General features: G+C 42.1%; 2 protein-coding genes across 3 annotated transcripts; one reads left to right on the plus strand and one right to left on the minus strand.

Moving 5' to 3' along the window:
- Nucleotides 1-13,176: 13,176 nt before the first annotated feature.
- Nucleotides 13,177-46,864, minus strand: LOC126305269 (DNA-directed RNA polymerase III subunit RPC3-like). 2 transcript variants are annotated; one of them, XM_049992038.1, is made up of 5 exons: nt 46,713-46,864; nt 46,507-46,631; nt 46,305-46,438; nt 13,579-13,834; nt 13,177-13,426 (listed from the first exon to the last, which is right to left on the minus strand). In XM_049992038.1, exons 1-5 carry the CDS (start codon nt 46,857-46,859, stop codon nt 13,192-13,194), a joined length of 897 nt encoding a protein of 298 aa, XP_049847995.1. In that variant the 5' UTR covers nt 46,860-46,864; the 3' UTR covers nt 13,177-13,191. The 2 variants fall into 2 exon arrangements, with proteins under 2 accessions (XP_049847995.1, XP_049847994.1); XM_049992037.1 differs by having other exon boundaries at nt 13,579-13,837.
- A 340-nt stretch (nt 46,865-47,204) lies between these two features.
- LOC126305268 (AP-2 complex subunit alpha-like) lies at nt 47,205-326,618 on the plus strand. Its single transcript, XM_049992036.1, has 19 exons — nt 47,205-47,490; nt 47,788-47,874; nt 216,417-216,628; nt 216,736-216,824; nt 216,903-217,007; nt 218,054-218,285; nt 241,783-241,891; nt 261,722-262,041; nt 263,966-264,103; nt 264,203-264,385; nt 264,571-264,702; nt 268,834-269,031; nt 270,547-270,711; nt 274,722-274,885; nt 274,963-275,092; nt 275,177-275,318; nt 279,100-279,244; nt 307,008-307,212; nt 324,839-326,618. Exons 2-19 carry the CDS (start codon nt 47,811-47,813, stop codon nt 324,914-324,916), a joined length of 2,811 nt encoding a protein of 936 aa, XP_049847993.1. The 5' UTR covers nt 47,205-47,490; nt 47,788-47,810; the 3' UTR covers nt 324,917-326,618.
- The last annotated feature ends 145,264 nt before the right edge of the window (nt 326,619-471,882 follow it).

The following is a 471,882-nucleotide window of genomic DNA, read 5'->3' on the forward strand; positions in this document are numbered from 1 at the left end:
ATTTCATTAATATCTATCTATAGCCCTATGCTTGTTTTATACATATTATGCAGTAGCTTCTGTTTCTTCAGGAGTTTCTTTAAAGTGACTGTGTACCTCAAAGAGTCCCTCCCATCATAAACAGTTCTAGTGGATATGTATCCATCCTGCAGTAAACAATTGTTTCAAACTTGAGCTGTAGTTCCTCTACATGTTCCCACAGAGTTAAATGTTTCAAGTTTCTCACTAAGGTATGAAACTACTACTGCTTTTGTCTAGTTTGTTGAAAACACAGACATTTCTAATTATTTTCATTGCCCTTTATATTTTGGTGTTCATCGTTGCTGTAACTGCCTCATGCTCAATGATGACAGTTCAGATGCGGACATCCTCTAAGAGGTCAAGTCCATATTGTTGCCATTAGACCTAATATATTTCCATCATGAGGGGGGTTCTGAACTATTTGCTCTAGGTAGTTTGAAGATAAGGAATCTATCAGTTTCATGGAATGTCTTATCACACTCACTAGTAACAAAACTGTAATCATCCCAGTTGATTCTTGGATGGTTAAAGTCTCCTCTGATGATTACTGTATGACTATGGAACTTACAAGAAAATTTATGTTTTCTTTAAAGTTTTTGCTTACATCAGAAGGTGAGTCTGGTGGTCAATAGAGGAATCCAATCATAATTTTATGCCACCCTTGATGTTGTTGTTGTTGTTGTGGTCTTCAGTCCTTAGACTGGTTTGATGCAGCTCTCCATGCTACTCTATCCTGTGCAAGTTTCTTCATCTCCCAGTACCTACTGCAACCTACATCCTTCTGAATCTGCTTAATGTATTCATCTCTTGGTCTCCCTCTATGATTTTTACCCTCAACACTGCCCTTCAATGCTAAATTTGTGATCCTTTGATGCCTCAGAACATGTCCTACCAACCGATCCCTCATCTTCAGAATCTGTCACCAAAAGCATACAACCCCCCCCCCCCCCCCCAATGATACCGATGCCAGTCCACACAAGACCATGCAAGATAATTTGGCATAAGTTTTCTTTCGTTCCAGGAGCTCTGCTCTACAAGAGGGGGCTGTCTGGTGATACTAACAAATAACTGAAAGTGTGGACTATCTTCGTGCCTATGTGACAGGCTATCAAATAGCATCTTTGCTTATACATTACTACTCCTTTCACGAGGTTGCTCTGGTTTTCTCTGGAGTATTTCTGTTCCTTGATTTTCGTGTTTGATTAAAGTAATGAAAGACATAATATTTACACCATCTGTATCCATTGTGGATTATAGTTCTCGCAGTTTTTTCTCCAAGAAAATCATTTCGTGTAATACATTTCACATCAAGAGTTACATTTTTGAAAACACTCCACAACACAAATTGAGTGTGGTGTTTTAAAGAGCAACTTTAGTTGCTACAGATTCTTACAACACATGGAGACTTTATCAATAAGGTTTTTGAAGGTTATGCATATAGCTTCATAACTGCCAAAACAAAATTCCCTACAATAATATAATTTTTAAAAATACAAGTGTAAGTTCATTTTTATTCTAAATGCTATACTAACAATGGCTTGGGATGCACTGCAAGCAACAGGTTTGGGATGGTCTGCAAGCAACAAAGAGATTGTGAATGATGTGAGGATACAACATATTCCAGGAGAATCACCTCACTACTTTCTGTAGCAAACACAAAGAATATGGCTATTTGAACAACAATCGTTAACACCTCTGAATCATCAAGATAAGTATTTTAATAATACTGAATCATTTACCTATTTCAAAACTTATTTTCTTTTGAGACAATCTCCTTAAATTAGTGATAATTTATTATGAATTTAAATTTATATGCAGATCATCACCTTAGTCGTGAGCAGGAATGTTTCACCAGCCATTATCAATATTACTGATCTAATAGTGACTATACTACACACAACACAGCAGTAGCATTTAGATAGTTAATCTGACGTTGCGCTGTCAGGCTTGCTTATTTGAAAGTGTGTAAAGCAGTAACTTCAGACCTAATGTGGGAGTGGTTGGTTGGTTGGTTGGTTGGTTGTCGGGAAGGGACCGAACAGCGAGGTCATCGGTCCCATCGTATTAGGGAAGGATGGGGAAGAAAGTCGGCTGTGCCCTTTCAAAGGAACCATCCCACCATTTGCCTGAAGGGATTTAGGGGAATCACGGAAAACCTAAATCAGGATGGCCGGACGCGGGCTTGAACCGTCATCCTCCCGAATACGATAGTGTGGGAGTGGTTTGTTAAAATACAGAATGAAGCAAGAAAAATTACTGAGAAAACCAACAAATTAATGCTTTTCAGATCTTTATAAGGAAACTGGAGCTCGTTCTGTCTACAGCAGCCTATGCTGAACTGAGCTGGCATCCACTCCTCACCAAGTACCTTCTGCAAGCGGAAAGTTTGACAAGTAGCATGTCAAATATTTCACGTTGAATTGACCAGCATGAAGCTGTCAGGCATAATAAACAGCCGTAAGCAAAGTGACTGCACAACAACAGCCAATATCCTGCCACTGAATGTGGTGCGCTATGAAACAACAACGGACCATGGAAGTTATCTGCGTCTCCATCCTACAAAAAGATCCTTACAAACTCTGTGATTCTCAAATGACTTCCCAGCTTGTTATTTGCAAAGCCTTGAATTTATGCTATTCTTTTGATCATTGGTCTCCCTCTTTTATTTGAATTTTGTATTAAGTTTCATTTTTTCTGATACTGCATTCTATTCTTCTTCTTCTTCTTCTTCTTCTTCTTCTTCAGACTTAGATTGTTCATTTTGACTTTAAACCTCTTTTGGTGTTGTTTCTGTTATTTTTTCAGTTTTATCTGTGAACACATTTTCTGTGATTTAGAGTTCTCATAAGTCATCCTCCATTTCGTTAAACCAGTTGGATTGGGTTTTTTGTTGCAGTAGTAAAAAAAAAGTATTTTGTTAATTTATTTGGGCATAATCTGTGTCCATAAAAATTAATTCTTGTTTTCTTCATTGGGTCAGAGTGTTTTGGTACTTTGGTAAAGGATTTCCATTTTTGATGTGAATTATTTTGTTGTTGTGGAGTCTGGGGCCAAGAATTTTTATTAATAGCTTCCTTTCTTTTATCTGCAGCCTTCCAGGTGGGCCATGGTCGGTGATGGACAGTGTTTCAGCAGCATAAATAGCTTCCAGACTAATTACTGTACTGTAATGTCTTGTTTTTGCACTCTATGAAAGGGACTTTTTGCTATAGGTGTTTTTGGCGAGTTGTAAGGCCAGTTCAAATTTAGTACTTCTAGATTCCACTGCTTCTCTCGAGGGCACTCCAGCTGATCCATTCTCCAAGATACTTGAATTCTTCAATGATCTCTATTTTTTCTTTCTCCCACTAATATGTCTTGGTGGTTTTTTTAAGGTTGTCATTTATCTTCATATTTTCAAAGGAGATTTAGAGATCTATTTTTTCAGCTTGTTTCTGAATTTGAAGGTCTGTGCTTTGACTTCTTCCCAGAACTCAGTTCGTAGCAGTATCATTTGCAAAGTTTAGACAACTGACTTTGATGTCTTTGTTTTTTGTTCCATTCGGATTCCGCTATAGCTCTTCTGCTCCACACTGACTACTTTTTCTGGGGCACAGTTAATTGGCAGAGAGGAGAGACCATCTTCTTGCTGTACACCCATTTTTATCTCAAAAGGGTCAGAAAGTTTTCCCATGAATTTAACTTTTGAGCTTTCTCTGATTACGTTCTTGGTCTAGGTTTAACTCTCTTAGTATAGAGATGAGGGATTCCCAGCCTATGGAGCTGTATGCTTTCTGAAAGTCAATGACTTCCGATAGATCATGAGGTTTTTGAGGTTTAGGATTTGTTCTGGGCAGGTTGTTCTTTCCCTGAATCCCACATGGTATTCTCCAAATCGATGGTCTAATTGGGGTTCTGCCCTGTCTAGTAGGACTTTAGAGAAATCTTGTACATTGTGACAATGAATGACATCCCTCTGTAGTAGTTGGGTTCAGATCTGGATCCTTTCTTATAGAATGGGTGGATGAGAGCCAGCTTCCATTCATCTGCGATTCTTTCATTTATCCAGATTTCGGAGATAAACTGTAGTATTTCTGTTGACATTTTTCCAACATTCAGCTGTGACTTGTTTTCCTTTCGATGTTTTATAGTTTATGCGATCTGAAATGACTAGTTTCTTGGTGTAGAGTGGTTCAGAGTTAGGGCTGGTTATTGTTGAGATCTTAAAGTCCATTTTTATCTACGGATTCTTCACAATTGAGAAGTTTTCTGAAATATTCTGCCAATATTTTGGAATTATCTCTACTGTTGTGGACAATATTCCATTTTCATCTTGGCACTGTAGGGTCAAGGCTGCATTTGTTTAAAAGTCTTATAAAGGTTCCTTGTGTTGCTTTTAATGAATTCTTTGTCGATCTAAAAGGGGTGCCAGTCTTATTAGGCTTTTTAATTCTTTTGTTATTTTTGCTCACTAATTTTCTTATGTTTAAGACTTTTGTCTCTTACGTTAAATTTTCTGTGACTGTCATGGTTGCCACACTTTTCTTCTTAGTTCAAGGAGTCTGTCACATTTTTCTGTCCACCAGACAGGTGTTTTGGCTTTGTTTATGGAAGCTAACTGTTCAGCTTTACTTATTATGCTTTCTTTTATTTGAACCCAGTTATGGTTTCTGCATGTTAACAGTTGTGAGGGAAAACACCTAGGAGTTTATTATCTTTTCTGGAGACCATTTTCTTCTATTGGGATTGTTGGTTCCATCTTCTCTTTTGGGAATGATTTTGAGTTTTATTTTAGGAAGGTAGTGATCAGAGTCCACTGGTTGCTTGTTTTGTTTTAGGGCACAAAAACAACTGCAGTCATACACACCCATGTCAGAACCATAGAACATGTTAAGCCCAATTTATGGAAGGGAAGACAGCAAAAAAGAGGACTTTCTCTTGAAGAAAGAGCCATAAAATATACCATCGAGACTCAGACCCTGATCTAAAGATTAAGTGTCCTTCGCCATATTGCTAAGACGGGTAAAAAGTAAAACAGAGTCGACAGCTTGTGCGGTGTTAATTAAAACAGCCAATAGCTCAGACAGCATGCATAAATTTGAACATAAGTGCATTCTCTCAGGAAATGGTGAACCATCAAAGGTTGATGACAATGGCAATGGCTAAAAAGATAGTGCCCAATATGCAACCTAGCTAAAATGATCTTGCAGCGAGACGGCCTAGAGGAGGTGGGCAAGCTTCAGAGAGAGGTTTAACCATCGAGTGGGCACGCTTGTGTATGAAGTGCACCAACCAAAACTAAGATGATTTTGCACAGTTCCATTGTTGTTTGACAACTGAAAACCCATACCTATTTCTTCATTACTGGTTCAGGCAACACAGCAATAAATTGTGTTGTCATAAGTCCAAGTGACCAGCAGCAATATAAAATATAAAGTGAGTTAGGCGACAAAAAAATTTACGATCTGTACAAAAAAAGACCCTGATTATAAACTAGCAACATAATCCCATATTGAGGTAGTTGTCTACGAGATAATTAGTGTTCTAATAAGTGGCTGGCTGGCGTCTGCTTAATGCTTTGAGTGGATCATTACTATTTCCGTAACACCTGTTCTTGGCAACAAAACGTTATAGTGAAAATTTATTTCATTATTGTTTAATGAAACAGTGGTATAACTCATATTATGTGAGTTTATTTTTTTGTTGTTTACATAAACTATAATTCAACTGTGAATTTGAACATGCATGTTTACCTTGGTAACATAAAGACAGCTATTCTATACATGTGTACAAAGTGTGCCGCGTGCCTGTTTGTGTTATAAAAAACAGGGCACCTGCTCAAAAGTTCATTCTGTGGCACTTGTTCCCATGAAGGAAAGACCAGTGGTGATGCCAAAGTGACACCACCTGCTGACAGACGGCAACACAGAGATCATCAGATGGGATGGAAGGACTAGCGGCCCGAAGTAAGACAGTAGCCTTGGCAGTTGCATCAGTGGCCTCGTTTCCCGTTAGACTGATGTGACCAGGGACCCACGAAACATCACAGCGGCTCCATTGAGAGTGAGCAAGTGACAGCTTTCCTAGACCCATTGCACCAAATGAGGGATGGTGTACAGCTCACAGAGGCTCGAAGGGCACTAAGAATGTCTGAGCAAATGACAGAACTGAAAAGCCTGCGTTGCCAGATGTACAGTGTGGTCTGATACAGGACAAAAAGCTCTGCTGTAAATACTGAGCAATGTTCCAGAAGCTGAGACCGAAAATCACAGTACCAATAACGAAGGAACGCCCAACACCACAGTCATTCAGGCAGCCATCAGTAAACACAAAGATATTGTGAAGTTCTGTGCAAAGGTCAAGAAACCTACAATGATACAGGAAGTCAGGAGTAGTATCCTCAGGAAGCGAATGAAGTCCAAGGTGAAAATGGGCCGCCGCACGAAGCCGAGGTGGTGAAGGGTTCACAATCACCGGAAAAGTGGCAGGTAGCATGAAGTTAAGCTGCTGGAGCAATAGCCAAAAGCAAACTCCAAGAGGTAACAGAGAAGAGGGATGCTCCCCATACTGGCAGTCAAAGGAGTCATTGAAGAAGAGGCATGGGACGGGTGACGAGGCACAGCAGGCAAACGGCACATGTATCCACTGGGGAGAACATAACATCAGTATGACAGTGGCAGTTCAGCAGCTTCTGCATACAGACGGTCACCCATGGTAGTGTAAAACGCACCAGTGGCCAAATGAATGCCACAATGGCGGATTGTGTTGAGATGGCCTAAGAGGGATGGACGCGCAAGTGCATCAATGAAACACCCGTAGTCTAGTATCGAACAAACAAGGGAGTGTTACAAATGGCCGAGGGTGGTCCGATCCATTTTTCATGAAGTACTGCTGAGGGACTGGGTACAGCAGCCGGCCAGGTAAGACGAGTGGGAAGACCAAAAAAGTTTCCAATCAAGTATGAGCCTCAAAAGGAACTAAAAAATGTTGTAATTTAATCTCAAAGATACAAGAAGAAAATTTGTTCGACTGTCATACCAAAGGAATACTCTGAAAAACTGTTTTATCCTTGATAGACAAGTGTAATGTGATGCGAATACATAGAAAGATAGGTCCCTTATCATTTAGCTACAAAATAGCAGGTCAGCAACTGGAAGCAGTTAATTCCATAAATTATCTGGGAGTATTCATTAGGAGTGATTTAAAATGGAATGATCATATAAAGTTGATCGTCAGTAAAGCAGATGCCAGACTGAGATTCATTGGAAGAATCCTAAGGAAATGCAATCCGACAACAAAGGAAGTAGGTTACAGTACGCTTGTTCGCCCAATGCTTGAATACTGCTCAGCAGTGTGGGATCCGCACCAGGTAGGGTTGATAGAAGAGATAGAGAAGATCCAACTGAGAGAGCAGTGCGCTTCGTTACAGGATCATTTAGTAATTGCGAAAGCGTTACGGAGATGATAGATAAACTCCAGTGGAAGACTCTGCAGGAGAGATGCTCAGTAGCTCGGTACGGGCTTTTGTTAAAGTTTCGAGAACATACCTTCACCGAAGAGTCAAGCAGTATATTGCTGCCTCCTACGTATATCTCGCGAAGAGACCATGAGGATAAAATCAGAGAGATTAGAGCCCAGACAGAAGCATACTGACAATCCTTCTTTCCACGTACAATACGAGACTGGAATAGAAGGGAGAACCGATAGAGGTACTCAGGGTACCCTCCGCCACACACCGTCAGGTGGCTTGCGGAGTATGGCTGTAGATGTAGATAGACAAAGGACTAATTTTGAGATTCTTTTATTACTTCCAGTATTAACTACTTTTTGTTCTGATGTGCTGGTGTAAAGACATACTGTATAATTTCCTGTCTATGTGTGTGTTAAATGATAAAAAATGTGTTTTATAATTTCTGTCAAGATCAAGCCCAAATCCCATACCAATGGAGTACAAATTATTCTGCTAATTCAAGAAGGTGAATTTTAGATGGAGGCGTCGATCTTCATGACAGCGCTGCTCAACCATAGAGGTACGCGATTGTGTTCACCACTTTCCTTTGATGACTGCTAAGATTAATTCAGATGTGTTTGTGCCAAGACATTCAGAACCTGCTATCTTCCATTTTGTATAAAAATAGGAGTCCGAAAGAAAAAGAAATATTCTTAAATTTAAATAATTGCAATTCTTTTACCCAGACCATGGGGAATGATAGAACGTACGTGCCTCTACCCTGATTGTACGTTCGCAATCTCCGAGTGTGTTACGACGGAATTATTTTAAAAAAAATAGATCTTTCTCATCAGATTGCAACAACTCCGCGCAAATGTACATACCCTCTGAATGTGTCTAGTGAGCCGTGCGCATTGTTCTAAAGCTTTTCTGTTAATATTCAGTGGATTGCATCTCTGCAATTAAATTTTGTTTATGCCGCAAATCGCACTTCACGTGAAGTATTTATTATGCAAGTTTCAGTTTTCATTTAATGTTAAAAATTCCGAAGTATGGCTGACTAAGCAAACTGCTACAATAATTTCATATTTCTACAACTACAATAGCACAAAACAACAATCACAACAGAGAGGGTACGTTACAAGCGCCAGGATTTCGTAGGTTCAAGCAACAGGGTCAAGATGTTAGGACCACCAGAAATTCATACAAACAGTTTTGTCAGTGAAAAAGCAAAAGCCATTGTCACTGCTCCACCAGTAAAGATAATCAAGACATCGCTGAAGATGCCGCTCAAGGAAGGAAGTCCATGGAGAAATGCAATAGAAAGCAAAATTGCCAACAAAAAGGAAGCTGATGGAAGACAGGCCACAATAGTGTTAAAGGTAACTGCAAAGAAGACAATGCTCAGAACACAACCCTGATGCACACCAGCACACTCAATATCCCCAATGTGCATTGGTTAGTAAATTGCGAGACTCAAGTCACCATACTAGCCGGGCATGAATCTTATGTTTCATCACATTGCAAACACAACTGGTGAGAGAAATTAGGCTGTGGCTACAAGGAAGGTACTTGCCCCTACCGGGTTTAGGCATGGGTACAACAGCGGCTTCACACCAGCATCTGGGAAACATGCCATCTGGCCACATGTGGTTGTACGTATGAAGGAGACAGCGCTTGCCCGCAAGAGATAGGTGCTGTAACATTTGAATGTGAACATCATCCAGCCCTGGGTGGAGGATCAGGATGAAGTGAGATCACGATCTAACTCCCTCGTAGTAAAAGCGATACTGTAGCACTCATGATTCAGAGATGATAAGGGTATTGTCCGAGCCTCCTTCACTCGTTTATAAAGGAGGAAGGCAAGGTGGTAGTGGATGGAGCAAAAAATCTCTGCAATATAGTGGTCCAAGGTGTTGGAGACAGCAATAGGGTCCACAATGACGTTGTCTGCTATTGTCAGCGTGAAAACTGGGGAATGGATATTGGTCCCAGAGAGCCATCAGACATTGGCCTAGATGATGGAGAGGGAGAGGAACTGTTAAAGAACTAGTAAATGAAATACATATAGCTTTTTGCTATCCTTAAGAATGCGATGACACGGTTCACACAACTGTTTATAACAAATACAATTGGTCATCATAAGATGACGGTTAAAAATGGAGAGAGAATGTCTCCGCACACTAATTGCGCTGCGGCATGTCTGAGTCCACCAAGTGACCGAGGCACAGCACAGTTAAGATGAAGTGCGAGGAGTGGAATGGCCTGTTGCAGAAAGAATAACATTGGTAAGGTATTCTACCTGAGCATTACAACTGGGGACAAGTTGTTCATCAAAGGTCACCAGGAAGGACTAAAGCCTCCAGTCAGCCTTAGGAAGCTGCCATTTGGATTTGCACATAGGTGGGATAGGAGACAGCTAATGGATAGCACATGGAAATATTTGCTCTAGTGTGTGCCAGAGAGAATAGACCACTTGAGACAATGGACAAGCAGGGCAGTGCAGAATGAGAGGTCCAAATGGAAAGAGGTGTGTGTGGTGTCTGAAAGGAAAATGGCTGCTCCAGTGTTAAGGCATATGAGGTTGAGTTGATCAATACAGACAGCCAAGAGGGCACCTCTTGCACAGGTTCTAGAAGGAGACAGTGTGCATTCAAGCCACCGGGCAGGCAAAAGGGGTGAGGAAGTCTTCCCTGGTGACACCAAATGAAGGAGGGATGTAAACGGTATAAAGGCAAAAGGTGAACTGAAGAAGGAAAATGCATATTACAATAGCCTGCAGCCAGGTGTTCTGGAAGATGGTTTGACTATGAATATCATCCTGGACGCGCAGCCTGACTCCCCCATGAGATGGAATGACATCCTCAGGGGGAAGGTCAAAGTGGAGCTGAAAAATGTGAGAAATGTGACTGCGGTCATGATGATGCAATTTTGTTTCCTGGAGCCAGAGAACAAGTGGATACTTTGATTCCAAGATCAGTCGTAACCCACGTTATTGGATCTAATGCTACAAACAATCTATTGGAGGAGAGTCATGACGAGGAAAGGGGAGGAGGGTAAAAAGGAAGAGGTGTCACCTCAGTGTCTGCCGAGTGCCAGCCATCGAAGACTCTCTACTACAAGGCAAAGGTGCTGGAGGATTCTGCTCCATGACATCTACAAAGGTGGCACTCATCCTCGGCCAGTCTGCTGAGTCCAGGGCAGGAAAACAGATGGCAGTGTGCACTAGCAATACTGAAATTGGCTGGGTGAGGGCAGCACCATCGAAGAAGATCTCTGAGGGGGGGAAGGAGAAGACTGTGTCTTTGTTCAATTTCTTGGAGCCTTTGTGGTTGGCAAATGACGATTAAGATGTCTTATGGTTGGAGGGATGTAAGAAGTCTTTGCAGGAGCATTTCTTCCATTCTTTCTAGCCTGCCGGGTGTGCAGCAGGTGATTTCGCCATGTGAGCAAAAATTTAGTTGACTGTTGCACAGCTGGAGGATGAGGAGGACAAGGAGAAGAGAATGCTGCTGTGACACTGGGTGATTACACAACCACACTGCTGAATTTGAGATCACATGTCTGCATGGCTAAGTACTTTGTGGAGCAGGATGTAGCAAGAAAAGTGCTGTAAGAGCCAAATGGTAAAGTTTTTCCAACTAGCCAACAACTTGTGAGCAACAGAGTAATGCACTCTTTTCTTCACCCGGATCTCCTGGACAGCCCGCTCATCGAGATAGGTTGTAATGACAACGGTAGCAGCACATCGGGTTCGGTATGTGATAACTTCATAGCTTGCACTGACCTCTGATGGAAGGACTGCTCTATAAAACGTCAGAAAAAGGACGCGTGTGGGTGCTAAGGATGCACCTACCTTTTTCATCCTCCAATGAACTGCTGACACCCTGATCAGAGTGTGTCAGACCACCAACAGTAACACCTTGTGAAGAATTCAATGTTCGATGGGCCCCGACATGAATAGGATAGCTGTGGAGGAGCGAAGCTGTAAGCAGTTGTTGTGCCTGAGAACTGCAAATAGTCTCAAAAAGTGAAGTGCCATTGCCATTGCGAAAGGAGAATTTCACAGGGCTGGCAACTGCATCAATACCTTTCTGAATAATGAATGGGTTAAACATAGCAAAGGACTGACTGTCTTCAGTACGTGAAACCACAAGGAACTGAGGCGCAGCTGGGAGGGTCTTTGAAACACTAGCCTCGTTCTGTGTATGTTTAGTAGATGTTGACTGAGAAGATGATGTTTGGCTTATTGTGAGAAAATCTCCCACGATTGCCTGCGTCTCTGATGGCATGCTCCTTCCAACTGGTGGAGCCCCTCAGAGTGAGGGCTCACCCGCCTTAGGTGAGTGACTGCACCTCAGGTCACACCTACCAAGCACCTGACAGAGGGACCAACTGGCAATCTGGGAAGGTAGCAGCTCAGCAATTACCCCTCCGTGGGCCTGGCCTGTTCCAGGGGGTATGTGTGGAAACCATACTTGTCAATACGAGGTGGGAATTAGACGTTACCAGACAACTGTTATGCATCAGACGCATAAGCCGGCCTTCGGGAGCGCAAAGAGAGGAAGAAGGGAAAGTGGAACCTCAAATACTGAAGCCGGGAAAGGATAGGGGATGGGGAATGAAGAAAGAAATCAAGAATGAAAAAATGGTAAAGGGACTGTTCTGATGTCGGGCTACTGAAAATGCAGAACACAGTCCCAAAAATATCCCAGACATGTTTCCCAAGGGAGAGGAAAAAGAATAGCAAGAGGATAGACATGCCACACAGGGGGGAAAAGATGCTGCAAAGGCTGGGGCCCTGTGGCAGCCGAGCACAAACCCGCCAAAGAGTGGTGAGGGGATTCAGAATCTGGGTTGCTTCCTCTGCGGACTCTGACATTTTGTATTTCTTAATGGAACTTCAGTTTCACTGCCACATGATTGAGTTGGAGTTCACTTAGTTGGGGGTTTCATGAGGCCCATTAGTTTTCCAGATAGCTTTTTAAAGGCTGTAGATTTCAGAATCATGTTGTGTGCTTGGTGTAATTCTATCAGCCTGAAGCCATTTTGATCAGATCTGTTATGTAATGGGACATTTCCAACAATTTTTTTGTATTTCTACTCCTTCCCTAGTTCGGTATTTAAGTAGGACATTGAGTTTTTCTGGGATTTTCTGAACAGCATTGATGACTTGGTCCCAAAAACATACCACATTTTCTCTGCCTTTCTATTATCTCCATTTATGGGGGGGGGGGGGGGGGGGGTGATGTGCATTCATGACGGTGTATATTTTGTTAGCAGATTTGAAGGTAAGTGTGGAGAGTATTTCAAATTGGGATTCAAAGCTGAAAACTGAGACAAAAATAGTTTTGTCTATTATGAAGCCAGTTCCAAGATGCGGTGTGTTTTCACAATTTTTTTCCCTACCTTTCCTTTGTATATTCTCAAAACCCAGCAGCGAAACAGATCCCACCCCTCCCCTACTGGGCATGTTTGTTTCATGATTACTCTCAATCGTATTTTACCTGTACCTTATCTCCTTTTTCCTCTATCCCCGTCCCCTTCCCGGCTACTACTCTTCCAGACACAACCAGATAATCATGAACGATTTTCTTTCAGCTTCTGTGTATTTACTCTCCTCAATCTCATACACAATTTCTTTTAAAATTGCCAAAATATTAAGGTGTAAGTATTTTAAGTTAGTGTGCGTGTGCGTGTGCCTGCATGCGTGCGCGCGTGTTTGCACAGTACACAGAAACTTATTGAAGACATTGAATCATACCTAACATCTTCAGATATTGGTCAAGATACTGTTGCAACTGAGGATGTGTAGTTGACTTTCTTATGGCTTCTTTCAATTCTGTGTATGGAATAGGGTTTGATGTTGCAGCCCACGGCTCTGTGCGCAAGTACATCTGATTTAAGAGATGCTTCATCAGTTCTGCAGCATTCTCATCTAATCGGCGACCTATGGCAGCAACCATCACCTGATCCCTGTTGACATTTCAAACTATCTGCAAAATTTCGCATCACACAATGAGCATGTAGTGCACTTGCATGATATTAGAATAAGGTAAATTCCACTTAAAACACACACACACACACACACACACACACACACACACACACACCCTCATACTACTAACCTGAATTCTTGATGAAACCTATCATAATTTACCCTCCAATAGATGCCATCATCTCCTGGTTTATCTTGTATTTGCTTTTCCATGTTACTCAGAGCCTTCATATTCAGTTCTGGAGGCAGATATAATTCTCGTTCCTTTACTTTTAGGGCAGGGATATCTGCTTCCTCCGAAACAGATGGGCATCTCATCAGAAATTGTTTACTTATAAGCAGGAAAAATTTGTCACGCAGTGTAACCAGATTTAAGTTACCATCACCTGCTGCAAGGAAAAAATTAATACTGTCACATTTTGGAACATTAGCATTTATTAACCTGATCAGATAATTACCACAACATTGTTGTATGGCCAAGTGTATTCATTGTGAAGAAAACAGATTCTGACTTGCAGGAAAATAGTTAAATTGCAGGAAATACTGATTTTTTGTTACAAAGAGCAAATGAGTAAATCCCACAATGGTATCATGCAAGCATACAGTTCTCGTCTCACTTTGTGTCCCCCCTGAACTATATGCTCTTTCATCTCTGTGAGGAAGGATATTGAAATGATTCTGTCGATAATGAAAGAATAATGAAGATGATGATGATACCATCACTAACATTCAGAATTGCTCATGTTACCAAACAGAGAAATTAAAACCATCTTAAATGACAGGTGGTCATGAAAGTGGCACAATTTCACTACTTGCAAAAGAGTTTTATGCAATTTGGACTGAGCAGGAATATTAGACAGAAAACTTTTACAGCATATTATGATTTTTCCAGTTTACCCCTTATGCCTAAATGTTATTTTGATATAGAATTTTGTCTGTCCAGGGCAGAAAGTTCTTAAAATTGGAAGTGATTTGGTCAAGTTCCAATACTTCGAGATGTACTGAAACTTCATATATGAACTTCAAACAATTAAGAAAGAAGCCTAAAATCAATTAATGCTTTTAACGCTAATCTCAGGTCAATTCCAAATAAGAAAATTAATTACATCAATGAGTCGTAGCTGATGTATGCTGTACTAGTATCATTGCAGCATAAATAAACAGAATGCATCGATTTATGCTTTGATTCACTGTAGCTTGTCACTTTATTCATATTACCCATACACGTGAAAAGTACTGCCATGAAAACTGATTAATATTTACCTAAAATAAATGCCTTCAACACACGAAATAAAATTAGTGCCAATGTTAATAGTAAGGAGAAGAAAAACCAAACACAAGATAATGAAGAGCTTTGAGTGTTGTTTCTGTTGTAAATGAGAATCTATGCATCTGCTGATATATAAATTCTCTGCCATAATTCTAGGAACAATCTTTATTCTTCTTTCAGATAAATATGTTCTATATACCATGTGAGTGCATTAGTGTAACAAATGCTGCTTTTATGTTACTCCACATCATTATCACTTTACTGAAAATTACAGTAAAAACAACAGCTTACAGGTCCAACAAAGTTGGCTAAAAACAATGAAAGAACAACAACAAAAATAATAATGTAACTAAATTATTGCTCTATTTGAAGCTGAAATTATAGAATTAAATTCATTACCGTTTATAGGAACACTGAAAGGAATACCTGGCAATTTGCAATGAAAACTTATCTTTACACATTAAAAGCTATCGAAATATGTCTCTCATGAACTACAGGATGAGGCAAAAGTGTGTGATGTACAAGCAAAAGTAATATTGTCAGTTAATCCAAAACACAACAACTACAAAAAATCCAGGGAGAAATTAAAACAAGTATATAATACTCAAAACTTTACAGAAGAATCAGTTTGCTGACTACATTCGAGAACAGTACTTTAATAGAAGAATACAACTGCAAAATAAATTCTGCTTCTAATCAATCAAACCATTTTAATTTTGAAGTGAAAGATAAATGGGTAGGATGAATTTTATTGATAAGGGTACTAGATGACTACAAACCAATGATTATGGGCCTAAATAATTCCAATATATCAATAACTGGAGATACAATTAAAACTCAATTATTGGTGAAAGTGAAGTGTGAAAAGTATTGCCACTATGAATAATGATGCAGCTCTTCAAGTGAACAAGAAAGATAGTAGAAACTTTCTGCAGATTTTCCCTATGGGACTGGGATGATGTAACTGTAATAACTATGGTCACATTGCAAGAAACTATCGCAGCAAAACTAAAGGAAGTAATAAGTCATCAGAAGGGACTTCCAATTACAAGACATTCCTCAGCACACCATGTAAAACCATATGTAACGAGTATCAACACTAGGGAAAGACAAATTGCTACTTAACATAAATGAGACACTTTAAGTTGCAGGCAGGCACAATGAAAAGACACACACACACAGCTTTCAGCCACAGCCTTCATTAGCAAAAGAGATACACGCCGTTCATACACACAACAAATGTACCTCATGCACACATAACCACCAACTCTAGCACCTTGGTCTGGAATGCTGAAGTTAGCAGTCATGTGTGCACGAAGTGTGCTTGGTTGTGTGTATGAACGGTGTGTGTCTCTTTTGCTGATGGAGGCTGTGGCCAAAAGTGTTATGTAAGTGTCTTAGTTGTGTGTGCTGCAACTTAATGTGTCTTCTTCATTGTAAGTAGCAACCTGTCTTTTCCTACACTGTTGATATTCCTACCTAGAATTTCCATTTTTTCATAAATGATAACTGCTATATTAACTGGTGCTTCAGCACCCATAAAACTAACATGTGAAATGAATTTATGTAAATCAATGTTAGCTTCACAAAGTGGCAAATGATGAAAATTTATCCAATGAAGGAACCGGTGTCACCTATTAATGGACTGGCTGATAGCAGAGAGAGAGAAACAGAAGTAACAGATGTTCTTCAAGTTCTACAGTTAAGTAGTTAGTAACATGTCCCTTGGATCATTTTGCATGATAGATCGTACTGATGTGGGATGAGTCATTATACATTGATATTACAAATTAATTTGTACACATGGTTACATTCTGAAGATTTCTATTTTCTTTTAACAAAAAAAAAAAAGTATATACAGATATGAGTTAATAATTTCTACCCACCATCTTTCACACATTACAATAATAGAAATTATTCTACAGAATGGAAGGAGTTGTTATCAAATTTTACCCTATTGTCTCTCAGACATTTTATATAACTGTGTAAATAATCAAACTTTTTCGTTGCAGCATTGTGCATCATTTTCTGTGCTAGTGATGAGTCTCATTTTTCCTTCTGGTATTGTAATTATGTGCCTCATTGTTCCCCTTCAACTGTAGTGAATTATTTACAAAAAAGCAAAGCAGGAGTCAGCATGTCCAACTCCTTAGGCATCCACAAGATTATCATGAGTGAGCACCACATATTATTCTCACAGCATGCTTTTGTGCAATGAAGACATCCTTTCTTAAAGATGAGTTACTCCACAACATTATTCCATATTACATAACTGAATGAAAATATGCCAAATATGTCAACTTACTGACTGACTTGTCTCTCCCAAGATTAGTAATGATTCTAAGCTCAAATGTGGCTGAAGCAAGTTGTTTTAGAAGTTCCAAAAAGGTGTTTTTTTCCAATTTAAATTCTTATCAATATGGACCCCTAACAATTTTGAAGTTTCCACCCTATTTATTATTTCCTCACCACACTCATCACTGACATAGTACCTCTACATGTGCAGAACTGAATATGTCGGTGTTATAAAAACTGAGGGTGACACCATTCATAGGAAACCAGTCAATGATACATTTAAGAACACTGCTTATAATTTCTGCTGATTCTGTAAGCATGGATTGGTTGGTTGGGTTGAAAGAGGGGGAAGGGACCAAACTATGAGCTCATCAGTTCCTTGTTCTGAATAAAACAATGCCTCAAGTGTGAAAATAAAACAAACAAGACTGACAACTCTAAACAGAACGAAAGGAAAAATCACAAGAACGATGAAGGGCAACAAACATGTAAATGGACAAAAGGGGAGAAGGCAACCACAGAAACGGGAAGAAAAGATTAAAACAACAGAGCCGGTTACTGTGGCTGGCTAACCACGAGAATAAAAAAGGAGAAGCCAGCCACTTTGCAACACATTAAAACCCCCAGCGTAGAAGCAGTAGGGTGGAGGACACAGAGGGACAAAGGACATGCGCTAAAATTTAGATCAAATGATAAAACCCACCCTCACGAATAAAACCTAAAACTAAATCAGCCGATGAGACGTTTTCAGATAAAATTAGCAGCAACGAGTCCCGTAACCCAAGATTTCGTTGTTGTGCAGTCAAAGTGGGACAGTGCATCAGTATACAGGCCACTGTCAACCGGCCGCAACGCTGACACTGATGCAGGTTCTCACAGTGCAGGAGGTAATGGTGGGTCTCCCAAGTGCAGCCAAAGCCGAGCTGGCAGAAGACAACTGATTCCCTGCAAGAGGCATGCATGGAAGACTTCCACACATTTGTAGTCTCCTTAATGACGCGCATTTTGTTGTGTGCCCCGTTATGCCATTCTGTCTCCCAAAGCCGAAAAACCCTATGGTGTAGGTCAGAATGCAGGTCAGGTTCAGAGATGCCCATCTCCAGAAGCGGTTTACACGTAGCCTGTTTGGCCAGCCTATCGGCAAATTCATTGCCTGGGATGCCAATGTGTGCTGGCTTCCTCACAAACACCACTGAACAACACGACTGGTGCAGAGCATAGATGGACTCCCGTATGGATGCTACCAAAGGATGGCGAGGGTAGCACTAGTCGATGGCTTGTAGGCTGCTCAAACAGTCAGTACCACAGAAGAAACCACCAGGGTATGAAGGATGTGCTCAAGAGCATGAGATATAGCCACTAGCTCTGCAGTAAAACCACTGCAACAATCAGGCAAGGAATGCTGTTCAAAATGGCCTCTGTGGACATACACAACGCCAACATGACCATTAGACATCGAGCTGTCGGTGTAAACCACTTCTGAGCCCTGGAACAAGTCAAGAATAGAGAAGAAAAGACAGCAGACAGTGGAAGGAGTAACTGAGTCCTTAGGATCATGCAAAAGGTCCAGACGAATCTGCGGCCTAGGTGTACACCATGGAGGTATGAATGTATGCAATGTAACTGGTGAGCAGTTGTGCACATCAGATCTGCAATGGAGGGACTCCGGCCTCCACCAGGATACTGGTCACAGAACTCATTCTAAAAGCTGCTGTCACTAGGTGGAGGCCACAGTGGTACATTGGGTCGAGTACACGCAACACTGAGGGCACTGCAGAACCAGAAACCAGACTCCCATAGTCAAAGCAGGATTGAACAAGTGCTTTGTAGAGCTGCAGCAGAGTAGTGCAATCTGCACGCCAATTGGTGTTGCTCAGGCAGTGGAGGGCATTGAGTTGCTGCCAGCACTTCCACTTAAACTGACGAAAGTGAGGTACCCAAGTCAATCGGGCTCTGAAAACCAACCCTAATAATCGATATGTCTCCACTACAGTGAGTGGATCGTAATGAAGGTAAAGTGCTGGTTCTAGTTGGACAGTACGACGCTGACAGAAGTGCACGACACACAACTTAGCAGCCGAAAACTGGAAGCCGTGGGCAAGAGCCCATGACTGCACCTTGTGGATGGGTCCCTGTAGGTGAAGCTTAGCAACCCCAGTACTGGTGGAGCAGTACAAAATGCACATGTCACACGCATACAGAGATGGTGAGACAGACGGCCCTATAATGGCTGCTACACCGTTGATGGCTGCTAAAAATAGTGATAGACTCAATACAGAGCCTTGCAGGATCCCATTCTCCTGGATATGTGCTCCCTGCCACCGTTGGATAAGCAGCTGCCAGCAGCAAGTCGTATACGCTTAGCTCACTTATTTGTTACATAGCTTAATTCTTAATTTCTTTATAGTATTTGAGAGTTGTAGCATCGCGTTTTAGTACCTGAATAGTGTAAAATCGCGTAGTTTCCTTCTGCCACCGAGCAGTGTGTCAGCAGTGCACAAGTAGCAGCATTACTGCATTTACTAGGCAATCTTGTATTTTAGTAACTGTTTAAATTTTGTGTCGAATTGTTTGTGCTCTCTGTAGATTAGTTCAGACGTACTTTGCACAACAGTTTTTAGCATGGATAGGGACTGTGACTGCTGTGTTCGGATGCGGGCTGAGTGTTGGCTTCGGTCACACAGCTTGAGGCTGTTGCCAGTGGGCATCACTGTGGGGTTCCGGATGGGGGTTTGTCGGGGACGGCCAGCTCGTCCCACGCATCCTCCGAATCAGACTACGGCTGTGGCTGCCCGGGATACTGCCCACATTGTGGCTGACCCCTCACCTGTGGTAGAGTGGGAGGTAGTCTCGAGGTGTGGCAGGAGGCGAACGACATTCCGGAGGGCTGAACGGAAGGCCTCTCCAGTTAGTCTGATGAACCGGTTTCAGGCTCTGTCTCAGGCTGATACTGATCTTCGGCCTGACATGGCTGCTTGTCCTGTTCCAGAGGTTGCCCCTCAGTCAGCAAGATCAGGGCGGTCGCAGAGGGTGGGCTTACTGGTAGTTGGGAGTTGCGTCAAGCGCGTAATGCGGCCCCTTCGGGATAGGGCAGCAAGAGAGGGGAAGAAAACCAATGTGCACTCCATGTGCATACCGGGGGGAGTCATTCCAGATGTGGAAAGGGTCCTTCCGGATGCCATGAAGGGTACAGGGTGCACCCATCTGCAGGTGGTCACTCATGTCGGCACCAATGATGTGTGCCGCTATGGATCGGAGGAAATCCTCTCTGTCTTCTGGCAGCTATCCGATTTGGTGAAGACTGCGAGTCTCCCTAGCGGGATGAAAGCAGAGCTCACCATTTGCAGCATCGTTGACAGGACTGACTGCGGACCTTTGGTACAGAGCCGAGTGGAGGGTCTGAGACAGTTCTGCAACCGTGTGGGCTGCAGATTACTCGACTTGCGCCATAGGGTGGTGGGGTTCCACTGGATAGGTCAGGAGTCCACTACACACAGCAGGCGGATACACAGGTAGCAGGTGTTGTGTGGCATGGACTGGGCGGTTTTTAAGGTTAGATGGCCTCGGGCAAGTACAGAAAGGGCAACAGCCTCAAAGGGTGCAGGGCAAAGTCAGGAAATGCAGGGACCAAGCAGCAATTGGTACTGTGATTGTAAACTGTCGAAGCTGCATTGGTAAAGTACCGGAACTTCAAGTGCTGATAGAAAGCACCGAAGCTGAAATCATTATAGGTACGGAAAGCTGGTTGAAGCCAGAGATAAATTCTGCCGAAATTTTTACAAAGGCACAGACCGTGTTTAGAAAGGATAGATTGCATGCAACCCGTGGTGGCATGTTTGTCGCTGTTAGTAGTAGTTTATCCTGTAGTGAAGTAGAAGTGGATAGTTCCTGTGAATTATTATGGGTGGAGGTTACACTCAATATCCGAGCTAGGTTAATAATTGGCTCTTGGCTCCTTTTACTGACCTGTCGACTCAGGAGCATTATAGGCAGAACAACTGAGAGAAAATCTGGAATACATTTCACATAAATTCTCTCAGCATGTTATAGTCCCAGGTGGAGATTTCAATTTACCAGATATAGACTGGGACACTCAGATGTTTAGGACAGGTGGTAGGGACAGAGCATCGAGTGACATACTGAGTGCACTATCCGAAAATTACTTCGAGCAATTAAACAGAGAACCAAATTGTGGAGATAACATCTTGGACCTACTGATAACAAACATACCCAAACTTTTTGACTCTGTAAGCGCTGAACAGGGAATCGGTGATCTTAAGGCCATTGCAGCATCCCTGAATATGGAAGTAAATAGGAATATAAAAAAGGGAGGAAGGTTTATCTGTTTAACAAGAGTAATTGAAAGCAGATTTCGGACTACCTAACAGATCAAAACGAAAATTTCTGTTCCGACACTGACAATGTTGAGTGTCTATGGAAAAAGTTCAAGGCAATTTTAAAATGCGTTTTAGACAGGTATGTGCCGAGTAAAACTGTGAGGATGGGAAAAACCCACCGTGGTTCAACTACAAAGTTAGGAAATTACTGTGAAAGCAAAGAGAGCTTCACTGCAAGTATAAACGCAGCCAAAACCTCTTAGACAAACAGAAGTAAACAATGTCAAAGTTAGCATAAGGAGGGCTATGTGTGAAGTGTTCAGTGAATTCGAAAGTAAAATTCTATGTACCGGCTTGACAGAAAATCCTAGGAAGTTCTGGTCTTACATTAAATCAGTAAGTGGCTCGAACCAGCATGTCCAGACACTCCGACATGATGATGGCTTTGAAACAGAGGATGACGCGCAAAGCTGAAATACGAAACACCTTTTTCCAAAGCTGTTTCACAGAGGAAGACCGCACTGCAGTCTAAATCCTCGCACAAACGAAAAAATGGCTGAAATCGAAATAAGTGTCCAAGGAATAGAAAAGCAACTGGAATCACTCAACAGAAGAAAGACCACTGGAACTGACGGGATACCAATTTGATTCTACACAGAGTACGTGAAAGAACTTGCCCCCCTTCTAACAGCCGGGTACCGCAAGTCTCTAGAGGAACGGAAGGTTCCAAATGTTTGGAAAAGATCACAGGTAGACCCAGTCTTCAAGAAGTTTTGTCAAGCAGATGCGCAAAACTATAGACCTATATCTCTGACATCTATCTGTTGTAGAATTTCAGAACATGTTTTTTGCTCGCATATCATGTCATTTCTGGAAACCTAGAACCTACTCTGTAGGAATCAACATGGATTCCCGAAACCAAGAGACAACAGATAAACACAACCCAGTTTCAATTACAGTAGATTTTCAAAAATGCCTCCATTGACACGTAAGCAAAGATTACACTGTCGGATCATGTTCTGTCTGACACGGGCAAAAACCCCAGGAGTATCCTGAGTTGTTCCTGCTGCTGCTACTATCCGGGCAACCAGACCCTCTTCTGATGCAACAGGAGTTGCAGAAACAAGGTTGCACACCTCTCCCCACACAAAGAAGTCCAGAGGGGACACCTGGGGATTGATCAGGCCATGGTACAGGATCACCTCTGCCAATCCACATTTCTGGGAACCGTTAAGCCAGGAATCGACACACAAGATGGCTGAAATGCGCCAGCGCCCCATCACGTTGGAACCACATGTGTTGTCTTGTAGGGAGCAAGACATCTTCCAGAAATTCTGGCAATACTCTGGTGAGAAAATTGTAATAGTGCCTGCTCTTTAATGGTCTACGTAGCAGATACTGTCCAATTAAACAGTCCCCAGCAACACCGACCCACACAGTAACGAAGAACCACACTTGATGAGCGCTAGTAACTGTGGCATGTGGGTTATTCCCACTGCAAATATGTGAATTGTGAATGCTGAAGACTCCATCACGCCCGAACGTTGCTTCATCGGTAAACAACACAGAGGATGGTAATGTAGGATCCATTTCACACTGTTCCAGGTACCACTGTGAAAACTGTGCTCTGGGTGGATAATCAACTGGTTCCAGGTTGTGGGCACACTGTAAGTGAAATGGATGTAACAATTGCTCTCAAAGGACTGTTCTTACATTCGCCTGATTCGTCCCCATGTTACGTGCAATGTTACGAATGCTGATTGAAGGCTCCCGCTCCACATGTTGCAAAGCAGCTTCCTCAAACTGCAGCGTTCTTACCATGCGACAGCATCTCTGTCCAGGTAATCTGCTAAATGACCCGGTCTCACGCAGACATTGGTACACAGCAGCAAAGGTCGTATGACGCAAGATACAGTGATTAGGATATTGCTGTTGATAAACCCACTGTGCAGCTCGTCTGTTGTGGTGCGCTACGTAGTACGCACCAACCATATCAGTGTACTTACTCCAGGTGCATCGCTCCATTAGTAAACAGAGACAACGCACTACTACACTGGTGGACAGCATTGCCTACAACCGAAGAGTGTAATACCACCTCCACCGGTTTAAATAATCCTCATAGGAAAAAATGACATTAGGGAAAAATATTTGTTTCGATGTCCCCTACAACCTACCAGAGTTTGTCGGTTTATATACTTCTCACCCTGTATATAATTGACCAAGTTCTATGCGACTTTTCGCGGATGATGCTGTAGTATACAGAGAAGTTGCAGCATTAGAAAATTGCAGCAAAATGCAGGAAGATCTGCAGCGGATAGGCACTTGGTGCAGGGAGTGGCAACTTACCCTTAACTTAGACAAATGTAATGTATTGCGAATACATAGAAAGAAGGATCCTTTGTTGTGTAACTATATTATAGCGGAACAAACAATGGTAGCAGTTACTTTTGAAAAATATCTGGGAGTACGCGTGCAGAACGATTTGAAGTGGAATGATCATATAAAATTAAGCGTTGGTAAGGTGAGTGTTGCATCAAACCAGTCTCAGGACTGAAGACGACAACGACAACAACAACAACAACAACAACAACAACAACAAGGTGGGTGCCAGGTTAAGACTCATTGGGAGAGTCCTTAGAAAATGTAGTACATCAACAAAGGAGGTGGCTTGCAAAACACTCGTTCGACCTATATTTGAGTATTGCTCATCAGTGTGGGATCCGTACCAGATCGGGTTGACAGAGGAGATAGAGGAGATCCAAAGAAGAGCAGTGCGTTTCATCACAGGGTTATTTGGTAATAGTGATAGCGTTACGGAGATGTTTAGCAAACTCAAGTGTCAGACGCTGCAAGAGAGGCGCTCTGCATCGCGGTGTAGCTTGCTCGCTAGGGTACGAGAGGGTGCGTTTCTGGATGAGGTATCGAATATATTGCTTCCCCCTACTTATGACTCCTGAGGAGATCACGAATGTAAAATTAGAGAGATTCAAGTGCACACAGAGGCTTTCAGACAGCCGTTATTCCCGCGAACTACACGCGGAACAGAAAAGGAAGGTAACGACAGTGACACGTAAAGTGCCCTCCGCCACACACCGCTGGGTGGCTTGCGGAGTATAAATGCAGATGCAGATGTAGATGTAGACTGGCATGGAGCCAGTAGGCCACGTGACTCCAGGACACAACCCAACTGCCGACACACCACACGTTCCAGCAGCTTACAAACAATGTTGGTGAGGCTGATGGGTCGATAGCTATCCACATCAAGTGGGTTTTTACTGGGTTTGAGCACCGGAATATGGTGCTCTTGCACCATTGCTATGGAAAGAAGTCCATCGCACCAGATCCAGTTGAAGATGACGAGAATATGTCGCTTGTAGTCAGATGGGAGATGTTTAATCATCTGGCTGATGATCCGATCAGGCTGAGGAGCTGCGTAGGGGCAATGTGAAAGGGCACTGCAGACCTCTGTACATGGGGTGTTATAGGATTCACTGTGGCATGCAGTGAATGAGAGGACTTTCCCTTCCAGCCGCCGTTTGAGAGTGCAAAAGGCTGGGGGCTGATTCTCCAATGCAGAGGCTCGACCAAACTGCTCAGGAAAGTGCTCAGCAATCGCGTTTGCGTTGGTAGATAACACGCCATTTATGGCAACACCGGGAACACCTATTGGGGATCTGGTACCCGAAAAGATGTTTGATCTTTGTGCAGACTGGGGAAGGTGACATATGGCATCCAATGGTCGAGACGTATCTCTCCCAACACTCCTGCTTCAGTCATTTGATAAGTTGGTCAACACAGGCACGGAGCCGTTTAAAGGCTATGAAGTGCTCCAGGGAAGGGTGCTCTTTATGCAGCTGTAGAGCTTGCCAATGCTCCTTAATTGTTTCAGTGACTTCCGGTGACCGGGACTGCCTTCCACCTCAGGCATCCTAAAGAGCCAGGGATTGCGTTCCTGCCACAGACATAATTGTTGTAGTTACCTGCTCAATCATCACATCAATGTTACTGTGTGGGGGAGATTCAACGGTGGCCTGAGCACTCTGTATTCATTGTGTCTAGCAGAAACCTAGGAAGGAAATGAGCCAAGGGACCCCTTCCTAGTGAGATGGCAAAATTCCAAAGAAGACTTATGCTTCTCCGGGTTAGAATTGGGAACACATGCCCCCGACAGTTGTGGAGGGCGGGGGGCGGGGGGGTGTTACTTCTGAAGTCTGTGGTGCAGGAGCAACAGGGAGGGAAATGCACCCCACCTTCAAGGGGGCAGGTGTAGTCTTACGGCTCTGAGAGGTGACTGGGAATGGCGGAGCTGATGGTGCCGGAAGTGTAGTAGCGGTGGCGTAAGACGATAAGACGATGTCATCCTTACAGAATGCAGGCATTCCAATTTTCTCTTAGCCTCAGAGTAGGTCTGTCAGTTTAGGGTCTTGTACTACAGGATTTTCTTTTCTTTCTGGAGAATCCTGCAGTCAGGCCAGCAAGGCGAATGGTGCTCTCCGCAGTTGACAAAGGTGGGAGGCAGGGCACGTCGAGTATTGAGGTGATGGGCATCCGCAGTCTTGACATGTCATACTGGATGTACAGCTGGAAGACCTATCGCTGAACTTCCAAGCATTTAAAGCGCACTGCGGGAGGGATATAGGATTTACATCACAGTGACAGACCATCATGTTGACCTTCTCGGGTAATTTATCATCCTCTAAGGCCAAGATGAAGGCACCGGTGGAAACCTGATCATTCATGGGTCCACAGTGGACATGCCAAATGAAATGAACAACTTGCCACTCTAAATTTGTGCACAGCTCATCATCAGACTGTAGAAGACGATCCCTGTGAAATATGATACTCTGGACCATATTTAAGCTCTTATGGGGCGTGATGGTTACACAACATCCCCAGCTTGTCACAAGTGAGTAACATCTGCGACTAGGCAGAGGATGCTGTTTTGATCAAGACTGAGCCAGATCTCATTTTGGACAATCCCTCCACCTCACTTATCCTCTAAATGCTTAACAGAGAACTGGGTCTTCGTCATGAAAGATTCCCAAACAGATCTCTAACATACAAGGTACCGAGGTGAATAAGACCCTCTGCCATCCTTAGCCTGACGTTCCTCCAATGGTGTGGCAAGTGGTCAGGGAGGGGAATGTTTTAGGGTCGTACTTCTATGAATTAATTGAGCTTGTGAACACTTAAGAGACTGCTGGTGTTTCACCACCAGGAAGAGATGATGGACTGCTTCATCGTGTATCATCTGCCCTGATGCCACCCACGCCAACCAGGGGCCCTCCCCATGGGCACCACCCAGCATCAGCAAAGGCTACCTGGTACGATGACCACTGCCGGGATTCCCAATACCCCAGGGAGACGGGCATCTAATCCTTGGCATTCGTGGAGAGTTAACAGCACAGGCAACAGCAGAGCGAACCCTGTGTTTTCAGGGGGCTACAACCAACAGGGTACATGGCAGCCCCACCACAATGGACTGGCTACCATGCTGGACATGAGGTGCAAATTCTACGGTCATCATCGGCACAGAAAGTTACATTGCATAGTGCAGGGTGGAAAATGCATCCAGGGAGGTGTCCTCACCCAAGAGATGGAGAATGGGCAGGACCGCAATGCGATGATGAGAAAGTGGGCCAAAGATCTCAATGCACAGTGGACACGTGCACCATGTAAGGGGCCCTTTCCCAATTGGCTCGTTCTTCAGGAAACTTTTGAAATGTGGAGGTGTGAGACTCCTTTTAGTCGCCTCTTACGACAGGGGTGAGGTAAACATGTGAAGACTGCTTACAATACTAGTGTCATTTGCAAAAAGTAACTAATTCTGCTTGTTGTATACTAGATGGAGGAATAGAATTGTACCTAAGATTGAACCTTGGGGAACCCTATGTGTGATTTCTCCCCGGTCAGAATTATGTCCCTGAACTCTATTGCTTGAATTACTATGTATAGCTTTCTGTGTTCTTTTGATTAGGTGTGACATTTTCCATTGGTTGACTATACCATCAACCCCACAAAAATTTAATTTATCTAGATGAATACTGTGATTCACAGAGTCCCGTGCCCTAGAGAGGTCGTTGAAAATACCAACTGGTGCTATTTTATTATTCAATGCATGTCAAATCTGGTGAGTGAACATGTAAATGATACCTTTCTGTACATAAGAGAGTGAAAAAGGGACACTCCATCACCTTGGGAAAACGGAAATGTACCATTTATGACATCTAAAAGAATCTATTTTCAACAGAAACACCTGATAATGACATGTACAAATTGGACTAACCACAATAATTAAAACCATGCCTGTATCACTATTAAATAATGCACAGGCAGTCAGGGCATTAAAGCACCAACAGAATAGAACCTCTGGAAAAAGGTGTGCCGGAAAGGTTGCCTATACAACATTCTAAATCGAGAGCAATCGGTAGCTCTGAATTAACAAATTCTGACTTGTGTGGACAAATGGAAACAAGATCAACTTGAGTTGGTGGATATTGCTTGACTTTAACACAATACTTTTTGAGAAAGATATATTTTTGTACACACTAAGTGATAAAAACTTTGGTATCAGTTGACCACAATATTACTGCACCTGGGAGTGAGGGTGCTTTGGTTGGCTTATTGTGAGTTTTTATTATGACATTTCAAAGGATGCTCTGAATCACTTGAGAGTAGGAGGAGATTAGTGTTTAACATTCCATTGACAAGAATATCAAAGGTAGAAATGGATTAGGGAAGGAGGGGAAAGGAAATCGGCCGTGCTCTTTCAAAGGAACCACCTTCGCATTTTCCTGAAGCAATTTAGGGAAAATTTAGGGAAATTATGGAAAACGTAAATCAGGATGGTTGGATGTGTATTTGAACCACTGTACCCCCAAATGAAAGTCCAGTGTGCTAGTCACTGAGCCACATCACTCGGTGACGAACAACTGTCACAAAAGCACTGTACTTGTTTGCTGTAATGTCACCGCATGTTTCTGATAATGGCCATGGGAGGCCAAATCCAATAATATCATGGTTGTATAGTACCACAAATTATTAGCTTTCAAGGAGCTAGTGAGAAAACAAACTGGAGTCTTTTGCACTGACAAATGTACAGAAAGATATAAACCAAGAACAAGAAAACTTCTTTAAGAACAAAGCGATAATAATGCATCAAACAACAGGTACCATACACACTGGAAAAAACTGGAGCAACTAAAACACATACTAGATCATTAATTTACAAAAAAAAGCAGATGCTTATTATTTGATGCAGGATTACCTAAAACATATAGGGGAGAATGCACACTGGTAGGATATTGTCAACACTGCAAGGCATACAGGCTACTTAAACCCAAACAATTGTTGTTCTTGTGGTCTTCAGTCCTGAGACTGGTTTGATGCAGCTCTCCATGCTACTCTATCCTGTGCAAGCTTCTTCATCTCTCAGTACCTACTGCATCCTACATCCTTCTGAATCTGCTTACTGTATTCATCTCTTGGTCTCCCTCTACGATTTTTACCCTCCACGAGCCCTCCAATACTAAATTGATCCCTTGATGCCTCAGAACATGTCCTACCAACCGATATCTTCTTCTGGTCAAATTGTGCCACAAATTGCTCTTCTCCCCAATCCTATTCAATACTTCCTCATTAGTTATTTGATCTACCCATCTAATCTTCAGCATTCTTCTGTAGCACCACATTTCAAAAGCTTCTATTCTCTTCTTGTCCAAACTATTTATCATCCATGTTTCACTTAAATACATGGCTACACTCCATACAAATACTTTCAGAAATGACTTCCTGACACTTAAATCTATATTCGATGTTAAAAAATTTCTCTTCTTCAGAAACGCTTTCCTTGCCATTACCAGTCTACATTTTATATCCTCTCTACTTCGACCATCATCAGTTACTTTTCTCCCCAAATAGCAACACTCTTTTACTACTTTAAGAGTCTCATTTCCTAATCTAATTCCCTCGGCATCACCCGACTTGATTCGACTACGTTCCATTATCCTCGTTTTGCTTTTGTTTATGTTCATCTTATATCCTCCTTTCAAGACACTGTCCATTCCATTCAACTGCTCTTCCAAGTCCTTTGCTGTCTTTGACAGAATTACAATGTCATCGAAGAACTTCAAAGTTTTTATTTCTTCTCCCTGGATTTTAATACCTACTCGAAATTTTTCTTTTGTTTCCTTCACTGCTTGCTCAATATACAGATTGAATAACATCGGGGGCAGGCAGCAATGCTGTCTTACTCCCTTCCCAACAACTGCTTCCCTTTCGTGCCCTTCGACTCTTGTAACTGCCATCTGGTTTCTGTACAAATTGTAAATAGCTTTTCGCTCCCTGTATTTTACCCCTGCCACCTTCAGAATTTCAAATAGAGTATTCCAGTCAACACTGTCAAAAGCTTTCTCTAAGTCTACAAATGCTAGAAACATAGGTTTGCCTTTTCTTAATCTAGCTTCTAAGATAAGTCGTATTGTCAGTATTGCCTCACGTGTTTCAATATTTGTACGGAATCCAAACTGATCTTCCCCAAAGTCCGCTTATACCAGTTTTTCCATTCACCTGTAAAGAATTTGTGTTAGTATTTTGCAGCTGTGGCTTATTAAACTGGTAACTCGGTAATTTTCACACCTGCAACACCTGCTTTCCTTGGTATTGGAATTATTATATTCTTCTTGAAGTCTGAGGGTATTTCGCCTTTCTCATACATCTTGCTCACCAGATGGTAGAGTTTTGTCAGGACTGGCTCTCCCAAGGCCGTCAGTAGTTCCAATGGAATCTTGTCTACTCCGGGGGCCTTGTTTCGACTCAGGTCTTTCAGTGCTCTGTCAAACTCTTCACGCAGTATCGTATCTCCCATTTCATCTTCATCTACATCCTCTACCATTTCCATAATATTGTCCTCAAGTACATCACCCTTGTATAGGCCCTCTATATACTCCTTCCACCTTTCTGCTTCCCCTTCTTTGCTTAGAACTGGGTTTCCATATGAACTCTTGATATTCATACAAGTGGTTCTCTTTTCTCCAAAGGTCTCCTTAATTTTCCTGTAGGCTGTATCTATCTTACCCCTAGTGAGAAAAGCCTCTACATCCTTACATTTGTCCTCTAGCCATCCCTGCTTAGGCATTTAGCACTTCCTGTCGATCTCATTTTTGAGACGTCTGTATTCCTTTTTGCCTGCTTCATTTACTGCACTTTTATGTTTTCTCCTTTCATCAATGAAATTAAATATTTCTTCTGTTACCCAAGGATTTCTACTAGCCCTCGTCTTTTTACCTACTTGATCCTCTGCTGCCTTCACTACTTCATTCCTCAAAGCTACCCATTCTTCTTCTACTGTATTTCTTTCCCCTGTTTCTGTCAATTGTTCCCTTATCCTCTCCCTGAAACTCTGTACAACTTCTGGTTCTTTCAGTTTATCCAGGTCCCATCTCCTTAAATTCTCACCTTTTTGCAGTTTCTTCAGTTTTAATCTACAGTTCATAACCAATACATTGTGGTCAGAGTCCACACCTGCCCCTGGAAATGTCTTAAAATTTAAAACCTGGTTTCTAAATCTCTGTCTTACCATTATATAATCTATCTGATACCTTTTAGTATCTCCAGTGTTCTTCCATGTATACAACCTCCTTTCATGATTCTGAAACCAAGTGTTAGCTATGATTAAGTTGTGCTCTGTGCAAAATTCTACCAGGCGGCTTCCTCTTTCATTTCTTACCCCCAACCCATATTCACCTACTATGTTTCCTTCTCGCCTTTTTCCAACTCTCGAATTCCAGTCACCCATGACCATTAAATTTTCATCTCCCTTCACTATCTGAATAATTTCTTTTATTTCATCATACATTTCTTCAATTTCTTCGTCATCTGCAGAGCTAGTTGGCATATAAACTTGTACTACTGTAGTAGGTGTGGGCTTCGTATCTATCTTGGCCACAATAATGCGTTCACTATGCTGTTTGTAGTAGCTTACCCGTATTCCTATTTTCCTATTCATTATCAAACCTACTCCTGCATTACCCCTATTTGATTTTGTGTTTATAACCCTGTATTCACCTGATCAGAAGTCTTGTTCCTCCTGCCACCAAACTTCACTAATTCCCACTATATCTAACTTTAACCTATCCATTTCCCTTTTTAAATTTTCTAACCTACCTGCCCGATTAAGGGATCTGACATTCCACGCTCCGATCCGTAGAACGCCAGCTTTCTTTCTCCTGATAACGGCATCCTCTTGAGTAGTCCCGGCCGGAAATCTGAATGGGGGACTATTTTACCTCCGGAATATTTTACCCAAGAGGACGCCATCATCATTTAATCATACAGTAAAGCTACAAGCCCTGGGGAAAAATTACGGCTGTAGTTTCCCCTCGCTTTCAGCTGTTCACAGTACCAGCATAGCAGGGCCGTTTTGGTTCTTGTTACAAGGCCAGATCAGTCAATCACCCAGACTGTTGCCCTTGCAACTACTGAAAAGGCTGCTGCCCCTCTTCAGGAACCACGCATTTGTCTGGCCTCTCAACAGATACCCCTCCGTTGTAGTTGCACCTATGGTACGGCTATCTGTATCGCTGAGGCACGCAAGCCTCCCCACCAATGGCAAGATCCAACTAATAATTAAGGCAAGCGATGTGTCATTTAAAGAGAATACTATTCAGAAGAGTGATTACATAAAATGCCTAAAAAGTCTCAGGAGCTCGAAACATTATTTATTCCATTCACAAGTTGAGAAAGATACAAAACTAAGCAAGATCACTCCGAAGTAATTGAGTCTGAGCCTATAACTAATGAGAATAATGACATTCTAGACGTATTTTACCCGGTCGAGCACAAATGCTCAGAAGATCGTGAAGAAATTTGGAACAAATAAGGATGAATGATTACAAGTCCTATTATTTTACAGACACACAAAATACAGAACCATTGTCATTACAAGAAGCTTTACAAAGCAAAGCTATGCACAAATGGCTTCAGGCAATTACAGAAGAGCTGCAGTCATATGCCAGAAATCAAACACAGGAGAAGGCACTTTTACCCTCAGATTAAAAGCCAACAGATACAAAACAGATTTTCAAAACTAAAAAGTACCTCCAAGGGCACATTTTTACACACAAAGTACAGCTGGTAGTTCAACAACATGCACAAACAAAGGTTGTAGGATTATGTTCATAGCCTACAGTTCTGTAAATAATTGTTCTCTGCGTTAACTTGATTTTCTTATCAAAACACATTACATTTTGAAATGCACAGGCTAAGAGATCTAAGAGTTTAGTTGCTTTGCTGTTGGAGTGCAATATTTGACCTGTAACAAAAAGGATGTTTCCAAATAATAATTTTTGACCAAAAATACTGTGTTCTATGATTAATTGTACAAGAGGACCAACAACTGGTGACCCTGGCATGATCTAAACATGAAACAAATGTGATGGCAGATAGAGGGAACAGTAATATCCCAGACAGTGATACGAAAACTAAAATGGACAAAGCTAGCACGAACCTTTCTCCGTTCTGGACTGAAAAGCACGACATATGGTTTTGTCTGGTTGGGTCACAATTTAAAATGACAGGAATACAGACTGAAGCAACCAGATTCAAATATCTGTTAGAACAGTTAGAACCCTGATTTGTCGAAAATATAAGAAACCTCGTGAACAGTGACAAACGCAACAATTATTTAGCTAAAGAAAGACTGTTAATGACTTTTTTAAGGAAAGTGAGGTGCACCAAATTAAGAAATCCATTAGCCAATTAGAAATTGGTGATATGAAACCCAGCCAACTGCTTCGGAAAATTAAAAGCTATGGAGAAACAAACATTTCAGAAAAATTTTAAAGACTCTCTAGCTAGTCAAACTTCCTGGTAGCATTTGAAATATTTCAATAATCTATGATATAAACATAGACAAACCAGCAAAAATGCCTGATTGGATGATGGAAATGTGAAGCACTCGTGACTTCAATCATTCCAACAGAAGTGTCCCCTCCAATATGCGATTCTTTTATATCAGAGAAAGATCTTCTCATAAGAATGAAAGAGCTAGACATTTAAGCCCAAAAATCCAGTTTAAGGGAGCGACAGTATCAATCGTGATGATGATCTCATAGCAGATGCCACAGCAAGCTGAGATAAAATCGTTTTTGTTATGGCTCAAAATGCAGACCCAAGAAGTATACCCAACCTTGCCAATGGAATAGTGAGGGAAACTCCAGTCGGCACACACAACAGTGGCTCAGTGTTCTGCCACAACGATTATACCAGGCTGCCAATATTGATTGTTTGCGAGAGTAAAACTTAAAGGTTGTTTTTTTCTGGTTGACAGAGATGCTTAGGTTTCCGTTACACCAGCGTGTCTCAAGGATAAGGTTCAGGAAGCAGACTACAAACTTCATGCTGCACATGGATCTGAGATTAAAACTTATGAATGAAAGCTATTGAATATTGAATCTTGACTTAGGTTTAAAACACAGTTTTGAGTGGCCTTTCATTGCAGCTAACACAACAAAAATTACAATTGACACACAGTTTCTTTATCAGTTTGGCTTACTGACAGGACTGGAAAAAAAAAAAAAAAAAAAAAAAAAAAAAAAAAAAAAAAAAAAAAAATAGTTGACAGCAGTACTTAGTTATATGTGGCTGCACTACAATGTGCAGTTGATTTGTCCGATTGTCAGTTCACTCCATGCTAACTGTAAATACTCTGAACAACTTCAAAAAAAATTCCTAACCTAACAAAACCCTCCATTATGCCGGGAGAAATTAAGCACGATGTTAAACATTATGTCGCAACCAGCAGAGGCCAACCCGTGTACTCAAAACACCTGCAGCTGAGATCGATGTAAACTAAAGTTGACTAAACAAGAATTCCGCTTCCTAATGAAACATATCATAATTCATCCATCAAAATCCCAGTGGGCTACTCCACTGCCCATGGTAAAAAAGTCAGATGGCCAGTGATGTGTTTGTGGAGACTACAGGCATCTTAATGATCGGACCCTTCCCGAGTTCGAGTCTCGGTCTGGCACACAGTTTTAATCTGCCAGGAAGTTTCATTTAACTATTCTGTTTGAAAAATTTAACAAAATTGGTTTGAGGATTGTTGTTGTTGTTGTTGTTGTTGTTGTTGTCGTCTTCAGTCCTGAGACTGGTTTGATGCAGCTCTCCATGCTAGTCTATCCTGGGCAAGCTTCTTCATCTCCCAGTACTTACTACAATCTACATCCTTCTGAATCGGATTAGTGTATTCATCTCTTGGTCTCCCTCTACGATTTTTACCCTCCATGCTGCCCTCCAATGCTAAATTTGTGATCCCTTGATGCCTCAGAACATGTCCTACCAACCGGTCCCTTCTTGTCAAGTTGTGCCACAAACTCCTCTTCTCCCCAATTCTATTCAATACCTCCTCATTTGTTATGTGATCTACCCATCTAATCTTCAGCATTCTTCTGTAGCACCACATTTCAAAAGCTTCTATTCTCTTCTTGTCCAAACTAGTTATTGTCCATGTTTCACTTCCACACATGGCTACACTCCATACAAATACTTTCAGAAAAGACTTCCTGACATTTAAATCTATACTCGATGTTAACAAATTTCTCTTCTTCAGAAACACTTTCCTTGCCATTGCCAGTCTACATTTTATATCCTCTCTACTTCAACCATCATCAGTTATTTTGCTCCCCAAATAGCAAAACTCCTTTACTACTTTCAGTGTCTCATTTCCTAATCTAATTCCCTCAGCATAACACGACTTAATTCGACTACATTCCATTATCCTCGTTTTGCTTTTGTTGATGTTCATCTTATATCTTCCTTTCAAGACAGTGTCCATTCCATTCAACTGTTCTTCCAAGTCCTTTGCTGTCTTTGACAGAATTACAATGTCATCGGCAAACCTCAAAGTTTTTATTTCTTCTCGCTGGACTTTAATAGCCACTCAAAATTTTTCTTTTGTTTCCTTTACTGCTTGCTCAATATACAGATTGAATAACACCGGGGACAGGCTGCAACCCTGTCTCACTCCCTTCCCAACCACTGCTTCCCTTTCATGTCCTTAGACTCTTGTAACTGCCATGTGGTTTCTGTACAAATTGTAAATAGCCTTTCTCTCCCTGTATTTTACCCCTGCCACCTTCAGAATTTGAAAGAGTGTGTTCCAGTCAACATTGTCAAAAGCTTTCTCTAAGTCTACAAATGCTAGAGATGTAGGTTTGCCTTTCCTTAATCTATTTTCTAGGATAAGTCGTGGGGTCAGTATTGCCTCACGTGTTCCAACATTTTTGCGGAACCCAAACTGGTCTTCGCCGAGATCGGCTTCTACCAGTTTTTCCATTCGTCTGTAAAGAATGCGATTTAGTATTTTGCAGCTGTGACTTATTAAACTGATAGTTCGGTAATTTTCATATCTGTCAACACCTGCTTTCTTAGGGTTTGGAATTATTATATTCTTCTTGAAGTCTGAGGGTATTTTGCATGTCTCATACATCTTGCTCACCAGATGGTAGGGTTTTGTCAGGACTGGCTCTCCCAAGGCCGTCAGTAGTTCTAATGGAATGTTGTCTACTCCCGGGGCCTAGTTTCGACTCAGGTCTTTCAGTGCTCTGTCAAACTCTTCACGCAGTATTGTGTCTCCCATTTCAACTTCTTCTACATCCTCTTCCATTTCCATAATATTGTCCTCAAGTACATCACCCTTGTATAGACCCTCTATATACTCCTTCCACCTTTCTGCTTTCCCTTCTTTGCTTAGAACTGGGTTTCCATCTGAGCTCTTGATATTCATACAAGTGGCTCTCTTTTCTCCAAGGGTCTCTTTAATTTTCCTGTAGGCAGTATCTATCTTACCCCTCGTGAGATAAGCCTCTACATCCTTACATTTGTCCTCTAGCCATCCCTGCTTAGCCATTTTGCACTTCCTGTCGATCTCATTTTTGAGACGTTTGTATTCCCTTTTGCCTGCTTCATTTACTGAGTTTATATATTTTCTCCTTTCATCAATGAAATTAAATATTTCTTCTGTTACCCAAGGATTTCTATTAGCCCTCATCTTTTTACCTACTTGATCCTCTGCTGCCTTCACTATTTCATTCCTCAAAGCTGCCCATTCTTTTTCTACTGTATTTCTTTCCCTTATTCCTGTCAGTTGCTCCCTTATCCTTTCCCTGAAACTCTGTACAACCTCTGGTTTAGTCAGTTTATCCAGGTCCCATCCCCTTAAATACCCACCTTTTTGCAGTTTCTTCAGTTTTACTCTACAGTTCATAACCATTAGATTGTGGTCAGAGTCCACACCTGCCCCTGGAAATGGCTTACAATTTAAAACCTGGTTTCTAAATCTCTGTCTTACCATTATATAATCTATCTGATACCTTCTAGTGTCTCCAGGATTTTTCCATATATACAACCTTCTTTTATGATTATTGAACTAAGTGTTAGCTATAATTAAGTTGTGCTCTGTGCAAAATTCTACCAGGCGGCTTCCTCTTTCATTTCTCTCCCCCAATCCATATTCACCCACTATGTTTCCTTCTCTCCCTTTTTCTACTCTCGAATTCCAGTCACCCATGACTATTAAATTTTCGTCTCCCTTGACTACCTGAACAATTTCTTTTAACTCATCATACATTTCATCAATTTCTTCATCATCTGCAGAGCTAGTTGGCATGTAAACTTGTACTACTGTAGTAGGCAGGGGCTTCATGTGTATCTTGGCCACAATAATGCGTTCACTATGCTGTTTGTAGTAGCATAACCGTACTCCTATTTTTTTATTCATTATTAAACCTACTCCTGCATTACCCCTATTTGATTTTGTGTTTATAACCCTGTATTCACCTGATCAGAAGTCTTGTTCCTCCTGCCACCATACTTCACTAATTCCCACTATATCTAACTTCAACCTATCCATTTCCCTTTTTAAATTTTCTAACCTACCTGGCCGATTAAGGGATCTGACGTTCCACACTCCGATCCGTGGATCGCCAGTTTTCTTTCCTCTGATAACGACATCCTCTTGAGTAGTCCCCACTCAGAGATCCGAAGAGGACGTCATCATCATTTAACCATACAGTAAAGCTGCATGCCCTCAGGAAAAATTACGGCTGTAGTTTCCCCTTGCTTTCAGCCGTTCGCAGTACCAGCACAGCAAGGCCGTTTTGGTTAGTGTTGCAAGGCCAGATCAGTCAATCATCCAGACTGTTGCCCCTGCAACTACTGAAAAGGCTGCTGCCCCTCTTCAGGAACCACACGTTTGTCTGGCCTCTCAATAGATACCCCTCCATTGTGGTTGCACCTACGGTACGGCCATCCGTATCGCTGACAGAGCGTCAAGCTATTGACAACAATTACGTGAAGAATTTCAAGAAAAAACAACAAAAAACGCACACAGTGGACAGAAGCAGCAATAAAACAATCTGAGAAGTGTGAAATGGACCTTGCTAATGCAGCTCTTTTAACATTCCCAAATGTAAACAATGATCCTGCATTATTTGTAGATGCTTCAGATCTTGCATCCAGTGATGTGTTGCAACAGAAAGAAGAAGGAATATGGAAACCAAACAGTTTCTGTTTGAAAAAGTTCTCGCCATCCCAGAAGAAATATTAAATGTTCGATAGGAAACTTCTGAGCATGTACATGGCAATAAGGTATTTTAAGTACCTCCTTGAAGGATGTTCATTTTCATTGTATACTGACAATGTTCCTTTGACACAGGCTTTCAAACAAGAAAAGGGTAAAGCATCCTCTATGCAATTGTGTCACCTACAATTGCTATCACAATTTATGACAGCTATCAGACACATTTCTGGAAAAGAAAATAGTGTGATTGTCAATCTATCCACACTGGAAGAAATTGATTATGAGAAGAGAGCAGATGCTCAAGTGAGTAATGAAGAACTCTAGAAAGTTCACTCTTGTCATCATGGCTCACTGAAATTTAAACAGCATGAAACCCCTAGTGGAAGATTATTATGGTGTGATGTGCAACAAGTAACATCCATCCTTATATTCCTCAACAATTTAGATGTTCCATCTTCCAGTATTACTACAGTTTGTCATTTGCTGGTATTAACTCTTCTGTGATATTACTCAGGTGCAAATTTATATGGTCAAACATAAAATGAGATATCCACAACTGGGCGAAATCTTGCACAGCATGCCACAAAAACAAAGCGACTACACATATTAAATTTGCTATTAACCAGAATCCAAGCACAGAGGGACGATTTAAATTTGTACATATTGATCTAACTGACCCCCTGCCTCTCTCAGATGTATCATCCTACTGTTTAATATGCATTGATCAGTACAGTAATTAGACGTCACTCCATTGAAGATGTGCATGCACAAAGCACAGCACGAGCATTTCGTTACTCCTGGATCAAAAGATTTGGAGCATCTAATCAAATGGTAACTGACCAAGGAACACAGTTCCAATCAGAACTGTTCTATGCATTAGCTTAGACTTGTGGTTCTAAATGAACTCAGACTACGGTATACCACCCACAATAAAATTGGAAAATAGAGAGAGTCTATTGAAGATTGAAGACAGCCATCAGAGTATATTATAAAAATAAATGGAGTGACATAATACCAACACTTCTACTAGGACTGCAGTGCTGTATGAGAGAGTAAAATGGCTCAACAGCTGTGGAGATGCCATATGGCATGACTAACATTGGTGATTACATTGTAAGGCGGAAAACAGATTTCTCACTTACAAACATAGGAAACACCATTTGTTAGTAAAGATCTGTATAATACAACTCATATACTTAAGAGGAATGACAAAGTGAAAGCCAAACTAGAACCTCCCTACGAAGCTCCCCTATGAAGTCTTTGAGCAAAAAATATAGTATTTCACCCTAAAAATTAAGGATGTACCAATGAACACCTCACTTGACAGACTGAAATCTGACCACATTCATGTGAACTCTAACACTCGTGTTCTACAGGTAATCTAAACACCACTTCACCACTGAATGAGTTACCCACACCTCCAACAGCCTCATCAATGAGAATTACCCAAGTTACCCAATTTGGCTGAGTTGTGAAATTACCCAAAAGGGGGAGGGGAGGAGGGGGGGATGATTTAGGGTTATGTTTATGATTGTAAACTACAGTCCTGTAAATAATTGTTCTTTGTGTTAAATTTATTTTCTACTCAAAACAACTGAAATTTCGAAATGCATGGAGTAAGAGATCTAGAGTTCAGTTGTTTTGCTGCTGGAGCATGATATTGGTCCTGTAACAAAAAGGAAGTTTCCAAATAATAATTATGAATCCAAAATATTGAGTTTTTGTGGTTAATTGCACAAGAAGATCAACAAAGGGTATGAAGTATGAAAAGACATATGCCCCAGTAATCTGCTATGAATCATTAAGGTATCTGTTCACCATAACTATTAAATATCAATTGATGTAGCTGCAGCATTCCTACAATACAATCTGAAATGAGAAATTTATGCCAAAATCCAGCTCTAGAACTGTTTAAAAAACTATATCATGAGATTAAGCAAACAGTTTACAGGCAAAAACAGTGTAGCTGCACCTGGAATATTAAGTTAAATGAAGCACTCAAACTTGAAATTTACAAGTAGTAGAGAAGACCCACGTGCTTATCTGAAGAATGATGAAGATAACAGTAATTGTTGCAATTACTGGTGCTGGTATGTTCCTTTTCAGGAAAAAAAAAGCAACTCAAAGGGAAACTTAAACTGAAAGAGGTAGAAGTAGGTGTCGAATCGCTCGGGCTTCAGAGTCACAAAAGTAGATTATTGTGGATGGATTGATCTCATTACACAGCATGGTCAAAAATGGTCTGAAAAGCTTGTGGGTTGCACTGAGAGAGAATTGTTAAGAAAAAAATCTGATACATTGTGCCATTTCCAAGTTAATTAGTACTGAAATTAGCCAACGATGCCATTGTGCATGACAAACAGCCTACTAGGAATGTTGTCAGTAAATGTGTTCTTCATTTTGTTTCATAAAACTGAACAAGACAACAATTAAAAAAAAAAATCAGTCATTGGGTGGTAGTATGGACTGACCCCAGCCAAAGGCCGAGCAGTCTGGTGTGTTGTCATCTAGATTACAAGAACAACTGGTACTAATTGCATCTGGTGGACCACTTGAATCTGAGCACACATCAGTCTCATCAGCTAACTTCAATGCTAATTAACTCTGAAATTGCACACTGTACTGAATTTTTTTCCTAATAATTATTTCTCAGCGCAACCAATCCTGCAACACCCTTACAAGCTTTTTAGTCTCAGCTGACCAGCCTGTACAGACCAAAAATCCTACATAAATACAACATGAAGGATTGCATTCCAGTGTTGGCTCCTTGGACAACAATCAAGTGCCCATAAACGATATGAGTGCCAAGACAGAAGAAGAGAGCAGTTACAAGAAACGTTCCTTGCAGAGAAGCTGTAGGCAGCTTGAAGTATACACAAATGAGAACACAACCTAACCTCACATGTGCAATCACAGTTTTAAGTCACTTCCGCAATGATCCAGGCATGCCTTAGCAGGTAGTTAAAAGAAACTTGAGATGCATAAAAGTGACTAAGGACTTGAGAAGTTGCAGTTATCTAGGGAAGAAAACCATAATGTCACCAGGTACAGTCATGCAGATTGAGCAGCAGTGGAGGTAGATTAGGGTTTAAAGCCCCACTTACATTGAGGTCACTAGGGATGGAGCACAAGCTCACAATGGTTCAATTATGGAGAAGAAAATCGGCATTTGCTTTGACAGATTTGGGGAAATTGCAGAAAAGATACATCCAGATGGTCAGTTACAGATCTAAACTGTCCTCTTCTTGAATGTGAGTCCAGTGTGCTAACCACTGCGCCACCGTGCTCCGTAACATTAGTTTTGTGATGTCGCCAGCAGCCACAGATGGAACAGTAATTCAATAGGCCAGCTACTCTAGCCTTCTAGCAATGGTGTAATATAACAGAGTATTGCATGGAGTGCACTACTTGTTCTCTAACGGCAGGTGCAGATGTTTAATGGTTACAATGTGCTTGGCGCACAATACTGCTATCTCCCCTTGAGGTGGTTGACCGGAACCGTAACGACAAATGTCTGTCCTCACAACTGTTGCAGTCCAGCATTGTCAAATCTGAATGTCCTACTAATCTGTATATTATACGATTCAACCAGCAGACCATAATGTAGCTGCTTTCAAACTGTCGCACATGATTACGTGGCATCTCTATGTCATTAACATTAATCACTAAACTTCTGATGCTTCACACCCCTTATGCCTGGTAACGACACTATAGGCTTCAGCCTCTGGTTCTTTGGCTGATGTTTATTTGACGATTTTTATGGCATTCTGCTAACATGTGTGGCTGACATTGCCAAAGCTTCACCCTCCGTTGTTGGTGGTCGACTGGAGTTGATTTCACAGCCACATATTATATGTACCTGGCTCACTAACATCCAAGGGCTTTCCCATGGTCATTTGTTGGGGTTCTCCTCTTGCTACCTACAACGGTTGTTCGCTGCAGCACGGAAATCCATGGTGCGTTCACCATGAGGCATTCTTCTATCCTGTTGGAGCTATTTTCATTTTTGTGTATTTCTATAGCTTTTCTGTACATGTAGGTGTGACAGCTCTTCTTTCCAGCCAGAATGTCCGATTTCTTCACCTGCCCCAACTTGTAATGCTGCTTGCATTCTGTGGTCCTGGTGCTGATTGATTGTCCAGTCATTCCAACATAAACTCTTCCTCATATACATGGTATGTGGTATATTCGTGACATTGCAAATGGATCCCTTTTCTCCTTGTCGATCTGACACACACTTTGATCTTTGTCGGTCTATAAATAAATTTTATGTTGTGTTTGCACAATATACGACTGATTCCGCCTGTCACTCTGGGAATTCTATGGCAGAAAGTCCATAGCTGACATTTCTTTTTACGATGTCACTTCACCGAGTGTTTGACATTCTTACCCTCATTATGCAACTGGTGGAGTACATACTGCTCCTCAGAACACTTTCCAGGTGTTGGCTGCTCAGAACATTTTCCAGGTGTTGCATCACACGTATGGGATGTTGTGGCTCACATATTTATCGCGCTAGAGTCATGAGCATATTAATCACTCCTCTTTTCTGGCTCAGGTGTTGATTCGACAGTTTGTGCAGGTATCAGTTCCTGTGTGTGTGTTTTTGATACCTGCTGTGTTCTAGGTTTTCACAACCCCTTGCAACCAGCAAGGGTAGCTCTTTTCTACTTCTGTGGTAAATTTCGTGTTGCCATGGAGACTGTTGAAGTGCCTTAAGAAGTCACCGAGTTGTTCGTCACCATGGCTCCACACAACGAAGGTATCATTGATGTATCTGTACCACACCTTGGGTTTACAAGGTACCATGTTCAGTACCTGTGCTTTGAAACGGTTGATGAAGTTGGCCACCACTGAACTAAGAGGTCTATCCATGGCGACACCTTCCAGCTGTTTGTAACAGCTGTCAATCCATGTGAAACAGCTCGTGATGAGACACACATGAAAGAGCTTGGTGATGTCTTGCGGGAAAATGGAACCAATGTGCTCCAGAGAATCACTGAGTGGCATTTTGGAAAACAAAGAAATAACATCAAAGCTGATCAGGATGTTGTTTGGGCCAAATTTTAATTTCTTCTTCTTCTTCTCCTCAACGAAAATACCAAGTGCAGACCCGTCACAGCAGATCATACGGAATACAAACTGATTAATCAAGGCATCATCTCTCTCGGCAGATGTACAGAGGAGCCAGTGCAACACAGAGGGTCTACCACCTTTGCTGTATGGGTTACCAAAGATCCATAAGAATAATGTTCCACTAAGACTGGCTGTTAGCATTCCTGGCTCACAGAGTGTAAACTGGCAAAACACTTGCCCTCTATGCTCCAGCCGCACTTGGTGAAGACTCACACATACATAAAGGACTAAGGACATTACATTCAAAAGCTGAAGAAACGAACTTGGACCAAATGACATCCTGGCCAGCTTTGATGTTTTTTCTTTGTTTACCAAAGTGCCACTCGATGATTCTCTGGAGCATATCGGTTCCATTTTCCCCACAAGACACCACCATGCTCTTTCACGCGTGTCACCACAATGAATTTCATATGAAATGGCAACTTCCATGAACAGCTGGAAGGTGTCACCATGGGTTTAGTCCAGTGATGGCCAATTTCTTCATGGACTATTTCAAAGCACAGGCACTGGACTTTGCACGTTGTAAACAAAGGTGTGATACAGATACATCGATGATACCTTTGTTGTGTGGAGCCATAGTGACAAACAGCTCAGTGACTTCCAAAGGCACTTGACAGTCTCCATGCCAACACGAAATTTACCACGGAAGTAGAAAAGAACAAACAGCTACCATTTCTAGATGTGCTGGTCACAATGGATGGCGAAAACCTGGGACACAACGTGTATCAAATACCAACACACACGGACCGATACCAGCACAAACTGCCAAATTACCACACACGCCAGAAAGGAGGCATGATTAGCCAGAAAGGAGGCATGATTAATACACTCTTAAAGCATGCAAGACAAATACATCTCAGACATGAGATGCTTTCTGAGGAGCAATGAGTACTCCAACCGCTGTATAAGAAGTGTAACACAGTCAAACACTTGGTGAAGTGACACACTGGATAAAGAATTTTCGGGCACAGCCTTTCTGCTATACATTACTATAGAGACGGACAAATTGGCAGTATATTGTACAAACACACCAGAAAGCCTTTTTATAAACTGACAAAGAAGATCAAAGAGTGTCTCAGATTGGCAAAGGAGAAAAAGGACCCACTTGCAATGTCAGGAATTTATGCATACCAAAGTTTATGTTGGAATGACCGGACAATTAACCAACACCAGGACCACAGAACATAATCGGAATTGCTGGTTGAGGTTGGTGGAGAAATTGGCCATGGCAGAGCACACACTGTGTGAGGCTGACCACATAGTAAAATTCGCCGACACAAATGTTCTGGCTATAGAGAAAAGCAATCACACCTGCTTGTTCAGAGAAACTATAGATATACACAAACATGAGAACTGTTCAACATGAAAGAAGGAGAAAGTCTCTAAGTGAATGGATCCTGGATTCTCCTGCTGCAGTGAATGATTGTTGCAGGTAACAAGAAGAGACCTGCAATGGAAATAACCACTGAAAAGCCTTTGAACATTGGTGTACCAGGTACATATGATCTGCGGCTGTGAGCTCAACTCCAGTCCACTATAAGCAATGGAGGGTGAAGCTTTGATAATGCCAGCCACTTGTGCTGTCAAAACATCACAAAATTCATCAAACACGTGTCAGCCAAAGAACTCAAGGCAGAAGCAAACACGCAGTTTGTGAACAAATAGCTATGACAGCCTTAACAATTTTGAACATTATACACTAACAACACTAAAGCACTATGGTGGCTGTTCTGCTTATCACAAAGAATTGCAGTTCTAATCATTTTCATACCTGTCAATGTTGTGTACATTTACAAAGCTGAATATGTTTTCTGGGTTCCTCCCTTTTTTCCTTCAGACCATGTAGTTACCAAGAAACTTGTGTATATTTAAGTTCACAATACAGTGATGTCACCATCGGCACTAAATGATGGTTGCTGTGGGTCAACTGACACTACTGTCATTTGTTGTCAGCTTCATCCTATAACGCAATAAGGATATGGTCTGCAACATCTGTCCAAACAGAAATAGAACCTGACACTGACAATTATTTTGCGTCTAAATTAATAGTTCGAATGTGCATTGTGGTGACAGACTGACCTGTAATGTAGCCTAAATTCTAAGCCAGGATGAAAGGTTACAGTTTGGCTGTGAGTTGCCAGAGACAATGAATGTATCACGTTATCCCATATACGAAGCACTGTGCACTCTGTAGTTATATTTATGTCCCTGTTGAAAAACCTTATTTTAATACTATAGTCTGATATTTTCAAAGTTTCAATACATTTGGAAACATTAATAATGAGAATATTCCCACCCAAAATTCCCATACTCCTGCTCCAATACCACTACTAAGACAGATAAACATTGCTTCATTGTATGCAAAGTTGCCACACTTGTTCATAGCATTAATTGTCAAAGCTGGAAGATTGTGTAATATTTTTCAACACTTCCAGGCAAATTTGTCAAATTTATGTGACTGACTGCAAATACAGCTCTCTAACGACTTCACAGAGAAATAGCCCCCTTTGTTACCAAGCTTGTGTGGAAACTGGATGTAATCACATCCCAAGTAATTTGTCCTTTTTGTGTAGTTCTGATCTCCTTACATTTCTATTACATACAACAACAAAATAAAGAATTTGATATTTAGTACACTATTTTATGCCATTATCTGTGGTTAAGCTTTATCTTATTCTGTAACTCTTGTGACAGCCTCTCAGGAAACATGTTATACAGGCTATATAGGTAATAGACTTATGAACAAATGCCATAAGTTCATATCCAAACATCTACCACACAGAAGTCATGTTCAAAACTCCATGGATACTAGACAGATAACAGGCCCATAGAGTCAGGATGAAGATTTGGAAAGATAAAAACAAGAACACTAAAGGTAACAAAGGGCTGCAGACATCCTTTAAAGGGCCAAACAAAATAACTGACAATAAAAATAATTTCCTATTACTACTGAAACTTCTGCTCTTCATACAAATTTAATTTTATTCTATTTGTAATGTAATGGAATGATCTAAATGGTGTCTGGAAGTTTAAATGTCAAATAACATGGAAATTTAACGCCTTGGTCATGAGGCCCTCTTTGCGAGGCATATCAGTTTTTATGGGGAAAGTAATTCGGCCCCGAGTATATATTTATTTTCTAACTACATAGACTAACTAAAACCAATACAATTCACACAGCATAATGACTGTACTTATAAACAAATGTAATAGTCTGGTTTTGTATGGGGCTATACCTTTCAGAGTCTCTTTCAGTCGTGTTGCTGCCTTAATAATGATACTTGATGCTGTGTCTTGACCAACTCTTAAGGTTTCCTCTACGATCATTTCAGCCTCATCACCGAACCTTGTCTTTATTAACAGCAGATACCTAAAACACACACATTACTCCTTCTGCCAGATTTTTATTCATCGTTTTAATGTGTTGAACAAATTTACCTAGGATAACGAAGAAGTAATATAATTTTTTCTGGCTTCACTGTGTACTCAGCAACAGAAGCAACTTGGCTGGAGGAAAACGTTACAAAACCATATTGAATAAGGATCCGCAGGGCCTGCTTCACCTGTCAGCCAAGAAAACGATACTGATATAATGAAATCATGTTATTCATAACAAGCAGGACATGCTGTGTTGTAATTCTCACCTTCGGCGGAGGTAAACGTGTAGTAGCCACAATTAATCTGAGCGGTTTTGTACCCCATTTCATAAGATCGCACGCAACCTTTTCAACGATTTCCCCAAAATGCTCTAACAATAGAAGACAGCATAATTTTCCATATTTAGCAGACATCTTCGATATTCTCGATTACAGCGATGTTTAAGGAAACACGCACCTAGTTACACCTTTTCACTCACCCGCACACACACTACATAACCTCCACTAGAATGAAAACACCAAACAGTGCAAACATTGTAAGCGATGCAGAAACACACTAAATCTCTGACATTCAATAGAAGTGAGTCATAAATACACCAAACGTGCTTCTAGTTTCGTAACAATAAAATGTTGAAACTGAATCTTTTTATGAGATATGTCACTTAAATTGAAATCAATTTAACATTTTGATTTTGGTATGAATTTGAATGACAGCAAATTAAAGAAATATGACGTCATGTGTTCTTTAGTTAGGTGAAAGCATTTTTATGCAAAACTGGTAAAAGAATCGGTAATCTTCAGTTATAAAGTAACTGCGAGAGCGACGCGAGAGCATTTGCCTAAGTTATGTTGGCAAGGCAAATTGACATGTCTGAAAGTCTACCGCCTACCGCTGATCGCAGTGCCCTGTCATAGCAAGTGGGTGTAAGACACAATTTCCCAATGGCGACCTCCATAGTTTCACTGAAGTGCTTGCTTTAAGAACAGTTTTACACGAACTTTAGGCTAAGTGTGTGTTTGTGTTGCAGGAGCGTTTCTTATAGAGGTAAGTTCCGTATAGCCCGCTAAATTGTAGCATGAACTTTAGGTATAGTAAATACAGATCGAGACTTCATATATACAACACCGCACTACATAGTGGAAAAATAACCTCGTACGATAAATTTGACATGAGTATGCGGTAACTTCGTGTATTTTTGCGGGTCTTTGCTTGTACCATTGATAGGCAAATTACTTCTAGGGGAAAAAATGCTAGTTTGGGAATACGTTGTCTGTTAAACCAAAGCTGTTTGATACACATCTGTTGTTACTCCTCTGCTTGATCTCAGTTGTGTGTTTATAGCGAATCAAGACACCGTAGCCACAATGCCTGCAGTTAGAGGTGACGGTATGCGGGGGCTAGCCGTTTTCATCTCGGATATAAGAAACTGTAAGTATAGTAGTTTATTATTTCACCAATAGTACCAAAAAAATCTGTTGTACCTCCCCTCAAATTTATTTTACAGTTTTTCCTGTCAAATATGAAGGATGAATTTATCTAGGGAAGATTGTGGTGCATTGATCAAATATTTCATTGGTTTGGATACAAACAAGCCCTACTTTGCATTACTCTGTGAAACTCCAAATTTTTATTCAACCAAATTAAACTAAAGTTTCTGAGTATTGGTATCATTGTAGGAAGTAATTAAACAATTTTATAAATTCATGCATGTCAGCTGAAGTTCATTGATAGTTCTGAGATTGACAAATGTTTGTATATGACATTTAAGCATGTTCTACGTATGCATGATTATTACTTTGACTCGAAAAATGAGCAAATATGTTATTGTAGGAATCTTAGGCAATTAAATTAGAATGACCAGTCAGCTTTTACACCTGTCAGTGAATATCATTTTTATGTGCACATGGATTTAATTTCAGTATTTCTCTTGGAGTAGCCTTCGGTTGCTGCCTTTAGTATAACTGTTTGGAGTGTTGTGTTCATTAGAGAAAGATATCAGCTCAAATTGCAGAACACTATTTACAAAATGTGTTGGTCATGAGATCATCAGTATTATAGAAATTGTGCTGTTGCATATAGTAACATAAATGTTATGAAGCAGAAAGCCATAATGAATGGATTGTCAGCTGCATGATATTGTACAGAATGGTCCAGGAGTCTACATTGTGAGCTGCATTATATTGCACAGAATTTCCTACCTCAGTTATGCAGTAACTTTAGTTGTAGTTTTGTGGTGGTCATTCATCCAGGTGGATAATTTGTTCATGGCAATACACATGTAGATAACTGTCAGTGGTTGCAATGAATGTGGTATACAATTTTGTTCCTTTTGCTAGTGACCTCTGTATTTGATGAAAGTGATTGGACTGTAAAAAGTAGTGTTGGGCAGACGTATGGAACAGGTTTTGCATTTTGCTGCTTCAAATATGTGTCGTCCAGCAGGAGATGACAGTGGATGGGAAAGTAATAATGGAGTTGGTAAGCAGGAAATACTATTTTGGGTGGGATGGAATGAAATGTGAACAGCTGTTCATTTCAGGACATGGCAAGAAGTTTAGTCCTTAGCGAATATGATTCACCTATTTCATTACACAGTGCAGACTTTTTCACCGCTGAATTTCATTGCTGCCTGTTTTTGTTTTAAGGATGTTGGACATAATGCTCACACAACAAAAATCATAAAGGATCCCTTGTTTGTTCTCGGCAGTGTTGTGACGAAAAAGATGCCCCTTTGTGGCTGTTCAGTGCAGTGAAGTCCATATGTAGATAAGGCCCAGGAAATACCTGTATGGACAAGGCTGGGACAGTAGTTCCACTTTGCAAAGTTCTCGGTAAAACCTTCATCCTACTGAAAGTAGAACTCTTCACTATAAATACACGCTTCACAAGTGGTGGCCTGACTGTGTGGGTGTAAGTTACTGTGTGGCATCTGTTAGATGTGTTGGTAGTGACTTCTGACATTGATATGAAGAAGCCAAATCACAAAGGAAGGAAAAACAAGTGAGGATACGTAGGACTATGGTTAACATGAAGGGATTAAGCATCAAATGGGTGTTGATAGGGGAAGTTGTATAGCAACGAGACAGAAGGTCTTAGATGACTAGTGGGATATTGCTGTGTACTTAACTGGGTTTTCCATCAGTTTATATTTGTATGTTAATTTCCAATTTTTTCTAGTGCACAGGGAATACCAAGGATGATGACAATCTTCCATTGTTAGGAAGTATTACAATGACAGTATTTACCAGTCTCTACACATTTTAGTAGGTCCAGTAAATGTGGAAGTACCTTCAGCAAAACAATTCCATCAAGATGGTATGAAGTATATAATGTGTTCCAACATTATGAAGTTTCTAAAAGAAAATGGTCTGTTGACACACAACCAATAAGGATTCAGAAAATATCAGTCTTGTGAAACGAAAATGGCTCTACATTTGTGCGAACTAATGAGTACTACGGAAAGGGGATCTCAAGTTAATTGTTCGCCTGCTTAGCTGGGTGATAACATGCTAGCCTCCTGTGCAAGCGGACTCGGGTTTGATTCCCGGGCGGGTTGGAGATTTTCTCTGCTTGTGGACTGCTTGTTGTGTTATCATTTCACCACCACCACCCACAAGCAAGTCACCCAATGTGGTGTCGACTGAAATAAGACTTGCACTTAACGGCCGAACTCCTCTGGATGGGACCTCCCAGCCAACAATGCCATGCGCTCATTTCCAGTTTTTGTCAAGTTAACGCGAGTTCTTTACAGACAAATGGAAAAACTAGTAGAAGCCGACCTCGGGGAAGATCAGTTTGGATTCTGTAGAAATGTTGGAACACGTGAGGCAATACTGACCCTACGACTTAGAAGCTAAATTAAGGAAGTGCAAACCTACGTTTGTAGCATTTGTAGACTTAGAGAAAGCTTTTGACAATGTTGACTGGAATACTCTATTTGAAATTCTGAAGGTGGCAGGGGTAAAATACAGGGAGCGAAACGCTATTTACAATTTGTACAGAAACCAAATGGCGGTTATGAGTCGAGGGACATGAAAGGGAAGCAGTGGTTGGGAAGGGAGTGAGACAGGGCTGTAGTCTATCCCCGATGTTATTCAATCTGTATATTGAGCAAGCAGTAAAGGAAACAAAAGGAAAAATTCGGAGTAGGTATTAAAGTCCATGGAGAAGAAATAAAAACTTTGAGGTTCGCCGATGACATTGTAATTCTGTCAGAGGTGGCAAAGGACTTGGAAGAGCAGTTGAATGGAATGGATAGTGTCTTGAAAGGAGGATATAAGATGACCATCAACAAAAGCAAAACGAGGATAATAGAATGTAGTCGAATTAAATCTGGGGATGCTGAGGGAATTAGATTAGGAAATGAGACACTGAAAGTAGTAAAGGAGTTTTGCTATTTGGGGAACAAAATAACTGATGATGGTCGAAGTAGAGAGGATATAAAATGTAGACTGGCAATGGCAAGGAAAGCGTTTCTGAAGAAGAGAAATTTGTTAACATCAAGTATAGATTTAAGTGTCAGGAAGTCATTTCTGAAAGTATTTGTATGGAGTGTAGCCATGTATGGAAGTGAATCATGGATGATAAATAGTTTGGACAAGAAGGGAATAGAAGCTTTCGAAATGTGGTACTACAGAAGAATGCTGAAGATTAGATGGGTAGATCACATAACTAATGAGGAAGTATTGAATCGGATTGGGGAGAACAGAAGTTTGTGGCACAACTTGACCAGAAGAAGGGATCGGTTGCTAGGACATGTTCTGAGGCATCATGGGATCACCAATTTAGTATTGGAGGGCAGTGTGGAGGGTAAAAATCATAGAGGGAGACCAAGAGATGACTACACTAAACGAATTCAAAATTATGTAGGTTGCAGTAGGTACTGGGAGATGAAGCTTGCACAGGATAGAGTAGCATGGAGAGCTGCATCAAACCAGTTTCAGGACTGAAGACCACAACAACAATAATTCCAAATTTCTAGATTTCCAGAGGGTTTGTGACACTGCTAATCACAAGTGGCTCCTCATCAAATTGTTTGTCTATGGAGTATCATCCTAGTTGTGCGACTTAGAGATTTACTGTCAGAAAGATCGTAGTTGGTATTAATTGATGGGAAGTTATTGAGTAAAAACAACGTAATGCTTGTGGTTCCCCAAGAAAGTGTTGTCGGTGCCCTGCCGATCTTAATCCATATGCACTGTCTGACCAAAAAAGCGATGCACTCGGAAGACATGGTCGGATGTCATTGTAACGGTTACACATGAATGATTGATATGTAAATGAAAAGAGTTACAATTCTCTTTTACAGGTAGAATGATCATCAGATTTAGTTGTTCGTGTTTAATATTGTTACCAGGCCTGGTAGGGCAAACAAGGGGCCTCAACAGTGGCAGATCTTTAATGATCTCTGAAAGAAATGGAGATGGAGTGTCTTCATGTGAGAGTGTAATTAGCACCCACAGAATTTGAAAGAGGCCTTGTAGTGGGTCTCTCCAGCTGGACAAATTGTGTAATATCTCTGGTCCATTTGGTTGTGACAGTGGCCTGATGCTGGATGGAATGGGACTGTGAGGGTAGCTATACGTACCGTAGTTCTGGTCAATCATGTCTGACCACCACAAGTGAGAACTACTGTGTTGCACACTGTAACCCCCTCACATCTGTACCTGCTGTCTGACAACAAATAAGGCAGTGTTTGGAGTGGTGCTGTGACAGGGAACTATGAACTATTGCTGAATGATCCTGTATTGTGTTCAGCGATGACTTGCGGTTCTGTACTACCTATAATGACCACTGTCGTGGAGCATGGTGTTGACCTCTGGAGAGCCCCTTTCTTCCAATGTTTTTGAGAGGCCTAACACTATATTACTGCTGGTTTCAAATTGTAAGAGCTATCAGGTATGACATTAGGTTACAGCTAGTAGTGATTGAATAAATTCTGCTGGTACGATGATGCATCCATGGTACGTCCCAATGTCCTGCATCCTCACATGTTACCTCGTGCAACAGTATAGTGGTGACCTTTTTAATAGGATAATGCTTATTTACTTATGGAGCATGTGTGTATAAACTCTGTGATGTCGAGGTGGTGTCAAGCAAAGCAAGCTCCTCAGATCTGCCTGCAATAGAACTTCTATTGAACCAACTCGGATGTAAACTCTGTCCTAGTGCTAATATTAGGGATATCAAGGACTAATTATAACTGTTGTGAGCCATCTTGTTGCAGTGTAGGGTGCAATGGCTTTGACATGCTTTCCAACTGAGTCAGTGGATGCAATCAGGCTAGAGGAAATGCAATATCAAATTGATCAGTGGGTTCATACTGCTAAGTTCTTTTTAAATTTGACTTGATTTTGTAATCATTAAATAACATGCTCTCTTAACCAGTGAAGTTTCATGTTTCCTCCTGTCCTAATGGGTGCTTCAATTTTTTTTGTCAGTCATTGTAAATGTTTTAGTAGACAGCCTGGGGAGTCTCTTAGATGGATTGAATATGATGATAGTATTTAACATCTAGCAAAGTCATCAGCCAGTCGAAATTAATTGTAAAAGTAGATAAAATATCTGCATGATATGAAAAGTGACAATTGACTTTAAACAGTGTAACATGTGATCTCTTCTACATGATAACTAAATATTCTGTTAATTTCATTATATGATGAGCCCCACAGATTTGAAGGTGGTAAACTCAATTAAATACCAAGATATTACAATTACAAACCACTTAAATTGAACCACAACATAGGAAATGTTGTATGGTATTCAACTAAGGTCTGTTGTACTAACAGAACACTTCTGCTGGTGCAACAGATCTGCTGACAAGTCTGCCCACACTATCTTGTCTGTTATCTTTTTGAATATTGCTAAGTGATTTGGGCTCCTTACCATATGGGATTGATGAAGGATGTAGAAAAAGTTGAAAGAAGAGCAGTTCATTTTGTATTATTGTGGATATGATAAGCATGGTGGTGTGGAAAACAGCAAAACATTTTTTTTTCCTTTGTTACAAGATAATTTCATGAAATTTGAATGGCCATCTTTCTCCTACAAATGCCAGATTATTTTGTTAACTCCCTACATAAGGAAAAATGGCCATTGTACTAAACTAAGAAACATTGCAGTTTAAATGGGGAAAAAGATTAGGTGTTAATTAACTGATAGGCTAAATTCATTACACAACAATGGACGCATATATGAACTATCAAAATGATGACAATATTTAAGTGAACCATTGCTAAGTGACAGTCATTACTAAAAGAGAATGCTTAACTTGATTACCTACATTACTGTGAAAAGAACAAACCATAAATTACAGGTGTTATTCATTATTCACGAATATTATTACTGGTATCAGAGGAGACTACATCAGGAACATTCACTTTCTCTTTCCCCACCATCCTCGGTTTCTTTCCAGAGCACGTCATCTCCACTTCCATCCAGAATATTTGAAATACACCATCTCATGAATGATTTTATGATCATTATTGTTTAGATGCTTTTCCAAAAAGCTGAAACCTAGTGTACTTTAATGTGGAGGTGGGGTTGTTGTCGGAGTCAGTTCATGGTTTGGTTCGCAAGAAATTTTTGGTACTGTTTGTGAAAGTAATCTTTAAGAGGTTTACTTATACTAACGTCTAGGTGTTGTAACATGAAGTTATTCTTCCAGGAAGGCTGTTGATCTTTAGTTATGTCATTAGTGAGATGACCATTAAATGCATGAAGACAAAGCATTGATGGTAGTTTGGAAAGCCCATCAGGACAATGTGCTAAAGTCATCCATAAACTTTGTCATCCATCTTGTCGCTTGATTTTGAACAATGACATCATCAGGGAACAACTTTTCATTTTTAGGAGTGTTGGTTTTTTTTCCCCTCCCAAAGATTAATAAAGAGGAAGTTTGTACCCACTTACCATGATTGCCAACATTACAGTTATGCACAGATGTTTTGATGGTAGCTTCTTAAGTCCCCTTCTCATCAGTAGTGTAATTATGGAGCATATCAAACCAAATTGGCTTCTAATCAGTGTTGCCTGCTTGCTCCAGTGGAAAGTACTTCACTTTCTTGAAGTGTGATGATGTATCTCTGAAATTTTAGGCTTTTTCTCAAAATCCCGTGGAAACTTTTAGCGTACTGTTGTACGGTGTAGAGGTGAACCTGCCAGTTTCATAAGTGATCAATTCATCCGTGGTTTGCTTTAAACCCTTGCCTTAGTATATTAAGAACTACAGCAATCTCTGTTGCTTTGTTCTTATGGTGTCACTTGTTATAGAGTGCTCAGTGGTACTAGTAGCTGCAAATTTGTTTCTTTGTAAGCAAATGTTGTTCTCAGCTACAATGAATTCTCATTCTGCCTTCCTGTTAGCACACTTTAAAGTAGCATCATAAGATGTTCTTTTCTGCCTGCCCTCCATGTCGTGACTACGTGATGTGAATAACTACACAGTAATAGGGTAACAATAATGTAACAAGGTTGAGAAGTACAACAATACATTGTGATCTAAGGAACAGCATCTAAATTTCAGTGATGCTGGTGAATGATGGATTGAAGTTTGTACTCAAATGTAATGCACCATCAAATAATATGCACACCCCAGTTTTGAATACTGCAAATGGTGAAAAAGTGTCCATCAGATTAATGTAAATATGGTAGTTAAATGAATCTGGCAAATACTGTTAGCGTAGGTGTAAATTGGAGTAATTGTCCCAATGTAGATGAGAGCCTTCAGGATGAGCCTGAAATATCTGGATTATCAAGGGACCCTTCAGTTCTTTCAGAGGCCTAGTAAAAACATGAGAGAGAGTAACATTTTTTTCTGATAGATATGCTCCACATGTACTAATATTTCTTGGACTTATTTTCACTGACTGTATGAAGCTTGTTCTTCTTTTCAGGCAGTATTAAAAATAAAATATCACAGAGGAGTAGATCTGTTGTGGTTTCGATGTAGTGATGGTGCACTTTTACTTGTCCCTCTGTATTCCAGAATGTTTATACCCATTGCCAACCTCAGCTACACAACAGAATTGTGAATATAATGCTGGCAAGCGTGTGTTGTTGCATGCAGTGATTTTTAATATTCAAAAAAATGAGTGAAGAGGGTTTGCCTGGCCCTTCTAGCAACTCGCTCATTATATTTTTTGTTCTTTTTTACATTGTAAGTTTGTTGCCCTTCGAAAAGATGGGGTTGGTCTCAGCAGCCAATGCGCTACAAGCTGATTGAAAGCTTTCGCTCCCAGCATACTCTACTCAGGGGCCAAGTAAAAGTGTGTGGGTTGTGAAGGGCATGTTTTAACTAAAAAATGTCCATTGTGTCTTAATTCATCTATTTCAGCATAACATTGAACTGGTATTGCTTGTTCCAGCATTTAATCTAAATTAAAAACTGTATGGTGCAGAGATGTTACATTTAATTATTTATCAGTGATGAAACCAAGAAGATATTGGAGGTTTATGAACCTAAAGGTCTGTGTATTAGCTGTTACTGGCAGTGAAATGTAGTGTAAACACTGAAAGCTATAAAGTACTTCAATAGCATTGTACAGTTCAGTATGATATTCAGTCATTCAGGGATGAATTTTACAGTGACACAGGATCTGTTAGCTAAATACAGACAAATGTATGTTTGGGTGTGCTCTCGTGTTTGTGCGTGTGTGCACATCCACGAGTGCATGCGTGCACACGCACATGCCCAATATAAATGTATGGAAACTTTTGCATGGAATTAGAGCTCCAGTGTTCAAAGTAGACTGCACTGCTGTGTTACTTCGCATGGTTCATTAGAGATCTTACAGCATGTAATAGATGCATTACAGTTGGTATTTTCTCTAACTAAACATGAATAAGGAGAGACAGAGTGGCAAATATTTGTTAAATATCCCAAGTAGAGCTCTGTATAGTGGCTTGTAAAGTATTTGTGTAGGTTTATGTGTGCAAACTTACATTCTCAAAGGCAAAGTAGTAAAATTATAGGGCAGCAGAATGACATGAAGAAACCCTCTAATGTTCTTGTTTAGAGGGGAAATCCTTGGTTTGTCAGACAAGGCTGTGGGAAAAATCCTGTGATGTACTATCCAAACAGATTATCTTAGCATTCAGCTGAAGTGATTTAAACAAAGTTGGTTACATCTGATTGTAGTTGTCCAAATGGTTATTTGATCTGTGCTAGTCTCAATTGAAACCCTTATGTCAAATATTGGATATGTACCTTGCTAGATCAAAAACTTGAAAATTTAAAGAGGAAAAAGCTCATAAGCATTTCCTTTGTCACGTGCTTATCTTTCTAGAGCAAAAAGGAAAGTAAAACCTTTGTTGTCCTGGTTTAAATAATCCAAGGGCCGCCAAGTATTTCAGAAAGAATGTGAAAAACTGGGTCATACAGGATGGAAATTAAACTTGTACTTCAGGATACTTTGTAGACTGCAAGTCAAACCCTGTTTGACAGGAAAGTTTAATCATAGTTGCAGGACAAATAAGGAGAAGGTCCATGTGTATTGAATGGTATGAAGAAATCCTCAGCATAACCCATGACTGTGAATCTTGTTATTGGTGGTGGTAGCTGGATTAATCAGTTCAGTACAAAAACTGTCTGTCGATAATGTGGATCTGTCTTCATGGGCATTCAGTAAAGAAAGGGAGGGAAAATGAATAAAAGTGGTTGTGTTGCAACTTTGCCTCAGGAAGGGTAATGAACTGTCAGTGTTACATGATTAACAAAACATAGAAATTCTTTAAAAGCAGCAGTGAAGGAGAAGACTGTGGGGACCATACTGCAAATTACAGTGTGCTGTTACTTGCAGTTAATAACAGCAAAACATTGTTTGCGAATTATAGAAATTCAGTAGATGAACTTAAAAATACTTAAACTAATTATCACATTACTGTAACCATGGCTGTAGTAATATCTCAACAGAAAACAGTGGGTCACAGTAACAATACAACAATAATGGCTAAATTCGAAATAACTTTAGGTCTCTCAATGTTCAGTACTTCACCTACTCCTGTATTTGGATTGCAGAAATGACAAATGTGGGACATATGACAACTCTAAAAAAACTAATATGTTAGGGGAGGACAGACATATGCTCATAAAAAGGTGCAAATGCATCCATAACAACACAACCCAGGACAGTAATAAACAGGCTTAAAACTCTCTAAAATTTTCTTGGGTACCCAGCTGCAGCAAGTGGTTAAAAGCCATGAGATTTTGACCAAACACTCTCAGGCCATTGTCAACTGGATGACTGCTGGTATACCCCTTCATACTCCAGCTGGCAGCTGTAAAGACACTAGTGCTCACATCACCATGTGTACATCCATTGACTCTGCGTTTGCTGCCCCTTCTGGGTGGCTCACAACTCTTACACTGTGTACGTGCTTGGCTATCATGGGCCCCACCAACCTTTGCAGCATTGTTTAGCGTTCTGTGCTGTAAGCCTCTATATGTCCACTATCCCTTTTCCCCTCACCTTTCCTTCAGATGGCCTTCCTGGGGTAGGTCCCGCTTGGATTTGGTACAAGATTTAGGACTCTGCTTTTCCATTTCACTTCCCTTTGCTCTGTATGTCTTTTCATTAATAAATACATGGTGCCCCCATTGTGGGGTTTGACGTTCCACCAATTCTCCAAATTTTTCAGAGGTACAGATTGTGCAGGGAAGGTTGCCCAATGTGGTGTCTGTTCCATCTTTGTGCCTTTCCACCTTAATATCCTTACTTTCCAGCAAGGTAATATATCTGAAACTAAGCACTCGGTAGTCTGCCCAAAACCCAACATGGTACCTTTCCTGTTGTGGGGGATGGGGAACTGGGATTGTAAAGTACCTGCACGGTAGTAGCCACCTGATGGCGTGGGGATAGCACTGTTGGTACACAAGCTGATATCTCCCTATTTATGTCAAGGAGTATGTGCCTGACATGACTGGGGCACAAGGCTCTGAGCAGCAGGTAGCTGTTGCCGAGACAGCCGTGGGAAGAGCCCCAATTGGAGTGGCTGGCCCTATCTCAGATGACTCGCATATGAAGCAGGTGAAGCTCTCTCCCACTGCTGGTCACATGGCCCCAGCAGTCTCTTCAGACCCCCCTGCGGGTCTGGGGGTTAGAATAGGCCCGAGGTATTCCTGCCTGTCATACGAGGTGACTAAAAGAAGTTTCGCACATTTCAGCCTTCATGTGATGGTTCCCTGTAGGGTTTGAACTCCATTCTTCAAAATTTTCCCAAAGAGCAAGCCAATTGGGGAAGGATGCTTTACAAGGTGCATTGTGTCCATCGTGCTTTGAGATCTTTAGCTCACTTTCTCATCACATTGCAGTCCTGCCCATTCTCCATGCCATCAGGGGGCTCAGCGTTTAGTTGCTGGGTACGGGCTTGGCGACCCCGGGGTCTCTGAGCTGGGGTCTGAGATGCACCACCAGTCGTCAATACCGTACGCTCTGAGCGTGCTTAAATGACCATCGTAAGGCGCGACAGTGGAATGTTGTATGGTACAGAGCCTGGGGATCTTGGCTTAACGGCCTGAGGAGATGCATGGCTGTTGAGGTAGAACAGTTGCTAGCGGGCAACCTCTGGGGAACCTACTGCCCCCGGTTGTATTAGGCTTACCCAGGCAAGTGGGGCTCTGTCTGGGTAGACATTCCTTTCCCTAGCTGCTCGTGGGACCACCATGAGAAGAAATATGAATAGTGGGCAAGCACGAGTCTCTAAGAAAGGAAAGTTCAATGCTTTAAATTATGACCCCCAATCATTCCCTTCTCGCCCACACCAGGGGAGGAATGGCAGTCTAAATTACCTGACGAGACGTATTCTCCTCGTTTTTTGGTTTGCAGCTGAACAGATGGGGACTCATTTCTGACCGCAGAGCATCAGTTTTTTGTGGAAAATTTAGAGGACAAGTTTGGAGAAGTTGAAGGATGTCTAAATTGAGGTCTGGAGCAGTCCTCATACAGACAGCATCCCCAGCACAGTCACGGGCATTGCTTGCTTGTGACAAGCTCGGTGATGCTGCAGTCTCCATTGCGCCTTATTAGGGCTTCAATATGGTTCAGGGACTTTTCATCGTGTCCTGTTGTTGCAATCTGACGACAAGCTCCGTGCAAATCTGGAACGCCGCAGTGTCCACTTTGTGCGATGTGTCTTCAGGGGACCTAAAGATAGTAGGATCGCCACTGGGAATTCATCTTGGCTTTCAAGGGTGACACCCTGCCCGAGAAGGTCAAGTGATGATACATCGATGTGATGTTAAGCCTTACATCCCTCCTCCCATGCTCTGCTTTAAGTGCTGGAGGTTTGGGCATATGTCATATAGATGTGACGCCAACCCTACCTGTCGGGACTGTAGACGTGCCTCCCACCCCAATGTCCCGTGTTCGCCACCTCCTGTTTGTGTCTACTGCAAACAGAAACATTCACCTTGCTCGCCAGACTGCACGGTTTATCAAAAAGAATGGAAGATTATGGAGTGTAAGACCTTGGGCAGGCTCACTTACACAGAGGCTAAACACAAGTATGATCGACTTCACCCTGTGCGCATGTCATCGCCATATGCAGCAACTTCGATGTCGCCATCTCTGGCGATGAGCCCCCAAGCTCAGCCGCTTTTTGTGGGCCCTCTAGCTCGGCTGTCTATCTTACACCCCCCCCCCCCCCCCCCCGCCCTCCAGCCCCCCGCGCGGTAGTTAAAAGGAACACCCTCTTCCTTTGCTCGCCTGTTTTCAACATCAGGAGGAACAACCCCTCCTTTGGGGACTTCAGTCCCCGCCTCTGCGCCGGAGAAGTGCCCGCTTGGTTACTGCCCCTCCAGATGTCAGCCAGTGGCTGAAAAAACCACCACCTGAGGGCCGTAGGGCTTCCAGGTCTTCGTTGGTCCATGAGACTGGGGTGGAAAAGCCCACCCACCCTGATAAATCGAAGGACAAACTGGACCCTACCAAAAAGAAGAAAAAGCAAAAGGAGAAAGACATAGAGACAGAAAAGGAGTTCACCACTGCACCTGAAGATGATGATAGCATCTAGCGTCCACTCAGGAGCTAGATGTTGCCTGACCCGCGGCTCCTATGGAAGTTGATCAAGCTACTTCGCAATTCGTGGCGGCGAGCGCTTCTAAGGCTTGACCTATCACACACCCCCCCCCCCTCCCCCCACCGAGGTTCTTTCATATCTTCACAGTTGGATACCATTATCCTTCAGCGAAATTGCTATGGTTTTTTCCATCACCTTGCTGAGTTGAAACAGCTTTTGTGCCGCTTCCCTGCCACTTGTCTGGCCCTTCAGGAAACCTGGTTTCCTGTTCGGTGGACCCCCTTTCTCTGTGGATACCGGGGTTACTATAAGAACCGCGTAGAGTATGACAGGGTGTCTGGTGGTGTCTTCGTTTATGTTCTTGCCACTGTTCCTAGTACCCCAGTGCCACTTCACACAGCTCTCGAGGCTGTGGCTGTTAGAATCTGGGCAGAAATGGAGCTTGCCATCTGTTCACTCTACCTTCCCCTGGATGAGGTTGTCCCTCTTGCTGACCTAGCTGCCTTGTTTGCCCAGCTCCCTCCCCCCCCCCCCTCCCCATTCCTCCTTTTGGAGGACTTTAATGCCCACCACCCTTTCTGGGGTGGGGCCCAGATCTCGGGCAAGGGTAGGAACATTGAGGCTCTCTTGGCACAGCAGGGCATTTGCCTCTTGACACTGGTGCTCCCACATATTTTAGCTTGACTCATGGCACATACTCGGCCATTGACCTCTCTTAGTAGCCCGGGTCTTCTTCCATACCCCAGTTGGAGGTTCCATGACTACCTCTGTGATAGCGACCACTTTCCTGTCCTGGTTTCTCTTCTTCAATCCCAACCCCCCTGACCAGCTGCCACAATGGTCTCTTCATGGAACTGAATGGGCAGCCTTCACCTCAGCTACTATGGCCATTGCTCCGCTTCCTGGTAACATTGATTTGGCAGTGGACGAGGTCAATATGGCAAATGTTTCTGCTGCTGAGGCAACTGTCCCCTGTCGTTAAAGTACCCTAAGGCGTAAGTCAGTCCCTTGGTGGACACCAGAGATTGCAGAAGCTATCTGGGATGGCCGGCGAGCCCTGCAACTACACCGGCGTCATCCTTCCCTTAGAGAACCTGGTTGCCTTTAAAGGGCTGCGGGCCTGGGCTCGGTGGTTAATCCGGCGGAGCATACAGGCCTGCTGGGAACGATATGTTGCCACCATAGGTTCTCACACCTCCCCATCTCAGGTGTGGTCCTGGGTTTGGTGCATTTTTGGCTTTCGCGCTCATGCGTCTGTCCCTTGCCTTCCTCTTCGGGGTATACTCTGTACTGAACCAATCGCCATCGCCGAACTTCTGGCAGAGTACTTCACTTGTAGTTAAGTGATAGCAGGCTGCAGCGCAGAATTCAACGCCATTAAGGAGCAGGTTGAGCATACGCAGTTGCATTTCGCATGCACTGTTGGAACGATACAATGTCCCGTTTAGTGAGTGGGAGTTCTTCAGTGCCATTACAGCTTGCCCCGATACCTCTCCAGGTCCAGACCGAATTCACAACCAGTTTCTTCGCCGTCTCTCGGCGCACTGTCAGGGTGAATTCCTCACTCTGTTTAACCGCATCTGGACGGAGGGTGTTTTCCCAACTCGTTGGCAGGATAGTGTTACCATCCTGACGCTGAAACCTGTTGCAGATCCGCTGCTAGTTGATAACTATCTCCCTATCAGCCTTGCCAATGTTATGTGCAAACTCCTGGAACGGATGGTGAGTCGGCGACTCGTGGATCCTCAAAGCTCGGGGCCTCCTGGCCCAGCAATAGGCAGTCTTCCATCAGGGCCACTCAGCGATCGACAATTTAGTCTCGCTAGAGTCGGCTATTCGTATTAGCTTTTACTCGGTGAGAACATCTAGTTGCGGTTCTATTTGATCTTCGGAAGGTGTACGATACCACCTGGCACCATCATAGCCTTGCTACACTGCACGGTATTCAAGGTGCTATTTTTGCTCTCACAGTGTGTGGTCATTCAGCGACGTTTGTGTGGACCGTGGGCCACATCGGCATTCCAGGAAATGAATGTGTCGATTGTTTGGCCAAGCAGGCCACCACTTCACCACCCCTGGAGCTTGGTCTCATGGAAAGAGATCTCTGGTTCGCCCTACATCGCAAACTCCGCGATGTCTCGAGCTCTGAATGGTCTGTCTTGAACACACCAAATAAGCTCCACATGGTAAAGTCGTCCACGGCCATATGGAACTCATGCTTGAGGAGCATGTGTAGGGATTCAGTTGTTCTGTGCCGTCTCCAAATTAGACATAGGCGGTTGACTCACAGCTATCTCCTTCAATGTGAGAACCTGTCTGTGTCACTGTGATGCAGGGCTGACAGTGGTCCATATTCTGATGGACTGCTCCCTTTTAGCCCCCTTGCGCAGACCTTTAATTTACCAGCAGCACTTCCTTTAATTCTAGGTGGCAATGCCTCTATAGCTGACTCAGTTTTATGTTTTATCCATGCAGCTGGGTTTTATCACTCGCTCTAGTGTGGACGCTCTTGCATGATTTCTCAGGCTACATCCACTCCAGCGACTTTTCATTGTGATGTGGATACCAAAATAGTGTCTTTTATGGTAACAAGTTGTGTTGGTACCTCTATCAACGGTTCCAGCTGGAGGTTCTTCATTTGTAGTTGAGTGGTTGACCTTTTATCTGATCAATCAACCACTGTAGTCTGTTTTACTGTAGTCTACTCTTTGCTTTGCTGCTTTTAAGTGTCCTCTATTTTGTATAATTGTGGTGTTCATTTTAGCTCTGTACCCCTTGGTGTTCCCTCCCTCTGGGTGCAGACGTTACGCTTTTACTGTCTAGGCCTTTTACAAGTATGTCTGACTGGAACAGGGGATTGATGACCTCGTTGTTTAGCCCCCATCAAACCAACCAACCAACCAACCATTCTCCATCTCTTGGGCGAGAACACCTTCCTGGGTGCGTTTTCCACCATACACTATCCAGTGTCAATTTTTGCATCAATGATGACCATGGACTTACTTGCAACTGATATCCAGCACTGTAGTCAGTCCATTGTGGTGGGGCCACCATGTACACTGTTGGTTGTAGCCCCCTGACCACACAGGGATTGCTCTGCTGATGCCTGCACTCCCAGCATATGCCAAGGGGTAGATTCCCATCCCTCTGCGGCATTGGGACTCCTGGTAATGCCCATCCTGCCAGATAGCCTTTGCTGCGGCTGGGTGGCGCCTTTGGGGAGGGCCCCTGGTCGGAGTGGGTGGCATCAGGGTTGATTACACATGATGAAGCAGTCCATCATCTCTTGCTGGTGGTGAAACACCAGCAGTCTCTAAGCGATCATGGGCTCAATTCAATGTGCAGAAGTATGACCCCAAATCGTTCCCCTTCCTGGCCACACCATGGGAGGACTGTCAGGTCAAAGATGGCAGCGGATCTTATTCGCCCTGGTACCTTGTATGTTAGAGCTGATGGGGAATCTTTCACGACGATGAAGCCTCAGGGGCTTGTTGAGCACTTAGAGGGCAAATTCAGGGAGGTGGAGGGCTTGCCCAAAATGAGATCTGGGTCAGTCTTGATCAAAATAGCATCCTCTGTCCAGTCACGGGAGTTACATGGTTGTGACAAGCTGGGGGATATTTCTGTAACCATCACGCACCATAAGAACTTAAATAAGGCCCATGGTATCATAATTCAGAGACCTTCTTTTGCAGTCCAACGATAAGCTGCGCGCCAATTTAGAGTGCCGAAGTCTACATTTCATCCGGCGTGTCCACTGAGGTCTGAAGGATAACCAGATTGCCATCGGTGCCTTCATCTTGGCCTTCGAGGGTGATACATTGCCTGAGCAGGTCAAGGTGATCGTCTACCAGTGTGATGAAAAGCCCTGTAGCCCTCCCCTGATACGGTGCTTTAAGTGCTGGAAGTTTGGCCGTATGTCTTCCCAGTGTACTTCCAGTGTCACATGATGAGATTGCGGATGCCCATTTCATCCCAATACTCTTATGTGCCCCGCCTCCCACCTGTGTGAACTGCAGAGAGCACCATTCGCCTTGCTTGCCTGACTGCAGGATTCTCCAGAAAGAAAGGAAAATCATGGCATACAAGACCCTGGACAGACTGACCTTCACTGAGACTAAGAGAAAATTTGAATGCCTGCATCCTGTGCGTATGACATCGTCTTACGCCGCTGCTACAACAGTTCTGGCACCATCAGCTCTGCCAACCCAGGTCACCTCTGAGCCGGAAGACTACACGTGCCCCCTTGATGGTGGGGGCATTTCCCTCCACATTGATCCTGCATCACCTACTTCGGGAGCAACATCTCCCCCCCCCCTCCCCCCAAACCATCGGGCACATCTGTCCCCGCTTCTCTCGCTAGTAAGGGGTCCCTTGGGTCACTCCCCCTTCCCAGGTTTCTTCTAGAGGGAAAGACAACACCTGTTAGTGGCTGAAGAGCCCGAAAGCTTCAGTGATGTCTTGATTGTCTTTACTCCTGGAGCTTCGACAATGGCTTTCACTTTTCCACTGACAAAACCATCTGTATGAATTTCTGACAACGCAATTTGTTTCTCTCACTCTCTCTAAATCTTTGACTTACTGCCCTTGCATTCGTTGGAAGTACATGCTCAATAGGAATTTCTTGGTCCTCCCATGTGTCTTACCTGACAGTCCATTGTAAGCGGTTCCTCAGTGTCCTATATGTTCTCAATGGTACTTCCTTGGGTGCCGAGCGAACCACCCTCCACCATTTGTGGCAGTCTGTTGTCCATTTGAAACTAGTCTATGGTTGCTTTGTTTCTGTCTGCAAGTCTAACCATCTTACACCATCTCAACACTATCCACCATTGTGGCATTCCATTTGGCTATGGTTGCATTTTGCACTAGCTTGGTTGAGAATGTGTATGCCAAAACTGCTGAACTACCACTGTCCTACCGCCATGACTTTCTTCTCAGTAGGTATGAATGCCATTTGTCTGTCATTCTTGCCACGCATCCTATGCCTCCTTTGATGATTTCTTTGATCGCCAGTATGGGATGTGTCCCTCTTCTGTTACCTCCTGGAGTCTGCTTTTGCCACCAGCTATGGGAGCTTAACTTCACATTACCTGCACCTTTCTTGGTGGGTGTGAACCCTTCACCACCTTGGCTTAACTTCTTAAGGGCACTACTTCAGCCTCTATCGCCTTCAGTTTCACAGCCTTCACATGGAACTTCTCAATGGTATCTTTGTATACACTGATGGCTCTTGGAATGACTGTGGGATCAGATGTGCCTTCATCATTCGCACTTGTTTCTTTTAATATTGGCTTCAGCACACTGCTCAGTATTTTCAGCAAAGCTCTTCGCCCTGTATCGGGCCACGAGTACATCCGGCAACAGACTTTTCATTGTGTCCTCTGCTCAGACTCGCTCAGTGTCCTTCAAAGTCTGTGTGCTGTACAGTGCCCATCCCTTAGTTCAGTGGGTCCAGGAAAACTGTCACTTGCTCACTCTTGAAGGAGACAGTGTGATGTTTCTGTGGGTTCCTGGTCATGTCAGTCTGCCAGGAAACGAGGCTGCTGATGCTGCTGCCAAGGCTGCAGTCTTTGTACCTCAGCCCGCGAGTTCCTATATTCCCTCCAGTGATCTTTGTGTTGCTGTCAGTCAGGAGGTGGTGTCCCTTTGGCATCGCCAATGGCCCTCGCTTCACGGGAATAAGCTCCCAGTGGCTTGGATGACCTGCTCTCAGCCCTCCCTCTGGGAGGTCATTTTAAGTAGGTTGCATATTGGGCATGACCTTTTTAGCCAGTCATTTGAGAAGTGGTACTACCCCACCACTTTGTACACATTGTGCTCAAGTTTTAACTGTGTGCCACTTCCTTCAGACTACCTATTTTTTAACCATTTACGGTCCCGCTTGGGTTTGCCACCTGAGTTAGTGGCCATCTTAGCAAATGACGTGCGGGCTCTCGACCTCGGTTTACTTTATCAGCAAAAGCACTATGGCGAAGGCCATTTAATTTTTATTTTTGGACCTCCATTTCTGTATGGCGCCTTTTTCTAAAGCCCATTTTCCACGTGCCTGTTTTTAGCTGTCTTCTATTATGTCAGTTGGGACTGACATTTTGTAACTTCTGTCTTTGTGTTCCATAGTTTTGACTTGGTTGCATATGACGCCAGTTGGTCTTTGTGCACTAAAGCAAAACAAATCCAAAACCAAATCTCTCAACCATTGGCAACAGGCGACCCTGGGGTGTAACCTGCCGCCTTGGTCTCTTCACGCTCTCACAATGTATCAACATCATGATTCTCCAGTGGCATTTTAATGGTTTTTTTCCACCACCTGGCTGAGCTATTACATCTCTTAAGCCCTCCCATGCTTTCTGGATTGCCCTTCAGGAATCGTGATTTCCAGCAACATTGACTCCTGGCTACAAGGGGTATTTTAACAATCGTGCCAATTATGGTACGGTGTCAGATGGAGTATGCACGTATGTTCTGAACTCTGTAGATCACAAAGAAACTTGTGCCTCTTGATACAGCTTCGGAGACTGTTGCTGCTCCGGTAAAGGCATTTCAGGATTTGACCATATGTAATGTTTGTTTCCCTCCTGATGGTGAAGTGCTTCGGAATGTATTGCCTGCATTGATTTCTCAGCTCTCCCCATGTTTTCTTGATTTTGGACAACTTCAATGTCCATAACACTGTGTGGTTGAACCATGATCACTGGCAATGGTAAAGACATCAAAAACTTGCTGGGAGATTTTGACTCCTGTCTTTTGAATTTATTGATCTTCCTATTTGCAGCCATGGTCTTCTCCCATCCATCCACTGGATGGACCACTATGACCTGTTCGGTAGTGACCACTTCCCAGTCTTCCTGTCCCTCCCTCAGCATCTCTTCCCTGGGCTCCCATGTAGATGGGCTTTCCATAATGCTGACTGGGACGCTTCCAGCTGATGTCAGTGATCACCTATTCTTTGGGAAAGCTTGTCAGAAGGTAGTACCTTGGTAGACCTCGGAAATGGCTGTCATTAGAGAACATAGGCTGACACTCAAATACCATAAGCAGCAACAGACAATTAAGCACTCACAGTTAAATAGTTCTGTGCCGTGGTCCACCATTTAATGAAACAGTGGCAGCAAGAATGCTGGGAATAGTAAGTTTCAACCATTGGGCCACGTATGCTCCTTCACAGGTTTGAGCGAAGATCAGACACGTGTGAATACCGGTCCTCTACAAGTGTATTTGGTATTTCCTTGAATGGTGCTGTTTTCACTGATCCAGTTGCCATAACTGAACATTTTGATTGACCTTATGTTCGAGCCTCTGCATTTGAGAACTATACTATGTGATGAAAAGTATCTGAACGCCTGGCTGAAAATTGTGCCTTCCATCGGTAATGCTGGAATGCAGCATGGTGTTGGTCCACCTGTAGCCTTGAAGACAGCTTCCACTCTCGCAGGCATACGTTCAGTCAGGTGCCAGAAGGTTTCTTGGGAATGGCAGCCCATTCTTCAGAGTGCTGCACTGAGGAGAGGTATCGATGTTGGTTGGCGAGGCCTGGCATGAAGTCGGCATACCAAAACATCCCAAAAATGTTGTGTAGGATTCAGGTCAATTCTGTGCAGGCCAGTCCATAACAGGGATGTTGTTATTGGGTAACTGCTCCGCCACAGGCCATGCACTATGAACAGCTGCTCGATCGTGTTGAAAGATGCAGTCTCCAACCCCGAATTGTGCTTCAACAGTGGAAAGCAAGGTGTGCTGAAACTTTCTGTTCCGTGATAGTGTCATGTAAAACAACGGGTGCAAGCCCCCTCCATAAAAACAAGACCACACGATAACACCACCACCTCTGAATTTTACTGTTGCCACTACACATGCTGGCAGATGACGTTCACTGGGCATTCACCATACCCACACCCTGGCATCAAATCGCCACATTGTGTACCGTGATTCGTCACTCCACACAACGTTTTTCCACTGTTCAATCATCCAATGTTTGCATTTCTTACTCCGCAAGCCACCTGACGGTGTGGTGTGTGGCGGAGGGTACCCTGAGTACCTGTATTGGTTCTCCCTTCTGTTCCAGTCTCGTATTGTACGTGGAAAGAAGGATTGTCGGTATGCTTCTTCTCTGATTTTATCCTCATGGTCTCTTCGCGAGATATATGTAGGAGGGAGCAATATACTGCTTGACTCTTCAGTGAAGGTATGTTCTCGAAACTTTAACAAAAGCCCGTAGCAAGCTACTGAGCATCTCTCTTGCAGAGTTTTCCACTGGATCTATCATCTCCACAACGCTTTCGCGATTACTAAATGATCCTGTAACGAAGTGTGCTGCTCTCCGTTGGATCTTCTTTATCTCTTCTATCAACCCTATCTGATACGGATTCCACACTGCTGAGCAGTATTCAAGCAGTGGGCGAACAAGCATACTGTACCCTACTTCCTTTGTTTTCGGATTGCATTTCCTTAGGATTCTTCCAATGAATCTGTCTGGCATCTGCTTTACTGACGATCAACTTTACATGATGATTAAATTTTAAATCACTCCTAATGCGTACTCCCAGTTAATTTATGGAATTAAATGCTTCCAGTTGCTGACATGCTATTTTGTAGCTAAATGATAAGGGATCTATCTTTCTATGTATTCGCAGCACATTACACTTGTCTACATTGAGATTCAATTGCCATTCCCTGCACCATGCGTCAATTTGCTGCAGATCCTCCTGTGTGGTGGTCTAGATAGATGCCTGCCTATTACACATTACGACCCTCTTCAAATGTCGGCTCTCTTGTCAGTCAACAGACAAAGTCGGTCTGTACACTTTTGTGCTGTACGTGTCCCACATCAGCAACAGTGGGCCTAGGGATTTTTAGGGAGCGTGGAAATCTTGCTTACTGGCGTATGACACAAGTGACACCCAATCACCTAACCACGTTGAAGTCTGTGAGTTTCACATAGTGCCCTATTCTGCTCTCTCACGATGTCTAATTACTACTAAGGTCGCTGATGTGGAGTACCTGCAGTAGGTGGCAGCACAATGCACCTAATATGAAAAACGTATGTTTTTGGGGATGTCTGGATAATTTTGATCACATAGTGTATCGACCTGCCTTTCGTGGACTTAAACAGCAGATTGAATGATTGCACTTATCTTTCTCTACACACCAGCTGGAGCCTTATAATGCTCCATTCAGTAAGTGAAATTCTTCTGTGTCTTAGCCCTTCTAGTGGATTGTCAGTGTCATTGCTCCAAACTCCCACGTCCCCTCCTGTTGACTCTTGTCAGGGGGCAATCACCTACACCCCCATGGTTTGTACCTCAACCTCAGATCTGTGTAGTTTATCCTTTGGACTGAAAGATTCAATTGACCTCATTGTGTTTCACCACCTGTTCCTGACTGGCCTCGATGCGTTTCATTTTCGGAACTGGTGTCACTAATGGCTAAACAGTAGATGGATGAACCAGTTCTAGATACACACACTCAAGGTGCAGTGAACTGCTCTCATTGTTGAATGAATGCAATGTCTTCACTGCTGAATTGGTGGCTATCAAAGGAATCCTTGCCCATGCTCAATCTTGCATCAGCAAGATGCTTCTAATCTGCGGCAACTTCCTAAGCAGCCTTCAGGCTGTAGACCAGTGCTACTCTCATCACCAAGTAGTCACAAGTATCCAGGGTCATCTTTCCGACCCATCTCAAGCTGGATGTCCAGTCATCTTCGTTCGGATCCCTGGACTTGTTGGGATCTCAGGAAATAAACATGCTGACCTCTTGCAAAGTTTGCTACCAGGATGCCAATTTTGGAGATTGGGGTCCCCGAAGTGAATCTTTGATCGACATTAAACCAACAATTGTTGGCTGTTGGGAATTCTGAATAGTTCCTAATGCAATCCGCGAACAAACTGACGACAATAAAGGTTGAGGACCCGCCTTACTGCTGATGTGATGGCCCCCTGATTGTTGCCCACTTCATGTTAGACTGCCGAAATTTGGCCACTTTGCGGTGATATCTTAAACTTCCTGATATGCTATCTCTGATGCTGGCACACGACGCCAAAGCAGCTGATGCAGTTCTAAATTTCACCTGCGACTGTACTTTCTACTCGTCTGTGAGATGGAGAACTTTGGCCTCATTGGCCGCATGGTGGTATGGTAATTCACCCCTCTCCTGCTCTGGCCCAGGGGTCCCATGGCAGCCCTTGCTCGTTGATCTGGCCTGGCTCCTACCCTTCCCACCTTTTTATTCTCCTTGTTCTTTTGTGTTTGCAATTTTTAATGTTTTTATCATTCCTAAAATTGTATCACCTTGTCTATGTTGCTCATTCCCTTGGAGTAACAGAAGGTGAGGTGGTGCTGGTGGAATGCAAAGGGTGCCTCTCCAACCACATATCTTGCACTGGGAACATCCGGGTGCGCACTGGGCGGGGTGGCTTGCCCACCTTCTCCTCTCACTCCCCTCCTACTTCTCCTTGATTTTGTCTGTCTCATTGTAACTTGCTTACAAGTGGGCTTCCTAGGATTTGCCTTCTGTATCCTTCTTCTCAGGAACTCCTGGTTTGATACATGTAGAATGAATGGACTGATGACCACCTCACAGTTTCTTTCCTTTAACTCAACCAACCAACCAACCACTTGCTGCACCTGCTCCATCACGGTCGCTGAATTTCATGCTATGCTGAGTTGCAGGCTACTGTCTCTTATTATGGGAATTTGTTGGCGATTTTTATTTCAATGGCTTCTTTAATCACACAGTCTCAGTTGTCATTAGTGCAAGCCACAACAAATGTTGCCTCTCATTCATCAGGTTTGATGTGGTGACTGTTTTTCAGAGCATGCTCAGTTAAAGCATACTTCTTGTTGTAACAGGCAATAAAACCTCTTTATGTTCCTTCCCGTGTTTTTCTACAGTGCACACGGTCTGCCCAATGTAAAATTGGCTAAACTCGGAAAATACATTTTAAGGTACCAGGTGTTCTGAGATGTGCCACATATTTAACTGGTCTCAGTAATTTTCAGATTTTTGTTGGAAGGCTGATGAGCAATATGATTTTTGTCTGTTTCCAGCAGATGGCTTATGTTGCACTACACATAGCTGCCAAATGGAAAAAAGTGTTTCTTTTCGTGCCCTTTGTTGCTGGTCTTATTTTGTGTCCTTGCTTGAAATCACTTAATTTGTTTTGTAAATGTTGTAGCTGTTTATGAAAACGTTGTAGAGGTGGCTCAGCCCGTGGAGCAGGTTATCAGCATCTGATGTCGTTCTTGTATGATGTATCAGTGTTTGTAACATATTGTGTTTCTGTGCCAGGTGATGATGGCTGATGGTACTGAAATAGGTTAGTGTGCATAGGTTTGTGTAGACACTGTGGCTGAGGCACCCATTTTGTTTGGAGCAGATGCAGATGTAGAGGAATGACAATGTGTCATTTTCATGTTTCCATAGTGAAATGGATTTTACTGTTAATGTCGTTCCCCGAGATGTTCCAAGATGTTTTAGTTTTTCACACCAAACTTAATTCTTATTGTCTGTTTATATAAGCTCATTACATGCACATTCCCCAGTACAAATATTATTTAATTGGATAGATAAAAAGCTACTCACCAAGCAGTGGCAGAAAACACACACAAAAGTATGTTGATTGGTGAGCTTTCGGAGCCGTGTCTCCTTGAGGCAGAAGAGTTGAAGGAGAAGGAATAAGTGTGAAGGAAAAGACTGGAGAGATCTAGAAAAAGGGTAGATTTTGGGTAAGTCACCCAGAACTGCCAGTCAGAGGAGACTTACCGAATGGGCCGAGAAGAAAAGACTGACTTCTGGTACCTGTAAGGAATTTTGACTTTGCTTGAATTACATAAGAAGTTGCATTGATGTGAGTCACTATTTAATATTGTCAATTGTTAATAAGAAACTAAAAATAAATGTGTGAATTTAATTTGGGCAGTGTTTGGTTTCACAGTCGTGGTAATTAAAATAATTAGATATATTTCAGTGTAAATTTTGGCTTGTATATCTTGTGTGAATTGCTTTCAGTTCAAAATATTTTATTAAATGACTTTTGTGGTCTGTATAGATTAGACTTCAGATTATATGCAAGTTTATCATCTTCCTAATAAATATGTTGTGCATTTTAAAGCCTTGTGCGAAATCCCATTACGCAATAGTTAGCTAATACAAAAAAGAAATCAAAGTAGTTGGAAAATGTCTTGAATGGGAAAATTGTATCATTTACAGTACCTTTGTCAATGCAGGCCAATACACTGAGTCACTTTCTTAACGAGATTTATAACAACAATGATAATCTGATATTTTGCAGTGAGTTGGACAACATGAGATGTTCTGCCTGTAGAGTATCTGTATTGATAAACTAAAAATGACAGATAATATATGCTGACTGAGGAAATAACACACTCTGTACAAACTGATAATGGATACTACACAATTGTAAGCACTTATTCACCGGATGAAGACATGGCAGAAGAAACTGAGGGACATTATGAATGACTCCAGAAATGCCTGTCCAAATCGTACAAAATATTGTGATTTTGGAAGGTAACATAATGCAATAAAAGGGAAAGAATCTATTGATAAACAAGTAGGCGTGTAAAGACATAATCATCTGTCATTCCTAATATTCTGTTGGTTGGAAGAGCAACCAATACAAACAGCTAAAAAATTATTTGCTTTAGTCTAGTCACACTTCTATTTTGTCAAGTGATTACTGGTTTCAGGTCATGTGTGATCATCAGGCCACCCCATGATGTGCAGTCATCAGGCTGGCTTACCTGAGTAGCTGTGTCATATACTCACTGCTGGGATAAGCAAGATTGATGACTGTACCAGACTGGCCTGAGGATTGTGCTTGGTATCGAAACTGGTAGTTATGACAAAATAGAAGTGTCAGTAGACTAAGTCAAGTAAACTTTTCAGTCATTAGATGAAATTGTGGGGGATTACCAAGCTGGCTTTCAGAGGAACAGATAAACTATAGACCAAATATTCACACTGCGTCAAATTTTGGAAAATAAATGAGAATACAATAAACCAGTTCATAATCTTTTCACAGGTTTTACAAAAGCATATGATTCAGTATTGCAGTCAAAATTGTACAGAATTCTTTTGGAACTTGGAATACCAAAGAAGTATGTTAGACTTATAGAAGCGAGTTTGAAAAATACAAAAGGTAGAGTATGCATGGGGAAATTAGTCAGAAGAATTTGTAATAAAGAACGGGCTTAAGCAGGGAGATGTCCTGTCTCCACTACTTTTTTTATTTAGTCGTAGAATATATTGTACGAATGGCAGCAGATAATTCAGAGGGTGTGGAGGTAAATGGAAATATTAAGATATTAGGGTATGCATATGATCTAAACATCATTAGTGATAGGAAAGAATCTGTAACAGCAAATGCGAATGCGTTAATCAAGGCTAGTGAAGATGCAGGTCTAAGGATAAGTGAAGACAAAACTAAATACCTGGTTACTACTAGAATGCCAACAGCAGTAGACCAGGAAATGTTAAGAGTTGGAGAGATGCAGTTTGAAAAAGTAAACACATTTAAGTATCTAGGCACGGACATCACTTCGAGAAACGAAATTGAATCCAAACTGAAAAAGAGATTATGGACAGGAAATGCATGCTACTTCTCACTGAATAGATTACTTTCATCACAGATATTGTCTAGGAATTTAAGGATAAGAATATACAAAACGTTTATTCTACCAGTTATGCTGTATGGGTATGAGACTTGGTCTTCTAATATTCCGGGTATGCAGCCGGATCCCGTCGACATTCTGCCACGATATTTCGGCCCAGAGATGTCCGGCCATCATCAGGTGAGTACACAACTACTGAAGAGCCCAGGTGCAGTCGCGGTATCTATGCCGATTCTCGCGCACGTATTGAGATGCGCGGCATAGCCAAGTTGTACGTGCTGCCCTCGGTGGTGAAAGTAAAAGATCATCTAGTCATTGAGTATCGAATGACGCTGTCTATTCCGCTGTGAATGTATAATTTTAATGACAGGATTCCAATTTTTATCCAGTTGAAAGCCGTTGTCACGATTTATATGATTATCGGCAAGACGTATTTCCACTGATTCCTTGATTCCGTAAACTCGATGTCCTTCGCTTCCTTACCCACTCCTCTTGGGGTGTGGACTGTTCCCTCCTTCTCCATCTTTATCGTGCTCTAGTTCTGTTCCGCTTGGACTATGGTTGTCAAGTTTATGGTTCAGTTGCTCCTTCCACACTGCACATACTGGATCTAGTCCACCATTGTGGTATCTGTTTGGCCACTGGTGCCTTCCCTACTAGCCCTGTTGATAGTCTCCTGGTTGAAGCTGGGATCCCCCCCCCCTTTCTGTTCGGCGGTCCCAGCTTCTGGTGTCTTATGCACTCGCTATTCGTTCCTCTCCCACTCATTCTTCGTATTCTAACCTGTTCATGGACATCGCCCACCCAATCCCCGCCCTCGGGCGGGCTCACCGGTTGGGCTCCGCCTTGCGTCTCTTTGCTTTGATTTTCAGCTTCCTTCTTTGTCCTGTCCTCCTCACTCCCTCCCCTCCACCTCCTATTGGTTAGTTCCTCAGCCTTGAATTTGGATGGATCTCCACCGAGGTCCGAATGATTCCATCCCCCCGATGGTGTTCTGTTCCTTTTTTTCCGCCAAATTTTATGGGAGTTTCGGGATGCTTTTGTTTTCTACACTGATGGCTCTAAATCTGCTGATCATGTGGGGTATGCCTTCATGTCCTCTGTTGGAACGGAAAATCAACTGCTGCCGGTGTGTTTACTGCGGAATTGATGGCTATTTCCCAGGCCCTTACATTTATTAAGCAGTCCCAACACAACTGCGTTTTGTTATGTACGGACTCAATGAGTGGCCTTTCTTGCTATTGACCGGTGTTTTTCGCACCATCCATTGGTCTCTGCCATCCATGACCATCTCGCTGATATTCACCGTGCTGCTTGTTCCATTGACTTCCTTTGGGTCCCTGGCCATGTGGGTATCCCGGGTAATGAGCTCGCTGATCGTTTGGCTGGGGGAGCAGTCACTTACCTCTCCATTTTCTGTAACCCCTTCTGCAGCGGATTTACGGCTTCACATCAAATCCCACTTTGCACAGTCATGGGCCAACTCTTGGGGGGAGCTACTCCCCTGTCTAATAAACTTCGTGCGATTAAGGTGACACCAGGCCCACGGCGTTCTTCCTTTTGCCTCTCCCGAAAGGACTCGGCCACACTGTCGTCTCCGCATTGGACATACCAGGCTGACCCATGGTTTTCTTTTGCATGATGAGCCACCCCCACTTTGTGGTTGTGGAGCCTTCCAGTCAGTAGCCCACATTTTGGTTGAATGCCACCTTCTTTTGGCTCTGCGTGCTAAGTACAAACTCCCCCACACTTTACCTTTGATGTTGACTGACAATTCCCAGATGGTCTCTCTGGCTCTCGGTTTCCTCCGGGAAAGTGGTTTGTATTCTCAGTTTTAAGGCTTTTAATCTCTCTCTGGTGTTGGGCAGGGCGGTGAGTGTTTAGGTATTTCCCGCTGTAAGCTGTGTTTGGAGATTCGCGACTCACCTCCCTGACCGAGATCCTCTTTTCTTCCCCTTTTACTCTGTTTTTACCCCCCCCCTTTTTTTTTAAAAAAAAGGATTGGTTAGGCACATTTTCCCATACGTACTTCTACATTCTAGCGGTTGCACCTTTTAAGTCACAGGTGGTCTCACCTATGCTGCTGCTTCAGCGGAGCATTGGGTTCATTTTCTTGCTGTCTTCCCTCATTTTGTTTTTACCATTGACAACATGACTGCCCTTCTATGTTTTTAACCTTTTCCCTTTTAGTGTTCTGACTTTCCTGAGATGTCACACCAGTGGAATGGATCACATTTGAAACAAGGGACTGTTTGGTCCCTTAAACCCCACACAACCACAGCCATCTTTGTGCTAGATTGTTATTTTATGGGCCCCAAGTCATGTGGGTATCCCAGGAAATGAACTGGCCAGCCGTATGGCTAAAGAAGCAGTTACTTGCTGCCTGTCTTCTCACCCTTCCTCTCACACGGTACATTTGCTTAGGCGATACTAGGTGTGGATCTGTAGGTGCAACTGCCTCTGTTCACTGACATCTAACATCATCTGGTGGGCTACTGCACGCTCTAATAAACTCTACACTGTCTGTGCTGTGTGGCAATCCCACTTATGTTTCTCCCACAAAGAATCCACTTCTTGTATGTCGCATCTCTACAGGTCAGTCCAGATTGACCCATAGTTTTATTTTATGTAACAAGCTGCCTCCCTCCTGCACCCCCCCCCCCCCCCCCAACACACACACACACACACACACACACACACACACACACACAAATTGTGGTTGTGGAGCCTTGCAGAGCGTTGGTCATATCCTGGTAGAATGCTGTCTCCTCTTTGTTCAGGGTGGTAAGTGTGGTCATCTAAATTTTCTGGCTCTCAGTTTGGTGGACAGATAGGGGTAATTGAAATGGTTCTATATTTTCTCCATAGCAGCACTTTTTCTCAGATACAATCTGTTGAACAACCTCCATGATGGGTGCAGGGGTGAATGTGGCTTGTGGCATCTCTTGCCAGATGCTGGTTCTGGGGAGCTCTCCACTGTCTCTCTCACGACTGCTGTACCTGCCATCCCTGCTTTCCTCTGTTGTAATTGTTTTTATGTGGTTTCTCTCTTTTTCAGATGTGCTGTCTTTTTGTTTTAGGAGTAGCGTTCTGGTGTTCAGTGAGTGCTGGATTAGGAATGGAATGATGTGATCTGAAAGGCCCACCCTCTTCCTGTACAGAGCCCCTGGGGATGCCCATGTGAAGCCTTACCTATCTCTGTCATTGTTTATTATTGGCAGTCCATTTGATATCTATTACATTTTTTAGGTTTTCCCTTTTACTATTCCAAATCTCTCGTCTAGATGATGTTCATTACTGTGTAACTGTCTTCACCATTAATCAAGAAGGCGGGGGTCGGGTGTGGGTGGGGTTTTTCTCGGCACAGCTGAGCCACGGGAGACCAGTTGTCTGCTTAAACCTACGTACCAGTCACGTTTGTGTACTTCTACCTCCCCATAAATCATTTAACAGTTCTGGCATTGGTATTGCCTTCAATGACTCTCTTTTAACACTCCTCTTTTCTCATCCAAGCACATTTCTGATGGCCATCACTATCTCCAGATGAATGAAACGTTGACCAAGGAGCTGATGACCTCGTTGTTGAGTCCTTCCCCGCCCCCATCACCAATCAGCCATCAAGAGATGTTTCATAAGAAGAATAGTGCGTGATGTACTTGGAAAGCTGGAGGCTGCACATAAATTAATGAAACATCTTAGAAAATAGTATCCAAACTAAATTTAATATTTAGAGAAGAATGAATTAAACATCTAAGTCTCCATTCATAATCCACAAATCTTTACATGGTGTATGGTGGAGGATACTTTGGACCACCACCAGCTGCTTATTTCCTGTTCCACTTGCAAATGGAGTGAAAAGATAATCCTGTACAAGCCCTAATTTCTCTTCTTATCTTTGTGGCCATTAAAGAAAATGTACTTCAGTAATAATAGAATAGTTCTGCAGTAAAAACATTCAAAAAGAGTTTCGTAAAAAGAATGTAGTCTTAGCGATTCCTGTTTGTATTCGTGCAGCATCTCCATAATACTTTCATGTTGATCACCCTACTGGTAACAAATGTAGCAGCACGTCTTTGAAGTTCTTTGATGTCTTCCTGTAATCCAGCCCAGGGGTGCAGGTCCCAAACACTCAAGCAGTACACAAGAATGTGTCTTACAAGTGTTCTATGTGCATTCTGCTTTATAGATGAGCTGTGCTGCCCTTAAATTCTCCCATTAAACTGAAATAGAACATTCACTTTGGGTACTACAGTCTTTACATGCTTGTTCTGTTTCTCATTGCTTTGCAGCGTTACAACTAGATATTTAAACAACATATTTGTCACAGTATACCACCAGTACAATATTTGAACATTACAAGATTGTTTTTCCTACTCATCTGTATTAACTTAATTTTTCTACCTTTAGAGCAAACTGCCATTCATTACACCAATAGAAATTCAGTCATCCTGTATCCTCCTACGTTTCTATCCATCCATATGTTGCCAAGATTGTTAGCTGCAGAAGTTTAACTGGGAAGCCTATACTCATCTTCCGTACTGTCGTTATGTCTTTTTCTGATGCTGTATCAAAAGCTGGGGCTTAGGCTGACTGATAATACTTTATTCCTTCAGGATTGGTGATGGTCATCTGAGAGTGCAGTATCTTCGAGGAGATTGGAAATTCTGTTGCCATTTCTGAAATGTCATGGAGCCACATTCTTCAGTCAGAACATTTCATGTGCACACACTTTCCTCATTACACAACACATTCTCGAACATACTCAACTCACATAGCAAACACCATTATTAGAACTGTCTCAAGTAAGTGTTAAAACAGATGGGACGATGTTTGGCTCGTGTGCATTATGTAAAACATTTCTTGACCAATTTTAGACATCCAGAAGTTGTCATAACAAGCCTTACGTTACGCAAGACTCACACTGATAGCCTCTGCATGACTGCAAAGGACTGCTGTGGGAAACTGTATTGAGATTGTTGCGCAAGGTGATCTGTTCATAGGTAAATGACACTGTGCCTATGGTAATATATAATGTACAAAAGGGGTAATATACAATGTACAAAATGTGAAATCTCCAAGTAAAAACTTCATTTATGTTTGGACAGGATTTTCATTTTTTTCTCTTCCACCAATTTACTTACTGCAGGAAATCCTTGCAATAAAATACTAACCGTGCTTCAGTGTTAACATGAAGAGAGAACTATTTTTGTAAGAAGGTAATGCAATTTGAATTTTGTTTCAAAAAATACGAAAAGTTACTTAGTGTTACTTTTCACGTGCTATGCGATAAATAACAAAGTTTGAGGCTTCTTTTACATATACCACTCAGAGTTAGTGTTTCGAACAGTAAATTGAATACCACCATGTCTCTTTCAGGGTATCAGTCTTCTAATTGGAACAGTATTATTTGCTTCTTCTTTGCAAACCATTCCATGTATCTGTGCTTGCTAATGTGATAAACTGGTTTACACATTGTTTCTAGCACCTGAGCAATGTGAACATTTAACAGCATTCAGTGCAGCTGTTAGTATTTGTGTCCTGACACAATAATATCCTTCCTTTCTTGGCAGTTTCCCAATCTCCTTTTTCAAAAACTGCTCCAGTTAGTTGGTGAGTTATACCTTATGGTATCACACAGAAATTCAGGGCATCAGCTACTCGTGTGAACTGGAATCCTGGTGTGGTGGTTATTACAGTCAAAACTGGTTACTTCAAGTAGTGAAAAAGAAACTGTTTGGATTGTTAAATTTTATTTTTAATGGAATGGCTGTCACCTGATACCCCCTACTGAAGACGTCCCTGCCAAGCCCATATACCTTCAACTCAAAGGGACCATTCCCATACCCAGTGGTCTGTCAAACGTGGCTTGATATGGGAATGCTTGGGGGGGAGGGGGCTTGTAAACTCTGTGTATATCAGAGATTACTATTAGGCATGATGATGAAATGTTGCATGCCACAGGGAGGGGATGTTGATTTATCTGTCTTGATAATGAAGTTTTGTGTTCATTTGACACTCTGGCAGATAACCTTTCATTTGATTTAGGCTAATTTGCCCTCTACAATTTTTTATAGTGTCCAGTAATCTAGTTGTTCAGTTTATCAGCCATCTGGGTAGCGATCAGATAAATTTTTAAAGATTCATTGAGTTTAGTCTGTCTTGTCGACCCATTTCTAAACAGTTTTTGTGTAAAACCCTGATTGGCCAGATATTTGTCAACAACTTTCCACATACATCCATGTTATAATTTCATGAATGTGTGGTATTTTGACCTTCACAGAAAATGAAATGGGTAGATACTTCTGTCTACACTTACTTTCTTCATCACTCTTTCCCCCTACACCAATTTTTGTGAACTGTGATAGGAAATGATCTGTAATAATGTGAATGGAATAAAATGAACAAAAACGTGAATGGTTTCTGCGAAGGGTGGACACGTGTAAGAGGGAAATGCTGACGTAATCGGCATTCGGCGCTGTCAACAGAAACAACAACGCTTGGCTTCACCATGCAATTCTGACACTACCAAGCAGTTAAAGCACTAAAAGTGCTAGGTCGTTGTTCTTGGCAGGAGTGATAAAAAGGAAGTCTACATGAAGTGTTCCGGACAAATCGGATATATGACGAAACCGAACGAGCGACCCATCAAACACCTTTCATTGTGCCACTTCCGGCTAACACCTGTAATTACATGTAAGTGGGATGGGCAAGCTGCTAGCTTGTTGATGTACAGAAAATCTAATAATAAATCAGTAGTTAAATATACAGCTCTAAAACTGGCAGTATATTTACAAATTGAAGCCGATATTTTTATGGGCAGGTACGTCGATATTTTTTCTGTCGATACATTCATACTTTATCGATGTATCGAGTGCAGTTTATGGTATTTTCTAAATAGCTGTGTTCCGGGTTTTTGACATTTTAAAAATATGAAGTCCTAGAACAGACAACGTGCTCTGAGGTGTTTATGCATCCAGTCCTCCTGTGCGCTATATGTGGATACGACGGGAAGTCATAATAAACAGTATAGTGGAAAGTATCCACTCCCAAAGACACCAATGGTTTGCAGGAATACAGCTATGTAAATAACGTGACATGTTGTATAATGTAGTTTGTACGAAAAGTGTAATGTAGTTCAATAATGTATGCTTCAGGCTTGTGTACTACGCTTAGACAGTCGCGTCGGGGATCATTGTCTAATTGTACTCCTGTGAACGGAAGCACGCTGATAAGGACAGCATGTATATATAGGCTGTGAGGACAGAATTAGGGATAGCAAATTAGTTTGGATGCTTCACCGCCATAGGTGCCTTATGCCTGCACGGTGTTGCTTGTGCAGAGGGCAGTTGGCTTTGTGAAAGCCACATACTGTCGCCATCGCCTCATCAACATACTCAACCCACACAACTTTATCAATTTGGTGGACTGGCACTACATATGCACATTGTAATTCCAACTGTAATATGAAAATAAACGCCCGCTCAGCTATTGTGGAGAGGCTGCAAGAGGGGGAGGGGGTGTCTTTACCGCCACCGCTTGTGATATGGATCTATTCTAAAGTTACATATCATTGCGGAATTCTTCTACACTTGTAGAAGTGATTTCCCATCATTCCATTTAACATCTAGCCAATTGCGGCCCTTACAGACTTTAGTTCCGGTGGCACGAAAGGTCTCGAAACTGACAATTCATTTACAAAAACAGGAATTTTAGATGCTTCTCCGTCGCTGCTGCTCCCTCCTCTTTGCCTCAACCTTGCTGGAAAAATCCGCGGGCGCTTATAGTTGCGTGTCAGTCAATTTGTTCGTATTGTAGTGAAAACACAGTAAGACACGTTAAAATCATTGAACATATTCAGTGCTTTTCTTATCAGTTACCGTATGAAATGTTAATTTTTGTAGTTCTTGTTTAAAATGTCATTGAACAGTCGCTTTTTCTGTCCCACCAATTGTGCTCAACTGGCCCTGTCGTTGGTATGCGCTGTGAAGATGTATGAAGCTGGTACGTGTTACGTAGTGAAACATATTTACTTAATGTTTTCAAGAAGTTCTACTAAAGAAATCTGCCGATCTGGGTCTGGCATTTAACGTGCACGTAAAAGGAAGAAAAACAGAACATTGCTAGTCTCCTTCTGGCGTGCCGAGAAAACGATTGTTACGAAAACGACGATTCCGTTGCATGCGTGGGGGAGTGGGTGACTTCGTGGATGCTACTGTTGCTCGTCCCCTTCTCAGTGCAGCAGCTGGAAGCTACTGTTTTCTAGAACTAGATTCCTCAAACTTCCATATGAAAGGACTTTATAGATTACCAGACTACTGACTGTAGGTTCTGGCCTGCGTGGCTCCATAATTTGTCTGTTCTGTGAAATCTCCACAGTACACTTTCGCGTTACACGCACCTCACACAGATAAAATAGCGGATAGTTTCTATAGGTTTTTTTTTCCAGGTCTTTCTCTCTCGTTAACTTCCGCTCTTTTGCCTAGTCCCTTGTGCCTTATGAAGCATGTTAAGGAGTTCTAACACCCCCCCCCCCCCCCACACACACACAGAACTTGAGGTTTCGTTGTCGGCCCTTACGACGTCATTGTCACGTAAGTAGCTTAATTGTCGCCAAGCGCAGAATCCAAGGACGGTGAGGAGCGCATCGTGTAGCTGCACGTCACACGCGTCGCTGAGGCAATGCCAGAGCTGCAGCAAAAATATACGCGATTGTACTCTACAGGGGAAGGAGACTCCAGTGGGATGACAAGAAACTTGGAGGCATAAACAGCTAAATGTGGTGTCGCACAAGCTAAATATGGCATTGCCTTTGCGTAATATAGAACCATAGTTCGACGATCCTTAATTTTCGCGCTGTTATACAAAGGATTTTTGTCACGGTTTTGATTCTGGGTTCCGCTTATGGTCAACTATGTATTCAGCTTTTGGAGGCTTGGATCAATTAATGGCTCACTGTGCTCACAACGGAAAACTGCTTACGATTCAAAGTCTATGACCGCACAGCGATCTCCCCTTCACCTCTTCGAAGGGCGCCTCAACCCGGTTGATTCGTGTTGAAATCCTCAGTGAGAGGATACACCCAATTACTGTGACGCTTCTGTCGGTGCCCCATATCCTACTAAAGTGCCTGAACTTTTTTTAGGAGAACACTGAAACTTGATAACTATTTGCTCTACTATTAGGCGATGAAGCCCAAGCGGCGTAACTAGTTTTTCATTCATTCGAGAGTTGTTTTTATACACTCAAAGCTTATCATGGTTTCATATTTTTCGCGCTTTCTATGAAGTGAACATTCAGGTAATATGCTGAAGTGGATGGCGGTAGTTGACCTCCCGACACAGACGAGACCCGTGGGCCGGCTGCTTAAGACCAGCATATGTACCTCATTGCAGTTGCTCACGCATGACCAAAAACGGAATCGTGTGAAGTGTTGCAAGGATGGTTTGTAGCTGTTCAGGAAGAATCCGCAGGACTTTAAGCGTCTTTTTGTCACTGTGATTGAAACATGGATACATTACTGTACCCCTGAGACCAAACAACAATCTAATCAATGGGCTACCATGGAGAATCCGCAACAAAAAAAGGCGAAGACCATTCCTTCAGCTGGAAAGGTTATGGCGACTGTCTTTTGGGATTCGCAAGGGATAATCCTCATCGACTATCTGGAATAGGGTAAAACGTACACTTGAATATTATTAATCGTTATTGGACAGTTTGAAAACCGAGCTGCAAGAAAAACGCCGGCGATTGGACCGCAAAAAAGTCAATTTCCATCACGACAGTGCACCAGCACACACCTCAGCAGTTGTGGTCGCAAAATTAATGGAAATAGGATTCAAACTCGTTTCTCATACCCCCTCTCCCATTCTAGTCCCTCGGACTACTATTTGTTCCCCAGTTTGCAGAAATGACTGGTGGGACAAATATTTTATTCAAATGAGGAGGAGATTGCAGCAACTAATAACTATTTTGCAGACTTGGACAGTTCCTATTGTTCAGAAGAGATCAATAAATTAGAACAGCGTTGGGCGAAGTGTAAAAGTCTAAAAGGAGACTATGTTGAAAATAAAAAAGTTTACCCCAAACACGTAAGTAGTTTTTATTTTTGCACGTACCTTTTCAAACGCACCTCGCAGTTTCTAGAGTGCTTCAGCCCATCAGTGCTCCGAGAAAATGTCTTTACTTCGAAACGACTGCTCGCAGTCCTTTAAAACTTCATACTCATGGACGATCTCATCATGCTTTATGAAACATTGTTGCTGTATGAAAGTAACTAACGGAGGAAGGTGGGTGCGGGTTAGTCACGAGATGTAAGACCCTTAAACTTACAAGCACATGCAGGTCTCCGATTATACTATGCAGATTCCGCCTTTTGGGATTCTAAAACGCGCTCACAGGAGAAAATAAAATATACGTTCATACAGTTGCGAATTTGCACAAAAATATTGCCAGAATGTGAGAGATCCTGGGAAACTTAGAGTGAGCATGAACTCGGCATATTCTAAAGTTCAAAGAATGCTGGCGTAATGTCAGTTTGGTACAATATGGCGAGGACTTAATGGTGATGCTTACGTATTATTTAGAGAGGTACTGTTAAAGCTCATGTTCACAGAAAGAAGTCTCTTGTGCTTCACAGAATCGATTTGACGTAAATTACTGTTTTACATTGTTTCACTTAAACTGCGTACACGCGCGCGCGCCGGTGAAACTTCTTTGCGCACTGCTTAAGTTTTATGTAGAAACACCAGAAACTAAATTTGAACGATAGTTCAAATACATTGATCGGGCTCATTGCTTTCTGTTCTCGTAAAATGTCTTTGATACATCTGGGTACACAAATCTTGGATGTGGTTCAGAAGTATTCACATCTATTTGGCTACTTTGCAACTCGACCTGTGAAATAGGAGTAACAGAACCACTGTAAGATTTCTTGGTTGTTCCACTCTCGAGAAACAAACACGTAAATTTTTCCGTGCGAGCTCTGAATTCTCTTATTTTATAGCAGTGGCCATTTCTCCCTTTGTAGGTGTGTGTCGACAAAATATTTTGGCATTATGGTTTTGACATTCGGAGGACAAAGTTAAATGACAAATTGTGAAAAGATTTCGTCCCAACATAAAAGCCTTTGTTTTGTTGCCACCCGAACAAAGTAATGGCGTAATTGTCAGACGGTAAGTGACTTGTAAGAACTGTTGGACGGAATGAGTAGTGTCTTGGCTGTTTTTTTTTTTTCTCCAACCAGACAGTGAGTACACGAAATATTAACACAAGCAGCAGCTGAAGATGATGATTGGGTCGGTCTTAGAAATATTGTACACCATCGAATCTGGAAGTACTCCACAATTTCTCACTATGTATGAGAATTGTATATTTCCTAATCTCCTCCTCCCCCTCTTTTTGTCCACTTCCTCCTCTTCCCTCCTGTGTGTGATCATCTCCTCCGCCCCCCCCCCACCCCGCCCTCTTTTTGACCACCTCATCTTCCCTCCTCTTACTGTTCATCTCGTCATTCCCTCCAATCTCTCTCCACCTCCTCGTCACTCCTCTCTGTGTGTTTCCCGTCTCGCTCTCTGACCATCTTCTTTTCCGCTCTCGCTGTGACCTTGAGCGTTATTCGTTATTCCGAGCGAAGGCACTTAAAATGAATGGGTAAATCGATTGGATCATTAATATAAGGGGCACAGGAGAGACCTCTCCAGCTGCCTCCCCCTGCAGGTCCGGCGGTTAGAATAGGTCCGAGGTATTGCTGCTTGTCGTAAGAGGCGACCAAAAGGAGTTTCACATGGTTGGGACTTCATGTGATGGTCCCCTGTAGGGTTTGACCTCCATTCTTCAAAATTTTCCCGAAGAGCGAGCCAATTGGGGTAAGGCGCTTTACATGGTGCATTGTGTCAAGGGTGCATTGTGATCTTAGTCTACTTTCTCGTCGTTGCATTTCAGTCCCGTTCATTCTCCATCTCTTGCGCGAGGACACCTTCCTGGGTGCGTTTTCCACCATGCAGTGTCGATTTCTACGTCGACGATGACTATGGACTTCTTTGCACCTGATATCCAGCACGGTAGCCAAGCCTTTGTGGCGGGGCCACCATGTACCTTGTTGGTTGTAGCCCCCTGACTACACAGGGATCGCTCTGCTGATACCTGCGCCATTAACTCCCCACAGATGCCCATCCCCCTGCGGCATAGGGACTCCCAGCAATGGCCATTTTGCGAGGTGACCTTTGCTGCAGCTGGATGGCGCCCTTGGATAGAGCCTCTGGTTGGAGTGGGTGGCATCAAGGTGGATGACACGCTATGAAGCATAGTTGATCATCTCTTGCGGGTGGCGTTCATGAGCTCAGTTCGATGCATGGAAGTAAGACCCCCAAATCGTTTTCCTCCCTGGCCACACCATGGGAAGCACGTCAGGCTAAGGATAGCAGAGGATCTTACTCGCCCCAGTTAAAGAGCTGATCAGGAATCTTTCATGACGACGAAGCCTCAGTTTTTTGTTGAGCATTTAGAGGACAAGTTTGGGGAGGTGAAGGGCTTGTCCAAAAAGCAGTTAGTCAGTGTTGATCAAAACAGCATCCTCTGCCCTGTTGGAGGAGTTACTTGGTTGTGATAAGCTGGGGATGTTCCTGTAACCATAACGCCCCATAACAGTTTAAATATGGTCCAGGGTATCATGTTTCACAGGGACCTCCTTTTGCAGTCTGGCGATGAGCTGCACGCCAGTTTAGAGCGGTGAGGTGTACATATCGTCTGGCGTGTCCACCAGGATCCAAGGGATGATCAGGTTGCCACCGGTGCTCCATCTTGGCCTTAGAGGGTGGTAATTGCCCGAGAAGGTCAAGGCGATGGTCTACTGCTGTGATGTGAAGCCCTATATCCCTCCTCCAATGCTTTAAGTGCTGGAAGTTAGGCCATATGTCTTCCCGATGTACTTCCAGCGTCGCATGTCGAGATTCTGGACGTCCTTCACATCCCAATACTCCGTGTGCCACGCCCCCCCCCCCCCCCATCTGTGTCAAATGTGGAGAGCACCATTCGCCTTGCTCGCCATATTGCAGGATTCTCCAGAAAGAAAGGAAAATCATGGAGTAAAAGACTCTGGACGGACTGACCTACACAGAAGCTAAGAGAAAATTTGAATGCCTGCGTCATGTGCGTATGACATCGTCGTATGCCACTGCTAGAACAGTTCTGGCACCGTCAGCTCCGCCAACCCAGGTTACCTCTCAGAGCCGGAAGACCACACTTGCCCTTGATGGTGGGGGCATTTTCCTCCCTATTGGTCTTGCACCACCTACCTCGGGAGCAACACCCCACCTCCCCCAACCATCGGGGACATCCGTCCCTACTTCTAAACTGGAGAAGCATAAAATCTTCTTCGGCTTCTCTCGCTAGGAAGAGGTCCCTTGGGTCACTTCCTTCCCAGGTTTCAGCTAGTGGGAAAGATGACACCTGCCAGTGGCTGAAGATCCCAAAACAGCTGGTCGTAGGGCTTCATGCTTATCCTCAGTCCCGGAGACTGAGCCAGTGAAGTCCTCCCAGTCAGGGAAACCCAAGGAGCAGTGAGAGAAATCCAAAAAGACGACCCCAAAGACCCACAAAATTGCGGTGGCACCCACACCATTGCTACCTACAAGCTCTGTGTGCGAGGATGGGATGGACATTCTGGTATCGGCTGAGGACGAAGATCTCGCCAGAGCCTCAGACACAGTGGATACAGACTGCTCAGGCAATAAGCCGGTGGCAGCAGGTGACTGAGGCATAAACTGCCTCAGAATGTTGCGTGCCTCCCCAGGTCTGACGATGACGTCATCTTCCAGTGGAATTGCGGCGGTTTTTTACACCGCCTAGCTGAGCTACAGCAACTGTTAAGCTTTACACCTCCTATCTGCATTTCCCTGCAGGAAACCTGGTTCCTGGCAAGGCGGACCCCTGCCCTCTGCGGATATAAGGGATATTACAGGAACTGTAGCGACAACAATCGACTGTCAGGTGGAGTTTGCGTTTATGCCACTACTTAGTTTGTAGTGGACATGTGCCCCTTCAAACCCCTCTTGAAGCTGTAGCCGTCAAAATGACGATGCAGGAAATAACTGTCTGCAATGTATATCTTCCTCCAGATTCTGCAGTACCTCTGAATGTATTAGCTGCACTGATTGAACGACTTTCTGAACCTTTGCTACGGGGATCTCCACAGCGACATAACCGGCACCCTTCCCAGGAGTACCTCATAGCCTTTAAACGGCTGCGTGCCCGCGTTCGCCAACTTATCAAATGAGGGAAGCAGGAGTGTTGGAGAGATACGTCTCGACCATTGAATGCCATACGTCACCCTCCCAAGGTATGCACAAAGATCGAACGTCTTTTCGGGTACCAGACTCCAACAGGTGTTCCCAGTGTTACCATAAACGGCGTGTTATCTACCGACGCAAACGCTATTGCCGAGCAGTTTGCTCGAGCCTCTGCATCGGAGAATTACCCCCCCCCCCCCCCCCCCCTCCATCCCCAGCCTTTCGCACATAAACGGCGGCTGGAAGGGAACTTCCTCTCATTCACTACACGCCACATTTATAACGTGGGAGCTCCTCAGTGCCCTTGCACGTTGCCCGAACACAGCTCCTGGGCTTGATCGGATCCACAGTCAGATGATTAAACATCTCTCATCTGACTACAAGAGACATCGTCTCGTCGTCTTCAACCGGATCTGCTGCGATGGCGTCTTTCCATCGCAATGGCGGTAGAGCACCCTCATTCTGGTGCTCAAACCCGGTAAAAACCCGCTTGATGTGGATAGCTATCGGCCCATCAGCCTCACCAACGTTGTTTGTAAGCTGCTGGAACGTACCGTGTGTCGGCAGTTGGGTTGGGTCCTGGGACCACGTGGCCTACTGGTTCCATGCCAGTGCGGCTTTTGCCAGGGTCACTCTACCACTGTTAATCTTGTGTCCCTTGAGTCTGCCATCCGAACAGCATTTTCCAGATGGCAACACCTAGTTGCCGTCTTTTTTGACTAATGTAAAGTTTATTACACGACCTGGCGACATATCCTTGCCACATTGTATGAGTGGGGTCTCTGGGGCCCGGCCCCGATTTTTATCCGAAACTTCCTGTCGCTCCATACTTTCCGTCTCCAAGTTGGTGCCTCCCATAATTATCCAGGAGAATAGAGTCCTGCACGGCTCTGTATTGAGTGTAACTTTATTTTTAGTGGACATTAACGATCTAGCAGCAGCTGTCGGGCCCTCCGGCTCACCTTCTCTGTATGGAAACGTCTTCTGCATTTCGTACTACTGCTCCAGTACTGGTGTTACTGAGCGTCGTCTACTGGGAGCCATCTGCAAGGTGCAGTCATGGGCTCTAGCCCACGTCTTCCAGCTTTCAGCCGCAAAGTCGTGTGTCGTGTACTTCTGTTGACACTGTACCATTCATCCGAAATCAGCACTGTACCTTAATGATGATCCTGTCACTGCAGTATCGATTCTTAGGACTGGTTTCCGACACTCGATTGACTTGGCTTCCTCATCTTTGTCAGCTTGAGCAGAAGTGCTGGCAGCACCTCAATGCCCTGCGTTGCCTGAGTAACACAGAATGGGGTGCAGATCGCTCTACGCTGCTGCGGCTCTACAAAGCTCTTGTCCAATCCCGAATTGATAATGGGAGTGTGGTTTATGGTTCGGCAGCGCCCTCGGCGTTGTGCACCACTGCGGGGCTCGACTAGTGACAGGAGCTTTTAGGAAGAGTGCGGTGACCGGCGTACTGGTGGAGGCTGGGGTCCCTCCATTGCAGATCAGGTGTAGACAACTGCTTGCCAGTTACCCGAATTACCGTCTTGTTTTCCCGCCCGCGGCAGTCCATCTCCCACATCGGCGGCACAGGTCGGGGCTGACGATCGCGGTCCGTTCACGTACGCCTCCATGGTGTACGTCTCGGCCGCAGCTTCGTCTGGACCTTTCACGTGGCCCTAAGGACTCCGTTAACCCTCCACTATTCTTGACGTGTTCCGGGGCTCTGAAGTGGTTTACACCGACGGCTCGATGGCTGATGGTCGCGTTGGCTTTGCCTACGTTCATGGCGGCCATACTGAACAGCATTCCTTACCTGATGACTGCTGTGTTTTCACTACATAGATGCCCTGTGCAGTCTTTCATGTGCTGACTCCTTGAGCAGTTGGAAAACTATCGACGAGTGCTAACCGCATTCTTTGGTAGCGTTCGTCCAGGAGTCCATATGTGCCCTGGAACGGTTCAGTCGTTCAGTGGTGTTCGTCTGGACCCCTGGTTACGTCGGTATCCCAGGAAATGAACAAGCTGACAAGCTGGCCAAATAGGCTACACGGAAACCCTGAAGACGGGCACCCCCCGCAACTGAACTGCGTTAGTTATTACGCCGCAAGGTTTTTCAACTTTGGGAGACGGAATGGCAAAGTCTCAGTACGCACAACAATCTGCGATCCATTAAGGGGACCACGAATGTGTGGAAGTCCTCGATGACGGCCTCTCGCAGGGACTCTGTGGTTCCTTGCCGGCTCCGCATTGGCCACGCTTGGGGAGGACCCACCTCAGTGTCGGTGCGGCGCCAGGTTGACAGTGGCCCATATTCTTCTGCTCGGTCCTCCTTTGGCTGCCCTGCGACTTTATCTTCAGTTGCCGGACTCGTTATCATTGATTTTAGCAGACGATACTTGGTCCGCTGATTTGGTTTTACGTTTCATCCATGAGGGTGGGTTTTATCATTCTATCTGAGCTTTAGCGCCTGTCCTTCGTCCCTCTCTGCCCTCCATCCTAGAGCTTTTAGTGTGAAGCTTTTAATGTGTTGCAGGGTGGTTGGCCTTTTTATTTTCGTGGTCGGCCAGCCACTGCAATCTGCTTGCTTGTTTTACTCTCATCTTACATATGTTGTTCTCTTGTCCTCTTTTGTTCCTTCTTTTGTTTGTTGCCTTTCCTTCGTTCTTGTGGTCTTTCCTTTCTATCCGTTTTGTGATATGTCTCGTCTGTTTTAATCTCACACTTGTAGCATTGTTTTATTAGGAACAAGGGACCGATGACCTCGTAGTCACTTTCCGCCTCTTTTAAACCAACCAATCTTCGGCTGCTGAATCTGTGATAACTTCAATGACAATATTTCCCGTAGTTTGGCTGTGAAAGCGTAGGATTGCCGAGTTTCGGATGATTCAGATTCCGTAGTAGTATTCTAATCATAACCCGATAAACCATGAATACAACGTACCCATTTCCTCTTAAAACTGATATGACGAAGAAAACGGCGCTCTTCCGTGTATATAGTTTTTGATCAAAATTATATATAGTGTGACTGAGCTGCCCGAACCGCTGTCAGTTTAAGCAACCCGCAATGTTCCTTCAGAAGCCACGCGCGAGACCTTCATATTCTCTCGCTCGCTATACACAAACTATTAGTCCTACAGAAAAAATGAATAGTACCTTTCTTGTAGGAAATTTAACGTAGTTAAATTTTGTGCTGGGATATGTTCTCGCTTGAGGTCAGTTTGTAATTAAAGAAAAACGTATGAAATAGACTTAAACGTTCTTACACCGCCATACTCATCCCTCATCATTTCGAATTTTAAGTATGTTGTTCGGGGCGCTCTGTCCGCCCACTGCACAAAAATAGTCTACTATACGAATATTCCCCACGTTTTACCTTTCTTGGCCTTCATTGACTGAACGTATTGCTACTGTGCTGCGAAGGGTTAAGCTTGGATCGAATTGTCAATGTAATTAGTTTTGGTGGAATGGCTACAAAAGTCATTTTCGTCTAATTACACTCAAGGGCACGTTTAAATTAATAATGCTGACGAAATAACCAATTATGATGGTGACGTAGTAGCCCAATCATTGGAGACCAAAGTAGATATAATATCGCGGTTAGTTTGTGTAGTTGGACACAGGGGGAAATGAGTGTGGAAGTGAAGGTACATTTGAAGATATCTTCTGAACGTTTTCCGTGAATAACTTGAAAACCGTGGCCTCCAGCGAAATATGTATCCCTTTCCTACAAACACTTCCTGTTCATTTTTTTCCGTAGGACTAAAACTTCGCGTTTAGCGAGTAAGAGAATACAAAGACCTTGTGTGTAGGTTCTTGAAGGCCACATAACATACTGTATACAGTATGATTCACAAAGGTATGCAAATGCTTCAGTATGTTGTTCTACAAGTAAAAGTAAAGAAAAAAGTTCATATAAACATAGGTCCGCAAATGCTTAGTTACGGAGTTACGGCTGATAATATTTTGCATGAAATTTGAACTTTGTTTTTTCCGGTTTAACACGAATTCACATGTGCTATGGTATTAATGAAAGCAGATTATCCGACACGTTCATACAGTTTGTTACATCATTTTTTCCTAAATCAAGTTCTCTAAAACGTATGTTGAAAACTCTGTGCAATTGCCTGGAATTTAAAGAAACAAATTGGGCCAGTAGTTAATTAAAAATTTTACGAATTAACTTCTTTGCTTCTCTCGATGGTCTGGAAACTAAAAGATACACGACTGGAACGTGTTTTATTAGATTCACCAGATCAATAACAAAATAAATGGAAATTATGCTTTCTTTTTAACCTCGTACTGTTTTGCGATGTCTTCATGTTAGCAAAGTTGCTAAATTTCAGGCAAGATATTTTATTAGCCGCAACTGATCATTTGCGGACATATGTCTACATGAACTCTTTTCTTTAGTTTTACTTGTAGAATAACGTATTAAAATATTTGCGTATCTTTGTAAATCACCCTATATATTGCACCACGGCAAGAACGACATTTAAAAATGCAATACTTAAAAAAATCCATTTAAGGAACTAGTTTTATTAAACTTTGACTGAAATAGTATAAGCTTCCTTCAAACTTTAGTTTCGTATTATTGGCTGCAAAATCCATTACATTTTTCGTGCACATTGGGACATTTCTCACTTGTTTTTAGTGACATATACTAAAAATATCCGTTTTCGACTTTTCACTTTACATAACACGTCGTGATATTATGTGTAAATATTTCATGCTTTCGTTTTTCTCACTACATATTTTATACAGCTCATTTACAGATGATACAAAATGTGAATATATTACCAAATAAGGAATAACAAGACTAAACTGTGTTTGATGAGTTCAGTTTCAACTTTTGTATGAAACTATGCAGAACAGTTTACATGCAAAAGAATTTTACATTTCTTACATTGTTCTGTTGAGTTCTTCTTGCACTGGCCCCATCTTTGTTCTTTGCCTAGTGGTACAATCAGATGATATTGTCAATCGTAGCGCACATCATTGAGCACCCGTTTATGTAGGCTTTTGGATTTCGCACTGGATGGGTAGGTGACTGTTGTGTTTGCTACTTTTGAAAGTAGCAGTTGACCACATAACTAGTGAAGCCAATGAGACAAGATTGGATTGCCTTTATGCTGTATCGTTTGCCTTTACAGCAACCAAGCATGGTTTATTGATGCATTCAGCAGGAAGGCAAAAAGTTGGTACTACCATTCCTTTGTTCCAAAATAAATCCTGTATTTTCATCAAGTCCTTCCACTCCTCCCATGTAAGTGTTGTTGCTAAAAAATGCAGCAGGAGTAATTGTATCAATAAACTTGCTCTCACTCCTACTGTATCGTTTGGATTGTCCAGTTGTTTGAACTCCTTTTGTTTGAGGTGATGGTAACAATTATGTTGTCATGGTAGCGAATCATTCAATCCAGATTTATTATCGGTTATTTGGTCATGTTTCTTTTGGCACTTTTTTATTTTATGAAAGTCTTGCAGAGGAACACCCTCTGTACAATTTGAGCGAATTGTTCCTGTGCCAATGGAGCCCTTTTCTTTTAGTGGATCCAAAAGTGGAAATTAAGTAAAGTTTCCAGCCACATATGGTTGAAGAGTTGCCAAAGGGGTCTCACTTTTGAATATCCTTCAGCTTTGGGTAAGTTATCACAGGCTTGTATATATTTCACCATTTTTTTTCAAGTCTTCTCCCTGACTTCGCTTTTGACACAGCTAGATTGCGAACTGGGCAGCTTGCTCCACTTCTGAAGTGCATCTTTGCACCTGCCATGGTCCGTTCGGATTTGTTTCAGCTCAGTTTAGAACTTGAAAGCATTGAAACAGGAAAAGAGCTTATCCACCTCAGATTGGTTGGAAGGATATACTAAATTTCTGCTAAATTGAAAAGTTTGAAAATGAAAACCCCTCAAAGTTTAAAATAGTACACTGCAAGAAATTGAAAGAAGAACGAAATAAAAGTTTGATGTATTCGTTTAGCCGTGAAAATGGTTTTCTTGTAGTACATACCGACGCTTTTCTAACCAAAATGTTTTACGATATTATGAATTTTCTGCCCGCCTGCCCTAGCACTCGGCTCAGCGGTTTGGTGTCGCATGTTTACTGGCTGCTCCTGGACGGCTGCCAGTTTTGCCCGCCCAATGAGCCCAGTGGACGTCGAAGCAACACGCGTCTGGCACCGTCTGTCAATCGATGCCACAGACTCCGTGGCTGGCTCGGGTAACCCTAACTGAAGTTAGCTTCTGAAAGCCCGCCATCGAAATGGCTGCATGCTTCATGGTTTCCTTATTTCACGTGTGTCTGACACGATAGTAAGGCTTAACCGTCCTGCCACAAGGCCGTAAGCAAGTAAAACAACTATTTCTATCCTTATAAATCAGGTTCATTTCGTTTACATATATAAATGGCCGTTAAAGAAACCATGTATAAAGCGCAAAACCATGTGTTTTGTTTATAAAATTACAAATTTTGTTAATTCGGAACGAACTTTGTTCTTTAAGAAAGGTTGTTTTTATTTGTATTTATTTAATCATATGCATGACGGACAAATAAATTTGTGTTCCCAACAAACACTTTTCTTGCACTTGGTGCGTAGGTGATTCACTCTTTAATTCTTCTTCCGTCCACAAAAGAAAAATTTTACTGGCCGTTGGAGTTAGTGATGGTGCATCTTCGGAATTTTTGTTCCTAGTATGTTGCAGATTTATTGTATGTTTTATTAATATGGTGTAACCAGTAAAGAAGAACGTTTCTTCAAAAGCTCGGCCCGACAGGTGTTGCTTTTATGTTCTTGTGGCATATTTAGCTTGTAGATTACATAGAAATTTACTTCGGTGTATGTAAAATGCCATAGCATTTTGCCGGACATATATCATCGAAAATAAGATACGTTTTAGCCTGATTTGGCCAATGTCACCAGTGGAATGCCTTGAAGATATGTCTATAGTTATATTTTTCTTCGGACAGAAAGAGAAAACATATTCGGATCATAAAATAAATTTTGAAGTACTCCTATTACAACCTTTGCGATTTACCATGGATGGAGAAAGCCGTTTGTTGCTCCTCCGGAGCGTACCGATTAAAGTGAGTTTCCTTTTACTTAATTTACGAGGGCTATCCACAAAGTACATTACGTTTTGGAATTAAAAATAAAGTATTGGAAAATCTTTTTATTTTATACAGATGAAAGCCACACTCAAATAATACTTTTCTACATAGTTGCCATTTAAATTAAGGCACTTATTATAGCGAAGGACGAGCTTGGAAATTCCTTCTCGTAAAATTCGGCCGCCTGCGCCTTCAACCGCGTGGTTACCTCTTCTTGTAGCGTCATCATAAAAACGCTGCATAGCCAACCACTTCTTCATTGCTGGGAATAAGTGGAAGTCGCTCGGTGCCAGGTCGGGACTATACGGCTCATGAGAAAACAACTCCCACTTAAAAGATTCGAGATCTTCACGAGTGGCATTTGCCGTGTGGGCCCGGGCGTTGTCGTGAATCAGCAAGATCTTTGAGCCGAACTTTCCCCTGCGCTTGTTTTGTATTGCTCTTCTGAGGTTGTGCAGAGTTTGGCAATACCTTTGAGAGTTTATTGTAGCGCCTCTTTCCAGGAAATCCACAAAAATCACACCTTTTCTGTCCCAAAAGACAGTCGCCATCACCTTCCTTGCCGACATTGTCTGCATGCATTTCTTGGGTTTTGTGGGGGAATTTGTGTGCCCCCACTGCATTGACAGCAATCTTGTCTCGCAGTTCACGTGCTTAACCCATGTTTCGTCACCAGTAACGATGCGATCGAGTAATGAGTCGCCATCTTTCTCGTAAGCGTCCAAAAATGTTAACACTGCAGCCATTCGCTGATTTTTGTGAATCTGTCAATATTTTTGGTATCCATCTTGCACAAAACTTGTGGTAACCAAGCTTTTTGGTAATGATTTCGTGCAACAAACTTCGTGAAATTTGTGGAAAACTCAGTGTTCAGTTATTGTGAAATTACGGTTTTCACGGACAGCGGCATCGACTTTTTCGACAAGTTCGGCAGTGACTATGCTGGGTCTTCCACTTCGCTCTTCGTCGTGAAAATTAGTTCATCCATTTTTAAATTTTATGACCCATTGACGCAATCCACCTCCAGTGATTATGTTGTCCCCATACACTTCACAAAGCTGCCTATAGATTTCTATCGGTGTACAGTTTTTTGCAGTCAGAAACCTAATTACAGCACGCACTTCACACTTAGCGGCATTTTCAATTAACGCTGACATTTCAAACTGTCACAGGATCTGAACGGAGTACAGCACGAACCTCTCACTAGCACGGCAGGATGGCGACTGAGCGGCGGAATGCCATGACACCAAGATGGCCGCGCTAGACCCGCCCCTAACGGACACAAACGAAAACATAATGTACTTTGTGGATAGCCCTCGTATTAACTAATTCACAAGAGGAGAACCAGTTGTCGGCTGTCACATTCCTTTTGGTTCCTTTCAGTAATACAGTTAACATGTAGAACATATTATGTTGGCGAGAGTAAGGTTATTTCGGGTTTATTCTGTCAACATAAGGAATCGGTCCAAAAAAATTAAACTTTCTCACATTACATATTGCGATGATCTTGAAGACCATATATATCTTTTTGGTGCAAAAACATACGATAAGGGTGTCTGTTTCTAAAGCCCAAAATGGTCTCATCAGCAGTGACATATTCTGGACTGTAGTATTCCGAACAATTTTGATTGAACAAATTCTAAAATTGCGGAAGGCGACAAATTTAACGCTTCCTCCCCTCCCCTCCCCTCCTCCCCCCAAAGATCCCATGCAGTTTCGTATCAGATCGTACTACACTCAGTAAAAATTAGTTTATTTTTTTTTGTCATTTTGCATCGAAACAAAAATGCGCGGTAAATGTGAGAAAACATGTTAGTTGCGGTCAGTACATAATATTTTAGGAGCCCAGACATGAACAACAGGTATATAACAGCTGTGATTTCTGTTGAATCTGTTCCACCGATGTACCATCGTGTTTACTTGTACTTCATTGCTTTATGGTCAATTTCTTCGTTGATGCGTTTCACCAGTACGTCAATCAATCCATCAGTGATAAATAGCGAAAATATTTCACTCTATTTGACAAGACCTTTTGCCCCTACCTTTAGTCCGCAGCTCGTGGTGGTGCGGTAGCGTTCTCGCTTCCCGCTCCCGGGGTGGATTCCCGGCGGGTTCAGGGATTTTCTCTGCCTCGTGATGACTGGGTGTTGTGTTATGTCCTTAGGTTAGTTAGGTTTAAGTAGTTCTGAGTTCTAGGGGACTCATAACCATAGATGTTAAGTCCCATAGTGCTCAGCCATTTGAACCATTTTGAACCCTACCCATGTCCTGGAAGACGAGTATTGTTTTTTCGTGGACTAGGTGAAAACATTCATAAAATAGGCTCATCTTACTAAATAGTTCAGAAATCTCGCCCAAATTATGTATTTACTCATGGAGAAAGTTTAATTTGCTGAAAAATCTGAAGTAGCGCCGTCAGAGGGTGAAGCGGTGTCTGCCACGTAATTATCATTTTGTAAAATTACATGGCTCGTTTCACTACACGAGTCGTCGACACGTTCGCATTCGTCATTTGTTTCTGCAGCCAGTTGCCGAAAGAGTTGACGAATTTCATCGTCCATACCAAACGGTTGATATTCTGCTACAGTAAACTGCAAAAGATGAATAATAAAGGAATAGCCCTTTAGGCTTTACCTACGTGATGATAATAGATAACGTAAATTACACGGTGGTGGTGTGCCCGACACAGGGGCGGAATGCGCCCTCGTAGTACCTAAATTGTGGGACACATTAAAGGTTGACTTAACTTTTCACGCTGCTGTGATGCGAGCTTCTACCTGACAGGGTAAGTAAAGGTTTGATCCCAACACTAGCGCTGTTTCCTGTGCAAACGAGACATGTCGGATCCGATACCGCATTATGATAGGAACGTTAAGTCTGTAATCTTTTGAAGAAACGTGAAGGTCGCGGTAGGCACTGTTGAGTGCTCGACGAGGTACTCGTTTACTAAGATTCCAAGTAAAGATATCGTGGAAGTCCTCCACTCGCCGACGGGTTTTCTGTCTGTGTTTCTGGTGACCAATCTGGTGTCGTAACTAGCTTTCTGGTGCGTTTGAGTGAAGAAGAGTACTCATCAGGATTTATCGTTCGTCTAGTTCGAGAAAGAACAGAGAACATTAGCAGCGTACGAAAGTCTCATTTACCTTCATCGGATGCAGTATTGGTTTCCATCGAGCTTTTTAGGTCCACATCAGCATCTGGCCACCCTCCAGATATTTATCACCATCATCCACGCATCAGGCGGTGAAAGCTCTTGGAACTTCTGCCTGTCTGGCCTTCACGTATTTCTTTACCCGTCGTAATGTTCTTAGACACACGGGATTGTACATGTATATCGTTTTCATCCACTTACATGTCATATGGAATGTACTCAGTTCCGGTCTTCATAAAGCAAACTCAACAATTGGCGATTGTCTGACATTTTGTAACTTCGTTAGGTTCACTTCGATGTGTAACCCAAATGTTACCGTAAAAAAACACATTGGTTGCTTGGCTATGTAAAATAGAGGTACCTTTGTGGGATAACATTTTCTGTGAGTGCAGGTGAAAATGAGTCTCCATGGAAACTAATCTAAAGTAGATGGTTTTACATTGCTGGTTCTTGACTCATTGGGTTCATCGGTTTGCCCTTGGAAATTAGTAAGATTTTTCCATTCGCATCCATTTTTGCTTCTAAAATGTCTTCTCTAGTGTGGTTTCCACTGAAACGCTGTGATGAGGGCACGTAGTGTGTGATTTATTTTGTTATTGCTGAATATGAGAAAAAGGGATAAGAATACGTTGTTTGCTGTATTCAACCTCTTCGGAAGAAAATTGTCCCTATCCGGCGAACGGATTGTCGGAAGTGTCTCATGCGTGGAGAGATTACTTTGCTATTAGACTGTGCGCTGTCGTCATTGTTGTAAGATAAGACTGCTCTACTTCGTCAGGGAATTACTGTTAACGAACGTGCCTTCCACTCTGAGAATTCGTATGGGGTGCCTCAGAGTCTATTAGCTACCTGGGCCAAAGAGGCAAACCAGCTTGCAGTTTGCGTGTTCTCTGCCGCAGAATGGTCACTTAGCACCATGTGCGACGGGTGGGAGAGTTGCGTCTCAGCGTGCCACCAGCTCCTTTGGCAACGTTCTAGGCTTGTTCGGCACTGTTGGTGGCTTGCCACCGCTGCCTGACGTCTTGAGTGAGTGTTGGATCGTTTGCCAGGTGTTGTACCGACTGCTTTGCCTGCACCCAGAAAAATAAAATTTCTGGCAATGATCTTCCAGAAAGTTCGTTTCAACGGTAGGCGCTGGAAATGTGTGGTCTTGCCTTCTTCAGACCCGTTAACTGCCTTACGTAAGCGGAGGCGGCGGCGACCACGTTGAGTGTGGGGCACAACAAAAAGCTCTCTAGCCCCCTTGATAAATCTGAGAAGGCATTGACATAAGTGAAGCATTGCCAGAGGTGAGCTACGATGAACTACAGAAAAACAATCATAAAACTGTTTACTGTAGAACTTCGAACTAATGGATTTTGTAATCTAGTATTCAACACTTTGACTGGTTGAAGAGCAGAATGAATGATAATTTAATCACGTAAAATGCGTAATATCCGTCTGTGAAAACCGTTCTTAGTTTGAGTGCCCTCCCTACAGCATTTAGACTACATTGCTCCTGTTTACATATAATACCGCGTATCATTTTATGTTGCATGCATGACCTCAGAATATGTTCAGTTGTTCGATCCTGCATGTTGGCAGTTTCTTGCCTCGAGCTATGCTGGCGTCTTGATAATCTTAATGTTTCTCAGGGAACTTGCTTTTTTATTATTATTAATGTGAACGAACGTAACTGCGGCAGATACCTCTCTAACGCTGTGACGCAATGTTCGCTCGTCTGCGGACACCTGACGCGAATTAGTTAATTCGTTTACCCACACACAGATAACACCAGCTCACTCAGTTGTCTACGATGAAAGATAAGTTCCTCTGAACTTGTGATCTTGATTATTATGCGTAAATTATTTATTGATAAGCTCCACAAATTTTATGAGTAGTAAATTTTTCGAAAAACTAGCTGAGTGTATTTAATAACTGTAAAAGCTACATACCTAAAATATTTTTATCATTGACTTCGGCTAACAGTAGGCATTCCTACAGTCTGCTACCAGGTTCTTTCCCTGTTCCAGTTTGGTATTCTGTAAAGAGCAGCATCTGATTTCGGTGTCGCCAACGCCAGCCAGTATAACCTTTCAGATTAATCATAATAATTGTCATGGCACTGATAACCTCGCCATTGGGCGCCCATGAGACCTAAAACACACACAAACACACACACACACACACACACACACACACACACACACACACACACACACACACACGGGAATTTGTGATATTATTGTAGCACTTTTCTGATTAACATTTGTCACTTGCTTGCCCTAAGAGCTACAGTGGACTTAACGCCCACCGCCAGTTGTAAGGTGTTGCGTAAAGTATAAACGTAAATTTAGATTCGCTATGGTCTCGAAAGGTTAAGAATGCGACAGCTTAATCGGCGAGGAAAGCAATGTTACTTCCAGATTATCTTCTTGTCTGCAATCCGAATAGTGATTAGACTCATCACTCAAATGCTCTCATGTGGAGCATCTTCATTTTTTCATAACTACTGCACCTCACATCCATATGAACCTGTTTGTTGTAATCTCATTCCTCCCCCACTGCTTTCCTTCATTAATCCTTGATGCCTCACAATGATTCGTACCAACCTAAAACTCTTTTTCGTCGTGTTTTATCATAAAGCACTTCTTTCTGATTCGATTCACTATCTTCATTAGTTAGCAGTTAATTACGTTAGTTACGTAAAACTACTGTAAGAACTCCTGCGTGCTGTTAGGCCCATCTACTGCCATTACACATTTCGAGCGACGAAACTGATTGGACTCTTGCAACCTACACACAAATTCAGGTTTTTATTCTACAGTTCGTCATGCTGCATGATACAAGGCACATGTGCTCATGTCATTTCATCACTTCTTATATTTTTAACGGTGTACGGAAGCAGGTTGTGTGTAATTTCGTGTCTGTCTTAAAGATTCCAAATTTCTGTGAGTGGCCTTAACGATTTTGAGTGCGCGCGCGTGTGCGTACCTTGGTAAGATGTTCTTGGACTCATAACAAAGGATTTTCACGGAATCATAAAGCAGCCCAACAGGTTTGTTTTCCTGCTTTGAAGAGAAAAACTTTTTCAGGAACGGCGTAGTTACCTTTCTGAATATACTCACATTACGCAGAAAAGACGTTACGTACGTCTGTTCAAAACTGGATCATGTGATTTCGCTTTACCTCCAGTACTCAGACGTGATAAATTTAAAGAATTTAAAATATTTTTCATACTTCTTCGATTAAATAAGCTTGCAAGCTATTGCATTAAATATTTCTTTTCTAAAAATTTGCATGTATTTGCAGTCATGTTACAGCTGAAGGTACGTAAGCTGACGATTTATGAGCATTGTGTATATGGCTAAGTGACAAGATGCGTGTAGAAAGTCCAGACGTAGTTGATACAACGTTTAAACATTAGATGTAAATCTTGCTTTGAGAACATTGAACGGTTAAGATGTGGGCTCTTGTATTCGTAGGCATGAGGGGTCGGCGGGGGCGGGGGTTATGTTATTTATATTTACTGTTAATATTTAAACAGTAAATATAAGTAGCGTAGTTATTACAGTAATTTTCTCGGAATACTTGACTACGGACTTAAGCGTAATCAGAAAAAAATCTTTGAATTTACCTACTCAGATCAACAACTTAGTTTATGGTGTCACATTATTTAACATCAGTAAGTTTGGAGTATGAGGGAACTAGGGTCGTCGAATTATACTGGAAAAAAGATGGTGTCCGCACTAGGTCTCAAAAGCGGAAGCCATTAGCAACTGCATTAAGGAAGACGCGGAGGCAGTCTTTGCGTTTGAGGTATTTCCATTATAGCCAGTGCCTCATATTCTGTCTCCCATTACGACCGCATTTCGTTAAATATTAAGATTACACACATGAATGCTCAGTACATGCACACAAAAGTGATTACTATTTGAATAAAATCTGCTGTGTGTGTCTTTTATTTCAGCAGTGAATAATAAATAAATTAGAGAATGTGAAGCCTATAGAACGAAGATACATCTTTGTTCCGTGTAAATAGATTTAGTGAAATGTTTCCATTTCGCTCGTTCCTCCACCTCCTCCTCCAACACCACCAGTTTGTGTCCACACAAGCAGGCTTGTGCCTTCGAACGTAACAATTTGCTCAGTCATCATAGTAAACTTGACAATTACATTTAGATAAAGGATTAGAATCGCTTTCAAAAAATTGATCCAGAGTATAGCTGGAGACGAAATTTAGCGATGATTTCGCCTGCTTGTCTAGATCCCTTGGCACTAAAAAGCCATTCAGCTCGTACGTAGAGGAGCTAGGTAGCCAGAATTGTGAAAATAGTGGTAAAGGAACTGGCAGAGCAGTGCCAGGAAAGCACTTCGGCTCATTGTTCTTTCAAAGCTGTTGTACTGTTAGGACTGAGGTTAACAAGAGTGAGAAAGAGCAGACGAATGGCATACGGAGGCTGCAGTAAATGTAAAACTAGGCTTCTTCAGTCATGATACAGATGAAGGTACGTTTATGAGCACTGCCGTTAGGATTCACTGACAAGATGGAAGCAACCCTGATGTACTTGAGACACCGTTCAAACATGCAATGAAAATATTACTTTTAGAACATTAAACGGCTGACGTATTCATAAGGATGAGAAAGGGGCCGCTGGAGATAATAAAATAGAACCTAGTTGTTACAGTAAATAGGACTCTCAAAGTAGTATATTTTAAACTGATCTCGTTCCTTAGTAAATTCCACGTCGCATAACAACTAGGTTTTTCATCCTAAGCTTGTTACATACATGAAGTTCCATACATACATAAGCGACGAATGCTCTTGCATTACGTGTACGCTGTCTGCTTAACTTTCCTTCCTTGTTACATCCGCTGCCATTTGGTGCAATGAGAGTATTCTGATCTGCCACAATATGTACCCAGGGACGCCCAGTGATGCTACGTTTGACTTAGATACGGAAGTCCAGTGCGTCCCCCTCCCCCCCCCCCCCCCCCCCGCCCACTTCGCGCGAAACTAAATTGTCGCCAACTTACCACTGTTCAATAGACGTAGCCCCAGTTCGTTTCTTCTCCGTCGGTCGCGAGGGCTAACGCGTGTGCAATAAACGGAGCATAATTGAGAGACAAGTGAGTTGGTTTAATTGCCAAGCATAATGAGTATCGTAAAATGTTAGGCTGCCAACTGCTTTAATTTGTCCAATCGTAAATGTAGTGAAACTGCTTATAGAGCTAGTCTGTCGTTAATATTTGTAACAAGATTCCCGGTCATTAGTTGCCGAGAACCGCAAAATCCATGAAAATGCTTCCCACTATTTTGGGATCCAACATTGATTCGCGCGTTGCCATCTTGAAAACAGATTAGAGGCTACATTGGATTAACACATCACACAAGTACGTCGTCCGAAGAAATTTTTCAACAAACTGTTCCGTCTTTACACGAGATCAGATTGTATTGTAGACTAGTAGTGAGCTATCTTAGCTGACCCCTCAGGGCGCACTTGTAATTGGTCCATCCTTTCCCTCAATAAGCACTAACAGTCACAAATATTTGGAATTCAGCATTTCCTGATTAACTGAATGCCAACAAGTTCTCAATGCAAGACTCGGTCGGAACTATATGATATTTAAAATGTAGTATTAATATATATTTGCTTCTTGAACACGTCCCGTAACAAAACATCATATACTGTGAATTACATCTGTGTTACATTTTAAGACAATGTGGGTAGGGATGTGGCATAAACTCCACAGCTTGATGAGTAGTCCTCGCTAAGGACGTAGAGTGCTACGAAAGGAATTTCGCTGGATCTGACGCTGACGCTGGAATGACGAGCCTGTCCTTGGCTCGAGGTGATGCAGTATAGACATACATATGTCGTTCCTGCAGTTCCTGTAGGGGAGAGAAATATTAAGTAAGTCTAGTCGAATGGTCCAGTCTGGTTTTACCTGAAAAAGAGAAAAACACACACTGTTGAGGGATTAGTAAAAACTTAATCCCTCAGCAGGTCAGGCCAACGCGTGGTTGGCCTGTGATGTGGTTGTTGGCCCAGTCCACGGATGAGCCGGTTGCGGGAGTGTTCCGTCCTCTCGTAGAACTTCCTGGCGATGGCGCGGAACCTTTCTCGAAGAGGCAGGATTCCGGTGTCCTCGTGGAGTTGGCGCGTCGAAAAGCGCCTCGGAAGATGCATAGCAGTCTTCAGGGCGCGGTTCTGGATCTGCACTCATATCAGTATTTATAGGCACTGCGTCTAGCAGCTACCAGTGGGGAAACGTGGTAATTTCTATCGTTTAGACCAGGGCTCTGTCTGGTTGCACACGTAATGTCGAATCTTGGATAAAGTAATCTACAAAATCAGATCTGCCGCCTGATGATCCCAGTAATATAGATGACGATCTAAATGCACGTGACTTCAAAGGGGATAGTGAGATAGAAAGGGTGGGGGGGGGGGGGGGGGGGAGGAGGAACGCGGACACACACTCACACTCACTCTCTCTCTCTCTCTCTCTCTCTCTCTCTCTCTCTCTCTCTCTCTCTCTCTCTCTCCTCTCTCTCTCTCTCTCTGCCTCTGCTCCAATCTCTACCCCCACTGTGAATCTCAGCCGCTAAGCATGCGCACAGGGCGGACATATTAACGCGTCAGTTAGCCGCGAACATCGAGAAACGAGAAGGTTGTGCGGGGGAGCAAGCGCCGCATCCCTGTCGCAGGGCTGGCAGCCTATACCGTGATTCCTGCTTCTGCAAAAGTAGGGCTCTCGCGTGATAAAAGGGTCGCCGAGACCTTCTAGAGACCTACCAGCCTTACTTCAACAACGTGATGGGCAAGGATTAGTCTCTTCAGTCATTTCAAAATTAGAAAGCAAAACACAGTGAAGCGGAGTACATAGAACAGTGTGTAACGCTACGGTGCCTTTGATTACTAGGCACATTGACAAAAATATGGAAAGATGACGAGAAATGCATGCTTGAATGTACTAGACCTCGAACGGCGCCTTTGAAATGTCTTTAGTACGTTTCAGGTGTCGGTCCTGGAAGGACAGTGTTCTGTGAAGTTGAGTATTCTATGGCGGGGCTAAGTGAATTCCAGTGTGGTCAAGTTGCTGGTGCCCGTTTGTTGGGTGCTTCCATAACTGTGGCAGCTGAAGTATTTGGTTTTTCAAGAGGTACGGTAATGAAGATTTATACCACGTACTTGGAAAGCAGGAAAACGTCATCCGCCGACTCAATGCGGAGGAAAGTGTATGTTGCTTCATCCTAACTGGCGGTCTTTGAAGAGTGTTTTGACGTAAAATACGGATCTCCATAAGCAGGAAATTGCAGAGTGAGCTGGAATTAAACGACCACTCATCACTGATGCAAATCCAGTTGGAGAAAAACGTAGTAGCAAGTCCGTAAGTCGGTAAGACCTTGACTATGGAGCAATGGAATAATATTTAGTTGGATGAGCCACGTTTCACAGAGTTTGTAAATTCTGGTAGAAGTTTACGTACCTGGAATGAAATGTGAGTAGTGGAGCAACCTTGGTTTTGGGCTGTTAGTGCGGGTTGCCTACACCAAGGGCAGGTATGGCTCCTTTGATTGACAGGTACTAAACTTATTATTCTGTTAAGTACTTCTCCATGTCCAACCAGGCACTATTGTTCCCCCCATCCCCATCCCCGTCCCCTCTCACTGCTACAGGTACACTTTCAGATCTGAGTTACTGGAATAGCCGCTCGCCCCCCCCCCCCCCCCCCTTTACTCTCATATCAATTTGATGCGTACTTAATTGGCCGGCCGGGTTGGCTGAGCAGTTCTAGGCGCTTCAGTCTGGAACTGTGCGTCCGCTAAGGTCGCGGGTTCGAATCCTGCCTCGGGCATGGATGTGTGTGATGTCTTTAGGTTAGTTAGGTTTAAATAGTTCTAAGTTCTAGGGGACTCGTGACCTCAGATGTTAAGTCCCATAATGCTCAGAGCCATATCAACAGTTTTTGAGTACTTAATTAAATTCATCAATTAATTAAGCACTCTGATGGGAAAGTGCCACGCTCTCTGAAATTCATCAATTAATTAAGCGCTCTGATGGGAAAGTGCCACGCTCTCTGGCGGGAAGTTCAAATTCTGCCAGGACAATACAACCTCTACTAACCTAAGAAAATTGTGCGAAAAATGCCACATTAGCTATGTTTTCTAAGTCATCCGATCGCCATCTCTTCCTAGGAATTGGTGACAAAAACACTCAGTTGATTTGGCATTTGGAGGGAATCCGATTGTAGTGTATGGAATATTGTTCGAACAATTTAGACATTGTGTGGAATATTGTTCATTTAAACAGTTTAGTGGATTCAAGGCAGTGTATGGAATATATGGAAATTGGTGGAGACTAAGGAACTCAGAACAGGAAATTCGAGGTTAGACTGTTTATTTATAGAAAATTAAGTTGGGGGGGGGGGTGGGGGGGTTCGATTTCTCATCATTCTACACTGTTTGGAAACATGTAGGTCCTGCAAGAAGCAATTACATGGGGCAAAATGCTGCATAACCTAATGTTTGGCACTGTGCCCTGGGTGTCTTAACCTAATGTTTGGTCCCTTGTCAGCACCTATTGTTGCGTTAACTGGTTTTCCATGTTACCCCCCATTTCCTTAAACTACTGTACCGCCTTTGATACCAAATTAAGTAATCAGTTGTCCCCGCACCATTTTCTGGTACACTTCTCGAATTTCACATGCTTTTCAACCCCATTTCTGACGCATTTTTGTTTCTTATCCATCCCCTTAAACTATTGTACTGCGTTTTACGTAAAAATTATGGAAATTAACGTAGTGTTCTGCACATAACCTACTGTTCTGCTCCATGTCACCCACTCACGCACTCCCTCCCATTAACTACTTTACCGCTAACATAACATTTATATAAAAATTTATGCAAATTAATTATGTCGGTATTCTTTGGATGTATGGGGTAGTTTTTCTTAATTCGCAGCATCTTATTGGTCAGTGGAATTGATGGAATTTAGGTTAAACAAAATATTGCTAATAACACATCCCGCCACTCGATGCCAGACACCGCTGACGCCCCCCCCCCCCCCCCCCCCCCCGGGCCCTGAGACACCATGGGATGTAAGCCAGCGTGAGCCATCGCATTCACACCACTGCATGTGAAACGTGGTTCCATTTTCGTGTATACTGGTAGAATTCCCCGGGTGTTATACTGACGTCACAGAACTGCAACGCGCGCTGACGCTGGTCCCATAACGATGACGCGCTTCTCAGAATAGCACAGGGTGCATTGTTTCTAGCGATCATGCCATTGTTTTGCGCAGACGAGACTTTCAGCAATAAAATTATTTTGCACAGATCGCTAAATAGCACTGACAGTTAAACCCTTTAAGAGTTGTCTACAGATCATCAAATACATACAAGACTCAAAAGAATATTGGAAGCTAGGAACATGTTTACCAGTGTAACTACAATTAAATATTAAGATTGCTGCTACAGTCTGACACCGATCGATGTACAGGCAATGTCTCCTCTTTCCAGCCGTGGTTCTGGAACGAATCGCAGTATCTATAGCCAACTCTCTGTCATTGCGTAGTGTCCCAGAAATATTTAAAGTGCGCTTTTGTAGGAGTTTTCGTGACCTCTCTGCTTTTATGCACGGAAATTCTTGCTCTTACAGAACCTGTTCAGAAAAACTTATCCCGTCAGCGAAGACCTTTACGAGAACGCGAAACAAATCGAGGAAATATATACTCACACTCGTGAATACCCATGTAGGTGATGTAGCAGATTCCAAATCATCCATAAATTTTATAAAATAAACTAAGGTGTTTCTCATGTCTAGATAACCGGCAAACGTGTCATCCGCCTGCTAGACGCGCACACCACAATCGATCTTCTCTCAACTAAACACAGATGGAAAATGTGAAGGGAAAGTAAACCAAACAATTTACATGTGAGGGAATAATGGCCCCATCGCACACACATGTCCATACTGAATCTCATCAAATTTCCACGCGATCACGAAAGCTATCCAACACGTACTAACTATTAGTATCGCTATTCGGTTATATAGTCAAACTGAAAGGAAGCCTACTTGTGCAACAAGAAATAGTATAAAAGACAACACGGTTAATTCATATACATTCCTGCACCCCAACAGGTATCTCCATTCGGAGGACTTATACTGTTAACAAGAAACTTGAATCATCCCCGCACTGGTCACCAGCACTGCACACCAAGCACGCACAGGTAGAACCATCACCCTAGGAAACTCGTCACATACACACTTCATCCCTGTACTTGCAACTAAATGTTAAAATTGAGGTCTCAGCTGAACATTCGACAATGAGAGTAAAGTATCGGAATTACACCCTGTTGACGGCTATGGCTCTGGAAATAGAAATATCTGTACCATTCCTATGACTTGACATATTCCTCACTTTGCTATCACAGTACTCAATGTCAAATCCATACCTTCCTTAGGACACAGTCATTCCCTTTTGCACATGTCCGAACACACACACACTTTTATAAGCCTGATCCTCAAGACAAGTGTATCATGCATCCCGTACTACTACTACTACTACTACTACTAAGTATAATACTTCATCAATAACTGATCGCTGTTGATACAAAATAATACTGACCGAAAATCAACGATGGGTGGACATGTCTCATAAGTGTTTCTTGCGAATGCTGCCACTGTGTCTTAGGAAGTCAAGCGTAATCTGCCAGATGTTAAACAACGCGACTGTAACAACTACTGTATGTTACTGTCACAAGCGGTCTTGGTTCTACAGTTGCACGCAAGTATCCATGTTAAAAGCTATACTGGGTCAATAAATCGAGGTATGGCATTACCCCTGAATGTGGTCCTGACAAATACTGAGACGGTTACCGTAGGAGTGTATGGTATCAGACCGACACGTCTCCGACGGTGCAACCTCGTGATAAAATTACCGCATTTTGAAAGTGCTTCGGCTGAGAAGCGTGGTATGAAACTGGTATTTGCAACTCACTCTCGCCGCCGCTGCTATATATTTCTCCAGTATTTGTAACGCATTCTGTCTCGATGCAAGGTCAGAGGGTCGGTGATATATCCACTGGGCTATAGGCATTGGTTGACTGAGGACAGAAACGAAGCCTGTTGCTGCAACGTGAAATAGAAAAAGACAGTATGCGAACTGGGGAAAGGATGTGGATTTTGAAACTGCACTATGGTGCTTCTCCAAACTACATACAAATACTTCAGATCCATGTCCATTCACATCTATCTCCCCAATGTGCTATCTTCGTTATCCTGTACCATCCATCAGAGAAAAACTAACATGTATAAAAGCTCAACTAACTTAATGCGATAGATAATTAAACAAGATTTTTACTGCCTCTTCCTCCTCCCACATATAGAAAACAAATACAGATATCACATGCGTGCAAGAATTGACCGCATGTGACGATCCTATTAAATATAGAGGTATTGATCAACTGCACGGACCAGTTTAAAGTTCCATCACCTGTACTGTAAGAGGATGACTATATCCCACAGACCATACTGTAAGCCACAAGAGACACTCCCTGTTTGAAGCACTGTCTACTTGCGGTTATTAATGGTAAACCTGTTGGTCATCAGAGGGCTTCCATCTCATGTGTGATGAAGCATGACACATCCCTCTAAACAAACTTTAGATTTATGTGACGTACCCCATCCCCTCTGCCGCATCTTGGGTGTAAAATCGAGACTTCAGCATCATAACTAAGTCAGCGATAGGTGCTTGTGAGGCAGTGCAATCCCCGTGTACATATTTGCCTGCAAGGTGTGCTGTTTACGGAGTTAGTAACGGAATGACTTAATTTTCACATGTCGGATGCTGCTGCTGTGTGTTCATCTGTTTCCTTGTAAGAGGTATTCGCCATTACTAACCATCATTTTATATAAGGCTGATGTAGGAATAGTGTAATTTCCTAACTATGATCGGACGTGAACAGTGGGCGCTATACATCTCCGGAAAGCTATATTGTACTCATATCACTCAGAGCCGATGATTTAACGAAGCAGTTTTTCTGTTTTGATAACATAGTTCATTGTAGAGAAACTGAGGAGGATGGATATCATGCACTTGAAATGTATTTTTCACAATGGAATATTAACAATGCTACATTCCATACGACTGATAGGTCGGAAACGCAGGCGATCTAACATGATAGCCCGTTTTAAGTGCGGAACATTGTAGCTTTAGGAGTGCATGTATTTACATTCTCTTACCAATACCTTCCAGGTACCGATCCTAGACTCTAGAACAATACTTTAGAGTATGCTCTGTGACTCTCATATGAAGAGGGGAAGGAGAGAGAGAGAGAGAGAGAGAGAGAGAGAGAGAGAGAGAGAGAGAGAGAGAGAGAGAGAGAGATCGATAAAATTAAGCATTGTGCTCGAGCTGTTAGAAATATTTAGAGCTATGTCTGGTATACTTTCATTTACGTGTTTGAGAAGTAACATTGAATGGCAGTACTGCACTGCCACCTATCCACATTAGCAATTATACTCGCTAAGTGCAGAAGGGGTGGTTTAGCTAAGATACTGAAATTGGAAAACATGCTGTCGCATCGTTGGTCAGTGTTGAAATAACTGTAAAATTGCCAAAATTGTTCACACTATTACATGTGATGCTTATTATTAGAGTACATTGTTGGTCCCATACGTCTACTGGCACGTTGTTGGTTACGACGTAATGGTTGACTGACAGCCCTTGTTTGAGTTGGAGGAGTAGTTTTGTGGGGGCTGGCACCTTCTGAGGATGGGTAGCACCGAAACAGTGATTTCCTACACGGTTGCAGTATTAGCAATCAGTCTAAACGGAACGCAGAGCCATCAGCTATTCGGTCAATGTGACAGATGAATTTAAATGTAGTTTGCAAACCCACGCCAACGCCATAAAACTCATCCCGTTTCCTTATGTTGTAAATTACTTACTTAAAATCATCCAGTGTGTGCGGTGTGTTCCGGTAAAAGCTTAATACTATGGTTTACATAGTGCGACCCCCCAAGAACCATGGACCTTGCCGTTGGTGGGGAGGTTTGAGTGTCTCAGCGATACAGATAGCCGTAACGTTGGTGCAACCACAACGGAGGGGTATCTGTTGAGAGGCCAGACAAACGTGTGGTTCCTGAAGAGGGGCAGCAGCTTTTCAGTAGTTGCATGGGCAACAGTCTGGATGATTGACTGATCTGGCCTTGTAACACTAGCCAAAACGGCCTTGCTGTGCTGGTACTGCGAACGGCTGAAAGCAAGGGGAAACTACAGCCGTAATTTTTCCCGAGGGCATGCAGCTTTACTGTATGGTTGAATGATTGTGTCGTCCTCTTGGGTAAAATATTCCGGAGGTAAAATAGCCCCCCATTCGGATCTCCGGGCGGGGACTACTCAAGAGGACGTCATCAGGAGAAAGAAAACTGGCGTTCTACGGATCGGAGCGTGGAATGTCAGATCCCTTAATCGGGCAGGTAAGTTAGAAATTTTTAAAAAAGGAAATGGATAGGTGAAAGTTAGAAATAGTAGGAATTAGTGAAGTTCGGTGGCAGAAGGAACAAGACTTTTGGTCAGGTGAGTACAGGGTTATAAATTCAAAAAAAAAATGAAAAAAAAAATAGGAGTGCGGATAAGCTACTACAAACAGCATAGTGAACGCCTTATTGTGGCCAAGATAGACTCGAAGCCCACGCCTACTACAGTAGTAGAAGTTTATAAGCCAACTAGCTCTTCAGATGACGAAGAAATTGAAGAAATGTATGATGAAATAAAAGAAATTATTCAGATAGTGAAGGGAGATGAAAATTTAATAGTCATGGGTGACTGGAATTCGGTAGTAGGAAAAGGGAGAGAAGGAAACGTATTAGGTGAATATGGATTGGTGCTAAGAAATGAAAGAGGAAGCCGTCTCGTAGGGTTTTGCACAGAGCACAACTTATTCATAGCTAACACTTAGTTCAAGAATCATAAAAGAATGTTGTATACATGGAAGAATCCTGGAGATACTGGCAGGTTTCAGATAGATTATATAATGGTAAGACCTAGATTTAGGAACCAGATTTTAAATTGTAAGACATTTACAGGGGCAGATATGGTCTCTTACCACAATCTATTGGTTATGAACTGTACATTAAAACTGAAGAAATTGCAAAAAGGTGGAAATTTAAGGATATGGGACCTGGATAAACTGGCTAAACCAGAGGTTGTACAGTGTTTCAGGGAGAGCATAAGGGAACAATTGATAGGAGTGGGGTAAAGAAATACAGTAGAAGAAGAATGGGTCGCTTTGAGAAGTAGTGAAGGTAGCAGAGGATCAAGTAGGTAAAACACAAGGGATGGTAGAAGTCCTTGGGTAACAGAAGAAATGTTGAATTTAATTGATGAAAGGAGAAAATATAAAAATGCAGTAAATGAAGCAGGCAAAAAGAAATACAAACGTCTAAAAAATGAGTTCGACAGGAAGTGCACTATGGCTAAGCAGGGATGGCTAGAGGACAAATGTAAGGATGTAGAGGCTTGTCTCACTAGGGGTAAGATAGATACTGCCTACAGGAAAATTAAAGAGACCCTTGGAGAAAAGAGAGCCACTTGTATGAATATCAAGAGCTCAGATGGAAACCCAGTTCTAAGCAAAGAAGGGAAAGCAGAAAAGTGGAAGAAGTATATACAGGGTCTATACAAGGGCGATGTACTTGAGGACAATATTATGGAAATGGAAGACGATGTAGATGAAGATGAAATGGGAGACATGATACTTCGTGAAGAGTTTGACAGAGCAGTGAAAGACCTGAGTCGAAACAAGGCCCCGGGAGTAGACAACATTCCATTAGAACTACTGACGGCCTTGGGAGAGCCAGGCCTAACAAAACTCTACCATGTGGTGAGCAAGATGTATGAGACAGGCGAAATACCCTCAGACTTAAAGCAGAATATAATAATTCCAATCCCAAAGAAGGCAGGTGCTGACGGGTGTGAAAATTACCGAACTATCAGTTTAATATGTCACGGATGCAAAACACTAACGCGAGTTCTTTACAGACGAATGGAAAAACTGGTAGAAGCCGACCTGAGTGAAGATCAGTTAGGATTCCGTGAAATATTGGAACACGTGAGGCAATACTGAACCTACGACTTCTCTTAGAACCTAGAATAAGGAAAGGCAAACCTGCATTTCTAGCGTTTGTAGACTTAGAGAAAGCTTTTGACAATGTTGACTGGAATACTCTATTTGAAATTCTGAAGGTGGCAGGGGTAAAATACAGGGAGCGAAAGGTTATTTACAATTTGTACAGAAACCAGATGGTAGTAATAAGAGTCGAGGGGCATGAAAGGGAAGCCGTGGTTGGAGTGAGACAGGGTTGTAGCCTCTCCCCGATGTTATTTAATCTGTATACTGAGCAAGCAGTGAAGGAAACAAGAGAAAAATTTCGAATAGGTATTAAAATCCAGGGAGAAGAAATAAAAACTTTGAGGTTCTTCGATGACATTGTAATTCTGTCAAAGACAGCAAAGGACTTGGAAGAGCAGTTGAATGGAATGGACAGTGTCTTGAAAGGAGGATATAAGATGAACATAAACAAAAGCAAAACGAGGATAATGGAACGTATTCGAATCAAGTCGGGTGATGCCGAGGGAATTAGATCAGGAAATGAGACACTTGAAGTACTAAAAGAGTGTTGCTATTTGGGGAGAAAAGTAACTGATGATGGTCGAAGTAGAGAGGATATAAAATGTAGACTGGCCATGGCAAGGAAAGCGTTTCTGAAGAATAGAAATTTAACATAGAGTATAGGTTTAAGTGTCAGGAAGTCGTTAGTGGGTGTATTTGTATGGAGTGTAGCCATGTATGGAAGTGAGACATGGACGATAAATAGTTTGGACAAGAAGAGAATAGAAGCTTTCGAAATGTAGTAGAATGCTGAAGATTAGATGGGTAGATAAAGTAACTAATGAGGTACTGAACAGAATTGCGTATAAGTGGAATTTGTCGCACAGCTTGACTAGAAGAAGGGACTGGTTGGTAGAATATGTTCCGAGGCATCAAGGGATCACCAATTTAGTATTGGAGGGCAGTGTGGAGTGTAAAAATCGTAGAGGGAGAGAAAGAGATGAATACACTAAGCTGATTCATAAGGATGTAGGTTGTAGTAAGTACTGGGAGGTGAAGCTTGCAAGGATAGTTTAGCATGGAGAGCTGCATCAAACCAGTCTCACGACTGAAGACAACAACAACAACAACATAGTGCGACGACTAGAGGTAGCCCAATTGACTTATCTTCCCTCCAGAATTCAAACTTCCCGCCATGGGGGAGGCTTAGCAGGGGATGTGTGGCACTTTCCAGCCACGTTGGGTAGCGGTACTCATTCATCAGCTGACATTGCGGCATACATCTTAAATGACGTCAGTTGCGTCACAGCGCGACGTCTTGGATTACGGCACTTTGGGGAGATGTCCTTGTGGTCTGCGAGAGGCAGTAGATCAGAGTGTCTTAATGTCGGTTTAGAACCTGACACAGACCTCGAAGTCGTGGCAGAAAAAGAAACTGTAGGGCAGTGTACAAAGCCTGTTAGAAAATAAAGTTTCAAATAACGACATAGGGTCCCAGGGAGCTTCTCTTGCGACTTAGTCTGTGGGATACGGTCATCATGCTACAGTACGGGTGATGAAACCTTAAACTGGTATGTGGAGTTAATGAATACCAGTATATCTAACAGGATCGTCACGTGATCGCTGCCTGCACCCATGAGGTATTTGTTTTCGATATGTGGGAGGAGGGAGATGCAGTAAAAATCTTGTCTAGTTATCTATCGTGTAAAGTTAATTGAGCTTTATACATCTTAATTTTTCTCTGATGGATGGTGCAGGATAGCGAAGATAGCCTATTGTGGAGATAGATGTGAATGGACATGGATCTGTAGTATTTGTATGTAGTTTGGAGAAGCACCACAGTGCAGTAGGAAAATTTAAGTCCTTTCCCCAGTCTACGTACTGTCTTTTATAGTACTTCGTGATGCAGGAGCAGGCTTCGTTTCCGTCCAATGGTCAAATCACAGTAACTCAGCTTTGCGTGTTTCTAAACGGATTGCAGGAGGCAGTGGATATAGTTTCCCCTGATCCCTACTCAGTTCCGACTTACACTGGAACTATCACGTGCGCAAAGGTGTAGGGATGGTAGCGTAGAGTCTGAGGAGGCATTTGGTGGATCCATAGGGGCTACCTAAAACGAGGTGGTAGTTTTACTGTAGCAGATAGATTAGAGAAAGGTGACATTTCGAGATATGATTCACTAGTGGCTGTAATCATTTTCCATAGGATGCAATGCAGTCATGCGCTTGAATGGAAAGAATTGACTCCAAATCCTAGACAGCATTTCTAGCGGATAGCGTGGCATTAGGAAACTGAAAAGCTTGAGCACATTTCTTACGATCTCTATCGTCAAACCCTCTACGACTGTTTGTGATCGTTCTCAATCAATCGTTGCCTACAACCCAGTAGATGTATCACAGACCCTCTGACATTGTATCGCGACAGAATGCGTAACAGACTGTAGCTCCTAGAACCGCTCGCCCACTCCAGCCGGCTAACTGGTCGTAAGAAGGGCCGTTATTCGTATACTAGTATCCACGTTGCAGCAACATATCAGTATGGACTGGGGGAAAGTAGATCATGACGAACGGCGTCCTCGTAGCGGCTCTGAAATGTTGAACCATCTGCAGTCGTAAAGCGACTTCGATTGTCTTCTCCACGCTCAGAAGATGTACCTTCAAAACACTGCTGGCTTTCCCGTAGAGAAACTGCAGTTGGTTACAGTGGCTGTATGCACAAGTGAGATAATGGGGATGTTAATGTTACTTATTTGCAGCTAGAACCGCACAAGCATTGACTTTTATACTAGCTCATATCATCTAATATAAATTTTTAATCTTTTAATGAATACAGAAATATGCTGCCATGCGGTAACTTATTACTCAGTCCCTGGTCTATACATTACAAATTGTCGATAAAGGAATCTATCTTTTTAATAATTGTATATAATTGAGAGAAAAAAGGTTTATGTAGTTTACTTAAAAAAATTAAAATCTTACACCATAAAGTTTTTGAGTAGTGCCTTGTATTTCGGATAATTCCTTTTAAGTGAAAACAACAGCCTCAGATTGGTTGCCAGTCCATCATTTACGGGATCCTACCGATAACCTTAGAAACAAAGGAGAGTGATTGCTAATTGTTTGTAAAATACCTCTGAAGTTTTTTGTTAGAGCGCTATATCGAAATCTGATTTATTGTATAGACAATACGACCACTGCTATCATCTCCAACCCGATTGACAAACGGGCAAAAACTGTATAATCTGGGATATAAAATATGTGGTACTGGAAGATATTATAGACCACAAAAGCGCTTTGAATCCTCCAAACGACCTGTGTATTACTTCAGTACTCGGGGCAAATGCCCGACCGTCAAATTACGCATTCAGGCAACTGATTTTCATACTGGAAATTCTTGAATGAAAAATGTAAACGTTTGCGGTAGGCGATACCAAGTGACGTTGGAAGATTGGTAGAAATAACGTGGAGATAAATCGGGAACCGACGTCGGAACACGAAAAGTAGTGGCGTCGGAGAATGGGGATTGCAGGAGAATGGGCAGGACAAGCGAATGCCCGCCGTGTAGTGCTTCCTGTCGCCGATGTAGTGCGGTTTGCAGTCGCCGCATGAAAATAACTCGTTAATGTAGCCGGTACAAGTAGTAACGTTATGCAACGTGGTAAACAGCACATTCTGTGAACAGTCTCAGCGTTAATTCTGCACTGATAACTTCGCTTTGTTGCCCTGCAAGCGGAGCTCCGTAGTTGAATGTGGCCATCTGCGCTTGTGCTAAGAAAGCCACCGTATGCGCATGGCAGAGGGAAGGTAGTTAATCTTCATAATTTGTCTCGGCTCCTGTCCCATTTACAAGCGGTACGCGAGGTAACTTAAAACTTTTCGTGTGCATGCCTGACATCTCTCTCTCTCTCTCTCTCTCTCTCTCTCTCTCTCTCTCTCTCTCTCTCTCCCTCCCCCTCCCCCCCTCCCCTCCCGCTCCCTGCCCCGCTCCCCACTCCGCGGCCTCCCTTTCGATTAAAAACACAAAGTGAAAAGATAGCGGCTTAGCAGGAAGGGCGTTGATGCCAATAAAGTTCTGCTTTTGTTTTACTGATACATGATGCTTAGTAACATAACTAAAACACAGACTACATGGCGAACTACTTGTACGACATTGCATAGCTGAATACTGTACAGTCGTAATATCCAATTTTTCCGTCTATTGATCACCACCACAAGTTAAGTCAAAATCGAAGAGGTTACCGCAAGAAAATCTTAACTCTCAATTTAGTGAGGATTAGACGGATCACGTTTTTTTGTTTCCGAATTAATCAGCTACTGTTCATTATGATTTACATATGCACCTTACAAAGAAATCTACCGTATAAATTGTTTTTTCCCGTCGGTATTTACGTTTTTCTCTTCGAGTTTGACCGAACGTACAAAAGGCAGTATCCCAGAATGCGCTGAACTGTGTGAGCACGTTCTTTCGTTGACCTCGATGCTGTACAAGAAGTCGGCTGCTCCGTGTCAGACGGTTACGAAATGGGCCACGGAGTTGAAACGCGGACGAGCTCGTCTTGATAGTCGAGTCACATAAGAGCGCTCCAACTCCAACCGCAGATGAAGTAGGAGAAATTGCCCAATATCGCTCCGGACCCTATTTTAAGGTGCCTGTTAAAACACGGCCCTTTTAACAAGCTCTGTTTCATAATTCGTCCTACGTGTTGTGACGTGGAAATTTGAATTATCGTTAACTCCCACCGCGTTGGACTGTCCCTTATTGAAATTGACAATTTTTACTACTTCATCAGAATTGTCACAATAGCCACGTGCTGACAACGTAATTTTTTTTTCCCGCGCACTACACTGATTTTGCGGATGGTAAGGCAGAAGTTCTCTATGCGTTCTCTGCTTTTCAGCAAGGAGTTCGCTAATTCATCCTCGCAATACGATTACCGTCTATAAGTCACAGGGTGTTGGACCGTTGTAGACACAGACCAAAGGGTCGAGCGAAGGACAATGAATCAAGCAAATAATTTCAATAGACGTTGGTCCGGAACCCAATGGATTCCCAGATACGGCCACATTTCCTTTCTGGCAGACTTACTGGTCATGTGCAACTCCATTTCCTGCAACACAAGTCAATCGACTACTTCTGTGATGATCGACGTTGTGAAAGGATGCATGCATATGTGGTAATTTCTTGATGGTGCATGGGCACGCTTTCATGTAGCTGTTCCGTAATAAGTCGTACGAATCTGCGACGTAGAATGGTAATGGTCGTGGCCTTCCAGGTCCCCTACTTGAACCTGTTGATTTTTTTTGTGGCTGTTTTTGTCGTACACTGGGAAAGCTTTGTGGATGGTCTTCAGCGCATTCGGACACACCTGGGATTTTTCAGAAGTGTACGGCCGTCGAGGAGGAGACTTGCTGAAGTCTGCCTTTAAATGAACAGTTGCCATTTGGGCAAACTTAAATATCTCGTGAAAGTGTGAAATATTGCACACATGAATAGGATGCAGTACCATAAGGTATTTATCCACTGCTGGATAAACAATTCCTGTCGATCTTTTCCAAGCATTACGGTATTCTGGTGTAAATTTCCACCCACATCGGTTCCGCGTGTCTTTTTCTGTATTTCTTTCTTTGTTCTTTCTTTGTTCCTTCTGTTTTCCCGAATGCCTACTCACCTTGCTTTGTGTCGACTCGGACTTCTTAGCTCTTCAAATCTGGGAAATATTTTCCTTGATCCATCTGCCATGCATCTTCCTTTTCTATTTTACTAAGGAGTTGGTTACCCTTTCGAGTTCAGCTAAAGTAGTCAGACTTACGGTAGGAGTGACTAACTGCGTGTTTTACTTGGCATTCTCCTATCTCCTTTTCCGCGTGTGCCTTGAGAAAAGCTTCGCCCGGTATTTGGGACATCTTAAATCAAATGCGGAATCCTAAAGGGATACTGTGGCCTCAGCATGAAGACATACAAATACCGAACGAGGTGGCGCAGTGCTTAGTACACTGGACTCTCATTCTGGAGGACGAAGGTTAAAACCTGTGTCCGGCAGGTTTTCCATGATTCCCTAAATCGCTTCAGGCAAATGCCGGGATGTTTTCTCTGAAAGAGGACGTCCAGCTTCCTTCCCTAATCCGATGGGGCCGATGACCTCGCTGTTTGGTCCCCTCCCCCGAATCAAACCAACAAAACACATGCAAAGCTTTACCAGACAAAGTCCCTGTAGCTATCATTAACCGGGATTTTTTAAAATAAAATATCACCCTGGACTTGAACGGGCAATGGGGTCTCTGAGACTTTCCCGGCCCGCGAAGTGTTCTTCAAATACCAGGTTAGTGTTGGCTATTGAACCGTTTGCATCATTATGGCTCATTGTTAAACGTTGTCTTGTAAAGGAATGCAAATCTAGTCTGACGGAAGTTAGGACTCAAATCTCTGTTGTACAGTAATAATCGTATGCTTCTTTGCAACAAGTCAGTTCTATTAAATGAGGTTCCATCTTCTGTGTCGATTGATAGGTTACCGAAAATCTTCCAATATCTTCATGGTTTCCTTCATTTTTAAGGCACTGTTGTCGGAATAGGTGTTACAAATAAGCTATGCGCCGCTTTTGAAATGCCCCAAATTAATACTGCATACATAGACATATTGCAGGCGCAAGTTTTAAGTAAATCACGTAGGCAGAATATAGGTGCGCGGAAAATAGTTGCGAAAGATTGCCCAATATTGCAAAATAGAAACACTTTTTCCGAAAGCACTGTTTATATTTGGAACAAGTTCTAAGTTGCGGGGGTCACAATGTTTGTGATTCTCGTCATGAGCTACATTTCTTCTTGCTTTAGGATTATCATAGCTTCTTCCGTGCAGTGTGTGGGATATATTGGCTGAAATTCCAGATTTCCTTAGCTCCAATAACTTGTTGCTGCACAATATGTGATATCAAAGGAAAAGAGAGCTGGACTGAAATACATTTCGTATTGCAGAGTCCCACTGTGAAGAGTCTGACAGATAATATCGAAGTGAATTTTCAACAGTTAGGTTTGTTGGAAAAATGAGAATTCTGTGGGGTTACCGCGTGCATCAACTGTTTCTATAAGCTCCCTGTAACAAATGTAGTCGGTAACTAGATTTCTAACCGATCGCGGAGTCTGTCACCTAAAAGATGCTAACTGACTGACCTGAGCGATGGAGGGGAATGATCTAGTAACAGGGTCAATCCAAATGAAGTGGTACAGTAAAAATTATGGTAGTTGCTTTGAATAGTTAGCAAAAATATGAATATCTCCGCACTGGATTAAGTTACAACATTGCAATTGACATGATTGTTTTAAGAAAGGTGTCCTCTAAATCACTGTCTATTACACAAAATATCCCAAATTCAAATATAACCAGTCAAAATGACCTCCAAAGTTTGGTATCCAAATTTTCAAAAATCCCCTTTTAGGCCCAAAAATAACAAACAAGGAGTGATTTTTGAGTGTCTATTTTTTTCTATATTTAGAGATCATACAATACTAGCCTCATATAGAGCAAGAACACTTCCAAATGCGTTCCAAATGCGTTCTTTTTTTTATTAAGTTTGGGGTCAGTTATCTAAGGTGGGACTGAATATAAAAATGTTTGTATGCACAGTTTATACACCTATATGATAGCAACGTACTGTAAAAATGTCAACATTGATATCTGACTGTGAACAAAGATATGAATTTTTGAAAATGAAGAGATAATTCACATTGGGTCCTTGAGCCAGCAGGGTGGTAAAAATGCACAAAAACATCGTTTTCCAAACTTACTCTTTAAACCTCTGCAAGCCACAACTGTCCATCATACACACATGCCACTATGTAATTCAACGTTAAAGACAGAGATGTAATTTTACTGACTTAATGATCCTCATAAATTTCAGTTTCTGATGTTACATTACAAGGAACTAAGTTTTCTGCAATGCCAAGGAATTTGTGGAAATACCTTGTTCCTTTTATTGCTATACAGTTTTCAAATCTGGTTTAAAGTGTTTTTCATATGCAGAACCTCTTCTTCTTTCTTGATCAGAAAATAGGTATTGCCTTTAATATTATCCTTGCAAAAGACATACATGTCCTGTACTGTGAGAATTAGGTCTGTGGTTTGTCTTTGTAGGCTGGCTTTACTTACTACACGTTTCGTTGTACCTCCTACTGTCACATGAATTTTTACCACGGCAAGATGCAAAAAAGTGTCTTTCAGCCACCAACCCAAATTCTACTTTGTGGTTGCACACATTTGAAAAATTCTTTTTGTTCTTACGTTGACTACAACTTCCATCTGAAAAGTATATCAGCTTCTCAACTTTCGGAAAATTTTCTTTTACATAATTTATTACATACTTTTGAAACACATGTACAGCCAAAGTGTTGCTGATCACGTTTCCCACCATCTTAGAACGCTCCCCGAACTGCCTTGTAGGCAGCAATCGGGGCCGTCAGACAGGCCTAAAAGGCGTAATCCGTGAGTGGTATTTACATTTGTATATGGCCGGGCTTTCATGGCGAACTTGTATTCGCCCGACGACGTGGAAGTCGCATGTATTGCGACTGAATTGCTTGTCTTGCAAAACACTAAGCAATTTTACAGAAGTGCGAAAGAAGTGCGAGAAACTAGCTTTGAATAGTTCAACATAGCAACATTCTCTTAAACCAGAACAACAAAAAATTGCAAAATAAATGTGTGTAATTTATCGTGTAATGCGCTCTTTTCTAAGTATTTCTCTGCTGTAATAACATTGGCAACCGATATAACACTTAAGCTGATTGGAAGCTTAAATGACTATGTACTGTGACAATTGTTGTAACAAAATTAAACTTGTGCGCTAGCTAGACATATGACCTGATGTTTGTCAGTTCAGATCGCTACATCGGCACTGCTACATTGTCATAACACCATGATCATTTCCTCTGCTGTTGTGGACAACGTGGTATTTTGCGTTTCCTGATAATCAAAAACTTCATTTGTTCATGTGCATTTAACAACCCACTTCCTGATCTATTGTCCGTCACTTTTTTTTTAAAATTCGTTCAGCGTGAAATGAGAGCTCTGCAGGAACTGGCGTGTATTGCACAACACCGTCCGTACACGGTACAAATTATAGGAGAAGCGTAAACATTTGTAAACTCTGCAATCTCCAATATAGTGCCCAAATTCAAGCCTTGGTGTCCGAGCGGTTCTAGGCGCTACAGTCTGGAACCGCGCGACAGCTACGGTCTCAGGTTCGAATCATGCCTCGGGCATGGATGTGTGTGATGTCGTTAGGTTAGTTAGGTTTAATTACGTCTGAGTTTTAGGGGACTAATGACCTCAGAAGTCAAGTCCCATAGTGCTCAGAGCCATTTGATCCATACTGCCAAAATCGTAAATACCGATCCGAAATGGTCAGTATTACTGCACAATACTCATTATGGTGCAGTAAATATTGGCATTAAAATTTGAACAATACACATTTGGTACCGTTAACAAAGCAAACATTCTTTAATAGCACGACTGACATGGCATTATCGCTGAATAGCGAACTGACAGGCTTGTTGTGGTAGAAGTTGGGCCTGTGTAGGGAGGAGACTGTACTGTTCTAACCCCGCAATACATTCAAATAGTCCCTGCCGCTCCATTCTTCACACACAATTTCCACGGCAGGCCCCATTGTTCGTGCAAATTTCCTCCTAAGCGTCTATTAGGAAGTACCTTTTTTGTTCTTTTGTCCATGATACAGTATCATATAATACCAAACTCCAGGCTAAACATTCCAGAACTATTTCTTAGATCCATTGAAATTCGATCCACCTGATAAATGTCAGAGGCACGCCAGCTCCTCCTCCTCCTCCTGCTACTGCTAAATGTTAGACAAGATACGAAGATCTATCAGAGACGTCTAGATTCTCTGCCGGGTAGGGGATTCTCTCTGCTCGGGGATTGGGTGTTTGTGTTGACCTCATCATTTCATCTTCATTCGTGAAGGTGGCGAGATTGGACTAAGGAAAGATTGGGACTTTGTACGGGCGCTGATAACCGCACAGTTGAGCGTCCTACAAACCAAACGCCATTATCAAAGACGTCAGTAATCGCTCGTATATCCTCCGAATATTTTTGACGAGAACATACAAATTAAAACCTCCAGTCAAATTAACCCACGCTGTTGACCATTAAAACTTAAATATTACGAAGGCGGCATGCAACTAACGTCAAACTGGCAAGAGTGCGCTACATGTGTAGATACGCAGATTATGAGCATTTTAGCACAATGGCATAAAGTAATTAAAAGTGGTTAAAAGTAATTCCATCTCAATTCTGTATGTAAGGAAACGTTACGGAGCGAGTTTATCATTCAAGATGGTGATGGGCTTTGTCTGGGAAGGAGAAAGTCGAACAGCACTTACCAAAATTAAAGTGGCAGGATCGTGGCCTATCGAAATGGTGGTTTATCATTCCACGATAGAGCGGCTTAGTTTGGTCGGGATACCGCGAGTGTCACGCGAAACGGGAAGCGATGGGTTCAGTAGGGCCATACTCAAAGCCATTCAGACTCTGTCGCTCCATGCGCTTAGTGCCCGATAGGTCAACACAGCTGTGTAATGTCGTACAGACGCGTCACGTGCGTAGAGTCAAGAAATAGGTTTTTCTGCGGAAAGACAACCACCCACATGGAAAGTGCGGCGACATAGGGGCACCACGAACTGAAGCTTCCCTTGACGCAGCATGAGAGTCGCACCCACGAAAACACTGGCCCCAGTAGTGACAACACGTCTTTCCAGACGAGTCAAGGTTCTGCGTACGGTATTGCGATGGAAGCTGTGTGGAGACTAGGAGGAGACTGTCAGCGGATCGCATTGGTTTTCGTCGTTAGGTCCCAGCATTTGACGTAACAATACGGGTTGCCACTGGGTACCCATGAGCACCATCTTTTTCGCAGAGCTGGTAATTTGGATAGCAGCCACTAAGTTCGTGACGCGTTACAGCTTTACCCTATCTTGGAGGTGTCCGTGAAGCTCAACAAAATCACGTAGGACCTTCTGTTGCCTATGCTGTCCTTACCTACCTCGATACGGAGTGAGTTAGACTATTGCTCTGGGTACCATGTTCTCAAGATATCTCGCCACTGTGATTGATAAACTGATTTGAAGCGCAGAGAATGATGCGCCTCTAGCGAGCATTAAAGCTCGGTTTGCTGGATTGGGTCAATTGTTTTCTGGCAGAGGTGACAGCTTATTCCATTATAAGTAACATCCCGTTTATCCCTAAACACCCCCCCCCCCCCCCCTCTCTCCTCAGGGGGCTCTTTGGCGGATTCGAGCTCGGCTACCAGGACGCCCCAGGCTTTGCAGCATCTTTTCCCTTCCGTGGTGCATGTCTGTTCTCCTGCCATTCCTTTTCCCCTCCCTTGGGGAACATCTCTAGGATGTTTTTGGAAATGTGTTCTGCTTATTCAGTGACCGATATCAGAACAGCCTCTCCGCTGTCTTTCATCCCTTCTTTTTTTTCGTTCCCCATCTACTCTCCTTCATCCGCTTCGGCATTTGAGGTTCTCTTTTTTTTTTATTCTCTTCTTCGTCTTCTTCCCTTCTTCTTCCCTGAGCGCTCCTGAAGGCCAGCCCTTCGCGTCTACAGCATAACAGGTGATTAGGTAACACGTAATTCCCAGCCCCAGGTCGACATGTAGGGTTCGCACGTACCCCGGGTACAGGCCAGGCGAGGGGAGTGATTGCCTGAGCTGCTACCTTCCCAAATTGCTGATCGGTCCCTCTGTCAGATGTTCGGGAAGTGTCATCTGAGGTGTGAAGTCACTTAATGCAGGTGCAGCCCCGTGTGAAGGGGCCTCCCCAGTTGGAAGGAGCATGCCATTGGAGACACTGGCAATCATATGAAATTTTCTCGCAATGAGCTGATGATCTTCACAATCAACATCTACGAAACGTAAACGTGATGAGGCTAACAATTCTAAGACTATTCCAGCTGCACCACAGTTCCTCGTGGTTTCACATACTTCGCAACGGTTAATCCGTTTATTATTCAGAAAGGTGTTGATGCATTTGCCGGCCCTGTGAAGTACTGCTCTTGTTTACGCAATAACACTTCGTATTTGGAGACAACTTCTGATTATCAGGCATAACAACTGCTGTTCATGTTGAGGCCCATCTACTGCTGAATTCATTCCGTGGTGTTATTTACAGTAGTCTGTTTGATGGTCCGACCAAGGCAGAAATCCAAACATAGCTCTCTGATCAGGGTGACATAGCCATCTATCGGGTGAGGAGGGGGGGGGGGGGGAGAAGCAGATGCCTCCTTAGTGCCCACACACACTCGGTTTCTCACTTTTGACATAGTGGTTCTTCTGTCAAAGGTCAAAGCAGGTCAGACCATATACTCCGAAACTGATGGTCTGCTACCAGTGTCATCGTTACACATTTGAGAGTCCTGTCGACACCCAGCCAAATGTGTAACCTGTGGTTGGGATGCTCAAAAGGGTGATTGGCCGCCTCCTCCTCTACGCTGCATCAACTGCAATGGTGATCATGCCTCCCCCTCCCGCGATTGTCCCGCTTATCTCGATAAGCGGGCTGTCCAGGTGATCCGGATGAAGGAAAAAGTTCCTTAGCCAGATGCTCGCAAGTTGTTGGCTAGCCGGTAATCCTGCGTTCTACAATCTGGCACCTACAGTACTGTTCTTGATAAATCTCGCCCCATGAAGGACATGGCCATGGCCATGCAGGCATGCATCCTCAAATTTAGCGCTGTGGTTATGTACTCGCCCAGAGTCATTGTAGCGTCCGTGCAATAGGCCAGAGAACTTTCGCCTCATGGGAGAAGTCACCAGCTACACAGCCGGCAGTTTGGGAAGGACAGATTGAATATTCCCATGAAGATTTTATACTTTCCTCTAGCCAACCAACAAATGAAGCTTCCTCCGATAACTGGAAAGGCTCGAAGAAGTCAACTTCTCCTGTACCAACTCGAAGATCCTCTTTGACGGTGTCGCCAAGTGATACCATCACACAGCTGTCCTCCGTGTCGACGGTAGGGACAACCAACCGTTTTTCTGGGTTGGACTCGACAGGCCAACAGCACAAGCATGCCGATGCTCGTGTAGACCTCATGGAGCAAGGTCCTCCTGACTATACTTTTTATCAGTGAATCTCTTAAGGCTGGCATTCGGCAGCCACCAAAGTGATACCTTTTCAGTTATTTGTAATGGCTCTCCTCCAGTGTAACGTTCGCAGCCTTCGATACAACAAAGAGGATTTATGGTTCCTCTTAGCATTGCACTGCCCACTTGTTCTCTGTCTTCAGGAAACGAAACTGCGTCCTCATGACTTCGAGCTCTTGTATTTCTTCCTGGTCTGTTTTCACCCCCCCCCCCCCCCCACCACTGACGTCGGCATTCCATCTCATGGGGGAGTCATGCTGCTCGTCCAAGAGGACTTTCATGGTCAACACACATCCCTGGACTACCCACCTTCAAGCTGTTGCAGTTCGCCTTTTCCTTTCTCACTTGACCTTTAACCTTGGTACCGTTTACATCCCTCCATCGGCCGATGTTACCAGGGCAGACTTCGTCCAGTTTGCACACACAAACGGCATCTTACTAAGGCTGATGGGAGGCTTTACCCCTCCCTGGCGACTTCCGACGAACATCATTTCCCCAGTTGTGACGACCAGGTGGAATATTGTACCAACATTATCCTTACTTCTTGAAAGACATCATAGTCGCCGTTGACTGTATAAAATATTTATTATTACGATTGCAATTTCGCCCTTATGGCCATTTTCAAGTAACACTGCAAAAGTTACACTCTGTCAGAATATATGAATATAAGACTATCTGCCAAAAGCCAATGCACGCTCGCGAAAACACCGTTAACCATAAAAGCATTCTTGTTGTTCTGAAAGGGAGCACTCTCTAAGCACAGATGGGGAAAGCAGAACAATTACACATACATACAGTATTCGAAGCACTGTCTTACAGAAGAGGAAAAAAATTGGCCGGAATTTTCGGTATCCTACAGCTACAGGTCTGGGATATGTCCTAATGCCAGAGTGGCGGATGAGTGACAGCATCCCCGCCAGAGATGGATGGTCTGCTTCAGCTTGTCTTTTAACACTCGCTTTCTCAAAACTTTCCGTACACACCTTGTCGCCATCTTGTTCGAGTCAGTTTGTAGACGCTCCTATGTCCCGACACAATGGATGTCTTGTGGATGAATACAGCAGTATGATTGTATTTTGTACAGATCACCATATTGCATCGACAATTATTCCCTGTAATGGGAAAGACTCTTACTCAATTACACTGCTCTCCCAGTGAGGACAGGAGAATGAATATCGGAGCGCGAAACATATCTCCAACCCTGCAATACATCACTACGTACCGTGTCGATGTAGTAAGCATACATTTCCTATCCTGCACCACACAGAATCATCCGTACATATACTGTTAAGACAGACAGCACAATATATACTCCTCGCAGCACTGGATGTTTCTGTGCGAGGTCGGCTTTCATCGACCCCCGACAGGTGACCACAGCGCTCTCAGTGGACTGAAGTCACTCTCAGAACTGTTAAACATTAAGACACGTTTCCCCTCGGCACAAACGCGTTACTGTTTCTGATCCGGACATGCTTGCTTGCTTGCTTGCTTGCTTGCTTTTTCACACACACACATACCCAGGCTCGGGGATTAAAAGAACACAAGATTTTCGCATTGTTAGCCATCATATTATACCATTTTCGCGGTACTTCCCGATATCAAGCACACAGCATTATCCTACCGATCACTCACGCAACATAATTTCGAAGATATAGACTGGAAATTATTTCACTACAAACCCCAAAACTTCAGCTAGGTTCGGGCGCGCTGTAAATCACTGACTAACTAGAACTTGTCACGTCTGCAAAAACATGTACGCAGAAGCTCGAGAAAATTAGAGAAGACTGATATTTCCACTCGGGAATACTGATGCTGGTGATATAGCAGATTCCAGATCACTATAATTTAAAAGGTCAACTAAGGTGTTTCTCAGGTCTAGATTTCCAGTAAACGTGTCTTCCATATGTTAGATGCGCATACCACAATCGGCTTTCCCTTAACTAAACATGAGAGGTGTTGGAGAAGTCCGTGCAAGAAATAAAAACTACTTACGTATTTGGGATAAACTTCTTTTTATTTTTCGACATAGTCCCCATTTATACTTGTACACGTTGTCCAACGCTGTTCTAATTCGTTGATCCCTTCTGAATGATAGGCATTGTCCAAGTCTGCAAAATAGCTATTAGTTACTGCAATTAACTCCTCATTTGAATAAAATCTTTGTCCAACCAGCCATTTCTTCAAATAGTAGTCCGAGGGAGCCAAATCTGGTGAATGGGGGAGGGGGGGACGGGCGGATGAGAAACGAGTTGGAATCCTATTTCCATTAATTTTGCACCATAGCTGCTGAGGTGGGTGCTGGTGCATTGTCATGATGGAAAAGGACTTTTTACCGGTCCAATAACAATGAATAATATGCACCTGCAATAGCTTTACCCTTTTCTAGATAGTTGATGAGGACTATCCCATGCGAATCTCAAAAGACAATTGCCATAACCTTTCCTGCCGAAGGAATGGTCTTCGCCAATTTTTAGTGCAGATTCTCCCGTTTTAACCTACTGTTTAGATTGTTGCTTCGTCTCAGCAGTATAGTAACGTATCCATGTTTCATGCACAATGACAAAACAACACTTTAAGTCTTACGGATTCTTCCTGAACAGCTGCAAACCATCCTTGGAACACTTCACACGATTCCGTTTTTGGACAAGTGTGAGCAAACGCAGAACCCTTCTTGCGGATAGCTTTCTAATGTCCAAATGTTTATGCAAAATATTATGTACCCATTCAGTCGACATGCCCACAGCACTAGCAATCTCACGCACCTTAAACTCTTCAGTCAACCAGCACCATATCAAGGACTCTATCAATGATTCCTGGCGTCGTAACCTCCACAGTGCGTCCAGAACGTTCAGCATCACTTGTGGCCATATGGCCACTCCGAAAGTTTTGAAACCACTTATAAACCGTTCTGATCGAAGGTACAGAGTGACCATAATGTTTCAAGCTTCTCTTTAGTCTCGTGAGGCGTTTTGCCTTTCATAAAGTAATGTTTAATCACCACACGAAATTCTTTTTCGTCCATTTTTTGACTCTTACTCGACTCCTTGATTCACACGAATGTGAAACACAAAGAAATAGACAAATGTGGCTGAAACTTCGTGTGCATTCTTTCCAAAGATGCTACTAACTAAACATGACTTCGATACACGCCGGTGGAGCCATCTTTTGGACTTTCAAACGCCTCTCGTAAAGGCGCGAAATGTGCAGAAGCAGTGAACCAAACAATTTACATGGGAGGGAATGATGGTCCAGCACTAATGCACCTCCATATTCAATCTCAGATTTCCACATGATCATGAAAGCTATCCAACACATACTAAGTATTAGTTCGCTATTCGGTTGTCTAGAGGACAACATGTTAATTCATCTACATGCCTACACTCCCAACAGGCCTCTCCTTTCTGACAGCTCCTACTATTAAAGGGAAACGTGAATCACCCCCGCAGAGGTCACTGGCGTTCCTTTTCTATCACAGTACTAGACGGCAAATCCATACTTTCCTTAGGAATTGACAGTCATTTCCTTTGCATATGTCGGAATACAAACACACACTTTATAAGCCTGATGCTAAGGCAAACATATCACGCACCCCCTACTACTGAGTATAATACTTCGCCAATAATTGATTACCTACAATACAGAATAATACTGAGAGCAAATCAGCTATGGGTGTACATGCCTCATAAGTTTTTCTTGTGAGTGATACCACTGTGTGTTAAAAGGAGAGCCGCAATTGTCTTATGTCTAAAAAAAACCCGACCGTGACAACTACTGTATGTTACTGTCACAAGCGGTCTGGTTCTACAGAGGCACCCGAGTAGCCTTGTTAAACGTATACCAGCATTATAAATCCACGTATGGCATTAGCTACGAATGACATGGTTTTTCCATCCATAGAAATACTGAGACAGTGATCCAGACAAATACTGAGACAGTGATCGCCAGAGTGTGTATTATCACCCCAGCAGTGCACTTACACATAGCCCACGATGCAACTTCGTGATAAAATCGCTGAATTTTGAAAGTGATTTGGCTAAGGAGCGTGGTACGAAACATATCTGCAACCCCCTCATACCACTGCCACTAGATATTTCTCCAGTATTTGTAATGAAGAAGGTAGAGCTTGCAGATGCTGCAAGTAAGATGGGGCTGGACGTTTTAGCTGTCAGTGACATTCGGGTAAGGGGTGAGAAAGAAAAGGAAATGGGAGAATAAAAGGTCTACCTGTCAGGAGCCAAAGAAGGAGTAGCACAATGGAGTGTAGGGCTTTACATCAGGAAAGAAATGGAACCCAGCGTAGTTGCAATAAGGTATGTAAATGAACGACTGATGTGGATAGATTTGACAGTGTCTAGCAAGAAAATTAGGAATGTGTCAGTATATTCGCATTGTGAAAGGACAGATCAAGATAAGATGGGTAGTTTTCATGAGGCACTCAGTGATGTAGTTGTTAGAGTAAAGGACAAGGACAGTGTTCTGCTCATGGGTGATTTTAATGCCAGGATTGGAAATCGAACAGAAGGGTATGAAAAGGTTATGGGTAAGTTTAGAGACGATTTGGAGGCCAACAGGAACGGGAAACAAATCTTGGATTTCTGTGCCAGTATGGGCTTAGTAATCACAAACTCCTTTTTTAAACATACGAACATTCGCCGGTATACTTGGGAAGACAGGGGAACCAGATCTGTCATTGACTATATAACAGATCAGGAATTCAGGAAGGCTGTGAGGGACACACGTGTATTCAGGGGGTTCTTTGATTACGCTGATCATTATTTAATTTGCAGTGAAATTGGGATTGTGAGGCCGAAAGTGCAGGTGGTCAGGTCCATATGTAGGAGGATAATAGTGAAGAAACGTCAGGATAAGGAAATCAGGCACAAGTACATAACAGCGATCTCAGAAAGGTACCAGTTAGTTCAATGTAGTCAATTACAGTCACTGGAAAAGGAATGGACAAGGTACAGGGACACAGTACTAGAAGTGGCTAAAGAATGTCTTGGAACAGTAGTATGTAAAAGTAGGATGAAGCAAACAGCTTGGTGGATTGACACAGTCAAGGCAGCCTGTAAAAGGAAAAAGAAGTATCAAAAATGGCTACATATTAGAACTCAGCTAGACAGAGAAAGTTATGTTGAAGAAAGAAACAAACCCAAGCAGATAATTCCAGCATCCAAGAAGAAATCTGGGGAAGATTTTGGAAACAGGTTGGAGACTATGGGTCAAGCTGCTGGAAAATCATTCTGGAGTGTAATTAGCAGTCTTCGAAAGAGAGTAAGAAGGAAATGACAAGTATTTTGGACAGGTCAGGAAAACTGCTGGTGAATCCTGTGGATGCCTTGGGCAGATGGAGGGAATATTTTGAAGAGTTGCTCAATGTAGGTGAAAATACGATCAGCAGTGTTTCAGATTTCGAGGTAGAATGGGGTAGGAATGATGATGGAAATAGGATCACATTTGAGGAAGTGGAGAAAATGGTCAATAGATTGCAGTGCTATAAAGCAGCTGGGGTGGATGAAATTAAGTCAGAACTCATAAAATACAGTGGAATGTCAGGTCTTAAATGGCTACTCAGAATAATTGAAATGCCCTGGGAGTCGGGACAGGTTCCATCAGACTGGACAAAAGCAGTAATCACACCAATCTTTAAACATGGAAACAAAAAAGATTGTAACAACTACAGACGTATCTCTTTAATCAGCGTTGTGGGTAAAATCTTCTCAGGTATTGTTGAAAGGAAAGTGGGAGTATTAGTTGAGGACCAATTGGATGAAAATCAGCGTGGGTTTAGGCCTCTTAGAGGTTGTCAGGACCAGATCTTCAGCTTACGGCAAATAATGGAGAAGTATTAAGAGTGGAACAGGGGACTGTTTCTATGCTTTGTAGATCTAGAAAAGGCATATGACCGGGTTCCTAGGAGGAAGTTACTATCTGTCCTACGAGATTATGGAATAGGAGGCAAACTTTTGCAAGCAATTAAAGGTCTTTACATGGATAGTCAGGCAGCAGTTAGAGTTGACTGTAAATTGAGTTCATGGTTCAGAGTAGTTTCAGGGGTAAGACAAGGCTGCAACCTGTCTCCACTGTTTTTCATATTATTTATGGATCATATGTTGAAAAAAATAGACTGGCTGGGTGAGATTAAGATATGTGAACACAAAATAAGCAGTCTCGCATATGCGGATGACTTAGTTGTGATGGCAGATACGATTGAAAGTTTGCAAAGAAATATTTCAGAGCTAGATCAGAAATGTAAGGCCTATGGTATGAAGATTAGCATCTCCAAAACGAAAGTAATGTCAGTGGAAAAGAAATCTAAACGGATTGAGTGCCAAATAGGAGGAACAAAGTTAGAACAGGTGGATGGTTTCAAGTACTTAGGATGCATATTCTCACAGGATGGCAACATAGTGAAAGAACTGGAAGCGAGGTGTAGCAAAGCTAATGCAGTGAGCGCTCAGCTACGATCTACTCTCTTCTGCAAGAAGGAAGTCAGTACCAAGATTAAGTTATCTGTGCACCGTTCAATCTTTCGACCAACTTTGTTGTATGGGAGCGAAAGCTGGGTGGATTCAGGTTACCTTATCAACAAGGGTGAGGTTACGGATATGAAAGTAGCAAGGATGACTGCAGGTACTAGTAGATGGGAACAATGGCAGGAGGGTGTCCACAATGAGGAAATCAAAGAAAGACTGTGAATGAACTCTACAGATGTAGCAGTCAGGATAAACATGCTTAGATGGTGGGGTCATGTTACACGCATGGGAGAAGCAAGGTTACCCAAGAGACTCATGGGTTCAGCAGTAGAGGGTTGGAGGAGTCGGGGCAGACCAAGGAGAAGGTACCTGGATTCGGTTAAGAACGATTTTGAAGTAATAGGTTTAATATCAGAAGAGGCACCAATGTTAGCACTGAATGGGGGATCATGGAGGAATTTTATAAGGTGGCTATAATCCAGACTGAACGCTGAAAGGCATAATGAGTCTTAGATGATGATCGTAATGAATTCTGTCTCGATGTCGTATCATACTCCTGGCACTCTCATATCTCGAAAACGAGCCACCTTTCTCGAACCTATCTGCTACAGTAAAATTCCAACGTCGTTTTAGGCACCCCCTATGTATCTTGCAACTACTCTTCAGACTCTGCGCTACCACCCCTACTGCTTTGCACGTGCGATTGTTCCAATGTTAGTCAGAACTGAGTAGAAGTTGGCAACCCGTGTGGAAACAAGCGAAGCTGAGTTACTGCCATAGAACTGTATTTGGATCATTCAATGGAAACAACGCCTGATCCTGCAATATGAGGTAGTACAAAAGACAATATGGGAGCTGGGGGAAGGACGTGGATTTTGCTACTGCATTGTGGTGTTTCTCCAAACTAAAAGCAGGTACTACAGATCCACTTCCCTCAGGATCCATTCACGTCTATCACCCCAACTTACGGTCTTCGTTATTTTAGTCCATCAGTCAGAGGAAAAATTATCAACAAAAGCTCAACTAACTTCATCCGATAGAGAACAAGATATTTGTAACGCATCTCTCTCCTCCCACATATTGAAACCATATACCGCATGCGTGCAGGTATCGAGCACTTGCGATGATCCTATTAGATATACTGGTATTGATCATCTGCACGGACCATTTTAAGGTTTCATCACCCGTACTGTAGCATGATGACCGTATCCCACTGACCATACAGTAAGCCGCAACAGATGATTCCTGTGACCCTGTGTCGTCGTTTGAAACATTGTTTTCTAACAGTCTTTGTACACTGCCCTACTTTTTCCCTTCTCTCTCTCTCTCTCTCTCTCTCTCTCTCTCTCTCTCTCTCTCTCTCTCTCTCTGTGTGTGTGTGTGTGTGTGTGTGTGTGTGTGTGTGTGTGTGTGTGTGTGTGTGTGTGTGTGTGTGTGTGTGTGTGCGCGCGCGCGCGCCACGACTTGTCAGGTTCGAAACTGACATTAAGACGCTCTCACCTACTGCGTCTCACAGACAGCAAGGACATCACCCCAAAGTACCGTTATCCAAGACGTCGCACTGTGATGGAATTGACGTCATACAAGATGACTGCCATGACATCAGCTGATGACGTGAGTACTGCTATCCAAGGTGGCTGGAAACTACCACACACCCCTGTCAAGCCTCCCCCATGGCGGGATTTGAATATTGGAGGGAAGATAAGTCAGTTTGGGTACCTCTACACGTCGCACTACGTAAACCAAATAAGCTGCTGTTACCAGAACACACCGCACACATTGGACGATTTTAAGTAAGTAATTTACAACATAAGGAAACGGGATGAGTTTTATGGCGTTGGCTTGGGTTTACAAACTACATTTAAATTCATCTGTCACATTGACCGAATAGCTGATGGCTCTGCGTTCCGTTTAGACTGATTGCTAATATTGCAACCGTGTAGGAAATCACTGTTTCGGTGCTACCCATCCTCAGAAGGTGCCAGCCCCCACAAAACTACTCCTCCAACTCAAACAAGGGCTGTCAGTCAACCATTACGTCGTAACCAACAACGTGCCAGTAGACGTATGGGACCAACAATGTACTCTAATAATAAGCATCACATTTAATAGTGTGAACAATTTTGGCAATTTTACAGTTATTTCAACACTGACCAACGATGCGACAGCATGTTTTCCAATTTCAGTATCTTAGCTAAACCACCCCTTCTGCACTTTACCAGTATGATTACGAACGTGGATAGATGACTGTGCAGTATGGCCATTCATTGTTAATTCTTGAACACATACACAAAGTTTACAGAAAACACACTACATATTTCTAACATATCGAGCATAATGATTAATTTACGATCACTCTCTGCGTATGGGAGTCACAGAGCATTCTCACTGTTCTAGGGTAAAATTAGAGTGTGAAAGACCCTCCTCACACTGTCATTGACCAACCCGACCTGCAGCACCGTCATCGATTTAAACTGCAACGGACTAGAATTAGGCCGCTCCAATCCACGTCTCGCGAATGAATGGAGCTTGCCGAGTCCTCTTGCGTCATCGCGCATGCGACCAGTGTTAGCGCGCCTTGGAGTTCTGTGACGCCAGTATAACACTCAAAGAATTCTAACCGTATACACGAAAATAGACCCACGTTTCAAGTGCAGCGGCATGGGAGCGGTGGCCTGTGCTGGCTGTGGCTCGCGGCGACAGTGGGGCGGCCATGGAGTGGCGGGATGTGTTCTTTACTAGCAATCTTTTGTTTAAACGTTATCCCATCGATTTCACCAAGCAGTAGGATGCTGTAAATTAAGAAAATCCACCCCATACTTGTGAAGAATACCAATTTAATTAATTTGCATAAATTTTTTATATAAACGTTGTGTTAGCGGTATAGTAGTTAATGGGAGGGAGTGCGTGAGTGGGTGACATGGAGCAGAAGAGCAGGTTATGTGCTGAACACTATGTTAATTTCCATAATTTTTATGTAAAACGCAGTACAATAGTTTAAGGGGGTGGGTGAGGAACAAGAATGTCAGAAATGGGGTTGAAAAGCTTGTGAAATTCGAAAAGTGTACCAGAAAATGGTGTGGGGACATAACTGATTACTTGGTATAAAAGGCGGAACAGTAGTTTAAGGAAATGGGGGTGACATGGAAAACCAGTTAACGGAACAATAGGTTAACTGCTGACAAGGGCCCCAACCAGAGCACAGTGCCAAACATTGTTATGCAGCATATTTACCCCATGTAATTGCTTCTTCCAAAGTCTTACATGTTTCAAACAGAGAAGACTGACAAGCAAGAGAAATTCACTCCCCCCCTCCCCCCCCCCCCCCAAAAACTGATTTTTTTATAAATAAACGGTATACCATTGAATTTCCTGTTCTGAGTTCCTTCTTCTCCACCAACACTGCCTTGAATCCTCTAAATTGTGTAAGTAAACAATATTCCACACAATGACTAAATTGTTTAAACAATATTCCTTACACCACAATCGATTACCCTTCCAAATGATCAACAGATTTTTTTTTTCAACCATTTCCTTGGAAGAGGTGGCGGTCGGATGACTTAGTTCAATGGAGGTGCCATTTTTCCCTGCCATTTACTTAGGTTAGTAGAGGGTTAGTAAGCAGTCAATCAAATTGTTAAGAGTGAGAGGGGGCCTATTCCAATAACTCAGACCTGAAAGTGTACATGTAGCAGCAATGGGGGGATGAGGTTGGGGGATGGTAAACAATAATTTAAGTGCCTGTCAATCAAAAGGAAATAGAGGGGACGTGGAAAAGCACTCAACAAAACAATAGGCTAAGTACCTGTCAATCAAAGGAGAACAATAGATTTGCCCCTGAGCGCATACCTGCCACTGATGTAGGCAACCTGCACTAACAAATGCACCTGTGTCCTTGTAGTTCTACTACTGATGTCGCCTTCTTTTTTATCGCCTTTAATCGTTTTATGGCCTGTCTTCCGCATGGAATCTCTGGCTCCCATTTAGTTGACTATATTGCCATCTGTTGCAGTTTTTCAGACTTGTCTCATTGAGTGGAGACTTCAGCTTTGACTAGGTAGTCTTGACACTTGGACTGTCGACAATGGCTTTCGTTATTCTACTGACAGAACCGTTGATATGATTTTCTGGCGACGCAGTTCGCTTGTTCCACCGTCATTGTGTGTCGATTGATTCACTGTAGTAACGAAACGTCCGAGAGTAGCGAATTGTCGTGGAAAAACTACTGGATCGTCACGAGTGAGGCAATCATTCTGTGAAAGAACAAAGCTAGAAAACGGAGTAGTTCATTGGAAGAAGTCTGCGCGGATGCGGATGTTAGCAGGTACACCTGCTCCGATGCGAATATCCGCAATAATTATTTCATCGTTAAATGTTGAAGGTAATAGGAATATTACGATTGTCGTTTATTTAAATTACATAGACATAAGATACAAATTGATCTCCTTTTCTCTTAAATATATGCATACTGCACAATACTTATTAAACTCAGAAATGTAGCGCATTAAACGACTCACCGTTGAAGTGAATTAAAGTAATTTTTATAAACAAACTACATGACTAATACTTAACAGTATCGAAGACCTAACCTGGATCAAGATTACGTTTGACTTCCCATTGTTGAAGAAATGCTCCAAGAAACTTCCACAGAAAATTGTACCTTACGGAATGTATCAATATTATGATAGTGTGTTACATTAAAATGGGGCCATGATCATCTCATACACTTAGTCTGTGGTGTATAGATTACGAGGGCAGACTTCGTCAAACGAAAATTCAGTCCTGCCTAAGCTTACCGTCTGAACTCTGCCGTAAAGAGTGGGATAAAGGGGTTGACAAAAGAAGCGGTTGCGGATGCGGATAAGCGACCTGGGTGACAACGAAAGCATTTCTCTTGCCGTGCAAATATGTAATTATTGGGGGGATAAGCATTACTCAGGAACAAATAAATACTGTGTTTGATCAAAATTATTGGGGCAATTAAGAGTTTTCAGAAATGGCATATGGGATGTTTTCAACCTTTGCCTTTATGGCAGTTTGACCTGTACTGGGGACACTTTCAGTGAGGTTTGTGAATGTCTGTGAGGGGCTGCAGTCAGAACTTCCTCAAGAGCCGAAACCAAAGAAAATAACGATGTTGGCTGCTGGGGTGTAGGCCTAAGTAGACTTTAGAGCACATTCCAAAGGTGTTCCATCGGCTTGAGGTCGGGATTCTGGAAGGCCAGCCCATTTAAAGTATTTAATTCTCCACAAAGTATTCCCTCGTAGATGCTTTTTTAATCACAGGGTACGTTGTCTCCGGAAACTCGCCAAACCCAAACTCCTCCATCGGATTTTTACGGCGTGTATCGTCATTCGTCACTCCAAATCATTAGTTTCCAGTCACTCACTGTCCCGTTACGTTGCTCCTGACATCACCTAAAGTGTCCTGTAGCACTGACTACAGAAATTAGTGGCGTCTGGGGAGCTGCCCGACCTTTTGTACGCGGTTGTTTTTAATCCCTACGCATAGTCGTTGTGCTAGCTGCACTGCTGTAGTCGTCATGGAACACACAGTGATTGCTTTAATTTCCTGCGATTTCTTTACATCCACTCTCCGTCGCTAGGTGTCTGTCTGGTCTCGGTTTAGCTATGTTCCTCCGCGTTTCCCCTTCACAATCACAGCAGGAACAGTTAGTCGACTTGGGCAGCTGTACTTCCCCACCACGATATTATTGCGTTTGACGTCCCGTGTATGTTACCCGTAACACGTTGTAATTTTAATATAATACAGTGGCGACTAAGGAAAACACATGGATCTGTGAATAATTTAGACAGTTATAGATGCACTGCAACGTGTTTCAGCATGTAGCCGTGAAATATCGTGATAAAAACTAGTGGTAAGCCAACCGAAGCTCCCTCGCTTCCAGGTGCAATAATACCGTGGTCGGCTAATAGGAGGATGGAAATGGCGCCGATCTGTTTCTAGGTGCGACCCAGTGAACTGCGCACGTTCGAAGTCCCTGTGCTCTGCTGACTGACGCACGCTGCTCCTCACCGAACTCCCCGCGTCCTTTTGTGCTGGCGGGTCCGCCTCTCGTCACATTTAGTCAGTTCCGCATTACGTAGGTGTCTCGGTATACTTGTGATCACGTAGTATACTAAATGTAATAGTCATGTGCTCCTGCTGAAACATTGCCACTTGTTCATAGAACGCTCCGTCGGACAGAGAATGGAGCGCGCAAGCACAAACGGCGCTGTTTTGTGCGCGGGCAGACAGGTGGGGTGACATCCGGCGGCGGTGGCGGCGTCGGAGGCTCCGGCCTTGGCTGGGCGGGACTGCAACCGCAGCCCATTGCTCACTTGCGAAGCCGCTGCACAGTGCAGCCCGTCTCGCGCCTGCTTACCACCTCGGGTCTGCCTCGCGCTGCCTGGCTGTTCAGTGGAGCTAATGCCGTAACGACAAGACAGCTCGTGCGCCACTAACCACATCTCGCAGTGCGAGGAGGTAGTTCTTCACTTTTCGATCCGGAAGCTCCTGTTCACGGATCGAGTGAGGTGGCGTAGTGTGTCGTAGTGCCAGCAGTGTCACACACCGTGTGGACGAATGGACGTTTCCAGTAGACCCCGTAAATGGCTTAGGTGTCTAATGAGCAGTCAAGAAACCTGAACCTTGCTGCATAATCTTTTACTTTTCCATTCTCCATCTAAAGCACCTCATACATAGCAAACGACAGAATCCGTGATTGGGTTGATTTGGGGAGAGGAGACAAAACTGCGAGGTCACCCGCCTCATCGGATTATGGAAGGATGGGGAAGGAGATCGGTCGTGCTCTTTCAAAGGAACTATCTCGACATTTGCCTGAAGCGATGTAGGGAAATCACGGTAAACCTAAATGACGGTGGCCGGACGCGGGATTGAACCGTCGTCCTCCCAGTGTGCTGACGACTGCGCCGCCTCGCTCGGTTAGTGATGTAGGGATATGAGTATAATAAATACCTCATGTTGAAACTGCCGGAGGTGCCCAATGTACTAAAAGGGTCCTTGTCTGTTAGGCATTTTAAACACGATCTGTTCTTACTGCTGTTTTTATCCCGTATGGCTAGTTAGTGCACATCTCCACGCTAGTCTACCCTGTGCAAGGTTACCTATCCCTGCGTAATTACTGCTTCCGACATGGATTTCATCTGATCTGCTATATTCAAGCCACCATCTCCTCCTTCAAATTCGACCTCCTCCCACCGCTGCTCCCCCGTCTTCCCTCCGTTACAAAATTGACGATTCCTTGATGTCTTAGTATATGCCCTATAGACAGGTACCTTCTTTTAGACAAGTTGTGCAGTAATTATTTTTTCTTTATTGGATTCTGTACCTCTCCATTTGTTATCCGATCTACCCAGCTGATCTTCAGCGTTCTTCTGTAGCGCCACATTTCGAAAGCTTCTATTCTCTTCTTGTCTAAACTGCTTATGTCTACGTTTTACTTTTACACAAATCTAACTTCAGAAAAGACTTTTGTAACACGTAATTTTGTATTATACATTAGCAAACTCTTCTTGTGCTTAGTGTTCATCAGTTATTGCGTTACCCAGGTACCAAAACTTCTACACTACTTCTAATATCTTATTTCCTAATCTCATTCCCTGAGCATCGCCTAATTTGATTGGATTACATTCCATTACCCTTATTTTCCCTTTTATGGTATTAATCATTCAATGAGGCGACAAGTCATGAGATACATTCTAATACAGTATCGGACGGTCTTGTGCCCGGCCTAGTGCAGTAACTCGACGTGGCATATACTTAGCGAGTCGTCGGAAGTCCTCTGCAGAAATATTGAGCCATGCTGCGTCTATAGCCAACCGTAATTGCGAAGGTGTTACCGGTGTCGGATTTTGTGACTGACCTCTCGATTCTGTCCCAAAAATGTTCGATGGGACCCATGTCGGTCGATCTGGGTGGCCAAATAATTCGCTCTAATTGTCCAGACGGTTTTTCAAAGTAGTCGCGAACAGTTGTGGGTCTGTGACATGGTGCCTTGCCATTCATAAAAATTCTGCCGTTGTTTGGGAACATGAAGCCCACGAATGGATGCATATGGTCTGCGGGAAACAGAACATAATTTCCAGTCAGTGATAGATTCAGTTCGATCAGAGGATGCAGTCCGTTTCGTGTAATCACAGCCTACACCGTTATGGAGTCGCCACTAGCTTGCACAGTGCCTTGTTGACAAGTTGGCTCGCTCGCGTCGGTCGTCTGCTGGCGTAGCCCATTTACGCCAAATTTCGCCGCACTGTCCTAACGGATACAGTCGGCGCTCGTCGCACAATGATCTCTGCGATTATTTCATGCAGTGTTGCTTGCCTGTCAACACTGATAGCTCTACACAAACGCCACTCCTCTGTGTCGTTAAATGAAGGCCGTCGGCCACGGTGTTTTCCTTGGTGAGACTAATGCCTGAAATGTGGTACTCTCGGGACGCTATTGACACAGCGGATCTCGGAATATTGAATTCCCCGAACGATTTCCGAAGTGGAATGCCCCACGCGTCTATCTCCAAGTACCACTATGTGCTCAAAGTCTGTTAATTCCCACCGTGAGGCCGTAATTACGTCGGAAACCTTTTCATATGAATCACCTGAGTACAAAAGACAGCTCCGCCAATGCTTCGCCCCCTTTTATACCTTGGGGACCCGGTACTACCTCCATCCGTATACTTTGAATGAATGTACACAGAGGTGGCAAGTCATGGGGTAACGACATGCATTTGCAGAGGTTCCAAACACAACTCCAGACGTATTGGATATCACTTTAATGAAGGACGCTGGCCGCGATACTCAATAAGCCTACCATTTCGACGAAAATTCGCTGTTAGCTCGGTGTGGTGTCTAGCCAGCCCCACGTGACTCAAAAAGATGTTGGTCCGACGGAACACCAGAACAGTGGACCATCATGGCGAAACTCATATCGCCACATGCCGATGAAACTATTTGCAAACGCTCTCAAACTGTCTACCAACATGTTGAACCTCGAAGAGGTACGATCAGCCACTTAAGAGACGCGAGACTGGCAGAACCGAATGTTTGGTATACTATAAGAACATGTCCATGATTACTCTTCTACTCTGCAAGATTAATGCTCCCTTCAATTGTTTGATTCCAGTGGCAATAAGTTTACGAACCAAAGCGTCCCTCAACAACCTTCCCAGAACTAAAGAATAAAGAACCTCTATGCTACCTAACCCGACATGATAAAGTGGAGATGACCTGAAGTGGTGGGACTTAAAGCCCCCCCCCCCCCCCCACACACACACACACACATATGCGTGCGCGCTCAAAGTAAATAACTTCCTATATTAAGTTCTCTGAGGTTGCAAATGACAAACTGTGAAAGAGAAACAGCTGTACAGAAAACGACAGCGACTAGTGTGATTTGCTGTGCTAATTGTCCACTTGCACACAGACATCAGAAGATATCTTGTTTGTGCGTGTGGTGCATTTCTATCTTTACCTCTTTTGGGTAACACACGATCTTTTATTTCTTCGCCTACTTCTTGTGTTACTTCTAATAGACTCAGTTCTGTATCTTGAAATGTTTGAAATGTCGCCTTCTCGGAGTAATAAAACTTACCTCGAACTGTAATAAGTTGATTACGATCTGCCCAAGAGTAACAACGCACATATAAAAAAATTGGTTCCAAATTTGTGAGTAGTTTTCTTATAAATTGAAATTCCTATATGCAAAGATAATAAAGAGCAATTTTCCTGTTACAAATGAAGTATAAAGCTCACTGATAACGCTGTAACTTCAGCGCAAAATGTCTAGGTAAAAAGAAGAAAAAATACTTGCTCAAGGCGGAGCCTTCATTGAAGGCCGCATGTTCGGTCAAGTTCATTTACAAAATGTAAAAAACATCTGTGCCATAAGAAATGATCGTTCGCTAAATTTCTCGTAACCGGTAGATTGCGACGGTGTAGCGGACAGGTGGGTTAGTGGGGTATACTGTTACTTTCCATAATATGAGGGACGTTCCATAAACAATGCGCAGGTTGGTATTACTGTGGATTGTTTGATGCAGCAACAACGAAAATTACGTCAGATGCAATTAGGAGCTTGAGGAAGAAGCGCGTGTTTCCGTTTTTTCGTTGTGGTACTCGAACATAAAATTGGCGCGAGTTAGAAATGGACCCTGGAGGGGTCTCTGGTATTGTAACCGTGGAAGACCGGAGATCGTTCATCAAGACCGAAACTTAACGCGGCAGAAATCCGACAGAAGTCCACAGTGTGTTACGAGAAGTTTTGTGGTGAGTTTACACTGGACTGAGTACAGTTTCCCGTTGGGTTAATAGTTTTCGGGAAGTCGTACGAGCATAGACGATAATCCAAGACCGGGAAGGCCACAACATCAGCAGATGAACGGAGTGTGAAACTTGCGGCAAATGCTCTTGAGAAAGATAGCATTTCTATTTGAGGAACTCTGTGGAGCTACGGGAGTTCCCCCAACATATGTATTCCGTATTCTGACAAATGATTTGAAGAAAATGAAAAAATTCTGCGAGATGGGTGATACATTGATGGACTACTGAGGAGAAGCAGAAGCGCCTGGATTATTGCAAGCTTTCTCAAACAGATTCCTCTGTGGTCAAGGTTTCTTGGGTCGAATGTCGCTATTGATGAATCGTGGATTAGAGACTTTGAAACGGAGGTGAAACCACTGTCCAATGAGTGGAGAGCCTCAGATTCTCCGCGTCTAAAAACATTTCGGCTCTCTCAATTATAGCTCATGCAATTTTTTTTTTTTTTCTTCTGTTATCCCCAAGGAATCATCATGACAGATCGTCCCATGCCGAGCGAAGGTCACAGCAGTGTGTTATCGTAACTTCGTCCAAAACGTACCCCGAAAAATAAACAAAACAAGGCATCGGTTGCTGGGCCACTCATTATCCACGACAATTCTTGCTTGCAATGGGCAATGTTGTAGACCAAAAACTACGCGAATACGGATGGGAAGTGCTGCCACATCCTCCCTACAGCCCGAGCAAGAGTCCAACCGACTCCGACTTGTTTCCGAAGTTGAAAAACACTATATGCGTGGACGACGTTATCTTTCTCCGGAAGAGCTTTCTACTACCGTTACCCGAACCATTTGACAAACAGAAGTGATGTCCTGGACGGAATAACAGAGCTTCGGAGACGTTCAAATTATGTCATAGAGATTCGAGGAAACTATATCGAAGGACTGTAAAGAGATATAGAAGGACTGTAAAGAGAGATTGCAAAAAAAAAAAGTGAAGAAATAGCGTACATTATTTGTGTGATGTCCGTCGTAATTGTGTTTAAAACGAAAAGTGGCGATGCGCACGGGAGTCGTGCCAGACGGACGGAAGCGGCAGTGGTCGCCGTTTCCTCCCCCGCGTCCGGTCGGAAGGGCAGCCGGCCCGCCGGGGCCCCGGTTTTGTGCCACTGGGCTCCGGACTGACTGGCGCCACGGCGAACGGCTCGCCTCTGCCGAGCTGCAACGCGGCCTTAGTGCGTATTGTTCGTCGGTGCACATTTGCTCCTTTTCAGACGTCACAAACTCCCATTCACGAGTCCGGCTTTAAAACCTTCAGCTCAAAGTGCGGTTTCTTAATCTGGCGACGGATCACCTGCGCTTAAAATATCTTACAGGTGCGCTACGTCGCAGGAAGATTGAAATTTCGTGAACGGGGCGGAAGGCATTTGAAATTTATTCCTAAGTGTAACGGTGCGTTGACGTCGCGGGCACCGTGTCTTAAATTTCTAGCATTTCTCCATCTGAATTGACTTTCGCGTAGGTTAAATGTTTACTACGGTGAGCAGACGATAATAATGATCGTCTACATGCTGTGTACTTCTCCGGTGATAACTGCACATTCTCTTAACATCGACCGAAGAGGCATGTCCTGCTCCAGGGTGTAGTGTGGCTTGTGTTCGCAAGATCCTCGCGGGAAATTGGTAGCGATAAAATTATCGATCGATAGACCAAACTCGGCGTATCGATTAATAACATTGACACACTAACAGCCTCGGCGATGACACTATTCTTATACATCATAAAATTTCCAAGTCGTACAACTGTAGGAAGTTCTGTACTGGAGAATAATACGGAGGACATAAAGCGACCGTAACGCTACAAATGAAGTGCAACTAACCCGTCACGGCTGTTACAGTCCGTCTGTAACTGAAGAGCGAGCAGCGCTTGTAGTGGGGGGAACGGTCTTTCCCGAAGAAAGGTAGAAGTGCTGAACAAGATGCCTAAGTAAAAGTTTCCCGTCTAGCACTACTGTGAGGGTGAGGGTACTTAAGTCGATTATGTTCGTTTTCATTTCTACCGTTATATTAGTTAAAACTTCTGTATTCCGTATTGGTTTAATGAATTCACTGGAAAACAAACTCTTGCCGGACGTCTGTGCACTGCATCGCAAATTGTTTAAAAGCCGCGCTGCAGGAAGGACGGTGTAACTTTGTGAAACAACCTGTATATGCTCCTTAAAACCTAGTGGGATAGAGAGAACGGGGGCTCTTCTGCTCACTCTCCGTTTGGGACTCGGATGTCGTATTTAGTCATGAAGTGAAAGAGGGCCTTCCCGTGCATAATTTATACCAATTGAGATCTATTTGGGGTGGAAAAATGCCGTAAACGGTTACACGAAGCGTTTTCAGATATTTTCGTTACCACGGTTGCTTCAGGGCTACAGACAAGACAGATAATACTCACGAATGCTGAAGTGGACCAGAAGTAAAGCATTGGCTGCTGTCGAAAATGTCTCCTTTGTTCGGAAATGAATTTTTCTATATTGAGTTTGAATCAAACGCTGTCTGCAAGAACCTAGAGAGTACCTCCATGTCTGTTCGGTTTGTTTTCTGTGACTACCGCACTCTTAAAAATCTACAACAGAAGCTGTGCGTTTGGATTTGAAGCTATGCTGGACAAATTTCATTTCGGCACATCGTAACAAACTGTTAAAACTAATGTAACACACAGGTATATGCAGTAATGCATCTCAATCTGTCAGTCAATATTTAACCGACAAGAGCAAGAATGTGGACAGTTAATGTTGCTTACGTCATTCTATATTCTAGGCAAGAGGAAACCTAGCATCAATCTCTCTTGACTGAGGTGTACACCTCCCTAAGCTCTTAAAATGGACGCATATGAAGTTCCCAAAAGCGGCATTGTTTACACGTCCATCAAAGGTTAAGGGAAGCGCGCAGTTTCGAAACTTTGCAGTCGACTTTTTCCTCTGCTTGAGCTGTTGCTGAACAATATCCACGTGTACCAATTAAGTGTCCACTACTGGATTTCAGAAGATGCACTCATGCATTCATTGTTATTGAAGTTTATCGTCTTTCGCTAGCCGCGACAGACGGCTAAAATATTCATTGCACAAGCGATAAGATATACATTGGGACCACAAACAGAAGCATTAGCCCATAGCTCAAAAAGACAAACTATCGACTAAACATTACCAGCGATGTTAATTAGCAAGACCATATACTGGGTCAGGGGCATACAAATGAGACTGTCCGAAAATACAGTCCTAGGCTAATAAATGCTGCAGAAGCGGCCGTGAAAATTGGTAAGTGTGCGCTGTACTGTTGGAGCGATTAGTAACATGTTCTAAGTTATCATCATCATTAGAGAATTTAAATACCTGGCCGCTGTCCATCGCAGCAGTAAGCGAAACATTAGTCGGAATTTATGCTCAGCTGTAACAACTAAAATTTCTTCTCGCCAAAGAACCAACACTGGTTCTAAACTCGTACTTCTTTATGATTCGAGAATCAACCGTGGGCCTAGTTTCATGTATTACAGGTACTGGCGCTCGCGTAACTATCATCGAGAGATCTAAATCTATGGTAAAAATAGCTTTTACTTCGATAGAAGCCCCAACAGTTCGTTGGATAAGGGCGTGAAAATGCTCCACACACTATTGACCAAAGTCGTCCCACGCTGCTTTTAAACCTAAATTTTATTTCCCCGATCCCTCATCTGCACTTCTTCTAAATTCTTGAGATTGAACGTATGAAATTGAATAACGAGTGTGTCATTCGTGCATTCTGGCGTGCTGTTTCATTGAAGCAACATTTTTAAATGAATTTTCTAATATTCCATTTTTAGTTTGTGCTTTGATTACAAGCTAAAGAATCAAATCTGACAAACCACTAAGAAGATACACAAACTCTTGACTCACTGCTTACTCACGTAGTACACACTACATAACGCTGCTTCTGAGCTGAAAAGTATTGTTAGTACTCCAGTCTTTCAGCAACAAAATGACCTTGAGCTATATGGAAGTATCCTTGCATTTGCGAGAGATTAAAGTCGCATGCATTGTTCTTCACAACTACGACAAACTAATTTATTTCCTTTTTAGCGACATTACTACAAATTGGGCGGTAACTGTCTGTACTTCCAAAAAAGTAGAAGCTGAAAACGTAGAAGTATCATGAGAATTAGACTAGTTTCTATAAAGGCAATAAACTGTAGATTCTGAAAAGCCATCTTCAAGAAAGTGTGACCGAGCCGTGTTTCAGATCGATAAGTTCTGTTGGTACGCTTTTTTCCCGCCATGTTTTCATGCCTGTCTTAGCTAAATAATTATACAGAGTAACGGATAAACTGTCATTTGTATCCAGAACCACCATAAAATTTCAAATGGGAATGTTACGGCTATGCTATTTGCGGCAAACAGAATGTGAAGAGCTCGCGCTTTCCTGATTACGCTGCACTCCTGTAGACGACTGCGTAACAAGCTGACCCCAAGCTTCGTACGTTACCGCATTTAGCACTGTTGCAGGTATATAAATACACAGTAACAGCCAGTCAGCGCTTCCTGAAAGCGCAGAACTGTGATGGGTGCTTGGCATTACTCGTAAATGACGTTCTGTATCTGTGGACTCGAGGGAAGCACTTTGGGCGGCTGTTCAGGAATAGGACCCATGCAACCGAGTCATTTGGAATGAGTGCTCTGTCTCAATGATCTGGATATATCAGACCTCAGAGTACACAGCCAGGGGTGGAACAAATTGCCGCGTTGGCGTCTTCAGAGACCCAAAGACATTTAGCTTGACCCAGTGCAAGAAAACTTACACCCCAGATTAAGTTCCTACAACTATTTTCTTCAATTTGAAGTAGGTAAAACAGTTTGATCCTTGTTTTTACGATTGAAACCCAGGAAAAGTGTAGCCTTCGTTGTTTAGCCGTTTCCCGTGATAGTTTTCCAAGTGCGCCTTCCGGAACAGTTTACAAGTTGTGATGCCGGAGTGGATTTCCAGGCACCACAGTACAAAGTTTCTCGTCTGTTCTCTTCCAGCGCGCTACTACCGGTTCACCAGATTTATTCAGTGGAATAGTTGATTCAGCTCATTTGTAACTCCTTAAGGCGGCGTCAACGCCGTGGCAAGGTGGTGGTCTGTTGCTGGACACCTGGACACGTCGGCGGTACAGGCACAGGACATAGCCGACAAAGTAGACAAAGAAGCGAACGTCGATGTTCCATCTCCTTGCACGCAGTCATCTCATTATCTGAAAGACAAACCGTGCGTCAGTGGGACACTGAATGGTTGGAGGTGGCGTAAAACAAACTCCGGTCATCACACAGGTGTGATCGATTTGGCATCTTCACCGATGGAAGAAAGCGCTAGTCACAGCACAGTTCGCAGGTACAGTGTAACACAAGGTTTCCTCATCCACCAGTGTAAAGTTGGTGGTGTCCCACTTCCGGTTCAGCATTTTTTGGCTACATGTGACTTAAATACTGACATCAGGGTACCCCTCGGTGTGACTGGAGATCTGCCCACCATCCTTACTGACACTGACACCTGTGTTACATGGGTTCTGAAATTTTGTAATCTGTCGGGGAGCCGGACGGCAATGCATTATAAACTACTAAGCGTGTGGGAACAGCGTCTGTCCTCCCCCACGAGAAAGTCGTGCTGAGTTTTCGTCAGGGCATCGACCACCTTGATGATGAGCGTTCCGTATCCAAAATAATGATCGTAGTCATCCAAGGAATCCTACACTTCGCCCAGTATCTGAGTGGAGACTGGCGTGGGACTGCTTGCAGGTTATTATTGCTGACTTACTATTGGCAGGAAATATTCTGCGCAGTTAGCAAGAAATACGGTGATGACAGCGTAGATTACAGTACTGGAAGCTGGCATGAAAACCTAAAGTAGAGTCACATACCCGGTTCCGACCAGAACTAGTACTGGTCTTCTGGACTGTTCTTCGAAGTAAATCGCGACGTTTAAATAGCCACCAAGCTGTGTAGTTACATCAGCGAGAACTGGAGCATTTCCGTATGCAGTGTTATCACTGTCTCGCAGTATTCGCAAGTAACGGTTACAGTAAGCGTCACGCAACGTTTCTAGCTTCTCTGAACTCTTCCCAACATCAGTAATGTAATATTTCATCTGCGGATTTCATTGTTGGAGTATGGGCAGAAGCTTTCCGGAGAAAAAATTTATTTAGAAGGGAAATTAAAAGACGGGTAAATCGGTTTAATTAATTCAATTAAATATCCCTTTTCTGTTTACACTGGAGAATAAGTTTTTTGAACATAATCAGTGAACATGAATTTTGGTATAACTTAAAGCGTAACTACTGCTAGCCACTGTGCTTAGTGTCCATAACAGACAAGTGGTCTACCATGCAGTGTCGAACTCTGTGCTTAGGGGTGTTAAGTCTCGCGGGACACTGAAGTTAAGTGCCAGTAGTTCTTCTCATCACGGTTTTTCACCGTTGCGTAGACGATAGGGACAAGTATAGATCCCCAGCGGTGGGACAGACTTTTCGATACCATCTGTCAGGGACGGCCTCAAATTTTGCACACTTTCTGAGCTGCCGCACATGCTACGTGGTCACAGTGTGCACATTTACCACACGTACAAACTGGAGAATGGGACCGTCATCGTTCATTTAGTGTGTGCGCGTCTAATCACATATGTCGACGCTTAGCATTACCCACTAGCTGGGATACACAGCATCTGGGACACCATCGTGCTCTTTCCACAGTGTGCAATGAAATCATGTGAAAGTATCGTGTTATTCTGAAAGTATCGTGTTATTCCTTCGCCTTATCAACAAACGGAACGATTCTAAAACAAATAACAAAAGCAAATGGTGCAAAAATATGCCGGATTGGTTTTACACCCACGTTAGGTAGCTACGTACCCTTCATAGAAAGGATATCAAGCAGATTTCTCAATAATTAAAGCAAAATTTCTAAGCATGTACATGTACCGGTTTAATACCAATTTTTTTTCAGATAAGTGTTTGCGTATGTAACATGAAGCAGCATGAGGCACAGTTAAAAAATAAGATATTAAGTGAAAAAAAGAAAGAAAACTAAAAACACGATTATCATTGGTGATGAGAAAAGGTAAAGTTAATCTCGGGCACAAAAGCACGGCACACTTATAAACGCAAGCAATTAAGAATGTTTTGGTCACTGATACTCGATCAAAACGTTGATTTTTTTTTTCCTTTTTATTATGAAGAATAATCTCACATAATTAGATCCGAACGTGGACATAACTCTCGCAGCTTCGTGATGCTCGAATTTCTTGCTGTGGAAAGTTATCGCACTGCAAAGAACTTGTCTTGCAGCCGGGAATCGCACTGCAGGTCGATCAGTTCCATCTTTAGATGATTCGGAGATCAACGGATAATGGAAAAGGCCGTGCAAAGCAACGAATTATAGGAGACACACTCATAAGATCTAAAAGATGTGCTCGAAATCTGCTCCTTAATTTTTACAGTTATTGACACGTATTCTTGAAATCTAGCGCTTTCGTGGACTAAACAGAGGGTGTACTTTCGTGGACTAAACGGAGGGTGTTTGCAGAGAATAGTTAGCTCTGCCAAAGAGCAAGCTTCCTTTAAAAAGCATTTGTCAGAAATTAAATTGTGCTTCTGTCCTCCTGGCAGAACCGTCGTCGCTCATTTGCGATGCGTTCAGAGCCACAGCTGCCGCTGTTCCGGTGTGCCCACTGGCCGACACGTGCGCTCCTCTTTTGTCGCACTTGGGCAGCGTGTGTTGCATTTGGCCGGCCGTGATCTGTATAGTGATCAACAACGGAACGTAGTGGAAAAATTAGTGACGTTTAACGTGTCTTGAGTTTCGAAAACAGCGAGCTATACATCGAACGTGAAGGAAATCGGTTTTTGTTTTGACCAGTCTAAGCGCTGCTGAAAACTTAAGAACCGAGGGGCCAGTTTTCCCGTAATCCCCATGAAAACATGTTGTTCCTCGTAGCATCCGGAGACAATATTGTGCCTATCTCCTAACCACATCCTCGTGGGCTCTTAGTCTTCGTTCTTCACGTTCTCCACAGACTGCCTGTCGTAGAAAGCAATAAAATCAAAAGGCACTACGCTTCTAACCTGCCATAGTACACTTGCATGGCTGCTGATAGATGGCGGGTAAAACGAAACTGATCCAGAAAGGTATTTTATGGTGACCCAAAACGATTTTCATATAGTTACGGTGTTAGCTACATAACCTGTTTCGCACCATTTTGCAAAAGTTTTGCATTGCAGACTTCGCTGGACCACGAATTATGCTTCGGACAACGTTGGACAATGAACGCACCCATTTTTATTGTGAGAAACCTTTTGTAATGCATTCAAGTAGCCACTAAAGCTGTTTCTGTCTCACTGAAACGGAATGACACAGCGGACTATACGGGACAGAGTACGCGAGAGATGGGCATGTGCATATCTATCACAGCAGCCGAATGAGGCATCGAAATTGCGGTTTCCAACATTTTGTTTTTTAACAAGGGTTAGTTCCGCGTCAGTCTCAAATTTTACCGATTAGTTTTATTTTGGGCGCCCTGTACTTGATCTTTGGTTTATGAGAGTACGGTCTTCAACGGTTTTTAGTTTCCGATGGAGTGTAATCTCTTCTACAGTAGTGACATTAATGCTGGACACGGTGTGGAGTTTCATCGAATGTTGCGTTCACGTGTTTATTTTAATTGAAATACACAGTATAATTCACAACAAATGTTCATAAAACATGCTTCAAAATGGAAGTTTATATCTAAAAATTTAATTAAAAATTTTAAAAATTAAACGATATACAACTAAGCAATTTCTTAATGTTTTGTGGAATATCCTTTTATCACTGCTTCGTCATTCCCTAACATAGTCCACCAAATGTCGAATATCTTCTGGTTTGGCCACACTGAACCACGAACTCACGATAGCCTCTAGGAGCTCCCTCTTTTTACTAGGATTCCGTCGCGAAACCATTTTAAGCCTTGACTAAAAGTTCGCAATTGGGTTGACGTCGGGACTATTGTCACGCCAAGATAACACACGAATTTGGTCATGGAATAATCTCCTATTGATTTTCACTGTATGGCATAGTGTACTCTCTTGCTAATGGATGTACCTTCAAACAAATCGCGGGTAGAGGGCAGCAATTTAAACGTCCTGGATTTTTTTTTTTTGTTGCCCCGTGACACTGCCAGACGTGCAACGTCATAGCTCGCCACGAAGCCCCACGCAGTGACACTGGTGGGGTGCTGCATAGTGGCAGGGGTGCACTAAAGCAGCAAATCTTCGCCTGGTCGACGAAGACTCCATCACTTCCAGAGATCAAGATTTTAGTCTTGCCATTTGAGTGTAGCCCACCTGCTTGTTTCCATTGCTCAAGTAACTGCCCTTGCATTTCGTTCAGATGTGGATGGCATCGTCCTTGGTCTCGCTCGCAAACCATTTTCGCCAAATGTCAGTCTTAGGGTGCGATCCGAAACTTCAACGCGTGAAGTCTTAAAGATGACATTTATGCCATTTGTCGTACGCTGACGTTTTGCAGAGAAAGGCCCCAGATTGTACGATAGTCTTGAATAGTCAATATTGGTTTTCTGCCGGTTCTTTGAGCAGTTTTGATTCAGCCAGTTTCTTCATACCGGTTGCAAAGTTTCCTCTCGCGCAACTTTGTATCGCCTCCACCCGACCTTTTTGTTGTTTCTGTGTACGTATAACGTTCTTCATGGAGTGTTAACTGCCTTACTCCGTTTACTTGGTGACCAGCCACCACGATTCGCTACAGGAGACATAGTTTTCACTCACCCGTCTCAACTCCACTCGCTAAAGAAACGTCACACTTCAGCAACAATGTATTGTTGCCGCTAGTTCTAGAACAGTGATCAGAACGCTTTTTCTCACCGGATAAAATAATACACGCTTCCATTGATTCTGTCGGTGAAACAGTTTTGTAATCGTCAGTTAAGTCTATTCATTTTTAATAAAAAAAATATAACATCACATTCTCCAAAAGTGATACAATCAGTAAGACATAGCATAAAAACAATAGCATAATTTATTAATTTAGTGTACTAAAACGTACATACGTCTCGTGATGATAAAATGAACATTTCAACGAAGTGCCCAGAATTAAGTATACTGCTAATTCACGGAGCGAAGCAGTTGTCAGTGCGACAAAGCGGGGATACTGTCAGCGTATTTTTGACCTCAAATCGCATCTTCTGTCAAGATTCCACCGCTCTAGAGGCAGATTTTTATTAATTTCGGCACAATATCTCTCTTTCGGAAGCCATTTAACTACCCTCTGGCTCTGCAGTCTGCATGTATCATGCACTACGGTGACGTTATTAAGCATAATCCAGTTATACAGTATTCTGGTTCTAAGGTTTAGCGGCTAGAAGAGGAAAGGGGGAAGTTGGGAGTGGTACACGAAGTACGGTCCACCACACAATGTTGTCCGCGGAATACAGATTGTGAATAAGCAGTAGTTATTGTACCAGAGTAATTTATTGGTGCACAGAATAAGTCATTTGCGTCCATTTCGTGTACGCAGGAGAAGATTGTAGAAACCAGATAATCTCATTTTACTCCAATGGTCATTATATGAAATTTATCTTACTTAGTGTTGTTAATATATGTTGACTCACCGAGGGTTCTCAGAATTTTGAAAGCATTTTCGCAGTGCAAAGGTTCACTATGACTATCGTAGTGTAGTAGAACGTTTTTGTGACTTTCTCGGTTGAAGTAGGCTAATCCATGACGAATCGGTGAGCTCTTATTTCAAACTTCCACCGTCTCCTGTTAACATGACTTCATATGGCTCCTATGTAGATGATCAGTACTCAGAAACGAAGATTTCGTAACGAATCTCCTTCAAGGCTGAATTACGCGCTAACGATTCTTTCAATTGCTGTCTTTGGTATCTACTTTTTCGCGCGGCTAAATGTGAGGTCATTTCGTCTTAAATCGTTATGTGCAGGTAATCATACGCGGTCTCTAAGCTATCAGAAATATTGTCCAATATTTCCTGTTATACATTGCCGGCCGCGGTGGTCTCGCGGTTCTAGACGCGCAGTCCGGAACTGTGCGACTGCTACGGTCGCAGGTTCGAATCCTGCCTCGGGCATGGATGTGTGTGATGTCCTTAGGTTAGTTAGGTTTAAGTAGTTCTAAGGGACTAATGACCACAGCAGTTGAGTCCCATAGTGCTCAGAGCCATTTGAGCCAACCTGTTATACATTATTGTTGACGGCTGTGCAAAATATTGACGGATGTACTGAAATTATCATCTAAACTGGTTAAACTGTGTTGTCTACCGTTAGGGCTGTGTGTCTAAGTCAGCTCAATCCCGTTTGCCAAACTTTATTATGCACGACTTTTTCGTGTTCTGTTAACCGAACTTCTGATACGGATTCGATATCCACAGAATGCACTTTCATTTTAGAAATGCGGAAGATCGCATACCAACGGCCGTGCTGCAGTGAAAACAGGTTCCCGTCAGATAAATGACTTAAGCGCTATCGGGCTTGGCTAGAACGTGGGTGGGTGACCGTGGGTCTACCGAACGCTGTTGGCAGGCAGGGTGCAACCAGTCTTTGTGAGTCCAATTGAAAAGAGACTTTATCGAAGAGTAGCGACTTCGCTCACGAAAACTGACAATGGCTGGGAGAGAGAGATACGCCCACCACATGCCCCTCCATATCCATATCCACATCCAGTGACGCCTACCGGCAGAGGAGGACACGGCGAGTATGTCGGGACTGTTTTCTTCCGAGGTCTGTTCGGACGGAGTTCAGTGTAGATCAGCGATTGCCAGCATTACAGTGTGTAAAAGTATAGTAATTGCCAGAAGAAATCGGAGAAATGCGTCCGGAAACAGGTAAGCTTCAGTTAGAAAAAAAAAAACTAATTGTGCGAAGGCGGTGAATTATAAAAATAGTGTCTCGCAAGAACTATAGGTGAAACATATTGCAAACGTAAACCAAAATGGCGAGCGTCCGTCCTCATAAAATTCCGATAGTCGATTTGCTCGCTTATCGTCAAGTCACGTAGTAAATTTCCATGCGTCAGTCTCCCTGTCTTCTCAAACCACTCTTTCATCCGTCTACATTTCCTCTTTTCTTTCTGCGAGCGCACAGCCATCCCAGGGTCAAATAACAGCTTTCCTCCGTGTCCACCAGGTTTGCACCTTCCAAATTCGACATGGCGTTACTTGGCTTTGTGGGTCCAACCACCAGTATATTGCCCAGTATTGGTGGTAGTCGAGGGCCGCTTTAGTGTATCGAAACCCGACTAGCAGGAACTCTCGATGTGATGGGCAAGAGTATAAGAGGCGTGTAGTCCCCGCAGCGCGCGTGGTGTGCACGGTACAGCGCACGAGATGGCTGGAAGCTAATTAACTGCCGGCCGGCGATTGTGCGGGTAATCTGCAGTCGCGCCGCCGCCGCCGCCGCCGCTTCCTGCCCGCCTCGGATATCGCAAGAGGCTTCCGCCGCTGCTCCGTTGTCGAGGCTCCTCACTGCCGACGCCGGCACCGTCCCGCTCTCGCCGCTTTAACCCCTGGACTGTTGACGTGCGGTGCGAGCTTTGGCGGCGTGCCCCGGCCGGTGCATTGTCACGCCTCCGCCGCGCGCCAGGCGCTCTCGCCAATTCGCAGCTCCGTTTTTGCTCCGGGCTTTGCACAATGTTGTGTACGACTTCGTACACAGCGGTAATGAGGGGAGGGTTACAGAGCGGCGCGGCAGATGTCGTCGTAGGAAACCTGGACTGGAGCAGAAATGATTAGTGAAAAAGTTAACACAGTAGACACAAAATTTACTTTACTTTTCTTTCTCCAAGCGAACGAAGACTCATTACAGATAATGCAGCGAGAAATAATCCACCTCGTACTACCGCAACAGCGCTGAAGCGCTCTGAACTACAGCCCGAACGATGGTGTCGCAGCCGCTAGTAGGCCGTATCTGCGTACCTTGTGGCGCGCCATTGGTGAGTCAGTACGGAAAATGCTACTCCACCGTATACTCCTTACTTATACGAGACCATCGAAGTAGGTTTACTCATCTGTTTTGTGTGGACAAATATAGTTACATAATCATTTGTCGCTGGAATATATGACAACCATCCTGTGAACCAGTATTTATGTCGTCTTACAAAACTCACGAACGTTTAAATGTTGCACGTAACGCACTGAAAACTCGCTGTGAAATGACGGATGCCTCAGAGCACACATCGCTACGAGGGTGGGTTCAGTGAAAATATTAAATATTGTTCTAAAATTATACCAAGCAGTAGTACCACGTAACGACGTAATCTCCCTCACACTCAATAAAACTTCACCAGCATTTGCAAAGTGCCAGATTTCCCCCAGAAAAAATTATTTTGACAGCTTTACTACTGCTGCTGCTGCTGCTGCTGCTGTACCGCGTAGGTTTGCTCTTTATAAATACGAAACAGTTTGGAGAGCAGTTTGCTTTTATTGGTTGACCTAAAATAAGAAAATCTGTCGTGGATAGATCTGATGTGTACTGTGAACCCAGAACGCACGGACTTTACGTCTATGAATGTCGTTAACTGTTGCACAGGCTGTATGCGCTCTTTGTCATGTTGCATAAGAACGCCAGTTTAGAGCAGTCCACGTCGTTTCATTTGAGTGTGTTCTGCATTCTACACGTGCAGTTTATTACGAAAATTATAGATGTAAAGCACAGTATTGTACATGTTATAAAGGGTTAATACTGTAGAACGTTCACAGTACTGTGCTTTACAATCATAATTATGTTCTATCAAGAAGAGTCACAGTAACCAGATAAAATATTACGAAAATGGTTAGGGTATGCTGGTTCCTGCAGTAGTTTTATATTGGCCAAAGCACAGGAGAAACCGAATTTCTTAACTATTTTGGACCATAACTATTGAGGATGTTAGATCTAATTCAAAATCAGTCTAATTTAATGCACTAATTTCTTGTTGATGATGGGTAAGATTCTTAACACCAAAGAAGACAGAACAATCAGTTATGGAGCCAGTGAGACTACGTCTTAATTTGTCATTTGAATGTAGAGCAGATGATCCAGGTGTCGCGCGTCGTTGCTCTTGACAAGTCGTCGTTGCCTTTCTGCGACCGGTTATGAAGTGCCAAGTCTGTATCGGTGTGTTCTGAATGACTGCAATGAGCGCTTGTGTAGTGTAGTGTTGAATTTTTGTTGCGGATAAAAGGAAGCGCAGCCGCACAGGCGTGCATTAGATACCAACGCTACGGAGGAGGTAAGCAATAAATGGAGACCAGTAAGGGAAGAAGCCGCGATTTCAAAAGAGAAAGAGCAAGGACGATGCATATGTACCTACGGAAACGCTTTGAAATTGAAAAAACAGTGGCCTTAAAGCACAAACATTGAGTGCATCAACCCTGTTCACAAACTTTTACACCTTCCCTGTTCCACTTATTTATACATCCAAATGAAATTTTTGACGAAAAAATTGAGTCCAATGAAACAGTTCTGTTTTCGTGGCTGGCTGTTTTGAAACTTTTCCAGTTTGGCACCTCAGGGACTGAATCTGCTGACTGAAAACGGGTACGTTCAAACGCCACTTAAATTTTTTCGAAAAAATGTCCTTCACTGCATGCTTAGAATTTTCGTCTTGGCATCTTAGTGTGCCTCTATTTCTCGCTTCTATAAATACACTTCAGGGGTAATCGGGAGATCGGTTCCTGATCTACTCGACTGTTCTGTCTTGGCTTTTAAATTTTTTCGCGTAAATCCCTCTAACATATCGTTAGTACCCTCACATTACCTGAAGTAATGTCCTTCCTCATTCAGCATGGTATCTACAGGATAGTGTAACCCAACCCAAAATAAATACACTGGGTCCCTAAAGATTACATGAAAAGCAAAAGTTTCGTGGGCAGCCCATAATCAAGTGTCAGGTATTAAATTTATTTTGGACTCTGCTTTGACTGGTTGTCCTAATGACTTACTGTTACGATAAGTTAACATTGGAAAGCTTAGATACGACCGTAAATCAAGGGAAGAAACATCGCATATCATAACGATGGTTACTTCAACCAAATCTTCTGTTAGCTGTGGCATGGTAAAGCTGATTTTCATGCCGAGTAATATACTTACTGGCTTTCGAGATGATCTGTTGAACTACAAAACGGTCATCTCACTGTTCATAGTTTTTTAATTACAGCATGACCTAAAGCACCAAGAAGACCGTGTTGTTGACGTACCTAACATTATATGTCAAATTTAATTCTGACCAGTACTCATGTATAATAAAAAAAAGTACTCGCATGTTGAACGTTGTTCTCCCCCTAATGTATGAGAACGAAGCATAGATGTCTTAATGCTGCGAGCAAGGATGGTTTGCACTTCAAACTAACAATTGTGCTAAAAAATATATCAATGTGCTGGTTTATATGTCCTACGGAAATTACTTGCCCCTAGTGCAGAGATTGTTTTTTCTCTGTATGAGGGATTCACAATTTTAAGCAGATTCCAAATCGTCGGAGTGTGTCAGTGACTGGCGCAATTGATAATTCCCCGTGCTTTTACTGTTGACAGTTACCATAACTGCGAGATGCGGTGGGCGTTTTGTAAATTTGAGCTGCCTCCATCTTTTTGTGACCTTTATCCCTTAATGCCTGAATTTTTTTTTTTTTTTTTTTTTTTTGCGGCTAGCTATAGTAAGACAAAAGCTGATCACGTGTTTGTAAGATGAAGGCAAATACCGGAATTACTTATTTAACGGGAGTCGGATGGTTCCATCTCGGCCTTGTTAAATTATGACTTTAGGAACATTTTTCTCCCTAACCAGTTGACATGATTTTTTTGTTGTGTTCGTTATATCTTTACCTTCATTTTAAACTGGTAAGTCTTAAAAATAATAAAAACTTAAATTTAAAAATTTTTTAAAGTAGCCTTAAAAACGGCAATTTTTTACTTTAATTAGAATTTATGCCATAGTTCTTCAAAAGATATTCAAATTTGCTCTGTTTAAAACAACTAACAAATAAGGAACAATTTTTAAAAAATCATGTTACTACATTAATAGTAGCCAAGAAAAATGTTCCTAACCAATGAAAAAAGCAGTTGTCGGGGAAACGCAAATGACTATTAAACTATGATTTTTATTCTTACTTTATTACATTCCAGCTTCATATGAAGGTCTATCTGGTTCTTCTAGTTCTTCTAGTTCTTCCAACTGGTCCTCAATCTTTCTTCTTGCTTGCTGTGTTCCCTGGCGACACTTTTTCTGTTTCTGTGACAGCTTTGCCCGCTTTTTTAATTCAAAGTTCGTCGTCCTTTTTCAAAAATTTGACACAGTTCTTGCCTGGATATATCCCTAGATGACTCTAAATTTTACACTTTGCTAAATTTCCTTCATTGAAAATTGTAATAGCTTCGTACACTCCCAACTGAAATGTAGTCATCAAAATAAAAGTTGCTCTTGGTACCTTCGACCGTACAACATTGTTTAACGACTCTGACGGATGCAGGCGCTTACGCAAGAGGTCAGGATGAGCCAAGTCTCTAAATATGGGTCTTATTTGTTCCATGACAGCGAAAGGAAGATGTGTGTGGCCATAAGGCTCATTTTTCTCTTGGGCTTTTCGGAATTTGCACCAACTTGTCTCAACTTTGGGGCATAGCCCGTGTCCAGATGTGTCTTCGTTGGTAGTCGTCAAATGAAAAAAATTCTGCTCAGACCGTTGCCTTCACGTCCTTTAGTTTTTGTAGCATTCCTTATAGCTAGGTCATAATATAGTTGTATTTGATTTATAGCATCACCAGTAAGGTGGCCACGACCCCCGATGGTTTTGCCGTCGGAAAATTTTGGTTTCACAAGATTAATTTCGTGAAGCGACTACCCATCCGCTTATGGACGTGACCGCAACATTCCAATTTCTCAATTGAGAAGTTGGGACCATATGGTTTGGCCTCACAAGCCTTGAGGTAAGAAGTACTGTCTCCTAAATTTTGGCAGCGATTCTTGAAACATTTCCACAACTCCTTTGAGTTTCGTTCCTCCACTTACTCCAGAGTAGTTAGCTAGGCAATCAGCATCATGATTGTTGGTCATTCTGTTTTCGCATCTGCAATACTTGATAAAATTTTAACATCATTTACCTTGCCTGTGTTTTCTTCTATTGCAATAACACTTTCATTGAGTGAAGTGTGGCACCTACGTTGCCACGACCCGTCAAATATTGCTGTCAAGTCTCTGTTACCATCATTTTCACAGACATTTTCTTAAACAGTAGCCCTCATACTCTCCTCACAGACCTCTTTTGCAACATCTCGAAGCATCTTATTGTAATATTTGAAAGCTGGCGGGGTCGGAAAGTTCATTACACCGCAGAAAGTTCGCGCCGCTTCTTAACTTTTTCCAATACATCGGAATGCGTAGGCTAATCGAACATTCACTTCTGATTGTTTAGAGTCTGCTAAGCATGGAGAATTAGTAGTGAACTCTTCAAAAGAACAGTCATTGCACTTTATTACTATCGATACTTGTAAGCCTAGCCTGGCTCCAGTAGAGACAGTAAGGGATCCTTTACATTTTAAGCACACCGCAATTTGGCTAACTAGGCAACCTAAACTGTTGATATTAACAATATCATAGGAACCTTCTTCTTTTCCTTCTTCTTTCTTCTTCGCGGATGGATCACTTAGGACCACGCGTAATCAACATTTGTTGGCCTTCCTTTTCGCCCAGTATTCCTTCATAAACAACGAATGGGCTAGCTTTCGTTGCGTATACCACGCATCTGTTAGTTTTTCTCTCTCCTTCCTCAAAACCCCGTGTGTTTGTGATTTTTCTGATTTCATTTCTATCATCTAGATTTGGAGACCCTAATTCCTCAGGTCTCTTTCTGTCTGTTTGTACCAGTTCGGTCTTGCAGTTTTGTTCTTTAAAAATGTATGGATTTTGTGCGTTAACCTGTTTGAGTCCATTCTTTCTAAGTGCCCCATGAATTCGATTCTTCTCATGCGCATTGTGTCCGTTATTTTGGAGACATTTTTATATATTTCTACACTGGGTTTTGGATAATGCACCCCATTTTTAGTTCTTGGTCCTAAGGTTTTCCTCATTATCTTACGTTCTTTCACGTCTAATTCCTCTTTTAGTGTTCTGTGTTGAAGGTTTAGTGTCTCAGATGCGTAGAGAGCTTCAAGTCTAATTACTGTTGTATAGTGTCTTATTTTGCAGTTCCACGAGAGACTCTTTTTGTTGTAAAAGTTTTTTGTTAACTGAAACGCCGTCTCCTTTCCTTGGACTCTTGATTTGACAGATTTCTTTTCATTACAATTTTCTGCAATCCATTCACCTAAATATTTAAATTCTTTTACTCGAGAGATGTAGTTATTACCATTTTTGAGATCAGAAGGTGCATCTTTGATGTCAGTCATAAATTCTGTTTTTTCAAATTAAATTTGTATTCCTATTTTAGCTGCTTGTTCTTGTAATAATTCTAGCTGTTTCTGTGCATCGGTAATGTCTTGCGCGATCAGTGCCATGTCATCAGCAAATGCTAAACAGTCTAGTTGTACGCCCTTACGTCTTGGTCCCAGTCTGTGTGCTGGTGCACCTGCTTTCCTCCATTCTCCAACAACTTTTTCAAGAGCTCAACTGAAGAGCACTGGGGACAGTACATCCCCTTGTCGCACTCCTGTATCTATTTCAAATTCTGTGCTCAATTCTCCCATAAATTTGACTTTGGATTTGGTCTCCGTGAGTGTTTCTTGTATGATGTTTGTTGTCTTTTGATCTAGTCCAAATTCTGCTAATACTTCAAAAAGGGATTCTCGGTTTATACTGTCATATGCTTTTTTAAAGTCGACAAACGTGATGACAGAACTTTTGCTTGAAGTACTGTGTAAATATTTCATTGAGTTCTTCAAGTTAGGGATTTGTTCTACGCATGATCTACCTTTCCTGAGCCCACCTTGGTATTCGCCTAGTTTTGAATTCAGCTGAGGTTCTGCACGGTTTAGTAGGGCTTTAGACAGAATTTTGTATGTTATTGACAATAAAGAGATTCCACGATAGTTGTTGGGGTCTGTTTTACTTCTTTTTGTACAGAGGATGTATGATTGCAGTCTTCCAATCTGTCGGGATTTTTTCAGTTTTCCAGATTTCATGCATAATTTCTTTGAGTTTTGCAATAAGATTTTCTCCTGCATTTTTCCATAATTCTGCGATGATTTGGTCTTCTCCTGATGCTTTATTTTTCAGTGACTGAATTATCTCTTTAATCTCTTGTATAATTGGTGGCTTTGAGTCTGGGTTTCGTTGTGTACGATGGAACTCAAATTTTTCTGCAGGCTTTTCACAATTCAGCAATTTAGAAAAGTATTTTGCAATAATTTCACAGTTTTCAGTGTTGGTATGAGCAATTTCCCCATGGTCATTTTTCAATTGGAGTGATGGAGGAGAGTACTTCATTAATTTTTGTTTGAATACTCTGTAGAAATTTCGGGAATTGTTTTACTTGAAATCATTTTCTATGTCTTGCAATTTTGTGTCTTCGTGTTGTTTACGGACTGTTCGTATTGCTTTTGTGACTGTTTTCCTGGTATCTTGGAGATCTTCCAGGGTCTTTTGATTTTTGTTGCGCAACCAATTTTGCCGTGCCTGTTGTCTGAGATTCATCAGTTGCTCATACTCACCTGTCCACCACGGGTGTTTACGTGTCCTTGTTTGCGGTGCTACAGTTTCAGCTGCTTTTAAAAGTCCTGCTTGCTGTTGTTGCCACTTTTGTGGTTTTAAATTTTACGTGTGAATTTTCTTTTTTCTGGAATGACATCTAGTGAGAATTTTGCTGGGTAATGGTCGGAATCTAGGTCTAGTCCATTAAGGACTTTAAGCTTCATGATTTCTACTGTATTTACACGGTATATCATTACATGATCCAACTGATATTCACCTAGTAATGGATTAGGTGAGATCCAAGTTTTTGTTTTCGAGGCTCTTTTCTTGAAAAATGTTGATTTGAAAAATAGGTCATGGTTTTTGCAGATTTCAATGAGTCGCATGCCATTCCGGTTGGTCTGTGTATGCCCTGACCATTTACCTACCCAATATCGATATTTCTTTTCTTTACCGATTTGTGCATTGAAATCGCCCATAATGATTTTGACAGGGTTATTTGCGAATTTTTGGAGAACATTATCTAATTGGTTCCAGAATTCTTCTACTTTGTTTTTGTTATTGTTGTTAGTTGGTGCCTGTCCGTTGATTAGAGTGTATATCTTATTAGTTAATTTTGTCATCGTGGAGAGCCGTCCCGAGTAAGATTTGAAGGTCGCGACTGAATCAAGTATTGATATATCTACTATAAATCCCGTTCCAAATTTTGGACAATTTGCCATGGCTCGTTTTCCAGGTTTTCCTGTGTATCTCCTGTATCCTTCCGAATCACAGATTTTCATCTGTATATCATGATTCCTGAAATGCAATAATTTTGATTTTACGTTCTCTGGATTCGTCCAGGATGTTTTTTAGTTTTCATATTTTTAAGAGAATTTACATTAAATGCCATTAGCGAAATTCTAGATTTTGGTTTGATTTTGTTATTACGGGGTTTTGAGGTACTCCGATTTACCTCCATGCACACTTCTGTGGTCTTCCCAGAATCCGAATAGACCACTTGCGGTTTTTCAACCGTGGGATTTGACCCACTGGGATAATTTGTCTTTGAAGGTGCTGTATCCATGTTGATTTAATTGGGCTGGGTTTGTGACTGAAATTGAGATTTGTCTGGTTAAGCTCAGAGTTCCACTTCTGAGTTTTATAGATCAGCCGCCACTAATATGTGGAACAGACGCTGTAGGGTTACCGCCACTAACCTGTGGCACCGTCGTGCCCTTTGTCCAAATAACCTTGGACGATAGCTTTTATAGTAGCCCAAAAAGCAAGGTTGCCTCTTCCGCCAGTTCCGCCGTACCGATGATCTTCATCTCCGCCTTCACTGCCGTTGAGGTCTTCACCGTGTCCCTGGCAAGGGGTTCTCACGAGGTACTATCTCCCGGGCCAGGTGAACCAAGGTTTTTTATGAGGTGTTACTCCTCCCACGCCTCCTTTTTCAACCGGGCTTGGGACCGGCTATGGCGGAGTTCCTCTTCTTTTCCATATATCTCATATTTATCCATGTTCGAGTAAGCTTTTTAGAAGAGCAGATCGTTTTAGAAGCACAAGCAGCTTCAGTACTGGTACCAGGCCTGGGCTCACCTTCACAGTGAACTTCCACTTCAGATTCACCACGACGCAAAAACTGTTTTTGGTTACATCTCCTCTCACTGAACTCACGTTTTCTTTTCTTGTTTTGTATTCGCGGCATTTTTACATAATATAAACTTATTTGCTGAGATCTAAACACTGAAATACGAATATCGTAAACAAACTTCCAATCACCAGAAACAAAGAACTGAAAACAACGAAGTATACTGGCAGCTATTTTCATCATTGCTGCCAACAGTATTTCATCAGTGATACCAGCTACGCCTTCAAACACTTGTAATATAACAAGTAGGCAGTAGCGAATAAAAAGAAAGTTGAGTTCATGAAAAGTGTGTTGCAGGGTGTTACTAAATGCTTGTAAAACGGAAATCACTCAACTTAAATTAATAAATTTGGTATCAGTTTAACCCCGAATATATTCGTAACAAAAAAGTGCTAAAAATAAAAATCAAATTTTGAACGAAAGAACCATCCGACTCCCCTTAACAGGGCATGGCTCATTTTGATCCCCAATGCACGTACTATGTAGTGGCCTCATCATGGACGGGAGGTGAGGAACGCTCACCTTTTTTCAATAAATAATACTGTGCGATGTGTGACGTCGAGTCACAGAGAGACGGTCACAGTGGTGCGGGTTGGGGCGGGGTGGGAAGAGACTAACTAATCAGGTAATTCTTTAATGGTAGAACGGTTAACTTATAAATTGCATCAAGTAATCATATTGAACGAGAAGAGAAGGAATCATTAATGCAAGGAGCACAGCACCGGCTCTGCTGTCCAGTGGAATATGGTCTCCTGAGATCCAGTACTCACTGTTCCCCATTGCAGAGCGGCGAACGTTGGTCGAGCATCAGAGAAAGGGCACAGTACACTTGTTTCGAAAGTGAAGCTCGATGAAGAGTTTGTTAAGTTTGGTGGTTAGTATCGTTTCCAGTGATAAAAGTGGTCGCACTAAGAGGAAACGCAACAGCCAATTCTGCGAAAACCTTTTACATGACCATGCTGGCAGAAATTATCTTGGTAACTGCATAGGCTTGACGTGTCCATTCGTGTGGACATTACCTTTAAAGATGCAAAGACTCATTCGGTAAACAAAAGGAAAAAATGTCTTCCCTAGTGCAAGTGCTTGCCGGATTTGAATGCTTCCGAACCTTTGTGGTAAGTATAAGAAGACCAAAGGACGGGCCTATTTGGAGATACTTTCATCGAATCCAGTAGAGACTTAATCCAACGGATGCTTTGTCCCTAAGTGCCTCACGACGGGATCTTCTAATAAAATTGCATCCTCTGTGCTCCTGGGTAACTTCAGAAGTAGAAAAAATAGCGCTGCATGTATTCCAAGGTTTTCCGAGGACCATATAACGCTGACAGGCGGCAAGAGAATTGCATATATCAGTTGAACGAAGTGGCTAGGGTCTTGGAAAAAAGTTAGATGAGCACCAACAAAAGTAAAAAAAAAGATAATGGAATGTCGAATTAAATACGGCGATGCTGAGGGAACTACATTAGAAAACTAGACAACAAGGGATTTGCTATGTATGCATCAAAATAGTGACGATGGCTGAAATAGGACATAAAAAGCAAATGGCAATAGTAAACCAGCATTACTGAAAAAATCGTATTTGGTAGATATTTAATATCAATTTAAGTGTTAGGTCTTTTCTTCAAAGTATGTGTCTGTAGTGTAGCGTTTTGCGGAAATGAAACAGACGATTAAGATTGAAGACAATGAGAGAATTGAAAAGTGGTGCTACTGAAGAATGGTATAAATTAGAGGGGTAAAATTGATAACTGACGAGCATTTATTGGAACCAGCTGGGAAGAAAGGAATTCTATGGTACAACTTCACTGAAAGAAAGGACCGTCTGACAGGAAACATTTGACATACTCTCAAGGAATTGTCAATTTCATAATGGACGAATGCGCGAGGAGATAAAATTGTAGAGGAAAACGAAGGCTCGAGTACAGTTGACGTGTTAAAAGTAGATTTCAGTTACAGCAGTTACTAACAAAGAGACAAAAGGCTGAAATAGTATAGATTAGCTTGGAGAGTGGTACTAATCCGGTTACTTAGTTAAAGTTCGCAAGTGAAGGTAGGACTGCGTGCAATGCGGTAATACGTTAAAAAGTGAAATTTTGTGGGAGAACTGAGAAATCCTGGAATACGAAATGTATGGAAGACGTACGCTGGCGCATTCCCGATGGTAAGAGGGCAGAATCATCATTGCACGTGTATGATACCATGAGAAGCATGCTTAGTTTCTTTTTGAAAGTTTCAGTAAAGGTAGTTTTCCATAATTTCGAGCAAAGGGTGCGTGAACAGTTTTGATGGTCTCTCTCGAGTTATTAGAAACCGCCCTCGCTGTGCTGAGCGCAGTCGGCACGGGTCGTATTTCAGTGGAAAATGCTTCACTGATCTCAGAAGATAAGGCGGTTGCGTCAAAGAAGTGCGTCGGTGAGAGAAGGCTGGCCGCGTGGAGTAATGGGATGCCCGCTGGTAGGCGTAGCGTTCTGTGGGCGGAACGGCGTGGCACTGGGCAGAGGGTCAGCGGGTCGGGGCGCCTTATCTGCGCCGGGTCGTGTAAACAGCGCACACCACTGCCCGCCCGCAGAGGGCTCCGGCTTGCATTCTAGGGCGTCGAACGATCTGTTGACGTCCGTTGCTACCATTTCCACGACGGGTCTTCCCGCTGCAATTTATCGTTGCCCTTGCTGTTAGTATATCATTTACTTCGTTCAGTAGGCATTTAATTGCTTGTTTCATTGTAACCATACCGTTTTGCCAAGCTGATAACTTTCTGCTTGTTAGTCCAGTATGTGAATGAACGGGTATGGAAACGCTTATTCGCAATCCACTTGGTAAAGCATAACGATCTAGAATATCCAACTGAAATATTTCTTCTTGTGATCGTTGAAGTATAAAATTGTCGGCTTACGCCGTTAGTTTCACTTACCACACGACATACTTCTGTATATTCGTATATCCATAGATACGGCAGGAATAATCTTCATATTCATTGCATTAGAATATGAGATTGTACGGAGGCAGGATTTAATGTTTTTTTTTCCCTCCCGTGTTTCGTGAATCTGTCACGTATTGAGTAAAGAGATTGCTTGTTTTGGCGAGGTCGTAGTTTCCCGTGCATCCTTTGCACTCACACTGCGCGACTGTCACGCGATCGTTTCAGCGCCGCTAGATTTTGTATAGAGCTCTGCCGCGTATCAGAAAATCTGAGCCCGTTTGACTGCCAGTATAGTCTGTGGAGCCCTAGCGACCACACGAAGCAGTTTCACCGTGAAATTACACAAAAAACAAATTCAACCAATTCCGTAAAGGCCACGGTTAGACTATGGTTCCTAACGCGCTGCACTCCCATGCTACCGGTCGCCAAATGTAGGAACGTGTTACTGCTGGTTGGCGAGCTGATAAAACAGAGTTTCGCCTTAGACTCCGAACATAAGTTAATCGTTGTTTTGCGTTTCAACACTTAATGTAATGTATGATGAACCAAAATGTAAACGAGTTCCATTTGGCTTTTAATCGTTAATTACGTAAATATGTGAAGGTAACACCAATTTCGCTGTGGAAATCTGCTGACAGTTTTATACAGATCCCTCATTATTCAGAGATCATAATTACGTAATTACCGCTTCATCCTCGACTCCAATAAAAACCATCTCCGTTACATCCCTATCTTACAACGCTATATATGTCCACAGGAGATACAAAGGGGCAAAAAAGTAATCGTGCAACCGTACTTCCTGAAACATTTTTCACCTAATACTTCAAGAAGTAGCAAAAACTTCGCATCTGCATGATTACTTTGCAGTTCATAATTATATGCCTGGAAGAGAGCACATCGAAATAACCTTAAAGCTATTTATCGTTAAGCTCTTGAGCAGACCGCTGGGAAATGAACATTCAGATCTTTCCCCACGAGCTGTAATTTCTCTGATTTTGTTCTGCTTATTATTTCCCCTATGCAGGCGGTTGTCAAGAAAATATTTTCACACGCGGAGGAGAAAGTTTGTGATTGAAATTTCATGAGAAGGCCCTTTCGCAACGAAAATCACATTTGTTTCAATGGTTGCCACTCCAAATCGAACATAATATCCGTGGTATACTCTACTCTATTCCGCGATAATACGAAACGAGATGCTGCTCTTCGAACTTTTTGGGTGCCCTCCGTGAATCCTATCTCATGGGGATCGCGCAGCATGTACCAGTATCTGAATGAGGACGGACAAGCGTAGTTTAGGAACTCAATTGCATTATTTGGAGTCAATTGCCACTTTTCTCGCCATAAAGGTATCATATCTGAATCATTTTGCAATTGGTTTTGATTAGCTGATGACTTAACAAGGCGGTAAATGACAGCGTCATCTGCAAACAATCTGAGGGCGGCTCAGATTGTCTCCTAAATCATTTATGTAGATAAAGAGCAACAGAGGATCTACAACACTTTCTTGGGGACGGCCAGATAACGCTTGTTTTACTCGGTTTTTCGTAAGTTGCGATGAGCTGTGATCTTAGACAGGAAATCATGAGTCCAGTCACACAACTCAGATGATACTCTGTAGGCGCGCAATTTAATTAGAGGACACTTGTGAGGAACCCTGTCGAAAGCTTACTGGAAATCAAAAAAATGCAACAAACTTGACATCCCCTGTCCATAGCATTCATTGCTTTCTGGAAATAAAGAGGTGGTAGCGTTTCGGAAGAACGGTATTTCCTGAATACGTGTTGGCTGTTTCTCAGTAAACAGTTTTCTTCGAGGTAATTCATAATGTTGGAACACGTTCCAAATTCCTACAGCAAATTGATGTTGGTGATATGGGTCTGTAATTCAGCGAATTACTCCTGTTTCCTTTCATTTGCAACATTCCCTTCTTTAGGTACAGATATTTCGACGAGCGAGCTGTTTTATATAATTATTATCACCGTACTCAGAGAGGAACCCAACTGTTACACAATCTAGATCTTTCTTCCCTTTATTAAGTGATTCAAGCTGCCTCGCTAAGCCAATGATACATACGTCGAAGTTACATTGGCAGTTGCTCTTGATTGGAATTGTGGAATATTTACTTCGTCATCTTTGGTGAAGCAATTTCGGAAAGTCGTGTTTAGTACATCCGCTTTGGTGGCACTGTCGTCAGTAACATTCCCATTGCTGCCGCGCAGTGAATGTATTGATTGCCTTTTGCCACTGTTGTACTCTACATACGACCAGGATTTTCTGCCAAATTTCGAGACAAAGTTTCGTTGTGGAAACTATTAAAAGCATCTCGTATTGAAGTTTGCGTTAAATTTAGAGCGTCTGTAAAACTTCGCCAATCCTGGGGATTTTGCGTTGTTTTAAATGTGGCCTGCATTTTTCGTTGCTTCTGCAACAGATTGCTGACCTGTTTTGTATATCATAGGGGATTACTGCCAAATCATGTATTTATTTATTTTTGTTGTATATGTCTCTCAAATGCTGTCGATACTGTTTCTTTGAATTTAAACCACATGTAGCCTTCGCTTGTATACATAGTTAGGTTGGAAGGAATGGAGAAACTTAGTAAGACATCAGTCTGCTTTTTCAAATAAATATATTCTGCATTTTTTATGTTACAGTGTTGTCATGCTACAACGACCTCGTGGTCAGGAATCCCTATATCCGTCAGAATGCACCATATTTGCTCAAGATTATTTGTTGCTAGGTGATCCCGTAGCTTTTTGCAACCAGTTACACTTCGAATTGGCATCTGAACTAACTGTTATAAAGAATTTTTCGAAGAATCTATTCAGTACGATTTCAGAAGACGTTTTATGCCTGCCATCGTCTTATCTCATATCAGAACAAGCTGTTTTCAGGAAGAAAATTAAACCATTCCGTTAATATCTGAATCTGTAGGGACAATGTCGTAGAATTTAAAGCATTTATTTTGTCATTTTTAGCTATTTTTTATGATGGTAAAGAGAAGTCATGTAGTAATTTTACAGTTATTTGGCAAACTCAGTGATGCTGTATGTTTACAAAGTGGTTATAGCTAGTCAGCGCTATTGTTAAATAAAGTTCCAGATAATTTAGTTGTTTGTGTAATCTTCCGTTTATTTTTATCCTTCTCGCCCACGGCTTATGAGACATTCCAAGTAGCCTGAAGAGGATAAAACTGGTAGCTACAGCGTGCTGGAATCCAAGTTAACCCCTTTCTGCGTAGTGTAACATATGTCACGGATCAGCCTCATTGTTTTCTCCTGTTGGCAACGATGCCTGCGTTTGGATTGGCTACTGTTGTATGGATTTCAAATAAGGAGGCTTTGTTGTTCATGTTTAGGTAGGTTTCAGTCAGTTGCAAGCATTAAGTGGTCAGTGCTTAAAGTACGGAAGACTTCTCTGAGTGGGATTATGTCTTGGAATAAGAAGTATCATTTTTATCGCAAATTGTAATACAATTTGTTTAAATCATGGTTGGTTATAATGTTAAAAGTACTGAAATTTATGTTAATGGTTATCTACAGAATGCAATTCTTATTTTTGTGGCTCCAAATATAGTTTTAATTTTGTGTTGCATGTATGTCACACTAGGCAAAATAATGAAAATAATGATTCGTTCTCTTTAGAGGTCTGTCTCAATGAGATCCTGGCTATTCTTAAAGGGGAGGAAGAATATGCAACAGATATATTTATTGAACCTCCTGAAGCTAATGTGGATTCGGATGAAGATTCTGGGGAAAAAGATGGGGAGGAAACGTCGATAGTCTTGGACCAAGGCAACTCCAGGCTGGTGCAGAAGTGGTTTTAGCAATTACAAACAGGTTAGGTAGTGAAGCTGAGATTATTTTCTCTCCTGATGATAAACCAGATGAACAGGAGAAGTCACAGATCTTAAAAACTGTAATCAGAGATGGGGAAAAAATACGATCTGTTTAATGTTAGTTTTGTATTTTCTGAGAGTGATTATAGTAAATACAGAAACTTGTCTCCAGTTCAGTGCTTCGAATTATTTTGGAACAATGAAGTAATTGAATTTCTTTTCACTGAATCGACGAACTGCTCAGATCCAGAAATAACATATGAGGAGATAAAAGGTTTTCTAGGAATTCTTGTTCTTTCTAGCTATAATCCTTTACCTAGCAGACTGAGATTCTGGAATGGACATGAGAAGTGAAATGGTCCACAGCACGATGACAAGGGACAGGTTTGAAACAATTATGAGATTCCATCACTCGCGTGACAACACAAAGAGTGTCATCTCATACCTTCTAACACTATGTCCAAAAGGAATATGAGAGGAGATTTTGAACAAGCAAGGAAAGTGGAATAATCTTTGCCAGATGTCTAGGTAAATCTACAGTTAAAATTGCTTCCACAAGCCAGTCCAGTCAGCACCGTTGCCCGATACTCTAGACAAGAGAAGAAAAGAATACTTGTACCTCGACCTAGTGTAATTGGAGAATACAACAAAAATATGGGAGGAACTGACTGAACGGATGAAAATGTAGCGTTATATAGAATGATTGTCAGAGGAAAGAAATGGTGGCCAATTTTTTTTACATGTCTTCCAGATATACATAATGGGTGCCTTCTTCATAGAAAGACTGGTATAAATATGCCTCAGCTGCACTTCCGGCACTACAATGTAAATCACATGTTGTTGTTGTTTTGTTGTTGTTGTTGTCTTCAGTCCTGAGACTGGTTTGATGCAGCTCTCCATGCTACTCTATCCTGTGCAAGCTGCTTCATCTCCCAGTACCTACTGCAACCTACATCCTTCTGAATCTGCTTGGTGTACTCATCTCTCGGTCTCCCTCTACGATTTTTACCCTCCACGCTGCCCTCCAATGCTAAATTTGTGATCCCTTGATGCCTCAAAACATGTCCTACCAACCGATCCCTTCTTCTAGTCAAGTTGTGCCACAAACTTCTCTTCTCCCCAATCCTATTCAATACCTCCTCATTAGTTACGTGATCTATCCACCTTATCTTCAGTATTCTTCTGTAGCACCACATTTCGAAAGCTTCTATTCTCTTCTTGTCCAAACTAGTTATCGTCCATGTTTCACTTCCATACATGGCTACACTCCAAACAAATACTTTCAGAAAGGACTTCCTGATACATAAATCTATATTCGATGTTAACAAATTTCTCTTCTTCAGAAACGCTTTCCTTGCCATTGCCAGTCTACATTTTATATCCTCTCTACTTCGACCATCATCAGTTATTTTACTTCCTAAATAGCAAAACTCCTTTACTACTTCAAGTGTCTCATTTCCTAATCTAATTCCCTCAGCATCACCCGATTTAATTTGACTACATTCCATTATCCTCGTTTTGCTTTTGTTAATGTTCATCTTATATCCTCCTTTCAAGACACTGTCCATTCCGTTCAACTGCTCTTCCAAGTCCTTTGCCGTCTCTGGCAGAATTACAATGTCATCGGCGAACCTCAAAGTTTTTACTTCGTCTCCATGAATTTTAATACCTACTCCAAATTTTTCTTTTGTTTCCTTTACTGCTTGCTCAATATACAGATTGAATAACATCGGGGAGAGGCTACAACCCTGTCTCACTCCTTTCCCAACCACTGCTTCCCTTTCATGCCCCTCGACTCTTATTACTGCCATCTGGTTTCTGTACAAATTATAAATAGCCTTTCGCTCCCTGTATTTTACCCCTGCCACCTTTAGAATTTGAAAAAGAGTATTCCAGTCAACATTGTCAAAAGCTTTCTCTAAGTCTACAAATGCTAGAAACGTAGGTTTGCCTTTTCTTAATCTTTCTTCTAAGATAAGTCGTAAGGTCAGTATTGCCTCACGTGTTCCAACATTTCTACGGAATCCAAACTGATCTTCCCCGAGGTCTGCATCTATCAGTTTTTCCATTCGTCTGTAAAGAATTCGCGTTAGTATTTTGCAGCCGTGGCTTATTAAACTGATAGTTCGGTAATTTTCACATCTGTCAGCACCTGCTTTCTTTGGGATTGGAATTATTATATTCTTCTTGAAGTCTGAGGGTATTTCGCCTGTCTCATACATCTTGCTCACCAGCTGGTAGAGTTTTGTCATTACTGGCTCTCCCAAGGCCGTCAGTAGTTCTAATGGAATGTTGTCTACTCCGGGGGCCTTGTTTCGACTCAGGTCTTTCAGTGCTCTGTCAAACTCTTCACGCAGTATCGTATCTCCCATTTCGTCTTCATCTACATCCTCTTCTATTTCCATAATATTGTCCTCAAGTACATCGCTCTTGTATAAACCTTCTATATACTCCTTCCACCTTTTTGCCTTCCCTTCTTTGCTTAGAACTGGGCTGCCATCTGAGCTCTTGATATTCATACACGTGGTTCTCTTCTCTCCAAAGGTCTCTTTAATTTTCCTGTAGGCAATATCTATCTTACCCCTAGTGAGATAAGCTTCTACATCCTTACATTTGTCCTCTAGCCATCCCTGCTTAGCCATTTTGCACTTCCTGTCGATCTCATTTTTGAGACGTCTGAATTCCTTTTTGCCTGCTTCATTTACTGCATTCTTATATTTTCTCCTTTCATCAATTAAATTCAATATTTCTTCTGTTACCCAAGGATTTCTAGCAGCCCTCGTCTTTGTACCTACTTTATCCTCTGCTGCCTTCACTACTACATCCCTCAGAGCTACCCATTCTTCTTCTACTGTATTTCTTTCCCCTATTCCTGTCAATTGTTCCCTTATGCTCTCTCTGAAACTCTGTACAACCTCTGGTTCTTTCAGTTTATCCAGGTCCCATCTCCTTAATTTCCCACATTTTTGCAGTTTCTTCAGTTTTAATCTACAGGTCATAACCAATAGATTGTGGTCAGAGTCCACATCTGCCCCTGGAAATGTCTTACAACTTAAAACCTGGTTCCTAAATCTCTGTCTTACCATTATATAATCTATCTGATACCTTTTAGTATCTCCAGGGTTCTTCCACGTATACAACCTTCTTTCGTGATTCTTAAACCAAGTGTTAGCTATGATTAAGTTGTGCTCTGTGCAAAATTCTACTAGGCGGCTTCCTCTTTCATTTCTTAGCCCCAATCCATATTCACCCACTATGTTTCCTTCTCTCCCTTTTCCTACACTCGAATTCCAGTCAACCATTACTATTAAATTTTCGTCTCCCTTCACTATCTGAATAATTTCTTTTATTTCATCGTACATTTCTTCAATTTCTTCATCATCTGCAGAGCTAGTTGGCATATAAACTTGTACTACTGTAGTAGGTGTGGGCTTCGTATCTATCTTGGCCACAATAATGCGTTCACTATGCTGTTTGTAGTAGCTTACCCGCATTCCTATTTTCCTATTCATTATTAAACCTACTCCTGCATTACCCCTATTTGATTTTGTGTTTATAATCCTGTAGTCACCTGACCAGAAGTCTTGTTCCTCCTGCCACCGAACTTCACTAATTCCCACTATATCTAACTTTAACCTATCCATTTCCCTTTTTAAATTTTCTAACCTACCTGCCCGATTAAGGGATCTGACATTCCACGCTCCGATCCGTAGAACGCCAGTTTTCTTTCTCCTGATAACGACATCCTCCTGAGTAGTCCCCGCCCGGAGATCCGAATGGGGGACTATTTTACCTCCGGAATATTTTACCCAAGAGGATGCCATCATCATTTAATCATACAGTAAAGCTGCATGTCCTCGGGAAAAATTACGGCTGTAGTTTCCCCTTGCTTTCAGCCGTTCGCAGTACCAGCACAGCAAGGCCGTTTTGGTTAATGTTGCAAGGCCAGATCAGTCAATCATCCAGACTGTTGCCCCTGCAACTACTGAAAAGGCTGCTGCCCCTCTTCAGGAACCACACGTTTGTCTGGCCTCTCAACAGATACCCCTCCGTTGTGGTTGCACCTACGGTACGGCCATCTGTATCGCTGAGGCACGCAAGCCTCCCCACCAACGGCAAGGTCCATGGTTCATGGGGGGAGGGTAAATCACATACAGTGTATTATTTTACTTGTTGTCATGTATTCTGCCTAAAATGTATGTTCTGTCCAGCGTGACATATGTTACGCCCTGTCTTGTTTAATTTTCTTTGTTATTGTTGTATTGCTTTTATTTGATGACAATAAACACACAAATATCTAATTTGTAGATATCAGAAGAAACAAATAATTCAGGCGGAAATGGATTAATAGCAAGCAGGCATTTGAACGAAATCAGAAATCTGCAGGGTGGAGAAGGTATGCAGCAGGAGAGACCGTTAGAGAACGCTTTTGCCTTGTTGCCACGGCACTGACCGTCTGCATAACACCTGAAACGAGCAAGAAGTCTTGTCAACTTCGCCACTGTACTACCAACTCTGAATATTAAACAACAATAAAAAACCATAATCCAGTATGAATCTGAATCGTCTTAGTTAAGGGAGTTGACTAACAGTCGCTGTGTCACCGTTACATGGTGTACTAGGAAAACAGCGACCGGACATTATACCATAAGTACAGCTATAGGCGGTCACAACGAGAAAACATTAGAGGAGGAGTGAGGTACTGGAATACCGCGAGACAAACGCTTCATTGGTCCGCGCGAGGACAGAAGAAGCGAGCTGGCCCTGGATTACCAACACCTGATCTATGAAGACGACCCGGCGGGTAGAAGCAAGGCAACAGCCAATAACATAAGCCTCGTTTTACGCTGGCAGTGGGCGGTTTCCATCTGACACGTTAATATCTAGTTGGTTCAGAATTTCTGCTAGCGCCGCCGCAGCATGTAATGCAAGAAGCGGGTTCACATTGGATGAAACTCTGCTCCGAAGTACTGCGGAACACGTACAGCCGCTCGCTTGGGTTGCTCCACATGGCAACGTCCGTGGTGATGCACGGGCTGTTGTAAAGTTGTTTAAGGAGACAGTCTTGTGGGCATAGCACCAAAGGACAATTTGTGCTCGCAGGAAAGCAGTAAAGAAACCAGCGACTGGAAGGCGCTCGACAGGGAAGCGCGCACACAAACAGTACCCACAACGCCAATTTCACTGGTCATATATTTCCCATAAACGTTTGTCGCTGCTCCGAGGAGGAAATGGCCTAGGAATTCCCACCTCATCCTGCAAGCTAATAAAATGTAACAGATTTGTTCTTCATTACATCAACAGTGGAATCAACAAAGATACTTTTGCAACAATTATTAGGCCTTTCATCACGTTTTGAAGCAATTATACCTCTGCATTTTGAAGGCAAAATTAAAATTCCAGTGTTGATTTGTTGACTCTTCTACAGATTTTTGCACATCGTGATGTATAGAGACGGTCATTAAAGTTCTTATTGCTACTCGTGTTTTATAGCATTTGAATTTTCATACACATTCCAGTTGGTCATGGAGAATGTTACAATATTTCTGAGTTAAAACTTACTTTGGCTCTCGTGGGAAAATGAGCTCTATAGTCCAAACATTGAAAGACACTTCGTGCTGCGTCGTTCTTTGGACGGGAACAGTGGGCAATATTTTTATAGTCTTAATCAAAAGTAATCTTCAGAAACTTTCGCAAAAGTGATTCACAAAGAAGAGATGGGCTATTGTGAATTTGCATGTATGCTTGTGTGGTCATTTTATTCATGCTAGAGCGAGAAACCCGAAATAATGAAATGACGAAAATGTGGAAGTTATTTGGTTTGTTGAATTACGCCGCAACCATCCATGTAAAAAAATTTAATATCTTACTGAAATTTTTCCACCGTTTTAAAATCCATATTTACAGTTACACTAGTTTCGCAATCTTATCAGATGTTGCAGATTCAATAAATACGCCGCGGTGACATTCACTCCAAATGCTATAACGGTTAACTTCTTCGCTGGTTTCGCCGGTAATGTTGTACTGTCTGTACTGACTTTCACCCTGGAATTCTAAATTAGATAATTTAACAAGTGGTGCAGTGAAGTTTCGTCGTGCTCGTTACGTTACAATACGTAAGTAAAATGCGGCAGAATAGTCTGCAGCTAAGTGGAACATTGAAGTATTTCCACGCCTATAATACTAGTTCGTATTTTATTTGGACAACTTCGGCTGTTGTGCATTCATCATGTACACTAGCTTCAAAGTAATTAACTTCCTACTAACTCCGACAAACATGATCGTCTGCATTTGTACAGGGTATGAACCCTAGGTGAGTTAATGGTTGTGCGGCACACTATGGTTTCAAAGGTCTGATGTTTCGATCCCTAGTCAACCCTAGGATTTTGTTGTCGCTTATTATTACGTTCTCCTATAGCAATGTTTGTTAATGTTAAAACTGCCGAATTGCACCGCTGGCCAGAGTGCTTTCTAAACTCCAAATGCCCTTACAACTGGCTGCATAAGTAAGTTTGAAAGTCGGAGGAAGACAAAGGCATATCACCTTCTTTAAGAGCATGCCCAGTAAACGATTATGGTGTTCAAACGAACCTTAAGGTTAATCACAGGTTTACCTTTTATAATAACGTATGGTGTGACTGTGCCTTTTTATTTCTTTAGACTTTAGAGGATACCAGACGGCGCAGAAATGTTCCGTATTTGTCTTTACATCTGATTTCAACATATTCAATGAGCTTTACGTAGACGTAAAAGAAATCTCCATCCAGATCCTTTGTAGATTGACAGAAAATAAGTAGTAGTCTAGTAAACAAGCTAAGTGAAAATGTGTGCTGCTTGTTACATTCATGAAATACAAGCGATTGTACCTGCTTTTCTAAATGTAAAAAGTGGTGACTTAGAGACGCAGCATAAACACTTCATTCCGATAGAAAATACATCTCTAAATTTCGTCGTCAACCAGACATTTCGATATATTTATTAGTGGTCTATTATTTTGTAGGTTATAGCTTTGTCAGCGAGAATAGAGGCGTTATCGTACGAAGACTATCAACGTAAATTTTCATGTAATGATCGGTAACGCCGTTGTTGATGGTCACGTTGCTTAGACAACTAGCGATGTTCCATTACTGCCGCTCAGCAATCCTGGCAGCAACTTGTATTACTTTCTGAATAGAGATTATTTTCAATTTTTTTAACGATTAGTTATCACTATGATCATTTTCCAGGTAATTGTATTTTTCCCTGAGATATAATTTACAACTCCTTTCCTTTGAGAACATCAAAATAATCTACAGTTAACACTCTGTCGTAATATTTCAAGACCAGAAATACGCACTGATGCAGCTTTGCGGCGTATTTTATTTTTAGATTTGATTCTGGGTAGTCACTGTTTTTAGAATTAATTTTTCAGCAGACATAGAAAAAAATAATTTCAGGCTAAACGTCTTCCGTAAAATGCACCACACGAACACATTTTTATCTTCATTTGTAATAAATTTGTAGCACATGGCAATATACAAGTAACTGCCACTTACAAAAACTGTAAGTTAGCATGTATGTGAAAGCAATGGTGTTTGCCCAGGAACTGAATACAGCATTAAAAAATGTTCACCAATTTAGTTTATTTGCTATGAATAGTCACCGCAAATGATGTTGCGTAGCCTCGGGCTGCTGCTTGCGGTAGACGGCCGTCGTCCCTGTTACGTTCCTGCGGCGTAGAATTCCCGTGGCGTGCGAGGACAGCGGTCAGCTCCCCTCCGAAGAAAACGAACACTTCGCAATTACGTATACACACACAAAAGCCTGTAATACGCTTATACACTGAGCGACCTAATAGCCGAGTGTTCCTCTGTGACAGCGCCGCGTCGTGATATGGAAGCAATGAGGCGTTGGTAGGTCGGTGGAGGCAATCGGCACCACACCTGCATACAAGTCAGCTAATTCTCGTAAATTCCGGGCAGCGGGCGATGAGCTCTGACTCCACGTTCAATCACATTCCAAATGTGTTCGATCGGGTTCAGGTCTGGCGAGTTGGAGGACCAGCATATCAACTGCAACTCGCCACTGTGTTCTTCGAACCACTCCATCACACTCCTGCGCTCGTGACATGGCGCATTACCTTTCTGAAAAATTCCCCTGCAGTCGGGAACCAGTGTACGTTATTCGTTTGCCGTCACGGTGCCTTGCATGAGCTCCACTGGACCCATGGGTGCCCACATGAATGTTCCCAGAGCATATTGGAGCCACCGCCAGTTGTCCCTGTCCCGCAGTACAGGTGTCGAGGCGCCGTTCCCCCGGAAGGCGACAGATTCGCGCCCTCCCACAGGCATTATGAAGAAGGTACCGGGATTCAGCAGGCCATGCAACGCTGTATCGCTGCGCCAACAGCCAGTGCCGATGGTCACGTGCCCATTGTAGTCGTAGTTTGCGACGTTGTGGCACATGGGTTGGTCGTCTGCTGCAGAGGCCCATCGTTAAGTGTTCCGTACACTGTGTGTTCACACTTGTACTCTGCCTAGCGTTAAAGTCCGATGTTAAGTTCCGCCACAGAGGTCCTGCAGTTTCCGAAACGCTCGTGCTGAGCCTCCGGGCCATCATAGGCTGCCCTCGGTCAAACACTCGGACAGATCGCGTGCCCTTCCCATTCCGCACACGGACAGCACGCTCAGTGATTCTACATGCGCCGTTCGTGTGTGTAGCAGGCATTCCTCGAAGGGTGACGCTAGTGGGTTCATATCGATAGTATGTCGGTGGTCATAATGTTCTGGACGATCAGTGTGTACCCAGTGCTCTTGTTCAGACTCTGGGGGCTCGCACCGTGGTGTACCGACCACCAGGTTACTGGGCTGACATCAATGAAACTGCTTCCTATTTTCGAAGAGAATTCTGACAGAGGTATTGTGATGTGTAGAGAGAAATTACGGCAACGTAGAACACGCCCCCGTACGAATAATCTTAATCCGTCAGCAACACTTCTTTTCCCAATGGAGAAGATACTTTCAAAATGGCGACATGTTGTAGTCAACTGAGAGCAGTTGCTATAATGGTGATTGCTTAAATCTTGTCCTAATTTGAATTAAACACTATATAATGTAAATTATTCTCATTGTTCCAACCAGACGACACACGTTACGAGATTCTAGCTTTAGATATCTCCCGAAAATTTCCTCGAGCAACTTAGACAATTTTGTTACCGCACAGAAGTTTATACTAAGAGCTCACGTGTGAACTTCATACGCAAAAATGACAGAAATCGATTACCGTATCAAACATTTGCTACAAACGTCACGGAAAAGTGTTTGAAGATTTATTCCGTAGTTACTTTCGTCCAATTTCAAAACCAGTCGTAGACTTTCGTAAATCATCTCGAGAGGAGGTGGGTCTAAAAGTTGAAACTGAAGCTTTTAGTGCTGAAGCCATTTTTATTATGAAACCGTCTTATTCCTGGCGTCGCAATTTCATGGCAAATATTTATTTCAAATCTGAAGTGATATTGACTAAAATAAGAGATTTATCTCTGTGACCCTTACTTCCTTACACGCTGTCTTAATATTATTATTATTATTATTATTATTAAAAGAACGTATTGCTTATGAAAAGATGATTGTTTTTGGAGGTGAAAGTTAACTTTGTGTCCACTTTACTCAAACGTAACGATAAAGACGTCTTCATTGGCAAGAAAAATTATGTTAAGGCTTCTCTTCCTTGCCTAAGTCTCTCTCTCTCTCTGTGTCTCTGTGTCTCTGTGTCTCTGTGTGTGTGTGTGTGTGTGTGTGTGTGTGTGTGTGTGTGTGTGTGTAGGATTCTGACAAACAGCTACATAGACCCACCGCAGAAAAATTAGATACAGAGAACCTTAATTGTTTTGATTGGAAAAGGTGCAACATTAACTGGTCAGTCGTATAATGGCTAACAACCTACAGATCCTCTTAGCGCGCGAAACGGCTAACGTTATCGCAGAAATGACGCTCGACGAGATCCAAGTGGTTTAAGGCGAATTTGGTGCCAGGATATCAGTATGACTTAATCATCCTGCTCTTCAAACGCAGACGGTTCTTTAAGTGTAAAAATTTATATCCAGTTGGGAGTAAATAGATACATACTATAAACATCTACATATGTATGTATAAATGTTCCACGCGTCCACCTAACCACCGGACCGATTTCAACCATACTTGGTACACACAGCCCCACAGCGATTGCTCCCTGATAGCAGGGATAAGAACGACCTGCATGTCTTAGTTCAGGAGATGCGAAGTAAACAATGAAATTCGTGAAAAACAGCCCCATCATGCACGCCGTTCAGACTTACTACTGCGCACAACCGCCACATATGCCTCTAAATGTACGTACAAAATTATATCATTCCATGAGACAAACATCAGGGTTATATATGACGCCATACACACCGAGATGCGTGAAAAATACCGCATCATGTATTAAGTTTTAATACATGTACCCTTCAGTACGAAGAGACTCCTACGGTCCAACCCTCACCTTAAGGAAATCTCTGACACCGATCAGAGCTTTTGATAGCTTTAAACTGTAAAGCGCGAACGGCTGTAGGCGAGAATAATAGCCGTCCATAGAGCTTTTAAGAACCATTGCCATGGAGTAGTTAACATCATGTTGTAGACAGGGATGCAGCTGAGCCCATTGCACAAAAACTGTCCGCGATCGTCTCTCACAGTCTACCGCAGGGCTACACATAAGGTAGTAATAAACGAAAGGAAGACGTTCGTCTTGGTCACAGGTCAAATTTCAGTAGTAGTATCAGAGAAGTGACGGTTTGTCAGTCAGTAATTGATATTAACGAGAGATTCCTAGCTTTAAGATACACATGTAGGAGCTGCGACGACAGCACTACATCGCTGGTCTCACTTCAGCAATTTGAAATCAGTCCGATATTTCATGGGATCTCTTGCAGTTAACTTAAATGGCCTTCGAAGGTGTCTGAAGAATTTTTCGCACTTCTAAGCGTACTACGGTGTTAAATCCGTGTGTTGGTCTCTTTCGAATCGATATATGTGAGGAGAGAGGACTGTACTCTTCCCATAGTGCACGGTGCGGACCTACTGTACGTTTTATTCTAACACTACGCTGCTGCTCTCACATAGCACGGGCCTTAGCAGTAGCGCTCCTCCCGCCACAGTTCATTAACTGAACACACTGCTCTTAATGATACCGTTCTCAAATCATGACGACGCATTTATCTGGAAAAAACCTGGAAAATTTAAATCGGTCGTTCAAATCTTAATGTCAGTGGGAACTCTGGCTCCAGGTCCGTTTCCAGTGCGCGACTGAGACTGCGGCAGTGTGTGATGTTCGCGTGAGAACATTGTTCGCACAAAAGCAAAGGTGCCCTTTCAAATTTACAGAAACCTATAAATAACGATCCATATTTGAACATAGGTGTTTTGCCGAATTACATTGAGTATTGAAGGTTTCGGTTCCTTTTTGAATTACGTTAAATGCGAAGCAATGTCACGTGGCGTGAACTGTCTCCGGGTTGAAACTAGATGCGTCGTTTCTGTCAGTGTATTGATCCTACATTTCAATGACAACAACTCGAAGCTTGTTCCGCCGTGAAACATACGCTTGAAATTATGGAGCGGAATGGTAACGTACAACGTTAACAAAGGGCAGCAAGAGCTTGTAACTAAAACATTTGTCAATAAAACTGTAAATCGTAGCTGAACTTGGAATAAGAAGTGACGTGCCAGGTCAGATCTCATTTGGGGCCTTGAAAACTATTAAAATAAAACTTGCTATCACAAAACAAAAACTGGTTCAGAAATTTTTAAATTTCAGCCTGCAAACGTCAGTGGGAATCCTTTGGTGAAATAGTCGGCGCTTCGCATTTAAGCTCTTCAGTCGGCCCCCTCCCAGACACAAAACAAAGTTCGCAGTCGTACGCGTAAAGCAGAGATCTGTCCTAGAGACGGCATACAGCACACATAGTAAATTCGTCAGAAAGGTAGCTGGAAGCTTGTTTGTGGCAGGGAAGATGAAACTAAATTATGTACCGGCGGTTGCCGCAGCGTGGCACTGCGGAGGGTCTCGCTCATTTGACTCCGTGCAGTGGGGCGAGAAAGCTGACTGGGGCCCGTCCGCGTGCCCTAAAGCTGCCCCGTTGCATAATCCGCAACAGCGGCGCCTTGCCGTGCCGTGCCGTGCCGCGCCGCGCCGCGGTACACCGACTCCAGCCGAGACTTAACTTTCCCTGCCGCGCAGACGCTTCCATTCGTTGCAAATGGAACTGTATCTCAAGAGCCCAGATACTGTGCTCACGTCCATAGCGAGGTTGAATGCGGGCGCGTGTCGCGGTAGTGTGTGTTAAGCGGGTGGGAGACGAATGGGGAATCTTCGTAACAGCGGTACAGGCAGTAAATTCGAAATCCACTGTCGTACGGGACTGTGACAAGACAGATTATGGCCCGGCTCAAGCCACCGAGCATACTGGTAAAGGCGATGCTGGTCGCCTTTTAAGTCCTGCTTTCGTTGAGCATCAGTGAAAAGTAGTTAAAGGACGTGGAAACCACCAACCACCATTAGGTGACGTAGTGTTGAACGTACAAGCCTCATCGCGGAATTTTGAGGTCGAAGACTTGTCGACTCTGTAAAGACGGATAGATAGCGATCTCTGGCAGATAAGGACAGAGTACAGTTCTGGTGCAGGCATTAAGTTGGTTTTATTTGGGAGAGGGGACCAAACAGCGAGGTGATCGGTCTCATCAGATTAGGGGAGGATAGGGTAGAAATTCGGCCGTGCCCACCCATGGCGTTTGCCGGAAGCGATTTGGGGAAATCACTGAAAACCAAAATCGTAAATCAGGATTGCCGGACTTGGGTTTAAACCGTCGTCCTTCAGAATGGTAGTCAAGTGTGCTAACCACTGCGTCACCTCGCTCGGTCCAGGAACAGTTGTTTCGCAACACTGTTCAACTAACAGTGCTGAACATGGGATTCTGCGGCCGACAATCCCCTGTGTGTTTCCATGTTGACACAGTTATATAGATTACGACTGCCGTGGGCAAAGGATAATAGAGGTTTGACTGTGGATCAGTGGAAACGTGTCGCCTACTACTACTACTACTACTACTACTACTACTATGGTAGTAGGAGGGGGAAGTTGAAGAGTCAGAAAAAATTATATGCCTGTCCCCGATAGTTTCCCTGCTCGTTGAAGGCGAACGTTCCGTGTGGTTTTGCGAAACAGAAATGTTGAGGGGTATATCTTCGAATTATTCTTCCATGGCCCTATAGGAATTTCACGTGTTGTTGCGAAAATTTTCTTCGGTGGAATGCGGTTGTTCCTTCACGTATTTCCGCCGGCCTTTGTGGCCGAGCGGTTCTAGGCGCGTCAGTCCGGAACCGCGCTGCTGGTACGCTCGCAGGTTCGAATTCTGCCTCGGACAAGGATGTGTGTCCTGTCCTCAGGTTAGTTAGGTTTAAGTAGTTCTAAGTCTAGGGGACTGATGACCTCGGATGTTAAATCCCATAGTGCTCAGAGCCATTTGAACCTTCACGTATTTCTCACTTTGGCTAATGGCTTTCGTTTCCGGTGTAAGGAGGAATGGTCGCTCCTGCAATGTTCAGGGCTTGTGATGTGATCTTGTCACCACCATGACGGCTGAACTTGCAAGATAGAAGAGTTTTTTTCTCTTGTGAGATGCAGAATAATTATTTCAGTTCTGAGCCGTACATACGCGGTGTCAATGTGGACAAAATACTAAGTTATTTGGAAAGTGCGACTCTAAATAATTGTCTGAGTTGAATCTTAATGTGCTCTTTTTGCGATAGTATAAAAAATCAGATCTCAAGTTTCGCGAAGCATTCATTGAATTGTATTACGAGTTATGATAATCTTTGGTTGGGTTTTTGTCACTCTGCAAATGATAGAAATGTGGATTTGGAGGCAAGTAACCAAAACGAGCTAGACACAAAGGATATTCTAGGAAGTTTCTAAACAAGTGAAAGAGGTTAACTGCTTAAAAAAATTTAGCGAAGGGCGGTAGAAATGAGATGCTTTGCTCTCCCTTACAGACACCTTGGAATGGGAAGTACTGAGGAAAAGACATAGATCGACTGATGATCTTTCTTCAAAGATCTCAAAATGGGATCGATGAAATTCAGGGACTACAAGGAAATGCAGTACGAGGCAAAAGGTAGGCGATGTTTGCAACGCCATGACTTGGCCTTTAGGACATGACAGTAGTATAAGTACTTCCTTTTTCCCTGTAGTTTACCGCTGTTGTGAGATTGTGCTGGCGAATTTAAATATGTGCGTGATTCAGTTGCTAGGGACTAGCGCTTAACACGTCCGAAAACGTAAACGGCGTACTAAAAGATGGAGGGGAACATCTAAAATTCGACACTCATTTGTCACGGATTTAAGGCACGTAAACTCGATAGGCTGTAGCCATCAAATTTTACACGAAGATTTTTTTTTGACTACGAAGAGCTTTCCTTATGATAGGTATCTCATCAGTTAACGGTGGACGAAAAACTCATCTGAACGACTATTGCTAAGTAGCTTTCAGAATGCTTTTAACGCGATTCCAGCAAGTTTCTCTTGGCGTTACGATACAACGAATGATTCCATGTTCCATCATTACATGCTATCGATGGAACATTCGAAACAGTGGGTTGACATAAGATGAAATTGCAGCAGAGAAAGCACAAACAGTACCCTCTGCCGAGAGACAATGGAAAAACAAATACTATGAAACTTGGAAATAAGAGCAAAACAATAACCGAAATGAAGACAGTATCTTTATAAGCGCGCATGTCTGAAATCAAAATTTACCGCCGGCCGGCTGACATTGAATACCGCAATGCACCACCCTGTGCTTGGGTGCTCCTCGCCATACTGTGCTCCACAGGTCACTACTAGAGTCCGTACCACCTGTCAACGGCGGCCCTTACGTGTTAAACCAGTGTAACGGTTCTCGCATATAAGCTGAAACATAGAATTTGACTGATAGAATCAAAACTGTCGGAGCTCTAAAGTCCCTTAATATCAGTTCTGCTAATTTGGCTCGGGTGAACAGACCATAATGGGGTCCTAACATAAGAAAATAGCCTATTATTGGTAAAATGCTTGACTGGATCGAAAACACTCGCTACAAATTACGCAGCGCGTATTTTTTTTTTTTTGTCCGAATTTTCATAGCCAAATGAAGAGTGGAAAATGGATGAATGGGGCATTAAATGGACCAGCGAGGCGTCAGATTTCGAAAAAAATTAATTGAAAATTCTTGGCAGTTTAAATCTGTGCGTCGGACGAGGATTTGAACGTGGCACCTTTGTCTTTCCTGGGCAAATGGTCTACGGATCGAGCGTGACTCACGACCCGCCCAAACAACTTTACTTCCGCGAGTACCTCACGCCCTACATCACCTTGCGGGACTAGAACTCCTAAAAGTAAGGATTTGTTTGGAAGGTAGGAGACGAGGTATTGGCGGAAGTAAAATCTGTGAACGCTCGTTCGAAGCTGCGCTCTGGTAGCTGTTGGTAAAGCACTTGCCCACGGAAGACAAAGATCCCAGGTTCGAGTACCGATCCTACAGTTTTAATGCGCAAGGAATTTTCAACCCAGAGTACACTCTGCTTCAGACTGAAAATTCATCACGGAAAAGATTTAACTGCATAAAGTGATCAGGGTAATAAAGAAAAATTCATCAGATTTCCGCTGGTACTCCTTAAAGTAGTAAGTTGAACTATTGAACTTTCTTAATCGACACTTCTACATCTACATGACTACTATGCAATTCACATTTAAGTGCTTGGCAGAGGGTTCGTCGAACCACAATCATACTATCTCTCTACTATTCCACTCCCGAACAGCGAGCGGGAAAAACGAACACCTAAACCTTTCTGTTCGAGCTCTGATTTCTCTTATTTTATTTTGATGATCATTCCTACCTATGTAGGTTGGGCTCAACAAAATATTTTCGCATTCGGAAGAGAAAGTTGGTGACTGAAATTTCGTAAAAAGGTCTCGCCGCGACGAAAAACGTCTATGCTGTAATGACTTCCATCCCAACTCGTGTATCATATCTGCCACACTCTCTCCCCTATAACGCTTTAATACAAAACGAGCTGCCCTTCTTTGCACCCTCTCGATGTCCTCCGTCAATCCCACCTGGTAAGGATCCCACACCGTGCAGCAATATTCTAACAGAGGACGAACGAGTGTAGTGTAAGCTGTCTCTTTAGTGGACTTGTTGCATCTTCTAAGTGTCCTGCCAGTGAAACGCAACCTTTGGCTCGCCTTCCCGACAATATTATCTATGTGGTCCTTCCAACTGAAGTTGTTCGTAATTTTAACACCCAGGTACTTAGTTGAATTGACAGCCTTGAGAATTGTACTATTTATCGAGTAATCGAATTCCGACGGATTTCTTTTGGAAATCATGTGGATCATCTCACACTTTTCGTTATTTAGCGTCAACTGCCACCTGACACACCATACAGCAATCTTTTCTAAATCGCTTTGCAGCTGATACTGGTCTTCGGATGACCTTACTAGACGGTAAATTACAGCATCATCTGCGAACAGTCTAAGAGAACTGCTCAGATTGTCACCCAGGTCATTTATATAGATCAGTAACAGTAGAGGTCCCAGGACGCTTCCCTGGGGAACACCTGATATCACTTCAGTTTTACTCGATGATTTGCCGTCTATTACTACGAACTGCGACCTTCCTGACAGGAAATCACGAATCCAGTCGCACAACTGAGACGATACCCCATAGCTCCGCAGCTTGATTAGAAGTCGCTTGTGAGGAACGGTGTCAAAAGCTTTCCGGAAATCTAGAAATACGGAATCAACTTAAGATCCCCTGTCGATAGCGGCCATTACTTCGTGCGAATATAGAGCTAGCTGCGTTGCACAAGAGCGATGTTTTCTGAAGCCATGCTGATTACGTGTCAATAGATCGTTCCCTTCGAGGTGATTCACAATGTTTGAATACAGTATATGCTCCAAAACCCTACTGCAAACCGACGTCAATGATATAGGTCTGTAGTTAAATGGATTACTCCTACTACCCTTCTTGAACACTGGTGCGACCTGCGCAATTTCCCAATCTGTAAGTACAGATCTATCGGTGAGCGAGCGGTTGTATATGAGTGCTAAGTAGGGAGCTATAGTATCAGCGTAATCTGAAAGGAACCTAATCGGTATACAATCTGGACCTGAAGACTTGCCGTATCAAGCGATTTGAGTTGCTTCGCAACCCCTAAGGTATCTACTTCTAAGAAACTCATGCCAGCAGATGTTCGTGTTTCAAATTCTGGAATATTCCATTCGTCTTCCCTGGTGAAGGAATTTCGGAAAACTGCGTTCAATAACTCCGCTTTCATAAGCTTCCTGTTTATTATTACTAATTATTTCCTTTCTCAGACGTTATGTCTGGTTAAAAATGGTAAGTGATGCGGGTCTTGATCAAGAGTGACTTCCTTTTAACTGTACGCTATATGTTACATTGCATTTAGGAACTTTCGGGTAATTGAACAAGTATCAATAATTACAGATTTCTGTAGTGGTATTTATAAGTTTGGTTGTAGCTGTATTGCGTTGATGTACTGGTGGATATTGTGTGGCATGACTCCTGTAGTTGATAGTATAATCGGTATAATGTCAACTTTATCCTGATGCCATATGTCCTTGACTCCCTCAGTCAGTTGGATGTATCTTTCTATTTTTTTCTCCTGTTTTCTTCTGTATATTTGTTGTATTGGGCTTGAATATTTAAATTACTTGCGTTAACTTCTTTTTATTGGTGAGTATGATTTCAGGTTTGTTATGTGGTGTTGTTTTATCTGTTATAATGGTTCTGTTCCAGTATAATTTGTATTCATCATTCTCCAATACATTTTGTGGTGCATACTTGTATGTGGGAACATGTTGTTTCATTAGTTTGTTGTATGGCTAGTCGTTGATCTATTATTTTTGCTACATTGTCATGTCTTCTGGGTTATTCTCTATTTTCTAGTATTGTACATCCGCTTGTGGTGTGATCCACTGTTTCTGTTTGTTTGCAAAGTCTGCATTTGTTGTGGTATTGGCATCTTTAATAATATGCTTGCTGTAATACCTGGTGTTCATTGTTTGATCCTGTATTGCAATTATGAATCCTTCCGTCTCACTGTACATATTGCCTTTTCTTAGCCATGTGTTGGATGCGTCTTGATCTATGTGTGGCTCTGTTAGATGATACTGGTGCTTGCCATGTAGTGTTTTCTTTTTCCAATTTACATTCTTCGTATCTGTTGATGTTACGTGATCTAAAGGGTTGTAGAGGTGGTTGTGAAATTGTAGTGATGTAGCAGATGTATTAATTGCTTTGTGTATTTTGCTAGTTTCTACTCATTCTAGAAAGAATTTTCTTAAACTGTCTACCTGTCCATAATGTAGGTTTTTTATGGCAATAAATCCCCTTCCTCCTTTCTTTCTGCTTAATGTAAATCTTTCTGTTGCTGAATGTATTTGATGTATTTTATATTTGTGGCATTGTGATCGTGTAAGTGTATTGAGTGCTTCTAGGTCTGTGTTACTCCATTTCACTACTACAAATGAGTAGGTCAATATTGGTATAGCATAAGTATTTATAGCTTTTGTCTTGTTTCTTGCTGTAAATTCTGTTTTCAGTATTTGTGTTAGTCTTTGTCTATATTTTTCTTTTAGTTCTTTAATATTTGCATTATCTATTCCTATTTTTTGTCTATATCATAGATATTTATAAGCATCTGTTTTTTCCATCGCTTCTATGCAGTTGCTGTGGCTATCCAATAAGTAATCTTCTTGTTTAGTGTGTTTTCCCTTGACTATGCTATTTTTCTTAAATTTGTCTGTTCCAAAAGCCATATTTATATCATTGCTGAACACTTCTGTTATCTTTAGTAATTGGTTGAGTTGTTTATTTGTTGGTGCCAGTAGTTTTAGATCATTGATGTATAGCAAATGTGTGATTTTTGTATTGGTATGTTCAAGTAATATTGTATCCATAATTAGTATATTTAGCTTGTTGGATAGTGGGTTCAGAGCAAGGCAAAACCAGAAAGGACTTAATGAGTCTCGTTGGTATATTCCACGTTTAATCTGTATTGGCTGCGATGTGATATTATTTGAATTTGTTTGCATATTAAGTGCAGTTTTCCAATTTGCCATTACTATGTTTGGGACTGTATCAAATTAGGATCTACATTGTGTATTTCCAATATTTGTAGTAACCACGAGTGGGGTACACTATCAAAAGCTTTTTGGTAATCAATCTATGCGTAGTGTAGCGACCTTTGTTTAGTTTTAGCTTGATATGTCACCTCTGCCATGCTGGTTTCGTGGGTTTCTTCTGTGTGTTGGTTGGTTCTGATCTCTGCCTAGTGTGTATATTTAGTGTAGTGAGTGCTCCTATATAAATCGGTTGTTGTAACTCTTCCGTAGTTGTATTTTCATTTATTTTGTTGTGTATGATTGTGTTGATAGTTATTGTTGTTTCGACTTTTCGGTTATTTGGTGGTCTATGCAAGAATGGCCTAACGCCTGTATTTGTGTCTTTGTATTCTATACATGTCAGCTGAAATTTTTCTTCTATATCTAATGTGTCACTTCGTGTTCTATTTCTGCTTGTTCTGGTCGCTGTCTTAAGATTTCGTTTTCCTCTGATTGTTTAATTGATGCGTGTTATTGGTTTGTTTGCTCTGGGATGTTTGAGTCCATTACTCTATTTTCTTCTTCTAATTGCACATTATTTTGTTCCAGTATTTGTTGTACATGGTGTTTGATGTTTCCTAATTCTGATTGGGGTATCCTGTTGTTTTTATTATTACGCGGATCTGATGAGCTAGTCGGTTTTTCTGTTAAAAATTTTTAATTCTGGGTATCTGGTAATAAATGTTGTGTATACTTGTGATGTGTATCCAGTTGTTTGTTCCTAAGTTTGCTTGGTAATAACAGAACATGAGGTGTCGGTTAACTTCATCTGACCATCTCATCCTCTGTCTTCGTTTTCCTTCCAGAGTGGTTGCAGGTAGCAAAATACCCACAAAATACCTCAATTTTTATTTAAATGATTTTTCGCGTGGCTAGCAGTGTCGTTACCACTGTGGAGGGGATATAGGGTTCAAGCATCGTCCTCGACCATGACAGCGCTTGTCCGAGGCTTCTTTAGTTCTGTTCTGAACCAACTAATCACACTAAAATAGGGGGGGGGGGGGGTTAGCCTTAGTGGTTTGTTCTTTTCATCGCCTTTTACGACTGGCAGAACAAATCGGAGGCCTATTCTTTTCCCGGGCCTCCACGGGTATTATTATTATTATTATTATTATTATTATTATTATTACTGCGACGACGATGATAAATTACCGATTGATATTTAAATGTATTTCATGTGTTGTGAACAAAACATAAAAAATAAATATTTTTAGAATAAGGTGATCATTTTTCTTTTTTTTTTTTCAAATGTTTTGGCTTTAATAAGTAATAACATTGATAGCAGAAATGTTTGACGCGACTCTGCATAATGCTGGAATTCATGTACAGCAAATGAGGTGCCGATGGAGAATTTAAAGTATGTTGTTCAGCTTAGGATAAAAGAATTTTAAAGAGACCTAGTGAATATTTGTCTGGTGGATTATGTAGCTCGTGCAGTCTGCAGTTGTGTGGCTTTGACAAATTTATATAATCTATGCCAGAAGATGTGAAAAAGTTTTCAGTACTGAATCTTTCACATATTGGAAAATAGAATTCGTGTGGCGCAAAAAGTAATGTGCCCCCCACCCCCCACCCCCTTAAAAGTGCTATCAACATTGTTCTCGCTCACTGAAATGAAATTATTGGCCGGATGGTCCCATTTGACGTAGCTCGACCACCTAGTGCAAGTCATTGTTTGACGCCAGGCCAGCGACTTGCGAGTCGGTGGTAGTGATTGTATAAAACCCAGTCCCCTATTGGATAAAATCCGACACAACCTGCAATCGAACCCAGGACCTTGAGATTTAGAGGCAGCAACGCTAACAACTAGGCCACGAGCTGCAGACCTTGGTCGCTCACTTTTACTTTAAAATAGAGTAAATTGGAACCATAAATCAGAGTACTTCCAGTCGAACTACGGACTCTACTTAAAACGGTAGGGCTTGACATGTAGGTCATCTACGACAACGTTCTATATTGAAGATACGTGTCTTGGCTTTTTGCTAGACACGGCTAAGTTTTTAAATAAAAATCCTCAAGTTTTCGATAACGGAAAATCGTATTTCCAATGTTACACCGGCACACCGGAAGGTCGTGTAAAAAATATGTTTTTATGATTATAGTATGGTGTCCAAAGTTAATAATACTAGATTTATTAACCGTTTGGTGTTCCGATGCTGCAGCTTGGTTGCCCACCATTCAAGATATCTAGCAAGCGGGATTGGCTGTCGTTCGGTCGTGGCATTACACGACCAAACTGCTGGTCCGTGTTAGATTCTTAGTCGTCGCTTGTTTTCATTTGGTATATTTTCAGTGTATCCGATAATTCTGATAATAGGTACACATTTCTTTCCATGTTTTGAAGTAAAACATCGGGAGAGCTGATAATCACATAAGTAAATATAATGAATTGACAGTCATTCTCATCGTCATACATGACGCGCTAGATCAGAATTGCGTAGATAGTGTTCAACCGACCTGCTCTCCCTGCGGGTCCGGGGGTTAGAATAGGCCCGAGGTATTCCTGCCTGTCGTAAGAGACGACTAAAAGGAGTCCCTCCCCCTCAAGGGGGTAGTTAGCGCCTGCGGCCGGAGACGGACGGTTCCATGACCTATATTTGCGGTCATTTTGGTTTTTCACTTCTTCTGGTTTCTTCCTTCCTTTGGCTGGTTCCTTTCTTTGTTCTTCTCCATCTCACTGTCTTACTTACTCTTCTCCTTGCCTACTCCTCCTTGCCTTCTCTGGTCTCCACCTCGGCGTTTGAGACAGTCTGTCCTTTCTCTCCCTCTCTCCCTTATTTTTCCTCTTCTTCTTTCCTCCCTGTGAGTGCCTGAAGGCCGACCCACGTCATTGCACGCGTAGCTGGTGACGGGGTAACGCGTAATTCCTCGCCCTGGGCAGACAAGTAAGGCATGCATGCACCCCCTGGTAAAGGCCAGGCCCAGGGAGGGGTGATTGCCTGAGCTGACACCTTCTGACCATGCCGTTTGGTCACTCCGTCCGTTTCTCGGGAGGTGTGAACACCTAAGGTGGGAGTGCCCTCTGAGAGGGTCCCCACAAGGAAGGAGCGCGCCATCGGAGACGCTGGCAGTCACGGGGATTTCTCTGCAATGGATTTCTCTTCGTCTTCTTTTCTTCTTCTTCTCTCTCGACTTCTGCCCACAAACGGAAACTTGACCAGCCACCAGTGGCAAAAGTACTTCCGCCTGCCCCACAGTTCCTCGTAGTTTATCGATCTGAGGACAGAAAGGATTTTTCCTCTGTCAACCCTTTCGTTATCCAGAAAGGCGTAGATACCTTGGCGCACTACACCTCGGTGCGTTTTGACCTACCCCCTGTGGCAGGTATTCCGGCTCATTGAGGGGTTATTTTGCTGGTTCGGGATGATATCTACTATGATCGCATCACATTGCATACCGGCCTGTAGGCAGTTGCCGTCCGAATTACTCTCCCCATTTTTACATTTGTACCATTTACACTCCATTGTCTGCCATTACCAGGGCAGACATGATGCGAATTATTGCTCAGCTACCTGCACCATTTTTGTTAACTGGAGACTTCAATGCCCACCATCCCCTTTGGGGCTCTCCAGCATCCTGCCCCAGGGGCTCCCTGTTAGCAGACGTTTTCAACCAGCTCAATCTTGTCTGCCTCAATACTGGCGCCCCTACTTTCTTTCGGACACACCTCATGCCTATTCCCATTTAGACCTCTATATGTACTACCCAACTTGCACGCCGGTTTGAGTCGTATGCACTTTTTGATACATATTCGAGCGACCACTACCCGTGTGTTATCCACCTCCTGCAACATACCCCCTCTCCGTGCTCAACTAGTTTGAACATCTCCAAAGCAGACTGGGGGCTCTTCTCTTCCAGGGCAACCTTTCAGGATCAAACCTTCACAAGCTGCGATAGTCATGTCGCACATCTCATGGAAGTTATTCTCACTGCTGCTGAATATTCCATCCCTCACACTACTTCTGCTCCACGTCGCGTACCGATCCCCTGGTGGACCGCAGCATGTAGAGACGCTTTACGTGCTCGCCGACGTGCTATACTCACCTTTAAACGCCACCCTACAGTGGTGAATTGTCAATGATAAAAGATTACGTGCGCAGTGTCGTTGTATTATTAAAGAAAGCAAGGTGGGCTGCTTTCACAAGCACCTTCAACAGTTTTACTACTCCTTCTTCTGTTGTCTGGGATAGCCTGCACTACGGTCCACTCACCAGTTTCTGACTTCACGGTCGCGAATGACGTCCTTGTGGCCCCTGAGAATGTCTCCAATGCCTTCGGCCGCTTTTTTCGCAGAGGTTTTGAGCTCCGCTCATTACCACCCTGCCTTCCTCCCCCGAAGACAGGTAGAGGAGGCTATGCCATCTAACTTCCGCTCCTCGAATCGTGAAATTACAATGCCCCATTCACCATGCGGGAACTCGAAAATGCAATTGCCCGGTCACGGTCCTCCGCTCCAGGGCCTGATTCTATTCATATTTCGATGCTGAAGAACGTTTCTCCTTCGGGTAAAGGTTTCCTTCTTCGTACTTATAATCGCATCTGGATTGAGGGACATGTTCCCACATGCTGGCGTGAGTCTATTGTTGTACCGATTCCTAAGCCGGGGAAGGACAAGCACTTGCCTTCCAGTTATCGACCCATCTCGCTTACCAGCTGTGTCTGTAAGGTGATAGAGCGAATGGTTAACTCTCGGTTGGTTTGGCTGCTCGAATCTCGACGCCTACTTACCAATGTACAATGTGATTTCGTGGGCGCCGCTCTGCTGTTGACCATCTGGTTACCCTGTCGACGTTCATTATGAATAACTTCTTCGGGAAGCGCCCGACCGCGGCTGTGTTCTTTGATTTGGGGGAGGCCTACGACACCTGTTGGAGGGCGGGCATTCTCCGCACCATGCATACATGGGGCCTTCGCGGTCGCCTCCCCCTTTTTATGCGTTCCTTCTTAATGGATCGACAGTTCAGGGTACGTGTGGGTTCTGTCCTGTCAGACACCTTTCACCAGGAGAACTGGGTGCCACAGGGCTCAGTTTTGAGCGTCGCTCTCTTCGCCATAGCGATCAATCCAGTAATGGATTGCCTCCCAGCTGATGTATCAGGCTCTCTTTTCGTGGACGATTTTACCATCTATTGCAGCGCGCAGCGTACATGTTTCCTGGAACGCAGTCTTCAGCGTTCTCTTGACTGTCTTTACTCCTGGAGTGTCGCAAATGGCTTCCGTTTTTGTGCCGAGAAGACGGTCTGTATTAACTTCTGGCGCTACAAATAGTTTCTCCCACCGTCCTTACGACTCGGTCCTGTTGTTCTCCCATTCGTGGAGACAACAAAATTTTTAGCTCTTACATTTGACAGGAAACTTAGCTGGTCTCCACATGTCATATTTGGCTGCCCGTTGTACTCGTTCTCTAAATGTCCTCAGTGTTGTCAGTGGTATGTCGTGGGGAACGGATCGAACCGTCCTACTTCGCCTACATCGGTCGATCGTCCGCTCCAAGCTGGATTATGGGAGCTTCGTATACTCCTCTGCACGGCCGTCCATCTTACGCCTCCTCAACTCCATACAACATCGGGGTTTACGTCTTGCGATCGGAGCGTTTTATACTAGTCCCATCAAGAGTCTTCATGCTGAAGCCGGTGAATTGCCACTTACCTACCGGCGCGATATACTGCTTTGTCGGTATGCCTGTCGGCTACTGTCAATGCCCGACCACCCATCGTATCGTTCCTTTTTTGATGACTCTCTTGACCGTCAATACGGGTTATATGTCTCTGCCCTGCTACCCCCTGGAGTACGCTTTCGTCGCCTCCTTCAACACCTTGATTTTTCACTCCCTGCAACCTTCAGAGCGGCGAGAGCCAACGCCACCTTGGCTCCAGGCTCAGGTTCGCGTTCACCTTGACCTCAGCTCGCTCCCAAAGGAGGTTACCCCCGTTTTGGTACACCACTCCTGTTTTGTCGAACTTCGTTCGAAGTTCATTAATATGACCTTCATTTATACAGATGGCTCTAAGACCAATGACGGGGTCGGGTGTTTTTATTGTCGGGGCACAAAGTTTCAAATAGCGGCTACATGGCCATTATTCGGTCTTCACAGCTGAGCTCTTTGCCCTCTACCAGACTGTTCTTCACATCTGCCGTCACCGACATTCTGCTTATGTCATCTGCTCCGATTCTCTGAGCGCCATCCAGAGCCTCAGTGATCCGTATCCGGTTCACCCTTTCGTGCACCGGATCCAACGCTCTCTTCAGCAGCTGGTGGACGACGGTTCTTCGGTTAGCTTTATGTGGGTTCGTGGCCATGTCGGTATCCCTGGTAACCAAGCTGCAGATGCCGCGGCCAAGGCTGCGGTTCTCCAGCCTCGGACGGCTTCTTGTTGTGTCCCTTCATCAGATTGTGGCAGGGTCATTTGTCGGCGCATTTTATCGCTGTGGCATGCCGATTGGGCTGCACTTACGGACAACAAGCTTCGGGCCTTGAAACCTCTTCCCGCGACTTGGACGTACTCCTCACGTCCTTCTCGGCGGGAGGAGGTCGTTTTGGCCCGGCTACGAATTGGACGCTGCCGGTTCAGCCATCGCCATCTGTTGACGGCTGCGCCGGCGCCGTTCTGTCCATGTGGGCAATTGCTGACGGTCCGCCACATTTTAACGTCCTGTCCGGATTTTACTACACTGCGTCTTGATATTGGCCTGCCATGTACTCTGGATGCCATATTAGCGTTTTATCAACTTGACACACCTGTCTAAGGACGTTTGATTATGTTGTTTTTTTTCTTTAACCGATGCCTGTCAATACATCTTTTATAGTGTTGTCCATTTTAGTTGCTGTTTTAACCTAACTTAGTCAGGGTGCTAATGGCCATTGTAGTTGTGCGCCCTAAAACCACAAAAACACGAAAAACAATTCATCACACGGCTTCAAAAGCTTGCAACGTTAGAGCAGAGCGTTGAAAGATAGGACGGATCCTATCAAAATTCAAGCGTTGGTCCATGACTAATTGTCCACTCCGGTATTCAAAGATACCGGCTTATACACTTGATACGCATTCAAACTGATAAGATAGATCTGTTTTTAGCAACATGAATCTGATATTTTTTTTCCTTTCCACTGTTTGCGGGAAACATGTCAGTGCGGCGAGATTTTATTCGTGTTTTTCACAAGGTGCGAGAATTGTAGTTCTTGTCTTCTCTGATTGCTTCGGTTTACTGATTGCGAAAGCGCTCGCTCACGAATAGACTTACCATTAGGATTACATATTAATATACTTCAGGTGTATTTTTGTACTATGTATCACGTTGAAAATAACCGTCAGTACATTAGTTATACTTACTTGATTATTAATCACATCTCCCGATGTTGTACTTCAAAAGAGCAAAGAAAAATATTCCGATTATCAGTACATAATCGGTGCACCGAAAAAGTATCGAATGGAAAAAAGTGATTAAAACAGTTCGATAGTCTACTACAGCGTTTATCAAATTGTGTTCCGCGGAACACTGATGTTCCGTGGGAAGTCAACAACGCCTCCACGAAGAATTATGAACATGCTCTTTTTTCTCGAGATTGTGGCGATGCTAGTTATTTATTTTAAACTTTGTTAAACTTCGTTTCATTAATTTTGGTTTCAAATTAAACTAATCACTGAGTAAAACAAATTTATTTTTAAAAATTTGATTGACTTTCAAAATAAATGTGTTCCGTCAAAGTTCCAGCATCCTCAAAGTGTTAAGTCTGTGGAAAAGTTTGGGTGTCTCTGGTCTAATGTCCTGGCCTTTCAACCGCGGACCTCGCTCTGATAGACGCACTGAATGACGGTTACCCAAGCTATAGCGCGGAAAACAGTTAACTTCAGACCGCATGTTGTATTAATAATGTTCGTTTATAGACGATATTTCTGTGTATAGCACTATGTACAGCAAAGTTTAAGCAGGTTGTAAATCGTGGTTTGGAGGGCTATGTGCCTAGTAAGTGGATAAAGGGTGCAAAAGATCCACCAGTGATAAATAACGAAATTCGAAAGATGCCGAGGAAGCAGAGGCTATTGCACTCTGTTCAAAAGACAACGCACTAATGACAAGCAAAGATTTCTGGAGATTCGTGCTTATGTGGAAAGATCTATGTGCGAGGCTACAACTACTACCACCGTCACACCTTAGCAAAAGATCTGGTAAAGAATCCGAGAAAACTTTGGTCCTGTGTCAAATCACTAAGCAGGTATAATGCTTCCATTCAGTCCCTTGTGGACCATTGTGGTGCGGTAGTTAAAGATACTAACGCCGAAGTTTCAAGTTCACTTTCAATAAATCGCTCACACAGAAGTGCGAGCTATGGATGAAGGGCAACGGACAGATTCCATATTTCTAGATTTCCAGAAACCATTTGACACGGGGACCCATTACAAGTTGTTTACGAAGGTACGACCAAATGGACTAAGTTTACAGATCTGTGATTGGCTCGAAGACTTCTCAAGTAATGGAACCCAGTATGTTGTCCCCGACGGCGAGTGTTCATCAGAGACAAGGGTATCGTCAGGTGTGCCCCAAGGAAGAGTGATAAAACCGCTGTTGTTCTCTGAATACATAAGTAATTTGGCAGACGGGGTGGGCAGCAATTTGCGGTTGTTGGTTGATCGTGCTGTGGTGTGCGGTAAAGCTGAGAGACTGTAAGAAGATACAAGATGACTTAAACAAAATTTGTAGTTGGTGTGATGACTGACAGGTAGCTCTAAATGTGGAAAAATGTAAATTAATGCGGTTGAGTAGAGAGAACGAACCTGTAATGTTCGTACACAGTATTGCTAGCGTCCTGCTTGACACAGTCAAGTCGTTTATATATCTGGGCGTGACGCTGTCGCAAAGCGATGTGAAATTCAGCGTGCACGCGAGAGCTGTGGAGGGAAGGCGATTAGTCGACTTCCTTTTTATTGGAGAATTTTAGGAAAGAGTGGTTCACCTGTAGAGGAGACGGCATGTAGAGTGCTGGTGCTACCTGTTCTTCACTACTGCTGGAGTGTTTTGGAGCCATACCAGGTCTGATTGAAGGAAAACACCGAAGCAGTTCGGAGGTGGGCTGCTACATTTGTTACTTGTAGGTTCGAACAACAGTAAGTGTTACGTAGATGCTTCGCGATCCCAAGTGGGAATTTCTGGATGGAAGGCGACGTTCTTTTCGAAAAACGCTATTGACAAAATGTGGAGAACAGCCTTTGAAGCTATCAGGCGATTCTACTGCGCATAACGACCACGAATAGTATTAGGGCTAGTACAGAGGCATATCGACGGTCGTTTTACCCGCGGCTCTATTTGAAAGTGGAACAAGAAAGGAAATCAGTTACTCGGAGATTAAAGTACTCCTGTGTCTGTGTGTGTCTGTGTCTGTGTGTGTCTGTGTCTGTGTGTGTCTGTGTCTGTGTGTGTCTGTGTCTGTGTGTGTCTGTGTCTGTGTGTGTCTGTGTCTGTGTGTGTCTGTGTCTGTGTGTGTCTGTGTCTGTGTGTGTCTGTGTCTGTGTCTGTGTGTGTCTGTGTCTGTGTCTGTGTGTGTCTGTGTCTGTGTCTGTGTGTGTCTGTGTCTGTGTCTGTGTGTGTCTGTGTCTGTGTGTGTCTGTGTCTGTGTCTGTGTGTGTCTGTGTCTGTGTCTGTGTGTGTCTGTGTCTGTGTCTGTGTGTGTCTGTGTCTGTGTGTGTCTGTGTCTGTCTGTGTCTGTGTCTGTGTCTGTGTCTGTGTCTGTGTGTGTCTGTGTCTGTGTCTGTGTGTGTCTGTGTCTGTGTGTGTCTGTGTCTGTGTGTGTCTGTGTCTGTGTGTGTCTGTGTCTGTGTGTGTGTCTGTGTCTGTGTGTGTCTGTGTCTGTGTGTGTCTGTGTCTGTGTGTGTCTGTGTCTGTGTGTGTCTGTGTCTGTGTGTGTCTGTGTCTGTGTGTGTCTGTGTCTGTGTGTGTCTGTGTCTGTGTGTGTCTGTGTCTGTGTGTGTCTGTGTCTGTGTGTGTCTGTGTCTGTGTGTGTCTGTGTCTGTGTGTGTCTGTGTCTGTGTGTGTCTGTGTCTGTGTGTGTCTGTGTCTGTGTGTGTGTGTGTGTCTGTGTGTGTGTGTGTGTCTGTGTGTGTGTGTGTGTCTGTGTGTGTGTGTGTGTGTCTGTGTCTGTGTCTGTGTGTGTGTCTGTGTCTGTGTGTGTGTCTGTGTCTGTGTCTGTGTCTGTGTCTGTGTGTGTCTGTGTCTGTGTGTGTCTGTGTGTGTCTGTGTGTGTCTGTGTGTGTGTGTGTGTGTGTGTGTGTGTGTGTGTGTGTGTGTGTGTGTGTGTGTGTGTGTGTGTGTGTAATATTCAGTGTCCTTGCAAAATTGATCGAAATCAGTGCATCACATGTCAGATCCTCCTTGTTACTGCTCTTTCTAGGCAACTAATGTGTGATGGTTCCAATGATACGGTTATTTATGGTTTCAAACATTTAAACACTTGATTTTGCAAAGCAATGCTAATCATGTTTTTGATTCAGTGTTCAAATTGCTGTGATTGATTTCGCGCATCATTCGAAGGCACGGAAAGTGTTTCTCAAATCTGTTTTATTTCCTACTTATAGACAAAGAATTTGACGATTCTCTTTCAGAAAATGTTTATAGAAACAGATCCAGTATACAAAGTCTTACTGGGGCCCGAGTCTGACAGCAGATAGTGTTTTCGTCGAAGTTCGTACGATAGTAAAAATTATGCCGCTTCAGGCGCATTTTCATTCCTTTGAGACATCCGTTATAATCAAGATGTAAAGCTCTCTTGATTAAATAAAAACAAACTGTATTGCACTGTGATTATTTGAAATTTAATGTCACACAATTTCCAAACCATCGTTAATATACTTCCATCGTGCAAAAGGAAAACGGAACAATTTAACACTTCAGTGGCGATATATTCTTTCAACAGCAGCAGCAGCGACGACGACGACGACGATAACACACTGATTGTACTTCGTAATATCTTTTAAGTGAAATCATTTAATACCACAAGCTGACGATTTAGGGGGTAAAACAAATCCTCTTATGGCGCGCAACATCATCTGTAAACTATTTGCTGTACCGCCCATTGTTACTTCGTCACAACCGCTACGGTCCCAGGTGGGTGCATCTCGGTGTCGGTCGAAAATATGTACCCCCTCCCCGTTCATTGGCGCATCTTGTTGCAATATTGCACAGCACACAGACTACCCTCCATAGCGATGAGAGGCAACGAACAACCCCAATAGATACTAGGTCAAATTATGCGTGACTCCACGTCCCTGCTTAATTATATAATTACCGAGATGTGCATTGGTATGTGGCTGCCTTCACATTCTTCTGTATTAATACGCAGACATCTTACAATTATCGAGAATGATTGATTATGTTCCATTCTTCGTGCTGCGTTGCCCACCTCCGTCGCGCACCTCGGTGTTGGTGGGGAGGGGCGATTGTTTTATTCCTCGTAATTAACACCTGCAGGCTACACAGGTCATGTGGAGATTTCGTTCGACACAGCCATCCCATTAACAACCGAAAAGAAAGCGTGCAATTCTGTGTTACGTAATTCGTAGGTAGCGGCCACTACGAGGCACATCTATGTTTTGTATCTTAAAGAAAGCGGTTGAAAATACTGTGGTGTACACCAGTTCGCCGGGCCACTTCACCTACTGACAATCCTTCGTGCCAAAATGTTGAAGTATGTACATGGAACGAGCTTGAAATGGCCCTTAGAGGCACTTTGACTGTACAGTTATAAACAAGCCACAGTGTCCCCTTCATGATTGGGGGCACAGGTAACTGTACTTCCCGATTTCTTATGATCAACAGCGTATTCAAAAAGAGGTTTCAGATTCCAACATGCAGTGAAGTCAAATAGGTGTGCAAAGCTTTCTTTGCAATTTATTTGAAATGGAAATGCACGCATAATTAAGTCTACGTGCGGTTTCTCCGGTGGTGTATCGCCGGATAATAATCACTATTAGTAGCGTTCCTGCAGTGATGTAGACTCTGATGAAAGGTTAGAGTTTTTGACACACATCTCCAGTGTCTCAGTTGGAAGTGGAATGTTAGTCCAAGGCCGAGATCCGGGTAGTGTGTCCCTCACTCTCATATCGGCACGAAGCGTTAATGAGCGACAAATATTTGGAAATCAACCTTAGCCTATGTCCAAGGCAGCCACCGCTTCACCCTGCCCTCAGAAAATGGCAATCACGTATAGAAGATAGTGGTGACTATTTCAATCTCCATGACATGAGCTGTCTGATAAAATAGGACGAGTGCTGCCCAGATAACACCTCAGCTAGTTTTAATATCAGTAACATTTAGTAGTATCTCTTGCTTGGTTTCTTTCACGTTTGTGTGTAGCAACGTTCCGTCAGCCGAATCATCATTTTGAACAAATAAATATAGTAGGTGATACCTGGTGTTAGTGCTCTGGCTGCAGTTTCCGCGACAATCTGACTATGCCCGTGAAATCTAAATTCTTCTAATTGTTTTTACTCTACGCATTTTTCACTTAAACGCGTGCTGTGACTATTTAGCGAGAAATACGGTAATTCACAGAAGAGAATAGTGAGAAAAAAATGGTCAAATAGTTCGGTCAGCTTACAAGAGTGTTAAGTTCAGTTACCAACAAATTATCTCAGATGTTTCCGTAACTAACTGCTGCACTGTACCAGAATGGACAAGTGACACAAGTTTCCCGGAAACTGGGAGTCGTAGATCAACGTAAACTGCTGGAATTAAGCCTGAGAGGGTTGATAGAAGAAAAATTCCGCTAGGGAACATTCACCCCCCCCCCCCCAATTCTTTTCCTCTCTAGTGCTATGCCGCTAACGACTCTTTCTCTTCCTCCCTCCCTCCCTCGCGTCACTTTTGAAAAGTTTGTAATTGTTTTCAAGTTCAACAATGCCACGTACTAATAAAGATGTGCGTTTACCAACGATCCACATTTCGCCTATTGGAGCAAAGTGCTAGGAAGGAACGTGGCTTTCGCCGGATGGTGATCGATCATTTGTTTTCGTAAGTTCACGCTTTGCTGCTTAAATAAGCGCCTCTTACTTGGTCTCGTGTTAGATTCGTTGTTACTGACTCATATTCTTTGCGGAAGAAAATGTTCAGAGTCCCACTTGGCCTCTGGAAGCAGATGACGCGATTCAACAAATAAACAGTGATGTGGGCATGATAGCCACCGCAATGAGGATTGGACCAGGCTGTGAGCCACAAGATATTTCTTTACCGTGCCTTACGTGCGGGCTACCGGAACCGAATGGTTGCCTTCAGCAAATTCGTCAGTCTTACACGAAAAAGACGCGCAAATGAATGTCACATACGCCTACCTTCCGGATACATTCTCAAAGTACACATAACTGTTTAACACAATGGTTCTTAGAAACCATGAAATGTTGTTCGACAATTGACTCTATTACAAAGCTGCGAGCACTGTGTATGGGGAAAGTTACTTGTCCCCAAATCCATAAAACTAGAGCAGACTAATGTGGCCGCAAGCTTCTCTCGTGGAAGAACATTGACACGCGCGCTCGGTTCAATTAGAAAACGTGAAGTACTTCTTTCCGCTGAAATTTGATGCTTCTCGCGTCGCTACGGGCGAGTATTCGCTGTGCGTGCGTGCGTGCGTGCTCGCGCGAACGCGCGCACAAATTTTTTGCAGCTTTGTTAGTCCAAATTTACTTCCTCGTGGAAAGTGAACAGCACCACTAGGCGATAAGGATGACGTCATTTATATTCTCAGATTGCGTGCTCACCCATCCGATTCCTCGTGCTCTCGGAACCGGGCCAGCGCGATACGTAACGCTGAAATTCTCGGGACAGCCCATGTTGTCTGACTGTGGCTAGACACGGCAACAGTACTCCTATGTAAAATATTCAGTCCGTTAAATCCCCAGAAACTGTATGGTCTTACTGACATTAGTGATCTTCGTTGCAATGCTATAAAGCTGACGCTGAATCCAGTCATCTTTTCGTTAATTCGTTGGTGGTGTGATGCACGGCATTCCATTCATATATTACAGTACTCGTTGGAGTAATTTATAAGAAGTGTACATTGATGTATTCATAGACCCGTTTGGTCAAATGTTTGAGCAGAGTGAGAGCAATCTCTGTTAGTTACACAATCGTGTGTTTTCTTTTTTTCATAGTCAAACGAAGAAAGTGCATTGGGCAAATAGGGTATCAAATTGACAAACTTGATGTCTATTTTTGCAACAAACAAACAAAAAGCTTTAATCAGGGCAGTTCAGGAAAACTTTGTGGTTGAGGGGAAAATAGAAATCTTTAACGAACAGGTGTGCACTAAGAAAATGAAGTGCGAAAAAGTTCATATTTTCAAGGCGTAAGTATTTTGCGCATAAAAATTTGCGTTGGTGTGATGCTTAACTTTCAAAATGATTTCCTTCGAATCAAGCACTAAAGTCAGGGTATTTGGAGAACAGAAACCGCTAGGAAGGCAAATGAGTTGTCACGTTTTCTGGTATAAATTTGAAAATAAAATAATTACAAAAATTTCGATCAAATGTTTTGTGAAATAATTTGTCTAAAACTAAGAAATAAAATAGGCTAGAGAAACGTATGACGAGCCTTTGAATGATGCTCGAAATCATTTGCAGCAAATGAGGTATGTCAAATGTTTCCTTAATCTACTCGTTTTTTCTTTCTTATATTTAGACAGATAATTTCACAAAACATTATCACCTTTATTGTGCGTGGGAGACTTTTGGTGCTGTATGGCGATTTGCAGTCGCCTTCAGTTTGCAGTCTACGTCTGCATCCGTACTGTCGAGTTGGATCCCGTGTTCCAGTGCTAGGCAAATCTTTATTGTTCCAATCACACCTGGAACGTACGGAAAAGAATCCGTGCGCTTTCGAAAGGACTGTGACTTCTCTTGTATCGCCTTCACTGTCACTGCGCGAGGTGAATGTTAGCGGCAGCAGGGTGGTTCTGCGGTCGGTCGCAAATGCCGGTTCTCGAAACTTCAGTTGTGCTTCGCGAAAAGGACGTTTCCTTTCCTTCGGGGATTCCCATTTCAGTTCACGGAGCATTACGGTAACATTTGTGGTTTATCGAACCTACTCGTCTGAAATCAGAATTGCTACGAATTCTTCCTTTAATCCGACCTAGGGGAATCGCAAACCCAAGTGCGGTAATCAAGAATGGGTCGTACAACAGTCCCGTACGCGGCCTCCTTTATGTATAACTTACACGAATTCTCCCAATAAACCTTCCCTACTACGGATCATTTGTGTTACTTCCATTTCATATCGCTTTAGTGTTACACCCAAACATTAAGTCGACATGACTGTGAAACAGTACACCGCAACTTCCGTATCCGAGCATTACAGATTTGTTTTCCCTACACATTTTCATTACCTTGAATTTTTAAACATTGATAGGAAAATGCAATTATACGAAATAGAAATTGTATTAGTCACCCTGTATCTTCCTGCACCAACTGTCACTCACAGACGACACTACAGCGTGGCCAGCAAACTGTTGCTCATTGTTCCTCACTTTATCAGTTAGATCGTCCACGTATATGGAGAACAAGAGAGGTCTTACACTTACCTGGGCTGCTCTTGACGATACCTTTATCCGGACACCCCCAAAAACATAAGTTTTTCATATTAGGTGCATTGTGCTGCTAACTAATGCCAGGTACATATCGGAGACCTCAGTAGTCATTAGACACCGTCAAAGAGCAGAATGGGGCGCTCCGCGGAACTCAGACTTCGAACGACGTCAGGTGATTGGGTGTCACTTGTCACACGTCTGTACGCGAGATTTCCTCACTACTGAACATCCATAGGTCCACTGTTTGCAATGTGATAGTGAAGTGGGAATGTGAAGGGACACGTACAGCACAAAAGCGTACAGGCCGACCTCGTCTGTTGACTGACAGAGACCGGCGACAATTCAAGAGGGATGTAATGTGTAATGGGACTTCATGGTCGAGCGGTTGCTCATAACCCACACATCACGCCAAATGCCAAACGACGCCTCGCGTGGTGTAAGGAGCGTGAACATTGAACAGTGGATAAACGTTGTGTGGAGTGAGGAATCACGGTACACAATGTCGTGATCCGATGGCAGGATGTGGCTATGGCGAATACCCGGTGAACGTCATCTGCCAGCATGTGTAGTGCCAACAGTAAAATTCGGAGGCGGTGGCGTTATGGTGTGGTCGTATTTTTCATGGACTGGGCTTGTACCCCTTGTTGTTTTGCGTGGCACTACCACAACACAGGCCTACATTGAGGTTTTAAGCACCTTCTAGCTTCCCACTGTTGAAGAGCAATTCGGGGATGGCAATTGCTACTTTCAGCACGATCGAGCACCTGTTCATAGTGCACGGCCTGTGGCGGAGTGGCTACACGACAATAACATCTCTGTAACGGACTGGCCTGCACAGAGTCCTGACCTGAATCCTATACAACACCTTTGAGACGTTTTGGAACGCCGACTTTGTGCCAGGCCTCACCGACAGACATTGCAACCTCTTCTCAGTGGAGCACTCCGTGAAGAATGGGCTGCCATTCGCCAAGAAACCTTCCAGCACCTGATTGAACGTATGCCTCCTAGAGTGGAAGCAAGCATCAGGGCTAAGGGTGGGCCAACACCATATTGAATTCCAGCATTACCGTTGGAGGGCGTCACGAACTTGTAAGTCATTTTCAGCCCCGTGTGCGGATACTTTTGATCACATAGTTTATATCAGTACTTCGAAATGGGACACTGTATCAAACGCTTTCCGGGAATCTAGGCATATGGAATCAGCAATAACGGGCTACTCACTAAAGCATATTACTGCTTCGTGGCTTAAACCGTGTGCGCCTGCGCAAGAGTTAAATTTATAATCAGAGATTTTGAACGCAGTGCCGATTCAACGTTATTTTAAATTTGTATGTGTTGGCGGTCAGTGCCTCATCACACAAATGACCATCTCGTCCATAAAGAGGGTCTGCAAGAACATCGAAAGCAAACACGAGATTTGGTTTTTAATTTAGGGCTTTTGGGTAGTCTCTGATCTCCAGGTACTTAACGCCACATCATCTCCTACCCTTGCCGGCCAAATACTGGCATTCGAAATGTTTTTTCACCATCAGGATTCGAAATGGCTGCACGCGAGTCGAGCACGTCTTCTGTTGGGAGGGGTAGTTTAATCATGAAGGCGTACAGTAATTGAACCAAATTTGTTGGCCTTATCCGAGTGTACGTGGAGTTGAACGTAAGCCAGAATTTAATAGTGGACTGGAACTCGACCCCGGATCCCTGCCTTGTGCGGGTCCAAAGGCGTCTCGCAGAGAGACTCCAAGGTTACACTTACCGAGCGTTCCGCTCCATATCTATCACAAGTTGCTATGAGTTGAATGAAATGAAGTGACAGCGTCTGGAGTTGTTTAGTCGCCTGGTGCAAGTCTCTCTTCGACATCCATCGTCGATGAAGATTAGATGAAATAATACACACACCCAGTCTCCGAGGAAGAAAATCTCCACTCGAACCCGGCAACCTCGTGATCTGTTTTGTCTGAAATGGATCCATCGTGGTATTGTGTAAGAGTTGATTCGTTATATTCTTCGTCACAGGTCTTGAACTTGTAGAGTCACAAAACCTGTGAAAAAGTTACAAAGGAGAACCTCTGTTGCCAGGACACACAAGTAGTTGAAAAAGAAGAGGGTCGAAAGCTTATTGTGGCAGCTAGTATTTCGTAACAGTACTGTAAACATCAACAATCTATGAAACACTGTAGATTTTCGTTAAAATTTAATTTCGTAGACAGTATGTTAGCAATTTACGGAAGTGTGCCCAGAAAGTTGAGTTGGGTGGGAAGGGAACAGGGAGGCAACTCGTATTAGTTTCATGGAAAGGATACGCATGACGGAAATGGAGTACGTTTCCTTAAACTGTGCTCGTGTGTGATGAAAGCACTTTATAATAGCCCTTTATAAAACCTGTTTCGTTGTTTTTCCTTTTTTGAGTGGTGGCCTGCCTGCAGGTACATTGCTTCAAAGACAGCGTTAAAGGGCAATATCGAAGAGGTGTAAGCAGTGCAAACATTTTAAGAACTTCATCGTATACTAATGTAAAAGTTTACAAATCGACGTGTGTTTCCCAATTTGCATCCTCCCGATACGACGTATACCAATTAAGATAAAAAAAAAATATACCCCTGTTCTTCTGCGCCTTCGTCGTTTGAGTAAAGCCTCTCAGCTCCCTGGTCATTTTCGCGAAAGGGATCGTCAATCAATTTCAGAAAATAAGAACGGGACAAAATGATAAATGTGTAACGCTACTTTTAAAATCACGAAACGGTTTGCGTTTTTCCACAACAAAGAGAAGTGTGATATTACAGTATGTACCTACGACCTACTACCTTAGACGACGGGCGGGGTGGGGGCAGTGGAGGAGGGTACTCTGAAATTGATTAGAGTTTTTTTATTCATTACAGGATTCTCATACACTTCTGTAAGCGATAGATTTCGCGTGACTTCACTAAATCTCTCGTTTAGATAGTTGTAATATTATTGCGTAGGTGATTGTAATGAGACAATATTATGGCTCGTTTGTGTGGCCATCCTTCGCAGCAAGCCTATAAATACTTGTTTTGAAAATCAAACTGCCTTTTCCTGGCTTCTTGAAACTGACCAACTCTTTTATGTCACAGACGGCAATTAAGTCTTTCTAGGCCCCCCTCTCACCCTGGATAAATTTCTGCGGACGTCCACGCCTATTCACTGAGAGTGTATGTTGTGTGGGATTTCTACATATTACTTTGGTGTCAGATACAGCGATTACTTTCAGTATTAAGGTTTATTACTGTTTTACTTTGACTGGTAACATGAGAATAACCATCGTGAACAGAAATTATAACGCTCCTGGAAGCTTTCAAACCCATACTCATGTGGCTTTCCAGTTGCAGCGACTTAAGCGGCGAATTGCAAAATAGTTTAAAGATTTGAGCACAGATGCCTACGTATACAGTTCAGGCCTTCGTACAGCTGATACTGAATTTATACGTCTTTGTGGCGGGGCAGGTTGCCAGTAAGGTTTGCGAATACCTCCTTCATTTTTCCAGCATATTCATTACTTTAACACACAATGTTCGAACCAATGTGTGCGTATATATAAGCAAGGAAGATGGACAGTGTGTAGTACTTTTTATTATTCACAGTATAGTATATTGGATTTCAGCCACATTTGCACTTATAATCATTGCAAATCTTGGGGAGGGACAAATCAGTTAAGTTGAGATGTTTCGCCTAGTTTCATTCAATACGTCATATGGATAATGTTCTGGCGTAACTCATTTTTAAGAAAGAAAAATGTTTATTGCCGAAAACTGTACTGTAAGGATAAAATGCGGCGCTCGCTCACAATCATCTTGTAGACATTTATTCAAGCAGTTGGGCATTCTCACTAAAGCTTAGTATATTTATTCTCTCGCGGCGCCTGTTGTAAATAATCCTTTACAGTTGAAAAGGAACAATGATGTACATAATTACAATACGAGATAGAAAAAATGACATTCTTTACTTGACATTAAGGTTGTCTTTCGCAGAGAGAGAGTGCACAATGCTGTAACAAAAAATTTTGATCCCTTGCCAAGTGATGTAAAATTTGACAGACACCAAAATAAAATTTTAAAATAATGTCACAGAGTCTCTCCTTGACAACTCCTACTCTTTGAAATAATTTCTATCACTGAAATCTGTAATGGGTGGTGGGAAGGACTTAAAACATTTGTATTTTTTTCTTTGGCAAAAAACTTGGAAATGTTTAGAATGTAACCATATGTACAAAATTGCGATTTAAATGTAAAGACTTGTTCCACATCATTGCGCTCTATAGTGCAAAATGATCGCTGAAACATTGCACTAACCAACCAACTTACTAAACAACAACAACAACAACAATAGAAACTTACGATTATTTCCCGCTAATTGATGCCACAGTTTTTACGTCTCCATATAAGATGTTTTAAATGATTTTCGGTACCTGATGATGCTCGAAGATAGTCATCGTAATAAAGAAGTATTTTATTCTCAGCTCTTAGCGATGAACTGTGACTTTTCTTATTGTGGGGAACTACCTTCAATTTTTTCCCCGTTTGGGTAAGGGGAGGACGTAGCTGCCCACTCTCGCCCTCGCCGCCTCTTCCCCTCCCCTCCCCTCCCCGCCCTCGCAAGGTACACTTCAGTGCTTGTCGAGGGAGGGGGGGGAGCGAGAGAGAGAGAGAGAGAGAGAGAGAGAGAGAGAGAGAGAGAGCGGGGGGGGGGGGGGGGGGCGAATGTTCCAGTTGTGAGTCCAGCCACGGATGCTGTCAATGTCGAATAGTCATGATCGCCTGCTCTGGCCCAGGGGTTCCATGGCAGCCTTTGATCGGCGGTCTGACCTGGCCCCTACCCTTCCCACCTTTTTATTCTACTCGTTCTTTTATATTTGTCGTTTTTAATGTTTTATTGTTCCTAAAACTGTCATATGTGCTGCTACTTCACGGACAGTGAGGTGGTGCTGGTGGTATGCAGAGGGTGCGCCTGCCATCGCATCCGATACTCGAGGGACCTCAGACTTCATTCTGGGCATAGCTGCTCACCCGGCTTTACCCCTTCATTACCTTCCTTGTTCATCGTGATTTTATCTCTGCCCTATTGTGTCTTGCTTACAATCGGTTTTCCCAGTTTTTCCTTTTTGTATCCTTCTTTCGAGGATTATTTTTCCTCCAATACATGCAGGATGAAGGGACTGATGACCTCGCAGTTTGTTCCCTTTAATTCCAAGGACCAGCCAACGAGTAGCGGCGAGCACGTGGTGTAACAGGTGTCGGTAGTTGGGGGCAGACAGCGTAGCGCCACGCGGCAGAGGGCGGCCGCCGCCACGGCCCACGCGGGAACTGACGCCGTAAACAGACGCGTCATTAAGTCATTGAGCGTGGCCGCTCGCTCTTGATTGCCGCCGCTGTCTCCTTCCTGGCCGCCGCTCCGTGCGTCACCGCAGCCTCCAGAAATAGCTGCCGCCGCCGCGCGGCCGGGCTCTGAACCCGAAGATCTCAGTTTATAGATACTTCCTTGTTTCAGCCGCAGATTGTACTTGATCATTGAACTTTTTCCGTTTGCGTGAAAATTAAAGTACAGAACTTTAACATTACAGATCACGACGTCCCTGCTGTTAACCTTGCTTACTGCCGACGGCCCCATATTCTCTGAAGAGAACACTGACAAGTCTCAAGCGCGGATCCATGGGGAGACAACGGAATCGTCATGAACCTTCCTCCCCTCCAGCGCCCCCCCCCCCCCCCGCCCCACTTCCCCACCGTATAAATTTTGGTAGAAGCGTTTGTTATAGTGTACGTAAATATCCAAATTTCACAGCAGACTTTGAGTGTAAAGTAAAATGAAAAACTAGGAGTACCACATAGTGAGGAATGAAAGAACTTAGGAATTATATTTAACAAAGGTTTCCTTACAGTTGATCTTGTTGATAGGCTGGTGGCCTGATCAGTAACACTACAGCCAGAACAAGGCATTCATTCACTGGCTGACCAAACCAGTTATCAGCAAGAAATATGACAGGGTTAGTCAGACTGCAGATGGAACTGGCAAACTACATGAAGCTGAGTAAGGGAAGACAAAAATAGAGAGACTTCCAAGTAATTACAAGTAGAAAAAACTGAGTTTTACAATTTAGGGAGAACTGTTGAAACAAATGCCATTCCTTTCATTACTTGCTCATATGATCATAGTTTGTAGGCTAGTGTTTAAATTGATAGTGAAATACTGATAATGAATGCAAACTTAAGGTCATAGTTTACACCATATAAAATAATAAGATACATTTATTCCTGTATTTCTGGACGTAAGTTTTCAAAACTATATTTTTCTGAATGGTCATTCCTTGGGCTAATGCTAAAGGTTTATTGTTATTGTTATTATTATTATTACACACACAAATATTTTATGTGCATTGTGTTTATTTCGTGTGTGTGTGTGGGGGGGGGGGGGGGGGGGCGGGCGGCATGATGAAAGTGGTAGCGATTGCAAGTTATCTTTGGGAAGACACACACTGATGGTAGCTAATGTGACACCCTCCCTCCCCCTCCCTTTTCTGCCACAAAAAAGTAGCTTCACAGCTGCCCTAGCTAATACAAGACATAAGCAGCACCATGTCAGAATTGCAGCTTTCACAGGATTTGTCTATGACAATAAAAAAAATTACATAGAATATTGCTAATTTACCTCAATCCTTCGATGCTACATCCTATCGGCATACAGTGTGGCAAGACGCGCAGTCACTCAAAACTGTCTAGGGAAATGCAAAGCAACAACCAACGGTCACAAAGTAGTAAGCCTGATCGAGGCGTCTACACAAGAACCAAAACATTAATGGTTTTGCCTCTTGTGTGGTGCTACTGTTTTACTAATAGACATTTTACAACTGTAGGCTGTGCATCTGAAATGTGGCTGTCAACAAGGAAGTGCACAGCATTCAGTGCTTAGACAAACAAAACAAAATGAGACACACTAACCACAATCAACCAGCTAGATACTGATACGCTCTTATAACAATCGTTAGCGAGTGATTAAAGGTTGGACCCTCCCCAGATTTTGGCATACTGTTATATAAGCACTAGCAGACAAGCAATGCACATTAGATTTATAAGGCACACTGAAATAAAACCTCAGCTTAAAAGCCATGGGACTGAAGTCGTACAAAGAATCCAGAGATGGGAAGTAATAGTTACCGTGGTTAAACACCAGTTCGAAGCAGTTTTATTGTTATCCAGCAGCGGCAGAGTTCACCAATCAACAAGAAATTGTAACGCTTACAATCATAAGCATAAAAGAAAGGTACAATCTGTGTCATAAATAACTTACGGGTAAGAAGAAAGGAGGAAAGAACAAGACATGTCAGAAATGTAAAACTGCACCATAATTCAGGAAAGGTCACTGCAGCAATAATATCATGAAATTGGAAATTGTCACACCCAGAAATCGTACAAAGCTTTTGGATTAAAAACTTCAGCTAAGTTTATGTCTGCCTCACTGAAAGTAACAGTAACTTTCCTAAACAACCAAATCAGATGCAGGGCATAACATAATGTTCACAAGAGAAGGAAACTCAGCAGATCATACCTCCCAATAAATATGCGTGCATGAAAAGTGTTGACGTTGCATTTAACCAAGATAGTGTATTTATATCTGATGCAAATTAAAGCATGGAAAGCAAGTATGTTGTAATGACAAAGTTGCAAAGAATAATCACCACTGTTTTATGATCTTCGCCTATATGCATTTGTGGTGTTCCTGCAAATTTTCTAACGTTATTTGCCCTCCACCCTCCCCTCTCTCTCTCTCTCTCTCTCTCTCTCTCTCTCTCTCTCTCTCTCTCTCTCTCTCTCTCTCTCTCTCTCTCTCTCTCTCTCTCTTTCTCTTTCTGATCTCTTGGGATCCAGCAAAGAACTGTCTGGTCCTAATAACACAGCCTTTGTACAATGTGACAAGTGCTAATGAGTCACCTGTGCCTAGAGAATACTCTGTTTTTGTGGTACAAAGAATATCAAGATGGGAAGCAGTAGCTAAAGTGGTTAAACACCGGCTTGAAGCAGTTTTATTGTCAACCAGTGCAGAGCTCCCCAATCAACAATGAACAATAGGCCAGTGTTGTTATAAAAAAAAATAGCAATTTCTGTGTAGTATAACATTCCTGTAAACATCATACCTACTTAGTATCCCAGCGTAAATGAGTATTGTAGTTTCATTGTGATAATAAGGTATCAAATGAATTTAAGAGCTTTGGTGCTATATCCAGAAATCAGTAGACAGTCAGTCATTGAATATTTTCTGTGTTGTTGCCAAGTTGAATTTATGGTGGCAGTGGTAGGAATAGGTTTCTGCATCCAACTTTGGGTGGGGTCCATTTTGTGTCACTAAGCAGTTGTTTCACTGCAACCATCATAAACCACAAGCAGTCATGCCTCAAGTAGTTATTGTCCACCATGCTGATGAATGGCAGTGTAGCTTCCTGAGTAACATTTATATGCAGTGGATGTTTAATATTGTGTTAGGATTTCCCAGGATGCCTTTCAGTAGTATCAGTTACTGATGCAGAATTTCAATGTAAGTGGTTATCATATATTTTATCTGCATTTCTAAAATGCAAATCTCAATTTTCATTGAGATGAAATATTAGATAAAACAGTCCTTTTTTGGTGTGCAGCATTACTACATAACAGGTTCTGCACAATATGTGGTCTTCATCTTGTGATATGTTAACTCTGGATGTCCTAGGTTGCACAGCAATTAAGACAGGTTTTCCAAGCTTACGGTATCCCAAAAATATGGCTGTGGAAAGAGAGATTCTTGGTTACGCTAGTAAAAATGGCACTTCACTGTAAAGATTGCAATTGAAAATCTGTAATTTCTAAACTGACTCTACAATGTGCTATTCGTTGTGCCACCTTTGAAAACATTGTGTCAGTCACAGAAAACAATTTCTGAGCTTTGGGTCCTAAATCTGTTGATATCCTTGTTGTTGAACTATTCACTCACAGTGAAGATATTTTCAGAATGATTGCATTTAGTGGTTCAGTTTTTTTGAAGTGCATCTTGCAGCATCAGTATTGTTCATGTAATGTAAGATTCCTTTTATGATTTCTGTGTAATCATAACATAGTTGACATAGGTACATTAAGAACAGATCACTGTTTTAATATAATGTAACATTTGTGACATCCAGTCAGATAAGACTGCACAAAGCTCTGTTCTCTTACCTCACTTTGTCTGTTGTGTGATGACAAATTATATGTTTTATAACTCAACTGGTGAAATATTAAACAAGTAACAAAAAAGTTATTGAATAAAACCTCTAATATTCCAAACCACTTCACACCTAATACACTGACATCTGGGAGTAACTCTTCCAATACAGCAGTAACCTTATTAAAGAAATGGAGAAAAAAAGAATTGACTTTTACCAGGCTTTTCAGAGTTAAGGAAAAACTGAAAAGGCAAAAAATGCCATGTTTACAAGAGCAATTTTGCTAACACTGCATGGACTCAAGTGGTGTTGAATTGCTAGCGAAAGAATCATTTTCACAAAGCATTTTTCCACATAAGTTAACTGAAAACTACTCAGTAAATTGAATATCAATACAGTAATTTGTTGTTAATTAATTAGTTTACTTTTAACACTATTGGAAGTTCCCATAATTGTTATGTCAATTATTGTCTAATGTTACGTTTTACCTAATACTGTTTTTAATGTCTTGTTTGGAGTTCATACTGTTTCTTGTTATCAGTAGGGTGTTAAATCATGTTCTTCATTCTTTCTTCAGTATTGATACATTCATGTGTCTTACATAAATTATTTTTTGGTATTTTATAACAGTATGTGTATGTAAAATGAGACTTCGATGAGAACCAGTATATTAGGGTGATGGTTGTACATAGTACTTTTGCTAAGTTATGTATTTAACTCTCTTCACATAGCTATTTTTTCTTTATTTTGTTTCAGGTAAAAGCAAAGAAGCAGAAATCAAAAGAATAAACAAAGAATTGGCTAATATCAGGAGTAAATTTAAAGGTGATAAGACGTTAGATGGTTACCAGAAGAAGAAATATGTTTGTAAATTATTGTTTATATTCCTACTGGGTCATGATATTGACTTTGGCCATATGGAAGCAGTTAACCTGCTTTCATCCAACAAATACTCAGAAAAGCAAATTGTAAGTTATGATCTAATGTACGATGATGATGATGATGATGATGATGATGATGATGATGATGATGATGATGATGATCAGTGCTCCTAATTAAAATTTGTTATTTTAAGGGTTATCTCTTTATATCGGTCCTCGTAAACACCAACAGTGATCTCATCAAACTTATTATCCAGAGCATAAAAAATGATCTTTCATCAAGGTAAGAAACAAATATGAATGTCTAGCAAAATATGCACTTACTATAAACATAGTAATGTATGTAACATTTGTATTGCAGGAACCCAGTTCATGTTAGTCTAGCACTACAGTGCATAGCAAATATTGGAAGCAAAGAAATGGCTGAAGCATTTGGTCATGAGATACCAAAACTTCTCGTTTCAGGGTATGTGAAACAGCAATATACATTGTAACAAAAGCTAATTTTTAGGGATTGTTTAGTCCAATATTCTCTCTCTCTCTCTCTCTCTCTCTCTCTCTCTCTCTCTCTCTCTCTCTCTCTCTCTCTCTCTCTCTCTGTGTGTGTGTGTGTGTGTGTGCGTGTGTGTGTGTGTGTGTGTGTGTGTGTGTGTGTGTGTTAAATACATTGCAGCATAGTGATGCATGAAAAGTCTAAAGACTATTTAATGTAATTCATATGTCAGTATGATAGTCATCTCAATGATTAATATGCTATGTTTGAACAGTGGTAAATTTTTTTTTACTATTAAATTACTTAAATGATTATTGCACTATAAGTAATTTTTTTAAATTCTGAAGTAGATGTCTAAAACATGCTCGTAAAATTTTAAAGCTATTCCATGCCTGTTTGTTTTCAAAATTTTGCAAATGATACAGGAACCACTCCATATTCCTATTCTATCGGACATTTCTGTTGAAAAATAAAAAGAAATGCATTACTTTAAAAATTCATTGCTTTGAAATTCGCAGTGATAAGATTGCAAAAGTGAGATTGATCTCTGTTGGCATAACTCGACACATGTTTTCCTAATTTCAGAATTTTATGGTCACTGGAGAAGCATTTCAATTCGTAGCATTGTAATTGATACATAACAATCATTTTAGTTTGGATACACCCAATTGATATTCAGGTTGAAGACTCATAATGGCTTGTTGTGGAAACAGTATGCAGTCTTCATAAAAACACATTCTTCCATAACCAACAGATACTTACTATCTCTGTCTCCTTTTCTGCACCACTTTTTTGTGGATGAGTCTTATAAGAAAGCTAGCAAGTGGTAAACTTACTTTTTATATTTTTATTATAAATTTCCCTCATTCAAGTAAAGTATGTTAATAGTAGTTGGTTTGGGCTTGGTCAGTAATTGTCTACATCACTGGAGAATTTGCCTTCTCCTATCCAGCGGTGAAATTCTTGACTTTTCCTTATTCTTGATATTGAAATACTTTAATATGTGTATGTTTACCCAGAGATACTATGGATGTCGTCAAGCAGTCTGCCGCACTCTGCTTGCTGAGATTATTCCGCACATCACAAGAGATAATCCCAAGTGGAGAGTGGACATCAAGAATAATCCATCTTCTAAATGATCAGCACATGGGAGTTGTCACCGCAGCCACTAGTCTCATTGATGCTCTTGTCAAAAAGAATCCTGAAGAATACAAGGGTTGCATTAGCCTGGCTGTTTCAAGACTCAGTCGGGTATGAAAGCTCTATGGTTTTAAATGCTTCCTTACATTTCATGCAGCCGTATCCTTATGATCATTTGTACAATATAATTTTGGAATTGGACTGGTCACTGTTAATGTACAATAATAAATATCCTAAAAATAATGGTGAGTTGCACTTCCGTAATTGTTGGGAGATCTGATAAAGGATTTGTAAGGACTGAAAAAAGTATAAAAGTTGTCATATGAATGACCAGTATATAGTGTTTCCAGAAAAATATTGTGTTTTTGCTCAGATTGTGTCAGTGTCACGTGGATTGTCAGTGAGTCTGCCTTCAGTTGCTGCTGCAGATAAAGCATGTACCTGTTTGTATGTGAATAATGCGTATGAGGTACAAACAGAAGTGACTTATTTTCAATTACCTGTGTGGTTAATAATCCACTTTCATTTCTTGCATGTGTCCAGCATTCTAATAACTGTGTAGTATACAGCTTTGCCATTTTTCGTATGGATAGGGAGTGTCATCGCTGTGTTCAGATGAAAGCTGAATTGGTGACCCTTCAAGGACCAGGTGAGGTTGGCTATGGTCACACAGCTTGAGGCTGTCGTCATTAGGTGCCACGGGTGAGAGGGTGGGGGGGGGGGGGGGCAGATGTTGGGGATCCGGCGGGAGACATCCATCCATGTCCCATGTATTCCCTAATCAGTCGAGTACTAAGGGTGCCCCAGATACTGCTGCCAGCCAGAGTGGCCGAGCGGTTCTAGGCGCTACAGTCTGGAACCGTTCGACCGCTACCGTCGCAGGTTCGAATCCTGCCTCGGGCATGGATGTGTGTGATGTCCTTTGTCCTTAGGTTAGTTAGGCTTAAGTAGTTCTAAGTTCTAGGGGACTAATGACGTCATAAGTTAAGCCCCATAGTGCTCGGAGCCAATTGAACCAGATACTGCCTACACTGAAGCTGATACCTCATCCGTAGTAGAGTAGGAGGTCGCTGGAAGAGGAGGCAGGCAGTGAATGATGATTAAGGGGGGGGGGGGGGGGGGCAAAAGGACGGCCACCCTGGTTTGAGTGCTGTCTGTGGCTGATGAAATCCCCGAGCCTGATGAAATCACCCTCACTATTTCAGAGGCCTTTTGGAATAAGGTGTGCACTCGGTGCATACTGGGAGTAATCATTCATGGAAAGGATGCTTCCAGATGCCATGAAGAGCACAGGGTGCAGACATCTGCAGGTGGTGGCTCAGGTCAGAATTAACTATGTGTGTCACTTGATTGGAAGAGATTCTCTCTGGTTTCGGGCAGCTTGCTGAAGTGATAAAGATTGCCAGTCCTCCTTGTGAGATGAAGGTGGAGATTTCCATCTGTAGCATCATCGACAGAACAGGCTGTAGCCCTTTGGTACAGAACTGAGTGGAGGGTCTGAATCAGAGGCTCAGACAGGTATGAAGCGACTGTTTAAGCACCAGATGCTTTGACTTGCACCATAGGGTGGTGGGTATCTGGGTTCCGCTAAATAGGTGGATTTTTAGGTTAGAGGATGTCTGGAAACTACAGAAAGGGTGTCGGTCTAAAGGGAGCACGACAAACACAGGAAAGTAGACTTAGAAACAATCAGTATTGTAGTTGTAAATTGTAGTAGCTGTTTTGGAATAGAACCAAAGCTCCAAGTGCTAATAGAAAACACTGAAGCTCAAATCCTTACTGGTGTGGAAATAAGTTCATCTGAAATTTTTACTGAGGACCTAACAATTTTTGGAAAGGGTGCATTAAATACAGTTGGTGCTAGAATGTTTATTCCTGCCAGAACTAGTTTACCTGGTGGTAGATAGTTTCTGTGAGCTGGTACGGGTAGAGGTTATATTATAGTTGGTTTCTTTTTCCAACCCCCCCCCCCCCCCTCTCCGTCCTTTCCCCCCAACTAAGATGACACAGTTGCTGAACAATTCGGGAAAAGTAGGTACCGCACTTGAACAGTTAAGTCTACCCCCGATCTGTTTGTGAAAATACACATTTAAAGTCAGTGTTATGCATAAAACTCCTTCTGAAATGCCTGCTCAGAAAATTATTTTGTACAAGTATTTCAGGACTCCTTTGAAGCGTAAATGGTTCAGAAAACATAATTGACCTCTTAATACCAAATAATCCTTAGCAAATAGGGAGCGTCATGACAGGTAAAGTGATTAGTGACGACAAGATTATTGTAGTGAGACTGAATATCGTAACATCCAAACCCACCAAAAATAAATGCAAAACACATCTATTTTAAAAAAAGCAGATAAAAATTAGCTTCACAATCTCCTGAAAGACAGTCTTCACTTCTTCCAGTCTGAATCTGTAAGTGCAGACCAGATTTGGTACTGATATCTATTAGGAGATATACCAAATAAATTAATAAGAGATGGTACTGATCCTCCACAGAACACGAAAGAGACCAGAACACTATAGCAGTGGTAATGTTACTGATGACAGTGCTGCTAAAGCAACTACAAAAAACTGTTTTTCAAAATACTGTCACCAAATAAGACGAAATAAATATTCAGGAATTCGTACCAAGAACAACTGCAATATGAGTAACGTAGAAGTACAACTTTGCTTCTGGCATTTTTTCCCCAATACTTGAGGCTTTAATGAAACAAATTGGTTACACATGTATCTTTCCAAGTATTTTCCATCGCTGGCCACTACTTTCTTCCATCTTTCAGGCAGTGTACAAATACTGCTTCGAAAAAATTGTTCATCTTTTGAAGCGATCCACGAATTGATCCAATTTGTGACTTATTCATGAGATTGGAAGTGTTGGTCAGCCAGGCCATGTGCCATTGATCTAAGCAGGTGATAGTCAGAGGGAGTAATGTGTGGAGAATACAGCAGGTGGTGTAGGACTTGAGGTAGGACTTCCCATTTTAACATTTCCAAGTATATTTTGACATCACTTTATCGTGCCTCTCACTGTGTTGTGGCCAATTGTCTTTTAATGCTCTGCTCAAACACATTGTGTTTGATAACAAGCACCTATGATTGTTACACTTTGTTTTAACACCTCATAGTACATGACGCTGAGCTGGTCCCACCAAATGTAGAGCATGATCTTGGAGCTGTGAATATTTGGTTTGGCTGTTGACGTGTAAGTGTGGCCAGGATATCCCCATGATATTTTGTGTTTAGGTTTATTGTAATAACCCGTTTTTCATCCCCAGTCACAATGCGATGCAGAAATCCCTTCCATTTTTGCCTCTGAAGCAACTGTTAACAAACACCGTTAAACATCTCTTGGTTTCAGCTCACACGGGACCCAAGTTCCTTCTTTCTATATCATGCCCAAAGCCTTGAGACGTTTCGAAATGGCTTGCTGTGTCACTCCCACTAATCATGCCAAGTTTTCTTGAGTTTGATGCGAGTCTTCACTGGGCAATGTCTCCAATTCTGCATCTTCGAAAACATTCTCTCTTCCACCACTATGTCAGTCTAAGACTTCAAAATCACCATTCTTCAGTGTTGAAACCACTCAAGACACATTCTTTCACTAATAGCATCCTTACCAGACGTACTTGAGCATTCGATGAGGCTCAGCTGTCGTTTTCTCCATATTGAAACAAAACAGTAACTCCTCCTGCAAGTGACGAGAATTAGGCTCGTAAGCTGACATCTTCAATTGAGGACAACTCTATGATGCAGACACAAATCGACTAATGTTTGAATGAGGTCACGTTGACTGAGGTCCAAGCTAACTGCCTGACGTCTGCAGTCTGTTTCTTTCGACCGCTACTTACTGTTGTCACCACCTATCGGCAAATGGTGGAAGCAAAGTTGTGCACCTTGTAGATACCCTCGATGTAGCAAAGCAGCTTAAATCACTTCATAAAGGCAAGAGCTCTGGTCCTGACTACATACCGTTCAGGTTCCTCTGAGAATGCTTATACAGTATCTCTATATTTAGCAATCGAATACAACTAATAACACATTGAAAGATCAGTATATAAAGACTGAAAAGTGGCAAAAGTCTCACCAATACCCAAGAAAAGAAATAGGAGTAACCTGCTGAATTGTAGACCTAGGTCACTAACGCTAATTTGCAGTAAAATTGTGGAGTGTATACTGTGTTCGAACCTTATGAATTATTTCAAAGATAACAATTGATTGACAAACAGCCAACATGGATTGAGAAAATTTCATTCTTATGAAATGTAATTGACTGTTTATTCTCATTAAGTCTGTCATCTGGGGATGTCAAATTGATCCCATATTTATATTTCCAGAAGGCATTAGACACCATTCCTCATGAGTGACTTCCAATCAAATTGTGTGTATGTGGAGTATAGTCTAATTTGTGCAACCGGATTCGTAGTTTGTTGCCAGAAGTTTGTAGTAGTTGACAGAAATTCATAGAGTAAAAAACAGTAATATCTGACATTCCCAAAGGAATTGTTATAGTCCCTCTGCTGCTCCTGATCTACATAAGTGATTTAGGAGACATTTTAAGTAGCACTCATAGATTTTTTACAGATGATGCTGTCATGTACTGTCTTAAAAAAAGACTTCAGATGATCAAAAAAATTGCAAAAAAAATTGGACAAGATATCTGTATGGTGCGAAAAGTGGTAATTGACTCTAAATAACGCTACAGTCTGCAACCGTGTGACCGCTGCAGTCGCAGGTTCGAATCCTGCTTGGGGCATGGATGTGTGTGATGTCCTATGTCATTGGGTTAGTTAGGTTTGAGTAGTTCTAAGTTCTAGAGGACTGAAGACCTTAGAAGTTAAGTCCCATAGTGCTCAGAGCCATTTAAACCATTTGACTCTAAATAACGAAAAGTGCCAAGTCATCTACATGAATACCAAAAGGAACCCACTAAATTTCAGTTACATGATAAACTACACAAACTCAAATTCTGTACATTCAGCTAAATGCTTAGGGATTACCGTTACAAATACCTTAAGTTGGAACAATTGCATAGGTAATAGACAATGTTGTGGGTAAAGGAAACAAAAGACTACATTATTTTATCCATGTTGGATCTTGTGAACTCCACAGCCATTAATGATAGTTGGTGAATGATGCAATCAGCCAGAAATACTTACTGAATGTTTTATTTCATTGTCGTAACCAATTTTGGACTACCATGCCCACCTTCAGATGGCTAATCTTTTTCATTGCATAGATGTTTTGGTTAAAAGCATGTTGTCTGCTCCACACTGCACCATTAGCTTTTTTTTTAATTTGTGTGTGTGTGTGTGTGTGTGTGTGTGTGTGTGTGTGTGTGTGTGTGTGCGCGCGCGCGCACGCACGCAGTAGATGGTGGTTTGTTTTGTTATGATCCATGTTGTTTTCTAGCCTGATGTATATGTTCTTGAATTCCACCACAACAGGCATATTGTAAGACTGCAATTTATTAGCAGAGCACTGCTGAAATGCACAGGTCCACTAAAGAGACTGCTTACACTATGCTTTCCCACCTTCTTATGTAGTATTGTGGTGCGATGTGAGATCCACATTAGATAAGATCAGCGGAGGAAGTCAACAGTTCAAAGAGGGACAGCTTGCTTTGTGCTATTGTGGAATAGGGGGGAGAGAGCGCCAAGGATATGATATGAAGAATTTGGGTGGTAATCATTAAAACCAAGGTGTTTTTCATTGCAGCAGGATCTTCCCATGAAATTTCGAGCACAAACTTCCTCCTCACAATGTGAGAATGTTTTGTTGGCACTCGCTTACATACGGAGGAATAATAAAAATTGGAACTTATGCAGAAAGGTTTAAGTGTTCGTTTTTCCTCTGTGCTGGTAGTGAGTGGAGCAGTAGAGAAATAACTTGGAAGTTATTCAGTGAACACTTTGCCAAGCACTTAACTGTCTATTGGAGAGTAATCATGTAGATGTAACTGTAGAACAGGCAGTCAAGCTGTTTATACTTGTTTTCTGGCCTCAAGACAGTTCTTATTTTGGGAAGATAATTGCACAAATAAGAATTACAGTGAACCAAATCTGACTTTTAGCCTTCGTTCTCACTGATTTTCTTTGTGGGAAAGAAAATGGATAATTGGAAAGAGGGATGCAGGTGACTTCGCAGGCAGAGGCAAACATCTTCCTCAATTTTCAATCAAACACCAATTCATCATCCTTTGACAAATCAGATTTGACAGATAGTGATCCTTTCTCCACTAAGCAAAATTTACAACCAAAGGACAATGCACTCTTCACATAAATAAAAGAAACTTACCTTTATCATAATCAGCTTCATGGGAATTGTACTCACAACAAGGGCTTCCTCTTGATCAGATAATAAATTTTCAAAAGACCAGAAAATTGACATAAAGCATGAAACAAACTATAATTTCATACATTACATAGAAATGTTGTCTCCGAAGTTACGGAAGCAATGTTTATTTAGCTGGAAATTCCCAAAAATTTCATCAGACCTATACAAATGCTATCAAAAGGTGCTTTGGCAAAGGGCAAACCAAAGGATTGGAAGTAAATATTGTTTGAACATCCTCACTAATGGTCAGATTCAGCACCATCTGATTTTCACCAATTTATGCATTGAAACAAATTTATGGGTGAATAAAATATTTAGTCCAACAGATTTTTATGGCAGCTGTAGGTCAACTCGTATTTGGGAGTACAACAGTTCAAATCCATTTCTGGCCACACAGATGTAGGTTTTAACGTAAATGCCAAAATTGTTCCTTTGAAGTGACACAGCAGGTTACCTCCTTTACCTTTTCCTAGCTGGAGATGGTGCTTCATCAGTAATTACCTTGTTTAGCAAAACGATCAAAACTAATGCTCCTTCCTCCCATCCTTAAGGTTGGCAATACAGCTTGGTGCACTCACAACCCATTAGATGGCATTGTTCTCTTCATTTGTGACATGATTCAGTGTTGTCTGGTCACTTCACTTTGCAGTCTTGGGAAGTAAACATGATCTCACACATGATTATTCTATAAGTATGGGCCCAAAGGAAAACATCCTGCTATTGGCTATTTGAAAGTCAGTGTCGATGCTGAACTGCAGCTGAGGGGTGAGAAGCTCTACTGCACTGCCACAAACAAGGCTACTTACCACACACAATTTATTATTTTTTCATAGTTTGAAGCAATAACTTAACTGTTTAGGTCCCTTCAACTGCCGAGGAGTGCTATTTGTCGCACCCACTTGTCAAATGGTATGATAAACTATCACGTGCTACAGATTTTATCCATCCTATTCTGAAAAAAATATTGTAGGAGAGAAAGTGATTTATTTGATGATGATCCCAATGTGGTGGTACATTTTGCAGCACAATGTGCAACATAACATGCCAGATAGTTGAAGCCATCTGCTGAACATTAAATATCTTATCTTCAGTCACAGCAAATAGTGCAGCAGTATAACAACCAAAACATGTTCTGTGTCGCAGCTTCCCCGTCCAGCTTTGCCATCGCTCGAGATATACCAGCCAAATACCACAAACCAATGTCGATGATAAGAATTGCTGTTGTTAATCTTCCAGTCCTACAGATGAAATGTTAGACAGTGGAATCTCAGGAGCATTCTTCCATGGGAGCAACAAACACAAGTGATACTTCACTCCTCTCAGAGGAGTCTGTTGATTAAAATTACCTATACCTGTAATTTGAAAAACAATGTTTTGAGGCAATCCTCGTTTAGCTATCTTATTCAAATCTACTCAATACTGAGTGACGGGGGATCAAAATGAAAGACAAAGACTTAATCAGTGTTAACAGTCATTCCTGGAATGACAATAGTTGCATTTCTTTTGGCAAAAATACATCTAATTGAAGATCATTTCCTAGACCTGCTTGTTGGTTCCACAAGCTCTCACCAATGCCTTTTTGTCAGCTATTCTAGAAGAAATCAGTATGCCAAATGAGTCATTAACAAGCTGAAAGAATTCTGCCATATCCTGCTCTTCTCGCAACAGATGGCAAATTGCGTGCATAGTGGTATTCAAAAAGTTGCGCCCCCCCCCCCCCCCCCCCTGTGGGTCCACAGGTATTCCTGCCTGCAATACGAGATGATTAAAAGGAGTTTAACATGTTTCGACCTTTATGTGATGGTCCCCTTTGGGGTTTGATTCCATTCTTCAAAATTTTGCAGAAGAGCAAGCCAATTGGGGAAGGGTGCCTTACATGGTGCATTGTGTCTATTGTACATAGAGATCTTTAGCCCACTTTCTTGTCATCGCATTGCAGTCCTGCCCATTCTGCGTCTCTCGAGTGAGGACACCTTCCTGGGTGTGTTTTCCACCATGTACTATGCAGTGTCGATTCCTGCACCAGTGATGACCATGGACATCTTCGCACCTGATATCCAGCACGGTAGCCAGTCCGTTGTGGTGGGGCCACCATGTAACCTGTTGGTTGTACCCCCCTGACTACACAGGGATCGCTCTGCTGATGCCTGCGCCGTTAACTCCCCACGTATGCCAAGGGGTAGATGCCCATCCCCTTGGGGCATCGGTACTCCCAACAGTGGCCATCCTGCCAGGTGGCCAATTCAGCGGCTGGGTGGCACCCATGGAGAGGGCCCCTGGTCGTAGTGGTGGCATCAGGGTGGATGACACATGATGAAGCGTAGTCCATCATCTCTTGCTGGTGGTGAAACACTAGCAGTCTCTAAGCGATCACGAGCTCAATTCAGTGCGCAGAAGTACGACCCCAAATCGTTCCCCTTCCTGGCCACACCATGAGAGGAAAGTCAGGCCAAGGATGGCAGCAGGTCTTAATCGCTCTGGTACCTTGTATATTCGAGAGCTAATGGGGAATCTTTCATGATGATGAATCCTCATTTTTTTGTTGAGCATTTAGAGGACAAGTTCGGGGAGGTGAAGGGCTTGTCCAAAATGAGATCTGGGTCAGTCTTGATCAAAACAGCATCCTCTGCCCAGTCACGGGAGTTGGTTGTGACAAGCTGGGAGGATGTTTCTGTAATCATCACGCCCCATAAGAGCTTAAAAATGGTGCAGGGCATCATATTTCACAGAGACTTTCTTTTGCAGTCTGATTATGAGCTTCATGCCAATTTAGAGCGACGTGGTGTACATTTCATCTGGCGTGACCACCGGTGTCCGAAGGATAATCAGGTCGCCACCGGTGCCTTCATTTTGGCCTTAGAGGGAGATACATTGCCCGATACGGACAAGGTGATGGTCTACTGGTGTGATGTAAAGCCCTGTAGCCCTCCCCCAATGCGGTGCTTTAAGTGCTGGAATTTTGGCCATATGTCTTCCACCTGTACTTCCAGCATCACATGCTGAGATTGTGGACGCACATCACATCCCAATACTCCATGTGCCCCGCCCTCATCTGTGTCAACTGCAGAGAGTACTATTTGCCTTGCTCACCCGACTGCAGGATTCGCCAGAAAGGAAGGAAAATCATGGAATACAAGACCCTGGACTGACTGACCTACACTGAGGTTAAAAGAAAATTTGAATGCCTGCATCCTGTGCGTATGTAGTCGTCTTACGCCGCCGCTGTAATAATTCTGGCACCATCAGGTCACCTCTCAGAGCCAGAAGACTACACCTGCCCCCTTGATGCTGGGGGCATTTCCCTCCCTGTTACTCCTGCACCTCTACCTCGGGGAGAAACACCCTCACCCCCCCCTCCCACCCCTCCCAACCATCGAGAACATCCGTCCCCACTTCTAAGCCAGAGAGCCCCCTGCAGGTTCGGGGGTAAGAATAGGCCCGCAGAATTCCTGCCTGTCGTAAGAGGCGACTAAAAGGAGTCTCAACCTTTTCGGCCTTATATGATGGTCCCATTTTGGGTTTGACCTCCATCTTTCTTAATTGTTCCGAAGAGCGAGCCAATTGGGGAAGGGCGCCTTACATGGTGCACTGTATCTGTCATGCATTGAGACCTTTAGCCGGCTTTCTCGTCGTTGCAATGGTGTCCCGCTCGTTCTCCATCTCTTGGGCGAGGATACGTCCCTGGGTGTGATTACCATGCTGCACTGTGCAGTGTTGCTTTTCACTGCAACGATGACCTTATACATTTTTGCACCTAAGATCCAGCACGGTAGCCAGTCCGTTGTGGTGGGGCCGCAATGTACCCTGTTGGTTGTAGCCCCGTGACAACACAGGGATCGCTCTACTGATGCCTGCGCCATTTACTCCCCATGTATGCCAAGGAGTAGATACCCATCTCCCTGGGGCATCAGGACTCCCGGCAATAGCCATCCTGCCAGGTGGCTCTTGCTGTGGCTGGGTGGCGCCCATGGGGAGGGCCCTTGGTCGTAATAGGTGGCATCAGGGCGGATGTCCTGCAATGAAGCATGGTACATCATCTCTTGCTGGGGGCTAGCCACCAGCAGTCTCTAAGCGTTCAAGGGCTCATTTTAAAGCTAACGTTTATGAGCCCAAATTGTTCCCATCCCTGGCCACACTATGGGAGGAACGAAAGGCAATGAATGATAGTGCCATGTATTCGCCCAGGTATCTCGTCTGTACCAGAGCTGATGGGGAAGCCTTTGTATCCATGAAGCCTCAGTTCTTTGTAGAGCATTTGGAGGACAATTTTGGGGAGGTGCAGGGCTTGTCTAAAATGCGCTCTGGGTCAGTTTTGATAAAAACAGCATCCTCCGCTCAGTCACGCAGGTTGCTTGCTTGTGACAAGTTGGGGATGTTAACGTTACCATCACCCCACATAAGAGTTTAAACATGGTCCAGGGTGTTATTTTCCATAGGGACCTACTTCTGCAGTCTGATGAGCTGCGTGCCAACTTAGAGCGTAGAGGGGTTCATTTCGTCCGACGCGTTCATCGGGGTCCGATGGACAATCAGGTTGCTACCGGTGCCTTCATCTTGGCCTTCGAGGGTGATACATTACCGGAGAAGGCCAAGATGATGGTCTACCGTTGTGACGTCAAGCCCTATATCCCTCCCCCGATGCGGTGCTTTATATGCTGGAAGTTCGGCCATATGTCTTCCCGCTGTACTTCCAGCCTCACATGTCGAGATTGCAGACGCCCATCTCATCCCGATACTCCATGTGCTCCGCCTCCCATGTGTGTCAACTGTGGAGAGCCTTATTCACCTTGTCTGCCAGACTGCAGGATCTTACAGAAAGAACGCAAAATCATGGAATATAAGACCCTGGACCGAATGTCTTACACTGAGGCTAAGTGGAAATTTGAATGGCTACATCCCGTGTGCATGATGTCATATTATGCCTCCACTGTCACTCCTGCTCCAGCTCCTTTAGCTGCACCACAGACAGTTAGCTCTCAGCGTCAGAGGACCTCACCTGCCCCCCTTGACGATGGGGGCCCCCTTCTCTTGATGTTGCTCCCACACCGTCTACCTCGGAAGCAGCACCCACTAAACCACCGGGGACACCAGTCCCCACTTCTAAGCCGGAGAAGCGTAAGTCTTCTTCGGTTTCTCTTGCTCGGAAGAGATCCCTTGGGTCACTCCCTTCCCAGGTTCCTACCAGCGGCACAGCAGATGCCAACCAGTGGCTGAAGAAGCCACAGGTCGCTGGTCGTCGAGCTTCGCGATCATCTTCGGTTCCGGAGACTGACACCAATCAGCCCTCTCAACGACGGCAACCGAAGGAACAGCGAGAGAAAACAACATTGAAGCCCCGTAAGACCAAGGCACCTGCGGTGGCTCCTACTCACCCGCTACCTACAAGCTCTGCCTTCTCAGTCCCGTCACACTTTTCTCAGCCATGGACAACACCATCCTCCAGTGGAACTGCAGCGGTTTCTTCCACCATCTAGCTGAGCTCCGCCAACTTATCAGCCTTCACCCTTTCCTCTGCATTGCTCTGCAGGAAACTTGGTTTCCAGCAATGAGAACCCCCGCCCTCCGTGGCTATCGGGGTTATTATAAGAACCGGGCAGCTCATGAAAGGATGTCTGGTGGCGTCTGCATCTATGTCCTGAACTCTCTTCACAGCAAGTCTGTCCCTCTCCAAACACCTTTAGAGGCTGTTGCTGTTCGGGTGTGGACGCCACAGGCTGTTACCGACTGCAGTCTTTACCTTCCACCGGATGGTGATGTCTCGCAGCATGTCCTGGCTGCTCTGATAGCCCAATTGCCGCCACCTTTCTTCTTACTGGGCGACTTTAAAGCCCATAACCATCTGTGGGGTGGGTCAGTGGCAACAGGTCGATGTGCCATCGTTGAGCATTTATTGGCGCAGCTTGATCTCTCGATATTAAATGATGGTGCCTTGACACACTTCAGTGTGGCGCATGGCACATACTCCGACATTGACCTTTCGATCTGGAGCCCTAGCCTCTTCTCGTCTGTCCAATGGAGAGTGCATGATGACCTGTGTGGTAGTGACCACTTTCCGATCTTTCTGTCACTGCCACAGTGCCAGTCTTCTGGGCGCCCTAGCAGATGGGCTATGAATCGGGGTGACTGGGACTTGTTCTCCTCCATTGCCGCTATTGAGCCTCTCTCTAACGATGACATTGATGCAGTGGTTCAATCGGTCACCACCGGCATTGTTACTGCCGCCGAATCTGCTATTCCCCTTTCTTCTGGGTCCCCTCGGCGGCAGACTGCGCCTTGGTGGTCACCTGAGATCGCTGAAGCGATTAAAGCTCGTCAGCGGGCACTCCAGCGTCACAAGCGACATCCCTCAATCGACCACCTTATCGCCTTCAAACGGCTGCGTGTGCGAGCTAGCCGTGTTATCCGCCAACGCAAGCAGGAGTGCTGGGAGCTGTATGTGTCTCCCATTGGCCTCCATGTCATTCCATCGCAGGTCTGGGCCAAGATTCGACGCCTCTATGGCTATCGGACCCCTGTCAGTGTCCCTACGCGCTCACTGAATGCAGCGGTTTGTACTGGCTCTGACGTCATTGCAAACCACTTGGCAGTGCACTTTGCTCTGAATTCTGCTTCTGCCAACTACCCCTTGGGCTTCCGCTCCATTAAAGAGCGGATAGAACGTCGAAGTCTTTCTTTTCACACCCACCATCCTGAATTGTACAATGTTCCATTCAGTGAGTGGGAATTTCGCAGTGCCCTCGCTGCTTGTCCTGATACCGCTCCTGGGCCAGATAACATCCATTCTCAGTTGCTGAAACACCTTTCAGTGGACTGCCAGCGACGCCTCCTTGACCTTTACAACCGTATATGGGTCGAGGGTGAGTTTGTCGCAATGGTGGGAAAGTCTTGTTGTCCCCATTCTGAAACCAGGGAAGAACCCTTTGGAGGTGGAGAGCTACCGTCCCATTAGCCTCACCAACGTTCTTTGCAAGTTGCTTGAATGGATGGTGAGCCGGCACTTGAATTGGGTACCGGAGTCTCGGGGCCTTCTGGCTCCGTCTCAGGGTGGGTTCCGTAAAGGCCGCTCTGCTGCCGACAATCTGGTGAGCCTGGAGTTGGCCATCCGTACTGCCTTTGTCCACTCTCAGCATCTGGTTGCTGTCTTTTTCGACATGCGGAAGGCATGCGATACGACATGGCTTCGTCACATCCTTTCTACGCTTCATGGATGGGGTCTTCGGGGCCCTCTGCCGATCTATATCCGCAATTTTCTGTCATATCGTACCTTCCTCATGCACGTCGCGTCCTCATATAGTTCCTCCCAAGTCCAGGAGAACGGTTTGCCACAGGGTTCTATTCTAAGTGTCTGCCTGTTTATAATAGCCATTAACGGGCTCGCTGCGGCCGTTGGAAATTCTGTCTCCGCTTCCCTGTATGCTGACGACTTCTGCCTTTACTACAGCTCTATTGGCATTGCAGCTGCTGAACGGCAGCTACAGAGCACAATGCGCAAGGCGCAGTCTTGGGCTGTAGCACATGGTTTTCAGTTTTCGGCAGCCAAGACCTGCGTTATGCATTTCTGCCGGTGACGCACAATTCACCCGGAGCCACGGCTTTATCTTGACGGCGAGCTTCTTCCAGTGGTAGTCACATAGGTTTTTGGGGGTGGTTTTTGATGCCCGGTTGACTTGGTTGCCTCATATTAGGCAGCTTAAACAGGCCTGAGCTACACCAGGTGGGGCGCCGACCGATCTACTGTCCTACGGCTTTACCAGGTGTTAATCCAGTCCCGTCTGGACTATGGGAGTCTGGCTTATTGCTCAGCATCCCCATCTGCGTTGCGGGTGCTGGACCCAATACTACACCGCGGGATACGACTTGCCACTGGTGCCTTCCGGACCAGCCCTGTGGACAGCATACTAGTGGAGGCAGGTATCCCTCCCCTGCGGTTAAGACGCCAACGTTTGCTCGCCGCTTATACTGCTCACGTTTTTAGCTTGCCTGGGCATCCCAACTATCATCTCCTGTTCCCGCAATCAGTCGTCCATCTGTCAGAATGTCGGCCTCGGTCAGGTTGTACGATCGCGGTCAGAGTCAAATAGCTTCTTTCCGGGCTTAGGGTTCTCACTGTTCCACCTCCTTTCCGAGCCACATTGCGTACATCCCCATGGTGTGTTCCTCGCCCTTGCCTTCGGCTCGACTTGGCACTGGGCTCGAAGGACCTAGTCCCTCCAGAGGCCTTTTGCCGCCGCTTTTATTCCATCCTGGCCACGTATCAGGGCTCTGGCATTGTATAAACTGACGGTTCGATGGTTGCTGGTCGTGTTGGTTATGCGCTAACTCTATGGGACCATTCCGAACAACGCTCCTTGCCAGATGGCTGCAGCGTTTACACTGCTGAGCTGGTCGCCATCTTTCGAGCCCTAGAGTATATCCGCTCCTGCTCAGGTGAGTCCTTAGTTATCTGTAGCGATTCCCTGAGCGGTTTACGAGCTCTCGACCAGTGTTTCCCTGGTTCTCGTCTGATGATGGCTATCCAGGAGTCCCTGTGTACTCTTGAGCGTTGCCGCCGCTCTGTGGTCTTTGTGTGGACCCCAGGCCATGTTGGGATACCTGGCAATGAGAATGTTGACCGCCTGGCGAAAGAGGCCACCAATACACCATCTCTGGACATTGGCCTCCCGGAGACAGATTTGCGAGCGTTCCTATGCAGCAAAATTCTGGACCTTTGGGACACTGAATGGCGCGCCCTGCCTTCACGAAACAAACTTCGGGCCATCAAGGAGGCTACCGGTATGTGGCGCTCCTCCTTGCGGGCCTCTCGCAAGGAGTCTGTTGTCCTCTGCTGGCTGCGCATTGGGCACACATGGCTGACGCACGGCCACCTATTGCGACGTGAGGACCCACCTTTGTCGCTGCAGCTCCGTTTTGACAGTGGTCCACATTTTATTGGACTGTCCCCTTTTAGCTGTGCTCAGGCAGTCATTCGCACTGCCTGACACGCTCTCTGCGCTTTTAACAGATGACTCTGCTATGGCTGACTTAGTTTTACATTTTATCCAGTCAGGGGGGTTTTTATCGTTTAATCTGAGTGTTTGTGTTTCATTTCATTGCATTGTGTTGATTCTGGCCTTTGGCCTATGATTTTAAACTGAGTTTTTAATGTGTTCTCGGTGGTTGGCTTTTTCATTTTTTATCCCTATGGTCGGCCAACCACTGCCACACTCTGTGTTGTTTTACTTTGTTGTGTCTGTTCTTTGAGTATTTCTTGTCCTGTGTTGTCTGCTGTCGTTCCTGTTGTTCGTTTTTCTTCTCTTTAGGAGGTTTTAGTTTTTTTTGGAAAAAGGGACCGATGACCGTAGCAGTCTGGTCCCTTTAACCCCCCACAAACCAACCAATCTAAGCCAGAGAAACGTAAGTCATCTTCAGCTTCTCTCAGTAGGAATGGGTTCCTTGGGTCACTCCCTTCTCAGGTTTCTGCTAGTGGTAAAGAAGACAGCCATCGGTGGCTAAAGAGCTCAAAAGCAGCTGGTCGTAGGGCTTCATGCTCATCCTCAGTTCCCCAGACTGAGCCAGTGAAGTCCTCCCAGCCAGGGAAACCCAAGGAGCAGTGAGAGAAATCCAAGAAGAAAACCCCCCTAAGACCAAGGAAATTGCAGTGGCACCAACTGCCACTGCGGGTGTGGATGGTGTGGAGATTTTGGCATCTACCGAGGACTAGATATCGCCAGATCCTCACACACAATGGATATAGATTGCTCAGGCAATAAATCGGTGGCAGCAGGTGACCCTGAGGCGTAAACTGCCTCATTGAATGTTCCGTGGCTACCCAGTCTCACAATATCATCCTCCGGTGAAATTGCGGTGGTTTTTTCAACTGCCTGGCTGAGCTACGGCAACTGTTAAGCTTTACACCTGCTATCTGCATTTCCTGGTTCCCAGCAAAATGCGGACCCCTGCCCTCTGCATCTATAAGGAATATTACAGGAACTGTAGTGACTATAATCGACTATCAGGTTAAGTTTGCATTTATGTCCTAAACTGTCTGTAGTGAACATGTGCCCCTTCAAACCCCTCTTGAAGCTGTGGCTGTCGGAATGAGGACAATGCAGTAAATAACTGTCTGCAATGTTAATTTTCCTCCAATTGGTGCAGTACCCCTGAGTGTGTTAGCTGCACTGATTGATCAACTCCGTAAACCTTTCCTACTTTTGGGACATTTTAATGCCCATAACCTGTTGTGGGGTGGTACCACGCTTACTGGCAGAGGCACCGTTGTCAAAGCTTTACTGTCGCATTTCTACCTCTACCTCTTAAATATTGGGGCTGCCACACATTTCAGTGTGGCTCATGGTAGTTACTTGGCCATTGATTTATCAATTTGCAGCCGAGAACTTCACAGCACGTGACGACCTATGTGGTAGTGACCACTTCCCCATCTTCCTGTCACTGCCCCAGTGTCAGGCACACGGGCGCCTGACCAGATGGGCTTTGAACCAGGCGGATTGGGGAACTTTCACCTCTGCTGTCACCACTGAATCTCCTGGACATGGTAACATCAATGTGATGGTTGAGCAGGTGACTAGCACAATTGTTTCTGTATCAGAAAACGTGATTCCTCGCTTTTTTAGGGTTCCTGAAGAGTAAGGCAATCCCTTGGTGGTCTCCGGAAGTCGCTGATGCAATTAAGGAGCATCAGCAAGCTCTACAGCGGCATAAGTGACACAATTCCCTGGAGCACCTCATAGCCTTCAAATGGCTACGTTCTCGTGTTCGCTACCTTATTAAACAACAGAAGTGTTGGGAGAGATACGTCTCCTCCATTGGGTACCACACATCACCTTCCCAAGTAAGGGCAAAGATCAAACATCTTTTTGGGTACCAGGCACCAACAGCTGTCCCCGGTGTTACCATAAATGGTGAGCTATGTACCGAAGCAAACCCGATTGCCGAGCACTTTGCACGTGCATCTACATTGCAGAATTACCCCCCCCCCCCCCCCCAGCCTTTCTCACACTCAAACGGCGGCTGGAAGGGAACATCCTTTCATTCTCTACATGCTGCAGTGAATCCTATAATGCCCCATTTACAGAGTGGGAGCTCATCAGTGCCCTTGCACATTGCCCCGACACAGCTCCTGCACCTGATTGGATCCACAGCCAGATGATTAAGCATCTCTCATGGTGACTACAAGTGACATCTTCTTGTCACCTTCAACCGGCTCTGTTGTGATGATGTGCTTCCTTCGCAGTGGCAGTAGAGCACCACCATTCCGGTGCTCAAACCCGGTAAAAATCCGCTTGATGTGGATAGCTATCAGCCCATCAGCCTCACCAATGTTCTTTGTTGGGTTGGGTCCTGGAGTCACGTGGCTTGCTGGCTCAGTGTCAGGGTGACATACGCCAGGGTTGCTCTACCACTGATAATCTTGTGTCCATTGAGTCTGCCATCAGAACAGTCTTTTCCAGACAACACTTGATTACCATCTTTTCTGATTAATGTAAAGCATACGACACGACTTGGTGACATCATATCCTTACCACATTGTATGAGTGGGGTCTCCGGGGACCACTCCTGATTTTTATCCAAAACTTCCTGTTGCTCCGTACTTTCTGTGCTCAAGTTGGTGACTCCCATAGTTCGATCCATATCCAGGAGAATGGAGTCCCACAGGGCTCAATATTGAGTGTGTCTCTGCTTTTAGTGGCCATTAATGGTCTAGTAGCAGCTGTTGAGGCCCTCAGGTCTCACCTTCTCTGTATGCAAATGACTTCTGCATTTAGTACTGTTGCTCCAGTACTGTTCTTGCTGAGCAGCACCTCCAGGGAGCCATCCACAAGGCGCAGTCATGGACTGTAGCCCACGGCTTCCAGTTTTCAGCCGCAAAGTTGTGTGTCGTGCACTTCTGTCGGTGTCGTACCATTCATCCGGAACCCGTATTTTACCTTCATGACGATCCACTCACTGTAGTGGAGACATATCAATTCCTAGGACTGGTTTGCGATACTCGATTGACTTGGCTCCTTCATCTTCGTTAGTGTTAGCAGAATAGCTGGGAGCACCTCAATGCCCTCCGTTGCCTGAGCAACACCAATTGGGGTGCAGATTGCTGTAAGCTGCTGCAGCTCTACAGAGCCGTTTTCCAATCCCAAATCGACTATGGGAGTGTGGTTTATGGTTCAGCAACACCTTCAGCATTGCATTTACTCAACCCTTTGTACCACTGCGGGGTGTGATTAGCGACAGGAGCTTTTAGGAAGAGTCTGGTGACCAGCATCTTGGTGGAGTCTGGTGACCAGCATATTGGTGGAGGCTGGTGTCCCTCCCCTGCAGATCAGAAATGCGCAACTGCGCATCAGTTACACAGCACACATTCATAGTTCCCCTGAGCATCCGAATTACTGTCTCCTTTTCCCACCCATGGCAGTTCATCTCTCACATCGGTGGCTCAGATCGGGGCTAACGATATGCGGTTCGCGTGCGGTCCATTTTCTCCAAGCTGAAGCCCTTCCGTTTACCACCTCTACTTGCGGTCTGTTCATTTATGCCTCCATGGTGTACGCCTCAGCTGCAGCTTCGTCTGGACCTTTTGCATGGCTCTAAAGACTCCGTTAACTCCGCCACTCTGTACTGTCACTTTCTCTTAATTCTTGACATGTTCCGGGGCTCTGAAGCGGTCTACTCCAATGGCTCAATGGCTGATGGTTACCTAGGCTTCGCATATGTTCATGGAGGACATATTGAGCAGCACTGCTTGCCAGTCGGCTGCAGTGTTTTCACTGCAGAGCTGATGGCCATATCTCGTGCTCTTGAGTACATCCGCTCATGCCCTGGCGAGTCATTTCTCTTATGTACTGACTCAGTGGGGAGCCTACAAACTATCGACCGGTGCTACCCTCTCCACCCTCTGGTAGCGTCCATTCAGGGGTCCATGTTTGCCCTGGAACAGTCCCACTGTTCCGTGGTGAGGACACATTGGAATCGCAGGCAACGATCTTGTGGACAGGGTGGCCAAACAGGTGACGTAGAAACCGCTTCTGGTGATAGGCAACTCCGAAGCTGACCTGCATTCTGTCTTACACTGCAGGGTTTTCCGGCTTTGTGAGGTGGAATGGCATAATAGCATACACAGCAAACTGAGTGTCATTAAGGACTCTATGAATGTGTGGAAGTCTTCCATGCGGGCCTCTCGCAGGGAATCAGTTCCCTGCTGGCTTTGCATTGGCCACACGTGGCTAACGCATGGTTACTTACTCCGTAGCGAGGCTCCACTGTGTCACTGTGGCTCTCAAATAACAGTAGTCCACCTCTTGCTGGACTGCCCACTTTTAGCCACTCTGTGGCAGACTTTTAACTTTTACAGCACCCTGCCTTTGGTGTTGGATGACGATGCCTCAACAGCAGCTTTAGTTTTGTGTTTTATCCATGAGAGTGAGTTTTATACTTCTGTGTAGGTTTTAGCGCATGTCCTTTGTCCCTCTGTGTCCTCTACCCTAGTGCTTTTAGGGTGGATGTTTTAATGTGTTGCAGAGTGGCTGGCTTTCCCTTTTTATTCTCGTGGTTGGCCAGCCGCTGTAATCTGCTTTCATGTTTTACTCTCTTCTGTTTCTAGTTTCTCTCTGTTTTCTTGTCCTCTTTTGTTCCTTTTAGTGTTTGTTGCCTTCCCTTTGTTCTTGAGGCTTTTCCTTTCTCTCCGTTTTGTGTTCTATGTTTCGTCCGTTTTCTTCTCGCACTTGTGGCATTGTTTTATTAGGAACAAGGGACCAATGACCTCGTAGTTTGGTCCCTTCTCCCCCCTTTAAACCAACCAACCATAAAAAAGTTGCGACGTTAGATTTACCTTTTGGTGTGATCTACCATTAACATCGCAGTGGGACTGTGGTAGTTTGGAGCACATTTTAATTTCTGCATTATCTAGTGATAGCAGCTCCTTGATTATAGCCTCTGTAGTTACTTTTTCATTGGAGACCTTATGGTAGGGTCAGCAAACTGGTAGTGAAGCAATTTTTGCAAATGGAGACATTTGCAAATACCCACAGTACTTTTGCCAGGTTCTGCAGGTGTAAGTAACATAAGCTAATGTGATCAATGTGCAGTTGATTCGAGACATACAGATTTTTGTGCTCAATATTAAAAATGACTCTAATAAGGCAGGGACCTATATTATGAAGCATGAAAAGCATTTAGTTTAGCAATGCTGCTGTCAACTGAATACCAGCCATAAAATACCTGCTGTTTCCATCCTGAGCAAAGTCTCTCTCTCTCTCTCTCTCTCTCTCTCTCTCTCTCTCTCTCTCTCTCTCTCTCTCAGCTTTCACACTGTAAGAGCCACACATAAACACTGAAACCATCAGCAGAACAAATAATTTCTCACTCAATCTCTGCATTAAATTTGAGGTCCCTCTCCCCCGCCACTGCGCCCACTCGTTTTGTGCCCATGAATGCATTTCTTGTGGTCTGAAGGTGTAATATTCTATTATGATTTGGTGTTTACCAGTGGATTGAACAATCGAAAAGTGGCCAAACAAGTGTGAAGGAGAAGGAAAGAGCATGGTGTCCACTGATAGCCACTGCTGCTGGCAACATTGAAGTAGCCCCTGACCTAATTTTGAATGATCACACAGTGAATGTTGAAAAATAGGCAAACAAACTCACATTAGCAAGAGCACAGACACAATAATTTGAGAAACTGTCAGCGCTTACAGGACTATTGGACTAATAAAGACGAAATGTTATTAAACAAATCATCACTGCTGATGAATATTGATTGTTCACTGTGAAATGTTAGAGCATGGATTAGCAACACCCAGGTTCCAAAGGTGAAGCTTGGAATTCGAAATTGAATGCTCGGGCCTGTTATCAAATGGCATTCATTTTGCATTACGGTATGCATCCATATATCACCACCAATTCTGCTCACAGTTAAGAATATGTATGTCAAGGTATTGGAGCACCCTACATCTAATACCGAATGCACTGTCGAATTCCCTACTGCTTGGTCCATCTACAGGTGATTTAAGAGGCCATGCATAAACCCCCAGTGAAGAAATGAAATAAGTAGTGTATTCGTGGTTTGCTGCTCAACCAAAATCCATTTTTATAAGGGTATTGGAAAGCTTGTGCAACAGTTTACTGTGAAGTTTTTGCAAGTTTGTATATCCTTCTATTGTTCATAATATAGCATAATTTGCTGTCAAGTAGCTCATTCAACCATATTGCCAATGGAATACTTTCACTGTGCACTGAAAAGTAAGGTGACTGTTTAAAATTTATGATTGTAAATTTTGTACTTTTTGTATAAAAATCATAAAAATATTGTGTAGATACTGTTTAACTTATAGAAATAATGTTGATTGTGGTTTACCATATAAGGAAATATTTCTGATGACACGACATTTTATTATGCTAGCAATCTGACTGAAACTCTAAACTTCATGGAAGATAGAAACTGTATGCCGTACCGCAACTCGATCTCAGACCTCTGCCTGCATTGGCAAGTGTTTTTCTGACTGAGATATTAATCATGACTCGCAACCCACATTCACAGCTTTATTTCAGCCAGTACCTCGTCTCCTACCTTCCAAATTCACAAAACTTATCTCGTGTACCTTGTGGGAATAGATATTGTGGATGCATTGCATGCTTTAGCCACACCCTGTAAACACGCTATCAGTTTTTCAAGGAATGCTAGTCTTGCAAGGTACATTGTGGATGTCTATGATGTTTGAGGTGCTAAGGGATCAGGTACTGGTGATCTGTGAGTCATGCTTAGATAACTCTGTCAGCTGAGCACTTGCCCCCAAAAGGCACGGGTCCCTGCTAGAGAACTCAAGTCCATCACACAGTTTTAATTTGTCAATTAGTTTCAGTTCAGCACACACTCTGTTCTCAGAATGAATTTTCACCCTGCACCAGTCTGACTTTGCTAAGCATACAGCACAGGTCTATCACTCTGGAATTTCTTTGTGCCATAGTACAAATGAGTTCCATCCATTTTCATTACATTTTAATGCGGGCTATGTTCTTTCACTGAATAATAGTGAAATGCTCCAAGTTCCAAATTAAAATTCTTGCATGATTTGAGTCACATTTTTACAAAATGTGTCCGTTCTTTTTGTTTCATTCCTGTAGCAATATTGTGGTTTGTCTGATTATCTGTTGCATAATTTGTCTTCTTCTGTAATATGTTATTGTTGTTCTTCACTTTAGCCTACCCTTTAGTCATTGCAACCCTTCTGAAATTATGGTGAGTCCTGTTTTTCTGTTTTCTTCTGTTTAGTTTCTCCATGCTGCCTTATTTTGTTGATCATTTTCTTAAGATGGTCTAAACTCTCTAACATATTGGCCTGATAGCAACAGATAATCATTATTATTTCAGCAAAAAATAAAAACAGATGCACAAGTCCTGACCTTCCATATCTTTGAGGGGAAATTAATTTGTAAAATGTAGCATTTACAGTTTCCAATTCCAGAGCATACATAGAATATTATGGATCAATCTGTGTTACTAGCACACTAAATTTTCTCTCACATATCATTGGGGCTCAAAAGTAAAGAAAGAAAGAAAGAAAAAGAGAAAAAAGAAAAAAAAGATGCCTAAAATTTTGGTTTCAGAAAATTTCTAAAATTTGTGAATTATCTGCCTTACCATCACATTTTCTATCTTCTTTTCCTTTGGAGGATGATTATAGTTCCTGTCATCATTATTTAAAAATTTGTAATCAGTCAAAGAACTAAAGTAAATACGAAAATAAATCTTGAAGATGGGTAATTCTTTTAATACGTATTACTCTCTTAGAGATAAATCAATTAGACACGTACCAGAAATGCTTTACATAACAATGTTAATGAGTGGTTACCTAGGCCAAATATTCTTCAGTGTGGCAGGTGTCCCCAAAGTGTTGAACTTCAGTAGTCGTGTTTCTTTTTCCCACTTGCTCCTCAATTCTTCCCAAATTTGTTCATATGCTCACTGTGTTCTCTCTTGTCTTCGCCTGACCATTTATTTCCTGATGCCTTTCCTGCATGTTTTTTTAAGCGTGTGTGTTTTATAACAATTAGGATGTGGTGACCATTAGAACAGCAATTACAATTAATGGTTAATTGCAAAACAATGCAAATGATCAAACAAAGGCAGCTGGTACTGACTGACGACAACCAGCACCTTGACTGTCTATAGGAATTAACATTAGTTCAGAAAATTTTCTGCTACTATTAAATGTACTCATATTTTATGCCACCATTTCCCATTCTGGAAGTTAGCCTGAAACAGTATAGATCATGGTTTCTCTTTCAGATTGTTACTGCAAGCTATACTGACCTGCAAGATTACACATACTACTTTGTTCCTGCTCCCTGGCTGTCGGTCAAGTTGCTTAGGTTACTACAGAATTACCCTCCTCCAGGTGAGATTATTGTAAAAAAATACTTTGTATGATAGTATGAGTAAGGTAAGTTCATATTTGGTGGCCATCATTGTTCAGAGAAGCTTCACATAGCACGCAATGATCATAACACAGGTTTGTTCACAGGATTTTCTGTATAATTTGTGACAGAGACAACACAGTCATCATGTTTAGTCAGAGAATGATTACTGACTGAATTGCATTGATTCACTGTGAGTACTGGGCTATCTGTACAGTTGTGCGTAGCAAACAATAATGCCTAAATGTGAATAGCAGTCATTAGGCAATGTGGTATAAAACCAGAAAGAATCCATACACTTCCATTCACAATACTTCTACTGTGGCAGAAGATTGGTGGTCATAAATGGAAAGAACACTGTAGTAAAGCTGTGGGAGTGTTCAGAAAATGTCGTTCACAAACCATGTAAATCTGTTGTATGTTAACAGACATGCCAGCCACCACAATTAATGTTTGACTGAGCTAATTGTCTTTCAATAGATGCTAAAAATCTTTAGCATGAAACAGCAATAAAAGTAAACTGCTCATAATAGACAATACAGTATTTTACGACCGTACCTTCTACATACTGGGTGTTTCATAATGAGTAGTGGAGTTTTAAGGCTTTTTAGCATTTATTACATTAAGGTTAAAATTAGACATAATACATCAAATTAAAGAGCATGTCAAAAAAAATTTCTCAAATGTTCAATACAAAAATCATTCATCAAATGCCACACATCACGTCTGTAAGAGTTTGAGAAAAACTTGGATTAGTGTGTTGTAATAAACGCTGCAATCCTACTCCTAAGTCGGGTAGATCAGCTGGTGACGGAGCCACATGCATGATTCTTTATGAATCCCCAAAGGTGAAACTCGTTTGTCATCAGATTGATTGAATATAGACACCATGTGAAACAAGTGCCATCATTCAGACTCAGGAGTCCAATCCCGGGGTCAGTCGTCGCCTAACCATTTGCGTATGCCAGAGGGGCAGTGCATCATCTTGCTACCAAATAAAGTTATGTTGTTCAGCTTCTTCCGTTTGCAGGAGGAGCCATGGTTCTAACACACCAAGATAAATATGGAACAAAAATATTCAGTTTAGAGAAGCCTCGTTGCAGCTGTACCATATCATTGAGAGTTGCTGCTGCCTTGCCCCCCCCCCCCCCCCCCCTCCCCATCCTCCCCCCTCCCCCCCCCCCCCAACACACACACACACACACACACACACACACACACACACACACACACTCACTCTCTCTCCACTTAGGAGACATGTCAAGGCTACATGATCCAGAAAATATCTGTAATGCAGCAACATTCAATTTGCAAAGCTGGCATGTAATCATAGCCTGTTGGCTTTAGAACTTGAAACAGCAGCAGACAATAAGGGAGTAGTTGTAATCATCATCTTAAGTACTCACCCAGATGAGACATGCATTGCCAATTCCAGACTACCCTTCTGATCTGATTTCTTGGGCCATGTGTGAACAACTCCCTCACTCATTCTTCTCGTTCTTCAATCACTATTGGTCTTCATGCACTCTCCTTTTGCGAAGATAGCAAGCACAATGGTATACAAAGAAAATTGTCAGTTTCTCTTTCATTTGATGCATTATTTAGAAATCTAAGTTGACTGTGATAAACCCTACAAAGCCTTAAAACCTGATATTAATTTTGAAACACCCAGTGTTTTGTAAAGTTCCTCTGGTTTGCTGGGTGTTAAGTGAGTTTCAACTGTGCGGATATACCTACATTCCTAAAGTGACTGAATATACCTACATTCCTACAATTGAGAAATTGCTATATTGTTTATGAATATACTAATTATAATGTTTCATTATAGCAAGTGTGATATCAAGCCTTAGTGGAGCATTTAAAACTGATTTTTGTTTTTGAGTAAAAGAAGAGTTCCAGTATTATTAAAGTAAGAGTTTGCAATGTTATCTTTGTGACACATGGGGGCTTTTGCTGGAAGTTGAGAATAATGGCTTGCTGTCAGGATGTCCTGGACCACCACCTCAGGACGGGTGAGCAGTGTCTTGGCGAGTGGGTGCCTGTCAGATGCTCGACGGGCATTAGTAAAACAACATTAGAGAACCAGTCATTTGTTGTTCAACAATAGAAATGGTGCAGTGGCATCCCAGACTGTCCACAGAACAAGGCAGAAGAATGGACACCGTGCCCAGAATGCGCTGACAGCATTGTGCAGTCCGTGTGGATGTTGCTGTTACAATGGGCAGCACAAGGATGCCGAGGTGGAAAGAGGGCTCTGGTCACCAGCTAAGCTGCCGGTGCCCCCAAGTGCAGTTTGCAGAGTGGCCAGCAGCAGTGGAATGTGCCCACAGGAGCAAGAGTGGGTAGCAGACACAGCATGCCTCCACATTGATAGAAATGCTGCTGCGGGTTTGGGTCCATAAGGTAGGCTACCAAGTGGCCTGCTGATTGAAGGTGCCTAAATCATTTTCATTGGACTCTGCATGGATAGTGGTGCTGTGGCTAACAGTATCAAAGTCCCCAGGGTAGGACTCAATGTTCCATGGAAGGGTGTACACATCTCGAAGCAGATGGTAGACCAATGTAGGTCCCTCCAACCAGGCTGGTAATCTGGAGGACAAAACAAGCGGTATTTACTAGAAGCGATCTGTATACAAGACAAACCAGTGTTTATTATGTTACAGAAACAGTTTGTCTGCCCCCAACTCATAGTATTACTGTGGACTGAATGTGAGGAAATCAGGCCATCCAAGTTGTAGCTGCTCCATCTTTTTGCTTTATCCATGATTTGCACCTCGGACTGTTCAAGTTGGTTATGGGGTGAGGTAACAAGCTCACGGTCACCCATAATACTGCTATATTATCAGACTCCTCATGTTGGAATTATACTCGACAGTTATAGTTTACCCCCCCCCCCCCCCCCCCTTTGCTCCACTTTTTCTTCGGCCATGAAGGTGTCTGAATTTTTACTTTGCTGCACCAAATATATTATTTCGCAAGAAGTGCTCCCCTCTCCTGGGAATAACCCAGCTTAGGGTTTGCTCGAGGTCTCTCTCGCAAGGCTCAACATACACACACACACAACTCAACAATTACCTACAATGCTTTTGGTTTCATTCTTATCCTAGTACAGCTTGATGGATGTGTAATCAGTTACGCTCTTAATCCTAACAAATTATTTTCTATATCCAGTCCACTGAACCCTTACTGCCCCAGGAACATCTCCCCTCAAAATCATTGCTTACACACAAGTAAAATCATTTTTCCATGTCACAAATTCAAACATCCTATCTCATGATAATTACCAATTCCACTCATTCCTCCTCATCTAACTTATCTTTACTTGCTACTGATTATCCAGTTAACTGGTTTCTGGTGTACTAGCAGTTTGAAGGATGGGGGTGAGGTGGGTGGTGTAAAAGTGTATTTGCTTGCAGTTAGATGTAGGCTACACTAAATGCAATCAGAACCAATACATGTAACATAATGGTGTTGCTTTTCATGATGTTGCTGTCTGCACTGGAACATTCGTTCCACTGTAATCCATCCCATTTGTGACGTGGATGAATCTAGGAAGTCTGGTTTCAGGGTATCATTTGAAAAAGTTAGATGTTTCTGGGTTAGCAACACATCTAGTTGCTTTTCAAGCCAATACAACATATGGTGTGTCAGATTTATGGCAGTTTTAATAGTAACCAGAATGTCATATCTGTCTTTTCATACAAACTGATTAGACTCCTGGTATTCCATCCTCATTGTGGCCTTAAGCTTTCCATGCCTGTTACAGTTTACTGTTGTCTGCCCCCAGTAGCTGAGTGGTCAACGCGACAGAATGTTTATCCTAAGGGCCCGGGTTCGATTCCCAGCTGGGTCGGAGATTTTCTCTGCTCAGGGACTGGGTGTTCTGTTGTCCTAATCATCATCATTTCATCCCTATAGACACTCAAGTTGCCGAAGTGGCATCAAATCGAAAGAACGGTCTACCTGACGGGAGGCCCTAGTCACATGAAGTTCACATTCACAGTTTACTGTTAGTATTTCTAGACAAAATACTGAGCGAACCCAGTTAAGCCCTACTTTCTGAAAATGGGGGCACTTCACTGTGACATTACATTCGGCTACTTCAGTCTTACCCAAAACAGTTGTACTCAACACATGCATGCAAAATAGTTTGATCGACCTTAGTCAGGCAGACCCTAATTCATATTCTCTCTCTCTCTCTCTCTCTCTCTCTCTCTCTCTCTCTCTCTCTCTCTCTCTCTCTCGTATATATAAAACACACACATTATAGCACTTCCGCTGACATCAGTACATACGTCTCCTTTCATTCCAAAACTGGCAACATTTCTTGTGTGTTTACCTGAACCAATTATTCTATAGCTTTCCTCTACAGTGGGAAGGAATATACAGTAAAGCATTAGTTCCACTCATTCTTACTCGCCACTGGGAACTGCACCAACATACACTATGTGATCAAATGTATTGGGACACCCCCAAAACATACATTTAGGTGCATTGTGCTGCCACCTACTGCCATGGCGAATGCCCAGTGAACGTCATCTGCCAGCTTGTGTAGTGCCAACAGTAAAATTTGGAGGCGGTGTTGTTGTGGTGTAGTAGTATTTTTTGTGGAGTGGGCTTGCACCCCCTTGTTGTTGTTGTTGTTGCTGTTGTTGTTGTTGGGTTTTTTTTGCAGTGCAGGCCTACATTGATGATATAAGCACCTTCTTGCTTCCTGCTGTTTAAGAGCTATTCGGGGATGGCAATTGCATCTTTCAGTATGATTGAGCACCTGTTCATAATGCGTGGTCTGTGGCAGAGTGGTTACACAACAACATTCCTGTAATGGACAGGCCTGCACAGTGTCCTGACCCGAATCCTATAGAACACCTTTGGGACGCAGATTTCATGCCAGGCTTCACCGACCGACATCACAACCTCTCCTCAGTGCAGAACTCGTGAAGAATGGGGTGCCATTCCCCAAGAAACCCTCTGGCACCTGATAGAACATATGCCTGTAAGAGTGGAATTTGTCATCAAGGCTAAGGGTGGACCAACACCATCTTGAATTCCACTATTACCGATTGAGGGTGCCACGAACTTGTAAGTAATTTTCAGCCAGGTGTCTATATACTTTTGATTACACTGTGTATGTAGTTCCACGTCATTCATTTTAATTCCAACTGTTGATATGTGGTAGAAAAAGAACAAACTTCATTATGTTGGTTTCACTATGTGCTGCAACTATGCTGTTAACATGCTGTGCTTTCCATAATCTGACTAGGAACTGCTGTGGTATCAACCATATAGGACTTACTTGTCTGTGCTTCACGCAACATTGCTACTCCAATCCTAGCTTCACTCAAACTGTCTGCCAGTGAGTGTAGCTACTTTCCTGCAGCCATTCTTTCACTTATTCTGCATTCCACCCAAGTTGTCATTCATTGTTTCCGTAGGATTCATTATGTCGTTCTAGTTCCACAATCAATTCTTGAACTACACTGGTGTTATTTGACAGATTGTCCTTTAGATTCATCAGCTGTGTGGTATGCCATTTCAGAGTTGTGCAATTAGCCTTTGCTACTGCTTGCGCTTGTTCCAATATGCTGTTAAACTCCTGACCATCATCGGTGTCTACTCTACCAAACACTGTTTTTGGTAACTTCCCACCTGCATCCAGCCATCCCCTTTTCTTCCGTATCAGCAACTGTGGTATCAAGTCCGCTAAGTGACGTACCTGCTCACTCAACTTCTCATGTGAAAAGCATATCCCACGATGTTTTCCTTAAACTTGTGTTCACACCCCCTGCTGTCCCCTTTCTGTGCAAATGTTTCCTACAATCTTCATATCTCACATTGCTCTTCCCACATTTTATAGGTCAACTGTAACATCAACTTGACTATTTAGCATGATGTCTGTCTGACTTGAAAATAACACGCATATTTAAAGTGGCTACTTTCGTATGCATCCACTACTTCTTCCCGGAAAAGGTGTAGACTTATCAGAATTAAGGCACTCATTCTGGATGGATGCTCTTGGAGTTACAACAGGTGGGAGAATGGAATTTGCATCACTAACCCACCCCCCATTTAAAAAAAAGTATATGTGCTGCTTGGCAATGCCTCATGTCCTGTCCTTACAATCTATACAGACACTGTTTAAAACTCCCAGAAAACAATGATACTTACTAATAACAAAAAAATTGTAACATACCCCAAATACCTCAAAACAGTGAAAAACTACCTCACACGGTATCCTAAAAATACTTAAAGTTACATCCTTACTTACAGGCACAGTCTAAGTGCATAAGGTATGCTGTGATCATTTTCTGCTATTTTTCTTTCTCCTACTTTTTAAAATCCCATATTGACGATGTTACTGGGGCAGGCTTCAAATCTTCAGCCCTTTTATATTACTTAATGTGCCCCATGTGCACAATGGAAGTTTTCTTTGTTACCTGCAACTTGATTTCACAGGTGATGTCATCTCTGACCTAATAATGTCCTTGGTATTGGGACTGAAACTTTATTATTTTACAGTAAGATGCATCAGGATTCACCAGCAAATCCTGTTCCTGTTCCTGATTCTGTGCTGAGGTAATTTACTAACATGCTATACTGTCTATTCCTGTCACTAAAGTGCCTTGGTATTCATCTTCTGCCACACATCCCACAACATCTTTGCAAGTGTCTTCACTGAACCCCTGTTTTCTCTGAGCTAAGGTGTAGCTGTATAAAAGGTGAAGGCATCACCTACCATATGGTGAGAACCCAATGCTGTTGTGTACTTCCGAGTTGTATTCCGCTCAGCATACAGGACATGTACATCACAATTGTTGTAATGTCTGTTTACATAACAATTCAGCAGTTTGATAATCAGATGGTGAACATGCCCTCTTCTTCCAATAGACTGAGGATGAAAAGGACTAATTCCAAATTTCTGAATGTGTTGCTAATGGCATAAGTGTTTCATCAGATCAGACATGAAATTAGTGCCCTGACCTGTGATTACAATGTTCCGAATGCTGAACTTCAGTAGTTAGTTAGTGACAGAACTGTCCGAGTTTCAATGTCACTGAAGCAAGCTGCAAATTGATATTCACCTACCTCAGATCGGCGTCTGCTCAGTGTCCCTTCACTCTGCAACATAGATACTTACAAGGTGATGAAAAATCAGCATTGATTAAAACAGCACCTAATATCTAAAACTACTGAGGCCGCATAAATCTCGTTATGATCTTCATTGAAATTTTGGAAACCTGGTGAAAGTACGTTTTATTTTCTTTGCTTAAACATGTCATCAGCCCACATTCAGAACGCAAAACTGCTAGTATAGGTTCCCAGTTTGTCACACACAAAGCAGCCAGGATTCCCCTAAGTCCATTCTGAGAATAATCGCGCAAATATACAGTCACTTTCTACACATAACATCGATTTCTTACATAAGTCATTCAGTGGATTTCTTTCACAAAGTTTGCTCGCCAAATATATTCTGTAGTAGAACACAGAACATCGCCACGTGGAATTTTCTAAGTCCAACAAGTCACACGCTTATATCTCCCGAGCAAAATATCCCACAACTCTCAGACTTGTACAAAATATTCATAGCAACAAAAGCTACCACATAAATCCATCTGAACACGAAGGACCGAACATTTCTTCATTTTACACATTTTATGGATGGACACATTTAACATGACCTTCACGTCTCAAAAGCTAGTCTACGACTCTGTCAATGCTGTTGTTCATAGCGCATATACTACTTGGGAGAGTGCGGGAGAGACTTCACTCTGATTAGTTGATCAAATGAACAGCCAATCAGATCAATCTCTCAAGATCATATTCGCACCTAAACTGTTATGAGCCAATCACGACATCAGATTCATTGCCGTCACTTCAACAAGCAAATTATTACTATAATGTTTATTAATTGAAACTAAATGTAAAAGTAATCTTCAGATAACTTAAGGAAAACATTACTCTACAAATAACTGTTCTGGCTGACATCTTACAAAAACAAGTACTCTTGGACAAGTCATCAGCAATGTGGGTACAAACATCTTTCCCATGCTATGATTATGTAATGCATTACATAAAATTAGTCTTAAAATTTAACGTATGTACCTCGTACAAACTCTCACTCACTCTCATTTACTCCCACTATCACAAAAGACACAAATAAATATTGTGTCTGAGTTTTATATTACGAAAATGAAAATTAAAGTTTTAATATAAAAATCTCAATAAAGTCTGCACACTGATAGTTCTGTTTATGTTTTCAAATAATACCAAAAGATAAACTATTTTAGTTTGTAACTGAATTTAATTCTCTGTGTTGGTTTTTGGTATTTTAGGTAATTTTCTCTAATTTTCTTTAATTTTGAAAATACTCCAGCCAGAAAGTGGAGATTTTGCAGCCAGCTTCTTTTTAATAACAACACGCTACATATTAAGTTTTATCAAACTTGAATAATATTTAGTATCTAAATAAGTGATTCTTAAGATCTTGAAGATTCTGTTACTGGACCTGACTCACGTAGCACTTCCCACGGCCGTGCTAGCGACAAGTGCGGGTGAATCACGCTGAGATACAAGCAGCTGTCACCACCAACGGCTCCAAAGCTACGAGGTGTTATTTCAAAGGAAAAACACTTACTCTTGCATCACAAAATAGTTGGCATACAGCGTCCAGCTCGGTCTCAACCTTGGGCTTTCTCTGTCTTGTATCAGGTTCATTACAATTTTTGTACTTGTAAAATACAATATGTCTCAGTCCATTCTCCAACTTTACCTCCTGACCTAACACTCATGTTAATTATAGTCAACAGTTATGTCTTCGAGCTTGCTTCTCAAATTCAAAAGTTAAAAGCAAAACTCTTTAAAAAAAAAACTTTTCGAGGTTTTTAAAATTTGGATAAAAATTTTACTCAAAAATCTTTTTCAGACAACTGATATTCATTATTTATCCATCATTTCTTTACATTTAGCATCAATAAATTCAGTGAAAAATGAATTAACTGTTTCTCAAAACTTCAACAGTACCCAAAATTGGCACTATTACTGAAATCTTTTTTCAAAATCTGTCAGTGATTAAGCAGGTTGCTGTTACAGAATTGGCTGATTACAAATTTGCTCTTTCTTAACCCCCTTTCAGAAAAAAGTTACTGCTGGACTTTACACAAATAATCTAGTATACACAAAAAATACATCATTAAAAATGCTACAAAATTATTTAAAGTTCTTATGGAGAATTTTGAAACTAACTCCAGCCAACTTCTGTGGCTCTTCACCTCAATATTCTAGAAAAGATACAAAACGTCCTTATTGAAAAAACAGTAAGCATGACATGCCAACACTCTGTGGCTCTCCAACACATCTCATACACTATATTCGAGAATAATATACCTCACTAACATTATTAAATAAACTTGGAAGTCCACCTCTCTGGTTCTCAAGAGACATAAAGTACAAATTTCTTTTTTCTCATTAGGCAGACAATCCTCTCTTGCATCTGACACATTACTTTTACAACATCTTTACATGTCACAAAAGCTTCAAAAAGACTCTTGTCATATTACTGTATCGTCACATTAAAGCATACTTCTCATTCTGGTTAGCCCTTTTAGTTTCTACTGGGACACTAGCTCTCTGTATGCTTTGTACTACTCAAGTACACTATTTACTGATAGGGAAGTAGGAAAGAAGATAGCTAAAGTTCTGGATGTTGAAGAGGAAGGTCGACATCACGAAAAGAGAGAGAAGTAGTATTGTCAACAACTTGGGATGCCTGGTGATTGTCAACCACTTGATAATGCAAAGAATGTGTACCCCCTGAGGCCTCTTAGTTACTGCTATTTATATTTCCTTCAGTATGTATTTCTTTAAATAAAGTATGTTTTTGATTCACAATTGCTTAAATAATTTTATTTCAACAGGACCAACTTCTTTCCCTTCTCCATCATCATCAATCTCTTCATTGTTTACTGTGGTTCTGCAAAAGAATATTGCCAAGTCTTTGGCAATGGACTCTTTTTCTCCAACAAAAGGAATGGATATAGTTTCCCCTCGTAAATTTATTACCGCCTCATTTTTTTCGAAATGTAATCTTCATTTGTATTTCTGTAAAAAGTCGGCACCTACCAGCATCTCAACACCAAGTCCTTTAATAATCAAAATGTTGTGTTCCAACTGAACACCATCTATGGTAATGGGTATCATTAACTCTTGCTTCACTACCTTTTTGATTCTACCAGTGGCCACAATAGTGTTTAACCCACTTACTGGCATCATCACAACTGCTTCACTTTCCGGGAGAGCATTCACAAGTTTCTGTGACACTGCACAAATTACAGAACCACTGTCATTTAAACAAGTAATGATATTAAATACAATGACTTCAATGATAGGTTGTTTAGGATTTATTTTTAGACAGTTTCAGGTTTTTTCAGTAAATTGTGCATCACCTCTCATCTGTCAAAACCTACCTCTCCTGTGGAAATTAACTGTACACTTACGGGATCCTTTTTCACCTTACTTCTTCTTCTTCTTCTTCTTCTTCTACTACTACTACTACTACTACTACTACTACTACTACTGTTGCTGCTGCTGCTGCTACTACTAGCCTCTTTCACTAAATCACTGTTCTGCAACCCTACCCAAGGTGTCGACAGAATTATCTATATTTCCTTCCTCCTCTTCTTCTTCCTCTTCTTCTTCCTCTCTTGATTCCTCCTCCTCACTTTCTGAAATAACTCAATTTACTTTATTCAAAATCTCCTCAACACTGTCATCCTCTTCCTCCTGCATTTCCATAGTATTAATTCCACAGTCTCCAGGTAGCGTCTCATTTGTTCTGTGGTGCTGATCCACCCCCACCTCCTGATCTACGTATTTACGTTCTGAAGTAAGTTCCTCTTTAAAATGGTTTTGCTGATATCTGTCTGAAGTTTCACTCCACAAAATGCTACCTCCTTTTCTAAAGAAACAAATTGTGTAGCAGTGTCACTCTCCTTAGCCCTCATATTTTCGCTAATATTATTTTCAAAATACTGTTCAGTAGGTGCCTTCTTTACAAAGGACGTCCCTAGAAGATTTAATGTAGATAGTTGCAGTCTGTAAACGCTAGCATCATCGCAGACTATAAAGTTTTCCTGCCATGTAACGTTATTGCCTCTGCTGTTTCTATCACCTGACAGGTGACTCTCACTCATTACATCATCATCTCTCAGCTGACCACACTCAAAATACTGTACTCTGTTAGTGTACCTGCCTCCAGTGTTACTTCCTCTTCCTCTGTACCTACCCTGGTAACCTTTACCTCTTTGTACACTTCTTTTATTTACATTAACTTCTGTCCTGCTGTCAGTATGTCTTATGGGAGGTCTATACTCTCTTCTGGAATTTTCTCCCTCTTTCAAAATGTTTTTGACCCTCTCAAGATCGTGAACAAATCTGTCAGTCATCCCTAGGTGCAGAAATGATTTTATTCTGCCAGTACAATGGCAGCTTATTTTCAATATCATAATTGTCTGTTCTATCTCAACTTTTGAATTTAAATACTACAGTGTAGTCACCCACTTTTGCACAAACCTTTTAATGCAATCTTTCTTAGGATCGTATTTTTCCCTTGACCAAAACTTATTCAAAATGTCTTTTTGCTTTCTCTTACCCCAATATTCTTCAAAGAATGCCTGCTTAAATTCCGCTAGACTGTTGTATTTATCTGAAGCTAGGTTACCCCAGATTCTAGTTTCCCCCACTAGATTAGAAGTAATGAAATTGATTTTTTGTTTATCATCCCATACTTTACATAACACATCTTAAAAGTCACTCCAGAATTCTTTTGGATGCACATTCTTATTCAGATTAAATTTCGGAAATTGGCGATGCGTTACATAGGCAATTTCTGCATATTCCACGACACCATTAGACATTACACAAACATTATGTCTGTTACCATTCTGTTCAACTTTTGTTAGTCTCCTCTCATGGTTAGGTTACCTAATGGTTCATTCACACTAGTACTAAACTGACTAATGTGAGTTTCTAGGTTAGTGAGTTTGCTGGCCACTTGTGCTCCAAACTTGGTACACATGCCTTTCCCTTCTTTAATTTTACTTTCTAAGGCAGCATGGTTAAGCTCACAGTAATTTTGTACACTTTGAACTGTTCACTATTCTCAGCAACCTGCTTAATCTAGGAAGTTAGTTCATTTTCCACTGTTACAATTGCAGCATTACAGTCTTGCATGATCTAATTAATATTGCCCAACAGAGTCAGGTCATTTTTCTATGATTCCCTCAAATTCAAAAATTTTGTTTTCCATTTTGGATTCAATTTCTACAACTTCACTGTGTAACTCATTTATATCCAAACCTAGTTTATTCATTTTAGTATCAATGTCAGAACTTACTCAGGGTTTAATTTCTGAACCCATTTGACTCATTTTGGAATCCATATCACTCATTTTTGCGTCGACATTTGATCCCATGCTGGAGAATATTCACAAACATATCTGAAACACAGCTTTTGTTTCATCAGCAATTGACACTGGTCCCTGTTTTGTTTTAGGAATAGCTGCTGATGGATATTTAACACCAGCTTCTACCATGTTCAAATCATTTTCTTGACCAGAATGAGAAGGTAATGACTTGGGCAAATCACTGTCATCTGCTTGTGATAAATCAAAACTGAAGTTTCCTATCATGTAATTATCTGCGTAGTCTACATTGCCTAAATCTGCCTTTAGTTTTTCACCTACTAGTTTCTGGTTACTTTGTGCCAAAATACAAATTGTTTGACACACACACACACACACACACACACACACACTCGCACACTGAAGGAGAACACTTACCTTTGATCTTGACCGGTTAACTGCTTGGTGAGACATATCTGCGGGTCTGAACTCCAGGCTCAGCATACTAGTACAGAAAACGGGTCCCCGCTTCCACCATGTCTCCAACTGCTCCGGCCGTCTTGTTTACTGTAGTACTGCTGCGCTGGTCGATCTTCTGCTGTCAGCATGTCGTCTGCTACAGTACACCGTCCGTTGTTCTCGCTGCTGTTGCCAAAGTCTGCAGCCTCATTCCACTCGTTGCCACATTTTTTATGCGCATTCAACTGCACACGTGTCTACTGTGCAACAGTCAGTTCTTATTTTCACACCCATGTGATTTCTTCAGGGCACAAGTCCCAATACATCGCCCCCCCCCCCCCCTTTTTTTTTTTTTTTTTTTTTTTTTTTTTTTTTTTTTTTTTTTTTTTTTTTTTTTTTTTTTTTAAACAACTTCCGATCCATACGAACTTCAATACTTTCAGATTTACCCGGCCGATCAGCACCAATTGCAATGGAACTGTCCCTGAAGCAAGCTGCAAATTGATATTCACCTACCTCAGACCAGTGTCTGCATAGTGTCCCTTCACTCTGCAACATAGATATTGACAAGGTGATGAAAAAGCAGCATTGATGAAAACAGCACATAATATCTACAATTACTGAGGTTGCGTAAATCTCATTATGCTTGTTCCTCTAAATATTCATAATAAATTTTCGAGTGGAAAAGGAATACTGATCTTCATTGAAAGTTCAGGAATCTGGTAAAAGTAGTTTCTATTTTCTTTGCTTAAACATGTCATCAGACCACATTCATATGCAAAACTGCTGTTACAAGTTCCCAGTTTATCCCACATGTAAAGCAGCCAGGATTCTCCTAAGTCCATTCTGAGAGTAATCACGCAAATATAGTCACTTTCTACACATAATGTTGTTTCCTTACATAAGTCAATCAGTGGATTTCTTTCACAAAGTTTGCTCGCCAAATATATTCTGTAGTAGAACACAGAACATCGTCACGTGGCATTTTCTATGCCCAACAAGTCACACACTTATATCTCCTGAACAAAATATCCCACAACTTTCAAACTTTTACAAAATGTTTGTTGCAACAAAAGCTACCATTACAAATCTATCTGAACACGAAGGACCGAACTTTTCTTCATCTTACACGTTTTATGGACAGACACACTTAACATGACCTTCGCATCTCAAAAGCTAGTCCACGACTCTGTCGATGCCGTTGCTCACAGCACTTACACTACTTGGTAGAGTGCGGGGGAGACTTCACTCTGATTGGTTGATCAAATGAACAGCCATTTCGATCAATCTTTCAAGATGATATTCACGCGTAAACTGTTCTGAGCCAGTCATACATTAGATTCTTTGGTGTGACCTTGACAAGCAAATTATTAATATAATGTTTATTAATTGAAACTGAATGAAAATTAATCGTGAGATAACTTTAGGAAAACATTACTCTACAATTAACTATTCTGCCTGTCTTTGTACAAAAAAGTACACTTGCACATGCGTCATCAGCAATGTGGGTACAAAGATAAAACTATAATAGTTCCAAACTGAATTTAATTCTGTACGTGTCAGTTTTTGGTATTTTAGGTAATTTTCTCTAATTTTGAAAATACCCCTGCAAGAAAGTGGAGATTTTGCAACCAGCTTCTTTTTAATAACAGAAGGTTACATGTTAAGTTTTATCAAAATTGAAAAATATTTAGTATCATTTATTTAGATTATTAGGGGGCTTGAATATTCTGTCACTGGAACTGACACAAGTAGCACCTGCTCCGATATGTTATAAATTGCAGCTGTGCCCTAAATAATTGATGGGTAGTGTCAGCAGTCAATGCTTCTTGCCACTCAGCACTGCTCATACCCAGCACTCGCAAGACTCCAACCTTCCTACTCAAGCTGTTAGTCTTGATGAACTTTTTGCCTGGTTTATATACCATTTCATTCCCCAAATCACTTAATTTCAGAGCCTATTGTATTAATCAACTAAAAGAATCCTTCATTCCCAGCAACCACTTCAACACCGCATGGCCTGTTGCAGCTTTAATTATTTTTTTTCTAGACTGGTAACATTGGATATAAATGACACCATATATGACAGCCAACACTACCTCTTCTGTTGCTGAATAATTTCCAGTTTATTTAACTGCCTTGAAGCATATTCCACCACATGCCCATTGCATCCATATTTTGGCTGCAAATTTATCCAGTTGCCTGATTGCTTGGGTCACATGATAAAATACTCCCTACTCAATGTTTGTAAACACAAAGATCAAATTCGCCTTTAATGCTGGTTTTAAATTCTCAAATGCAAATGGATAACTGGCAGGCCATTGAAAGTTTCCGAGGGTAATTTATGCCCACCTTCAGAAAATATTGACCTCTAGTCAGTTAATACGTTTTTTTAAATTTTGAAAAATACTTGTTTTTAATGAATTCTTTTGACAGTTTCCATTAATGTTTTGAACTTTTCATTTAAACTAACCCAAAAATTTAAGATTTGACTTACCCAACTGAAAGTCATATTCAATATTTTCAGGTTTAGAACCTTACTTACACCTCAATATCGCTTTAAAAATTACGTTGTGAGGAAAAGCAAACAGCAGTTATAATAAATTTTGCAGTTCCCCCACCCCTCCATCCCCCACCCCCCGATGAGGGCATAAAATACACCCCAAACCTTGGTAATGTGTGTTATAGAAAATGTTCTGGTATTTCTATGTTTAACCCCTGTACTTCTACCAGTTTTCAATCAGGGCAGGGGGAAGAATGTAGTTGGGAATGAAACGTAGTTTCTCTGCTGCCTAGGCAGATGTCTCGGTCATTATGCCAGTGGTACTTTAATTGCGCAGCAATTACATTATGGGTGCATAAACATTTCTAGGAAAATATTTGTTTTTAATAAACTCTTCTGTCACTTTCCATAATTGTTTTAAAATTTTCAGTGTTTTTGTGAACCTCATGTAAGATGATAATGATGTCACTTATTTATCAAACCTTGTTAATTCAGAGTTGATACTCTGTCGTGAACTTTAGGGGTGGTTTTTCCAAAATGGTGGGAGGCGGCTATCTTAGTCTTTCATTTTAGATTGTACCAGTGTGGCCTGCCATAAATGAGCTGAATCAGTTGGCCGTGTCTGAGGTCTTCCCTTTGTCAACTGTTAAACATGCTGGATGCAGTCCCTTGAACATGCATTCAGATGGTTGTACATGCCCTTCCATTTGAACATAAACCATGCACTGTTTTGGTTTCGACTTCTGAGCAGTCCGTCTAACAGTCCTCGGAAAGTAACTGGAGCATTTTTGAGACCAAATAGCATCAAAGTATTTTGGTCTTCTGGAACCATTTCCAACTGGTGATAACCACTTTCTAAACCCATCACAGAAAAAAATCTAAACTGAATCGAGTTGTCTAGTGTCTGTTATTTTCGGTATAGTTCCTGTGTTGAGTTACCAATAATCATAATATCAATACTTTTTTGTACCAGCAAATAACTTCTTGGGAATTTTTAAAATGGCTGCTGCCCATGAACTATCAGTTCATTCAGTAATGCCGTCAACAAACAGTTGATATATGAAATATTTCATTTTTGGTTGTAGCTGCATAGGATTATGAACACCATCTTGCACACTGGAGCATTACCATCTATTGTTATTCTACATTGTGTTATTGTTGTGAGTGGTAACAGAACTGCAGATTGTAGCAACAAAGCTTCCATCACTGTTTTCTCTCTTCCCTCTAAATGCTTCACCTTCTCAAGTAATACACATTTACTTATTTGCTTCTGGCACTCAAACTGTTCAGATATTCCTCATTAGGATGTCCAAGGTGGCAGTCAGTAATCCATTTGGCAGACTCATCTCATCCTTGCCAATGTTTATCTACATTTACTAGAACCACATCGTCCCCCATCCCTTTCTCTTATGCATACAAACAGTGTGACGTATCTACCTCGGCATTGCACTCCGGCAGCTCTGAAATTCATAACATCCCACTCAGTAGGTTAGTACCCACTCTCACCAAGACTATGTTGTCATATACCTCTCAGTACTTTACCATGCAAACTGAGCTTCAGTGCACGTATCTGCAATTTATTTGGTACCTACTTCATGATTGGTAAGTTCGATAGTACACTGTGGAACGTCAATTTTTGCATAATGTTTATCCAGAAATTGGAGCCCCAAGATCACACAATACCTCTCGCCAATTTGTAGCAACCACTCCATAAATTCATGAAAATTTCTTGCTCAAACACTGAAAGTCAGCAGCATTGACCTCAGTGGCATCACATCATTGATACTTTATTCCATGGAACCTATATTGTGGAGACTTAAGTCTCTTCCTACCTAACATACCCAGACTACCTAGTGACATGTGAGCCCGTGTCCACTCAAGATCTTTCATTCCATTTACTAGACCGAACAAGCAGCACTCCACACCATTTTACTGGGATAGATGTTTGATGATTGACAAATTCCCATTGACATTTAACCAACATTTGTCCCATGACTGTGCATTCTGCATCTTATTGTGATAGTCTTGTGTCCAATGCCCCATAACACCGAGATTAATGGCATTGTTTCATAATGTAGCCCGTACACTCACACCTATAGCATTTCACTTTGGAAGAAAATTTGCTTCACTTATCATGTCTTCAAGCCGCAGTGTTAAACTTCAATTTGTATAGCAGTCATAGCAGTGGAAACTAAGTCCCTTGGTTTCTCCATTCTTCGCTTCTTGGCATATCCGGTGGAAGTCCCCTCAAAATACATCCAGCTACCTGTTTGTTTCTTTCTGCAGAAAAATTGTATGCTTCCCTGTTTTGCATTAACTCATTTATTTGCACGGTAACTTTCTAATTCTGTCCAAAATGCTCCTACTGCCCAATCCCATAACTGTGGTAAACCATTGAGTCCTAGCACTCTTCCACTTGTGGTCATGTTGATAAACCCCCCTTTGAAAGCTGTTCAAATGTCAGTGCTTTATTTAATCCTTTGTGACGCATGGCATACATATTAACATCTGCGATTTATCGTACCTTGGCCATACATAAGGGTCTCATCTGAAAAATTACCTAACTTTCAGATCACTAACAAACAGTGACATATTCTCAGTTGATTTACCCAAAAAGGAGGATGTACCAGATGAGCTGCAACAGGATAACAGGGATATGTACATGTACCAAAGCTTTTGCCTCTACTGACTTGGCATGTGCATGCTCATTAATGACTGGCAGAACCCTTTCTTGCTTCTGCAATGTGACAGTGGTTTGCTCAAATTCTGCTCTTTTAAAGCTTCAGTCACTTCCTGCATCTTCGCTGTCCATGTTCCCCACATTTGTGCAACCTCCACATGACAATACAAAAAAATGTGAGGGACAGCCACAAAGAAATACAGCCAGGGAAACTCCTACACCAATCTGCGCATCCTATCATGATCCATTGTGATCCAGAGCACTGATGTGCTTAATTGCCAAACCTTTTGCACGTGTTGCCTTCCTTGTGGGTTTAAATGTCTACAAACGCCCTATTTACTGGTCATCACTGTAACACAGAAATCGGTCTTAAAAATGTGTCGCAGACCCATAATGCTGATGCAAGCTGTGGCTGAAGTTCAGATGCTGTACCCAGATACCTTTCAGACACCAGACCCAGGGGTTTCATGTTAATTGGTTGTTGAAGACAGGTTGAAATTAGAATGCTATGGACCATTACCCAAGAATGTGGGTGTCTGATGGCTTGGTGAGTGGCTACCTGTCAGTCATCTGATAGGCATTTCTGAACCAGCATAAAAGAACCAAACATCTATTATACAGTAACACACACATAATGCAATGGCTTCCCAGATTGCACCATGCAGCAAAGCAGTAGTAGTGTACATCCTGCCAGGAATATACATGGATGCTGTTGTGACAACAGGGGCAGCACAAGACTGCTGAGGTGGCGAGACACCTCTGGCATCAGCTAAGCTGCCAGTGACAGTCACCAGCCCTGACTGCAGTGTGTGGAGTTGTGTTGAGTCACATTATGGCATTTGGAAAGGAGAGGGACCAGCAGCAGTGGAGTCTGGCCACAGGAGCAAGAGGTGGCCAGTAGAGACTAAACACCACTGTGTTGACAGAAGATTGGCTGCACATCTGAGTCCATAAGGTTGGCCACAAAGTGGCTTGCTGATCGAAGTTGCCAAAGTCCCCCTCATCAGACTCTGTGTATGTGACAGTGCTGTGGCTGACAGCATCTAAGTCACCAGGAGGGGACTTGCTGTTGCATGAAAGTGTGTAGGCAGCTAGAGCAGTAGATGGTAGACCAACATATGTCACCCCTCCAGGCTGGTCAGCTGCAGACTCAGTATCATTACTGAAAAATGAACGATATTTATACAAGACTGGCATGTGCTTGTTAAGCTACCATGCTGGTTTCTTCACTCCAACTCATGTCGCAGTGGCCTGGACTCCAGGAAATCAGGCCATCCAAGTAGTAGCCTTCATTGGCTGTGAGGTGAGGTAATAACAGGCTTGTCGTGTGCCTGTCGTACTGGGATATCAGTGGATTCCTCGTGTTGAAATTCCACTTCACAGTTGTAGCTTGAATTACTTTCCTCTGCTTTTTGCGTGGCCTTGGAAGGTGTCTGAATTTTTGCTTTGCTGCCCTAAATATATTAGTTCACAACACATTTTTCTTTGTAATCTGTTTTCCAGTGACAACAAAAGAAATTTTGTGCAGTAGTTAGATGCATGCTAATGAGTCTATCTTAAATGTTGGGAGGAAACATTGTGTCTGTATTTCTTTGTATGCACATTTATTTAAATTTGGAACTTGCTCTGTCTTTTCTTTTAAAATTGGTGTGTTGTGAAGAGCAGAAATGCATGCAATATATTGGATTTAATGTGTGTGCTTCCTTATGCACAAGTGCATTTTTTACGATTAACAATCACTTTCATGAGTTCTTCAAATTTAATATTTACAGAGGACCCTGGAGTACGTGGCCGCCTAAATGAATGTCTTGAGACAATATTGAACAAGGCACAAGAACCACCAAAATCAAAGAAGGTGCAGCACTCAAATGCAAAGAATGCAGTGTTGTTTGAAGCTATCAGTCTCATTATTCATAATGACACTGAACCAAATCTTCTGGTTCGTGCATGTAATCAACTTGGTCAGTTCCTTTCGAACAGAGAAACAAACTTGAGGTATCTTGCCTTGGAATCAATGTGCCTGCTTGCCACTTCTGAATTTTCCCACGAGGCTGTTAAAAAGCACCAGGAAGTAGTAATTTTATCAATGAAGGTGAGAGTGCTCATTTGACACTGAGTAGTATGTGGTAAGTCCAGTCTATGCAATGAAAAAGTGTGTGCGCTTAGTATACTGTAATTGGTATTACATTTGTAGTGTGATTCAGAAATAGCCTTTTGATTCTGTTGTAGATAACTGGATTATAAATATAGTTTATGAAATCTTTGTTACTTAAATTAATTTGGTGGTGATGGTGTGGGTGGGGGATGCAGTCTTCATACTGTAATTAAAAACGTGGTGTGGTGACTATTTCACAGAATGGTAATTTCATCATGTGTTACTTCTCCATAGCAGTTACATCATTTGGTAGATCTTAAATTGAGATGCCGAAAATGTTTAGAGCAACAGGCTTATGGAGAAGACATTCATCATTCTTAGCGTTTAATTTATGAATTGATCAGGATTACTCGTATTTCTCCATCACAAATAAAATTGACTGTTGGGGTGTGCAGCCACAGCTAAAAGCTGTTATAAAATTACCTAAATGTCAATTGCCCAACCAAAAGTGGAACAGCTCTGCATTTGGTAGAAATATTAATCATATCTCAGAAAGTCTCTCTCTCTCTCTCTCTCTCTCTCTCTCTCTCTCTCTCTCTCTAACTAACTAACTAATCAACTAATCTCATGAAAACTGTGAAACTTCGTACTTCAGTGTCACCTCCTTGCATCCATACATTTTTCATAATGCTGATACCATTGTGCCATGGCTATGAACACATCTTCGGGAGTCTGGTTTGGCCACTGAAATAGCACTGATGCAGTAGCAGCATGGCTAGTGAATATGTAATGAAAAAGCGGATGTTTCATTTTTGGAAACAGCCAAGTCACTAACAGCCTGATCAGGTGAATAGGGAACATCAGAAATCAGATATGTTGTCACAAAGAAACTGCAGAGGCACATTTGCCCGATGCGCTGATGCATTGTCTTGTGAAAAAGCACACATGCACACTTTCCTGGCATTTTGGAAGAAGCTTGCTCTTCAAAACATCTTGCTGAGACACTTGTCATAGTAGGGCCCTTTAAAATGCAGTGAGTGAGAAGATTAAGGATTATACTGTTGCTGTACCAGAACATGGCCACCATAATTTTTTCAAAACTCTTTTTGGTGTGTGGTCGGGTGGGCGAGTTTCGCTTCCACTGATGTGATGGATGCATTGCTTCAGGATTGTTACAATTGACAAAAAGAAAATCATTATTGTGTTGTCACCACACACTAACATTGCCTGACAACATGTTATGCATGCAGCCTTGTGGTCAGTTATCTGTCAGTGTTCATGGCATGCTTCTGGATGTCATTTTTCATATTTCTGATCTTTATGCAGGATTGTGTATGCAGACCCTGCAGAAATTACAGCTTGGAGCTGAGGTGTGCCACACTCATTTAGCAATCGTCCAAAACAACTTTGTCCTCTTGCTCAGTTGCGTCGTCAGACCAACCAATGCAAGGCAGAGAGTGTCTTGGATTGTTGTCACATGACATTCTGACTTCTTTGAACTGTCACGCTAACAAATGCGCATTACATACATCCAAGACATCATCGCCACATCTTATTCGACTGGGGACGAATTTCATTGAGTGTCGCACAACGCAAACAAGAGTAACACAGTCTCATAAGAATGCTGTTTTCATCATGTTTCTGAAATACATTATGACAGTAAACATTACAATTGAAAATGGCACAAAAGTTGAAGTTGCAATTGTGAAATAACAAGTTACAGATAAGTGAGCATGATGTCATGTTGTGGACCAGTATTAAAAAACTTTAATTGTTGTACAATTCAGGTGTGTGTGTGTGTGTGTGTGTGTGTGTGTGTGTGTGTGTGTGTGTGAAGTTGTATTTTGGAAATGAGACTTCTTTAAAAATTTATTTTGAATAGTTTAGATTAGTGTAAAAGTGTTGTAACTACATTTCACAGATGGAAAAGGATGTATCAGTGCGCCAGCAAGCAGTTGACCTGTTGTATGCAATGTGTGACAAGAGTAATGCTGAAGAAATAGTACAGGAAATGCTAAACTACCTGGAGACTGCAGACTATTCAATCAGGGAGGAAATGGTGAGCACATGTTTCTTGTACTGATAGATTGGTCCAGAGAAAATTTTATGTACTTCAGTATACTAATACAGTTTCTACCAACCACGAAATTGTTTACAGGTTTTGAAGGTGGCTATACTAGCAGAAAAATATGCTACGGATTATACATGGTATGTTGATGTCATACTCAATCTTATAAGGATAGCTGGTGATTATGTTTCTGAAGAAGTCTGGTATCGTGTCATACAGATCGTTATTAATAGGGATGATGTGCAGGGTTATGCTGCCAAAACTGTTTTTGAGGTAAGATCGTCATGGAGGTTAACATTAGTAAGTTACAAAATAGTAAAATTAGATCTGTTTTGATAAGCCATATCAAATATTAGTCTCTACTGTTAACAATTTTTCCTCTTTAGAATTGGCAGCAAATTACTTTAATTTTAATTCATTTGTGAAAATTTGCTATATTTTCTGTGAAATTGTCACAGGCACTTCAAGCACCTGCTTGCCATGAAAATATGGTAAAAGTTGGTGGATACATTCTTGGTGAATTTGGAAATCTGATTGCTGGAGACCAACGCTCGTCACCCCTTGTCCAGTTTCAGTTACTGCATTCTAAGGTAAGTTCTTAAAATACACATATGTTCCACAAATTTTGTACTGTGCATAACAGAGGGTACATCATAATTGTTAATTTGCCCCTCTCTTCTTCCATTTGTGAATGAACTCATGGGGTGGTCTTGAAGCTGTGGATTACTACTTAGTCCACTGGACTTTCCCACAATATGTCCGCAATGACAAATAGTGAAACCACTAACAGCCTGAGTCAAGACACTGTCGATTGCCTTAATTTAGTCCAAATGGATGTGCATCTGAAACACAGCGACAGTTGTATAAACATCACTGATGGGAGATAAGTTTTGTTCTTACAAGAGGTGGTCCCCAAGGGTGAGATTGAGTTTTTGAAACCATCTGTATGGTGATTTCGAGTAGGGTCCGAGCAATCTCACCAGGCAACCATTCACCATAGGGGGCCGTAGTCTGGAAGTAATTGATGAACAAAAATTTCAAATTTGTGGTGTTTCAGGTCCTTAAAACTGACAATTCTGTGTGTGTGTGTGTGTGTGTGTGTGTGTGTGTGTGTGTGTGTGTGTGTGTGTGGAGAGGGGGGGGGGGGGGGGCGGCATTGTAGCATAGTGGCTAGTGGATTAGTCTGCCTTGCAAAACATTGTGGGTTGAATCTGGTCAGGTACTTAATTTTTTTAGTTTTAAATGGGTATCAAAATGGCTTTGAGGATTGTTTTTATTCAGTTAATTGGTTTAGACATAATTCTTAATATTTCTAACTGTTTGTTTATATCATTTTAATCATTGTATTAACATCTTCGTTTACTCTTATTTTCTTCTTTCTGTTCTGTTTTTGTTTGGAATCTTTGTCCATTAATTTTAATTATTTTTTGTATTATTTTCGATTTAATTTCGTCCGTTTCATCATATTATTTTTTCGTCCATGCTGTTGCATTCATTGTTACTATTCCTCATTTTGCACAGTTGTATATGATCCATTCTTTGGTTTAAATCTTCATCTTCATCTGCTTTGTCTTGTCCATACTGGAACAGGAATTTGTGCTTTAAATGTTTGTATGATGATAACCATCTGGAAAAATGCGCATGTTGTATGTAACTAGATATGAATTTTTACATCATACCAGAATAAATAGATTATTTTGTCTTTTGTTTTTTAACCAATAGATTAGCATTTTGTGATAGTTAAATAAAAAATATTACCAGATTCACAGATTCCAAATGAAAACAATGGACAGGAAGAAAAAGTAAGAGCAAATGAAAAAGCCACTGTGATGATCAGTGATGTGATAAAGGATTAGAAATTTAAATAAATTACATTAAAACCAATTAATCCAGTGAAATTAATCATGAGCCATGTCAATAACTATCCAAAATTTAAAAAAATCTTGAAGCACATGAGAAGTATGGAACCTACTAGCTTCTGCGTACCAGGCTCAGCAGGGTGAATGACAGCAGGGCTGGATACCTGGAATACTGACCTGCATTGTCGTATAGGTGGCAAAGCCTTCTTCAAAGCAAAGAAAATCACACACACACACACACACACACACACACACACACACACACCTCACGCACATGTGAGCGCTATTTCCAGTTGCTTTAGTTGGAACATAACTATTGCGTTGAACAGAAGTAGCTATTGGTAATGGAGCAGGGGAGAGGGAGTGATATTACAGTGCAGGTGGGGTTTATGAGGGAGGGGGGAGAAGATTGCTATTTGGCAGTGTGTGGGGGGTCTGCCATAATACGGTAGAAGGTGTCAGGACAAGGCTCAAGGAGCATTGGGAAGCTGTGGGGAGGAGGATTGGAAAAGGTGAGCAACAGAGAGGGGGAAAGACTGATGGATGTGCTGGCTAAGTGAGAGCTCACTGAGGGTGAAGGGACATGAATTGATGATTTTACAGGACAAAGAAGGCACTAACTCTTAAGTGAAGGGTGTGGGTGCAGTAGGTTATTGCAGGTTGAGGCTGGGATGATTTCAGGAGCAGGGAATGTGCTGCAAGGTTAACTCCCATATGCATAGTTCAGAAAATCTGGTGGTGGAGGGGAGATCCAGATGGCCCGGGTTGTGAAGCATACATTGACTTAGAGCATGGTGTTCAGCTGCATATTGTGCCACTGGGTGGTCCACTTTGCTTTTGCCCGCAGTTTGGCAGTGGCCATTCAGAGTGATAGACAGCTGGTTCATAGTCACACCAATATAAAAAGTTATGCACCAACTCTGCTCTAATCACTGCACATGGCATGGCCTGGCCTCTGATGGGGTGGGACAAGCCTGTGACAGGACTCGAATAGGCAATACTGGATGAGTGGATTGGGCAGGCCATGTAACTGGGTCTAACACAGAGATGAGGTCCCTCTGGCAAGAGACTGGGATTGGGAACAGCATACAAATGGCCTCGGAAGTCATGGAGATTGGGTGGGTGACAGAACACCACTTTAAGAGGGTGGGAAGAATATTCAGTGGGAAGTCCCTCATTTCAGGTCAGAATGATAGATAATCAGAGCCCTGACGAAGGATGTGTTACAGTTCAGGGTGGTACAGGTTGACAAAGGGGGTGCTGCTTTGCAGCTAGTTTTTTGGGGGTTGTGGAAGGATTGTGGAGGTGTGCGAGAATATCACAAGGGAGATCTGTTCAGTCTGTACGGAGGCTAGTGCCTATCGGTGAAGGGCTTTGCGAGACCTTCAGCATACTGTGCAAGTGAGTCCTGGACACTGCAGATATACCATCCCCAGGCAGCCACACCCTGTGGGAGGGATTTTTTTGGTGTGGAATGGATAGTAGCTCCCAAAGCGTATCTGCAGTGACTAAAACTCTTTTGCTGAGTATGCTGAAGATGTTAGAAAGGCCTTCACAGATGGACACTTCCCCAAGATGTAGTCACCAGATTTTCTGTGCCATATCTCTACATACCCACAATCCTCCCACCACCCCCTAGTACCAGCTGCAAAGGAACACCATCTTCAATTCACAATACCATCTCTAGACTGAAATGGATTGGAACAGCTGAACCACATGCTTCAACAGGGTAGAGGGGAATACATAGCACTGACCAGGGATCAAAGCCAAGCTCTTAAATTCACAGTCCATTATTTTACCACTGAAACACATATTGTTAATATTATTTAGAAATAAACAAATAAACATAACTTTACTAATTGATATAAATGTGCTTCTGTTTTTGATTAATCAATGTGCAGTTGTCATAGCAATTTTAGCTTGTTTGAATGTTAGTCTAGAGAACATTTTGTTACAGGTACTCAATCAGTTATTTGCAGCTGTTGAACTCCTCCATGTGCTTCGTGTTCATTTAAAGTATGAGTAATTACTATTTCTTACTCTTGTGCTAAATGTCTGTGAAATGTCAATAAACTTTGCGTATCAATTAAATCTCCTCCAAAAATTTGTATGGGAGCAGTTACTATATAAACTCATTACTTCGCTGGTTGATATTCTGCTTAACCTGACCTTACAGATAGAAAACATTCTTCACTGTTTACTTCTTTTCTGCTTGCATTTATGCCGAACAAAATCCTTTCTTTTGTAGTGTAACGAGGTTGTCAAATGAATGCAATTCTACTTGATTTGATCCCCAAACTTTTGCTAGTCTCAATTGATTCTAGTTCATGATGGAATAATCTGGTATTAACATTAATACAATGCTACTTCCAGAGCTTAGTCTTGTCAGAGTAGTTGTTTTTGTTTTGAGCAAATCTAAGGTAAACTGCTTCATACAGTCAGTCCTAAACTCCCTGAGAACAGAGCAAATTCTAGCCTTCTCTGCTGTAACAGTCAACACTTGCTATCCTTCAGCTATCTCCCCCCTCCCCATCCCTTCCAGTAACCAGCAGTCCTTCCACCTCACCTCTCTACATGTGATGCAATGGATCATTCCATTACACATCCATAAATAAGATTAATTTTCCAAATTTGATAACTATGACTGCTTCTGGGGACCAGTCACTCACACAGCTGTCAAACATTGTTGCATGTTTAGTGCTACCACTGTATTAGCCAGCAATTTTTCAATAAAATTAAAATGTTACAGGCTCTTATCATTACCAGTAATGTGGAAATTTTTGTATGTGTTTTGTTTCATGAACGTCCTCTTCACTATTCAGTATTTTCTGTTTTTTGAATGTTTCTCACGTATGTTCACAGTATCATCTCTGTTCACCAATGACGAGAGCACTGTTGCTGTCAACATACATAAAGTTCGTGAATCTCTTTCCTGAGATAAAGCCACAAATTCAGGAAGTCTTCAGGCAGCACAGTAATCTCCGCAGTGCAGATGCAGAACTGCAGCAACGGGCATCAGAATACCTCCAGCTGAGTATAATTGCATCAACTGACGTTTTGGTAAGTTTGTTAAGGACTCAGGTGACAACATTAGCTCAGTTTTATACAAGTAGTGCTACTTCTTATGATACGATAAGATTGGAAAGTCTTGGGATAGCTTAATCTCTTTAACAATGAAAGATTCTTAAAATGTGTTCAAAGAAATGCCAGAGTAGTAATAAAGATAAACACTGAGTTGACATGAAACAGCAACACTTCTGATCAATGTAACAGTTGTCTATGTGGCTCTTGGTCTGCCATATGTCTAAGAAGATTGTCAATATGGACAATGGCAGTTGCTACTTGCCAGAAATAATGAACAGCAACCACTATTCTGAGCAGTTGCCTCAAAGAGATATTGTGCAGTTTACACAATGTCACCTGAAGCAGAGAGTCATACAATAAATTGACCTGTTGCAAAAGCCTAGAATATCTTGGAGTAGCTATTAGTTCAAGAATGACATTTAACTGAAACAACTGCTGCTCGCTGTGCGCAAATACATGGAGTGAACATTTTATTTCGATACCATCTCACCAAGAAGTAATGAGAGTAGATCATAAAGGGCAGTTGAATGCCACATCAACCTTGCAAATTACTGTACTTAGGATGTACTAGACAGCCACCATCATTACATAATATTGACAAACCATTAGCTGAACATTGGCACACAATGAAAGGTTGATAATGGAGGCAAGTGGATTTTAAGTGGTGACTAGGTGCTACTTGCACATATAGGTTATAACTGTACATACTAACTGCTTTAGTTACACTTTTGTCATTAATAAACAATTGCTCTGTGATGCTGACAAATGACGAAAAAAAGAAGAATGGGACTCTAGTGCGTACATCTGACCCTCTATGTCTACAGTTAATTCATAATGGGATTTTCATATATGAAACATTTGTGGAGTAAAATCTTTGAGCTCCAATGTCTATGGAGAACAGTGTGTTCATTTTTACTAATATGAAGCTGTTTACAATTAATGCATTGGACATCATACCCAAATTGTGCTGGCAACATCAGAGCCAATGTGTTAAACTACTGTACACATCTTGTGGAGGAATTGTTTCCAGACTATTATGTGTATTTTACCACATTTAGTCATCCCAGACTTGACAATTTTCAGTACTATTACACAGTTACATGTCAAAATTGGACAGCATATCTGTGCTCAGTTTGCCTTCCTACATATGTATAAACATGGAAACTTGTGTAGGATAATGTGACTGTATTCTGCAGCACCACCTACATCTACTTCTGTGCCAGGTTGTTGCTGTGATAAAGCTGTATTAAGATAGATAGAAATCTCATAAATTAGTGTCACTTTGTGTATGTGACCCAGACTCACTTTTATTGGCATAAAGGTAAAATCAATTATAAATTAAAAGTACATCCCTAATTTTTTGTATGTACATTTGGCTGAACATTCTTAATATAATACATTGTGTGACAGAGTAGTGATTCTTTGTCCAAGATAAAGTACTTTGACAAAGCCTATTAGAAAATGGATTTGCACATAATTGTTTTCTTGCAGGCAACAGTTTTAGAGGAGATGCCAGCTTTCCCAGAGCGAGAATCATCCATTCTTGCTGTTCTAAAGAAGAAAAAGCCAGGAAGGGTTCCTGAAAATGAAGTCAGGGAAGGAAAAAGCCCTGCACCAACGGTTAATAACCATCAGCCTGAAACAACTCCGTCACAGGTAGAGAACAACAAGGAAGCAGTTATGTCATTTCTTTCTTCTATGAGAGTGAAATAGTTTCTACATGTTTCAGAGGTCTTTCTTCTTAATATGGTCATAATTGCTCCTTCTTGTTTTAAGTCAACACTCATTTTGTCTCTTGTTTGAGTTCCCCCCCCCCCCCCCCCCCCCCCCCCCCCCCAGTCACTCCATACTGTAAGTATGATTCGAAAAGTCCATGATACACTGTACACAGAAGGTTCTTGTCTGAATACTGTGATAGCTGCATCATTAAGAATATGGTAGAGCTCCGTTTCTTACAGGCAGTATTAATGTGTGTGTTCTTTTTTATTTATTTATTTATTTTTCAGTTCATTATCCACAAGAATAACTAACAATCTAGCATATTCTACTTCTTAAAGCCCTGTTCCATCAACCTCTAAATCCACGTTGTCTAAAGCCTTCTCTTTGTTTTTAAACACTGCATACATAGCCTTTTTTAAAATTTATAACCAGTTCATTTTCCAACAGCCATTGAGATGCGACATTTGCAGATGTGTGTGCTGTTCTTTCAAGCTACTCCATACTTTGGTCACTATTTAGTATTGTCATGTCATCAGCATACAATATTTTCTTTCCTTCCTCCTCAACACCTATATCATTAAAACAAATTAAATAACAATGGCCCCATTCCTGAACCCTGTGGCACTCCATATTTGATGGGTTTGATTTCTGATTGGTATGAGTTTCCTAATGATACATACTGCTTGATGTTGCACATGTATGATTTTATCCATTCACCTGGTTGCCCTCGAATGCCATAGTTGCCTAATTTTTGTATCAGCATTTCATGGTCAATGGTGTCAAATGCTTTTGAAAGATCCAGGAATACTGCAGAGACAACCTTTTTTTCATCCAAGGTCTGTAAAATGTATTCTGTTAGACTGACAGTTGCTGATTCTGGAGATTTACACTTTCTGAAACGTGTTGTGAGGGTATGAGAATGTTAAGTTTGTCCAAATAATTAACTAATCTGGTATACATAAGCGTTTCTAGGATTGTTGATAAACCTGATATAAGTGAAACTGGTCTGTCGCTGTTGGGGTCGTCCTTATCCTCTTTCTTGTACACTGGCACCACCTTCATTATCTTCAGTTTTTCTGGAAAAATTCCATCTATGAAAGAACAGTTTGCTATGTTCAGCTGTGGTGTTATTATCTACACACTTACTGGCTATATTACATGATTCGATATTTCATCATCACCAGCTGATTTCTTGGACTACAGTTTCTGTATAGTTTTCTGTAGTTCCATCTTCCGTGACTGGTCTTACGAACATGGTACTGCATGATCTTTCTGGTACCTTAATACTCTTTTGACTATTTCTTTCCAATTTTAAGTTTTCTACTACACTAATATAGTTATTATTTAGTACGTTTGCTATTTCCATATCATCTATGACCACTGTGTTGCCTATTTTAATCGACCTAATACCTTCTTCTTTGTTTGACCATCTTTTTCCTTTCTTTCAGCATTAATTGCATTCCAAGCTGCCTTTGCCTTGTTTTTTGAGTTTTAGTGGTGTCAATTGCAATTGCTTTTGCTTCTCTTATTGTTTTTCTATACTTCTTTTTTAACATTTTGTAGTTTTCAGCTCCGCCCATCCATCTCAGATCCTGCAGCTTCCTTCGCTGTTCTAGTATTTCACTAGTAGTGCACTGTGTTTGATCTTGCAGCCTTTCTTGTCTCTTTACTTTGGGAAATGCTACATTAAAATGGTATTTAATTGTTGAAATAAATGCATCTTATTTTTCATTTACACTCTGGGCCTGTAGGATTTCATTCCAGGTTTCCTTACTTAACATTGTTCTAAAGCTGCTGATATTTTGTTCACTGATGATACTAATTTCATTGGTTCTTTTTTTTTTGTTCTGATACTGTGTCATTACTTCTGCAAAACCTGATCAGTTGTCCATGATGATCAGATATTTCTGTCTGAACTCCATGTGACTCATAGTTACACATATTAGTAATTATGTTGTCAATACCTGTCTCACTTTGTGAAGTCACTCTTGTTGGTGCAGTTATTGTTACTTTCAAGTTATGCTGTATTATCAATTCTTCAGAATCCTGTCTTTTCCCATTTCGATGTTGAAGTCTCCACATATAATAAGGTTTCTCTTCATATTCATTCTCAGTAAGCTAGCATTTTTTTTCAGAAAGATGCTAATATTGCCACGTGGTACATTCTTTAGAAGAGTACCTGTTTTAATATATATACAAATGCCGCCACCCTTATATTTAGATCTGCAGAAGTAAATAGCTAGTTTGTAGTCCTTTCTTGCAACATTACCTATTTTACTTTGTTAGTCCATGTTCACTTATGCATAATATGTCTGGTCTTACTTCACTCAGGAGTACTTCTGCTTCTAATTTTTTGTTACCAAAGTATTGAATATTTTGATGAAGTGGGTTTATGTAATTTTTCTTTTGTTGGTCTACATGTTGTGAGCTGCATTCCGAGGCAAATTCTTTAGCATCATCTTTTTTTGTATGGTGGTTACATTTTTCTTTTCCAGCTCGAGTGTATGGTTTTTTCACCCTTGTCAGGCCATATTAGTTTCCCTTGCTTGTAATGATTTTGCAGACATCTGCAAACATTCTGCTGATTGTTACAGACCCCAGTTTATTTAAATGCAAACCATCCTTCGCCAGTGAGTTTTCACATAGGAATTTGTTTGGGTCTATAAAAACTGCCCCAAGATGATCACATTGTTCTTTAGGAGCACTGTTTATTTTGGCGATACGTTTTTCACTCACTGACCTTCTGTTTATGATTCTGCTAAGTATCAGCCAAGATACTGAATACATATTTCTTGCAGAATGAATCATGTTTCTTGTTTCATTTGCAATTTCTTCCTCACTGCTGCTCCTTCGTTCAAACGTGTATAAACACCCTTTTATAATTATGTCTGGTTTCAGAATCTGGTTCTGTAGTAGCTTGTCTTGCATTAACCATATTTTTAAAATGTTTACCGAGTTGTTGTGTTCTAATTCCAGGTCGTATGTCAATCTTGCAATTGGAGACAGCAATATTCTTCAACAGCAAATCGCCAATTATTTACGTCATTTTCCTTTTGTTGCATATCTGTCGGCTTTTTTTCCTTTTTATGTATGTCACCACCTTCCATTATCTTCCAGGTTTTGGCTTACTGAGTTTACCGAGACATTAACGGAAACACTTGAAATGTTGTTGTTGTTTTTAAAGTCCGATCGTTCACTCGTATTTTTGCGATCTTCTTGCTTTTCCATTTGATGGTTTTTACACACACACAGGACTTCTTTTCTGGAATTAATGTAACGTTTCTTTCTTGATGGTCGGAAGTTCGGTTTTTAATGCCTCAATGTCACTATGTAGTAACTTTATAGTTCAGTTTTTGTATCAACTTCGTCACGTAACAACTGTGACATGTCCACGGAAAATAATCACTGACGAATTTTAGATTTACTTCTTGTGTAGCAAGTAGTTGAATTTGATACACAGAATACCCTTCATCACACACTTTTCACATTCTCTACACGAAAGTAGCCAAATTGGCATATACCTTACTGATTAAATGAAGTTGTCATATTCCATTTAAGAGTGTCACCATGCCTAATTTTTTTATTTCTGGATTTTCTCTGTTTCTCATAAATAAGAGCATGTTGAAGCCTGGCAGAAATGCACATATATGTAAATATTATTGTTGAATCTTCTGCTTCTCACTAACTATGAAATAGCTGTTCACATTCTGGAGAAGTAGGGAAATTCTTTAGAGACACGTGTGGAAGAAAGATACATGCATTAAATGTGTCAGTAGCTTCTTAAAGCCAACAGTTCAGCAGTTTCGATGTACATTGTGTGAACTGAGACTTTCATTCATTCTTTTGTATATTTACAACTTCATTTTGAATAAAGAAATTAAAATGTTGAGCTATTTTGTGAAATTTAATTCTAGAAATGTATCATAAACTGGTCACTGTCTTTGCAGCCTAATACTACAAACAATGCATCAGCAGATCTCCTGGGGCTTAGCACACCTCCAGCTTCTCAGCCTCCAGCGACGAGTTATCTGTTAGATGTCTTTGGAGATATGTACCCTCAAAACAATGCCACCGTGAACAATGTCACCCAGGCTGAGAGCAACGCTAAGAAGTTAGTATAAATTAATATAAAATTTAGTTGTTGCTGAAATGCATTTTGTATTTATGGCTACATTTGTCTGTGTCCAGGTTTGTGTGTAAAAATAATGGTGTCTTATTTGAGAATGACTTAATACAAATTGGAGTGAAATCAGAATTTAGACAAAATCTTGGGAGATTGGGGCTCTTCTATGGAAATAAAACGTCCTTCCCATTACAGGTAAAAAATTGCTTTAAATAATTAATTTTTTCTGATGGTCATTTAAATGTTAATATATTATATTACTGATGTTACTTTCTGCAGAGCTTTGTACCACGTCTTTCCATATCAGATGAACTTGCACCAAAACTTAACCTTCAAGCAAAGCCTGTGGAACCACCCATCCTGGAAGCTGGTGCACAGATACAGCAGATGATAAATGTTGAATGTGTGGAAGATTTTATAGGTATTTAATATATAAGCTTTATATAAGACTATATTTAAACCTGCATATAATGTAAGAATAGCCAAGTTCCAGACTTTCAGCTGTTGAGTCCTGCCATGGAAAACTCAATGAAATTAACCAGATGAGCATAACTAGCTAAAGTTAAAGTGATGAGTAAATATAAAAAATCATTTCATTAGTTAGTTAGTTTTCAGTTATTTGTGTGACGTGCAAGATTATATTAATGTAATGTATCTGTTTATGTGGTGACCACTGACACACACACAGAGTACTGAAGAAAATGTTCTTAATCAAAAACCAAAAATGAACTTAGTAGTCTGTGACAGTACTCACATTACCAGTGAAAAAAAGCTAATAAAAGATTTTTTTGTGAATGATACCAGTAAAAGGATACAAAATTTAAAATATAATTAGTAGAACGGTTCCACAAGCTAACAGAAGTAAACAGTGCATTGAAGAGGGAGGGAGAGTGTGTGTCAGTCATTGCCACTTTGATATGACATATGTGCAAAATAATATTATGAGAAGGAAAGTTGCTACTCACCATACATTGGAGATGGTGAGTCGCAGATAGAAATAACAAAAAGACTCTCAAAATTAAAACTAGCAGCAATTAATGCCTTCATCAACAATACACACACATACACATTCGTGCCCGTGCACCCTGTCACACAACTGCAGTCTCAGGCAACTGACACCACACTGTGAGCAGCAGCACCAGTGCATTATGGGAGTGGTGACTGAGTGGGGGTAAGGTGGTGGCTGGGGCAGGGAGGGGGAGGGATAGTATGGTGGAGGGGGTGGCAGACAGTGAAGTGGTGCAGGTTAGACGGAGGGCAGGGTGAGGTGGGGAGGGGGGCGAGAATTAGAAAAGGAGAGAAATAAAGAGACTCGATGTGGTGGTGGAATGACGGCTGTGTAGTGCTGCATTGGGGACAGGGAAGGAGCTGGATGGCTGAGGACAGTGACTTAACGAAGGTTGAGGCCAGGAGGGTTATGGTAATGTAGTATATATTGATATATTGCAGGGAAAGTTCCCACCTGTGCAATTCAGAAAAGCTGGTGTTAGTGAGAAGGATCCATATGCACAGGCTGTGAAGCAGTCATTGAAGTGAAGGATATCATGTTTGGCAGTGTGTTCAGCAACAGGGGGTGGTCCACTTGTTTCTTGGCTGCAGTTTGTTGGTGGCCATTCATGTGGACATACAGCTTGTAGGCTGTCATGCCTACATAGAATGCAGTACAGTGGTTGCAGCTTAGCTTGTAGACCACATGATTGGTTTTTCAGGTAGCCTTGCCTTTGATGAAACAGGTGATGTTAGTTACAGGACTGGAGTAAATGGTGGTGGGAGGATGTATGGGACAGGTCTTGCATCTAGATCTGTTACAGGGGTAGGAGCCATGAGGTAAGGGATTGGGGGCAGGAGTTGTGTAAGGAAAGAAGAGTCTATTGTGTAGGTTTTAGGGGGACGACGGAATACCACTTTGGGGGTGAGGAGGATAGTGGGTAGGACATTTCTCATTTCAAGGCACGATGAGAGGTAATCAAAACCCTGGTGGAGAATGTAATACAGTTGCAACTGTCCTAGGTGCTACTGATATGTGAGGAGACTGCTCCTCTGTGCCCGGACGGTGGGACTTCCACAACCCCTGCTCTCAATCCCTTACCTCATGGCTCATATGTCTGTATTTGACCTAGATGCAAGACTTGTCCCATACATCCTTCCTCCAGCACTTACTCCAGTCCGGCCACTAACTTTCCTATCCCTTAAAAAGGCAGGGTTACCTGTGAAAATAGTCATGTGGTCTAAAAGTTAAGCTGCAACCACTGTGCTGCATTCTATGGAGGCATGACAACCGACAAGCTGTCTGTCCACATGAATGGCCACTAACAAACCGTGGCCAAGAAACAAGTGGACCACCCTGTTGCTGAACACATAGCCAAACATGATATCCTTCATTTCAGTGACTGCTCCACAGTCTGTGTCATATGGATCCTTCCCACTAACCCCACGTTTTTTGAATTGTGCAGGTGGGAACTTTCCGTGCAATATATCCTATGTACCTGTAACCCTCCTGTCCTCAGCCTTAGTTAGTGACTGTCCTCACCCATCCAGCCTCTTCCTGTTCCCATTCCAGCAGTACACAGCCGTCATTCAACCACCACACCCAGTCTTTTTATTACTCTCCTTTTCCACTACCTTCCTCCCTACCTCTCCTGTGCCCTCAGTCTAACCTGCAGTGCTTCACCCTCCCCCACCCCGTCCCAGCCTCCTCCTTACCCCCACCAAGTCACCGCACCCATCATGCACTGGTGCTGTTGCTCTCAGTGCGGTTTCATTTGTCTGAGACCGCAGTTCTGTGCCTGTGAGGTGTGTGTGTGTGTGTGTGTGTGTGTGTGTGTGTGTGTGTGTGTAGTTGATGAAGGCCTTAATGGCCAAAAGCTTAATTGTGAGAGTCTTTTTGTAGTGCCTATCTGCGACTCGGCATCTTTGCTGTATGGTGAGTACCAACTTCCCTTCTCATAATATTGTCACATGGAACAGGATAGGAGTGGAAAATGTGATTATATTAGTTAGTTAATTACGTGTGCCATTGATCAGTCTCGCGGTAACGTTATGATGTGAGAAATGCACATGTAAATGATGATGGTCTATCTCCCCCCCTCCCCCGTGCGCCAGCTTAAAATTATTACCTACCCCATTTCCTTAAATGACACAAAATGCGTATATTACAGCTATAGATTTATTTATTCCTATTCAAGAATTCATCTGTAGTATAGAAAGATTTGTCAAGTCAGGCATTTTATTTCATCTGGTAATTTATCAAAAAGTCTTAAATCAGAATGTTTTACTCCTTTCTGAGCCAAAGATAGGTTAGGTAGAGGATAATGTTAGTCTTTGAATTGCAATTACAATGAACTGAAGGTGAGCAGGACTTGTAGCCAAACAAATGGATTGTAAGATGTACTAAAGAAATTATTTGAAGAGTTCAAAGGGATAAGGAAATACCTAAGCAACACCTCAATGGAATGTTGGTGGATGACATTACAAAACATGCAGAGACAACTTGGATGCTCAGAAAAGTTTAAGGGAGGCCTTTATTTAGCAGTGAATGTCTGTCAAATGAGTGTTTGGGTGGTCAGCATTATCTGCTTCAGTGTGTCTTCTTAGCTCGAATTTTGTGTGGTTGTGTGTTAATACCTGCTTAAGTGCAACACCCTCAGCCAAATTTCATGATGTGCAGATGTGAATGTGAAAGTTTTTTTCTCAAGTGTGTGCAATAAATTTCAAATCTAAATGTATGTAATAAGTTGAATCATGTGTAACTCTCATAAAAAGTCAATCTAGCCTTTGAAGTGAATGTTTCCTTGAGACATAGTTCATCCATCAGAAATGAGATGAGCTGGTATAGGACCAAAATATTGTGTGCCATGTCTCTGGCAATCTGATCATATAGTACTTGGCCTTCGCCATCTCGGGAACTTACAACTTTATACAATTTAGTGAAAGAAACTGTATTTAATTACAGATTGAACTAGGTAACAATGATGCCAGTTGATCACTCTATGTAAATAAATGTTTGAAGAAAATAGTTTACAAAAGAATTTATAAATACATTGAGAAAATATATATAATGTACTCTTTAACATGTGGGTGTTGCAAGTTTTCTAACTTTTGCTTAATTGCATGCTGCTTCTGTGATCAGTTCCAAAAATGTTTGTTTTGTTTGTTATGATATTAATGCTGCATGTTTTAATAAAAATGAACTATTGTTTCAGATGCCCCAAGTATGAATATCACCTTCATATATAACAATGTACCCCAGAAGTTAACAATAAAACTTCCACTAACAGTTAATAAGTTCTTCGAACCAACTGAAATGAATGGTGAATCATTTTTTGCACGGTGGAAAAACCTTGGTGGGTAAGTAAGAATTACAAATGTTGTAAGTCTTAAATATAAATCAAGAAAATCTGTGCTGCCATATTTGAGTAATACCTTCAAAATTTAGCTTTATCTGTTAGGCATCATTGGGTAAGCAAGAAAAGATTTTCGAAGAAATAATATTCGTACTTCTGACACTTCAATGGAGAGTAATTAAGCATTTTTGTGCTAGTGATATAATGTGCATTTGCATGAGTTTGGGTTTGTATGTTTAGTGCCAATGGAAATCTTATTGGCCAAAAACTTGCTTGCTTGACAGTTTTTTTGTTGTGCCTATCTTTGACTCAATATCTCTGTTACATAGTGACTAGTAATCTATCCTTTCCATAATACTTTATGGCTACTCCCCATGTAGCAAAGGTGTTTGATCACAGACAGGCACAACAAAAAGACTGCTAAACATGTAAGCTTTTCTCTCTCTCTCTCTCTCTCTCTCTCTCTCTCTCTCTCTCTCTCTCTCTCACTCACTCACTCACACACACACACACACACACACACACACACACACACACACACACACAGTTTCTCTGGCTGCCAATTACAGAAAGCACATTCAAACGTGAAAGACAATGTTCAAAACCTTACATGTTTAGTAGTCATTCTGTTCTGCCTCTCTGCGACCAAACATATATGTTATATGATGAGTGGCAATTTATCCTCTTCATAATATTGCAGTCAACCTGGAAAAGTTGAAGTTTGGTTTCCCTTTCTAAGAACAAAAAATTCATATGTTGCTGGTTTTTAATTTGATTCAGCAAGTATCCCTCTGTCATTGAAGATCAGGATGCTAGAACGTTGGTTTCTGTTGCATGCTTCCATTCATTAATGCCATAGAAAATAATATCCAAGAACAGTTCTGCCCTTTAGGCATACACTTGTTGTCCACTGTTGATTGTAAATTATGTGTTTGTGCTCTAGTTGCTACCTACGCAGATGGCTTCGGTGTTTTTGAAGAGCACTCCATGTGATTCTAAATGGGAGAATGGTTCAATTTATTTCTTGAGATTTTTCTTCCAACCTGTTGAAACTGATGACCTGAGCTGGTTAAGCACCAGAGCTTTCCATCCTATCCCACGCCCTCCCATGTACAGGGTAATAATTATTCAACTATATGAAATAAAATCATCACAACTTCTGAACAGTTTGAGTTAGGACTTTCAAACTGCACAGTTGGGTGCAGGGCACAATGGGAATTAATATGGAATGTATGGTTTGGATTAGTGACGAAGCCCACCTTTATTTGGATAGGTTCATCAGTAAGCAAAAATGGCACATTTGGGGGACTGAGAATCCACAATTTGCGATCAAGAAGTCTCTTCACCTTCAGTTGGTGACTGTGTGGTATGCGATATTCCTTCGTGGCATGATGACTACCGTGTGCTAAGAGAAGATTTTGGGAGATGGTTTCATCCCCATTATCCAAAATATGCATTTTTCGACAAGATGTGGTTCATGCAAGAAGGAGCTTGATCCCACCAAAGCAGGAGAGAGTTCGATGTCCTGGAGGAGCTCTTTGGGGACCACATTCTGGCTCTGGGGTACCCAGAGACCACTGGCTGGGCCTTGATTTGCAACCATATTCTCCGGATCTGAACACACAAGACTCCTTTTTATGGAGCTATATTAACGATACGGTGTACAGCAATAATGCCGAAAACATGACTGAGCTGAAACAACTATTCAGGTAGTCATCAACAGCATCGATATTCACTCTCTTCAGTGGACCATGCAGAACTTTGCTATTATTCTGCATCACATCATCATCGATGATGGCAGGCATATCAGACATGTTCATAACCTAAAACCGAATATCGGTAGCGATGTTTACATGTTGAATGAAGTCTGCAAATACTGTAGTTTGTAACTAATTTACATTTTTTTAATAGTTCAATCATTGTCACCCTGTATTTGGATTTATGTTCACACTTTTATGGCTCTCCTGATACCTTATAGGAGTGCAAAGGGGTCATTTACCAGTAGTGAATTTTCTTTGGAGGGCTTGGCGAGGAAGATTTCACTTAGGGTGAATGGGAACAATCCATGTGAATCTCTGACTACTGATTGTGCCTTTTGAATTGTTCTTACACTCCCATAAGAATTGTAAGAATGATTGTCTATTTTTCACATTCTAAATTGTTAGTTGGCTAAAGATTATGTTGGTCAGAGCCCTAAAGTTTCTTGATGTCTCACTGATAAAATGTCCAAATTCATGTTCATTCACCAGATTTGCAAGTTACAGTAAGTTTTTCATGGGTTTTAATTGTGTATATATTAAGGAAGATTCATTGTGAGGCATATAAAGGATGCATGAGCAGTGTGGATTCTGTTTACCACATCCTATCTGGAGGAGAAACATTTGGAGACAACACATTTAAGATACATAACTGGGATAACTGCTGTCAGGTGCAGTGGGACATGAAGCGGAAACAGCAGCAACAAGGGAAAATTTGCACTAGAGTGGGATTCGAACCTAAGATCTCCTGTTTACGAGGCAGGTGCGGTAACCACTGCGACGTCCAGGACAGTATTAACACATCTGCATGGAGTAGCTTGGTATGCCTCACGGCTGATCCACACTCCCACTGAGTGCCACCTATCTGCAGTCCCTATTCATGTATACTCCTGTTCACTACTTATAGGCTCCCACTGGAGGTCAGATGTATTTGTGCATTCACACTGAAGAAAGGTGGATCTGTTGTGCAGCCAGGCTTATCAATTTGAGTGCGTAGTGTCTGTGCCTTCGAAAGAACTCATACTATGTAGACCCCACAGCTGTGAAACACTATATGTAAATGGAAGGGGGATACCTGCTGTCAGCTGCAGTGGGACAGCAGTGATCCCCCTTCAATTTACCTATTGTGTTTCACAGCTGTGAAATCTGTGTGGTGTCTGTTATTTCAAAGGAACAAGCACTTTGCATTCAAATAACATTCAATATGTGTGAAGTAAAATCCTGTTCCTGAACTGATGTGTGTGTGAACCTGCTACAGCAGTTTGAGGCAGGCTGTTTTCTAACTGTTTAGCTAGGCCAAATTGTGCTCATATATACTTTTCAATCAGATGATAAGAAATTGCAGTTCAAGTGAATCAACAGAAGCATTAGCATATGCAAATACTGCAGCTCTATTATGTGTGTGAATGTGAGCAATTTTTGAGTGAAAATTATTCTGTCAAATCAGTATCTAATTTCCAAACTACTGTTTTTGGATGACTTTCATGGAATGTGGGTAAAAAGTAGCGAAATACGTAGGTAAAGCACACAGCCTTGTTTACACCCATTTGTGAGTGGTAAAGTTTGATACCACTAATCACCCCATTATGAAGTGTTTTGATCAGTTCTACAAAATTTTCAGGCTAGTCAGTGCATCATAAAAACACCAACATAGCATATCTAGGCTATGTCAGATATTTTAGGACACTGTTTTCTAGGTTATTTAACAATGAGAGTGGAGAAACTCAAGTCTCAGTATTTCGTTTATATTTCTCTGGTATAGGTAATCATTTCACTGATGTTTCTGGAGGAACAAAGCCTGCACATATTCTAGAAATACTTTTGCTGAGACAGCTGTTCAGCAGACTTCTATGATAGTTCCGGTGAGGGAAAGCAGAGACTGTTGACAAAGGCCTCAATGGCCGAAAGCTATAATTGTGTGAATCTTTTTGTTGTTCTTATCACGACTCAGCATCTCCACTATATGGTGAGTAGCAACTTTCGTTCTCTGGTATTGTTACATTCCATCCTGGATTTTCCATTGTTTGATAGTTGTTGAAATCACATTTTAAAAAGTACAGTAAATATTATGGAATTTTTCATTTGTTCTGGTACTACTTAGGTGGAGTTCCCATTAGATAGATAAAAAAATACTCCAGTCTTCAAGACTAATTCTGTGATAATGAAGTTTAGAGGGCAAGGCATCTTTATTGGTGTCAGATTTAATAATATCATTGTTCAACACTCAGCATGTCAGTGGCGCAGCCATCGGGGATTGTTACGGATGCAGCCATCTTTGGGTTGTTACAAATGAAAGTTCAGATTCCCTTGTTTTCATGAAACCAGTCTTATCTTATTTTTGACGCCAAAAGTTTCTTTTGTGATTCTACATTGTTGTACCTTAGTGAAGTCCATACTTGGTTTTTAAAAGTTCATTCTGTAGTTTCATGGTACGAAACTGGGGGACAGTTCTGCACTTAGTACTCCGTTTAAAACCATGTATACTATCAACTTGATGAGACATTTTAAAATTACAAGAGGACCGTAGCCTGCATGTTTCCACCATACAAACATTCCACCATGCAAACATCGGGAAGTGAAGTTAAAACAACTGCCTAGCTTTTGGAACTGTCAGTTCCTTGATTAGGGGGTAACTAGGGATAACTTAGGGCCAGGTTACTCAGACCCCAGATTAAGAGACGCACCTCAAATGCAGACAGTAGATCAAGGTAGAACTGTTAGTGAAAGTAGCAGCATTCATAGTAAATTTAGGAATAAAAATTAGCTTCAGTGGCCACACTTTCCATTCTCTCTCCCATGTTGTTGTTGTTGTCTTCAGTCCTGAGACTGGTTTGATGCAGCTCTCCATGCCACTCCATCCTGTGCAAGCTTCTTCATCTCCCAGTAATTACTGCAACCTACATCCTTCTGAATCTGCTTGATGTATTCATCTCTTGGTCTCCCTCTACGATTTTTACCCTCCACGCTGCCCTCTGATACTAAACTGGTGATCCCTTGATGCCTCAGAACGTGTCCTACCAACCGATCCCTTCTTCTAGTCAAGTTGTGCCACAAACTTCTCTTCTCCCCAATCCTATTCAATACTTCCTCATTAGTTATGTGATCTACCCATCTAATCTTCAGCATTCTTCTTTAGCACCACATTTCGAAATCTTCTATTCTCTTCTTGTCCAAACTATTTATCGTCCATATTTCACTTCCATACATGGCTACACTCCATACAAATACTTTCAGAAATGACTTCCTCACACTTAGATCTATACCTTCGTAACCTCTTGGTTCATCCCTATGAAATCACAAAAGCACCTTCCCTACCCTCTGGCTCCTACCCTTGCAACCGCTCCCGGTGTAAAACCTGTCCTATGCACTCTCCCACCACCACCTGTAACCCGGAAGGTGTACACGATCAAAGGCAGAGCCACATGTGAAAGCACCCACGTGATTTACCAACTGACCTGCCTACACTGTGACGCTTTCTATGTGGGAATGACTAGCAACAAACTGTCCATTCGCATGAATGGACACAGGCAGACAGTGTTTGTTGGTAAGGAGGATCACCCTGTGGCTAAACATGCCTTGGTGCACAGCCAGCACATCTGGGCACAGTGTTACACCGTCAGAGTTATCTGGATACTTCCCACCAACACCAACCTATCCGAACTCCAGAGATGGGAACTTGCCCTTCAATATATCCTCTCTTCTCGTTATCCACCAGGCCTCAATCTCCGCTAATTTCAAGTTGCCGCCACTCATACCTCACCTGTCATTCAACATCATCTTTGCCTCCACACTTCCACCTTGTCTTACATCTCTGCCCATACTCTTTGCCTTTAAATATGTCTGCTTGTGTCTGTGTATGTATGGATGGATGTGTGTGTGTGTGTGTGTGTGTGCGCAAGTATATACCTATCCTTTTTTCCCCCTAAGGTAAGTCTTTCCGCTCCCGGGATTGGAATGACTCGTTACCATCTCCCTTAAAACCCACAACCTTTCATCTTTCCTTATCCTTCCCTCTTTCCTGACAAAGCAGCCGCCGGTTGCGAAAGCTCGAAATTCTGTGTGTGTGTGTGTGTGTGTGTGTGTGTGTGTGTGTGTGTGTGTGTGTGTGTGTGTGTGTTTTATTCATTTTGCCTATCTACCGGCGCTTTCCCGCTTGGTAAGTCTTGGAATCTTTGTTTTTAATATATTTTTCCCACGGGAAAACAAAGATTCCAAGACTTACCAAGCGGGAAAGCGCCGGTAGATAGGCACAATGAATAAAACACACACACACAGAATTTCGAGCTTTCGCAACCGGTGGCTGCTTCGTCAGGAAAGAGGGAAGGAAAAGGAAAGATGAAAGGATGTGGGTTTTAAGGGAGAGGGTAAGGAGTCTTTCCAATCCCGGGAGCGGAAAGACTTACCTTAGGGGGAAAAAAGGATAGGTATATACTCGCATGCGCGCACACACACTAAATAGATAAGTTCATCTGCTAGGTTAGGGTTCCTGTCCTTGGACACGAAAATTGTGCCATTGAATGTGAACATTGTTGACAACGAGAATAGAAAAACAAAACTTGATGAGGATCTAGAAACTTTCACAGTGGAAACAGAAAGCGAGATTGAGTGAGAAAAAACTAAGTTGAGCGTAATTTCTGATAAGCTTTTCCTTGATGAAGCTAGAATGTACGGTGCATTGTTGAGATGACGGTATCACCTACTTAACCGTTTATATGACAATACTGCGATCCCAAGATAACTGCTACATACTGTTGTGCAATCAAATTCACCATATTCATTCTCACCATTTTATGACTAAATTCACCATCTCTATAACTCCTTGGTGCTGGCTGCATCGGGCCCAGCTAGTTACATAAAACTCACATCTATCCTTGGATATATCGCAGTGTCCTAAGACATGTCATACAGTTAAATACTACGGCTTCAGTAGTTGGTGATCCATCAGAGAATACAAAGTCAAAGAATGCACAGGTTTGGAACTGAGGTTTCAGCTTACTGGTGGTTGAGCAGTGGGTTTGTCATGATTCGCTTCTGACAGTGCTTGAACAGCGATCGTCAGAAAGCACAGAACACTGTTCTCATTAACTCTTCTTGGACGCGAAAGATTAAAGTACATGGTATGAGCTGTGGATCGAAAAGTAAAGGTGTAATGGATGTTGCAGTTTGCTGAAGTCTGCACAGTTGTTGGCTGCTTCATGCAAGATGCAAGACTTTTCAAGTGTTGTTCTGTTGAAAGATGAAAGTGGGTAGGACAGACTATGCCATGAAATAGAAAACTTAAGAAATGACATAGACAGCTATGTATCTGTGCGATTGCCGATTGCGTCGCACAAGGTGCGTGCCCTTGCAGGTTGTCCTCTTGAAGTCAGTTGAACTAGATGTGGCCAAAACTGGTTAACTGGTTAGCATTCGCGTAGAGTGACGGCAGAATCGAGTGTTACTTATCGGTGACAATCACCTCTTCCACATGACAACCCATGACCCATGAACAATGAACGACAGTGCTTAATTGTAAGAAGGGAGGAACGATATCTCATTCGATGTGGCTGGGTAGATAGGACCGGTACTGTCAGAACGAACTAGCAAGCTGTTCATTCCTTGACAAAAGAGGAAAAACAGTATAGCTTCCACAATTCGATAGTAGAGCAAGTGGTACAGGGGAGGGCAAAACACGTCGTCGGCAGACATCATTTTTGGCTGTCAACTGGGTTGTTTCCCAGCAGTAGCAGATCGCCCACTTAATATGTCATGGAGGTGGGGAAGGGGGGGGGGGGGGGATTAAGGAATCACAGAGGGTGCCTTCATTATTCAATGAACATCAAAAGGGGACTACAGTAAGTTGACACAAGAGCCAGAGGGGATTGGTTGCCCTCTGGTTTATCTAACGGACAAGATGTACGGCCAAAATCTCTTGACCTGTGGGAGTTACTAACTCCATTTACATTACCTACAATGGGGAGGCATGTGGCATGCCCCGCCAAATAAGCATTCAAACACACATTAAATAAATCAAACAATGGAAAATCCAAAATGGAATGTAACAATACCAGAGAAGGAAAGTTGCTACTCACCATATAGCAAAGATGCTGAGTCACAATAGGCACAGCAAAAAGATTCGTGCAATTAAAGCTTTCAGCAATTAAGGCCTTTGTCAGCAGTAGTCGCGCGCGTGCAATCTCTGCAGTCTCGGAGAGTGTGGTTTCAGCTCTCTCAGACTGGTATTGTTACAAATTAAATAAAGTGTTATTAAATATGAAGTTATCCTTCCAAAGTAGTTTCTTATCTAGAACATTATTAGTAAACACTTAAATAGTGGGCGGTATTTTGGAATTTACTCTGGTATAATTTAAATCCCACAAAATAAATAACTACCCTCATAACTCTGACAACAAATTAACACATGTCAACATCAGGCTCATTGACACAAATGCTAAATTACTGGTGCTGGGAAAACTCTAGGAGATTGACTTGGTAAATAATTGATAATAAAACATAGACAAAATAAATACTTAAAATAGTGTATAGACATAAGTAATCGGCAACCTATGGCAAAACCACGATAGAAGCAAAACTAAAAAATACTATCTCCCTTATGCAAAATTCCCTTATTCTCCAGTTATATTTCCTAGCAAAATAAGAAAAGGTATTTCCTATTATTCTCTTTATACTCTTGTTTGTATCTCCATACTGTTTGACATGCCCTTGGTATGTCTATTTACGTGAAATCGCTCATTAGGTTGTGCTAATGGTATTAGTAATGCTGTATAATATTAGTGTGGCAAATTAATACTTCTTCTAGCAATGTTTTAGTTTAAAGTGACTTCATGTCTCCTTCAGTTTTCAGATCGATAATTCCCATTACCCTCCTTGATATTACAAAACGTTAACCTCTTTTGTACGATATCTCCTGCTTTAATTTGTACTCGTTGTCTCATAACTATGTAATGTTTGTTGTTGGCAGCTTCCTAACCAATTGTTGTTCCTTTTTTTGATTCTCTCACCTACCTGCTCCTTATACTTCTTGACGATGGTTCGACGATACTGGTTGTATCTTGATGGCGTTAACATAACTTACCTGTCCGTGTTTTTGTTTTTGAATAAAATTAGAATCCATTTGCCATGTGTAGAGTATATAGGAAGAAAGGTAATTTTCTTAGTGTTGAAAATGTGCATAGTTATACAAAACATTCGTTGGTTAAAAATTCTATGTTAAGAATCATTGCTGCCTGAGGCACTACGCTGCAGCAGGTGTCGCGCTCGCAAGATTGCAGAGTGCTGACATTATGGATATGGCTGGATCTAACTGGTGTGGGAGCAGCACTGGTATGCGCGGCTAAGGGGTCCATCCTACTGGCAGGATGTTGAGCACTAAATAACTCCAGAATAATTTTCTGCGAAAGGCGGGTTCAGTGATTGTTTTACAGTACTAACGGTGACTGCCAATGTAACTCGTGTACCTAATGTTGTAGATAGAGGCATAGATGACTTCCCAATAACTCTTTCCAGATCATGGGTTCGATGCTAGTAGGAACTGTCTCTTTCCCAACTGAAGTATGTGGCAGCTGTATATTTTACTTTGACTACCACTCTGTTGAAAGTTACTTGCATGATGTTGAGTAGGAGCTTTTATCCCTCCCATCTTTACAACTCCTGATTAGTACGTTCATAATACACTCTCAATGATACTGTTGCAACAGATTAAAGATTAACTTAAGTAATTATTATTATTATTATTATTATTATTATTAGCGAAGGTAAAAATGGTCGCATATAAGGTGTAGTTGTTTCGTGTACTTCTCGCTTTTCCTAACATTCATCGTAGCCATTGTTGTATACTGCACTAGGTGACACAGCTTAGACGGTTCGGGAAGCAGGTGTGTGTGTGCCTTCTAAGCAGTCATTTCTCTTGCCTGTGGCTGGATACAAAGCAGATGGCTGGGCTTGGTCCCAAGGGGGGAGTGGGGCGGGGGTTGGAGAGTGGAAAAGGGCCTCTGTATGTGGATGCAGGGTAGATTTCGTTGCTACACATGGAGTTAAATTCCTCTGGGTGGTTCCTAAATTTCTGCGAGGCTTACCTTATGTCGTTCATGACACTTTTTCACAGAGGGCCTTGTTTTCAAGAGATGCAGACAACTCGATCGTTAAAATTCACTGAACTGCCATGATTAATTCACTCAATTAGACACTATGTTCTTCTAAAATGTACGTAATTCATAGGTTTTATATTTCTGCATGAACTGTGATGACTTGACTCTTAAATATCGTTTACTGGAAACTCGGACCTAATAACTTCTGAAATTTACAGTGGGGTATGCAGTTAAGACTACTGTTCCGGATTTGTATTAACTCTGTTTTTTCTCTACTTTATTTTACAATGGCATTTCAAACTTGATCCTTTTGGCTGATGTGTTTCACACACAGCGGTCACTTCACAGAATACATATCACGGCAAGGGCCAACTTCCTTGGCGCTATATAGATCTGTTTATTAGCCGCGAGAGTGACAATACAACATAGCTGGAGGCTGATCTGAGACCTCAACGTCTCCTATTACGGAAACGTAGTGTGGGGGCTTACTCCAACGTGGCAGAGGCGTGTGGCCTGTAGGGAGGAGGGAGGGGAGTGAGGGGTTCCGCGTCACAAGGCAGCAGGGAGGGGCGGAATCCTAATAGCTGCTCACTTGGCGGGGATGGCAAGGCTTGTGTTTTGCAAACAAACTGCATGTATCTATCTTGCCTGGCATTAACCAAGTGACTTACCCTTTTGCTTTTGGTATGTAGAAACATATAGTATCATGAAAACTAACCTTGTCTCTCCAGCGGCATATTAAGAAAAAATATAATAGCACTTAAAGGAAGGCTCCTTTTACTTTTAAAATAACGTATTTGATGTTTAACTTGAACAATCGTATTCTTGTTAATTGAAGACACTGTCTCTCTAGCTTGATGTTCAAATTGTTTTTTTCCCCATTTTCCCATTTTAACATTGTTGTTTTGGGTGTCTGAGCTCTTAGCATAAACATACGCATAATGTGGTGTATCCCAAACTGTAAGTAGAGGGTGGTGGGTTGTCATTGATCTTGTGCTAATGGCAGTTATGAATACGTGCAACTAAAATGCATTTCTGTTGAAGCTTTAACATCTGTTCCTGGTCACCGATTACTAAATCGACATGTGAAGTGTCATTCCATTCGACATGTAAAAGATCAATTGATTGTTACTCTTTGTGTTCTACTGACAAGGACAACTGCTCCTCTTAATTCCATTACTAATGAGTGATTGTGTTTCCAGCTCTTTACCACTATGAAAACATGACTGGAGACATTGAATGATGCAAGACAAAATGATTATGAAAACTCCAATCCCTTCCCATTAATATATGGCATCCTAACTTCTGTTACAAATGTTTGCCAATGCTTATGAATACTTTCAAATAACATGCACAACTTAAATTAATACATTGCACGACTTTTCAAATTAAATACGAGGCGTATATCGGTAACGCATTACAGGGGGCTGCACTACTTTACTTCTTGTCTTCTTGGCTGGGGCTACTTGTGATGCAAGCTCTGCTTCACTGTCAAGCGGGGGTGGGGGTGGCTCTGAGCCCTTATACAACTGTAACCTGTCAAAATGAGCAATCGCTGCTAACTGAATTTCTGCATTTACCAGGGAAGTAACCCGCATGATGGGGTATACATACGTAGGAGTAAGTTCTTCCTCCTTCCCTTAACTACTGGATTGCGCAACATCACTAAATCTCCTACCTTGTTCTCGGGCATTATTTCTCTCCCATTATTCCTTTTTAGCTGCTGAGCTGTAGCTTTTGCATTGTCTACGCTTACTTTCTTCCAAATAGCTTTTAAATGTCGTTTCAAATCTTTCACGTCTGTGGATCTAATCCTTGGGGGCAGTTTGTCAGTCTCAAAAGGTTAATTCATGGGTTGGCCATATACTGCCTCATAGGGGGAGTATCCAGTGGCTTCTTGGACATGGCTATTATATGCTGATGTGACTTATTGGAAATACCTGTCAGAATCAGAATGATTTTTATTGACATAATAAGGAAGCATACGTGTGACTGTGCAGTCAACTCGCTCTAAGCGTCCGTTAGCCTTAGAGTGATTTTTGATTCACAATAGTTGACAAACTTCTGTAAATAATGATGACATAAGTTCATGCCTTGGTCTGTAAGTACAGCTTCAGGACTTCCATATGGTAACACAAAGTGGGTGACAAATGCTCGAGCTACAGTTTCTGCTGACCCATCCGGTATGGGGACAAGAATTACGAAGCTGGTAAAATAATCTATAATTGACAATATGTATCTGTTGTTCTGTGGACTCAAAGGGAATGGACTGACAATATCTGCTGCTACTAAGGCCTAGGGGCAAGTGGCTTCTGGCACTTGTTGTAAAGGTGTCTTCGTTTGAGGGGGGCAATGACCTCCTAACGCAGGGAAAACAATTTTGTATATACTTTTGCATGTCTCACAGTCTGCCATCCCAGAAATAACGGGCAGCTATTAGACAATTTGTGGCGTGAAGACCATTGACACATTTGCAGGCTATCGTGATATTGTGCTATTATCTTAGGGCATAATTCTTTCGGGAATAGTACTCATTTACCCAGTGGGTTTTTTTGAGATAAAATTCCACCTTCGACAGAAAATTCGGGCAAAGTTTCATATCTGTGGCATTCAACATTTCTTTGGTGAGCTTCCCTCAATTCCTCAATTGAAATATTTTTGGCAACAATTACTCTAACCTTCCGGCTTAATGCTTTGGCGTTTTGATGCAACCTGCCTAGCTTGTGTTTTACCTTGTGTTCAAATTCGCTCAATTTTAAAGCCCAATGAGCTAACCTACTGCTTAGCTTCCACTGTAATGGGGCATGATCCTAATGACAGTAAACTTCCTCCCATACAAATAGCATCGAAAGTAGGTTACGCCAAATGTGAGTGCTAAAAGTTCCTTTTCAGTCACATAAACTAAGCTTTGTTAAGCCGTTGAGATGCATAACCAATTGGTCACACTTCTTCCTTGATTTCTTGTGACAAAATGACTCCCACAGCATAATCTGAGGCATCTACCGACAGAATAAATGGTTTTTCAAAATCTAGGTAGGCTAGTACAGGGGCTCTAGTCAAAACATGTTGAATTTGTTGCATCGCTTCATCACATTCCTTTGTCCAGGTGAAACTAATTCCTTTCTTCAATAGTTTAGTCAGCGGCTAAGCAATGGTAGCATAATCATGCACAAAAGTCCATAATAATTTACAAGGCCTTCGAATGACTGTAGTTGTTTGGTACTTACTGGTGTTGGAAAGTCCTTGACTGCTGTGGTCAAACGGGGATCCAGTTTGACACCTTCCGCACTTGCTATATGTCCTAAATATTGTACCTATGGTTGGGCAAAGGCACACTTCTCCAGTTTGACACTCAGGTGGGCTCCTTTCAATCTCTCCAATACACCCCTCAATCTCTCTGCGTGTTCCTTTATGGTCTTAGAAAAAATGATGTTGTCTAAATATATTAAACATGTCGTGGGTTTCCGTCTGTGCAACTACAAGTCTACAAATCTTTGGAAAGTGGCGGGTGCATTCCTCAAATTAAATGGCATTCTTACAAATTTATATAGTCCCATAGGTACAACAAAAGCAGTTTTATGGCGATCCTGAGGTGCAACAGGGACCTGATAATATCCAGAGTGCAAATCAAGGGTGGTGAGTAATGTACAGTTGCATAGTGGGTCCAAGGTTTCATAAATACGCGATAGGGGATGTGTGTCCAGAGCAGTTACTTGGTTCACCACACTCATATCGACACACAGACGATAGGCTTCCTCACTATTTACTGAATTCTTCGGCGCGACTACCACGGGAAACGCCCATGAGTTTGAGATGACTTTTGCACTATTGGCCGAGCTTCACCGGTTGGAATTTTGTGCTGAACCAAATCTGTAGCTTTACAAACTGCCTCTCTTCAAACAACCAAGAAAACTACTCTAACACTGGCTGTAACATTGTTTTCTCCTCAATGCATAAATGACTCAACTTCTCTGACAACAGATTCCGTAATGGTGATGCTACACAACGCACTTCTCTAACTGGAAATTTTCTCTTCTTCTTCTTCTTCTTCTTCTTCTTCTTCTTCTTCTTTTTCTCCTCCCCCCCTTCCCCTTCCCCTGTGTCTATGAACATTCTTGCTTCCCCTGTCAACTTCAATCTGGCTACGTTGACCAATAGATCATCCGGCCAGGCACAAGTGCGACCTGCTTCATGAATATTCTGTACAAACATAACCACATTTTCATGGGACTTTCCAGAAAAGGTGGAAATGAAAGCAGCCACAGGAAAATTGCTTACAGTTGCCATGTTAGCTGAGGTTGCAGTTGTTGTATTAGTGACAAAATTAGTATTAGCTGTCATGGGTTGTACAGTTGTTACAGATGTGGAGCTAGCCACAGGTACAGAAGTTCGCACGTTGGCTTCCAGCATCTGTTTCAAGACCCGTTTTGTTCAATTAACTGTTGATTTTGTATGAACAATTGGTTCATTCTAACATTGATAGCCTCGAGTGGGTCTTGCGAGGCAGCTGCCTCTCCAGGAGTACCCCATTCCGTTGCTAGAGTTCCTATCAACATGTTTACTAAATCAGGGGGCTCTAGTGACCATGATGTTAATGTTACAAAGAAAAAAAGGGGAGGGCACGAAATAGCCTGGTTTAGTGATGACTGGCCCGTGATGTTAAACGTGGTGAAGTGGCGGATGGCGGGTTCGTCGGTTGCAACCATAGGTGCAGGCTAACTGCTACTGGGCCCTCGGGCGGTGGCGCATGTGTTGGCAGCTGACGACGGTGGCTCGCCTGGCACTCGGCTGCATGACCCTCACGGGGCGGCAGATGGCGTGATGATGTTCGTTTCACGTTACTGGTTTTCTCGGACTCGAACAGCTGCAGCACCGCAGCACGCACCCTGTGTGTTTCTACTGACACAGCCATGTGCCACGCGGTGCAAATTTGGTGGGCAGCTGGCGCATTCTATACACGTGAAATGGTCAGCACTAAAACCATAATGAAGTGAAAGCTCCTGCTCATTGTCCATAGAAAAGTGCTAATGATGTTATGGCCTGTGGCTACTGGCAAGATACCCTTGCCAGAAGAATTTAAATTAGCGACAAAGTCACTATGGGAACGAATCCTGATTCTGACACCAGTTTGTGCAGAAACACCTCTCTTAGGACTGGCTAAGGCAGTGGTCAAATATGTTGAAAGAAATTGTTCTGACTCCTTTCCTGAGTTGTGACTATGTATTGGCAGAGAAACCAACAGATGTTAGTTCAAATGGGCAACATGAGTCAGTACTAGGGAGGCGAGGGTGAGCCCAAAATGTATGCTAGGCGAAACATAGTTCACAGCAAACTTAGGCGAAGTTAAAGAAAAGTGTTGGCTGCCATTCGGATAAGTCCAAATGGTGTGGCAGCTACAGAAACAAAGTCCTCAGCACCACAGCAACGGGAAGAGAAGATGATGCTCACAGCCCCGTGCGCACGGCAGAGAGAGCGTTTTCAGCCGACGGGCAGCAGGGTAGCTCCAGCAGGGCCACGCGACTTACTCTGTCCCGATTGGCGAAGAGTCAAGTCAAGAAAAAGGCGGGGGTGGCATGGAAAGTTTCGAAGCGTGCCTGGTCAGCTTTGCCTAATCGGCGTTACCTCGCCAGCACATGAGAGAGGCATCTGATTGAGATTGGCCACCTCAGTGCTGACTTACTGTTGCCAGACCATGGAACAAGAAAATAACTGACATCTGAAGCTACCGGCTAATGCTTGACCGTAACAAGAAAATGAAATAAACCTTTCGAAGTAAAATAAAGGTAGAATCCCGTATTATTAGGCTCAATGTTACACTCCTCCCCCTTCTGTGGGAGCAGAAAACATGTGAGATTTCGCTCAACGCGTTTGTTATTTAAATGTTGACAATTTTAGTTTGCAAAGACAAAATAGACATTATTTGGTTGTTAAAGGTTCTGACGGAAGACTGCAGGGGCCTTAAATTGCGGATGGGCGTAGAGACTTTGAAGACCTCTTAGGGGTCACAAAGGGTCTTACACACTTCAACAATATTATGTTTACACAAGAACAAGGAATAAAGATTATAAAACATCAAAACAAGATTACGTCAGTTAACAAGTGTGAATAAAACACATTGGGAGGTAATAGTTTGAATCAGGAATACATGCCAAGCATCTTTGTTTCTTAAATGAATTTAAAAGCATATGCGTATCATAACTGAAGGTACACGCAAAGCTTAGTGGCGTAACATGCCGTTTTGCATTGTCGTTGGCGGGCAGTGCACAAGCTGCCGGCTAGAAGGTGGTGTGGCAGTGGCCAGGCACATCCACTGGAATTCAGTGCAGTGGAGTATGAGGGGAGGTTCACGTGTTTCACACCCATTTCAAAGGGTATTAACACTCGGGGAGCACTTCACTATGCTGCACCAGATTTCACATTAGTTAATAACACAGTTAAACTGTTAAAACTAAAGGAGGGCACATTTATTGATAGGCTTTTCCATCAAATCATCGGGGATATTCGTCATGAGGCTGGGGTTCTGGAACTATTGGAGGGGACAGTCGTAATTGTTTGCAAGATCCCTTTTTATACAATATCCATATCAGTACAATAATAAAAATAGCAGTCACCGGGGTTACTGTGACACTGGGTACAATAGTTGTACGTAGATTAGTGGCTATGTGCCATTCACTTAAATGTCCTAACAGGAGATCATAAGAAATTTGTCCTCTCTCGTGTTTCAAAAGGTCATCAATTGATGTTAAAAAGTGATCATTTGATATATTAGATAAAACAGATAGTTCAGTTGACAAAGGAAGTGCGAATTAACTTTCAGGTAGAAAAAAGGTAGGTAAATTGGTGCGGATACTGACTAAGCCATACTGGCGTGAAAGGTTACAAGTGGTGTAATAACTTCACAGTAGGAACTGTTTTCTAAAACACCATTGTTCAAGTTTTCTATCTCATATGTTGGTGACTGGAAATTATGTTCATAGCAACAAAGTGCTAATATTGTAGGTTGGTCTAATGCGTATAGGTGGTTTGTGTTAATGGTCCTAAACCAGGGTTCCACTAGGCGAACGATGGTTTGTGAACAGAGTGGCAATTGACCCTTTCCCAAGAAAAGGCTAATATCACATCTCGTAGGATGGTTTCGAAGGGCAATTTCATGGCACATGAAATTATGAACAAGTATGCATTCATTCAACTGATTTTTAGACATAGTACATTTTTGGCTATCCGAACTAATGACTAGAATGTCTGCTGTATTCCGGTCACATGCTGCTGGTCAGAATGAGTTTCGTAAAGTGAAAAGAAGGTAGCTATGAGGTGGTTTCCTCCATTTATATTCAGAAAGGTTTAGAGGGCATTGCAGATACTCTGAAATCTATCGAGCAATTGCATAACAGAACACTGCTGGTTAAAACTGTTAATTCCCAACAAGCCACCAACCTCTAGAAAACTATGTGCCATTGGGGAATATGCTACAGAATCAGAGCTCCACAACACCCTGAACTATAGCAAAGATGTTGTGACCTGTCGAGATCTTGTCAACTTACCCTGGGAGGAATTGAAGGAAGAGTGGGATCAGGGAGGTATTGTTGATGTGCAAAATGACAATGGTGGATGGGGATCTCACAAAAGCTGACTCCTTAATACTTACCTCTAATAGGACGAAACTCCAAGAGCATATCAAGGCAGATTTCCTTCGTCTACGTGTATGGTGATATGTCCTCAACAACTGTGCTGTTTTAAATACCAGTGCTCTGGGCACACCACCTTAAGATGTAAAGGTGAAGCCACTTGTGGCAAATTGGGCAAAGCCACCCACAACAGTGTTGGCTGCTCCTCTCATCTAAAATGTGCAAATTGCTCTGGGGGATCACTCTGTTTGGAGTTGGGATTTTAGCATCTTCCTTGAAGAACAGAAGATGCAGGAGATTGACATCAAAATGCATCTCATATGGAGAGACCAATATGATTTGTAAGGCCATACAGTCTCCCTTACACACATCTTTTGCTTCTACACAAATGTAGATTGCTAGTGTCACCACTAATACCTGTTTTTGTCAGTGCCCACATTGTGCTGCAGTTATTTCAGAGCCCATAGCCCTTCTGTGAATGTCGGATGAAATGACAGTTGCCACCACTTTGTACCTACCAGAACCTCCATTGCTACTGTGGTAGCTCCTCCAAAGCCCTTCAGTCTAAAAAAGTAAATGGGAAGCTTCCACCACAGACAAAATACAGTAAATCATCAGACATTGTCAGTGTCATTTGCCTTGATGACTCTGCTCCTTCTGCTTCAGAGCAGAACTGTACTAACAGGGGCATCAGCAGCTTTGAAATGTGTTAGCTGTAAATGCAAGCAAGGGGGCCTGTGCCGGTGCCAGGAATTTCAGTTTCTCAACATGATATCTGAACCCAGTCATGTTCCACTGCAGTATGGGAGTCATCTATCACAGGGTTTCCACTGGGATGGGAAGCTTGCAATGGGTTGGGTAGAGTTTCAGCTATAGGGCAAGATGGTTGCCCCAGGCTGACTTTGCAGTCAAGTCAGCTATGGCCTCCAACAAGAGAGTTGATAGTGGGAACAGAGCCAAAAGAGGCATTGCTGTGTTTGTCGATAACACACACTCCAGTGCTCTCTTCTCGGTTACTGTCCTACAAACAGTAGCTGTTGCAGTTCATGTGACTGAGATCATTACTATCTGCTCAATGTATTTACCTCTGAAGCATGCAATAGATTCTGAGGCTCTCATAGGCCTTATTGAAAAACTCCCCCATCTGTTTCTCCCACTGTGTAATTTCAGTGTCCATAATGTATTTTGGAGTGCGGGTAAGCCACTACAAACAGCATAGTGAACGTATTACAGTGGCCAAGATAGACATGAAGCCCATGCCTACCACAGTAGTAAAAGTTTGTATGCCAACTAGCTCTTCAGATGACGAAGAAATTGAAGAAATGTATGATGAGATAAAAGAAATTATTCAGGTAGTGAAGGGAGACAAAAATTTAATAGTAATGGGTGACTGGAATTCGACAGTAGGAAAACGGAGAGAAGGAAACATATCAGGTGAATATGGATTGGGGCTAAGAAATGAAACAGGAGGCCGTCTGTTAGAATTTTGCACAGAGCACAACTTGATCGTAGCTAACACTTAGTTCAAGAATCATAAAAGAAGGTTGTATACATGGAAGAATCCTGGAGATACTAAAAGGTTTAGATTATATAATGGTAAGACAGAGATTTAGGAACCAGGTTTTAAATTGTAGGACATTTCCAGGGGCAGATGTGGACTCTGACCACAATCTATTGGTTATGAACTGTAGATTAAAACTGAAGAAATTGCAAAAAGGTGGGAATTTAAGGAGATGGGACCTGGATAAACTGACTAAACCAGAGGTTGTACAGAGTCTCAGGGAGAGCATAAGGGAACAATTGACAGGAAAGGGGGAAAGAAATAAAGTAGAAGACAAATGGGTAGCTCTGAAGGATCAAGTAGTGAAGGCAGCAGGGGATCAAGTAGGTAAAAAGACGAGGACTAGTAGAAATCCTTGGGTAACAGAAGAAATATTGAATTTAATTGATGAAAGGAGAAAATATAAAAATGCAGTAAATGAAGCAGGCAAAAAGGAATACAAACGTCTCAAAAATGAGATCGACAGGAAGTGCAAAATGGCTAAGCATTGATGGCTAGAGGAAAAATGTAAGGATGAAGAGGCTTATCTCACTAGGGGTAAGATAGATACTGCCTACAGGAAAATTAAAGAGGCTTTTGGGGAAAAAAAGAGAGCCACCTGTATGAATATCAAGAGCTCAGATGGAAACCCAGTTCTAAGCAAAGAGGGGAAAGCAGAAAGGTGGAAGGAGTACATAGAGGGCCTATACAAGGGCGATGTACTTGAGGACAGTATTATGGAAATGGAAGAGAATGTAGATGAAGATGAAATGGGAGATATGATACAATTTGAAGAGTTTGACAGACTGAAAGACCTGCGTGAAAATAAGGCCCCAGGAGTAGACAACATTCCATTAGAACTACTGGCGGCCTTGGGAGAGCCAGTCCTGACAAAACTCTACCATCTGGTGAGCAAGATGTATGAAACAGGCGAAATACCCTCAGACTTCAAGAAGAATATAATAATTCCAGTCCCAAAGAAAGCAGGTGTTGACAGATGTGAAAATTACCGAACTATCAGTTTAATATGTCACGGATGCAAAACACTAACGCGAGTTCTTTACAGACGAATGGAAAAAATGGTAGAAGCCAACCTCGGGAAAGATCAGTTTGGATTCCGTAGAAACACTGGAACACGTGAGGCAATACTGACTTATCTTAGAAGAAAGATTAAGGAAAGGCAAACCTACGTTTCTAGTGTTTGTTGACTTAAAAAAAGCTTTTGGCAATGTTGACTGGAATACTCGCTTTCAAATTCTACAGGTGGCAGGGGTAAAATACAGGGAGCGAAAGGCTATTTACAATTTGTACAGAAACCAGATGGCAGTTATGAGTTGAGGGCCATGAAAGGGAAGCAGTGATTGGGAATGGAGTGAGACAGGGTTGTAGCCTCTCCCCGACGTTATTCAATCTGTATATTGAGCAAGCAGTAAAGGAAACAAAAGAAAAATTCAGAGTAGGTATTAACATCCATGGAGAAGAAATAAAAACTTTGAGGTTCGCCGATGACATTGTAATTCTGTCAGAGACAGCAAAGTACTTGGAAGAGCAGTTGAATGGAATGGATAGTCTCTTGAAAGGAGGATATAAGATGAACATCAACAAAAGCAAAACTAGGATAATGGAATGTAGTCGAATTAAATCGGGTGATGCTGAGGGAATTAGATTAAGAAATGAGACACTAAAAGTAGTAAAGGAGTTTTGCTATTTGGGGAACAAAATAACTGATGATAGTCGAAGTAGAGAGGATATAAAATGTAGACTGGCAATGGCAAGGAAAGCGTTTCTGAAGAATAAAAATTTGTTAACATCAAGTATAGATTTAAGGGTCAGGAAGTCGTTCATGAAAGTATTTGTATGGAGTGTAGCCAAGTATGGAAGTGAAACATGGACAATAAATAGTGGCAAGTGTTCCTGTACTCTTGTTCTAGTAATGTATGGGAAGCCATCCAAAGGATTTCAGATAAACACAGAAGGTCACCAATACCAGCGGTGCTGAAACAGGGATGTCTCAAAACACCCATCGCTCAGACACCGGCCAAGCAGTTTTCAAAGGCTAATGCCAGTGCTAGCCAGGATCCGGCATTTCGTCGTCGCCACGGGACTGTCAAGAGGGGGCAAGCTGAACTTTAGACCCAACAATTCTAAGTCCTACAACTCACCTTTCTCCATGAGAGAACTGGAATCGGGACTGTGTGAGACTTCTGACACTGCACACAGTCGTGACCAAATGCGGTATTACATGCTTCAACATTTTCCGCCTATGTCAAAGGAAATCCTCCTCAAATATTTTGATCTTAGTAGCAGGCAGGCAACTTCCCCAGCTCATAGAGCTTTAACACCTCTCCTCAAATCGAGAAACGCCTGCACGTCTCCCAGTAGTTACAGGAGTATAGTCTTAATGAGTTGTGGGGGAAAGACCCTGGAGCAAATGGTTAACCATTGTCTGGTGTGGGTCTTGGAGAGCAGGCACCTCCTTAGCTGCTCTGTGTGGATTCCGGAAATTTGAAATTTTAGTCCACTGTCGACAAGCTGACCCTGCTAGAGGGGGCCATCCAGCAGGCTTTCCTACATCATCATCATGATCATCATCATCATCATCATCATCATCATCACTGTATCGGCAGATTCTTAGATACCAGTAAGGTGTACAGTACTACTTGAAGACACTGTATTCTCGCATCTCGCACAACTTCAGTGGGGCTTTCTTGGCCACCTCTCCATCTTCCTATGGTCTTCGCTGTCTCAGTGGTTTTCTAGGACCCAAGTTGGTGACATGCCATCAGATCGTTTGGAGTTGGAGAATGGTGTTCCTCAGGGCAGCATTTCAAGTGTTACCCTTTTCACCGTAGCCATAAACAGTATCACACATATTGTAAGGAGTCTTGTACAGTGCTGCTTATTTGTGGATGGTTTCGATGTTCTCAAAGTGTGTGCATGTGCGTGTGCATGCATGTGTGTGTTGTCATCATTTTAATAGTTTGTCGTCTATTTAATTTACCTGACTTCTGTATGAGTTTAGAGGCTCGGTGAGATGTACGGGCCTCATTCTTGACTCCAAATTGTTGTGGTTGTCACACCTGAGAGACCTGAAAGTAAGAACCCTCACTCATAAAGTGCGTTAGCCACATACGTTGGGGAGTGGACAGGACATGCCTGCTCCATTTTGTAGGGTTTTCGTGCATTCCCAGCTGAACTGGGTTCACAGAGTGTAGATTGGCGAGGCCACCTTGTTTGAAGATCACTGACACGGTCCACCGTGAGGGGATTCAATTGGCCACAGGTGCATGTAGGAGCAGTCCCATACCCAGTCTCTGTGCTGAGGCTGTGGAACAGCCAGTCACCATCTGGCAGCAGCTCCTCACGGTGCCTCAGGCACACAAGTTCCTCGCAGCTCCTACTTCATCTCTATACCGTATTGTTGCTCGTGCACCTCTGGAATGCCTTTTTTCCAACCATCCACAAGCCAAAATGCCATTTAGGATCCATGTGTAGTATGTGCTGGAGTCACTCAGTGCAGAGCAAGTATGACAGCAAATCTAGGGTTTTAACCATCTGCCGCTCTGGTTACTGCAGTGGCCCAGAGTAATTTTAGATTTGGTGCAGTACAGGAGAGATTGCCTTCCTACTTCTGTTATTTATGTGATGTTTTCTGGCTTTTTATATAAGCACATGCTGTTTAGCTGTCCATACATGGGTCTAAACAGGACTCCTCCTTTGGTTGCACTGCTGTATTCGTGTGTCGTGTCCTCAAGGTCTGACTGCTCAAGATCTTACTGTCTTTGATGCAAAATTATATGCAATCTTGCAGGTACTGGAGCAGATGTGTAAGGGTACTGATAACCTCACCGTTGAGTGTCCATAAGAACCAAAGAAAAATGCACACATGCACACACAGGTGTACTTGACAGTATTGTTCACTTTGTGAGAGTAATACTGTCCAACGTTTTGCACACTAAAGTTGCAACATCTTCTAAATTAAAACTCTTACTTACATCTGCAACATGTTTTCACATGAGCCCACACAGGTTATACTTACTTTAAAAGGCAATGATGTGGTGGAAGGCACAGTACTCTGACCATTTCCTTCTGCAGTTCTGTCAGTGTTGCAAATGTTGTGTGATACCTGCAGTTTCTCAATTTGCAGCAGTTCTGCCTTTCTCATTTTACAGTTAAATGAATTTTCTGTTCTTCTCTACTCACTCCACTTCATCACAGTTCCTGCTGCTGCATGTAAAACATTAGCGTGGAAGGACAGAGTAATATGGTGCATTATGGAAGATTATAGTAGAGTTCCTTTCCATGTTTGGAAGCAAAGTGTGTGCAAACTATTCTTTAAATTTTGTTGCCATTGTTTCTTCGATTTAAAAGAACAACAAACCATTTGGAAGTGACCCACTGATTGTTTCAGCATGTAAAAGAATGAGCCAACTGCCTTCTAAGAGAGAGCTTTCATTGCTCCTTGTGCAGTGTCATCAGTCCACACGATCAGTCTAGAATGACAAGCATTTCCCCAAGTTTCATCCTATCAAACAATTTTGTTAGCTTTGAACTTAAGTACAGGGTGACACAGAAAAACGGGAACATTTCCACAATCCAATAAAATTAGAAATGATGAAGGAAATAAATTGTATTCATAGTAGTAATTGAAACCTTACAACTTTGCCATTTTACAATATGTTGATGGCATTTATATATATTTTTTTTAAATTGCATCTTGTAGATGGTGTCCTCCTGTATGAATACATTAGTGAAATTGCTGTTGAGATTCCTCATTGACCACTGCAATTTCAACTCGAGGATTTCTGGTTGTGTCAGAGATTTTGCTCTTGAGGTAGCCGCACAAGAAAAAAATACAAACAGATTAATCTGGAGATCTAAGGGGCCAGGGAATGTCACTGAATTGTGAGATCACACGTTTCCAAACAATTCTCGCATGTATGTCATTGATCGCCATGCTGTGTGTGATGTTGCTCTGTCCTGTTGAAACTAGGCTTCTCGAATGTTTGGAAAGTTGTACAATGCAGGATTAATGAAAGTTCATAATGTCTCCACGTAGCAATCGGTATTGACAGTTACTGTGTTTCCCTGTTCATTTGTGAAAAAATACGGTCCAATAATCCCACGTGATGAAGCACCACACCATACTTTCACTTTACTAGCATGTAAAGGGCACTCGTGAACATCGTTAGGATTTGTGTTTGCCCAGTAATGGTAGTTCTGTTTATCCACATAACCTGAGAGATGAAAATGACCATCATCTGACATCCACAACTTATTTACAAATTCATTGTAATTGTTTATTTTTGTTATCATTTGTTGACAGAATCCTTATCATGAGGAGTAATTATTGTCCTTAAATTGTTGCACCATCTGTAGTTTTAAGTCAGGATGAAGAATTCTGTAAACACCTTATCGGGACATTCCAACCCCTGTTGCTTGCTTATGAATTGAACGCCGTGGGCTGTGTAAGACAGACTCGTGTACATCATCAGCGTTCGGTGGAGAACGCACACTTCTCGGTCGCCCTGTTGGTTTCTTGTTGAGGGTAGATCCAGTCTTTTCAAAGTTATTAATCCAAGGTTTTATCGTGTGTTTCAATGGAAGGGCATCATGATGTCCCATATTATAAAAAACGTCGAAACGCTCTCTGCACCACTATCAAACTACCATTGTTCTTATAAAACATTTTTATGAGTAACGCACGCTGTTGTCCATTCCACTGATCCAGGATTACTGAAGTGGCTGACTGTTTACTCGTTAACTGTCATGAACCCGCAGTGCTCCCACCTACCCATGGCTGCCACTTCTCATTTCAAACATTTCCATTATTCTGTGTAACCCTGTACTTACCTCAAAAACATACCCCTGCTCACATTCTTGTGGCTTCAGGAAGAGGCCACATCACATATGTTTGCTATTAACAGTATAGCACTTTATACCGCACCAGTAACATGAACTGAATTGATGACGGACAGAAGCTTCACTGAGAAAGTGTAGCACCACATGTGGTCTTGAATTGTAGGGATGGCAACGTGGCACCAACACATGGCAAACTTCACAAGTTCTAGAACTTGGATTGGCACTTTTGCGTTAGAAAATGGATTGAAGAGAGATTGTGTGGATTTAGAGAAAGTTCTCAATTAAGTTTACTTGAATGAGTAAGAGGGGCAGATGCATGGAAGAAGCTGAATGTAACTATCTTGAAAAGTGTGAAGGAACCTCTAGCTCCAAAGTTTTACAGACAAATATGACTTTTCATTATTGTAGGAACAGTGCTGGAGAAGCTGCTATGTAGTAGCCTACAGGAGAAAAGATTTCTTCATGGAATGAATGCCAACAATTTGGATTCAGAAGTGGGAAGTCAACAGATGCCGTAATGAGCTGATAAGACTGAAGGGAAAAAAAAAAACTCTGCATAAATATGTTGTAGCTGTTATGGTGACCAGCACTTTCTGGTCACCTGATATACCTAGACTACTCACAAGTGTTCTAAAACTGTTTTTAGGGTCTAGTGTCAAAACAGAGAAGCAATTCTATCATGGCCACATCTTTACAAAAGAAATTTCATAAGTTTGCCCTCAAGGATCTTACAGTGGCAGTCTACTGGGATTTGGTGCACAGCTTGACATTGAGAAAGCTGAGTGATAAGGAGGCCTTATTTGTTCCAATATGATAACTGGTAGTAAGGACCAGTGGCATATGCTGATGACCTGATGATCATTGTAAAGGGCAACTCGAGAAGCAACTTGCGATACAGATGCAATAACAAGGAGTTATATTATCTGTTGCACCTGTAAAGGCAAAATAAATGCTGTTAAATGTCACCATTTTAAGAGACTCAATCATGAAATTAACCAATAGGTCCATGAATAGAAAATCTGTCACCAGATACCTAGGCATCTTTTTTTGGGTGAGCAACAAAATTATAGTGCACATATTGAAGAAATGAGTGACAAAGGTGGGAATTCGGTGTACAGTATTATTAGTACAGCCAGTTAAGATTATAAACGGCCAGTGCAGACAGAAAGAACAGAACGTATCATAATGCCATCCTAATTGCGAACAAGGGGTACTGTGCAAGTGCTTGGGTGCACCAGTGTGAGTAGTTAACAGAGCACTATGCAGAATACTTCTTCGGTCAAATACTGTTGGTACTGTCAGTCGAGTCATTGCTGGTAAGATGTGGAATATGTCTACTCGATCTTCACATATGAAAAAAGCAGTAGTGTATTGGCTGAAGAAAGAACAAAGCCGCAAGTGCTGGATTTAATAAGAATATGAATCACAAGCAAATATCAAATTCACAACCACATCCTCCACATGTCGCAGAAATGATAGGATGATGCCCAAATGATGAGGTGCACCTATAATTTTCTTCCATATGTAGAAACCTGAACCCGTTGGGAGGCTTGGCACTGCTTGAGAGGTCACGGTTCTTATACCACCTACTGACATTGAATTGTTCAAAGACAAACTTCCAGATGTGCCTGCAGTGAAGGCGCATGCTGGGGTGTATTGCAGGGAGGACATTAGCTATATGCTGATGTTTCAACTGATTGACAGCAACTGAATCAGCACAGAAGACTTGATGCAAAACTTCACTGTGTTGTGAGGCAGAATGGCAGATTCTGGACAATATTGCTGATGCTATTTCCAGAAAGGCTTGGGTAGTGTGTTACCTCATCAGTCAATCCCTACTATGGGAGGTTGTGATAGAAGATGAAGAAATGATGTTTCTGACAGATACAGCTGATGAGCTAACAGCTCATGCACAGCAATTTTATCAACAACATCAGAATAGGAGAGCAGCCTTGTTCCATTTCACTACCCATGGAACTGGAAGTAAGGTGGTATGGGCTGGCATGTTGCTGACTCTATGCCAGCAGCAGTGACGCTCCGTTGGAACAGAGTAGTTGTCCCCTGCAACCAGGAAGACGATAGACCTTGTAAGAAGCATATGCAGAGCCCACAATGCCCTCCACAGTGACCACTGACCAGCAGGGTTTTCCTACAGACTGGAGAATAACAAAAAAGAGTACATTGTGGACTGTGGCACAAAAGAACTGCTGTCATTACTTTCTGTTGAAATATGTTTGAATTATTATGGTGTTTTTAATGGTGGATTAGAGGGAAACAAGGTATAGTGGTGGAGATAGTGGAATTTGGAACTAGGTGCAGTTTTATTAACGGTAGGAATAGTTCTTGTGTTGCGACATTTTATTGTGCAGGATATAATATTGCAGATTGTATCATTAGTTGCTAGTGTAAAGCAAAAAAATTACTGCTGATATTAATAAATTGCATAATAATTAATACAGTTAAATGTAACAGGCTGCAGTGTAAATAGATAATATTCATCTCATTCACAAATGTTCTTTTTTTGTTTTAACTAGTCAGTAAAATCCTGCATTCTCTATGAAATTGGTAGAATACTTATTATGGAACATCGAAAACCTGGAGACCATTGTAACTGCTATCGACAGGTCCTCAGACCACCATTAAAATCAATTTTAATTCATTTTTCATGATAGTTGGCATTCTTGATTGGACCCTAGTATGATTTTCCACAAACCCCTCAAATCTGTGTTAATGATGAAGAATTAATATAAAAGTTGTTTCGAGTGTCAGTGGTATATGAAAGGCATCAATCTTGCGAGTGCCTGTAGCTTCAGAGTTGGAAAATTGTAGGCTGTTTATTTTTGTGTAAATATTGACAAATCACATTTGACTTTCAATTTAACGACTTGTTTTGCAGTAACCAACAGAGGTCCCAAAAAATTTTTAAAGCTTCTGCACCAATGGATCTGACAGCTGTTCGGACAAAGTTGGCGGGTTTTGGAATGCAGTTACTTGATGGGATAGACCCCAATCCTGATAACTTTGTGTGTGCGGGCATCGTCCACACGCGGACACAGCAAGTTGGATGTTTACTGAGGCTTGAGCCTAATAAACAGGCTCAGGTAAGTAACTCTGGTTGTTATATGCTTTGTCAATGGGTATGCCTTGTTTGCTATCAAATTAATAAAAAAATAAAATGCTGATAAAGTCCCTGAAGAGTTGTTCTGGTATTTACAGAATCAGTAAAGTGATGATTTTACTTTATTTGATCATGATCTACTTGTCTGATACTGATGCTACCCCCCACTTCTGTCATTAGCTACAACATTGTTCTTACTATCAATCATTGCCTTAAATATTAAGTGGTGTGAAGGTGGTTATTAACTTCTGTTAACTATAGCGCTCTGGTCTTCTCCTTAAAACTAATGCCTAATATCTATGTACATCACAAGCTCATTCTTAGCTGGATTAGTAATTAATGATGGGTTGTTAGATTGAGAAAACAATGAAATTGAATGCTGCTTTGGGCAGATTATAAATCTGTAATAACAGTTATGCTAATTCCTGTCAAGCTGGTATCAGTTTTTTATGAAATAACTTTTCTTCTTGCCTGAATCAGTTATCTAATACTGCTGTTACTCTCACTGTGTTCTGTTAGCTTGTCCATATAAATTATTTAATTCCTCAAGATAGTACTCAACCTAACTTTGTGAGACATACATGTACATAAATCATGATAGCCAGCACAAAACTCACTTGCACCAACTAGTCTACTTCCCGTAGTGGGATCTATTGGGAATGTTATAAATTAATAAAACGTGAAGTATCAAACCTAAAAACGGGGCACCTACACGGTGTAACAATTAGATTGTTAGTTACTTGAATGTTCTGTGGATCATAATGGCAACCTCTATGATGTGGAATGAGTCAGGTTTACTATTACAATAATGTTCTTTACAGAAAAAAAATGTTGGCATGTACACCATCTATGTTCGACAACATGTTAGTCATTCCCGTGATCACTATCGAACATGTCTGGGATTTACTTGGAATGTGTGTTTATTATACAAAGCTTCCTTTAGCAGTCTTACAAAGCTGGAGGTAGCTCTTCCTGAAGAGAGTAAAATATCACTAAGAAACTCAGAATCATTGAATTGCTGAAAGGGGTGTAAATCTGTATTGGTCACTAACTGTAACCACACATTGAAATATAGGGTAGTAATAATCATTACTGTTATAAATTATAAGCAGTTCCATCAGTGTAGACGGTGATCCTTTGTGTCATGAGTCTCGTAGAGAAGGACTGAAGAGTGCCTACGTCAACATATTCCATAGTATTTTACAATGAAAATGATCAGTTATTGATAAAATTATTTAATTGGATAGTTAAAAAAAATCTACTCACTAAGTGGCGCAGAACACACACATAAGACTGTGACTGGCGAGCTTTCAGAGCTAGTGGCTCGTTCTTCAGGCAGAAAGGTTGAAGGGGAAGGAAGAAGGGGGAAGGAAAAGTACAGGAGAGATCTAGGAAAAGGGGTAGATTTTGGATAAGTCTCCCAGAACTGTGGGTCAGGGGATCCTTATCATACTGGATGAGAAGGAAAGGCTGATTGTTGGGGACTGCATCAGATGAGATTCACAAAGCTGAGAGCTTAAAGGAGAAAGACAGGGTAATATGCAAGACAGAGAATACAAGTAAAACGTCATGTATGAGTTAATAAGTGTGAGAAGCTAAGTGCATTGTACGGGAAAGAGAATGAAAGATGTAGAAAACTAAAATGGAGTGATGTAAAGAGTAGTTACAATGAAGGAAAAACTGAGACGGAAGAAGTAAACGTAAATTAAGGCCACGTGGATGGTGAGAACCAAGGACATGTAGTGTGGTGAAACAGGCACTGAGGTCACAAATGTCATGTTGTAGAGCATGCTTTTATTTTTATTTACATGTCAGGATCTGTAGGACTACTTACTCCCTGAACCACGCATTTCTGAGCCAAAAATATCCTTTTAGAATTGGAAGAGTTACCCCAAAATATAATACCATATGGCATAAGCGAATGAAAATAAGCAAAGTAGACTAATTTTTGTGTTGAACAATCACTCACTTCAGATATGTTTTGAATAGTAAAAATAGTAGCATTAAGTCTTTGAACAAGATCCTGAACATGGGCTTTCCACAACAGTTTACTATCTTTCTGAACACCTAGAAATTTGAACTATTCAGTTTAATTAATCATATGCCCATTGTGGTGCAATATTTTGTGATCACCACAATTAAAGGCCTTAGTTAAATCAAAAAATATGCCTAGTATTTGAAACCTTTTGTTTAACCCATCCAGTACCTCCCAGAGTAAAGAAAATACAGCATTTTAAACTGTTAAACAACTTAAGACTTCTAAAGCTGAAGTGTACATTTGATAGAAAATAGTGTGACATAAAATGATCAATTATCCTTACATACACAGCCCTTTAAATAACTTAAGCAAACGCTTATGGCACAGAAATAGGTCTAAAATTTTCTACATTATCCCTTTCTCCCTTTTTATAAAGCAGCTTTACTATTGAGTACTTTAATTGTTCAGGAAACTGACCATTCCTAAAGGAAAAATTACGAATATGGCTAAATACAGGTCTAACATGTGCAGCTACTAGGCGCTCTGTCATATCCATGACAGTCCTTAGCCTTCAGTGATTTAATTATTGACTCGACTCCCCCTTGTCTGTATCACACAGGAGTAGTTCATACATCAGTCTTGGAAGGGCATTTGCCAAGAGAGTTATATAATTCCCTGTAGAAGCTAACTTTTTATAATTCACCAGCAGCGCTAAGAAAATGATTGTTAAATACCATACATACATCGGATTTATCAGTAACAGAAATATTTTTACCACGAACTAACTTTATATCATTGACCTTATGCTGCTGCCGAGACACTTCCTTCACAACTGACCTTAGGTTTTAATTTTATCTTGTGAATTAGCTGTTCTATTTGCATACCGCATACTCCTTGCCTCCCTGATAACATTTGTAAGCACCTTACAATACTCCTTGTAATGGGCTACTGTAGCTTGATTGTGACTACTTCCAACATTTTAATATAATTCCTGCTTTGTTCTACATGATATCCTTATCCCACTAGCCAGCCACCCGGGCTGCCTATTAACCCTTTTACTGCTGTTGACGAGTTTACTCGTCATGTTGTGTACTGCTTCCTGGGTCCTAATGATTAGTATAGTTGCGGCCGCCGGTTTTCCCCTGAGCGCTGTAGATGAGTTAAGTCGCACCCGCTTGCCGGCCCCTGAGCACTGATGACGAGTATAGACGTGCCGCTACCCGAGTGCTGATGACGAGATAACTCGGACAGCGGACTTCCTGTCCCGTGTCTCAGTAGCCTTTCGCATTTCTGGCCACTAGCTTGTCTGTTGTGAGCCCAGGCTTCACTCCACAGTTCACTGTTCATCAGACTTTACATAAGTGTTCTTCGTGTCCTGTATTTTACAAGGAAAATGGCGAGACGTTATGGTTGCACTGAGGAAGAAATCGTGGAGATTCTTACGGGAAGCAATAGTGAGGGTGAACTACTTGATTTTGCCGAAAGTAATCTCTCTTCCAGAGAGTTCGAAAGTTCTATTCATAAACTGTCCACATCAGCAGGGGTGTCAAAGCAGTCTCATGTTTCAACAAGAGATGTTAGTTGTTCTGAATCCGAAGAATCAGAAAGTGATAGTGAATCGCCTACGAAGAAAGCACGTCTTAGTGATATATTTGACTGGAAAGAAAATGGCATTTAGCCAGTTAATCAAGTATTTGATGATACGCTGTCAGAACATGTGTGTCAAATAAGGAATGAGTCAAGTATTGTGTCAGTTTTCATGCTATTCTTTACACAAGAACTGATGAAATATATATAGCTGATGAAACGAAACGGTTTTATGTATTCACCAAGGAGAATACTCCCGAATGAGTGCCTTCTCGAATCTCAGAGTGAAAAGATACTGGGTATGAATAAATTTATTATTTCTTAGCTGTTTGTCTTCTGATGCCTTGTGTGAAAAAACTGAAAATTAGCGAATACTGGACCAGAGATGTTCTTCTAAATAAGCCAATTTTTAGTGAACTCGTGTCGAGACCGCTTTTTGTTACTTATGGGAATGTAATATTCCAGTGACAACTCTGCCAATACTGGAGGAGGGGGATTATTCAAAATTAGGATCATTGTCAATAAAGTTCGTACAGCTTTCCATTGTGCATTTAATCCACATCAGAAACTCTGCAAGGTTAAAGTTTGTTATTATTCAAAGGACACTTATCTTTGAGAAAATTCATTCCATTGAAACAGAAGAGATTCGGTATAAAAACATTTCTGTTATGTGATTGTAAGACTGGCTATGTCTTGGATGTCATTTTTTTATAGAGGGGCATCAACAGAAATTGAGTTCCACAATTTGGGGGAAAGTGGTGACATAGTGGCTACACTTATGAAGCCCTATTTGGAATGTGGACATACCTTCTATGTCGATAACTAGTACTCAAGCCCAGACTTGTTTGCCTGGCTTCAGTCATGGGACAAACGCATGTGGTACTATCCATAAGAACAGACACAACATGCCGAAACTTCAGAAGAAACTGGAACGTGGAGATATTCAATTTATGTGTACTGATACAATGCTTGCTATAAAGTGGTGTGACAAAAGGGAAGTGTGGATGTTGACCACATGTAACACCACAGAAATGGTTGACACAGGAAGGATTGACAAGAATACTGGAGAAAAAATTAAGAAACCATACAGCATTGTAGAGTATAACTTCAATATGGGAGCAGTTGACCGTTCTGGTATGTTGCTTAGCTCTGTTGGATGTATACAGAAAACAATGAAGCAGTATAAAAAGTTCTTTTTTCATGTTCTAGATCTGTGTGTTTTAAACACTAATGTCCTACACAGATCACCAGCAGGTTGTAAAATGACGATAGCAGAGTTTCATCTGTCACTGGTAAGGGAACTTAGAGAAACATATTTGTTAGAGCGCAGGAAAGCTGGCAGAGGAAGGTGTTCTGATGATAATCCTCTAAGATTTGTGGGAAGGCATTTTCCAAACATTATAACAAGTGAGCAATCCAAAAAAAAGTGCGCTAACGCGTAGATACACTGTTTGCTGGAAACAGAAAGTGCGTCGAGAAAGCAGGTACGAAAGTAAAACTTGCAATGTACCATTGTATGTCGTACCCTATTTTGAAAAATACCACACAAAACAGAATTACTAATTGCAGCATAGAAAGAATACAATAATGCTATTAGAAAAAGCTTCAAAAACGAAAAAAAAAAAAATATTAAAAGGGAAAAACAAAATAAAAATGGTTTTTAACTTCGCCAGTGCCAGTCCAAAGCCCGGATCAAAAAGAAGAATTGGAAACGTAGTCACAAAGTGTAAAAGTAATGCCTAAATTTACAATTCATGACTGAATTTTCTCTCTAAGTGAATTTAATCTGCTGACAAAAAGACAGAGATTTCACAGCTTTTAAATGTTGTAAAATCTGTTTACTACTTATGTGCAATAATCACAAGTATTATACAAATTTCACCAAAGAAACAAAATTACATATAATCGGGTAATTACAAAGCGCAACAAATATTCGGGTAATTCAGCGATACAAACGGTAGGCCATGTGGTGAAATTTCTTATCACACCGGAATAAGGATTTAAAGACGTGAAGTAAAATTGTTCTTACCGTTGCTCACAGTAAATTCCGATGTTGTAGTGGGATATGAATGTCGCTTTCTCCTATAAACGGTGTAATACGGTGTTCTGAACAACAAAAATAACATACAGTAATCTACAATCTATGGCTTATTTTATTCGTTCTTGAGTTAGTATGGTGAGGAACGCATAGATAAATGCAGACGTTATAAACGGGTATCCAAGAAAGAACAATAAACTATTGATGTAAAGCTAATGAATCACGCCGCTTTCGGATTAATCTACAAAAACAGTGCAAGAAAACTACAAGCAAGATATCATTCTTGGTGACTGAAAATAGTTTTACCAGACAGTTTTATTCTGTAGTAATTCACCTGCAGGGGAACTACGTAGTGAGAGCATTTGAGAGTATTCTGTATCAGCCGTGAGAGGACACAATATTTTGCGTGGAGTCGCAGTCACTGCAGAAATATTCAGCACAGGGCGGGTGGGCCAGCGAGGGTCGCTCCGTCCCAGACGGCAGTTCGAGGGTCAGGCACCTTAGCGCAGGTACATGGATGACAGTACAGGCTGCAGCGCCTCAGCGTGCCAAGTGGATCGTGCACCTCCAGCAGTCAAAAGGTTAATGCTTGCACTCCGTTTAGAATGTTCTAATGGAAAGCTACTCTCAAAGAGCATGAGAAATATGTTAAGGAAAGCATTATATTTATCATCTATGTTATTGGCACTATAAACATCCTGCTACTCTGGTTCCTTGACAAGATTAAAAAAAAACTGTTGCTGTTGGATTAACTTTCCTACATAATTTGTAATTATATGTGACATTAGTTTGAATACAAAAGCCTTTTAGTGTTAAAGCTTGTACATCATGGTCTGAAAAGCCTTCACCATTTTACTAACAGAATGTCTATCTAGTAATGGAGATTGTGCTGCTGTTCCCCTGCACCCTAGTTGGGAAAAATACTGTATACATCAGATCATATGAATTTAGGATGTAAACCAACATCCTTTTTCTTGCACCATCATAATACAAAATTTATATTGAAGTCACCACATATAACTACTTTCTGCTAATTCCTATAAAGTGAACCAAGAACACTCTAGGTTGAGCAGAAATACTCTGAAGTCAGAGTTAGAGGACCTATAAACAACAAAAATTTGAAGTTTAGTTTCACTAAATTCAACTGCCCCTACACAACATTCAAATATCTGTTCAGTGCAGTGCCATGATATGTCTATGGACTCAAATGGAATAATGTTTTTTGCATACGTAGACACTCCCCCACCACACAAGATACTCCTTGAAAAACAGCCAGCTAATCTGTATCCTGGTAAAGGAAGCCTCTGAATTGTCAAGTTATTTAAGTGGTGCTCAGATATGCCAATAATTTCAGAGTCAACATCTATAAGCAGTTCACTACTTGTCTCTAATACCTCTTAAATTCTGATGAAATAATCTAATTCCTTCTCCACTTGGAAACATTACATCCTCTGAAGGTGAACCCTTAGTTAGAGAGACTTCTTTTAGCAGTTATACCTATCAGCTGACTTCAATCTAAAAAAGATGCAGCTCTAACACCAACTACTACAGGAATTTTTCCACGAGTGATCCCACCACCACCACCACCCAGTACACTGTCAACTATAAGCTATGCCAGCCCTCCTCTCCTCTCCTCTCCCCTTCCCATACCTATTGAGGTGCAGGCAATGCCTAGTGAATCCCCATCTACTGATAGACCCAACTGGCACCACTGAAGTGTGACCCGTGCCCTCTGCCAACAGCACCCTCTCCAGCCCCATGTTAATGTGCCTAACAGCTGCATTAAGATAAGGCTGATCATGATGCTGAAACAGTTGCACGAAATGCACACCAGTGCCAACAGTTTGAGTGGCTATCTTTACCAGGTCACCACCTACCTATTCCCCATCCCTATCAAGACTGTTCCCTCCTCCATCCACTATCACTACCTGATCCTCCTCTGTAAAATTTCTACATAACTCCCCTATGCTGTCAGTCACCTGAGCCAACCCTGCACAAGGCTTCATAATGCTGGTGAGCTGGTACTCACTCCCCAACACTTCTTGCAACAGGTTATTGCCTATGCCTATGCCCATTGATCCTAATTGATAATTTGGTGGTTGTCATGCCAATGTAGAAGACTGAACAGTTTTTACATTATAGCTTGTATATGACATGGGTTATTTCACAGATGGCTCTCCCTTTGATAGTATATGTTTTGCCAATTAAAAGGCTATTACAGGTGGTTGTAGGATGGTGTATGGGCAAGTCTTGCAGTGAAGACAGTAACAGGGATAGGAGCTCTGGCAAGAATATTGCGGAGATTGAGGGTGACAGAAAGCTATTGCAGGTGTGGTAGGCAGAATTTCACACAGAATTGATCTCATTTCAGGGCACAATTTTAGGAAGTCGTGGCCCTATTGAAGTAGTTGATTAACACATTCCAGACAGAGTGATAGTGAGTCACCAAGGGTGTGCTCTGAAGCTGCTTTGTGGAGGGATCAGCAGTACCAGGATTGGATGTAATGGTCCAGGAAATCTGCTTTTTTTAACTAGGCTGGCAGAGTAATTACATGCAGTGAAGGCTGAGGTGAGAGTGGTGGTGTTTGCTGTAGAGTGTCTGCATCCGAACAAATACATTTACCTTGGATGACAGAGTTGATTAAGGTGAGTAAGTAGGATGTCATATGTTTGGAATCAGGTGGGTGCTGAAAGAGGAAGTGTTCAGCAGCAGACAGATCATGTACATAAGAGATGGTGGTATAGAGGGAGGTGGCATCAATGGTGAAAAGCAAGGTGTGTGGTGGGATTGGGATGGGCATGGATTTCATACAATGTAGGGAATGGTTGGTATCTTCTATGTAGGAGGGGAGTTTTTGTGCTATGGGTTGCAGGTGTTGATTAACTAATACAGATAAACATTAATGCCATCTCCCTATATACCAACATCTCCCATGTACGTGGTCTGTCTGCTGCTGAACACTTCCTCAGTCAGTGCCCACCTGGTTCAAACTGATGACATCCTCCCTACTCACCTTTATCAACTACTACTTCACCTTTGAGGGGCAGACATACAAGCAGATCAGGGGTACGGCCATGGGAACCATCATGCCTCCTTCCTATGCCAAACTTTTCATGGGTCACTTGGGTCTTCCCTGGGATCCATGTCTCCAGCCCCAGGTTTGGTTTAGATATATTGATGACATCTTTACCAAATGGAGTCTCTGTGAGGCTGACCTGCTAAAATTCCTGGAATCTCTGAATACTTTCTCCCAATTACATTTCACATGGTCCTTTTCCACATCCCATGCCACTTTCCCTGATGTTGATCTCATCCTCACCGAAGGCTAGCTACATGATTCCATCCCCATTAAACCTACAACAAACAACAGTACTTACATTTTGAGAGTTGCCACCCTTTCTACATCAAACATTCCCTCCCATACAGCCTTGGCATCCGAGGCAAATGTATTTGTGCGGATTCAGACTCCCTGCAGCAATACACAGCCATTCTCACCTCAGTCTTCACTGCTCGTAATTATCCCACCAGACTAGTCAAAAAACAGATTTCCCAGACCATCACAGCCAATCCTGATTCTGCTGATACCTCCACAAAACAGCTTCAGAGCACACCATTGCTGACTCACTACCATCCTGGTGTGGAATGTGTTAATCAGCTACTTCAACAGAGCTATCACTTCCCAAAATCATTCCCTGAAAAGAGGTCCATTCTGTCTTAAATTTTGCTCACCACACTTAGCTTTTGGTCACCCTCACAATCTCTGCAACATTTTTGTCAGGTCCCATGCTGCTCTTGCAACCATCTCCCTGTCCTGTGGCTCCTACCAGCTTCTGTGTCCTCACTGCAAGACTTGCCCTATGCACCCTCCTACCACCAACTATAATTGCTGTGTAATTGGCAAAATATATAACACTGTTCACACTTCCACATTGACATGACTACCACCAAACTATCATTTAAGATGAATGGTCATATGCAGAGGGTATATACTGGCAACTCTCAATATCCTGTTACAGAGCGTGCTCTAAGTCATGACAATATTAATCTTGGTGTCTGTTTCACCATGTGCCATCTGGGTTCTTTTACCAGACAAGAGTTTCTCAGAACTCCACAGGTGGGAACTAGCACTACATGTCATTGGTTCTTGCCACCCATGTGACCTTAATTTACATTTATTTCTTCCATCTCAGCTTTTCTTCGCTGTAACTAGTCTTTGCTTCACTCCCTTTTAGTTTTCTACAGCTTTCATTGTCTTTCCCATATATTTCTCAGCACCCCTCCCACCTCTGTTACGTGCAATGCACTTAGCCACTCGTGCATGATGTTTTACTAGTAATCTCTGTCTTACAATTACCCTGTCTTCCACCTGTAAGCTCTCACGTTTGCAAATCTCATCCAATTCAGTCCCCAACAATCAGTATTTTCTTCTCATCCTGTACAGTAAGTCATACCTGACCTGTGGTTCTGAGTGACTTTCCCAAAATATACCATTTTTCCTAGACCTTTCAAGTCCTTTACCTTCCCCTACAACCCTTCTGCCTGAAGATGGAGCCACTGGCTCTGAAAGCTTGCCAATCACAACAGTCTCTTAGGTTTGTGTTCTGCCACAGCATGGTGAGTAATTTTTTATCTATACAGCTACGTAATAGTTCTTACTGAATTTAATAATTTGCCTTCCTCTATATGAAAAAAGCGAATTAAGGGTTAAATTTTAAATAATTGTGAGCTCATATGATTTTTTAGTTTTCATACAACACACTTTGGTATATTCCTTTTAAGGCAGTAATCTTTGCTGTATTTTATATTGTATTGAGATAATAATTTGAAGTACTAATTACTGAAATAACAAAAATTGTATTTGGCAGTCATTCTACATGAAAAAGCCTTGTTTCTTGCAGTAAGCTTAATATTTGACAGTATAATTTTTAACAAACCCATGCACATATTTGTAAGTAACTGATACTTAAAAAGAAACTACCAGTGTGAAACAAACAACATACTGCTTTGTATTCATTTTATGTAAATTTACAGAAAGACTTCCTACTTCTTCCATTGATGATAATGATGTTAATCAGTTTGAGATCCTCTACAGGTAAATGTCTAGACTTTACCATGTAACTGAAAGTTGTCCCCCTGCATTTCATTATCATTACAATCGTAATTACACCTTCCACTCCAATCTTTTCCCTGATTGTCTTGTTTGTTTTTGTTGCCTCCCCCATTAGTTTCTAGCATCCCTCAATCACCCACGGAGAAACCCCTAGCTTTTCATTAAAAAAAAAAAAAAAAAAAAAAAAAAAAAAAAGTCAGTGTCCCAGAGCCAACCCTATTAGTTTACCACATCATCATGCCATTTTTACTCTTCTGCCCCCCACCCCCACCCAAACTGTAAAATTCCTCCAGAGCTGCTGCTAATAGTTATGTTGATACAGGTTTCTTCGCTCTCTCGCCTTTGTCTGAACTACCCTTCTCCACATATTTGTAATCATTTTGTCAGTTGCTATTCCATCTCTTCTCGTCCTCCACAGATCTGTTTTCAAAACAGTGCTTCACTGTCTATTCTTTGTATGGTTGTTTATGGTTACTGATTGACTTCCGTAGTTATGTCGGAAGGGCCATTTTCCCCTATAAATGGTCGCGCGTGCGTGCGTGCGTGTGTGTGATAGATAGAGAGAGATAGAGAGAGAGAGAGAGAGAGAGAGAGAGAGAGAGAGAGTGAGAGAGTGACAAAAAAATTGAGACACTCCTATCACAAACAATTAATTGCTCTTAACGTCAGTCTTAAATTAACCCTTTGTCTGCTATGGATGAGTTAACTTGTCATATGCTCCCCAGATACTAAGGAATGCTTAAAAGTTGCTTCTGAGTTTTCCCTTAAGCACTATTGATGTGTTTGTGCATACCGTTTCTCTGACCTTAACTCTGCTGTGGGTGAGTTAGTCCTGTATCTCAATGAACAAAAAAAAAGAAAACAAATTATGGCCACATGTTCACTGATATATAGGTATGGAATTAGGCACACTGTGTGAAAAACATTTGCCAGATATAAAAACCAATAACATGAGAATGAAAAAAGATACTGTTCTGATCTAAGTTATAAATAAATTTTCAATACCTTATCTACATTCTGTACATAGCGATGAAAGAGCTAAAATCAATAGTACACAAAGTTCATATAATGCATTTTTACCTCTGCAACCTCTTTAAAATTTTTCCCAATACTTTACTTACTTTACTGCAGCATGGTACCAATGACAAATAATGAAAGAAATTATTCTTTATTGAACAAAGATATTGGACTGTAAGGTAGGTATGCTAACATCAGATTTTTTTTTTCACCAAATAATTTTCTTGAAATCGTCTGATTAGTATTTCATAGTGGCCACAACGCCATCTCTCAGTGTAGGCAGCAGTATTAGGCAAGCATCACAGCGACAACTTAGCTGTGCTCATCGTGGAATGCAGAGTGTACGCCTGTAGCCGTCAAAGGCTTACGTTGTTTAATCTGTAGTTGTCACTGCCCTTCAACATATTGGCAAGGAGGTAGGCTGTGAATGCAGTTTATCACAGATGAGCCCCTCATCTGCTCTGACCTACCAGCTACTTTAAGCTGGGGTCCCACAGTTCTTCTGTGGGTACATGGGTGGTGCGCATGGAGTCCTGAGCCATTGCAGCCATCTTCTCTCTGTGCTGCATTCCCTTCCCTATGTGCAACCCTTCTGATCCTGATTCCTCCCTTACCCTCTTCCTTCCACAGTGTTTCCTTTAATGACAGTCCAGCTATTTGCTCGGTTCTGTTATTCCTTTTTGCTCTTCTGTCTCACATTTGCACTCTTACCCCATCTTCCTTTGTCACCTTTCTAAAATGTTGGCATAGTGAGAGACATTTGAAGAACTCCCTCCCTAGTCTCTCCATCACAGGTTTGTGGGTTCCTTTCTCCCTCTGCCCTCCTGTCCCCAGTAGCCAGCCCATGTGATGGGGCTGTTATGTACCCATCTGGCTGAGGGGCACCCCGGGCACTTGAAACAGAAACCATTCTGAAGCTGTCAACAATGGGCTTACCACACAAGTCGCATACCACTGCTCACCATCAGAAGCCTACTAGGCTCTCCCCTCAACCCAAGCAACCAACTTCTCCCATAAGTAAGGAAAAATGCCCTTAAAAAAATAGTTCCAAGTCGAAGAAAGTGTCAGTTAAACTTTCGGATTGGCGAGCTCTCTTCCTTTCAGTTGGGGACTATGCTCTTGAGGATGTGGACTTACAATCAGAGGGACCGGAGAGACGGGAACCTCCTAACATTCCCCCTGACCTCTCCTAGGGAGAAAAAAAAAGACCAACGACCACTAAACAGTGGTTCCCATAGGGACTTCTGTGTTGCAGTGGAATTTAAATGGATACTGCTCAAATTTGAAAGACGATGACCTGTACCTTGGTGGAATGATGACTGTTGACTGGTCCAGGAGAAACAGTTCATTTGCTTACAAGAAACTTGTCTTACTCACTGACACATTCACATTGTGGGGTTACAGAAAGGACAATATTACAGGAGACAGGGCTAAAGGTGCAATGTGTGTTTTCATTGATGACTGATGCCACTCCTCTCGTGTCCTCGTACCATGACCATACAAGCAACTGCTGTGTATGTTCCAGCATACACCCTTTAACATAGCAGTGTGTTCTTTGTATTACCCACCTAATGCTGTTTTGGATGCAGACGCACTGACAGAACTCTTGGGCACACTTTGTGGAGGACTTCAGTGCACACAATGTGCTGTGTGGCTTCGCTGCCACTTGCTCCAGGGATCAGATGATCAAGCGACTTCGCCATTTTGAGATGATCTGCCTTCTAAACTTGAGTCACATGACACACTTTTACACAGCAGCAGAGTCTTTTTCAGCCATTGGCTTTTTTTTGTTACCCCAGCTATTGCAGTCTCAGTTCACTTGGAAGTGGCTACGGATTTACATTCTAGTGACCACTTCCCAGTGTGGACCTGTCTGCTGACTTGGACAGTGGCTGACAGGAGGCCACAAACATGGATGATACAAAGTGCAAAGTGGTTCCAGTACAGTCGATAAGCTGTTTTTGGACATCAGGATTGTGCACAGGAGACAATGGCCTATATCATTTGTGAGATCCAAATGGCTGCCACGGAGTCCATCCTCTAGTCTAGTAACGGCCTCAGACGATGACCTGGTGGAATGACGACTGTCGACTGGCAATCAGGGCCAGAAGAACTACTCCGTGGAACTTCAAACACCATCCAACTATAGGAAAAAACTCTGCCTTCAGATCTGCGATAGCACATGCAAGGCGAGTGATAAAAGAATGGAAGAGGGCTTCCCGGAAGAAATTAAAGACTGCCATTTATTGGTTCACTTCCTCTGTGCAAGTTTGGGAATTTAATAAGGTGGATTTCAGGCAAGGGCAGTACACATCCCGGCTTGGGTTTTAGCTGAACACTTTTTCCCTGTCACTAAGTCATCCAGACAAGCTCCTGCTTTCCAGGTGTTCCATGGGACTACGGAGATGAGGAAGCTCCATTATTCCTCACATAATGAGGAAGTTTACAACATTCCATTTTCCATGTTGGAACTGGAATTGGTTTTTTCTGCAGCGGGAGACACTGCTCCAGGACCTGATGAGATCCATTATGCCATGCTGAGTCATCTGTGCTCTGAAGTGAAAGAACAGCTTCTCTCTTGTTTAAATCAGATCTGGTTTGATGGACAGTACCCGACGACTTGGAAGGAGGCAATATTAATTCCATTCTGGAAACCAGTCAAGGACCGTAGTGCCCCCTAACAGTTAACAAGAGTGTAGCCCTTACCAGCTGTATGGATAAGACTCTTGAACACATGGTCAACTGCTGCCTTGCCTGGCTGCTCGAATCCAAGGTCACATGATCCACTCCTAATGCGCTTTCAGGTGCTATCGTTCCACCCCCGACAACCTAATTCTACTGGAAGCAGCGATATAGGAGTCCTTTTTATGTTGGAAACCACATGGTTTGTGTGTTTTCTGTCTTAATCCTTTGGCAACTTCATGAATGGGGTCCACGTGGATGCCTGCTACTTCTTGTCCAATCCTTTCTTGAGGACCAGCATTTTTGATATCACATTGGCGATGCCTTGTCTGCTGCTGTATTAAAGAGATTGGGGTCCCCAAGGCAATGTACTCAATGTCACATTGTTTGCCATCGCTATCAGTGGCATTTTCTCCACACTCAGGAGTCCTGTCAAATACTCTTTGTTTATGGATGAATTTGCAGTCTTCTACTCTTCTGCTGATCATACAACAATGACAAGGTAGCTACAGCTGACTATTAGGAGGCTGGAAACCTGGGCCAGGACAACTGGTTTTCGGTTTTCACCAGAGAAGACTACATGTGTCAATTTTAATTGTGCTCATCAAAGTTTTAACCAACCAGTGCTCACAATGGGGGACAATATTTTAAGTTTTTTCAAGAAGCTGTACACTTTTTGAGTCTATTATTTGACTTGAAATTAACTTGGCTCTCACGCCTGAAAGACCTACAAACAAAGGGCTTCCAGTCATTGAATATTTTGAAATTACGTTGTGGAAAAACATAGGGGTCTTACTGGTCCCACCTCCTAAAGTTTTATAGGAAATTTGTTAAAGCACGTTTAGATTATGGCAGTGTGGTCTATGGATCAGCGTGTATTTCCTACCTCAAGATGTTAGACACTATCCACCCCCGAGGGCATTTGAATATCAACTGGAGCCTTTCAGACCATCCCATTTCAGAGTCTGTGTGCAGAGACAGGTTAACCACAGTTCTGGATTCAATAACGTATCGACTTGACAGGCACTGAAAATATCAGCATCACCTTGGTCATAGGCATTTGTTGCAGTGGTCCAACCCACCTTCTAATGGCTGTTACAAGAAATTGGCCCCATGCGACCAAGCCATTTGGAATATGTGCTACTGTGTGTCTCAAGGATCTGGGTCTATCAGACCTCAAAATACACAACCAGGCATGGAATGAATTGCTGCCTTGGTGTCTCCCGAGGCCCAAAGTGATTTTAGTAATTTTAAGCTTGACACGTTACAAGAAAGCTTGTCCTCTAGATTATATTTTTACATCTTTGTTTTCGTCCATTTTAAGTACGTACACAGTTTTATCATTGTTTGTACAGATAGATCCCAGCAAAGGAATGTCCTTGGTTGTTCTGCTGTTCTCCTTGATAGGGTTTTCAAAGTGCATTTTCCAGAAAAACTTACAAATTATGATGTGGTATTATATGGCATTCTGATGGCACTGGAGAGGATTCACAGACATCACCATACAAGGCTTCTTGTCTGTTCCAACTCACTTAGCGCATCATAAGCAGTTCACCAAATGTATCCAGTAGACCAGCTGATTCAGCTCATCAATGACTCTTACAGTGATGCCAGCACCATGGCAAGGAGGTGGTCTTTGACTGTGTACCTGACCCCATCAGGATACAGGGAAACGACATGGGTGACGAAGTCACCAAGGAAGCATGTCAGGATGGTGCTGTCTGTCAGTGTACCATGTTGCATGCCATCATATCATTTTTTGACAGAAGCATCATGCATCAATGGGAGGGTGCATGCTTTCAGGTGACAGACAACAGACTGCGGTCACTCACATAGACCACACAGGCATGGTGGACTTCATGTCAGCCTCACTGGTGGAAGGAGGTTTGGCTTATCAGGCTGCGCATTGAATATATCCCTTCAACACATGGCTTCCTTTTTCGGCAGGAGGATCCACCACTCTGTAAAGTTTGTGGTGTGCTGCTTTCAGTTCGGCATATTGTGGCAATGTACTTATACTAGGGCAGCCGTCAGTGTCAATCTCGCCATCCTTGCTGATACTGGCTCCAGTGTTAGGAGAGCGGTGAAATTTTGCAAACTGTCAGGCCTCATCCCTAAATTTATGGGGAAGGGAGACAGACTTCAATGCATTATAAATTGCTCTGCATGGGAGGACAGCCTTCGTCTCCAGCCATGAGACCGGCATGCTGATGTTTCACCAGGGTGCCAATGACCATGTTGTTGAGTGCTGATGTTCCAATTAGACAATGACTGTCTGGGCTAAGTGGTCTTCCACAGCCCTCACTCGACCCATTCTTTTGCACCTCTTCCCCTTATTACAAGTTCTGTTTGACTTGGTGTTCTTGCTCTATTTTCCTGTGTCTCTCTTGCTGAGTCCATGTATCTAATCTTTAATGTGTATTGTTGGGTGGGGTGCCTTTAGTAAGTGGTGGGAGGATATGTTCCTTATTACAGTTTCTACTTTTGACTATCTGGATGGGTCACCTTGCCCACGTTTCTTCCTTTCCCCCTTATCTTATTTCTTGTTCCTTTCTGTAGGCTTTGTTCACCTTCGATAGACCTTGAGGTTTTCTTTCTTTGTATTTCACCCACTCTTCTTTGGGGCATAATTTTTTGTTGCCTTGCCTGCTCCAGGTAGAAAGTACTGATTACCTTGTAGTTGGGTCCCTTTAATCCTTAAACTAACCAACCTACCCATTCTATTGGCACAACCAATGTACTTCAATTTCTCCTTAATTTATTTCTCATCTTGGCGTCAATATTGCTTTTAATGTGTTGATTTTACCACTCTTACCCATTTTTATGAAATGATCAAATATCTGGCGGACACCACTAACTCCAGATGAACTTCCTCTTAACCAAGGGGCAGATAACTTTGCTCTTTAGGCTCTTAATCCCCAACCAACCAATCTTAAATAAAGTGATACTTAGAAATTCGAAAATATTATTACTGATAAAACTTGACTACAAGTAACATTAAATCTTAGTCTCTCTCTCTCTCTCTCTCTCTCTCTCTCTCTCTCTCTCTCTCTCTCTCTCTCTCTCTCCCCCCCCCCTCTCCCCCCCCCCCCCCCTGCCCCCCTTTTTAATGTGATCTGGACATTTGGATTTTTTGACACACCTTATTGCTGCTGTTTTTACGTATAATGAAGTGTCATCTTTTTTTGTGTTTCAGATGTACAGGTTGACAGTTCGTTCCAGTAAAGATTCTGTTTCACAAGAAATCTGTGACCTTCTGTCAGAACAGTTCTAGTCAATTCACACTGGTGCTCTTGACATATGGGATCATGTTGGCATTTGACCAGCAAGTGTAATTCAGTAACATACCAGTATGTGTGAAATGCATAAGGTCTGTAGATGGAGTCTTGCTTGCTTATATTTTTTGTAATATTGCAAGAAATTTTGCAAGAGCTTTTATGAAGTCTACTTTGGAATTGCCTGTCCAGTGGCACACTGTTGGAAATGAGATGAGGAATTATTATTGCCAGGTGATGTGCACAGATTGATTGGTAAATTGAGGCATGTAGCAAGTGGTAAAGCAAGTTTTTAATGTATGTCTCTGTGTTCCGGAGTACTATTTGCAGAAGTATTGTCCCTTCATTTGCTATGTGTGTATGCAGTCCCTTTCCTCAAATTTTCCCCACTACGAAACGCTGGTGGTTAGAAGCCCAGGTCATCTAAGTTTTAAGCAAGTCCTTTTGGACAGGTTTGACTGTCAACAATGCATTTAGATGGATGGAGCATTCTGTTGGAAAGTATGAGTTGTTTAATTCAGATGGCTTAGTGTAATTATATTAAAAGTAGAGTTAATGTGAAAAATGTATATATTTATATCAATTTCCAAATGTCGAACTGGTACTGTTGAAATATTTATTTATAGTGTTATTGGCTTCCTACTTTTGTTACGTTTATTCATACTCATTGTTGCTATTGTTACACTATTTTTAGTGTGTGTTAAAGGTCCCTGTACAGTTGCAGTTTATTTTGGATGCTGCTGCTATATAAAAAGACATTTTTGTATCTATCAATTTGTATTGCCGATAGAAGCTATATGATCAGTTTGCACATGCGAAAATAAGAATCTCTAAATGAAATTATGTGTGTATAACACAACTTCGAGTAAGTGTGTGTGAAAAGTTTTAATGTGATTCAATTCATAGTTTAACTTTTCATACAGTTACTTTTGAAATTTGACAGGAACAAATGCAATGTTTGTAAAAACTTGTTTTTATTTTGCTTGTTGTACCTGCTCTCTCTCTCTCTCTCTGTACTAGGAAAGGGCATATCTTACAGCAATTTTATTTCATTCTGAGAGACAATAAGTAAATCAGTTTCTTTGACAGTGTTATTTACTGTCGTCCTTGTATGCCATTAGTGAAAAAGAAAATGTTCTTGTATATCTGAAACTTCAAATTCATTCAGAACGTTGTTATCTCATGGTAAAGAAAAATTTACATTTACTCAATGTATTTATTAAAAAAGAAGTGACACCATGTGTGCGCATTGGTTTTTTGCCTCTTGGTGCTGGAACTAAGTGGTAGCTCTCTGTGTGAAAGTGTGTGTGATGTGTATTTTGGTTGTATCTTTACATTTGTTCAATTGTAAAGTTACGACAAGACTTATCATACGAAAATTCTCGTATTTCTCGTTGTTCCACATATAGGACAATTGTGTAGTTCAGAATGTCATTGTTTTGGTAGCTAAAGAGCATTTATTTTTAAGATTTTGTATAGTAAAAAGAATTATTAGAGAGAATGTATTCAGTCTGGTTGAATACAAAAGCTCAGAAAATTTTGACTTCGCTGTGTTGTGTAAAGATAGTATGTGAGAGAAGTGTGTACATTAGTCAGTGGTATCTGTAATTTTGGTTCATTCATTGAGATTCATTTGTGTGTATATGCATTTCACATCATGTATGAGAATGTATTGTGAAATTAAACAGATTGGCTGATCAAGTTAGTTTCTTTTATGCACCATATATTATCAAGATGATATTAATAACAGTATGAAAGTGCAACCAGTACACAAACTAAACAATGCTTTTTGTAGAGTTTAAACAGCAATAATATTACAGGAAACAATGAAAGGGTGGTTAAGCCACAGACAAAACATGCATTTCCCTCAGCACCAAATGAGAGGCTGACCATTTTTTGAAACTGGTAATTGATTGACAGCTGTTAATATTTTGTATTATAGAAAAACATTGGTTTGAAGAAAACTTTTGTTTGAACTATGATATGTACAGTTATTCATAACAGAACACAGTAACAAGAACATAGGAGTTGTAAGTGGAGGAAAAAGTAACAACTCGAAAATCATGATTACTTGGGTGGATGCACATATTTGTTTATGTTAATCATCTTCAGAAAGTGGTAGTAAATTGTATATACTTGGATGGAATATTTGGGTTTTACTGTCATTTTCTCTACCTTATGTCCTAGTTTGATTTTTTTCTCTTACCTTTCAGTCCAGCAGTTTTATTATTGCATTTACAGTCTCCTTCACTGTAAGGTTTTCAGTGCTAGTGGAAAAGCTCTAATAAACATGTTTTTGAGGATTTTAGAATAAAAACCATCCTATAAACTTTGTTTGTCTGTTGTAAATCAAAATATCTGAGAGTGGTGGCCATTGTTTTGTTGACATAGCTGTAAACTAAAGCCCTTCAATATAAGGGCAGTTGGGAAACAGGTTTTTGAAATAACATATGGTAATTTTAAAAGAGTCACACGAGGAAGGGTACACAAGTAATGAGAATTTTTCTCTGGCAGTTGGTGGAACTTTGGTTTGGAATTCTCCTGTGAGGTGTCTTCACTAGCCACAATTTTGTATCAGATGCCATACTGATATTGGTGTGGAAACATTAATATGATCAGGGTAACTGTTTTCTGAATTGCTCTTCCACATTTCAGCACTTTTTCAGTGCCAGAATTTACGTACCAACATTGTAACATCAGGTCCTGCTTCATGTTAATGGAATTAGCAGCTCAATGTTATCCAGTCCTTTGGATCGATTAAGGGGAGGGAGCTTCTGAGGTGAGTGTTCAAAAGTGGCTTTTTTGTTTTAAGTGTTGAAATGTCAACTGAAGACAAATTATGAACAGCGTGTCGCTTGACTTCCAGAACAGATGAAAACATGGATAAACTCTATGTTGTGATTATTAAATATTATCATGAAACAGGCAATGAATTGGTGGTAATGACTGAAATATCCTGAAATTAATGCCAACAAATTTTGACTAAGAGTCTGGAGATGGAAAGATACTGCAGCAAAATTCATTCTGTGTGTGCTTTCTGATGACCAGAGAGACAGTCGTTTCCATATGTGCCAGGAATGGAAAGAACAGTCAGCAACTGATGCAGATTTTGATGCAAAAATGTCATTACCAGAAATGAGTTGTTGTGTTATGGATACAACCCAGAAGCTGAACCACAATCCGTCTAGTGGAAGACTCTTTCCTCACAAAGACCAAAGAAAACAGCGCAGGTGAGATCCCATGTGAAGACAATGTTTTGTTTTTTCAGTATCAAGGGAATTGTCCACCTTTAATTTGTTTCCCATGGTGCCACATTTAACCAAAATTACAACCTTACAGCGCTAAAACGATTATGTGAAGCAATGAGGAAAGATGACACACATTGTGGTAATCAGGACATTAGCCTTTTCACCATGACAGTGCCACTATGCACACAGCATTGTCTGGCAATTGTTGCCCAAAAACCAAATGACAACAGTTTCTCGCCTATCCTACTCACTGAATCTGGCTGCCCTGTGATTTTTTAGTTTTATTATTTCCAAGAATGAAAAGAAATCTGAAAGGGAAGTGTTTCAAAGTTGTAGAAGTGGTTGGGGTTAGGGGGGAGGGGAATAACTGCAGGCACTGAACACCATAACTTCAAGTGAGTTTAAAAACTTTTTCCAACAATGAGGGGGGGGGGGGGGGGGGGAAGTGGTGGGACAAGTCTGTCTTGTCTGATCGACATTATTTTGAAGGCATTTAAGATTTGAAAATGTTCTACTGAATATAAAGTTATCTGTAAAACAATTCTCATTATTTTCGCAGCAGCAGCTACATTCAGACTTTGGAGTTACAGATAACAGAGAAACTTCAGAATAATTATAGAAAACCAAACATCAGCTCTGGCTGATGTAACTGGTATGTAGTAGATGTGTGCTTGATAATGGTAAGTCATTGGCTTACTATCATGGTACCAGTGGTGTCATATTATTGTTATCAATCTCAGTGTGAAATTAAAAAGCATGAAACAAACAGTGATGCTGTTTGGTATGTGACATGTACAGTGCCTGTGGTAAACTGCTAACTTAGCTTACATAGATTTGCAATCCTTTGATTGAAACTGACCGCTTGGTGGGAAGCAGCAGGTTTACGAGTTAGGAATGCAGACGGTAGTGGAAGCAGGGGCTGGTGGACATGGGCAAGTCTTTGGTTTGTTTATATAGTTTCCCCTCAAAGGATAAGTAGTTCTGTGTCAGGCTCCCTACTCATCACCACCCTACACCAACAATCCCCATGTCTGTGGCCTTGCTCTTGTAGAACACTCCCTCTCCCTATTTTCTTCAAACTTGAAACACATCACCTCATTCCTTATACATCTAGCAACTGACATTCGCACACATGACTGCTTTGATGGGAAGATGTATAAACAAATCAATACCATGACTGTGGGCACTCGCACAGCACCCTCTGATGCCAATATATACACAGAATATGAAGAGGAAGCTTTTCAGGATCCCAAACCTCCTGTATCGGTCAGGTTCATTGATGACAGTTTCATGAAATGGACCCAGGCCAAGCACCTTATCCTCATTCCTCTCCTGGTCCTCACCATGCCAAGTTGCCACCTGCCTGCACATCGATCTTCACCTCTCTGATGGTCCATTCATACTTGTGTCCATATCAAGTCCACTTACCATAAACATTACCTGCATTTTGACTTGTATCGCCAGATCCACAGGAAGTGCAAAATGACTAAGCAGGGATGGCTAGAGGACAAATGTAAGGATGTAGAGGCTTACCTCACTAGGGGTAAGATAGATACTGCATACAGGAAAATTAAAGAGACCTTTGGAGAAAAGAGAAACACTTGTATGAATATCAAGAGCTCAGATGGAAACCCAGTTCTAAGCAAAGAAGGGAAAGCAGAAAGGTGGAAGGAGTATATAGAGGGTCTATACAAGGATGGTGTACTTGAGGACAATATTATGGAAATGGAAGAGGATGTAGATGAAGATGAAATGGGAGACATGATACTTCGTGAAGAGTTTGACAGAGCACTGAAAGACCTGAGTCAAAACTAGGCCCCGGGAGTAGACAACATTCCATTAGAACTACTGACAGCCTTGGGAGAGCCAGTCCTGACCAAACTCTACCATCTGGTGAGCAAGATGTACGAGAAAGGCGAAATACCGTCAGACTTCAAGAAGAATATAATAATTCCAATCCCAAAGAAAGCAGCTGCTGACAGATGTGAAAATTACCGAATGATCAGTTTAATAAGCCACAGCTGCAAAATACTAACGCGAATTCTTAACAGACAAATGGAGAAACTAGTAGAACCGATCTCGGCGAAGATCAGTTTGGATTCCGTAGAAATACTGGAACACGTGAGGCAATACTTACCCTACGACTTATCTTAGAAGCTAGACTAAGGAAAGGCAAACCTACATTTCTAGCATTTGTAGACGTAGAGAAAGCTTTTGACAATGTTGACTGGAATACTCGCTTTAAAATTCTGAAGGTGTTAGGGGTAAAATACAGGGAGCGAAAGGCTGTTTACAATTTGTACAGAAACCAGATGGCAGTTATAAGAGTCGTGGGACATGAAAGGGAAGCAGTGGTTGGGAATGGAGTGAGACAGGGTTGTAGCCTCTCCCCAATGTTATTCAATCTCTATATTGAGCAAGCAGTGAAGGAAACAAAAGAAAAATTCGGAGTAGGTATTAACATCCATGGAGAAGAAATAAAAACTTTGAAATAAAAACTGATGACATTGTAATTCTGTCAGAGACAGCAAAGGACTTGGAAGAGCAGTTAAACGGAATGGATAGTGTCTTGAAACGAGGATATAAGATGAACATCAACAAAAGCAAAACAAGGATAATGGAATGTAGCCGAATTAAATCGGGTGATGCTGAGGGAATTAAATTAGGAAATGAGAGACTTAAAGTAGTAAAGGAGTTTTGCTATTTGGGGAGCAAAATTTGTTAACATCAAGTATAGGTTTAAGTGTCAGGAAGTCATTTCAGAAATCATTCGTATGGAGTATAGCCATGTATGAAAGTGAAACATGGATGATAAATAGTTTGGACAAGAAGAGAATAGAAGCTTTCGAAATGTGGTGCTACAGAAGAATGGTGAAGATTAGATGGGTAGATCACGCAACTAATGAGGAGGTATTGAATAGGATTGGTGAGAAGAGAAGTTTGTGGCACAACTTGACTAGAAGAAGGGATCGGTTGGTAGGAGATGTTCTGAGGCATCAAGGGATCACCAGTTTAGTATTGGAGGGCAGCGTGGAGGGTAAAAATCGTAGAGGGAGACCAAGAGATAAATACACTAAGCAGATTCAAAAGGATGTAGGTTGCAGCAGGTACTGGGAGATGAAGCAGCTTGCGCAGGATAGAGTACCATGTAGAGCTGCATCAAACCAGTCTCACGATGGAAGACCACTACCAACAACAACACCACCACCACCAACAACACAACACCAACAACAACAACAACAACAACATCCGTTCCACAGTAAGAAATCTCTGCCATATAGTCAAAGCATGAGTAGACAGTGCATTTGTATTAATAAGAACTTCTCTGTCCAGGATTCTATAGGTCTCACTAAATACCTTCATACAGGCACAATCCCCCAAAACTAGTCAGCAAACAGATCTCCCATGCTATGTTTCCACACACCCTAATTCTCCCACCAGCAGTGAGAATGAGCTGCAAAGGAGCACCCCATCATAGAGTATCGTCTTGGAATGGAGTGACCAAATTGTGTCCTTTGCTAGGCCATTGTGTGCAGAAATGAAGGACAGTCCTTTCTTACTTCTCATAAACTGGTATTCTACCAACCACTCACTAAACCTACACAATATTCTGATCCATACCTATGGCACACTCACACTCACCCTCAGCTGCTTGACATATGTTTATATCCTGTGAAAGATCACATCCAATCGGACATAAGGCTACAGGGAAAGCAGCCATGTCACATACTATCCCTGCTGCAGTTTCTCCACAGCATTTTATGTGGACATATCAACTAACCAACTGTCTATCCAAATGAATGTCCACTGACAAACTGTGACAAAGAGCAGAATTGACCACTCAGTGGTGGAACATGGAGCTGAGCACAATATGCTAGATTTCAGCGGCTGCTTGACTACTTACATACCGTGCCATACCATCAGAGACAGAGTGCGTAAATGACTACAGGAGTTGGTCTTGGCATGTGTGAAGGCACTGTCATGGCATCTGCCCTGGATGATGATGATAATGCAAGCAAATGGAAAACGTAAATTAGGATGGCCAGTTGGAGCATTGAACTCCCTCTTTCACACCACCATTTTCCCACAAAGTGGAAAAGTGAATGGTGTGCAGTAAACTTCGTATTCACTCAATTTTGTACCACTGTCTGATGAGCTGCTACATTGAAGCCGAGTGAGACGGTGCAGTGGGTAGCATACTTGATTTATATTCAGGACAGTGACAGTTCAAATACCCATCCAGCCATGCAGATTTAAGTTTTCTTCTGTTTGCCTAAATCAGTTGTGGCAAATGCCAGGATGGTTCCTTTGGAAGGCCACAGCCAGTGTCCCTCCCCATCCTCCCTGAATCAGATTTTGTGCTCAATCTCTAATGATCTTGTTTAATTCTAATCTTCCTTCCTTATTGCTACATTGACTCACACAGTAGGTCAGTGTACTTGCCGTTGAATTCACAATAAAACCACATGCTTCTTGTTTACCTACAGTAGCTGTTCAAAATGATCACTGCAACGGAAAATCCCACCAAATATCAGATCCATTTTGTAACATTATTTTCCATAACAAAGTCTCAAAACTGCTGTCAATAATTCCAAAATTTGTATATACATAAAATTAAAGGGCTGAAGACATTGTGTGTCAATGATGTCATTTAAGAGTAATAATAGAAGTGGCCATCCATGTGTAGCCAGCAACAAACTAGTGCAGAAAAATGAATAAAAAGACTTAAAACTCGTGCTTCACAAAATCTGCACTGTCCTGCAACTTTCTACAGATTTCTTACTACCCTGACTCAACAATTAGGACCCTGTAAGTTCTGTATTTGTTAAAGTTCTAAAATTTCCTTCTGGGAACCACAAAACTCAACAGGTAACTGTTTGTCTGTACTTTCTTTTTGTTACCGAGCTGAAGGAGGCAGCTTACTAAACAGAATGGTGACCAGACACCATAAGTTTTTTATGCTAACACAGAAAAAAAAACAGCAGTCGATAGTGTGGGGTCATACTGCCTCACCCAATAAACAAAAAGTATGTCATATTGTCAGCCAGAATGGTTATGGGTTCTGTTTAAAAGAATCTTGTTTCTAGAGTTCGAGGTGTGAAAGGGTAATCAGTTTTAAAGCCAACTGTGAGGCATCAAGAATAATTTTAAAAAAATGATCAAGAGATACAGTATCTTGATTAGTGGAGTTGTATGTTTGCATGACAGTGCTTGAAGAATATATGCACTGGAAGCATAAGAACTGTTGCCAGTTCAAATCAAATCGTTTTCGAAGGTCTTCTCTACAGCCCAGTCTTGGCTCCAACTTGGCTTATATGCTTGCTGTGGAGGATGGCCCCACAAACTAACTTGTCAGTTCCACCTCTTTATCCATCTGAAAGAATGTCAGAACCCCAAATTGACAACTTTGGTGAAGGATTTGAAGATAACAGTTAAATATGGATGGTGTTTGTGTAGAGAATTACCACAAAGGTGCAGTGTCAAGATTTTTCTAATTTTTTTTAAAGCATAATTGTTACTTTCCAGATATTCCTCATAAGAGTAAAATAAGAGGTCCGGCAGGATAAGATGTTAATGTGAAATTCAGTGTTTGAAAGTGCTTTAAATATGTGGTGTTGTTATAATATCTAGTGAAAGGAAAAGGCACATTTAGTATTTTTGTATATGTAGTGAAGGTCCTAATTACTTGTGGTCTGCAATAACTATGGGAGTAGGTTAACAAACCTAACTAAAGTGTATAGAAGTACATGGCATTACAAAAAGATTCATTTGATTTTACAGTATTGTCTCTTCTACATGACTGAAGGTAGAAACTCGTGGGAGGGGGGGGGGGGGGGGGGGGGGGGAGAGGGGGAGTGGACTTCTGATACACAGTATACTACAAAGTTTTTACGATGACAGAAGTGGAAACTTAAATCGTAAAGCACCAGTCTGATATTCATCAAACTTTATGGAGATGTTCATCATATAATGGGAACAGAACAGCTGCAGTTGTCTATTAAAGTTTCTCCATCACATCCCAGACATGGTTGTGGGCAGTGGCAAATTGGGAGTGAGTAGGCCAGTACAGGATCCCTACATTCCTCAAGGCATATATGGTGTGAACTGCAATGTCCAGTCTTGCATTATCCTGTTGGAGTATGCCACTTGGTACGCAGGTCCTAGAGGCTATGACAACAGGGTTTACAATTCTATCCATAAACTGACAAGCGTTCAGATTTCATTCAGCAATTACCAAAAGAGCCCTCTTGCAATATGCAGTAGCTCCCCACTCTATGATTCCAGGAGTTCAAGTAGTGTATGTGTCTAAAAAAATACTGCTTTCTATGAACTCTGACCATGTTATGTTATCTTTGGAGCCATTGGCATCAGTCATTCTGAATGCCACAAACAGAAGCAAGATTCAGTGATGAACACCACAGAATTTGTCGTCGTTCCAGTTGACTCTGACTTTGAACCATGTAAGTATTTTTTTCTGTGCTATGGTGCAGCAGCAAATGATTTGTGGAAACTCAACATTTAAACTCTGCTTCCAGTAATCTGTTTCTAATGGTTTGTGGTGATTAACTGCCTGTAAAATCTGCCTGGATTTCAGTTCCCCTGTCAGAGTTCTAATAGTGTAGTTCTCATGGTGTAGTTGTTGTCCTGAGCCCATCTTGTCACAACCAGTTCTTCACTCATTTCACTGCACCAAACTATGTGTGTGATTTGTCCATATGATGCTTTCATTCCCTCATGTGAGATTTGCCTTTCCTCAAAGCTTGAAAGATGGCAATAATTACGCATGCATGTCCTGTGGCCATGCTGTGTTCTGATTTCTGCCTGGAAACTTCCAGTAACAAATTGAGCTAAGGTAAACTTTCAGTTCAACAAGTAAGATAAAATTTACTCCAGTTTTCCATCTGCATCCATGTTGAAGATGGCCTTGTTAACTCCGATAAATGCTTTTGAAACGATCTTTGTGCTCATCAAACTAATAATACCAACAACAGAATTAAACTCGCATGTTACATTGCGATATGGGAGAGGACAACCAACCAATGCCCAAAGTAGGATGAGAATTGAGTGAAATGACTTCACTATGACATGATTCACAAGTCATAAATCTTTTTAATGATCACATCCTAAATATAGTGGAAAAACAGGATCAGTTCATTTAAAGAAGCAATGAAGACTTTATGTTCTGTTTGTACTGAAAGGTCCGCCATCTTGAATTTTATGCTTGGGACAACTGGGCTATGTTCGTGATCTTGGACTGCTCCATTTTATACATAGGGAAATCTGACCATTTGAATTTCCTACCATTCTATACTAGAACAATTGGAATAACCCTCTCCTTCACCCTATGGCATTATAGACGTCATACATAGGGCAATTGATGGACCTGTATGACTTTTCAGCTGAGCTTGTAGCCTCCATAGCTGTACTATTGTTTAGGTCTGCACCATTCTAGAGAGCAAGTTGCTTATCTATCTTGCACTTGTGCTTTACCAGTATAGCAATAGTGTTGTTAGTGTGATCCTTAAAGATTATTTACACTTGTGTTACTATGGCTTAAGTTATAGTACCTTGTAAAACCTGTTAATGGTTGAGAGCAAAATCTAAAGGAAGTAGTGAAACTGATTAATATATCATTATCATGAAAGCAGCAATTGTATAGGGTGTTAATGGACTATAATAGAGTATATTTTGATAACCCTGGTTTAGTTAAAATATGAGCTCAAGTTAGGCATGGTAGAACATGAACCCTCTTTTGTTCATCCATATCCAATTTATATTTCAAAGAAGGAAGAGGTACAAAAAGAAACTGATAAGATGACTGAATGTAGCATAAGAGTGTGAAGTAGTAGTCTATACAATAATCCATTGAAAATAGTGACAAAGGAAGATGGAGTTAGTTGTGATTGATGCTCTTACATTGAAGAAAGTGGTAAAATGGGCAACCAACTGTGTCAAGAATTTAGACAAAATGTTAAAAAAATTCTACGGTGTAAGATGGATGACCAGTTTGGATTGAACTGGAGGCTATTGGCAAGTGCCATTAGCATCTGAATGTTGAAGGCGATAGTCATAGGTAAACAAGAAAGATTGCAATTTAGCCATCAAAACTTGGTAAAAACACTTGCAGGTAATGTAATGTATTTCAAGCTGTAATGAGAGGAGGGATGGCCTTGAAACAATGAAAATGTGAATTTGTAAATGAGGAGATTAAATTTTTGGGGCACATAATAACTACAGAAGAAATAGTAATGGGTCCATCTAAAATGGCTGTGATGAGAAATTGTCTGGTACCTAAGTCCATTGTTCAAACAATAGTTTACATAAAACGGTTCAACAGTGATACAAGAATTATAAAAATTTAAATATTGATGTTATGTTTCAAGATTTTTTTAATCACAGATGTTACATTCCACAAACAACACTTTACATGTGAAGGCACATTCCCTTGAAACTACCCTTACAGAATACTGGAGGAAAGTGTGGAGCATTATTTTCACGTTTCTGCAGCGAGTTGTCAATGTGTGATATAACTTGTTGATGATTATTTCAGTGTGGATGTGCGTAGGGATATTATAAAATGACTGTAAAAGAATGTTGCAGTTAGCAGTTGAACACTTAATTTTATTGTGCACTTTGTATCTACAACTGTCATATTCATGAAGAAAATAGTGGTGTTCAGCTAAGGAAATTAAAGAGCCATTAGGCCTGTGAACTGACAAGCTTTTTTCCTGGCCATTTTAGTTTCATGCATTTTCTATGGGAGAAATGCCCAGTAGACTGACTTAGAGGCTGGTATTGGTGTAGGATTAGCAGGTGGCCATGACATTTTTGCTTCTGGGACATCCTCCTGAGGAATAATAATTTACTATATTGAAAAGAGGTAAACAGCTAATTCAATTTGAAAGCCATAATGACTGGACTGTTAAGCTTTTCTCCTGGTCATTTTCGTTTCTGGAATGACATTTCTTTGCAATGAGGAACATGACAGACAGACAGAGAAGTAGAAGTAGCCAGCTAGCAAAGGTCGAGTCAGATCATGTTACAGCACATTCTTCAGTCATCTAATTTAATCTGTAGCTATGGATCCAAGATATTTCCGGGAAAAATTATGACGGTGCAAGAATTGCACCACCATTCTTAAAGAACGGTTTCAAAAGGTAGACAATATGCATGTTTGGTCTGTCTAAATGAAATGTGAAGGTATGTGGAAGCAGCTTTGTACCATGTTCTCAAATGCCTTGCTTCTGACAATTTTGTTATTATTTATGTAGTAGGAAAGCCAGACTTTGCTTAAACCCTACCTTAAAATTGTTTTTAAATGGAAATTAATTGCATTTAATGCCATGCTCCTGTGGTTTAGCTGTGTAACAAAGTGGAGACCCACAACTTTGATGGATTGCATTGCAAAATTACTAGATTAAATGTATTTGCTTAGTTTGTCAAGACTAAGATAGTCACTCTGTGGAGAATAACTGACTTAATTTTTATTTCAAAATTTACATAAATTGATTGATAAAATGGAAATCATTAAAGATTTTCAGAGTTTCATTCCATTTTCTAAAAATCTAAAAGTACATGTATTCAAATTCATTAACTATTTCAAGTTTGAAAAACTTCAAAATTTGTTCCTTCAGTAATGGCAACTGGTATTACACTGCCGGAAAAAAAATTAGTTTGCTTGGAAAAATGTCAATTTTGACCAACGAGGGCATACTTACTACACCTGGGGTAGCAGATATACTGATAATGGTTTCAGTGTCATATGCTAACAGATAACATTGTGACATAGCTACCAGAGCGCCATCTCTGTCTTAATAGGGGGACGCTCACAGCCAGAAGGCTCAGAGTGGTGTGTGTGGTGTGTGTGGTGTGTGTGTGTGTGTGTGTGTGTGTGTGTGTGTGTGTGTGTGTGTGTGTGTGTGAAGCAAGCAGGCAATCATGCCATGGAGACACACTTTTGCTTCCTACAACCAACTGAGTGAGTTTGAAAGGGGACTAATCGTGGCCTTCAGAGTGGCGGGACAGTCTTTGCAGAGAACATAGATGAGGTTCTGGTCATCCATGCAGCTACCAGACACCTGCCACAATTGTATTGTTAGGGCAACAGCGGCAGATTGAACAGCTGCAACAGCACAGATAAGATGGCTTGTGAGCCAGAGGTGTAAACACAAACTGTTGCAGACAGGTTATTAGTGTTAGGACTACAGACACACACCTCTGTAGTCTGTCTTACATTATGGCCAAAGCATTAATGTGCACAGCTCAGCTGAGGCCATCAGATGATCACTAGGAAAATGGAATGCTGCACTGTGGTCTTCAGCGATGAAAACAGATTCGGCCTACATGCAAGTTGCAGTCATTTGCGCATATACTGTAGACCTGGTTAGTGCGCTCTAGTAGAGAGTGTTGGTCCAAGACATGCTGGCCTCACCCCATGCATAATTGTCTGGGGTGCAATAAGCTGCAACTCTTGTTAAACTTTGGTGTTACTAGAGGGTCCGCTAACCGGTGCTTGGTATGTGCAGAATGTTGTTAGACGCATTCTTTGCTTTTTTGTAATAGGAAGGTGATGTGCTGTTCAAACAGGCTAGTGCTTGTCTACACACTTCCTGCAAAATTCACCATGCTCTGCATTTTTGGGCCAACATGACTTTTGGACTTCTCTCCAGACAAGTATGTGTAGAATATGATGGAACAAGTGGCTCCAGCGACTTGTCAGTCAACAACTCTTATGGAACTACATGAACAGGTTGAGCAGGCATTAGATATCGTATTCTAGGACAGTATTTGCCATCTGTATGATCAAATGGTTCCCAGAGTAAGCACCTGTATTGCTGCCTATGGAGGCTACACCATGTACTAATGTGTTGCTTCAGCCTGGGCCAATACTGGTGCCTCAGAACTGATTATACTATTGATCATGATTATAATCATTTCTTGTACTTCATATGAACTTTTGCAATAATAAATGTTGAGTAATCGGAAACCTCTAAAAGGGTGTATTAACATTTTTATCTGGCAGCTTAAAAAGCAAAATTATTTATTTTCAGAAGGGAACTTCCCAAGGTGTGTTGCTTCCTGGCTTCATGGCAAATACTGGCACTATGTTTTTATTGGAAGTATTATCAAAATGATAAAGGTAAGAAGTGAATTGAAGAGCAACTTCCTTTCTGTATAGAAAGACTCTTTAGTTTTTCACTAAATGCTCTAGAATATGTATGATAGCCTAATAAACATTGAAACAGGTGTACATGGGGTTAACAGTTGTAAGATTGTTCATTTTAAATATAAACAGTTATCAAAGTGTAAATTTTATATTCTTTGCAAGTCCAAAGCTAGACACTATGTAACCCACTCAATGCTGAGGAAGGTCACGCAGTTTTGCAGGTACGACCAGCCATTTGTAATAAATGAAAATAAAGGTATGCTATAATTATGGACAGAGTATTAGATACATATGGTCATTGTAACCAGTTTGGTGCATGCATTATCATGGCCAATATACATACTATGTCAACGCCTATTACAGTAGTATAAGTCTATATTCCAGCTAGCTCTGCAGATGAAGAGATTTGATGAAAGTGTGGTAAAATTTAAGAAATTATTCAGACAGTGAAAGGAGAACGAAATTTGTAATGGGCAATGGAACACAATAGTAGGAAAGGTGGAGAAGGAAAAATAAGAAAATATGGACTGGGGGGAAAGAACAGAGGAAGCCACCTGGTAGAACACTTAGTTTAAGAATAATGAAAGAAAACTGAATATGTGGAAGACTCTCAGATGATATAATGTTAAGACAAATTTTGAAACTGAATTTTAAACTGTAAGACATTTCCAGGAGACTTTGGCTATAATTTATTTGTTACGAACTGCAGATTGGAACTGAAGAAATTGTGTAAAGGTAGGAAATAAAGGAGATGAGACGTGGATGAATTGAAAGAAGCAGAGGTTGTCAGAGTTTCAGGGAACATTAGGCATCAATTGAAAGGATGGTAGAAGGTGAATGGGTAGCTTTGAGATAAAATTTGGAAGGCAGGCAAGCATCACACAGATAAAAAGGGAAGGCCTAGCAAAAATCCCCACATAACATAAAAACTGTTTTAGTTGATAAAAGAACAAAATAAAAAATGCAGCAGATAAGTCACTAAGGGTGTTGAAAATTGGACAGAACATACAGAATGACTGGAAGACAATGTAATAATTTAGTTTCCAAAGAAAGCTAGAGCTGACTTACGTGGTTTATACCAAACCATAAGTTTGTCATGGTTAAAAAATATTGACAAATTATTTACGGAAAAATGAAAAACCTCAAAGCAGCTGAAATCGAGTAAGATCAGTCTGGTTTCCAGAGAAACACACGAACATGAGAGGCAATAATGATCCTACGATGTCTTAGAAGATTGCTTGAAGAATGACCAACCTACATTAATAGTATTTGTAGTTTCAGCAAAGAAGAGAGAGCTGAAAGGTCGAAGCAGTTCTTAGAGGGTTTATACAAGTAAGATGAACTCGGCAGCAATATTATAGAAATGCAAGAAGTAGTAGCTGATGAGGAGGTAAGAGACAAGGTACTGCACTGAAAGACCATAGTCATGGTTGCGAAATACTAACATGAATTCTTTACAGGATAATGGAAATACTGGTAGAAGTCGAACTCGGGGAAAATCAGTTGGGATTCCTTAGAAATGTGGGCACATGTGAAGCAATACCGACACCTACTACTTATCATAGAAGATAAGTTAAGGAAAGGCAAATCTACATTTATAGCAATTGTAGATTTAAAGAAAACTTTTGAAAATGTAGACTCTTTTTGAAATTCTGAGGTGGTGGGATAAAATACAAAGTTCATTCAAAAATTATTCAGTCATCTCTAATTTCTTTGTTTTGCAGGAGGAGGATGAATTTTGTCCAAAGAGGTAAAAAATCAGCTGGGACAAAGTCCGGACTGTAGGGAGAATGAGGAACAATTTTCTCCTGCGTCATAGGGGCTGTATGGGGTTTGGCATTGTCATGTTGTAGTCTGATGAGCTGATCCTTAAGCTGTGGTCTGCGGGTGTTGAAGGCACATTGCAGCTTCCCCCCTGTGGCTCCGGGGGTTAGAATAGGCCCGAGGTATTCCTGCCTGTCGTAAGAGGCAACTAAAAGGAGTCCCTCCCCCTCAAGGGGGTAGTTGGACCTGCGTCCGGAGACGGGCGGTTCCACGACCTATATTTGCGGTCATTTTGGTTTTTCACTTCTTCTGGTTTCTTCCTTCCTTTGGCTGGTTCCTTTCTTTGTTCTTCTCCATCTCACTGTCTTACTTACTCTTCTCCTTGCCTACTCCTCCTTGCCTTCTCTGGTCTCCACCTCGGCGTTTGAGACAGTCTGTCCTTTCTCTCTCCCTCTCTCCCTTATTTTTCCTCTTCTTCTTTCCTCCCTGTGAGTGCCTGAAGGCCGACCCACGTCTTTGCACACGTAGCCGGTGACGGGGTAACGCGTAATTCCTCGCCCTGGGCAGACAAGTAAGGCATGCATGCACCCCCTGGTAAAGGCCAGGCCCAGGGAGGGGTGATTGCCTGAGCTGACACCTTCTGACCATGCCGTTTGGTCCCTCCGTCCGTTTCTCGGGAGGTGTGAACACCTAAGGTGGGAGTGTCCTCTGAGAGGGTCCCCACAAGGAAGGAGCGCGTCATTGGAGATGCTGGCAATCATGGGGGATTCCTCCACAATGGATTCCTCTTCTTCCCTCTCGACTTCTGCCCACAAACGGAAACTTGACCAGCCACCAGTGACAAAAGTACTACCGCCTGCCCCACAGTTCTTCGTAGTTTCTAGATCTGAGGACACAAAGGATTTTTTCCTCTGTCAAACCTTTCGTTATCCAGAAGGGCATATGTGCCATAGCCGGATCTGTCAAGTCTTGTACCAGGTTGCGTAACGGTACCTTGTTACTAGAAACTGAGAGTGCCTTTCAGGCACAAAAACTGCTTCGGGCCTCACTCTTGTACACGTTCCCTGTCCGGGTGGAGGCTCACCGCACTTTGAATTCGTCTCGTGGTGTGGTATATACTAGATCACTCTACGGATTGACTGACGAGGAGATTCAGTCTTTCCTCGCTGAGCAGGGCGTGACGGCTGTCCATAGGGTCATGAAAAAGGTCAACAATGACCTTGTACCAACTCGGACAGTTTTCTTGGCCTTTGATAGTGTACAGCTGCCATCACGCATCAAAGCGGGCTATGAGGTTATGCCTGTTCGCTCCTATGTCCCGACACCTATGCGCTGCTACCAGTGTCAGCGTTGGGTGACAGTTCACACAACAAGGAGACGGAGGTGGACAGTCAGGGTGACCATGCAGCTTCCTCCCGCGATTGTCCCATCTACAAGGAAGAACACTGTATACAGGAAATTCGGGTGAAAAAGAAAGTGTCTACCTCGGCTGCTCGTAAGCTATTTGCTAGTAGGAAGCCCACGCTGCTCTCAGGAGGGAAATACAGTACTGTCCTCTCCTCTCCTCTCCTCGGACTACCAGGGAGGTGGTGATGCAGACATGCGATCTGACCTTCAGCACTACGGTCGTCCGTTCGGCCTGTGCTAAGATCGCCCGGTTGACGTCTCCTCTTCCTCCCGTCGCCCCTCAGACTCGAGCACCTTCATCAGCTTCTGCCTAGACGAAGACCCAGAAGTCAGATGCACGGGCCTTCAAGAAGGAACCGTCCCATGCAGACTCCCAGCCATTGACCAGTACTTCCACTAAACGACCTTCCAAGAAGGCTCATAGGAAGCACAGTTCTCCTCCTCCGCCACGGCGCATTTCTTCTCCAGCGCCACCCAGTGGTTGCCACCCCAGGCCGTCATCCGTTTCGCCTGGACGCGCCGCTGGTAGCAGATCTGGCCGTTCACCGGCGGAGGAAGCTCCCCCTCCCGGCCATCTTAGCAAGATGGCCGATGAACCTATAGAACCAATGGACGATGACTGTCTACCTACTGATAGCAGTGGCAGTGCTCACTCGAAGCCAGACCTTCGAGGTGACCGCTTCTTTCATCTTCTTCTTCTCATGAAGACACTTAAAGCTGGTGCTCCGCTTGCACCATCTGCTCGTCGTAGCCCTCCAGGAAACGAAGCTACACCCATGCGATCAAATTGCCTTGGCACACTACACCTCTGTGTGTTTTGACCTACACCCTGTGGCAGGTATGCCAGCTCATGGAGGGGTTATGTTGCTGGTCCGGGATAATATTTACTACGATCCCATCACATTGCACACTGGCCTGCAGGCAGTTTCCGTCCGAATTACTCTCCCCACTTTTACATTTTCCATTTGTACCATTTACACTCCGTCGTCGTCTGCCGTTACCAGGGCTGACATGATGAAAATTATTGCTCAGCTACCTGCACCATTTTTGTTAACTGGAGACTTCAATGCACACCATCCCCTTTGGGGCTCTCCAGCCTCCTGCCCGAGGGGCTCCCTGTTAGCAGATCTTCTCAACCAGCTCAATCTTGTCTGCCTCAATACTGGCGCCCCTACTTTCTTTCAGACACATCTCATGCTTATTCCCATTTAGACCTCTCTATATGTACTACCCAACTTGCACGCCGGTTTGAGTGGTATGCACTTTTTGATACATATTGGAGCGACCACTTCCCATGTGTTATCCATCTCCTGCATCATACCCCCTCTCCATGCTCAACTAGTTTGAACATCTTCGAAGCAGACTGGGGGCTCTTCTCTTCCAGGGCGACCTTTCAGGATCAAACCTTCACAAGCTGCGATAGTCATGTCGCACACCTCACGGAAGTCATTCTCACTGCTGCTGAATATTCCATCCCTCACACTACTTCTTCTCCACGTCGCGTACCGGTCCCCTGGTGGACTGCAGCATGTAGAGACGCTTTACATGCTCGCCGACGTGCTATACGCACCTTTAAACGCCACCCTACAGTGGCGAATTGTATCAATTATAAACGATTACGTGCGCAGTGTCGCCGTATTATTAAAGAAAGCAAGGTGGGCTGCTTTCACAAGCACCTTCAACAGTTTTACTACTACTACTACTCCTCCTCCTTCTGTTGTCTGGGGTAGCCTGTACCAGCTATCTGGCACTAAGGTCCACTCACCAGTTTCTAGCTTGATGGTCGCAAATGACGTCCTTGTGGCCCCTGAGGATAACTCCAATGCCTTCGGCCGCTTTTTCGCAGAGCTTTCGAGCTCTGCTCATTACCAGCCTGCCTTCCCCCCCCCCCCCCCCCCCCCCCTCCCCCGAAAACAGGCTGAGGAGGCTATGCCACCTAACTTCTGCTCCTCGAATCTTGGAAGTTATAATGCCCCATTCATCATGCGGGAACTCGAAAATTCTCTTGCCCGGTCACGGTCCTCCGCTCCATGGCCTTATCCTATTCATATTGAGATGCTGAAGAACCTTTCTCGTGCGGGTAAAGGTTTCCTTGTACAATGAAGGCTTTCACGACCGGGTGGCATGGCTGTTGATATACTTTCCGGGATGTGAGGTCGTGGTCCAAGAACTTTTCTGCCCCTTACGTTTCGTCCAGGACTGTGCTGGACTTCCTCAGAAGCGCTGCTCCGCTAAGTCTTGCCGACTGACTGGTCGGGTGTCTGAGAGCGACTTATATATATTGTGAGAAAGGGGGCGTGGTTCAGGTGACACGTGATGAGCAGTGATAATCCATAGCAAAGATAAGTTTGACTATCGATTACCACCTTGTCAAAGATAAAAATTTTTAGCAATTTTGTAGAGCCACTGTCCGTATATCGCTAAGTTTCATAGCCTCCTCTTTCCTGTTAAAATTATCGTGATGTTTATAAGTTTCAATAGCTTCTCTATATAGCCGTGGATAGTAATTTAACGTTGTAGATAAAACTTGGGTATCCGAAAACTTCGCTTGGTGGTTGCTGGGTTGAAGAGCATGTTCCGCTACGGCTGATTTTTCTATTTTTCCAAGTCGACAAAGATTTTTATGCTCTTTCAGTCGCGTATTTACGCTTCTTTTGGTAGTACCAATATAAACTTTAGCACAGGTACATGGAATTTTATACACACCACATGTCGACAGGGGAGGGCGTTTATCCTTCACAGATCGTAGTACTTGACTTATTTTCTTTGTTGGTTTAAAGACCGGTTTTATGTCATGTTTTCGTAAAATCTTACCGATCCGATCTGTTACTTTCTTAATAAAAGGGAGAACTACTGTATTTTTCTGTCGTTGTGGTTCATTCGTATCTTTTGGTCTTCTGTTCCTTGGACGCAAAATTCTATTTATCTCTCTTCTTGAGTAGCCGTTTTTCTCAAAAGCCTGCTTCAGATGTTTCACTTCAGCATCCAAATGTTGAGGTGTACATATCCGTTCCGCTCGATCGACAAGACTTTTTATGACACCCCTTTTTTGTTGTGGATGATGATTACAATTTTTATGTAAATATCTGTCGGTATGTCTTGCCTTCCGGAAAAACTTTATATTCCAAGCTTCTATCGGGCCGTCTCATAACTAAGACATCCAAGAAAGATATTCTGTTATCCTTTTCTATTTCCATGGTAAACGGTGTTTTTGCGTGAATTTTATTTAGATAATCAAAGAAATCGTGCAATGCCTTTCTGCCATGGGACCAAACCACAAATGTGTCATCTACATATCGATACCAACGAGATGGTTTGTTATTAGCTTTGTCTAGGGCTGATTGTTCAGATTTCTCCATGTAAAGATTGGCAATCGCAGGGCCTAATGGATTACCCATTGCTACTCCATCAAGTTCTTCATAAGCATAAAAGTCTTTGTCACTGGGAAAAATAAAAAAATCAGCTGTAGCGGAACATGCTCTTCAACCAGACAACCACCAGGTGAAGTTTTCGGATACCAAAGTTTTATCTACAACGTTAAATTACTATCCACGGCTATATAGAGAAGCTATTGAAATTTATAAACATCGCGATAATTTTAATAGGAAAGAGGAAGCTATGAAACTTAGCGATATATGGACAGTAGGTCTACAAAATTGCTAACAATTTTTATCTTTGACAAGGTAGTAATCGATAGTCAAACTTATCTTTGCTATGGATTATCACTGCTCATCACGTGTCGCCTGAACCACGCCCCCCTTTCTCACAATATATATAAGTCGCTCTCAGACACCCGACCAGTCAGTCGGCAAGACTTAGCGGAGCAGCGCCTCTGAGGATGTCCAGCACAGTCCTAAACGAAACGTAAGGGGCAGAAAAGTTCTTGGACCACGACCTCACATCCCGGAAAGTATATCAACAGCCAAAGGTTTCCTCCTTCGTACTTACAATCGCATATGGATTGAGGGACATGTTCCCGCATGCTGGCGCGAGTCTATTGTTGTACCGATTCCTAAGCTGGGGAAGGACAAGCACTTGCCTTCCAGTTATCGACACATCTCGCTTACCAGCTGTGTCTGTAAGGTGATGGAGCGAATGGTTAACTCTCGTTTTGTTTGGCTGCTCGAATCTCGACGCCTACTTACCAATGTACAATGTGGATTTCGTAGGCGCCGCTCTGCTGTTGACTATCTGGTTACCTTGTCGACTTTCATTATGAATAACTTCTTGCGGAAGCGCCCGACCGCGGCTGTGTTCTTTGATTTGGAGAAGGCTTACGACACCTGTTAGAAGGCGGGCATTCTCCGCACCATGCATACATGGGGCCTTCGCGGTCGCCTCCCCCTTTTTATTCGTTCCTTCTTAATGGATCGACAGTTCAGGGTACGTGTGGGTTCTGTCCTGTCAGACACCTTTCACCAGGAGAATTGGGTGCCACAGGGCTCAGTTTTGACCGTCGCTCTCTTCGCCATAGCGATCAATCCAATAATGGATTGCCTCCCAGCTGATGTATCAGGCTCCCTTTTCATGGACGATTTTACCATCTATTGCAGCACGCAGCGTACATGTTTCCTGGAGCGCAGTCTTCAGCGTCCTCTTGACTGTCTTTACTCCTGGAGTGTCACCAATGGCTTCCGTTTTTCTGCCGAGAGGATGGTCTGTATTAACTTCTGGCGCTACGAAGTTTTTCTCCCACCGTCCTTACGACGCGGTCCCGTTGCTCTCCCATTCGTGGAGACAACAAAAATTTCAGATCTTAACATTTGACAGGAAACTTAGCTGGTCTCCACATGTGTCATATTTGACTGCCCGTTGTACCCATTCTCTAAATGTCCTCTGTGTTCTCAGTGGTATGTCGTGGGGAGTGTATCGAACCGTCCTATTTCGCTTACATCGGTCGATCGTCAGCTCCAAGCTGGATTATGGGAGCTTCGTATACTCCTCTGCACGGCCGTCCATCTTACGCCTCCTCAACTCCATACAACATCGGGGTTTACGTCTTGCGATCGGAGCGTTTTATACTAGTCCCATCAAGAGTCTTCATGCTGAAGCCGGTGAATTGCCACTTACCTACCGGCGCGATATACTGCTTTGTCGGTATGCCTGTCGGCTACTGTCAATGCCCGACAGCCCATCGTATCGTTCCTTTTTTGACGACACTCTTGACCGTCAATACGGGTTGTATGTCTCTGCCCTGCTACCCCCTGGAGTTCGCTTTCGTCGCCTCCTTCAACACCTTGATTTTTCACTCCCTGCAACCTTCAGAGCGGCGAGAGCCACAGCCACCTTGGCTCCAGGCTCAGGTTCGCGTTCACCTTGACCTCAGCTCGCTCCCAAAGGAGGTTACCCCCGGTTCGGTGTACCACTCCCGTTTTGTCGAACTTCGTTCGAAGTGCATTAATATGACCTTCATTTATACAGATGGCTCTAAGACCAATGACGGGGTCGGGTGTTTTTATTGTCGGGGCACAAAGTTTCAAATAGCAGCTACATGGCCATTATTCACTCTTCACAGCTGAGTTCTTTGCGTTTACCAGGCTGTTCTTTACATCTGCCGCCACCGACATTCTGCTTATGTCATCTGCTCCGATTCTCTGAGCGCCATCCAGAGCCTCAGTGATCCGTATCCGGTTCACCCATTCGTGCACCGGATCCAACTCTCTCTTCAGCAGCTGTTGGATGACGCTTCTCCGGTTAGCTTTATGTGGGTTCCTGGCCATGTCGGTATCCCTGGGAACGAAGCTGCAGATGCCGCAGCCAAGGCTGCGGTTCTCCAGCCTCGGACGGCTTCTTGTTGTGTCCCTTCATCAGATTGTAGCAGGGTCATTTGTCGGCGCATTTTATCGCTGTGGCATGCCGATTGGGCTGCACTTACGGACAACAAGCTTCGGGCCTTGAAACCTCTTCCCGCGGCTTGGACGTCCTCCTCACGCCCTTCTCGGCGGGAGGAGGTCGTTTTGGGCAGGTTATGAATTGGACACTGCCGGTTCAGCCATTGCCATCTGCTGACGGCTGCGCCGGCGCCGTTATGCCCATGTGGGCAATTGCTCATGGTCCGCCACATTTTAACGTCCTACACTGCGTCTTGATCTTGGCCTGCCATGTACTCTGGATGCCATTTTAGCGGATGACCCAGGAGCAGCTGCTCACGTTATTCGTTTTATCAACTTGACAAACCTGTCTAAGGACATTTGATTATGCTGTTTCTTTCTCTCTCTCTCTTTTTTTAATCCTCTGCTTGTCTATGTCTTTTATAGTATTGTCCCTTTTAGTTGCTGTTTTAACCTTGTGCCTTGCGGTGCATTCCTAACTTAGTCTGGGCGCTAATGACCATTGTAGTTGTGCGCCCTAAAACCACAAAGAAAAAAAACGTTGCAGCTTGTCCAGTGACAAACAGTAATGGTCCCGATTAATTGTGGAGCCAGGTTCCAAAAAGTTAATGAAAATGACAACGCACTGATCCCAGAAGGAGGAGGCCATCACCTTTTGGCCTGCTGTTCATGAAAGTTTTGTTTTCTTCTTTAAACGGAACCCAGAGGACGCCATTCCATGGATTGGGTTATGCTCTCAGGTTCGGACAGAAACAACGGTGTTTCATCCGCAGTAATGATGCTGTCAAAACACTGTTTCCACTCTTCAGTAAAGGTCTTCATGAGAGCATCACACACATTCTTCCTCATCGTTTTCATTTCTCTTGTCAATAATGTAGGCACCCAACGTGCACAGATTATTCTGTACCAGTGATACCACGCTACCCAATGACAAACTAGTTATTTGAGCAAGCTGTCATGCCATCACACATCTGTCATTTTGGATGATTTGATCAATGTTCTCCTTATTCACATCACTCAGTGCCACATTGTGGATTGTCCAGTAGAGAGAAATCATCTTTAAACCTCTGCAACCACCGCTGGATACTGCTGCAATCCACTGTGTCCTCCCCATGAACAGGGAACAACTTCCTGTGAATTGATGTGGCAGTCAATGCCGATCTTGAAGAGGAACTTCATCACTGTCCGTTGTCGCAACCTGATATCTTTTTCATGTTCCATGATGTCTCACCTGTAAATAAAAGAAAATACTTTTATATACCAACTTATAGCTAAATGTTCCAAGTACGTTCACAAAAAATTTCATTCTCCTCCTGCAAAAAATAAAAAAATTAGAGACTACTATGTGAAACTTTTTGGTTTACCATTGTACATGGAGTGAAAGGCTATTTACAGATTTTATGAAAACCGGATGGCAATTATGAGAGTTGAGGGTGTGAAAGGAGAGCCCTAGTTGAGAAGGGAGGGAGAGAAGACTGTAACATATCGTTGATGTTATTTAGTCTGTAGATTGAACAAGCTGTAAAGAAACTAATGCAGCATTTGGAAAGGTGATTAAAGTTCATTGAGAAGAAATAAAAGCTTTTGGTTTGTCAATTACAATGCAGTTCTGTTGGAGATGGTAACTGATTTGGAAGAACAACTGAATGTAAGAGATGGTATCTTAAAAAGATTGATATCAACAACAGTAAAACAAGGGTAATGAAGTGCAGTTGAATTAAATTGGGTGTTGCTGATGGAATTAGATTAGGAAATGAGAAACTAAAAGTAGTAGATAAGTTTTGCTATTTCGAAAGCAAAATAATTGACCTAGCCACAGTAGAGAGGATATAAAATGCAGAGTGCAATATCAAGAAAAGTATTTCTGGTAAATATGGATACGTTAAAATTGGATTTAAATTTAGTGTTAAGAAGTCTCCTCTGAAGGTACCTGTCTGGGGTGTAGCCTTGAATGGAAGTGAAACTGTGACAATACACTATTCAGGCAAGAAGAGAGCAGAAGCTTTTAAAATGTGGTGCTATAGAATAATGCTAAAGCTTAGATGGGTAGATTGAATAACAAAACAAACAAGTTCTGTTTGGGAAGGCAATGCCTGGAATTGAATGATTCAACATTTGATTACTACATGATAGAAATTTTGAATGTAAAAAGAAAGTAGCAGGCACACATAGAGCTTTGAAGGTCAGAAGATTAATATAAAACGCAAGTAAATGTAATTTACCTCATAAACTGCTGCTAATTTCCCAGTATCTGGTTCCATATTTGACAGCCACAATATATGTCCCTTTTTCATATCTGCACTTTGTTTCTTGCTTTTGTCAAGAGCTGCTCCTCTTCATTAAGTAGGTAGACAGAAATGCTAAAACGAGTGACATAACTTTCTGACACAGAAGAGAATAGGAATTTCTCACATTCAACCAGAAATGTTTACAATCAGGTTTCAACTCGAGCACTGCTGTAGCAATCTATGCTGGCATTCTTCTGCATCTGTTGAAAATGTTTTGAGTACCCACATTGTGGTTCATGAATAATGAAATCTAGTATGCATTTATTCCTTAGCTTGTTTGAAAAGTAAGTGAAAATCATCTTCAATGATGCCAAAACATTGCAATCACTGTCCAAGATAAGACTGAATGCCACCTGGTGGCATTCTGGGGATGTGAGATGATAAGAAAAGTACAAGAGTGGAACAAAGATGAAGAGGACTCATTCTAGCAACAATACTGACCACACATGGGGAAAACCCATGGACATAAACGACTGTGACAAAGGGAATATTTTTATGATTTGATGCCTGGAAACAACTACCATGGAAACGGTGAAGATCAACTGCTGTTTGCGCGGTGCTGTTGTGAAGATCCATGGGAAGAGTTTAACGTACGGCGAACCGCAAGGAGGTGACAAGGTACTGGACGTTCATCTCATCACAGAATCTGTAGGTTGGAGGCATGGCCACCATGAGTAGCTTGATAGTTGACGATCTGTGGTAGCTATGACGACAAAATACAATACAGGTGCAGTCACAAGTGTGTGGGAATGCAGATGACCAATAAATACAATCGGACTTCCACAGAAAGATAACACATCAACTGTTTGAATGCGTTTGCACGTCAATAAGACACTGACAATTGATTAGTGGCATCGTGCTGTGTTGGTGTATTCTACTAATGCCAGTAAGCCTGTAAGATCACTGAATCTTTGTGGATGTAGCTCTTGAGCGCAGCTGCTTAAAAAGTGCGTTGGCCAATCAGAGAATCAACCAGTGTGGTCATGGGAAGTAAGTGATCTCTGGTACTGCGTATGCATGGACAGCAGCTGAATAGGTAGTCGTGGCTGCATAGGCAGGCAAGAGCCATCTCTTTGGAAGACCCATGTGCTCAGACCTCAGGTACTGGCACGGGCTGCTTAAGGGCAGTAGGCTGGTTTGCAGGCAGCATGTTTTAAAAATGAAAATCTATGCCAGGGGCACTAAGATCACAGATACCAAGTTGGTTTTGGTGCTGTCAATGAGCTCCTGTTGCACCGTAAATGGTATAATGAATACAGCCAGACATCTGAACAACGATGCCAGATTCCCAGTTCTGAAACCTGTTGTAGATATGATAGAAAATTTTGTCCTTCGTTCAGGACCTTGCTATGAAGATAGTGCCAGAAGCAGAGCGGTGTAGGAGATGCAGTAGAGAGCAATGTCGACGACTGTGTAAGAGTTCTGCTGGCAAACCATTACGAGCAAGCCTAGTGTGACAGGTGTTTAGAAAAAACAACAAAGCATTTCCCCTCCAGTGAAAGGAGCAAAGTATGGAAATCTGAGCCTTGAAAGTGTAAACGAAACATTCGGCTTGATTGAGGAGAGAATGGAGCCATTTGGATATGTTAAATTCCATTTTGTTTGCAAGAACTGGTGAATTTCCGATGAAGAAAATTGTGATCCATTTTCAGAAAGAATTATTTGTGGCAGACTTTCTATATGAGAACAGAAGCAAGTGCTTTGATAGTGCTACCACTGGTAGCCAGATACACTGGAATGAAGAAAGAATATTTGCTGTAAGCATCAACGTTAAGAGATGTTGTGTTTGAGAAAGGACAAACAAAATTAATTAGAATACGTTGCCAAGGACTGTCAGGTCGACGCCAATTGAAAATTTTTTGGCCCTGGTTATCCACGAATGCGCGGCGGTGGGTGTTCGTAACTTCTCTCTGTTTATCCAGCCCGAGTCATGTACAATGCTGGAGTGCAAGTTGCTTCATTCTGACAATAACCTAATGTCCTCTGTCTGGGGTTCCCAAACTTTTCCTCAGACGGAACACTGAGTATCCTTGGGATTAGCCTTGTTGATTTTTAGGGTCAACGAAATATTTAAAAATGAGAACAAATTGTTTTATGCAGTTATTACTTCAATTTTATATAATAATAACATAAAAATCAAAAATTTTAAATGTTTATTACCGGTACCCCCAAAATATCGAAAATGGTTTTTCACGGAGGACTTACCTCCCGGACCACAGTTCGGGAAATCCTGCTTAGTTGCAGCAAATGATGTTGCAAAGATGTGAGAATGGGGACTCGCGTTTATTCATTAGGAGAAAGCAATAAAATTACACCATTCTGAAGAGCTACGCTGTTGCACTGTCCATGATATTTGCGAACTACTTTATCGGAGACTGACTTCGAACTAAATGTAGGACTTCAGCAGTCGCTGTAACTGATGTTCGTTAGCCTCTGCTGTAGGCCGAGAATCAATGGGAAAAAGCTTGCAATGCTTGTAAACCATAAAGATCAACTTCAAGAGAAACTTCTGATCTGTCAAAATAGGATCATTTTTTGTAGGTAAGTGAGACAGTGTCTGTATTTTCATGCTGAGCCGTAGGCCGATAAAGAATGTCATGTACAGGGTGGCGCACAAAATGTGTTACCATTTTGTTTTTGAATATAAGCTTAATGTCAATACAATCTGAAAGGAACATATGCTATAATAAGAGCCATCCACACAGATTTGTTCTAACGCAGCACACGCTCAATATGTCCGCCATTTCGTTTCCTAACTTCCTTCAAACGAACACTGAAGTTAGTAATTTTACTGCAAGCTTGAAGAATGTCTTCTCAGCTCCATTAAATCACGTGGACGTTTCGGGAACATTTTTTCCTTTAGGTACCGCCAAAGAAAAAAGTCACATCGATTGGGGTCTGGGCTACTGGGGGGCGGGGGAAGGAGGGGGGATTTTGTCTGTCATTGCAACAACTTGGAAGCCAGGGTGAAATGATCCGCATGTCGAAATGCTCGTGTAAAAACTCCAACACAGTGTTTGCAGTGTGTGGCCTTGCTCCATCTTACATGAGCCACCGCGTGTTGATGGGCAAGACAGTAGCAAGAAGCTGTGGAATGAAGCTATTGCGAAGCATGCTCAAATAACGCTCGCTGTTCACAGTTTCTTCAAAGATAAAGGGTCCAATAAGTCAGTGACTGGAAATTGCTGCCCACGCTGTAATCCTGCGATCATAATGTTGTTGTTCATGAAGCACTTTTGGGTTTTCAGTGGCCCAAAAGCGTACATTTTGTTTGTTAACCACACCGTCTAAATGAAAATGCGCTTCGTCTGTAAAGCAAACGTTGTTGAGAGTTTCTTCCCTATCCTCCACCCACTAAGCAAACGGCAGTCTCTGCTGCTTGTGTGCTGCAGTGAGCTTCTGTGCACAGGTCATCTTGTATGGGAACATATGGAGGTCACTTTTAAGAATGCGTTAAACGGAGCGTCTGGATATTCCCATTTGCACTGCTACCTTTCTACACGATTTTCTGGGACTTGTCTGTACATCAACTCGTTGTTGTTGTTGTTGTTGTTGTTGTTGTTGTTGTTGTTGTTGCTGCGCTCTTCAGTCCTGAGACTGGTTTGATGCAGCTCTCCATGCTACTCTATTCTGTGCAAGCTTCTTCATCTCCCAGTACCTACTGCAACCTACATCCTTCTGAATCTGCTTAGGGTATTCATCTCTTAGTCTCCCTCTACGAGTTTTACCCTCCACGCTGCCCTACAATGCTAAATATGTGATCCCTTGATGCCTCAGAACATGTCCTACTAACCGATCCCTTCTTCTGGTCACGTTGTGCCACAAACTTCTCTTCTCCCCAATCCTATTCAATACTTCCTCATTAGTTATGTGATCTACCCATCTAATCTTCAGCATTCTTCTGTAGCACCACATTTCGAAAGCTTCTATTCTCTTCTTGTCTAAACTATTAATTGTCCATGTTTCACTTCCATACATGGCTACACTCCATAAAAAAATACTTTCAGAAATGGCTTCCTAACACGTAAATCAATACTCGATGTTAACAAATTTCTCTTCTTCAGAAACGCTTTCCTTGCCATTGCCAGTCTACATTTTATACCCTCTCTACTTTGACCATCATCAGTTATTTTGTTCCCCAAATAGCAAAACTCCTTTACTACTTTCAGTGTCTCGTTTCCTAATCTAATTCCCTCAGCATCACCCGACTTAATTCGTCTACATTCCATTATCCTTGTTTTGCTTTTGTTGATGTTCATCTTATATCTTCCTTTCAAGACACTGTCCATTCCATTCAACTGCTCTTCCAAGTCCCTTGCTGTCTCTGACAGAATTACAATGTCATCGGCAAACCTCAGAGTTTTTATTTCTTCTCCATGGATTTTAATACCTACTACGAAATTTTCTTTTGTTTCCTTTACTGCTTGCTCAATATACAGATTGAATAACATCGGGGAGAGGCTACAACCCTGTCTTACTCCCTTCCCGACCACTGCTTCCCTTTCATGTCTCTCGACTTTTATGAATGCCATCTGGTTTCTATACAAATTGTAAATAGCCTTTCGCTCCCTGTATTTTAGCCCTGCCACCTTTAGAATTTGAAAGAGAGTATTCCAGTCAACATTGTCAAAAGCTTTCTCTAAGTCTACAAATGCTAGAAACGTAGGTTTGCCTTTCCTTAATCTTTCTTCTAAGATAAGTCGTACGGTCAGTATTGCCTCACGTGTTCCAACATTTCTACGGAATCCTAGTTTTTCCATTCGTCTGTAAAGACTTCGTGTTAGTATTTTGCAGCCGTGGCTTATTAAACTGATTGTTCGGTAATTTTCACATCTGTCAACACCTGCTTTCTTTGGGATTGGAATTATTATATTCTTCTCGAAGTCTGAGGTATTTTTCCTGTTTCATACATCTTGCTCACCAGATGGTAGAGTTTTGTCAGGACTGGCTCTCCCAAGGCCATCAGTAGTTTCAATGGAATATTGTCTACTCCAGGGGCTTTGTTTCGACTCAGGTCTTTCAGTGCTCTGTCAAACTCTTCACGCAGTATCGTATCTCCCATTTTATCTTCATCTACATCGTCTTCCATTTCCATAATATTGTCGTAAAGTGCATTGCCCTTGTATAGACCCTGTATATACTCCTTCCACCTTTCTGCTTTCCCTTCTTTGCTTAGAACTGGGTTTCCATCTGAGCTCTTGATGTTCATACAAGTAGTTCTCTTATCTCCAAAGGTCTCTTTAATTTTCCTGTAGGCAGTATCTATCTTACCCCTAGTGAGATAAGCCTCTACATCCTTACATTTGTCCTCTAGTCATTTTGGACTTCCTGTCGATCTGGCGATACAAGTCAAAATGCAGATAATGTTTATGGTAAGTGGACTTGATATAGACACAAGTATGAATGGACCATCAGAGGTCAACTCGTACCGCTTCAATATTCTCCGGCGAACAAACAGGCTTAGGCCGAGGTCACTGTTCCTTCCTGTACAAATTTATCGTACAACCTGTGGATGGTCATCTTGCAAGGGACCCATCGTGTGTTAAAGTGTTGTCGAAAACGCCTCTGAGTCACAAGGCTTTTCGTTTCATGAAAAAGTAACACAATTGCCGATCGTTGCTGTTTGGTCAGTTTTCCATTGTCAGCCATTGCTGTTTACTAGTCTCCTAGCGGTAGTATCGTGAATTACACGTCATTTTGTAACTCATTTATTTTTCCAAGCTCTGCTGGTATTGCTGTAGAGATCCCAGCGAGATATCTAATGTGCGTCATAAATCGTGAAAGAAATAATTGGTAACACATTTCGTGCGCCACCGTGTAGATAGATAGTCACTATGACAAAAGTTGCAGCTTTAGAGCTGTATGATAAGATACACCTTTCGCCTGATGGAAAAGAGCTATCAGCAGCTTATGATCAGTTACGGAAAAATTTTTCTACTAGGCAGATATTGATAAAATGTTGTGGGAACGTAAATTGCGGCGGAAGTTTAATTTTGCAGCTGACTCTGGTTCGTCTGAGCTTTGTTCGCCGTCTCGGATTCGAGTGGTACGGAGCTTCCCACGCCGCCCCCACTTCAGCTGCCAGCACTGCCGGTTTTTGCGGACCGCAGTGCATGTTTCACACTCTGAAAAGACCGCACGCATTCTCTGTCCAACTGAAAGGACCATTTTTCGACTCAGGTATTGCAAAGGGGCAGCAATTGGCTAAAAGCTGAGCTAAATCTGAGCAGTGCTGTGCCTGCGTCCGGTCGTGAGTGGGAAGTTCTTGTTTCTCCTGTTTTAATTTACTGGTGGCCAGTGCTAGATTCCAAGCGACACGTAGTTGAAAACCTGGAGCCCTGTTGGTAAGATTGTCCGCCGTATGGCCTCCTGAAGAACACAGTATCAGGAAGGTGATGCCGGGGATAAACGTGCGGTGCCCCGTACGCAGGCAACGCTCCGCGATTGCTGATTTATTAGGTTGCCGCCTGCACATATGACGACCGTGTTCAACACAACGTTATTGCGCCGTTCGACATGTTTGCCAAATATAAGATTTGCCACACTGCCGTGCGATCTCCTGAGAATTCTTTCTATTCTTGAAGACATGCCGCCAAAGTACGACAACAACGTCGTTCCAGTGGGTGCTTGCGCTTCTTCATTTAGATCTCTACTTAGAGCGGAGTGCATGGCGCATCTGTGTGCCGGAATAGCCGTTCTGTTGGAGCACGGTTCTTGGGTGTCGTAGCTCACCAGCCAGACTGTCGGTATTTGAGACCACATGCGCTCTGTTTACAAAAGAGTGCGCGAGACTAGTGTGTTGTGCAGGATGATAGCTTGTGGCCCACAAATACAACTTTGAGTGAATTGGTATGTGGTAGACACTATGTCCCAGTGTACCATCGGCTTTTCTTGTAACCAGGACATCGAGGAATAGTAAGATACCATCTTTTTCCACTTCCATGGTGAACTGTTTATTCGAATGGAGCGAGTTGAAATGCCGGAGAAACATACGTAACGTCTTTATTGTGTGGGGCCACACTAGGAAAGTGTCTTTTACATGGCCTAAAACAAGTGAAACAAGAATATCCGATGCTGCTGAGTTTTAATTCAGCTTTCAGCGTTCTGTGGCGCCCGTCAGCGCCGCCTTCCTCCAGCGGAGAGCATCTCGCCGCGCACGCGTGGTCCTTGCCCCGGTCTGATGAAGTTCGCTGCCGCCGCACGAGTACCATTGCAGCAGTGACGGCAGCAGCTACCCAGCACCCGAATGTGTCGAACACTTGTGTCGATGGCATATTGTGGAATTTGCACAACATGATCAGGCGCCAAATCCGAGAAGTGTGCACTTGAGTCCTATGTCAGTTAAAACTTGAAAACGAGATTCCAAGTTTTTTTAGATGATTTTCCTGGGTTTGTCCGGTTACAATGATGCTGTCGAAATAATTTGAAAAAGACGTCAGTTATTCGAGAAAGCACTGAAATAACGCAGGGCAAAAGCACTTCTAAAAAGAAGGCTCTAGTATTGGTACATGCTGATGTGCGTGGTAACCATAAGTTTTTTGTTTCGTTTACCAACCCCGGATGTATGACATTTCCGAGCCAGAGCAACAATTTGATAGTGTCGCTCCCCTCCTCTTTTCATTAAATACATGCACTTTGTAGCGCACATATTTCTGAAGAGTTTGATATATAAACATGTAAGTTCGACTTACATGTTAGACATGTTATTCGCTCATAAGTGTGCTAAAGTGCAATGCCATGCCTCTTCACACAGCATTCTTCTATTGCACTCCCCTGTACTTCGCTCTACGGAATTCAAACGTGTATATTTTGTAATGGAAGCCATCAGACCTATATTGAGGACAGTTGAAATTAAAATATCCTGTGGTGCCTCTCCTGCTCCCACAGTACCACTTAAAAACAGCCTCACTATTAATACTGGGTGGGATTATTTGTGATGGGGAGAACAAGAGTTATTCAGAAAATTTAGTCTTTATTGCGTATTAGCTAATAACTTTCTCTTTTGTGTGACATAAAATTAAATATAGGAAACATAAAACCAGTAAAGACAAGAGACAAGCAAGACAGTACACATTTCTTCAATCTTTAAGTCCCAGCATTTTTATCTCTCAATCTTATTACAGCTCTACACTGCTTGTTTTCCTTTCTGCGAAAGAATCTATTACCTCATCAAAGTTCGGCAAACGTTTTGCTAGATGAAAAATCAGAATGTCGCTGTCTAATACAGAAAAAGTTGTCAACACGAATAGACCCAAGACTGTTGTGATTTTTCAATCTGATTACGTCTATTTTGTCACTGTGTACTAGACAGACCGAAATCGCTGTTTCTAATATTGCAGCAATTGTAACACACGCCAAAAGAAGCCGGACTGCTTTGGCACTTCCTGACTGTAGTCACGAAGCACCAATATCAACTGCCTGTCGGGCCTACTACCAGCAAAAAGTTTTATATTCGGAAACAGTTTCACATTTCATTCATATGCTCCGGTTTCTCAAGTATGAGATCGAAAAGCAGTAGTACCAAATTTCTATATAAATTTGAAATCGTCATATTCTTCCATATAATTTGCGTGGTGTCGCTGTTTCTTCTCCTTCCTCGTTCTAATAAACAATCTTGTCATCATCAATTCTGTAACTATTCCGGGCATTATCAAAACTTATTCTCCGGGTAGGCGTTACTACGTGTCATTTCCCGCGCTGTTCCGAGAACAGAACTTCAGCGGCTACTAACTTCGGTCCGCAGCTCGTGGTCGAGCGGTGGCGTTCTCGCTTCCCGTGCCCGGGTTCCCGGGTTCGATTCCCGGCGGGGTCATGGATTTTCTCTGCCTCGTGATGACTGGGTGTTGTGTGATGCCCTTAGCTTAGTTAGGTTTAAGTAGTTGTAGGGGCCTGATGACCTCAGAAGTTGAAGTACCATAGTGCTCAGAGCCATTTGAATCATTTTTACTAACTTGGGACTGTACAACTGGCCATTAGCAGTGTAGCATCCTGGCAAAAGTTTTCTGCAAAACTTTCATTTTCTTGGGTACACAAAGAAGATAATGTGCAATCTTTCTTACTTGTTATTCCTGCTAGTTCTTTATTTCCACTCTGTTAGTCCGAATCTATGGCTTTGGCTAAAAACAGTAACAAGCGCTGACCATTCGCACACCCAATCAACTGCATACAGAAACAGCGATTGACATTCACCAGTTCGGCTTTATTCGGCTCAGCTTGTATAAATAGCCCCGTCTCCTTTTGTCTGCGGGAAATGTTTTTATTCCAAGATGCGACGGGAATTCCCCTGGCATACACGTCATTTAAAAATTAGCTTAGGATTCGTTGAGAAATGTGTTCAAAAATGTTCAGAAACCAACTGAGATGCGTTTCAAAATCATATGAGAAATCGATAGACCAACATGCGCTGGATGATAGGTGCTTTGTGAAACAAGGTTTTTGTCTTCATGAGAATGAATTTGGCGCCCCTTGAAATTGCCGCCTCAGGCAAGTATGTGCATTTTGTGGGCTATTAAAATTTTGTTAAAGGTTTGTTAGTATGACTGTGCCTACACTACGACTATGTCGCTTTGTTTTTGATACACCCTGTATTTTTCCGCAATCATCCGATTTTTAAAAAATCATAACTATTATGTTTTTGAGATGTATGGTCCATTTTACTTTGCTGGGAACACTGTTACAGGAAGTACATATATCGATATGCTTGTGCGCTTTCTTTTTCCCACCGTTGGAGACTGATAAGATCGACTTCATTTACTACAGGATGGGGCACCCCACACTGGTATCTGGATACGCGGCAATTTTTAAGTCAAAGGATTATTAAACGATGGGTTGGTCGCACTAGACCAAATGATTCAGCTTTGCATTAGTGGCTGCCAAGGTCGCTGGACCTGACTGTACATGATTATTTCTTGCAGGGATTTATAAAGGAGTCTGTTTGTGCCTCCGTTACCAGCAGCAATGAATGAACTGAGACATCTTATGACAGCAGCTGTGGAAGCTTAACACATGCTCGCTGCAGAGTGGGAACAATTTGAATGCCGCATTGAGATATGCCGCGCATCTCAAGCGTTTATATTCAACATGTATGAAAAGCTGTGAAGAAAAGAACTTTTTGAGTTTCCCGTTCATGAAAAAACAAAATTCATTGTATATGTTTATTGGTTTCAGAAATATAGACATGTGAAATCTGATGATTCTTTTTGATACACCTTTAACAAGACTACGCTTGTCTACATACGGCTCATGTACATGTGCTTCTATGAGCTGTCGGCGTGATGTTGAGGCATTTCCGTGGTCAACAAGATTCTCCCAAGTCGCTCCGCAGTAATATATATATATAATGGGCTCTGCATTTACGTCAGCGCTAATGCAGTGCCTCTGTTCAGAACATTTCTCTGCCTCGTGATGGCTGGGTGTTGTGTGATGTCCTTAGGTTAGTTAGGTTTAAGTAGTTCTAAGTTCTAGGGGACTTATGACCATACATGTTAAGTCCCATAGTGCTCAGAGCCATTTGAACCATTTTGAACTGTTCAGAACAGAAAAGACCTGTTGCAGCAGTTGTCAGTCGCAGTTGCCTCAGGAGATGATATGCATACACAGGTCTCACCCAGTAAGTGTACTGCATGCAGTTCAGACTAACAGATGCAGCGAGAATCAGACATGCCGAAGGAAACATTAATCGATGTTTCCATTCTTGTGTATCCTTACTTGGAGAGAGATTTCTGCCTTGCATCAGAGAGGTCCCTTACTGGTATCAGAGTACATCTCTTCCAGGAGGTAGAACGTCACGAAGTAGTTATTCCACAGAAAATTTCATTCAAAAGCCAAATTTTATCTAAATCAGAAATAAACTGCTCTGTCACTGACTCCAAGGCCCCCATGAATGCGTGGGAATTTGCAAAGTTCAGGCTCTTCCTTTTCAGAAGAACCACAAAGGTTTACAGTGACTATAAGGCGCTGCAGTTCTTTATGACTGCCAAACTAATACTTGGGCATTTGGTGCACTGGTCAATGTACCTGAAAGATTTCATTTTTAAAATAGAGAACCTACCAGGGAAAGCAAATGTGGCAGCAAATACACTCTCACGTGCCAGTATGACTAAATGTTCGGAATGACAGAGAACTGTATTAGAATGTTTTCGAGATAGGATACTGCAATGCCACAATGAAGCATGCTCAAGGCGCAGCAGTCGAATAAGTGAACGCTCATGCCATCTGTTGGATAGTTGCAAAAACAAAAACACAGGTGCTTTCATCTGGCGGCAGTCAAATGAAATAGCGCTATGAGTAAGACAGTATCTGAATAGTGCTGCGCCGGACTACGAAATAAAGAAGCATTAAACTATAGTTGCTTTTCCCACTCAAAAAGCATATGGCACGCCTTGTGGAAGTCTGCGTAATTTACGATGGACTGCAGCGACGAGCAGCAAGGTATGAAGTGACCAGTGTCTGCAGCTAATGTTGCAATGTGACCTTACTGCCACATGAGGTCCATTGATGAGCTCACGCCAGCACAAGCAGCGAACTAGTAGTTATCGTACGACAGTGTTTTTATGAACAGTGCATTTTGTACCGGTGCCATAAGAAGTACATTTATACATAGTCAACCAGTTTATGTATTGATCAAGTCAAGTTCTCTACAGTGTAATGTCGGAGTCAAATAATAAGTTTGTGATTCAAAGTGCATTCCACGAGTGTCATCAATTATTTACAGAAAATAGTTCATTATTATCCCAAATCCATCACTTTGAGTGCAGCAATACCAGTAAAAAGGTTTTATTAGATGAGGATATAATCGGAGTTAACGCCGAAAATTTCCAACAAACACCGGATTATACAACTGACAGAAGATGCCAGGTACTGTGCCACATTAATTACAGTTCAACTCGATGTTGTGGCTTTTCAGTACATTACTAACGTAGAAACTCATTCAGTTTCATTAGAACAAAATGATTGTAAAGTAATGTTTTTAACATCTCTAGTAACCATCAGTTCTATAGTGTTCATTGATTATTCAATTAAAGAATTTAGTGTCACCACAGTACTCATTGTACCTTCAGTACAATGCAAATGCAGTAACATTAAAATCATTGCTGACAGTTGGTGAAGATCAATCTAGCTTACAGCATGTCCAAGTGTTTATCACGCGCGGGTGTGGGTGTGTGGGTGGGTGTGTGGGTGGGTGTGGGGGTGTGGGTGTGTGGGTGGGTGTGTGGGTGGGTGTGGGTGTGTGGGTGGGTGTGGGTGGGTGTGGGTGTGTGGGTGGGTGTGGGTGGGTGTGGGTGTGTGGGTGGGTGTGGGTGTGTGGGTGGGTGTGGGTGTGTGGGTGGGTGTGGGTGTGTGGGTGGGTGTGGGTGGGTGTGGGTGTGTGGGTGGGTGTGTGTGGGTGTGTGGGTGGGTGTGGGTGTGTGGGTGGGTGTGTGTGGGTGTGTGGGTGGGTGTGTGTGGGTGGGTGTGTGTGGGTGTGTGTGTGTGGGTGGGTGTGTGTGGGTGTGTGGGTGGGTGTGTGTGGGTGTGTGGGTGGGTGTGTGTGGGTGTGTGGGTGGGTGTGTGTGTGTGTGTGTGGGTGTGGGTGGGTGTGTGTGTGGGTGTGGGTGGGTGTGTGTGTGGGTGTGGGTGGGTGTGTGTGTGTGTGTGGGTGTGTGTGTGTGTGTGTGTGTGTGTGTGTGTGTGTGTGTGTGTGTGTGTGTTACGTAAATGTGGTTCCACTGCTAGGCGTGATTAACGTACACCAGTTAGTGCATTCTGTTCAGTCACTTCAAAGAGGTTATTTTTGTTAATGAAAATCAGAAATCATTTAATATTCGATTTCTTGTACGCCTTCGCCAATATTTACTCATTAATTCCGTGTAGTAGTCTGAACTACATAGCAAGGCTATTCAGGCTTATTACACGCGATAGCCGCTTTCCAGACGTCCGATGCCGCATGGTCTAAATATATGAGGATAGTGGCATCGCAGTACACGAAATGTCCCCTTTGGGAATTTTGTTGGTACAACTCTAAGTGAAATCTCACAGGAGTAGGATAAGGATCCAGTATCGAAGGACTTGGAAGTGAGCTGCAGAAATAGTGAAGAAGTAAAGCTATGTCAATACTATCTCCTTAGAAATTTTATCTTTTTCCAGGAAAAGAAAAAACTGGCGACAACTGGACTTTATACATGTCAGGAGACTTGTGAATAAGTTATCCATGCTTTCGTACAAAGAAATGCTTAACGAAGGTAAAGGCGTGACTGTACTTTAATAATACAGGGAGAAGAATACGGAAAGTTTCGGCAACTTGTAAATCCTATCAGTGTGGAAAGCATGAGCTATGTTACACAGAAGTATACTTCTTGCCATCATGGTGTTAGAATTAGAAAATTTTCTGCGACTGATCTCTTTGGCCACCTTCTGAGGATAAAGCATTGTTTCCATTGTTTCCAGTGTGTAAGGGTAACAGCGGATTGAATGTCGAAGTACATGATTTTCACTTCCTTGTGCAGTGCTACCGCAAAGACGTTTTGCAAGGCACTTTTAGAGTGCTTTCTGACAGAAAATGGACATCAGTTCCAATGACAAAGATGGCAAACTCTTTTGCCTTTTTCAGTGAAGGAAGATAACAATCTGTGTGTGGATACTAACTTGCACCAAATGTGGCAAATACTGAAGGAAACTAGTAGGATGTGGCACCTTTACTGCCACAGGCATCAGAGAAACTGGGACATTTTCTTGGAGGTGTTCCAAGATATAATAAATAAATTACCAAATGAGGCCACACAGATAGCAACCATCGAGGTAAAACAAAAACAAAGTATAAAAAAATGCCAGATGAGAAGTTCAGGGAGGTAAGTAACTTCCCTCCTGCAGGAAGAGATAGACACGCTGAAATTGTTCGAACGGCATCTGAACGAACAGAGCAGAGCAGAGGAGGAAGAAAAATTACGACGACACAACATGCGTCATACACTTAACAGAAAGAGAGAAGACACTGGTCAAACCCCATCTAGAAACAAAAATTCTTATGTAATAAATCTTTATACATGTATAGTGAGCCATTTTGGGTCCATTGAGCTATTCATCCAAATGTGGTTGAAATAGAGGCACGAGGCACGGAAAGATCTCATGACGTAAATAATGTGTCTAATTTAAAAAGATTAGAGAGTAAACTGATGAACAAGAGTCTGGAGGGTAGATGTGTAGAGCAGCTGTAACTTTTGCAGCCGCTTTATGAGTTTTTTCTGTCCTTTGTTTATCACTGACTTTTGGATCGTTATTTTTCCCCTTGAAAACAACAGAAAACGTATTAATATTAGTTGTCTTTGTGTCTGAGACACGTTGTGGGGAGTGGGACGTTTTTCTGTGTTTTTCAATCTTTGATTGACTGACAGTTTTGCTGAAGTCTTGAGAGGGATTACTGTATGGAAAATGATTAATGAATGTGCAGAAAGGTTTTTCTCTTTTTTGGCGATTTTTAAGTGCCAGATGGAAAGGAAGCAACTTGCTATGTGAGGAACAGAGGTAAATGCATGTCAGTTGCTAAGTAGAAGTGAGTGCTTCCTAGAAAGGAGGAGCAGAGGGGACTGCTAGGGTAAATGTGTCATAGAGCCAGAGCACTTTAAAAACGTGTGATTGATATACGTGCTGTTTTCACAGGTGCATAGATTAAGTGATCAGGAGTCAGACTGTCATACGAAGAATCCCTGGCTGCGGCATATGAAGATAAGAAATTGAAGGATGGGAATCTATCCAAATTGTAAGAGAGGATGCCAAAATCAAAAGATGGTGCGTACATTAAAAAAAAAAATACTTTAGACCAATGAGACGTATCAATGCCCTCGACCATATGTGTAATTCCTAATGTGATTAATGCTTTCTGTATTACGTCAGTATGGTAATGGATGTGATATTCTTATTGTGTTATCATTTTTATATTGTTTATGATCCAATGTGTAGTTACTTTGAGTGTTTGTTTAGAAGAATGTCAAGTACAATAGACCAATGTAGAAGAAGACATTAATGACCTGGATCCAACGTTTTCCAATAGTGTGTAGTTTATTTTTGTCTTTTTCTATTATGATTTGACATCTGGAAAAAAGTGTAAATTAGTGATGTACTTATTTGTATCAGGAGAAACAAAAAAGTTTCTGTTCGGAGGCTGTACATTCCAGAGCCGGCATGCCAGTCTGGAAAAATAGCCGTCACCATTGAGGCAATGATCCCAATGACGCACCAATTTGGTAAAACACATTGTCCTATTGCGTGAACAAGTCGCTAACTGCCTGCTGCACATCCTTGTCTGAAATGAATCGTTCATCCTTCAAGCCTTTTTTCAGCGGACTGAAGGAGTGACAGTTGCCGGGGGAAAGTTCAGAACATCATCAATCACATACTTCTTTTATCTGTAATGGATGAGGCTGACCTCCCAGACTGACTGGTCTCTTGAGTCGTATCACAACCGCAAGGGACTTTGTCCATCATTCCACAATGGCAGTTTCCGACAGACATGCTGCCCAATACACATTCTCCGCTCCCAAATGGATTCTTCCACTGCTTTTCCTTCGGCAGCCAAGAAAAGAACAAGAAGGCATAGTTCCTGTTTGGATGAATTTGGTGATAATCTCGCCACAGTTCACGTTTCCACATACACCTCCCACATGTCGGAAAAATATGAGTGGCGCACTAGCCCCTTGCCTACATGTCAGCGCTTACACAGGATGGTTCTTATTAAAATTTAAAAAATCCCAGAGACAAGTAGGGCCACAAACGTCGGGAAACATCTCAGAAGTAGATGATAAATGTAGCACATGTGATGTTACCAGGTGACATACCTCGCTGATCCGCAGCAAAGGGTTTGCCAATCCCAGCCCCGCTGACAGGGGGCAGTGCTCCACTGTTTACACTCTTGCATTTTCCAGTGTGGTATGGCAGTGCTCACAGTGGTGGTAACACAAGACTAAGCCAGAGTAGCCCAGCATAACCATGTGCGACATACCCCTCCAGTGAGAGTAGGATCGACATATCCAGCCACTACACGTGTGGCGATGTGCTTCATGTGATGGCATCTGTTCGACACATCCACTTTTCGGACATTTCCCGCATTTGTGGCACAATGTCTCTTATGACGTGTCACTTCAGCCGCTTTTAAACGTTACTAAGAATCATCCAGTGTACCTGCAATGGAGTCGCAATATGTTGCCTATGTGCTGCTGCAACAACCTCAAACGGAAATTATTTGATACATCCAGTAGAATCGGAAACAGATATCGGAGTTAGCAGCAAGAAGTAGCACTTCGTGTATTTCAGAGTGAGATGTGTCCTTGAGCTAGTTTTTATGAGGGAAATGACAACCTGATACTACATTGATAGCATTGAGGCGCAATGGGATGATAGAATTATTCTGTACCTTTGTTTTGTTGCCTTTTCGTTAATGGGTTGTTTGTAAGTGGTGTTGCAGTAATCGTTTTTATACATTTTGTTTATACTTCCTTGTCCTAAGTGGGCATTCACCAATTTAAATATTAAGATGTCTCTTATGTATAAACAGTTATTAAAAAGCCACTGTCTTTGTCTAAAAAAGCAATCTTTGTAATACTAAGAGAAGGGTGTACATCAGGCATGTGTCTTACTGTGAGAGAAATAGGAGACCATTCGCATAAAAGGAGAAGTATATTTTTCAGCCCTATTCTCTATCTTTGGTGTGAAGTTCACTATGAACTGAAGAGACATATTTGACCTTGGTATGCTAACCATTTGTGAGCATTTTACGAGTGATGAACATTCTCATGAAAACTGATTAAGTATCAGTCATCTTCAGTAACAAAGACAGGAACTTGACGAAACATTAAGAGGACTTTTATTTAAATCAGTGACATGAGTGTGGACTAATATCCAACAGGTGTTAGTCGTTCCTAGACAAATCATCAACTTTTGAATGGTAGTAGTCATGAAAGCAGTAGTCTAGTGAGTGACATTTGTATGGAACCTCAAATGGAGATTTGCCACGGAAATTACGAAAACTTCTATTTAAATATTCACTACTGGAATGAGACAGTCAGTAGCAGGAACGAATGAAGGATGATGACAGTAGTGGGACAAGGCCGACACGGGTGCACTGTGTTAATGTGAGTTGCCTACATGGGGAGCAAGTATACATTCAGCGGCAATCCTGTTGTTCTCTTTTGATTGATAGGTTCTTAACCTATTCTTCCCCTCCCCTTCCCATGCTCCTCCCAACCCCACAGGAAACCTCGAACTCTCTCCCCTCCCCCTCACTGATATAGGTACACTTTCAGGTCTGTGTTATTCAAATAGCCCCATCTCACTCTATCAATTTGGTTGACTACTTAATTAAATTTACCCCTACCCTTCGGTAAACCCCGCAACCCCACCACCGCACCCTCCACTCTCCCTCTCCCCCACACAGAAATTGACAGCTCTGTGCTGCAGAAAGCTCTAATGACAGGAAATTCAACTACATAGTAGATGGTATATTGTTTATTTATCAAAAACTCGGTTTGGAGGGGTCGGATTTCTCTTGCTCATCATTCTTTACTGTTTCGGAAGATGCAGGTCTTGTAAAAAAGTAATCCAGATCGCAAAAGGAATACTGTCATGAAACACCCATCACACACAATTGTCCTTTTAAAAGTCTGCCGTCCCACATCCGCTGGTTCGCACCCGGTGCTGCGCGTGCAGCTCGCTCGGGTTTCTGCAAAGCAACACGGCAGTCAGTGGCCGTGCCACGCTCCCTGTTCCAGTGTGGCCGCTGTGGCCCAGTGTCTTACAGACCGGATGTCACACTAATCCCCAAACAAAAGCACCCGGGAAATCCCCGTCGAGACACGTGCTCTTTCTCCATTTCTTCGCCGGCAGCACCTCACTGCCAGGCCAGCTCTGACTGTCGGTTGTGGTCAGACCGAACTGCAAACAAAGCAGCGTTTACCCAGTAAACCCCTTTGGGATACCGATGTGTGCAAGAACTGCTTTCAAGGCAAATGGCTGATTGGGAATCGATTCCACTGTGGACTCTGAATTGCCCCAGTCCTACTGGCACAGTTTCTTGTGTTGCATTTCACGAACTGCTTCAGGAGATAAAACAGCTGGTGCTGCAAAATATCGTCACATACATAACTCGAAGGTGTTATAGGTTTTCATATCTCGTCAGAATACTGTTTGCTGTTGCCTAATGCTGGAGACAGAGGGAAAGTGGACACAATTTGGATATCAAAAACAGAGTGAAACAATCCAGTTGCAGTAACCTCTCTAATTAATGGTTTAACAATTTGCTGGAGTAAAATAGACCACTTAAAACACTCTCTTCCACCATACGATGATCCTTCTTCATAATGAAACATACTTTCATATTTTCAATGTTTAAGTATCACGTGCAATCATTATGCAAATCAAGTAATGAAATTTCCATCACAAATAGGTCATAGCGCTAAATATACCTAAGGTCTTGTGTGCCCTCCTCTACAACAAAGAATCCACTAAATGCATCTGGTGAAAAAACAAATCCCGAGGGTCACACAAACTCGCGATCATGAATTGTTCTGTCTGCCGACTGCAGGGGAGCTCACCCATACCAAACGTATATGTGCACACAATACAACTATCGGAAACAATAAATTGAGCAATTGGGAGTTTAACGTCGTGATTGGGTTTTTGAAAGTACTATAGACGGCCTAAATTGATTCAGTCCGCTACATTTGGAAGGAGGGAGGAAAATTCTGTTGCATGTGAGAGTAGAGACATCGGCAAATACCACTAGAAGATAGACTTTACTGCAATGTAATGAGAAGCACTAGACAAGACACAATTAAACCACGATCCAGTCCATAGCATTGAGCTGTCATGGCTAGATGTCAGGGACAGCTGAAAGCACTCACACATCCTGTGCACTCACCACCTAGACGCCCACACACAGCGCCGCCGTAGAGAGGTAAGTGAAAATTCCCACTGCGGCCGCAATCGCAGTCGTGCACATGCGTGGTGCCAGAGTGCACCGGTCATGGAGTGCGAGGGCATGCGGGGATGATTGGAGTGGTTGCGGTTGAGATGTTATCAATATGTCCAGCGCAAACGTCCATCATTTTGAATCTTCTCACACACGTCTGCTTCTGTCGCGATCATCTTGTACACTGGTCAGTTCGCCAGCCCTCGCTGCCAAGTGCAAGATCAGACAGCTAGGCGTATTCTATGTACAGGTCAAAGGCTGAACTAATCCATTACTTCTGGTTGCCAACTTCTTGTGATCACACTTACAGGCAGTCGTGTTACACTGCGAAACAAACAGCTGCAGCCTGAATGTATACAGTAGTTCTAAACAATCCCACCCTGACACACACCATCCAGTTTAAAAAATCTGCTTTACCCAGTCCGAGGCAACGGCCACACACCTCAAATTTCTGACGCGAAATGTAGATTCCTCCCGTTTATACGAGTTATTTTCGAAGATATAAGAAATCGAACAATACATGCGTTTTCATGTTACTAAACTATCGTTACGTGTTATGAAAATCTTGTACAGGAATGTTCCCTTTAACTATTGTTTCATCACGTAGTAAAATATGTTTCCTTATCTGCCACATCATGCATCACGGGGCTAGAATACTAAAATCATTTTTGGCTCATGTTGGGAGTGCTAAGATCTACCACTGTCAGTGCACACCACCTCACTTTCGAACTCTCTCTCTCTTGAGGTAACCAAATGTCTCGCCACATACGAGGTCTCCTAAGGTAACAGCACAAGGCAGTTGTAAATGTAAGTTTTATTCTATGTATCACTTTATGCGTTCGGTGACACTATTTATTTATTTATTTACGTTTTCTTTGCGTGGAGCCATAATAATGATGGCTTTTGCAAACGTCACACTTAATACTATGGTTATAATTACTATTATAAAATATACTATATCCTGTAGCTGTTGCTTCTTATGTCTATTTTTAACATTCTTCACATTACAACTGATATGCTAAAGCTTCATGTTACAAACACTATCTTAAAATTCGTTTAAAGAATATAAACATTTTTCTATCAGAAAAGATTTTGTTTTAAAAACATTTCCTGTGTATGTTCTTAGAGAGGTTGGTAGCTTGTTAAACCAAATCAAACGACTGATATATGGACTTCTATCAGTCATTTTTAACGTTGTTCTGTTACAGAAATAGTTACATTTTGTTCTAGTGTTGTGATCATGTACATCACTGCCCTTGATAGCTTCTGTTGGTTGACTTATAAAAAATGCAACTATTTTGAAGATGTACAGAGTATATATTGTCAGATATTTGTGCTGCACAAACACTTCACGACATAAATCTGTGTCCCATCCCATGTATATGTCTTATTGCTCTTTTCTGTAGTAGTAGTATTCTTTATAATGTACATCAGCTGCACATCCCCATAGTTCAATTCCATAATTGAGAAAGGGGTAAAATGTTCCATAATATACTAATTTCAGTGCTTGGCTAGGAACTATCTTTGCGAGCTGGCCGAGGAGATATATGGCACTACTTACTTTTCCACATACGAAATTAATGTGGTATGTCTACCGCAATTTTTCCTCAACATACACACCCTGGAATTGACAGTTACCGTTTTCTGTTGCAGAATATTACACATACTATTCATATTGCTGTGGTGAGAACTGCCTGTTTTAAATGTCAGTAGTTGAGATTTGGTGACATTCACCTTGAGTCCATGATCACTGAAGTATTTTGTTACTTCTGTTACACCACTAGTAGCAAGAGATTCTAGCTCATTAGATTCACTCCCATAGAATAAGATTGACATGTCATCTGCATAGCTTACAATATGGGAGTTAATGGGTTGTGCAATGTCGATAATATATATAAGGAAGAGAAAGGGTCCAAGGATTTAGCCCTGTGGTACACCTTGTAATACAGGTTCACTGGTGGACTGGGAGTTCATGATTTTATTATCTAGTTTTTACGATAATTTAATGTTTTTCTTAGGGTTCCACAAGTATGTGGTTATACAATTCATGGCTTGATCACCAATACTATCAGATTTTAACTTCATAAGAAGTACCCTATGGTTTACCGTATCAAATGCTCTTGTCAGGTCCAAAATATACCTGCAGTCTGCATCTTCTGGTTCAACAGACAGTAAACTTCATGGATGAACTGTGTAACTGCTGTGGTTGTACTTAGCTCTTTTCTGAAGCCATGCTGCGAATCTACAAGCAGTTTGTTTTGTGAAAAAGGCATTTAGCTGAGAAAGGATAATGCTTTCGAATATCTTACTAAAAGTGGGAATTAATTATAATGGTCTATAGTTGGAGACATCTTCCTTACTTCCTTTTTTGTACAAGGTTTCACTTCACTCATTTTTATAACCGTAGGATACATGTTATCTCTAATGCTGCAATTAATCAGGTGAGTAAGAGGAATAGAGATTACTTTTAAGCACGCTTTAGTAACAGCATTGGATACGACATCCCATACAGACGAAAATTATTTCTTTAGCATGTGTATTGCCCTGCGAACCTCCTGCTCATTCACTTCCACAAATTTAAATTCGGTGCACTCTACCTGTGAATGTATAATATGGGTTGATAGTTCGCCAGAAATGTAGTAGTTATTAAAAATATTACTTATAGTATCTGGGTTCAGTAATTAAAACTTCCAGGCTAAGAGGCCGTGGTCCAATAGTAGAAATACTTCTCCCGGACGTTTTGTTGCCAGTTGCGTGAAGGCCTACACGCTATGAGTATCTGGGAGTTTTTATAATGTTACCATCATGTCTTATGCTGAGTGGTTCCATGTTGATCTTGTTGAGACCTTTTCGGTATTTGCCAATCAGCTTCCAATATGCTTTGCTTATGTCGTCAGACTGTTGTATTGTTTTGCTGTTAACCTGCTCCCTTAGGTTAATAATTTCAGTTTTAAAATTTTGCTTGGCCCTATTGTACACTCCTGGAAATTGAAATAAGAACACCGTGAATTCATTGTCCCAGGAAGGGGAAACTTTATTGACACATTCCTGGGGTCAGATACATCACATGATCACACTGACAGAACCACAGGCACATAGACACTGGCAACAGAGCATGCACAATGTCGGCACTAGTACAGTGTATATCCACCTTTCGCAGCAATGCAGGCTGCTATTCTCCCATGGAGAAGATCGTAGAGATGCTGGATGTAGTCCTGTGGAATGGCTTGCCATGCCATTTCCACCTGGCGCCTCACTTGGACCAGCGTTCGTGCTGGACATGCAGACCGCGTGAGACAACGCTTCATCCAGTCCCAAACATGCTCAATGGGGGACAGATCCGGAGATCTTGCTGGCCAGGGTAGTTGACTTACACCTTCTAGAGCACGTTGGGTGGCACGGGATACATGCGGACGTGCATTGTCCTGTTGGAACAGCAAGTTCCCTTGCCGGTCTAGGAATGGTACAACGATGGGTTCGATGACGATTTGGATGTACCGTGCACTATTCAGTGTCCCCTTGATGATCACCAGAGGTGTACGGCCAGTGTAGGAGATCGGTCCCCGCACCATGATGCCGGGTGTTGGCCCAGTGTGCCTCGGTCGTATGCAGTCCTGATTGTGGCGCTCACCTGCACGGCAACAAACACGCATACGACCATCATTGGCACCAAGGCAGAAGCGACTCTCATCGCTGAAGACGACACGTCTCCATTCGTCCCTCCATTCACGACTGTCGCGACACCACTGGAGGCGGGCTGCACGATGTTTGGGCGTGAGCGGTAGACGGCCTAACGGTGTGCGGGACCGTAGCCCACCTTCATGGAGACGGTTGCGAATGGTCCTCGCCGATACCCCAGGAGCAAAAGTGTCCCTAATTTGCTGGGAAGTCGCGGTGCGGTCCCCTATGGCACTGCGTAGGATCCTACGGTCTTGGCGTGCATCCGTGCGTCGCTGCGGTCCGGTCCCAGGTCGACGGGCACGTGCACCTTCCGCCGACCACTGGCGACCACATCGATGTACTGTGGAGACCTCACGCCCCACGTGTTGAGCAATTCGGCGGTACGTCCACCCGGCCTCCCGCATGCCCACTATACGCCCTCGCTCAAAGTCCGTCAACTGCACATACGGTTCACGTCCACGCTGTCGCGGCATGCTACCAGTGTTAAAGACTGCGATGGAGCTCCGTATGCCACGGCAAAGTGGCTGACACTGACGGCGGCGGTGCACAAATGCTGCGCAGCTAGCGCCATTCGACGGCCAACACCGCGGTTCCTGGTGTGTCCGCTGTGCCGTGCGTGTGATCATTGCTTGTACAGCCCTCTCGCAGTGTCCGGAGCAAGTATGGTGGGTCTGACACACCGGTGTCAATGTGTTCTTTTTTCCATTTCCAGGAGTGTATTTTTCCTTGAAATCCTGCATTGTAATAGCTTTATAAAGCTGGTTTAGATCATGTACTTACTGCCTGAGCCTAATCATATTTGTTGGGAGTGTTAGTCTAGGATTACTTCCATCTTGACAGTGTTTAACTACCTTCTGGATTTCTCTGTCTGGAAAACAATATTCATAATGACGCAGTAGGGTTGAGTAGAATTCATTCCATTTCTCATCCGACCCTTTTACCTGGTAAACAGAATCCCATTTCTCATTCGGTAGTTTGTCTTTAAGAGCATTAATATTTGAGGTATTCAGCATTCGTTTCTGTTGCACAATTTTTGTTATTTTAGGCACAACTGAATTTTTGTATTCTATCACCTGACAGAAGTGGTCAGAATAAAGAAAATCTAAGTTACTGTAATTTACCTTATATATAACATCTTTGTCGATTATAGCATCCATTCTAGTGGAACATGTGTCCATCACTCTGGTGTCAGAGTTCACTATATTTAAAAGATTGCATAAGGTCAATGCATCATTGAGTTTCAAGTTTACTATTCTATTTGAGTTTGCATCTATATCAAAGTCACCTAATCTGATTAATCTGATTAATCTGATTTTATTACGATGATTGTCTCCTCCTGTAAAGGTGGATGATTGAAATATCGTTAAAAGATATTGTCGCAACGAAAAAAAAAGCCAAATGAATCTTATCCGTGGTGCCCTATCCATCGCCTACTCTCCCAAGGCGACAAGTCACTGATATCAGACTGATATGCTAATTAATTAAATGAGTCACTATGCATTATTCAATCTGTATATTGAGCAAGTAGTAAAGGAAACAAAAGAAAAATTCGGAGTAGGTATTAAAATCCATGGAGAAGAAATAAAAACTTTGAGGTTCGCCGATGACATTGTAATTCTGTCAGAGACAGCAAAGGACTTGGAAGAGCAGTTGAACAGAATGGACAGTGTCTTGAAAGGAGGGTATAAGATGTACATCAACAAAAGCAAAACGAGAATAATGGAATGTAGTCGAACTGAATCTGGGGATGCTGAGGGAATTAGATTAGGAAATGAGACACTGAAAGTAGTAAAGGAGTTTTGCTATTTGGGGAACAAAATAACTGATGATGATCGAAGTAGAGAGGATATAAAATGTAGACTGGCAATGGCAAGGAAAGCGTTTCTGAAGAAGAGAAATTTGTTAACATCGAGTATAGATTTAAGTGTCAGGAAGTCATTTCTGAAAGTATTTGTATGGAGTGTAGCCATGTATGGAAGTGAAACATGGACAATAACTAGTTTGGACAAGAAGAGAATAGAAGCTTTCGAGATGTGGTGCTACAGAAGAATGCTGAAGATTAGATGGGTAGATCACATAACTAATGAGGAAGTATTGAATAGGATTGGGGAGAAGAGAAGTTTGTGGCACAACGTGACCAGAAGAAGGGATCGGTTGGTAGGACATGTTTTGAGGCATCAAGGGATCACATATTTAGCATTGTAGGGCAGCGTGGAGGGTAAAACTCGTAGAGGGAGACTAAGAGATGAATACCCTAAGCAGATTCAGAAGGATGTAGGTTGCAGTAAGTACTGAGAGATCAAGAAGCTTGCACAGGATAGAGTAGCATGGAGAGCTGCATCAAACCAGTCTCAGGACTGAAGACCACAACAACAACAACAACATTGCATGGAGAGAAATTTTTCTTTTTCAGTATTCGGACTACACTCACCATGTAGGTCAAATGGGAATCCCTGGGGGCGAGACGATGTTCTCTTCGAGGAACACTATTGAGGACCGACATTTGAAACTGACAACAGAAAGATTACATCAGTGGCAGCATACATTACTCGCAAGGAGAGCATTATTAAATACACGATCACAACTACTATGTTACCGTCAGCCTGAAAAAAGTGGTCTTGCTTCTACAGGCACACGCCTCGACTGAAACACATATTTGCGATAGATCCTGTGGGGACGTATTTTAACGATTACAGCCACTTGTGAATAATATTCCTGCCACTCTCGAAAAGAGTCAAGTCACCGCTTTCGAACTTACCTGCTACGCCAAAACTCCACCGTGGTTTTAGACAATTCCTCTGCATCTTGTAACTGTTCCTCAGCCTCTGCCCCGCCTCCCTGCAGCTTCATCCATGTGATAATGCCCATTTAAGTCGGATCTGAACTTAAGCCAGAGCACTATATCCACCACCTTCTGCAACCAGTGTAGAAACAGGGTGAGCTGAGTTAATGCAGTATGCCCATCTTTTGATCACTTAGTGGAAATGGGAAAACCTTGCGTAGCTACGCCAACGAAGCTGACCACAGAAGGATTCTACCGCCAGCAGCATATATTACGCTTAAGGCCTGCGCTATTAAAAACACGATCACAATGACTATGTTTCTGTCACCCTGCATAAAAAGCCGTCTTGGCTCTGCAGCTACGCACAAGAGCCGCTGAGAGTGTTACACTTACTGGTAGAAATGCTGTACCTAATTTGGAATCAAGTCTTCCCATTCAACCACATACCTGCGATGGATCCTATAGAGATGTCTTTAAATGATTACAGCCTCTATTGAATCATATTCATGGCACTATCATACCTCGAAACCAGTCACCTTTTTCGAACCTATCTGCTACAGTAAAACTCCAACGTTGTTTCAGATAGTCCCTATGCATCTTGAAAGTCCTCCTCAGTTTGTCCCCCGCCAGTCCTGCAACGTTGCGTATGTGATTGTTCTAATTTAAGTCGTGACTGAGCAGACGTCAGATAGCACTATATCTAACACCTTCTGTTTTGCGTGTAGAAACAGAGTAGGCTCAGTTAATGCGACAGGACCATGTCTTGACCACTCGATGGAAATGGGACATGTTGTATGTCCACCAACGGTGTACGATGTGTAAGGTCAGCGCCAAAACGAAGCTTTCTCCTGCAACACAACGTAGTACAAGAGACAGTTCGAAAAATTACAGTGATGTTTCTTATAGGGAATATACTACATCATACAGGAAATGGAACAAGGATGCGGATTTTGCTACTTCACTGCGATGTGTTTCCAAACTAGATACTGGTAGCACAGTCCAAAGATCTGCGTCCCTCACGTCTGTCACCAGTCATCTTTATTTTGTATCATCCAACAGAGAAAAACTTTAAAAGCTCCACTAACTTCATCTGACTGAGAACTCGGTAAGATGCTTCCGCTCCCTGTCTTCCGAGATATACAGGGTGATTCAAAAAGAATACCACAACTTTAAAAATGTGTATTTAATGAAAGAAACATAATATAACCTTCTGTTATACATCATTACAAAGAGTATTTAAAAAGGTTTTTTTTTCACTCAAAAACAAGTTCAGAGATGTTCAATATGGCCCCCTCCAGACACTCGACCAATATCAACCCGATACTCCAACTCGTTCCACACTCTCTGTTGCATATCAGGTGTAACAGTTTGGATAGCTGCTGTTATTTCTCGTTTCAAATCATCAATGGTGGCTGGGAGAGGTGGCCGAAACACCATATCCTTAACATACCCCCATAAAAAAAAATCGCAGGGGGTAAGATCAGGGCTTCTTGGAGGCCAGTGATGAAGTGCTCTGTCACGGGCTGCCTGGCGGCCGATCCATCGCCTCGGGTAGTTGACGTTCAGGTAGTTACGGACAGATAAGTGCCAATGTGGTGGTGCTCCATCCTGCTGAAATATGAATTGTTGTGCTTCTTGTTCGAGCTGAGGGAACAGCCAATTCTCTAACATCTCCAGATACTGTAGTCCAGTTACAGTAGCACCTTCGAAGAAAAAGGGACCAAAAACTTTATTGGCTGAAACGGCACAGAAAACGTTCACCTTAGGCGAGTCACGTTCATACTGAGTTGTTTCCCCGCGGATTCTCAGTGCCCCATATACAGACATTGTGACGGTTGACTTTCCCGTTAGTGTGGAAAGTTGCTTCATCACTAAACACAATCTTTGAAACGAAAGATTCATCTGTTTCCATTTGAGCAAGGATAAAATCACAGAAATCGATTCTTTTAATCTTATCAGCTGCAGACAGTGCTTGAACCAATTTCAGACGATAAGTTTTCATAACTAACGTTTTTCGTAGGACTCTCCATACAGTTGATTGTGGAATTTGCAGCTCTCTGCTAGCTCTGCGAGTCGATTTTCCTGGGCTGCGAACAAATGCTTGCTGGATGCGTGCTACATTTTCATCACTCGTTCTCGGCTGTCTAGAACTTTTCCCTTTACACAAACACCCATTCTCTGTAAACTGTTTATACCAACGTTTAATACACCACCTATCAGGAGGTTTAACACCATACTACGTTCGAAATGCACGCTGAACAACTGTCGTTGATTCATTTCTGCCGTACTCAATAACACAAAAAGCTTTCTGTTGAGCGGTCGCCGTTTTAGCATCAACTGACGCTGACGCCTAGTCAACAGCTCCTCAAGCGAACAAATGTACAACTAAATGAAACTTCATAGCTCCCTTAATTCGCCGACAGATAGTGCTTAGCTCTGCCTTTTGTCGTTGCAGAGTTTTAAATTCCTAAAGTTGTGGTATTCTTTTTGAGTCACCCTGTACTATGCTCACGTCAGTCCTATATAAAATGATCGTTAGTAAGGGAGAACGTCTCTTTCAAACAAATAGCAACAGTTGTTTGGCGAGTGAAACACACTAACTACGTGAAGTGGGCATCTGTCAAGCAGATGTATACGCGGGGATTGTAATGCCTCACAAATACCTGTCACTGACGTAGAAACACCGTAGTCCTGAAACTTAAGACTCGATTTTACGCCCAAGATGCGGCAGAGTAATGGAGTACGTCGCAAAAATATTCGTTCGTCTAGAGGAATGTTTCGAAACAAGATCGACATGTTTCGTCACATATGAGATGGAAGTCCTCTGATTAACTAGATATTTGCTGTTAACGGTCGCAAGTAAACAGTGCTCTAAGTTACACAGAGAACACGCAGTTGTATACGAGTCGAACACAGGTTATGTCACAACTGATGCATCCGGACCGCATCATATTATTCTCTCTCTAGAATGTCTCATCAGTCCACCATTAAATCCTACCTCGTTACAGCTCAATCTCAACCGACCACTCCATCTACTCTCGGTCATCCTTTAACGCAGATGCAGATACTTTAGAGGCAGATGGTTCCCTTTTTTCCAGGAATGCATCAAAGGCAGCAGTCAGCTCTCGTGTATCTCTATTACCTCAGTAGACATAATGTAGAATGTGGCCTCGGTGAAGAAATGACTGTTTTCCTCGTTCCTGATGCTTCCATGTGAACATTTTCTCAATTCCTCTTGCTGTCACACACTGGTTCCCACGTAAAGGAATTGTTCTACACGAAACAGAAGACAGGAAAGTATTCCTTCAGTTTCCCTACAATTCGGCGTATTTTCCCTCAATTTATACGTATTTTCCGTCATTTTTCGTAATGTTATCAGTTTTGTCACTTCTACCCAATCGGTACATTAGATTCCCGATTGATCAATTTATTGTTTGCAATGGTTGTGTTGCGTTTACACATGCGGCCTGAACGAGTGGCCGTGGCCGGCACGGCTCTCCCTCCCTCCCTCCCTCCCTCCCTCCCTCCCTCCCTCCCCCCCCCCTTCCCCAGCCGGCGCGGACGGGGCTGCCCTGCAGTCGGCGGACGGCGAGCTTCGCTATCACGAGTTTGTGTGATCATCAAGCCTTTTTTGTCATCAGATACGTTTAGTGGAAACGTTGTGGTGGAGAAGGGCACATAGATGATGTCGGATATATTATCGCTACGATCTATTTGTGACGGAAATTTCATTACCTACTTGATTTGCGTAATGTTTACTTGTGTTAGACGTTGAAAATATGTTTTGTTACGAAGAAGGATCATCGTAAGGCGGAAGTGAGTGTTTTAAGCCATTCCTTTGACTCCTGCAAATTGTTCAGCAATTTATCTGACAGGCTAATGCAGCTGGATTATTTCACTCTATTTTTGATATCGAAATTGCGTCAGTATTCCCTTTCGTCTCCAGCATTAGCCAGTAGGGTTACAGCCTTCTGAGGTGAGATGAAAACCTCCATCTTCGTGTTTGTAGATGTTGGTTCACGCAGCCGACCAGGAAGTGCGCTCTTGTGAGCGACAGAGAACAGGAAGCCAGTCTGGAATTTACCGATCAGCAGAATGCCATCACTTGGTGCTTTGTTTGGGGGCAGCGAGTTCAAAGAAGGTCGATATCCGGTCGGTGGTAGGTGGCATTTAGTAACGTGATTTGTGGTTAGGACATTGGTCTGTTTCGACCTTCGTGGCGGCGCCCTGACGATGGACACACGCGCGGGAGACCTCAAAGAGTGTGTACTCTACCGCATTTCATTCTATTCCCTTGCGATTACAGTTATTATGTCGTGGGAAGCAGGGGTGGGGGTGCAGTCATGATGTCTACCTGAGTGGGGGAACCCCGACTCCCGCAAACAGATTTAAATGTATATAAATATGTTGTGGACTTTGATTTAAAATTTCGTGTAGCAACATTTGCAAATGTATTGAGGCATTAAATACTATACCTAATTTGTTTATGAATGCAATTAATCCGGTGTAGTGGAGGACAACTGAGAGGTTTCACAAGTGTACCGTGATCTTTTTTTAGAGTCAGTAGTGGTATACGTTGCAAACGAGAGGTGAACTACTGTACAGCAGTCTTATTGAATGTGCAATTAGAGACATAGTCAATTGGATTTAGTAACTTCTGAAGCAGTTCATGCTCAAAGACAAGGGTATTCTCCACGAAAGCGCGTGAGGTGTCTCAGGGATGGTTTCACAAGTGTGCCGCGATTTTTTCTTTTAGAGTATGTGTTCAAGTATGGTGGTGATGGTATTCCTCGGAATTGTTTAAATATCCTCACGTCATCTGCAGAGCTCTCTCTGTGGGCAGTGGTACGTTTATTTCCTGTGACATCTTCAAGGTACGTACGTCATGATATCCGCAACAGCAGATGTAATAACTCCCGAAGCAGTTTGTGAAATAAAATGTCACACAGGAAACTGTGCCAGGAGGGCTGGGCAGTTTAGAGTAAATGGCGGAATCGATTCTCAGTTAGCTATTTGCCTCGGAAGGCGTTCTAGTGTGCGTCGGTATTCCGCAGTTCGGTCCCAACAGTGACCAGCGGTACGTGCAGACCTGTCAGTCCGACGCTGCAGGAGGAAAAACAGAGAAAGAGCACACGTCTCGTCTCGGGTGCTTTTGTTCCGGGATTGGTGTGACATCTGGTCTGTCGGTCACGGGACCTGAGCGGCCACTGTGGGGCAGGTGCATGGTGTGGCCACCGACAGGTGCGTCGCTTCGCAGAACCCCGAGAAGGCTGCATGTGCAGGCCAGCAGACAGGGGACGGCGGGCGGTGCATTTTTAACAGCATAGTTACGTATGGTGGGTGTTTCATGATGGTATTCCTTGTGCGAATGGGATGAAAAAGCGATCTTCCGAAACAGCAGAGAATGGCGAGCAAGAGAAATCCAACCCCTGCATACTGTATTTTTTATAACTAAACAATATACCTCCTACTATGTAGTTGAATTTCCTGTTGTGAGAGCCCTCTCCAGCACATAGCCGTCAATTTCCATGTAGGGGAGCGGGAGAGAGGAGGGTGGAGTTTACCAAATGCATAGGAGTTAATTAAATGATTATTTTTTTAAGTAGTCAACCAAATTGATAGAATGAGATGGGGCTATTCGAATAACTCAGACCTGAAAGTGTACCTATATCAGCGATGGGGAGGAGGGGGGGGGCGGGGGAGCAGGAGTTGGAGGTTTCCTGAGTGGTTGGGAGGGGAAGGGGTGGGGAACAATAGGTTAAGGACCTGTCAATCAAATGGAAGGATTATCTCCATGTGGTCATAATCCTCTTAGCAGAACAATAGGTTAAACACCTGTGAATCAAAAGAGAATGACAGCTTTGCCCCTGAACGTAGACTTGCCCTGATATAGGCGACCCGCACTAACAGATTGCATCTGTGTCGGCATTTCCCGCTACTAATAAGGTGTTAGTCCAATGGCAACTGGGAGTTACTTTGCTGGGGACTAATGAATAAGACTATAGGAAAGTCGCATCTCCAATGTGTTTCTTCCTCACCGTGACCACCATTCCGTATCTTCCTTAAGAAGAAACGTCAACCGTAATGAGAACCTTTTGTCATCACCCTTTCTTCTAAAAACAAGTGCAAAAACGCGATATGTGTACTATTACTGCGTCAAATGCGTTTTTATGATGATCTTCACGTAGATCAGTGTACTTCACGTTTTCTGCAATTTGCTTTTTGTAGTTACTTTTAATATCATCCAAATGACGACACTTTTTCTGTACATGTACAATATGGGCTTCTCATCCACAGAGGGTATGTCATGTCGAGATTTTCGTGAAAATTGATTTTTCAAAACTTGTTTTGTGCGATCATTATGATGGACACAATTTATCATGCCAGTAAATATGTTTCTACAGTCGCACATGCTAATTTAATGTAGGCACACAGACATTAAAACATGTTTTATTATCTAGCCTTTGGAGCATAACCATTGACTTATAATAATAGGAGCTTGTGTAATACAGTAAATGTTAGAAAATTGATTATTTTGTTGTTGTATGTAATTATTAAATTAATATTTTGTGTGTATGGGTGTGTGTTGAAGCCTGTTTACAAATCTTATACAGTCCGGATTAGGGCATGAATGATTTAGTAACATTTTATTTTTAATGAAAATTGCTGATGTTTAATTTTCTTTAAATCTCCATGAATCACTTTCTTCTGTAGAGTTTAACTAAGTTATGGTTATCCATAAATGTGTACTTAAAATAGTATGTAATGCAATAGGACTGACAACCCCCTACCTGTGCCACTAAACTATATTGTGATTAATAAAAAGAAGCACTTTTCCCTGCCATCATATCATGACAGCACTTTCAGCGTAATTTTCTCGTCAACAGTGGAGTAATAAAAGGGACCTGTTTCAGCGCTCCTTTCACGTTGCTGTCATTTTTAATATTAAATGGCTCTGAGCACTATGGGACTTAACATCTATGGTCATCAGTCGCCTAGAACTTAGAACTACTTAAACCTAACTAACCTAAGGACATCACACAACACCCAGCCATCACGAGGCAGAGAAAATACCTGACCCCGCCGGGAATCGAACCCGGGAACCCGGGCGTGGTAAGCGAGAACGCTACCGCACGACCACGAGATGCGAGCTTATAATATTAGGTGGTCTGAACTGGACTAGCAGACTGATCCTCTGTTATTTTTTATTTTATTTCTAGTAACTGTTACCCATGGCTGAGCTCACATATCCATAGTTTTGTCACGATGAGTAAGAAAGATAACTCTTGTGCAGTAACATCAACTTCCCTCCCACGTCTGCCTGTTCATGTAAGACCCCCTAAGTGCCCCAACAACTGGCACAATGGCATACACAGTATCACTGCCGAGTGGTGCATGTGGAAGTGTCTGGGTAGGAGAGCACATGTGTGCATCGTGCTACTAAAATAGCTATACATTACACTTATACATTATGCAACATATTTAATAAATTTTTAACGTACTTGATACTCACTGATGTCAAAACGACGTGTTTCATCCCCTACTTTACCATCTTTGGGGTCTTCTTTTGTTTGCTGCCTGTGATCCTCCTCAGAGTCCAGGCTCGTTTCACACCAAATTTCATGGAAATCGATTCAGCGGATTAGTCGTGAAAATGTAACAGGCAGTTACGCCCGCCAGCATCATTGTATTGTTAACGGCAACAGTGGCAGATCGTACAGCTACCTTGGCACAGATGTGAGGGCTTGTGAGCCCGGATGCATCAACACAAACTGTTGCGAACCGATTATTAGCCGTGGGACTATGAGCACACGCACCTCTAGATCGTCTGCCAGTCGTGCCAAAGCATTACTTGAAAGTTGGAGTGGCGCGCCGTCATCTTCAGCGGTGAAAGAACCCGCCTGTACACAAACGAGGGTCGTTCACACGTACGACACAGACAGGGTGAGCGCTGTCTCGCGGAGGGCTTTTGTCTAACACACACTGGCCCCACCTCAGGGTAGGGAGCGACGGTCTGCAACTCTCGTTCGTCTTTGGTGTTTCTGGAAGGGACACAAAACAGCACTCGGTACATGCAGAAAGTTGTTAGCCCCATTCTTCTAACGCAACAATAATGTGTTGTTCCAGCAGGATAATGCTCGCCCAGAACCTTCCCGTGAAACTCGACATACTTTGCGAGAGGTGCAGCAACATACCTAGCCGGAACAATCTCTGGACTTGTTATTAATCGAGTGCACGTTGGTTATAATAGGACGAGAAATGACTCGCGTGACTTGTCAACCAACATCTCTTACAGAATTATGTGAACAGGTCGGGCAGGCGTGGAATAACGTATCCCAGGATAGTATACGCCATCTGTAAGATTTTCTGCATGTCCGAGTCAGAGCCAGCATTGCCGCCCGCGGAGGCTACAGCACATGCTAATATGAATACTTTGGCATGACTCGAGATTTGATACCTCAGAACTATTTGTGCTATTGATCTGTAAATGAACCCAATACGCAACAATAAACCTTGAGTGCATTGTAAATCTCTAAAAGGGTGTTCTAATTTTTTTTCGGGCAGTGTATGTCAATACTGATACAGTAATTACTCTCTGCTAAAGGGGGAAACGATGGTATTACTTGCTCACATGCCAGTCACCTTGAGGTGAGTCATCGAAGACTGACGAAGACTTCCTCCTGTCCGCCCTGTATAGCGCGCTGCGCTAAATTCTCCCTTGCGGCAGCGCCCTCGCTGGTGGAACTGCGGAACAGAGTTCTCTTCTGCATTACCGCTCGCCGCGCCCGTGGGCACGCTCTGTCGTCTCCGTTTAGGACACATCGTGGAGATGACGGGGTTCCACAGTCTGTCCAACTGGTAGCCGCTATCACGGTCCTTCACATTTTCCGCCAGTCATATCTCCACGGATTCTTTAAGTCCCAAGAAGATGTAGCTGTGGTCAGAGTCACAGTTCTATCGTACTCCACTGAATGTCCAGTGCACATATAGTGTTCGGCAATAGCGGACTTGCGGCAAGCACACTCAAACTGATTTGCATTTGCAAGCGTCAAGTTGTCATCACCTGTTGCAGACATGGGCCTGTTTAAAACACTCGTATGCAGAGCTCACACTGCCTCAGATATAGACAGCTTGCCTAAAGAGCGCACAACTAAAGGCAGTGTTTAGGAAAAAAATGGATATTCCACTTAGCAGATTAATAGGACAATGTGATTTTGACCACAGTAACGTCTTTTTGGCACTCCATTAGTAAAGAATCCATGGAATACGTCTGGCGGAAAATCTGATGGCGGCTATCAGTTAGACAGCGCATAGAGCCCCATCTGTCCACGTTTGTTCTAATCCAATAGGACAGAGTGTGCCAACGGCCGTGGCGAGCGATAACACAGAAGCCAGCTGAGTTTCGCGGTTACACCAGCGAGGGCGCTGTATGTCAACTTCAATTTTGACTTTTGCTAATGAATACACCGCTTTATATACAGAGCAGAGCAGAACGGAGCAAGTCTCCGTTAGTTTTCGATGGCTCACCTGAAGATGACAGGCAGGTGGTACAATAAATTAAACGACCACCGTCTGCGAGCCCGAAATTTGTTTGGACATTTAATTCGCCGGAAAATTTTTAAAATTAACGCTGATTTTGCCACTGACTTAGGGTACTCCAGCTGGTGCTCTCCCTCTTGACCAACAGGATCCGAGTGCCATTTGACGTGACGAGCCGTGTAATTCTCGCCGCACCACTGCTGCCGTGCCACTGACCCCTGACCCTCCCTGGTGCCGGTGTGACGCTGACAGAGAGAAAGAGCGGTCGTTTATTGGTTATCTGTTCGATTTTAGAAAGTGTGACAAAATTAACCATCCTGTCAAGTGTGAGATTCGTAGCGAAATATCATTTCTCAATTTAAAAAAATCTGAATGTACAAACCGATAACGAAAGTTTAGAGAATTGTGATGAATGAGGATTCAGGCCGAAATCGGCTTCATGTCTGGAGAAGAGGCCGTAAAAGCAGCGGCCTTCTGACAGATCCATTACCGACTGCACTGCGCCTTCTAAACAAATTGTGTGGATTGCTGTCCAGCGGCACTGTGCTTCTTCACAGAAACGCTCACTAACTAACTGTGCGTTAAGGAAGGTTTTGTTTCGGCAGTTTTAATTTGGGAAGTTTTTGAACATACACTTTGTAGGCCAGACGTAAACCACGAGCAACTACCGACTCTTTCCAGATTGAAGGATTTTCGCAGAGGAAAGCACCCTAAAATGACAACGGGAAGAGAGTACGATACGATTGTAGACGCACGGCTAACGACATATGGAAGTTTATGTCTGGCTGAGAGTCATGCACAGAGGGCCAAATGGTAAGGCGACCGCATGCGATAAGCGGGAAATTGGTCTCGAGTCCCAATCTGGCACACATTTTCACTGTCGTCACTCCGTTCTACAACTGGTGGTAGTCCATATTCGCAATTACGAATACATTTAATTTGTAGAAAGAGGACGCTGCTGACTGGTTCTACAACTTGGTGGCAGCTACTATGCAGAAGGAATGGGAAAATGTTTGGTGCGTTACGGAAAATGTCTACTTTTGAACGGCGGCTGCACAGAAAAATAGCTAAAATGTCAAAATATTTTCTAAAATAAGTTTTCTTGCATTATCTTCACTTTTAGAATGACCTTCGTATCACATGAAGATTGTGATGTAAGGCGGATGACAGGTTCTGCGGCCATTTTGGTTGCAATGTTGCTCTGTTATTACATAGTGGAGCCAAACGATACGTGTCTTCCGTTGAAGCCATAACCAACTTGAACTGTAAGGATGTACCTTAGCTGATAGTCGGGGACTGGGCTAGAAAGCCGTCTGTCTTACTGCAGAAGACGACTGACAACGCTTGTTACCGGTAAGTGTGACTACTGTACTGGCATGTGACGAGACTTGACGCGCCAGGATATGCGTTGCCACAACTTCCAGCTTCCGAGGAAAGCAGAATCCGTAACCATACCAACGAGACATCTTATGTCACTAAATTCACTAGCGTCTGACAAAAAAGTAGAATTCACGTGACAGTAGATGAAAGTTGACAAACGGTAAGGTAATTTCTCAGGAAACTGAGTTTACCACATAGTAGTCGTGTGCAAAGCGAAACCATTGATACTCCATAGAGAAAGAGACAAGAATACTTCACCCAGTGACGGAAGTACGTGTCTCATTTTGTGATAGAGTTCGTTCTAAGCTGTTGTAGGTGCACACCGTAAATGGGAACTAGGTGTGACATGTCATAAAGCTCCCAAGACGTTCGCTAAAAAAAAAAAAAAAAAAAAAAATAAAAATAAAAAAAAAAGGTTCAAATGTGAAATCTTATGGGACTTAACTGCTAAGGTCATCAGTCCCTAAGCTTACACTCTACTTAACCTAAATAGTCATAAGGACAAACACACACACACACACGCACACACACACACACACACACACACCCATGCCCGAGGGAGGACTCGAACCTCCGCCGGGACCAACCGCACAGTCAATGACTGCAGCGCGCAGCGTGATGACGTCCGCTAGGCCAGAAGGAAGAACAAAGGGCACTGATGCGATTTCTTTGGCCAGAAGTGAACGGGGACTGTTAGCACAGTTCGGGGACACTACACTGCCACGATCAAGTTTTCTCGAGTGGATTAAGTAGTTCAAAAGTGGCAGGATAAATGTAACCCACAAACTGTAAGCAGGACGCGCCTCAGTGTCCACAACGGAGCAAGCCGAATGGATGGTTTTGACGAATAGGTGGGTTCTTATCTGCGGCTTAGCGTCTGCGTTGAACATCAGTCATGGTTCTGTCTATACCATTATCCATGAGAACTTGGCACCCCTAAAACCTGTTCGCATTGGGTGCCATGATAACTCGCTGAAGAAGATGAATTCAGACGTCCTGAGATCTGCCAATGCCTACTCGACTGTAGGACAAAATTTTCAGCAAGAAAGTAGTGGTCACTGATGAGGCACATTTTCTGTTGATCAGCTTCGTGGACAGCAAAAACTGCACGATTACAGCACAGGAAACCCTCGAGTAATTATAGAATTATAGAGAAGACGTTACATCCACAACGAATGACTGTGTTTTGTGGCGTTTAGGATGAAGATGTAACTGTGTCCGTGCTTCTTCGACGATGGCACCGGAAATGTGTTGACAGTGGACAGCGAACGCTATCGCAGCATGTTGCAAGAGATATTTTTTTTTGTTTCAGCTGGATCGTATGAATGCTGAAGTGGTTTGGGTACAACAAGATTATGCCATCTGTCACGCATCGATTACGATAATGGACTTCTGTGATATGAATTGGCCACCCGGATCTTGTTATTTAATACGGTGCGATTTCTTTCCTTTGGGACATTTGAAACCCCTTGTGTACGCCAAAACATCGCGATCACTTCCAGAGCTCAAAGCCGAAATTCATTGCATAAATTCAGAAATAGAGGTGCATGTAAGCTGAAACATTATGGAAAATTTCATCGACAGACCGAGACTGTGCCTGCAGAGTCATGGAAGGCACTGAGGAACATGATATTTCACACATAATCACAGATAACATACATTGCAATAATATTTAAATAATTTCTTAAATAAATTTTTATGTTATTGTTGTTTTTGTTGTTGTTGTTGTTGTTGTCTTCAGTCCTGAGACTGGTTTGATGCAGCTCTCCATGCTGCTCTATCCTTTGCAAGCTTCATCATCTCCCAGTACTTACTGCAACCTACATCCTTCTGAATCTGCTTAGTGTATTCATCTCTTGGTCTCCCTCTACGATTTTTACCCTCCACGCTGCCCTCCAATGCTAAATTTGTGATCCCTTGATGCCTCAGGACATGTCCTACCAACCGATCCCTTCTTGTACTCACGTTGTGCCACAAACTTCTCTTCTCCCCAATCCTATTCAATACCTCCTCATTAGTTACGTGATCTACCCACCTAATCTTCAACATTATTCCGTAGCACCACACTTCGAAAGCTTCTATTCTCTTCTTGTCCGAACTATTAATTGTCCATGTTTCACTTCCATACATGGCTACACTCCATACAAATACTTCCATAAACGACTTCCTGACACTTAAATCTATACTCGATGTTAACAAATTTCTCTTCTTCAGAAACGCTTTCCTTGCCATTGCCAGTCTACATTTTATATCCTCTCTACTTCGACCATCATCAGTTATTTTGTTCCCCAAATAGCAAAACTCCTTTACTACTTTCAGTGTCTCGTTTCCTAATCTAATTCCCTCAGCATCACCCGACTTAATTCGTCTACATTCCATTATCCTTGTTTTGCTTTTGTTGATGTTCATCTTATATCTTCCTTTCAAGACACTGTCCATTCCATTCAACTGCTCTTCCAAGTCCCTTGCTGTCTCTGACAGAATTACAATGTCATCGGCAAACCTCAGAGTTTTTATTTCTTCTCTATGGATTTTAATACCTGCTACGAAATTTTCTTTTGTTTCCTTTACTGCTTGCTCAATATACAGATTGAATAACATCAGGGAGAGGCTACAACCCTGTCTTACTCCCTTCCCGACCACTGCTTCCCTTTCATGTCTCTCGACTTTTATGAATGCCATCTGGTTTCTATACAAATTGTAAATAGCCTTTCGCTCCCTGTATTTTAGCCCTGCCACCTTTAGAATTTGAAAGAGAGTATTCCAGTCAACATTGTCAAAAGCTTTCTCTAAGTCTACAAATGCTAGAAACGTAGGTTTGCCTTTCCTTAATCTTTCTTCTAAGATAAGTCGTACGGTCAGTATTGCCTCACGTGTTCCAACATTTCTACGGAATCCTAGTTTTTCCATTCGTCTGTAAAGAATTCGTGTTAGTATTTTGCAGCTGTGGCTTATTAAACTGATTGTTCGGTAATTTTCACATCTGTCAACACCTGCTTTCTTTGGGATTGGAATTATTATATTCTTCTCGAAGTCTGAGGTATTTTTCCTGTTTCATACATCTTGCTCACCAGATGGTAGAGTTTTGTTAGGGCTGGCTCTTCCAAGGCTGTCAGTAGTTCTAATGGAATGTTGTCTACTCCTAGGGCCTTATTTCGACTCAGGTCTTTCAGTGCTCTGTCAAACTCCTCACGAAGTATCATGTCTCACATTTCATCTTCATCTACATCGTCTTCCATTTCCATAATATTGTCCTCAAGTACATCGCCCTTGTATAGACCCTGTATATACTCCTTCCACCTTTCTGCTTTCCCTTCTTTGCTTAGAAATGGGTTTCCATCTGAGCTCTTGATATTCATACAAGTGTTTCTCTATTCTCCAAAGGTCTCTCTAATTTTCCTGTAGGCAGTATCTATCTTACCCCCTAGTGAGATAAGCCTCTTACATCATTACATTTGTCCTCTAGCCATCCCTGCTTAGCCATTTTGCACTTCCTGTCGATCTCATTTTTGGGACGTTTGTATTCCTTTTTGCCTGCTTCATTTACTGCATTTTTATATTTTCTCCTTTCATCAATGAAATTCAATATTTCTTCTGTTATCCACGTATTTCTATTAGCCCTCGTCTCTTTACCTACTTGATCGTCTGGTGCCTTCACTACTTCATCCCTCAAAGCTACCCATTCTTCTTCTACTGTATTTCTTTCCCCCATTCCTGTCAATTGTTCCCTTATGCTCTCCCTGAAACTCTCTGCAACCTCTGGTTTAGTCAGTTTATCCAGGTCCCATCTCCTTAAATTAGCACCTTTTTGTAATTTCTTTAGTTTTAATCTACAGCTCATAACCAATAGATTGTGGTCAGACTCCATATCTGCCCCTGGAAATGTCTTCCAATTTAAAACCTGGTTCCTAAATCTCTGTCTCACCATTATATAATCTATCTGATACCTTCTAGCATCTCCAGGATTGTTCCATGTATACAACCTTCTTTTATGGTTCTTGAACCAAACGTTAGCTATGATAAAGTTATGCTCTATGCAAAATCCTAACAGACGAGTTCCTCTTTCATTTCTTCTCCCCAATCCATATTCACCTACCATATTTCCTTCTCTCGAATTCCAGTCACCCATGACTATTAAATTTTCGTCTCCCTTCACTACCTGAATAAATTCTTTTATCTCATCGTACATTTCATCAATTTCTTAATCATCTGCAGAGCTAGTTGGCATATAAACTTGTACTACTGTGGTAGGTATGGGCTTCGTGTCTATCGTGGCCACAATAATGCGTGCACTATTCTGTTTGTAGTAGCTTACCCGAATTGCTATTTTTTTATTCATTATTAAACCTACTCCTGCATTACCCCTATTTGATTTTGTATTTATAACCCTGTATTCACCTGACCAAAAGTCTTGTTCCTCCTGCCACCGAACTTCACTAATTCCCACTATATCTAACTTTAACCTATCCATTTCCCTTTTTAAATTTTCTAACCTACCTGCCCGATTAAGGGATCTGACATTTCATGCACCGATCCGTAGAATTGTCTGGCCTCTCAACACATACCACTCCGTTGTGGTTGCACCTACGGTACAGCCATCTGTATCGCTGAGGCACGGAAGCCTCTCCACCAACGGCAAGGTCCATGGTTCATGGGGGGCGGGGGGGGGGGGGGGGGGTTATGTTATATGCATCCAAAAGCTGGGGTTCCTTATGGGACACACTTCAGTTGGATAGGCCACATAGGGGGCTCAAGTGAACTCAAAAGTAGCACACAACGGAAGAGTTGCATACACTTGACAGTTCGTTATCGTTGCCAGATGGTTAACAGCATATAATAACCAATAATAAGTGCTTGGGGTCGCAAATATTTTGCTGTTTCTTCTCAATATGTCACGGTTTCCAAGGATGTGGTCAGATTCAGATCTTACAGAGGAGCTTAGATTGCGGTTAATGGAAAGTAAAATAAAGATGTCTACAATCACTTTTATCATAAACATTTTGCTGTTTTTCCATAATATATCTCGATATCCGAGGTTATGATTAAAATTTCTAGCCAACTTCATTTAAGAAACATAGAAACTTTCGAACGAGCAATGTGACTGGTCAACCACATTCGATTCATGATTAGTCGGCTTCTCTTCCCGTCATTCACCACGCGAACGTTACCAATAGCAACGAAAAACCCGTGGACATCGTAAATGTAATTTCACCGCTTATGGGTGCCGGTATTCAGTTTTCATTTCTGTAGGGTCTTCGTTGATTCCGGACTGTATCTAGAAGCAACACAGCTTGAAGTCAAAGAAGCTCTTCTATAAGCCGGCGGTCATTTAGTCTGTATATATGGCAACTCCAGGAATGGCTACTGAAACTATCCCAGATGAATCATCCATCGTTTAGAATAGTGGACCACCGACCAGTACATAAGGGAAGACACCGAAGCATCAGAAGAGTGTGTGCGAATCAAAGTTTAAGGTGTCCAACCTGTACAGACAGAGGCCAGCCCACAGGAGGCAGACATTTTTTTCCCCAGGCTGCGCACCATATGTTCTGCTAGGTAGCGTTGCAACAAGAAATGGAGCGCCTATCAGATTGCAACAAGACAGCCATTCTAACACATTATTTCATACATAACTGAAACATGTAACATTCGTACATCCAAATTTAATGTGGAACATATTGACGATTTTGATGTGAAGCAGTGTATACGTCGGACGAATGCCAGAAATATTTAAATACTAGCAATTTATTGCCATTTTCGCGATACTGTGGAAATAACCGCAATCTAACAGACAAACTTTCATTTCTTTTGCTTTATATGTTCAAAAGACATTTAAGTTTTTCTTGTTAGTAGCCTCTATGCTTTGAATACCTTTTTATTGTCCTTGTATAATATATTTCAATCAGTTATTGTGGAACCAATAAATTTCCCTTGTACTGGATAGTAATAAAAGCAATTTAACAGTAGCAGACTTTCGAAATTAAGAAGTCTATACTTTCTACTTTGAAATAGTACTAGTAGTAGTAATAGTAGTAGTAGCAGTAAAACTAATGCATAAGAGGCACTTGATTACCCAAGCTATACACACTAGCAAAAAACCCATGTTAGAGTTACATCTCTGGTTCCTTATTTTATGTAAGTATAGGGACAAGGGGGACACGAGCACAAACTACCGTTATCCAAGATGGCGGTGATGAAGTCATCCAAGATGGCGGATTTCGGCGGGAAGGAGGTCAGATGGTCTACCTCCACTAAATTAACCCCCACCCCAATAAAAATGGCGGGAGTTCAAATTTCAACAGGATAATGCGTCACACCAAGAAAAATGATGGGAAAAAGTTACTTGTATTTATTATTCAACCAATTTCAAGCACATGTGTCCACCACGAGCTCCAGAGCTCAACTGGCTTAGTTCATATCGGGCCCACCAGACGGCGCTACCGTGAAGTCGCGTGATGAGACAAGATCGTCTGCCCTCTCGCGAGCGAGGCCCGCGGGCGTCCGAGGGATTACGTCACACACCCTCTGCCGCCACCTCCATACACGCGCCCGACAGAGCCTCCAGTAAATACAAAAACTAAAGTAATACCCACATCATGCATCTAACTTATCCATTACCTAAGTACTTAATTCCATTTCTAGTTTAATCATATTCATTTAAGTCAATTTACAAGTTCAATACTCAATGATCAAATGAGAAGTTCCACATTTTCCCTCTATCAGTGCAGTATTCATTCATGACCTACCACCCTCCACCCCAGAATGCTGCACTTCTATGGCTACTGCATTAGTCACGAACTCGATTTCATATAGGTTAGAAAAGGGGCTCACTATACTTTCAACTACCTAGTTTCAACTACTTTTCAAGGTGCAGACCGACACCACCTCCTAGCAACCAGAGCCAAGTTTGGATTCTGGCAGTAAAGAAAGGTCACTTGGGCATTCGCTACCAACATAAGAAAATTGTTGGAAACAAAGCTCACACCCACTAACCTACGCCTCCAGGCGGGTGGTAAAAGGACTCAGCCTGCACTAGGCTGATGGTGAGAGGAAAGAGTGTACTTTATTTATTTTGGGGCAATTTATTTAGGGATGTAGTATATTTATCACAGAACACAGGCTCTGACATGAACCACAGCACACAGACCTGCAAAATACTACTACAAAACTCATGTATAACGCTCTACACACACGCTTGCTAATTGTAAACCGTCATAAATAACGCATTGCACAGCCTGTAGACATGCGGACCACTCTTAAGTAATCCAATACATTTACGTCCAGATAGCCAAACAACTCGTATATTGTCAAAATAATAATCCATCTAAAAGACTCTGCTTGCTAATTCTAAACTGCCGAAATCATACACCAGTCTTTACTTAAACAATTAAAGGCAGCAACAGCAGCAAGTTTATTCGCCACTGAGCCCATAGCCCAACTGACACAATTCATATCGATCTCACTAGAGGACGCTGTAGTTACGTCAGAAGATGACGCAAGTACCGTAATCTAAGATGGCGCCACCTAGTCGGTTCACCACGAGCTTCAGACCCCAACTTGCTTAGTACATTTCGTCGCCGCCAGAGAACGCCACCGTGACACCAACTGATGACGCAAGTACAGTTATCCATGATGGCTGCAAACAGTGTGTTCTCCATGAGGTCTAGTACTCAGTACCACCAGCAGAGGACACTATCGTCCACTTTCAGATGTAAACCGAGATGGTTGGGGAAAATGGTGGCAAGACGACTCAGCCTGCTTAGGGCTGCTGGGGAGAGTAAGAACAGAGTGCACTCTATTTATTTTCTAACAACTTACTTAATGATAGAGTATATCTATCACACTGATACAAAACATCCACCCTGATGTGCCTGGGGTCATGCTGCACAGCCCACAGACACGCAGCCAACTCATAACTTCAGTACACAATAACAAACTGCTCCTAAATAATTCTTCACGCTGATGTGTAGACACGCTCAGTACTCGTAAACCATGCAAATAGCGCATAGCAGGGCCTACAGAGCCGCTCACGAAATAATGCAATCAACACACGTAAGCACAGTCCACTGCCCCCTGCCCAATGGAGTACACAGGAGGTAACGATAAGTAACGCATCCGTCAGATGTCAAATTGCGCACAGCTCCTGCTGGGCTTCTGCAAGCGTGAGGTGGCGGCATCCCCATTCATACGTAACACATGAGAATATCCTATCCACTAGACACCGATGATGATGAGATCGCAGGTACGGTCGATGCGGCTGCCAACTGTCATACCACGCCGCCGCATCCCACAAGCGGCGGCATCTCATTCATACTTAATTTCTGAGAAATTCCTATCCAAATATTTGTTCACCTAGACACACGTGCTGACGTGAGCGGGCGGGAGCGCAGCCTCGAGCTGCCCCCGAAAGTAGGCGAAAGTTGTACCTAGAAAGCAGAGCAAATGCTCTACATATGTGGAGGTTACTGGATACAGTCAAGTGCAGTGCTGTATTACAACTCCCGATTAGTGCATTGGGGCTAGGTGTTGGCAGCTGTGCTAAATTTACAATCAATTATAGAACGTAGAACGAGATGTCATTTCATGATCGCGTGGATAGATCTGACCTAAAATCGATAGAATTGCGAAAAATGGCGGGGAATAGGTGAAAATACACCGAATAATGCTGTGAAATTGTGGAAGTACTTTGCTATCTTCTGGTTCTCGTCGAACACTTTGTATATGGGACAAAGTATGCTGCAAGAGGAGGAATCCGAGAAAACGTGGACATCGAAACGATGGAAATAAGGGAGGCTGTCTTTTTTTTTCTCCCGTTGAGGCAGCATTATACTGTATGCCTATTGAGGTACCAGTGATACACACTAGTTGACTACTGTATTTGATGCTTTTTGGGATGACAGAGAACTATTCATTTCTAAACTTACTTACATCTGTGTTAAAGGATAACAGAGAGTGGACCAGCTCACCGATTGAGATGGAGTTATAACGAGGTACGATTTGATGGCTGCCAGATTAATTCTAGAGAAGGATAAGTTGATAGAGGTCTTTTTTTTTATTATTTTCAAGTGTTATGTCCGGATGCATCAGTGACGTGACATGGCCCACATTCTACTCGTATACAGCTATGTGTTTTAAAGCACTGCCTACTTGCGATCGTTAATGGCAAACCTGTCTGTCATTATAGGACTTACATCTCATGTGTGAAGATACTTGACACACTCCTCTAAACGAGCTTTGGTTTATGCGGTCACCCCTGTCGCATCTTGTGTGTGTAAAATCGAGACTTCAGCGTCATAACTTAAGTTATCGGTATGAGCTTGTGACGCGCTATATTTCCCGTGAATGCATTTGCCTGACATATGTTGTGTTTACAGCGTTAGTGGCGGAATGAGTTCTAATTTTCACATGTCGGACGACGCTGCTATCCGTTTATCTGTTTCCTTACAGGATTTATCCACTGCTACTATCAATCATTTTATGTAGGCCTGATGCAGGCATGGTATAATTTCTGAACTGTGATCGGATTTGAACAGCGGACATTATACGTCTCCGCAAAGCTATATTGTGCTCGTATGATTCAAAGTAAATGTTATACAGAAGTAGTTTTTTCGTTTTGCAATTCGATAAGATAGTTCAGCGTAGAGAAACTGTGAAGAAGAATGTATGTCTGATAGGCCGGAAAGGTAATCGATCTAACATTATACCCAAAGTGCAGAATGTTGTAGTCGTAGGAGTGCATGTGCTTATGTTCTCTCTCTCTCTCTCTCTCTCTCTCTCTTACCAGTACCTTCTACGTACAGGTCCTATGCTCTAAAACAATAATTTAGAGATAAAATGCTCTGTGAGTCCCATACGCTGAGAGATGGATCGTAAATTAAGTACTATGCTCGAAATCTTGGAAATATGTAGAGCGCTGTCTTGTATACTTTGATGATTGAAGTGTTTGAGAATTAACTGCGAATGGGTGTCCTGAGTAGTTATCTATCCATGTTAGCAATGAAGCTCGCCAAGTAGAGAATGGATGGTTTAATTATGATAGTGAAATTGAGTAAACATGCTGTCACATGATTGGCCGGTGTTGAAGTTAGCTTAAAATTGTTCGCGCTATCAAGTTTCATGTTTATTATTAGAGTACATGGATGGTGTCTCTTCCATCGCATCCTTGCATTGGTTACAGATAATGATTGACCAATATGGCTTGTTTGAGTTAGGAAAAAAATTTTCGTGGATGGACGGCAACTTCCAGGGGTTGCTAGCAGGTGAAATAGTGATTGCGTACATGAATTCAACATGAGGAATGAGTGGAAATGGAACACGGAGCCATCATCTATTCCGCCACTGTGGAATATGAATATAAATGTAGAGGTCATCAATCACTTTTGGACGGTAGTTTGGAAAATCTCTACAGTGCTGCAAAACTCTTCTAGTTTCCTTATGTTGTAAGTGTGTTTTATTGGAAAATTATCGATTCTTATGCTATCCGCTATAAGAATATTATTTACACGCTGCTATGTCTAGTTTTCCGTGAGAGGTCGTGGATCAGAGCGTCTTAATGTGAGTTTTGAATCTGACGCAGACCTCTAAGTCGTGGCGAAAAACGAAATCTTTGGCAGTGTACAAAAGCGTGTTAGAAAGCAGTTTGAATCAGGACCAGAGGGAGCCTCTCATATGATAATTCGCATAGAGTATAGGTGCTGACACTTTGAAGTGGTCTATGCGGTGTCTGTATATTTAATAGAGTCGTGTGATAGACACAGCAGGAGTAGCGGTAGAAGTTTGAGGTGAGAGCCGTTGAGGAGGGGGCTATACCGCTAGGAATGCTTCGATGGCAGCACACCACGCTATTGTGGGGATGTATTGTGAAGTCTGGAGGCCGACTGCAGCTGTGTGTCATTTGCCTGCCTCGCTGCCTTGGTGACTTATAATTCGCATGAGCTTTTCTAGTTCGTAATTTTTATCTCTTGGCCTGATTGATTTGAATGGACGTGGATCTGCAGTACTTGTATCTAGTCTGGGGGCGTACCACATTGTACGCATTTCCACCGAATGCTCAAAACGCGGTCCTGTTGCAGTAACTCAGCTCCAACTGTTTCTACAGGGGTTGCAGAATGTGTTGGATATGTCTTTCTCCGACTTAAATAGGAACTAGCACTTGTGGAAAGCCGTTCTAATATTACTGTAGCTGACAGATTCGAGGAAGGTGACTCGTTTAGAGATACGAGAGTGCATGAAATATGATGGACTTGTGGGTGTGAGCCTATGCAAGTATGTGTTTGAATGGACGTAATTTCTAATATATAGCGTAAGGCTAGAGATCTGGGATGTTAGTGTATATTTTTCTTCTTAGGACCTCAGTCAGCACATCATCTACTACTGCTGTCTGTCATCGCCTATAACTCAGAGGATATATCGCGGAACGTCTGAAATGGCCTCGAGACAGTTGCAAAAACTAATGAATTACGCAGTTGCGTGCTGTGTGATGGAGTCGCAAATAGTCCTTGCATATGACGTTCCTTAGTTGAATGACTTTAAAAGTTCATTGAGTTTATCGCGAGGTTGCACCATTCGCTCTTGATACACACCTTTCCACGATCACCGTCACGGTATTTGTCCGGAAAACACCACCTCATTCAGAGGTAATGTCGTATCTCGATTCGTAAAGCAGTTACAGTTTTTAACATGGATACTTGGGTGCACCGGTAGAACGACGAGCGCTTGTGAGAGTAAAATGCAGTAGTTGTTGAGATCGAGTTTTTTCTTTAATATATGCTCCATTACGTCTTGACACGGTGGTATGACTCGCATGAAAACCGTAAGAGACATGCACACACATTGCTGAATTTTGGCTAGTATTATTTGGTGTTGTATGCATCCAGTTATTGAGGAGGTAATATTATAGTTAGTGCTGGGTGTGTGATATGTTCGCATTGGAGCATCAGGTTTATAAAGTATATCTGTTTGTGTAAAGGAAATGTCTACGTGCTGTTTTAGGGAGGGTATAGATTTGACTTGAAGTCCTGTGATAGCGAAGGGAAGAGTGTGTCTAGTGGTAAGCGAGGTACAGGTATTTCCAGAGCCACAGCGGTCAACAGAGTGTATTTCCGATACTTCAGTCATTGACGAATACCATTCAGTTGAGACCGCGATCGTAACATTTAATTGTAAGCATAATGATAGAAGATATAGAATGTGTCCGTGTATGCAAAGTCTGTGGTGGTATTGATTCGGGTTCCCATGTTAGTGGTAGCAGTCTTCGGAGTGCAGAGGCCTGATGGAGTGTAGGAATGTATTAGAGTTAACTTGACCATCTTCTAGGCTACCGAAGAGCGATCTAATACTTAGTATGTGCTCGGTGGCTTTCGTAATCAAGCGTAACTTTGAGAATATGAAGCGTTTGCGGTGGCGTGTTATTCCCTCCCATGTAAATTGTTCTGTTGACTGTTTCTGCACATTTGGTGCCTTTATTTAGTTGAAGGAAGATTGATTGTGGTGTGTTGGACGTTTGCCTGTTCTCTAGCCGTGGGAAAGACCCTAGTTGGTTTGTAAGGAATATTGATTATCTGGAATCTGTTAGTTGACCGACTTCGATATTCGAGATTGCGAATATCAGTTTACTCTACTTGTTTCTGGTTAGTCAATGGTGAAGAGCACGCTGCACCTTGCTAAAGTTTGGTGTTTGTGGAGAAATTATTTACAGTCTATATCTTGTGCATTATGTTGCGTTAGTGATCCGGAGGCTAGTGCTGTGTTCTTGGTGTCGAGAAGTACGGCGAAAATTGTATAATATTATGTTGAAAATACGGATGTTCTTGTAATCGACGAGTCTGGAGATGTCTGTAGAAATGTGAGCAAGAAAGCGGAAACAGTAACACGTTTGTGCCAAGGGGAAACGAGCCTGTCTTTGCACATCAGTTCTGAGAGTGATTCGGTCCGCTGATGGTATAATTTGGTATGGTGAGGGATATGATTTGCATGTTTACTAGATCGAGACGGTAATCGGTGATATATTCCCTGGTTGGAGATCGGTTTGACCCTCCAATATCCTTGCGAGTGTCGTATGTATTTGATGACATGTAGACAACTTTGCGATGTTTAGTTGTTGGTGCAAAATAGTGATGGGTGTAAAGTAGTTCATCACCACTTAGTGTAGTCTGTAGAAAGAAAGAAAGAAAGAACAGGTTGGGGGTGTATAGATTGAGTGAACTGTCGGTGCAATTTAGCAATCTTTCCAAAATAACGACAGAAAGCTCCCGAAAGAAGAAGTGGATGGTGCTTCGATACCGATGGCGTTAGTAATGCAACTGGTAAATTCGATAAGAGCCAGTGAGAATGCTCGATTGATTGTGGTGGGATATAGGAGCAGTAAGAACATTTGAATATGTTGAGAGCAAGAAGGCTATCACGTTATGTCCGGGAGGAAGACTAGATTCGGCGATATTTTGGTAAACAGGTTCTGTTGGGGTAGGAATTTTGGCTCATACAAGCTGAGACAGCAAGAAAGCGAGCGTTAACTATTTATGGGGCACTAAAATAAGGGAGAGCTGAACTTGGCTGATATATTTTTTTTCACAAAGCCGTGTGACGTAAGAATAACATTGAGAATGTTTTAGATGGCGACGTGTCAGTCACGCTGAGACGAGTACGTGCGATTGGACGCGTGTGTCAACACGCTCTGTGCTACTCTGCCTTCAGTGGTAAAGACAAGTGGCGCGTGGAGATGGCTCGAATAAGAGGCTGACGTGAACGCGCTTCGCAATGCTATGACACTATAACAGTGTATGTATAGAGGCATGCAAATTTCACCGGTGTTCGACGATGCCAGCTTGGGGCCTGTGACGGAGCACATGGGACCCGAGCTGCAGCAGCCGCATTTCCCAGTGGTATTAGCTACGTGCAGTGAAGTATCAGTCCAAGGTCAATCATAGTCCCTTAGAATCGCTTAAGGGAAAGCAGGTAAGCAGGTTCTGCTATTGTGGCATGGTACTCTGCAGTGTCGTCACCGGACCGCAGTTAGAGTGAAGGTATGGAGGACCTACACATGTGCGCGGTTCTGATTCGAGTACACGCTATGTAAATAAGCCCCCCGCCCCTGTCCGGTCGTTTCATCAATGGTGGCTACATACAACTTTCGCCTGCTTTCAGGGGCATCTCGCTACTTACGAGTACTGAGCGTGTCTATACATCGTTGTTGTTGTTGTTGTTGTTGTTGTGGTTTTCAGTCCTGAGACTGGTTTGATGCAGCTCTCCATGCTACTCTATCCTGTACAAGCTTCTCCATCTCCCAGTACCTACTGCAACCTACGTCCATCTGAATATGCTTACTGTATTCATCTCTTGGTCTCCCTCTACGATTTTTACCCTCCACGGTGCCCTCCAATACTAAATTGGTGATCCCTTGATGCCTCAGAACATGTCCTACCAACCGATCACTTCTTCTGGTCAAGTTGTGCCACAAACTTCTCTTCTCCCCAATCCTATTCAATACTTCCTCATTAGTTATGTGATCTACCCATTTAATCTTCAGCATTCTTCTGTAGCACCACATTTCGAAAGCTTCTATTCTCTTCTTGTCCAAACTACTTACCGTCCATGTTTCACTTCCAAATATGGCTACACTCCATACAAATACTTTCAGAAATGACTTCCTGACACTTAAATCTATACTCGACGTTAACAAATTTCTCTTTTCAGAAATGCTTTCCTTGCCATTGCCAGTCTACATTTTATGTCCTCTCTACTTCGACCATCATCAGTTATTTTGCTCCCCAAATAGGAAAACTCCTTTACTACTTTAAGTGTCTCATTTCCTAATCTAATTCCTTCAACATCACCCGACATAATTCGACTACATTCCATTATCCTCGTTTTGCTTTTGTTGATGTTCATTTTATATCCTCCTTTCAAGACACTATCCATTCCGTTCAACTGCTCTTCCAAGTCCTTTGCTGTCTCTGTCAGAATTACGATGACATCGGCGAACATCAAAGTTTTTATTTCTTCTCCATGGATTTTAATACCTACTCAAAATTTTTCTTTTGTTTCCTTTACTGCTTGCTCAATATACAGATTGAATAATATCAGGGAGAGACTACAGCCCTGTCTCACTCCCTTCCCAACCACTGCTTCCCTTTCATGCCCCTCGACTCTTATAACTGCTATCTAGTTTCTGTACAAATTGTAAATTGCCTTTCGCTCCCTGTATTTTACCCCTGCCACCTTCAGAACTTGAAAGGGAGTATTCCAGTCAACATCGTCAAAAGCTTTCTCTAAGTCTACAAATGCTAGAAACGTAGGTTTGCCTTTTCTTAATCTTTCTTCTAAGATAAGTCGTAAGGTCAGTATTGCCTCACGTGTTCCAACATTTCTACGGAAGCCAAACTGATCTTCCCTGAGGTCGGCTTCTACTAGTTTTTCCATTCGTCTGTAAAGAATTCGTGTTAGTATTTTGCAGCTGTAACTTATTAAACTGATAGTTCTGTAATTTTCACATCTGTCAACACCTGCTTTCTTTGGGATTGGAATTATTATATTCTTCTTGAAGTCTGAGGGTATTTCGCCTGTCTCATACATCTTGCTCACCAGATGGTAGAGTTTTGTCAGGACTGGCTCTCCCGAGGCCGTCAGTAGTTCCAATGGAATGTTGTCTACTCCGGGGGCCTTGTTTCGACTCAGTGTCTTTCAGTACTCTGTCAAACTCTACACACAGTATCGTGTCTCCCATTTCATCTTCATCTACATCCTCTTCCAATTCCATAATATTGTCCTCAAGTACATCGCCCTTGCATAGACCCTGTATATACTCCTTCCACCTTTCTGCTTTCCCTTCTTTGCTTAGAACTGGGTTTCCATCTGAGCTCTTGATATTCATACAAGTGGTTCTCTTATCTCCAAAGGTCTCTCTAATTTTCCTGTAGGCAGTATCTATCTTACCCCTAGTGAGGTAAACCTCTACATCCTTACATTTGTCCTCTAGCCATCCCTGCTTAGCCATTTTGCACTTCCTGTCGATCTCATTTTTGGGACGTTTGTATTCCTTTTTGCCTGCTTCATTTACTGCATTTTTATATTTTCTCTTTTCATCAATTAAATTCAATATTTCTTCTGGCACCCAAGGATTTCTACTAGCCCTCGTCTTTTTACCTACTTGATTCTATGCTGCTTTCACTACTTCATCTCTCAAATCTACCCATTCTTCTTCTACTGTATTTCTTTCCCCCATTCCTGTCATTTGTTCCCTTATGCTTTCCCTGAAACTCTGTACAACCGCTGGTTCTTTTAGTTTATCCAGGTCCCATCTCCTTAAATTCCCACCTTTTTGCAGTTTCTTCAGTTTTAATCTACAGGTCATAACCAATAGATTGTGGTCAGTCACATCAGCGTGAAGAATTATTTAGGAGCAGTTTGTTATTGTGTACTGAAGTTATGAGTTGGCTGCGTGTCTGTGGGCTGTGCAGCATGACCCCAGGCACATCAGGGTGGATGTTTTGTATCAGTGTGATAGATATACTCTATCATTAAGTAAGTTGTTAGAAAATAAATAGAGTGCACTCTGTTCTTACTCTCCCCAGCAGCCCTAAGCAGGCTGAGTCGTCTTGCCACCATTTTCCCCAACCATCTCGGTTTACATCTGAAAGTGGACGATAGTGTCCTCTGCTGGTGGTACTGAGTACTAGACCTCATGGAGAACACACTGTTTGCAGCCATCATGGATAACTGTACTTGCGTCATCAGTTGGTGTCACGGTGGCGTTCTCTGGCGGCGACGAAATGTACTAAGCAAGTTGGGGTCTGAAGCTCGTGGTGAACCGACTAGGTGGCGCCATCTTAGATTACGGTACTTGCGTCATCTTCTGACGTAACTACAGCGTCCTCTAGTGAGATCGATATGAATTGTGTCAGTTGGGCTATGGGCTCAGTGGCGAATAAACTTGCTGCTGTTGCTGCCTTTAATTGTTTAAGTAAAGACTGGTGTATGATTTCGGCAGTTTAGAATTAGCAAGCAGAGTCTTTTAGATGGATTATTATTTTGACAATATACGAGTTGTTTGGCTATCTGGACGTAAATGTATTGGATTACATAAGAGTGGTCCGCATGTCTACAGGCTGTGCAATGCGTTATTTATGACGGTTTACAATTAGCAAGCGTGTGTGTAGAGCGTTATACATGAGTTTTGTAGTAGTATTTTGCAGGTCTGTGTGCTGTGGTTCATGTCAGAGCCTGTGTTCTGTGATAAATATACTACATCCCTAAATAAACTGCCCCAAAATAAATAAAGGTCACTCTTTCCTCTCACCATCAGCCTAGTGCAGGCTGTGTCCTTTTACCACCCGCCTGGAGGCGTAGGTTAGTGGGTGTGAGCTTTGTTTCCAACAATTTTCTTATGTTGGTAGCGAATGCCCAAGTGACCTTTCTTTACTGCCAGAATTCAAACTTGGTGGTGGTTGCTAGGAGGAGGTGTCGGTCTGCACCTTGAAAAGTAGTTGAAACTAGGTAGTTGAAAGTATAGTGAGCCCCTTTTCTAACCTATATGAAATCGAGTTCGTGACTAATGCAGTAGCCACTAGGAGTACAGCATTCTGGGGGTGGGGGGTGGTAGGTCATAAATGAATACTGCACTGATAGTGTACATTTGTTGAAACTACTCCTGATTCCATGTTATGGCACTGGTCAGAGCAGATGGTTAGATCGCAAATTCCTCTCGAGCCTGTCTACATAAAGTGCAGACGCTGATAACTACTGAGAAGCGCATGTGAAAACATACTTCCTGCTGTATCACATATTAAGGATTCTTCTCCGTCTATTCACATATGAGGTGCAGAAACAATGACAAATTAAGTGCCTCTGTGCGCGCTGTCTTTAGTCTATAGGGAGCTACGTATAAATGGCCGTGTTATACGTTGCTTCAGAGTTATTAGACAATAACTGACACTTGCTGAGGAACAGCTGCCAATTACTATGGAGAAACATTCAACTTCTACGGAACACTCGAACAATGATAGTAAATGGAAATATAGAGGACGGGACTATTGAGGGCAGCGAAGCCTGCGCAAGAACGCTCTGCATACATCCGACAGTTCGAGAAGTACTGTGTTTCACGAAGTTTGTTGTGGAACCGGTTAGTGCCACATTCATGCGGTGGGGCACCATGTCTGCAGGACACGATGGGAGTGCTTACGATCGTGGTCGACACGAAGCCGGGCATCTCGCGATTAAAAAAGTCCACTGAAGATGGAAATGCTATGCGTGTGGTAGTAGGCGGATCAGCACACCGCAAGGAACCAAGATCTCACTCGGCAGATCGATGGTAGACATGTCTCTCCCAGAACCATTTCACGCTGATTAAATCAGGATGGTTTGGCAACTGATTCTGCCCACCAGCGAGTGTGGAGAGAGAGAGAGAGAGAGAGAGAGAGAGAGAGAGAGAGAGAGAGAGAGAGAGAGAGAGGAACACAATACACACCACAGAATGTACATGAACATCATCTGTATGGCGTAGGCGAGTGGTGTGGGGAGACATTGAGCTCCATAGCCCAAAACCGTTGCATACCTTTGGACGATGTACTGTTACATCACAGAGCTATTGCCTGTTTAGGGACGCGGTAGATCCCGACTTTCTGTTTATGGGCGATAACACCCGCGCACATAGGACCGCTGAGGTGCCGGAGAAACTGGAAAGTGACGATACTGGACGTTTGGAATGGCCTGCGTACTCCATGGACCTGAACCCTACACACCATGCCTGGGGCGCTCTTGGCAGGCGTGTTTCTCAACGAACATCTCCTCCTCGAACCGTTCAAGAACCGAAAACCGCTTGAGAGAGGAGCAAGACAATATCTACCAAGGGTTCCTCAACGATTTGGTGGCCATTATGAATAACAGATGTAAAATGTGCCTTAGTAACAGAGGAGGGCATATTCTTTACTGATAGTCCGGTATCGACCTTTATGTCGGGACTCTGCTCTGAGTCAAAGATTAACGTTTTTTATGTCTGTTATCCTGCTTCCCCATGTGGTGAAATCTGTAACATTTTTCGTTATCAATATACAACTCCAACTCTATCACGTATACACTGTGTTTCATGTCGTCCTTCATTACCTGCGATTATTCCTGACTAACAACATCTCTGTTCCTTAGCAATCGTCAAGCAGTGTATTTCTATATTGTTAACTAAACACTGGTTCTTGAAGCTTTATAAATAGACTTTCGTAGGATAGTTAGCGGCTATATGCAAGCATTTGGCAGTTTAAGCACGCCTGTAACGCTGTTCCGTGAGTCAAACAACATTCGCGCCACCTTTCTTTCTATACGTTCAGTGTCCCCTGATAATTCGTGTGGGTCCTACTCACTCGAACAGTTTTCTGAGATGGCTCGCAGGGAGCTTTTTTAAGCAATCTCCTTTGTAGATTGTTGCATTTTGTCAGTATTCTCTCTGTGAACAGAGCCTATGTGATCATTCCAGTTCGTATCCCTGCAAACTGTTACAACCAGGTATTTATTTGTATGACTTGACTGATTTTAATTGTTAATAATTTGTATTGTCAGATACCACTTTTTTGGTTTTTACGACTGATAATTTTACACTTCTTAACACTGAAACAAGTTGCCTATCTTTGTACCACTTTCAAATCTTATGAAGATGACTAAGTACTAGTGCACCGTTTTCAAATGGAACTTCATTATAGATAACGGAATACTGTATTAAAAAAACCGGGGTTACTGTTAATATTGCCTACCAGTTCATTAAAATACACTCTAAGATAAAATTAAAAAAAAACAAAAACGAAAACAACACGTACCACGAAAGAAATATCCGAAAGTGACAAAAATCGGTGGATGTGATCTACATGTACAGGTGAATTATTATAATTTCAGACAAATTGCGTGATTTATTCAAGAAAATGGCTTCACAAATTGAGGGAGTGAATAACTCTGTGGTCAACATCTGGCCCTTACGCAAGCAGTTATTCGGCTTGACATTGACTGTAATTTCTTCCTAGGGGATATCGTGCCAAATTCTTTAGAACGTTAGAAAGTAAAAGTTTAGAGATGGTTGAAGGGTAAATTTACAGTACGTTTTTTGAACATATACTGTGTTCAAACTTTATGAATTACATCGAAGAAAACTGTTATTGACAAATAGCCAATACGTATTCACAAAATATCTTTCTTGTGGAACACAACTAGCTCTTTATTCCCGCAAAGTAACCGTTATCGACATGTGATGCCAAACTGATTCGATGTTTTTAGGTTTCCGTTAGGCTTTTGAGATCTTTTGTCACAAATGGCTTCTAATCAAATTGCGTGTCTAGTGCTATCGTCTCAGTTGCGCGACTGTATTCATGATTTCCTGCGAGAAAGGTCACAGTTCGTAATAACTGAAGGAATGTCATCGCGAAAAACAGACCAAATACAATCCTGGCGTTCTCCAAGGAAGTGTTACAGGTCCCTTGTTGTTCCTGCTATACGTAAACGATTTGGGAGACGATCTCAGCAGCCCTCTTAGAATGTTTGCAGATTACGTTGTCATTTATCGTCTCGTAAAGTCTTCAGATGGTCAATACCAATTGAAAACGTTTTAGACCAGATATCTGTACGCTGATAAAGGTGTCAGTTGACTCTAAATGATGAAAAGTGCTAAGCCCTCCACACGAAAACTAAAAGAATTCCGCTAAATTTCTGTTACACGACAAATCACACATATCTAAAGGTTGTGAATTCAGCTAAACATATAGGGATTATAGTTGCGAATAACTATAAATTGCTACGATCACACATATATTGTTGTGGGAAAAGCATATCAAAGATTCTGCTTTGTTGAGAGAACACTAAGAAAATGCAAAACGTCTACTAAAGACACTGCCTACAGTACACTCATCCATCCTCTACTAGAGTATTGATGTGCAGTATGGGAAGTATTGGGACAAGTCTGGTGTGGCCACAAAAAACAGTTATCCAAGATGACGGCGATGACGTCATCAACAGACGTCAGTTATGACGTCACTCAAGATGGGGTCTGTGACGTCAGTTGATGACATCATTCAAGATGGCGGCCAAGACGTCAGCTGATGACGCAACTACCATTATCCAAGGTGGTGGGAAAGTGCTGCGCCCCTCTGCCACGCCCCGTGGTTTGCCCCCCCCCCCCACCCACTGGTGGGAAGTTCAAATTTCATCAGGAGAATGCAACACACCTTCACTAAGCTAACAACCTACGAAAATGGCAAAAAGGTAGGCCACTTGGGCTACCTCCCTGATCTAAGTCATCCGACCGCCACCCTATCCTACAAAATGGCGAGGAGAAGACTCGACCTGTTCTGGACATAAGTCTTTATTTTGCATGCACCAGTCTTTATTTACACAATTAGAGGCAATACCACCATCACGAGTAGTTACCACGGGGTCCGGACTCCAGCTGACCTAGTACACAGAACCAACACCAAAGGGCCCAGTCGTCCATTCTGTGACGTAATCCAAGATGGCGGCCATGACGTCAGCTGATGACACAAGTACCATTATCCGACATGGCGGGAAACTGTGTGTTCACCACGAGGTCTGGACCTACTACACAGTACTGCTACCAGAGAGCGCTGTCGTTTGTTTTGTGATGTAACCCATGACGGTGGAGGAAAATGGCGGGAAACAGGGTGGTCGCCATGAGGTATGGACCTAGTACACACTACCGTCACCAGAGGGAGTTGTCACCCATTCCGTGACATAACCCAAGATGACGCTCTGGAGGGGAAAATGACTCAGTTTGCACTGGGCTGCTGGAGAGAGGAACAAGTGTACTTTATTTACTTTGGAACAATTTATTTAGAGATGGATTTGAGATGGTATATTGTAAGTAGGCTGTTTAGGTTTTTTTATTGGTAACGCCGCCGCCACGTAGCGCTCTGTATGAAAATCACTGGCTGTGCCGTGTGCAGTCTGTGGCTGGTTAGCATTGTTGTAATACTAGCCATTGTAGTGTCGGGCAGCGGCAGCTGGATGCTAACAGCGCGTAGCGTTGCGCAGTTGGAGGTGAGCCGCCAGCAGTGGTGGACGTGGGGAGAGAGATGGCGGAGTTTTGAAATTTGTAAGAATTGGTGTCATGAACTGATATATATATTATGACTATAAAGGTAAATACATTGTTTGGTCTCTATTAAAATCTTTCATTTTCTAACTGTGCCTATCAGTAGTTAGTGACTTCCATAGTTTGAATCTTTTAGTTAGCTGGCAGTAGTGGCGCTCGCTGTATTGCAGTAGTTTGAGTAACGAAGATTTTTGTGAGGTAAGTGATTTATGAAACATATACGTTAATGTTAGTCAGGGCCATTCTCTTGTAGGGATTATTGAAAGTCAGATTGCGTTGCGCTAAAAAATATTGTGTGTCAGTTTAAGCACAGTCGTGTATAATTTTTCTAAGGGGAAGTTTCATATGTCGACCCTTAGCCAAGGATACCTCACTGGAATCTTCTGATTTTTTTCTTGTAGTTTGTGTAATTAGTGTAGCTTTTGTTTATTGCTAGCGCGTAATCATAGAATTTCCTTTGTAGTTGCAGTCTTTCATTGTTGTACAGTAAAACAGTTGTGGCATGCATGTAGTTTTGCACAAAGTATTTCGCAGCTGCGCTTGCAATTAACTAGATATTATTTTCAGTGATATGTTAATGTATTCTCTTATTTTTGCTTTTTAAATTGTGGTTTTTTTGTGTTGTCGTATGAAATATTGTGACAATAATGGCGTGTGAAAAACGTAATACTAGGCTCCAAAGTAAACTGAGAAATGACAGTGAAGACGAAAGCAGTGTGTTAGCGCCACCATGTAATGAATTAACTAATGTTCAAAGTAGTAATTTGGTAATTGTGCATAGGGAAATGGAGCGGGTTGCAAATAATGGTGTAGGCAGTGAAACAATTAGTGAACAGGAAAGCGTTATCGATCGATCGGTCGGCAACAGTTCGCCTCAGGATTCCGAAATGACAGGACACAATATTGCAAATACTGTAGATTCAGGTTTTGCGTCCTCACCGTTTTCTCAAATAAGTCAAGACACATTTTCTGTTTTTCAAAATGCGAATATTGCCGGTTCAAATGCACTGCCGAAAAGCACTGAGGAACATGTTTCAGACACCAGTGCATTGTTATTACAATTAATGCAACAAATGGGACAAAAGCTTCAAAAGTTAGACACAATGGAAGAAAATCAGAGACAAACACAGCAAAAGCTTCAAAAGTTAGACACAATGGAACATATGCTTGAACAAACACGTGAAGATTTAACTACTGAATTACATAAAATCGAATCGAAATGTCAAAAAATCTGTAATGATGTAAAAACACAAATTTGTGAGCATTTCCAACCAATTTTTTCGCGGCATGAAAATGCATTACAGAATCACGAAGCAGCCATAAAAGAACTTCAAACAATTGTTCATGAAAATCATGAGACCTTGCAAGCTAAAATTGACTCAGTTGCATCCACCGATTCGGTTACGCAACTTGCAAGAACTCAGGAAAACTTAAAGGTCACAGTAGATTCGATTTCAACACAAATGGACACTCTGAAACTTGGTTCAGAAAAACACACTGAGGAAATGTGTTCACTATCGGAGAAAGTAGCCGAACTTTCAGATCAGTTCACTAACTTATCTACAAAGGTAGATGATGATCTGAATGACACAAAACCTGTAGCCTTCACTGACACTGAAGAGTATGAACAAATTAGGAAATTCAAACAGAATCAAAATCAAATCAACACACAGTACAAAAGAGAAATGCGGGAAGTACAAGATCAGTTGGCTCAAGTAATACAAGAATTACATATTTCAGAGGACACTAGCGCCCCAGTATGGGAAGAGGGACATAGCAATACAGAACAACCGCAAAATAATAACACAGGGCATTTCGGAAATCATGAAAGTAATTAGCAAAGTACACCGAATTTTGAGATGGAACCGCCGAAACGACGTAATAATGACCGATATGCGACCCGCCGACACGATGATTTTGACTATAAGCTGTTCATTACTACACGTAAATTCAAAACATTTAAGAATTCTGGCAACGACATTCATCCACAAGCGTGGCTCCATCAATTCTCTCATTGTTTTCCTCCCAACTGGTCACTAGAGCACAGATTAGAATTTATGTGTGGCTATTTAGAGAATGAACCAGCTGTAAGAATGCGATCGGTCATTCACGACTGCCACAGTGAAGGAGAATTTTATCATGCCTTCCTCTCATCATATTGGTCTCAAGCCACGCAAGACCGAGTAAAACATAGCATCATGATGATGAAACACTTTGAACAATCTGAATTTTCCAGTCTTGTCAAATATTTTGAAGACATGTTGCTTATGCAATATCTTTCAGTATCTTTCAATATCTTTCAAACCCATACAGCCCGTCAGAACTCATCCGCATTTGCTTAATCAAATTGCCTGAACATTTACGGCATATTATTTTGGTAGGACGTTGCAAAGACGACACTGAAGCTTTTCAGCGACTCTTACAAAAACTGGAAATTGACACTGACAATCGCGGAACGCAAAAACAGAAGCACAACAATTACAGGTCATATCCGTCGCAATTCCGCGGAGAAAGAAATAACTACTGGACACGACAAGGCAATTCTCACAACACAAATCGTGACCAAAACAGACACCACCCGTATGACAACCACTGGCAGAGTAATAGTTACAGAGAAAGATCGTATTTCTGTAGTAATGAACATGACAGAGACAATCATAGAAACAGACAATATGGCAACCAGAACTATTATTATCACGGGAGACAGAATAACTTCAGACGCAAGGGTCCACCGCGCAGTGATAATTCAGTGAGAAATTCTCCACCACATGACCGACAAACAAGAAATTACTGGAACTACCGACATGACGACAGACGATATAATCATGACAGACCGGAATTCCATCAGAACTGGCGAGCTTCAAACAGGGCAGGGCCTTCTCGTCAAGGTGAATTTGTAGAAGTTAGGTCTCCTAATCCCAATAACGGCGCGCGCCAACAAAGAGACAGACAATGACTAGCACCGCGTGCGCCGGCTGGCTCAGAGAAAAATAACATAGGCGCTAACCTTGAGAAAAACTCCAGTATTCTTTACCGACGTTTACCGCGTGATAATTGCTTTGAAGTTAAAACTCTGCGAACTAGAAAGGGTAAATGATGGCACCACATTTCACATGTAAAACCGTTTATTGAAAGATAATCTGCTTTTTAACTTTGTCTTTGCCATAAAACATTTCACTTCACATTTCTAGTATACTTTGTCACAATGAGAAACTTAACATGCAACAATGTTTGAAGTTTACTATCCAGTCTAGAACCTACGGAACATATTTAGACAGTATTTACGAGTGCATTGTTATAGTGAACAGACGACACAGTGTTGTTATTTGTACATTCTTGCTTGTTAGTTGCACGATTACGTAACGACTATAAGGCTTACATACTTAGAACATATACTGTTAATGAGGTTTTAATGCAACATTTTGGTTCAGTTGAAAAGTACTTTCTGTGAGATTAAAGATGACTTAGCGTTTGGTTTCTTTGATAGCTACACGATTATATCACGACGCTATTGATGTGTGACACAATTTACAATGTGCTTTTACGGTGTATCTGTTTTATATCTGCACAGTTTTTCTGAATTCTTCTGGAAAGGAAAACATGTTTTAGTAGTAACTTTGTGGTATAGCTACAATGAGACAGCCTTTTCTGTAGCACAAGAATACGTTACAGTACAGTACTTACTTCATCACGGCAATAAGCGTAGTAACTGCGATATCTATACTCGAAGCATTTCACTTTTGTTTATCATGAGGTAAGTACATTGACTTCTGCAGAACTTAGCTTTCGGAGGACAATAACTACGACACTTCCACAGAGATTGTCTTACAGCAAGACGCACATTTAGCGCTACAGGACACGCATTAAACTATTTATTTTTCAACATATTTGAATTACAAAGAAAGTTTTCCGTGATACATTTCATTCCATTGCTATAATCTGTAACACCTGAGGATATAATTACATTAATCCTCAGGGGGGTACACGCTTACTTTGTGTACCATGTGTATGGCAAGCACAAGGAGCCCTAGCTAATATGGTATTTGCTTATACAACTCTACACAACGGTACCATATTTTTCTAACACATAAATTACACAGCTATCTGATCATTTAACTGAGAGAAACAAACATTTATTATACTACATCAGTGACAGATGTTTACGTAATTACACAGTTGGATAACTTCACACTTACGAAATTGTATTCTTTTCTGTACTTTGTGAACTGTTCATATTTTTCCAGAACCATTGTGATACTATGAGAGCTTTGAATGACGTATTTGGTATGGGATCATGATTTTTAAAGTACGTTTGAGGCAGATGACACTTTTGACATGAGCAGAGAATTTTTTTAGGTTTTGAAATTATTGGAGGAAGCTACGGAGATTTTGAGAATTTGACTGTGGTGTTATGATGTTATTATTACGTCGACGATGTGAATTATGCTGCTGAAGTATGCTTAAGCTGATGCTATATGAGTTATTTGGTTATGCTACGTATTTCTTATGATGAAATATTGAAGAAGTGTCGACAAATATGTATATGTGTAATAAAGCAAGTAATAATGAGTAGTGGTTAGGGACTCTGGTTTGTGAAAAAGGATGTTGGAAACCAAGAATCGTACTTTAAGAGTTATGAAATGTATGTAAATGCTTGAATGTACTACAATGCCGACTAACATTTTTTGGACACTGTTATATCAAGAGGATTTTGTTTCTACAGATTTGTAATGCAAGCTCTTGACCTGTGAAAATATTTTTACATGAGACTGTCACTGTAGCGGAAACTGACGTCGTAAATTTTTCAGTAAGAAAGGTAAGTGACCACCTGGACATAATGCGTCGTAGGCACCCAGCTGCGCGACAGGCGCCTGGAAAAAAGCCATTAGTGTGTGCCTGTCAGAGGCACAGGTGAAAAAAAAGGGCCATTATCCTCGGTATTGACATTCCTTTGTAGAAAGCATCGTAAATACCGCACCCTCAAACTTGAAAACATGATTACACTGTAGAGTTCTTAATTTATGATATTTACTGAAATGAAATGATGAGAAACGTTTTATATTTATTGTCTTTCTAGCTGTGAGATTGCTCATTTTGTTTAATATTCAGTTTCTATCTGCACTGCAGCATTGGTTAAAATAAAATTTAATAGATGTACTAATATCACTATTTTCTGTCTACAGATCCAGTAAAGAATCATTTTATGATTTACTTTCTTGGAAAAGAGAGCACAAATAGACATTTCCCTTCACGGGACTTGCAAAAATAATTTTTTTTACGATTTGGTAACTTATCTGCTAGCGTATGTTCTCATGATGCATCACTCTAGTGTTAAGATGTGACATAGGTATTAAACATTTTTACAGTAATATTTTTTCTGCTTCAGCTTTGTCATGTTTAGATATAAATTATTACATTTATTGCTGCTCGCTATGCTTACTTGCATTTTTTTGTCATTGCTGTTTGTATTAATTGTTTTGTGCCGCTGCATTGCCTCGTCCATTAGTTAAGCATCTGAGCTCAGTAGATTTAAGTTAACTTAAGTGGGGTAGGCTATACAAGAGAACAAGTTGTGATGAATTGGAAGAAATGCATTGAGAAGCTATTTGAAAATGATTTGGCCAAAAAAGTAGTGTACACTGGAGGAAAACTATTTTTGAAAGAGGATGTGAACAAAATACATAAAGCATGCTTGGGTAGGATATTTTGGTGGAAACAAATGTTGAGATAAGACGAAAGATCTACAGAATGACGTTTTGGGTTGGACTGCAGTATCAAATGTTACACTGAAAACAAACCCTGTCCTTTCCTTGTGTTATCCCGCTATGTGTTTGTGTACCCTTGTGTATTTATGTTCTTCCGGTCTTTATATGTTTATCTGATAAGACTTATGTTGCAGAAGTTTTCTAATACTCAGCTACATGAATTATGCTGAGGAATACTGTTATCCTCAAATATAATTTGCATTAATAATATGTTATTTACTTTTTAAAGATATTTAGACATTATTTATCTGTTCTGTTTTGTTGCTCAAATGTGAAGTTGATGTTTCAAAAGTTATTCTGATCTTTATGTATGTACTTATGTCATAATTTTTGTAAGACAGATGTGCATGTTTATTTCTATTCTTTTGTAAAGCCTGTATTACTGCAAATGTTATCTGTACTATTATGTTCTTTAGCGATATATTTTGTACCTTTGTTATTGTATTCTCATGTTATAAATTTGTAATTGACACCAGTTCATCAACTTAAGTAACTTGTAAATTACATGTCACTGCACACGTTTCTGTTGGTCATAGTATATGGATAATATGTGAGAAGTAGGGACTGATAGTGTTTGCACGTGCGTTAATAATTCAGCAAGGGACTGGATAACAGCATTGCTGGTTCTAAGGACATTTCGCCGGCCGCGGTTGTCTAGCGGTTCTAGGCGCTCAGTCCGGAGCCGCGCGACTGCTACGGTCGCAGGTTCGAATCCTGCCTCGGGCATGGATGTGTGTGATGTCCTTAGGTTAGTTAGGTTTAAGTAGTTCTAAGTTCTAGGGGACTTATGACCTCAGCAGTTGAGTCCCATAGTGCTCAGAGCCATTTGAACCATCTAAGGACATTTCAAAAACAATTTTTGTGAGTGCAGAAGTGGTGGTTATGGACTTGCTATATTATCTGCAAGACTGTGCGCCTGCACAGTCAAACAGATGGCTGCTGGCCATCTCTACAAGGTCTACAGTGGGTCTACACCTTTGATGACCCACCAATACCATTATTTCTACAAGGTCTACAGTGGGTCTGCATCTCTGGTGGCCCACCAATACCGTAATCTCTACCAGAAGTACAAGGGGTTTACTCTGTGACGACTTACCTACCAATATTCTTCAAAACTTCGAATGACTCTGCTGTGGGTTTGCTCTGTTGTGGCCCATTACCTGTCTGCATGTCAAGAGTCAGCACTGTCTTTCGTTAGAAGGACAACACTACTTCTTCAAGACTGCTTAGAAATCCACTACTTCCAAGTGCAATTTCTTTTATTGCTCAGACTTTGAAAAAAAACACTGCAATTTTACTATGATGAACGATCAGGACTGTCTTTATGGACTGAGAGAATTTTAGCTTCTGACCAACATTGTATCAATAAGTGTGTGCATTTGATATCTTTGTTATAGTAATTATGAAAAATTTTATCAAATCATTATTGGCCACTGCCCAAAACAATTTGTAAAAATTTTTTGTGGGGAGCATGGGGGCTATATGAAACTTCCCCTTAGAAAAATTATACACGACTGTGCTTAAACTGACACACAATATTTTTTTGCGCAACGCAATCTGACTTTCAATAATCCCTACAAGAGAATGGCCCTGACTAACATTAACCTATATGTTTCATAAATCACTTACCTCACAAAAATCTTTGTTACTCGAACTACTGCAATACAGCGAGCGCCACTACTGCCAGCTAACTAAAAGATTCAAACTATGGAAGTCACTAACTACTGATAGGCACAGTTAGAAAATGAAAGATTTTAATAGAGAACAAACAATGTATTTACCTTTATAGTCATAATATATATATCAGTTCATGACACCAATTCTTACAAATTTCAAAACTCCGCCATCTCTCTCCCCACGTCCACCACTGCTGGCGGCTCACCTCCAACTGCGCAACGCTACGCGCTGTTAGCATCCAGCTGCCGCTGCCCGACACTACAATGGCGAGTATTACAACAATGCTAACCAGCCACAGACTGCACACGGCACAGCCAGTGATTTTCATACAGAGCGCTACGTGGCGGCGGCGTTACCAATAAAAAAACCTAAACAGCCTACTTACAATATTTATCATACTTATACAAAACACACACTCTGATATGCTTGGGTTCTACCACCTTTGATACAAAACTAAGTAATTAGTTTTGTCCTCCCACCATTCTCTGGTACACTTTTCGAATGTCATATGCTTTTGAAAGTCGTTTCTGGCGCATTCTTCTTTGTCACCCACCCTCTTAAACTATTGTACTGCATTTTACATAAAAAATTATGCAAATTAACCTAATGTTCTGCACTTAACCTGCTGTTCTGCTCTTTGTCAATCAGTCACGCACACCCTCCTGTAACTGTTGTACCGTTAACACCATGTTGATATAAAAATTTTATGCAAATTAATTAAATCGATATTTTTCACATGTATGGAGTAATTTTTTAAAAAATTTGCAGCAGCCTATTGGTGGGTGAAATACATGGAATACTGTTTAAACAAAAGAACGCTAATAATAAACCCATCCCGCCACTGGACGCCCGCCGCTACCCCCAGCCCCGATCAGCTTGTGGTTACGCCAACCCCATCGTCAAGGCCGCCATCAGTTGATGACATCATCGCCGTCATATTGGATAACGGTACTTGGGGCTGCACTGGCCTTGTCCCAATACAATGGGATCCACATCAGAACATACTGATGAAGGACACAGAAAATGTTCAAAGAAATGTATCTCATTTTGTATTATCACGAGATGGAGTAGAGAGTGCCACGCATATGACACACAAATTTGGGTGGTAATCAGTAAAGCAAATGTGTTTTTAGTTGCAGAGGATCTGCTCACGATTTGTGAATCACGAATATTTTGTTGACGCCCACCGCATATGGAAAGAAATTATTACAATTATAAAATAAGAGAAATCAGTGCTCGCAAGGAGTGGAAGGTAAAGAAACGGATTCTCAGAAAAAGAAGTAGCAGCACCGAGAAGTAGTTGTGTATCGAGAAGCTCGTAGGTGAGTTTTCACGTCTGAACTGCTTTAAGTGCACTGTGTAACGGTCGCGAACGTTTGTTACCTTTGAGGCTGGACATAGTGAGTTGATATCAGTCGAGAATGCCTTTCAAGCAACGAAGACGTGAATCAGCTCCTCACTGAGTTTGAACGAGGTCTTTACTAGGGCTAGAAAGACTCGGCAGGAAGGTGGCCACTGTACACGACTGCTGACAGCGGTGATCACTGGAAGGTACGGTCGCAAGAAGACCGGGCTTCGGACAGCCACGTGGCACTGCCGAGAGGAAAGACCACCGTGTTCGGCGTACGGCTCTGGCTCACCGTACTGCACCTGCAGCAGCAGTTTGAGCAGTAGTTGTCGCCAAAGTGATACGACGAACTGTTACAAATCGATTACTTCAAGGGCATCTCCTAGCTAGACGCCCTGTTGCATGTTCCACTGATCCCACATCGCCATTTTCGGCTTCAGTGGTGTCAAGCTGGAGCTCACTGGAGGGCAAGGTGGGCGTCTGTTGTGTTTTCTGACGAAAGCTGTTTGTGCTTCAGTGCCAGAGCTGGTCGTGTGCTGGCTTGAAAGCGGCCACTAGAGGGCTTGCAGCCAACCTGTCTGCATAGTAGACACACTGGACCGACACCTGGTAGCAGGAGCACCCCCGTGGCCATCCCACGCATTCCGGCTACAAATTTGTTTGTCAGTTCTGTGATTCGACCTGTTGTGCTGCCATTCAACAGGATAACGCTCGCCCACATACCGCAGTTGAACCCAACATGCTCAACAGAACGTCGACATGTTGCCTCCGTCTGCTCGATCACCAGGTCTGACTCCAATCGATGACATACGGGACATCATCGGACGACAACTCCAGCGTCATCCACAATCAGCATTAACCGTCCACGAGTTGACCGATCAGGTGCAAGAGAGATGGAACTCCATCCCATAAACTGACATCTGGCAACTGTACAGCACCATGCATGCACATTTGCATGTTTACGTTCGACATTCTGGCAGTTAACCAGTTACTACTGTACCAGCATTTCACATTTTCTATGGCTCATCTCGCACTAACAATCAACATGTGATCTTGCAGTGTTAATCACTTAAATATTTTACGTAGACTAACGTATTCCCGAAATTTCACTACTCTGCATCACTTATTTTTTGGTGTTCCAATTCCTTTCCATCAGAGTAACTGAAAGTAGTTTCACAGGCACTTTATTGCGAATTGAGGAGTAATGATATAGTTTTAGATGGAGATGTACTCCACGGTCGTCACTTGCCTGCATAGTGATGGGATACTTGTCCGGTCACAATTTGGATTTGAAAAGAACCAACCTACTGAGTCAGCCATTTATACATTTTATGATCACATAATAAAATTTTTGAATGATAAAACATCAAGCAGGCGAGATCTTTCTGTGACTTATTGAAAGCATTTGATTGGGTCAGTCACAATATTCTATAAGAGAAGTTACATTTTTATGGAATACGTAGTTCTGCAAAGGCCTGGTTTAGTTATTCTATAAGAAACGGAATATTAGAATAGGCTGTTCGAGTAATACAAAGAGGGAAGACACATCCTTTGCACAGGGAAAAATTACAATGGAATCGATCATTGACTCACTACTGTTCTTGCTTTAAGTTAAGCAGAATTCGTCCATTTTGCAGATGATAAAAGAATTATTGTGAAGCCTAGCAAAAAGCACCAACAAAAATTATAAATGGTGTTTTTGTGAAAGTTGCTGAATGCTCTTGTACAACTGAGCTAGCTTTGAACTGTGGAAAAGGTAGTTTGCCCAATTTTGTACCGTCAAAAACAACGCGCCTCCTATTGAACTAGTTTACGACAAGAAATAATAAACAGCACAGAAAACTGAAATTCTTAAGTATGCATAGTGATGAAAACTTAAACTGGAAAAACCATATAGCAGACGTGGTAAAACGCTTAGGTTCAGCTACTTTTGAAGCTACAATAACTGTCACTTTGGGATACAGAAGTCAGTAAGTTAAAGTATTTTGTGAATTTTCGTTCATTGATGTCTTATGGTATAACATTCTGATTAAGTCCTGTGTTAGGCAAAAAGTATTCGTTGCACAAAAGAAAGTAATTAGAGTGATTTGTGGAGTTCACACACATACCTCTTGCTGGTGTCTCTTTAACAAGCTGGGCTTACTAATCACAACCTCATAGTGCATTTATTCACTTATGAAATTTGCTATCAACAATTAATCTAAGTTACAGAGAAATAGATAGATTCACAAGTGCAACACTAGGAGGAGAAATCATCTACATTATCCTTTAACGAATGTAACTTTGGCACAGAAAGGTATGAAATACACAACTGTAAAGTTCTGACAATGTACTCAAGGAAATGTAATGCCTAACAGATAGTGAAATTGTTTTAAAATGTAGCTGAAAGTGCTTTCTTCATAACTGCTCATTCTGTATCATACAAGAATTCTGGAGTAGAGAGAATTAGTCATTAAAAATCCTGTAAACGGCGAGCATGCAGTCATATTCGTATTGGATTTTACTTTTTATTTAGTGGTTAGGAGTGTTCTATATTTATTCTATTGCTAGATTATGCATTATAACGATCATAGCAGATTCGATCTGTGAAACAAGCAAGTAACTAACTGTATGTTATCTAACAGGGATTTTATCAAGTTTAAGATTTCAGCAATCTGAGTTAGCTATGTAGCTATATGTTCCATTGTGAATTTGATTTTTTTGTTGAAACTATGGTGGAGTCAATTTACACGATATGCATAGGTGATTCGTTTCAACATATTACTTTCCAGTTCTGCCACACGGGATAGCCGCACAGTCTGGGTCGCCTTGTCACAGTTCACGTGACTACCCTGTTGGAGGTTCAAGTCCTCCCTAGAGCATGGGTGCGTGCGTAAGTCAGTTCAAGTTAGATTAAATTGTGTGTAAGTTTAGGCACCGATGACCTCAGCAGTTTTGTCCCGTAAGATCGTACCACAAATTTCCAAATTTTCACTTTTACTCATGCAGCCATATTTAAAAACTAAGTTTTATTCTTTTACAGTCTACCAATTTGTAAATATAAATTTGTCTATGAAACAGAAGGAATGTCCAGATGACATGATTTAGACTAGATTGAAAACTTGCTACCTGTCAGACATTTTATGTTCAGTTCAAGTCTCAGCGGTGTGTTCACCCAAACAATTGGAGCGTTCTACCTTGTTTAGTGACTCCTAATCATGTGCTCCATCAGTTGTAGCCATGACTCTCTCTGTTGTACAGAACAGAAAATAGTGTGTTTTCTCAAAACTTGGAGAGGTAATGTTTTCAGAGAACCACTTAATAATTCCCAAATAGCAAAATTTCTTTACGACTTTAAGTGTCTCATTTCCTAATCTAATTCCGTCATCCTCACCTGATTTAATGCGACTACAGTCCATTACCCTCGTTTTGCTCTTTTAAGAGACTGTCCATTCAACTCAGCTGCTCTTCCAGGTCCTTTGCTGTCTCTGACAGAATTACAATGTCATCGGCGAACCTCAAAGTTTTTATTTTTTCTCCCTGGATTTTAATACCTACTACGAAATTTTCTTTTGTTTCCTTTACTGCTTGCTCAATATACAGATTGAATAACATCAAGGAGAGGTTACAACCCTGTCTCACTCCCTTTCCAACCACTGCTTCCCTTTCATGTCCCTCATCTCTTATAACTGCCATCTGGTTTTTGTACAAATTGTAAATAGCCTTTCGCTCTCTGTATTTTACCCCTGCCACCTTGAGAATTTGAAAGGGAGTTTCCCAGTCAACATTGTCAAAAGCTTTCTCTAAGTCTACAAATGCGACAAACGTAGGTTTGCCTTTCCTTAATCTATTTCCTAACGTAAGTCGTAGGGTCAGTATTGCCTCACGTATTCCAACATATCTACGGAATCCAAACTGATCTTCCCCGAGGTCGGCTTCTACCAGTTTTTCCATTTGTCTGTAAAGAATTCGTGTTAGTATTTTGCAGCCGTGGCTTATTAAACATATAGTTAGGTAATTTTCATGTCTGTCAACACCTGCTTTCTTTGGGATTGGAATTATTATATTCTGCTTTAAGTCTGAGGGTATTTCGCCTGTCTCATACATCTTGCTCACCACATGGTAGAGTTTTGTTAGGCCTGGCTCTCCCAAGGCCGTCAGTAGTTCTAATGGAATGTTGTCTACTCCCGGGGCCTTGTTTCAACTCAGGTCTTTCACTGCTCTGTCAAACTCTTCACGAAGTATCATGTCTCCCATTTCATCTTCATCTACATCCTCTTCGTTTCCATAATATTGTCCTCAAGTACATCGCCATTGTATAATCCCTCTATATACCCCTTCCACCTTTCTGCTTTCCCTTCTTTGCTTAGAACTGGGTTTCCATCTGAGCTCTTGATATTCATACAAGTGGTTCTCTTTTCTCCAAAGGTCTCTTTAATTTTCCTGTAGGCAGTATCTATCTTACCCATAGTGAGATAAGCCTCTACATCCTTACATTTGTCCTCTAGCCATCCCTGCTTAGCCACTTTGCACTTTCCTTCGATCTTATTTTTGAGACGTTTGTATTCCTTTTTGCTCGCTTCATTTACTGAAGTTTTATATTTTTATGTCTGGGATGAAAAACAAAACTAGGCAGACCCCGTTATACGTACATATGTATTGTATGTAAAGCCATCAATTACATAAAACTTAAATTTTCCTAAGAGGGTAGAATGATCTATACAATTAAACTCATTGCAAGGATCGTAAAAATACTTTGGTGTTATTTTGTTGTTTAATTTTCGTAATGTTTGGTGAGTGAGTGTATAAATAGCATTGCCAGACAAGCGAACCTTCTGGAATCCAAACAGTGGAATGCTAAGTAATTTCTTTCCACTTAAATACAAGTTTACTGTTCAGTACATTACTTTTCTGAATATTTTGGAAAAAGACATCACTAAGAACACTTGGACAATATTTAAGTCTTAAAGTTTAACAATAGCATATTGTAATCTGTCTGGAAAAAAATCCTCATGTCAGTAATACATTACACTTAACGCTATGGACATTAGTTATTAAGTTAGGTCAACTCTTCAGAATTCAGTTCGAAGTTGCATCAACACCGCATAAGATTCAGTTTTTGAGAACTTTTGTAATAATATAAATTTCTGTGAATGATGCTGGTCATACTTCTAGTGAAACGTCCTCTTTGAACAATTATACAAGACTGTGCTTAAACTGACACACAATTTTTTTTTGCGCAACGCAACCTGACTTCCAATAATCCCTACAAAAGAATGGCCTTGACTAAATTAACCTATACGTTTCACAAATCACTTACCTCACAAAAATCTTCGTTACTCAAACTACTGCAATACAGAGAGCACCAATACTGCTAGCTAAATAAAAGATTCAAACTATGGAAGGCACTAACTACTGATAGGGATAGTTAGCAAATGAACGATTTTAATAGAGAACACACAATGTATTTACCTTAATAGTCATAATATATATAGCAGTTCATGACATCCAGTCTTACAAATTTCAAAACTCCGCCATCTCTCTCCCCACGTCCACCACTGCTGGTGGCTTGCCTCCAACTGCGCAACGCTACGCGCTGTTAACATTCAGCCGCAGAACACTACAATGGTGAGTATTGCAACCATGCCAACCAGCCACCAACTGCACACAGCACAGCCAGTGATTTTCATACAGAGCGCTACGTGGTGGCAACGTTACCAATAAAAAAACCTAAACAGCCTACTTACATAGTCCCCATGCTCCCCACTAAAAAATTTTACAAATTGTTTTGGGCACTGGCCAATAATGATTTGATAAAATTTTTCATAATTATAATTACAATAACAAAGAAATCAAATGCACACTCTTATTGATACAATATTGGTCAAAAGGTAAAATTTTCTCACAGTCCATAAAGACAGTCCTGATCATTCATCAAAGTAAAATTGCAGTGTTTTTCTCAAAGTCTGAGTAGTAAAAGAAAATGCACACAGAAGTAGTGGATTTCCATGCAGTCTTGAAGATGTACTGTTGTCCTTCCAACAGAAAGACAGTGCTGACTCTTGACATACAGACAGGTAATGGGCCACAACAGAGCAAACCCACAGCAGAGTCAGTCGAAGTTTTGAAGAATATTGGTAGGTAGGTCATCACAGAGCAGACCCACTGTAGTCCTGGTAGAGATTACGGTATTGGTGGGCCACCAGAGGTGCAGACCCAGTGCAGTCCTTGTAGAAATAATGATATTGGTGGGCCATCAAAAATGTAGACCCACTGTAGTTCTTGTAGAGATGGCTAGCAGCCATCCGTTGCGACTGTGCCGGTGCACAATCACCATCGAAGAGTCTTGCAGACAATATTGCAAGTCCTTGAACCACCACTTGTGCACTCACAAAGTTTTTTTTTTCTAATTGTCCTTAGAACCAGCAATGCTGCTAACCAGTCCCTTGCTGAATTATCAACACATGTGCAAACACTATCAGTCGCTACTTCTCACATATTTTCCATATACTATGACCAACAGAAACGTGTGCAGTGACATGTAATTTACAAGTTACTTAAGTTGATGAACTGGTGTCAATTACAAATTTATAACATGAGAATACAATAACAAAGGTACAAAATATATCGCTAAAGAACATAATAGTACAGATAACATTTGCAGTAATACAGGCTTTACAAAAGAATAGAAATAAACATGCACATCTGTCTTACAAAAATTATGACATAAGTACATACATAAAGATCAGAATATCTTTTGAAACATAAACTTCACACACAAGCATTAAAACAGAACAGAATTAATAATGTCTAACATCTTTACAAAGTAAATAACATATTATTAATGCAAATTATATTTGAGGATAACAGTATTCCTCAGCATAATTCATGTAGCTGAGTATTAGAAAACTTCTGCAACATAAGTCTTATCAGATAAACATATAAAGACCAGAAGAACATAAATACACAAGGGTACATAAACACATAGTGGGATAACACAAGGAAAGGACAGGGTTTGTTTTCAGTGTAGTCCAACCCAAAACTTCAGTCCAACCCAAAACTTCATTCCATAGATCTTTCGTCTTATTTCAACATTTGTTTCCACCAAAAAATTCTATCCAAGCATGTTTTTTGTATTTATATGTTCACATATTTCTTACCTCATTATTTATTTTCCGTTATCTTACCTCATCATTTATTTCCAAGAAAATCCTACCGAAACCTGTTGTCCCTAAACCCTACTTTTTTGTTCCTATTATCGTTCCAAATAGTTTTTCTCCACTGTACGCTACTTTTTTGGCCAAACCATTTTCTTATAGCTTCTCAATGCGTTCCTTCCAATGCATCACAACTCATTCTCTTATATAGTTACCCCCTCTTAAGCTAACTTAAAATCTACTGAGCTCAGATGCTAAACTAAGGGGCGAGGCAATGCAGCAGTACAAAACAATTGATACAAACAGCAATGAAAAAAATGGAAGTTGTCAAAGCAAGCAGCAATATTAAAACTAATATAAGGCAATGCACAGAAAACAAGAAAAATAAATCTGTAGTAAAACTGGCTTAACAGAGTAATACAAAGTCAAATTCAGTAACATTATGCCTGGCAAACAGCAGCAGCAAATGCAATAACTTATATCTAAACACGACAAAGCTGAAGCAGAAAAAATATTACTGTAAAAATGTTTAATACCTATGTCACATCTTAACACTAGAGTGATGCCTCACGAGAACATACGCTAGCAGATAAGTTACCAGATCGTAAAAAAATTATTTTCGCAATTCCTGTGAAGGGAAATGTCTATTTGTGCTCTCTGTTCTAAGAAAGTACATCATGAAATTATTCTTTACTGGGTCTGTAGACAGAAAATAGTGATATTAGTACAGCTATTAAATTTTATTTTAACCAATGCAGTGCAGATAGAAACTGGATATTAAACAAAATGAGCAATCTCTCAGCTAGAAAGACAATAGATATAAAATGTTTCTCATCATTTCATTTTAGTAAATATCATAAATTAAGAACTCTACAGTGTAATCATGTTTTCAAATTTGAGGGTGTCGTATTTACGATGCTTTCTACAAAGGAATGTCAATAGCGAGGATAATGCAGTTTCCGCTACAGTGACAGGCTCATATAAAAATATTTTCACAGGTTGAGAATTTGCGTTACAAATGTGTAGAAAATAAAATCCTATAAATATAATAGTGTCCAAAAAATTTTCGGCAGCGTAGTGATACATTCACATACTTACACACATTTTTTAACTCTTAAAGTACGATTCTTGGTTTCCAACAACCTTTTTCACAAACCAGAGTCCCTAACCACTACTCATTATTCCTTACCTTATTACACATACACATATCCGTCGACACTTCTGCAATATTTCATCATAACAGATGTGTAGCATAACCAAATAACTCATACAGCATCAGCTTAAACATACCTCAGCAGCATAATTCACATCGTCGCCGTAATAATATCATAACACCTCAGTCAAATCTATAAAACGTCATACCTTTCTGCAATAATTTCAAAACCTAAAAAAATATTCTCTGCTCATTTCAATAGTGTCATCTACCTCAAACGTACATTAAAAATCATGATCTCATACCAAATATGTCATTCAAAGCTCTCATAGTATCACAATGGTTCCGAAAAAATATGAACAGTTCACAAAGTACAGACAAAATACAATTTCGTAAGTGTGAAGTTACCCAACTGTGTAATTACGTAAACATCTGTCACTGATGTAGTAAAATGGATGTTTGTCTCTCCCAGTTAAATGATCAGATAGATGTGTAATTAATGTGTTAGAGAAATATGGTACCGATGTGTAAAGGTGTATAAGCAAATACCATATTAGCTAGAGCTCCTTGTGCTTGCCATACACATGGTACACAAAGTAAGCATGTACCCCCCTGAGGATTAATGTAATTATATCCTCAGGTGTTACAGATTACAGCAATTGAATGAAATGTATCACAGAAAACCTCTGTATCATTGCACTTCAAATATCTTTAAAAATAAATGTTTTAAGTACGTGTACTGTAGCGCTAAACTGTGCGTTGTTGTAAGATAATCTCTGTGGAGGTGTCGTAGTTATCGTCCTCCGAAAGCTAAGTTCTGCAGAAGTCAATGTACTTACCTCATGATAAACAAAAGTGAAATGCTTCGAGTATAGATATCGTAGTTACTACGCTTATTGCCGTGATGAAGTAAGTACTGTACTGTAACGTATTCTTGTGCTACAGAAAAGGCTGTCTCATTGTAGCTATACCACAAAGTTACTACTAAAACATGTTTTCCTTTCCAGAAGAATTCAGAAAAACTGTGCAGATATAAAACAGATACACCGCAAAAGCACAATGTAAATTGTGACACACATTAGTAGCGTCGTGATATAATCGTGTAGCTATCAAAGAAACCAAATGGTAAGTCATTTTTAATCTCACAGAAGGTACATCAAATAAAGAATGTCTTTTCAACTAAACCAAAATGTTGTATTAAAATATCATTAACAGTACTGGTATATGTTCTAAGTATGTAAGCCTTATAGTCGTTAGTAATCGTGCAACTATCAAGCAAAAAATGTACACACACAATAACACTGTAACGTCTGTTCACTATAACAATGCATTCGTAATTTCTGTTTAAAAATGTTCCCTAGGTTCTAGACTGGATAGTTAACTTCAAAACATTGTTGCATGTTAACAGTTTCTCAGTGTGACAAAGCATACTAGAAATGTCAAGTGAAATGTTTTATGGCAAAGACAAAGTTAAAAAGCAGATTATATTTCAATAAACGGTTTTACATGTGAAATGTGGTGTAAACCTTTACTCTTCCTAGTACGCAGAGTTTCAACTTCAACGCAATTATCATGTGGTATACGTCGGATTCTGTAAGGTCCATTGTATACTAGAAAGAATTTGTGACTTAAGTGTTTCTTCTTATGTGATAGTGAATGAGCTTTAATCAAAACTTTCTGACCAATATATAATTTCTTTGCATTTGCTTTACCGTGTAATTTTCTCCTTTTGTCTACAGCAGAATTAATATTTTTAATAGCCAAAATAATTATGTCTTTGTGTCTAAGGTTACGTGTATTCGGAAAATGTACAAGCTCTCAGATTCTGTTCGGTGGTTCTTTATTCTTCGGTACAAGAACAGGTGGTAAAGCAGTGGAGTCTTAAGCCATTTCATTCAGCACGTTTTGAAATAAGTGTAAATATCTGTCCCAATGCTGATGCTTTCTGTGATAATAAAGTCTGCAAAGATTATTGATTTCTTTCATAATCCGTTCATACGGGTTACAATGTGGTGAGTACAATGAAATAAAAACAGATTTGATTTTATGGTTACGAAGCATGCGTGACCAAACAGTAGATCTGAATTGCGGTCCGTTATCTGAAATGACTTTACTAACGTGTCCAACTTCACGTAAGAAATTTTTAACAAAGGCGTTGGATACAGACTGTCCAGTGGCTTTATGTAACGGAGTGAAAGAAACAAATTTTGAAGTAAGTTCAACAGCGACTAGAACGTACGAAAATCCATTAGATGTTCTGACAAGCGGTCCCAAGAGATCAACAGCAGCAACGTCTCTTAATTTAGAAGGAATGATAGGAAACGATGGAGCACGATGCGAGACAGTAGATGGTTTCGCCTTCTGACAAAGTTTACAAATAGACAAGACTCTTCGAATTCTCTTTTCCGTATTGTTAAAATAACAAGTCGTTCGAAGAAAATGATAACATCTTCGTGGACCAAAATGTGTATAGCTGAAATGAATGTACCAAATGAGCGTATTAACGAAATCGTCTGGAATGCAAAGTACCCATAGCTTGTCACCAACAGTGCAGCGTTAGAACAGTATGTTGTTCCTAACCAGATAATAATGCCGAATCTGTGTGTGTGTGTGTGTGTGTGTGTGTGTGTGTGTGTGTCTTTTCATGCCATTTACTTTTGATGTCTTTCCAAATCGGATCTTTAGCTTGTTCATGAGCAATGTCCTTTAAAGATGTGGTGATGAAGTTTTCAAAGGCGACTTTCTAAATGTAAAGAATACTGAAATTTTTATCGCGGTTGCATTCTGTGTTACTTTTCTCGAGCCCAGCCGGTGCGCGTGACAGTGCGTCCGCAACAATGTTCTCCTTGCCGGGAATGTAGACTATTGTGAAGTGGAATTCTTGCAGAAACAATGCCCAACGTTTTAACCTGTCATGATTTAATTTTGAAGACATAAGAAATTGTAATGCACGATGATCACTGTATACTTTTACGTACTTACCATAAAGAAAGAAACGGAATTTGTTAAATGCCCAAACGATAGCTAAAGCTTCTAATTCAGTAACGGAATAATTTTTTTCAGATTTTTTAGCACTCGGCTAGCAAAAGAAATGGTTTTCCGAACAGTAATGTCATTTTCTGTGGCTTCTTGAAATAAATGGGCACCAAGACCGACTTTAGAAGAATCCGTGCTAAGGCAAAAATCTTGTGAGTGATCTGGATGAGCTAGTATTGGCGCGTTAAGTAGCGATTCTTTCAAAGAATTGAATTCCAACTGTGCTTGTTCGTCCCAGTTCCAAATAGTATTTTTTCCAGTTAGAGAACAAAGTTTTGGTGTAACCAGAATTTGCATATTCAGAAAACGACGGTAAAAATTTACGAGACATAGAAAACTGCGGACTTGTTTTTTTGTGGATGGAACTGGAATGATTGCTTCTAACTTTTCGGGATCCGGCTGAATGCCTTCAGAAGAAATAATATGTCCCAAAAACCTCACTTTTGACCTACCGAATTCAGACTTTTTCAAGTTAACTGTAATTCCAGATTCTGCAAAAATACGTAACAAACTGTTGAGGATGCGATTATGTTGTTCCCATGAGTCTTCTGCTATTAGAATATCATCCACATATAAGGTGATGTGACGCTTTAAGAAATCAGGTAATATGGAATTTAGCCCACGAATGAATGCTGCCGAAGAAATGTTCAAACCAAAAGGAAGTTTCCGAAACTGATAACAACCGCCGAAACAAAGGAAAGCTGTGTATTTTCTACATTCTGGATGAAATTCGATGTGATAAAAGCTGGATCTGAGATCAATGGAAGACAACACTTTTACACCATTAAAATTTTGAAGAAGTTCTTCCAACGATTGCGGCCTGTCTGTTTCAGGAATAATGATACTGTAATATTGATTTGACTCGAATCTAAGACAAGCCTGATCGATCCATTTTTCTTCTCAACAACATGTAATGGATTGTTGTATGAGCTTACTGCAGGCTCAATAATGCCCTCGTCAAGCATAGATTGTATTTCTGTTCTAACACGGTCCCTATAATGTGCTGGAATTATGTATGGTCTAACACAAAATTTAGTATGCTCACAAACACGAAATTGGTATTGAAATCCCTTGATTGTTCCTGTTTTGTGAGTAAAAACTGTGGAATGTGCTTGTAAAATCTCAAAAAGGTCCTGCCTATCAGTGTCATTACAATTCTCAATTGTTTGAATTTTATTCTGAATTAACTCATTAGTTTCAAATATGCCGTCGATATCATCCTTGTCAGTAGTTGCAGAGTGATTGTTAGTGTCTAGTTCCGTAGAAAATTCCGAACTGTTGTCTAACAGAAGGTAAAGCCGATTAATTTCCTCGTCATGGTTTGAGAGCCAATCTTAAAATTTCAAAGCTATTGACTTACCTTCTTTCTCTAAACTTATTTCAGCATCGTGAAAGTTTAAGATTGCTTTGTATTCATTGAAAAAGTCTACTCCCAATATAATTTCCGTCGACAACAATGGAGGAATAAGAAAGTTCATATAGAAGCTGTGGCTTTGACAAGAGAATTCTAAGTTGGTTTGTTGGCGTACATCTACACTTTTCCCAAAGATTGCACCTTGTAATTTAATCTTACGTAACGGAAGTGTGGGGCAATCGTTCGATTTGTTGCATTTGCTAAAGGCTGTTTCACTAATTACTGAAATGGGACTGCCAGAGTCAAGTACTGCCGTAAATTTTACGTCATTTACTGTAATGTGAATCACAAGATATGCAATGTTGTTATGTTTTATGTCGTGTTCCTGGAGTAAGATGTCCCTAATGTCTTCCATTTTTACGTAATTAGTAGCTACGGCAGCTGCGTCGTCAGTTTCAGAAGTACGTTTTGTGGCTGTCAGCGGTATGAGTCATTGCCTATTATGTCTTTGTTGGCGCGCGTCGTTATTGGGATTTGGAGACCTAACTTCTACAAATTCACCTTGTCGAGAGGGCCCTGCTCTGTTTGAATCCCGCCAGTTCTGCTGCAATTAAGGGTCTGTCGTTATGATCATATCGTCTGTAGTCATTTCGGTAGATTCCATAGTTTCTTTCTTGTCGGTCACGTGGTGGAGAATTTCTCTCTGAATCGTAACTGCGCGCTGGACCATTGCGTCTATTCTGTCTCCCTTGATAATAATTATTTTGGTTCCCATATTGTCTGTTTCTATGATTGTCTCTGTGATAGTCACTACCGCGGAGAGGTGATCTTTCCCTGTAATTATTTTTACTCTGACAACGGTTATCATACGGGTGGTGTCTGTTTTGGTCACAATTTGTGTTGTGAGAATAGCCTTGTCGTGTCCATTTATTATTTTTTTCATCCCGGAATTGCGACGGATGTGACCTGTAATTGTTGTGTTCCTGTTTTCGCGTTGCGCGATAGTCAGTGTCAATTTCTAATTCTTGTAAGAGTCCCTGAAAAGCTTCAATGTCATCTTTGCAATGTCCTGCCAAATTAATATGTCGTAAATGTTCAGGTAATTTGACTAAGCAAATGCGGATTAGTTCTGAGGGGCTGTATGGGTTTGACAGGTACTGATTCTTGTGCAACATGTCTTCAAAATATTTTACAAGACTGGAAAATTCAGATTGTTCGAAATGTTTCATCATTATGATGCCATGTTTTACTCGGTCTTGTGTGGCTTGAGACCAATTTGCTGAGAGGAAGGCATGATAAAATTCTCCTTCACTGTGACAATCGTGAATGACCGATCGCATTCTTACAGCTGGTTGATTCTCTAAGTAGCCACACATAAATTCTAATCTGTGCTCTAATGTCCAGTTGGGGGCGGGGGGAGGGGGGAAACAATGAGAGAATTGATGAAGCCATGCTTGTGGATGAATGTCGTTGCCAGAATTCTTAAATGTTTTGAATTTACGTGTAGTAATGAACAGCTTATAGTCAAAATCACCGTGTCGGCGGGTAGCATATCGGTCATTGTTACGTCGTTTCGGCGGTTCCATCTCAAAACTCGGTGTACCTTGCCAATTTCTTTCATAATTTCCGAAGTGTCCTGTGTTATTATTTTGTGGTTGTTCTGTATTTCTATGTCCCTCTTCCCGTACTGGAGCGCGAGTGTCCTCTGAAATATGTAATTCTTGTATTACTTGAGCCAACTGATCTTGTACTTCCCGCATTTCTCTTTTGTACTGTGTGTTGATTTGATTTTGATTCTGTTTGAATTTTCTAATTTGTTCACACTCTTCAGTGTCAGTAAAGGCTACAGGTTTTGTGTCATTCAGATCATCATCTACCTTTGTAGATAAGTTAGTGAACTGATCTGAAAGTTCGGCTACTTTCTCCGATAGTGAACACATTTCCTCAGTGTGTTTTTCTGAACCAAGTTTCAGAGTGTCCATTTGTGTTGAAATCGTATCTACTGTGTCCTTTAAGTTTTCCTGAGTTTTTGCAAGTTGCTTAACCGAATCGGTAGATGCAACTGAGTCAATTTTAGCTTGCAAGGTCTCATGATTTTCATGAACAATAGTTTGCAGTTCTTTTATGGCTGCTTCATGATTCTGTAATGCATTTTTATGCCGTGAAAAAATAGGTTGAAAATACTCACAAATTTGTGTTTTTACTTCATTACAGACTTTTTGACATTTCGATTCAATGTTATGTAACTCATTAGTTAAATCTTCACGTGTTTGTTCAAGCGTGGTGTCTAACTTTTGAAGATTTTGTTCCATTGTGTCTAACTTTTGAAGATTTTGTCCCATTTGTTTCTGGTTTTGTTCAAGCGTTGTGTCTAACTTTTGAAGATTTTGCTCCATTGTGTCTAACTTTTGAAGATTTTGCTGTGTTTGTCTCTGATTTTGTTCCATTGTGTCTAACTGTTGCTGTGTTTGTCTCTGATTTTGTTTCATTTGTTGCATTAATTGCAATAATAATGTGTTAGTGTCTGGAATCTGTTCCTCTATGCTTTTTGGCAGTGCATTTGCACCGGCAACATTCACATTTTGACAAGCAAAAAATGTGTCTTGACTTATATGAGAAAACGGTGAGGACGCAAAACCTGAATGTACAGTATTTGCAAGATTGTGTCCTATCATTTCGGATTCCTGACGCGAGCTGTTGTCGACCGATCGATCGATAATGCTTCCCTGATCACTAATTGTTTCACTGTCTACACCATTGTTTGCAGCCCGCTCCATTTCCCTATGTACAATTACCAAATTACTACTTTGAACATTAGTTAATTCATTACTCGGTGGCGCAAACACACTGCTTTCGTCTTCACTGTCATTTCTCAGTTTACTTCGGAGCCTAGTATTACGTTTTTCACACGCCATTATTGTCACAATATTTCACACGATAACACAGGAAAGCACAATTTGAAGAGCAAAAATAAGAGAACACATTAATGTAGCACTGAAAATAATATCTAGTTAATTGCAAGCGCAGCTGCGAAATACTTGGTGCACACCTACATGCATGCCACAACTGTTTTACTGTACAACAATGAAAAACTACAACTACAGAGGAAATTCTCTCTACAATTACGCGCTAGCAATAAACAAAGGCTACACTAACTACACAAACTACAAGAAAAGAAATCAGAAGATTCCTGTGAGGTATCCTCGGCTACGTGTCGATGTATGAAAGGTCCCCTTAGAAAAATTTATACATGGCTATGCTTAAACTGCTACATATTACGTTAGCGCAACGCAATCTGACTTTCAATAATCCCTACAAAAGAATGGCCCTGACTAAATTAACCTATACGTTTCACAAATCACTTACCTCACAAAAATTTTCGTTACTCAAACTACTGCAATACAGAGAGCACCAATACTGCTAGCTAAATAAAAGATTCAAACTACGGAAGGCACGAACTACTGATAGGGATAGTTAGCAAATGAAAGATTTTAATAGAGAACACACAATGTATTTACCTTAATAGTCACAATATATATAGCAGTTCATGACATCTAGTCTTACAAATTTCAAAACTCCATCATCTCTCCCCCCACGTCTACCACTGCTGGCGGCTCGCCTCCAACTGCGCAACGCTGCGCGCTGTTAACATCCAGCCGCCCAACACTACAATGGCGAGTATTACAACAATGCCAACCAGCCACTGACTGCACACAGCACAGCCAGTGATCTTCATACAGAGCGCTACGTGGCGGCGGCGTTACCAATAAAAAAACCGAAACAGCCTACTTACACTAGTTGCTGAGTTTTATGCAGTAACATTTTTAATACACTCTCTCGCTTCTTGAACTGAACCATTTAATCCTATTTTTCCTGCAACATTTGGAAAGTGATTGTTAAAAATGTGTGCAGCTTGTGGATTATCAGTCACAACATTGTCATTCAGTGTACATTTAGCAGTGTGTTGTGCACTTACTGGCTGCCCTCGCTCTGACATAGTTTTAATACCATTAATTTTCCCCATCAGAACTTTTAAAGAAATCTACGCTAAACCTATACAGACTACTTACTGTTTCTTCTTATCTGACAGATACCCCAGATTTCCCATAAATACCAGAAACTTTGTTAGAGGGTACCTGTAGACTGTTACAATTCCGAGAGATGTTTCATGCAGCAAGAGCTCACAAGGACTATTCCTATTACCAGGAAAATATTCTTGACTAACAGCTCACAGTCACATGTTTCAGGTACTCATCTGTACAAAAATTTCTTGATTCAATATTTTGAATTTGTTCCCAACATTTGCATATGTTACAACTCCCTGTGGTTACGTTGTGTTCAGTGGGGCACAGAAAATCTATCACTTCAGAATTTTCCACATCTTCTAGACATACAAGTGGCTCCTTTCAGCATCACTGACACTAGTATATGGGGGGGGGGGGGGGGGCGCTATTCACTCGTGTTTGCTGTGGTGGGAGGAACACTTGGAAAGTTCTTTTCTGCCCTGAATTTCGATTTTTGTGACATTCATAATGGTCTGGGCACTGAGTTTGACTTCACTAACAGCTCTTACACACGACCACATTTTCTTTGCGTTTATGGGATTCTTTCGCAAAGATTGTGCTACAGTAGTTTCTTAAGGATTTATGCCCTTTTGACAGTCACATAATTTCGTTTAGTATCTCTTTGCCTACAGCCCTACACTTTAACAACTATTGTGCAGAAGTCTGTGTTTCTTTAAAGAGACTGTTTATTGTGGATGGTCACCTCCACCATGACCTTTACTGCTATGTGTGTACATATTCGTGTCCAGTGCTTGGACAACCATTCTTCCAATCGTGAGCCACAGTTTCTCTATATACTCTTGCCAACAACTAAATATTTCGAGTACTTCTTTTCCTCTGTCACACATTTCTGCTGTTGTGCCAATTTTAAACTTAGCCTGACCAGTAGAAGTAACAGAATGTTGTAATTGTACAGATTCTACTAAGCAATTTACTTGTTTTTTTTTGTAATAAATATATTGATGCGCCCTACTATTCTTATTGGTCTAGGATTAGTCTTTACCCTATGTTCTGGCGTAAGCACAAGCGCCGGAATGAAGATGAGGATTGCAAGAGAAGAGAAGGCGGTGAAACGACATCGGCCAGTGGTGCGCTGATTAGCACCGCACCGACAGCAGCGGCCTCTACAAGAGGAGAACGAAGCGCCGCCCCTACCAGCCTCGGCCGCTCACTATACGGACAGGCGTAGCACAGAACGCCACGATAGCAGTTATTAGTGATCCACAGACTTAGTGTCAAACTTGCATCAACATTGTATACAGCAAAGGACTCTGGCTTACGTTGCATGTCGCCCATCGCTTGCGACACCGTTGTAAATTGAAAGTCAAGTATTATCAGTTTTCTCATCTGAATAAAAACTATTAATGTGACTTTGCTTGAATTTTATAACATTCTGCGAACGCAGCATCCTTTACGCACCCTGTACGAGATGAGTGGGCAAGACCCCACACCCTGCATATCCTCAATAGGTCACTTAAGAAATTAATCCGTTAGGGCCAGTTAAATAATTGTTGTCTAACATCTGAGGCCAGTCAGCCATAGTATGGCTTGTCAGTTCGCAACATATTAAAATAACGATCCTCTCCCTGTGTCACACGGTGCGTGTTCACATTGCTACCCCACGACTTTTGTCACCTCAGTGTAGATGTCTACACTTTTTTTCCTGTGCCTCTCTTTTACTTTCACTGCACGGCGTATTGTCCATGAAACCGAAGAACTGGCAACCACAATGTGTCATGCAGTGGAAGTCGCAACTCAGTGGCATCCAGCAATGCCAGTGCGGCTCGCATTGGTGAACTGCTGGTGGGAGCAGTCCAGCCCATTAGGTGCCGGTTTGCTCATTCACTATGTTCCGGAGGACGGCTCCCTAGATTTGGATCGGATGAAGCCGGTGCAAGTCGGTCGACTTTGTGTCATTAGTGTTTTATGTCGGGTCACTACCAACATTAGAAATGTAACATTACAGTACCTGCATATACCGTAGCCATTACGAAGTGAGTGAGGAAATCACTACCGATGTATTGGGCTTTGGTACGCCAAGTTTGTTTTTTTCGCTTCCCGCACCCCCCTGTAAACTTAGAAGAAAGTTGTGAGCGAAATATGCATACATGAGAAAAATTAGTACAAGTTCAATGATTTTTTTGGGGGGGAGGCGGCACTGCGCAGTGTTGATGAGCGAAGTACCTCCACAGTCTGTCGCGCTGCTCCTGATCATGTTTGTTGCACAATGCGACGTCAGTGCGGCAAGGGGCCAATAAGCCATACTTTATGTGATAGCTGATTAATACAAATAGTATCGCCTATATTGTTTTGTAACATGACCTTTGCACAGTGATCACTAAATCTCATTACCCTCCTTTGTATTACAGATATGAATGTTGAATTGTTGTTTCTTATAGTTGCGGGTGCTGATTTACAACCAAATCATGGTTTTATGGGCCCACTTACACCTTGAGGGAACGGATCAGAATGAGCACGTGGGCTCACGAACGACCCCATACAGTAAAATGAGTGAGAAACATTCAGCATGATTTCACTGTAAGGTTTGAGAAACCATTCCTACCAAAACCGCCAATTTTACAGTGGGACAAAAAGCACTTTGTACATGGTTGCACAGAAGATAAGCCCCGCTCAGAACGACCACCGACACAAATGGAAACGTGTGAACATTGCAGTGTCTGCCGAACGTTCGCCAAAAAAGTCTATTCATAAGTTTGTCGCAGGGATATTACAAAAATATAAAGAAACATTATGAAGCTGAAGAAATTTAAGCCTTCGTTTGTAAACGAATGACTGACATGCAGGCTGGTGGAGTAATGATCGATGTCTTTGCAACTCTTCTTTCAAGGGGAAAAGTGGTTTTCCCCTGATAAGTGTGCAATATATCACAGTGCAAAAGGGAGAGACATTTATTTCTAGCGTAAAGAAAATCCTCATTTTTTTGAAGAACTTGAAGGTAACCCAACATATGTCATGATCTGCGCTACAGTGTCAGCAACCCACTTGATAGCTTCATATTTCGTTGACAGTGCTGTAATGACAATGCGAGTAGCTCAGTCAGTTAAGTGATGGAGCTATAGTGGCTACACACTATGTGTATTACCCATGAAGAGTAACTTTATCATTCATTTTGTGAATAATTGGTGTAGCATTGAAAAATAATTATATTAATAAGGGTAATACTTTGACTATAATGAGAGGTATGAAATAAAACACAAACGCACTTTGAGGTTATATATATATATATATATATATATATATATATATATATATAGGAATCAGTATTTCAAAAAAAATCATAAGTCTCTTCCTTTATCTTCTTCTTCGCACCTGTATAGTATTTCCCAAACAAAATTTTTTGACATGCAATAAATACCACACGTATCACCCTCAAGCCAATAGATGCCTCACAGTACCCAAGTTTTTCACACGCACATTTGATCTGTTTCTCTTTCAGTTCAGCGTTCATGTGCAAAACAAAGGTACTGCTTTAAATCGTCAAAATGTACACTATGCACACATAGGAAATTTACAGCACCATTGTATGCAGAGTATATACTCGGCAACCAACGGCTCAATCTCTCCAAAGCAAGACGTCGTGCAGTATACAGATTGTATAAGCTTTAACTGAGGCGTGCCTTAGATAAACACAGTTCTCACCCGATTTCACACATAGTGCACAGTTATCATACACCTATGTAATACATAGTGTCACATCAGTAAGGTGAATGTCTGGGGGAGAACTAGTTGGACAATACTCTGCAGTCATCTGCTGATTGATGTAACGCTCTGCATGACTCATTTCGTCCCAGTCGAACTCGAAAATAGACACTTTAACAGCCTTCGATGCATTTTCAATTTCTATTCTCGCATGCAAGCACTAGACATGATGTGCTTCTATACCAACGTTTACATGTTTCATTCCACTGGGAGTTAAATTGTATGTAGAACTGAAAAGCATGGATACACTCGGTGCATTATTATCCACAGCACCTGCACTCTGTGCCTGCATTAGCACAGGGATGTTCTGCTGGCATGTTGTTCATCCATCTTGCTGTTGTTTAGGACCACCACCAGCATTCGATGTGTTGGGAGCAGATTGTGTGTCCTCATCACACAAATCGATGAGTGCGACAGACAACAAAAGCTGCTTGTCCTGCTCCAGCAAGTGAGCTATGTGCGCTACATGGTCCCACATGGTTGCTAAAGGTTCAGACATGCTGGAAGTTGTTGCTGCGCAGGTCCAGCGGTCGGTGCAGGTCTCCACAAGGTGGCAGCCGAGGTTGCTACAGGTCCGGACGTGTCAGAGATCAGCATGCCGGCGCTCGACTTTGTGGGCTTGGATTAGTTGAGTGCTACTGCTGGACAAAGACAAGGAAGCATTACATATGGACCAAGACACGGAAACAACCAATAATAATAATAATGGTTACTACAAATATAGGAAATATACAAAGTAGATCCTAAATTGATACAGTTCCTAAACATAGTAATGAAAAATTGGAAAACTACACTTAATATCCAAACAAATTCAAATAATATCACATCACAGCCAATACAGATTAAGTGTGGAATATACCAACGAGACTCATTAAGTCCTTTCTGGTTCTGCCTTGCTCTGAACCCGCTATCCAACATGCTAAATATACAAATTATGGATACAATATTACTGGAACATACCAATACAAAATCACACATTTGCTATACATGGATGATCTAAAACTACTGGCAGCAACAAATCAACAACTCAACCAATTACTAAAGATAACAGAAGTATTCAGCAATGATATAAATATGGCTTTTGGAACAGACAAATGTAAGAAAATTAGCATAGTCAAGGGAAAACACACTAAACAAGAAGATTACATATTGGGTAACCACAGTGACTGCATAGAAGCGATGGAAAAAAGAGATTCCCATAAATATCTAGGATACAGACAAAAAATAGGAACAGATAATACAAATATTAAAGAAGAACTAAAAGAAAAATATAGACAAAGACTAACAACAATACTGAAAACAGAATTGACAGCAAGAAACAAGACAAAAGCTATAAATACTTATGTTATACCAATATTGACCTACTCATTTGGAGTAGTGAATTGGAGTAACACAGACCTAGAAGCATTCAATACACTTACACGATCACAATGCCACAAATATAAAATACATCACACACATTCAGCAACATAAAGATTCACATTAAGCGAAAAGGAAAGAGGAATGGGATTTATCGACAAGACGCATCAAACACATGGCTAAGAAAAGGCAATATATACAGTGAGACGGAAGGATTCATGATTGCAATACAGGATCAAACAATAAACACCAGATATTACAGAAAGCATACTTTTAAAGATACCAGTACCACAACAGATAAATGCAGACTTTACAAACAACAAATAGAAGCAGTAGATCACATCACAAGCGGATGTACAATAATAGCAAATTCACAATACCCCAGAAGACATGACAATGTAGCAAAAATAATACATCAACAACTTGCCATACAACATGAACTAATAAAACACGTTCCCACATACAGGTATGCACCACAAAATGTACTGGAGAATGATGAATACAAATTATGCTGGAACAGAACCATTACAACAGATAAATGAACACCATATAACAAACCTGACATCATACTCACCAATAAAAAGAAGAAATTAACACAACTAATCGAAATGTCCATACCAAATACAACAAATATACAGAAGTAAACAGGAGAAAAAATTGAAAAGTATATCCAACTGGCTGAGGAAGTCAAGGAGATGTGGCATCAGGATAAAGTTGACATTGCACCAATTATACTATCAACTACAGGAGTCATACCACACAATATCTACCAGTACATCAACGCAATACAGCTATATCCAAAGTTATATATGTTGTTGTTGCTGTTGTCTTCAGTCCTGAGACTGGTTTGATACAGCTCTCCGTACTACTCTATCCTGTGCAAGCTTCTTCATCTCCCAGAACCTACTGCAACCTACATCCTTCTGAATCTGCTTAGTGTATTCATCTCTTGGTCTCCCTTTACGATTTTTACCCTCCACGCTGCCCTCCAATACTAAACTGGTGATCCCTTGATGCCTCAGAACATGTCCTACCAAACGATCCCTTCTTCTGGTCAAGTTGTGCCACAAACTTCTCTTCTCCCCAATCCTATTCAATACTTCCTCATTAGTTATGTGATCTACCCATCTAATCTCCAGCATTCTTCTGTAGCACCACATTTCGAAAGCTTCTATTCTCTTCTTGTCCGAACTATTTATCGTCCATGTTTTACTTCCATACATGGCTACACTCCATACAAATACTTTCAGAAATGACTTCCTGACATTTAAATCTATACTCGATGTTAACAAATTTCGCGTCTTCAGAAACGCTTTCCTTTCCTTTCCTTGCCATTGCCAGTCTACATTTTATATCCTCTCTACTTCGACCCTCATCAGTTATTTTGCTCCCCAAATAGCAAAACTCCTTTACTACTTTAAGTGTCTCATTTCCTAATCTAATTCCCTCAGCATCACCCGACTTAATTCGACTACATTCCATTATCCTCGTTTTGCTTTTGTTGATGTTCATCTTATATCCTCCTTTCAATACACTGTCCATTCCATTCAACTGCTCTTCCAAGTCCTTTGCTGTCTCTGACAGAATTACGATGTCTTTTGTTTCCTTCACTGCTTGCTCAATATACAGATTGAATAACATCGGGGAGAGGCTACAACCCTGTCTCACTCCCTTCCCAACCACCGCTTCCCTTTCATGCCCCTCGACTCTTATAACTGCCATCTGGTTTCTGTACAAATTGTAAATAGCCTTTCGCTCCCTGTATTTTACCCCTGCCACCTTTAGAATTTGAAAGAGAGTATTCCAGTCATCATTGTCAAAAGCTTTCTCTAAGTCTACAAATGATAGAAACGTAGGTTTTCCCTTCCTTAATCTAGCTTCTAAGATAAGTCGTAGGGTCAGTATTGCCTCACAAAGTTATACATATACTACAGAAATCTGTAATTACTGATACATGTTCAATTACCCGAAAGTTCCTAAATGCAATGTAACATATACCATACGGCTAAAAGGAAGTCACGCTCAATCAAGGTCTGCGTCACTTTCCATTTTTAACAGACATAACGTCTGAGTAAGGGAAGAATAATAATAATACTGCTAACCACAGAGAAAGATGTGAAATGGGGTACTTACTTTTCCATTTCTTCCTGTTCTGCAGGGCTGTATTGGATTGCGACTGCTGTTGATGCTTCATGGTTCTTCTTCTGTTGCTACTGGCTGACTGAGCAAGACTGAGGCCCCAGACCTTCTGAGCTTGCCCTATACCCCCTCCAATGACTTACCAGGTACCGCCATCCTACTGGCTGAAGTCTAACACGTGACTGGATTAGGGGTTCCTATTGGTCCCTGCCATCCCCCCCCCCCCCACCTCCCACCAGACCGCCACCTTGGATTACGTAACAGGAGAGATAACGGCGTCCTCTGGTGGCAGTACCGTGTACTTGGTCAGTTGGACCCCAGACGTCATGGTGAACACAATGGATGGAGCTACTGCCTCAAATTGTATAATAAACACTGTGTGCAAAATAAAGACTTACATCCATCCTATCCAGCACTGGCTGAGTCCGTTTCCTGCCAATTTCTAGGAAGAGGTGGCGGTCAGATAGCTTAGGTTAGTGGAGGTAGCCCAAGTGACTTATTTTCCCGCCATTTTCTTGGTTTAGTGGAGGTAGCTGTGGTGAGTAGCATTGTCCTGCTGGAATTTGAACTTACCGCCATTTTCTGTGGGAGGGGAGGGGGTTAGGTTAATGGAGGTAGCTCATTTGACCTATCTTCCTTCCAAAATTTGAACTTCCCCCATGACGTCATTGCGATGGTGCCATATCTATTGCCACCATCTTTGATCCACCGTCTTGAATAAATTTGGCAATAATGGAGAGTGGGGTGACGTCCTTGTTGCTCCACTACTAGTGCCTACCTCACCATGCTATGTGATCCGTTAACTCCACATCTGCAAGAGCGGGACTGCTCAGTCGTATACAGTTCCAAATGGATTGGATGTGGCTTTGTCCACTTGCTTCCATCTTAGGAGTGGCCACCGCGAAATTCTGGTCTGGTCTGTCATCTTGTGATAATAAATTATGGGAGTTCATTAAATAGAAGACTGCTGACACACACTACAAGACAGTTGGCGAACTTAAGGAGATGGATTTATTGCAATCAAGCTAGGAACGTTGAGGAGAATTTCACATCGTTCGTGGAAGAGAATCGTACTATGTTACGAAAAGTGAGGCACGGTGCTCAATGCGAGGGGTCGCTTTGATTCTGCAAGTAGATCTTTGCAAGAATTTCGAGAAGTCGAGGAGAGAAACTAGCCGCGAGAGGTCGGGGATGCGCGTGAACAAGGAGATGGTGCAGACTGCGGTCGGGGGAGAGAACTGAGGTGAGTTCTGTGGGCCAGCGCGGGGCGCGCAGGCTGACCCAGGGCCAGTCGGCTGCTGCTGCTGCAGCTGCTTTGTCCTTCACCGAAGTGGTCCGTGGAGCTGTGAAGTGGTGGCCTCATGTCTACTGAAACGACCGCATACACTGCCCATGGGACCAATTACGGCAACTGAAAATGGTGAGCCTTGCTGCGCAGCACACAAGCTTGAGTGTAACGACTGCTGTAAAGCGGCGAGTTGGATCTGATGAATCGAGCTTAATTCTTGGAACTGTGTATGCTCGTTAAAGGTCTCGCAAGTGCAGTAGGTTCAAGCATACATTTGCTTGTGACTTTGTGGTAAGCTTGGTCAGCTGAATTACATGATCTAGTCTGTTAGCATTCATAACTGTAAACACTCCCTTGCCATGTCGTGTTTGCTGTAATTACATACATTGAACCTTATTAGTGCAGACTGACAGCAACTTGGTACATTCAGATTTCACTGCCAGATAATGGAGTTTAACCTCGTGTCAATGCTCATATGCCAAACACCCTTTTAAGCTTTCAGTATGACCATTGGGACCTGTAATTTATTGCCTTTCCCCCATGTTGCTGGGCAATTCAATTTGTTTATGGCGGTCCAAATAGCCTGTGCCGATCAGTTGATAGAGGAAGGAAAGTGCACAATCCAGTAACCGTGTCTGTAATAATACTGTGACAAAGGAGAGTGGGCTGGCATCTCTGCCTTGGATTATTATGGACGAACATATCCATATAACAGTTGTGTTAAATTTATTATGCTTGAAGATTTGTTAAAGTGCCTTACTTAATTTGCTTGCCACTTGCCAACTGAACTGTGTTTAAGCGTATTCCTAGCACTATTTTCTTACATTCTGTGCGAGTGTACGAAATACACTTAATCACGTTTTAATCTCTGTATATTATTACTAGCCATATATTGAATATGGGTCTTACGATTTTAGCCAGTTTTGTGTCTTCAGAAATGATTGTTTCTAAAATGAAATTTTATTTGTGATGGTATTGTTTTTATTAAAAATATGATCAGTTATTTTCTTAACCTCAGTATTTCAGTATTTGTAAGCGTCAAGTTTTGGCACGAATTCGGTTACTAGCTAGTAGTTCAAGATGTTGATTGCCTTAATAATGGCTAAATATATAAATCAAACATCTTACTTAAAATGCCATTTTCTTAGGATTTATTAGTTATTTACGATACAGTGTTTTTTAAGAAAATTCTTGTCCTCTTTGTAAGAGATCATTATTTTAAATACATCTGAGACTGTTCAAGCTGAGTGAGATCTGGAAAAAAATTCCTTAAGCTTTTATTACCACAAATACGTGCTGTATCAAATTTAAGTAAATTTTCTGTCAACAGTTTTTAACTGTGAATGGTGTTGCTTTTTTTACCCTTGTATTCCCCTTCCAAACCACAGCCCTTGGGCTGACGTTTACCTTCCCCCTGGTAAGATGTCCAGACAGACACTCTGGAACACGCACTCTACCTGAAAGCCGCCCCTGCCATGACACCACATAACTGCAGTGAGACCATCTATGAATACACAGACAGGTCGTAAGGGGTAATGACGCTTTGTGATAACTCTGTACAAAAGGAAGCGTAATAAATAAAAGATGCCACATTTGTAATGTCTTGGGTTTTCCAAGGAGCCTGAGAGATATAAAAGATCACAATAAGAACAGCTTAGTGATGTTTTCCCTGTAACCTATAGACATAGTGAAAATTAACGAGCCAAAATGGTTGGTAATTGATAGAAAACATAATCTCTTGCCCAAAGGTTACGTATACTCATACACTAACGTTAATATCTTTAGGCGGACCACTTTATTAACATGGAAAACTGGTACAGTATGGAGTGGTTACACATTTGGCGTTCCGATAAGATATGATTGCTCTACAGCCGTGATAAATAGTCGTCAAAAGCTACAAAACTGGCCCGCAATGAAGAGGAAGTCAGTTTCGTAATTATTGCTAGAGCAGAGGCGGAACCATCAGACCTCAAGACATCGAAGCTTTACGCAGTCGTATTTAGAGATGAAGTATTTACATTGCATAAGGCTATTCGCATGTTGGAAAATAGATTGCAGTGAAAGAACCTAAAAATCATCAGATCTTATTCAAAATTGTTATGTGACAAGGGAAATACCTATCATATCACAGAAATACAATGAATCGCCAAAGACACATGTACACAGTCACGCATATTCAAATACAGAAGTACACTATGTGATCAAAAGTATCCGGACACCTGGCTGAAAATTACTTTCAAGTTCGTGGCGCTCTCCATCGGTAATAATGGAATTAAGTATGGTGTTGGCCCACCCTTAGCTTCCAATTTCGCAAGTATACATTCAATCAGGCGCAGGAAGGTTTCTTGGGGAATGGCAGCCCATTCTTCTCGGAGTGCTACACTGAGGAGAGGTATCGATGTCGGTCGTTGAGGCCTGCACGAAGTCGACGTTCCAAAACATTCTAAACATGTTGTATAGGATTCAAGTCAGGACTCTGTGCAGGTCAGTCCATTACAGGCATGTTATTGTCGTGTAATGTAGTGTAACCACTCCGAGACAGGCCATGCATTATGAACAGGTGCCTGACCGTGTTGAAAGATACAATCTCCATCACTGAGTTTCTCTTCAACAGTGGGAAGCAAGAAGGTGCTAAAAACATCAATGAAGGCCTGTGCTGCGATAGTGCCACGCAAACCAACAAGGAGTGCAAGCTCCCTCCATGAAAAACACGACCACACCATAACACCACCGCCTCCGAATTTTATTGTTGGCACTACACACCCTGGCAAATGACGTACACCGTGCATTAGCCTTACCCACACCCTGCCATCGGATCGCCATATTGTGTACCGTGATCCATAACTCCACAGAACGTTTTTCCATTCTTCAATCGTCCAATGTTTACCCTTCTTACACTAAACGAGGCGTCGCTTGGCATTTACCAGCCTGATATGTGGCTTATGAGCACCCGCTCGACCATGAAATCCAAGGTTACTCGCCTTTCGCATGTCATAGTACTTGCAGTGGAATTCCTGTGCGATGGTCTGGATACACGTCTGCCTATTACACATTACAACCCTCTTAAACTGTCGGCGTTCTCTGTCAGTGAACAGACGACATCGCCCTGTACGCTTTTGTGCTGTACGTGTCTTTTCACGTTTCCACTTCACTATCTCATCGGAAACAGTGGACCTAGGGATGTTTAGGGGTGTGGAAATCTCGCCTACAGTCGTATGACACAAGTGAGACCCAATTACCTGATCATGTTCGAAGTCCGTGAGTTCCCATTCTGCTCTTTCACGATGTCTAATAACTATTGAGGTCGCTGATATGCAGTACCTGGCATTAGATAGCAGCAAAATGAACCTAATATGAAAAAGTATGTTTTGGGGGGTGTCCAGATACTTTTTATCATATACACTCCTGGAAATGGAAAAAAGAACACATTGACACCGGTGTGTCAGACCCACCATACTTGCTCCGGACACTGCGAGAGGGCTGTACAAGCAATGATCACACGCACGGCACAGCGGACACACCAGGAACCGCGGTGTTGGCCGTCGAATGGCGCTAGCTGCGCAGCATTTGTGCACCGCCGCCGTCAGTGTCAGCCACTTTGCCGTGGCATACGGAGCTCCATCGCAGTCTTTAACACTGGTAGCATGCCGCGACAGCGTGGACGTGAACCGTATGTGCAGTTGACGGACTTTGAGCGAGGGCTCCTGGGGTATCGGCGAGGACCATTCGCAACCGTCTCTATGAAGCTGGGCTACGGTCCCGCACACCGTTAGGCCGTCTTCCGCTCACGCCCCAACATCGTGCAGCCCGCCTCCAGTGGTGTCGCGACAGGCGTGAATGGAGGGACGAATGGAGACGTGTCGTCTTCAGCGATGAGAGTCGCTTCTGCCTTGGTGCCAATGATGGTCGTATGCGTGTTTGGCGCCGTGCAGGTGAGCGCCACAATCAGGACTGCATACGACCGAGGCACACTGGGCCAACACCCGGCATCATGGTGTGGGGAGCGATCTCCTACACTGGCCGTACACCTCTGGTGATCGTCGAGGGGACACTGAATAGTGCACGGTACATCCAAACCGTCATCGAACCCATCGTTCTACCATTCCTAGACCGGCAAGGGAACTTGCTGTTCCAACAGGACAATGCACATCCACCCAAAGTGCTCTAGAAGGTGTAAGTGTAAATCAACTACCCTGGCCAGCAAGATCTCCGGATCTGTCCCCCATTGAGCATGTTTGGGACTGAATGAAGCGTCGTCTCACGCGGTCTGCACGTCGAGCACGAACGCTGGTCCAACTGAGGCGCCAGGTGGAAATGGCATGGCAAGCCGTTCCACAGGACTACATCCAGCATCTCTACGATCGTCTCCATGGGAGAATAGCAGCCTGCATTGCTGCGAAAGGTGGATATACACTGTACTAGTGCCGACATTTTGTATGCTCTGTTGCCTGTGTCTATGTGCCTGTGGTTCTGTCAGTGTGATCATGTGATGTATCTGACCCCAGGAATGTGTCAATAAAGTTTCCCCTTCCTGGGACAATGAATTCACGGTGTTCTTATTTCAATTTCCAGGAGTGTAGTATATATAAACAAGCAGAATACGGCAAAGTGTCTGGCGCAGTTGTTAGATTGGTTAGTGCTATTACAATGGCAGGTTATCGAGATTTCAGTGAGTTACAACGTGGTGTTGCGGTCGGCGCACGAGCGATGGGACACAGCAGGGGGCTGGGTCCTGGGAGCCGTCCCCGATGCGTTCATATACACAGACATAGAGAAAACAGAGTAAACACTCTCCGAATGTGGAGGCGACTGGATATAGTTGAGTACAGTGCTATATTACGTCTCCCGATCAGTGCATTTGTGCTAGGTGCTGGCGGCTGTGCTACATTTGCAGGCAATTTTAGAACACGTAACCAGATGTTATGTCGTGATCACATGGATAGACTGATCTAAAATGGATAGAATTGCGAAAAATGACGAGGGGATAGGTATATAAATTGACAGAATACACACCGAATGCTGTGAAATAGAGGAAGTACTTGCGTATCTTCTGGTTCACCCCGAACAATTTGTAAATGAGAGCAAGTATGCTGCCACAGGAATAATCCGGGTAAACGTCGACTTCGAAACGAAGGGAATGACGGAGGTAATTAATTTTTTTCCGTCGAGGCAGTATTATACTGGATGTCTGTTGAGGTACCAGAGATACACGCGGGTTGACTACTGTATTTGATGCTTTTCAGGAGGACAGAGAACCATCCACCTCTAAACTTACTTGCATCTGCGTTAAAGGATAACAGAGAGTGGACAGGGTGATCGATTGAGATGGAGCTGTAACGAGGTACGATTTGATGGTTGACTGATTCATTCTAGAGAAAGAGAAGTTGCTGCATGCCAATTTTTTTTCCAGTGTTCTGTCCGGATGCATCAGTCGAGTGAAATAGCCTGCACTTTACTCGTACACAGTCACGTGTTCTGTATGCAATTTGAAGCACTATCTACTTGCGATCGTTTCTTGACACGTTCCTGTAAATGAACTTTCATTTATTTCGTGTATTCCCCTATGGCATCCTGGGTGTAAAATCTAGACTTTAGCGTCATAACTAAGTTAGCGATAGGAGCTTGTGAGGCGTTGCAGTTCCCGTGTACACATTCGCCCGACAGATGTGCTGTTTACCTAGCTAGTGATGGAAAGACGTAATTTTCACATGTCGGACGTTGCTGCTATGCATTTATTTATTTCCTTGTAGGATGTATGCCCCGCTACTAACTATCATTTTATGCAGGTCCGATGCAGGCATTGTATAATTTCTGAACGGTGTTCGCATGTGAAAAGTGGACACTATACGTCTCCGGAAAGCTATATTGTGCTCGTATCATGCAGAGCAAGTGTTTTACGATTCGATGACATAGTTTTTCATAGAGAAACCGGGAAGGGGGATGTATGTCATGTGCCTGAAATATATTTCTCATATAGCAATATTAACAGTGCTACATTCCATACGTCTGATGGGTCGGGGTCTTCTTCTGGTCGGTTGCAGATTAATTCGCTAACGGTGTTGCATGGCGGGTTGGTCAATGACAATGTGAGGAGGGTCTTTCATTCTCTAATTTTACCCTAAGAAAGCGAGAATGCTCTGTGGCTCACATACGCAGAGAGATAGATCGTAAATTAAACACTATACTCGAGGTGATAGAAATATGTGGAGCGCTGTCTGGTATACTCTGATGATTATGTGTTCGAGAATTAACACTGAATGGATGAATTGCACAGTCATCTATCCATGTTCGCACTGACAGTCGCAAAGTGGAGAAGGGGTGGTTTAGCTATGATACTGAAATTGGGGAAACATACTGTCACACCACTGGCCAGTGTTGAAGTTAGTGTAAAATCGTTCACGCTATCAATTGTGATACTGATTATTAGAGGACATGGATGTTGTCTTTCCCATCCCATCCGTGCATTGGTTACCACATAATGATTGACTGATATTGCTTGTTTGAATTGGGGAAAAAGTTTTCGTGTATGGACAGCAACTTCTGGGATGGATAGTGCCAAAACACTGCTCACGTACATGAGTGCAATATGAGGAATGATTCGAAATGGAACGCAGAGTCATGAGCTATTACGTCAGTGTGAGAGACGAGCATAAATGTAGAGCTCGTGAATGACATTCGGGCTGTAGTTTCGAGACCTACGCCAACGCGGCAAAATTCTTCCAGTTGGCTTATATTGTAATTGTCTTTCATGTAAAATAAACCAATGTGTGGCATGTTATGCTATCGGCTGTAAGAATATCATTTACACCATGGAACGTCTAATTTCCTGAGGAAGGCTGTGGATCAGAACTTCTAAATGTCAGTTTAGAACCTGACACTGGTCTCGAAGTCGTGTCAGAGAAACGAAATATTTGGGATTGTACAAAAGCGTCTACAAAACAGTGCTTGAACCAGGACCACAGGGAGGGTCTCGTGTGAATTAGTGTAGTCTGTGGGATAAGATCATTCGCCTAGAGTATAGCTGGTCAAACTTTAAAGTGGCATCTGCACCCCGAATATATTTAATAGGCGTTAGTTGCAGTAGCACCCCGAGGTGTAAATTCGGTGAGGGACTTGGTAAACAGGAATACTTGGATGGCAGTACGCTTCGCTATTCTGGGGAAGCATTGCAAAAGCGTCATTGAGCCCACATCGGTGTCTAGATGACTTCTAAATGGGATGAGCTTTTATACTTGGTGATTTTTCTATGTTGCGGGTAGAGAATAACGATGATAGCATGTCGGGCTCATTGATTTGAATGGACGTGGATCTGTAGTACTTTTAAATGCGATGAACTTTTATAGTTGGTGATTTTTCTAAGCTGCGGGTAGAGAATAACGATGATAGCATGTTGGGCTGATTGATTTGCACGGGCGTGGATCTGTAGTACTTGTATGTAGTTTGGGGACATACAACACTGCTCGCATTTCCACTGAATTGACAAACAGTGTCCTGTTGCACTAACTCTGTTCGTTCTGTTTCTACTCTGGTTGCAGAAGGTGGTGGGTATGTCTTTCTCCGACTTCTGCTCAGTTCAGACTTAAATTGGAATGATCACATGCGGAAAGCTGTAGAAATGGGAGCAGTTGCAAGATGCGTATGGGGCGACTAAAACCACGTTGCAATTTTCCTCTAGCAGCTAGGTTCGTGAAAGGTGACTCGTTTCGAGGTACGAGAGTCCCAGAAATATGATTCACTTGTGGGTGTGATCGGATGCAGGTATGTGCTTCAATGGAGAGACCTGATTCCAAATGATTGACATCATTTCTAGCGGATAACGTAACACTAGAGATCTGAGAAGCTAGTGTACATTTTTCTTCTTATGACCTCAATCGGCACATCATCTACTGCTGCTGTTTGTGTTCCTTCTCAATCAGCCATCGCCTATAACTCAGCAGATATATAGGAGAACCTCTGATATGGTATCGAGACAGAATTCGTGAAGCGGGTATAACTTTTAACGTGGATACTTGTGTGTACCCGTAGAACCAAGACAGCTTGTGACAATAACATACGGTAGTTGCTGCGATTGGGTTATTCTTTAACATCTCACCGATTATGTCTCTCTTTCTACGACAGGATGGTAGGACTCGCAAGAAAAACTTAAGAGACATGCACACAGATCGTTGATTTTCGGTCAGTATTATTTCGTATCGTAGGCAATCATCAATTGACGAAGTAGTAGGGAATGCGTAATATGTTTGCATTTGAGCATCAGGTTTATAAAGTATGTGTTTGTGGAAAGGAGATGACAATGTCCACTCGTAAGGAGGGTATGGTTTTGACTTGGAGTACTGTGATAGCAAAGGGAAGATTATGTCCAGTCATAAGGAAGATACAGATTTTTCTATTTCCAGAGCCACTGCGTACAGCGGGGTGTATTTCCGATACTTTGCTCATTGTCGAATGCTGTTCAACTGAGACCGCGATCATAACATTTAATTGTAAGTATAATGATAAAACACATATGTGACCAGTTTTATGGAATAATTCCGTGTACGCATGGGCTGTGGTGAGAATGATTCACATTCTCCATTAACGGCAGCAGCCGTCCAAATGCAGAGGCCTGTTGGAGTGTAGGAATGTATGAGTTAACTTTGATGTCTCTAGACTATGGAATAGAGAGCTAATTCTTATTATGTGTTGGTTGGCTTTTGTGATCAAGTGGAAATTTGAGAAGATTGTGTATGGAAGTGCATTTTCGCTGGACTATTATTCCCTCCCATGTAAATTGTTCGATTGACTGCTTCTGCACATTTCCGGCCTTTATTTAGTTGAGAGAAGATCGATTGTGGTGTGTGCATCTGGTATGTGAAAGACACGTTTGCCTGTTCTTTGGGCATCGGAAACACCTTAGTTGGTTTGTAAATTATAGGGATGATTTGGAATCTGTTACATCAGCAAGATCGGTATTTGCGGGTGGAAATATCATTTTTCATCTGTTTGTTTCTAGTTACTCAGTGGTCTAGAGCACACTCCCCCTAGCTAAAGTTTCAGATTTGTAGAGAAATAATTTCCAGTCTATATCTTCGCAATTATATTGCGTGAGCGGTCGGGCAGCTAGTTACTCAGTGGTCTAAAGCACACTTCCCTTAGCTAAAGTTTCAGATTTGTAGAGAAATAACTTCCAGTCTATATCTTCGCAATTATATTGCGTGAGCGGTCGGGCAGCTACTGCTGTGTACATGATATCGAGAAGTACAGGCAAAATGATATAATATTACGTCAGACGATGGGGAAATACTTGTGTTCGTGTAATCGCAGTATCTGGAGATTTGTGCAGAAATGAAAGCAAGCAGGCAGGCCCGCACCAGAAACAGCAGCGCGTTTGTACATCAGTTCAAAGAGTAACTTCGATACACTGAGGGCTTTCTCATGTAAAAGGGGTGATTTTGTATTGCGTATGACACTAATTGTATGTTTACTACATCCACACGGTATGTGTTGATATATTGCAGAGTTGGAGATCGTTTTCACGCTATAATATTCAAGCTCTCTGGCACGAGCGGAGCACAGTGTAAATGAGTGGGTGTCTTTACGTATTTGACGATATGTATGACACTTTGCGAGGTTTAGTGGTCGGTGCAATTTGGCGATCAGTTAAAATACACTCCTGGAAATTGAAATAAGAACACCGTGAATTCATTGTCCCAGGAAGGGGAAACTTTATTGACACATTCTTGGGGTCAGATACATCACATGATCACACTGACAGAACCACAGGCACATAGACACAGGCAACAGAGCATACAAAATGTCGGCACTAGTACAGTGTATATCCACCTTTCGCAGCAATGCAGGCTGCTATTCTCCCATGGAGACGATCGTAGAGATGCTGGATGTAGTCCTGTGGAACGGCTTGCCATGCCATTTCCACCTGGCGCCTCAGTTGGACCAGCGTTCGTGCTGGACGTGCAGACCGCGTGAGACGACGCTTCATCCAGTCCCAAACATGCTCAATGGGGGACAGATCCGGAGATCTTGCTGGCCAGGGTAGTTGACTTACACCTTCTAGAGCACGTTGGGTGGCACGGGATACATGCGGACGTGCATTGTCCTGTTGGAACAGCAAGTTCCCTTGCCGGTCTAGGAATGGTAGAACGATGGGTTCGATGACGGTTTGGATGTACCGTGCACTATTCAGTGTCCCCTCGACGATCACCAGAGGTGTACGGCCAGTGTAGGAGATCGCTCCCCACACCATGATGCCGGGTGTTGGCCCTGTGTGCCTCGGTCGTATGCAGTCCTGATTGTGGCGCTCACCTGCACGGCGCCAAACACGCATACGACCATCATTGGCACCAAGGCAGAAGCGACTCTCATCGCTGAAGACGACACGTCTCCATTCGTCCCTCCATTCACGCCTGTCGCGACACCACTGGAGGCGGGCTGCACGATGTTGGGGCGTGAGCGGAAGACGGCCTAACGTTGTGCGGGACCGTAGCCCAGCTTCATGGAGACGGTTGCGAATGGTCCTCGCCGATACCCCAGGAGCAACAGTGTCCCTAATTTGCTGGGAAGTGGCGGTGCGGTCCCCTGCGGCACTGCGTAGGATCCTACGGTCTTGGCGTGCATCCGTGCGTCGCTGCGGTCCGGTCCCAGGTCGACGGGCACGTGCACCTTCCGCCGACCACTGGCGACAACATCGATGCACTGTGGAGACCTCACGCCCCACGTGTTGAGCAATTCGGCGGTACGTCCACCCGGCCTCCCGCATGCCCACTATACGCCCTCGCTCAAAGTCCGTCAACTGCACATACGGTTCACGTCCACGCTGTCGCGGCATGCTACCAGTGTTAAAGACTGCGATGGAGCTCCGTATGCCACGGCAAACTGGCTGACACTGACGGCGGCGGTGCACAAATGCTGCGCAGCTAGCGCCATTCGACGGCCAACACCGCGGTTCTTGGTGTGTCCGCTGTGCCGTGCGTGTGATCATTGCTTGTACAGCCCTCTCGCAGTGTCCGGAGCAAGTATGGTGGGTCTGACACACCGGTGTCAATGTGTTCCTTTTTCCATTTCCAGGAGTATAGTTTATTGCTTATGGCACTTTGCAAGGTCTAGTTGTCAGTGCAATATGGCGATCAGTTATTGTTGCTGTTGTTGTCTTCAGTCCTGAGACTGGTTTGATGCAGCTCTCCATGCTACTCTATCCTGTGCAAGCTTCTTCATCTTCCAGAACCCACTGCAACCCTCATCCTTCTGAATCTGCTTAGTGTAGTCATCTCTTGGTCACCCTCTACGATTTTTACCCTCTACGCTGCCCTCCAATACTAAATTGGTGATCCCTTGATGCCTTAGAACATGTCCTACCAAACGATCCCTTCTTCTGGTCAAGTTGTGCCACAAACTTCTCTTCTCCCCAATCCTATTCAATACCTCCTCATTAGTTATGTGATCTACCCATCTAATCTTCAGCATTCTTATGTAGCACCACATTTCGAAAGCTTCTATTCTCTTCTTGTCCAAACTATTTATCGTCCATGTTTCACTTCCATACATGGCTACACTCCATACAAATACTTTCAGAAATGACTTCCTGACACTTAAATCTAGACTCGATGTTAACAAATTTCTCTTCTTCAGAAACGCTTTCCTTGCCATTGCCAGTCTACATTTTATATCCTCTCTACTTTGACCATCATCAGTTATTTTGCCCCCCAGATAGCAAAACTCCTTTACTACTTTAAGTGTCTCATTTCCTAATCTAATTCCCTCAGCATCACCCGACTTAATTCGACTACATTCCATTATCCTCGTTTTGCTTTTGTTGATGTTCATCCTATATCCTCCTTTCAAGACACTATCCATTCCGTTCAACTGCTCTTCCAAGTCCTTTGCTGTCTCTGACAGAATTACGATGTCATCGGCGAACCTCAAAGTTTTTATTTCTTCTCCATGGATTTCAATACCTACTCGAAACTTTTCTTTTGTTTCCTTTACTGCTTGCTCAATATACAGATTGAATAACATCGGGGAGAGACTACAACCCTGTCTCACTCCCTTCCCAACAACTGCTTCCCTTTCATGTCCCTCGACTCTTATAACTGCCATCTGGTTTCTGTACAAATTGCAAATAGCCTGTCACTCCCTATATTTTACCCCTGCCGCCTTCAGAATTTGAAGGAGAGTATTCCAGTCAACATTGTCAAAAGCTTTCTCTAAGTCTACAAATGCTAGAAACGTAGGTTTTCCCTTCCTTAATCTAGCTTCTAAGATAAGTCGTAGGGTCAGTATTGCCTCACGTGTTCCAACATTTGTACGGAATCCAAACTGATCTTCCCCGAGGTCGGCTTCTACTAGTTTTTCCATTCGTATGTAAAGAATTCGCATTAGTATTTTGCAGCTGTGACTTATTAAACTGATAGTTCGGTAATTGTCACATCTGTCAACACCTGCTTTCTTTGGGATTGGAATTATTATATTCTTCTTGAAGTCTGAGGGTATTTCGCCTGTCTCATACATCTTGCTCACCAGATGGTAGAGTTTTGTCAGGACCGGCTCTCCCAAGGCCGTCAGTAGTTCCAATGGAATGTTGTCTACTCCGGGGGCCTTGTTTCGACTCAGGTCTTTCAGTGCTCTGTCAAACTCTTCACGTAGTATCGTATCTCCCATTTCGTCTTCATCTACAACCTCTTCCATTTCCATAATATTGTCCTCAAGTACATCGCCCTTGTATAGACCATCTATATACTCCTTCCACCTTTCTGCTTTCCCTTCTTTGCTTAGAACTGGGTTTCCATCTGAGCTCTTGATTTTCATACAAGTGGTTCTCTTTTCTCCAAAGGTCTCTTTAATTTTCCTGTATGCAGTATCTATCTTACCCCTAGTGAGATAAGCCTCTTCATCCTTACATTTGTCCTCTAGCCATCCCTGCTTAGCCATTTTGCACTTTCTGTCGATCTTATTTTTGAGACGTCTGTATTCCTTTTTGCCTGCTTCATTTAATGCATTTTTATATTTTCTCCTTTCATCAATTAAATTCAATATTTCTTCTGTTACCCAAGGATTTCTAGTAGCCCTCGTCTTTTGACCTACTTGATCCTCTGCTGCCTTCACTACATCATCCCTCAAAGCTACCCATTCTTCTTCTACTGTATTTCTTTTCCCCATTCCTGTCAATTGCTCCCTTATGCTCTCTCTGAAACTCTGTACAACCTCTGGTTCTTTTAGTTTATCCAGGTCCCATCTCCTTAAATTCCCACCTTTTTTCAGTTTCTTCAGTTTTAATCTACAGGTCATAACCAATAGATTGTGGTCAAGAGTCCACATCTGCTCCTGGAAATGTCTTACAATTCAAAACCTGGTTCCTAAATCTCTGTCTTACCATTATATAATCTATGTGATATCTTCTACTATCTCCAGGGTTCTTCCATGTATACAACCTTCTCTCATGATTCTTGAACCAAGTGTTAGCTATGATTAAGTTGTGCTCTGTGCAAAATTCTACCAGGCGGCTTCCTCTTTCGTTTCTGAGCCCCAATCCATAATCACCTACTACCTTTCCTTCTCTCCCTTTTCCTACTACTGAATTCCAGTCACCCATGGCTATTAAATTTTCATCTCCCTTCACTACCTGAATAATTTCTTTTATTTCATCATACATTTCTTCAATTTCTTCGTCATCTGCAGAGCTAGTTGGCATATAAACTTGTACTACTGTAGTAGGTGTGGGCTTCGTATCTATCTTGGCCACAATAATGCGTTCACTATGCTGTTTTTAGTAGCTTACCCGCATTCCTATTTTCCTATTCATTATTAAACCTACTCGCGCGTTACCCCTATTTGATTTTGTATTTATAACCCTGTATTCGCCTGACCAAAAGTCTTGTTCATCCTGTCACCGAACTTCACTAATTCCCACTATATCTAACTTTAACCTATCCATTTCCCTTTTTAAATTTTCTAACATACCTACCCGATTAAGGGATCTGACGTTCCACGCTCCGATCCGTAGAACGTCAGTTTTCTTTCTATTGATAACGACATCCTCTTGAGTAGTCTCCGCCCGGAGATCCGAATGGGGGACTATTTTACCTCCGGAATGTTTTACCCAAGAGGACGCCATCATCATTTAATCATACAGTAAAGCTGCATGCCCTCGGGAAAAATGACGGCAGTAGTTTCCCCTTGCTTTCAGCCGTTCGCAGTACCAGCACAGCAAGGCCGTTTTGGTTAATGTTACAAGGCCAGATCAGTCAATCATCCAGACTGTTGCCCTTGCAACTACTGAAAAGGCTGCTGCCCCTCTTCAGGAACCACACGTTTGTCTGGCCTCTCAACAGATACCCCTCCGTTGCGGTTGTACCTACGGTACGGCTATCTGTATCGCTGAGGCACGCAAGCCTCCCCACCAACGGCAAGGTCCATGGTTCATGGGGGGGGGGGGGAGTCTGTAAGTGTGAACTGAAATTATTTGGTTAATTTAGGAATTGTTTGCGTGTCTGGAGAGCGTTATTTGGAAGTAGTTTGCAGGTCTGTGGGCTGTGTGAGATATCCCCAAGCATGTGAGAGCGTGTGTTTTGTATCAGTGCGATAAATGTACTCCATACCTAAATAAAATATTCAAAAATAAATAGAGTGCACTCCTCCCTTACTCTCCCCAGCAGCCCAGCGTAGCCCGAGTCACTTTCGCGTCACTTTCGCGTCATTTTCCCCCTACAGACCACCATCTGGGGCTCTATGAACTTTAATCACGTAACTAATGCAGTAGCTAATAGGAGTGCAGCATTCTAGTGGTGGGAGGGGTGCTACATCACGAATGAATGAACACTGCGCTCCTAGTATCGAAATAGTACATTCATTTATGGAATTACATTAAAATTAAATTGGAATTAAGTACTTATGTAATTGATACGTTAGATGCGCGATGTGGGTGTCACATGTGTTCAGTTACATTCGCTAGCATACTATCTGTGACGCCTGTGGGGTCTATTAGTGCGGCACACGCCGTTATAGACGCTTGACGGAGGAAGCCTTACAGCATCATCTCTCTCTCTCTCTCTCTCTCTCTCTCTCTCTCTCTCTCTCTCTCTCTCTCTCTCAGCACTTGACTACAGAAGTGACGTGTGTTGGACGTACTTGGATTACGTAATGAGATGGTGCAGTGGCTATGTCCTAGAGCACATGCCGAACAAACTGTATGCAGCCATCTTGACGGTGCTTGCGTCGTCACCTGCCGTCACGGTAGCACCCTCTGGCAGTGGCAATATGTACTAAGTCAGTCGGACTCTGGATCTCGTGGTGAACACACTAGGTGTCGCCATCTTGCGTTACGGTACTTGCGTCATCACGTGACGTCTTGAAAGCGCCCTCTGGTGGTGGTTCTGGGCCTTGTGGCAAACACACCGGCTTGAAATTGTTTAAATAGTAAAGACATATCTGCAAGTCCTTATTCCCACGAGTCATTAGGAGGAGGTGGTGATCGGGCGACTGAGGTTAGTACAAGTGACCTTTCTTTCTCGCCATTTTCTTAGCTTAGTAGAGGTATGTGAATTGACCTTTGTTTGTGACCAAAATTCAAACTTGGTGCCAGTTCGTAGGAAGAGGTGGCGGTGGGATGATTTAGGTTAGTACATGTGACCTATCTTCGCGCAATTTTTTTAGGTGAGCTTTTTTTACCTCCAAAATTTAAACTTGGCGCCAGTTCATAGGAACAAGTGTCTGTCAGGTGACTTAAGTTAGTTGAGGTAGCCCAAGTGAGCTATCTTCTTGCGATTTTCTTTGCTTAGTAGAGATAACTGGGGTGTGGTGCATTATCCTTTCAGAATTTGAACTTTGCGCCATTTTTCTGGGGGATGGGGAGGGGGGGGGCGTAGCAGTTTCCCGCCAAAATACACCATCTTGAATGATGTCATGGCAACCAACTTGAATGACGTCAGCGCCTCCATCTTGGATGATGTCATCGTCGCCATCTTGGGTAACGGTACTTTGGCGTAGAATCCCCCTTGTTCCGATACTAGCAGATGGATGTGTGCGTGTATGGGGATAACTTCATGAACGCACGGATTCTGCATGTCAGCGTGGGACTGTTCAAGCTGGTGGAGGCTCTGTAATGGTGTGGGGCGTGTGCAGTTGAAGTGATATGGGAGCCCTGACACGTCTAGATACCATTGTGACAGGTGACACGTACGTAAGCACAGTGTCTCATCACCTGCATCCACTCATGTCGATTATGCGTTCCGACGGACTCGGGCAACTCCAGCTGGTCAAGGCGACACCTCACACGTCCAGAGTTGCTACAGAGTGGCTTCAGGAAGACTCTTCTGGGTTTAAACACTTGCGCTGGCCGCCAAACTCCGCAGACGTGAACATTATTTGGAATGTCTTGCAACGTGCTGGCTGGAAGATATCGCCACCCCATCGTACTTTTACAAATTTATGGACAGCCCTGCGGGATCTATGGTGTCAGTCCCCTCCAGCAACACGTCAGACGTAAGTCGAGTCCATGCCACGATGTGTTGCGGCAGTTCTGCGTGATCGCTGGGGCGCTACACGATATTAGGCAGGTGTACCACTTACTTTGGCTCTTCAGTGTACAAGAGAAACGAAGTGAGGAACGACAAGCATGTTTTAAAGATGGAAAGACGAAAATAATTTGCAATTGTCACTTCAATCGTGAGATTTGTCTCTATTTACAGTTATTTTAGACGGTTACAACTATTTCGTAAGTTACGTAGAAAAAAAAATTAAAAACAAAAGTTATTCTTACGGTAGACGTGTTAGAGGTGGCTGGTTTTCTCGCCACTTTGGCGCCGTTGTCGCTTCAAATGTCAAGACTGTAACAAGTTGGAACGCAGTGAGTGTCGCGGCTGTGAGTATTGGGCAGTGGCTCCTGCAGGCTCTGGGCGGTCGTCGGACGGGTGCTGGCGGAAGTGTCGTGCGGTGAACACGGCTGCTTTGTAAGCGGTGTCAGCAGTAGGACGGTAACACGGAGGTGCACTCTGGGCGGCGAGGCCAGCCGCTGTGTAGCAGGCGCTGTGCCAGACTTCCTCCCACGTCCTCCACCTAGTCTAACAAGTAAGTGAGCTAACGAGCCACACTGCTATTTGGGAAGAGCGGGTTCAGTTCGACACACGGGCATCCTGATTTAGCCGATGTAACCAAATTAAACGGCGCGAACGGCAGGACGGTGCCTTCAACGCCTTCCTCAGTCCTTGTCTTCCGAGCCACCACTCCTTCTCGAATAGCCTAGACGTTATTGGAGCTTTAAATCCAAGCCTCAGTTCCGTGTTTCGTCACAAAATGCCTTGTGCATTACTTTTTGTGTTCCTCTCTATTATAGGATAGGCTAAAGTAAATCTACACCTAGTGGGCGTAAAACAATCAAAATTGCGTAGAAAATATTCTGAAACACGTGGGTTAAGCCACTTTTACACGATCGACTTTCTTTACTCCCTTACTGAATCTCGTCTGTCTCGAGTAGTCATTTTGGTTTACACGTTAACGCGAAAACTTCACGTATTGTGAGAGTTGTCTATTAAGCAGTATGGCACCTGAACAGTGAAGAGAGATTATGAGGGACCGTATTTTTTAAGAAAAAAATCTGAATATAGAAATAAAATGTAGGAAAGACCAAAGACAGTAATGTGTATTAACGACCGGAGCAAAATTTGTAGTGTATGCTCTTGTAAAGTCATGTGGAGTATTGTCTGTATTCCTTATAACTGAAAGAAGAGGGAAAGTGTCTTCCAAACAAAATGGTTCATATGGCTCTGAGCACTAAGGGACTTAACATCTATGGTCATCAGTCCCCTAGAACTTAGAACTACTTAAACCTAACTTACCTAAGGACAGCACACAACACGCAGCCGTAACGAGGCAGAGAAAATCCCTGACCCCGCCGGGAATCGAACCCGGGAACCCGGGCGTGGGAAGCGAGAACGCTACCGCACGACCACGAGATGCGGGCGTCGTTCAAACATTTCAAGACATATGCATTTATTTGCCCGAGAAAATCTATACTTACAAACACATCAAACAATATCTCTAAAGCAGTAAATATCTCCTTTTTGCTTTATTCTTTGTGTCGTTTCTTCTTGATAAGTGATAAATGACATATAAAATTGTTTCCACACTCACGACGTGGTGACCTTCTGATTTTCACGCAGGCGCAAAAGGCGACCGCACTTCAACTAGCTAATTTCGTTCAGAGAGTCATTCGTGTAAAACGGGCTTCACCTGATTTTCACCCGTTATTGGGTCACTGGGAAAGGTGACGTATGTTGTCTGTTCACCACACGCTCAGTTTGTGCCCCCGCTATCACAAACTAACATATAATTTGCACATCTTGCAAGATTTTCATATGTTCTCTGCCATTGTAAATAATTCACCTTTGCTGTACTGGGACAAAGATGAATGAGCGCACAGGACGAGCACAGACATACATATGCGTGAGCGCACGAGCAGTGAATAACATCCGTGACCACGTGTTTGACTGTGGCTTGCCTGCTCACCTGTCAGTTGTGCAGCGCTAGGGCGTTACTGTTCGACATATACCGACAGGGCAGCTGAGTCTCTAGAGAAATGCATTTGATAATCGTGCATCTGGGGGAAAGTGGCTCAACTGAACGCTGGAATACAACCCGTCGGCTTTGACCAATGACCTCATAGTTTACTCATTAATGTCTATTTTCCAGTCATAGGTAATAAATCGGTTATTTTCTGTGGCAAGGCGTCTTCATTGTAAATTGAAATAAATGAATGAGTTTTTAAAAGACGGGGCTAGGCAATATGTACGATTTTTTCGCTTGTATTAGTTAAATCATTTGTTCGTTCCAATTCATTCGGTACATATTTTCGTTCTTAGTGAGTTTGAGATATTGTGGAAGAATTGTTTTTCATTCTGGACAATTTTTACTTTTTGATTTTCGTTTTTAGGCTTGGATTTATTATCTTAACTGCAGTACGGGGCACAAATTTTACAGCTGTCGCTTTTTTTCGCCTTCGCTAGCACTAGCATTACTAAGATATTTTTCAGCCGATTCAAGGCGAAAAGATCGACACATGAAAAATTTGTATCCCGTACTTCAGATGGCTTATACGTAGGCTGGAACTTAAATAGTGGCAACACTGCTGTGGAGACACTATGGAATGGACTCTACTATTTTCGCTGATAGCACACGTTGTTGACATACCTACCATACCTCCGAGCAAATGGATTCGGCCGTGCCAACTTACCGACGTGCGCACAATCGATGGAAACACAGTCACTTGTGAGCGAGCGGTCTAACTTAACGGCGTCGTTATGTTTTCGAAGTAGGAACAACGGAGTTGGATCAATATTGAATGTGCCAGAGGTCGTACAGCACGACAGTGTCATCAGGGTCTTCAAGAGGCGTCCGGGGAATCGGCATTGCCGTACGGAACAGTGGCACGTTGGGTAAAAGCCTTCAACGAAGGCCGGCAGACTGTGGCAGACGTAAATTAGGTCGTCATAGTGTCTCTGAAGAAGAAGTGCATGCTGCTGCCGCGTTAGTGGACAGTGATCGACGCCATACGATTCGTGAGCTCGCCCACGAAACCGGATTAGCGCATACGACTGTGCTTCGCACCCTGAAGGAATGCCTGGGCATGCGAAAAACTGCGTCACGATGGGTTCCGCATGACTTGACGGAAATGCAGAAGTGGATGCGTTACGGTGCTGCTCAGACGCACTTGGAGCGCTATGAGCCGTATCGTAACTCTGGATGAGACATGGGCACGTCGTACGAGCCAAAACTGAAAAGTTAATCCAACGAATGGCCCCATTATGAGTCGCCGCGAAAGTCGAAAGTGCGTCAGAGCCTCAGTATGGTAAAAGTTATGGTGATTCTCGTGAACGACTGTGATGGTGTTATCCTAGCGCATTACGTTCCTCCATGGAAGACCGTCAGTGCACGGTATCACTGTTCGTTTTTGGGGCATCACCTGCGATCAGCTTTGCGAAAGAAGGGGCGACACTTTCTGCGCAAACCACCCATCATTTTGCACGACAATGCGCGGGCGCATACAGCGCAAGCTGTGGCTGCTCTGTTCGGTCGACGGGACTGGGAAGTACTGTACCATCCACCATATTCCCCGGACTTTAGTCCTAGTGACTTTGATTTGATTCCGAAGATGAAGGAACCACTTCGTTGGATTTGCTTCAGAACTGTTCCAGATATTCGACAGGCAGTAGACGCTCCATTCGTACCATCAACAGAACAGTCTTTGCTAACGGTATACTACGCCTTCCACATCGCTGGTAACGGGTTCTACACAACGCTGGTGACTACTTTGAAGGACAGTAACAGGTGCAAACGTGTAACTCTCTTGTATCGGTTGTAAATAAATAGTTGGCACTATTTAAGTTCCAACCCTGGTATATACGTCAACTGAAGAACCGGATATTAGTGCTAGCAAGGACGTAAAAATCGACGTACGTAACATTGCATCCAGTACCTCAGCAGAACTAGAAAGGTATTATCTTGTTCTTCAGGTGGCCTATACAGGTAAACTGAAGAATAGGATACAAATATTTCGTATGTTGTTTTTTTTTCGACTTCGCTAGCACTAGTATCCCGTTCTTCTGTTGGCTTATATACCTCTACTGAAGAACAGCATACTAACTTCGTAGTTCAACTGAGGTACTACATGACAATGTTAAGTACGAGTATGTTGGTTTTTTCGTCTTCGCTAGCAGTAGTATCCTATTCTTCAGCTGATCTATACAGGTCAACTGAAGTACAGGGTACAAACTTTACTGTTCTCGGTCTTTTCGCCGTCGCTAGTACGACTATGATACTTTTCAGTCGATACTATTACTAGCGAAGGCGAAAAAAATTATATCCCTTACTTAAGTTGACTTATATACAAAAAATTTATGTATTTCGCTTTTTTTCGCTTTGGTGTAGTTCAAATGAGATACAGCATGCCAGTATTAGGTACGTCGATTTTTTTGTCTTCAGTAGCGTTAGTGTCCTGTTCTTCAGCTGACCTATATATGTCATCTGAAGTATGGGTTTCACATTTTACGTATGTCGGTCTTTTCGCCTTCCCTAGTACTAGTAACAGCTCAAGAATAGGATCCTAGTAGTAGCGGAGGCGAAAGAAAGCAACAACGGTAAAATTTGTATCCCATCCTTCAGGTGATCTATGCAGGTCAACTGAGGAATAGGATACTAGTGCTAGCAGAGGCCGAAAAGTCGACATACGTTAAATTTGTATCCCGTACTCCAGTTAATCCACTCATATCAACTCAAGTTCGGGACACAACTCACATGTCAACTCAGGTCGTCCATGCTAACGTTACTTCTGTCCCTTTTCTTTCTTTTTTGTGTTAGAATCCCATTTTTCAGTTGAGCTATATAGGTCAACTGAATAATGGGATACTGGGCCTCAAAGCGCGATATACCTGACATTATGTTCTAAATATGGACGTACGTGATATCTGTCTACCATCTGTTTTTTCTATGCTGCTTTCCTTTGTTTCTCAACATTCGTCTTTGCTGTTAAATCCATGGAGGTAAAAAAAGAAGGGAGATGGAACAACAGATTTATGCTGCACGTTGTTTTGACGCCAGAGTGGGCACCATTTTAAGTAGCCCAAAACATTAACAGACTACTGTTTACGAGTGCTTGTTGTTTATTATCTCGATCGCATGTTTTAAGTACTAAAACTTATAGCTCTTACATGAATAACGTAGTGTCAGGAAGACAACTTCGACCGTTTTCCTGTTCTCGAATGCGCGTTTGCTCTGACACTGTCAGAGTGACCTCACGGGGAAGTCTCACTGCGGTGAACTATGGGGATGTAGCGACCCGCAGCCGCTTGTCATATGTGTGTGTGTGTGTGTGTGTGTGTGTGTGTGTGCGCGCGCGCTCGCGCGCTTTAATGCAGGAGAGTAAAATTTTGGTGCGTGCGTCAGTAGTCCCGTGCGGGCCGTCAGAGGTGTTGGGTTTATTCGCGCGAATCGCGTATCATTTATTCCTTGTCTTGATACCTTTGGTGTGATAATTACTCTATGTTTTTTTACCTTTCTTTCTCTAGGGTGTGTTCCTTTCATATGCGTTTAGTAACGCTAGCAACGAGCAGCTCACTGACCTCGAATAGACTATTGCACATTACTAGAATCGTGAGCTCTGTATTTTAGCGCCGCACACAAAATGAAGTTCCATCGTTTAGTTAACGTATTCTGACATACGCATCATTTCTGTAGCAGCCATGGCAGAGTCACAGAACGCAATTCATCTTCTCTGCGGCTAAAGAGATATGAGCGAGTTGAACCTAACGTTTTGGGCTATTCAAGATGGCGGACATAGGCATCAACTTTCTGATGTAGTGTTGTCTCCCTTCTTTTCTAACCTCCATGATTAAATACATAGACCATATATAAATCTGTGCAATATGTCATCTGTGGTAACTTCTGATGTCATTAGTCATAGCCGATGAGTTGTATCCCATTCTTCATTAATCCCGAGAAATGATGTGGAATACTTTTTATGAGAATAAAAACTTGTTTGTATACGTTATTGGAGACAGTTTTCAAGGTAACCAGTGCATCCTCAAGAATGAAATGTTTGTATGTCAGTACTGCTAATTCAAGAAAGTCTTTGTCACTCAGATAACTTTATTAACTATTATAATAACATTGATTATTAGTACTAATTCGGTCTTTTTGTTTTCATTCTGTCACAAATAACTAAATTCGTTGGATTGCTTGTAATTTTTGTATTCAAGGAATTTCGTGATTGTTAGGGTCTTCGTATATTGTGTAGTCCTCTTTCACAATAATCAGAATTAATTTTTCGAGAACGATTTTCTTTAAAGTGAAACCCTCCTCTATCGTTCTTAGTAAAAGTTTGAATATTTTGTTGAGTGTGTATTGCACCTTAAGCCACGCGAAACCGCGGATTGTTTTTGACAAGTAAAAAACAAATTTTGTAGTGAGTAGCTTATTTTTTCTGCTGATTTCTATTTGCTTTCGAGACCATCAGTACACCAGACACAAAGCAGCATGCTGACGATGAGGTAAGTTACTTTTATTTCAGCATGGATCTCACATTGCATTCTTGAGAGCAAACAGCAGAAAGTCACAATTTGCAGGTATTCTGCTTATTAAGAAGATTAATTTATAGTGAACGGTGTAGGTACCATTAAATAGCTATTTTTTTAACGAGTTGGGGAGTATTTTATTTCGTGGATATTCCAAGTCAAATCTTGCACTTCATGATGCGCAGCTTTCATAAAGTACTTCAGTACTGAATTACAGTTAAATAGCTTTAACTAAGTACATAATCAGTTTGTTTTGGGGTTTAATTAGATTTATTTTCATTATTTCAAATTGAGCATTTCACTTAAATTTTTCTTTAATGACACTATACATATGTACAACACAGGGTCAACCAACAGTCAGTGTCGCCCAGTTGTTGAATACACTACCTAGAGCACATGTATACGTAGATAAAGTTTTTGAAAAGAGAATATTCAGTATTTTCATTAATTGATAAATTTTTCAATGGATTCCAATCGCCTTGAACGTTCCTCTGGTTTTTCTGTGAACACATAGTTAAGATTGCAACATGGGTTCTCGAAAGCAGATAAGAACTATATGTATATGTACTAACAGTCGCGTTTTCTCTTCCAGCTGTTGTAATTTCATTGTAATCTTTGTGTGTGATTTTGTGTGAAATTTTGTTTGGCAAAAGTACTGAATGTGAAGGTCTTTGTTATGTAGGCTGACAATAGTACATACTGTGTAAAATATTTCAGTGTTTTTTAGATTTTTTTGCAAATATTTCTGCTGGATAAAAGAATTTATTACTTTTGGTTATTTAAATAAAAATTCACTTCGCGTACCTACAACAGTTATTTTGCTTGGTAATTCTGTTTTTACATTTCAACATTGTGGCCAGCTACAAAATATTCCATCTTGCTACCAGATCGCAAACTACATCACGAATTGGTGAATCAATAATTAATGAAACAGAAAAATCAGAACAATTGTTACACACAAATAATTTACTTGAGATTTCAGAGAATTCAAATAACTTTCCATGGATTAGTAAATGCAGCAGAACAAATTTCCAACAGTGACTAGGAAATTTCAAAAGAAGAATCCATAGGGGACAAGTCACGCCACCAATGCGAAATTTCACAATAACCACTTATTGAGACAGTCTATTTGGGTTTTTCTTCGATTTATTTCAATCAAACGGTACACGAGCCTACATCTATTACTGACAATACGCACTCATTCGTTGCAAATCCAGTAAACATGAATGTGGAAATCAATAATCCAAGTTTGTTAGAGTTACTACTAAAGATGACTAAAACATCCGAACAAAACACATAACAAAATGCAAAAGCTCAAGGAGGAATAAGTAAATGACAAAAAGAACTAGGGAACGATATCAAGAAACTTGTGGGAAAGAAAGTAAAATCTTCCTGTAGAAATCGGACAAGAGTTTAGAAATGACTTACAGTATATTTTTATGAAGTCTGAGGCCAGTCTACGCAGCCTTGAAACTGAACATAATAACCTAAAAACTGCACAAAAGAACGACAAAAAAGTGCTAATTGAAAAACTAAATATCACTACGTATACCGAGCGAAATAGTCTCGCAACTCACAGAACGCCACGATCACTGTAGAAACCATTAATGAACCGGTAGAAGCATTAAAAACTAAACAATGGTGAACAGAAAGAAGAACTTAGTATGTTAACAAAGAATGTCTAGGATTCGAAGACAAAGATGGCAAATTTGTCCTTAGATACAGACAAAATGATTCTGGTGCCACACACCCTGTACCATCTTCAGACACAACACGATATGAGGCACTTACGAGTTTTAAAGGAAGTCTGATTAAAGTCTGATTAAAGTCTGTCAACAACAGAAAAAAGACATAAACAACGTGCAAGAACAGTTGATGCTAAAGTAAACAGTTATGACGACATCTGTGACTTCACGTGTTCAGACTTACCCCCACGATCAGAAACTTGTGAACAAACTACCAATTTGTGGCATCTTGATGACTTTCCCAGGGAACAGCACTTTTCCACAAGGCATCGTAGTGAACATTTAGCAACGACTTTCACCCCCAAGGCTATTCACTACCACCAAAACTGGAATGCATGTGCGGATGTCTCGAAAGCGAGCCCGCCATGAGGATGCGCTCTGTAATCAGAGCTTGTCAAAGCAAAGTTGATTTTTGTCTTGCTTTCTTGTCTGCGTATTGGTCGCAAGCCACTCAGGAATGATTAAAGTGTAGGATAATATTCATGTAAAATTTTGAGAAATCCGAGCTTTCTAGCCCATTAAGTTATTTTTTATGTTGAAACCAATATCTCACAAACCTGTACAGTCCGTCTGATACCATTTGTTTAACAAAATTGTCTTCACATTAGCGTCACGTAATATTAGCAGAAAGATGCAAGAACAATCTAGTGCTTTTCAAAGTTTTGCTACAAGAACTGAAAGTAGACACTGATTATCATATCGCCAGAAAACATGACAACAGTGACGGCGACTAGCGACATTAATTTCCGCTATACGATCACAGAAATGGCGACTCCCTCTCACAAAACTCATTATCATAGAGACAGTTACAGACGAAAAATCAGGCATGACCCGTATGATGCACACTGGCGAGACCAAAACAATTACGCTGACAGAAGCCACGATCACAATCACGGTAATTGACAGAACAGACACTATCAAAACGAGCACAGACACTATCACAGTAACCAGAACAATTACAGGTGCAACTCGTATTCTAACGGATACAGAACTCATGGCAAAACAGAAATTATAGAGCCAGTCATCAAAAGGGTCAATATTATCAAAACAATAACAGACAACAATCTAGTCAACATTTGCAAGACGCTAGTAAATCAAGCCCAAGTCCGCCGCGACACGTTGAGACAGTTGAAGTGAGACCGCCTAACCCGGTCAACGATCAGGGTGTGACTCGCAGCGCCAGCAACTGCCGGCACAATGAACAGGACTCAAAAAGCCGCTGCCAAAACAGTAACTTTCGTATCTATGGAAGACATAAGAGATCTTTTATTAAAGGCACCAGATAATACATAAAATGCTATTTCACATCCAGAGATACATGTTTCTTGAGGTACCATCACTTTGTCCGCCGTTCTTCATTCAGGTAGTCCCATATCTGTGATCAGTATCATTGCATTCAACAGATATACAAAGGCGACAGACTGTCCTACATTATCTTTACGCAAAATCAAACTACAGGGTGCTATTTCAGGCAAAAGTGTTGATGTACGACATCAAACTAGTTTGGATTTCACACGTCAAGGACAAAAAGTTGTAACGAGTTTCTTAATTGCATCGCTTTTGTAGACAGAAATGGGAGCAGACTTTTTAAAAGAACATAAAGAAATTTTAAACTTTAATGATTCATAGATATTCTTAGAATCTGAAGGCAAATCAATTGCTAGAATTTAAGATATCACAAAATTAAGTGCATATTCATATATCTCTATTGGCCACTACATAATCCTTCTGAACGCCTGCTTCGAGAAATCAATAAACTTTGCAACAATATCAGATTTGGGATAGACGTATACATATGTTTCAGGGCACTTTAAACAAAATTTCCATGTGATTTTGCTTCATTGCCTCTCTTAATTGTACTTATGAATGAACGACCACCAGACCGAATCAGAGAGTTTGTACCATTACCTAATTCATGCAAACCATATCACAACTGGTAATAGACCTAGCAGTGAGTAAAATAAAGAAAGCTGCAGAGCAAAGAAACAAGCTAAGTTTAATTTCAAGAAGCTATACATTGGTGAGAAAGTACTTTGAAATCCCATCCTTTATTACACAAAAATAAGCATCTAAGTCGTAAGTTTTTTTCGGTGTAAAATAGACCTTACAGAATTTGTTGAATAACACATCATTACACAGTAATAGTGGAAGCAATACATACCAAAAAAAGTAAAGGATACATCATATAACACATATCAAACCAGTTGTGGAACGGTTACTTTATATTTTACTCAGATATGATCATCCTGAAAAGTACCTTTAATTGTTACTATTATGGCATACATTCCAACGTATTATGTTATTTACGATAATCTTTTTTGTTTTTTCCTTTTTAACTGACTACACTTCCATTCATCTTCAGGTCAGATTATGACACACACACACACACACACACACACACACACACACACACACACACACACATATATATATATATATATATATATATATATATATATATATATATATATATATATATATATATATATTAAAACAAATTTGGCTCTTATGGATATATTCCAGATTTATAAGACACATTAGCACATGGGAATGCACTGCTGAATGAAAAGTTTTTTTACTGCTATATGGTGAACTAGGCATTGCTGAAAAACATAAAAGAAAAGACTATAGATTTGACTGATGTATTTTTATGGTAACATGAGTATTTTTATGAACAACATGCTACATTCATAGTGCTTTTTTCACTTTTTTACATTTTAGCACTTACTAATTGATTTTCTGGTCATGGATTAGGGTAATGTTATGTAATTTTGTATAATTTTGTTGCACAATATGACTATTGCTTAACATAGCTATTGCTTTATGTGAACTTGGGCATTACACAGTTATTGTTGCACCAACATTCCTTTTCACACATAATTCTTATTGGCATTTTGCCATGACTCTGGTATCTTGCATTTCTGTGATGACATACTTTGCTTTAGTTGCATTCATTTATTTTTTGATGAAACACTCTGTTTATGATTTGTCTTATCTTAAGAATGTGTGCACTTCTTTTTGGTTATTGGTTTACCACAATAGTGGTTTGCTGCATATGTATAAGGTAAGGCACTTTGCTGCATTGCCTTCATGACAAAATACTTGTCATATTCATATGTGTATGATACTGAATTTGGCTGAATTGCTTTTATGATGAAATTTTTTCATCAATTTTTTCATGTATATAGCGGTGCCTATAATTTTATGAGATTTCACTTAGTACACGCATTTACTGTTAGAGGTTATAAATAAGTTAAATGTCATGACTGATAAGAGAATTATCCAAAACGGGTAGAGGAAGTTGAGAATACAGCAGTTCACCTAGGAGTTAAAAAGAAATGATTACATAGAAATGAAAGTTGTGGAATGTGTGAATAGTCAGGTCGAATAATATTATATATATTCTTTTACTGAAGAAAGATGTTGCCTGAAATGTGGAAATATAAATGAGTGTAAACAGACTGAACAATGGTTATATTACATAGTCATGTGTTAACGAAATATTTGAAGGACATTTGAATATGATGGTTTTGGTAAGTAAATTGACATACAAGGTATTATGAGTACATACTCAGCACAAACGTTAGAAATATTATCTGTACATTAAATGGTATTGTCACAAGGACAAAATACCACAATGACTCATCGAGACTGAAGTGCACTCAGTTCCCTTCCATTTTGCTGTACATAAACTATGACACATTTGTTTGTCCTTTATGTCTGGTCTACACACCTTCTTACTCTCTATACAACATCTTGCTCTTATACTGTGGGTGTGTTGTTCATGTATGTACATATTATTACCACTGCTCCTATGTTTTACATGCTGCTCGTTAGTTCTGTGTAACCAGACATTTTCTGAGTGGGTAGGCAACACATTTTCATGACCATTTGTCGCCATTAGAAGGTACTGATGTTTTTGTCAGTTGCTCCACTTATTAAAGATTAGTTTTGTATCTTGCACATAATATTGCTTATTTATTAGTGTATATAAGTGTTTTATGATCAGACTTTTTATTGAAATCTA

This window comes from Schistocerca gregaria, unplaced genomic scaffold (genome assembly GCF_023897955.1).
Source record: "Schistocerca gregaria isolate iqSchGreg1 unplaced genomic scaffold, iqSchGreg1.2 ptg000304l, whole genome shotgun sequence".
Lineage (NCBI taxonomy): Eukaryota > Metazoa > Arthropoda > Insecta > Orthoptera > Acrididae > Schistocerca > Schistocerca gregaria.

What these genes read in the sequence shown, in the direction of transcription:
- LOC126305269 (XM_049992037.1), bottom strand. Translation starts at nt 46,859, where the DNA reads ATGTCTGCTAAATATGGAAAATTATGCTGTCTTCTATTGTTAGAGCAT. An exon ending in CACGTTTACCTCCGCCGAAG is followed by an intron (nt 46,632 to 46,712) that starts GTGAGAATTACA and finishes CTTGGCTGACAG; the next exon opens with GTGAAGCAGGCCCTGCGGAT. An exon ending in ACTGAAAGAGACTCTGAAAG is followed by an intron (nt 13,838 to 46,304) that starts GTATAGCCCCAT and finishes TTTTCCTTGCAG; the next exon opens with CAGGTGATGGTAACTTAAAT.
- LOC126305268 (XM_049992036.1), top strand. Translation starts at nt 47,811, where the DNA reads ATGCCTGCAGTTAGAGGTGACGGTATGCGGGGGCTAGCCGTTTTCATC. An exon ending in CATCTCGGATATAAGAAACT is followed by an intron (nt 47,875 to 216,416) that starts GTAAGTATAGTA and finishes ATTTTGTTTCAG; the next exon opens with GTAAAAGCAAAGAAGCAGAA. An exon ending in TTCAGTTACTGCATTCTAAG is followed by an intron (nt 264,703 to 268,833) that starts GTAAGTTCTTAA and finishes GTATGTTCACAG; the next exon opens with TATCATCTCTGTTCACCAAT.